This window comes from Strigops habroptila, chromosome 8 (assembly GCF_004027225.2).
Source record: "Strigops habroptila isolate Jane chromosome 8, bStrHab1.2.pri, whole genome shotgun sequence".
Lineage (NCBI taxonomy): Eukaryota > Metazoa > Chordata > Aves > Psittaciformes > Psittacidae > Strigops > Strigops habroptila.
Genome location: NC_044284.2, coordinates 56,616,801 through 57,099,377, shown reverse-complemented (window position 1 = coordinate 57,099,377; position 482,577 = coordinate 56,616,801). Strand labels below are relative to the sequence as shown.

At 42.0% G+C, this 482,577-nt stretch overlaps 12 protein-coding genes and 3 long non-coding RNA genes across 25 annotated transcripts; 6 read left to right on the top strand and 9 right to left on the bottom strand.

Moving 5' to 3' along the window:
• Positions 1–8,545: 8,545 nt before the first annotated feature.
• Positions 8,546–199,508, top strand: LRP8 (LDL receptor related protein 8). 3 transcript variants are annotated; one of them, XM_030493884.1, is made up of 19 exons: positions 8,546–8,701; positions 9,480–9,599; positions 123,869–123,991; positions 154,579–154,707; positions 171,703–172,065; positions 178,410–178,532; positions 178,885–179,007; positions 181,870–181,989; positions 182,119–182,244; positions 184,069–184,240; positions 186,634–186,861; positions 187,396–187,514; positions 189,074–189,213; positions 191,349–191,490; positions 191,909–192,061; positions 192,728–192,958; positions 195,663–195,731; positions 195,952–196,124; positions 197,194–199,508. In XM_030493884.1, exons 1-19 carry the CDS (start codon positions 8,626–8,628, stop codon positions 197,230–197,232), a joined length of 2,769 nt encoding a protein of 922 aa, XP_030349744.1. In that variant the 5' UTR covers positions 8,546–8,625; the 3' UTR covers positions 197,233–199,508. The 3 variants fall into 3 exon arrangements, with proteins under 3 accessions (XP_030349744.1, XP_030349747.1, XP_030349746.1); XM_030493886.1 differs by lacking the exon at positions 178,885–179,007 and having other exon boundaries at positions 8,565–8,701; XM_030493887.1 differs by lacking the exons at positions 192,728–192,958; positions 195,663–195,731; positions 195,952–196,124; positions 197,194–199,508 and having other exon boundaries at positions 8,562–8,701; positions 191,909–192,249.
• On the bottom strand, positions 190,671–218,534 carry LOC115611252. Of its 2 annotated transcripts, none has more exons than XR_003992515.1 (2): positions 218,312–218,534; positions 190,671–192,447 (listed from the first exon to the last, which is right to left on the bottom strand). It is a non-coding gene; the product is annotated as an uncharacterized LOC115611252 (long non-coding RNA). The 2 variants fall into 2 exon arrangements; XR_003992516.1 differs by lacking the exon at positions 218,312–218,534 and adding an exon at positions 200,771–202,411.
• Positions 218,516–220,596, top strand: MAGOH (mago homolog, exon junction complex subunit). The gene is made up of 5 exons (XM_030493893.2): positions 218,516–218,654; positions 218,798–218,856; positions 219,185–219,295; positions 219,633–219,715; positions 220,309–220,596. Exons 1-5 carry the CDS (start codon positions 218,567–218,569, stop codon positions 220,406–220,408), a joined length of 441 nt encoding a protein of 146 aa, XP_030349753.1. The 5' UTR covers positions 218,516–218,566; the 3' UTR covers positions 220,409–220,596.
• Positions 220,597–221,502: 906 nt separating this feature from the next.
• On the top strand, positions 221,503–228,889 carry CZIB (CXXC motif containing zinc binding protein). 3 transcript variants are annotated; one of them, XM_030493892.1, is made up of 8 exons: positions 221,503–221,602; positions 221,948–222,031; positions 222,709–222,765; positions 223,517–223,598; positions 224,091–224,122; positions 224,564–224,641; positions 227,749–227,814; positions 228,640–228,889. In XM_030493892.1, exons 3-8 carry the CDS (start codon positions 222,763–222,765, stop codon positions 228,715–228,717), a joined length of 339 nt encoding a protein of 112 aa, XP_030349752.1. In that variant the 5' UTR covers positions 221,503–221,602; positions 221,948–222,031; positions 222,709–222,762; the 3' UTR covers positions 228,718–228,889. The 3 variants fall into 3 exon arrangements, with proteins under 3 accessions (XP_030349752.1, XP_030349751.1, XP_030349750.1); XM_030493891.1 differs by lacking the exon at positions 221,503–221,602 and adding an exon at positions 221,610–221,758; XM_030493890.1 differs by lacking the exon at positions 221,503–221,602 and adding an exon at positions 221,610–221,861.
• A 510-nt stretch (positions 228,890–229,399) lies between these two features.
• Positions 229,400–229,910, bottom strand: LOC115611251. The gene is made up of 2 exons (XR_003992514.1): positions 229,590–229,910; positions 229,400–229,524 (listed from the first exon to the last, which is right to left on the bottom strand). It is a non-coding gene; the product is annotated as an uncharacterized LOC115611251 (long non-coding RNA).
• A 1,301-nt stretch (positions 229,911–231,211) lies between these two features.
• On the bottom strand, positions 231,212–238,008 carry CPT2 (carnitine palmitoyltransferase 2). The gene is made up of 5 exons (XM_030493888.1): positions 237,716–238,008; positions 236,732–236,812; positions 236,510–236,616; positions 232,989–234,293; positions 231,212–232,204 (listed from the first exon to the last, which is right to left on the bottom strand). The coding sequence occupies exons 1-5, from the start codon at positions 237,847–237,849 to the stop codon at positions 231,873–231,875; spliced, it is 1,959 nt and encodes a 652-aa protein (XP_030349748.1). The 5' UTR covers positions 237,850–238,008; the 3' UTR covers positions 231,212–231,872.
• A 1,553-nt stretch (positions 238,009–239,561) lies between these two features.
• SLC1A7 (solute carrier family 1 member 7) lies at positions 239,562–292,989 on the top strand. Its single transcript, XM_030493889.1, has 11 exons — positions 239,562–239,702; positions 240,756–240,835; positions 256,434–256,649; positions 269,019–269,061; positions 269,851–270,070; positions 274,155–274,254; positions 275,483–275,716; positions 283,400–283,594; positions 286,103–286,237; positions 290,341–290,440; positions 292,520–292,989. The coding sequence occupies exons 1-11, from the start codon at positions 239,562–239,564 to the stop codon at positions 292,754–292,756; spliced, it is 1,701 nt and encodes a 566-aa protein (XP_030349749.1). The 3' UTR covers positions 292,757–292,989.
• An 11,549-nt stretch (positions 292,990–304,538) lies between these two features.
• On the bottom strand, positions 304,539–329,037 carry PODN (podocan). Its single transcript, XM_030493615.1, is given in 11 exon segments — positions 304,539–305,239; positions 306,594–306,795; positions 308,671–308,819; positions 311,413–312,070; positions 314,060–314,175; positions 316,085–316,241; positions 318,485–318,594; positions 322,781–322,845; positions 324,403–324,496; positions 326,175–326,407; positions 328,953–329,037. Coding segments are annotated over 10 exon segments (1,836 nt in total). The 3' UTR covers positions 304,539–305,239; positions 306,594–306,626.
• A 7,554-nt stretch (positions 329,038–336,591) lies between these two features.
• Positions 336,592–357,301, bottom strand: SCP2 (sterol carrier protein 2). The gene is made up of 17 exons (XM_030493611.1): positions 357,164–357,301; positions 354,876–354,927; positions 354,239–354,310; positions 352,852–352,983; positions 351,871–351,935; positions 350,726–350,852; positions 349,790–349,853; positions 349,467–349,553; positions 348,576–348,726; positions 347,581–347,728; positions 346,115–346,222; positions 344,432–344,585; positions 341,230–341,323; positions 340,481–340,610; positions 338,955–339,034; positions 337,627–337,739; positions 336,592–336,785 (listed from the first exon to the last, which is right to left on the bottom strand). Exons 1-16 carry the CDS (start codon positions 357,203–357,205, stop codon positions 337,644–337,646), a joined length of 1,602 nt encoding a protein of 533 aa, XP_030349471.1. The 5' UTR covers positions 357,206–357,301; the 3' UTR covers positions 336,592–336,785; positions 337,627–337,643.
• Positions 357,209–364,892, top strand: ECHDC2 (enoyl-CoA hydratase domain containing 2). 2 transcript variants are annotated; one of them, XM_030493612.1, is made up of 10 exons: positions 357,209–357,520; positions 359,237–359,304; positions 359,803–359,890; positions 360,418–360,504; positions 361,715–361,807; positions 362,427–362,483; positions 362,874–363,061; positions 363,513–363,563; positions 363,899–363,946; positions 364,630–364,889. In XM_030493612.1, the coding sequence occupies exons 1-10, from the start codon at positions 357,409–357,411 to the stop codon at positions 364,705–364,707; spliced, it is 870 nt and encodes a 289-aa protein (XP_030349472.1). In that variant the 5' UTR covers positions 357,209–357,408; the 3' UTR covers positions 364,708–364,889. The 2 variants fall into 2 exon arrangements, with proteins under 2 accessions (XP_030349472.1, XP_030349473.1); XM_030493613.1 differs by lacking the exon at positions 359,237–359,304 and having other exon boundaries at positions 357,362–357,492; positions 364,630–364,892.
• A 1,213-nt stretch (positions 364,893–366,105) lies between these two features.
• Positions 366,106–387,921, bottom strand: LOC115611160 (protein zyg-11 homolog B). Of its 4 annotated transcripts, none has more exons than XM_030493607.1 (14): positions 385,494–385,531; positions 381,575–381,739; positions 378,153–378,907; positions 375,440–375,580; positions 374,001–374,177; positions 373,768–373,832; positions 373,032–373,131; positions 372,898–372,948; positions 372,089–372,250; positions 371,934–371,981; positions 371,194–371,391; positions 371,048–371,100; positions 370,339–370,436; positions 366,106–368,109 (listed from the first exon to the last, which is right to left on the bottom strand). In XM_030493607.1, the coding sequence occupies exons 1-14, from the start codon at positions 385,519–385,521 to the stop codon at positions 367,919–367,921; spliced, it is 2,232 nt and encodes a 743-aa protein (XP_030349467.1). In that variant the 5' UTR covers positions 385,522–385,531; the 3' UTR covers positions 366,106–367,918. The 4 variants fall into 4 exon arrangements, with proteins under 4 accessions (XP_030349467.1, XP_030349469.1, XP_030349468.1 ...); XM_030493608.1 differs by lacking the exon at positions 385,494–385,531 and adding an exon at positions 387,708–387,921 and having other exon boundaries at positions 366,310–368,109; positions 381,575–381,740; XM_030493609.1 differs by lacking the exon at positions 371,194–371,391.
• Positions 387,922–390,603: 2,682 nt separating this feature from the next.
• Positions 390,604–392,568, top strand: LOC115611951 (cytochrome c oxidase assembly factor 7). Its single transcript, XM_030495681.1, has 3 exons — positions 390,604–390,776; positions 390,856–390,996; positions 391,976–392,568. The coding sequence occupies exons 1-3, from the start codon at positions 390,671–390,673 to the stop codon at positions 392,422–392,424; spliced, it is 696 nt and encodes a 231-aa protein (XP_030351541.1). The 5' UTR covers positions 390,604–390,670; the 3' UTR covers positions 392,425–392,568.
• A 7,156-nt stretch (positions 392,569–399,724) lies between these two features.
• On the bottom strand, positions 399,725–424,896 carry LOC115612066. Its single transcript, XR_003992869.1, has 4 exons — positions 424,670–424,896; positions 410,093–410,205; positions 407,527–407,642; positions 399,725–399,973 (listed from the first exon to the last, which is right to left on the bottom strand). It is a non-coding gene; the product is annotated as an uncharacterized LOC115612066 (long non-coding RNA).
• Positions 424,897–432,078: 7,182 nt separating this feature from the next.
• On the bottom strand, positions 432,079–453,061 carry SHISAL2A (shisa like 2A). The gene is given in 4 exon segments (XM_030495813.1): positions 432,079–432,544; positions 432,546–432,615; positions 444,498–444,637; positions 452,816–453,061. Coding segments are annotated over 4 exon segments (420 nt in total). The 5' UTR covers positions 452,998–453,061; the 3' UTR covers positions 432,079–432,516.
• A 6,806-nt stretch (positions 453,062–459,867) lies between these two features.
• GPX7 (glutathione peroxidase 7) lies at positions 459,868–482,269 on the bottom strand. Of its 2 annotated transcripts, XR_003992607.1 has the most exons (4): positions 482,019–482,225; positions 474,259–474,520; positions 472,049–472,561; positions 459,868–459,878 (listed from the first exon to the last, which is right to left on the bottom strand). XR_003992607.1 is itself a non-coding variant. In XM_030494633.1 (3 exons), the coding sequence occupies exons 1-3, from the start codon at positions 482,223–482,225 to the stop codon at positions 472,398–472,400; spliced, it is 633 nt and encodes a 210-aa protein (XP_030350493.1). In that variant the 5' UTR covers positions 482,226–482,269; the 3' UTR covers positions 471,982–472,397. The 2 variants fall into 2 exon arrangements, 1 of the variants encoding a protein (XP_030350493.1); XM_030494633.1 differs by lacking the exon at positions 459,868–459,878 and having other exon boundaries at positions 471,982–472,561; positions 482,019–482,269.
• Between the last annotated feature and the right edge of the window lie 308 nt (positions 482,270–482,577).

The following is a 482,577-nucleotide window of genomic DNA, read 5'->3' as shown; positions in this document are numbered from 1 at the left end:
CTTTGGCTACTTTGTGGGGAGACTTGAGTCATGACTCGAGACCTATCATCATCCATGCATCAGATAAGTGAGATGGGTTAAATGGTAAGAAGAAAGGCTCAGTTGGTGGGGAACAGGGCTCTGGATAGGTTTCCATGCATGCAGGTCCCTCCTACCTGGTATACTCCCTAGCTGCAAAGCAGTGCCATGGCCTATATACCACCTGTGTCTTCTCCACAGTGGATCACAGAGCAGTCTGACCATCTGCATCCTGCATATGTGACCACAAATGGGATGAGAGAGGTCACAGTGCAGAGCTACGTGTGGCTTTGATATGAGCCTCACTGTGGGAAGTGCGCAACAGGACAGAAGTGCGTTGCTCTCAGCTCTGTGGGTAAGATGTACAAGGCTGTTGGTTGCCTTTCCTGGGCCTCTTCAGTCCTGTCTCCTTCTTCTTCCCTCTGTAAAATGGGCCCTGCATATATTTTCCTGGCCTGGCAAATTTTTGAGAGGCCAATAATGCTGTCAGGCCTGAGATGAACATGAATAATAGCCTGTTTGCACAGCTGATAACTGAGCTGTAAAAACGAATCTGCTCCCAGATGAAACTTGACATGCAAAATTTAAGCTTGGGGAGCAATTCTTTGTACATAGTCTGAAAAACAATATAATAAAGGCTTAGACTGTTTAATTTTTCTTCATCCTTAAAAGAAAAAAACCCTACAGGAGGGTCAGCAGGGAAAGCTTCTGTGTTTTGACACAAAACTTGGAATTAGCTTGAAGCATAAAATACAGCAAATGTTTAATCTGCAATAAAGTTGAATCTGCTCATTCTGGAGAAGAACAATGGCCAAGGGTCGAAGCTTTGGGTTCTGCAGTTGCCAGATGGGCTCATTTCCAAAAGGGAATTTGGATGGTAATCAGTGTCCGCTGGGATCCATGCCCACCGCTCCGAGTCCGTGTGCCACAAAGGAGAGATTAGGGGCAGAATGAGAATGTGCAGGGCTGGCACGAATCAAAGGGACTCCCTGTAAAACCTATTACATCTGCGCTCTAAAACATGCATAGAGAAAGTGACAGTCAGGAAAATGCAGTTTGGATTGTGCTTTGATGGCTGGGAAGCTAAAACTGGGTGGGTGGCTAAGTGTAACTCCATGTCCATGCCAGCTTCATTTGACTGCGGCAGCCCGAGTCAGGCCAGTTTTCATTGTCCTGTCAGGACTTTCAGAGCAGCAGGACAAATAAAGGAATGAGATGGGGAAATGAATTTATAGACTTTGGTTGTCAAATGATTTACAAAAGGCCCAAACCTTGGTGTTTTGTCCTATTGATTCTGTTTTGGCAAGACAAAGCCAAGATTGTGAACCTGTACAAAGGGAGGTGGCCTTTACTTCCCTCTGTGTCTTTGTGATGGCTGGGCGATTTGCTGAATTGAAGTTTCACTTTTAGACTGAAAGCAGGTGTTACTCTGCACTGGATTATGAGATACAAACACTATGGCATGTTTCTGGGACCCACAGAGTTGGCTAGTATTGAATCACAACAAACCCCAAATGTTTGGGTGGGAATAGCTGAATTTCTCCAATGTCTGCTTTGTAAGAGAAACCATCCACTTCTCACATCAAGTCTCAGGTGATCTAAAAGTACTTGTTGTGATCTTTGGGAGCCCGTGTTAGTCCTTAAGGCCTGTGCCCTCTAGCAGGTGAGTGTGCCCATGGTTTGGGTCCCAGTCCTCTGAAGATAAGTTTGGGCATGTTTAAGCTTTAAAAGAGGGAATGAAAGGAAGACAAGGTCTTTCTGATGCAATAGCAGGAATCTTAAAACACTGAAGTGCTGCAGAAAGTGCTTGTAGAAGTTCAAACTGTATCAGTCTGACCAGATCCGTGCAGACATACTGTGCATAAATACTGTGCTTTATCAGAGCCATAGGAGAAGCCAGGGCTGAAGCACAAGAGGTGCAGCAAACCAAGGAGCAGCTGAATTAGTAGGAGTTGGTTTAGGTTGGTTTAGACTACAAGTATCTGTTATATGCTTTTATTCTTTTAGGCTTGATCCATCTTGGTTAGAACTTAACATCTGTGGAACTGAGATACACTTTAGCTTTTGAAGAAAGAATATGGGATGGGAGAATATTAGGAAGGGTATACTACTAGGGGTAGGAGGAAAGCTGGTTTGTGCTTCTAGGAACGATGTCTCTAGGACGTGTTATTCTGAAGTTCATCTATCACTTGATGCTTTATGTGATGTGACAAAACGCCACAGGGATTGATCCATCAACTGTTGTTGCTGCAACATGGTGTAACAGGCAGGAAATCTGAAAGGACATGCTTTCTGAAACTTTGTTTAAAAGAACTGTAGCTCTGGGAGTGCACATGCACATACACACTCAGACAAGCATGGATTCTACACACGGCATGAGCTCTATCCTAACGTCTGTGAGGAAAGGTTTCTCAGCCTCAAAGAAACAAGTATTTCACAACACAGTTACATGGATAACTCTTCTCAAATGTATATAAACAAGGCTGCATTTGTGTGACTCTAATGCATTTCTAATGAAGATATACAGAGACACCCAGAAGAAGCAAACCACCATGCAGAGTGAGGAGATGTCTGAACATCAGAGCTACATTTGCAAGATGATAATTGGATTCTTTCGCTCTCACAGTGTTTCCCTTTTCTTCCTCTCCCCTCAATCCTCTTTTGGGGGGGATTTTAAAAACTAGTTTGATTTTCATCCACTTTGAAAACCAAGTAATTCCACTCTGACCAAGCTCAGCTCTTTTGGTTAGGCATGACACTCCATTCATTCCCTCGTTATTTAGGAACTGAAAGTGATGAGATGGCAATATCTAATGGCATAGCTTTGAAAAAAATTACTAAAGACAAGCAAGTAAATCAAAAGAGAAAGCAAGAAAAAAACCCAACACATTCAGAATCCAACCTTGAAAAATATGCTTTTAATGAATTTTCATTTTAAAAGGAAAACAAATGCTGGCTTCCTATTCCTTCATAAGGAAGGACAGCCCTGTCAAGCAGCTATAAGAATTTACACATCAGATGACTTAGACTCTCCCCGCTACTTAGCACAAAGGCAACAGATTCAGCACTGGCTTGAAAGCAAGACAGGGTTTCAAGTGTTCTGCTGTCATACGAAATCCATACAAAAATAATGAGAACCATTCCATGCAGACATCATCCTCAATTCCCATTTGGGTATTATTTTCTCATTGATGTCGCAATTAATGCTAAAATAATTTGTCTGTGAGCCTTCAGGATGCTCCGAGCTTTCCAGAGGGCTGCGAGGAGCTGAGGGAGTTTTGCACCTCACAGAACCAGACCTTGCCTCTGCTTCCACCATTCACGCACAATACACCACTTCTTTGAAGCACTGGGGCCTAAACAAATAAGGTTTGGGAGAAAAATGGAGCAATGTCTAGCCCACAGAATGTTTAAAAAGGACAAAAATAACTATTCCAGGCTTGGTGCTGCTATTGTGTTTCCCTGTTTGTGTCTAAGGCCTTTGGGAGCCACAGAGCAAACAGAAGCCTGTGGTACTAATCTGCTGCTTTACAGCATTGGTATATGGTCACTGTAGAGCTACACGAGACACTGTCAACTTGAGTTTTGCTCCAATTCATGATTCCTTTGTTAGTAGTAATAGGATAAATAGTTTGAAGTGAAACATCTTGAAAAAAGCCCACTGTACTTGTTACTAACCATGGCCTCAAGTCTGCATTTCTATCAGCTTTCACAGTCATTAGTCACTGTACAACAGCAAAGAGTAGATCAGTCTAGAGCAGTGCTCCTCTGGCATGCAAAAGATCTTGCCAGACACCTAATCCTCACTTTTTTTTCCTTCTTGGCCCCTTCATTCTTATGCTCATTAAAATTAATGGAAAGGTCCCTATTGTGACTGTAGGTTTGGTTGCACTCAAAGCTCTATTGTGTAGGGATACTGCTATGGCAGAGTGTTCAGCCTTGGGATGGGAATTGAGGGTAGAAGCCTTCTCTGTTAACTCCTCTCTAGCTAAATAAAAACTTCACCAATGGACTGCAAAGCATCTCTTACCTTCCCCCTACTCCCTTGAAAGAGCTACTATAGAGAGGCAGGAGCATGAAGTGGAAGATGGATTTGGAGCCACACTGGGTAAGTATTGTGATTCCCAGAGAGCTGCTCTTCCCAGCTACTCTTATACGGCCAGAGTACTGCTGAATGGCACTGGGGAATATTTCAGTTGAGTTGCTAAGGAAAACCAGGAGGTGGTAGTCAAAAGTGGGCTAACTTGGGTTTGCAGTTATATATATATCGATATAAAAATTGAAAGGAATGCTTGTAAGTCAGAATTGCTCTGGAGACGAGAATCCATGAGTGTGAGATATGGACTGTTACCTGCGCACGTGTGCATGCAGTTAGTGAAGGTGTGATGCAGTGTGTTTCACATTTAAATAGAAGCTTTTGTCACTAAATGTTGCAGTTTCATACCTTTGGCCAGTGGTGTGTCAGGGTTATATCATACTGCTACTTATGCTTCAATAAAGGAAAACTGAGTGACAGTTTTAGGACAAAGAAGAATTATGGCTATGGAAGTAAGAGATTCTGGCTTGGAGGAAAGACAGTTCTTGGATGGTAAACTGATGGGATTTGTAGTCTGATTTAAACCCTGATTGTGTGATGTCCTCCTTTCTTTACTAGGCCGTGAGCTAACTAAAATAAGGGTATCTTTAGAAAACTTTGAGAGTGCTAATGGGGTTAAATTGACCTTTTAGGCATGAAACAAGCAAAAACCAAGTCCCAATGGCTGTGAAAGGGGAAATAGATCCAAAAGGTAAAGTAGTACAGAGCATGGATTTAAATAAGAAATATGAAAAAACCCCAGTGAACAGCTGACTTAGGGGGTTGGAGTCCTCTGGAAAAAAGATGAAGTTAAAAGAGAAGAAAATTAAGCTAAGAAACTAAAGACATTATTGAAGATATTGAACAAAGCATTTTAATACAATAAAGGTCGCAAAAATAAGCGCATAGAAAAGGGAGATCAATGGACACCATTTAGTCAGACACAAATGAAAATATGAATTGGAAACAAAAAACCTCTGAAGAGTTAGGGCCCTAAAGGAAAAGAGGGGAAGTAAAAGGCATGTTTCTGTGCAGTGTAAAATGGGCACATGTTGAAGCGAAAGACTAAAGTATCTTACCAGATATAACCAGAAAGTAGAACATTTTAAAAGAGGCTATTAAACAAGGCACAAACAAAAGTAGGTTTCGTAATCCCAAAAGTAGGAAGGAGAGTTGGGAAAAGTGGTTGTTGTTTTGAGCACAGTAGGCGAAACCCAGGAGCTCTGTAAGAGTCTTAGGAACAAGTCCTGAACAGAAGTGAACCTCTATTTATGCTCCACTGCGTTTGTGGCTTATTTTGTGCCTCACTTTGTAGAAGCAGCATAAAAGTTCAGTGGTAAATGCAATATACAATAGTACTTACAGCTGAAAGCTGACAGCAGTTTTGGCAAAAGAGTTTTATTTTAAAATGTAAATAATTGCAGATACTGACATGGCATTGGGCCATCACATCGCATTAAGGATGTGGCTGCTACTGCATTGCTTCAACTAACTTTGATTAAAAGGTTTCATTTGAATATCTGAAAGCTAGGAGGGGATTGAAACGATTACATTGGTCTAGTTCAAAGACAAGACTGAAAAAGCCAGCCTAATGGACAGGGGATATTTTCAAAGGTTGTTATACAAATAGAGGAGAACAGGTTTTTAAATGTTCATTTGAAAAAACAAAAAGAAATATATTGAAGAAGGACATGAAGTTTTCTGGGGAAAATGGAGGGGGTGTTAGTACAAACAGCTTAGGAAACTCTCTCCATGGCTTGAAGAGTTTCAGCAGATAGACTGGAGACTTCCCAGTGGCAGTATATGTACACTGGTTCTCTTCTTTCTCTGCCCTGACAGGCTGTTTTGGGTTTTGGTTTTAATTTAGCAAAGATTTTACTGTCAAAAAGATGAAGCACCCACCATTCATCCATCCCTGAGACAGCTCTTTGGCTGGGGCTGTCCCTCTGACAGTGGTCACAGGACAGGGGAGGTCTGTGGCTTCTTGAGTGGCACTAAATAAGCCAGGGTAATTCTGACACTGCTCTAACTTGGCACCATCGTGCCCAGGTTCTCAGTGTTAAACTAGATGGAATCAGTCAGTGTGGATAGTGTTGGTCACCTCCTCTTGCAGTGAGTCTGTGGCCTCTTCAGCTGCAATGTGGTGAACACTAAAATGCTTCTGGGCATTGCACACCAAGTGGAAGTGCTTGCAGCAAAATATGTCTGTACTGTTGCTTTACAGATTTCCAGAGTCTGGAGAGAAGAATCCTGAGTTCCTGTTCCAGTTTCTGACTCAAGAGGTGAGCTCCTGGAGGAGACACACCTTGGGAGGTAAATTAACAGTCTTAATTAACTATTGGAACATAATGGATAGAAATAGATTTAATTTCTCTTACACTCTGAATGGTTTCCCCTGCCCAATTTCATTCCCCTTTAGCACCTCGTTTCCCTCTTGCCTCTGCAATCCCTTGGAGACACAGATGTCCACAAGATGGTACTAGGCTACCAGTAGCCCCTACGGTGGCTGGTCTGTGAAGGCTGTTGAACTTGCTGTTTGGCAGGTGGCATCAGAACAATTCACTAAAAAAAAAGCTTCTTAATGTCGTTTCCTGTGAGAGGCATCAGGCCTAAATACCTGTTTGGGGGGTTTTATTTAATGAAACAAAACCGTGACAGCAAAAGGCTGCTGTGCCTGATGCTGTTGTGCACTCACCTGTCTCGTCCCGAGTAACTTCATTACTGTCTTTGGAGCCACTCCCAATTTAAACTACTTTAAGAAAGAGAACTACGAGGCCAGGAATTATAGCAGCACTGTGAAACTGTGTTTTGGCACATTTAAGAAAGAAATTTGACCTAATGCATTATAAATACCTCATTTGCTTTCAGCAATTACTGCAATCTATCACATCGAGCCAGCCAACACAAACACGCACTACATTTTGCATGCTGAAAAATTGTTCAAAAAGGCTTGAATAAATTGTTAATAGTCTAAAAGCTGCTAGTGAAATAGCTCAATGATTAGCTCTTCTCCTCTTCACATGGTTCAAATGCATTAGTGACACTACTGCCTAATGACTTGCAAAATTCCTGTTAAAGGCATAGGTGCATTTTTAAACAGCGGAGGAGCAGTTCTGAAGCCAATGACATTTCAGGCTTTGAAATGGAAAAGTTTTATACATTGGTTTATGAAAAATCAGTGCTTGACTTATTTTCTTTAACATTCCACATACAAACGTGTTAATCCTGTTGTGATGTTAGATTCATGTTGCTCCTGAAAAATACCTTTTCATAGTTTCATAATATAATAAGATTATTGAAATTCTCCTAATCCTGACTCTATGAACACTGTGGTGTTAATTAAAGACAGTGACCCGCTTCCTCATCAGCACTGTGCAATCTGAGTGATAAACACAGCCCCCGAGAGCTTGAAGCATTTCCCCTGTAGGTGCTTATCCAGGCTCCTGTGCTTGAGCTGTAGCAAGGGCGAGTGGCTCCTGTGAAGGGATGTTGCACCTTTCCCATACTCCATACTCATTTTACTAATTTGAAGACAATTAAGTGGAGGTGACCGTATCAGTGTGGTCATAATGAAATCCCTCAATGGGAGAAGTAATGAGGAGAGCACACAATTTGTGCCTCCAGGCCATGTGTTTAATTGACATATTAAAATTAGGATCACAAATTGAGGCTGTCACAGAATCCCAGACTGGTTTGGGTTGGAAAGGACCTTAAAGCTCATCTAGTTCCAACCCCCTGCCACGGGCAGGGACATCTTCCACTAGAGCAGGTTGCTCCAAGCCCCTGTGTCCAACCTGGCCTTGAACACTGCCAGGGATGGGGCAGCCACAGCTTCTCTGGGCACCCTGTGCCAGCGCCTCAGCACCCTCACAGGGAAGAGCTTCTGCCTAATGCCTACTGTACATCTCCCCTCTGCCAGTTTAAAGCCATTCCTCTTTGTCCTATCACGACATGTCATTGTCAAAAGCCCCTCTCCAGGTTTCCTGTCGGCACCTTTAGGCATTGGGAGATGCTCTAAGGTCTCGCCGGAGCCTTCTCCAGGCTGAACAAGCCCGGCTCTCTGTCGCTGTAGCTGGGACAGCAGAGGAGAGCTCAGCACCCTGCGCACCTGATGGGAGCGGGGCAGGCCCGTCTGCCCCAGCCGGAGCTGCGGCGTCACACGGCGGAGCCCGGGCCTGCCCCGCTCTCCCGGGGCCGTGGCGGGATGTCTCCCCGAGCTGCGCGGCCGCAGGTGATCCCGGCCGCCCTCTTCCTCCTCCTCAGACGGGCCTGGCGTGTGCCGTGCGCCGGGCCCGCTCTCCCCGGGGTGGGCGGCAGCGCCAGGCAGCCGCCGGGGCCGGGCCGAGCACAGCCGAGCCGAGCGGAGCGGCGGCGCGCGGGGCCCGCCCAGCGGGGCGCGTCACGGCGCGGCGGCGCGCGGCGGGGCGGGGGGCGGCGCCGGCCGCGCAGTCGGCACGGGGAGGCGAGCGGCGCGCGGGCTGCGCGCACCCCGCACACGGCGCTGCCACCGAGGGAGCGAGCGAGCGAGCACCATGTGCGGGGCAGCGCTCGCCCGGCTGCTGCTCCTCCAGCTGCTGCTGCTGCTCATCAACGTGCACCAAGGCAAAGGTGGGTCCGGCGAGTCCCGGCGGCCTCGCCTCCGTGTTCCCGGGGAGGGGGTGAGCGTCCTGCCTTGCTCCGGTCCCCCCTCCCCAGCTCGGTGCGGTGCCCCACGGGAGGGCTGGGACCCGCAAGGGCCCGGGCACGCTCGGGGGTTGCGACCTGCCGAGGCCAGGCACGCTCTTCATCGCGCGGAAGCAACCCTGCCGCTGGTGACAGGAGCTGCCACCTTTAATCCCCTTCTGAGGAGATTTGTGCCTCGGCAGAGCAGCGCTGCACCGTGCGTCTGCAAAGCAGATTTGCTCCGTGTGTCTGTCCCCGTGTGTCCTCCCCGCCCTCAACTTCACGTGGGTCAGTTCCCTCTTCCCGGGCCGGCGCCCGTTCCCCCCCGCGTCCCCAGGTATCTCTGCGTTCTGCCCCGGTAACGGATGCGCGGGAGATCCCAGCATCATTGTGCTTTATAATTTTTCTTTGTCTTTTGCATTTCGGGTTTAACCATCTTCTATTCCCAGGCTCCTTTCCCCCCGCCCCGCCTTCCAAACGATGCCGAGAAGCACGGGAATGGTCCCCGTTATCCCTGCACAAAGCATCTTAGGCATCACCGCCGGTCTCCCGCGGAGGCGCGTCTCCCCCAGCCCCGCACCGAGCCTGGCCCCAGCCCCCACCCGAACCCGGTGGCTATCGGCCCGGCTTATGCGCGGCCGGGACCGGGCAGCGAGTCTTCCCCGGGCTGCCCCCGCCGCGGGAGCGCGCCCCGCTGACCCAGGCGCGGCCCCGTGTCTCGCAGGCGCCGTCAAGGAGTGCGAGGAGGACCAGTTCCAGTGCCGGAACGAGCGGTGCATCCCCGCCATCTGGAAATGCGACGAGGACGACGACTGCTCGGATAACAGCGACGAGGCGGATTGCCGTGAGTGTCCGTGCACCGCACGGTGGGGCGGGGGGCCGGGGCCGGCAAGGGCGCGCTTCCTACCAGCTCTGCACCTCTGCTTTATGAATGAATGAATGAATGAAGTCGCGCCGTGCCCGGCTCCGGCGCCGATTGGCTGCCGGGAGCAGCAGATCGGTGACGCGGCGCCGGGCCCGCCGCGGGGTATGCCCCGCCCCGCGGGTAGCGGCTCGTTGGCGGCCGCGGGCACCGGGAGCTTCCGCCCTCGCCTCCGGCCACGCTTCTGCTCGGAACTCCGAAGGGAGCGGCGCGGTTTGTGTCCTGCGGAACTGGGAGTGGTGTAGAACCCCGGGGAGTCCGCGCTCAGGGCCAGTGACAGGTGCTCCTGTGAAACGCAGCTTACTTACAGGCGTCCTACACGGTGTGGAGTTAGTGTGAGCTTTGTGTTTTAATGTGTGCTTCCTGTCGCGCTGAGAAGGGAGGTGAACAAGCACCACTGCTTGGCAGTGTCAGCCACGTAACGCTGGCTGATTTCCTGGTAGTGTAGGGGAAGAGAGGGCAAGATTTGTGCTTCTGATCCTGAGAAGATAGCAGTCCTCACTTCTCCTTTATTGTGGTCTTGGTGTGTGTGAGTGGCACCCGGTGAACTTTAGGTAGTTTGTAGGGTTGTCCTGTTACCTCTTTGATATTTTGCTTACAGCTTCTGACAGCCTAAGAGAAATTGTATCAACTGCAGAGTGTGAGAGGCATCTGTAAAAGAAGTTACGGAGGCCTAAGTCTGAAAGAGGAATATCTTTAATTTTGAGTTGCAAATACTGTAGCAAGTACCACGTATCTTGAATTATCTCTGTAGGATATCAGATGCTGAATGTGCATCACGTTATAATTCATGGAATGAACTCTTGAAAGTTCACAGACCCAGGGGATGTATCAAGAGGAGTCACTGGCTATGTGCGTGACTATCCTGTTAAACAGCTTCACCCATAAATCTGTGTCAGGTGATACTCAGAGTGAAGTCTGAGTAGATCAGTTTAAGGACAGCAGGGATTCCCAAAATCCTGTTCCTGGGAAACATCTTGATGTTACAACATAAAACATAATGTCTATCTCTGGTGCTTTTGTACTCAGAGGTCTTGGCAGGCTTTGTATGTGCCTAAGTTTGTGATCTGGGGAGTTAGCAGCATTACTTAATTCAGATACAGAAATGTATCTGTATGGTTTATGCAGGAATTATATTGCCACTAGTTAGAGGCAACTTAGGTTTGGAACGTTTCAAATTACAAAAGACTTGGGGAAGCCGAGCTGAGAACTCGCTTGGACTCGTTCATAACTGGGCACGATTCCTCAGAGCTTACGAGTTTCCAGAGAGACACTAATCTGAGGGAGCACTGGCAACGTCTGAGCAGGCTGATAATGGTATCCTTGAAGCTGCCTATTTAAAAGTCCCTCTGGACTGTTGTACAAAGGCTCGGTGAGCTGCAGGTGTGACCTATGGGCTGTGCTTTGCGAGCTGCTGTTTCAGGGGTAGCATCTTGAGGAACAGATTCTGCATCTCACACTCCCCACTGAAGAGCAGGTTTGTGGCCTGAGCTCCTTGCCTAGCAGGAGTAAGTGGGTCTCACAGGGCTGCTTTTTACCTTTCCCTTGTGATCTGCCCTCTAAGCGTTGTATCAGAGAGTGTAAAACAAGATCCTGGTGAATATCAGCTCTGTGTGACTTGTGCTGTGTTAGAATGGTTAGATGGAGAATTGCATCTTATTTAGTTTCATTTCAGAGGGGGTTTTACAGTTGTTGGGTTTGGGGATGGTAGACATAGAATGCTAGCTTGTGGAAGAGAGGTAACTTTTGAGATGTTAGGGAAAAGAATTTTTGCATGTGGAGACATCAGGAAGAGTTCTTCACTTTAATCTGAACTTGGCGTGTATTATTGATGGGGGGGCATAGTACAGAAATTGCTCATGGACCCTTAATTTAGTTCATATATTTGTTGACTTTGCAGTTGCTTCTCCAAGCAGTCTGAAAGACACTTAAATTCCATTTTTCACACATTTTTCTTGCTTACATTGTTCTGAACACAGTTTTCTTTTAGAAATGCATACTGTCTTTCAGCATATGTGATGTTTAGAGTTTTATTCAGTGGGTGAGAGAATATGTTCTGTGTGTTCTTGCTTCTAGACACCACCTCGGTGATTACTGCAGTAATAAACAGATATGTATTTAAATACTATTTTATGAACATATGCAGTAGAAGAAACTGTTCTGGAAAACTCAGCTGGAGTGGTGATAGAGAGGGAAAAGAACATGCAGATATCCCGCTGGGAATGAATACTGATATGGGCCCTGATAAATCCTGGAATTACTTGCTGCTGCCTTTGTCCAGAGTTGATAACATATTTGTAATAGCTCACTGCTGCTTGTGTTTATCCTCCCTTGCTGGAGAGCCAGTATGGTCTTCATCTATGTTAAGGATTGTTTTATGAAACAAGCTTGGTCTACATGGTCTGTGTGCACTGGAAGATTTTGTAACCAAGAGTCTCCATTATACTTCTGGAAGGAGGTAGCTTTTCTGGCAGTGTATTTTTATGTATTTCTTCCCTACTAGAAGCCATCTTTGTGCAAGACTGACATTTTGGGTTATTTTTTGTCATTTTTGCTTTGTTTCCACCCCACCCCTAAAGCTTTGCAGGTATAATGTTGGCTTTTTTTAAAGGAGTTTTAGACTCTTGAGGGCAACATCGTAGTAGTTATCCTGTATAATCTCCTTGGAACTTGCTTTCCATTCAGTAATACTTTTCTGTTGTGGTTGGTAGTTCAAGTTATCTGCCATAGGATGTTGTTAATATGTTAATTGGCAAACATAGGAACTGAAGCATGAAAAAGTAATGATCTCAGCTCTTACTTAAACCAGATTACTCAGTACTGGTTTATAAGGTGTGTTGAATTTATCCTAGGTTGCTCAGTAACCTTCTTATATATCATGGAGCCAAATTCTTTCTTGGCATGTGGCTGTTCACTTCAGAGGTTTTACTTGTGGGAAATGAATGAAATGAAATGAATCCAGTTTGGTTTTCTTCCTTAAGAAAAAAAGGTGCGTAACACGTTTCTTGACTTTAACTGATGTTGCTGATGCAGGCAGGATTTACGAGCTCTCTGGGCACATGGTTCACTTGTGACAGCAGGCAGTAGAGAAATGGGATTTGTTGCTCATGCTATTTGGATTATCATGCATTGGTTGTTTTTGTAAAATACCCACTGCAATACAGACTAGACTGTCTGTCACTGTGGTTCAATTTAAATTATCTTCACAATTTTAGCACACTCCAAGAAGCATCTTTAGAGTTGAGACTTCCTGCCTCTCTGGTCCTCCTCATTTGAGCAAGTATGAGTCCCGCATATTTCATATCGCATATTTCAGTGTTAGCAAATCCTTTCAATAATGGTGATGTTTAAAAAAAAAGTCAAGGAGCCACCAGATAAAAATACATGATTCTTGCAGTGTGAAGACGAAGTGCTGAGCATTTAGGGAAGAGCAGGAAAATAGGGATTGCAGAAAGTACCTTGCCTGTTGGGCAAAAGTAAAAAAAGAACCAAATAGATGTAGGTAGCAAGTAAGTATGAATATAATTAATGCCTTACAAGAAGTAAAAGGAAACAAATCCTGGTAGCAAAAGAACTGTAGTAAAGGAGGCTACTGGGAAGAAAGGAGATGGTGCTCATTTGTATGAGGCAGGTGGCTCCTGAAGCATTAGAGAGGAGGAGGTGCTAGTTGTGTGCATGGTAGAAGTATGTAAAGCTGTACACAGACTGCTTAAACATGAAGATGCCTTTTTCCTGTCCCATTTTCAGAAAGTTACAGCATTTTATGGGAAATAAAAGAAAAAAAAGGAGTAGAGAAGTTCCTTAAGATGTTCCTGTGTATCTACTAAAAGAAATCCCAAGAGAAAAATAGTGACAGTTATGGTGTTTGGGCTGCTGGGGAAATAAAGTCTTAAGCTCTGGAATTAGAAATGTTGGGTAGCTATCGCAGAGTTTAAATCTGTGTAAGACTATTGACTCTGCCCCATACAGGATTATTTGCTTGAGCTCAATTCAGTCAGTGTAGGCCTAACAAGACAAAAACTCAGTCGCAGTTTACAGCTTGAACAGTTGTGATCTGCACTATCTGTGATCCACAAAATGAGGAGAGGGCTCCAGGGTAATTCTGAACATGATTTTTTAGATGCATTTTACTCCTTCCATATACAGGCAAGTGATGCTTTTTCCTCTCAGGAAACTGTGGAAAGTCAAGATTGAATTTTATAACCTATTTCAGAGAATGTTTGCAGATACCCAGTCATCAAGACTTTTCCTTAACGGTATAGCAGCAGCATTACAAAACACCAAAGCTATTTTTATAGTGGGGAAAAATGTCCATTTTCTAAAGCACAATGTTTTGGCAAAAGATCACTCCTTGCTGAGATACTCAGGATGTGGGATGCTGGGTTTTGTTCTATGTCTCCCTCAGGATAGGTGGAGGCTGCAGGGCCAGGTCAGTCTCAGGGCCCACAAGCTGTGTGCCCAGGGTGCCTGCTGCTGCGTGACATGTTGCCCACAATAGAAAGTCCTGGAGCTGCTTTGGTGGGGGAGTGGTTTTGGGAGACTTTTTGCCCAATTTTGCAAGTTTCTTTTTGCTCGCCACTGCAGCTAGCAGAAAACAAGGAAGAACTTGCAAATTGCAGCCAGACACTATATGTTTGACACAAAATAAGAGATAGGGTTTCATAGGGTTTTATTTTTCTGCTGCAAGTAGGGTTCACATTATCTTAACCCGGACCTGAGAGTGGGTAAAAGAGACTGGCACATCTCTGTTTAAATGTTGCACTGTCAATGAATCCTTAAATGTGGCAAAGAGTATAGTTGCAGAAAGCAAGTGGAAGCTTACCCAGTTTGCTGAAATGAAACACCAGACTCAAGGCCACCTCAGCTTTGTAATACCTGCCTGCAGGGGGACACAGCCAAATGCAGAATGACTGCTTCTCTTTTTAAAGCTCCATTTTCCATCTTTGTATTGGGATCCTTTCTGTGGTGTTGCTTTCTGATGAGTACTGTTCACAAGGGTATTTTATACTGGCCAGGACTGAGGCTGCCTCAGGTATGAGATGCAGGCTGAAGGGAGTTACAGTTTCAAAGACTGTTCCTATGTGTCCAGAATTCAGGATAAACACATGGCATCCGCAGACTTCCCTCTGCCTCAGCCCTTGCCCTGCCTTGGGGCCACACTATGTGACTGTATAGCTGCGGCACGCTTCCCTTGCTATCGGGAAGGAGGAAGACTCCTGTTCTGCTGGCTTTGTCCATAAAGAACCTGCAGAGTTTGATTCCTGCTGCTGCCTATGCAGAACTCCAGGAGGCAGCCTGATATTCTTCTTGCTTTTCAGTTCAAATTTCACTAGGGCTGGAATTTGGGAATAAAAATTATCAAAAGCCTATTTGAGAGCTAAAATCTGGATGTGTGAAGGGTTAAATATGGCCTGAGTGGCTTTGAAATGCAGAGTGTAATGGTGTGCCGTGCTTGCAGGTTTTGGGACATGGCAAGGTGAGACAGCAGGCAGTCACAATTGCAATATTATATATATATTATAGAATATATATATTCTATAACTTTTTTGTCCTTTCTTACCTGTTGGTCTAATTTTTCTTCCTGTTCAGTGTTGAGCCAGTATTCTCTGTGCTGAGTGATGGCTGCGTGTTGCTCTGGAGGTGCCTGTGTGTCTTCGATACGTGCACGTCACTATGAGGAGAGTTTTAGGTTTCCTTGACGCACATATGGTTGTATGCTCTTGATTATGTCAGTGATAGTTTAACTGGGTTGTGTGGCCAGCTTGCATGCTCGTCCCAAAACTGGAAGCACTGGGAAGAGTGGTGCAGAGAGGCAGGACATGTTTGCTTGCTTGTGTGCCTGTTGCCTGCCTGTCCTGGTCTGTACCGTGTTCATGTGCAAGCACGGCTCAAAACCAGTTTACTGATCTCTTGTGTTCCACAGTGAATGTTGTTGTTCACTTATCTTCTTTCTTTTCATTATATTCTCATTGTCTATTCTGAGAAAAATAACTTGCTTATTTTGGGGGTTTGGGTTGTCTTCCTTGTGCTGCATCCTTTATGTAGAAAATCAAGTATTATGTACATTTGGGAAACATGCCCTTCTCCACTTCCCCATTTCCTGGCACATTCACTTGAGGAATTTTATTGTCTTGAGATACAAACTGCTTTCCAGGAGGTGGTGTTTTTTCATCAGTCTTGCTCATGGACTGAAAGAGAGAGAACTGGAATAGGACCTCTGAAAAGATGGAAGGGGGAAGTGGGAGGCAGGGGTTAGCCACTGGGGGCATTATGGCTACAGAGGGAGGAGAACTGGATTTTATGGAGTGCTGCTGTGCTATAGGAAGAAACATGGGTTGCTCTAGATACAGTTACAGGAACAAGCTGTGATCTGGAAAACTTTCCTCAGGTCAAGGAGAATGGGAAGATTGAAAATGATTGAGTTCAAGAGGGAAATTATGAAAGTGCAGTCAAACCTGACAGTGGCTTGGTTTGTTTGTCAAAGAGCTCAGAGCTCTCATTCCAGAGCACAGAAACATGTTCTACATTTTGAGCCAAAGGAGGCAAACTTCATCCAGAGCATTTTAATGTATAAAAAGATAACACCTCCCCTCCACAATGTAGACCTCTTTTGTCTGCAGTGTTACAGACTCAGGATTAGCACAGGTTTGAAGTGTGATTTCTTACTGGTTCATCTTAGAGTGGAAGATACTTGGGATAGTTTAATATTAATCAGAAAATGTTTAGAGAATAATAAACAAATTACAGTTGTGAGGCTGAAGGAACCAAGTGTAATATGTTGGTGAACACATTTATCTAGGCTTAAGAGATTGCCAGTGCTAGACGTAATGAGTTTTCTTGACTCTGTTGTCCACCTAAAGGACCATTAAACACTCTGTAAGGCCTGAAAATGTCTGACTATTATTGATTCTCTTAGCTGCTTCTGATAGAGCAGACATGCAGCTTTTGTTTCTGCTTGCTGTCTGAATGGCACCAGCTTTTTATTCACTGGCAAATGTACCATGTCTTTGGTGTGCCTCAGAGAGGGTGATGTTGTATTAGAGGTGCATGTGTGGTAGACTTGGTTTGGTGTGAAGTTCTCCTGGTCCTTCTACTGTTGCTTCTCTGATGCTCTTTTCCTCTCTACAGCCTTCCCATTTACTTGCAGCTTTTCCCTGGTCATTTCAAAGATGTTCCCAAACCATGTTACTGCTCAGCTCTTGCTTTTCTGTGTCATTACAGAACAGTAATGCAGCTGGGGGCTGGAGAACCCTCCTGTGAAGACAGGCTGAGAGAGCTGGGTTATTCAGCCTGGAGAAGAGACGGCTCAGGGCAGACCTTTTAACAGTCTTCCAGTACCTAAAGGGGGCCCACAAGCAATATGGAGAGAGGCTTTTTACAAGGGCAGATAGTGACAGGACAAGGGGGAATGGCTTTAAACTGACAGAGGGGAGATTTAGACATTAGGCAGAAGCTCTTCCCTGTGAGGGTGCTGAGGCGCTGGCACAGGGTGCCCAGAGAAGCTGTGGCTGCCCCATCCCTGGCAGTGTTCAAGGCCAGGTTGGACACAAGGGCTTGGAGCAACCTGCTCTAGTGGAAGGTGTCCCTGCCCGTGGCAGGGGGTTGGAACTGGGTGAGCTTTAAGGTCCCTTCCAACACAAACCATTATATGATTGCCTTAGAAAATGCCATAAGATGTCAATTTTTCTTTCTTTGCTCAGGAAAGCGAATCAGTGAGCTGAGTTCAGTGATAGGGATGAAGATTCGTGTTGCTTCTTGTTTTCTTAAGCAGTGGCACGTCCTTGGTAGCAAAGCAGACTGCCTGCTCCTGAGTGCTCTGCTTCCAGTGCAGACAGCTGGTTCTAGCCAAAGGGAAGCCTACACTATTTTATGGCGCGTGTGTGGGAAGTGTTAAAAATGCTGAGTGTATTTTTCCTAACTCTCTATTTCCTGTTAAAATTATTAATATTTAGATAGCCACAAGGGAGAGGAAGGGGCTAAAAGGCCCTGTGATAAAATTAATGCAGATTTTTTGCTCTGTGGAAAACTTCTTGGCTGAAATACTAATAAGAGGTAACAAACTGATTAGACTTTGAAAGTTATAACAACGCTGTAAGCAAGTTGAAAAACAAAACTAAACCCTTCCAAAGTGAAACGTTTTCAAAAGCTAGATTTTAACTTAAGAGAAGCCAGAAGATTTTTGAAGCAGGGATGTCAGCTCTGTCTCAGATGGTCTCTTAGGGTGACAGAGACTCTGTGTCATGCCCTAGCAATGATGCCCTGGTAGACTGTGGTTCTGTTCCTGGCAAGGACCGTGACTGTTTCCCCAGAGCTGAGGCTGACCCGGCAGCCCTATTCCTTGCTCCTCATGAAGAGGTGAATGAATATTCTTACAGCTCTTCTGCAAGTGGGAGCTGACCCCCAAGTGCCTCATGGTTGTACAAGTTGTCAGCAGCAGAGCCAAGAAATGAGGTCTCCTACCTACCAGTGCAGTGCTCAATACATGCAACCATATTGCTTGCTGCGGAGGTACCTGTTGGACTAATGGAAGTATTTCAATTGTTCCTCTGGGTTTCCTGGCTTTTCTTCAGTCTAAGCTAAGGCCTTACAGTTAATGCCAAGAGCAAGTGTTAGAAACCAGGAGACAACAGGATTTATAGTTGGCTTAGAGTAAGGCTAGTAGTAGCTTTTGGGCTGCAGCCATGTAAAGTGAGCTTTATTGCTTTTTTTTTTCCTTAGGCCTCCTGTTTCTGATACGTCAATATTATTTTTGCATTATTAGTATTGATTAAATGCTTGAGAGCGTGTGTGGCACTGTACCAGGACCAGAGCAGTCAGGGACTCAGTTTCCATGGCAGCCAGAGCACAGTCCTGTACTTGCAGAACCAGAAGGGCTCTTTTTGGCAACCGCTCTCTGTGCTGTGATTACTTTTTTTCAAAGATAGATATATAATTTAAAGTCTAGTTCATCAGTGCTGCAGAATCTTGTCCATCCGGGGTGAGAGTTTTGCCTGCTGTAAGTTTTTTTATCTTCTCTGGAGTTCTAGCTTGGTTTCTGTAGCTTCTGTGGGGGTGATTTATTTTACTTGCAAAACACTGAAAGAGGGGGGGAAAGAGTGTGTTCCATTGAAATAGGTGGAAATTTCCTCTTGATTTTGGTTAAATTTGAAATGTTATGTTGTTGTAGACTTCTTTCCCTTTCCGAGTAGCCTATAGCATAGATTTATCACTTTAAAAAAATAATTGTTGAAGAAATGAGTCTGTACAACAGGCAATAAACTCGTCACTGTACTTTTTACCTCCTTTAGATAACTGCTCCGATTCCAGGTTTTAACTTTAGTTTCTATTTTAACTGGCCTTGTTCTGGCCCAAACTGCCTTCCTAGAGAAGTAATGTATAGTATGATCTACATTGAGGTGACATTTTGCTTCATTTCAAAGGGTGAATTAGAATTTTCTTTTGATCCCAACTCTTTGTTCAGCTGTGCATTACCCAGCAGAGGTTTTCTGTCCGTCTTTGCTTTCCATGTATAAAGTTAATGCAATTAATTTCTTTGGTGGCTTTCCAATCTTTTCCTGGTCTAGTAAAACCTTACTTTTCTAGATCCTCCTGATCTACATGAGTAAGGTTGTAGGTATCTTTCCAGATGCTTTACATGGTTCTCCTACAATACTAGGTACTTGGTTTGCTGATTTAGCAATGATAGTATATTAGTAAATCTTGCTGGATTTACTGGACCTATTTCGTCCAGATATGATGCTCTTCTGTGTGATCCAGAGAGTAAAGAGCATAAAAATAAGCAATAGCAGGAGAAATGCACTGAGAATGTCAGATGTAAACTTACAACTGTTCCTGTAGACTTCTCATCCTTAATCACAATTGCATCTATGCAGCTACTTATAAACGGAGAGAAATGCCCCAGTTTCTTTGATACCAAATGTCGGTGTTGACTGATATAGGCCAAGAAATACACCTCCAGTCCCTGTAACCGAGTGGTTCTATTCTTGTTGGTGTAGTTGTGTTATGCTGATTACACATTTGTCATTCAGTGGCTGGTTAGCAGTTTAGCTTTCTATAAATCATCACCATATAAGTGGACTAAATATTACCTTATGGATTTGAAAACTGATGCTTAGAGAAGTTATCCTTTGCCCAAGGCTGTAGAGTGATTCAGCAACTCATTGTGAACAGAAGTGACTCATGAAAAATGTTCTCAATTTCTTGTTCTCTGTCATAGAGTTTGCAAAATCATGGGATCATTTAGGATGGAGAAGACCTTTAAGATCATTGAGTCCAACTGTTAAATGATCAGAGAAATCCCAGTGTTGAGAGAACTCACTATTTCAAAATAGAATCATAGAATAGTTAGGGTTGAAAAGGACCTTAAGATCATTTAGTTCCAACCCCCCTGCCATATTAGTGTTGGGTCAAGTACATGAAATACTTCACATGCATCACTTCTTGTATTCAGGAGCAGAGGCACAAAATACAGGTGCTGGAGGGCGAACATGGGATTTGTTTTACTTTTCAACTTGGACTTCTTTCGTTTTGTACATTCTAACTTACCCTGAAGAATAACAGAGCACAGCCTGTGCACGGACAGTCATCACTGTTCCTGTTTTGAGATTGCACTTGACAAATGTTGTTCATTGCTAAAGAGGCTCTTTCCATTTCATGTGGAGTCCGTGTCCCTCCAGACCTCCGTTACCTCCATGCTCACACCTCACTGTTATCTGAGCACTGACTATTGAAGCCGTTTATCACTAGTACACCCTTGCCTTGATGAAGTGTAACATATCCTTGTTCTGGCAAGAACCATTTGTTCTATTGCTGCCTCTCTTTTCCTTCTTCCTCTCTTGCGTAAAGCAATAAAGATACAATTTAGATTGCACAACTCTTAGGTTTGTACAACAACATTCATTTGTGCTGGCTTGATAAGTGGGGCTGCATCCTTACCTTGGTGGCAATAACAGGTAGCACTTAAATTAGCTGGGTACTGCTGGGTGATCCCATTGGGCTTGTTATGCGCTTTCAAAGGGGTAACCTATATGGGCACAATTCTTTGGTGGATGATAAATAATGAGGTTCAGAGGGAAGCTCTGGAACAATCTCTGCCAGGTTAACATTGGTGTGTTAAAATTGCAGGCTTTCCTTCAAGGAATTGCTCTTCGGTAGATGATTTCTGTTCCCCTTTACACGAGAGCTCTTTAACACAGATTTCTGCCCTATTTTTTCTAAAATAAAGTGTTATGTATGTTTGCCCAAGGTGCCAGTGCGTGTTGATCCCTGAAGTGGAATGAGGATTAAGGAGCTGCCTTGACAGGTGCTGAAAAGAATCGCATCCGTCCAGCTCGTGGCTGGAGGGCCTCGCATTGTGGCATGGCACTTCAAAGGGTGTGAGTGCAGAGCAGGGGAGAGATCCTGGTGCCTGCAGTGAAAATCCAAGCACCCTCCTCTAGAGGGAAATCATAAATAACATCGTTAATTTTGATTCATGGTCGTGGACCAGCATGTTCCTGAGTGATGTGGAGCCCTTCCCAGGCTTGCATGCAGCATCTCATTGCCTTGCTGGAATCGTTTTCCTTAAGTCTTTCACCGTGAGTTTAGCCTTTCATTCTTATGGCCCTATTTCACAGAGTGCCTGTCCTCAACAGCAATGCACAAAGCCTTTGTTAGCACCTTCTCTTGCTCGGGCATTGAAGGAGACTCTGCAAAGCTTGGCTGAAAGCAGCGGGTGTTTCTTCACATTTGATTATGCACACAATCATGTGAATGCTGCCAGCCTTGTTTTGTGCAAATACTTGAGGAAAGGATTAATAGCTCCTGCACAAATGCTGTATTTCAGCTGTCTGGAATCTGCTAAGTTCACCCTGCCCACATCTGTTTAGTTCATTTACAGTGTTTTTAAACTTGGAGGCTGAAATCCAGGTGGGGGCTGCTGGGGTGACGGTGCTGGAGAGGCTGGAGCTGACGTGGAGCTTCACACCTGCCTACTGTTGACTCCAACTCAGTTCAGGGCGGTTGTGCACCAAATTGTCGGGCGTACGATTGGCAAAGGATAACCCAGAAGATGTAAGTTCACAGAACAAAAGCCGTCGCCTGTCTCTGAGCAGTTCTGATCCTTCAGCTTTTGAGGTCAGGACTGAAATACTTTGCACCCTGGGAAATGGTGCATTCCTGCAGTAAGAGCCAGGTTTGTGCAGCGGTTTACAGGGTCCTCAGCTTACAGGGTTGTTGCCCTGGCAGCTTCATCTCTGCCTTCTCAGCACCCTGTAGGAGTGTTTCAAGAAAACTTGAAACCAAAATAACCTTTTAGAAGAGTGTTTTCTTTCCTTCCTTCTCAATGTAAGCTGGATAGCTGTCAGTGGGTTGTCCATAATAGTAAGGGTTGAGCAGTGATCTTTGTTACTAATAGGTTCCTCTTCTGTACTGTGTTGTGCAGGCTTCACTATCACATTACAGGGTTGATTTTACAGTGCAAAAAAAGATGCTTCTCTGGCAGTGAAAACCACAGAGGGGGAGGAAGGCAGCCAAGTACGGGACCTGTTTTGCCCCCATGGGGGAGTGTGAGTTTGAATGTGGCATTAGAAACATGTGCCAGGGTTTAGGGCAGAATCTTGCTGTATTGTTTTTCTCCCTGCTATTTGTTTTTACTGAAGTCTTGTGGGATTAGTTTCTTGAGGGAAGAAACAAGCATGATGAGACCTAGAACAACAACCCAAAATTCCCTAATGCTTTTCTTTTAAAAACTAAGGCCATTTGTTGTGACTGTGGTACACCTGAAAGCTGGTCATCTCTCCTTGAGCTGTTTGGGAGTGAATTTCCTGTGGATGAAGCTTTTGGTGCATCAACTTGACCTTTACATAGAAAAAGGCCATGTGTAAATGTCATTTTTCTGCAGTAATCAGTTGGGATCATCTGTTATTGTGTTGGTTTCTTTTCCCCCTCTGCTTTTATAATAGCAGAGATTTTTACAGCAGTTCGATACACAAGGATGGTGCAGGTTTCACTGTCTTATGTTGGATAAATTCTCATGATGGGAAGGAGAAGATTCATACCTGTAAGTGCTGTGTGTGTATGAGAGAGAGAACTGGATATTAAATGGACGATGGAGGATTTAATTTCATTCTGAAGTGTTAAAAATCAAAATATTAAACAATGAGTATCCCAGGATTTGAGGAAGATCATTGTGGCATTTGGTGGGGTTTCCTTATTACTTCAGTCCTTGGACAGCCCTGTTCCCTGTTGTTGAAGTTTGATGAAAGAAAACATCTTGTTTGCGTGATGGCTCAGCCTGATCTTGTGCTGCAGAAGCCTCTGATCAGGAAACGCTGATCTGTTATTTCAGGTTGCTGACTAACAACTTGGCCCTGTAGCTTCATAACACGGCCTGGCCTCCCCCCTGCTGGCACAGCTCTGGGAGATTGATGTATCTTAGCTGGAAAATCTGCTGCTGTGGGCTTAGAAAGGCTGAAAGGAGATGGGTTTGTGTGGTCTTTAAGAGAAGAGCCCTGCTCCGCCTCGCTGTGTCTGTGGGGCTGTACCCACATAGCCGTGCTGGCAGATGCTCCTCTGGTTTACTCAGGGTCATCATCTCCCATCCAGTCTCACCTCAGGTATGAGGGAGGAGGAGTTGTCAGGGGAGTATGCTGGATAAAACATCACATTTTAAAGTGATGTTTCAAGGGACCTTTTGTTCTCCGCAGCTATAAGCAGTCACAGCTGACAGTGAGGAACCTTTCCAAACTCAAAAAAAATCAATGGTTGCAGTCCTGTTTTGTTTTCTGCACTAGTTTTAACTAGGGTATTGCCCTCTTTTCTTTTAGCCTCCAGAAGTGCATGGAGCATCATCGTGGACCCAGAGAAAATCAAGGTCCAATGCTTGCTTTGTAATGGTAGAGATTCAAATGGTTTCTGCAGTACTGCAGACAGGACTAATGGAGTGCAGGAAGAAAAGCAGGCTTGCTGGGGAGATCCGTGTTTGTTGACTACTCCTTCATCACAGTCAAGTTGACAGTTCCCACCTACTTACGTGCAGAGTAGACTCGATGTGGGGCAGCAATGTCTGGGCTTGGACCACTGTTTTATTCCAAGTGAGGGTTAACTCTTCTGTGATTCTGTCTTGGAGAAGAAAGTACAGTTTCATTCTATTCCTGATCTCGTGCATCCCCCAGCTACATCGCTGTGTGAGGACTTGCCACAGGCAAGCCATGAAAATAGAAACCATCCATATTTTATTGACTATTTGTTCAGTCTGTATCCAGCACTACTTTTACGTGTGTTCTCCAGTGTCCTGCTGAAAGGAAGATCAATCACAGGCTTATTTTAGTTTGCATTATCCCTAGTTAAAGAATGATCTTTCTTTCAATTTGGACATTGTAAAATTTCCCCCTTAGCTGCTGGTAGGCTGCTTAGTCAGCATTTACAGCTTTACTCTTTTGTGGAAGGGGCTGAACTCACTCCCAACAGCTAGTGTGTTATTCCTACAGCTAAAGCAGGTTCTTTATGTGCTATAGTTGCAGCCTAATCTGTCACAACAGGGATGGAGCCGAGGGAAATGAGCAGCATTTCTCAGTCCCACAAAGTGGTGTGCGGGCTATGCCTCTACCGCCGCTTGGGTTGAGCATCCCCAGTTGATGGTCCTTGTCCTGCCTGACAGTCTTTTTCCTGGTCTGAATATGGCTTGGAAAGTCTCAGTATTATTGCTGTAATCCACTTCCTTGTGGATAAACTTTTAAGTTCTTGTTCTGGTTTAGATATTGTGCAATATATTCCACTGACAAAAAACCAAACCAAAAAAACCCCAACCCTGAGCCATGTGGAGAGGCGTTTCCTCCTGCTACGCTGCAGGCTACTATGACTGCGGAGCAGAACTCTTGGTGAGTTCAAAGTCAGTTTATTGTTGCTGTGTGAGTATTTAGTGAGTCACTGTAAACCTCTCTAATTCTGTTACGTCAGTAACTTACATCCTGCTTTTTCAGTACCCATTTCTCAGCTAGTATTAATAGGGTTTTCCTGTAATATATATAGATACTAAGCCATTTCCAGTGTATTAGATTTTTAGTTTGGCTGCAGAAAATGGCCAGGAAGAATTGCCAGATGTGTGGGCACTCTACATTTCTATCCCTGATGTGCTTTTGTTTGTAAGTGTATGAACTTGATGGAGATTTGTTTTGATGAGCTTTTGCCAGGTTGGACTTCTGTTCAAACAGCATTATGTCTGGATGAGTCAAATAAACTGCCTTTGTGTTTGCCAGCATGCTGTCTCTTCTCCAGATGTGGTTCAGTCCTGCTGAATCTATTGTGTTACAAAGCTCTTGTAGGGAGGCAGCTATAAAGTGAAATTGTGCTGCTCTTGCAAGGATCCTTGTTCATGAAGGCTTCATGCAGCCCCTCTGGTGACAGCATTTAGGGCCTGTGTTTTGGGGGAACATGCCCGTGAGAGCCAGGCTTGCTGAAGGGCAATTCATGTGCTTTGGACAGTTATGTCCAGTTCTCCACTGGAAACGTGCCTCCCTGTGCACAGACCTTATAGTGTAAGCTTGCTTGGTTGGGCTCAGACACGGGAAGACAAGGAGAAAACCTAGAGAGAAATAAAGTGTCACCAGGGCTGAGAATGAGCTCCCCATGCAAGGTCTGGTGAGGCAGCCAGATCTCAGCCATGCCTGAGCTTTGTGGGTTTCATAAATGCAGCTTGCATGATTCCTGTTGAGAACATGTGCCCAATGTGGACAACCCATAAAGGGCAGAAAGAGGATGTGATGGGAAGGGCAGGCTGAAAGCTTGACAAAACACATCCCTGTTTCAACAGGCTCTGTGGCAGGCTGTCCCCTCCTCACCCAAAGAAACTGTGTAAACTTAACCTTAGATGTCATCAGAGGAAGTCCTCATCTGGAAATGAAGAGCTGTTTGTGCTCAGGTCTGTTTGTTAGCCTCACATTGCTGGCAATAATTGTGATGGTGTGTTCTGCATCACATAGATCTCATCACTTCTTTGGGAGTGAATAACTCCCTTCCAGCACCAGATGACACTAGTTGGATCCCAGTTGTCATGCTGTAAAGGTGAGTGGCTTTCCCCCTCTCATGACCGAGTCTGATGGGGTGACAACACAGTTACTGAAACTTGCCAAGCAGCAGATACGCCCCAGGGAAGCAGGAGACCTCTGCACTGGTTGATTGTTGCTATTTCCTGTGGAACTGGCTTTGCATACAGAAAACTATCGCTGTCAATTCAGAGAACTGGAAGGGTGCAGCTGCATGTCAGTGGGGTGTTTTTGTGTTGCAGTAAGTAGCATAAGGAAAATAAAAATGCTTACCTTACCCATCTGACTATTAGTGGGGCAGATAGGCGCTCAAAGTAATATTTAGGTTATTCAGTAAATGCCCTATTTTTAAAAATGAAAGCAAGAAGTCTTATTATAGCCAGCAAGAAGTGCAGGGTACTTAGCTCTGTTAAAATGTGGGCTATTTATTCAGGCAGGGCCAGGGTCTTGGTGTAAAATACCTTTTTATCTTATATTGGTGCCTTTCTAAGTTGGCATTGACAAGCTCCTTCAGCTCTCATTTTCCCAATTTACCTCCTTATAGGATGGGGAAATGGTTTATCTTTATTTTGTATATTAGTGCAGTTGATATATGGCTGAAAGAGTGGAATAGGAGCTTGGTATTGCTATTTAGTTAAATGTGTGTGCTTGCAAACAAAACCAGCAAGTTGGCATTTGGTCAAGAGAAGCAGCTTTCAAGTTTAGGGGGACGGACTTCTGAATCCAGTAAGAATATTGAATGCAACCCAGATGGCATCCTGGAGGGAAGTTTTGTGGCATCAATTAGCTTTTAGGTGACCATGCTTCCAGCCAACTGTGAGTTATTTGGCAGCTTGCCACTTGACTGTTAGTGAAAATCCAAGAGCAATGAGTTGAAATAGAGTTCCTGAGAGACAAAAAGATGTCTTCACTTGAGAGAAGAGATTTGTGGGTACTGTTTCTTAAATGATTTAAGCTGTCTGCTCTCATACAGCCCCATATCTCAGCCTCATTTATATACATTTCTTTGTATAAATAAACCATTTCAAACTTCTCTCAAATTTCACATGAAATTTGGTCTCAGGAAGGAATCTGAAAATAAAAGGGCCATCAATAGCTGGACCAGTGTGCTTGTAGCTATTAGAAGGTGAGCTTAATTTAACATTCCCTTCTGGAAATGAAGTTCTTATCTAGATTTTTAGGACTAGGGTATTTCCACTGCAGGTTAAGACTATATGAAGCTGTTGCACTCTGGACTCAAAAGGAGCTGCTAAATCCCTGAAAACCTGGCTCCATTGTAGTAGATTGTAGTACCACAGTTTCATATCATCCCACTGAGAACTGAGTCGAAAGAGCAAGTATGAGTAAACACCCATTATGGGACAGCTGTGGGAACGTGACTTACCTGATACTGGAATGACTTGGAATCATTTTTTGTTAACTTACACGATGTGCATCAGCTTACAGAAATACTTCTTTATGGCTTTCCTGTTTTCTTTTGGTTTTTGAAAGTCCATTTTAAAGGGGCTTAAAATCATCTCCGTGTCTCAGGTGCTAACATTTCAGATGGCTTTTGCATCCGTGCAACAAGGGATAATGAGGTTTGTAGAGCAGATGTTCTGGAAGCCTGCACTGCAGTGTGCCTGGCTGTTTCTGGCTACAAAGATTTACTCCTGAGTGTATTGTTTTCTTTTTATGTAGGAGAACAGCAAATTCCCAAACAGTCTTTTCTATCCAGTCAAGACTTCAAGATCTCATATTAGATTTAATCATAAGTGCTTCACTAAGAGCTCTAAAAAGGAACAGTTTTGCTCTCAAGATCTTATTTCAGCTGCTCATTACTGACTTTTTACTCTGCATTGAAATGTGGCTTTTCAAAATGAGCAGAAGTGTTTGCAATGAAGTAATGATGGTGAGATTTTCCACTCCATTCTCCTGAGCTTAACAATTAAAAAAGAAGAAAAGCCCCCAGGGAAAGTAGAATTCTACCATTATCCCAGAATTGCCTTCTGCTGTGTACTACCTTGTGTGTACTGCCTGTTGGAGGAAGAAATGGGGTTTTGGAAATAGCCAGATAGGAACAAGGATATGAGTTGTGAATATGGATGTGTGCTAAGAGTGACCTAGGACTACCTTTATAGAACACAAGGTGTTCTTACATAAAACACAAAATATTTGAACAACCTGCTCTAGTGGAGGGTGTCCCTGTCCGTGACAGGGGGTTGGAACTGGATGAGCTTTAAGGTCCCTTCCAACCCAAACCAGTCTGGGATTTTATGATTCTTCATGGCACTTTTTGGGCTGGAGATGTGTTTTTGCTCAGTTTTTTCACATCATGTAAGGTTGCAGCTGCTCCCAGTGTAGCTCTTATGAAAAAAAAAAAACCAACAGTGGTTTGCTTTTGAAAAGCATTAAATGCCAAAAGGTATTCAGTGGATGTAGCCTTTTTGATCAAGAAGTTACATCTGATTTTTTACTGAACAGATAATACTATATGCAGGTGTGCTTTCCCTCGTTTAGTCAGCTATGTCTGGTTTTCACAGTCAAGGGCTTAGGCAGCTGATCTTCTGCCTTTCAAAGGCCACCAATTTGCTTCAATTCCAGAGGGGTCAGGTCTCTTTCAGAAGTGACTTTGCTAGGTCATGCCTTCTGGCATTGGCCCAGTACAGCACACACGTTTGTTTTTACAACTTCAAAAAGATGTGGTTTGAGAAACAACAATAGCTTTGAGGAAGGACCTGGAAGCACAGCACTAAAATAAGAAAAGCTTTCAAAGCTTCCCAGGATGGCATGTATGGGGAAAAATACTACACATTCAGAGCAATACAGTGGAAGATTTTGGGTGGGGGGTGTGTAAGCTTTGTAAGCTTTCAGTTGAGAATCAGAAACAGACACTAGTTTCTCGTTTCCATCTTACTACTACTGAGTTGGGGTCAGTTATGCTGCAATTCTGAGCAAACTCACCTCCAGTTTGGAGTCAGTGGAAATCGCAGGGGTTTCCTCGACCTGGTTCTTGTGTTTCATCGTGACTACTGAAGGAAGAAACAAGGGCATGTAATCTCAGGCATTTTACAAGTAAAGCCAAACCAGAACGTTATTTTTAGATCTGATTTTTTAAAATGCCTGCTGAAAGAGCTTTCTCTCCTCTGCTTTGCATAAGAATGAACCTGGCAATCAGATCCTAATGTAAATAAAACCTGCAGCTCAATCAATATTTTGTTCTGCTTCTGGCACGTAGAAAATAAAATTACAGAAGAGCTGGTTAATTTTCACAATTAATGCTGATTTTGCATTGAGTCACCTGAAATCTCTGCAAAATCTTGGTCAGAGAATTTTCTTCTTTCTCCAGAGGTCTCATTGTCACGGCACTCGTCTGTTCTGAGACTTTAATTTTCATACTACTTTTGGCAGAATCATGTTTGAGAGCTGCACATTTCTCTTCTTTAAATACCACAGCAATTAGGAAGACATCCTGACAACTGAGTCATCTGAGTGACTTTCCTCTCATCCTCAATACAGGATGAATCCTCCTCCTGCCTGATGCACAGGGACGTTCGATTCCTTCCTCTTAATTACTTCCAGTAGTTTATGCAGTGATCTACCAGCTACTGTGCGGGAGAGAGGAAGCAATAAATATGGCAGAGAGTTGCTATGCATATACAATTTCTGTTGCTGGCAAAGTTTGAAGTCTGCTTCAATTTTCCCTTGAATCATTCCAAAGAATCCCTCCAAAATGTTCTAATATCTTGTCAGGGCTGTGCTCCAAGGATACTGGATGAACTGTCAAAACCCAAAGTGCTACAGCACTTCCCGTATGCAACAGCAGCTGCTGCAAGGAGGAGAGGAAACAGTGCACTGTTCCCTTCTGCTAGCAACAGCAGGAAGGTCTTGTAAGGGGCACTGTAATATTTTAGTACCTGCTGGGACAGTTTATTTTCTTCTTATCTCTAAGGCAGAAAAGCCTCACCAAGCTGGAAGGCACTTACATTTTTGGAAACTCAGCTGCTGATCATCAGCACCGAGAGCTGAACTTTAAATCTGATGCAGCCAAAGGTGTCTGAGGCTAAAAAAGATTTTGAAAGCATTGGGATATTTCCAGATATAAGACTGTTAATCTCCAGAGTAGACAAGACCTTGCTTTAACCTCTGGGCTCTGAACAGTGTCTGTTGTTGTGTTGATGTGGTTTTGGTCAGTGTAAGTCCAATTTAATCCTCAGTCAGAATTTGAACGTCTGTGGCTTTCACATTTTGAAGTCAGCACTGCTGCTCCTGCGGGATCATCTGATGTGGGTTTATGCAGGAGACATTAGTTTTTCCATTAACATGTGGCAAATGCTCATTCTCTTCTGCCTCTCCCCAAGGTTTTTGGCATGGCACTGCATTCCTATCACGTCACTGCTTTTGGACTCATGACTTTCCTATCCTCATGGGACATTTTAAATTTAGTTTTTCTGTTTCATCATGGTGGGTACTATTTGATGGTGGTTTTGTTCAATGTCTGGCCTGATTCTTTTTGAATGCTTTTCATATTTTATTGAAATGACAAAAAGAGGACTCGCCTCTTACCCTCTGGTCTAGTGGTGACTCAGCAGCCTCTCAGACTTGCAAACCTGCCAGGAATTCAGGCCGTGTGGCTCAGCGTGGTTTGTGCTGGTCATCCCCAGAAAAGATAACTTGTGGCCCAAAGGAGGACAGCTGTGTTTCTGTTCCTGGCTTAATTCTTATGTTTAGGGTTGCCTGGCCTTTGTGCCATCGTCACCTTTATGTCTGAGAAGAAAACAGTGACAAAATCTTCTCTACAGACTTGTTTTGGCAGCACCAAAACCAGTGGAAAAGTGTGGTTTGTTTTTGCCTTTGAAATCCTCCTGCAGAAAGGCTGCAAGCATGGAGGCAGAACTTAGGAAATAAAGAGCTGTTGGGTGAGTTCAGACTCTGACCACTTCCCTCCCAAGTAGGAACAATATTTTTTGGTTGCTGCTTACGTTGATTTGAGATGATGTAGGGTTTTAAGTGGGAAATATTTCTCAGGCAGTTATCAAACCAGACCTATCCAGCTATCCCTTCTGGGTGTTTTCTTAATCAATAGGATCCCCGTTTTTCCAGTCTAAGTCATATCATAGAATCCCAGACTGGTTTGTGTTGGAAGGGACCTTAAAGCTCATCCAGTTCCAACCCCCTGCCACGGGCAGGGACACCTTCCACTAGAGCAGGTTGCTCCAAGCCCCTGTGTCCAACCTGGCCTTGAACACTGCCAGGGATGGGGCAGCCACAGCTTCTCTGGGCACTCTGTGCCAGTGCCCCACAGCAAGGTTGCTTTTAGGTTTTCTAATGTCTTTCTCTTCCATTTGACTTTCTATAGTTTATTGCAAAATACAAAACCGTTGCTCTGATCTGGTTACCTCCTGTTTGGTATTAGTTTCTGAGATGAGTACCTGAAAAACACAGCCAATCCATGACACTAATGTCACTAATTACAGCTAATGAGTGTTTTTTAAAGCATTCTCACAAGCAGATCCAAACCCAGCCTGGCAAGGTTTCAGGCTTGGGTTTCTATTGCTTTTTATATTTTTATCAAGTTCTAAAATTTAATGTTTCATTTGGCTGTAGACAATTGTCTGATTTTCTTCAGATCTCTGAGCATCGTGGCTCTGGCTGGAAGATTTAAGTCTTTATGGCAGGGGGTTGGAACTAGATGATCTTAAGGTCCTTTCCAACCCAGACCATTCTATGATGATATGATGTCACATATCAACACAAAATGAATCTTTTCCAGTTCACAAAATAAAAGAAGAAATTGTCTGTTTGAGTTTCTGCTCTCAGTGTAGGTTTGAAATTCATTCCGCGATCTTCCACACTCAGTTTATAAATCTGTTCCTATTTTTGCTTGGTTTGTTTGGCCTGGTTATAGTTGTCAAGATCAGTGAGATGAGAGTTTTTCTTAATCAGGAGGCATTTATTAAAGAAAATTGCAGTTAGAGATACAGAACAAGACCTTCCATAAGCACCCAGCTTAACAAAATCTGAGTCACGTACTTTTGTCCTATGCGTCTCACCTGCATTTTCACCCTCCTAGCCCGCAGCAATCATCCTGATTTCTGTGACCTGCTCTTGAGAGAGCAGAAAAAGCCAGGTACTCAGTGTGAAGCTGTAGATACTCTTGATTGGGTTGTCAGTGCCTTGCTGACTGACACCAAACAGGATGTGTGCACAGGTTGAGATTTGCTTTCCTTCCGTGAGGATGCTAATTCAGAGCGCTCTCACCCTGGCTGTCATTTCTGAATCTTAATAAAGTTCCTATAAAGATAATCATCTTGGAGAACTATACTTTGTTTTCAGACTTGATTGAAATTAATCAGCTGGTTTGATTACTGGATATTAACAAGAGGTGCAAGAGACAGAAAAACAACATGATCATATACATAATCATTGTCCTTAAGATACCAGTCTACAAACACACTAGGCTTCTACTTCACTGGAGTTCCAGCTTTGTCTGTGCCAATATCAGGGGTAAGTTATAGATACATATGACTCAGACATCTAGTGGCTGAATACCATAGTGTGAATAGAGGCATCTGGCGTATCATGGCTCCCTGGGGATGCCATAAAGGAAAGATACTTCCAAAATATGAGACCTATCAATGCTTACAGCTCCAGAGTAATGAAAAATTGGATTGCTTCATAGGTGCAGTTGGTTGCGCTCTGCAGCGTGGGAATCAAAGCAGAAATCCCCTGTAATTCCCATGAAGCTGGTGGATTGCCAATGGGAGCGGATTTATTGCTTATATTGTTGGTCTTTGTTAAAGAGAAGTAGAGGAGTTGTTCAGGGCTTAAGGTCACTATAAGAAATACAGTTCTGAATCAGAGGAAGGTGATCAGGTTTTGGCATGGCATATTGATTGGTTTACGTGGTGCTGCAGATACCCCTTTATTGTTCATTTTCCTCTAAACCACAGACATGTTTCTTCCTCTGATTTGATTGCATAATATATTTTATCTTCATAATAGATATTTTTAATGTACATTTGGGTGAGATTTTGCTTATCCCTGAAATGCAGTTGTCCCACATTGGCTCAAGGGACACTTGTCAGACTGCTGTGAGGTGATCCAGACTTGACATTGTTCAAGTTCTTAAGCAGTTTCTGGCCTTAATCCTGGAACATTTTGCCTTAAGGCTCAGACTTGGTGTCTGCGACACCCCTGTGGCAGCAGAGGCTATAAAATTGGTACCTTTTCATTAGTACCAAGTCTCAGGCTGGTGACTGTTCCCTTGAACTACCTTATTCAAAGATGGAATTTCTTTTCTTCAACTCTATTGATCTGGATTTCCTTATGGCAATCGGATATCTTCAAGCTGGTTTTCCTTCTCTTTACTGTGCAAAACAGAGTGATCATCTGTGCTCAGTTTGGACCATGCTTGATAGAGGCCTCACTGGTGCACCCTGACTGCAGAGACTGGCTTCCACAGCCCTGAAGGCCTTCAGGAGTGCAGCCTTTGATAATGGGGCCATAGCGTTGGTTAGGATGCATAAGCTGCAGAGAGAGAGGATCTCCATGCTTCATATTTTTTTGGTTCTGATTGTCTAAATTGCTGAACACTTCCTCCTCTCATGTTGGTCTGATGGAGCTCTTCATTTCCAATGACTAAACTCAAGCCCTGGGGCACAAGCCCTTGCATTTTAATCTGTTTTAGCTGTTTAATTTGGACTAGAAAACATGTGTGATTTCTTGTAGCAGGAATTAAAGCTGCAAATGGTAATTCCAAGGATGAGACTGGCAGAAGAGTCAAGTGTATTCTTGGAGTTTTTTGTTACTGACCTGCAGATGCAGTCTGGTGTTGATGAAATATTAAAGGTTGGTATTAGGACTAAGCAAGAAGTGCTTATTTACCTGCTTTCCTTTTTTGGGGGGGTTAACTTAGGTAGATAAGGTAGTCAACGGTTACTGATGGTAGAAGGCTGTAGTGTGATCACAGTGATGAAAAATGCACTTTGGTGTGTGAACAATGGTAAGATAGAAAAGACATGGAAGGTAACCTTTCCACTAGTGGAGCTTCTTTCCAAAGAAGTACTTTGAGACTAGTATTGAAAATTCATACTTTTGGTAAAGAAGATTTAGATCAGACATCTAAAGAGGGACAGCAGTGAAGGTGTGGTATGAACTGTTTAGGGGCTATGTCTGTCACTGGAACTTCTTAAGAACAAACAAACTTCTGTAAGAAGTGGCTCAGAGCATTTTATCCTGCCTTGGGACAAGAGTTTGAGGCAGAGGACATTTCAAGATCCCTTCTGCTCTACCTCATGTATTTCCCTTTGCTGGGAAGGAACATGTGGCTGCCTGATTTTCCTGCTGCTTCCTCTTTGTGCCCAAATTCAGAGGGGTGAGATGCTTGGCTCTTGGTTGAGCAATTGTTTGTATTTAAAAAAACAGTCACAAAACTGATCATCTTAGTGTGGGAAGAAGATGCTCTCCCAAAATAATGAGTTGTTATTTGGAGATTGCAGGTTATTTTGTGACAGCTGCCTAGGGAGCTTGCTTACTTACAGTGGGTGCACCTCTTCTTCAGATGCTGCAGTTGCTTATGTCTGTTTTAATGAGTCTTGCAATTTGTCAGATCCACACACGGAAAACCACACAAAATCTTAGATAGCCATAAAATACACATGGTTTTCAACAACTGTTGTTTATTGCTGCTGTATTTCAGTAAAAAAATGAATTAAATAGTACAATAAATATGGGATATTTTTCCAAGCTTCAGAGATCCGAGCTGTGAGGAAATAAACCTAGAATGGTTTGGGGTGGAAGGGACCTTAAAGCTCATCCAGTTCCAACCCCCTGCCACGGGCAGGGACACCTTCCACTAGAGCAGGTTGCTCCAAGCCCCTGTGTCCAACCTGGCCTTGAACACTGCCAGGGATGGGGCAGCCACAGCTTCTCTGGGCACCCTGTGCCAGCGCCTCAGCACCCTCACAGGGAAGAATGTTCTGTCTAACATCTAACTTAAAACTACCCTTGTTTAACTTAAAACCATTCCTCATTGTCCTGTTACTACAGGCCCTGATAAAAAGTCATGGGGTGTTTTGCTACTTGGGTTCTGTGATATGATGTGCTAGGAATAACTTATTCAGCAAGACACGGGGGAGAAAAATGCAAGGATGGTTAAATTGCAGTAATTTCAGAAAATAAGCATGTATGAGACTCTTATTTCACTGCTGGAGGACAGAAAGCAGTAAGGATGTAAAAGACCAGTCTGCTCCTTGAACAGAAAACCCTGTTGTATTTGAATGTGAGATGGAGGCCCCAGCAGTTGAAGGCTGGAGGCCCAAATTTAGTTGTGGAGTTTGGTGCCTTGGGTCTGGGGCTGTGCATGTCTGCTACTGGGCTCCATCTCAGTAGCAGAGATGGAGCCGACTCCATACTGGGATTTTCTGGTGTCTGTCACTGCTGAAATGTGTTCATTAGAGATGGTGCTGGTGTCAGACGTCCACATGCAGGGTTGTCATAGTCTGGTTATTCAGCAAAGATTAGTTCTTTTATTGACTTTCTGTAGAAGATTGGCATGCATTTCCTGAGAAAATCTGGACACCCAGCCCTAAAAATAGCTGAAGACAACTGGCTTCTGCGTAGTTTGCAGCCAGTCTGTGGCCTTAGAGGAAACAAATCTGTTCATGAGCTTCTGGTGAGCCAATCCAATATGTGACTGTCCAGTCTTTTACATGTTCTTTTAGCCCGAAGCTTCAGTTAGTTCACAAAATCACCCAAAGTGCAACCTCTGTCATAAATTCAGATAGCATTTAGGAGATAAATATGGCACTGGACCCTTGTGCTGGATATGGCTGGTCCAGGTAAATCCCGCAGTGGTATTTAAGATGTGCAACTATAGTAGCCTATGGTTGGAGCCATCAAGCAGTTGAAGCTCTGCTGGACCGGGCTGTGTTCACAAAAATGTGATGTGTCCATGCAATCAATGAGAAAAATCAACAGGACTCAGCATGTGTACACAAATGGATAGGATTGATGGTTGTATAACTCACTGTCCTGTTACAGGTCTGCCTACCAGGGAAAGGTAGTGAGTAGCAGTATGTCCAGAGAGACCTAGAGGTGTAAATCATTTGCTATGTCTGTATCTACTAGCTTTTGGAAGAAGCGTGACTCCAGCTGAGAGGGAATGGCTGGGATGTGCTGGCAGAGCTTTCAGTGAGTTGAGGTCTGCGCTTCGCTGCTCTTCACAAATGGGTCTGTCCTTGGCTTCAGCTGCATTTTGATGTGACATTGGACAAATGGCTTAACCTCTCTGGGCATCGTTGCTTTAAATGGAAATGTCAATATTCTTGCCAACCTTTGTGAGCTATCACTGGATTAATGGATAAAAATTGCTGTATAAAGTGTAAGCATCGTTTATGATGTATTTTATCTTGTTTTCTTGCAAAGCAGCTGGGTTACCTTGAAATATCACGACTGCCAAAAGTGGTGAGAGGCCACCTATCATGTTTGCCTGAGCCAGGGTAGCCCCAAAACTAAGATTACCTAGAAATTCTTGAGATTGGTTTAGAACCATGTTTTAAATAGGTTTTATTTAGTGTTTGAAGTTTGATGTAGTGCAGAACTTCGCTCTTTGTAACGGGCTCTCTGACCTCCATGCTTTCAGGAATTGTCTAGGAAGATGACAGCACAGACACTGACAACCATAGCCATCATGAGCAAACCAGGGTAGGCAGAGGAAGAGAAAACACATTGTTGTACTTCCAAATAACCCATCTGCTGCTTTGTTTAATTCCTTGGATCTTTGTCTTTAGCCTCCTATTTTTAAGCAAACTCTTCTTGTGCATTTTCATTACAGTTACAATATTTAAAATCACAGTAAGTATAATATGTCACTACTTTTTAGTTGACTTTGCTGAGGAAAAGAGCCTTAATATAAAAAGTGGCAAATTGTCAGAGACAGAAGTAGTGTTTTAAAGGGAAGGTAACTGGGATTACTTCACATAGAAGGAGCAGCATACACATGGACAGGTCCTGAAGATCGGTTGATGTGCTAGCACTTCCCAGTGAAAAGGTGTTTCTTCCCCACACTTCCAGCATGCAAATTTAAAACAATGTTTAGATTTAGATCCTTAAGAATGGAGGATAAAAAATCATCTTGGATTCTATTGAAGATGACATCTTTATGCACACGTGTGCTTAGAATTAGCAGTCCACACTGAACCCTGTCCATGGGACTTGCTTGTTTCTGAGGGTACCCCATACCCTGTCTTTCTGGCATGCAGCTCTGTCCTCTTGCTTTGCTGTTGTGGAACCATCACCCAATCTTCCATCCCTGAGCTCATGTTCAGCCCTCACATAATTCTTGGAAGTGCTGAGTTTTGCTGCCAGGTTGTTTCATGTCCACAGAATTTGTACTGAAATAGTTATTTGCTGTGCTGTTCAGACACATCCTTCCATATCAGACAGTCACTATCTCAGACTGACTTGAAAATCTTGCAGCATTGTCCTTGGGCACAGTTATAATGGAAAAGTGCAGGGTCTGCAATTCTCAGCCAGGACAGCCCATGGAAAGAAGAGGCCACTATGGGACAATAGTGATCACAAGTCAGGACAGCACATCTGGGAGATCTGGCTCATCCGGTACCAATTGGCAGTTCTGCACTGGACCAGAGCACCACAGTGTTGGGTACTCTACAGATACACAGGAACAACCTGACTCTGAGGTTTTTAATTCTCTGCTACCTGCTGGCAGCTGAGAGGTGAGAGGAAGCACAAAGATGCAATGTCTTGTAGGGGTAGCGTACAATAAGGACAGAACAAATGTCTTTTGAGTATCAGTCCATCTCCTTGTCTGTGTGACACTGCTATTTCTGTTTCAAGACTCTTGCATGTATTGGTAGAACCATGTTTCCTCACTGCTGGAAAAACTTTGTTTGGCAAATGTGGCGTGACTCAAGCTGTGATTGGCAGCGACTGTGAGATTGTCCCTCAAAAGCTTGTTGAGGTTTGCCTAAGACTTAAAGAACAACAGGGAAGGGCTGGGGCAGGAAAGCATCTGTAGCCTGCAGTGATGTTTTAGGCCAAGCGCTGTCATCACAAAACCCTTGCACTAAGCTAGGGGGAAGATGTTGGGGTGTTCACTTTGATTCCTTAAGCCACAGCGGCTGTCTGCTTTTGTTAGCAGGCTTCCCCATTATCCCGTAATCCCTTCAGACACTTGGATTTGTCTGCTTTTCTGCCTAGATGGTGGGGGGTGTTGGGAAGCTTCTTGTTTCAGAAACAGTTGTGGTCTTTGAATGCAACTTTTTACCCTAATGTGACAAAAAGGAGGCAGAAAGCCAGAAATAACATGCCGTGCTGTTTATTGCTTGATTTATTTGTGGCCACGTCTGTCACACAGATGCCAACATGTTTTATCTTCATTTACAATAGCCCAAAATGTTTCACCTGGACTGACATAACAGTCCTGGTCCAGACAGGGAGGTTCCATAGGGAGATTTTTCTTAGCATGTAGCTTGTTGCTGTGATTTAATTTTTTTTAACCCCTGCTTCCCTCTCCAGCCGTAGGTTCACTTGTAAAGCTGTGCGTGTTTTCAGTGCCCGTTCAGATAATTAAAATAGCTGCTTGCGGCGCTTGGCTTCTGTACAGTCTTTTATCAATAGTGCCTCTGAGAATACCTTGTGTTTGGATGAGTGGTTTTAAATAGAGTGGTGAGAACTTCATGGAAGACAAATCAAGCAGGCCTCTTTCACAGCAATCTCTTCTTTTTTTACTTTCAAATGCCTTGAAATGATTTTTAGACTGAAAACAAAACATGCCAATATTTAAAATTTAATAAATCCTTGTTCATACTGTTTTCTAATTATTATTAATTATTATTTTTCTGGTGGAAAAGTCGTGCTCACAGAAATCAGCCATCAGTGGGTCATTCTAGGAGTGGTGCAGGACTTGCAGGACCTGTCGCAGCAAGTGTCTGCAGGAGCCCATCCTCATTACTCTGGCCAGTGCAGATCCCAGGATGGTGGGCTTAAAGGGATGGTGCTAGAAGCCAGTTAGAAAACCATCAGTGAAAGCTGCTACTTAATCTCCTTCAGTGATTGTCTTAGGCTCTGAAAGTTAAGACATTATATCCCATTAAAACTAGAATTCTCATTAAAAAAACCTAAGACTGTACTTATGGTCAAAATGGGGGTCTAATTTCTTTTCTCCCTTTCTGCAGAAACATCCTCCTTCCTCTCACCCCAAATCTTGGGGATATGCGGTCACATTTTCTACTGGAAATCCATGATATTTAAAACCTTTCACTGATTTATTTGTGGCTTTTCAGCTCCTAGTCTGCCATGATCCATCCGCTGTAAGAGCCTGTAGAGTTCCTCATTTCCCTTTTTTCTCCCCTGTGCCATTTACTTCATTAAAATACTTTCCCATGCTTTCTCCAGCTCCTCTCTATGCTAAACAGTTCAGGCTCGCTGGAGGAAAGGGGAAGATGTATGAATTGCTGTCGTTGTGGTGTACTCAGCCTGTGAACTTACATTTTCAGAGCCTTTCTTTGTTCTGGTACATTTCTTGAGCAACGCTTTCCCTTAAATAAGGGTGTGAAATGTAAAGGAAAAAAGATTTCATCCCTTTACACACAATTTCTGGAACCCTGATTCTTGTATCAGTGTTAAGACCACTCCTGTGGGTCTCAACATCTTATTTCTTTAAGAAAAAAAGAAGCCAGGTGAGGCTCTTGTGAGCATGTCGAACATTGCATGAAGGTTTAATTGGTGTTTTCATGTGGGGTTTTTGTTGTTTGTTTTTGTTTAAACAGGAATTACCTCATATAATAGATGTAGAATATGCCTGTGCCCCAGTAGTGTTGCACTGTAATCATGACTTGCAAATCTACATGTGTAACCTCGGCCAGTGCAAAGCTTCCTGAATTCCTGGGAAGCTTCTGTCCTGAGCAGCTGGGAATCAAAGGTCTTGTTTAAGCATGTACTTTAAAGAGCAGAACTAAGTGTGCGTGTGCCTTTGTATGACAGGTAATTAAGTTATGTGTTACTGCAGTATTGATTTTTCGTCACTGACGGACTTAGTGATGACAGAGCCATTGATATTTTAAGTCCTGGAGTTGTGGGTGTGTAACATGATTGGTTTGATAGTATCCTAAATCATCTTGATAATGTTTTAATTTTACCTGTGGTGAATTTCTGATGCTGATTTTGTTGACTTACACTTTGGGGGAGAAAAGTGATGTATGTGATCTGATGAGTGTAATGTTTGTAGCGTTTGCTGGGAAAGCATTGTTAGGAAAGCATTAAAGGGAAAAAATACTGAAGTGATGTTTTTACTCCATTTTTCTTGTCTTCTGCTTTGCAGTCCTAGTGTGGAGAAGCGAAATGGGAATTTGGTCATGTGTGAAGAGCTGCCGAAATAAATTCTCAGGGAGGACAAAATCTTCACACGTGTGTACAAGTACACATGAGGACATGGACTGGGCTATCTCTGAAAGTTTCCTTCATACTCGCTGATGGTAGGGCTTCCTTTTAGCAGTACCAGCTTCCCATTACTGCTTACATTCAAGAGCAGACAGAGTTTCAGGATGCCTCTGTGTTGACTCTTATTCTTGTGTTAATTAGCAGAGAGCTGTCAGTCTGGTGTGTATGTGGTTCTCAGTGTCAGCCTTCCTGGCTTCGTTTGCTTATCTTGAATTTAAATGGGAATTCAATACATAATCAAGACCTACAGCCTGCTAAGCGCTGACAGAGCAGCAATGCCCAGCTCTTCTCCTCGTCTGACCAGCAGTATATAAGAAGCTAAATGAATATTAATGTATTCTTGGCGACTAGCAGCTTGGTTTACTTGTCTCTTTCATCTTCTGCAATGAAGTATGAGCTTTCTGGCTGGGTCATTAATAAAACAGCTAGTGGGTGATTTATTTCACCCAAAGTACTAGTTGGCTATTGTGTCTCCAGTGTCAGCAGTGAATGGCTTTTCTGCTGTTGTCATGGTCTCCCCCTTAGTAATCACAAGGATTCAGGAGGATGCAAAGGACTAATATCATGGGGAACTTGCTTACCACACGTATTGCTCCTATTCTTATGCAGTTTTCAACTGCATGTGAATCCTCTTTTCCTGGGAGACACCAGGACCTCCTAGGCTTCTCACTAAGAATGCAGGGACCTTGTCACATCCCTCATGGTGCAGGGCAGATGAGACTGCTGTAGCCAGTACAAAACAAACACGTATATTTATTTTCCAGACTGCTGAAGATAGATGGTGTCTGTCCTTCTTCCGGGTCTGGAGGCTGTCGTACCGACTGTCTCTGTGTGTCTGATGTCTTCATGGCTCCAACTCTCGGCTTTGTTTGTGCTGCCATGGAAAAACGTGCTGATTACCTACCTGTCTTAAGAAAATATATTATTTAGAGTAACAAAGTCGTTCTATAGTCTCATTTAAGAGTAAAACAATTTTGATGCAATGAGCTGGAGAACATGGTCACCTACTCTGAATTAATATAAGATCTATTGAGGAGAGGGATCTTCCCCTAGAGAATGCCAGAAATGGGCTTAAGTTAATTGTTCTGGATTTGGAGCACTGTTCACTTAGCAGACCTTCCTTCGCAGAAGAATTTGGTTCAAAGCTAAATAGTTCAGCAGTGAACTATGATGTGGCAAAAGGCGTCCTGGCGTCTTTAGCTGCATAAACTTCTGAAACAGATCTGAAGACTGTAGAATGGTGCAGACTAGCAGATTTTATCAGAAGAATGATACTACTCCTGCTAATTTTGGTATATAATTAACCTTTAACACTTGTTTACAGCCATTAAAAAAATCTAGAACAAAGCATGCATTCCCTCTCCTGTGGTTTTAGTGGAAGCTGTACATGCATATACTGGTTACTACTGAACTAGCCAAAACAGTTGTGCACACTCTTGCTCATAGATACGCTCTTGCAAGCAGGTGATTACAGGTCTAAAGAGGCAAATACATGCTCTGAAAGGCTTCCGTACAATGTGCATTTCCATGTATGCAGATGAATTTTTCTATTTTTCTCCTTGTTCTTTCCCCTCTCCTGATTTTTTCTTTTTTTTTTTCAGGTACAGTTTTGGTATGTGCTGTCAAAAAATTTGCCCCTTCATTAAGATGCCAACTTTAAAAGACACTGAAAAGCTGAAATAACCATTTCAGCTGGTATAAGCAATTACAGATATTTCCAGACACCAAAATGACAACCTCAGTGAAGCTTGGACAATTGCTACATAGACGTTAATTAAGAGGGACACAGGCAGATTCCTGAATTACTAAAAATGCAGTAATGCTTCTGAAGCCTTGATATGCCCTGATGAACCGTGCTTAGGGAACAGATTTTGCCTGTCCTAAGCTCTCTTCTCTGGTACAGCAGAGTAAGAACTGAGCAGCCTCCTCTTGTTGCCTTTCATCAGTTAGAACATCTTTTCAGCTTTGAATTTCGAGGCTGTTTCATTGCTTGTGCTGCCATTCCCCCTCCCGCCCTTCCACTTTGTTTGCTTGACAAGAAGAAAAGGCAGAAAGTGAAGTGCACAGCCACATTTCCATAGGCTTAGACAAACTCTTTCTTTCTAGCCCAGAAAGAGTGCTTATAATTAGTCATCCCTGCTGTGGCTGAAGCAGAGTTTTTAGAAGAAAGCTTTGGTGGTTTCTTACCAGCAAGAGTGAAAAATAAAACCAGTGCAAGTTGCTCATTAATTTGGGGGATGTTTGTTAGCCTCATAATCCAGGCAAATAATTCGCTTCAACCATGTTTGTTAGGAATACTGGAGCAGAGACCTACTGGTACTTTTCCCTGTCGTGCTGAGATCGGTCAATGCTGGTGTCTCAAAGCTGAATGCAGAATTAAAAGCTGCTTAAAAAAGCAGGCTATTAAAGTGGCACTAAGAAAACTCGTTACACTGCTTAATGGTTGGGTGCATTAATCTGAGCTTCTGCTTTTAATTAAAAGTGGACCCATGTTGCAAAATGCAGGCTTGGGTTGAGAGGGTGTTTTGTGTGTGTATTTTAAGTCTGCCTGAAACTGGCAGTATTGAGCTCTTGGGTTTTGGCCAATGAGCAGTTCTAGTGTTGAGACAGAAGAAAGAGCAGTGGTGAAATAAAGGAAATACGACTTCCTATTAGGGAAGTCTGGAGTGTAAATGGTATTACAGACTTTCTGGTAAGAATTTTAAAGCAACTCTTTGCTGGTAAGATGTGAAATACATGGTTATTAACCTTTTAGTCTAAGTGATCCAGAGAAGTTTTTTTTTATCACTGTTCTTCATGTTTGCTTGGTCATTATCCTGTCTTGTAAGGACCTAAGATATGATCTAGCCTCCTCTAACCCTGCAAAGCTTATTCGTTCATCCTTTTTTTAGTAGAAAAAGAGGAAAAGTATACTGAAAAATGTGTACACAGACCCTGGCTATTAAAGTCATGTTGTGTTGGACCAGCTAAAGGGATGAGTCCTTGTAAGTAACACAAAATTTCCCTTTGATTTTTTTCAGACAGTTGAGTGTACAAAGCTTGTCAGTGTACGAAGCCGAGTGTACAAAGCTGAGCTCCAAATACAGCTCAGATGTAGTGTGAATTCAGGACTTGTTTGCACACTGCAGGAATGACTAGCATATTGTAATGTGATGTATTTGTGCAAAAATTAGGCCCTTGTTGCTATTTTTGCCATGCAATAGGTTCTTAGAGCTATTGGTTCCCATTTAATAAGCATAATGTGAACACCTATTCATTAAATCTGCCTTATTTCTTCTTTTTTGGTAACCAGAGACGAGTTGGATTATTTCCTGCTGTAAGCATGAAATTGCATTTTTAAATTCTATTTAATCATTCTGGAAAATCCGTTCTTCCTGGAAACTTGTACCTGTGTTGAACTGAGAAATGTTTCAGAATTGCTTGGTCATTCTAGGGGAAGGAACAAGGATGTAAAAAGGGATTTAACTTTCTTAAGCAATAGAGATTCAGCATTTTGAAAGGTATAAGTAGTGTTATGCCCAGTGCTACTTAGTTTTGATTGAAGTAACTGAAATTCTGTTTCAAAGTCCACTACACAACAGATTTACCACTTAACTGAGTTTTAATTGACCCTTTCATTATTATAATGATGGGAATAATGCTCTGGTAAATGTATTTTCCAGTTGCTGATCTTGGTAATAAAAAACAGCCTTAGACTGCAAAAGACAAACTCAGGTTCATGGAAATAGGCTGTCCTTCTATTTTAAAGATAACAAGGTCTTCTTTTAACCTTGGATGGCGCTCCCTAACTTGTTTCCTGTCTTTTCTTCATTATGTTGGCTCCTTGCCTTGAAGAGGAGATGGCTTTTTAATACAGCCACTAAATTCCACCAACCTAGAATCTTTCAATCCCATTACTATGGTACATTAGTTCTTGACTCTCTCCGTCTCCAGCTATAGCACTTGTGAATCAAGTGTTTGTTTTCCATTGCAAGTTATTTTGCTAGAATCAGAGGGTTTTCTCTTTTTCTTATGGCTTTGCTCACATTGTCAGTACAGCTCTTAAATGTTAATGGTGACGATTTTACATAAAGCACCAGCTGGGCACTGGCTGCTCTGCTTTGTAGGAGAAAGCTTGTGGTAGAAGTTGTGCTGAGAGACAAAGCAAAGGTTCCCATCCAGGAGATGTGAAAAGGGTTAATCCTAGCTGGTATTTAGTGCTGTCCAAGAGAACAACCCCTCCAGTCTGTCCCTTACCTCGCCCCAACAGTAGTATTAACATAGTACAAGATTTTGTATCCTAGTCCACCATTTTAAAGACAAAGCATAGAATGATAAACATAACAATTGTTAACCTTAGTTATAATCAAGGGAATGTGCCATAGGTTCTGAGGCAAATAATCTTGTCTGGAAAGAATAACAATCCTTTATTCTAGAAAGGCCAGTTCTAAAGCAGTTGGGCTTGGGCTGCCATAGCTTGTTGACCATAGAATCAATCACAGATGGTTTGGGTTGGAAGGGACCTTAAAGCTCATCCAGTTCCAACCTCCTGCCACAGGCAGGGACACCTTCCACTAGAGCAGGTTGCTCCAAGCCCCAGACACAAATACACGGGATTTGTTTTTGAATTCTAACCTCTCAGTGTATTCCAGCAAGTGCTCCTAGCGTAGGATGCAGAAGTTGAATTTGACTTGCAGCACTTTTGTTCAGGCTCTCGTAAGGGAGGGTTTGCCTTTATGTTATGACCCTCGGTGGCACCGGAGCCTGGCTGGCTCCTGGCATCATCCCTTCAGGTGAGGGATGCTCTTGCCAACTAGAAAAGTCAGTCTACTGGCCAGAAGTCACCATAGTGATTGATATCTAACGTCATCCTTGCACATCTCTAGTGTACTTGGTCATCTTCTTCCCTTCCTCAGCTGATCCTCTGCTCCTGGGGAGACTCCACAGCCATTGCCATAGTACACATCAGCCCCAAAATTATTGAGCTGTGCTGGGACATGACTAGTTTTGAGATGTAATACTTGTTTTCTGTGACTTTAGTTTAATCTGTGAAGTTTGGCATAGAAAACTGTCACTATGAAAAATCATTTACCTATCTAGATACTTCTTTTAGTGCAGAACATTGTTTGTATTAAAGTGGACAGATTTTTGCCTCCAAAGTTCCTTTCTTTACACTATCTTCAGAACAGAAACTTGATTTCTAAGCCAGTTTCTGCTGCAATTTGTACTGAAAAGCCCCGGAAGTAGTCGGGGCTGGAGGCACTGTGAACACATGAAAGCAAATCCTGTATTTGTGCTCCATTCCCTGGTATTGGAATCGAGCATCTGTTTTGACTGGCAAGTGTCCCTCAGCTGTATTCACACTTTAACATGGGAGTTTACGGACAAATAAGACACGCACAGACAAGATCTCTTGTACATTCAAAAATGTGCAAATGTCTTTAGTGCTGGTAGTATAAAGAAATGAACAAAATGTAGAATAAATTCCAGGTATGATGGCGTTTTTATCATAAGCAATATATCAAACTTATAGCCTGCTGACAATAAATTGAAAGTTTTCAAAACCTTTTTTGTTATACAGTATTAATGAGGATTAAATACTAAATGACAGGTAAGTCATAATCTGAATGTAGGCAAAACAGAGCTAGGGTGTTACCTCGTAGAGCTCCATGCAGTTAATGTAATTGAGCCAAGCATGTTGAGGCATTTCATAGATACCCATTTTAAACTTTACTTCCCCCCCCCCGTGAAGTTGTGTGATTCATCATTTACAGGCAGATGATTCCCATCTGTGTATGCAGGTATCTGTTGCCATGCTTCTGCCATGGCCTGCTGCAGTGGAAGCTATCAGAGAGGACTTGGCTTCCAAATAAAAGCCATTCTGTGCACGGAGGGCAGCTGATAACCACTCGATGTCTCTCAGGCCTCACACCATGGCAGTGCTGATCAGTGCTGTGGAACTACTAGAGATCTCACATTCTTCAAAGTAGAGTGTTGAAATCCATCATATATAGGGAGACGAGCTTTATGTACACACTCAATCCAGCTCGTGGGAAACCAAACCCTTCCAAATTTTACAATGAAACATGTCATCTATTAACCATCTTGTCTTGCAAGCTAAAAAATATTCCAACCATCTCACCTTTACTTCAGATTTTTTATTGTATTTTTGGTGTGGATTAAATTTCTATTTAAGCTTAACATTGTGTGTTCTACTGTTTAAATAAAATGTGTATCACATTCTTCAGATACTGATTTCAAACTGTCTGTCCTCCCTTTATAAGGGAGAAGAGTATCCATATATAGATGCATACACATGTGCGCATATACTAATTATCTAATCAGTTTGTTTTCAGAGTGATTTTGAACATGTGCTTTTCCTAGTTCTGTGTTCATTTAGTTTGTGTTTTTTTCTGGCTGTGCATCTTTATTGTGATCGTCATTATTTTGATGTTCCTGAGAGTGGTTATAAAGAAAACGGCAGCAGCACATTTAATCACTGAATTCTTTTTAAAAAGAACTGTGAAAAGACAAACAAATGAATGTTTCCTCATTATATGTGTTGCAGATTTTCCCAGTTTTTAAGACCATGGCAGCTCCATCAGCTTCTTCAGCAGAACTGGGAATTTAGATGCACACTGTTGTTCGTATTATATTACTTAATCTTGTTCTAGTGCTTAAAATATTAAGAGGGAGCTGGTATACTAATGCTCTCAACATTACTAATGTGGAATTTTGAACAGTTGTTGACAGCAAGGAAAACATTGCCCAATGTTAAGGCCATGAAGGGGAGTGTGTTTTAAAATAATGGGAAGTAAAGGCAAATACATGTTGGCGAGAAATCTTTTTGTGTTATATACTTTGCAGTAAAGAGAAGACTGTAGGGTCTGCAAAATCTCTGAACAAGCATCTTGCTGGGTTCTGTGTCATGCTCAGATTTCTTTACCTGAGGGCATAAGCTGTCAATGCATCATGCAGAGAGAACTTATTCTCATTAGAAAACATCTAGGAAAGAAAAACTTCTGCGGGTGCATCGCTGTGCAGTTGCCTTTGTAATTTATGCCTCTTGCTTCATTTCTAGCTGCCTTCAGCTCTGGTGGTGGTGAGGAGCTGAATCCCATTTTGCTTCTCCCGTCTTGTTGGAGGCTCTGCTTTCAGCACGTGCTGACAGGGTGACCCAGATTCCCAGGGGTGTCTTGTGAATGCAGTGTTGATGCATTGCTTTCAAAGTCCTTGGTTAGCAAGTCTTACCGCAGCTAGACAATGTTATTTTCTTCTCTGCTCATCTACGAGTAGTGGCTTAATATAGTTAGCACTAACTAGCAGCATGTGTGCTGCGGTATTTGTGTGAACACACATGGCAATAACAGTTGGATGAAGGAGCAGGCAGGTGTGTTTAATAAAATAGATCAGTGGGAGAGGGTGGAAAGAGAGGACAAAAGCCCACAGGCATAGGAGGTTCATGGTAGAGAAGCTCTGAAGCCAGGTAAGCTGGAGAGAGTTGGAAAAGCCAAAGGGAAATAAGATTGAAGGATCAGGGGGTGGCTTCTCCCTGGTTATGAGCAAAAGGAAAAGGGGGTGGGAACAGATGGCTCTAAATTATGTAGCCCTCTGTTGCTCTGTGCCTTTCTGGGATCAAACTGTGATTGACTTCTTATTTGAAGGTGAAACTGAGGTTTTTACAATTGATACGTAGAATATTAGATCCTTAAAAAGGCAAACCCACAATTTTGGTAATTCCTGAAAAGAAAAGGGAGCTTGTGGGGGTATGTCATTGTTGTAAGAGAGTGGGAACTGAAGAGTCATGAGCCTTTTATGTTGGGTCATCATGTTTGAAAGACACACCAGTCCCTTCATCTTAGTCTTATTTTGTTGTGCTCTTTTGTCTTTCTAGCAACAATAAAAGCAAGGTAGGGTGAGGGATTGTTTTCAGCAGCTTTCTCAGGTTAGATACTGTGTCTTGGGTTCTTTTACCAGGAGTCCTTACTGCTGCCTGTAGGCTCAGTGTGTTTAAAGTTGGTTTTTTGTTGTTGCATTGGGGTTTGTTTGGTTTTGTTTATAAAAATACGCAAATCCTACAGCACAGCCATATAATGATGTTGCTTATTTACACAGCAGACTGAGTTTTTAGCTTCCAAGAGGAATGCCATGTGAGTGGGGCACTGCAGAGACCCCCAGTGAACCCTGAGATCCCAAAACAGGTTTTAGGTTTTCTTTTCTGTGAAGTGTATTACTGATGCCTTCAGGAAGGCCCACCCTGGATCACGAGAGGGTGAAGGTGCCTCCCAGCCTGTACCTTGCAAACAACTAGCACAGCTGGAAAAATAATTTGTATGGAATCTCTAATGCCTGAGACCCTGGAAGGGGAGTCCTTTCTTGGACCCCAATGCACAGTGTTTCCTATGGTCTGTCTTTTCTGTGTGTTGCTTATTACTGTTAACCAAAAGGACAACTCTTAGCAACTAGATTGTTTCCTGGCTGTCCATTAGGCAGAAAACCTCCTGCTTAAGTTCCAGGAACATCTACAGTATGATGCATTGCTCTTTGTGGTCACTACAAAACACGCGCCTGTTCTGAAAAGCTTTTAAGATGAGGAAACTGCTAGAAAAATTAATAGCTTTTAGGAAGATTTTGGAATCTTATTAGATTTTTCTACTGCTTCTCAAATAATTTTGCATGTTCAAAGGAATGACTTTTTAGTTTCAGGCTTTCCCTCCTCCCAGTGTCAGACAATATACCTACTCATTTTGCTGTAGGAATTTAGAGGCTGTGTAGGTCTTATAAGCAGTGTCCTTTGCTTTGGGTTCTCATTGCGTTTTATAAGTGGGTGCTTCAATATATGCCAGTAACTGCTGAATTTGGCTTTAAAAGAATTATTAAAAAGTGCCTCGTTATTTTTAATTATTTTTTTAATCATACCTTCTTTGGCCAGATCTTCATACTGACATTGTATGTCCTATTCTTCTCTGAAATACGTTGAATTTAGTTGAGTAATATGTGATGTGTATTGCTGAGACTGTAGTTAAGAGTGTTTGTTTGTAGAGGAAAAATAAGCCATGGAGTTTCAAACCCTGCTGGTTTAAATGTACTTGGCTGAAGGGTGTGAAAGCTTTACTCCTGTGCAAGCAGTTGTGTGCATGTAGCTGCATAGAAACAAGGGTGTCCACGTTATGAGCTCTCAGGCTGTAAGACAATCCCATATCTTCAGCCCATGTTGGGATAAGTTGGTATTAGTCAACTAAAATGTTGGTTTAGGATGGGCAGAGTTTTACAGTTTGTGTTGCAGATCATACTTACAGACTGTTTGTAAGTATAAGATTATACTTACAGACTGTTTTGCTGGTCTCTATTAGGTGTTCTTTCCCTTGGCTGTCTTACTCTGTTGCCCGTCAAAGAGGGTAAAATACATCTGTCATGATAATCGGAACCATGAGAAATACAAGGGAATTTCATGTCTTCATTCACCAGCTTCTGCTTCTGGAGATAGCAGCAGCTTTCTGGGCATCCATCCCTAAAACGCAACCTGGGGTTTGACTGTTTTGGCTGAGCCTAGTTGACTGGAATGGGATAATGATGGTTCCGAAGAGCAGCATGAGAGGAAATAAAGTGCAGCTCAGTGAGAACTTAAGAGAACACTTTGGCTTTAGTTTGTGGCGTCCATCACATTGGTGACAGATGGAGTGAATGGATGTTGGCTGTGTTGGGAGACTCTTTTGGCAACCAAATGGAAATCTGAGGGGACAGGCACAGCAAGACAGGAGCTGGGGGAAGGGCAGAGGGCACTTTGCAGTGGAGAGGAGGGGATGGGTAGAGCACTGTGGGATCTAGCTTATGTTCCACCTTCTTAGCCAAGTACCTTGAGAGTAGCAAAACTGCATTTGTGGTACTGTGTGTTTGGTACAGCTCTTAACCAAAACTTGAAAATAAAACTTGGAAATACCACCTTAGCTAGTAAAAGCCAAAAGGAAGCTGTTCCATTTCCGGGACCAAGTCATTATTTCCTGTCGGATCACAGCCCAGCCTTGGGATTTGCTGGAAGGAGTTTATTCCAGGAAAATCCAGATAGGGGACGGCAGAAGCAATGACAGTGTGAAACACCTGATGATTTTGGATTGCCTGGTGTAGCATGGCTCAAGCTGTGGCTTACAGAGGCTGTCTGGCACTGAACTGTGAGGGCAGAGAAGGAGAATCTCTCATGGCAGCTGGACAAAAAGGCTGCAGAACATTACAAGTCTGCTGTAGGGAAACTCAGCAGTAGTTCCTCTGCTCTGAATGCCTAATGCTTTTTCAACTGGGATTTAAAGGATTCCCATGGTTTGTGGGAAGGGTGCTAATGTCCTTTTCCTCTGTTTGTGTCAGGCATTGGAACTCTAACAGGAAGAAAGCCTGCAGGCCAAAAAAAGTCCAAGTATAAAATTCTTTTCAGGTTTTGTTGAGATAAAAATTGTATTTTCCTTTTGTTGGGTTGTTTTAGAAGACTAGCAGGATGTTTCTAAAACACTGGCCTATGTTACTGCCAACGGATCAAAACCATATGCAAGAATATCTGTGTGCTTGTGAATACTGCTTGCAGTTACATGTTCTGCTATTCTGGAATTGCTTTCTTGGGTTATATGATGTGTATCGATCTGCCCCATAAAATTCCCCTGCTCTCTGGTGAATGTGTTGGACAGAGTAGCACAATGATTGTACAACTCTTGTGTGTGCTGGCACTGCAACATAACTGTTTTGTTTTTAAATATATCATCCAGATAATGCAGTGTGGGCTATTTATGGCAGCACAAATATTTCAAGATTATGCCTGGAGCGATGAGAGCAGAGAGAGTTACAAGGATTTGCAGATTGTAGTATGCAGAGGTAGAGGATACAGCCATATCTGTTACACTTTGGGGAAGTTTGATTGCTGGCACAGAGAGCTGAAAATGAGAGGGACGAGATGGGGTGGACCCTGTTATCCCTTGAAATTGACGCTTGAAAGCAGTCATGGGTAAGGTTACTGCATCCTTGCCAGGAACAACAAAATGGGTAAACTCTCCACTGCTTCTGACAGATCTGGAAGATGCTGGTGGTTAGAAGTGAGTAACAGGTATGGGTGCTTTATCTTCAAGTTCAATTGAGTTTTCATGAATTAATAATTCAAGCAACTGCTTCTGTCATTGTCAGTGATGAGGATCTGTCATGTAACTTCATTGGTCTAAGAGAAAGCTGTTGATGGTTCATTTTCAGAGAACAGCTTGTCTTTCACTAGTGTTTTCTGTTTGGACAGGAGAAGTTCTGTTCTCTCTGTTGGCATGAAGACTGCACGAAGCAAGCAGAAGGATGTGAAGATGTGAATAGGTATCTCTTTCTCCGTCCTCCTGTTGTGGGCTTGAGGCAGGGTAAAGTTACAGCTGGGTAAAAGAAAATGCTGTTGGTTTCCATACTACAGTTTTTGGTATGTAGTGTTGAATACTATAAAAATAAACTTGAACAAATATATGCTCTCCTAACTGTCAAAAATTGGAAAAACATGCACTGGGTTTGATGAGCAGTTGTCTAGGCATTGTATAAATATATTCCTAAGAAACTGGGTTTGACAGACAGGGGAGGACATGCAAGCTGCACGATTTCAGCATTTTTGAAATCTCATTTTCATTTCTGGACTCTTCGGCTTCTTTTGTGTGCACATGCACAAATACCCGTGAAGGCAGAGTTCCCGCTGCAAATTAGTTGATGGTTTAGAAGTCTAAAATTGTGGTGTTGGCATTTCAAATGGCATCAGATCTGCCACAGCGTCGGGGTAACCCTAAGTAACCCTAAGAAACAATGTGCCTGGAGGGATAGCTGTTAACTGCTGGCTCTAGAAGAGGCAAGCTTTCGAGGTAACCCAGAGTTTGCCCATCTAAGGGGCAGGTTGTGTTTTAAAAGAAATCCATTGCAGTAATTTTTCTGGAATACGCATTTTGGGAGAGCTGCTTTGGTGAACTTCCAAGTGCAGATTACTTCTGAGTGTCTTCTTTTCCTTCTCCACTTATTGCCTTAGGCTCCTGCTAACAATTGTCCATCCCTTGCATGTGGAAGGGCAGCTGGGGGCAGGGGGATGGACAGTGCTCAGATCTCATATGTGTTTTAGCCAGGCAGCCCATCTGGCTGCTGTGTCCTGCAGCCTCCCTGCTGGGCAGCTCTGCAGGAGGATGGGGAGGGGACCCCACTGGGAAGCTCCATAGGGCACAGTCGGTGCTTTGGTATCCAATTCAGAGGATTAATACCTCCTTGGACACTGCAGCCGGTTGGCCTAGTGTTCATATTCAGTTTGCCCACCTCTTGAGTGCACTTACTTGTGTAAATCTGCTCAAGCGTTTAAGTCTGAAAGAGCAAACAGGGAAATGAACAGACGGCCCTGCTGGCTCTGGAGGGGTCGCTTGCTTCTCTTTCCTTGTTTCCATGAATGTGGCCCCTTGCAGTACATACAATGCTGTCTGTCAACTCTCCTTTCCCAGATGAGGGCTTTGCTGTGAAGTGTAAAGCACCGTCTGTGCATCCAGTATCTTTGCTCCTTTAGAAATGCTCGTTGGAAACTGGACACATACTCATTGCTCTTCCTCAACACTCGGCTCCTCTGCTGCTGCCTGTTCGTGCCCTAGTGCCCGAGGCAGGATGAATGACCAAGCTCCTGGGGTCTGCCAGGAAGAGCTGCCCCAGTGTGTGGTGGCTGCCTATGAACAAACGCACTGAAGAGCGTACACATGGGAAGAGATTGTGTGCTCTATCCAAAATGGGATGTAAGGTGACACCAAGGGAGGATGGAGGCCTTTGGCCATGCATATTCAAACACTCTGGCTTGTCCCATAACTGATGGACCTCTACTTTATAAAGTAGCGTGGTGAGGATTGGCCTGCTTCACGTGCTGGCCATACCACAGAGCTATTAATCAAGTTGGGTTCATGTCATCTAGTAGGTTTTCTCTCACAAAAGTGCCAGTGCTGTTTTACTTTAAGTTATGGCTTGGTTTGATACATGCATACACTTATGACTGAAGAAATCTGCCCAGGTTTGAGATTCTCAGGATTATTTTTCTATTCTTTATTACTTCTGTTAAATAGCAAAGTTTTTGTTAATCCCTTGCTGGTCACATAGAGAATCTCGATTGGTTTGGAATCTGTGGTCTCCCAGGTTATTGCAGGGGTTCTTGGTAACACCCTTCTCTTGCAAAGATCCTGTGCTTGATCTTTTTAGTCTATACAGCATTGCACCTTCTGCATTTTGACACAGTGCTTTCTGTATATTACCCTGTATGCTTTGTCATTTTTATCCTCTTAACCTTTATATCTTTCAGCCTTGCACTGAATGCCTAACTCCTGTTTTGAGTAAGTTAGACAAAGCGAACTTTCTGATCAAATTCAGGTCAGAGTTTCAGGCTAGATTTCTAGTAATTTGATTTTGCTTATTTTAAATTTCTGTGCAACCACCTCAGACATGACATTTATTCCAGTCTCTAACTCTTCTGTGGCAATGTCACTACTGTTTTTTAAAGCCTGCCACAGTCCGCCCCTGAGTATCTGGTGTTATAGAGGTTTAAGGACTGAGATAGTGCAGAATTGATCCTGACAGTATATTCTCAATTGAAGGAAGTCTTTAATGAGTGAAATTGTCACAAATTCTCCATTCTTGTTGTCAAACAAAGGAATGTTCATCAGGTAAAAAGGACAAATGCCAAAGATCTGCCACATATTTTGATAGTAATTTGTGATGAAGCCTATTTTACTTGGTGGTTAATACTAAATATTTTGGGCATTTGGTGACATTCTCCCAGGAGAAAGGTTTGTGTTCTCTGGTGCCAACCAGAACCCCAGACAGCAGTATAAGAGAGGGAATCGAGCAGGTTCTGGTCACTTCTAGGGTCCATTTGCTCTGTCTCTGCTGGTCTTGTAAGTGTCTGCCTTGGTGTGCCATCCATTCCAACATGTGCTTCCCTAAGCTGGCTGGTTCATTTAAAATCCAATGCCTTGTTGGGAAGGCAGTTCTCCAGGCTTTTTGCACTCAACTATGTTTCTAAAGCTGATAGACTTTGCTTTCTTAATTGAACTACGATGTTAGTTTTTTCAGTGTGAAGTGTACAGAAGCGGCTCTCAAACTTCTCTGCTTGTGTCCCCGTTTTCTGTGCAAACTCTTCTACTGCAGTTGAATTTCATCTGATCTCTGATCCCACCTGGGATTCTTGCCCCTGTTTGGGGAGCCGTTTGCCTAAACACTCATAAAAGTGTATTGTGTTCTCTGCAGGCTCCAGCAGGAGTGGCTGCTGCTGCTCCAATCCTGAAAGGCATCCTTTTGGTGATACGTATTCTTGCTTTAGGTACAAAAGAATGGGCCAAAATCATTCCTGGCATATCTGTATCAAAAGCAGATACTATTTGCTACACTGCTGCTGATTTTAGTGTTATTCCAGAGTGTTTGGCTTTAGTTTAAAATGTCAGCCCTAATCAAACACACAGATGTTCCCTGTTGATTATGCCTAAGGTTTCCTACAAGAGTTTATTTAAAATAATATTTGCAATTCCTGTTCAAGTCCTGTGTGAACTCCAGTGAAGATACCACACCACTGTTTCTCTTTACCTCCCCTTTCACCAAGGTGAGATGTTCTCTCTGGCTTTCTAAAAGTGCTGTCAGATTCAGCACTCCACCCAGGCACCATGCCCTGCTGCTTTGCATTCATCCAGGTTTCTATCTCCTGCTATTAAGCAGATGTTTAAAATGTCACAGAAGTCACCAGCCTGCCTTTTGCACAGATCATTTATGATTATTTATTTGCCTTGTGGTGATGACCTGCTGCAAGAGTGGAGAGGTCAGTAAGCGGGTGAATTGCATGAGACCCAAGGTCATCTCCCAGATGGAAAGTCACAAGCACAGCAAGAGCATTGACAGAGTCTTACTGGTGGCTGCTGCTGAGGAACCCTGCTTGAAGGCTTGTCTGCAGTTCTCTTGAGTGAAGGGGAAGATGCTCTTTAAGGCAGACTGTCCCTCAAGGACAGAGGTTTGTCCTGTGAAGATTCACCATGATCACGACATCCAGGCACTGGCATATGTTGTGGGGCAGCAGGCAGGGAACCTTGTCACAGAAGCTTTATGGAACAGGATAGGAGGAGAAAAAAGGTGGGAGATTTCAGGAACTCCCAGTGGTTCTGTGCAATGAAGTGTGTTCTTCCTAAGCCCTTGTAGCTCTCCAGGGGATAACCAGAGTGCGAGGTCCTGCGACAGAGAGATTGATGGTTCATTCCAGTCTGTCCTTTATTTCTGCTTGGTTCTCATTTGTGTGTGAAGTCTGGTGACTAATTGCACTCACAATACCTCCTGTTCCAGATCAGGGAATTCCCTTATGCTAATACACTGCTTGATTCACAAGTCATACCCTCTTTTTTTATTTTTCTGTTTCAGAGTAGAATTATATATCCCTGTTAAATGGGTTGCCAAATCCTAACTTGCAGGAAACTGAAGCTGGCTTGCTTTGGCTAAATTCTGCCATTGATCTTGGGTCTTGACTTGCTGTATCCTAATCCCAGACTGGGTTCGGTGCAGCAGAAGTGGCCTAGATTGTCTCCCCTGCTCATCTTTGAGATGTCTGGAACTACATCTTTGCTTTCCTGGCCCTGAACTGTGTCTGTGGGAGATCTCAAGCTACTCTCTACTCTTTCTTTGACATTTGAGCAGATCTGTTGATCATTTGTATGGATCTTGGATCTCACTTGTGTTGAGAAGTCCATGTCCTTCAGAGCTGGGGCAATTTGGACAAAACTAAAAAGATGGCACTGTTAAAGCAGCTCAATTAATTTGCAGATCCTGTCTCAAATCTTGGCTTCTTTCCACCACAGGAAAGTTACCCTAGTGCAACTCTCTGTGCCTCTGCCCACATCTTACTCTGAACCAGTAATTAAATATGTGATCCTTCAGTAGCATGCCAGCACGCTTGGATCCCTTTAGGTTTTAGTCTGGGTTTAGAGGGGGAAGCGAGATGCAGAGCTGAGTCCTGGGAGGCCTTAGGAAAAATATATTGTGCCTTGTAAAAATGAGTGATTTTACTTCTTGCAGTTGAGGCAATTAACTGGCTAATTAAAGCAATTCCTCATTACATAATTGAATTCTGGTTCATCACCATTTCTACTCTGCTAGACTGCCCCAGAGAGCAGAGCCATTTTGGAGTGCTCTATCACAAACACAAGATCCAACTGCGCTCTAAGCATTCAAACGCACCACAGAGCCACTTCTGAGTCTGGAAAAGGGAGAGATGGTTGGGTAGGACTTCCCTTGATTACTTGTGGAAATAAACAATGGGATATCATAGAATCACAGAATAGTTTGGGTTGGAAAGGACCTTAAGATCATCTAGTTTCAATCCCCCTGCCATGGCAGGGACACCTCACACTAGACCATGCTACTCAAGGCTCTCTCCAGGGATGGAACATTTACCACTTCCTTGGGTAAGCTGTTCCAGTGCCTCACCACCCTCACAGCAAAGAACTTCTTCCTTGTATCTAATCTGAACTTCCCCATGTTCAAGTTTAAACCCATCACCTCTTGTCCTATCACTACAGTCCCTGATGAAGAGTCCCTCTCCAGCATCCTTGTAGCCCCCTTCAGATACTGGAAGGCTGCTGTGAGGTCTCCATGCAGCTTCTCTTCTCCAGGCTGAACAGCCCCAACTCTCTCAGCCTGTTTTCATATGTCATCCAGATGGTTAAGGAAAAGGCAGATTTCTCAGACATGTTTCTAGTGCTAAAGATAAGAAAGGAGGTGACAAATACTGGAGACCCAGCTGTTAGCACAGAAAATGTGAGGTCTAAGATGACCAGGGTTGTGGGACTCAAGGTTATACTCTAGAATGTTAGAATGTCTCAAGCTCTAAGCATTATGCTGGGTTTGGACATGCCAGTGCTCATCAACTACAGTCTTAAATAGACTGAGAGGAGAAAAGGCTCTTAAATTCTGGCAGTTTTCTCCTGTACAGGAAGACAGACTGAAGATGGAGTTATTTTTTAATGAAGGATGAATTAGGAAAGTGTCAGTGTACTGAAATGCTGTATGGTAATGGATGGTATATGGAAAAAATGAACTATAAGAATTTGAAATACTTTAAAATCTACCATAGAAGACTTTAGTGGGCATAGTTAAAACCAAGCATGGTGTCAAGCCATGCCACCTGAAGGGGAAGAGAAGGGAGGGCCAGGTTACTGACATCTATTGCTGGTGAGCAATGTTTGACAATGAGGGATTGTGGCAGAGATATTTTTGAAGTTAGGGTATAAGTACTTCAAAGCCCAGAAGAAATTGCAGTTGGCAGCTGATGTGGACTTTGAAGACTGAATGAGACACAATTAAAAGAGCTGCATTTAACATGTTCAGCTTGCTTACCTAGTGTGATACCCAGTGACTCTGAAGGCCCTGATCGTTGTTGTACCTTGGAAATAGGAATCACGTGGAGCAGAAAACATCTTCTCACTGAAACTAGTTAAAATTAGTGAATGGTGCACTGAGAACTGCAGTGTTTACTGGATAAGGAAGAGTGAGAGCAAAATTAACTTAAAAAATATATATAAAATTGGGCCTATTGGTAATATTCAGCATCTCCAGAGTATGATGAAGAGAGAAAGAAGGGGATAATGATAGCTTTGCACATTGGAGTATTTGTTTCCTATACTTGGATTTTTCAATGTACAGAATGGAAGACAGGGAAGCAGTCAGGCAGATTGCAGTATAAAAGCTGGGGGAAGGAAGAGGAAGGTCAGGCGGAATAGAAAATGCCAGTTTTAACTTATGTTGTGAGGAGGGAAGGAGTGGGTATATATAGTGCTGTGAAAAACTACCCCACAAGTGGGAAAGAGCATTAGATCATTAATGATTGCGTTATATTTGATAAATATATTGCCAAGGAGAAAAAGAACAGAAGTTGGGAAATAAAATCTAGGAGATCAGCATACTTGAAAAATATTCAAACAGAAGATGGAGTATAAGAAGCCTTCGGATGTGTTGTAGGAGCTGCCCATTTCACAAATCTCTTGTGGGCTCATTTTAGATGTGTTTTGCTGTGGGTTAAATGCGATGGGATTTTTGTCTTGTGGATTGAGGGTATTTTGTTTGTTTTTCCCTGTGGCTGGAGTATGGGAAATCCAGATAACTTTTAATACATAATATTCCACTTGTGCCTGCTGCTGCTTGGTGTCATGACACCGGTGGAGCTCAGTTCCCACCCTTGACCAGAGGCATCAGCCTCCATATGTTCCTATTATCATGGTGAATTGGGCATTCCTGATTTCGCACGGTCTGACAGATGCTGGTTTTTACAGAGGCAGTCTCTTCCTCTCTCGATCAAGTTATTAGGGTCGTTGTCATGAAGCACTCAACATCTTTCAGCCCTTAGGGAAGAGGAGCCCAGTTTGGAATGGAAACCTGTGCATCCTGACAGCACAGACTGGAGTACTGTGCAGTTAAAACATGCTCATGCTGGCTGTCCCTTAGGAAGCACTCTAATTCCCAAGCTGGCACTTCTGTCATAACTCAATTATGAAATCATAAATAAACAATTGACATAGGCCAAGGAACTTCAAAGCAATCAGTACAGTCATAATAGGTTCTAGCTTGATAAATAAACCATGCTGATGTAGTCTAAAGGATTCTTAATTTTTTTTCCTCCTTCTGTCTTAGATCAAAGCTTCTTCCTTGAACTGCTGCCTGGCAACTCATCCTAACCCCTTTATTCCTCCACAGTCCCTCCTCATTTCTCATTACAGTCTTCATTACCCATGGGACTGGTTTCCTTGCAAGGTGTACTCTATCTCCTAAATCAAGTGGATCCTCATACACACTTGCATGCAGAGTAGTTCTTTAGAGAATGATTCTTGGCCAGCATATTTTTCTTTTTTAATGGAATTGACACACCTAGCCTGGCTTCTTAGGTAATGAGGATCACTTTTATGTTGGTCATAAGTTACATCCATGTTATGTGCTCTCTTAATGGCCTGCATTACAGCTTTGTACCTACACAGTGGGGTCTTGCTTCCAACAAGACTGGGATACAGTAAGGTGGTGGCTGAGATAGCGTTGCTAGTGCAGCTTGGGAGAATTGCTGAGGCCTTTCCCTCAGATCATTTATTACACTTAGTTGATGCATCTCACCTTCACTGAGCCCAAGGCTTTCTTTAAGATATCCCATCCTCCATTACCAGACTGAAAACATCACGGGATCATCTGCACATCCTGTGAATCAGTGGCAAGCCTTACGATAAACTTGCTCTGGTTCAACACTCTATTTGTGTGCCACCCTTTAATTTGGTGTGTTGTCTGTGTCAGTAACAAGCTGACCACAGGAAGAAGGTCTGGAGGGGAGCAGGCACCTACAGGCTGCCTCTGCCTGTGCTCTGTGGCCATTGTAGGGAATCATACAATCATAGAATGGTTTGGGTTGGAAAGGACCTAAAGATCCTGTAGTTCCAACCCCCCTGCGATGGGCAGGGACACCTCACACTAGACCATGTCACCCAAGGCTCTGTCCAACCTGGCCTTGAACACTGCCAGGGATGGAGCATTTACCACTTCTTTGGGCAACCTGTACCAGTGTTCACAGTAAAGAACTTCTTCCATCTATCTAACTTGAACTGGCCCTGTCTAAGTATAAAATACAGTGAGTCACATTCTGAATTCATAGTTCAACTTAATGATATATACAGTTCACACTTCACAAATTAACAGCTTTTCTCATTTATCCACAGCAGTGGCACAGCATGGGCTCCAAGGAAAAGGTGCTTTTTGCTCCTGTGTTGCAGTGCTGAATCCAGCACCGCCTCTGGGATGGTGAGAGGGCAAAGGGGAGAGGGGGAAGCAGCAGGCGCAAGCAAGCTCCTGCTGTGAGCATTTAAATTCTGACCTGTCAGGAGCATCAGGAGCTGGGAATCTGTGATAGAACCTGGATCCTGAGAGCTTAAGGAGGTGTCATGTATTAATAACAAGTCTATTGTGTGTGTATGTGGGAGAGTGACAGGTTTTTGCATGAGAAGATGTGACTTTCTGAGAAATCCCATGTGATGCTTAGGTGGTGTTGGTGCAAAACAAATATCACTGTGCTGTGTCTTGTCCAGAGGAGGAAGTTGCTAGAATTTTCTGAGAAGAAACCAAATAAAACTCCCTTCCTAACTCCAAATAAACAGGGGAGGAGAAGTCACTGATGTTGTTAGTTTCCTAACAGCTGCATTTACATTGAATCCTGTCAGTGAAGACAAAATCTCTAGTTTTGGATTAACAAAAAGAGCCCAGTCTATGAGGAGCTGATCTTTTCAGGTGCACCCTGGCCTGCCCCAAGAGACCCATGTCAGAATAGTGCAGAGCCTGTGCCTGGGTCTTTGGCTCAGCATTGTTTGATAAATATTTTAGAGTTTTGCACATCTTGTTGCCAACAACTCAGAGTCTGAAACTGGCTTCCAGGGAGAGGCATCTTTATGCATGCTCATGTTTGATTCAAGCGCTTGTTCTTACTGTGTGTGGTGCAAAAAGGCAAGCTTTAAAATCAATTCTCTACTCCATTAGCATCCTCAAAGGATGTCTCTGGTCACATCAGAGGCAATCTGCCCTTTTATACTATTGTTATTTATTTTGTTTAAAGCTTCACAGCCTGAAATGATCTGTCACCCTCTGCAGAGACTTGTCAGGGCACTGTCTGTGTACCTGCCTCTGCCTGGAATAACAAAGAAGTTTCTCTGCTGCTGGCTGCCTCTGCCTCCCTCTTTGCTGAGGATGAAGTGGTTTGCTCAATTTTCGTGGCCCATTTGGTCCTTGGCCTCCTTGTGCTGCTGTTAAGGATGCCAGTTAATGTTAATCTGAAGGCATGCGCTTCTCTATTAGATCCTAGAGTAATGCCATCAGCTAGTCTCATGTGGGCCACCAAGCAGCTGTCAAGCAATAATGTTTATTGCATTTTTTACTTCATATCCTTTACTTTGTGATTGATCACTGCGGCTTATATAAAACTAATAAAATTGGTAAGATTTTAAACTCTTGTGAAAGCCAGTAAGTGAAATGTAGACATGAGAGCAGAGAGCTTCCAGTCAGCAGCTCTTGTACAGTCACTGAGAATACAGAGGAAGGACAGACAGTGAAATTAAATGCAAATAAGGGTGTGTTTTGTTTAGATTTAGACAGGAACCTTGAAAATTTCTCTTGTCATGTAAGGATGGGATGTTTAGTAGCTCACTTTTAATTCATGTATTTTACCTTGTCGTTAAGGATGCTGTGTTTTCTGTCTGCCCTTGCACACTCACCTCTGGATAGGAACAACTCTCAGGATGATAAGCAGCAAGATACAGTGTCATATTTATGCAATTCCTTGTGGGGGTTATATTTGTTTAACCAGTGAGCTGGATAGTTTGGACCCAGTGCTGGCTAAATGCTCCCACATGATAAAGTTACCGTATTTGCCCTATAATACTTCCTGGTAAGGAAGTGGATAAAATGAAAGCAGGATTAGCCTAGTCGATCTGGGGAGCTGTGCTGTGGCACTGAGCCTCTCTGAGCATACCATGGCTCACTCTAGCAAATCTCCTCAGTATGTGCCTGGCCATAAGCAGGGGTATGGCTCTGATGGAGCCTATGGACCCTGCTGCACTTAAGATGAAGTGCTCTGTTGGACTTGATCCACAGGCTTCATTTTGATCTTTTACAATTGAGTAAATCAGGTCTGTCCCAGGAAGTTAATGGGATCAGTCCTGGAGTGACATCAGAGTGAAACCTTGCATGCTGGAATCTTGCGTGCTTTGTACAGTCCATTTTTTCCTGTTTCTGGTTCTTTAGTCTTTTTCATGTGTCTTGCTTTATGAATGCATTCCTTTAAATGTGTCACGGATCAAAACTGTAAAATACCATCTGCCAGCATGGGTGAAATCTGTAATCCCTGTGCTGTTCAGGTAACGAGCAATTGATATTCATCTATTTGGAAATAGGGCACTTAGCCATCCACTAATGTTATGGATTTCTTCTCTTTTTTTCCTCTCCAGATTATTTAATTACATAATGTATGGCCTAATAGTTGCTGTACAGTTTATAAGCAACTTGCTTTCTAGAAGCCATGTGTAGGCAGGGAGCTCAAGATGACATAATGTAGGATTAAATCACAGTATTATGTTGTGGTGTAGAAGGGGGGTGATTGCAGTATGCCAATGGTGCTGTCCAGTTAAACCGCATCCATGCACAACAACAGGAGTGCTACAGGGTCCAGGCGAATGGGACTTCCTTCCCTTGTGGTCTCTGAAGCTGAATTCTTCCTGCTGTCTGTTGGATAGATTTGGGAGGACATAGCTTTCCTAGCCCCTGTAAATCCAGACTGAATTTATCTCGATGTCACTGAGCACTGGTGTTTATTAGTGCCTTGTGATTGTACATAGCTTAGTCTGGTATTCCTATCGGTAAATACTGCTAATATTTCACAAATGAAAAATGTTTTGACTCCATTTTTGCCTTAGCACCAACTTTTTAGATCAACACTTTGTATCTTTAAAAAAGCATGTAAGTTTTTGTGGTTGGCTTTGTTTGATTTTAATTCTGCTTTGGAACTGTTTGTACCTAGACTCATTGTGACTCAGTGTGCGGTCTGACTGCCTCTGCTCAGAAATGCAGGTTGGCTGAACTCAGCTGGAAAAGGTTTTTGTCACTGGAGAGTGGAAAGGTGAAGAGAGGTGCTGGAAAAATTCATGTAACACTTCAGTGCAGTGCTTATAGCCCAGCTATTAGCGTGTCTTAAGAATGTGAAAATGCAAGTAGAATATAAACAACACACTTTTGTAATATCCAGGATGAACCAAAAAGAAGCAAAAACTGTAGGATGTGGTCAGATAAGTGACAACCTAAAATTATTTCCCTTACAGATATGCAGAAGTTCCACTAAACACAACAAAGAATTTTTTTCATTAAGGAATACTTATTTATTTAGACAGGGAAACCCTTAAAGAATGGTGTTTCCATGAGGGCTGCAAGTTCCTGCTGTGAGAATTGGGAAAACTGAAGCCCAATCCTCAATACAAAAATCTACAAGCTAAAACAGAGTGGAGACATAGGTGTGCCTTGTCTTGACAAGTGTCTGCAGGCTCTGTCCCTGCTCCAGGACTGTCTGCTGTCACTGCGTGCCATGGAGTAATATGTTTGCTATCAAACTAAAGCGGTTGGAGTGGCAGAGCCTTTGGGCTCATTATCCTTTGTGGACAATGCAGTGTGACAGTGAAATGGCTGATGAAATCTAATGCTGTCTTTTCAGTTAAAAGGCTGAATGATTACAGCCATTCATTTCCTGAAGGCAGCTGAGTGGCAGGGATTAAGAGCGCCAGGCAACTGTGCTAAATCTAATGACCAAAGGTTGTACTTGCGTGTGGAACGCACTTACCTCCTGAGCAGGCAGACCAGCTCTGGCCTGGGCCCATGGGGTTTGTGGTGGCCAGTGTGTTGTTTATCAGTTGAGGCTTGAGATACACTATTTCCCTATGAATTTATGCAGAAAGCAATTAGGTTAACAGCACAGGATGATGTGTGTGAATGGATGTGTGTGGTCAGTGTGTTTATTGCCACATCAAAAGTGTGACCAGCAGGTTGAGGGAGGGAATTCTCCCCCTCTACTCTGCTCTCATGAGACTCCACATGCAGTCCTGTGTCCAGCTCTGGGGCAAAAACACAAGAGGGACGTGGAACTGTTGGAGTGGCTCCAGAGGAGGCCACGGGGATGCTCTGAGGGCTGGAGCAGCTCTGCTCTGGAGCCAGGCTGAGAGAGCTGGGCTGGGTCAGCCTGGAGAAGAGAAGGCTCCTTAAGGGGAGACCTTAGAGCAGATCCAGTGCCTAAAATGGCCGCCAAGAAATCTGGAGAGGGGCTTTTGACAAGGGCATGTAGTGATAGGACAAGGGGGAATGGCTTTAAACTGACAGAGGAGAGGTTTAGATTTGGGGGGGGTGTGTGTGTGCATATATATGTACGCACACACACATACCTATATATGTATACCTATATATATATAAAAGGAAGAAGCTTTTCACTATGAGGGTGCTGAGGCGCTGGCACAGGGTGCCCAGAGAAGCTGTGGCTGCCCCATCCCTGGCAGTGTTCAAGGCCAGGTTGGACACGGGCTTGGAGCAACCTGCTCTAGTGGAAGGTGTCCTTGCCCGTGGCAGGGGGTTGGAGCTGGATGAGCTTTAATGTCCCTCCCAACCCAAATTGGATTCTCTGATTCAGGCTGGCTATTACTCTGTAAGCTTCTATGCGTGCAAGTATTGAAGTTTCCCTGAGCCTTTGATGCTTGTGCTGTTCTGCAGCCCAGAGAATGCTGCTGTTGTGTGGTTTGTGGCAACTGTTTCTTATGTGAAAGTGTTTTTTGTCTTTTCTGGGCAACTGCAAGGGTTAATTATAAACATTAGCGGCCATTAGAAGTCTGAAGAGCAGCTGAAGGTCTGCAGGACAATTTGCACTTGGTGCTGAGGTTGTGTGGTGGGTGGGGGCTTCATAATGTGCACCTGCAGGCAAGACTGAAGGTGTTCTGCATTTGGTTGCAGACATGGACCTGTTCTTGGAGGCCATTGTTGGAGGGGGGATAGGTAAATTATAGCTTAGTGCAGATTTTCCTATGCATTGATTCATCTGCTTTAGGATGTACTGGAGATGGCACTGTCTATAGAAATGATCAGAACTCAACTCAGCTCTGTCACTGGAAACAGGTATGTGAAGCTTTAGTTACCTAAAGACCTGAGTTACAGCTTCTCGGAGTTTCTGTTGAGCGTCCTCTGCTGAGTTCCCCATGGGATGCTCCTTGGGATCTGCCTTTGTCACTGTTTCTTTGCAAGATGGTTACAGGCAGTGTCTCTTATGGTTGGAAGGATTCAGTCTTTGGTGATTTTAAGGATATTTATGCATTCCCATGGAGATTCATGTTAGTCCCATCCAGCCTAAGGTGTGCTCTCATGAGCTAGTGCTGACATCTCCAAACAGCTAAGGGTTTGCCTAACTGCTGTAGTCAACTGGTGCTGCCATGCTGTCAGACGAGGGGGTGCTGGCTGCTGAAATAAATGCTGTCCATCTAATTAGTATGTGTAGCAGCAGCAGGTTTTAATTATATGGTTAAATACACAGAAATAGAGGATTGTCATGTGGGATCAGTCTACTGGCCCTTTGTGGCTGACATCCTGCCTCCAGCAGTAGCCAGTGCTGGATATATTAGTGCATAATATATTTCTTTTTGGATGGAGAACAGTATGCACAGGCTGTTAGAGGGTGACTGAAGGTCCCTGTAAACTGTGAGATGCTGTTGCTCCTTCGGATACTTAAGGAATTCAGCACAGTGAGGGTGCAGGAAGATTCCTGGGGAACTGGGTTCCGGCAAGGTGTGAATTCCAGTCACTCAGTGAATGTGTATTAGAGTGTGTTGTAATCTGGGCTAAACAAGTGTGGGTGTTATCTTATTTTTCACTGTGAGTGCTGATAAAGGATTTAGAGATCCCACTGGACTGAGAGATAAGCCTAACAGGAATTTTCTTGATTACTCGTTACTCTTTTGACACTAACTAAATTGAAAGGGGGAGGGTGGAAAGACAGGGCTCTAATAGTTTTTAGACTTGATTGGTTTAGATGTGGTTGAGGGGGGTTATTTCTTGTAATTTTGGATGTTGTTTAGGACTTGACGTAATGGTATTCTCTCTGTCTGTGAGATACACTGGAGGCTAATTGATTTATAGGCAAATTAAATGTTACATTTTCACAGGTGGGAAAAAAATCACCCTCCCAAGTTCCTGGCCCCAGTGTGCTAAGCTCACACCTTGGCCCACAGCACCCTCCCTTGGGCTGCTGTGGTTACTCTGAGGCAGTGTTACAACTGGATCATCAATCACAATGATCATGTTTTGGGGTTTTGTGATTTGTTTTCTTTCTAAAGAAACAGCTCTGGAGAAAATGTAGTAATGTAATGCCAGACCATACCTTTGGCAGCGTGAGTTTATGTGAGATCTCTGATAACAGTATTTGGTGTGTGGTAGATGTGTAAATGAAGTAATCATCCAATACTGCAAAGAACATACTGATTTAATAGGTTGAGATAAGAGGAGAGGTAGCATTTAGGAGTCATAGTTTGTAGTCTGAGAATAAAGGAGTAAAAGCATTTGCTATATTGGTACACATCTGTCTTGCCAAGGACAGTGACTTCTCCTTGGCAGTCTGTGCTATGCATATAGGTATTGTCTACTTCATTATCCCGTGGATGTTAACAGAAGCTCATGAAATACATGTATAAGTTTGAGGTTTTATATGCAGTTTGCATACAGCTCTCCTGCATTCCTTCACTGGAAGGAAATGGTGAGGGTGTAATAAAGGTAGCTGGATATTCTTGTTCCCAGCATTTTGCAGCTGTAATTCACAAAAGCTGTAGAAACTGCTTACTTCTCAATTTATTATTTCTTTTCTCATATATTCTTCCCTGTGAGGGTGCTGAGGTGCTGGCACAGGGTGCCCAGAGAAGCTGTGGCTGCCCCATCCCTGGCAGTGTTCAAGGCCAGGTTGGACACAGGGGCTTGGAGCAACCTGCTCTAGTGGAAGGTGTCCCTGCCCGTGGCAGGGGTTGAATCTAGATGGTCTTTAAGGTCCTTTCCAAGGCAAACAATTCTGTGATTCTATTCTCCTTCCCTTTTTTATGGCTTGGCTTGGGGACTGTGTATCACTGCCACAGGAACTGCTTTGGAGTATGGTTCCAGCATGAGCACTGATTGTGATGGACACTGTTAAAAACTTTGCTTTTTAAAATCCTTTCAGTTGTCCTAGTTTAGCTATCTAGACCCAAATATTCTCTACATCTGCTTCATACAGCTTTTGTTGATAGAGCAAAAGATTAGCTGTGTACCAGATAGGCTGAAGGAAAATAGTCTCTTATGTTTTTGTGTTTTGGTCTTCGCTGAAGAACTTGAGTCATTAAGGGCTTGAAACCTGTCATGGCTTTTCCTTTGTGTTGAGGATGTGCTTTTAATAGCCCCATTAAAATTCTGCTGGGCATGAGTCTTTGTGCAAATCTCTGTTTAGCTTCCATCCTGGAATTGTAATTTTTCTCTCTGATTCTTTTTTTGTTTTCTTTCCAAAACCTGAGAATAATCTTCAAGGGTTTCTATTAAAAGAACATTGAAGGCACAGTCAAGCACTTAAAAGTTTGATATTGTCAGAATTGACAATAGGAGCTCGGTTTTGCAACCTCAAATACTATTTTAATCTAACTCTTTATCTGCACATTAAATATCTTGTATGCGAGCTGAACCTGGAGACGGAGTTCATACTTTCTAGCTCCTTAAAAGGAATTGTACTGTGCTAAAATAGAGAAAATATGACAGATGATTGGGGTGGTGGGAAGAAGGGAATAGACAGAAATTTTTGGTGACATGTACATAAAAAACCTACACTGTAAAAGAAAACATACCTCTAGCTTATGGTAGCACATGTTGGGAATGGGCAAGCAGCTCATGGTTCTGGCCTGGTAACGAGATGAGCTTAAGAGTCCAAAATCTTGTGAGTGGGTCCAACTTGCAAAGAAACTTTAGCAATTCAGTCAGCGTCTTTGCTCTTTTGATAAGTGTTGTTACTTAAAACCTAAAGTAGAGAATACATTGAACATCACCTTCATATAATTTTGACTGGTAATTGTTCATGAAGGATGTGTCTAAATAAGGCTGTTGTGTTGTTTGGCTTTTTTAAAGTGCAATATCTGTTTTCCCTTTTGAGAAATAGCTCTTCATCAGATGTTCTGCAGTGCCTGCTAGAGGGTATCATTTACTACCAACAGAAGCAATTGTTTGCCGGACCTCCCATTGCAAGTGGGAAGGGACTGCCACAAATCTTGAAGCAAAATCAGATAGAGCAGCACAGCAGATGCTGTTGCCTATTGATTACAGGTAGTACAGACCTGATTCTGTTATTAACACTTTTTTCCTTCCAGTGTGATTACTCTGATTCCCCTGTAAGTTTTTATATCACTGTAGTTGAGAACAAGATTAGGCCCCCTGTGTTTGCTGATGAAATAATGATTCCAGAATACAGCTTTTTAGCTCTGCTGGTATCCCCACAGTTACCTATATTCCAGTTGTTCAGGAATTCCCATTGCTGTAGCATGTGTGTTCCTGTGCATTCCCTGCTGTTGCTGTACAACAGGGGGACTGGACCACACCAAAATCCACTTTGCAGTTGCATCTGCTCCAGGAGCTGCTGAATGCATCTGTCACACGATGAGGGTTTCTGATCTGCACTCATATTAAAAGAGGAATTCTGCCTGTGCATGATGCATGCTTAGATGTCAAATCTGGCTGCCAGCAACAATTGGCTTTGTCTTTCTTACTTCTAATGTTGGTAACAGGTTAATTTGTATACATTACCTACTATTATTATTAATTTGTTCCACGCTATATTTAATTTTCACATGGGATAATAGGAGTAAAACATCTTGCTAAGAGAAGCATTTCCATGGCAGGAGAGCTGAAGCAGTAGGATGGACTCAGACTACAGGGGCATTTTTGTAGCACTTAGATCATCTATCTATTCTGCTGTGTTCTGAAGCAGCAAGGGAGAAATTTCCTTCAGCAAATGATGCCGGGTCACACAACTTTGATTTTCGAGGTGGATTGTGTTTGTACTCTGCAGCATGCGTGGTCAGATGATTTGGATTTGGGTTTGGGAAAGCAGCTTAATGCTGGTTTGAGTTGTGAGTCAGGGATCACATGTCTGTGGGGCTGGTGTGTTTTTGAGCTGCTGGAAGTGCGTGGTGTGGGAAGGACTCAGGTGAACTCCGGGAGGGGAGAATACGGTTCATGCAAGTGGAAGTGAGCAACTCTGCCAGTGCAGGAGCAGCCAAGGAGAAGTTGCCAGGAACAGGCAGAGTGAATATGGATCACATAAACCAAGCTTAGCGTTATCAAAGATAACACTGGGGAAGGTGAGGAGGAGAGAAGAGGTTGGGGCTTTTGCATGTCCCCATCGAGATGCATTGTAGAGGGCTAGAGACCTGGGGGGGAGCAATAGGAAAGATGGGGATGTGGGGTGAAATTGGATCACCATGATTTGCAGGAAGGCAGAGGCATAGGTCATGGGCATCAAGGGACTTTGTGAAAGAGCAGGAAGAAAAAGAACTTTAAAAGGAATGGTAATCTGAATGTTGAATTTAATCTGAAACCAACCTTTCTGACCGAGGCTCACTTTTTATGGCCCCTTGGCTTTAGACTGACTATAATTAAACCTCTGTTCCTCAGAGAAACCACCAGGTTTTGTGTTGTGTCATGCAAAGCCATCCCCTGTGCCCACTGCAGAGTCCCAGCATTATTTCGTTGTAATGCTTAATCAGTCACTTCATAAGCCATAAATTTGGGAGGGTCTCCTGTCATGTTACATCTCCCTTACTCTGTCCTACAGACTTGTCTGCTGGTTCTTGCTTTTGCTGCTTTGCACTCCCGTTTGTGGGGCTGGGAAGAAAGGGAGAGTGGGGTTTTTTTGCTTGGCTCTTAAAGCAGTGTTATCCCATTTCATTGCCTTGCTTGTTATATGGAGAATAAAGCAGGTGATTGTTGCTTTCCTCACTTCTCGGAGCAGATCTGAGGACAGCTGGACTTGCCTTTCCCCAGTAGCTGGGATTTGAAATCTGCACCTTTCACACTATTTTAAGTGACTTGATGACAGCTAACCCCAGGTACCACAGTGAAGGTTGTGAGCATCCCTCCTCAAAGCAGAGACTCGTGTGGCTGACTTGCAGTTCCTTTTGCTGCTTTAGGTGCCATCCAGACTTCATGAAATCATGTCATTGGAGTGTTTATAAGGTAGAAATTGTCAGCTTGCTATGAAGTTTCACTGCAAGTAGAAATAATAGGCTAAAAATGTATTATTAATACTGAGATTCCTGGATACAAGTGGAAACCATTTGACAGATTTCAAGCATGCTATGAATTTCAGGTAGAGAAAAGAGAAGAAAACTGCCAGGAAAGGAAACGGGGTGGGGGGAGACATACATGAATCAAAGAGACATCACAGGTTGTGGTAGTTAGTGTGAGATGGAATTAAAGATGTGCTCTTTGCTTCGGGTGACAATGTGGAAGATTTGTATTAATGCGTTACAGGCTCTTGTGCCACGGGCAGTGGCCTCCTCCTCTTCCCAACTGCCCCTTTCCTGCAAGGATGTGACAGCAAAATACACTCCGCTGAAAGGGACGTAGCAGGTCTGCGGGCAAGTGAGATGGAAGGGCAGCACTGCAACATTGTGTGCTGGGAGAGGAGGATGTGAGCCTACTAAAGATAACAGCAGACCTCCATATAAAGAACAAATCCAGACTGCCATAAAATGCTGGTTGCCTCCCCAGCACCCTCCATTTGGAATCCTTTGGTGATGCCCATGAAATACCTAAATGACTTTGTTGCCAGTGCTGTGTGTGCAAAGGAGGGCAGTGGTTTTAACCGGGGATATGAATACAGTCATTGTCCCATTGAACCAGCAGCAAGTCCCTCCACCCAAGCTGGTAAAGCTCTGCCTCATCTCTCTCTTTCATTGTCATGGCAACTCTTTACCCTTTTAATGTCTTTAAGACCACTAAAAATGCAGAGATCCCAGTGAAAGTTTATTGCTGTGTTCCTGGTAAGACACCAGCTCTCACAAGGTCCCCTTCACCCAGTTCACATGCTCTGCTCTTAGCTGTTGCTTTAATGTAGATCAAGGTTGCATGGGTTCTTTTTTCTTGTTATAAATTTTGACCTGATATCCAGTATGAATGGAAAACCTCTTGGATGGCTGAGTTGAGTCTTTGTTGTAACATTTGAGCTGGCACTAGTGAATGCTGAGTACCCTTAGATGCCAAGAGCTGGGTTTCTCTCTTGCTGGGCTGTTGCTGTTGTCTTTGCTGGAGCTTGTTCTTGATCTGCCCTGCAGCAAGTGAGGAGGGCTCCCAGCCCAGGAAAGCAAAGCTGAGTGAAAGCTACAGCAAGAGAGAGAAACCCGGCGAGGAAAATGCTAATTATATATTTTGACCTTGTTCCATTAGAGATGGCATCACCCACATTAGCCACTATTCATGATCATTCCCCAGGGCCTGAATTGCTTCTGGACAAGGAGGGAAGTCTGGGGCTTTTATCGTGGCTGCCTGGTTAAGTTACAGAATGAAATATATACCATGAAACGCTTTTGGACAAATTCAGTGGTTCTTAGCTGCCATTTGTCTTTTGTAGCTGTAAGTAACTTCTGTAGCAGACAACAATTACAAGCCCCAAATAAAATCGTGGGCAGAGGATGGGAGTGAGCTGCCCAAAGAGGGCCAGGGTGGAGCACAGCATTCCCTTTGTGGAGAAGGAGGGGAAGTTGGTCAGTATATTCACAAAGGAATTTGTTCTACTCATTTGCTTTAAATGTTGGCAGGTGGCTCAGTTGTCTGTGTGCATGACTGCGAGCCAGAAGTTGAGTTGTAACGTTGTCCTGCTCAGTCATCCTTTTAAAATGTATTTGAGCACCTGGCTCTTACTCTTTGGTACCTCACAGAAGGCAGGATTTCTCCCAAATGTGAGCTGGTAACAGACTGCTCATGCTCTAGGGGTAGGAAGGGAGTGGGCAGAGGCAAGTGGGAAAGAGGCACTCTCTGAAGGGAGGCGAGAACAAGTTATTTTCTGTAAACCTTCTTAGCTTAAATCGGTGCTGTATTTGAGAGAGGTAGAACTTAGTGCCTGGACGTGAACGTGGCTGGCATCCTTTGGCTGACTCAATATGCATTACAGCTTCCCTTCTTGGGACAAGTGGCCTACCTACTTTGAATCTGGTTAAAAATAAGACCAGTCTGTCACAAGGTGTGTTTGGCTGCCTAATCTTGTTTTCCTGTAAAAACGAGACTTGCATATGATCACTCTCGGCATATAGGTGTCTGGCTTCTTTTATTTGTGAACTGATTTTAATGGCATTTGAATGAGGGATGGAAGTCTTAAAGCTGTAAGGAAGTAGGTCTCCTGCTTCTGGGTTTTTTTTTTTCAGTTTCTTGGGTTTTGGGGGGTTTGGAGAAAGAGTCTTGCTTACTGTGTAAGACGCCACAGAATCCGCACAGAGGAGTCATGTCCTGGTCTCAAAACCCACTTCTTTCATCTCTTGAACAATGTCTACACCAAATCCTTTGAAAACTGAGCTTCAAGGAGGGCAGGAAATTAATTTGCTTTCCATGACTGAAACCAAAGTTCTTGTTCCTGAGCACTGATTCATGTCCCAGCGGTGAGCAGTTGGCTTTACCCCAGTCAGACACAAGCTCATTTTGCAGTAAGGAATGAAAAGATTCACTGTGGTGGCCAGTCTTTCAACTGTGCTTCCACAAATCACAAACTGAATGAGGAAAACAAGTAGTAACACACAGGATGGGATGCTGGCCTTCCTTCTTTGGGATTGCCTGTTTGAGCTTCCCAGACTTTGGAAAAGAAACACACATACAATACAGATTTTAATTAAAAAACATAGCTATATAGATTAGATCTCCCTTTATCATTTAGGTGTTAGCCTTCCCTGTGAGAAGCCTGTTTAATTTTCATACATGAAGTGCGCATTGCCCATCTCTGCATCCTAACAGTGTCATGGGGTGGTCTTTTGTAAAGGTACTGATGCTGTAGTAACTGTGTGTAGAACAAGTTGCCTCCATGTGCGCCCTCATCTAATTTGTCATCAGTTCATCATTTTCTAAGACTATATATTATGTTGTTTTCAAACCTGGATGAAGCACAGCCTAAGCTATTGCCTCATTTTTATTTATTTAAGTCCCATGCTGCCAACTTGACCCATTTTTTTCCATTCTACCGACTGTTCAAATCTCAGAGATTAATTAGTCAAGGAAGGCACAGCTGATCCTGGAGCGAAATCCATACCCACACATTCTGCCTCTCTCTGATCCAACCCTCTTGTTTTTTCCCCCACATTCTGGGATGTAGGCTGTCAGTATTACACTGCGCTGTAATAGACCTGACTAGCCATTATCATTAGCAGTGGGTACCAGCTTAAAAACCCAGTCATCAAAGAACAAAAATGCTGGCAGCTAAATTGAGAAATCCAGCCAGGAGGAAAACAACCCGGAGCATCAGCCAGACGGCTGCTACTCCCTGTACAGAAGAGGAGGACCATGCAAGACAAGTCAGCAAAATGTTGTCTGACATTTAAAAACAACTGTTCTGTTGTATTTGAGGATGTTGTTAAGAAACCCCAGCCCAATGCAAATTGCTGTCAGGATGCCTCAAAATGACCACAAGCAGGCTGAATCCCCCTTTCCTCTATGTGTGTGTGTGTATACATATACATATATAGGCAGCCAATTAGCTCACGTATTGTATGGGGGCCATGTCCCTTATTTATTAGAGCTCTAGGATGTCTTTAAGTTTGCTTAATGAAACCTTGGCAAAAATCCTGTTACACCTGAGAGCCCCGTTTGTGTTCACATCCTACTGTGAATTTAGTTTTTCCTTTTTCTCCCCTCTTCCCTCTCCCCCCCTCCCGAAAATGTTATTAACTAGAGCATTAAATGCTGGCCTCCAGCGGGGCCTCTCCATATGTTTACAACAAATGTTTCCTCCATAGAGGGAGGATGTATGTGTGTGAGAAAGCATGCAGATATAATGGGGCAGCTCCCAGATCCAGCTTCCCTGGGAGGCAAAACTCAGGCGCTTGAAAATGCTTATCAGTTCAAGTAATTCAGATGGAAACAGATTGTAACATCTCCCGATGCACCTTTCACCCGTGGCGAGGAGAAGACTGCGAGCACCACGACCAGATTTTTCTCCCTTGTGATGCATGAAGCTTGGCCTATCTCCTGGGGGAGCACAGGCTGTTATTCAGCGTGGCAGAAACTGCTTTATCAGGCAGGTCAGACTTCAAAGCCAGTCGGACTGACTTGCCCCTTTCCACTCTTTCCATCCAAATTCTGTGTGTAAAAAGCATATTTTATCAAGCCATGACTTGCTCCCCCTGTGAGCAGTCGGGAGGGTGTAAGAGCATCTGCCTTCAGCATTCCTGAACATCTTTCTTTGCTGCTGGCTGGTGCAGCGTGGAGGGCTATGAAGTTACATCCCTGCTGCTAGCCCTGAGCTGCAGCATTCCCAGAAAATAGCACTTCCTCATAGGAGACAGGGTTAGAGATGCTGCTGAAAGTGACTCTTGTAATGCAATTCCCATGGTTATCAGCTGGAACTGGGCATCACTGCGTTGTTCCTCTAGTGTCAGTTCTTTGTAGATCAATTGTTTGGGTAATAGCAAAGGCAGAGTTAATTGCAGCTGTTTTGAACTGAAAACAGCAAATAATATTCACCATTTCTATCCTCCTTTTGGCTTGTAAATAATTAATAAGCTGACCCTTATGTTATACAGATGTGTGGTGTTCACAGCGGTATTCTTTGAAGGACTTATTTTATTTAGTGTATTCTCCTCAGCTCCTTCACCTTCATAATTTCTTCTGCTGTGGCTGTCACCCAACAGTAAAGGTTTTGTTTCTGCTTCTTGCTCAGCAATTGAAATTTAAATGGGGAGAAGCAAATCGAGTAACAAATAATATGCTTTGGTAGACATTTTCACGAGGAATAATTGTTTGAACTAAAAGCTTTCAGGATTCATTAACCACTGGGCATTTGTGGAAATGCTATCAGAGCATTTATGAATAATGGAACGTGAGTGACTACTGCACACTGAACTGTGCCCTTTTGGATTATGCAAATATTTGTGACCCTACTTGTGTATATTGTGCCATCTCCCAAATCCTCTACTCACTATGGCAAGGAGAGGAGTACAAGCAAGAAAATCTGGGTTTCCTCCTTTGTTGGTTTGAAAGTAATTGTAAAAAATACAGAAAACAGTTGTTAAAATTGAATGTTAAATGTTAAAATTAAAAACATTTTATAAAATTGGGAGAACCACACTTCCTCTGATTTTACAGATTGGTGTTGCTAAAATTTGTGTTGTCTGACTTCCAGCTGGGAGAATAAAATGTATAACCTGTGCATAGACCACATGTAGGATACTCCAGTTGAAATGATTTGTTTATAAAGTTGTAAATGATGGGAAGTTCCAGACCTTGAGGAAACATCAAGGTTTTATCAACATGCCTTTGGGAAAGCTTCAGTAGGTAATACATTAGCCATAAGTTAGGTAGGCCGTTTCGAAGAAGTTCAAGTAAAAATAGCTCTGTACTGAGATATACCCACTTTTGTGTGAAAGTTTTTATATATGTTACAGTGAAACCACCTTATTGTTCCAAACGCATTGAAAGATGAGGCAAAATGTAACCCAAAGCTTCAAACATGCCTTTGGTTGTATTTCTGTTTATCAGGGCACTATTGATGCCTATAGCTAGTCTTATTCCATCTTTTCCCAGAAATTCCTTAGTGTTACCTGGTTAGTAGTTTACAAAGGCTGTCTGGGCTTTGTTCTGGAGCTGCATGGCCTGGTTCTGCCAAAGGCCTGAACTCTGCTAGGATCCATGTCTGAGGACGTTCTGCAGTATACCTGGTGCATAGGGAAATATTCTGGAGGGATTCAAGTCGTTTGAAGCAGAAAGAGGGGCAGTGGAGCATTTAAGAGGTGGTGTAGAGATGATGCCTTTTGCTTGTGTCCAACCTAAAGACATCCTCGCCGTTGTCTTTGTAAGCAGGCGGGAGTCATGTAATGCTTGCTCATAGTGATTGTGAGCATTTCCCTCCTGAAATCAATGGCACATACTCTGGTGACTTCAATGAAAGCAAACATAGGCCAGTCTTTGGAAACCTGTGTTCTTTAAAGGGTAATCCAGAAAGCATAACCAAGTTAATTGCATCATCTTTTGAATTAGTCTCAGATGTTAGCAATTAAATATTTTCTGTATATTCACAGCATCTTCCATTTGTTTTCCCAAAACAGTTTCATCCCACTCTCCCTCAGCATGTCACTCTTGCTGTGTCGCTCCCTTTGCCTTGGTCTGCAAGTATCCTAAGAGATTTCATTTCACCTGGGATGCAATGCTTTTTGAGCCTGCTTCACTCGGTTGGTTTTATGGTTTATGGTCTGCTGCGGGGACTTTCTGTCTTCTGCCCAGCCTAGCATAACTCCAGCTCTGTTGCTTCTGCCTTTCTAAACACCATAGGGTGTATCAGTGCTGCTCTGCTTGATAATGTTTGATGGAAAGTACTGCAGTTAGGACTGTTGTGTGCAGTGGCCATGGAGATGTGTTTTCATCTATGTATTTTCCAACTCATATTTCCTGGGCATTTTGATGTGATAGATGATGACTTTTGCTTGAGGAGCCTAGACACTGTTTGTGTAAGCAGGGCCTGGGCTAAACAGTTGGTTAGTTTATTTTCCAGTGATCGTTTCCTGACTGCTTTGATCGCTACATCATTGCATCTCAGTACTTAACTGTGAAGCATGTGAAACTGTGTAATAACTTCAGGACTTGTTCTCATCATATCAATTTGCAGTAGCTAGATAACTGTTAATTTTCTTCTTATTGCTTTAGTAATTGTTCTTGAAGGTTACTACCTGTAGTCTGGCAGCACTAATGGTGCTTTAGCATCTGCTTCTTATTGAAGTGCATGTCTGTCTGAGTCAGGGCATGAGCAGCCAGTGGAGGAAGCACACATGGAAGGATAAATCTTTATGAACGTTTATGTTATGAAATGGGTTTGGGCACAGGTGAGAGCAGAGCTGTCATCTGTGTGATTGCCTGGGATTTGCTCTTTGCTTCACAGACAGGTAATTCCCTTTTTTCTTCTTCCTTTCATCCCTTCAGATGTTTCATTTAACAGCTTATTGCTGCAGAACCAGCACTGGACTCTGCAACACTGTTCTGAGATTCATTAGCTCCTAGGAATGATGTTACACTTCCAGTCTGAACTTACCTTCAAACTAAAGTCACTGGAGCATGGTAGACTTGCCTGCTAGACTAAATGAGCCTTCTAATACCCCATTTTTGTTTGCCAGGTAGGTGCTCCCAGTCAGTAATCAAATCGCTCTTCTCATCTCCTTTGACAAGCTACAAATCCTGTTATTTCTGTAAGGCTCATAGCATGCTAAGGAAAACAACTGGTTAATTTGACAGGGCCTTGTTTTGATAAGCTTATGTTGGTTGTCTTAAAATAAAAGTTGGATCTAAATTAGCTAGAACTGATGTTGTGTTGACAGGTTGGTAAGCACTTATTGTATTTAGATTATGACATAAAACTAGCTTTCTTTTCAGTCTGTTGGAATGACATGAGTAGGCTAAGATTTAATGAAAATAAACAGTATTTTTTATTGCCTTCCCTCAGCCATCCCTTAAACTCTCAAGTGGCAGTTGCTTGCCTTAGAAAGTTTGAATTTAATAACTACTGATTAACAGCCTTGTTTTCGGTGTTAAAATTGAAGCATTTTGTTATCTTCTGCTGTGGAATGGAAACTATTTTTGAGCACTTTCTACATCATTACTATCACTTTAGGGTATTTTAAAATATCTTTTTAAATTGTCTTTTAATCTTTAATTTTGCTGCCTGGAGAATTTCTTCTTGTATCATCTTGTTTGAATGTTGCTTTCAAGAGTTCCTGCCCTGTATTTATTGCTATCAGTTTGCTTTTTGAGTCTCCTTTCTTCTGTATAGGTTGGGGTTTTACTTTAAAACTTACTCTGCATTTTTATTGACTATGGAATGAACATCAGGTAAAATGTTCCAGCCTTTAAGTGTGAGGCAAAGAATTCAGCTCATCTTTGGTTCTGTGTGTTCTGAAGTAAGTTAATGTGCATTTACTGAGTTAGCGGGCACAGGCCTAAGGACCACTTTATTATCAAAAACATGCTGAGGATGGCATGCATGTCCAAGGGATGCTAATAACTATTTCATTATTATTAATTTTCCAGTGAAGTGATTTAGTACCAGACCTTCACCACAAAGATAATTTAGCTGCTAAATTATATCTAAATTGCATGTGCATTTCTGCTCTGTACACAGCCTATTAGCACTTCTGTTGAAAACAGATAAAGTTGAAACGCATTTTGTAAAGGAAAGCACATCAGAGAATAGAAATTAGTTTAGTTCTGCTTGCAGAGGAAAGAAACCCATCAACCTCTGGAATATTTTGGATGCTTTTTCTTTTCATTGTCTGACTTTATGTGGCTTTCCCTCCCTTGGTTCACCTGAACTAGCAGGGCTGATGCTGGTTCATCTTTTCTTTGTGGGAGAGTTTCTTTGTGTGATCCATGGTTATGGATTAAAAGCTTTCAGTGCGTTACTGACAAAGCAGCATTGCTGAACACTTAGCAACAAGCTTTTGCTCTCAAGTGTTTTTAATGAAACAGAAGTTTCTTGTTGCCATCTAATAGGTTTAAATACTATTAAAAAGAAATCCCCTCCATTTCAGTTAATCAGATTTTGTTTGCTACCCATGATAACATAAGCTGGCTAGGTCTCACATGTTCAGAGGGAGATGAGACCTGAATGTTTAATTTTAAAAAGAAAGGCAGAAATAAATAGGGGGTTTTTGTGTGAGAAAACTTCCTTTGTGGTTCATAAAACTAAGAAAAGGGAGAAAATAAATTTTCTTCCTTTTACAGCTCATCTTAACGCAGAATGCATGAAACATACTTGCAAATTTATACACAGTAATGTGATTATGTTTGCACAAGGGTATCGTTATGCTTCAAAACTTATGACAGAAATTTGCTTTCTAATTGTTTTGGTTGTATTTGTTGGTTTGGATTGGGGGGTTTGGGGATTTTGGGTTTTGGTTTTTTTCTGTTTAAAGACCTGTAACAAGAATACTGTTTGCCAGACACTAGGGGTTTGTAACTACTTCCCTGAAGAGCAGCTTGGTGACTTTCCAAGGATTACCATACTGCTGACTTCGGTATAAAAAAGAGCGAGCACAGAAAGAAATGTATTTGCAACCCAGGCACTAAGAGAAGAACAAATCCCAGGTGCCTGTGGGAACTGCTGACGCCGCATTGCCTGGAAAGAACATGTTGTTAGGTGCATTTTGGGATGGGCTGTTGTGTGACACTGAGAACCTCTTGGGTTTGAGGCAGAGCGGGAGTCCCTTACATGTCCAGTGGGCAGCCGGCACAGCCAGCTCTGCCAGGCAAGGGGTGCCCAGGAGGCATCTGCAGTGAAAGTTGAACTTGTCTCTGCCTTGAGTGATTAATGGCTCAAGCCTCACAGGTCATCATTTCTTTAAAATTACACATAGTTGGTGTTACTTTTATAGCAGGGACTTGTCTGACACTTCTGATTTATATGACAGGCTTCCCTGTGTTTTAACATTTGCCAAACCATGACATTTTAGTCTGACCTTTTCTTCGTGCCGTTGATGTGTTTTTCAAGCCTTTTATTATTTATTTATTACATATATATTTTTTGTTAAAATGAGTCAGATACTCTAAAATATCACAAGGGAATTGTCAGCTTTGCATTCAGGCAAGCGACTGGATGATGTTTGCTGAAGATCGAATAACCAGGTATAGAATTAAAGAGATGAAGAGAAATACTCAGCAACTCCCTGCTCTGTAAATGAGGCTCAGCTGGTAGGGCAGGAAAATAGCCCAGGAAAATATAAGCCTATATTAAACTATAAGTGCTCAAGGGAGCTTAATTAAGGTTGTTCAGGAAATCTTGCTTGACAGTTTGCTTGGAATGTGTGATTTTTATAAACTTAATGCTCTTTTAAAGTAGTTGTTTCTAAACTACTGTGTGTTTTCTAAAGAAGTGTATAATGTACTTCCTTCAGGGGGAACCTGCAAGCAAAAACTGAGAGATACATTCAGCTTATGTGAGGACTGCTCACACAAGATGCTGATCTTGCTAATAGTGAAGCCTGAGTTGTGCTGGAGGCCAGCGTGCCCAAACCAACGCTGATGTATGTAGCTCTCTTGCTGTTGGGAGAGGACCCATTGTGTGCTCCTTGATCGTACCTGGTTCCTGCTGAGCAGAGAAATCTCAGCACTGAGTTTATTCAGGCAGGTGGTTGTTTTTACAAGCCTGTGTTTTGTAGGTAGTGTTGGGAGGAGGAAATGGATGTGAGAAGGACTTGCTGTGGACCTTGGGCAGTGACAGCAGTCAGGTGGTTAGCACAGTCCAGCTGCTGCTGCTTCTACTGCTGCTTATCTTAGGGGAAGTTTAAAAACCTTGTGTGGATGAAAGCTGGAGGCCTGGATTGTCCCAGCTCACATGAAGGCAGCAGTTCAAGGCACTGTTAATGTCACAACTTGGGCAAGATGAGGCTGGGCAGAGCCCAGAGGGATCTATGCACACAGTGCTTGGCTCCAGCTCCCAGTAGGAGCATCTCTAGACAGCGAAGGACTCTGGCTGGTTTGTTTTCCAAGGCTCTGCAGCATCTGTGTCTGTGATACCTGCAACTGTGTGGGTTGTTTGAAAGTGATGCTGTCCTCCCTTTATGGATTTCCTTAACCAATAGCTGGAAGAGTGGTGAGGGGTGATACCCTTCAAAAATTGTTAGTAACACAGAGTTCTGTTATTGTAGAATAACACAGAAGCACCACCAAATATTGTGCTATTGTGTCTCTTGAACACAGGATTAGTGAATTGTCCAGATCTCTGACTTCTGTACTAAGTTCCTGAGGTCACACAGGTCTTGGCCACAAAGCAGAAGTACATATGCATCTGGATACTAATATATTCATTGGTATGTGTTCTTAAAAAGTAGGTGGTTGCTTCCCTTAACTCCTCTCCTACTCCTGCAGAGAAGAGTAATTTGCTTGTGATCTAGTTATGTGCAATGTACTCTTTCATGGCTGATTTCTTTATTCGTATTTTGGCTTGGATTTTTAACTGGCATTTTGAAACTGGGTGCCAGTTAGCATTCTGCATACGGAACAGAAACATCTGCTTTGTCAATATTTTTACCCCGATGTATCTTGTTCATTTTAAGTTGAAGTGAATTGCCTTTTTTTCTTCCACAAAACCAATTACAATTCTGTCATCTATTTAGGATTAATACTCCTGAACATATCCCTTTTTTCCAGATAAATATTCCACTTAGTACACAGATATTCTACTTACCCTAGGCTTAAGCATAGGCAGAAGTTACATCAATTTTAATTAAATCCCTCTAGCCAATTGTTACAGAATTTTGTGCTTATGTCCTTAATTTGAGTTAAATGTGGCTTATATTGATGGAGTTTAAATATTTTTCTCACTGAACATAATAAATATACAAAAATTCAAAGTCAAGATTATGAATGTCCAGTTGAGTGGGTGTTTTCCCTGCTGAGTTTTATACTAAGTTACTGATACTAGATTAATTTAAACGTTTAAAATATGTTAAGACAGTGAAAGAGTGAGAAACTTTGGTGAAACTGAAGATGGTAGGAATGGGGGGAGGAAAGATCAGGAATCTACTCATGCAAAGAAAGCTGCTTCTACCTGGCTTTTGAATACGAAGTACTATGTGGATTGTCTTTACTGATGATGGGAAGGATGGATTGATTATGTAAAGCTAAGCAATGGCCATTGAAACCAGACATGGATTTCAAATGTTGCTCGAGTCTTAATAATACGTGATGTATATGCAAATCCCAGGATTTATCACTTCCAAAGGTATCACAGCTTGTCAGGACTGCCACTAATTGTTGTGGCATCGTCTGCTTACAGTCTCACCCCAGGACCTCTTCTGGCCCTGAGAGACACACATCGCATTAGGCTGGAATTTGTCCTAATTATGCTGTATTGATTCGTACAAGCAGGTAAAAAGGGAAGTCATAAAATCCTAGCATGGTTTGGGTTTGAAGGGATCTTAAAGCTCATCCAGTTCCAACCCCCGGCCACGGGTAGGGACACCTTCCACTAGAGCAGGTTGCTCCAAGCCCCTGTGTCCAACCTGGCCCTGAAGAAGGTTTTGCAAGGGCTCACATCTGTCACGCTCTGTGGGGCTCTGGGATGCATTCTGTTTTCACTTTGACTGAGATTAGCTCCTTGATAGGTTACCTTTTTATTTTGAGTTCACCAAGTACAAGATTTGGCTCTCAGCCCTGAGAACTCTCCATTCAAGCGCAGTGCGGTTTTTACAGGGCTGTGATGTGAACTCCCCAGTAATTGGTCTCTAACCAGTACGGATATTCCACACACACCACCCCCCCACCCGATGTTTGCAGTGTGGTCAAACAAGATGCAGGTAAAGTTTGCATGAAGATAGTCATATATAAATTAGCCATCTGCTCCTAAAGTGATAAAAAGTGATCTAAATAGTGCTGGGGGGGTGGGGAGGGAGGAAGTATTCTCTAATCTGTGTACACATTGGAGAATCCTTTTGTTTGGCTCAGGAAAGCATTCAGCATGAACTCCATCCTACCCAAGACACCGAGAGCTGGTGTTACACTGAACCATTCATGTGGCAAATTAAAAAGTCTGCTGGACGGATGATATGGTTCCAAGAACTCAATAAAACTTATTACCTACAAGACTGGTTCTTTCTATTTCAGTGACATATGTTCTGGTAGTTTTGCAACAGCAGGGAATAATTAAGGAAAAAAAAAAATACAATTTCAGTATTTTGAGGCTTCATTTTAATGGAGCAAAAGAACTGATTTCTGTGTCTGTATACGCAGGATTAAGTGGAAATCTCCCCTCTATTGCCTTCCCAGAAAGATGTGAGCCCCCTAATCAAGTCATACTTGTTAAGCTCAAATCATGATAGAGGCATGAATATATTAAGGTAAAACCTTGAGAGGCCTGAAGAAAACAATAGTGATTTGACTTGCATCATCAGGGATATGAATTTATCAGTTTAATCTGGAAAAGAGCCTCACTTCATTACATGTGATGGCACCTGAGAAACAGTTGGTCTTCCCTGTGAAAATTCTCCATCAGGTGGTTTAAAAACATAGCAAGTGCTATCTTTGGTCCATGAACTAGTTGGTGTTTGCTAATGATTTTCCAGGATAGGAAACAGTAAGGAAAACCTTCAAACCCCAGCAGCCAAAGGCAGATCCCTGAACAGGAGCTGTTTTGAACACTGACTTAAATATAATGATCAGCAATGTAGTAAATCGCAAGGTCTCTTCAAGAGCACTTGAAGCACTCTTGACAGGCTGAGTTTGGTTTGTTCAGCCTGGAGAAGAGAAGGCTCAGGAGAAACACTGAGCAGCTTTCAGTGCCTAAAGGAGCCTACAGGAAAATTGGAGAGGGACTTTTTACAAGGGCATGTAGTGACAGGACAAGGGGGGTGGCTTTAAACTGACAGAGGGGAGATTGAGATTGAACATTAGGAAGAAGCTCTTCCCTGTGAGGGTGCTGAGGCACTGGCACAGGGTGCCCAGAGAAGCTGTGGCTGCCCCATCCCTGGCAGTGTTCAAGGCCAGGTTGGACACAGGGGCTTGGAGCAACCTGCTCTAGTGGAAGGTGTCCCTGCCCATGGCAGGGGTTTGGAACTGGATGAGCTTTAAGGTCCCTTCCAACCCAAACCAGTCTGGGATTCTATGAGTGTCTGCGTCTTCAGCTAACCTGTCTTCCATATGACCCAGAGATACCAGTGAGAGCCAACGAGGTGATCCTCTTTATCTTCCATTTTCAGAGTGTATTTGGACATTCGGTCTGGAATAGGAGCACTGACTGAAGGACTAAAACCAGACTGCTTGGTCAGCCATTGTCTGAGCCATAAGAAGCATGTATAATGTTGATAACAGAAACCACTAAGTTTCTGGAGTTTTTTCACAAGTAAATGTCACATAACTCCTTGAAGTTGAACTTGCAGGCTGTCTGTAGTGGAAACCTGCAAAGGCCAGCTGGCAGCTTTACATGTATTATAAGCATCCTCCTGTTTCTGGGATAGTATTAAATCATTTTAGCTCCATCTTCTTTTAATTAGGGGGCAGGGTAGATCATCAGCGTTCTGAACCAGGAATCTTGTTGGATAGTCCTGTGATTGTGTATGAGAATTGCAGTATACTTTTAGATCCTATTAATATATTTATTATTAATATATGTTTAAGCCTATGCTGGAACATATGCTTCTGCACAAGTCAATTCAAAACAATTGCCATTATTCAGTATAGGCATTAATAGGTAGTTCAAAGTCTAGGTAGAATTCTCTTTATTTCCATTTCCACTTGCAGCACTGCTGCATATACCAAGAGAAATTCTCATTACACACTACTTCTATTTCAGCATTTTGATGTCAGCAGCTTAACCGTGTGTGTCCTTGATCTTCTTTTCCTTCCTCTGAGCCAAATAACTTCAAGCAGCATTTTGGGCTAATGATGACCATGCAGTAATAGTGACTCTGCAGTTCTGGTAGCTCTTAACTGCACACATAAAATCAGGAGATAGGCTGTAAGAAGTATTTTAGGACGTTCCTTTTGTTCTTTTCCCTTAGCTTTCTTCTCTCATTTGCTTATATTGTCTTTGGAAGGATGTATTTCCTTCATTTGACTAGCAGGGAGGGCCTTCATTGCTGGATGTGATTCTTTTTATAGTCAGTTCTGCTCGTCAACAGAATTTGCAGATGGAGTAATTGCCATGCACATGGCACCAGCTTCCTTTGTTACTGCCCTGGCAGGTTGCTTTTCGGTTGACTTGACTTTGAAGTTCTGAGTTCTCATTTCTAAGAAATTTGTTGTGATTTTTTGGCATTACTTCTTGTATGTTTACGAAGCTTTCCATTCGTATTCACTTCTTGTCACTGCTTTTGCACTGACTGGTTACGAGAGAGATTTGGGGTGTTATAAATAATAAAACAGAAAGAGACAGATCTATTCCTTGTTCACTTCAGCAAAGCGCTTGGGAAGCGGCATTCTTATTAATGCTCATCTTTCTGCCTGTGACACGAGAGGGGGATGGACACGCATGGTTGAGGGGATGGCATTGTTGTGTTTTCATCGGTTTTGTCTCAGCGTGTGTTTGTGTTGGGCAGAGACTGGCGTGAGTTTCTCAGCTCTTTACACAGGATCATTGTGGAAGCAGTTCGTGTCTGTTAGTTGTGAACAGATGGGAATGCATTATTTTTGGCACGGGGAAGGACAAGGAGACCTCACATTGCATATGAATAGACATCTCTGGGGGTTATCCTACCAAAAACGAGGATCCAAAAGTAAAAGCAGAATGGAACTTACCTGGGGTTTTGTGCCCCGCTTGGTAGGACTTCAGTCAGTCCTGGCTTTATCTGTTGCTTCCACAAGATCTTAAAAAATACAGTGGATGCAAACATAGCAGGACTGATGAGCGCATTTATTTTAGCCAGTCAGAAAGTTATATTCTGCAATTTTTGGAGTAGTATTAGAAGGGGGTAGGTAAAAGAGACACAAGGACCAGCCTGACTATAGTAACAATTCATGTCATTTGGGTTTTTACTATTAGTGTGTTGCATTTGCTGTTCTACCACAGACAAAAACTGTTTCTGACATGGGGGGTTGCAGCCCATTCCCAGGGAAGCACAAGGAGATGCTGCTGAGCCGAGGTCAGTGTAAGAAAGAACATGTTACAGCCTTGCCTGTATTGAGTTTTTCTTAGGTGGTCTAGCAAGTAGCATTTTCAAGGAAGTATCTGAAAGCAGTAATGTGATTCCATGTGATTCTGGCAGCTCTCTGAAGTGTTAGTGATCATGTGAGGGAAAGCAAAAAAAGACTACTTTGAAAATAGGCTAGAGAAAAGGTAAAAGTTAGTCCCTTGCTGCGACATGAGGAGCACACATTCATCAGCAGAGGGATGCACAGAGGGTGTGCCAAAGTGCTGCTCAGTTTTTCTTGTTGTTTGTACCAGTCCTTGGCTGGAGGTAGAGAGCCAAAAGCGATGGCTGCATCTAGTCAAGGGATAGAGGAATGGACCCTACAATTACTGGGATTGATGAGGCTCCAGACAAGACCTGTGCCTGTAAGCAGAGAGGAGCCCAGGGTGTGCGAGTTGCTATTTGCATGGCATAAATGAGAAAATGGTATCAGTTCAAAAATGAGGCACAGACTACTGTCGAGTAATGTAGTGTGAAGGCAGCTACTGACTGAGAAAAGAGGTTGTGGGGAGCTGGGAGTACAGATCAGAGTTTGTTTCAGACATACAGACTCTGGTAAAACCTGAACGTCGTCAAGGAGGAACCAAGAAACAGGCTGATTCTTCAGTATAGGGAGCTTTGTGATTCCTCCATCCCCACACACATGCCTCCCTTGCTCCATTTCCCACCACATTCACTTACTGTTCAGCTTTCAGTCTAATGCTCAGGCTGTGTGAGAAGGTCTGTAACACCACTGCCTCATTACCTCCAAAATACACTGCACAAACCTCCATGGTGAGGAGCAAACGGAGAGTGAAAGAACAAGATCTGGGGATTTGAAATTGGGGTTGTTGAGCATTTAGGATGAGTGCTCGAAGGGCCACATCTTCAGAGGTGATTGCAGTCAGCAGATGGAGGAAAATCTGAGGAGCCGGGGAACTTCAAGAGATAACACATCCTGGGTGAGATGTAGCACTGCAGGTTCATATTGTATGTTAGTGGACTCTGAGTACAACGTAAGCATCCTCTGCCATATCTGCTGATACCTGTGCAATCAAAGTGTAAACCAAGACAGAAAACCAAGTATTAGAAACTCCCGTTTTCTTTGTGTTCAGTACCTTGCATTTGGCTTCAAATGCCAGTCATTTAAGCTCCCAACAGCATTCTCTCAGATTGAGGAATTAAGGATTCATGGGGGAAATGGAAAGTTCGTTGTATTCCTGTGCAGAGTCCAGCCTGGGCTTTCAGGGCTGAGTGACTGCTCTCCGGCACAAAGCCTTGGAGATTCCGAGATGCGTGGTCCTGCTTGGTTCCCTGTAGTTTCCTCGTTGTCAGGCTTTTAGCTTGTTTAAATACAACTTGATGTGCAGCATGAGAAAATTGTTTCTTGGATGCAATTGTAATGAGCTCTTGTACAGCTGGTGGGACCCAGAGGTAGTTCAGTGTCTTCTGCTCAGTGCTGCTGATCCTTGTTGGAAATTAGTAGTTGACAACGCTCAGTGACTTTGAAAACCATTCAAACACTGATTGTATCTTTCATTTTTGATCGTATTTTACAGTGGTAGGTTGGGTTTGTTTTGAGTCACAGCCACTTTGGCTTTCGGCCACACGTTCTTTTACAGAGCTGATGTGATAATGTTTTCAGGTCAGATCAGACTAATGAAATGCTAAGACACAACTGTATGTGACTGTTTGAGAAGGTCAGCTCTGAGGCTTGCCTTTAGCCTTCTCCTTAGAGAGTAATTATATCATATCTCCCTCTTTGGGCTAAAGAGTACTGCTCTATTACCAAGCCTGGTCAAGTTAATCATGCTGCTCTGAGCAGACGTGTAAACAAGGGTGAAGGCCACTTAAATATAACAGCACTTGGTATGTGCAGATGTCTACGTTAGCTTTTGACACAAGCGTGCTATTGCATTTTAATTCTTTTGCTCTTAATATAATGTTTTGGATCATCGTAAGGCATCGATATGCTAAGATGGTAAAAAATGATGCTTTTATGTTTTTACTACAGTGTGAGTTATAAATAGCTGTATATCAATAGCTTTTGTTTTAAGTTGTTTTTGTAAACGACAAAAAGTGCACTCTAAAAATAATCAGAATTACAGTGACGAGAGCTAGGCACGTGCTTTAACTCTTTGATGAATGCACCTTGCAGTTTAGTTTAGGTTTTGGGTCCAGGTATTTAGAAGCTGGAAAATAGAGTTGATTTTCCTTGATTTCTTTGTAGCAGTTATAACTTGATTTAATCTTAAAGAGGTGTGGGGAGTGTTCATTTGGAACCATGGGACCAAAAAGACTTTGTTTTTCCTCTTCCTTCTGAATAATGCAGGATCAAGAGGAAGGGACTGAGTGGTCCCAGTGATTTTAGTGCTCTGTGGGAAAACTGGAAATCATACAGTCATAGAATAGTTTGGGTTGGAAGGGACCTGCAGTGTAAATAAGCACTGCCGCTTTCTAGCTGTGATGAACTTTTGAACCGGGTGTCTTTGTAGAATATGAATTCCGTGTGAAAACTGATGATTATCTGCCTAAATTAGCTCTATAAATAAGCATCCTATTTTTACAAGTGTGCTTTCTGCTGAAATACAGGTGCTCAGTTTGGGGAGGAAAAAAGGTATTCTGTTTTAATGGAGTACCAGAAGGATTGTGCATTTCTTTGCTTGAATTCAATAATTATTTGAAAACTTATGGGAATTTACTATCCTAGTGTATATATTTCATAATACTTAACAATAAGTAGGTATCACACATTATGTTACTTTAGAAACTGTGAGGAAATGGAACATGCCACAGCAGCAATGGATCTGGCAAAGCTTCAGGTTTGCTTGTGGTTTTGGTGATAACATTTCCAATTTCAAACTTACTCTCAAGTCAAAAGGGACAGGAGATAGCTTGTTATAGTTGCATCCTGGCAGCTGAAGTGCCACTTGAGGGGGGGAACAACCCACAAGCATCTCAAAGTTTAAGAGAGTTCTGTGACTGATTGCTAAGGTGCAGGGTGAGTTTACACTGATAGATACTATTTCAGAAAACATTTAAAGTTGCAAAGCAATATCACTTCCGTGCACTGTTGAGTTAAATGCATGTTGTTCTATGCCTGTCACTGGTGCTGTCTGGACAGAGGTATGTGTTTATAACTTGTCCCTTTTTTTTTCCTCTGATAAATGTGACAAATATTGGGGGGGATGGCTGGTTTTAAGTATGAATTCAGCTCATTTGGCTAACTGGAAATATCAGGAGAGTCAGGGTGCACAAAGCTTTGTCTCGAGCTCAACAGCAGAAGTTCTGTGCTTTTGTCTTGGCAAAGAAAGAGTCAAATTCTCACCCTGGTGTATGTTGACACAGGCTCTGAAGTCAATGAACCTTCTCAGTGAGCTTTGGTTCATGCAGCGTAACCCTATAACAACTATAGGCAGACACAGAATCTGGTTGTCATTACTTCCAGGGGCCACAATATCTAAGCTCATCAAAGAGAGGAATGATAAAGCTGGTTATTGATCTCTGGATCCTAATGATCGACAAGAGTAATGACTGTATCCAGACCTAGAGAGCTGGAAAATTCCTCTGGATGGTAGTGCCTATGGCTTCGTACTTGCACCAGCAGAATTGGGTGCTATTATTTATTCCTGTAGCAAAAAAGACATTGAGGACTTTGTTGTGAAGATTCTAGGAAATCAAATTAAATAAATTAATAAAACTGATGTGATAAGAATTGACCTTAAGCAGATCAATACCCTTTTTTATTTGCATGAAAATACAGAGAGAGTCACTGGCAGAATTTGTCATGATGCTGTATTTATTTCAGAAAGTGGTATTATGTACAATCATAAGTGCCCCAGGCAAGTCTCTGTTGTTGCCAAGTTTGGCTTCAGAGTCAGTAGTTTGCTGTTCACGACGAAACCTCTTGTTTAGAGTGGCCTCTACCAGGTTTCTCTTCAGTACTATGACAGAGCTGGGGCTCTTGGAGGGATTTGCATGGAGGTACTATAGCAGGCAGCCCCTCAGGGGAGGCTTTCTGGGAATAGGGGAACACAGAAAATACCTGAGATCCTTGGACTTCTTGGCAGGTTGGAGCAGACAAGAAATCAAGAGATTCCAGTGAACAGTCTGATAGCAGACAGTTAAAGGAAATGGGAAACTTTCGGTGCAAAAATGCAAAAAATCCAATGAAAGGATGAGTTTGTCAGTGAGACTCATGTGGAGCCATTGGTGCTTGCATTCAATGTGGATCAGAGGTTAGGGCACAGAGAAGGGGCTGTGCATCAGTTGGGGTGAAATAGAATCCCAGACTGGTTTGGGTTGGAAGGGACCTTAAAGCTCATCCAGTTCCAACCCCTGCCACGGGCAGGGACACCTTCCACTAGAGCAGGTTGCTCCAAGCCCCTGTGTCCAACCTGGCCTTGAACACTGCCAGGGATGGGGCAGCCACAGCTTCTCTGGGCACCCTGTGCCAGCGCCTCAGCACCCTCATAGTGAAGAGCTTCTCCCTTATCTCTAATCTAAATCTCCCCTCTTTCAACTGAAAGCCATTACCCCATGTCCTATCAAGCAACATGAAAAAATAGAAGTACAACACGATCTAGTACATTCCCCCCAGAGTAAATCTTCCCAAGGACCCAGGAGGTTTTATATAGCCCTCAGGGTGATGATGGTTTCGGCCACCCTCCAAAGGAATTCCTTTGGAAATTTCCTCTCCAAACCTGGAAGCAGCAGCCCTGTGTGCCTTGCCTGCCTGCAGACCAGCTGTGGCTGGTCTGTTTAGACTGCAGAGATGACTCTGCAGGAGACCTTAATGGAAGGAGACTCGAAGGAGTAGTTGTGCGTAGGATTTGCAGAAGATTTTAAGTTTTTATTGGTCAGAAATGACCAACTTAATTGCAACGGTGACTTTCTGAAGGGAGGTAGAGAAACACAGGTCAGTTAGTGGTGGCTGTCCTGGAGCAGATGCAGTTCTGCTCTTGGTGGTGGTCTCAGATGTGGGTGCAAGGAGGTGGGGCAACATCTTGCAAACATCACCCCAGTATGTCACTTGGCAGGTTCATGTGCTTCCTCCGAGTAGTTGTGCTCTCTCTGAGCCTAGACTGACACTTCCAGATGTTATTTTAATGCTGTGCAAATAGTCTCTGTACTTCAAAGTGGGGTTTAGATTTTAACAGCAGCTCTTTCTGCAAGAACCACTATTCCTCAGTGTTCTTTCAGCATCCAAAATGTCAGGGCCCTTGGGAAATAGCAAGCCTAATGTATAATGGTCAGTGCTAATTAGATTTCTAAATATTTCCTCTTGTGTCAGGATGTTGAAAATTCTTTGCCTTTGTTTAACTTGCTTTGTGATTTCCATGCTCTGATTTTTTTTATTAGGGCTGCTTAATGCATGTTGTAACCAGAACACATGTTTCTCTGTGTAGAAAACACACTATTTGTGGGGGAGAAATGTAGAACTTGTAAACTTGAAGTGCTTGCCTCTTGTTAGTTATGCTTGGTTTCTATTTTAGCTATTGTTGTCTATGCTGATAATTGTCACTTGCTGCTCAAATAGTGAGCTTTTTAAGTGTTGGAAAGGGTTGCTTAACACAAACAGAAAAGTAATTCTTTGTAATCTGGTGTTAGCTTTGGAGTCAGTCTGTGCTTGTGGAACTGGCAGCTGACTTACAGCTTTCTATTGCTTCTTTTTGGTGTTTTGGCAAAGAGCACAGCTCTGGCACACTGGGCGCCCCGTCCTTCCTGTACAGGAGGCTGATCTTCCTGAGAAATAGATTTCTTTCTATTCTCTACAGCTGCTTTCAGCCTGACTTGCTCGGAAACTTCTGGAGACTCTTTGAAAGACCCAGTCATGTTATTCAGAGCCAGAAGCACGGGAGGTAAAGTCATCCTGGGCAGCTGTGAGATACCTACCTCTGTGTCCCTCTGCTTGGGAGGGCTGCTGCTTTTCCATGCCTGGAATTCCCATGAGGGTCTGGGGAATGTACAGGTTTCCTTGTTACTACAGAAGGATGCAAATGCTAGAGCCTGTCCTCTCTCTTTGGAGACTTGGAGGATTCAAGGGTACAAGTGTGTCACTGGCATTGCAAACGTGTGTGTGAGTAGTGTGGCATCTCTGTGCTAATTTGGCCCATCAGTTAGGTAGGGAAATGTTCTGGCATGTCATGTAACGAAAAGAACCTGTATCTCAGGCCATGGGACTGCAGTGTCTGAGCAGTTACCAATATTGTCGTTCTTTATTTCTGTCCTTTCAAACCTCCAGAAGGCACAACTGTTAATTTATAGGCTCTCTCTCCCATTTGTCTGATGTGAAAGCAAGAATGTGTTCAGAGCAAAAAGGAAAGGGGAAGTTTAGGAGGAAAAACAAGCTTGAGTTTTGAACTTGGGAAGTTCAGTCTCACAAAGGATGTCTGACTTTCAGCAGCGAGCTCTGTTGTGACCCAGCACAAACAGCAACAGTGTCATGGCTTCTTTAGTGCTATTTGAATTAGTCTTCAAAACTCTTGAATCAATGATTGCTAAAGGAAAATTTTCTGGGCCCTTTATGCATGTCACTTATCTCCATCTGTTTCAGTTCAAAAGTATGGAAATCCATTCCAAATACACAAATGGTATGGGGGCCTACAAAATCTTTTTAGGGAAAGGGATATATTTGAGTGTAGAAGCTTAACTGCTCTTTTAAGTCCCTGAATAGCTGCTAGAAAATTTGTCACTGCCACTTCTTTGAACTGGAAGAGAGCAATCTGTATGTTCTGGGATTCAGTGAATCCAAAAGATCGTCATTCTTCCTTCTCTTTATCAGGGAAATGATGCAACATTATTCCAAACAAGATGAGCACAGCAAGCAAAGCACAGAATCGTAGAATCAACTAGGTTGGGAAAGACTGTTAAGATCATAATCAGGATCCCAGTGAAAGCCAGTCGTTAAAATCCTCTTGGATCTCAGGATCTCCTTTATCATTGTGTATTTGCACAGTGCTTATTTCTTTATGCTTAAAGACAGCAAGGAGGAAAACCCCTCTGGTCCAGGATTGAGAGTCTGCAGGCAGCACCACCCTCCTTAGGAGGTGTTTCTGTCCTCATCCCTTTCCATCTCACGGTTTTGTGTATGACCCTTTGACATTTGCATATGGCAGGAGTCAGGGAAAAGATGGTGAAGGATTTAGCCTGAAGGAAAATAGACTCTGATAAGAAAATGAGCCTTTCAACCTGGGACATGTGCATACAGTTTGATGGGGGGAGGCTGTCTGGCTCTAGTTATTATTCACTGTGGATATACATGACACAGAAGTGATGGTCTCTGTCTTATGGCAGTGACAATGTGGATGGTCCCTGAAAGACTGGGAGATCGCTGGCATAGGAAAGAGTCTGTGTAAAAGCAAAATCTTCTGCGTGAAAATGGAGCATTTGAGACTGTAAACAGCATAATTCCCATTGCAGCTTGCAGCTGTCATTTCCTAGAAAGTAGGATTACCTTTTTTTCCTCCTGCTTCCTTCATGGGATGAGAAGATATCCCAAATGTTAGACTTGTTCAGATAAAGACTCGGTGCCTCTGTGCTTCTGGTTTCCAGTTGTTTTCCTTCAGATAATTCAGAAAGCATCCCTGTTAGTGTTATTCTGTTGGAGTCCCCCTGGGCTTGCTGAAGTCTCAAGAACCATTTTCTGGGCTCAGTAGTGCAGTTTTCCAGCTTTTGATCTTTAGTGCTTCCTTCCTAAATTCTATTATATAGATTTTTAATATTTTCTGCAAGAAAGACTCCATCACATTGCTAAAGTTCACCTAGGTGCAGAGTGACAATATATATTAGAAGAAAGAATTGGGAAAAGGATTAAAACTAACAAGAGCTGGCATGTTTGCATTGCTTGATCCTTTGTCTTAGTGCTGCCCAGACAAACAGAAATGTCTCCAGTGGCTGTGTCTCAGCAAAGAATAAAATCAGGAAGTGTTTGTCTTAGTCTTTTCCTTCTGAGGCACATATGTACACGTGTGCCCATACATATGGGATCTAGAAGCATAATAGTGATGAGGGTAATCTTTGTCCCAGAGCTGTGACTGTGCAGGGGTGGGACAGGGTGCAGGGACTGAACAACTCAGGCAAATGGGATAGTGGGGGGGGGGGGAACGGGGCACAGGACTGACAGAAATGACTGACAGAGGATGAGAGATTCCCATTAAAACTGAGTTTTCTCCTAATCCCTGTGTTTCTATATTGGTATTACTGAGGGCTTTAAAGACAATGCAGACATTGCTAATTGTGAGCCGTTCCATGTAGAGGAGGTAGCAGAGAAGATGAACCCAGTGGCCATTGTGCTTGCTTTGAATCACCAGCTAGATTGTTCCTTCTTATAATGTGTAATGGCTTTTCCTTTCAAGATCAGCTCTTCCTCTTCACTTCCAGATTGAGCAATGCAGCTCTTTTTTGAAGCCTTTATGCACTGCTGTGTTGTGCTAATGCAAGGTTTCTCCTCCTCTATAATAACCCTATTACACAATATCACCATCAATCAAAGTGGTGGCGAAAGAAAACAGAATTGCATTATATTTCCATGTTTGGTGCAGAAACCTAGTTTAATTTAAATAGATTTAACCAATATACTTTTTCCTTTAAATTGTCTATTACAAGTCAACTTAATACCTTATGCAAATAATCATTAAAGTAAAACCACAGGATAAACTCTTTGTGTAAGCAAAGAATGGAAATTATTCCAACCATTTAATGAATTAGCTTGTTCAAGGAATAATTTCCAGAACTTATTAGCACATTAGGAAGGGCTTTGAAGTGAATAATAGATAGTGCTGCATATTTAAGAAAACATCCTTTCCTTGCATTGGGGCTGCATACCTGGTGAGATTTCTGATGTGGCTCTGAACACAGGACTGCTATAAGGAAGCATAACTTAGACTTGTAGAAGTGCATCTGCTGCAATGGTTTTGATCCATTACATCTTCACAAATGTGCTTTTCATTTTGTTTCTCGCATTCTTCCTGTGAGTGGCATTTCGGGCTCCATCGCGTGCATTGTTGATGTCCTTAGAAGTATGTCTAGTTCTGAAAAGCATTTTTTTAATGCTGGAAGGGACCCTGGCACCTAGACTGAAGTTCACGTACATTTGCTTGCTCTTCTGTTCTAAAGAGGAAGGGATTTTGCTTGGAATTTTCCTTTCTCAACCAGTCCAAACAGTACTTTCTGGATTAGGGGACACTCCACAGAGTAGAAGAGGAGGAATCCCCTCTTCCCTGAGGGAAGAGCTGTGACTTACGTTCTCCTTGCTTCTGAATGGTTCTAGGGATAAAAGAACTGGATGCTAAAATAGCAGTATCTACCTAAAGATGCTCCATAACTCCAAGTCCTGGTTCTTGATGCTTGGTATCTTGTCCCAGCCTCAGTTGCAGCACTGCCTTGATTGAGCAAGAAAGGCCAAGCTAAAGGAGATACGTGAAAAGGGAAAGAATTTGTGCCTTTGTTTCTACTGTCTCATTTCTCACATATTTCATTTAAACATGAAAAATAGGTTCCTTTTGCCTTTAAAGCTCTTCCCACAAAGCTGTGAGTCCATGAACTTTAGGTAATGTTTCAGTGGAATCTCTCTGAAGCTCGAAATGGAACATGGGACCTGAGAACCAGCAGGGAGAGGTGACCAGGCTGGTTACGTGTGAAATGTGCAGGTACCTGCCTGTACTTCAGGTAGCCAGGAACCGGTGCATTAAAAGAAGTTCTCAAAGTAACACAATTGAAATCAGAGGCTGGAATGACTGTTGTGATAGAGGAAAAATACTTTGGAGGGGGAAGAGAGTGTTAGGGGCAAGAATACTACTGAAGGAGAATTGACACCCTGTGACACGTGAGCGCAAGTCAGGTTACTGAAACATGAAGTGGGCTTCTCTGGTGAACTTGCCCTGGTGTGGCTTTTGCCGTTGTTGAGCTGTGGGCGATTTTACAAGTATACCTGGTAACAACTCATGTAATACATGTGCTCCTTATTTATAAGCTGGCAGAGTTCACATACTGCTTTTGCATGAATAGTGTTGGTGGATGATTGTATTGGAAGCTCTTACGATGACTATATTAAAGCTTGTACAGCAATAAACAAACACAAATCCTTCAGTGCCGTATGTTTTAAAGTCCATGTTTTCAAACTGATAGGACATAAAGGACTGAATCCGTAGCAGCAGGGAATGTAAACGGCTCTGTTGATTTCTGTAAAGCTACACTGGTTTACATTGACTAGGGTTGTGGCCTAAAATACTTAGGTATGTTTAGCACAGTGCGTTTGTCCAAAAAATATGATGACAAGTCTCTTTGCGGTGCCAAGAAAATTGTCCCACAAGCAGTGGAGCATGCTCGGTACATCATGCCAGTTCGGTCAAGGCTGAGTAGCAAACAACAAGCCCCAGAACTGGGTAAATGCCTGTGTAATTTGTCTTCTGACATTGTACTGCTTGCAGCTCTGCCAAGGAAATGGAAAAATGGAGAGAGAGCCCTGAGCAACCCGTCACAACACAATGAATCCAGCTTCCAAAACTATTGTAACTGGGATGCTGCTTTCCTCACATATGCCGCCAGCTACAACAAATTGAACAAAACAAAAGCAACTCCCCTCTTTGAAAGAAAGAAAGGGGAAAAAAAAATAATCACGTGATGTCATATTTTGTGAAAGTAGCATAAACTTGGCAGTTTGTGCAGCAGGATTGGAGAAGTGTGTGGAAACAACAGGCAAGTCTAGATCCATGTAGCCTGCTTGCTTCAGCTGTCATATGCCTCTGGCCAGCAAGAAGTCAAGGCAGCATGTAAGATACTTCTTTGGTCACGTTCTGCAGCGTGCACTTTATTATGGTAATATGTACTGATGCACCTGTGAAGTGGAGCAAGAACTGCTCATCCAGACACACAATCTCTGTTGACACCTGTAGGTGAGGTTCTGACTTCCCAGGGAAGGTCTGTGCTATGTTATCTTCAGTATGAAGTGAGGAGAACTAAGCAAAAGACAAACTTCTCTTGAAGCTTAGGACCTTCAGAGTTTTGATGCAATACAGTTGCCTGCTCTGGCTTGTGTCATGGACACGTAGGATCACTCCAGGGATCTCTTAAATCTCTAGGGCGCTTTGGAGAGACAATGCAGCTTTTCTGCCAGTATTTCATGTCCAGGATCTTTTCCTGTTCTGCCATGTTTCCTCTTTTTTGTTTTTCCTTCTTTCATTTTTTTTTTTCCTCAGCCATGTTATTAAATACAATACTTTTTATTCATATAAAGTAGATTTTTCTCCAGATAAATCTGTTCTTCAAACAAAACTCAATGGCAGAAACTTCCTGAGCAAAAATAAACTACATGTCTCTGTTGGAGCTGTGCTAGTGACAAAACAGCCCTTTTCATCTTCAAAGCACTGTGCAAACTTTAAATAATGGATTTCTTTTTTTCATCAGGGCTGTGAAGTATGTATTAATGTTCCAGATGAAAGATGGGAAGCCAATAAGAGAGGTGAAGTTATTCAGCTAAAGTTGTTGGGATCAGAGCCAGCTTAGAGTGGAGACTCTCCAGGCTGCCAGGTCCTAGAACATGAGATTCATGCTTCTTCACACTTCTGCCAATCTGAGATGTAGATATAATAAAATTTAATGAAGTCAGTGGAGATTTACTAGGAATAAATTTGTTTAGTCTTATTCGTGTTCTGAGGTGCTGCACCATTGAGCAAATAGTTTTTATTTTATTGAAATAATTATTCAAGGGTAGGTAATAAAATGAAGAGAAGAAACTTTCTACCTATTAGAAAGAAGGTGAAACACAACGCTTCCTGTGTGCTGCACACTACAACCTGCGGCCATCTGCACACTGCCTCGACAGACCCAGAATTTCATTGTGCTTTGATTTTTATAGTTTCTTGTGGTTTTATTTTAAACTGCTGCTCATTGCCAGGTATAATATAAAGCTCTTGATGCCTATGCACCAGTGCTATGCACTCTATGTGCTATGTGGCAAGTGGGTAGGAGAGAGGGGGTGAGTGGTTCCAGACTTGAGCTGATATGTAGCAATGAGGCTGGACCATGGAAGGGTCTGAGCTTTTCTGTGAAACCTGTTTATTTGCTTGGTTTCATTGGGGAGTGATTTTTATTGCTTTGATACAAGATGCTGTGCTGTCCTTCTCTACAGCAAAGATATGAGTGTGGCCTTGGTGCTACATTAATGATCAATTTGCTGATTTACAAGTTCAGACCAGTGAACATGATACGTTGTAAGTATACAAGAACTTGTAATTGATATTAGTACTTAGTAGAACATGCAAGTTAGAACATCACTCATTTCTGCTGGCAGCAGCCAGTGCTGCCAATGTGTCCGTCAAACTATTACTCCAAATGTCCTGTGAGTTAGAGGGAGCAGTTCAGTAAATGCTTTCAGTGAATGTCTTAAAAGTGAAGAACATTCTTAGGAGTGAAATTAGACCTGTTTGGTTTTGCCATTGATATTGACTGTCCATAGGAAGTGTTTCCAGGACAGCGACCTCTCAAGTGGTGGTAAGAAATAGTTTATTTGGAGAAACCTCAGCTGTACCTTTAGGAATGGATATTGTGGTATGGTGAGTTTATGATATCCTGACAGCTGTTAGGGTGGCTCAGCTGCTTGTGATGGTAAGGTCTGTTTATTCCAAGCACAGCAACATCAGCAGCGTTGTAACTTAACAACTTTAGTTATTTCATGATTCATTCTTGCAAATGTTACGAGGCAAATAAGAAGGAAATATAAAATTAGAATGAGAACTGGGGTACCTAAAGTGAGAGATTTGTAGTCTGGGATACTGTGCAGATGCCTGGTGGATATGAAAGCATTTGAACCAATGAAAAGTTGATTTGTATTAAGCAACTGTTGTTTATACACAGGTCATCAAAGGAGCACATTATGGAAATAGGCAATAAATTAAGATGAACTGAAAGCAGGAGGTGGGTCAAAAGGGTGAGCCCACCAGAATAATTCAAGCACAACCCAGTTACAAGGTCAGGTTACTGAGTGGTAGCTACTGTTCCCATGAGACTAGGGTAGGAGAAGGCAGCCAGATGCTTCCCAATCTTTATTATCAGAAAAATTTTTTTCTTACTGGGGAGCAGGATTCCCATTCGCAATTTCAAGTAGATGAGAGGGTGGTCAAAACGCAGCACATGCTCTGAAACTAGCTTCAGGTATTACTTACCTTCATAAAGCACTGCCCACCACTACAGCTGAGCTTTGCTGGTCCTTGCCCTCAGTGCCGTACCGGTGTACATCCATTGATGGGAGTGAGGGAGGAGGAAGCACTAATCTCGGGTCTCCCTGAATTCCCCAGCTTTTCCAGTGAAATCTGATTTCTTTGGTGCTTAAATACCTGCTGCCATTAGCAGCAGCCTGAGGTTTCTGGCAGCTCTTTTAAAAAATAAGTTTTAAACATGTAATGTGTCACTTGGATTCGTTTGTGGTGTTAAAAATGAGGCTCTTCAGTGCCTTCAGTGCTGCAGAAGGGTGGCCTGCTAGTACGGCTAAGAGAGTCCAGCAAAGTTTCTGATGGGTTGTCATGAAGACTCAATATTCCTACGTGCTCAGTCCTGGCTTGCCTTGTGTGCAGCTGTTTGGGAGTTTTGAAAGCTTAAAGTAGAGCACAGGTTTCCATTCTTCAGAGAATGACATTGTAGAAACGGCTAGGAGGGTCTTCCAAGGTGTGGGAGCTGTGGGGCAGCAGGGAGGTTGTCTGCATATCCATGTGCATCCTTTGGTTGTGAGATAGAGCTTCTTGTCCACTCCATCCTTGAATCAATAAGCAGTAACAGGTACTTGAGCATTATAAACAGTGACCATGTATTTGTTATTGGCTAGTAAGTAAATAATCTCTCTTGGAAAGCAAGAAGATAAAACCACTTAAGTGGCATTTCTGAGTTTGAGGACACTTGGAAAGGTGTCTTTCTGCTAGATAAGTGATGGTAGCAGTTGAAGAGTTGGATGCTTTCTGAATAACTGAGGATGGATGGCTCAGGTCATACCAGCTATGCATGGGCATGTGTTTGTGCAAGCACATGCCTGCTAGAAGATTGTTTTCCAGCAAGCAGGTTAAAACTTTTAACTCTTCAGGAAGTATTACATTTTCTGCTTATGCATTGTTCCTTTTTAAGGGGTAGACACCGCTGTCACAAAAAATGGTGACCATCCTCAGGTGTATAATCAACATCTGATTTGCTGTGCTGCATTCTGCCTTGTTTTGAATTAAATCTTGCAAACTAATGGAGAATTAACTAGTTACTAATTTTCAAAGGAAGTCTTAAAAAATTCTTTAGGAAATGCTGTTAAACATTGTTTATGTCTTTGGGTTTTCTCACCCTTTCTCCTGGGCAAAAAAAATCAATATTGCTTCATACTGGCAAGAGGGTATAAAGCCATTGGAGGTGTTGGCTCTCCAGTACCTATAGACAGAGAAGGAAAGAGGACTGACTATTTGGGATCAATCTTTTCTCAGATTTCCAGATGAATGCAGTGTTATTCCATCTTCACAGTCTCTTTTGTGCTTTGGCCTCTCATAATCAGATTAGAAGTATTTGAATGTCTTGTGCAGGTAGATTGATTTTTTTGTTTGCTCCATACAATTCATGTGGGAAGGTTTCTGGAGCATCTTACTGCTTTTGGATAAGGGCCTGTATGTGTTCAAATGAAAGATTCCAGTATTAGTTGTGTAATGCCTACAAATGTAAATAAAAATTGTTATTTTAGAGCTAAATCAGAACTATGAAGACGTTACCTTATTTAGCATCTTTCTCTTCTGTGCTTGACTTTGAAATGCTGTCCTTGACATGGAGTATATAATAGTAATTCCCGAGCTATCATGCCCTTGCTGCCTAGCTCTGTGGGAGGGCCTGGCGCAAGCGGGTGATTCCTAAAAGGTTTTAATAACGTATGAATAGCATTAAAGTAGACGTAGGTAAAGCTTTGACCTTTTGAATTACAGACAGATACATTCTGGAAGGGGAGGGGAGTGGTGTTGATATATACTTGCCCTAGGGGCAGGTAAAGAGTACTGACACTGAATGTGATGTTACAACACTCTTGACTTAATATCTTGTCATAATTTAGATTGGAAAGCACTACAGTGTGGGAATGGCATCTCACCCTGCTTCTGTCCAGCACCATAGAGCATTTGGCTGGGACATGCTTGCTGCTGAGCATGACAGTGGCTGTTGGCAGAGTGGTTGGCTTGGAGACATCTGGGATGTAGTTGCTCCAAGAGGAGGTTTGTCCCTGCAGTGAGCAGATTTTTGTAAGCAACAGGTTACACATGAATCCTGGCAGGGAATGATGTGGGAGGAAGTGTGGAGATTGACTTGGCTTCACTTTTCCACCTTTCCCAGCTTATTTTAGAGCTGGCAACACATTGCTCCAGAAGAGCAGAGGTTGTGGCCCGATGTGTCTGTGTGCTCATGCACTTGTTCCGCCCTGTGTGGGTTTTCTTCCTGAGGTCCAGAGAAGGAAGACGTGGCAATGCAGCCACAGAATAGGTGTTGAGCTGTCACTGATTTAGGACTCTGCTGTGTCCTTGCAATGTTAGACGATAGTTGTTTGGGGTTTTTGTTTCTTTTTCACCTTGATTGTTATATTTTAGTGATTTATAAAAGATCAAACAATGTAGCCCAATAATAAAAGGACTGAGCTACAAACTAAAGCTTTACCCTGGCAGCCTCCTTGCTACATGAATAAAAAAATTCTGCAGTGGGACAAATTGTACAATAAAGTTGCACTGAGAAAACTACTAATTCAAATAAAGCGAAAAACAATAGATACTTTTTAAGGTGGCAATTGGGAAAGGGATGGAATTATCACATGGGCTGTATATTTTCCACAATTTTATGTTTGCATAAATAAAACGTAAGTAGTCTCTTGTTGCTGACTATGGAAAAATATTTCATATTGTAATTCTGTTGCGTGTGTTTGTTCTGAATGTTTTTATTAGATTTTAGATAATATTGAGTCTCTAAGGACAGGCCTGAGGCTGAAATAACTTTCTATTGCTCTGCTATTTAAAAACTTGTTAACCATTCTGGTCTCAAAGCAGAAAAGTAGGTCCAGAGAAGAATGAATTGTGACTGCAACCGCAGCAGCAGGTTGTTTATGGCTTTCCACTTTTCTTTTTCTTTTACTGCAGCCAAAACACAGAAGATCAGATTTTGTTCTCCCTTTGAGTTTATGTAGATTTGGATTAACCCATTAGGAGAGCTCTTCCAGGCTATGTTTAGCAGCACAGCATGACTTGGAGAAGCAGGTGTTTTTTGTCTTCTGGCTTGGACTTTGATCTGTGAGGATTTCTTTAGAGGATAGAATTTTGATCAGTGGTCTCTAAGCAGCCAGTAGCCATCATCAGTTGTGTTTTAAGTATTAGTGACTGGTCTTCATTTGGTCTTGGATGACTTGTGGAGACGACAGTGAGGATTTGATCTAAATCATGAGCCTGTGTTTGAATTGAGTTAACAAAGGACTAAATGTTTTCACAGAAAACTGGCACGAGCCTGAAGACTTCTAAGCAGCTATTTATAAGTTGCTCTGTCTCCAAAATAACTTTGTACCTTTGTACATAGTGCATCTGGCCTTAGGGCAGAGTCAAATTTAGTCTTCAGGAGACTGCCAGTAAATCTTTGCCGCGCAGGACAGGTCACTGATAGCAGTCCTTAAGTTGGATTTGGGCACTTCTGTGTGGTGTAGCCTTAGACCTGTGGCTTCTCCTTGCTTATCATGCAGCAGCCTTATAGGGGAGCATGAGAGGCTTCTGTCCTGCATGTGCAAGGAGCACAACCCCTGCAAGGGTCTGTCTTGGGTGCAGGACTCAGAGGGGGTGATTCTTACAGCCTGAGAGTCCTGCAGTGTTTCCAGGCATTACATGCATTTACCAAGTTCCTCCTTGGATAACAGCTGTTCTGCTGTTAGCAAGCTTTGACATAGTTGCTTCCATGGACAAAGGAGGAGAAAAAAGTAAATCAGTGTAAGGCAGCTCCATTACATAACAAAGGTTATCTGGAGACACAGATACCCTGAAAGTCCCCTCTGTTCCTTTCTATTCCCAGGGACAATCAGCTTATTCTCATTTGAACAGCACATTATCAGTTCTGACCCACTTAAAATTCACCTGCCAGTTGAATTGTATGACAGGACCTAGCTGACCCAGGAACAAAGTGAAATGTTGATATCTTATAATGAACTGCCACAGACTGAGAGCCGAGAAGAAAAAAGGGAAAGAATGGAGCCAGCTCTATGAGAAACAAAACTTTTCACAAGGCAGGAAATAGGAGCTTTCTTACTATGATATTGTAAATGGTTTTGCTCTGTTGCAGCTTCACATCCTTGAATCGCTTATCCTTTCACAAGAAAGGAAGCCTGGAAGTTGGTGTATGTTTGTGCATAGACCCCTTCCCTTCTCTAATGATTCTCTTCCAACCTGCTCCTCCTTCCACCTTTCTCCAAGTCAAGAGCCAAAGGCAGAGGAGGGAGGATGGGTCTGTCTCTGTGTCACCTGCTTCTGCTGGGCATTTGAATGACTCTGTCCATCATGCTTATTGGCCAGGGGCTGTGGTTCCAAGGACTAGGACTGTTAAACATAAGGCCATTTGGAGAAACTTCTGCTTTCTACATGTTGCAGCTACATTTGCTCCATATTTGATGTCAGTTGGGGTTTGGGGTTTTTGTTTGCTTTGGGGTGAGGTGTAGTTGCTTTTAGACATCTGTCCTCAATAATTCATTTCATGATAAATTGCCACATGCATGTCCAGGGATACCTGTCGGGTGATTACCTGACCTGGGGTTGAGCTGCTATTGACTATAGCTATTGCTATTGCAGTGGGTTTAACTTCATTATTCTGCTTAATTTTTTGCCCATAACAACCAAATACTGTGTGAGAAGCAAAGAGTATCAAAGCCAGCATGAAGTTATTTCCCCCCCCATGCAGCTAGACCTCTCCCTCTGTTTCCTTCCTAGTTTCCTTTCCCAGAGGAAACTAATGGAGAAATGTGCACATAGATTGAAAATGGAGATGTCACCCGCTGAGTAATGGTACTGGGATTGAACCTCCTAATGGCAAGTACTGTAGGACAGAGTCATTAGAACAAAATTATTAATAACAATAGTAATTTGTGGTTCTTCACTTCTTTAGGCTTTCCGAGGGATTTCTTTATCCCCATCCTCTGCTTTTGGGAACACAAGCACTTGTTAATGGAGGGATGAGATGAAATACATCAATGCAGCTTCTCAACAGCTGTTCCTTGTAGCTGTCGCATAGTAGGGGTTTGTGAAGATCTTTTTATGCCTTTTTTTTTATTTGTCTTTTCAGAATGAAAATTTTAACTGATTGTGTTAAGTCTCACCTTTATTTGTCAGTTCTCAGGAAACCCTTGGTGCTTTTGTACATCAGTTCCAGTTGGTACTAAAGTTAGTAATGTTCTTGCTGTTGTCTTATGAGCAGGGCCAGGTTAATGTATTGCTGTCCCACTCCTGTTAAGTTAGAAGTGTCTTTGGTTTGCTCATGTGCAGGAGCAGCATGTTCCTCCCGCAGTGTGAAGCAGGATGTCTTGGAAGAATCCTTCCCTCTCCCCTCTCAAAACAGTCAGAGGGAATGGCTGTTGAGAAGGGAAGTTAAGGCTGAGCCTAGTGCTTTTTCATCTTCCCACTTGGCTTTGATTATTGTTGTTTTAAAAGCCTGACAGAGCAGTGAGGGACTCCGTATTGTTTCTGTGTACTGACTTGCAGAGGGAATGTGCAGCAGAGGTGCCTCCTGCCTCCATAGTGTCATCAGTCTGAGAATGAAGGACTTGCCAGCATAAGGAGAAGACTGAGTACACTTCTTCCCCATCTGTGTATCACACACCACTAAGCATTTAATTACTGCATTGCTGTGATTTCGCCAGCGCACACTCAGCCTCCTGGAATATGACAAGTACTCTGAATGCAGATTTTATTTCATCCTTGTGTTCACAACAATGCTGAAACCATTATTTCTTATTTTGGTTTTAGTGCTTCAGTAACTTTATCAGGAACTCTAGCTAATTATTGAAGCACAGCATGTTTTCTTCTCAGAGCTAGAGACTATACATTTTATAACCTGAGGCTGTTGAACAAGCAAGTGGAAAAGTGCACAGAACCTCAGATGTTAAACGCCTGTATTTCGAAGTGAAGGAGCTAAGAAAAACTCTACGGAAACTAGGGGTGGTGAATTCAGCAATAAGCTGCCAGTCTTTAATTGTTTCTGCATGTATGACTGTTGAAGGGATGATGTAGGTAGGGTTATATTTAAATCCTGCTCTGATTTTACTGAAGTTGGAGTTATGTGCATCAAGTTTAAGGAGTCTGGTGGGAATTATTCCTCGAACTGCCTTTTTCTTCAGAGTTGGTCACTGTTCAATGCCATTGAGTTCCCCTGCTCATAGTGGCTGCTCCAGCAGTAAAGCATTTCTGAATGCAGGTTGGTCCTTGGAGCTGTTGCTAGCTGCTGCTCCTATATTCTGGGTGGCCAGAAGGTTTCAGGGAGTCTTGCTTCACTTAGCTGGCCAGGAACCACAGCAGGGCACCGAGCTGCATCTGGTTGGGAGTTACGAGCTTTCCATTTAGACTTAGTTCTTCTGTAAAGTGTAACGTCTCATGAAACCAGGCAAAAGCAAGATGATCAATGCAAGTGTGAGATGTGGCCAGACTGTATTGCTTGGGGTGAAACTTACAACTTGATTTGAAATGGGAAGGGAGGGAGAAGGAGCAGACAAGTTGTTTGAGATTGAAAGCCTGAGGGAAGTTCTGAAGTTTATAACCTCAGTCAGCTGCCAGATTGATTCCAAGATGAAAAGATGGTAAGAGTTATTGGCAGTTTCTGAATATTCCGCTGTTCTAGATATTCGACCCTTTGAATGCCCCATGCCTGGCTCTGGGAGGGCTCATCTGCCCTATGTGCAGCTTCTGGCAGTGGTGAATATTGAGAGTGATCTTTTGGGAAGTTGGAGTTCTGTATCTTCAGGTTTTTTATTCACATCAAGGTGATTGCTCAGCCAATTTGGCCTGAAACCCCCATTCATCTCTCTTAGCTCTGGTGACCACACCAGATAAGCCACGGGCTGGAGTCACTGCAGGATTTGCAGAGGAGGACCTGCATGGCACCGGCAGTTCAACACATTGTCATTAGAACTGGTGACTGTGTTGTACTTCTCTTCCCCAGTTGCACTTAGCATCCAAGTCATACTGGGCTCACGTAACCCAGCATGGCAGTGAGATCCTATTTTTATCTCCTCTTGAGTTGTCACTAAAGCCCTAGGTTTCCATCAGGTCCTCCCTTACTGTATAATGGCTGCTGTGTGCTGGCACAGCTGCTCTTCTTGGCTTCTCGCACAAGCAGCAAAGGCTCTGGAGTTCACAGAATTAGGGGAAATACAGTCCGGATCTTTTACTGTCAAGTTGAAAATCCAGTGAGTTAGATTTTAATTGAAAATGGATATTTTTTTGACTCAAAACACCAGAGATTGTCTGATGACTGTATGCCATGACCCCTTGGAGTCCTCTGAGGTCTGCATACATTGGCATGCCAGCCAGCAGCGTACGTAGTAGGCTCTACAAAATACTTTCCTGAATGTTCATATGCTATAAAACATGAGGATTTTTTAGTGCACAGACATGAAGAGAGTTCTCTTGTTTTCAGAAATAAACTCTTCTGGAATTTAATGAATTTCTCCCAGCTGGGCAAGTGAAGGCCTAATAAAACAGGAGGTTGTATCCCACGCCATCTTCTACGGAATGATCGATGTCTCAAGTGATTGTAGCTGCAGAGTGTCCCACCAGGCAAATTGTCATACTCTAACAGAGGCTTCTGCCTGGTCACACAGACTATCCAGCAGTAATTTAACCTGGCAGGAGAATGAGAAAAAGCTGCACTGTATTAATCTAGTAGAGAGGAATTCACCTTAGCAAAAGAAAGGTGGAACAGAGCGGTCAGTCTCATGTTGCCTTGCTTTTAGCTCTCTGCAGTTGAACTGCTTGCACTTGATACTTTAATCAGTAAATCCTCTTGTAGCCAAGCACTTGATAAAAGTGTCTGTAAGAGGAAGAAGAAAGGTGTGTGAACACTTCAGCAACACCCAAGCAGCTATGTGAGCTGTGGACAGCAGGACTTCTGTCCTTACTTTAACTTGTCTGGGGGATCTACAAAGCTGCCAGAGGGTCCAGACCTCAGGAATATTTCAAGAGTCTTGATGTAGGAATATGGAGCCTAATAACTCATTTTATTTATTCGTATATCTAACATAACAAGGAACAACTTAAATGGCTCTTGATGCTCTGGTAGCTGAGTGGTTTATTTCACTTACCTTTCTGTCATTCTTATTGCCCCACTGCTTGCTCTTGAGGGCTCCAGTTCAGCATGCTCCCACCAAAATGCAGGGCTTTAGGGTTTTTTTGTTGTGGTGGTGTTGGGTTTTGGGATGGTGTTTTGTTGGGCTTCTGCTTTTGTTATAGTCAAGAAGGAGCAGCAGGGAGAGGAAGGAGTTTGGCCAGAACCCTCCTGCCTCTTGCTGGTCATGAGAAGCTTCAGATGAAGTTACCTTCTTAAAGAACCCTAAAATTGAGCGCATCGCCAGTCTCCTCCTGAAAATCTGGCTCTGACTGTTCTGGCTGTAAAGTGTTTGGGGTTTTCCAGTGAAAAATATTCTGACAGGATAAAAGCTTTACTGTATGTTGCTCAGCTCTAAGGGGGAGTGCAGCTTTTGGTGTTTCCTACCGCTCCCTCATTCTCAGATTTCAATCTCTGAGTCTGTATCTTAACATTCTAAGTTATGTTGCTTAAATCCTTGTATGTACACTTGCTGAAGCCATTTACTAACTCAATTTTTCAGTCTAGTAACATGACTACTGCTGTGCTTGGTTTATCAGCATTTTTGCAGAAAGGTTTGTGCATCCAGAGCATTTCTTAAACGGTCTAAGTTTTAAGATCACCTCACACACAGGTGCCAAAGGCAGAAGAAGGTGCATTTCCTTCTTTTGATCTTTTTTATTCTGCGGTTGTCAAAAATAAAACAATGGAAAATACGCAGCTCCGGGATTGTTTGCAACTGGGCATCTCTTGGCACCCAAAGCTGCCTGGTTTTCTTACACGTAAAGTCCCAACATTGGGACTGATTTATAGTTGATATCCAGGACAAGAAGTCAAAGAAAAAGTGATGTTTCCTAGGGAATGAGAAGCCCTTGCCTGGCACTCATGAATTACAAGGCTGAACTTTTTAGTCTGTTTCTCCTCCTCCTTTTGCTCTGTTTTGTTGCTGCCTCCAGTAACATTTTTCCTGACTATAGTACCATTGACTCCTGTGATAGTTTAATAGTTTCTGCTGTTTACACAGTTGTCACTTAAATTGCTGTGATGTAAATTTGCATGCAGAGTGCTCGGAGTTTACCGTGGTACCCCAAAGGTGATTTGTATTCTGGTCGCTGGAGTTGTCTTGGTAACACTTAGGTGACTGGAAACCATTTGCAGAAGGGAAGTTTAATTCTGGTATTACTCACTGGTCCCAGTTCTGGTGGTGACAGACTGGACTGTATTTGGTAGTTAAACCTTTTAACTTCACCTTGTAGCCATAGTCACCATAGGGTCTTACCTGTGCTGCTGTTTAGAGAAGAGTTATTTGCTCCTTAATTTCTGACATGCGGAGTTTGGGAATGCTGTCCTTCCTGCTGGAGGCAGAATTCTAACCCCTGAATCTCACTTGCTGGTTCTGATGCCACTTTTTAGTTTCTAGAGGGTACTGTAGCTGGGAGCTACAGATCATTTGCTGTGCTGCAGCGGTAGCCACACAGTACTGCCTGTGTATGTGAGATCGAGAATTAATGTTATCCTGTTGAACTAAAATTGAACACTTAGATTAATGTTTCTAGTGTATGTTAATGCTCAAAGGGGCCCAGAAAATAATTAAAATATCACACGTTTAGGACTCCATACTCAACAGGTAGGCTTTAACAAACTCTTTTGAACGGTCTAAAACATTGCTGATTTTCTCATTAAAAACTGCCTGGCATTTCATTCTGGCTGCTCTGGATAGAAAGCATTGGTGCTTTATCACCTACAGGGACTTAGTACAGAATGGGCAATGCTGGAAAAGAGAGAAAACAGAACAGTCATATCTGAGATGTTTTCATGGTCACTGATACCCTATAAATCCATTTCTAGCTGTTCTTATGAAAACCACAGTGACAAAGGACTTAATCAGGAGCCAAATATTGATACAACCTCTTGTGTTTGTGGGCTTCTTGTGGCAAAAAATACCTCTTCAGTAGTACACTTATATCTGGACTTAAGTAATGCCAGTGCACTATTGTAGTACATCTTGGTGAAAGAGGCTTTTAGACTAATCTGAATTGGAGTAGCTGCAATGACTTCAGAGCACATAAGCCATTTCTCACAGCAGCTGAGGGCACGGTGGAGGCGGGTTGGGTGTTTGGAATTACCGAAATCTGCAGAGCTGCTTCTGCATCACACAAGAAATGCTTTCTCTGCTTTTTGCCTTTCTTTCGTATTGTGCATGAACCACAGGAGAATAAGGCCAAAATCCACATTTGTATTGCTGGAAGAAAGCTATAAGACTTTGATAGCAGTTTATTTTCACAGAGTTTTTCTCCTTTTTATGTCTCGTTAAATATGGTTTCCATAGGTTTTACATAAGTCACTGGCCTCATAATAAAAAAAAACAAGAGAAACACATGGGGGGGGGAAGTAGTAATCATTGGGAGGATTATATGTGTGGATGTGTTGGGCTTATGGTATTTGATCTTTCAGCAGTGTTCATGTGGGGCTCCTTAAGCAGTAAAAAGTTCACAGTTCTGTAGAACTTTGTTCCTTTTATTCTCATAAAACCTGTAGATTCATAGAATGATTTGGGTTAGGAGGGACCTTTAAAGGTCATCTAGTCCAATCATTCTGTATTGAGCAGGGAATTCTTCAACTAGATCAGGTTGCTCAGAGCCCCGTTCAACCTGACCTTTAATGTTTCCAGGGATGGGGCATCGACCACCTCTCTGGGCAACCTCAGCCAGTGTTTCACCACTCTCATATCTAGTCTAATTCTCTCCTCTTTTAGCTTAAAGCCATTCCCCCTTGTCCTGTCGCAACAGGCTCTGCTAAAAAGTTTTTCCCCGTCTTTCTTATAGTCACCCTTTAGGCACTGGGAGCTGCTCTAAGGTCTCCCCTTAAGGAGCCTTCTCTTCTCCAGGCTGACCCAGCCCAGCTCTCAGCCTGTCTGCAGAGCAGAGCTGCTCCAGCCCTCGCAGCATCTCCATGGCCTCCTCTGGTCTTGCTCAAGCGGCTCCATGTCCCTCTTCTGTCAGGGGCCCCAGAGCTGGACACAGGACTGCAGGGGGGGTCTCACCAGAGCAGAGGGGCAGAATCCCCTCCCTTGACCTGCTGGTCACACTACTTTTGATGCAGCCCAGGATATGGTTGACTTTCTGGGCTGCAAGCACACACCCTTGGGTTATGTCCAGCTTTTCATCCACCAGTACCCCTGGGTCCTCCATGTCAGGGCTGCTCTTAATCCTTTCCATATATCTTTGGAAATCAGTTCAAAGACACAGTAGACTTTGTCTGCTTGTCAGTCATACCTTCTAATGTGTGTTTTAAGATGCTTTTTTTCTTACAAAGTCAAGGGAATTGCTGATCAGCCTGACTACTTAATAACGGAGTAAAGAAAGAAAAACTCCTTCTGAAAGTAGAGATCTGTCTGCAGCTGCTGCTGCTGTACAAGTGACGTGGGGATTGCTTAATAAGTAAGTTAAACTACACATCCTCTGGGTTCGCTTTGGGATCATCTCATTACTGATGTAAACCACAAAGTACTAACAGATGGACCACTGCATAGGACCAAAGGCATGATGCTCTATCCGCTTAGCCTGCTTGCATTTGGCTGCAAGGGGCTTGGTCTTTTAAATGAGGGGAAAACTCTATTCATCAACATCTCCTTGCACAAAGGGGGAGGGTTGTTTCTGTTTAGAGGCAGCAGGCAAATTGGTTTCTCTTTGTCCTGGCTTTCCTGCACTATCGCCTCACAACTCCTCCATCTCCAATGAGAGACTCGTGGTTCTTTTGTTGCCTCCTGCTCATTGCCATGGCAGCCGATCCCACCGTGGCAGGCCCCGGCCGAGCGGCGCCGCGTGGACAAGCTGCAGGCAACGGAATGGCCGAGTGTGGGAGCAGAGGAGAGCAAGAGCAAGAATGGAGCCTGTCACCAGGACTGGCTGTACGTAATTGCATAAATTCCATCAAGTGCATCCCATGGTTTCCAGCCCCTGGAAGCTGTGAATAATGTGTTTTAATTAATGGGTTGCCAAGAGCTTTAAAAGAAATCAGATTGGACCGAGGGCTGCAGGATTCAGCAGCTGTAGTGGTTGGAGCAGACGTGCAGTTTCACTAGCTGCTGGTTGTTCATTTTATTTTAATTAAATGATTTAGAAAGCTGAAAGCTCCTGCCATCCTCACCTGGGTACTATTGAAATCTGTGAGGTATAGAGTGGGGAATTGGGCAGAACTGGTTGACAATAACAGCAGAGGAGACTTCGTCTGAAGTCTGTGCAGGGCTGGCACTTCAAAGTCATATGAATCACAATGTTTCCTGTATTGTATTTCTTTGTGTGATCCTTCTGGCTTGGGTTTTACATTTTCTATGCATCCAGTGCTATTGGGGGTGAACAAGAAGCCTTTTGTCCTGTCCCGTGCTAGTGGAGCTTTAGGGCTGGCAGGTAAGAAGCATCAGAAGAGCCGTCGCTCTTTGCAAATACATAAAGTACTTTGGAGTGATGTGTGCTGTAGCTGTGCTATACAAGTGAATCATACAGCATTTGGTAACTCATTTGGCTGCAGAAATGAGCAGCGTAAGGGCCACTGGAGGTATGGTTTTTAATGCCTTTCCCTGTCAGCATCTCCCAGCACAACCAGAGATAGAGACTGTGTCTCTGCCTCAGTTTCCCTCCATGTGCGGTGATGCTAACGGGCTACCCTGTGGTGTGGGGATGTGTTGGAGAGGAAGCGTGTGAAAGATGGGAGCTATGCCAGTGGAGGAGGGAGCACACAGGTACTTCAGATGGATAGATAAAAGGGTAATGCTGATCCCTGGTGTGGTCCAGTTTATCAACAATCTGCCTGCTGTTCCCCCATGACCTCAGTTCACAGCAACTCAAGAGTAAGGGGACATGTGCCCACTAGAAATGTTGACATGGTTCCACCATCTGCTTCTACTGTATTAACTTTCCTGACTAATTGCATGTGTGATGCTGTGCCACATGGTAGCTTTGTTCTTTACATCAAAAGACAAAGCCTCTTTGTGTTTCCTATGGACCTTTGAACCACGCTTGCCATTGAAGGCCCTGTCAGTGTGACACAGTAGCTGTTGATGTCTTCTTGCCTTGATGATTAGAGAGCTCAGAATAAGTAATCTTGGTCATACTTGTTAATAGGTTAAAGGGTATTGCTGCGTGCATCATAATTTCCATGTTGTGCCTATTCATTTCCCATCCCCAGGGTACTAGTATTTAATATTGCGATACACAAAAGCATTTGACAACACACGATGATGGGTGAAGAGGTTTGTGCTTGAATGGAGGAACTACATGACTGATGCCTAACTCATAACCTGACCACTTCACTTAATGTAATGCAAGAGCCCATCCTCTCATGCTTCCTGGCAGAATATTAACAGACATGTGTTTGGCGCTGTTCCGCCGTAACAGACTTGGATCAGAGGATGAACCTGCTGTTCAGTCTGAAACGATGCTGGCTTTGGAGACGTTTCTGAAAATGCTTTTGTGTGCGATCCCTTACAATTCCCGGAGCTCTGATTCAGTGGTCTTAAAAAGCAAGATTCCTGGCAAATTAGTCATTGGATGCAATTCAAGTCTTCTTTACAGAGCAGCTAACAGAGCTGTAGAAAAGGTATCTTCACAGGTACATACATAGGGACATCTGTGGCCCTGGTCTGTCTAAAGATCATTAAGAACCACGGTCTGAATTGCCTTTTTTAACATCTTGGATGTGCCTGATGTGTTGTTACCCAGTTAATTCAATGCAAGTTCCTATACCATACATATTGGTAGGACATAAAATGCTTTTCAGTAGTGTTTACTATGGCACAGGAGTTTTCTGTGTATACTGTTTCTGCTGTGACACACCAATTATTACGTTCCGTTTTCCATTTCTGTTTTTGAAGTCTGAAGCAGTTAAAGAATTTGGGACAATGGTCAGAAAGGAGAACTTTTTCTTATCATTCTACAAAGCAATTTTTATTCCAAAATGTGCCATAATTGTGCTGGAAACAAAGCAAATGGAGAAAGAGGATAAAGCTGAAAACAATAGATTAAGTCTTTAGAAAAATCCCCACTCCTTTCATTGCTATTAACTCTTCATTCTTCCATGATTGTGCAGTGGGTATTTTAATTGTAGTATTTTAGCCTCCCAGAAAAGCAAACCGTGGTATGTGGGGGTGTTTTAAGTAAATAGAGCATTTCTTGCATTTTTCACTCTGCAATGTATTGATTAAAGTAGGAACAGGAGACTAAGAACAAACATTGATCCAATATTAAGCAACTGGACCATGTATAGAAGTGACATCAACTGCAGTGCTGCTTCTAAGGAAAAAAAGTAAGTAGAACCAAGCAGAGTAACAGCTTCATTTCCCCTGCTGTTGGCTGCACACAGGATGCTCAGGTGCGGAACTACACATGTAATTCCCTAATCGGGAGCACAGACCTGCGTTGTCTTTCCCTACTGGCCACCCACATGGATTTGTGCACAGAACCGGTGATACCTTCTTAGTCATCCCAGATCTGCTATCTGCTTCTCTTGTCCCCGCTCCCTGTTTCCTCCCAACAAAAAGCCACCGAGAGGATTGAGTCCTCAGGTATGTGATTTAGGTCAATGATCCCGATTCTCAAGGAGCCTTTGCTTATTTTCCTTTTTACCCTTTGTTTTGTTAGGGATTGAGTTTTGCACTGAGCTTTGATGAGTTTCCAGTATGACATTAGACTTAGATAATTTATATTACAGATCAGAGATACCTTGGCTGTTAGCAGCTGATGCATTTTGGAAACTATATAATGTTTGTTCATAGAAATGTCCTATTTGTATGTTTCACGATGCTTACACACACAGAGCTCGCAGGTGTAAATCTCAGGTTACTGTTTTTCCGCACAGTTGCAGTAACAGTGTTCAGCCTGGACCCACGCCAAGTCCTGCAAAACAGGGTTTAAATGGTATATATTTCTCTTCTGGCTGTTTTAAGGCTGAGCTGCAGAGGAAGTGACTTTGCCTGCAATTTTGGGGACTCCTGGTGTGTAATCACGCTGCTCTGCTTTCAGTGGCAAAGGTGGCTGAAAGGTGGAATCGCTGCTGCTTCCCAGCAGATGTGGTTTATGCTCTCTCAGCCTGTGTTGGCCGAGGGACCTGGGCTGCAAAACGCTCACACAGCTGCGCAAGACTCCAGCAGTGAGGTGGCAAATGTGCAGCCAGGGGTTGAGGGTTGCCATAAATGCCTGATTTTAACCCCAAAGACAGTGTAGATCAAGCAACTGCTGTGAGAGCATGACGGGGGCTCATTGGAACTGGGTCTGCACAGAGTTTGGGACTCCTGGATTTACCTCCTGCTGCAAACTTGACTTGCAGCAACTTAGCGTGAACTTCTGCTGAAGGCGCCATGTTTTGCTTTGATCTACCTTAACCTCACAGCATGTATACTGAATTCAGGCAGTGAGAACTTAAATACTGTGTCCAAAGCTGTGAAAGGCAACTTCTGCAACATGGTGTTTCATCTATAAACTCCAGTGTTGTAATGTTTTGATGTGACAGCATAGCCCAGGCAAGAAATAGTACTTCAATCTTTGGGGATGTTCTTTGCTATCCTTTCCACTGGTCTTGGAGATTTTCATAGGTGGTGGTAACAAAATGGAATAAAAACATCAATCAGAGCAGAAATCTTAAGTAGTGTCTATATAAGGAGGCTCTCCTTTTCGTAGAATCACAGAATTTAGGTTGGAAGGGACCTTAAAGCTCATCCAGTTCCAACCCCCTGCCACGGGCAGGGACACCTTCCACTAGAGCAGGTTGCTCCAAGCCCCTGTGTCCAACCTGGCCTTGAACACTGCCAGGGATGGGGCAGCCACAGCTTCTCTGGGCAACCTGTGCCAGCGCCTCAGCACCCTCACAGGGAAGAATTTTTTCCTTGTATGCTTTCTCTAGTGGAAGGATCTGCATTTACATGTCTTAGTCTCTTCCTTTCTCTCCTTTTCTGAATAATTGAAGACAAATTTATCCTTTAAGTATGGCTCTTCTTTTTCCATGGTACCTGCCTGACAAGCTAAGGGCGTGTTTGTTGGTGGGAAGCAAAAGTGCTATGTGAACTTAAACTAACAACCTGTGCTTCTCTGCCTTAATATATTTGCTAGCAGAAATGGCCTTCGGTCTGTTTTGTCCTCAGGAAGCTGGGAGAGGGGTTGATTATTCAGCCTCTCTCTGGAGATTAATAATCTGGGTATATCAAGAGTTTTCAAGCTCCAGGGACTGCAGCACAGTATCAGCCTGGCTGAAGAGTCCAACGCTTGTAATCACTCCCAAGTTTCAGAGGCTGGGGAGTTTTCCCCTGTTCTCACTTCTCGGTGCGGCAACACGTTTGTATCTCTGTGACCATCCTGTGGAACTGTAGTATTTATAGGTGCTTTCTTGAGGCACATAACTGACTTAGGCTGAGGGTTATAAAACCTATATTGAAAACAAACATCATGTAGTGTCATAAAAACATCTGTGTCCAATTTTGCACAGAGACCGCTGAGGCTAATAGTTATTCATGGACTTTGGTGATGTTTCATCAGGGTAGAATATGGCCCCTAGTGTTTAATTCCCAGAAATAGACAGAATAATGTGAAGTGCCTCTTGAGGAATTTGCAGACGTCCTTCATTATGAAATTACATACATGTAGGTGCCACCCAAGAGCTTGTGTCTTGCAACAATGTCTTACTGCTTGTTAAGAGGAAGCAAAACAAAACTGAGAGCAGACAGACAAAGCTGGCAATTCTGTCAGCAAAAGTCAGTGTAGATGAGCTTTAGTCAAAGAAATATTTAGAAACAAACTGGAAACTCAGAGCATACCAAATCCTTTGAAGAGGTCATGACTGCAGCAATATGGAGTTCTGGAAACACGTTCAACTTCCACGGCAGAGTGATGGCTGATCTTTTCCATAAAGAGGAAATTTTGGCTTGAGCCTAAGATCACCACACTAGCAGATATGGCTGAAAGATGTGAGTCAGATCCTTGGCTATGCCATGGATTTGCTGCATGACTTTTGGCATGTCATTTAATGTCTCTGTGTCCATGTACCTGTAAGTGAGGACATGCATGACTTGTGCTTTTCAAGTTCTTGATCTCTTTAAGAGGAGCTTTCTGATAGTCCTTTCATACAGTGCTACCTTGCATAATCTTTATTGTAATAAAAATGTCCCTTTCTGAACCTGACTCTGTATGAACACTTGCCACCGTCCTTATCGCTGCTGCTGCTGTGTGAGGATATCAGTGAGGTTTTGTCAGTGGGTATGTTTTGACACTGAATAACAGGGATTTCTTCACACCTGGCAACTTGCCACATTGCGGTGAGGTTGATCGGTGGCATCCAGAGATGACTGCAGGCTGGACAGGGTTGTCAGCGTATTTCTGAGCAGAGCTGGGAGTGTATTTAAGATGCTAGTAGGAAAAATTCTCCCTTCTTTGCTCCTCCTTCTGCAGAAGGACATGATTCTCCAGTTTCAGGTAGAATGGAGGGGAAGGTAGGTTTTGTTATGGGTTTGTTGTTTGATTGTTTTTTAAAACTCCGGAGACTTGAACACTGAGGTGATGCAGGTTCCTGGAGAATAGCAATGAGAAAACTGTCCCAAAACCTGGGTTTGTACAGCTTAGAAGATCACTGATGTTTTATGAGTGGATCTTAAAAACAACAAAGAAAGCTGAAGGAAGAACGGAGGGAGCAGATGTTGGAGAGAGCCTTGCCCGGAGGAGTGTGGAGCGTGTTCCTCTGAAGTGAGGCAGCGCCTGAGCTCTGCCCGAGCTGTTCCCAGCTGCAGAGCTCCCCAGGACAAAGCCCCAGAGCCCTGCCTAAGCCTTTGAACTCCAAAGGAGAACTTACCTTGAAGACCCACGTAGTATGTTTTACAGATGTCTAATGTCCTTGAAGGAGCACACCAATACAAATGGTCATTTTGTCCTTGAATTCTCTTCTGAAATTCCTGCTTTTCCTACTGGTGAAACATGGTGTGTAGGAACAAACACTGCATTCATTAGAGCAACTTGTATACTGGGCGAAAAACAGAGCAACTTTTGAGCATACAGCCCCTTCATGAAGTCTGAAGTGACAGCAGCAGCCTGAGAAAAATTTATTAGGCTTTGCCTTGATTAGATGAGTAAATTTAGCAATGAACGCATGTGTTTGTTAGTTGAAGTCACTTTAATTTCATACATGAAAACAAAATGTTGTTTCAGTGTTCTGTGCTTTCCCTAGCTTGTAAATAGGTGCTGCCATCTTCCTTGCATGAAATGCAGTGTTAAATATGAAACACTGAAAATGTATTTAAAGGCTTACACATATTACCGTTTAAATGCACAAAGGTTGATACCTTTGATACTAATGAAAAATCACATCTCTTTTCTTCTTTAATTGATCTGATTGATTGGAGGGGCTAGTCTAGACTCAGTAGCTTCATGTTTTGGTTACTGTGATAGCAGCTTCAAACAGTTCCAAACCCTCTGACTGGGCTTCTCTCAACTGGGTGTTGTTTTCTGGGGCTAGTTCAGGGGGTCTTGGGAAGAAAGTTCCTTAAAATGTGTCTCTTATGTATTAAGCATCAAAGGGACTGTGGTCTGTATCTGAGCACCGTCTGTTTGAGGTGATCCGATTAATCATGCTTTAGAAATGTAATTGCCTGCTGGGATGGCAGTGCTAAAAAAACCCAAAGTGGCCAGATTCAGAGAGTGGTTAAATATTCCCTTTCATTACTTCAAGGTGTCTTTAGCTGTCTGAAAACTAAAAGGACTCGACAGTCCACATCCGCTAGGATTTCCTGACATTTCAGCTCTTGAATCTTATCTGCTGCTGTTAGTAGGGACTTCCCATGCTGAGGACTTGGCAGCAAGGTGCTGCCAAGAAGAGGCAGCTGGGCATGGCCAGGAATGTAGTGCTCTTTGCCCGCCTGCTGTGAACAGGCACCCACACCAGGGTGGATTGTCCTACACTCCGTTATACCTCCTCCTTTGCAAAATCAATACCATGTTAGTTAGCAGCCCCAAGATGGGCTGAGAGAGCTGGGCTTGTTCAGTATGGAGAAGAGAAGGCTCCGGACAGACCTTAGAGAAGCTTCCAGTGCCTAAAGGGGCTACAAGAAATCTGGAGAGGGACTTTGTACAAGGGCATGTAGTGACAGGACAAGGGGGAATGGCTTTAAACTGACAGAGGGGAGATTCAGAGTAGACATTAGGAAGAATTCTTCCCTGTGAGGGTGCTGAGGCGCTGGCACAGGGTGCCCAGAGAAGCTGTGGCTGCCCCATCCCTGGCAGTGTTCAAGGCCAGGTTGGACACAGGGGCTTGGAGCAACCTGCTCTAGTGGAAGGTGTCCCTGCCCGTGGCAAGGGGTTGGAACTGGATGAGCGTTGAGGTTATAAGCTGAAGATGACTTGTTTGCTGCCAAGTTTTATATAGTCCAGAATCTTTCTTAAGAGCTGAATAATGCGCCAGGCCTCTACCTTTCTCTTAGTAAGCAAAAAACCACCTTGGGCCAAGCAAATGATTCTACTGGGGTATATTTTGCTCACTGTGAGACTGGATTAATTGAGGTCCTTAGGAAGTGCAGAGTGAGCCATAATAATGATGTATTTTGTTCTGGGAGGAGGCCGCTTGTGTCTTCTGTTACACTTCAAACTGCTGTTGGCCCCTCTTGGGGCTGACTGATGGTGGTGGTCTCTGTTAAGCCCCTGAACTCATGCAATGCTGCTTTTCTTCTCATGCAGAGTCTTGTTAGTGGCTCTGATAAGTCACTGATCAAAGGCACCATTGAAGTTTTCCAGCATGAAATGAAGACCCTGTTTTCTGAATTTCGATTTCTCTTTCTGGCCTACCATCATCATCCCATTCTCATGTCCTACAGGGTTGTGCTATTTTACAACTGCAGAAGGATCACAGCAAAACTTTCATTGTGTGGCCTTTGTTTTCTTTTCTTTTTACAACGACGTGGTTGAAACTAGTTTCTGCAAGAAGGCTGAATAATGGCTGCAAATGAGAACAGATACACAGTTTGATAGTAGGTCTGGTGTTGATTCAGAAGTTAAAATAGGAGCTTTGTAAAGGAATAGCAGAACAAATGAAACCAGTGTTCAATGGGTTTGGTGTCTGGGGGTTTTGGTCATTTGTGTTTTAATCCCTAGCTGCCTTCTTCCCTCTGAAATAAACCTACCTGTGGTATGAGGTGCAGAAGCTGCACAGCCCCAGCTGGCTGGCGGCACGTGCCATAGACCAGTCCAGCGGCCCCTTTCTGCCCTCCTCTCCCTCTGCGGAGCTGTAATTTTGATTGTTCTTTATTCAGCTACCAATTTATGGAACTTGTAGGAGCAGACTGATTTTCCACATCTTTCTCCCCTTTCAAAATTGGTGGAAATTGGCCAGCAGTTATTGAGGGGGAAAAATGGGGAAAGAGCACAATCTGCAGGGTCTTTGTGTGTTAATGCTCAAGGATACTCTAATCAGCCTGGTTTTTTTGGTCTGAAAACACAGAGTTTGAACAAAACCCTTAATCTAAAGATCCCATGTTTAGAGTCTGTTATTACTACATAGGGTTTATAACTGTCCTTTACAAGTTGTAATCTGAAAATGTGCTTTTGTATGTCCTTTTACATCACTGCTGCTGTTGAACAACTACAGCTTTGCTCACAGAACTCTTGATGTTAAGAGAGGAAATATGTTCACTCTGCTCTTCAGCTTACACTGAAAAGTTTGGATGAGCAAACAACGAAATTATCCTAGAGTGGAGTGTTGCTTAGTATTACAAAATAGGAGTAAACAAGAAGCATGAATTGGAAATTGAATCACAGGTCCTGGTATTTTATAAAGAGTAACTATAAAGATGTTCCTGCCCCATAAAGCATCTAGAACTTGAGGCAAAAGTTAAGCGAGGTTAAATGAAGTGACTGAGGGCTTGTGGGGTGGTGGAAGGATGTTGGGGCTTATGAGAAAGAGGAAGAAAGAATAAATCCTGGACTTTTCAGTTAGGTTCAGATACCTGTTTGGCTTTAGGATCATGGACCCAACCTTTCAGAGAGGTATTTTTGGAAGTTAGAAGTCATGTTTAGATCATCCAGGGCCTGCTCCTAGGTAGTACAAGATTTGCTCCTTTCTGTATATGTTTATTTCCTCCAGTCTAATTACACGTATCCCCAGTGATTGCTTTTTTATGAATTCCCTCTATAAATGTTCATATTCTGAACCAGTCTCCCTGGGTACTCTGCTTTTAATTTGCTGCAGGGATGAACCTGAATCCTTACTTGCAGTTTCAGGCTAAGGGATGTGAGTAATGAAAGGAAAAGGATATTTTGCAAAATGTGGGACTGTGTTGGTTTGATGCAGTTCAGTTAAAATTCAGCGTGTTGGGGTATTTTTCTGTTGTGGTAGGATAAAGTTGAACCCTTTTTTTCCTCCCTTGATTTTCTTCCTGGGGGAAGAGAAGCAGGAAGGACTTCCTTTGACCAGCCCTTCCTTTGGAAAGCCCATTTTTGCACAGGCACTGACTTCCACTCTGGAGTTCCCAACGTATTTGGCTGGCTGCAAATGTGGGAAAGGAAAAAGCAGGTACCAAAGGCAAATCAAGCAAGAGTCAAAAGAAAGGCAGTCTCTTTGGTGTCACTTTCTGCATCCAGGCAGGGGGGAAGATGAAAGGCTTTCTGTATGCTTCAGTAGCCGCCTCTTTTGTTGTTCCAGGTATCGGTTTGCCCCCCGAGGAGCATAGGCACAGGGATGCTGTGGCTACTGGCTCTTGTTTGTTTATGTTCATTGGGCAGAGACATGGGAGCGGAGCTGCCTGGGCTGCTTACGGCAAAGGAAATGGATCTCAGGGGAACAATTAATTTTGCTTGGCTATTTCTGAGCGAGGTGAAACCGTAAAATGAACCTGTGTCCTCCCCATTGTTTAAAAGGGATGTATTTATTTAGTTTACATTTTAATGCACCACTGACAGTTTATGATATGAGCCTCAATGAATTTTTAATAGACAATTGGTAGAAGAAAGGTGTATAACATGGGAGATTAATAGAAAATGGTATCAGACTTGAAAAAGAAAAAGGAGGAAGAAGACAGAGAGCTGATATTTTAATTAACTGCTCCCTGCCTGTGTTGTGATCCCAGAGACATGACGACTGAGTGCCAGAAGGTGAATCTGGTTGGAAATAAAGTGATTCCAGTCTTGTATTAGAGGTGAGAAATGAGACAGTGCTTCAGTATTCTCACAGTTTGAAGAATCCGGGTTGCTGATTGCAACACAAAGCAGAGTTTATTGGAATTAAGACAATCTGCGCAGCCATGCCCCAATGTTTTGGAGAGTAACAGTAGTAAAAAATAGTAACAAATAAAATATGGTATATAAAATATAAATAATAGAAAGTAAAAATAATAATAGTAGAAGTAAATCTAGTAATCAGAGAGAGCTTTGAGCTCCTCCTCCTTTAATCATGTTCCTTTAAGAGATTAGACAGCTTAGATTCAAACAAAGGACCAAATGCATTTGTATCCTGCTTATTTTCTGGTATGGGACTGTTGGACCTTTGGGTGGGCTTGCAGATAGGGATGAGATTTTCCAGTGAGACCACTGCTGATGAGTGGTTTGTGCCCAACTTCATTTAGCAAAGAGGAGCCGCACTGGGGGAGCACATTAACACCTTCCAAACGACACCCTGGGACTGGCAGTGATGCTGCTCTCCCCCTTTTGTGAATCCTGGCAATCTATTAATTGTGCTGCTGAGGAGCAGTGTCAGGGGAACAAAGCAATCAGTGCCACCATCTGCTGTGAGCAGGTTGGTCATGGTGAAGGGGATGCCTGATGCTCCTCTCTGTGGCTGACCCCTCGCTTGTGCTTGCGTCCCAGAAATAACAGGGATCAATGCTGGACTGATGGAAAAAAGAGAGGTTTATTTTGAGGTGGAAAAGTAGGTGGTTTGACCTCTAGAGAGTAAGTCAACGGCTAGTTTTCCTATGGAAAACAAGACATTAGGACATTGAAAGAGCTAGTATAAAACTAAATACATTTTAAAAATTAAGCTTCTTATGTCTCTGTTATTATGCTAGTCTCTGCTGTCCAGATGAAGACGTGATTGTTTCCTTTGTAGTTGCCCTAACCATCTCCTTACAGCAGATATTAACATTTTACCCAGTCAGCTTCACAGTGCTCCAACTTCATTTATGCACGCATATCCAATCAGTATCTGGTCAGAGTTTCTGACTGTTAAATACAACAGATAACGAAACCCAAGTTTGCATTAAATGCACCAGAAGTGATGTGTCATAGCTGGGTTTCACAAGTTTTGGGTTTCTAACCAGAGATGTTCACAGGAAAGTCTTTTTCTGCTGATAACGGATGTTCAGTGTCTTCTCAATGACTGGTTTCTTAGTATGGCTGGTCTCTTGTAAAACTCTTGGTCTATATGGGGTCGGGTTTTCTTCCTATATTATTTCATATCTGGTTCTGAATACCTGAAAATTGTCTTCTCCCCATCCCCAGTATCTGGCTCATTTAGCAACAGAAGTGGAGTAAATGTATGTTCTCTTTGTAAAGTACATTCTAAGAGATCATACAGCCACTTAGTGATGCTTTGCAGTGTTTTCATGCTGGGTGCCAGTTCAGGGAAGCTGTATGTTCTCTGTACTAGAGAAGGAATACTTGATTCTGGCCATGTAGACCTTTCCCATACCTCACACAGTAATGCTCCTGTTTCCTGTGTAGGCACATGAATGATGTTTAATGTGGCTCCCTCCCTGACAGCAGCTCATCTAAGAAAAAAGGAAAGGAAAATAAAAGATCAGTCCCTGGAGGCTTTTTTGTGGTGTTTAATGCTTTGAAAATGTTTGCTGGAAGAAATACTGATGTAGGAATCATGTGTGCACGTGGCTTATATCAGGGAATACCTATGAAGCCCAAACCTCACTACAAGGGCAGCCAAGCAGATTGCCCAGTGAGGTTGTGCTGTCTCCATCCTGGGGTGTTTTAAGACCAGGCTGGATAAAACCCAGAGTAACCTGTTCTGACCTTACAGCTGACCCTGCCTAGAGCAGGAGGTTGGACGTGACCTTCTGAGGTCCTTTACTGCCTGAATTTTCCTGTGATCCTATTAGGTTGTGAGCAGCTTTGCAGAGGGGAAAAACAATTCTTTTCCCTGCCACCACTTCCCAGGTAAATTGGTCACTAACAAAGGTAGATACCAGTTAACCTCAGAGTCCTGTACTTCACTGGTGGTAACACTGAGCCTGAGCCATTGCTCCTGACTCTCACAGTCTGGGTATGTTCAATCTGGTTCCTAGCAGAAAATCCACTGAAGTCACCATTGCAATAGCAGTGACTGACTGGTGATCACATTGGCACTGAGGCCACAGGCTGAAGGGGCCAGATATCTGTAGGTAGCTTTATTTTGCTGCAGTGGAAAGATGCTGAGTAGTATTACAGAGCAGTGGTGATGCTGCACCACTGGCACAGAGAAATAGATCAATTAATTGCTTGAGCTCATGTCTTGCATCTTTTTCAAGCCCTAGATTAATGCAAACAAAGCAAGGAATGTGGAGTGGAAACGATTTTTAGTGTTTGGAGGAGTGCTTTATGATCATCTGCTATGGGGACAGATGTACTTAAAAACCATGAATAGATTGCACAGATAAAAACATTATTACTTAGATTATAGTATGCCAAAGGTGAGAACTGTCTGTCTTACCTGTCTGTAGGTTATGCAGCACACTTTCAGTTCCAGGTAGGCAGCAGCCTTTTGTAGCAAAAGCCTTAGAAAATTGTTTTGAAAAAGAATATCTCTGGGTTTTGAATGTCTGAAAAAAGACATAAAAAATGAATCCATGTTAAATAATGGAGGGATGAGAGTTCTAGTGAGAAGAAATTCCCATCTTTGATACCTTTTGGACTCTGTCATGAAGAATCAATGTTGAATGTGAAATGAATCCTCTCAATACAGAGCAATCAGTATTGTCCTTGGCAGGATTGAATGCAATGGAGCTCTTCTGCACTGCGTATGTTCATGCCGAGTAATTGGTTTTTTTTCCTTGCAGCAAAGAAAACTTGTGCTGAGTCAGATTTCACTTGTGACAACGGCCACTGCATCCCAGCCAGGTGGAAATGTGATGGTGAAGAAGAATGTCCTGATGGGTCAGATGAATCAGAAGCAGCATGCAGTGAGTAGCATATGTTGTCTTATCAAAACAGAGAGAAACTGGAGGTGTTATTCCCAACACTTACAGGATGATCTGTCAACTTTTGCTTGTATTAGAACAGAAATTAAAGACACACAAAAGATTCAGGTCATTCAAATCAGGTGGTTTCCAAACTTAAAAATGTACCAGTTTTCCAGACTGTGATACAGGCAGCACTGTCTAGTACCTTTCTAGTGTATTCCTGTATGTAACAGGGTTCAAAACATCTCTAGCTCTGTTAAGTTTATCTGGTTGTAGGGCTCATGATCAGCAGCAGTGCATGAAGATTCACACTCACCTGGGATCAGGCCTTTTGGAATCTTGGATTTGTAGTGTTCTGTGCAGTAGCATACTGGGATTTATCATCACTGCAGACAGCACTTCTGTCACTAGAGAGGAACTTCACAATGTTGGAGCATTGCTCAATTTTAATTGTTTTCGCCTCTGAGAACAGATGAAGAAGAAAGTAGCAGATGAAAGATGATGTAAAGTAACTAAAGCTGAGAATAAGTATGACAGATGTTAACTGCAGGTAACACCTTTTAAAAACCCATTGATTCCGTAAGTAAAAGAATATGCTTCATTTTCATGTAGCACATCTAATCTCTGAGGAGGTCCATTTGTGCTCTGTTGTTCTAGAACTGCAAAGGGATGTCTGATGTTGAGTTGAAGGGAATCTCAGGGATATTCTAATGAAAACACTAACTAATATGCAGACTTCTATTTGTGTGCTTACTTATGCCTGCAGATTTGTTCTTGGGCAGACCAAGAAATTAGTACAAGGCATTCTATTGAATTTCCAGTCATGTACTTCACAAATATATTCGCATGAGTCAGAAGCAGTGTTGGAGGAAGTATTTTATTGGATTTCACCAGAATGGGTCACATAAAGGACTTAAAAATTAACCATACTTTCATTTTTAAGCCTAGTACCAGTCCTGCTTTCTCCCTAATTAATGAAGATGAATGCGCTTTTCTTGCATAAAATAGAGTCATTTTGGCAGCCATATTCAGGCTACAGAAAAAAAATCACTTCAGCAACTACATTAACATATTTGTGTTCTGTATTGGTTGGTCTTTCACCCTGCATCCTTCTTAGTCAAAAGCTATCCTATTAATGCTACTTCTACTACCTAATTGTTTGGAGGGGGGCTGAATAAATAAGCATTTCCATTCTCTGCAGTCGTTGTCTAAATCTCTCATCAGATGCCATAGCACGGACTGTGTATAGGCCATGCAGTGCTGAGACCACTGACAACTTCTTTTACTCATCTTCCTTTCCTTTTGTAGCCATTTGACCTTCTGTTTTTCCCCACACTTATTTCATCGTCTGTGGACATTGGCCTCTCTGGGAATCTCCAGGGAGACCTTACAGCAGCTTCCAGTACCTAAAGGGGCCTGCAAGAAAGCTGGAGAGGGACATTTTACAAGAGCATGTAGTGACAGGACAAGGAGGAATGACTTTAAACCGAAAGAGGGGAGATTTACATTAGTCGTTAGGCAGAAGTTGTTCCCTGTGAGGTTGCCGAGGCGCTGGCACAGGGTGCCCAGAGAAGCTGTGGCTGCCCCATCCCTGGCAGTGTTCAAGGCCAGGTTGGACACAGGGGCTTGGAGCAACCTGCTCTAGTGGAAGGTGTCCCTGCCCATGGCAGGGGGTTGGAACTGGATGAGCTTTAAGGTCCCTTCCAACCCAAACCAGTCTGGGATTCATTCTACAATTAAAACTTAAGTATTGAGAAGATGCATGAACTTGTGTCTTGATATTCGCAGGATACTTGATGCAAGCCTGTGTCTGACTTGTGGCTAGCTCACAAGAGAAGCTAGTGTTTCTGTCTGTACCAATTAAAAGCTTGCCTTCGAATCTTAAGAATAACTGCAGGTAGAATTTTGGAACTTTACTTGTTTTATAGGATTATTCAGATCTGAAGTTCACACTTAATCAGATGAAGATCACATAGTTTTAATCTTATGACTGTTGATAGCTATAGGCTTTAATTTGCATGCTCAGGACATTCTTTCCAGATGTTTTGTATCTTGTCAGTGTATGTGTCATCTTAAAGGCTGATCCAATCTGCTCTGTGGGGAAACAGAATTAAGTTGGTAATGTATAAGCACAGTGCTGGTTGTGGGGTTAATTCACATATGCCTATAAGACTTCTACCATCACTGGTCAAGACAGCAGTGAGTTATAAACCTGGTGGGCTATTACACAAGAAACTGGAATGATAGTTTTTAATTTGCTTTTAATTTTGTACCCTTAATGTAAAAGACCTAGCTCTTCTTGTGTGTAAATGTTAGTTAAGGGCAAAGAAGAGGCTATAATGGGAGACAGAAAGTGTAGTGAGAGGTAAAATGTATAGTTGAATATTCCTGTATGGTTTCTCCCTCCAGTCCCATTTTGTTTCTTCTTAATGAACCGTTCAAGGCTGAACTTTCTCCCTGTCGCTAAGGAGTGACTGCAGGCCCCCATGACTGTCTGGTTTTCCTGCACAGCCCTTTGGAGGAGCCTACATTGCAAAGTTTCCCTAGGGAATGGGCAGGTTGGGAAATAGAGGTTTCTTATCTCTGGCAAGAACAAACTGCTTTATAAAATCATTTTTTTTTAGACAGGCCACGTAGTTGCCAGCACCTCTGCTAGGATCTAGGGTTATTCCTCAACTAATGTCACACTGGGACATTGTCCATAGTCCATCCAAACCAGAGAGGTTAATAGCATTGGTAATGCTGACTGTTGCATTTTTAGGAGTATTTCCATCTCAGAATGTGATGAAAACAAGGCAGTTCCTCTCAGCCTCTAGGCACCTGCTAAGTGGCTATTTTCTGAATGCTTTTGTGGTGTGTTTTTTAAATACATTGTGCCCTCTTATTGGTAGTTAGAGATGTTGTGTCCCCATCTCTAATGTTTAGTTAAAGGTAACAGCTTATGGTTATCTTTATTTTATTTTCTTAATAATCTCACTACAAGGCCAAAACATTACTTGGCTTTTTCTGTTTCCCAGATCACTGACGTTACTCAGCTTTGTACTTGACAAATCCTCTCCAGGGTTGTTATGCATCCTCAGGTGTTCAGGACAGCATGACCTCTCTCCCATCGGGTAGGTGAGGCAGCATCACAGGCTGGCCTGACTTCTCTTGCACCTGGATGTCTGGGGCTTTTTCTGCTATTTGTGCTATTTTTGTTTTATTTTTGTAGACTGCATTTACCTCAAGCCACTGAATGTGGCTGGGAGTGGTAGTGTAAGGGTATCTTTTGAGTTCAGCTGAATTCTCAGCTGATGAGGGCTATAGGATTTCTCCCTGTTGTGGGTTTTGGTCCTAGCTAAAGGTTGATTAATTTCTAGGATGGGCTGATTTTGGAGAAGATGGTTACCAGGCTTTTGGTTTTAAATTGGTTTTGGTAAGAAACTGCTTATATTTACTCATTTTTCTTTGAGCCAGATCCTTAATCTAAACATGCTCTCACATCTATAGGTTGGCCCAAGTGAATTATTCATGTAGCATGTGAGTGTCACCACTAAACTTCAGTGTTCTGCCATCTGTCAGTTTTCAGTGTTATTATCTGGCTGCTGAATTTATTTTGTCTCATTTAATTTATATTAAGGTTTCAAAGAAGTGTGTCCCCCTCTTCTGTGAGCTGATCTATTCAGGGGCATCTTGTGGGCTGGATCTGTTCTCTCTGGAGTCATCACGAGAAATACTGTAGCTTGGGGGGGAGATGTGTTTTGTTATGGTTTTTGTTTCTGTGTGGAAGCAGAATGAGCCCCTAAATCAAGAGAAGCAAAACCATGTGAACTCAGAAATTAGCGCTATCTACATGGGGTGGAAGGGATTGAATTTGCCATTTAAGAAGTTGTGTTGATTGAGACTGGGGTGGGAGAAGAGGGAGGAGGAATTTACTATTGAAGAGAGAAAGTTATTTTGAGAAACATACTTAATAAATTAAAAGAAATGGGATGGTGGGTGAGAGGGGACAAAAACCTCACGATTTAGCTGTGCTGCAGTGGTGCTGCTGGTGGGGAAGGGGTAGAGTTTGTACTTGGGCCTGCCAGCTTCCAGCCTCATCTTCCATCACAAAGCCTCTATAGATTCAGCAATTGCCTGAGCTAGACCTCTGTTCAGGAGAGGTTGGCTGCTGATACACAAAGCAAATGAACCACATTGGCCTTGCAGGATACATGCCAAGAAGGGAAGAAGCAGGCTTGTCCTCCTGTCTGACATCAGCCATTGCTGCTTCTCCCTGCCTGCCGAGAGGCAGAGCCTTGTGGGTGCAGAACTGCTGCTGCTGGAAGGCGCTGGAAGATAATGGATTTCATCTTCCCCATGCCAGCTTGCTAGCATGCAACGAGCTCCCCACAAATCGGTTAAAAGGATAGCAAAGTATCTGGAAGTGGTGGGAGTAGAGTTAGTGCCTCTGTCAGCCCAACGCCTGCAGCTCACACGTACCTCACCAGCAGCTGTTTTGGGATACAGAAATATTTTTGACCTCAGAGTAGGCTCAAACGCGGAGAATGTGGTAACTGTTTGCTGCAAGGTTATGCAGCAGCAGGCCTCTGGTAACTGCAGGAGGTCTTTGGTAGCCCACATGTACTCTCCCATTGGAGAGCCCACCATGGCCAGAGCCCTGGCCTTGTTCTTCATTGCTCTCGCTAAAAGCAACCCAGTGTGGCTTGATGATCACCCTGGAGCTGTGGTGCAGCCGCTGCTGATATACACAGGCATTGCTTATGCATATGAAAAGATTCCTCACCTTTTCCTATCCAGTTTCTTGAAGCTGAGAGAGGGGGAAGGGAAGTAATTTTTCTTACTGAGCTAAAAGAGACCTCCAGCAAAATGAATGTTATCCACCTAATGCTGTTCCAGCACAGGTACTGAATCATTCTGCTTTTTACAAGAAGGAAATGTTAAATTTCCCTCTGAAGTATTTTGATTATTTAACCAGAGACTTCAACAAAAAAAAAAAAATCTCTAGAGAAAAATAAAAACAAAAGCTAACAAACAGTAACAGCACTGATGGGAACACAAATTAAAGGGATGGAGCAAGTGAAAATCTAAGCTGGCAAACTCTTGCCTTAGGACACTGTATATATAATGAGATGGAGGAATGCAGGCAGCATAAACTCACCACTTATTTCTCTATCAGATATGTGACATTCTCCTAGTTAAGCGCAGAAATTATTATACAGAAAGGTATAGTAGGGTGTTACGAGAGGAAAAAAAAGAGGAGGGGAAACCTGAATTCATATTGCATTTAATAGGCTGGTTTTCATATGCAGCAGTCCTGGAAATAGATTTTTAAATGGAGATGGAATATAAAATCAAACCCTGAGCATTGGTTTGAAATAGAGTACCAGTTCTTTTTTATTTTGTAGTGCATGTCACGAGTTGTTCAGGGAGCTGTATCCAAACTTGACAGTCATATTTTTAATGGGTATTTTCCGTGGGTTTAGGCACTTTGTGTGCTGCTGCCTCGTATGCTGATCTCTCGCTGTGGTGATCAGTTCTGTCCTCATTGTCTATTAAGTTGCCCAAATGCAAAATTCTCTAATTATTGGTGGTGTTGATGGTATTGTTCATCCCAAATGTACAGTTGTCTCCTAGCTCTACATTTGCCCCTAAGGATATTACATCTCTCTTACTCTTCCTTGATACAGATCTCCTGCATGACTGAGTTTGGTGACATTACTGTGCTTTTGTGGAAAGTGGAAAAAAATTAATATACTATTCCCGTATTCCCTGCCCTTGGAGAATTTATCCTGGAGAAGGGTGGACTGTCTCCTTCAGGGCATCACATACACTGGCCATTGAACTTCAAGTAGCAAAATCAAAAACTAGGTCAAATCAGGCAGTAGGACCTGGGGCAGTAACAAAGAGGATTTTTTTTTTCCTTGTTGTTTTGGTGCGGGGGGGGGTTTCCCAACATGAAGAGCACATCTGTTTGTATATATGTGATAAGATGGTAGGGGATTGTAAATGCAGTAGAATGTGAAAATTAAAGACCATTTTGTTGGATTAATTTGTTACAGATCATTCAGGCAATTGAATAAGATGATGGTAATGTCAGATGTACAGGTATGCATTTTCACAGCACTCCCACTACACTAACTGGCTGTTGCGAGTACAAAATACAGGAACTTTAATAGTATTGTTGCTGTCCTGCTGCAATTGTTCCCCTGTCATTGTCCCTGCTGAGCTGTTGGGATCACTGCTGAATTACAGCAGCTCAGGAGTGCATCTGTAAAACAAAGGACAAGGTACAGGTTGAGGAAGCACTTCCACAGCTACAGGACCCTCCCAGTGACAAGGCACAAAGGAGGCAGTCTCATTTCCCAGATGCCCAGACTGGTTTGTAAGGCTAATGGCGAAAGCTTTGATTTGTCAATGTGACTAGATTTACTGAGACAGAATAAAATGAAAACAGCCATGATCATCTCTCCATGAAGTCATGGAATAATTTAAGACAGACGGGACCTCTGGGGTCATCTAGTCCAATCCCCTGCTCAGAGGGGACTCCTGTCCTCATGTTTGACCACTCTTATTAATGAAAAAAAATCAGTATATCTCATCAGACTTTCCTTTGTTGCAGCACATGTCTGTCACCTCCCATCCTATCACTCTGCACCTCTGAGAACAGTCTGGCTCCATCATCCCTACTCCCTCCCATTTCATAGTTGGAAGCAACAACAGAATCTTCCTTTAGCCTTCTCTTCTGATGGCTGAACCAATACTGTTCCCTCAACCTCTCCAGGATACAGTTTTTGTCTTGTTCAATGACACAGTTCTACAACCAGGATGCAGGTTTTGCATTTTTCACTCACCTCTGTAAAGCTTCACCACATCCAAAATATAACTTAAAAATTAATTCATTCTTATGTCTTTAGTATGCTACTCTAGCTTCCAGGTCTACTTAGCAGAGGGCACCAGGCTCTTGAAAATTCCTTTCCATGGAAGTGTTTAATGGTACACTAGAGATGGGCAAGTCCTGTTGAGGCCTGTTAGCAGACTAGTAGTTCCCTATGGATCCCGACTTACAGTTCCATGCAAATTTTTGGAAGTCCGTTTTATCCTAAGTGTCTATAACTCTTCAAATTCTCAGAAATGCTCCTTCACTCCTGGTTTAATTGTCCTGGCTCAGTCACTGTACGCTTGCTTCCCAAGTGCCTCTGGTTCCTTGACTAGTGTAACTGCTTTGAATGCCTCTAGCTGTGTCCTTATGGAGCAACCCCAAGTTGACCTCAATATCCCAAAGGGCACAGAACTGTAGGGATTAACACAAGAAGTCTTTGTCAGGGTAAGGAACCAAATCTAGTTTTTCCTGCATCCTGTTCCTTTTCTTGAAGTGTGAAATTATCCTTTTACATCAAAGGAAATACAGTGAACTCAAAACCAAGCTGTTTATCCTTCGTAGTAGGATAACTTTATCTGTGGCTCTTGGGCAGTGAATTATATCTCCTTTTTGATGATTACATGGTTTTGGTGATCTCAGCATTTTACTTACCTAAAGATGTAAATGAATTTGGGGTTTGTAATGATTGTGCTCCAATTCTGCTGGTGCTAAAGAGTTTTAAGTCATACCTGTTCAAAAGAAAATGTGTTTTTCCTTGAAGGGAAGGTATCTGTATCTCAGAGGATCTCTTCAGAGGGCTGAGTCCTATAGGAAAACCAATAGAAAATACCTATTGGGTTTTATCTGATGTTTTTATTGTTCTTTTCCCAAGCAGTGTTACCTTGTGAGAAAGTGACTTTTTCATGTAGCATTGTAAGCTTCGACATTCATTTGCAGTGTGTTCCCATTCCTCAGCTTGACTTCGAGCTGTTGCTACTTGACTGCTACAAAGATTTAGACATTGCAATTAAATATTTTTCCTATTGGTGTAATGCGTTCATGCAGCTCATAAACAGGAACGGTCATAAAAGGGTTTGATGCTGCCTTTTTATGGCTATAATTAATCTTGCTGTTATTTCAATAGCAGAGAATAGCAGGAAAATGGAAGTCGAGCATGTGAAGCTCTTGTATGTGTAATTATTTACTGGCTATAAATATTGAACTACGGAAAACTGAAGAGGTTTCCAGGAATCTCAAGCAGCTTTTCATTGCTTAGCGCTTTTGGTTTTGCCATTCTCTTGCTGTTTGCTCCATGAAATTCATGTTACCTGATTTTTCTATTTATAATTTTGCTTGTTTATTGGGGAGGGGGAAATCAAAAGGAAATAATTTCTGGGAATCAAAGGCAAAACATAATTTGAAACTTGAAATGTCGTGCTAACTGGGTGAAGCAGTATTGCGCTGCAAGAGCACAGAAAGCAAACCTTTACTTCTTTCTTAAATGGGTGAATTACAGTGTGAGGAAAATAGGTGAACATCAAATGACTATTTTAACATTTTTCACATTTAAATAGCTTCTGTGTTTTAGTATCATAATGAATCGTATATTGAAGCTGTGATTCCTTGGTTCCACCACCTTTTCCTTGATAGATACTTTTCCTCTCTTTCTCCATTTCTACAGTTGTAGGATTGTGTTTTCATTCAGGACAAACTCCCACTGAAATAATTTGAGGTTTTAATAAGGGTCTCATGACATTCCATCCTGCTTCCTTGAGGATTAGGATCATGATTAAGAGTGGTTTAACATGCAGTCTCTGCATGCTTTGTAATTTAAACCTTGCACTGGAGATTTCCAATTCTCTGAAATGCTTTCAGTCAGACTGTGCTTTGGGGTGAGGCACGGACACTGACAGCACTGCCTGCACGTCTGAGGGTAGTGAGGGTAGTGTGGATCTTCACCCTGTGCATCTCTGGGATGCAATGAGCTTCTATAGCTGCCGAGAGCTTTAATCAGGGCTTTGCTTTAGCAGTAGCTTCTAGCCTCCTTTCTAGGGACGCTGTATTTGAAGAGACAGATTTCAGCTCACCCTTTCCATCTCATATTTTAATATATTAAAACATGGTAATCCTTTGCATTAAAATACAGAGGACTTCGCTTAGTAGCTTTGTTAGACTGCACATGCTTACACGTTCCCATAAGAATGGACTCATGCCAGTTATTGTATCATTTTTCTGGCTTACACTGCTAGGGTAGTCATCTTACCATGTCATTTGAGTTCTCCAAGTGTACTGTTGTACGAGACTCAAGTTATTGTATGAAGACTGTGAATTCTCTGTTTTGGCATAGAGGTAGCAAACACCAGTCATTTTAGCATAAACATAACCGTGCTTCTCCTGTTTTGTTGCGGGTTTTTTGCACAGGGAGAAGCATGTCTAGCATGTTTGACAAAGAGTGAGTGCATTTCTAGCCATTGTGTGTGCATTTATATGGGGAGAATTATACATGTGTATTTAGAAATGCACATGTGCACACACACACAAGATAATGGTGTGCTGCTCAAGCATTTCTGCAGGTATATTGGCCCTGTGTGGAATGTGAATGAGAAATAGCAATTAACATACTGAATTCTGCTAGAATTTATATGTTTCTCCTTCAGTTTCTGCCTGTAGACATGTTGCAGGTGTCAAAGTTGGAGCTGAGTTGTGTGAACCAGCAGGGGTATTTGTAATGAAGTAAAGGTGTAGCTGGTAGGGAAAAGCCTTTTCTTCTCAGCCACAGGTCTACTCACCAGTATTCTTGTGCAACAGCCTGAACACATTCAATTAAAATTGCCGTGTAAGCTGCCTGTTCCATCCTCCGAAGATAAAAAACAGGTGGGGGTTTCTTTGTATGTATATAAAAGGTGAAATGTTCATTCTGAGATGAGAAACGGAATTATTTAATAGCAGCAGAGCCTTTTCAGACTTACTTTTTTGCACATGTAAGAGTGAGGACATATTAGAAAGTATTAAGTCTACTCTTGTCTACTGAATCCCTTTTTTTGCCCCGAGTTCTTCATGTTCTGTTGGTCCCTTTGAGCACCAATTCATTCACCGATACTTTTAATACCTCAGAATAATTGTCACCTGAGCGTGAAAAAGCAGCATTTTCATTTGGTTTTGCCTTTGTGGCCATGCAGATGTGACCAACGATGGCAGAGGATGGCTGGAGGTGGCCTCACGTGCAGTGAGATGCTGTACTCAATTTTTCCTTCATGGTATGAAGTTTTAAAAAGCCCTGGATGCTGTTAGGTGCATTCAAGCCTTTTGATAGGGGAGGAGGAGACACCATAACAGAACAGGCAGAAACCAGGTGAAATACCAATGTTGCAACATATTTAGCCAAGCTCTTGATTTGAATAAAAAAAATAAAGGTGCGGACTTCAGGTAGCAGGAAAAAGCGTTTAATGATAAATTCTGGCAGTTTCCTGGAGACCTGTACAATTTTTCTTTCTGTGATTTTTATCACTCAGCAGGTTTCATTATGTTTGCTCATCTAGGGACATTTTGTGCCTTTGCTTTCCCTTTTGATAAGAAGGACCTTTGCGACCATAATCTCTCTTACAAATGGGCATGGTCTCAGTGCTGCTTGACTCCTTTATCTTTTGTATAATTCTGTCCCCCTAGCGTTCTGTGGGGTTTTTTCTTCCCTGTTTTGATTGGAATCAGAGTAATCTCTGTGAACGAGAGAAAGAAAATGAGCCTGGGAAGAGGGAAGATGAAAGAGCAGCTGCAGCTACAGAGGCTCAGAGAGCCCCACGGGTGATGCTGGACTCTTAGCCACAGTTTAGAAACTTCTGAAGAGGCTGTTTTCTCATCGCAGTTTGTAACCAGCAGGCTCTGGATGGAGCCCAGTGTGTGGCCTGTGAGCATTCCTCCTTCCCAGTGCCCAGGGTACAGAATTGCCTCTTGTTAGCCAGAGAAAAAAAGGGAAGGAGCCAGCACATGCACTCGTACATGAACCCCCCCAGTCTCATTTGTACTTGGGCATCTGCAGAAGTGATGCTGATTCCCCTGGACCCAATCTTCCCTGAAATGTTCATAGAATCATAGAATGGTTTGGGTTGGAAATGACTTTAAAGCTCATCCAGTTCCAACCCCCTGCCACGGGCAGGGACACCTTCCACTAGAGCAGGTTGCTCCAAGCCCCTGTGTCCAACCTGGCCTTGAACACTGCCAGGGATGGGGCAGCCACAGCTTCTCTGGGCACCCTGTGCCAGTGCATCAGCACCCTCACAGGGAACAACTTCTGCCTAACGTCTAATGTAAATCTCCCCTCTTTCTGTTTAAAGTCATTCCCCCTTGTCTTGTCACTACATGTCATTGTAAAAAGTCTCTCTCCAGCTTTCTTGTAGGTCCCCTTTACATATTGGAAGACTGTTACAATATTGGTACATGTGTGGCTGTCCTGGGCTGGCATCAGCCGCATAGCACCCGCTCTGCTGACAGAACACTGTTGTCTGAGGAAGAGGTGGTGACTGTTCAATTAGCAGCCTGACATGGTGGATAACTCCAATGATGGACACCTCCCTATGACCCTGACCTCTCTGACTTGTGTGTTTAATGATAGTCCAGCTTTTCAGAGCAGGGTCTGAAAATTTGCTCTGCTTATCAACTACCTGTACATATAACCACTGATGTTTCACTTTTGAAATACTCAATTGCTGGTATGCTTGGCAACAGCAGGTTAATCAAGCAGGTTGCTTTGGCTGAAAATGGCTGGGAGGAAATCAAGACAAAAACCTGTCAGTAAAATTTTCTAATCTTCTAGATGTCCCAGAGTACACCAAGCTTTTGTATAGTTTATGTGTAATGAAGAAAAAACCCACCCTGTAATAATAGGTTTAATTAAATTTTTCTGCGAGGAAGAATTGAAGTGGAAGAGGTAATTCAAATGTCTCAACCAGATACAATGTTTTGTTTTTTACAAAGGAAAAACATGTCTAAGTTTCTAGTAAGGCTTTTGATTATTTTAATCAATGGTTTCTTCCCAGCTTGCACAATATGTTCACTTAGAAGAAACAGCAATGCTGTGGAAGATCACAATAGAACAATTTATGGGTTTTCTCATAATTAAAGTTCCATTCTGTTTCCATAATTACCTGACTGCTTATCTGATGTGAAACCTGGAGAAACAGTTCCTGGTCCGTTATATTCAAGCCAGATAGCAAACTAAACTGCTTTAAAGGGATTAAAACCCAACATGTTAAAATCACATCTAAATCCTTTTCGCATTTACGTGCGACGAGCCCCTTCTAAATTGCACTTTACAAGCACTTTACAAACTGTGATTAAACTTGGTGGTTATTTCAGCACCAAGAGGTGTGTGAGGTGCTTCAGAAAAGCAGAGCAGACACAGGTCCTGTAGTAGCATTCACCCTTTCCTTTGTAATTAAGTAATTGCATTTGCAACAGAGCAGTGCTGAAGCCAGTGGGGTTCTGCTCAGACCTCTGCAGCTGCCTTCTAGCACAGAGCTTGTGGCCATGGTAAAGTTAAACAGACAGGGACTTGAAGAGTGGATTTTGTTTCAGAACACACCAAAGTAAAGCAAGACGACTAGTGAAACCAAGTAATAGTGAGAGTGGAGAAAAGGTTGTAGTAATAAGGTCAAAGGGATCTCTTATCTGAGGGCAAGCATGGCTTGAGGGTTAACCTTATATTTACACATAGATATATTGTTTTATTAACAAGATTATAATAGGTCTGGCAAAAGTTACCTATGAAGGGTGGATTTGAGAAAGAGAAAGAGCACAAGCGGGAAGTGTGAGAGGATGCTCTGTGCAAAGGGCAGGGTGAGTGTAAGTTAAGGTAGGAGGGCAAAGGGAAGGGATGGAAGAAACAGGAGTCTGGTGCCAGTGGTGCAGCACAATTTCTTCTGCTTTCCACACTGAGGTAGTGGTAGGAAATAAGATAACTGGACTGTGTTTCTCAGGGGACTTGGATGGCATTGCTTAAGAAGGTTGTGGAGATGCAGGTCTGGCAGTCAAGAAACCTGTTTTTTTTTCTTGAGTTACCCTTTTGTAGGAAGTGTAGGCAAGGAGTAAAGCCTGACTGTTCTGAAGTGCCCAAGGAAATGGCTATAGGCTGTGGGCTGAGACTTCTGAAAAAGATTATCAATTTTTAAATGCACCTTTTTTTGGATCTTAAGTGTAGGCAGTTTCTTCTAAGCTGAATGCCCTAAATTAATGGCTTCTAGGAAGCAATTTCTTTTGCAGCCATTACTTCTGTAGTGCTAGTGGGAACGGGGCATCTGGCCATGCTCATGCTTTAATATCATGCACGCATGCATCAGTACTAGTTTAGTGAGGGCAGTGAGGTGCACAGGCTCTGACAAAAACTGAGCTCAAGGAACAACTTCAAAACCATCCACGTAAAGTTGTTCTGTTTTGGTTTGGGTTTTTTATAGTGGGAAGTCTGAATCCGTGCAGCCTTCAGGCACGGATCATCCCTTCCATGTGTGCTCTCGGATTTTGCATCTTACTGTTCTAATGCATGCTGTAGCTTGTCCTGAATTTTAAAGGTACTATTGCTGCTTCCAGCTGCTGATGGACTGGGAGCGTGGATTTTTGGTTTGCCAGGAAGTCAGCACATCACTGCAGAATAGCAGTATGACATTGTCTCGATACCAGTCATGCTCCATCGTTGAGCGTGTTTTGAACTATCCCTTGTTGCTTTTAATGAGCCAGTAATCTTGCTTGTGAAGTGTTTCAGCAGTATTGTATGTCAGGATTATGGAGAAAAAGCAGAATTTTGATTGTTCTTTTTCCTTCCTTTCATTGCCAAACTGTGCTGGCGTAAACATTACACCTGGTTTATTTGAAATGCAGAATTATCCTTTTAAATTATGCTTGCAATGAAAACCAGAAAAAAAGTAGCAGATCTAAGCTGTTGGTGGCCTCGGATCACTGGGGCCTGAATTCTGAGCACAGTTTGAGTCCTAATGTGCAAGATTTTCTGTTTATCTAATAGTGGCTGCTGCACTGTGCTTATGCATACCAACTTCTATACACACGTGTGCCTAAGTTCTGCACGACAGTTTCTTTCCACAGACTAGTGAGCAAGAAGTTTCCATGTGTGTGAGGTGTTTTCTTCACAAGATGGGCGCCCATCATATTTTCATCATATGGTATAAAATATTTATGATTGTTTTTAAAGGTTGGCTTCAGGAGACTGTGATGTGACTGCCTTTAGTAACATAAATCAAAGTCCTTTTCTTTTTGCATATATTTAAGAAGCTATGAGGAGTTATTAATGGCGATTTCTAAATACCAGGGAGACGGTCACTGCAAAAATATTTCAAAGGCAAATAGCTTGAAGCTGTAGAATGACGTCTAGAAAAGGCCAGGTTTTGTTTAAATTAAAAAGTAATCCCTGTATACCTAATAAATGAAGGACAGATCTCTAAAATCGTGAAAAAGAATTAAAAATAAAAAATAAAATTGTCTGGGATTTAGGTTCCCAAGAAAAGTGTGCTCAATGATAACGCAAAATCAAGAATGCCACAACTGTGGGATCAGTTCTTACCTTTCCATAACCTAAGAGTGATTCTGCATATTCTTCTCCTTCACTTGGCTTTTTTCTTTCATCCATCTCCTATGGTCCTGGCTTGGAAGAAGTGTTTTTTTCCAAAAAGTGTCAAGCAGCTGCCACTCGAAGCTGTTGTGTAACATATGTCCCAGAAGGAGTGAATACATCCCTATCTGCTCATCAAATATTATGAGAACTAGGGCTGATGTTTCTGGATTTCAAGAGATGTTTTCTCTCCTACTGAGCCAAAGGAAAAATTCTGATAGTTCAAACCCACGCATGTGCTGACTTACTTCCTCTGTACAGTCATTACTTAACCAGTTTCCCAAACCTCAGAGATCTTTAGAGATCAAAACTGACTGGATGGGGAGGATGGAGAGGAGGCGAAGGAGGAACAGTAGCATGCAATCCTTGAGTGCAATGATTCAATGCACATGGCAGCCATGGACAGCACATGCCAATACATGCAATAGATGGATGCACAAATCTGTCTTAAAAACCATTTGCTGTGCCTGGAGCTCCTGCACATTGTGCAGTGGGTACATGCTGTCAGCTAAAACCATATTATGAACTGGACCTAGACAGCAGAGAGACTGGACACAGCAAGTCAGGTTGTTCTGTTGTTTGAAAGTCAATGAGAGACTGTTATAACCTCCTGTTGAATATGCTCACAGAGCTTGATTTTCTCTATATCCTGGTTTGTGAAGATTAGGCAATATTTCAAAGTAGTGCTGGAAACTGGATGCAGGGGCAACTTACAGGCTGGTTTTGGTCTTTTGTGTGGCCTCATGTTTTACCTTTGTTGAAAAGGCTGATGTAATCAAGTAATACATTTGAATGTTATGAGCATGCTTCTCCAGGCATAGTCAGCCAGGATATTGGGGTTGTTTCAAACAGTAATAGAGTCATAGAATCAACTCGGTTGGAAAAGACCTTTAAGATCACCAAGGCCAACCATTACACCAGGACTGCCAAGGTCACCGCTAAACCATGTCACTGAGGGCCTCATCTACACGGTTTGTGAACACTTGTGACTCCACCACTGCCCTGGGCAGCCTGTTCCAATGCCTGACCACCCTTTTGGTGAAGAAATTTTTCCTAATATCCAATCTAAACCTCCTCTGGTGCAACTTGAGGCCGTTTCCTTTTGTCCTATCACTTGTTATCTGGGAGAAGAGATCAGCCACCTCCTCACTCCCATCCTCCTGTCAGGCAGTTGTAGAGAGCAATAAGGTCCCCCCTGAGCCTTCTCTTCTCCAGACTAAACTCCCCCAGGTCCCTCAGCCGTTCCTCATCACACTTGTGCTCCAGACCCTTCACCAGCTCCGTTGCCCTTTTCTGGACCAGCTCCAGCATCTCAATGTCTCCCTTGTAGTGAAGGGCTCAGAACTGAACACAGGATTCGAAGTGCAGCCTCACCAGTGCTGATGGATATTTTATTTTGCTGATTTTACATGTCTGCTCTTGTTTGGTCTAGTTCGGGGTTTTTTATGTTGTTGTTTGGGGTTTTTTTTACTCAATAGAATGAATTCTTTAGGTATTCAGGCAGTTTTCATACTTCTAGTTGCTTTTTAGGAGGAGTATAAGAGAGAATTTCCTTTACATCTTAAAGGTTATACTGGTTCAGGTCAGCCTTTGTTATTAACTCCAGCCTGGGATCATCAGAAGCGTGTGTTGTTCCAAGGCTGGTTGTAATTGTGACACAGATCAAAATCTCTGCCAGGCTATCCTTTCCCTTTTCTAAAAGCAGATTAGCAGGCTGGCATCTGTTTTCTTCAGGGAGGATGGCACAGTTGCCCACACTGCTGACTCACAGTGGTATAGCTGACCTTTCTGCGAGGCGTGGGATGATGAAGGGAAGGTGCATATGTGCTTGCCAGTCATTCCCTGTCCCTCGTGTTAGCAGATAGGGATGGTCGCTTCTTGCTACTCTTTTCAGTGTGAAGTGGGGCTGAGCAGTGCTTTGAGTCTCACAGTGAAGCTCTTACAGTCTGCTAGACCCTTTCCCCTTGAGCTCTGCGTGTCTTCTCTCCTGCAGTTGGCAGGTGGAGAAGCCTACACAAAGACAGCTCTCTCATTGTCAGAGGAGGTTTTGGAAAGGTTAGGCACTGCGCATGCAGCAAGTTATTTAAAGTTCTGGCATCAGGCTCCCTCAAGTCTTAAGTGGCTGCATAGGAAATTATAGCTGACCTGCATAGGAAATGAGGTGTACTTTCAACTTGAAAGTCATAAAGATTACTTTATCTAGACCAGATGCAATCTTACCTACTATACAGGCCACTGAACTTTGTCTCAGAGATCTATTCTACCTCTTTCAGTTACGTCAGGTTGGAAAGAAAGAATTCCTGCTGAAAACGTGAAAAAGCCATGTACCAGCCCTTAAGAAACCAGTGTGTTATACTAGATTTCTGTGAGCTTTTCCCCCACTTGCTGTGTGGGTTGGATTCTTGCAAATAAAGATAATTCAGCCACTAGGTTAGCAAATAAAAGCCAGGAGCACCAGAACTAGGAAAGTTTGGGATTGAGGAACAGGTGACTGATAGGTGGTAAAAGACAAAAAGACATGGGTAGCTGCTGTAAAGTGGAAAGGTTATTAATCAAGGGGTTGTGAATAATCTTACAAGGCTCACATGATTATAGATATGAAAAATATACCTTATTAGCAAGGTATTTGATTTACTGAAGGGAGGGTTGAGAGTTGCCTTTCTCCTTAGAGAAGAAGTTTCATCACACACTTGTTTCTTTAGCTTAGCAAGAAGCAGTATGATTTGATCCAGCAAACAGAAGCCAAAACTAGATAAGAGAACTAGAGATAAGGACTAGAACTAGAGATAAGATACAGCTCTTAACAGTAGTGGTAAATAAACAAGTGGACTTGTCCAGCAATCTTTACTAACTGAAGGCTTTAAATCAAAATAGATACTTGTCTTAAAGGTATGCTGTCAGTTAAATGTAAGTTAAAGACAACCTTTTGCTGTGCAAACACTTGGCTGACTTTTATGGTCCTGTAGCTTTCAAACTGGAGAGTTCTCTCAGCCAGTGCACACAGATGTTGGTGAAGCTGCACATTTTATAGGTAAAGACGTTTGGCCAAGCTACTGCAAACCACAGTAAGCTGTGATACTGGGAGGTACTCCATGTGGGAATTAGCTGGGCATTCAGATCAGTGGGAAGGCATTTTCAGGGCAAAAATACCCTTGTTTGGTTAAGGGAAATAGTTTGTTCATGAGTAGGGGAGAGGCACTCTCCCTCCTCCTGCCCAACTATGGATCACCGTTCATAGATCTCCACAGGCAGTCATATGTATCAAGAAACCTTTTTTCTGTTCTGTGATGCTTGGAGATCTGGCTTTCCTCAACAAATGGAAACCAGAAGAAACCTCTGAGAAGGGACATGTCACGTGGATGGAAAACATAATCAGTGAGATTTTGCACAGTGTTAGCTTACTGCCTGATAGGCAGGTTGATGGCAGAGTTTTCATGGAGTTAATTATTCATCACTGAGTAGAAGTTATCTAATATGTATATATATATATCTATGTATACTATCTTAAATATACTATCTGTATCTCATGTATCTATATGTACTTCTTTTCATCTCTGATCTGCACAGAATATCCCCAGAGATAAAGAGACAATATGTTTTAGAGAGAGGAAGGTGCCTCCTGCCCTTGGCAGGTTTTGCTGCCGTGACCCGTTTGAAATAGGCTGGCTGCCTTTCAGGATTGGGCCCACTGGGAAGCTGACAGTCACAGTTAAAGCAGGCTCCATTGTCTGAACAAACTGGCTCATTTTCTTCTGATCAAAAGTACTTAGTGAGAGGTGCAGCTTGGATTCTTTAAAGCATCTCATTATAGATTATATTTAGAAGTGGGAAGAATATATTATTAATTATGAGGATGCTCTAAAGCAGAAAAGCTGTTTAATCCTGCCCTTGATGAACAGAAAAGTTACTGTGAAGGAAGGTTATGCAATTAACAGTATATTCATTAGGAGTTCATCAGCTATCAAACTATGCTTATCTTCTGGATAGTACTGGAATATCTGACAATTTCGTAGTTATTGCTTAAATGATAAGAGCGAGAGACAGAAACTGCTACAGGAAGATTTATATAATACGGTTTTCATATCTGTTATCTGCCAGTTCACATATATATATATATACACACACACTTTTACATCTCAGTTTAAGTACTCTCCTGTTGCCTTGGTAGATGTGGGGTTCGCTGGGGAGACCTGGAGATTGAAGTCGGCCCCACATATTTACTGGCTTACGTAGTTGCTAAATGGCCACAGTGTATAGCCACTTACTGTGAGGATCATTACGGGGGTTCTCATATCCTTTGTTCCCACAATGCCCCTTTTACCAAGGTAGCTGACCCGTGGGTTCATCCCAGTATCATTCTGCATATTTGCTTTGATCTGTTTAGTAGTCTCAACTCCAGTCTGGGTATTGGCCCTGTAAAACAGAGCCACCTTTGCAGAGGTGTTTCTCTAACTTCAGTGATTTTTGTAATGACTTTCAGTACTTACAAAACATGATAATTGTTCTGTCTTCAAGTTCAGACTGACATCTGGTAACTGATTTTTGTTATCTGTGTGATATATTCTGGTGAGCTGTTTTTTAAACTGTGCTTAAACCCTGATTTTGATTTAAGCATTAATTTGCTTCAGAAGAAGTTGAAAAGTCAAGAGCTTAAATGTGCCAGAATGCGTATGAAATAAGCTGCCTTCTGGAATTTGTTTCCGGATTTGCTGTAATAAGAATGGAGCACTCTGGTATGCATATTGTGGGGAATTCTAGAAGTTAATGTATGGGAAGATACATAGATAAATTGGTCCTGATGCTGTGTTCAGCAGCTCATACAAGAGTTTGACGAGTGACCAAGATGACTGTGGCTGGTAGGCTTGTACTGAGCAAGATTACTGTTAGTGAAAAGAATGAATTCTTTTGAGAAACTAATTTTTTAACAGTGCCACAGATTTGAAGTGTCTTGAAAACTCTCCGTCATTTCTATCTGTAAACCAAAAACAGTCAAAGAACGTTTGAGTCAACAGAAAGTAAATGTGTCTTCTGTCTAAAAGTATCTGTGCAGAAATTGTTCCAAGATGCTTTCAAACTGCTGAGTTACGAAGCACAGGGGGAGGTATGATTGATTTATTGTGTGCTGCAATCTGGAGCATTTTATCACTGAATCTATAGTGAAGAAAGTTGATGTTAATAAAGCTGCAATGTATTTAGACCAGAAGCCTAGAAATAAAGAAAGAAGCATTAGTACAGATTGAGAGAATATAGTTATTACCTGTGCTTCTGTGCAAAACAGTTCTTTCCGCAGCCTCTGCTAAGCCAGGCCATGAGGGAAAGGCTTTGTAAGTCAAGGCTTGAGAGTGGGGTCTGGTGCGCCCATGGGATGCGCAGGTAATGGGAAATACTCTGTACTACTTAGACACACAGCTGACATGGCCAGGCTGATACCTGACTAGATGACAAAAGGCTTGCATTAAGTCACACTTCAGTGAAGGAAGGTGAAGGCAGTTGTTCCCCAGCTGTGCACCTTTGCCCAGCAAGGCCATCCTGGGCCCTGAGAGCTGTATTCAGCAGCTAAATGCATCAATTTGTCAGCTGTGTGGCTGTGTGAGAAAGTTTGAAAGTTGTTCAAAAATCTATTTGCCCACAAGGCTTCAGAATCACTGATCTAGGGCGGGGAACAAGTTTTCCTTTCAAAAATTGCATTTCTCAGGGTTAATTGGCTGACTTCTATTCATGCCTAGCTTGTGCCGCCTTAACCTCATGACTCTCATTTCTTCCTTGACACTCTTCTTTCTTCCCATAGCATGTCTGTGTTTGAACTTCGCTGATTCCCAGCCACATTGCTACCAGTCTGTGCTGGGTCAGCTGTTACCTTTGAGTGTTTTATTTCTCCTAAGGCTTGCCTGAATCAGAGTTGCCTTGAAAGCATCATGCATCACTAATCATGGGGGAATAAAGTGGATCATGATAAGATTTTAAAGGCTGTCTGTAGCCAGACTTAGTTTTTCTCAGTAGGCAGAGATATAAGCAGAAGTAGAGGATCTATGTTGAGGAACACAGCTCTGCTCCCAACCATACCAAAGATTGGAGTTCAGTTTGATGTCTGGGCTATAGGAAAGGCAAATTTCTCCCCCCCCAACCTCACCCATTATTATTAATGCAAAAAGGAGGGGAGACTGACCTGCATTACAAGTGGCAACGTATACACAGACTGACAGGGTAATTACTGATGTAGACAATGGTGGGGTGGCAGGTTTGACAGGACAATGTACATCGTCGCTTCCAAACTAGCTCTAAAAACAATGGAGTTTAAAAGAAGATGTTATGTTCAGGATAGGGAAAAAGGGGAATATTTTAACTGCCCTTAAATAAAGCCATGTCATTGTTGGATTGTTTTAGTCTTTGCTTTTGATTGAGCGTGAAAAATGCCTCTCACAGAAGGGAACATTTAATAGCTTTGCTCTTAGAAAACCCTCTGAAGAAAACGAGTCCTGGGTTTTGTTAACAGAGCTGTGCATTTGCTAGCTAACAAAGTCAACTGGTCAGTTTATTAAATTATTAATCAGTTTGAGATCAGTTTGCTGCTTTAGGTACACCAAGAGCAAGTGGTTCTGCAGCTTCTCATTTCTTACTTTGATGTCTAAGTTTTCCCCTGTGTTTATTACTAAGATCTTCTCTCCTCATGTAAAAAGCATGACCAGCTGCTCCCTGAGATCAGAGATGCTCATCAGTGACCAGAAAATAAAAATTTTAATACTGCAAAATGATCTGAGGAACTCTAATATTGAAACTCAGGTTTTCAGTAGCCGGAATAATGTCTTAGTGTCACAACTTCTCGTGAAGACATGTTCTGCCCTGGTTTCGAGAAGAGCAAGAAGGTTTGGTTGTTTCACAAGAAGGGACTATGTTAGGGTTTCAGTGGACGGGGAGCGGGGGGGAAGCATCCAGCCACTCTGACTCCGTGCCTATTTATCCTGCTTGGCTACATGATGGGCTTCGGTGACATATGTAACACCAGCCTGTTTAAGTCTCTGACATTGCACTTTTTTACCCATAAATATCACCAGAGGCTACTTTTGCGCTGATTTAAATGAATTCCTCGAACTCTTCCTGTAAGCAGATATAAGTTAAGGTTTCATCCCTCTCGAGTTTAAAAGGGCTTGTCTGCCTTATGACTGCTGCTGCTGCTAAAAGTGCAAAACTAAATCTTCTGTATAGCTGTTCTCCTCTTAATAATCACTGTAGCAGTAATATCTTTTTGTGACTGAATATAAGGAAGTAAATGGCACAATTGGCAATGATATATTTTGATTGCTGTCCATATTTAATGTTGGCCTTCAAGAAACTGGCTGGGATGGAGTAGTAGCTGGGCCCATTTTGGCAAATTCTCAACAGGATCTGTGATTTAATTCCTGATTCAGTTGAAATCAGCAGCAAATTTCTTGGGCCAGGATTTTTCCATGAATGCTTGAATATTTCTCCATTTTTAAGTCCAAGGAAAATCATGGATTTGTCTCATCCATAGAGAAGAGACACAAAGGGCCAAAGTTGGTAGAAGTAGAGGGGAAGGTTGGCAGATAGCCTCAGACTTCAGTTTTTTGAAATCCCCTTTTTGTTCCTCTAAACAGTGAGGGCTGTGCTTCATAGTGACTGAGCTAGGCACTAGCCTGTCATTATAGGGCAGTATTAATTTATTCCCTGGATTAATCTGAGTAAATGTTTCTAGCGACCATATGGCTGTGGTGTCAGGAAGGGTGTAAAAATAGCATTTAGAGGTGGCACGTGGTTCATGGTATCTCACATGGCTAAAGGATTCCTGCATCTCTGACCAAATTAATGCTTAGAGACATTTAACTAACATTAAAGAGGTATCTGGCTAAGGCCAGGCTGGACAGGGCTTTGAGCCACCTGATCTAGTGGAAGGTGTCCCTGACCATGGCAGGGGTTGGAACTAGATGAGCTTTAAGGTCCCTTCCAACTCAAACCATCCTGTGATTCTATAATCTAAGTACTATTGATCATGAGAAGCTGGAAGAGCTAAGTGGAGTACAAAAGCTAAGACAGTCCAAGGACTGATGTTGAGGAATTGCTAACCCTCTGTGTGGAGATACTAGGTGTCCCATGGGAAGGGAACTTTTGTTGTTAGGGCATAAGAGCTGCTGAGGGAATGAGCCTTTACAATATTTTCTGTAATTCTCCTATGTGTAATGGCAGATAATGAAATGTGGTTGGATTGGGAGCAGAAAACCTTTATTGTATCATGTAGATCTTAAAAACCTGTCATGATCTCTTAGAAATTGCTCTCTCTGTGCTCAGACGGACTTGACAGCAGGGGAATGTCGCTGTGTGTTGTACAGGCACCACTATAAAAGTGTCATTTTGCAAGTGCTAGATAGTTTAAAAAAAAAAAAGGAATTTATTTAGGCTCAACAACCTGTATCCTGACTGATGTTAAACATCTGATCTTAATTTGTAAATTCTGAAAGTTTAGAAAGTATGACCATGAGGATAGGTTAAAAGAAAATCGAAGTTTCCTGATTCCTACTGAATGTATCACAAGTTTCCTACAGTTTGAGGTCAACGAAGATTATGAAATCAGCCAGTTTAACCTGTTTTCTATAGGCCATTAACATTTATGTGGATTTACCTGGAATGTGGCAAGTGACTCAAGTTAAAGGACTTCAGTTGTTAGCAGCAAGGCCTCTTATATCGGATAGAGAACAGAAGTGCCATCAAGACAATATCTTGCAAAGCTATGAAATTAATTAGGGGAGACATGGTCAGATGATAGCAGCAAGTGAGCATTTGCTATGTTCACAGAAAGACAAAGTCAGCTGAAGTCCTGCTAGTCTGAGAGAAGGAAATGCTTTTCTTATCCAAGTCTGATGGTAGTTTTGATTTTTAAAGTGGTTAAGACATAGCAATCAGGAATCTAAGATGATGTGCTAGAAGCCTACTATAGAAATATCTTACCTCTTTACACTGTGCTCAAATACAGTTTATATTAAGTATTAAAACTACCAGTAGTGCCCTTGAGAATCATTTTCTTCTTTGAGGTTGTTTATAGTGTCTTTGAAACATGCTTTTCTTGTAAGAGCTCCCGCATTTTTATTCTGACAGTGAGACTGTATTTCAGTAATTAGGATTAATCCTGGGATTTTGAATTCCTGATTATTTCACTCTGATCTCAGAGATGATAGTCACCAGTGTGATAATCTGCACAAAACCAAGGTACGTGCTATCTATTCCAGACATGCTGAACACTTTGTACACTAATCCTATTTTCTCCCTCCCTCCAGTTTTTAGGTAGAGGAGTTGGAGACTCATCGAAGACTCCTAACCCATGCTCTTGTAAAGAGGCCTTTCTTACAAGCACACAAGAATGTGTTTAATAAGGGCTGTGCTATGCAGTGCAATGGAGTTAAAGCTGCATAAATCCTTTTCCATTCCCCTGGGAACTCATGAACATAAGTCACCCTCAAACAAATCCCACCACAGAATCTAACTTTTTATCGGGTGTATCAACTGTTACTATTCTTTATGATACAATTTCTTGAACTTTATAGCATAGTTTCTTACTAGCCTTTCTTAATCTGTCTTTTCAGTCGTTTACAGTAATTTGTTCAAAGTTTAAAGGTAATGGCCATAAGTTAATTACCTTTTTGTGCAGAAAGAATAGATTTTCACTATTTCTCTGCCTTTGCATGCTCCCACAAAGGTTATTGCACATAAGTGTGTACTTACATATTCTAAAACATAGTCAGGTAGCACCAGTCCACGCTCCCAGATTCCTGGGAAATCAGTGTTGTCAGCATGCCCCAATTTTGACCTGACCCATCCTGTGCTAGCAGATGGATGGGTTGGCTTCCTCTGTCAACAAAGGCTTCAATTGTGGTGGTGGCGGTTTGGTCTCATTCCAAGTGTCTCTTAATTCAATTAACCCACTATTCATGACATTGGTTTTGGCCTGGGCTGGGTTGCCTTTATTTTCTCAGTGATCTCACGTGTGTGCTTAATACAGCTGTGGTGAGCAAACCAAATACTGGTACTGGATGCAGTTGCGCTGGCTTTAGTAGAAGTTACAAGTTCACATAAAGCTTGCTATCCCAGCAGGCTGATGCTCGTAGTGTGTTGCTTTACATGACAGAAGGGGAAGTTCACTGCAAAATCCTGACCTTTATGGGAACAATTATTTGATTAGCATTCCCCATAATACGTTCTGTCTTTGTGTATTGCTAATACACAGATCCAAATGCAGGTACCCAGCGAAGCTGTGGGTTCAGGGGAGTTCCTCTGTAGTCACAGTGTGCATGACTACAAATGCCAATGAAATTCCTGAGATGCATCCACCATGGATGTTGCTGTCCCCACACAAACATTTCTCATTGTAAATGAGACTCTTGTTTGGCGTAGTTTGGTTTGGGCTTGGCTTGGCGTAAAGAGGACATAAAGGAGATTAACTCAATACAACAAATATGATTATATAACACTTTAGCAGAAAATCTGATGCGTCTTGCAGGGTTAAATGAAGTAAACTAAGGCAACAGCAACCTGTCCTGAACTACAGAGTGGACTACTGGATGAATAGGGTAGAAGCCAGTGTGCCTAGCACCCATGCTGAGGTGGGACAAGAGGTGAGGGAAAGAAAATACCAGTTGCAGACACACCTTCAGCTATGATAGTAATTAAAGTCACAAGATGGATTTTGATATGTGTTTCTTATGTACCCTAAATACTTCAGTGGGAAAGTATAAATAGTAAGTGTAGACTGGGATATACATGCATGCATACGTATGTACATATGCACACATGTATATACATATATAAAAAGACTGTACATGCGAACTTGTGACTGAGATGCTTTTCTGAATCTCAAATCTCCACAAACTGGAAATTACGAGTTCTGAATTTCCTTAAGCAATCTCTACCTGTCACCTCCCTTCCTCTCTTCTGAACAGTTGCTCCTTTAACAACTGTGCTTGGTTTGGCTGGAAACACAGAGGTACTAGTCCTGTCCATGGGTGGGTATGGACATTTGTTTTGTTCTTGGTACATCTCTGAGATAGGACTGCCAGCTATGACAAAAGAAGATGTAAGGGCAATATTTGAGGAGGGGGCTACCTTAATAAAACCACTCCTTTAAGAAAAAAGACTACTGCTAATGGAAAGTAGGAGGTAGGAATTTTAAGTTCCATAATAAAACTAGTAGTGGAAGTTTTGCAGGAGCAATTTATTGGCATGTCAGTTATTAATAAATACCATTTTAGTGTGGTATTTTCTCTGCAGAATGAAGTTTTGGGTTGGGATTTTTCTTCTGAAGAACCTGGGAAAAACACAGAGGACAGTCTGGGCAGGATGGGGAGTTATTTCAGCAGAGATAGAGAAACTTTTCAGACCTGTAAGATTTCCACAAAGGGCATTCTTTTCAGTCTGCTGATGAAAAGTCCTGAGGGTTTCCCACCAGTAGAAGCTGCTTAATTACATTTTGTGTATGCTCTTAGAGTACCTGTTTGGTGAGAACCTGACAAATGGTCTTCTGAAAGTAAATCAATTCTGTTTTCTTGGGCTTTCTTGAATATACATGATGTCCGGAGCCTGAAAAGCACAGCAGTGGCACAAGAGGAAGCAAACAGTGGGGCGCCAGTTAGGCTCTGTGGTTCTCTGAAAGACTTTGTAGACTCCTATAAAGAAAAAGAAGAATGTGCCATTGGCGGTAGTGAGTAAATGGAACCTTCTTGTCTTCTTTGCTCTTGTCTTCTTATAAATAAACCATTGTTGTCCATCCTTGGCATTTGCAGTTCATTGTGATAAATTGGTCTTGATGTGTCTGACATTTCAACCAAGTTGTTTAATAGTGCTTTTCTGAAAAGGCAGATCTTGCTATAACTCGCATTGGTGCAGAATATATCGTGGGTAAGAGCACTCACTGTCTCGTACAGTGCTAACTCTTTCCTTTCTGGGTGGATGAAGAGGAAAGTAGGAAGTAAACATTTTGGTCACGTAAGCCTAAAAGGCCAGGGTATGTGTGTAAGCAGTGTGCAGAAACACAAATGTCAGGTCTGGACTGCAGTTGATAAAAGCCTGTTTCATAGTGCAAACAACAGCATAGAGTCCACTTGCACTGCTGTAGAATCTTGGGGCAGGGAGGAAAAAGCCCAACTTGCTGAAATAATGCAGAAGCATTTTCATCAAAATTTTGCTTTGAGTTTTATGCTAGATCCCCTATCTGTTACCTGCCAATGCTTACAAGTTGTTGGCTTCCATGCAACAATTGCTTGGATGCAGAAACCACTGGAACGCAGAGATTTCATGAACTGTGACCAACAGCAGCTTGTGTTGCTGCATCCCTGCAAGTTCAAGCTTTGATTTATATTTTTTAAATGTCTGCAATTACTCTGTCAGGGAAATGATTAACACAAAAATTGCTTTCCATAAATAGGAGTCTTCTGTCCATACCTTTCCAAACCTTTCAGCTTCCAAAAGCTATTAAGCATCTGCCCACAGCAGCCAAGCAAAAGGAATGCCTGTACTTAAACTGTGACCAGTAAATAACTGGTTTGCTGGTTAATGATCCCCCTGTGTTATGGTGCTATATTATAACTTTATTTTACCACCTTCAAAATAAGGTGTGTGGAAAGTGTTCTTACCTGTCTCGACCCATTTAGTTCTCCATGGAGATTTACTATGAGGATGAAACAGCTGGTCCTACTGCCAAGTAGGCAGTAGGAAAATTTCCTTTTCCATCACCATAGCCTGAGCAAGAAGAACTAGAACAATTTTTTGGGATGTGGACCAATAACCTGATTAACAAATGACTCCATTACTATTTTTGGTCTCCCAGTTTTCCCAGTATGCCAGTCCAATAGAAACCTTGTTCTTGAATGTGCTGCACAAATGCAGTCAGCAGACAAACTTAAGAAGTGCAAAAGCATGTAAATCCATTTGGAGTAGTAAATCTAGCAAGGAAAGTTATTTTTATCTTGTGTATTCCAAGTATGTGTTTACTTATGGTAAAAACTTGGTCTGGGTCATGGGGTGGCCTAGAAGCAAACCTCGTCACAGGGCTCCACACTGAATTGGTTCGGGAGGGGAAGAAAGGGGCTCAGTAGAGTGCTCTGTCTCATGCAGCCATGTGCAGGGTCCGGGGAGCTGTAACTTCCTTGCCCCAGTAGCAGACTCGACCTGCCCAGCCCTCTGAGGCAGCTTCTCAGCAGCTGGGTTTGGTTTTGAGGACATTTGGGAAGGGGCAGCTGGAGCTGGGAATCTTGGAGCTGAGAGGCTTTAGAAGCCTTGATGGAGGAATGCAAAGCCCACATAGCTGCTGGAGACCCCAGTCTCGCCACAGTGTTTGTGGCAAAAAGCCCTATTTTGACCGAAGACTGCTGGCATGCCCTCAGGAACCAAGGAAGCCCTGCTGTTGGGGTTGGAGCCCCTCCCCACTGGGAGGCATTGTGCCTCCCTGGCCTCCTCAGGCCTCTTGTGCTGCCTTGTACACACAGCCTGTGGCCATCCCTTTCCCAGAAGTTGCCATTTTCTCCTCAGAATGGCCACCTTTCTCCTCAGAGGGGCCGATGGCTGTGAGGTGAGGCTCCAAGCGCCTTCCCTCCCTGGCCCCTGCAGGCTCATCCTGCCCAAGTGTGGTCTGTCATCCTTGTGAGGCTTTGTACAGAGGTTTAAAAACCAAAGCAATTAAAAAACCTCCAGGCTCACACCTATGCTTGTGAGGGCTGGGTGAGGCTGGCAGAAGCGGTTTTTGGGGTGCGAGCCGTCTATGCTGAGGAGCTGTGGGGCTTCTAGGCCAAATGGACTGTTTTACCTCCATTTTGTTTCTCGTTTGAGGGGGCTGCTGGTTGCTGCCACAGAATGTTTTTCCTTCTGTACCCAGGAATTACTTGGGTATGTTTGAGGATGCTACACCCAGCATACAGCTCTGGGGATGGTGTCCGGAGCAGTGAGACATGCCAGCTCCCTCAAGGCTGAGGGTGAGCACCTTGTTTCACACCATTTTGCGCAGTTGGCAAGTGACCTGATTTTCAGACGTGCTGTGGGACTTCTGTGGAAGGACATGAGTGCTCAGAGCCGCCGAGAGTCCTTGCAGTTATAAACCTGCAGCTTAGAGGGACCAGGGCTGAGGGAAACACGCAGGACATGGCTCCCAGCCTGTGGCTGGGCACCGATGTGAGATGGCAGATGTGTTGATACTGGTGGGTGGTGGTGTGGAGCCTTTCCACTGTTAAGTGATTTTTATTACTAACCTGCTGGTACAAAACTCAAAAAGCCTAAGTAAGGATCCCTTCCCCCCCCCCCCCCCCCCCCCCGCTCTGTCATGCAACATTCATAAATGTTGTTTAGGTATGCAGTGAGCAAATTTCAACAAAAATGCTGTCTTGCCTCAGGGTTCTAAAACTTCATTACATCTGTTATTAACTGTCTGTGGCAGGACCTAGATTTTCTTGATATATTGCTTGCCTGTAGCTTCTAGAAACTGCTTCTTATAGCACTTCAAGGTGCTAAGACAGAGAAATCCTGGGATTGAATGTCACTGCCTTCTAAGTGGCTGATTGATGCTTTGGGGCTGTAAGATGCCCCTCTACAGCCTTCTTGTGCAGGTGGAAATGTGGAGGTATAATTCTCATTCTCTTTTGCTGAGCACATGGAAAACTGATTGACTTTGCATAAACACCTTTACCCGTGCAGAGTAATGGGAAAGTTTTATTTCAGAAGTTAGGTTCTTCCCTTTTCAGTAGACCTGCAGTTATATATATATATATATCTCTATCTCGATATCATCGTTAATACCAATGGAAGAACTATTTGAAGACATGTAATTTTTTTAAAGAGAGAAATTGGTCTGTTTAATAAGCAAATCCTGCCAAACTGGATGATGATTCCAGCATACTAAATAATTGTTGAAACTGTGGAACATTATGCATTCAAGCAGCCTTGTCACAATAAATGTAGATCTGTTGCTCTTTACACTAGTATGAAAAAAAAAACCCTAGGAATTTTGGCAATGCAGAATAAGAGAACAAGCTTCACAGCTTACTTGGTTCCAGATAAATTTGTCAGGTTTTTTTTTCATAGTTGTATTCTTGCATGTACTAGCATTATTGCTTCTGCATGTCTTCCTGTGTCTCCATGCCTTAGATCACAGTTGCTTTTAATTTAGGCAGTTGTTTAACATGTGTGAGTTCATGCTTGTGCTTGCCACATTTTCCCAAGGTTTACTGACCATAATCTGCCTAGATCATTACATTCAGTAATTGCCTTGCAATACCAAACATAGAAGTAAACCCTTATGCTAAAACTAGGCAATTAATTTTTCCTGATTTAATTTGAGGTAGTATTTTCGGAGTAGTTTGTCCAGTACTACTGCTGCTGCGTGCTAGTGTTCTAATATCAAAAACTATTGAGGGTTTGAGGCAGTCACAGACAGGCAGTGCCCTAGGTTCTTAGTTGAAATCCCTGTTGATCCACTGAAGCAACTCTGTGGTATTTGTTTTATTTTCATGTTCCTGTACAGTTACATTCTGAAAGGGATTGCCTGGGTGAGGCACAGGCTGGAAGGACAGGAAGGTCCTTGTTTCTGGGGAAGCCTGTGCAGGGAAACCTGATTCAAGAAGTAGCCGCATGTTGCAGAGAGAAAAGCGGCAGCACAAAGCTGGGCACTTCTAGCCCGTGCATGGCCTAAGATAACAAGAAGAAGGTGGGAAAAGGCCACCAGGCTCCAGGAATGTTTAAAGAGCCACGGGGCCTGTCCACTTTTTGTTGCAGCTCAGGGTCCCTGGGATGGCCAGAAGTAAGACTCTGCCTGCAAGGAAATGCTACGTAGAAGTTGCATATGAACCTGACTTCTGTTCTTCTCCCCTAATTTCTTTGAGTTTAAAATTAAGTTTCTGGGATTTTGTTGAAATAAAGAGTGGTGCGCGTCCCCTCCCTTCCCCCATAAAGGTATTCTGTTCTCTTTTGGGGAACACATACAGGACATGTAAGCAGCCATACCTCAAAATCAGTGTCAACTTGACATTTCATTACACTATGTCTCAGGATTGAGCCATACAAAATAAAAGTAAGTTTAAAAGGGTAAACAATGTTAGCAATGTCTAGAATTATGTTTTATTGGTTTTTTCCTATATTTTATTCTTCCAGCCAAGCAAGTATGTCCATCTGAAAAAATCAGCTGTGGAGACTTAAGCAACAAATGTATCCCATCGTCCTGGAGATGTGATGGACAGAAGGATTGTGAAAGCGGTATTGATGAGGCTGGTTGCACTCCTGGTGAGTTAGAGTAATACTTTAATATGTATGTGACATCTCCCTTTCCAACTATGAAAGTCCTAGAGTGACTATTACAAATTGCATGTAAAGGGATGACTTTTCCTGCCAACAAATTCGTTCACTCTGCATTTGCAGTGCAAGTAGTGAATTTGAGAAAAAGAAAGGAAAGAGGGATGCTCCAGTTGGAGCTGGCTGGAGAATATAAAGTGAGCTCTGTGGAGAATTAAGTATTCTTTTGCTCCTGTGGCAGAATATAGTTAGTCACTTTGGAACATGATTGTCAGGGTTAATACCCAGATGATGTGGTAAGGACTTAAATAACAATGTTCAAACCTTCCTCTGTGGTAGCTCAGCAGCTTATGGCCGTGTCCTTCCTCCTGCAGAGTGTAGCTCTATAGACCTAATGCTAGCTTCTGCTGGGATATAATAGATAGGCCTGGACGTTTCTTTATTAATAGCTTGTTGGTTTCACTGAACAGAAAGAGAATGATATACTATTTACTGTAACTGTTTTACATTCAGTCCCTAAATGGCCGTTGCCTTTTATTAGGCCTTTCTCTGCTGAATGAAAGAGCTCTTTAAGAGTGTTTTTCCTCTGTGAAAACTCCTACACTGTGTAATCAAGCCATTTCTCAAACTGTCTTTTTGATAGACTAAACATGTTTAGTTCTTTATGCTTCTTGTTGTCAAATATTTTCTTTCAAATGAATGCTTGATTCATTTTTGTGGCTCCCTTCAGTATCCCAGCTGATTTTCCAATTTTATTTTTATACAGACTGCCAGAACTTAGGGAATATCAGCCTTACCAGCCTGTGCAGAAGTAAAATCGCCTTCTAATACTGTTCTTAAGTAACTCGGTTTGTTGTTACTAAATTCTTTGAGCGCAAACAATCCCAGGCTATTAAGCAACTCTCTCATGCTCTGTGCAGTTATTTGCTCATCCATCATCATTTCTGGTGTTGCACGTGATATCAGCAATGCTATTTTTACTTCCAGATTGCTGGTAAAAGGGTTGAATTATTACATGCAAGTACTCATTGATGTTTCTTCATTTGAAAACCGAATTTGGGGCTCTAATACCTTGCCAGTTCCTAATCCACATTATATGTTTTCATTGAAGCTGTGTAATGAAATATGTTCTATGTGAACATTCTGTGGTTCTGAGTAAAACACTGTGGATAAATTCATTTCTTTGCAGTCAGCTTTGGCAAACAAAAGCTTTTAGTGTCTGAGAAACCTGTTCCAGCGTTTAGCCACTCATTGTAAAAGTGTTTTTTCTTTGTCCTTTTTTCCTTTGTCACAACTCGTGCTCATTGTCTCTCCTCCGTTTGCTGTATGCTTCTGAGAAGAGTTGACCTCCAGCTTTGCTGTACCATCCCTTTAGATGTTGGAGAATTGCAAGATGTCCCTCTAACCTTCTCCAGGTTAACCAAACCCATTTCCCTCAGCCCCTACTTGTGTATCACATGCTCTAGCACTGTAGCCATCTTTCTGGACTTCTACTGGACTCTCTCCAGGTTGCATAAGTCTTTCCTGTACTGCCAGAGTGGCACAAAACTGGACATAGTATTTCGTATATGGCCTAAAAAGTACCAGCTAGAGGAGACTAAGCACTTCCCTCAACCTGTTGGCTTCACTCTGGCTGATGAAGCCTAGTGTGTGGTTTCTTATGTATGAAGCTCAGTGTGAAGGTTTGATATGAGTTTTATCACTAATTCACTAATTCAATTAACTACAGATTAGCTTTTCAAAGCATCTCCATTCCATACTGCACATGACTCAGAGGTCCAGGGGTAACAGTAACAGGTTACTGTGCTCACATTTAGCTTGGGTGGCAGTTGAGTTGTCTCAACAGTTGAGGTGGCAGTTCCAGTTGAGTTGTCTCACAAGGTAAAGGCGCAGGTTGCCTCACGTTGCCGTCTGTTTCATATAGAATGAAGTGCTCGGACAATTCCTTAGTAATAAATTATTATGATGTGGTAGGTTGGTGATGTGCTTAGACCCCTGGTCCTGTGTCCTTTAAGCTAATGACATTTTGGCAGTTTTCTAAAGTCTTTTGTTTCCTGGATGAAACTCTTTAGTGTTCTCTCTGTAGCATATGCATTTTTTTTTTCCCCCCTTGGAATGGGAAGTTTGAATTAGAGACAAGTTCAGAAGATAATTGTAACTGCTATTGAAAAAATTACTCTTCCCAATATGAGTTAGTGAAATGAGAACAATTTTTACACTGGTGGCTGCTTCCCCTAATTTAATGCTGCTGCTGCTTATACCAGTAGGAGTTGTCTCATGGAGTCGTCTATTTATAAGAAAAATCAACTTGAAATTTCTTTGAATTTCTTTTTTCCAAGCTCTAGGTAACCCCCAACAGGAATGTGAATATGTTCCGAATGCCACATAATTTCAGCATAACGATGCTATTAATGGATTTAAAAATAGCTGAGTGTTTCTGTTCGAATGTTTCAGCATCTCTAGTCCTGCTTATCTTCCATGGGTTTAGAGCACATGCAGGTTCTTAAAATGGAAATCTAATCTAAGGAAAAATTGCTGTCTTTCTGATGGTTGCTGGGTAACTCATGGGAAAAGAATGAGTGACTTTCACCTACTTCCTTCTGTGACTGAGCGTTGACCCCACACAGGCTCCCACCTCGGTGGCTGCACACTGACAATCTCAGCCAAGGGGTCACTGCAGATCTTGAATGTGGGATGGGCCGTTCTCTGGCAAGAAAACCAGGCAGAAAGGCACTGACAGGCAAACTTGGGGCTTCCTAGGTGGGTACAAACATCAGAAGCTTTCAATACTAAGGTCTGTCGACTCAGCACCTTTCAGAGGCATTAAACTCACTTCAAGGAGGAAACAGGAGGCACTGCTGAATGGCTCTAGTGGGAGCATTTTCAGTGAGGTTGCTTGTCAAATTAAGGTGTTTTCCTCAAGGATGAGAACAAATGTGTTAGCCGTTTAAACTCGGAGAGCTTATGGAGGATTGATAGCTATCCTCTCTTTTATCCAGATCTGATAAACCTCACTAAGCCTATAGCCACTGATACTTGTTAACATTCCCATTTCTTCTCTGTTTAGAATCCTCCTTTATCTGTTTTCTCTTTATCTCTCTCCTTTTTTTGTTTAACCTCTGCACTCATGGTTTTGTTCTCATTTTAAAAGAAGCTTCAGCTCTGTCTGTCACCTCCAGCCCCTTGGAACAGAGCAGCCTGTCAGAGCTGAGGCTGCACCTCTCAGAGCTGGCCACCTTATCTATAAATAACACATCTTTTTGGATAAACATTTGGAAGGAAGTTTGTGCTCAGGATAATTTCTATGGTGAGAGCCTGCGTGTGCAATGAACAAGTGGAAGATGACTTGAAGATATTGTGAGGGCATCCAGATGAAAAACCCTAAGGTCTTTCTAAAACCATGTTAATAGAGCTATTAGTTCAAGCTAATGTGACACTTTAAGCATATTTTAACTATGAATACTCCTATTTCTTGATACGAAAAGCTGGATCTTAGTGTTACAGTTCTTCAAAAGGACTTAAATATGGAGTTTATGAACATTACTGCAGCCTGCATTTCTGCATTGGTAATTTGTACCACTAACAATATTGTGCTGGTATCCAGATACAGGAGCAGGGCTTGGTTGTGCAGAGGCTGTGCAAATGCCTGTCCCTATGTCAAAATGTTCACAGTCCAAGTTAAGGGAGGATCTACAGCAGGAGAGGAAAACTGTGGTTATGGTACTAGAGTCACCCAAAACTGTAAGAACAGTTCAAGTGTGTCATGGTTCTTCCTCCTATGTCTGCTTCTGGCCTCCAAAACCTGCTTTTCAGATACTGTTCTGGATTTGACAATTCTTGATGGATTTTTCTTCTCAGAACTGTGTAATTGTTTTTGGAATCAGTGTGAAATTTGTCCAGCAGAGTCACTGTAGGCACTGGCACAGCCAGCTGGAGGGAGAAAGCTGCCATTCAGAAATCTGGGGACAAAAATACTGAACATGAATAAGAGAATCTTCTGTTTGGGTTTGGTTTTCCTTTGTGCTTTTTATGAGCTACGTCTTTGGTGCATCATCTTGCACAAATGGAAACAAACTGGTGTTTTACATCCCCCTCCTTTGCTTTTGGTCACTGTTGAAGACTTGCTCTTTTGATTGGCACCCTGCGTGATCTGAAAAAGGTTTGTCAAAGCAGTGCTCGGAATATCTTTCTTTCAAGGAAGGAGAGAATTTGCAATCCTGTATGCTGTCCTTGTGTTAACCCCCTTTAGACAAGGTGTTCAGCTGCAGTTAGCAAGATCTGGAGTTACATGAGTGCAGGTATGCTAAAAAAACCCAGACAAATCATCTCAAATAATGGATAAATCAGATATTTCCTTTGAGTTCCTCATTTCCCCCTGTACAATCCAGACCTGTAAAAAGCTAGCCTTAAGAATAAGCAAAGCAGGCTGTGTTCATCTGAAATAAGGGTCCTGTTTGCCATGTCTGGAGTGAGAAATAATTTGATAGATGAAATCCAGTAAAATAAAAACTTCCACAGAGGTCTGTCAGCCTTTGCTGGCCTGTTAGGCCTGGTCTGGTACGAGTATTAGGAGAGCAGTTATTTTCATAAGCAGTCCAGGCACTGACCCCATCATACTGCTGGGAAGCCATTATCAATGAATGTTAAAGCACCTCATTGTTCTTGTTCACTCATGAACAAGAGAAAAAACTGGTGTGATTTTCACCTGTGGAAGAACTTCCCAAGGAAGCAATGGAAGCTGTGACTTATTTACCCTGCAGTGGATAAAGTACCAGTGATTAGGGATCCAGATTTGTGTCTGTATAGGCTGTAATGGCACCAGGGATTAATTGTGGGTGTTAATCCTTACATGTAGGTAGCTAAGTGCCTGTCTGCCTAAATAATTTAACTTCCAGTGCACAAACAACTTCTGAAAATGCATCTGCCTTTTTTAAGCAGAGTATATAGAAGAATAAACCCCCTTATTTTTCAGTTCTTCCAAGCAGAAGTAAGTTGTTCCTTTACAACACTAGAATTGTTGTAGTCATAGGTCAGGTTCTGTCCTCTAAAATAGACATCAGCAGTTAATAATGTAAGAGCAGTATTGAATTTGCTGGCTTGGAGGTGCTGGCATCCTCTTACTTATTTCCCTGGATGAGGTTTTTTGCTCCCAGCGTTCCTAACCTGTGTCACAATTGATAGGATAAGCTTAGGAACACGTTTACTGAGACTAAAAAGAGAAATTAAATATGAGAGACTGTAATTAAACCACCACAACTTAGGATCAGTCTGGACTTTGCCAACTACTGCAGAACTTCTTAAATCTCTGCTAAGCGAGATATTAACCAGTGTTTTCTCAGCTGCTCAGGAAGGCAGAGATTATTCCAGCATGGCTTTAGAACAGAAGATATACCACCCTGTAGGAGCTGAAATAGGCATTGAACCCTTTAATGCACACATCACTTGTTCCTCCTGACAGGACTCTGACATGCTCAACAGAGAGAGCAAGTCTCTGGCCCCATCTCTTCTGATTGTGTTACTGGTTCTCACCTGGACCACTTCTTGCGTGCGGTATGGAAATGTTGTCTTGCAGATAAGGAGTTTTGGAAGTGGACAATTTTCCCTATAGTCAGATCTAGTGAAATGGTGTATTCATTGATGTATCAATAGCATAATAAACTATTTTCCCATAACATGATTTATTCTGTTTAACTATAGTACAGAGACAGCAATCCATGGGAACTTGGGCCGGTAACAGACACACTTATACTGGTCTCGTAAAGGTATTCAAGGGTGAGAGCCAGCAATTCCTTTAGGAGTCTCATGACAGTGACAGCCTCATTACTGAGAGCATCTTTTGCACCCTGGTCTTCCAGATATTCATTGCTGACCATATATCTCAGAATTAGTTCTGTATTTTCAGCCTTACAATGTATCAGACTAAAAGTGAACAAACTGGGTAGAGTTTTTTAAATTAATAATGGAAACAACAGTAAGCACAGTCTTGCTGAGCTGTAAGCTACACATCCTTGCCATGGTAGCTCCACATTACCATGGTATGTATATCATTTAAAAGACCCTCAGGGCAGAAGCTTTTCACTTACTCTTTCCTGGCAAAGCTCCAGATGCATGTGTGATTGATTCTCTGTAAAAAGCAGCATTGCTTACAAGTGAGGGGTCCTTTTCTTGGAAGGTCCAAGTACAGAAAACTTTCGGGGTCAGCTCTTTCCAGTGCCCTGTTCAATAGTCCTCATGTCACCTGAGAACCATTGGCAGAAAGCAGAATTTAAAGCAGGATAAAGCTGGTCTGATCTCTCCATCACATCTGCCTGGAGACGAGCCAGCTGAAGTGTGAGTAAATTACAAAGCTATTTAAAGCCACCTTCCTTCACACTGCTGCTTACATGAAGTGACCTTTCTGTTGACAGTTAAATTGTTTTATCATCTTTTATCATTGTCCTATAGCAGTAAGGAGCATCATGTCATCTCATGCAGGTTTTCTACTTCATGCAGCAGAAGGTACCTGTGTTTTCATCTGAGTCACACTTCCTATGTGACTACCTATGGGGATTTGACCATACTGATTGATTGTTCCACATCTCCGCAGATCCTACTGAGAGCTTTTTACTTGGTGATAATGTAGCACTAATTTAATCTTCCTTTGCAGCCTGATTCATACGTGCTTTTGTCCAAGTTACAGATACTGTTCATTACCTTCATTAACAGGCTAGGTGCACACTGTTCTGTTCCTCAGTCAGCTCAGAGAGAAATCAAACCCAAAGGATCAGGTTTTGTCATATATTATCCCTGAGAAACTCACCCATTTTGATGGGGTTAAAGCTTGTAGTATTGCATTCGGGCCTATAGAGAACTATTAATCTGCTATCACTATTCATTGTTATTGCAGCATGTGGTAACAGAGACATGGCTAGTCTGAAATTCCGGTCATTTTATAGAAGGTCCTGTAACTTGAGGACACTTGCCATGGTGGAGGAATCCAGTTATTTTCAAGAATGGCAAGAAAATGACTAGATTTAACAAATGAAAGTCCTTCATAAATAAGATAAGGTAGCACAGCAATGATATCCTCTGGGCTTTACATGGTGTTTAATTACTGGACAGCTGGAGGGATTAATGTTTGTGCATTATGCCCTGGCTCTCAGAAATTAAACATGTACAGCTGCCACTTTATCACTGCTTAAAGTATTAGAGCTCCTTCGAAAGCAATAGTAATTGCAGGAAAATCCCCATTGTTGTTTAGGAAAAAACTCAGCCCATAATCATATTTGTCCTGAGTTCCTTCAGAACAAAACAGCAAGAAAAATGAGATCGGTAGCTACCTTTAGTTGCATTCTTATAGGAAGAATGAAGGTAGTTGCATTTTTAACATACTGGATGCTTGTTGTAATTAAATGTAAAAAACTGCGTGAACTTAGGTTAGAGGTAAGATAGTCATTGCGTAAGTCAAGAATTAAACTCTAAAGCCGTGGCCTAATCTGTGCCAGGGCTCTACCTGCAGAAGGTTAAGGAAAAATTGCACTTTTTCCCAACTGTTGTCTCTTGAGGTTAGGTTTAAGAAAGAAGAGGCATGTGTAATGTTCTGCAAATGGAGTTTCCCAGTACTGAGAGGCGCCTCGCTCACCACAGCAGCGTTTCGTGGCAACCTCTGCACATTTGCTCTATGCTAATCCCTCAGTTACAGATAAATTGTCTCTATCGGTATGTTCCATGAATAATTTATTCTTTAAAGCGTAATAGACGCAAACACGATATGAAAACAAGACAGTTCAGAGTTTGGTACTTTTATGAAGTTTCCCTGAAGATACGTTAGGGAAGAAGAATAGATGGTGTGCAAAGAACACACTGCAAGCACGCAGTTACACAAACACATGTCCTATGCATCCCAAATGGTAATTTTTCACAGAGTTGTGGTACGTGGTATAAAAGAACTGGGTTTATACAAAGATTTGTGGATAATTAAAATGAAAGCCTAATATTGCTGGACTGCATGTTACATGTGCACACACACGAAAGCTTTGTCCTGCTGCTCTTTTTGTATGTTAGCAGGAGAAGTTGTCTGTGATTCTTCTTTCCAATCTCACATGTTATACTGTCAGAGGAGCAAAAATTGGCCTGTAGTTATGCTTATCTTCTGGGCCGTCTATCTTTCAACAGTTAGAGCTCTTGGAGTTGAAATAGCTGAGAAATTGCATCTCTTACTGCCAAATATGATTGTGTTTCATGTCCCTGAAGTGCTTTTTTCATAAGAATGGAGCTATAATTCTGAGCCTATTCATCCAAAAAGCAAGAATCTGTTTAGTTTTATTAAGGGAAATCTTCTGTAGCTGTCAGTGCCAACGAGTATGTTATGATGGCAGATTCGTGGGTAGGAGTTCCGTCCTTCAGTGGCTATGGGTACATATGCGTTAGGCTAATTAACAAGTGCTTAACAGTTATGCTTCCTGAGCATATGATCTGAAGACTGAATCAAAATCGGTTAGTTTGAACTCGGTAGAGTCCTACGCAGGAGAGGACTGTGTAATGTTTGATGCAAAAGCAAAAAAAAGCTGGTTTATGAGTCATGTTAATGGATAAAGCAACATCTGAAAGTTATCTAAGTGGCTGAAAGACACTATTTCATTCAGAGGACGATATAATGGTCAGATTAACTTTGCTTATATTTTGCAAAGAAATTAGTTTATTTGATAAAATACAACTGGGAAGGTTTAGCTCACAATTAAATACACTTCAATATACTTGTTTTTTCCAACAAGTTTAAAATAAGCTGGTATTGTACAATTGATTCTTTATCTCAGCCCAAATCCAGGAAAGTGCTGCCTTGTATTTCAAATCCATAGAAATAGAAGGGTGGAGCCTAATGCCATCCTCACTACTATTAAAATGAGTGCAGCTAGCACATAACCCTTACACTTTTAATTGCAGTGAGTGTCACTCAGTGCTTTAAATTTTCCATTTGAGTAGAAAATCTAAGATATATTTTCTAAAAATGATTGCTGTTCTTCTGTGGAATTGTGGGTATGTTATATAGGTACGTTGTTTGCATCAAATAATAGCTGTGCGCCCTAATATCACACAACTGAAAAGAATTAGGGGCTATTTGTTCCCTGGAAAGTCTGTCAATGTCCCTCCTTCCCAAAACCATCACAGTGCTCTTGCCTTTATGGGCTTTGTCATATATTCATAACCTTGAATGTGGCTACACTGAATTCTGCCACTTGTCTCCACTGTATCCTAAATGCTTTTTTAAGGTACTCTTCCCTTCAGATCTGTTGCCTTGCAAACTGTTTTATTTCAAAGGCATCTTTTTTTATTGTTATTGAACCTATATCCAAACTCACTTTGGATCACTGTTCCTAGGGAAATGTGAGAGATGGATAAACTGGGGGGTTGAGATCTGACAGCTTTCAGTGTTTCCTTGTTTTGTGTGTGCTCCAGAAGAGTTAACAGTGCCATGTTCTAAATCCAATGAATATTTAAGTCTAATAGCAAAGCAATAAGAAGCAGCATCTCCTCTTACAGAGAATTCCCATCAAGCAAAAGAGATTAGTGGAAGTGGAGATTTTATGGGGCAGTGACCTTTTTGCTTGCAATGTGAGCACTGCTCTGTTCCTCATTACTCAGCTGAGTTAAAACCTGTGAGCCCTCAGCGCTGTGGCTACCAGATTATCATGCTGAAGCCAGGCGTTTCTCTCTGCCTTTCCTGTTTATCCCATTGGTTTGGAAACGTATCCTGAGTGTGGCCAATGTGGCTTTTCTTTCTCTTGTTTTTCACAGATAGGCCTGTGTGGTGATTCCATCAAGAAAGAATTCTACTTAAGAATTAAGATTGTTTTTCTTTCTCTGTGAGTGCTTTTGAGGTGTGCACAGTTTTCATCATGTGAGAGTAGCTGCACAAGCATTAGTAGTGCGTGTAGCTTTGTAGTGGCAGTTGCTGCTCCCTTGTTCCTTATCTGTCTTCAATAAAGATAAGTGCTGTGGATTTGTTACAGGATTCCCTTCGTAGTTATGGCAGTGTAAAAGACCTGATTGAATCTGGTGGAACAGTTCAGTTTGCCAGCTGGTTAAACTGGTGCCATCCCTGTGCTTGGGAATGTGTGGATAAGGAGGAGGTGGCAGGCCAGCAACATAGCTGTGGACCAACGGACATGGGTTTGAATTCCTTGCCTTTCGCAGTCAGGAGAAAACAGGTCCTAATTCACCAGTGTGACTAAAGTGTAGCTTTTAAGATTCTGATGAAGTCTCTGTCCTGAGCTGGACGTAGGAAACCAGAAAGCAATGGAAAAAACGAGGCAGGTATAATAAGGCAATTCATGTCTCTGTACTAGCAGATGAGCCCAGAGTGGAAGTCTGCCCAGTGGATGGAAGATGAGGTCAATGGAGCAGGTTTTTCCTGGCAAAGTGTCTGGGATTTAAACTCTGCAATGGCAAAATTAACTCCTGGTCATGCAGCAAATTCTGTGCAGGCAGTCCTCACAACCACAGGGAGTCCTGCTGAATCTAAGAGGTCTGCATATGCAGAGCATGGGTTTCGCGTGTACTGTCATGGGATCAAGACCCTGTTTGATAATGGTCTGTTCTGATTGCTGGAAGATTGTTTATATATTCCTCAGGAATAGAGAATTTTGTGTGGTGATATTAGAGCAGGTGTTAGTTATGAGGATATGATCAGATGTTTCTGAGGGATTTGCCAAATTGGTGTAATTTGGAAAATGGCCATTTTAATAAGCAAGTCGTGTCTGAGGGAATAGCAGTAAGCTTGTCCCATACAGGTTTCAATTTTCAGAGTCAGAAAACAAACCCACCAAACACATCCCAGCATATTTTTTTTCCCATTTAAATTTTGTCTAGTACCAAACAACCCCAATATCATTCAGCTATATTCCAACCAGAATATAGAAGGGTAATAATAATGTCTTTATCCCCATGATACCCGTGGGATTTTAGCAAAAAGCAGCACAGTATCAACCTTAGGCATTCTGACCATCGTTTTTTTTATTCCCAAGCTGCTTTGTTTTACCCTTAAACCTTCTACACTGGACTCACTTGTTCTTATTTTGAGGTTATTTTCAGCCGCTTAACCAGGCAAACCTGTGATAAACTTCCTAATGCTTTCCTGCTATGAAGTACAGTTGAGGCGACTGCAGGTATGAGTTAGCAATCTTATTGCACATCAGTAAGATTAAAGCCAGGGAAGAAATTCATCTTGTGCATACATCTTGTGTGTAAGCAGCTTCTCTCCATAAATTGTGGGGTCATAATTAATTCCATTTTCAGAAAATTAAACCACTTTGAATGACTATATGATTCTCAGGAAATACATTCTGAATCAGTAAATACATTTTTTGAACAAACTATTATTTATCAGCAGGGACTTTGGCATCTGGTTGCTCCATTGTAATTAACTAATAGTATGCAAATAGTGCTGCAGAGAGTGGAAAAATAACTCATTTGTGTTGGAGGGGAGCAGTGTGGCAAAGGCAGCGAGCACATGCAAATACTAATTTGCAAGAGTGTGTGAGATGGCTCCTTAGCTACATTAGTGATGTGAACAATATCAGGAATTACTATTCCTTCTGCAGTCTTCATCTATATGGGCTTTTCGGTATCAATCACCATAGCAACAACCACTGTTAGTAGTGAGGCTGCAATTCAGCTGCATTATTCCCTCCATGGGAGGCCTGTCATTTTTTCAGAGCAATGTACTTCAAGGTCATCTTCATTTACCTCCATCTCTTTTGCTGTCCTTCCTGGAGGGCAGCTTTCCATGGGAAAGTTGTCCTTCTAGGCATGAATCCGTGCTTTAAAGACTGACATTCGACCAGTGATCTGCATTAACTACTCAGATACTGGGTAAGCACACCAGTTATCTGCAGACAAAACAAATAATTTAGATATAATTAAGCCTCAAAATAAATACAAGTTTTATATAACTAGCACGATGACAGCACTGGTAACTGGACTGGGAGTTCCAACTTAATTTAGCCTGCCTCGATTCTGTGACCTCCTTATCCATGGTCCAACTCAGAGATCAATTTATATGGGCTGTGGTAGCTGGGTTTGCACTTCATGCAGAATAATTGGGCAGATGAAGCTCAGTCATTCTACTCCTGCAGCCAAGTGGAGCTCACACCCTAAACCTCACAGCTTAGGAAAAGTTCTGAAGTCCACCAGCCTCTCCTGCCAACGTTGAAGTAGTAGAAAATCACCAGCAGATCGCTCCCTCCTCAGTGCAAACGATAGTATGTGCAAATCATCCTTCACCTTCTTTAGAAGACCCTTTATCAGATCCTTTAAGTGAACAAGAAATTTTGAGGCACACTTTTATTTAAATTGCTTTGGGGAGAGTGGGATTAAAATACAGTGTAATGATTCATATTTTCTTGTCTTGCACATCAGTAATTGCCGTTATCCACTTTACCACAAATTTAACCAAATAATTCTATTTCTTTAAGGCATTCATGTAATTTCAAGTGGAACTGATTTTTTGGAGGCAAGAGATGAATTAAATACCTGACTCTTACTGAAAAGCTAGAAAATCTTTAACTAAAGATTATCAGTGGCAGCCGTTATAGGGAATTATACATAATTCCCAGATCCTATCAATGATGGATATCCTGTTTATTTCATATTTTGAGTCTTATCCTGATTTGAGGACCCCTGCTTGGTAGAGGTGCCCACTGTAGAAATGTTGTTCTGTACAAATGTGTATTTTTTTTGAAATTACGGTTCTCAAAGAGTGCTTTGTATCTTTAGAACATTCTACTTTTCTCTATAAGCGCTTAAAAGCATGTGGTAGAATTAGTTCAAGTTTTTGGTGCAGAGCCTGAGCTTAGGTTTTTCCTGCTGCACCAGATTACTCACTAAAGCCTCTGGTTAAATCCTGGCTCTGGGCAAAAGAGAACCAGCCGGTACTAAAACACTAACTCCACAACTGCAGTCTATATTTTTTCTTTCTTTTTTAAACTTCCTCTATTCAAAGACTGCTTCTGCTCTACTCTCCTGAAGAGATGGAAAAAGACTGCAGCTGTGAGGCAAAAGTGGTGACAGTTGTGCTTTATATATTGGTTTATAGTACGAGGCAGAAATTAATGCAGAATACCTCTGGAATATATTATCTATAGGCTAAAGCACATGTACACTATCATTTAGATTTGATATTTTGCTTCCTAAAACTATAAAGAAGCTTAACAGATTACAGTACAGTTGGTTAAACACTTCTTGACAAACATTTCCAAGTTTTCTGCTGGGATCACTTCGTATTTGAAGTAGTTTTTGCATCTCAGAGTACGACATTTATTAGTTTCTTTGGCACTAAGGCAAGCAAGCTAATATTAGTTTCCTTTGTTTTGCACGAATAAGCTTACAGTAGGGCAGGCAGCAAAATCAGAGACTGCAAACAAATTGCTCAAGTCAAAGGAAAACTACCCCAGTGATTATTTAATTACTATTCACACATTTTCTACTGAAATTTGATGGAACTGCCCAGGTACCCTGGCAGATTTATGAAAGGAGATGTGAAGTAAACTGTCCCTGGGCCTTTGTTTTCCTATCCTCATCTCTCCAGGTGCTATGTAAGATGATTTGTAGTGCTGCTTTTTACTGGATTCTTCAAACCATGCAGTAGGGACCCCAAAGAGCATGAGCGTGCTGGCTCTTGCCTAGGTACAGAGAGACTGTAAGCAGCTTTTCTCCTCTGTTGCGTGTTTGTGCCAGAGCAAGTTCCCGAGTGGCTGGAAGCTGCAGACTTTGCTTTATCCTGGCATGCCCTGCAGATTTTAGCTGTCAGAGAGGATAATGGAAGTGTGAGAGGAATTGGGAGGTTATCTGTCTTTCCGTGGCCAGCAGGAGAGCCAGCCGCGCATGGAGATGGAGATTCCTGCTGGGGACGTGTGTGACCCAGAAGGAACTGTCCTATTTGAGCTGACCTGAAGATGGTCATTGGGTCTTTAAATGAAAAGAGCATTTTTATTTCTTGAGTTCACTAGAAGATACCTACAGCAGCCTTCTGTAGTGAGGGACCATGTCCTCCCATTTGGCACTGCCACTGGCTACTGTGCGTGTGCTGCACTGGTCCCTGTGACAGCTCTGGTGGCTGTCCAGTGGCGTCCTTATCGTGCCCATCACTCTTACTGGCTGTCCCAGCAGCGTATGGTTGCTGTAATTGCAGGCAGGAAGACCTGAGCACTGTCAGGTGCCTCTTCCCCTGGTTTTAGCTGTGTTGAGTGAGTTACAGGGATTAATCCCCACCTGAGGACTGCAGTGGTTTGAAGGGGAGTTAGCAACAGCCAGACTGCAGCGCTTATTCAGTGGAGGGAGAACTCGTAGTCTAGTGCTGTCATCACACTAAATTTAATATTTAAAAGGAAATAAAATAATCATGACCATGCGATTTTTCTAGCTAGTAATTCACAAGCTTCACTGAGAAAGTCCTCATGAGAGGTTGCAAGAGCTGAAGTGCTGCTATTTTCTGGCTGCGATTATCAGTAGTTTTATATCTGTGCTGGGATTTGTAGGTGCAGAGGAGGAGCTTTTGTGCAAACTTCCATTGTCTGTATCCCACACATATGTTTATCAGTCGTTAATTTGCCAGTGCAGCAGATTTCTGAAGGATCTGAAAGAAAATGAATACAGACAGAAGGAGGGGTGGAGGTGGGACCTGGGAAACAACGAGGGAAAAACGATGGGCTCATTACAGTTGGGGGGAAGGAAATTAATGCACATTTGGAGTGTGTGAATCGTTCAACCTTGCCCAAAAATTAGGGATCAAAGGACTGTGCAAGATTCTGCTCATTGATCTGTTTCGGAGATTCATCAAAAATAATGCCAGAAAAGCAATTTCTTCTTCTCAGCCTTGATCTGTTACAGAAACTGTACAGAGCCCTAGAAATATTCCTGTTTCCCACTTCCTTTTTTGAATAGATCGGTAAGATGATAACCGAGACCTTACATTTCCTACATTTCCACTTGTCAGTCCTATATGATGCATCACCTGAAGAGAGTGTTAGGTTATACAGCTGTGTACTGATCAGGAGGGTTAATAGATTATTTCTGCTTATGGGATAAGGATAGAAAAGTATGTTCTATGAAGAAAAAGAGCAGCATTTGGGTGAAAAATTGAGCATTTTAACAGTCATAATTGTCCTATGCAAAGAAGGGGTGGTTTCACATGCTTGTCCACCAGACTGTGCTCATATTTCACATCCTTATTAAGAGGGATTCATCTCCTATCCTTAGTTGTCTAATCTCAGTTCCCCCTGTTTGGAGAGGAGAAATATTAGCCCCTCCAAGGGACAGTGCTTGTCCCAAGGTAGGTGGCAGGAGTTGTTTGTTGAGGGCATCCTTCTATATCCAAAATACTCTACCGAGTACAGAAGGAGCCTGAGCAACCTGCCTGAACCAGATGATACTTTGGTGTCTAACACAAGATGCTCCTTTGGTGACCACGTTCTGTTGCATTTAATTATTGATGTCAAGTTGGGCACACAGCAACATGCAGCTAAGATTCTCTTTAACATTTATCCCTGTTGGAGCGAGCTTGGGTTGTGGCCAGTGCACGGTAGTGTTGCACCAAGGAAGGCAAACCTCTTTTTCTTCTCATTGGGCAGATTGCTACTCTGGTAGGCACAGTAACATCTGGAAAGCCTGGGAGTAAATGGGACAGAGCACAGGGCAGGAGGGGAGAGGTATATGTATTGTGACACTGTGGTGTAAAACTATAAGGTTAGGAGACAGCCCCGCAAGTTTGCAAGCTGGAATGTAAATACAAATCTGTGTACAAGTGCATATGTTCTTAATTGGTAGATAAAGACAGTTTCATTCCAGGTATAAACCAGACATAATATTTCAGTAGAATACCACTGGGTTCCTTTTGTTGGCTGAAAGCTGGGTACGACACCTCCTTTCCTTAGGTTCTGCTGATGCACTTGCCACTGCAGTGATCGGTACTGTCTGAGCTGTGTGGTTTATCCCAGGGGCTCTGTGGTACACAGGTCTGCTTCTGAAGACAAAAAGACTCCCAAATACAATGTAAAACAAAAAAAAACAACGTTACTGTAATTTATTTGTATACATTTATTGTACTTGTAATTTACCAAAGCCATCACTTTCCTGTATATAACTGAAACTGCAGAAGCAGAATTATTTTTAAGTAACTACCTAAAAGTGCTTAGGGAGAATTTCTTCCAGAGTCGTGGTTCCCCCACGCCTTGATGAAATAAGGTGACTGTGAACTGCACGTTTTTGGAGTACCTGAAAGATTAATTTGAGCAGGCTTCTGTGGTTCCACTGCCCATTAGGCTCAAAGAGGAGAGTACTCCACTCGGCTTCTTATCTGACAAACGCCTCATTTGTATGTTAATGTTGAGTTGTGATTTCCAGGGAAGGCGTTCAGTGTGTTGTAAAGGGCCTTACTGGCAGATTGCAGCTAAATTGATGCTCGACTCACTAAATATTTACCCTACACATCCCACTTAATATGTCCAAAACCAGGCACACTGTGAAATCCTGAAACCTGATTCTGTGCTTGTGAAAGTCAGGAAGCTGATAATGTCAGTGCGGAGCAGAGCGAAGCGCTGTGTGCGTCCACTGGTGCGTGCCAGTGCAGCTCCAGCCTGCCCTGCAAGCTCCCTGCTCTTTCCTTGCTGCCACCCCATGCACCGAGGCTTGCCCTTGCCTCAACACCAGGGCAGTGCTGCAGCTAGTCCCCTACTTTTCCTGCCTGTACTTCTTACAGCCCTGCTGCCCCTTGTTCTTCAGGGCTGTCCATGGAGGATGCATACCGTGGCACAGCTGGGGAGGTGACCAGTGCGTCTTCACCTGCTCCTTGCTATGTAGTTTACAATTGGGAATGTAATGTTCTGGGTTAGGATAGTCAACATAATGCTTTCGTGCTCTCCCTCTCAGACATTTCTCATGTGCTAAAGTTGGCAGAGTGGTGAGGGGTAGGTTGGAGACCTCTCAGCTCACCTGTTTGTTTTTATTCCCAAGCCTGTTCTCCCAATGAGTTCCAGTGCAGTAACAAGTCATGCATCTCCATCATCTTCGTGTGTGACGGGGACAATGACTGCGGGGATGGCAGCGATGAAAGAAAATGCTCCCCTCTGACCTGCAACCCCAATGAGTTCCAGTGCAACAACAGTGTGTGCATCCCAGAGCTGTGGGTCTGCGATAACCAGCCGGACTGTGAGGATCAGTCGGATGAGTCCGTGGAGAAGTGTGGCTACGATGCCAAGGCCCTCAACACCTGCGCAGCTCACGAGTTCCAGTGTGGCAATGGTGAATGCATCCACCTGAACTGGAAGTGCGATGGGGATGAAGACTGTAAGGACAAGTCTGACGAGCAGGACTGCCGTGAGTGTCTGCCGGGCTGGGACAGGGCTGAGGGCGCTCCTTTGTGTGGGAAAGGGGCCCTGTGGGCTGTGATTTAAGGCAAGTCTTTGATGTCTATGCAGCAACTGTGTGCCTGACAAGGAGTGTTTTGTGTCCCACATGGCATGGCTTGGTGCCCAACCCAGCAGGGTCAGGTATATTCCAGACTCCTTTTATGCTTTTTCCTTGAGGATTTAGAAAGGAGGTGCAAGAGCTGTTGGATGGTACTGTGCTTCAGAAGAGATCTGTTTCACTAGAAAGGCAATGAATGGAAAATAGCAAAAATGTTCAAAGCCCTCAGGCTGCGTGGTGGGGTCATAGCCTGAAGGTTAGCAGCCACAGTGGTAAAGGGAATATATGATCAGCAGGAAAAGAAATAATTAATTTTCTGCCTCTGAAGTTAGAGTATATTGAACAAGGCAGTCAAGAGCAGTACCTCTGAAGAATCCAGTTGGAAATGCACTTTGAGCTTGGCTTGATAGGGCACAGAGCTAATAAATAATGGATTTCTTTTCAGCTGGCTTTATGCATATAATATGGTGGTGTTGGTGTGCATGGTATTTTGAATGTTTCATCCATTTTTAGCCACTAAACTGTTCATGCTGGTCACTTACCTGAGGAGGGAGAGACACAAGAAACTAAGAGCAAAATGTTGTGCTAAAATATTCATAATGACAAGATTGAAAGAAAATAAAATATTTACATAGCTGTATATATTTAGCAGCTTTGACATTGGGCCACCTCTGGGGAGGAAGGCAGCAACAAGCTGCGGAAAACAGACATTCTTGCAAAGGTACCTAAGAAAATTTACCACTTTTGCCAACACCATCTTTTCATAGCAGTGTCGACCCTGAGTCCAGGCTGGTGAGCTCAGAGCAGCTGGGAGAGCCCTTCAAGGAGCAGGGGATCAGACTCTCTCCCAGGCAGAGACAGGCAGATGTAAACTCAGTGGCAGCTTTAGCAAGAGGAGGAAGATATAGTAAGTCCTGGATACCACTGCTTACACTGCAGGAGAGCAGGGGATAAAGCACAGGATAACCCTGGAACTGCTGTGCCTTTACAAGAGCCAAGGACTCTTAAAAGAGAAAGCAGTGTAGGTGAAGCCAAATATGTTTTGTTAGGAAGAGAGCAGCTTTGACTGCTGGGTACAAGGATATCGTCACTCTCAGTCCCCTCCTGAATAGGGATGGATTAGGATGTCTTTTCCTTCATCTCCAAGAAGGGATACAGGAGCTGACACATCTCTTGGGCAGCAGGTACCCAGGCAGTACTTCCAGGGTCTGAAGCGTTGCAGGGACAGTGGAGTCAGGAGACAAAGCATCCATATCAGTGTGAAGTGACTGTAAGAAAGCCAGCCAGGAGCATGTCTAGTGAAGGCGTGCACTGCTAGCTGCGACAGCCTGTGTTATTTTATGCCTGTTTTCATTGAGACCTTCTGCAGGCAATCCTGTACTTGTGTCCCTTCTGAATCAGGACACAGTGGCCAAGCCCACATTGCAAACACAGGCGAAGAACTGGTGTCTGGGGCAGGGGACTCCCAGTGGAGCTGATCGCTGTCCCAGAGGTTGCATTCCCTGCAGTGATGGCAACCTGGCAGGATGGCTGAGTTTAGACGACTTAGGAGAGGGAAAGGTGAGCTCCCTTGTGTTCCCAAATGGTGAAAGAGGGGAGCAGCTTACAGATGGTGCTTTCTGATGAAGTGTCTCTAAAATTTCAGTCTCTGTTGTTTCAGCTTGAAAGGAATTGTTCTAAGTCTTTCACAGGCCCCATTTACTTTGACACTCTGCTGGGTGAGAGTAGTGCCCGTGTACCTTGCTGAGGCAGATGCAGCTCTCTGTTCCCCAGCTTTCTTTCCTTGATCTGACAGACCCCGACAATATCCAGCTGAGCTCAAACTGCCAAGATGTGAGGCCCAAAAGCAGCACAGCTCTGACAGCATCCCTCAGCTACAGAGCAGCTTCACCAAGTAGCACTTCCAGATAGTCCAAGGGCAGCCTCTCTGGGGCAGAGGACACAGCTGGACACCGCTGCAGCACAGCACAGTGCTGACAACCAGTGGAGGAAGGAGGAAATGTGGCAGAATTGACTTGAGACAACGGTATCTCTGACTAGCAGAGATTCAGCACTTGAAATTTTTTCCCACTAAGTCTCAGCATGGCACAATATGCAGCTTATCTACCCAGGAGAAATGAGCATGTGAGCTGCTCCTGCTGCTTTCAGTCCTGTGGGCAGGAAACAGTGGGATTCAAAGCACCATGTTTTAGCTACTGCACTGCTCCTCTGTACAGAGTGGCTGGTTCTGCCATTTACACCCATGCAAGCCAGGAGTCACCCCAGTGCCACAGATGTGCTTAAGCCTGCTGCTGTTTACACCACAGGGAGGGGAATCTCAAAGCCAGGAGAGGACTCACGGCACTGAGTGCTTGTGTAGCTTGTGGCTCAACTGGGTTAGAGCCAAAACTAATGTTGCTTCCCTATCCTAAATGCAGCCGTTGCTTGGGTGCACGTCTGTGGTAAGAAAGTGACATTTAAGAGCTCTGGAAACTCAGCATCACTGTTCATCTGCTGGACTGAAGTTTAGGGATTGACCTTTAGTATTTTTCCCCTCTCCAGAAATTCTCTTTCTGAGGTCAGTACCATGTGGCGCACAGGGAGTTAGAGGTGTATGACACTGCTTCATCCCCTTAGCATCAGGGATGGCACAAGCACCACTAGGCTTGACTTGCTTAAAACTGAAGATACCAGCACTATGTCTCCTCTCACAAATAGGAATCATTTGGGGTTTGTACTCTATAAAATAGAGAGATGGGAGCTAATGCTTTAAAAAGAATGTCATGAGGCCATCACCAGTCATTTGTTATAAGCATTTTGGGGTGATAAACGAGGAGAGCAGAAACGAAGGGCGACAATTGGTGAACAAGTTTTGGCAGCAAGACAGCAAATAAATAGGGAATGAGTCATTTCAGGAAAGCTGTGTGAGAACATGGAGTGGTTGGGGTTTTTCTCTGGTATATATACAGATATGTATGTATATATATGTATTCATAAATTAACATTACATTAGATTTATTAATCTCCAAATCTAGAATGGTTATATTTTAAAATGCCCTTTGCAACTCACATTAGAGCATCCAGGAGGGAGACTAAACAATGCAAATAAAACGGATCCCTTGAGACCTGACCTCACACTTTTGTGCCTCTATCTCCCCATCTATAAAATAGGATTGATGTATTTTGCAAATGCAGGGGTTTTCTTGAGATTAAGTTCATTTGGGGGATGGAAACAGAAGACAGAAGAAACACACGCTCAGACTTGGAATCTGGAATGTATCTGCTGAATTCGAGCAGTACAGCTTTGAGCCCTGTATTTGCAAATGGGAAGTGTGTCTGTCTGAGTGTGCCTGTTAATTTAGCAGGGCTTTGGTAAATCGTTCCATATTTGATTCGCAGAGCAGAGGAGATGGCTGTAAAACTGCTGAGATTTCCCCAATTTAAACCCTTCAAAATAGCACAGCAATTTTCTGAACATCTTGTGCAAATAAACAGCACAGCTCTTCCCTCTTCTTATGATATTGCTCTGCTTTGGGAATGGCCCCGATGGCAACCTGCTGTCAACTCTGCCAGCGGTGCTGAGATGGGTTTGTGTCCCAGCTTCAGGATAACAAAGTTCCTGGCCCTCTCCCCTCAAACTTACGCTCTCCAGGCCAGGTATAAACATCGTGTTCTCTCTCCTCCTGCTGAAAAAGGCACCAAGAAATAGAAATGCTGTATGTGTACCTTAATATCTTTGTGACCACTAAGAGTTGTTACTGCATCTGCTCTTTTTAGATGTATGTAAAGAGGCTCAGGGGCCGTTCCTCAAAGCTTGGAACTTACACAGCTTTGCTTGAATGAGAAGTGAGCCAGGAAACCAAGCCTGGTCTCCAAACTTCTCTCCCTTCTTCTTGAAGCAAAAGCTTTGGGCACTGATGTTGTACACTCCAACATCCATGTTTTGCAGTCCCTGTAGCAACTGAGCTAAGAGCTGTGCTGTCATTTTTCTCTGTCTTGCTTGTTCAACATTGTCTTTGCAGTTCCTGTGAAATTGTCCTTCATCTTGTTTTAGGATTAGAACCCTTTCTATTCTTAGCATCTAGCTATAACTGCTTTTTAGACGAGCTTTGAAGATAACAGTTGAGGACATTTAGTAGGTTTTATAATGCCTGTCTTCCAAATCTGTAGCTGTTGTCATGCAGATTTACTTGATAAACTGGAGACTTGTTCCTGCTCCAGGCAAGACAAGGCTCCAGTTGGCTTTAATTCCATGTTACGCTTTTGTGGGGGTTAATATTTATAGTCAAAAAGGGAGGACTGTCTCCACATGCAGAGTTTGCTCCAGGAGAGGTGAAGTAAACTGGTTGGGTTTGAAGACAAGAAATAATTGTGGCAAGGGAATTTTCAGCTAGGCAGTAGGAAAAGCTTTGCAATGGCCAAGGTCTAGCTCAGAAGAGGTGGAGAGAGGGCAGGTGGCTGTTTGTATGTGGCAGGAACGCTTCAAGCACAAGTGCCTTTGCCTCCCTGCAGGAGCTCTCAGTGCCACTTCCAAATGTGTGGTCTGTGCTTCTCCCAGACCACAGCTTTGCTTCCTCCTCTCCTTCATTTTTCTCCATTTAGAGCAGCACTTCCCACATGCTTAGTTTGGAGCTGCTGTCCCAGATGTCCCACTGAGGTTTCCCATTTCTGTGCCTGGGTTTATTAACTGAAATGTAGCAACACAGCTGGTCCCATAACTCTGCTTATTGCTTGGGATTTTTTCTCTCTTTGCAGCTTTTTATGAATATAGTGCATATGGCTTTCCTCTCCAAGGAGCAGTGCTATTTCCAAACTTTCCTCCTGTGAATACTGTGTATTTCTAAAGGCAGGATTCCTCCCTTCCCCCACCAGCCCTGCAGTTGTGGCTTTTCCTGTCTGTTGTGCCCTTTACCAGCTGAAGATGCACTAGAGCTAAGTCCAGTGAAGCAGTCATGAATCCAGATTCTGTGTCCTGTGGGATGCAGTCACCAACAATACCGAGCCTTTATGCAACTGATACTTTATGGTATTGATGCTAGCTCACTTCATACCTGTGCTCTTCCTGAGTTATCTGAAAGGAGTCGTTTTTATATTAGAACCAGTTTGTCAAATTGTCAGGGAAGATCTGCCACATAGCTCTCACCTCCCATGTAGTAACATCAGTGCTGATCTCCTGCAGCTGTTCAGAGGCAGTGATTTTCTGTCATGTGATAGCGGGACACAATCAGCAAGATGGAAAGGTTAGAATCAAGAGCTCTTCAGGGTGCACTGCCTTAATAGGATTTTAAGACAACATGTGTAAGATGGGCCCCTCAGAAGTAAGCTGCTGATCACGTCCCAGGAATGAGGAGCCTGTTTTGCCAGTGAACTACAGGCTGCAGCCTTTTGCTGGCTAGTTAGTGCCTGTACCCTTTCTCAGCACAAGTCTGGTCCCAGCTAGGGAGATCTCTCGCTTGTGTAACCCTGGGGAGGGAAACTTGGCTGCTTTTAGTATGGTCAGTGCAGCTGCGTGTTTTATTTTCTCCCCCAACTTTGATATGCACCAGATCTTTTTTGAGTCTCTAATAATCTGACCTGGGCAAATGAGCTTTGGGCTTGAAGCCTGGCCTGACACTGTGGAGGTGTTTTTGGCCTGTAACCCCAAGGAACATCAAGTTGCAGCGCAGTGAAGCTCTTCTGCCTTCTTCTGTCTGTTAGCTCATGGGCATTTGGTAACCTGAATGATATGTCTGAGTTGCTAAGCTTCGTTCCTAGTGTGGCTACACTGACTTTGGCAGAGTCAATACATGTATGTCTCTTGCCCGTGCTCTTAGCCTGAACATGTTTTGAAATACATCTTAAATACAGCTTTTTCTAAAGGAAGGAGCTGAGGAGCAGTTGCTCTTACCTCCCCGGTGCCACTTTGCACTCCTAGTTGGAAGGCAGTCTCCCCACTTACATAGACTGAAGACCCCAGAGAGGCTCCACTTCCGATAGTTTCACTGCCTGCTTGCTTTCTTGTGTCGTACCCAAGAAGCTTCACTGCCTGCACTGATTCTGTTTTGACTAGATCTGCTCATATGGGCTTTGGGGCTCTTTTCCCAAGGACATAGTGATACAGGATGGCAGAGGGGCACCAGAGCTGCCTCATTTGCTTTGGTGGAAGCAGCCGATACTCTGTGACATCTGCTGACAGAGAGTGTAAGACTCCAGCAGTGTCAGAGTATGTGGCTAAAAGGTACCACGGAAAAGATTCAAGTCCTCTATAGCTAATGCTTGGATGCGTTGCTTTAAAGCTCTGGTGACCTGCCAGCCAGATGAATTCCAGTGTGGTGACGGGACCTGTATCCATGGAGCAAAGCAGTGTGACAAGGTGCACGACTGTCCTGACAACAGCGATGAGGCAGGCTGCATCCAAGGTAGGTACAGACGGATCTGCGCTCCTTGTGCTCCATAGTGTGAGCCTGTGAGAGCTGTGTGGCCATTGGAAATGGAAAGAGGCCTGTGCTGCTCCTCCGGGCCATGGCAGGCTGTTCCTGTAGAGAGTTTTAAGTCATTCTGGCAGAGGGGTTGCTTGGGAGAGATGATTGTGCTGACCAGGCAGACTGTATGACTTGAAAAATACCTTGCATGATACTCAGACTTAATGTTCATTTGCTTAATCCCATCCTATTTCTGCTAATGACACCCTCTTGAAGCTTTATGTCAGGCTGTTTGCTGTCATGAGCCTCGTCTAACTTAGTTGCTTTCCTCTCTTGCCCGACACGACAGAGTCAGCATGTGAAAGTCCCAGCAAGTTTCAGTGTAAGAGTGGAGAGTGCATTGACGGAGGCAAAGTGTGCGATTCACATAGAGACTGCAGGGACTGGTCTGACGAGCCTCTGAAAGAATGTGGTACAGTACTTGCCTTCTACGTGTTGCTCCTGTTGTAACTGCTTCCCCTCTTCTCCATCTGGTGCTCACAGCTTTGAGTGTAACCACATGTAGCTGCTAATGCTATTTCTCACTCTGATTCTCTTTCCTTGCCTTTATTCTTTCATCACCCTTCATATGAATATAATTAGTAGCCTAGTCTGATCATCTGTAAGTTTGAACTGTGCCCTTCTCAGCTCAGCTTTTATTCTTGGAGGGACGCATGAACTGAGCATGGGTCTAGGAACCAGGAATTCCCCCTCTCCTCAGATACTAGTGTCCTCCACAGCAGAGACCAGTTTATTTAGCCTTATTGCCTAAATTATCTCTGAATCGTAAGATGATGATACCATCATAAAAATTTAACATTGGGAACATACTTTGGATGTGAAAACATGTAGAGTGGCAGCGATCACTGAGAGATGACTTCATCCATTTCCGGATTTTACATGTTGTTGCTGCTTCCCTTAGAAGTGACAGCAGGTACCTCTCTGCAGTGTCCTGCTTGCTCTGGGCTGGTGACAGTGCTCAAGCCATGAGAGCCAGCTCTGCATGCCAGTCAGCAGAATGGAAAGCCCACGCCTGAGAGCTGTGCCTCTCACTAGGGCAGCTCCTCTCTCACTTTTCCCTCCCACCAGACACTGTGGGCATCAGCCCCGATCTGCAGCATTACTCAAACACATTGGATTTGATCCCCAGTGCAGAAATGTCTCAGGCAGGCATCTCTTTCCATGACATCATGGAGCACCAGTAGCATGGAGCTCAGTGCCTGCCTCGGAAGTAACTCACGTTCAGGAAGAACTGTCAGTCTCTCTTCTGTATCAGTGCCTAGTGAGGAAGCTCTTACCTTGTGCTTTCAGTATGGCCTTGCTTTCTTCTTACACTAATCCACATCTCCCTGTCTTTCTGAGTGGGTGTTGCAACTTGTCTGTTTGTGGAGGTCTCTCAACAAAGCTGACAGCTCAGTTTGTTTTAGGAGACAGGGCAGTGGCATGGCTCAGCTGGGCTTGGTGCTCAGTCTTACGGTAGTGCCATAGTTGATGTGGTGCAGTTCCAGGCTGGCAGTGAAGTGTGGTTTTGAGTTAGGAAACTGAGCGGAGAATAGGCCCCAAAGAAAACATGTTTCTTTGAGTGATGTGGATTGCTGTGAATGTAACACCCACACAGAAGTAATCCACGCAGAAGGCAGGAGATGCAGGACATGCTCCTCGTCTTGGTGTGTCTGTCTAGCTGTGTGCTAGACGCTGCAGTGTCCTCTAAGATTGCCAAAAGAAAGCACGACAGAAGACAGAGAATCACTTGCCTTATTTTAGGCAGGCAGTGAATATACTGCTGAACTTTGGGTAATGGGCAGCAGAAAGAGAACAGGCTCATGTCTCTGCCAGGCTCCTCCTCAGCTCCTGTTGAGAAGTGCAGCAAGTGAACCAGCACTTGATTTACAGTCTCTAAATCCAATCCACAAAGTACCTCTGAAACTAGGGGAATCATCTGAGTGAGTTTGCTTGTTAGTTGAAACAGCCTTTGTAGTATTTTGCAGAGAACAGTTGTGCATGTTTATGACCCCATTTTCTGGAGCTCTGTGCAAGGATAGGAATATGTGATATCCATTAATAAACATCAGTGACAGCACACAGAGTGACTCCGTGGATGTCTTCTTGGAGCCTAGTGAACTTTCTTTATTAATAATGTATTGATACCTGTATGTGTGTGTCTTTGATAGGAAGGTGAAAGCATCCCAGAGCTGAGATGGGGTTCCTTCTGGCATGGTATTTTCCTAGTCTTCCTGACTTCATTAGCTTGTGGTTGTTTTCATTTTCTTCCAAGAGCACTGGTTTAATGGCTCTGCTATACTGCTCACCTGCAGTGTGCAAGGAAGCAAGAAGTAAGAGATAAATGAAAACTTTGCCTTTAAATTGCATTATAGATTGAAGCATATCAATTTTGCTTGTTCTAGTGAGCCCACCATCCCTGAAATCCTACAGCTTCTCTTCAGCAGTCTTACATAGGGAGAAGACTTCTACACCTTGTGTAGGTTAATTACAAGAAATGTTATTTCTGACAGGAGACCAGCTTTCCTCAACCTCTCATGCAGCTCTAGTTACAAGGATCCACTTACTCTGTTTTTCATTTCAGCACTTGAAAGCCAGATCAGAAGGGTGGCCTTGGGATTCAACAGGGACCCAGGAAAAGATTGGGGCTGTTGCTTCATAAATTGCACACTTGGGCTGATGCAGGCTGCCAGCAGAGGCTGTAGTGTGGGATGTGTTTGTGGGAGGACTGTACCTCGGTGTTAATGGAGTATCTCTGACAGACTGTACTGTGGTGTTTTCTGGAATTTTCACATAGATCATTCCTTGGAGCTAGATGGGAAAATAGTATTTCAAAATAGCTGGCCCCTGGGAGGTGAGACTCCCTCAGCATGAATTATTAAAGCTCAGAGAGACAGTTCAGAAAAATCAACATGAACCAGCGCATGGGGAAGAAGGAGCCTCCTGGAGAGAGCCCTTAGGTCCCTCGGAAGTTTCTCACATGTGGCAGAACATGCTCAAAGCAGCAGCTTTCCGATGGGATGAGATGCAGAGAATCACAAACACTCTATCCCCAGGGCTCCCTGTTCATTTAGGCACTAGTTTTTCAAATGATCCTACAGTGTTGGTTTGGAATAATAAAGAGCAAGAAAGTGATATGGTGGTGGCTTCCTATCTGTGAAGTCACTCACATGCTCCCTGTGGCCAGCTCCTGGCTACCAAAAGCTATGATATATGGGAAGATTTCTCAGGACATCTCTTAATTCTATTCAGTCTAACAACTAAAAGCCACAGGTAATCTGTGTATCCCTTCCAGGTATTAATGAGTGCTCTATGAACAACGGTGGTTGCTCACACATATGCAAAGACTTGAAGATCAGTTATGAATGTGAATGCCCACCGGGATACAAGCTTCTGGATAAAAAAACGTGTGGAGGTAATTTACATGCAAACAGCAGTCCCTTGTGTTTCACCATACAGAGACGTGATTATATTCACTTCAGCGTTGCTCCATCACAGATGGTTTGATTTCAAGTTATTGATGGGTTTCAAACACTCCTTTCAGACATAGATGAATGTGAGAATCCAGACGCTTGTAGCCAGATCTGCATTAATTACAAGGGGGACTACAAATGCGAGTGCTACGAGGGATACGAGATGGACACCCTGTCCAAGAACTGCAAAGCTGTAGGTAAGACACCACCACAGGCACTTCAACTCTGCTTGCTCAACATCCCAACTCCGATAAGAAAACATGCTTGCAGGGCTGAGGCTGGAGGAACAGAAACAAAAGGAAACTAGCAAAGAAAGCAAGCAAAGACATTTCATTCCAAGCAGCACAGAACTGCTGCAGCGATAGCAGATGCGTCTCTAGGCAAGAACTACTGATCATGCAGATCAGAATATTTTAACAGTGTACAGAGCAAGATTGCAGTCACTAGTTGGCTGTTTGAAGCTGAAACTAGAAAAGAAAGTCTTTTGACAGGTGTTATTAAAAACAGTGCAGCAAAAGCATTTAGTGGTGGTGCTGTTAAAAGGAAGAAAACATGCCAATTAAAGCATGGTAGGTTAGCCACCTCGCCACCCTCCTATGCAAATACCAACATGAACATCAGCAGTTTGCTCGACCTTATTGCAGAAATGAATGTTAATGTCAGAGGGATGGAAAGTTGAATTGTGCAAGACTACCCGTTAGCCATGATGGGGGGTTCTTTAATGGAAATGGTGAGTCTCTTGGGGAAGAGTGTTACCTGCAATACAGAATTACTTCTCTAGTGCTATCCTGCACATCCATGTAGCCTCTTTCTTCCCAGGTTCTGCATGGTAGGCACAGTGCCCTGCTGTCCTCATAAAGTCTGTTAGTCTCATACCTGCCGAGTTAGGACTGGCCCAAATCCTGGGACACTGACCTGCTTGTTGGTTAGAAAGCTCTGTTGTGCCCAAGAGTCTGTGCTGGGAGCCCTGCAGCATGATGTATTCCAGAGTTAGAACCTTGTCCCAGCTCTTCCCTTTCAGTATTGTGTTCCTGAGTCCCCTTTTGTCCTTCCCAACGGAAGGACACTAGGATCTTCAACTGGCTACTGTTGGAGACAAACCACTAAAGCTCGTTCTGAGCCTCCATCCTGTCACTGCCTCAAACAGGGAGGTGCACAAAGAGCAAACTAAAGCTTTAGCTGTTTGACTCTCAGCTTATTTAAGTGACAATTCAGAACACAGAGAGTCCCATGCTCTGCTACTTGCAGAGGGCAAGGACATGCACCTCTTGGTCTGAGCTGAAGACACAGGCGTCTGCCTCCTTCGGTAGGAAACTGGGCTCCATGGGGCCCACTGTGAATGACCATGGAGGCTAAGGTGCTGGCTATGGTTTTCTAAGCAAAATAACTATTGATTTCTGTATGTCCTGCTCTCCTGTCTTCTGGAAAATTCAGGTCAACTTTATGCTTCTCAAGAGGCTCCATCCTGGGCTGGCTTGAGATTGTGACTGCAGTAGCAGTGTCACCAGCACCCAGGCTGCAGGCTCTGGCCCCTCACAAGAGAGATGTGCACTGCCTGAGCCCAAGTGCTCAGGTGACTGTGTGAGTTCTACATGTACATGACAGTCTAAAATTCCTCTCTGGCAACCAGTCCTGGCTTTGCTGGATTCAATATGGCTCTATGATGCCTCGAGTCTGTCTGCCTCCTTTCCCTCCAGCCAGCCCTTCTCTTCCTTGTCCTGGCCATGAGTCACCAAAATCTGGCCCATGTATTTTGTATCTAAAATGTGTGATTGAAGGTGAGAACATTGCCCAGACTTCTGCTTGTGGCTTAGCAGAATGGGCAGACCAAGAGCCAGTGTACATCTAGTGACACAGAGGTGCTGTGGTCCTCCATGTCCATGTGGTAGCTCTGCCTCTGGCAACCATTTACACTTGCCTCTGGCATGTTACAAAGCAGAACTAGCAGTGACTGTTGTTGTTTGAGAAATGAAGGTCTAGCTCTTGGGTCAGCTGCTAAACTGGCTGATTTTCTGTGGTAGGCAAGAGTCCGTACCTGATCTTCACCAACCGCCACGAGGTCCGCAAGATAGACCTGGTGAAAAGGGACTATTCTCGCCTCATTCCCATGCTGAAGAACGTTGTGGCACTGGACGTGGAGGTGTCCACCAACAGGATATATTGGTGTGATCTGTTCTACCGAAAAATCTACAGGTAAGGGGCAAGAGAGGATGGGAGGTTTGGTACCTTTCCAAAGCTATGGTTCAGCCTGCACCCCCAAAGGACAATGTACAGAGAGCGGTGCAGGGTACCCGAGGGCTTTTCTTCCCTTACTGGGTTATCTGTTGTGGCCCAGACATTGTAAGCTTCTTTAGGAACTGATAAAGAAATCAGGGCCTTGTGCAGCTATCTGGTTTGATAATGCAGGAAGGCTTTTTGTCAATAATAGATCCTGCTGCATTTGTGCAATTACACGTAGACTCCCATTTACTTAATCGTACTATTGCCAAGCAGTGGTGTGTGAGACTGCTGCTGTTCTGTGTGTTTGCTGTACGTGAAACCACAAGGGACTGAAAGCACAAAGGAGGCAAATGGTGGGAGCAGGGAGGTAGCAACACATGCTGGCTGTCCACTGTAGTCTCTAGTAGACTGAATTTAAATTCACAGCACTTGACCACAGCACACCTTCTGTAATTCTCCTTCCTCCTTGAGCTGTTTTATATCATCCATCACAGTATTATGTACTAGGGCTTTGTGAGTGTGCCTAGTTAAAAATATATTTAATTTATGTGCCGAAAATCCCCCATGTATATTCTGATTTGCATAGCTATTGCACCCTATTGCAGCTTCTACAGTGATTTGTTCTGGATTTTAGCTAATGATCAGGCAAAGGCTGATTGGTTTCAGCGTGGGGGAGCCAAGGCAGGGTTTCTGCAGGCTCTGGTGTCTCCCATGCCATTGGCAGGGAAATTTGCACAGGCTGTGCTGAGTATGAAGCACTCGGGTAGCTCGGCAGGTACCCTGAGCCTGTGGGGCTCTGAAAATGGGGAGATGGCTCAGGAGAAAGCTGCTGTCACCAAGCCTGATTCTGCAGGCGCAGGCAGGGGTGGGCAAGGGCTTCAGATGTATACACAGAGTTACTTGAGACACACTGCTCCTTCTGCAGCTCTGACAGCGAACGCCCTGGGACACTGGGGGCCACTGAACAATGTCCATGCTCTAGACATGGCTGTACCAAGCCTTTGTCTTCTTCCAGACAGCAGGATTTTTCTCTTTCTTACTCCTGCTTGCATGAGCTTTTTAAGTCCCACCCTTCCTGCAGAGCAACTGCGCAGTTGTAAGTTCTTAACAATTCCTGTTCCTGTTTAAGATACTTCTACCATCACTAATATCAAACACTTCTAAACAAAAGGCCAGCGTGTCCTTCCAGCAGAGAACAGGACTCACCTGCAGGAGTCCTCTGGGGAAAAGCAGTCTGTAGTCGAGAGGCTGTCACAAGGTGAGAACTGTGGGACAGGAGGTAATTGCTGACAAGAGATCCCATCTTTCTTAATGCACCTCACTTGCCTTTCCAGCTCCTCTGCTATTCAGGTGATGTCCCTTTTGGGGTGTCAGAAGGTCTTTTACCATATTTAGTTGCTGGGAGAATTGAAATGTCACCTCTACTTCAGCCCTCCCATTCTGAAAGCTGCAGGAGCCTCTCTGGGCTTCCCCACCAGTGCAGGGAGTGAGGCTGAGGGTACCACAGCTCTCCGCAGTGGTGGACGGGAAGAACTGAACACACTGAGGAGGAGTTACCTGCCTGGAGTTGTGTAGTTAGAACGTGTGCTGCTCATCAAGCTAAAATAACAGAGTCTGGTTTAAGAGGTACCACGTTACTCTAAGAGCCAGACTAAGCATGCAAACTCTAACTCCATCTCAGTTCACTTGGTGCAATTGATACTGGTGCAGGGGCAACAGTGCAGAATCAGCCTGTGTGCTTGTAGGAGCACCATTTTGTTATGTATGAAGCATCCATGTGGAGTTTGCTGCCTTTCATTAGTGTTTGGAAAGATGTGGAGGCTGCCACTGATGTTTAGTGAACATTTTCTTTGTATCTAACAAGATCATTTGCCAAATAGTACAACTCCATGAATCCCTTGGATGAATCATAGTTAGTTACACAGGTCCTAATTCTGCAATACATTTAAGCACATTTCTTTACATGCTGAGTTCAACTCTGTTCAGCTGAGCACTGGAGATTACATTTCTAATGTCCATAAATCCCATGAATTGATGCTATTGAAATTAACATGCCTGAAGTCAAATGTTTTGCTAAATTGTGCAGTTCTAGCAGGAAGCAGGTAGAAAAACGGAATGCCTGTTCCCTGTTCTAGGAATGCCTGTCACCCAGGTGTAGAGGAATAAGTTCAAGCTGTAGGAAAGCTGAAGGTTGCACATACAGCCATAAGGGTTTCTGCGTCACCCACACTGCCACTTGCACACTTCCTTTCCATGGGGTTGCAGAGGTGCTTCCTGGCATCCAGCTGTCTGAGGGACAACCCCATGCACGTGTGCACGGCCCTCTCTGTGCCACATCAGCGCTGTGACGAGTCCTGTCTTTGCAGTGCCTACATAGACAAAGCGAGCGACACTGCCGAGCAGGTGATTCTGATAGACAGCCAGCTGAACTCTCCTGAAGGACTGGCAATAGACTGGGTCCATAAGAACATCTACTGGACAGATTCCGGAAACAAGACCATCTCAGTGGCTACTGCAGATGGAAGCAGGAGGAGGACGCTTTTCAACAGTGACCTCAGCGAGCCAAGAGCCATTGCTGTTGATCCCACACGGAGGTAGGTGTAAAGACCACAAATACTCCCTTTGCCAACAGAGGCGTTCCAGTCATTTTTCTGCCTCTCTTACAAACTTGTGGGTGGTTCTTATCAAGACTTCAGGTGCCCTTTAAGATAGATCTATTGAACTGAAATGGGACTGAGATGGTTCAAATAACTCTTTGAAAGGCCACCGCTGTTAAAGAAAGTTCTGAAAATAATGGTCAGGTCATGTGTTTGCTGGGCCTGAGGTGGCTCAGGCACATAGGCTATGCTGGGGAATGAAGTAGTCTGTCTGATGTGTATGGGCTGCTTGGATACATGGTAGCTACATAGGTAGCAGGAACACCAGGAGGTTGTGTGGGATTACTAAAGTGGGATTTCGCATTCTGATACAAGTTCTGTGGCAGAGCACCTGCGGGGCAGTATGTGGCTCCACAAGGTGCATACCAGAATTCACTGAAGAGACAACAGGGCACTTTCTACTCCAATTATTAGTGCAGGTTTCTTACACTAGAGTCCAATTTACTGTGTTGTTCCATCTGTCTCTTTCAGGTTCATGTACTGGTCTGACTGGGGAGACAAAGCTAAGATTGAGAAAGCTGGCCTGAATGGCGTGGGGCGGCAAGTGCTGGTGACTGACAACATTGAGTGGCCAAATGGCATTACACTTGGTAAGTGCCCAGGGTAGAGCTACAGCACCTACTGTGGCTGACAGCAATTCATTTTTGTTGTTAATTGTGAAAACAAAATTGTCAATGCACAAAAGCAGTGCTCAGTGGGTACACACGGCCTGCAAAGCCTGCCCAGCCACTCGGGATCAGGGTGGCAAGATGGAACCCATCTTGGCTCTTACCCTGCATCCTGTGGAGCCAGGCTGAGAGAGCTGGGCTGGTTCAGCCTGGAGAAAAGAAGGCTCCAGGGAGACCTTAGAGCAGCTCCAGTGCCTAAAGGGGCTACAAGAAACCTGGAAAGGGGCTTTGGACAAGGGCCTGTAGGGACAGGACAAGAGGGAATGGCTTTAACCTGCCAGAGGGGAGATTGAGATTAGACACTAGGAAAACATTCTTCACTATGAGGGTGCTGAGGCGCTGACACAGGTTGCGCAGAGAAATTGTGGCTGCCCCATCCCTGGCAGTGCTCAAGGCCAGGTTGGACAGGTCTTTGATCATCAAGAGTGCCTGTGCCCATGGCAGGGGGGATGGAACAAGATCTTTAAGGCCCTTTCCGACCCAAACCATTCTATGATTCTATGATCCTGCTGGCCCACAGAGGGCTGTGGTCACTCTCACTGCACACCAAGTCACAGGAGAAAGGAGGTTTCCTGCTCTCATGGGGCCACAGGGGACACCTTCCTCTGGAGTTACAGCTGTCTGTGTTTGACACCATGTAAATGTGAGGTTCTCTGCTTGGTTTTATATTTGAAAATTCTGGCCATGACAAGGATGGAGGAGAAAGTGCTGCTACCAGTGCATGGTGTTGAAGTGCTACTGCTGTGGACAAATAATGTTATCCTTTAGTAATTAAGAAATTAATTAATGACTTGTTTAATTACAGAACTTGTTTTGTGTTGGCACTCATCCACTGGCATTCTGTTCAGTGAATCTCATCCAAAATGAGTGAATTTACTCCAGGAAGAGAAATTCAGTGCTTAGTATTCTAACAAACACTGAATCCTTCCCTTCCACTTTGACCTGTCCCCTGCCCAAAACCTGTTTGGCTTTGGCAGGAGTGTCCCCACCACCAGCCTTCCACAACCTGGAGCACAAACAAGGGTTCAGGAGCCAGGATGATTCTTCCCTGAAAATGTGTAAATCACACAGCTCCATCAGAGAGGTGTTTCATTTGAATCACAGTTGTTCTCCAGCAAGAGGCCAAGGACTGAATAGTCTTGAGAGGGATGAAGCTTCTCTCTCAGGCACTGATGAGTGACTCGGGGAAGCCCAAACCACTGCTGGCCTGCTCCTCCTGGTAACAAAAGGACCTCATTGTACAAAGCTGTCAGTCAGCCATTCCCCACACACAACAGAATGTTCCTCCTTTTTAATCTTATTTATAGGGTCTTATCCCAGCATATCTGGGCACTGAGTCAAAATCAGAACTAGTGTTAAAGAAAACAAGGGCCCAATAATAAAGAGATTAGTCATGCTGCCAGTGGGAAAAACATGCTGGGCAAGAGAAAAAGGGTGCAGGAGCTGTGTGTAATTCTGCTTCATTGTGTTTCACTTCTCAGATTTGCTGAATCAGCGTCTCTACTGGGTAGACTCCAAATTGCATTCACTGTCCTGCATTGATTTCAATGGCAGCAACAGGAAAGTTCTGATCACTTCTGTGGATGATCTGAGCCATCCTTTCGGCTTAGCAGTGTTTGAGGTAAGAGTCGAAACCGGCTGCAGGACAGACTGGAGGCTGCAAGAGGTCTGAGCTCTTGATTAAAAGCTCTGCCTTTTGCATAGCAACGAAAGCTCGGCGAGGGCGGTCGCTGCTATAGAAACTGATTAACCTGGTGTGGGTTCAGCAAGGAAAAGTGTTTTCTGATGCCCTTAATCAGGAGCAATGCGTCGGTCGTATCATGCTTTTACCTCATGTAGCACGAGGCCATCCATGAGGATGGTGGTGCCCAGCATAACAGCTCCCACAGAATTGGAAACTGGGTTTTCCTTAGTTTGAATTGAGCCAGATGTCCATACAAAGGCTATAACTCTAGGAGCAATGGGAGTATCTGTGCAGCAAGGGCCTGGCAGGGCTCCCCCTGCAGTCACTGTGACCGATGCGTTGCTGAGGGAGGGGGCACTTGGCATTACAAACATGCATGTTCACCTGGTGCTGAAAGGGTCAGAGAATTCTCTTTCAGGCTGAACTGCTCCAGTTGTGACACACGCACCCCCTGCCACACATCAGAGAAACCTCCCTGTCCCCAGCACTATAGCTCTGATCCTACAAAGACATAAGCTCATCTTCAAAGGCTCCCAGCTCCTACCTGAGTTTGCTCCATTGAAAACCCACTGAGCTGTAGATTCAGAACTTTTGTACCATCGAGTGTCACACTGCAGCCTTACTAAAAGCAGTGCAGTATAATTCCAACCCTCAAATGCCATCTCAGGGCAGATGGGAAGAACTCAGACCTGCCGAGATCTGCAGAAATTACTACCTGAACGGGCATCCACATTGCTGCTATTAGCTCATACAGAACTACCCAGTGGCAGGGCCCAGGGCTAACAGATTCCTTGCTGTTTGCATCTCATGCTTAAGATATAAAGCCTGAGATATATGTGTTCAAAACTGCATTCCCCATCCTATCTCAGGAGTACTCCAGGGGTATGGAAGACATAATTGAAATCCCTGCTTTTTCTGGGTGGAAACAGAGAGCCAGTCCAGCTCTTCCTGCCCTGATAGAGGATTGCCAAGTGTCACTAGCCTGGGACAGTGGAGTCTTCTTTTGCAGCTAAGCTCCTTTCTGTGATCACCTCAACAATTATGGGAACAAAAGCTTCAACTCTGGCCCCTCACTTAGATAAGCTATAGCAGAAAAAGGTGTCGGGTTGGCTCCCTGTCACACGGTATGTCACCCTGCTTTCTTTTCATGTCACTTTACTAGGTTGGCTTCTGACTCAGGAAAACCCTCTTCCTTAAACCCCTTATTCCTCCCATGCAATGTGTATGGTATCTGGGCATCTAACTCTGGGTACAGGTTTCCCCAAGACATTGCTGCTCTTTAGTTTTATCCTCATCGGCAGTGTTTGGAAGGATCTCTTGGGTGATTTCACCTTTATACATCCTTCCTCATCTGAATGGCTGGTTAGAACAACAGACAACCCTTTTGCTTTTGATAATTTAATAATTGTAATTTTTATTTCATTATAATTTTGATAAATAACCCTTGTTCTCCAGCAGTGTGGCTCTCCTTACTGAAATACATGTGGAATTAGCAGGCAGCAGCACACATAGCTGAGTGAGCAACTAAATACAGTTTGATAACTGCAGTTCCTGTGTACCTCCTTGACCAGTTATTTTGCATCTTCATTCATAGTGTGCCATGCAAAAGATATTAATAAAGAAGAGAAATAGATACTCATCTTCCAGGTGTGCTCTAGGCACTGGCCTCTTCATAGATACCTGTTTAAAGCAGGTCTTATCTTTGGAAAGGAGAAAAAAATCAGCAAAAAAGTTTTTGGTGTGGCCTTTTGGTTCTGCTTGTGCTCCAGCCTGTCTTTTAAAAACCACACAGTTCAGAAACAGAATGGATGCAACTCTTCTGTACTTAACCAAATTTCTGCTCCCTCACCTCAGTCTCACAGCCACTAAAATTGCTGAGCTCTTTGTGCACATGTAGGATTGCTGTACTTTTGAACACTAGAAATGACAGTGCCCAAAAAAGCGGCCGACAGAAGTAGCATGAACCAAAGGTGCCACAAGGTCGGAACGCAGCGCAGTGGCTCTGTGACTAGTGGAGTTTAATCCAACTTGAGTTGGATCTGAGGGGGTCAGAAATCCGATGTTTCCTGCAGGACAGAGTGTTCTGGACTGACCTGGAGAACGAAGCGATCTTCAGCGCCAACAGGCTGAATGGTTTGGACATCTCCGTTCTGGCAGAAAACCTCAATAATCCTCATGACATCGTGGTATTCCATGAGTTAAAGCAGCCCAAAGGTAAGGCCTACATCAGGTTTATTTGAGCTAGTAAATGGTATGCTTCCTGGTGGCTCTCAACGAGAGAGAATGCACAGGTAATAAATGTGAAATCAGTGCCTAAAGTCTGAAGTTCCTGCATGATTAATTCAGCAGCAATTATTGAGAAGTCTGCAATTTGTTAATAGCTGCTTAATTAACACCTCTGATAACAGTGAGTTACCCTTGTCACTGTGCTGCTGCCATTCGTCTCACATTTGGGCAGTTCTGGCAGCAGTGTGTAAGGTCTCACTCTACTCCAAACTGTAGAGGTGCTTAAGCAGCCCAATTAACTGAGGTAGGGAGTGGAAACGAGTCTTCTTGAACTGGTATTTCTTTGCCAAGATCAAGAACTAAATAATTACAAAAATAACTTGTCTTTTCTTCCATCCTTGAACAGCTCCAGACTCCTGCGAGCTCAGCCCCCAGCCAAACGGAGGCTGTGAGTATCTGTGTCTCCCTGCACCTCAGATCTCTCCCCATTCTCCCAAGTACACCTGTGCCTGTCCTGACAACATGTGGCTGGGTCCTGACATGAAAAAATGCTTCAAAGGTAAATACAATCACATCGCTCTTGTGCTACTCCAACCACATCATACTTACAGTGAATATACTTCCTGATGGTGGAATGCAAACACTGCCTTTTGTATTCCACCACCTGCTGCCTTCTGAACACAGCATTTATGGAAAGCTTGCTTGATTTGCAAAACATAAGAAAAAGATACAGGAGGAAAGAGAAAAAACGGATAAGGCCTGACACGAAAAGTGCAAATGGTCAATAAATCATTAAGATCTGCCACACTGATGTCCTATAGATCAGGAGAATATGGAGAAGTCACAGTCATTGCTGATAATATCCTGAAGAGACAAGTGGTTTCAGTGAGTTTTCCCCAATGTGCAACATTCAGTCCCTGGTACAAAGTCAGTGTCTTCTGAGGTCTGAAAAAAACCAGAAGAACTACAAGTTGATTAACTTCTTGACCACCCTCCATCCAGACACTTTATTACTGTTAATAAATTCAGCTTAACTTCACGAAATCATTTCTGTAGCTTCAGACAGAGAACTATCAATAGTCTGACTACCTGCTAGATAGAATTGGAATTTGGTTTCTGCTTCTAATCATTAAACACAACAATCCTCCCCAGATTTCTATCACCATTTGTGATTTGCTTTGTGTACTGACTTGAACCAAATTTCATGGTTGCTCTTGTTTTTCAGATCTTCCAATGACTTCAACTACTGTACTGGTTTCTACAACCACAGCATCACATACTGCTGGTACCACGACCATCACACCTGTGCTTGGCAGTGCCAATAACACCACTGAAGTTGTCCCCAAAGCTGTATCGGAAGCTACGATTACCACCCCAAGTTTTCATTTACCTTCCACCACCTCCATCCTGATAGACTCTGAGATGACCACTGGAAACAGCAATTTATCACAGCACTGTAAGAGAATGAGATTCCTCTTTTCTTTTTCTATACATACACCGCGTCACAAAACCTCATGCACTCACCTAACGTGTGTCACTGTCATGGTTTAAGCCCAGCTGGCAACTAAGTACCACGCAGCTGCTTGCTCACCACCCCTGCCAGTGGGATGGGGAGGAAAATCGGGGGAAAAAAGTAAAACTCGGGGCTAGAGATAAGAACAGTTTAATATTTAAAATAAAGTACAATATAATACTACTAAGAATAACAATTACAATGAAAAGGGAAGTAACAAGAGATACAGGAAAAAAAAGAACCAGCAAACAGTGGTGATGCACAACACAATTGCTCAATACCTAGCCTCACCTGAGCAGTGATCTGGGCCTTCTGGGTGACTCCCCCCAGTTTCTATACTGGGCATGATGTGCTGTGGTATGGAGTACCCCTTTGGCCAGTTTGGGCCAGGTGTCCTGTCCCTGCTTCCTCCCGACTTCTTGTGCCCCTCCTCACTGGCAGAGCATGAGACTGAAAAGTCCTTGATCAGGGTAAGCGCTGCTCAGCAACAACTAAAACATCGGTGTGCTATCAACCTTGTTCTCAGACTAAAGGTAAAACCCAGCACTGCACCAGCTACTAGGAAGAAAATTAACTCTATCCCAGCTGAATCCAGGACAGTTAGAAACAGGTCAGATGCAGGAGACACCAGGTACTCTTTCTCTGTTACGATGGCTGATGTGATTCTCCTCACTTGGGATGTCAAGGAACTTTTATATCAGGTTTTCATCCAGCACACAAGAAGCAGACTCTAGAGATGAGGCCCTGAGAGGTCTCACCAGTCATCGCCTCGTGCCCAATACAAGTTCATCCCAGCTTCACTGCTGTTTGCAGTGCTGCACACTGGAAGATGGATGATTCTAAGGCACTTTACCTATTTTAATTCTTTAATTATTAATGTGATCCAGCACAAGCTGTGAGTGAAAAATGCCTCCTGTCCAGCCTCAGCCCTGCTGGACGGGTGGAATTACTTCAGCCAAAGACAGAAATGAGTAATGAAACGCCAACCTACCACCTCAGTGCTAAGAGGCGATACCTCTAGATACCTGCTGCCAAGGGAGAGCAGAAAAGCTGAACTGATTTTCCAAAACTAACCCCAAATTCTAGTCCAGAGAGAAGACTGTACCCTTCAGGACTGTCATTCAGGGCCTTAAACAGATCGAGATTGCTTGAAAACATCTTTTTGGCCTTAAACATTTCCCTGAGCAGAACAGGCAGTTTCTGTTGCATCTGGAAAGCAAAACTCAGCCGTTCCCATTTGAGTCGGGTGCCCAGCTGCAGGAACAGCGATGGAGCACGCTCCATACTGCGTGTGGGGAAGCACAATCCAGTTTCTAAAATTCATTCCTGTAAGTTCTATTTGTGCAAATTTCTTTCAAGTGCAATAATTAATTGTAGCAAATCACGGAAGGAAGGTGCTTTTATAGTCCACATTTGAAATAGTCTGGTTTATTAGTAAGTAAATAACTATGTGCTAGAACAACCTGCCACAGGGAAGTATTTAAAAGGATAACTTGCCTGTTAAGTTCCATGAACTGGTGTATGAAAAGAAAAACTACAGGTACTTCCTGCTCTCAATTCCTGATATTTTAGCAAAACCAGATTTTCTGTGCTGATCCCCTATTACAAAAGCTCAGAGCAAACATTTTTAAATCTATAACTTGAAAGGTGTATTGATGATATATTTTAAATTATTTTTCCCTATAATTGTGGGGGTTTTCCTCTTTTAAGCCCAACGTTGAGTTTTGCAGTCAGTCTTGCATGCTGAAGCAGACTGCAGCAGCGAGTGATATATGTGTTGACTAACTCCTTAGCTGTAAATAAAGAAGAAAAATAATTACAAAGAAGCTGCGAGGATGGCTTTGAACTACATTCTTTTTCTGACAGCTCAATAAATCATTAATTGTGTCAGTACTAGAAAGTGTTCTGCTGAGGAGTTTTAAGAGCACTATTCACCATCCCCTGATCCATGCAGGGAATATCCATTAAGTATCATGTTTTGTAAAACCGCCCTCCTTTTGTGTGCTTGAAGACGTGAGGTACAAGTGCAGCCACTCACTCCTTGCTGGGCAGAGCTTCTCCATCTGGTAACACTGCACCGAGCACTTCCCTGACCTTTGGGCACCCTCCCGGAGTGGGGTTTGTATCCTGCAAGGGCAGGAGCCCTTTCTGGCCAGGCTGTGCATCCTTCCTAGGATGAAACAGCCCAGGTTTGGGTCTATGTGCGTTTTGGCTGCTCCTTACTGATTTTATTACAACTTTTTGTAAACTCTTTAATTACAAAAGCTTTCTGGTGAATTGAATCACAAGATAGTTTGTGTTGGAAGGGACCTTAAAGCTCCTCCAGTTCCAACCCCCTGCCACGGGTAGGGACACCTTCCACTAGAGCAGGTTGCTCCAAGCCCCTGTGTCCAACCTGGCCTTGAACACTGCCAGGGATGGGGCAGCCACAGCTTCTCTAGGCACCCTGTGCCAGCGCCTCAGCACCCTCATAATAAACAATTTCTTCCTAGTGTCTATTGTAAATCTCCCCTCTTTCAGTTTAAACCCCTTGTCCCGTCAGTACCTGCTCTTATAAACATGGTTACCAACAGAAAACATTCCTTAGACGTGGCTTTAAAACCAGCATGAATGAGTTAAATGATCAGAACAACTTCTGTAATTACAGATGCGAATAATGACCAAGGCTTTGATTCCACCGTGACAGCAGCTGTCATTGGCATTGTCATTCCTGTCGGTAAGCTGATTTGATGTAACCTTTGAAGGAGATCACACCAACGTGCTAATGCAAATACACTCCTCTGAGTTTCAGGGGTGGGGGTGGGAAGGAGCACAGGAACTGCTGAAATGGGGAATAGCAGCCTGGCTTTGAGAATGGGTATGTACATGGGAACATACCAGGATATTGCTGTCTGGCCAACAGCCTTATCTTCCCCTTTTCTTTCCCCTTTCCTCAGTGGTCATTGGCTTGCTGTGCATGGGAGGATACCTCATCTGGAGAAACTGGAAACGGAAGAATACTAAAAGCATGAATTTTGATAATCCAGTGTATAGGAAGACAACAGAAGAGGAAGATGAAGACGAAATCCACATTGGGCGGACTGCCCAAATTGGACATGTCTACCCAGCAGTAAGTATCTGCTGTGTTATATGGTTATATAAATATGCTGGGTTATATAAAATATATATATGCCTCATATATATACATATGAGGAAACTGCTGATGGAGAAGATTCATTTTATTGAGAATTTAGATACAGATTTATCACCAGCCAATTACAGTGTTGGTTATTTGCCAGGTAATGACAAAAAAACACAACTTCTTTAATATTTATTGAATAGGCAGAAGCCTAAACCTTTAGGCAGCTCATACAGTTACTTGTCTTACAATATGGTTGTCTATATAACGAGACATTCTGTCCAAATTAAGATAAATTGTCCTCATCGATATACCTAGCAAGCACACCTACCTCAAGAGCTCAGTATGTGACAGCTGATTACTTATTCTCCACTGGATTCTTTTATATCTGTGCTTAGACTGCTACTGTCTAAACTATTTTAAGTATATCTTGAGTTTCCCTGCAAACCAGGGAGAGTATTATTTGTAATAACAGTGTAAAGATGAGTCAGATTCCTCACAAGGAGGAGTGAATGAGGTTCTGTAAGAGGTTAAGGACATTTGCCTTGGCAAGATTAAGCTTTACAAAAAGGAAACACTCATTTTGATAGCAAGTCCTGTGCAGGTAGAGGAGAGAGAACCCTCCCTTCTGTAGGCAGTTTGTCTGTAAAGGTGCCTCCTTCAAAGCAGCAGTGCTGGTGAGAGGAAGAGCCGGCAGTTATAACTGCACTGTATTTTAAGAGAGAGCATAAGTAATGAGTGAAGGCAGTATAGCTTCTATAGGCAGGCGGGTGCGTAGGTGATGCCCCATATCATCTAAAGATTGTGCTAAAGATCACACTAGAGAAGGTGTCATCCCTCACAAGGAGCTTTATCCAATACACAAGTGAAATAAACTTTGCAAAGCTCCCAAGTAACACTTGAGTGAGAAACCCCATTTGGAGGGGAAGAACATCAGTGCTTGAAATAGATTTGTCACCAGTACACTGGGACAACAATGAGATTTTTAACGAGAAATACAAGTCAGCAACAGTATCACAAGTCACACATTTTCTCAAGCGTGTTTGTTTCTCCTTCACAGCGTGTAGCATTAAGCTTAGAAGATGACGGGTTGCCGTGAGGATGAAGCTGCTGCTCCAACCACCACACTGAACAAATCTGCTTTGGATCCCAGAACCTGCTTCTTCTTTCTGATCGTTATTTATGTTGCAGAAGGGTAACCACAAAGTTATAATGAACTGCAAACATCCAAAGGATGTGAGAGTTTTGTATGTATAATCTTTTATACACACTTTAACTTGTTGCACTACCCATTTGTGATAGTGAATAAGCGACGGCTGAGCTACTAACTCAATGTCCATAACCAGCCCCAGCTGAAAGTTCGGTAGCGATTGCTTTATTTTAAGACTATATTTATAGAGATTTTGTAAATATGTTGACTATGCTTTGTGGCTATCCATCAACATAAGTAAACCCAATCCTGTACAGGCAGTTTAGAAATATTTATTAACAAAAATCTGGATTATAAGATCTGTTCTGTAAATATAGTAGAGGGGTGAGAGTATTTATTTTTTGTATGTTTGGCTTGCTGTGCATAGATTATCTGTGTCTATATCTATCTGGACTAGATAGATATATAGGCATATAAATATATACATATATATAAAAAATATACCTATATTTTAAAACTACTAGCCTACATTTATGAAAATGAGGGATAATTGAATTTTTACCAGATGTTTGAGAAGTTTGCTTTGAAATCTAAAGACAGGAGGTAAGGTAGCTGACAGAGGAAGCACTCCCATAACATGCAGAGCCCCTGAGTTGCTTTTCCATTCCCCACTCTATCCCGAAGGATTCATCTGCAGTGCTTGTAACTGAAGAGTCACTGTTCTCAGTCAAGAGAAACTCCTACAGCGCCCAATTTTTGCATGTTGTATTGTTGCTTTTTCCAGCTTGGTACAAATTTGATTCAGGTTTTTTGTGTGGTTTGTTTCTAAATGGAAATCTAAGTTCTTTTCCCCACTGGGAATCTCACACCTCTCAAATCAGCTTAGAATTAGCAGAAACAACAATTTCTCCGTATACTTCCATACACCCAAAGCGGGCGCTGCCAGCTGGCTCAGCAGGAAAAGAAACCCAACGCAGTAACAACTTAATTCCTTCCTTCCTTGTCCTTTTCCCCTATTCATAGTAAGAGTCCAAATCTAGGGGACACTGTGGGGCCAGGCCTTAATTCAGCGTATGGAGAATTCTGAAGTGCAGCAGGTATCTTGTTGCTGCCCTTGGAACAGCCTGCACCAGGGCATGTCTCCAGTACCAGAGCACTAGGCAGGGAGGTTAAAGGAGGTTAAAATTCATCCTACACCTTGCAGAAAACCCTTTTTTTCCTCACCTCATTCTATAAGATTCCCAGGGAATTGTATGGGAAGCAAATACCCGTCACTGCATAATGAACTAGTGCCCCCCTGAACCATACCAAAACCTTGAGAGACCTGCCTGGCATTCTTAGATCAGTCCAAGCTTTTGTATTCCAGTGAGTAGAAGAAACTCAGCTTGAATAGGTCTGGCGGGCTTCTTCCTTTTTGCCTTTTGTTTTCCTTTCTTTTAGAATAAATTCACAGTGTTTTGTGCGCTGGGAGTTGATTCTTGACTAAGAAAAGGAGGAAAGTGTCTAAAGACCTTGTATGCGTTCCAAACAGATGGCATACTCTCGGAATACTCCATGGCCTGCAGGGACAATGCCTGAATAATGAAGCATCCTTCTATTCAAATTTTAGATTTGAAGGCAGTGAAAAGATGAGTGAGATACCCACGTGTTGTTTTAAGGTAGGAAGCTGTTTCTACAACTGCTTGCGCTGTGTGCATGAAGGAGAAAACTGAGGCAAGGCTGTATGTGATAACACTGTAACTAACAGACCCCTGTAAATATATTTGGAAGTTCTCCAGTTTTGATACTTTTTTAAGAACCCGGCCACACCAACCGACCTGTATAAACCACCTCTGAAAGGCTGCAGTTTTTCAAGCCCTTGTAAATGAACTCGATGTGCAGCACTGGATTCAGCCTTTACAGATTTATAACGACTGAGAAGTCAAACACCAAATTTGTTTTTTTAAAGAGCTTATTTTCAGTACCGGTTCCGATTGTTAGGATGGTATTTAACACTGTAATCATTCCTGATCTCTGTCTTGTCACGTCGCAGTTCTGTTAGTATAAGTTCTTGCTTGGTGCCTTTTGTGTTCCAGTTTTTATGTTACGGACAAAAGGACCAGGGAGGGGAGGGGGAGGGAGACACTTTGCTGTTGGACATCCATGAGGGTCACTGGAAACCAAATGAACACATTTGTAACACAGTGCACTGTTTCTATAGAAAGATTAAATTTTTTTATCTGGGACTACGGAACTAATTACTTTATAGTGCCTAAAACACCATCCTAGGCCTGGGGCTATGTCGTATTTTGGGAAGAGTTAAGGAAAACTCTGACTTTACTTTCCAACCATAAAGCGGGGTTTGGGAATGCTACTGTATAATCCAGATCTGCGATAGCAACACTGCAGACACTTCATACTCTACACCTAAACAGACAGAACTGGCTTTCTCTGCCACTTTGGGTTTGGTCATCTTGAAATCACAGGAATGGAAAATGGTACCAGGCACATTATTTCCATGAGCTGAACAATTGCATCAGTGATGTAACTGAAAGAGGTGAGTAAAACCTCCAGTGGTACCAGTACACTAGTACCCTACAAGTACACTAGTCCTTGCCCACTGGGATAAACTTGTCTCAGAAGTGAATGGCACACGTAACAGAACTGGGGTCATGCTTAACCTGAACTCTTACACATTAGAACTGCCCAACAGCTACTTGCAAACTGCACCATTTCATGTGGGAAATCCACTGCATCACTTAAAATCCCAGTTAGCAGCCAGGGGAATAGAGCAGCCATGAACACCAGTGCCCACTGCCAGGCACCTCTTGACAACCACGACAGCAGAGCTGGTCACTGACCGACCGGGTGATCTGCAGGAGATACTCTCAGAAGCATCACAAGTCGAAGCACTGAAGACGACACAGCCTTTCCCTGTCAGGTATTGTTAGAAAGCCTTGGGAAGCAGGGTCTTTATTGAAAGTTAACTTCCAGTCTGGTTTTGTCCCCAGAGGAACACTGCCAGGCAGCTAACACTTTTCAGACACACATAGTTATTACTAAACTGATACGGACTTATATACTGGTAAATACAGTTTAGTTTTCAACTGGAAATAGGTTTTTCTTGTTTTATTTCTCCATTTCAGTTAAATATTTTAGCAGAATAATATGGTAGCAAATAGAAAAATAACACCACCACCACAATCTCTAAAATGCTTAAATAGAGAGTACAGCACAAGTGAAAGAGCCTCATAACAGTCCCAAACCTACCTGGGCACTGAGGGATTCCTGACAAAACAACTTCCTTTTTTCTCCCCTCCATTTTTTTGACTCTGTGCTGTATTAGCAATAAAATTTAAATTTTTTCTTTCCCTTTGTACACACAGTAACTGAACAGCACGAGAGAATCCACACTAACACTGTGCTGCCTGCTGTCATTAAGGTGCTGTACAACAACATGTACTCCTCTAAATCCCCTTAGTGTGTTTCTATAACATAACTCGGTTACCTTTCTGCCTTCTGCAGAGCGCGTGTGCACCTTTTCCTCACACCAAGTTTGTTCTCCAGCAAATCACTTTTCTAACTTCGTGAAACAACTTTCAATCTCTCCCTGGTTTACACCCTTGCCTTCCAGAAGGTTGCTGTCACCATGGTCTGTTGCAGACTGCTTCAGTGCAGAAGTTCAGTTGTCTCCTAAACACACGGTGTCAACACTGGAAGGATTCAATGGGAGAAGGAGCAACAGAGACAGTGAAGTTAGATGTGGGACACACAAGCCACCTTTTAGATTCAACCCTTTGTACATTAACATGCTGGTGCTCAGCGACCAGCACAAAACACCCACACTCTTACTTTGCAGGACCTGGTGTCCTCTATTCAAACAGCTCCAACAAATAGGATCTGCTCCCAGGAGCTAGAGGAAAGGTTTTACTGGTGTGGCTCCAAGCACAACCTCCCCATATGTGACCCAAGTCTCACAGAATGCAGTTTTACACAGATGGAGATGAACCTGTCTGTGGCTTTTGATAACACAGCAGCACAGTAACATGAAAGATGAGCTTCACAAAAGATTACCTCAGAGTCCCCAGAAGTGAGGCCATTGGCCTCAGGATGCTGAACTTGGATTTCTCATCCAACAGTGGTAGTGTCTACCAGAAGAAACCAACAAGCTATTGTTGAACTTAACTTAAGGCTATGTTCCTAGCTCTTACAGGAGGTTAAGTAATGCTAACTTGAATCTGTCCCTACGCATCAACAAGCAGAATGAGAACATGAGGTAAAGAACAATAATCTTTTTCAAATTATTTGCAGCATTCCAATTTCACTGTGTACCTCAGCAGGAGAACATTCTCTCAAGGGATTAGCCATGGCTGCCTGTCATATTCTCTGCACTGCGAAGGAAAGCACTGAAATCGTGCCAGTCATGATAAGGCACCATCCTTAGCAGGGAGCTACGATAGTAAAGAGCAAATCTCCCCGATATTCAGATAGGCCTCAGCCTGGTTACAGGGATAGCTCACACAGGATTAAAGCAGAGACAAGCCTGAACTGATGGAGGGGATGTCTTCCTATCAGTTCAGTTCTTCAAACCTTGTCTGCAGGCCACAAAGTCAGGCGGAAGAGTCAAGGTTAAAACTACAGGTCTCAGCCAAGGCCAAACAACAAAGACATTTCACATTCAGGACTCTATTTCCTGAGTCTGCCAATCAAGGAATTAATCAGTTCCAACTGCAGCGGTTTATTTTCAGGCACATATTCCCCCACTGCGACTTAGCTGAAAACATGTACATGCATTTCAGTCAAGCCATTACACATGAAAGATAATGGAAAGCCTTATGAGCAAACACACATTAAAGAAAAATCCCTGAACCTATGTATTTTGCTAATGGGCAGAGTCCTAAATAAGATCTAAGCACAGACAACACCTTACAGTAATGCTTAGAAGATAAAGAGTACTTGGAAAGTAGCATTTGGGTCTAAGTTCTGGTGACAGGACTTTCCTTTCAAAGGCCAAGTTGACTTTTAGACTTCCTCTAACAATGAAAACTGTTATGAAATTACTGGAAATTTACATTCAATTATTATTATCAATATCCAAAGCATGTGCCCCATTGAAAAGCCTGCCCTCACAAACTGACTTCATAGCACTTCCATGCTAAATGCATCAGCAGCAATAAAAGTCATGACAAAGTTAGTTAATAACAACCTTTTGAAGCAGAGCAGAAGCCTGCAGGAGAGCGGCTGAGGTTACAGAACCTGCTGCTGCAGAGGAAACTCCTGGTGAATGTGCATTTTTACCTTGGCATACTACCTTGACATGCCCATCTTAAAAAAGGCCTAACGCAGCTACAAGAGACACTGAGAAGGTCCACAAGGATAACTGAGGAAGAGTTTCCATTTCTCAGAGCTCCAACTCAGAAAGACACAGCTGAGAGGATGTACAATACCAATACATAAAACCATTACTGGTGCAGAGAAAGCACTAGGACATTTCTAAGTATCCATTACTGACTACTACCAGATCGGAGGTGGGGAGAATGGAATTAGCCTGACCCAGTACAACAGTCCTGATGATCAGATGAGTAATTTCTCACATTTGTTTTCTTTTTTAATCATTGCCTTATTTACTACAGACCATGGAATTTTTTGTTAGAAAATACAACTGAAGCTTATCAGACACTGTCCATATGAACAATGCAGTTCACCGACCTCAAGGGCAGCTCTGTTCCACATGGTGCCACACCAGACAACTACACACCTCTTTTTCCTTGATTCCTTAATGCTTACAAAAGGAACATCTTTGCAGTTTACCTCTTTCAGGCAACACCTGACCAAAAGCCTTTATCCCTGGGCTGCCATTAAGGCCACAGTAACACTCCTACACCTGGGTCTGCCTTTTTGTAACTCTCAATTGCCTCCTGTGGTTCTTCTGGAACTCCTTTCTCCAATAAATACCTGCTATCCCTTGTTTAAAAGGCAACATTCAGGAGAGTCACTTTGGACACCCAGTATTTTTAAGCATACCCCCATGAGCTGAATGGGAAGGATCCCCTGGCTGGGATGTTCTCCTGCTGCTCTCCCTCTATGAGAGCCCTGAGAAACTGCAACTGCAACAGCAGCAGTCTTCAAACAGAAGCATCCTCACCCAACAGGACACATGCAGAGTTGTGCAGGCACTAACACAGACAGTGCTTAACCAAGAGGCAAACAGGGTTTCAAACAATTTCATGTTAATAATTTCAGATAGCTGTGTTAAGAGGTTTTGTTGTTCACACAGGCCTGTTTTATTATCAGTACTAGAATCTTAACAGAGCAAAGGGGAACAGCAAAATTTTAAGGGCAATGGACTTGAGAAGAAAAAAAAATCCATTTGCTAAAAGGACCAAGAGTCAGACACCAGCAGCCTGTGTGATCTCAACATTACAAAACATGGTTGTGAAGTGCATAAAATTCTTTTCAGTTCCAAAACTGACAGATAAACACGAGCTTCCCAGCTCTGTGTCGCTGCACCAAAAATACAAGCATCGCAAGAACAAGACATTTTAAATAGTACAGCTAGTTCATTCTGGGGCTGTTCGTTCTCTCAACCACACGAGATGCTCTGACAAACTGTCACTTCTGAGCATTGATCTTTTTGCAGGAAAGGTCAAATTTCAAATTGTTTTGCCCTTTTGGTGTTAGGAAGATGGGAGCTCCACCTCGTGTGGTGACACAGTGGCTCTCCAAACTATGTCTCCGTTTGGTTTGTTCTTTTTGGGGTTTTTTGGTGACTGAAGAACTACCACTGCAGACTCTGCCCATGGATACCTACTTTGCCTCTTGCAGGCTAAGAGACAAAAACATTGGCTCACAGTCCCAAATGACAGTTAAGGTTGTTCCTTTACCTTAGCTACTGCTTTCTGCCCAGAACATAACTCAGATGAACAGCGATGTCTTAAACAATACAACCACCAAATACAGAATATTTTGACTTTTTTTCTTCAGTCACATTATCAGTTTACAGAATCATAGGATCCCAGACTGGTTTGGGTTGGAAGGGACCTTAAAGCTCACCCAGTTCCAATCCCCTGCCACGGGCAGGGACACCTTCCACTAGAGCAGGTTGCTCCAAGCCCCTGTGTCCAACCTGGCCTTGAACACTGCCAGGGATGGGGCAGCCACATATGAACCTCATATAACTCAGTATATAAGGCACCAAACCAATTACATTAGAGAAGATATGATATTCAAAGTATAATCACTGGCCTAGATTCAGACTAAGCAATACAAATATATGCAGATAGGGATGCACCCCAAACCTGATTTATACACAACCAATGAGAGGACACAGGCCCATATGTAGACCAAGATAAATGAGGAGCTGTGACTGAAGTACCTGGGGATGATGGTGCATTGGTTTCTAGTGCATTACTCTGTACTTTCAGCTAGACTTTTCCAGGAATTAGCTGCAGTTATGGTTTCCCATAGCAACAAGGTACACGGGACTAGCTGTTCCAGCACAGAGGGCTGCTGAGCTGTACCTCCTGCAGTGATCACCAAGTGTTTCCTTGGTTTGCAGGAAATTGGAACAAGGCTATTCCATGTGCAGCTGAAATACAGCTTCAATTTAGTCAAAAGCTGCTCCTGCTCACAGCAGCAGGTTTTTTACCACACCACCATTTCGGACCCTGCAGACAAGCATGGTCGAATCAAGAAGAATGGACTTAACCCACTAAACTTGCCCCCAGATTCCCCCGTCCTCACTGATTTAGGAAGAAACAAACACAGGTAAATCTATGTCTCTGCAGCAGGAGAAGACAGGAGATTAACCTCCACAAGCACTTACAGTTTATAATAAAAATGTTTATTAATTCTTAAGTGAAACAATGCATTGTTTGGAGTACCATACCATGACAGTCCCACGTACCTACATCATAAAAGTGTAGTAGTACCATAAAAGTACTAGTACGCTATAACAAATCCACTCAGAGTTATGACCTATCTTAATATTAACCATTATTTTTCTAAGTAACATCACACAGTATGTAAATGCAGCCTATACAGACACTAATAAGCACTCAAGCTTTGTTAGGAGTGGTCAAAACTTACCACAAGCAAACCCGTAAGTACGCAATCTCTTAAACTCCTCACCCTGACCTAAAACAAATAAATCCAGCCTGGCTGGAATCACCATTAAATGCTCAGTAAGTCACCATTCAAAACAACAAGCTGACAATTTCTGGTTTCCCACTGTGCCTTCAAAGCAGAAAGCAAATGATTTGGTTTCATCTGGGATCTACTGCCTGGGTGGTAAAGCTATCCTGAATTAAATGAAAGGGGAAAAAAGCATCAACTGGCAAGAAAGACGGGGTGTTGAAACCAAGAAACTACAGTGGGTGGCATATGGGAAAGCAAAACACACCCAAAATAATCATGCACAAAATAATATAAGTTGTAATTTCACCAAGAATTTTAGTAAGCCTTGTGCACAGGAATTGTGCTTATGAAATCACCATCATTCAGTTCGCTTTCCCCACACACTGACTGCGCAGGCTGGGTCTGCATTGATTGTGCTTTAAATTGTGACTGCACAGGAAACTACTACAGGTAATATGAACAACCACGTGCAGATCTCATACCCTGCCTGATAAAAGACACTCACTTTGGAGCTGGCATCTGTTAGGAGTTTTCACCTCACAGAGCAGATATGTATTTGGCAAAACCATCACCTAGAACTGAACAGGGCAGGGATGGACCAGGGGAGCGAACTGGAGCTTTCTGAAGGGAGCACAAACAGCAAAGCCTCAAACACTGCTCACATCGTAACCAAAACACAAATCTATATTAGTATATATGTTTATTTGATATACAGTTATCTCCCTCTTTCCTGAGGAACCTATGTACTGTTTGTGCTACCTATACAGGCAGGCTACAGAAGGCTCAATTTAATCCTAAACACTGGAGCAGCACCTTCTAATCTGCAAGTATAGAGAAGCCTTTTAGTTTCAGCTTAGATTCTAGGCAAAATCCTAATGAAGACACCATAATTTACAGTGTCAATAGCTATTAGTGCTATGAAGGCTACACAATACACTGAGCTTTGCTTTAGTATCTCCCTTTTAGAGCGCACTCTACCTTCATAACAAGGCCAAAGAGGAATACCCTCCAGCTACTCCAGCAGATCAGGATTCTACAGCCATATATTATTTTGAATCACATTTTCTCTTTTGAGAAAAATCAACACACAGTGCTATCAGAATATATCATCAGATCCAATGAATATCCAATAAGACATCAGATTATAAAGCACTAGTTACAGTCTTTTCAAGACAGACTTAGCAATGTGGTTTCCCTAGATCTGCTGAAGAAGGTTCTAGGTATCTCTTGCTCTTTTGGGCTACAGAGAAGCTCTGACTCCAGTAAGCTGCCCTGTCTGAAGCAAGCAGAAATTTTGGTAGTTAACACTGATCTTAACCAATGCCAGTTTTGGCTACTTACCCCACCTCTGCATCAGCAGGCCTCATGTTCCTCCTCTTCTTTACCAAAAGTTTTAAAAAGAAAGGAAATAAAAACTGCCTAAATGATAACCAAAGCATAAATAAAGTTTGCTTCCAGAGAGAATGAGAGGAACTGATGTGGAAGGAGCACAAAATGTGAGTGATCTGAGACCAATGGCAATTAGAAAGAAGTAAAGGGCAGCTGAGCTGGAACTCTGGCTGGAATGGCCCCAGCTGACACTTATTCAGTAGCTTTGATAATCCTCTAACGAAGAATATTAACCTCCAAGTGCACACACACAGGTGCTGCAGAAGAAACTCAAGCAACTATGAGAAGAAAATACACAGTAACTTCTTATATGTGAGTTCATGTCAGCCTTTGGCACCTGATCATTAGTACAAGTCCTTGGTATAAAGCAAAAATATTTGGCAGTTTGAAAATTGTGCTCACATATAATTATTGTGCTGCATTCACTACATTCAACAAGGCTGCAGAGGACTGCATGGTAATTGCTGATAAAAAGACAGGCACCTCCTCAAGCCACTGCTTTATGCTACTATGACAACACAGGAAGAACAAAGATGATTGCCTTCTTTTCTACCACTACCCTAAAATTAAGCCTTTCCCCACTGACACTCATTTGGCTAACACCTCTGATTTGATGAGCATGTTGAAGTTAGTCTTTTTTAGTTCCTCTTTAATCATCTCAAAGACTGCTGGGGAGAAACTGAAGTCGCACAAACAGGCAGTGATGAGCTGGCTGTAAAGAAAATACTATTTCCTCAGTAGAAGAGTCACGTTATAAATTTCACATCAGCCCTCAGTATTTTTAAACATTTTAATTTGTTTTTCCTTCTTACTCCATGCAAAAAACATTGCCCCAGTCAAACACCAACTGCTTTGTATTTAGCCTTCTTTACTCCATGCTCATTCTTTTTACAACTCATGTCATAAAATCTCCACCCTAACCATAAGTCTTCACCTCACTAACCTTATAGCTCTTGAGGCCAAAAACGCAGATGGTTCTTTATTATATGCAAAACCATTACCCCTCTGTAGTCTTTAAAACCATGTAAAACTATGAATTAATGAGTTGCAATGTCAACCTCAGCACTTCAGGCTTCTGACTAATGTAGAAAGTAACATTCAACAAATGATTTGTTCAGCCAATGTGCTGTTAGTACTTACTGGTACCTTATGATTTAATCCTTTCACTCCAGTGACCACACTATGGTCTCCAGCCACCAGTTTGAACTTCAGTTTTGCAGTATCAGCTCCATACGCTGGTCTGGCAGATTCAGAGAGAGGATGCTTACAAAGTGTCTAGAAGCATCACACTACATGAATAAGGATGTTATAGTGGGAATCAACATAGAAAAGAAAGAAACATTCAAGTCAATAGCTCTGAGAACAAGAAGTTGTTCAGGCTGAGACCTTGAAACACTTAGATAGGTATTACTTTTTTCATGCAGAGGATACACAACGATGTCTTCTGCTTTTTTTCTGGCATGAGACATAGAAAATTTGTATGCCAGAGCTAAAAAAAGAGATATCAGCATATGATTACACCTGCAGCATTCTTGAGAGTATAGAAGGGTAACACCTACCGTGGATAGAGAATTACTTTTCAAGGACTACATTAACTCTCAGTAAAATGTATTTGCTGCATATTAAGATTGCTAAAAAAAAGCCTGTGTCAGAGGTGGCTGCAGAGAAGACGTGGAAGATTCATAGCTTTATCTAAAATGGAAGTGGCCATGATAAAATACATATAAATGCATTTTATCACTTTAAGGAATCTTTCATTATGGTTAAAAACTGTGAAATGCCCCAGAGTATTAAAATCAAACATTTCTATCAAAAATTCAAAAGCTATACTGCTAAGGCCTGGTGAAATATAGGCTTTTAAAGATAGTTCAAATAAATTGTTCTCTCTTTCATGAAGCTCTTTAGCGATCTTACAATACAACTACTGTCCAATTTTTTACAACAGATAGTCTTGATCAAAGGTTAGCGGGCATGCGACATGAAGGGAGATGTAAGATATTCATTAAAGTTACAAGCAGAAGACTATGTAATATACACACACTTTACTACAGCTGCTCTGTATCAGTTTTGTCTATGGCTACACACTAGAGAGATCTCAGTTTGCTGGATGTGCTGCCCGCGGCTGATGGCCCATTCCAGCAGAGGCTTTGATAGCTTTCTGTTCTAGCAGACTTTTCTGACTCCATAAGGGTTGTAAGTGAGCCAGCTGCACTAACGCCTGGAATGTAAATCCCTCCTCCTACCATCTCAAAAGATAACTACCAAGATACAGAGAAATTTAAATGAAAGAATGGAAGTCTTTATTTAATCTGCACTGGACATTGTAATTGGTATTACTCTATCAAAGACTTAATTTTCTGTCTTGGTCCTCAAGGCAGATTAGAGAGATATTCCCACCTCTCTGCAGACCTCTGAAGAAATCAGGTGAAAATGGGGAAAGGATGCAAAAGAGAAAAGATTAAAGTGAGAAAAGAGAGAAAGAGGACAGCAGAAACGCTGTCAGCTTCAACTCCACTATGCAAATACTTTTCCTCTGGACTGTTCTGGTTTTTCACCAACTTGCTTTGTACTTTGAACTACATTTAAAACTAAAGAGGACTTGGAATTGTGGTCACTTTGCATTAAGAACAGAAAAAGCCACCCTTCTGGTGAAAACAAGGTTTAATTCTTATTCAGTTTGTAAATTGCTCAAGACTGGCATCATGTATTTATCTGTGTCCATTATCTTTATAGATGCCAGTATTACCCCTCTATGTCAGAAGCCATGAAAAGGCCTCTAAAACATTAACAAATCCTCTTGCAGTATATAAATGCTACATCAAAAAGCTTCTCGATAAGAACTAAAGTGTTATCCTACAGAATATCATTATACTAATAATGGTAATATAGTTCTGGTTTGTGCCTCTCTGATTCCAGGCAGTATTTTCTGAGTATAGAGGGAAAATGTGAAGGTTTGAGGAGACAGAAGAGTCACAACATTTTGGGTTGGGGTTTCTGAATTTTTTGGTTTGGTTTTGTTTAACTACTACCAACCAGTCTTGCATGCCCAAACTGGTTCCTTCCTCCCAGATGCTTTCACACCTGAGATGCCTGGTTCGATCTCTACTAGAAATCAGGAGCAGGGTATTAAGAAATTAAAAATAAGAGGAAATAGACTGAGTTATCAGAAAGGCTTTTCAGTTCTTGGAGCAGCTTCATGTTGAGAAGTTAGAGGTCAATGAAACAACAAGAATGCCTGTACTCGGTCACTGTCTTCTACTGATGCTTCATTTTGAGACACCTAATGCACTTCACTTCCCTAAGGAAAGATACTAGAGTGGGAATCTCTCCAAGCTCTTGCACAGTGAACAAAACACACACACACACAAATCTATGTGAATCTAAATGGCTTATGAGGCTGGCACAGCCAACACATTCAAGTTTCCATGACCCAAGTAAATCAAAGATACAATCATATGCAAGCACCTCTGATGTCCTGCAGTCCAGTCTAAAGTACCCAGTTGGAGCTGGGTTCACTTGGAATAGGTGAAGTTAGGTGGAAAGAAAGAAAAGAGAAAAATTGCTGGGAGAAAAAAGAACTTCAGCTTCAGCAGAAGTAATGCAATTTTAATGGACCATGGCATATTCGGTTCCCACTAAGATGATGACCTTTTCTCCAGTAGTGAAATAACAAACCCATAGAACACAAATGGTGATAAACCAACTTCAACTTTACAAAATCAATTTATGTGAGAATAAAAGAACAAAAGACATGACCTTTTCTTTACTATTAAATAAACCAAATCCATTCTACTGAAGTCTTCCTTTTGAACAGAAGTTATTGCCTGACCTTTCTTATTCCACTGCAGGATGCAAAGTAACTGGGCAAGCATTTAAGCTCCTCTGTTCTTCCTAAATGAAAGTTTTGTGCCACCATAGGAAGGAAAATGTGCACACCTTTCCTAACCTCAACACAGGAGCTTCTGTAGGTACCACCAGAGATCTGTAACATCTCCCTCAAACCTGGGTCAAGGACCACACAGTGTAGCAAGACACAAAGCTGGTACTGAAATGGGAGCGGGTATTTGGGTTAGGGGCCTAGAGGCCAAAAGCAATGAAGGCTGGGATCTGACTGGCCATCCAGACGAGCCCTGTATCTCCTCAGGGTCCTACAGCAACAAGTATCAGTTCATGGCCTGTACAGTGAAGATCATTAAAAATGAGCTATGGTTATGGGATATTCTATCTATTATGTCAACATTCAGATATTGTACCTAATATTGTCATTCCCCCTCTACTCCGCTCTCATGAGACCCCACCTGCAGTCCTGCATTCAGCTCTTGAGGCCTCCAACACAAGAGGAGGTGGACCTGTTGGAGTGAGTCCAGAGAGGGCCACGAAGATGCTCTGAGGGCTGGAGCAGCTCTGCTCTGGAGCCAGGCTGAGAGAGCTGGGCTGGGTCAGCCTGGAGAAGAGAAGGCTCCTGAAGGGGAGACCTTAGAGCAGCTCCAGTGCCTAAAGGGGCTCCAGGAAACCTGGAGAGGGGCTTTGGGCAAGGGCCTGTAGGGACAGGACAAGGGGAATGGCTTTAAGCTGCCAGAGGGGAGACTGAGATTAAACATTAGGCAGAAGTTCTTCCCTGTGAGGGTGCTGAGGCGCTGGCACAGGGTGCCCAGAGAAGCTGTGGCTGCCCCATCCCTGGCAGTGTTCAAGGCCAGGTTGGACACAGGGGCTTGGAGCAACCTGCTCTAGTGGAAGGTGTCCCTGCCCGTGGCAGGGGGTTGGAACTGGATGAGCTTTAAGGTCCCTCCCAACCCAAACCATTCTGTGATTCTGTGAAATCACCCTTTTTGTGGTATTACCATGAGACAAGGTTCTGATCATATACTGGATTCTCTACACAAACTGTTTAATAAACAGCATGGAATCAAAATGTAATGTAAATTAACAATAATTACATAATTAATGTAATGATAGTCTAAACATCATTTTACCTGTAATTTTTCTCTTGTGGAGGCAGTACCCAAATAATGTTCAACAGATGGATGTTGCTGACTACGATAACTGCAAAATAGGTTTATTCACTGAAAATAGAAACGTGTTATTATTTCCAGTCTTTTTAATCCCAAGAGCCATCTGTGGGCAAGATACTTTATTTGATGTAGAAAAAACCATATGCATATGCACTTGCATACGTGGAAATCTATAAATAAATATACACTAATTCATTAAGCTGCCATCCACCACTGTTAAACCATTGCCAATAAGGTACTGCTTATGCACCATCCCCCTGGTTTAACTGGATAGACTTACAGTAATCCTGACTGACTGGAATCAAGAATAATTTTCTGAGAGAAAGAACTCACTTTATTAGGAGATCTACACCCAGAGAAATAACTCCCTCGCTTCTGGAAGGGGATTAGTTTGTTACAGTCAGTGTCATCATTTTCATCTTGGTTTGGGTTTCCATCCTCCCATTTTCTTTTTTATCACTGGAAAATTGCCAGTGACATGAAAGAGAAGCAATCTGATGGCTCCTAGGGGCAGGAGAGCAGTTATGCACAACGAAAATGGACTCTTGGAATAGATGACCAAGAACTCTTTGAGCTTAGGGAAAGCAGACAGGGGAACAGCAGGACTGAGAATTGTATCTCCTAGCTATAAAATAACAGTGCTCAAACCCCAGAATCTGAAATTATGCCCCCATGCAGTATGGAAGGGACAGTCTTTTGCCAAAAAGCTGTAGAGAAGGTGGAGAGAATAAATATTGGTATTCTTACAGCTGAAGAATAAAGAGCATTAGTGAGCAATGATGCACTAGAGGGCCTATGACACTGCTAGTTTTGAGGCCTATCTATTGCTTCTAAGAGCTATGAGACCCCTGAAGAAAAGTCACAGGGTACTGTGAAAGGGTACAGCTACTGATAAAGCAGTCTTTTTCTGGGTAAAAAAAGAGGAAAAAGGTTGTCATGGCAACCCTGAATGAATTCAGCACATCACCTGCACATAAAGCCCTTGCAGGGCGCTCTGCAAAGTTGAGGGTTTGCCTGCTTCTTGCTAAGCTTCTTGCTAAGCTTCCCGAGAATTATACAAAGGTTTTACAAACAAGGTACATTAACTACATAAAGGGAAAGCAATGTATTTTTCTTTACATGAGCTTTTAAATGGCTGTAGAGATTGGAAAACGCAGGGGGACAAATAAGGCTTGGAAGTCTTCTGTGAGAAGACAGGACATGCCAGACGTCTCTACCTTTTTGCTAATGAAACCTTCTGTTTGGATTTCCTGACCTACTACACTAGTTTCCTTCTTTATAGAATAAGGGGAAAGCAAAGAACTAAATATTGGAATCAAACACATTGGAAGAACATGAGTTGTTTAAAAGGAGATGACAAGCATGAGAAAAAATGAAATGAAAAAACAACTAAAAGTATGCAGAAACACAGGTAAACATGTTAGAAAAATAAAATTCACTTCAGCTTCTTGTCAAAGCATAACAGAGAATATGAGGTCCACTCAGAGCAGCATAAGCATGTCTCTAAAGGTAAAATTTAAATTCCTGTTATATATGTACTGCCCCAAGTCTCTCACCTCTGTAAAGTCTGTGAAATTCTGGGTCTGTCAGATGATCAAAGCTTGGATTTGGTAAACCATTTCAACCAAAAGAAAACCAGCCCAATGTTTATTGAAGAGCAAGCAAGAGTAGGCCAGGTCTGAAGTATCATCTTGAGCACCTCAACACAAGTAAGATGTCCTTTCAAGTGACATGGACCAGAACCTGGACATTGCAGTTAAAGAGGTAAAACACTGAACACTCCTTTCATTATTTCCACAAACATACAGAACTACTGTAGATGTAACCCCCCCTATGGAAAGGTCATGAGCTAAAGGTTAAATAAATACCTTTGCTCCCTACCACTTCAGCTACCTTGAAACGGTTTGCCAGATTTGTTTAAACAAAATCAGCTTCCACAGAAATATGTTAATGGAATACAGCACCTGGCTAATTTCTACATTAACAGCTTGAAACATACAGTGATATAAGATACCTCCTTCTTATTTAATAGCACCATTTTGGGGGAACTACTTGGAGGACAATTCACAAATTTAACTTTAGTCAAGATGTGCCAGATTCTTTCTGCATCTCAGAAGAAACCACCGCAGACAAGCTTCCCCATGTCAGCCCTCAGAAATCTCTGTAATTTGAAGTGAGAATTAACACACATCTATCTTTAAATAGGAGCAAATAATATTTCATGTAAATTGAAGCCACAGTTCTACCATGGGAAAGTAAGTAATACTTATTTTCTTAAATTATTTGTGGAAATAAACCACAGCGACGCAGATTCACCTGTACCACACCCCTGTGACTCTTCAAGCAGTTCTAACACACCAGGCTACACACCAACTTCTAGCATTGCCAAACCAACCAGGTTAGAAGCAATCGGATTCATACAGAGGCTGCCTTTCCAAATGAGAAAGTATATTAAATGATAAACTTGCATTTGCCACAAAAACAATCTACAGAAAAAGCAGAGAATTAATCCAAATCAAAAAGCTCCATTAAAATTCACAAAAAGATTCACATGAGAGAGCTGATCTTGTTTGAGTGCGGGGGGATGAACATGGCAGCTGTGACAGTCCCTTCCAGTCCTGTTTTCTATTCATTTCCATAAACCTTTCTCCTTTTCAGACACCCACTCACACCCATGTGAGTCTATGCTGGGCTTGAGATTTTTTTCTTCTAATACAGATGTCAATCCACCACATTTTTATTTACTTAGTCTCAGCCAGTATGGTCTTGTAAGCACGGATGGGCCTTGGCAAGGAATGTCTTTCAGTCACTAGCTGGCAAAAGCAGGGAAAACCTCACCTCAGAGAAGTTATTTTACCTGGCACCAAAACAGTAGATGTGACTTCCTCCACAGCTGTATTATTTTAACCAAGCAGATAAAACTTATCCATATCATAAAAATCAAGATACAAAACATAATGTCTTTACTAAATAGCATATGGTATGAACACAGAAACCCACTGTCACTTTGCCTCCAAGAACCACAACAGACTGCTGACTCAGCTGTATTTGCCTACTAATTACTTTTCACACAATGCACAGACATAGGAATTAACATTCTGCAAAACTAGGAGATAATCCTCTTCCCAGCAACTAAAGAAGTCACAAAGGTGTAACAGGGATCTACATGCAAAGTCAAGATCCATGGCATGGAACACATTAAATGCTATCAAATACATTTAAAGAAACATTTTATGAATTTATTAACTTCCAAAAATTATATTGTCTTAATTTAGTCTGCGAAAGTAGTTTATTTGATAAGGGAATAAATAAGAAGTAAAGCCTCTGTAGATACAAGGAAAAACAATTGCATTAAGTTCTGCATATTTAGAACACAGTGTCACAAGCTACAGACATGGAAAGTATCTGAAAAGAACCTGACTTATCTGGAATCTATGCAAACAATTCTGTCACCCAATTCTCCAAAGTGTTCAATGTTTCTAGTGAACAGACTAGCAGAAACCCAACTATTTCAACAGCAGGAGCAGGTTTTCAGAAAAATACAAACAATTCCTAAATCTTGCAACCTTAGATCTAATCTAAATTAGGGATGCAAAGTAGGTTGATTTATTAGAGCTTTCTGCCAGCTTTTACTGACATGGAAAAGCCAAACAAACAACAAATAGGGATACTCAGAGCACAGTTAGCTGATTTCTGCCAAGTCCCATAGATACCTGCTCCTCACAGGTCGTAAGAGAAAATAATATGAATTTTGCTCTCTTTAGAATAACAACAAGAAGTAAAAACCCTTATAAAGCAGTATCAGTATCCGGTTTTGATATGCACATTGTTACGTTATAGTCCTTCTGTCATATCTAAAATAATAATGCTAAAAATGTGTATTTATAGAGCTATTTTCTTCAGAGACAGAACAATTACAGTTTATATATGCTTTTAAGCAGAATGAAAAGAACTACAATCCACACACTTCTGTCTTTTACAAATACAGCCTTAAGCCAATGCATTCAAGTGTAGCATGCCTTTTGAGTACACATGTGTCAAGATAACCCAAACAGCACTGTGGAAGCAATACACTACCCATTGTAATGCCATCAAACATGACATTTCTTTTAAGCAGACAAAAAACCCTAATGCACACAAAGTAAAAAACATTTTTATCTCACCCATAATACGCATTCACCATAAAATATGTTAGAATTAGTATATAGAACTCAAAGACAGTTGACACCTCCTAGATGTAGGCTTTCAGGGTAACTCATACTGCAGTTTACTCTTCCTTCCAACACAGTAATTGAAACAACAATGCATTAAGCACTGATATTCCTGAAAAGGCTTATAAAACAATTTAGATAATTGCAGTAGAGTCATTCTCTTACAAAAAAAAAAAACCCTCTGAACTTGAAGTCAAACCAGACAGTACTTAAGAGGAACATGCAAAGCTTATACTTGGTATTACCTTTAGAATGGACAACAAAGTTCATATAAGAAACAGGGTAATAGTTCTGCTAAAAATCCTTCTTTCTGGTATAAATGTTACATTTTTTAGACTCATGTTTTAATTTCTTTGCACTACCTGTAAATGCAATTGGTTAGCTATTTCTCTATCAGTAGGACTCTCCTACTGAAAAGCCAATGTACAGGTAGTTTACAGAATGGAAACTCATAAAGAATGTGGAATGCAACTGTGTATATTCAAGCAACACAAATGCAATGAGTACTGCCGTATTATTAGTCTTAAGTGCTTTACTTCATTGTTTAGCTGAGTTGGACATATTTAGTTTTCAATCTTTATCCATAAATAGATTTCTCCAGACTAGTAATCATTGTCCCTCAATATCCTCCATTTCCCTGGGGAAAAGAACGTAAGAAAAGCTGTCTAAAATAGGCAGCAGAGAAGGAGCTTACCTACCACATGGTCAATGACACCAGAAGTCCATTATCTGTTTAAGGGTGAGCTTTAAATATTTCACTCCCTCTACCTGTATTTTTATCTTCTTCTCTCGCTCTTGGTGAGTCTATAATAAATTGTTCTTTGTGTGTGCCCAGTGAATAGTGTCTTTAGGTCCAAGCCAATAGTCATTTTAAGTTAAACAAGACAAAAATGGAATTTTTTTGCTCCATTATTTTAATCTGATGAAGTCCTAAAATATATCCATATATAAATAGCTATTTAACCCTAATTTATGAGTGCCTAGATTTAAACATTCCTATTTTGCCTGTAATTGCAATGATTTACATCAAAAGAAAGCAACCACCAATCTCAACACGTTCTGGTTTTGACTGTACTAGTGAAAGCTTAGAGCTCCTACATAGCCAAAAGAAAAACCTAGATCACAAAACATACAGTGCTCCTGCAAAACGCACTGCAGCCAAATCTGACCTATCAATGGGGGATTTAGTCAGTTTATGTATGAATTATGTCCCGAAAATGACACCTAGGGCTTCCCTCCACGCAGAATTAACTGAGATCAGAAGGCTTATTTGATTATTTACACAATACCTTACCAAAGACGATGTTACTGCCATGGACAGATCAGATCTGGAAGCAGTTCAGCTATTTCCACTGTAATAGTAAATATTGCCAGACTTAACCTTGCTGTAACTCTAAAGCACACAGTGAGCTTCATCAGCCCTGCACTGACTGCCTACACCTGGGATGTGACACAGCACCACCTGAATGAAATCAAGCTCATCAGTGTAAAACCCATTCTCAATACTACCACAGTACAAAATGTCCTCCCCCATTCCCTCAATAAAAAGGGTCCTTTCTAGCAATCAGCACAAGAGATACCTTATTTCTAAATGTCCCTTGCAGTAGGGAACATGTACAAAATGTCTCCAGCTATTTTCTTTCTCTCAGCAGTTCCCCAAAGAGCAAAAAGGCAGATATTACCACCAGCCCACTTACTCCGGTCCCTGCTGATGAGGGTAATTCAACAAACCAGTACCTGTGAGGAGGAGGCATGGGGGTGCACAGGCACAAAACTAAGCCAAGGAACAGCCTGGATGGGTTACTGCCTTCATCTGAGGGAGGCACAAAGCTGCTTCACATTCTAGTGCAGTAACACTAAATGTTAACATCTGGACTCATAGTAAAAGGCGAGCTGCACCTCATTTTTGTTCGTTATTACCGCATCTAAATATTACAAGAAAGCTTTTATTAGTAAAAAGTGAATAATTTTCCACCTAGAAGTCACAAGCTTTAAGGCAAAGCACACACTATGCCCTTCACTGACCGAATCCTGTGGTCCTGACAGACACACCAACACTTGGGTGGGCTTTGGTCTGTTCCGTTTCGGCAGTGGTACCCAACCCATCACCACCACCACCACATGGGAAAGGCGATAACCAAGCACCAGTCTCACTTTTTTCTGTCAAACACTGCAAATACTACTACAAGAAAACAGCTTTGCCTCAGGTACCCCATGGAGCCACCTCCCCAAGGCACAAGGCTTTGCCCTGGGGAAAGTGGTCAGCGTAGCGGGGTGTGTGTGTGAGGCGGCGGCCCTCACCTGCACCGCTTCGTGTCGCTGGGGGCCCGGCCATCCCCCGGCCGTCCCGCTGCAGGCTCTGTCTTCCCATCGTCCGCGAACAGGGAACGGGAGCCGGGCCCGGCTGTAGCCACCGGCGCCCGCCAGGGGGCGACTACAACCCCGCCGCTGCTCCGGCTCGCGGCGGTTGGCGCTGCCGCCACGTTCCGCCGCTGCGCCCGCCGTGACGCGCTTGCCGCGCGCCGGCGCGGTGCATGCCGGGGCGGTGGCGGGACCATGGCGAGTGATTTCTACCTGCGGTACTATGTGGGGCATAAGGGCAAGTTTGGCCATGAGTTCCTCGAGTTCGAGTTCCGGCCCGACGGTGAGCGGCGGGAGGCACCGGGCGGGAGGGAGGGTGGGGCGCGGCGGGGTCGGTCTCCCCGCTGCCGGGAGGACGCGGTGCAGGGCCGGTGCCCGCTGAGGGCCGCCGTGGCGGGGCTTTAATGTCCGCACTGTCTTCGGCAGGGAAGCTGCGCTACGCCAACAACAGCAACTACAAGAACGATGTCATGATCCGAAAGGAGGTGAGGAGAGGCGGCCGCCGGGGAGGAGGCAGGAGGGAGGGAAGAGGGGGTGCGCGGCTGAGCCGGGCCTAGAGCGGGTGTTGTGTGGGCAGGCGGCAATGCGAGGCACTTGTGTGGTGCTGTCATAGCATCACAGGCGGGTTTGGGTTGAAGGGACCTTAAAGCTCATCCAGTTCCAACCCCTTGCCATGGGCAGGGACACCTTCCACTAGAGCAGGTTGCTCCAAGCCCCTGTGTCCAACCTGGCCTTGAACACTTGCAGGTTTGTGCGAGTGGAGCAGCCAGGGCAGCGCCCGGGTTGTTTTTCCATGTTGGGATGTTGTTTCAGGCTTATGTGCATAAGAGCGTGATGGAGGAGCTGAAGAGAATAATCGACGACAGCGAGATCACAAAAGAAGATGATGCTCTATGGCCTCCTCCCGACAGAGTTGGTCGGCAGGTCAGTGTGTGGTGTCTTCATAATTGCTGCTTTAGTTTTTATATGTTGGCTCATTAGAAGTATAATGGAACTTCTTCCTCAAGTCAGTATTGTTTCTAGCCAAGAGGGAAACAAAAGCTATTTTAAAACCCGAGCAGTGCCTAAACAGCAGTTTAGCTGTGTGAGTTAATAGGGTTCACAGATGTGCTGCATTCAAGACCTTTGTAATAAAAATGGAAAAGCTGTCATCTCAGTACTTACGTATTTCTGGAACCAATACCATAAAGCAGTAGTTCCTGTAGTCTTTCCTCTCTATATATAATAATTCCTATAATCTTTGTATTCTTATAATTTTTAGGAGCTTGAAATAGTAATCGGTGATGAGCACATCTCCTTTACCACGTCAAAAATCGGTTCGCTCATTGATGTAAATCAATCCAAGTACGTACCCTGCTTTTTATGTTGCTGTTGTTTTCATGTAACAGTCTGTATTAGAACTTGCTGATTACGAGGTACTTGTATTTTGTACTGTTTCAAAGGACAAATCAGTTCCTGGGGACACAAATGCTCTGTGTTGCAGCGTAATGTACCAAATGCTTTTAGATGGTGGCACTACATGTTGTGTTCTCACACTCACCGAGCGGCTAACCTCACTGGAGGAACCCCTGTTCGGTGCCTTCAGAGTATGAACTGAGCTGTTGTTGGCCTGTCCGCACCAGGGTGTCTGGGAGACCCAAGATTTCTGTATTTCACCTAAGCTGAAAAGACGAGTTATCATGGGTTTTAAATCCAAAGTGACGTTCCTACATACTCTCATGATAAAAAATGCACATTTTGCTAAGACTTGCGAACTTGGAGTACACAATGTTTTATCAATCAATGTAGAATGAAACAAATCTGTTATTGTCTCAAATGACCTCTGAAAAGTCTCCCCATAAGCTTTGCTTTTTGTTTTTTAACAAGTCAGTTCTATAAACTGCTCTCTTAAAACATCAAGCTAACTTTTACTTCCTTCCTTCTGTTGTGCCCTGCAGGGATCCAGAAGGCTTGAGAGTGTTCTACTACCTGGTCCAGGACCTGAAGTGTCTAGTCTTCAGTCTTATTGGACTGCACTTCAAGATTAAGCCAATTTAAATCAATGAAGCTGAAGTTTGTATCGCAGTGTCTGTACGGGGGGTGGGAGGGAGGGATGTTATTTCAGTTCCTCATATTTCTGGACTGAAGTTTTTATGTATGTTAGATTTTTTCTTTTTTTCTTTTTTTTTACAAACTGTCAGTGACTGTTTTAATAAAATGGTGAGGTCTGTATTTTTAATTTATAAGTTCTGGTGAGAAACTGACTTCCTAACATTTCTTTTGTCGTGATATATTCAGGGTACGTTAATTCACTCATACTGCACAAAGCCGTATTTTGCTTCTCTATCTATGCAGCAGTAGAAAAATGGAATTAAGCCTGGCTCTGTGAAATGAAACTTCTGCCAGCTGTCAAGATAAACTTCTGTTACTATCCCAAGGTGGATATTCAGTTAGCCAGCTCAAACATGGAAAACAGCTGAAGTCCTGACTGTGTGTAACTGGTTATAGCGAAGATATGTCTCAACTTTATAACAACCTGCTGCTATGATTAGGTTGCCTAGAGAAGTTAGGTTGCCCAGAGAAGCTGTGGCTGCCCCATCCCTGGCAGTGTTCAAGGCCAGGTTGGACACAGGGGCTTGGAGCAACTTGCTCTAGTGGAAGGTGTCCCTGGATGAGCTTTAAGGTCCCTTTCAACCCAAGCCATTCTATGATTACCCATCTACCATCAGAGAAGTAGACAACAGGCACCATTCAGGATCTTCAGTGATACTACTGTGCAACTTTAGAAAAACTAAAATTAAAAGCAATGTATAATGTATTTAGTTAAGTTCTAGACTAGCAGATCATAGAATAGTTTGGGTTGGAAGGGACCTTCAAAGCTCATCTAGTCCAACCCCCCTGCAATGAGCAGGGACATCTTCCACTAGATGACATTCATCTTAGAAACACATCCATTCAGATCTGTTGTGCTGAATTGACTAAGAGACTTAAAGTATCAAACGTGCCTCAACTTTGAAGTGGTAATTTTTGTAAAGCACTGTAGGAGACCCCACAGTGGACCCAGGCTGCCCACAGCAGCTCTGCCAAACCGCAACCTTGCTTTCCCCGGCAACAGAGACAGCTCCCTCCCCGCATGCCAGCCCCGCTGCCCCACCGCCACCGTCCCGCCTTCACCTCCCGAGCCCGCCGCGCCTCCTGCCCGGGGCCGCTCCGGGGTCCGGCAACAGGCCGCGCCGGGGGACGCCATCTTAGGTGAGGGCAGCTTCGGCTTCCCGTCGGCTTCAGCCCGGCAGAGAGCACCGGGAGGCGGCCGCCAGCTTGGCTGAGGGCACAAGCGCAACGGGCTGGAGGGTGGAAAAAAACCCCAAAGCAACTAAAATCACGCAGGAGCGGCTCGGAAACCCGCAGGTGCTCCCGCGAGAGGCGGGACGGGGTTGAGGGGGAGCCGTCAGGGCAGTCCCGCCAGCGCGGCGGCCCCGGGAGCTGCCGGGCTCGCTGCGAGGCCATGGGGGTAGGTAGGAGCCGCGGCCGGGCCGGGCCAAGCCGGGCCAAGCGGAGCCGGGCTGACGGGCTGTCTCGCTGCCTCTTGCCTTGCAGAAGATCGGGCTGCAGCTGCGCGCCACGCTGGAGAACATCACCCGGCTGCGGGCCGAAGGGGAGGACTTCCGATGGTACCTCAAGGTGCGGGGGGCGGCGGCCTCGGGAGCGGGGACACACTGTCCGCGGTGTGAGGAGCCTGTTGGGAGCGTCCGGGGGGCCCTGGGGTGGAGGCCTGGGGTGTTGGATCACGGCACCCAGCTTAAAAAGTGATGTGGTGTTTTCCACACAGTGCAAGCGGGCTGCTACAGGAGCAACGAATGTGATGAACTAAGTATGTAGATATCATAAGATAGTTTGGGTTGGAAGGAACCTTAAAGCTTATCTAGTTCCAACCCCTTGCCATGGACGGGGACACCTTCCACTAAAACAGGTTGCTCAGTTAGTACGTGTATGACATTATACATTACTCTTGAGTAATGAAAAGTCTGAAGTTCAAGGGTTGCTCAGTGCCTCCATTGGTGAGGTGGTTGGTAATCCATCGGCAGGTAACCCAGGTGAATGGTGAGATGCACCATTACCATCTTTCATTCTGTGGCCATCCTTTGTAATGTGTTTTCCACCAAAGAGCAGACTTTCTGCAGTGGGCATACCCGACAGGTTGAGTCAGCTCATGGGGCTGTCGGGATAGACACGCTGATCTCTGGCTCCTCTCAGCTGGGAAACATCAGGGATTGTGAACCTGGAGGGCTCACATAATCTCCTTCAGCCTTTTAATTCCTGATTATTGACAGCTTTAAATTCTCTGATTCATTTTTCAGCTGAAATGTGGGAACTGTGGTGAAGTTTCTGAGAAATGGCAGTATCTGCGATTGATGGTACGTTTCCGTGTGGTAACCTGCATCAGAACAAAAATGAGAAACACAACCTCCCTCATACACGCAAGGGTATTGGCATCAGGCATGTCATGACTTGCACTTTAGATGAAATACAGTGTTTTAATAGCTGTACACATTCAGGAAATGCTGTCATATTCCATATTAAAAACAATATTTGGGGACTGTTAATTGAAAAATGCTATTGGAATGGTGACTGATGGTGACAAAAGTATTTACTGCTTTGAAAAAGCCACCTTTCTGTAAAAATATCACAGATTTTGAACTGATATCAGAATAGGGTTGTGCCTGTAGCATACTTCTATGATGTTGATGGAATCTTTTGGGGGAAGTTGAGGTAATTCAAGGTGAGTTAAACATGCTAAATTAGCATTTGGAAATTGAAAAGGCAGGATAAATTTTGTCAGGGATAAAAGAAGGAATATTTTTAGGAATAATCATCCCTTTTGGTTGCATACTACTGAATAGTAATAATGTATTTTGAGGAATTAACAGAACATGTCTTTATGGACAAGACATGACTATCCATTATTCACTATTTGAAGTCTAGAACAGAACTATTCTTTGATAATCACAGCTTTCTGAATTACAGATCAGTCTAGTTTTAAAAAAGCCTTCTAATTGCAATACATTTAAAAAGTTAAAAACCTTTGTTGTAAAAACTACTTTACCTTTGCAGAGGGTTCTGCCAGAGTGCAGTTAAAAATGATGTCTCTGTTGTCATGGTTTTTAGGACAGTGCTCCCCTGAAAGGAGGCAGAGGAAGCGCCACTATGGTGCAGAAATGCAAGCTGTGCTCCAGGGAGAACTCCATTGGTATGTGCTTAGGAATTCAAGAGGCATCATCCATTTTATACTTCTAGGTTTATTTTTCAGTCCCCATATTTTGCTTGATGCTGTTAGTAAAGAGCATTCACGGGGGATTTTTTTCCATGTACACTGGTGCTTGAGTTCACGACAGGTACATGCTTGTCATTGTGCTCATGAAGGAGACAGCAAGGCCTCCTGGTGAGTTCAGGTTTCTGCATGAACAAAACTCATATCCCTAATGTCATTTTATAAAAGCATGCCTTTTTTTTTTTTGCATTAAACCATTACAAATGGTGTAATGTCAACTTCTCAGGAGAAGTGAGAAAAACTGAATTGCACCTTTTGAGGGCCAACTGCAGGAACTGCTTAGCTACTCTGTTTCTTCTACTGTGTACAGTGAAATTTCTTCGCAAGAAGCAGCTGGTGCTTGGTTTGTGCTGAATAAAGCTGAAGACATAATGCCACTCACTTTTACACTTCTGATTTTTTTTTTTTTAGATATTTTAAGTCAGACAATCAAGCCTTACAATGTAAGTTTGTTTTCTCTTTTACATAACAAGTGAAAGATAAATAAGCATTAATAATATTTCAAGGTTTTCTTTGTCATCACATTCCTCTTCAAGAACACAAAAAGCTGGTATTCTCTCCTGACAGAAAATTGTCTCCTGTAGACTCCTGCACACAGGCTCAAGTGTAGAATAATTTGATATCTATATCATAAGCAAAACATAAAATTCTATCACTCAAATTAGAGGTGATTATATGGTATCCCTGTTAGTTTCCTTCTGAAGGCTTCCTTGTGGCAGATGAAGAAATTTTAGTTGATTGCCACCTATTAAATGAGCCCTAGGGTTTTGCTGTCACTTGGGACATCAGAGTTGATAGCACTGCCTTTAAAGCAATTCATTTCTAGACTAATGCTTGTCACTGTCTATTAGATGAAAACTAACAGTATTCTGACTCAATCACAGGCTGAAGACAGTGAGAAATTCAAAACGATAGTGGAGTTTGAATGCCGAGGTCTGGAACCAGTTGACTTTCAACCACAGGTGAGTTCTTATTCTTACGGATTCTAGAGTACTAAAATACACACAGTTTGAAATTGTACTGCTTTTCCCGGAATGTCCTAGATCTCCCCAGTGTTCCATCCCCTCCACAGTTTTTTCTTTGTCATCACTTGTCTCCAAAACCCAACCCACAAGGAGCTAACACTAACAACTCTATTATTCTTTGTGCCAGTAAACTGTAAAATTAAGCACACCTTGGAGTCGTGTTCAAATTGCCTTACAGGTGACTCAGCGCTGCTCATCTGAATTCATTTGCAAGGTCTTAATTACTCAGGTTATTGCAAAAGAGAGTCTTTCCCAAAACTGAATTGCTAGAGTGCACAAGTAGAATGCCACAGTCAGGACAGTGCCCCTTTCCTTCTTGGTATGGTACAGAGAGTAAATGAATTGAGGTTGTGAACAGTCTTCAGTATAAGGCTTCGAAAAAAATCTAAATTGCTTTTGAGATTTGACATCACCAAAGCCATAGGCAATGAATATTGGCGTTTTTCCATTTGAAACTCAAAGACTGAAGATCCGTGGCAGTTAGACTCTTGCAAAGCACACCTCAAGCTTAGAGTTGAAGAACAACTTCAGGGCCAAGCCAGTCTTCAGTGATTCACTTGCTTATGCATGGTCATGCTGGATGCAAGTTAACGCCACACTATATTTAACCTATTATTCCAGTCAGATTAGATGTAAATAGACTGACAAATAAACCTGTCTTATCCTTCCCTCAGACTGTGACACTGACTTCAAATGAAGTCCTTTTTGAGGAACAGAATGGTTATTAGTTTATTCCTGTTGAAAGCTTTGCAGCCAGACTTGGGAACTTGCACTTCCAAGAAAAATCTATGAGAAGACTACAAAATGTAGGAGATGCTTCTAGCTTGCATCCTAGCTGTGAGTTTTACTTTTATCTGCTGAAGAAAGACTTCACAGATGTAATAAAGCTTTTAATATTCTCAAAGTTTGGCCTGTGCACTCTATTGGAGAGTACACTTGAATCCCTGAGCACATATTTCAGTGAATTTTCTGATGCCTAAATGAGTAAATATATCAGACTTCTGCAGTTCCAAACAGTTCTATAAACTGCTTTATATTTGACATGATCCAAGTCAGCCTGGCATCATCTCCACAGTCTAGATCTGGCTTTTGATCAGCACCAAACACAGCGTATGGCCAGAAAACACAGCATTACTCTATTTTCTTTGTGTTTTTTTGATAGACATAATAGCACCATACCCCGAAGTCAATTTAGAGCGGTTCAATGCTTGCCTGTCTTACTTAAATTATAGTTGTTTTCTGTAAAGAATCATTTGAGTCTGAAAGAGGAAAAAATATCCTTTGATTCTCTGCTATAAAACCTCTTTTCCTACCTAATAGCAGCAATAAATTCAAACTAGGTACTTGTGTGCTCTAATAAGGGGCAAGGGCAGTTTTTCCCCACCAGTTACTTCTCTTTCTTGTTTAATATGCTTTGGTAGATACATCTACTGCATATCTGATAGATAATTTTTTGTTTTACTTAAGGATAGTTCAGCTCCTTCTTGTCCTTGTCCCTCAAGTGAATGCTTCAACTAAAAATGGAGGTTTCTTTATAAAATTTCTCTTAAACCTTCTAAAGCTTCTTTGTTTTGTGACACAACCAATTGTTTCCTTGATAACAGAACTGTGACAGTTCACTGTGTGGTAAAGTCAATAGGCATTTTTGCTTCTTTGGTGCATGTGTGTTTATGCTTTAGCTGTTGGTTCTTTGCCAGACAAGTCACTGCATGTCCCAGCTCCCATCTGCAGAGATTAAATGAGTCTCTGCTCTGACGCCAGAGCTGTAAAGAATGCAAGTCCCACCGAGTGTCTGGTACAGAAGCCTGTAATTCCAGTCACCTGGCTTCTTGTTCCTTGGAGGGCTGGTGCATATCTCCAGGTGGCAAAAGGAGGGCTTCTTTTCTTTTGCTAGTGTTTGTTCTATACTGCAGCTCTGCATTTTTGTCCCATGACGCTCTTCTTCCTCTCCACCCCTAGCAGTTCCCTTGGGATGGGCTTCTGACAGTTACAGAAAGGCCACATTCATGCTGCCTTGCAGGTAGCTCTCCTGTTGTTACGTCTGCTGCACTCCGTGGTTTATTTAACTTCCAAGTGCTTAACCTGCCATTCAAATCCCAAAATATTTTACAATCATGTGGCTTACTTCACACATTCTTGCACAGTTAAATGTGCCACTGGCACTAATGGGCATTTCTTTATCAAAAATGCAAGTGTAGGTCCCTGGCAGAAAACCAGGAAGAAGCCGCCTTTACTTTTTAGCTACTTCTGAATAAAATCCTTCAATTAGAAATAGCAATGTAAGAAACCTTTCTGGATGGTACAGGTGGCTGAGATTTGTAAATTTACTTTTAAAACTAATAAAACTTAATTCACAGCTTGATAACTGTGAACCCTAAAATGCAAGAGCTGTTCCTATAGAAGATAAAGCAGAACACTTTGTTCTTGTGCTATACCCCACTGATAGGCTGTTTCCTTCTTCGTGCTAGCCTTTCCTTCACCTCTTTAAGCAGCAACAGTAACAGTGAAGAACTCTTCCCTTGGAAATGATTGGGTGTATTTATCTGTTCAGTCAGCTGATCCTCCTCACACCTAAAGCTTGCTAGTCACTTTTGTACCTAAATCCAGTACAAGCTGCTCCTTCTCTAGTGTGTCTTGGATTCTGCCAGTATTTAAGCCAAAAGTATTAACTCCCTTCCACATTTTCTTTCTATTGTTTTCTTGCAGTATAAGTTTATTATGAAGCTAACTTGTACATAATGTCTGCATGGATTCTGAACACAAATCTATAAGCAGTGGGATGCTGCTATATAAACTTAGAAGCTCAGGTTTAACATTATCTGGAATACTTGGAAATACAGGTTTACTCTGTGGTTGCTTAGATTGAATTTTCTCAATTCACAGACAGGGTCACAACCTTATACAGGAAAGAGCTTGACCATTCTTTCTACCTAATTTAAATACAAGAAAAGTTTGTGCTGAGTTACTGTCTTTAAACAACGATCATACTTATTATTTTCTTGGTACAACTTGTTCTTAAAAACTTACTGCCAATGTGTTTGCAGGCAGGGTTTGCTGCTGAAGGTGCAGAATCTGGCACACCTTTCAATGACATAAACTTGCTAGAAAAGGTATGTTGACCTATTTCATTAGTAAATCTAATTATCCCGCTTTCTTTCCATAAGTCACTAGTCCAAAATACATACCCTGCACATGCAAGAGACTAGTTTTGCTCTTTCATGTAGGCATAGAAAAGTTGTATCTGGACAGAAAAACTAAATCAACTATGAACAACCAGCATTACTAAACTTGTCATTTTAGAAGTACACATTTGATAGCAGAGCAGATGACAAGTAGAAATGCAACTTTTAAGTCACTTGGGAATTCCAGAGAGCAAACACCTGGAATTGTAAACACCTAAATGTCTGGGATTATTCAGTGTGGCAAACTGATTTTCCTGGGAAGATGCCTGCACTTCTTCCTGTGCACAGAGATATTAAAAAATAATATAAAGACATTGTCCTTCAAAGCTCAGGATAATGACTCCAGCATTGCAAATCTTCCTTGGCTGTGAGCAAGAATCTCAAGGTCAAATCTGTTCCCTGGTATCCTACTTGGCAGGGATCTGCTTGCCTGCTTACCCGCCTGACTGGGGTATTGTAAATGATAGATAATCCTTTCATCTGCCATGGTTGCTGTCATGTCCACTATGGGCTGTGGACTGCATGTGAAAAAGAAAATAATCATTGTTAAAACCACTGAGACTGAAGCTCATTTAATTTCAGGTCAGTGGTTCTCTCAGCTATCAGAACTTAGCTTAGTGACTGCAAAGTGCTTTCAACAAATCTAAGACCCAAATCTTGAGTAAGGCTTAGTTTCGGTTTGATTTTCACTCTGGTTTAGACTATTCTATTCTATTCTCTGTGGCTAATACTATGAAATCTTATTTCCTATAGGATTGGAATGACTATGATGAAAACACAAAGGAATCTGTTGGGATCTATGAAGTTACCCATAAATTTGTAAAATGCTGAAGTTCACACCCCTGATAAATCCTGACACGCTTACTGAGGAAGGAGCTCTAACCATCTGAGACGCAACTTCCTTGCAGTTACTTTTCACGTGGCTGTACTTCAGGAATGGAAACCTAAGTTGTGCATCCTGTGCTCAGCATGCCCTAATAAAATATTTTCCACAGAGCACATTGAGATGGCCTCAGTACAAACTGAAAATAGTACATATGCTCGACTGAACTGTGCCATTTTCTTAGTGTTGTCTTTTAGGGGATATATATGGTTGTGGTGGACTCTAACTTAACTATTATATCAACAGTAACTACTTAGACAAATTATATCCTTGAAGTTTTTGAAGTACCCAAATTTGAGTCTCTAACATAAGCAAATAAGGTCTTTTCATTCCCAACTCCTATCAGAAAGAAATAGTATTAATAAAGGTAACTATTCAAGTGAAAAGGTACATCTTTAGTAGTTTTCTGTCAGTTCGAGAAAAGGCACTGAGGTAAATTTACTGAGAACTGCTATTGGCATTTACACATAGCTGTTACAGTCTTCTGAAGATGAAGATATCTGAGCATGTCATTAAGTAAACCTAATTCATTTCTAGTTGACAGACTTTCTACTTCTTGGCAAACGCTCTCAAAATCTTGCCAGCTGTTCTCATGTTTAAACAACAAACAAGCCCAACGACAACAACAACAAAAAGGCAAAATCTTCTTTAGTGAATTTCATTCAGACTTTTGGTCTGATTATTGTTTCCTGATGTATTATTTCCTTCATCCTCCCAAATGATCTCCTTCCTTTCTTTGTTTAAATGAGCAAGAACTGACATAGTAAGTTATAAAGTAAATATTAAAATAATCCTTTTCAGCTGCAAATTGAACCAAAACATTACAGGCTGCAAACAGCCCTGATTGATTAGAAAAAATTTATAAGCCTTCAGGCTTATAATATTTAAAGCATGCCTCTTCCCTTCCTAGCACTTGCAGTGCACTTGCACTGCATTGCTTACAGCAACTGTGATAAAGAAGAAAATACACTGGGAGAACCTGGAAGCTGAGCTATCTGAAGAAAGAGTAAAGGCAAATAGGTCTCTGAGGGTGTGAACCTGATCTGTCACATCTAACCAACATGCTCAGACATTCATGTTCTGCTAGTATAGTTGGTTCTCTGGGACACAGTGGACTGTGCTGAAAGACATGAGCTGTGTTAGTTTTTGTCGTGGTTTAAGCCCAGCCGGTAACTCAGAACCATGCAGCCGCTCACTCACTCCCCCTCCTCCTCCTTTCCCTCCTGCTCCCAGAGGGATAGGGAGGAGAATAGAAAGAATGAAACTCCCACAGGTTGAGATAAGAGCAGTCCAGTAACTGAGGTATAATACAAAACCACTACTGCTACTACCAGTAATAATGATGATAAGGGGAGAGGATACAATCGCTCACCACCCGCTGACCGATACCCAGCCCGACCCGAGCAATGATCTGGGCCTTCCGGGTAACTCCCCCTGGTTTCTATACTGGGCATGATGTGCTGTGGTATGGAGTACCCCTTTGGCCAGTTTGGGTCAGGTGTCCTGTATCTGCTTCCTCCTGGCTTCCCGTGCCCCTCCTCACTGGCAGAGCGTAAGACTGAAAAGTCCTTCATCAGAGTAAGCATTACTTAGCAACAGCTAAAACATCAGTGTGTTATCAGCGCTGTTCTCAGACTAAAGTCGAAAGCACAGCACTGCACCAGCTACTAAGGAGAAAAATGACTGCTACAGCTGAACCCAGGACAGTTTTACACAGTGCTGCAGAAGCAATGCTACTCTGCTGTTCAGCTCCAGAGGAAGACTCATCTTCCCAGGAGAGCCAGGAGGGTTTAAAAGGCAGGAGTGTTTAAGTTATACCATAGTGAATTTTGTGCAAAAAGGGGTATACTTTGTGCATCTCTGGCTTCCTGACTGACGAAGCCCCCTTCCCCATTTGCTATCACCCATTTTGTAGGTGGCAGAGTCCCAGTTCTGAATAGCATACAAGGAACTTGTCTGCATCAGCTTCATCTCACATTCACAGCATCACTAAGTTTTACTGATGTCTATGCTCAAGCTCTCCTGACAAGCCTTAGGCTTTAGAATATCTGCAACAAGCAAGCCCAAATTAATTGAAGATGCAGCTCTAGGCACTAAGACTCTGGCATTTACTACAATAAATAACATCAAAAGTTCTAGCTGACAGAACAAGGAGGAAACAGGAGAATGTTCTGTTGAGGTTACTATTCCACAGCAAGAGGATGTTTGGAGAGAGAGAATCCCAAAAGATAAAATTCAGTGATTTTTCTTTTTTAAGGCCCAGGAGCACAGGTTTACATAGCAAAAGAAAAGCAGATTATTGGACAGACCTCATGGAAGGGGAGAGCCAACACTACAGAATGCTTTCAGCAGCATTCTTTTCAACATCTTTAAGAAACATGAGCTATCGATAAAGGGACTGCCCATACTGTCTGATTTTGATATGGCAATAAAAGAACTCTGTACATATTAATAGATAGCTTTATTAAAATACAGTCTTTTCCAGTCAATTTAACAACACAGTTGGTGATTGCAGGTTACTTAAAGCCTCCCACTTCATTTCCTTGTTTCTCAAAAAGCTGCTACAGTGGAAAAGCTTCAAGCAGTTGAGGCACAATCAGTTTTGATTCAAGTTTAAAGAGAAAAGTAAGTGTGACCATTAGTAAGCAAGCTTACTGCAAGAGTGCAAATGTAACCACTCTTTCACATTTCAAATTATTGCTTTTTCATTTTTGAAATCAAACAGTGTAAGAGTGGTATCACAGTACTATAGTCTGTCTGAACACACATGGAACACGTTCCACGTCCATAAACTCAAGTAACAATGCTTTTTATTTTAAATAAAGTGTTCTAAGAACACATGGATCTGTTGGAACAGCTGGCGTGTTACTTAATTTTGACATTGCGAATGGTTCTATTTCCTGAAACGTGCATTCAAGGTCTGTACTTGATTTCTTTAAAAGAGATACAAATTTCCTATGAACCTAACAGTATTCAAGTCCAGTGAAGATAAATGAAGCCAATTAAGCTGGGCAGTCTCAGCCATGCTGAACACTGATTAGTTTGCCCATTAGACACAGTCTGCATTTTGTACTGCAACCGTAAAGTGTTCCAACATTTTTGTCTAACTGCCAATTTTCTTGCCCTTTAAAACATTAAAGATATCTTCTAGCGACTTGTGTATACACTGAAGGTATTCTTTACCATTCCTAGATGGGTAAGAGGAAACGTTACAACCTATCCAATCATCATGTACCTGATATCCTACTCCAAAGCCATCAGACACCACTGGGCCAAAGCCTCCTAATTGCACAAATGGGCTCACCAGTGTGCTTGTAGAAATGATGTTGTGATTAATCCGAGCATAGGCTTGGTCTTGATAGAAATCAGGCAGTGCAATACCCTTGGACAAGGCTAAATGGCGCAATGCAAAGAGATGTCGGTCAAATCCCTGACCTGTTAAAATAAAAGAACAAGTGTTAGAGAGATGACTAATTTTTATAGGAAGTAAACTCACTCATTTTGACATCACGTTGGTTTTCAGCCACAAAAGAGGAGGTCTACAGATGTGGGGTTTACAGAACCCAGACATTCTGCAGCTTTAAAGCACATGTCCTAGCGAATAAGGGCTTGCTGGTTTACTTCTAGCCTCAAGCAGGAATCATGATGGTAAACAAAAGTGCAATGTTAACAGACAATATTAATAATACATTACATGCTTTGATTAACTATTTATCTGAACATATCCAAGATGTTTATAACAGAGAAAGGCTTTCCTAAAATTTATGAATCTAAAGAGGAAGAGGATCTTGCAACAACAAAAGAACATGAATTTCAGACTCTATGGGGTAATGTTAAGCAGTCCATTTTACTGAAATAATACAGTAAGTTATGCTTCTGGGAAGGACAGTTGGAAAGAAAGCATTTAGAAAAATACCAGGAGTAGCACAGCCAAAAAGTTCTTTGTTTCCTTGAGCAGCACAACACACACTAAGTATTTATCAAATCTTCAAACAGCCCAGCTGCAATAAGGACAAAGAGTGTAAGAAACTCTCAACACACTGGCAGTGAGGTGGGCAGCACAGAGCTATTCTCCTCCATCAAGAGGATGATACTGTTTTGTCAAGTTATGTTAACATTAGACCTCCATCAAAATTACTCAGCTGTGAAGTAAATGTTTACAGCAACCTTACTAGACACTTTAGAGCAAAGCAAAAGCATTTGATATATTCTTACTTACCCATAGCAGCTTCTTTTGTCAAACGGCCATGGTATTTCGAGCACTCCACTATCAAGTTCTGAAGCTCTTCTGTGCTGTGTTTGGATAGTTCCCTGACAAAAGCTTCTGAACATTTCTTTGTATGGATAGAGGCAGGACGTATAGTTTCTGTACGACCATGTTTGAAAGCTGCAGTACTACAGGACTCATATGTAGCAACAGTCTGATTGTATTGTCGAAGGAAACCCATCTGGAAGGCAAGCTGAGCAATAGCATCTGGGCTTACCTTCTTCTGCTTCAGAAGCTCCTTGCCCCCTTCATTGAACTGAATCATATTAAGAGACAGTGATCCTACAGTGGCATCAAATTTCTCTTTGGCTTTGGTAATTCCTGCTTTTAAGGCATCATTCAGCTTAAAGTCAAGTTTATGCACTGCTCTAGAAGAGTCTACTGAAGCAGGCTGGGACTGGGGGCTAACGGCTGGTGCCTTGATGCTGTCTTTAAAAACCTCATTCTGGAACCTGAGCACAGCCACGCCATCTCCCCAGGAATGCTCAAAATTCACTGCTGCAGTGCCATCCTTAGCTATGATAAGAGTGAAAGATTTGTCATACCAACGGTTAGCACCATCTCCATGCAACATAGTGTGGGACAAGTGTATGAAGTCTTTAATGGGAAAATCATCTAAACTTAAACAAAACAAAGCAGAGTCTACTTTTTGAAGAGCTTCTTCATTGCCATTATCCAGTAGATTCTTTCTCAGCAATGCCCATGTATCTCGGTTTTCACTGGAGAGGTAGCCGAGAGGGAAGGCCGGGGCCGGACTGTTGTCATTAAGGATGTATTTGAAGTGTGCTTGTATTTCTGAAGGTTTCAGCATATTGCCATCTCTGTCAAGAACATCAAATACATAAAAATTCCCATTTCTCAGTACTAGTAAATGTTTTGCCTTTTCATCTGTATAAAGCTCATCTCTGTCAGGCTTAGGCAGCCGCGTAGAGTTGAAAAGCCTGAAGTACTGAGACATATCTAGGGGGTATGCATTGACCATGTAGGCACCAAACCAAGAAATTGAAGAAGGCACAAATCGGATAATGTTTTTGAAGAGCTGAGTGTCACTTTTTTCCGGATTGAGGTGAAAAACCTCTGGTTCCAGATAACCAGCCCTGAAGGTCTTCATAAAACGTATAGCAGAAACAGTCATGTTCGTAGCTCGTATGAGCTGATCGTTATATTCAGATTTTGGATCAGGATTAAAAGACATAAATGGATTAAAATTCAAAACAACAGATTCACGTGCTTTTAGGTACATGTCAAACCAGGGACCTGAAAATGGAGAGTTGAGAAATAGGTCAGAACATAAAAGCAGCTTACTGAGTCAGACCAGAGGTTCATGTAGTCAACATCCTGCCTCCAACAGTGATCAGGAATAAACGCCTTCTGAAGTGCACATGAACAAGGCAGACACATGTAGTAATTCCCCCAAGGATTCTCCCAACCTCTAGTTATGAAGAAAAGTACTGCTGGCTAATTGCAAGAATACTGTATTTGGAGTAATCCGTATGAAAAGTGCAAATGTCATCAGCAACAAGGGCCAATTTCCTTGTTTTCTATATGGCTCCATGATAAACTACAATTCCCACAACATACATTGCAGCTTCCAGCACTGTATGTTGGTGAACACCTCACATGTGGACTGGAACATGTCTTTAGTTACTCTCAAGCTATTAATTTCTGCAACTCTGGCACTGAGGGCATGCTTCTCTTTAGCACCACCTTTACTTCTGTTCCAGTGTTTCCTTCATTCCTGGCATCATTCCTCCTTCTGCATTTGCCTTTTTGCATTTCTACCTCCTTCCTCTTTCTATCCACTAAAATGATCAGCACAGGGCAGAACTCTTGACACTGATGCATTACCATCAGTCTCTCAAGCTGGCAAAAAGATGAGATCAGAGGGGACCTCACAGTTATTCTTCCAGGCCCAGAACATTCTTCGGAAAGCAGAATTACATTTGATACTCACAGGTCTTTTAGACAGTCTGTCAGTATATTCAGAAGCACGACTGTGACCCAAAGGTTCTGTGCTTACCAACACCAAGGGAATCAATCATAGCTCTAAAAAGTAGTCACGTCTTTACACCTGCCTATGAGTAAACAAAAATCCAGAGGGCAAAGGCAGAGAAGGGATTTTTAAAGCAGGTTCTATTTCATCATCATTAACAAGCTCAAATGCAACAAGCTCTGGTATTGCACACTGGATGCAGGCACAGAAAGCAAGTGCACACCAACTTCATCTCAAGGCAGCTGATGTATTAAAAACTATTATTCCAAGCCTGGATCAGTCGCAGGTAGAACCTTCTAGCTGAGCTGCAACAAGGGCAACAGGAACTTAAGGACCTAAGCTACAATTTCAATTTCAGGTACTCACAAGTGAGCAACTAGCATTCATCTACAGTTTTACAACCACATCTGTCATCATCACCACATAACCTTTAACCTTGGACTTCAAAGTCCAGGCTGGAGGCAACTATGCATACTTTCAGAAACCACTTTCAAGTGGAACAGGTCTTTTATGAGACCTAAGAGAGAGTAATAACTAAACAAAAAGGAATGCAAACTTAAGCTTGGACAGTTCATGGACAAAAAGCAGCATGCTGGTCAGCACTGACATAAAGCCACCAGTTAAAGCCCCGGATGGTGTTCCAAGTGAATGGAAAGTAAAAGACAACAAACCAAAGAGCAGATTTTACGAAATAATCTGGTATTTTCTATAGAATTTAAGGCAGCTAACACCCTTACAGGTAGTGCCAACAGACAGCAAGGATAGAAGTGCATTCGCTGGGCAACATGCAAACTTCTGCTTCCATAGGTATTTGAATATCTCCACCTCTATTGCTATCCATCCAATACTTTCAGAAGCGGACACTTGTATTTGGAAGTCAATGGAAGTAATAATAAGGAATAATAATAAAAAACCCCATGTGCTCTCCCTTTTTTTTAAAATTATTTTTTTATTCTCATCTTGCTCTTTCTGTCACTCCTTTTCTTTTGCTCTTTAAAAGAATACGGGTTTGTAGTTTTGGGAGGGCGGTTAAATCCAGAGCACTGACCACTTCTGCCTCCCTAGTCATATTCTCTTACCCCTCCTCAGAGTTCAATCTTCTTGCTAAATAATTTGCCAGTATTTGAAAATGATTGCTTTAGTTTCCTTCAGAGAGTTACAAGTTAAGCTCCTCTATTAGCACAAACATAAACAGACGTTTCATCGCTGAAAAATGGATGAAAAAGAAAACCTGTAAACTCAAATTTAAATACAGTAACTCATGAAAAAATACCTTTCCCCCAGTATCCATCTATCAAGAACTCCAATACATACAAGCTAGCATTTTTCTTTCCACCAGAGACTCAGAATTTGCTCAAATACAGTTGCAGACAGTATTCAGAGCATGTTACTCCAAGCTTATGGGAAAGAGAACTTAAGCTGGTAGCATTATGAACTGTTGTCAAGCATAACAATCTACAGACTCCTATATCCAACGTACCTGTGATGTAACTAGTATGCTTGTTCTGATTGTCTTGAGCAACCAGTTGCTCATGCAGCTCTCTTCCAATTCCCTTTTCAAACTGATGAGCAAGTTCTTCAGTTTTCCTACAGTAATCAGTAAAAGAGTCAGGATGCTGTCACAAGCCATATTTTTTATCTGTAACACTTGGTTTTGAAGCAGCACACAACACTGCACTATGTGTATCTTGTTTGTCCATACCTGAATTGGTCATCATTTAAAAGTGGTTTCTGGGCATTCAGGTATCTCCTAATAGTGTCTTCTAGTTTGGGAACCGGCAGTCTGAAGGAAGGGGAACACAGAGACATGCACTTGATGAGCAATGGTATTAATGAAGCCTGAGATTCTCACACAGTTCTCTTTGCCTTCCCTTTTCCTTACCCTTCCTTAAACGCTGTATTACTCAAATGACTCAAAAGTTTCTTGTGGAAGAAGAGAGGAAAGGGAATAGATGAACATAGGTCATCACAGCATAAAGTTCTTCAAAAATAAGGTAGAAAGCCAACCGGACTGTAACAAAGGTATTGCAGTGAAGGGTCTTGATACTTTACAGGGAATACAGTGACACGAACTGTTACAAGGAGAAGCAACTATATAGAAGGAAGGCTTAGTTTGGTAGCTCCCCCTGCATCTGGTCTTCACCTTCCCTTTCCTCCTCTTTATCGCAAATTCCCTAATCAGTACCTTTGTCACCTTCCTCTCAGCCTAAACATGAAAACGCTCTTCTTACTATAAAATAATCCTATGGCACTCACAGAGGTTACTCTGCAGCCTGAAAGGACGTTTCAATAGTAAGCTTATAGTCACATTTAGGCTTTAAAACATAAAATCATTCCTTTCCACTGTGCCCTAGGAAGGGCACATTCAATGAGAAGCGAGTACCACGCCCCGAGCGCGGCTGTGCACACACGCCAGGACGCGTTCTCTGCCCCCTCTGCTCACACCGGACTCCCGCCCAAGGCCGCGGGCCCCACACGGTCACCAATCGCCTCCCCGGAGCCTGTCCCGCCGACTGCCCTCGGCTGCTGCCCGGGGCTGGCAGCGCCGCTCGCCTCCCGGAGGTCGCTCGCTGGGGGCCTTACCACAGCCCCCAGTCAGCGGCGCCTCGGCAGGCCGCGGGACGGGCGGTCCGGGAGGGCAGGGGCCCGGCGGGCGCCCCGGGGCGCGGAGCAGCGGCCGCCGTACCTGGGCAGACTCTTTTGGTAGTGCATGGTGGGCACGATGCTGCGGTGCAGGTACTCGGCAGCGCCCGCGCTGCTGTAGCCCCGCCGCCAGCGCAACGCCTCCGCCCGCCGCGGCACCAGCTGCCGCGCCGCCATGACACCCGGTCAGGCCCGTGAGGCGCCGCCCGCGCCACCGCCCTCGCTGCCGTCCCGGGGCCGGAGAGAGCGGCTGCTGCAACCCCGGCCGGCGCCTGGCAGCGCCGCTGAGCTCCTCCCGGTGCGGCCGAGCGTCCGGCCCCATCCGGGGTGAGCTCACAACGCCCCGCGGCGGGGCGGAGGCGGCACGTCCTGGCGCGTTCGCATTCGCGCCTGGGAGCACCGGGGGCTTCCTCCCCGGAACCCAGCCGGGCGGCGGACGGGCCCCGCGGACCGGGCGGGTCCCGGCTCCTCGGCCGCGTACGGGCCTCTCCGGAGTGGGAAAAGCCCGGCTGAGGGTCGCAGCTGCACCAGTAGCAGCGAGCGTGAAGGTGGAGGTGATTTCATGAAGTGTTTTTAAACTCATTTCATTCGGAAGGTATATTCGATCTGTGCTGCCGCATAGCAAAGTTATCTGGATATTAGAACATGTCTGGAGTGGGATGGATCAACATTAATTCAGTCCTCATTTAATAAAATTACACATTAATACAATGGTCTGTGATCCTCTTTGTTTTGACAATGCTCTTGTTCGTTATGTAAATGCCACATAATTGTTCTCTTCGGGGTTTCTTTTGCGTGTGTCCCCCTGTGTCTTATTGACCGTCCGGTATTCAGATCCTGCGTCCAAAGGGAACAGTTTAATCTGATGGGCTTTTTTACTCATCCGTGAGCATGTAACAACGAATATTATATTACAGTATAAACCAGAATATTGTAAACACACAATTTGGTTGTACTGGGTGGAATACTTTCCACAAAAACACTGAAAAACCTTAGAATAACTCAGGAATGACAAATGTTCTGGTAAGAAAGCATGGCCTGGTGAAATGGTGATGCATTTTTAAAAGACACTCACTAGCATAAAAATCAGCGTTGGGATTGAATGCAGACACAGCGAAGGAAAGGAAAGCAATCCCTGTGGCTTAGTCTGATAATCCTCTGAAAGTAAATTGGCCCTACTCTAATCAACATAGTTGTTGGAAGAAAAGTGAAATCATTTCACTTCCAAGATAATAAATATCAAATGCCAGAAGGTGTCCTTGTGTGTTTTGGTATACAGCTGTTTTCTGTTCAACACTTGCCTTTTGTGCTTCTCATGCAGCCTTTGTTTGCTGTGAAAACAAAACCGCCAAGCCTGCTTTAATTAATGAAGTTCAGTTTCACCTAGCTTGCCCTGTTGTGATAGTCCAGTGCAAAATGTTACCTGCTCTGCCCTTTAGAAAGACTGTTGGAACATTCCTGTTGCCCATCGGAATGCAGGACTCGCACTGGTCCCTTTCTAGGTTTGGAAGTCCAGACCCCAGACCAGGCAGACAGGGAAATGCACTCAGAAACTGTCTCTCTCCCAGGAGTGTCACTTTGTTTTGAACCAGTCTTGATATAGAAATACTACTGCATTCTGTTCTAATTTTCCAGAGCCCCCTAATCTTCTTCCAGGCTCTTAATGATGTAGTTGATAATAGGATTGTTGGTATTAATTTGGAACAATAATGCCAGCTGCTTGCTTGGTGGCTATTGGCAGAGGGGTGACCTTGCAGGTCAGCTAAGCAGAACTGGAAGTGCTTTGATCTGATCTATACAGAGCTAGATCTGTCCACCCGAACAAGAGGAGCGAGTGGATTCTCTCTCCATGGGATGCTGATTCTTCTCCAAGGAGCACGGAGGACAGCATGGCAGTGGCTCTTGATGCAATCCTAGCTCGGATCAAGGATGTTTGTAAAAGGAATGGTTTGCTTATTCTCTCGGTGTTGTCGGTCACCATTGGCTGTCTTCTTGGATTCTTCCTGAGGACAAGGCGGCTTTCCCAACAGGTAAGTGCGGCACAGCAGTGTATCACTACACAGAAAATACCACACTTACATAACTAAAGACATAGCAACTGTGGAACTTCGGGGTGGACTTTTGAAGCTAAAAAGCCTCTCTCTATATATTTGTTAAATTTGTGTCATTTCATCTGTTTGTTAATCTACACTGTTCTTTTCACACGTTCTCAAACAATACATTTGCACTGGTTCTGGTCATTAAGACACCTAGTAAGGCTGGCATAAGCATATTATAATGTTGTAAGTATGGATAATAATAGTGGGTGTTTAAGCTAGGTGACATGTAGTGTCTCATATAGACCTGTTAAAAACTGGTAGTGCTCTATATTAATTGGATTTCATATTACTTTGGAACATGGACATCTAAAGAAAACACTGGGAATATTTTTCCTCATCAGAGGTACAGATGTTTATATGACACCAGTGGTATTTTGTGTGAATAAATTTGAGCTTTCCCATCATTAGCAGCCTGTGTTATTAAAGTCACCCGGGGATTTCTCCCCAGCACACTTCAGCTAAGCTCTTTTGCAGGTACACATTTCTGTCTGCTGTATTAGCCAGACAGAGCAGACAGGGCAGCGTGCATTGCTGAATGCATTGCTTGAGCATGCAAGAGATGATTGAAATCTCAATTAAAAACCACGGCATTTAGTAAGTGCAACTAAACCAAACCAATTCTATGTTCTACTGCTAGCTGCTGTCTGAACATCTTTTGCTTCCGAGCAGTAGCTTCATACACACCGAGGAAAACACACAAAATGCAGAATGAGGAGATTATTCGGAGCAACCTATTAATGGTTGTCCCCATGAGGTGGCACATTTCATTTTCATCTTCCTTTGTAAAGGAAAGCACAATGTATTGTGTTTGTTGAATTACAACACAATATGTAATCTAATTAAATTTAAAATGATCTTTTAAAGCCTTTGCCACCTTATATACCAAAGCTGCAGATTTTACCAGTGTTATCTGATTCACAGCTCTATCTTGAAGACAAATAGTCTTTATCTCAAAACAATAAGCATCTCCCCATGTATTTCTAGGAAATCAGTTATTTCCAGTTTCCTGGTGAGTTGCTGATGAGGATGCTGAAGATGTTGATTCTCCCACTGGTTGTCTCAAGGTAAGTGAGGACAATGATTGTTCCAATATTGAAGTTTCCTAAATGAGACATCATCACCACTGTCTTAGTTGTAACTGAATGAATGTCAAAGTGCCAGAAGCATTACTGGCTGCTGTACATTCATATTCACAGTGGAGCTATGAACATGTTTTTTAATTGATAGGCTCATTCCCACAATACCTCATATAGGTATTATTTGCTTCCTTCCTTGTAATGGGAGGGCCTTTTCCTTCAATCTTAACTAGAAATTAAATATATGGAATAAATAACCCATCTTATCAAAACCCCTATATTAAATCTGAAAAATTGAAATAATACACTATACAAATAAGATGAAAAAACACAATTTATAGTCTTCTGAAGTATTTTGAGAGATGCTGTAGCATGACTAATATTGCAAAAAACAAAACCATGTCTCCAGAGAACTAACAATATATGCCTGGCTTCAACTGGCATATCTTGCCAGTGGTTTCTTAGGGTATTAAAGGCAAAACCTTTAATGGTGCCACTTTATTGGTAGCAGAGTCGATGATCTAGATCTTGGCACTGATAGATAGTCTCTACAGGTGATAGGAGACATCCTAAGTGAACTTAGGGTAGGTTTTTCTCTCATCTAAGTTTGACATGAGAAGTTCAGGTTAGATATAAGGAAGAAGTTCTTTACTGTGCGGTGCTGAGGCACTGGAACAGGTTGCCCAGAGAAGTTGTGGCTGCCTCATCCCTGGCAGTGTTCAAGGCCAGGTTGGACAGAGCCTCGGGTGACGTGGTCTACTGTGAGGTGTCCCTGCCCATGGCAGGGAGTTGGAACTGGATGATCTTAAGGTCCTTTCCAATCCAAACCATTCTGTGATTCTTCATTCTTCCAACTGACTACAGTCACAAAAAAAAACACCAGTTGGATGTCCAAAAGCTCTCTCATGTACCCAGTGCTGAGAGAAGACAGAAGGGGAGACAGAGAGTAACAAAGCTAACTTTACCTTACCAGATCTGTTAATAATTTCTTGTAATATTTGGTGCCTTTCCTTGAAACCTCAGCTTCTGAAACCTAATGCATACACCAAAACCTCATCTTCACTTTAAGAAAAAAAACGTTTCTAGACTGGATTGCTGAGAGTTGCTAAAAATTAACACAACCCAGCACTAATTTTATTTTTAAATCATCTACCTTTACATCTACCTCCTCATGGCTTTTCACAGAATGAAGCTGAGTCGTGGTGCTTTGCGCCTGAAACTGACTGTATGGCCATAGACTCATACTTAGTTCTGCCCCATGCAGCTAGAGAACATCAAGACAAAACATGTTAGGAGATTGCTTGAGAGGTGGAAGGAGAGTTTTCTAAAGAAAACAAGAATCTCACATCAGGAAGTGACGTAGTAAGGAGGGCAGAAAAAGGTTGGAGGAGAGTCAAATATCCATCCCTAAAATGTATAGTTCTTGAGATCCTCTTGTGGTGAGATGTCAGGAGCAACAGCACAGTAGGAGAGCTGCTTTGGCATGGCCTGTGAGAGCTCTAGGTGTGTCAGGAGGGAATCTCTGAGCTACACTGTTAGAACTGATGGACACCATCCTCTGAGGAAGAAACTTTACACATCTTCAAAGGGATTAACTCTCCTTGCAATACAGTATGAGTCTATCTCCCTGTGTAACGAATATGCATCACTTGCTATTGCATCATGAAATTTCAGGGGGTTGCAAGTGAAAAATATTCCAGATGCAATTATATTCTTGTACAGTCCTTTGTTTTTCCCAACAAGCACAGTATTTGCCACACATACATTCCACAAAATCAGTAAACTAGTGCTCAGTATTGGCACCAATCTGCATGTACATTTAACTGAAATTTCTTTGTGGATTTGCAATATTCTCAGCTTGTCCTACAGGAGCAATGGCATGTGAATTATCTTTTAAAATACTCTCTATTACTGTTTACAAAAGCCAGGGGTACAGCACCATAAGAAGAGCTCTAAATCTTACTCTCCTAGTTGAAGTTAATGCACGTTTTCCCTTGAACTAACAAGAACATTACTCATAAAGAAAAGGAAAGGTGAGAAAGGAAGGTTAAAAGGGGCACTTGGTGCAAAATACCCTGTCTCCATGTCCAGAGTTTATCTTGAAGGGTTGTAGCAGAAGTAAAAGGTGGCAAGTGTATGGCTTGGAAGACTGATAGTAGACTAGAAAATCTTACCCTTACAGGTCACTAGCACAAATCCAGCCTTAAACAGAAACGACTTAAAATTTGTACTACCCCTCTTCTGACCTGATAGTTTGAGAGTTAAAACCATGAGCCTTTCAGATTTTATCCACTGGGAACGAAAAACTGATTATATAGTCAGGTACTATGTAGTATATATAATATGTATACTATATATACACACACTATATCTAAATTATATAATATATATACTATATATAATATATATACACTATATATACTATATATACTATATATACTACATATACAATAGTCAGGTACTATATAGTCAGGTACCTCTGAATGCTGATTATTTGAAAAGCTCCTTGAATGCAGAAGGAATCAGTTGAACAACAGGAAACTGTTTCTCCAATGTGTAGTTCCTTTTACCCAACTCTCTCCCAGCACCTGGAAGTGCTGTATCCCTGAGCTCCTGTTTCTCATGTCTCCTGTCACCTGTTTCCCCACAGACAGAAGAAACTTGGAAAAGCAACCACCAACCACTAGCCTGCCAGTTTGAGCCTTGCATGAGCTTTAGTTTCTGTTGTGACGCGGGTCTTCATTAAGGACAGGGGTTGATATTATTTCATTTATCTGGTTACATAAACAAGCATCATAGCATCATGCAACAACTAAAATAAGTGTATATTTATTGCCCCATCCTCTGCCTGAGGTTTAGCCCTGCTTATACCTATTAGTATTCACTGTGTCTCATGTATAGAGTTTGCTCTTCTCAGTGATGAGAACAGGTACTCACATAGCAAAGGATGCCATTGCTATTAGTTGCATAAAGAAAACCTGTCTGACAGTTTGTGTCTCCCTTAGGAATACTCACTAGCGGATTGTTACAAGATCAAATTTTAGACCCTGTAATTACAAGATGTATTTGTGCTTATTATATCCATAAACACAGGATACTATTTTTACACCTGGGAATGAAAATATTAAGAGAGCTCAGAGAGAATAGGAGCCAAATCTGAATTCGTAGTTACACACTTGGGCTCTGCCTGAGCTCTTATTGCAGTTGGACAAGGGGATGTCCTCACCAAGCCTGAGGGATCAACTGCAGGAGATTTGAAGAACCCTGCTTCTCTTTGGGATAAAGATCTTGATCCCCATTTGACAACTGCAATGCAAATAATATATTTTCTTCCTTACATGCAAAAGGTTTCAACACATACCTCAGATTTTCAAACAGGCACACACATGCATGGCAGTGACAGAGGTGAATCTCAGTGCATCCTGCCCTGAGTGCTCTGTTACATGTAAAAAACCATGTGTCCAGGTCTTCAGACAGACATCTGCTGATCAGCTGGCCCAAGGTAGCTCACTTTGCTTAAACCATCTTTGCTTCCACCTAATGCATCTCCCAGCGTGTGGAGAGGCTCAGTCTGTATTACACCCCGTAGCCAGGAGGTGGCTCTGTCTAGAAGACCGAGGAACCACGAGTTCTAAGGGGTCCTCAGTCATCCCAGCATTTTCCAATAGTGCTACCTAGCCAGAAAAGAATAAAATCTCTACTCTCTTTCACTATGGTTAATTATAATCTTATACACACACACACATATCCTTCACCTGCAGGTAGTGCTCTCACAACAAGTTAGTTGGCAGAGATACCTGTGCATCACTTTAGTTTCTCAACTTCTTAAATGCTTGAAATGTCTTTGTGCTCCGCATGAAGCAAAAAACCAGGAGAGGAACAAGCTCTCAATTTTCCCATTAGTACCTTCTCACATTTGCTAAAGATAATATAAACCCTCTGACAAAATCCTGTCTATACCAGCAGTGCCAGTCATTGGTGCTGGCTCCAGCACAGGCCAGCCGTGCCAGCCCATACTGTGCCGTAACTCATGGGCTGTCACCTCCCTTCTGACCTTCTTTGTTCTTGTGCCCATTCCCTGCCCCATCATCTTCATCTCAGGTAACAGGTTTTGAACTGATCGACTTAGAGTGGGCCAGAAACTTTGTTTTCAGTAAGCAAAACTGCACTGACAATTTTTTTGGGAAGGCTGTTACTGAAATCTAATCTGCTATGACTTCATATCTTGTGACTGAGGTTTTGAAGAAGCTGCAAGCTCCAACTGAGAAATTTACGACTGGTGAGGCATTTATAATGCTGCTTTTTGGCATGGATTTCTTCCTGTAGGCAGAGAATTTACGCTGTGGCATTTACCCTAGAAAGGAAATTCAAAACAAGGAGGTGCCCATGAGCCCACGGAGGAGGAGATTTGGCTCTCAGCCCTCTGCACTAGAGCAGGTTGCTCCAAGCCCCTGTGTCCAGCCCGGCCTTGAACACTGCCAGGGCTGGGGCAGCCACAGCTTCTCTGGGCACCCTGTGCCAGCACCTCACCACCTCCACAGTGGTGAGAAGCGCACAGGTCATTTCTTCCCTATATTCAGCTATACAGTGTCAGACACCTTACAGGAACTTAATTTTCTCTTTTGGAGCCTTCTATCCCTTCTGTGTAATTTGAGAGAGAAAGAAAAGTTATTAGTAAGGGCTTTCACACACGCGGAGTTTGACTGCATAAGCCTTGCTTCTTCAGCAAAGCAGGCTAAAGCCGGAATCACACAGGTTCACACCAGCTGAACCTACTGAGTTCTCTTTGTCATATGTCTAGCTGTATATATGTGTATATATATTATGTAATAGAAAATTGCATCCTTTATTTCAGCACCCTCCTTGTTTATATGATTAAGCTTTTATCTGGTAACAGATACCGGGCCCAATTTTCTAAGACTATGATTAGTAGTAAGCAGTGAAGTTGCTTGTTGGAAAGAATTGTCAGGGCAGAATTGAGCTGCTTAGCTGTTGCAACAGGCTTGTTCCCCCAGTGAATATTCCCTTTAGGAAAAGCAGTTTGTTTTGGTTAAGCTTAGGATGATTATTACATTTTGTGGTTATTTACCACTGACCATTTTCTAGATATTTAAGAAATAATCACTAGCAGAGATTTGATCCTTTTCCATGTGCAGAATCTGTTAAAGAAAATTGTTCCCTTTATAGTCAAAGCTAAATAGCTGATCTGACCTGTATTATTTTACATTATAAAGCCTGTTCCTCTGACTATGTTGTGCCTGATACAAGTGTATGGTAATACACTTTTATATTTTCTTGAAGGCTCATTTAGGGCTAGTAATAAATATTTGTTACTATTGCAGTTTTGTTGCTGAATTAAATACGATATGCTAAATATAGAGCTGTCTGTCTTTAAGGGGATTCCTGTCCATAATGCCATCAGTTCTGGTAATCCCTTATCCTTCTGCTCAGATTCCTGAGTGGGTCATTCTTACTCATGCTGTTACAGCCTAGTATTTAATTAGAAACTACTCCGTTATAGTTCCCTGTTCCCCATATAATTTTTTCCCCCACAGCTCTCTGATTTGGGGAACAGATTGGCATTTTAACATCCCACTAATGAAAAATATTGCTCACCCTGTCCTAATGGAATTCTGTCATCGTTCAGCTAGACTGAACCAAATGTTACTGTGCCATACCAAATTTTGCCTGTTGGGACTCCTTAGTTCCATTTGAAGAGGTCACAATTGTATAAACTGTGCAAGAGGATGTGGGTGCAAGCAGATGTGAACTCAGCTCACAAGCCAAACTGGGCAGACTGGTGGCAGATCCATGCCAGAAGCCATATAGCCGCATTAGCGTGGCTTTGCGTCCAAGCTCGTATGCAAAGGACTAATGTTGGCTGTATGGATTCCAGAGCAGGCCTGGCAGCTCAGAGCAAAGACAGAGCGAGTTCCTGTCTGTCTGGAGTTGTCTCTGCAGACGTAACCTAAATAACTTCACAGCAACAGTATATTCTTTAGGAGTTCAGGGCTTGGTTAAAAACATGCTGTGAGACAGACCATTAGTTTGGGTAAATTATGTGTGCACTGTTTTGCTTGCTGTCAGCTATAGATGGAACTGGTAATAGACCACAGACTGGAGATGATTTATCTGTTTTACTACTTAAGCTTACTATTTGTTAGGGATGAACAATTTGTCCCAAACACTCAGGCCAGTACTGAAATTTGCAATCTAAATCTCCTACCATGATTATAAATCAGTGCCTGACACGGTCAATATAATGCCTATTCAGAAGGAAAATACAGATCTCTAAAAGGCTATGAAATCTATCCATCTTCTTATTTATCATTAAATTTAAACCAAAAGGACAGCCCAGATGTATTCATGAAATAATACTGGGTTTATGTGAAAGGGAAGATGTGCAGTTCCACTGTTCCTGGTACTGAGAGATACTTTCTATGTTGTCTTGACAAATTCACAAAATTTAACTGAAGGCTGAATGGGAAAGGATAGATAACATAAGATTCTGGTCAGTTTTGGCTTGGTCTTTCCTGCTATATATGAGTTAAACTATTCCCTCTGGTCATTCTTTTGTAAATACCAGTCACTCTGTTGTTCTGCTTGTGCAGCTGCCAAACTGGGGCATAACCAAGTGTAATCAAATTTATGTACTGTAATATCTAGAGAGGTGTTGAGGAGCAGCTGCAAAATGCTGCCTATGGCTCTCTAAGGAGCCTGCTCACAGCAATGCTTTATAATGTACCAAAGCAGCTGTGTTTTCCCATAGAATTAAATTGCTCTTGAAAACACAGGGCTTTTTCTTCACGTTATTGGACTCTGAACTTTTCCCTCTCTTTCACCTGTATTACGTTGCCAATAAGAAAATATTGACACTCAGGAACAGGTCTCCCACAACAGAGGATGGTAAACCTTCTGCTGGGTTAGTATGGAAAAATCTGTGGGGTACCTAAATGGTAACGTAAAGTGTATATAATGTCCCATTTCTGAACTACCTGTCATGTGTATCACTCTAAAGTACTTAATGATAAAAGTACACTTCACCCCAGTGAGAACAAGCTGTTAGCCCTTTCCTAGGATATGCAACATACAGTCTTTATCGTGGAGAAAGTCAGTCTAGAGATAGGAGGTTTAAGGGGATGACTAGAGGGGATCAGTATATTTACTTTCAGAGTGAAAAAAGCAAAACTTTACTTGGACGAAACTGAAAGGGAAGGATTACCCGAGGGTAAGAAGAACTGGTCAGAGAGCAATTTCACATGACACGTTTATGATACTTGAAATTATCGATGTGGAAATTGTCTATTTTATTGTAGAACTGATGTCAGATTACCCCAAAAGCCCTCCAAAGGATGCTTTGAGATTGCTTGAGCTTGTAGAGGAAAATTTCATTCTGCCTTCTTAGGAAACCTGATTAAGAATCCCTCGTCCATGCTTCATCTTCTCAGAGGTTTCACTGCATTATCGTCTGTAGCATTATCAATGTTCTTAGCTGTGTTTAGGAATACGGAATCAAATGGTCAGATCCCACACTGTTTTCCAGTGTTTTCTTCTGAATGTGCAACCTGGAGGTCCAAACTGTTTCAATGAGAAATGTTGCAGAGTTATGCATGTTACAATCTGATGGCCCAACACAATACGAATTATATAGGCAGTGTCAGCAGGGATGTAGTGATGTGCAGTAGAAATCTATGGTCATGAAGTGAATGGGTTTGGAAAGCACTGAAGTGATTACAAATGGGGTATGAGCTGTTTGTGACCTGACAGAATTTTTCTGGAGTCCTCTAACAGCTCTAAAATACTTAGTGTGTCCCAAAAGAAACGGCAACAACATGTGAAGCTTGAGATGCTGGCTGGTTCCCTCTGTCTCCTTAGGACAGAAATGTGTATGAACAATAAACAGCTGAATAAATCTGACATTTGTTTATAATCCAAGTTTGTGTTTCAAATCCTTTTGGCCTTTTCCTAAGCTGAAAACACTTGAAAGAACTGACAGAACAGAAAATCAAGTATTGCTAAGATTCTTGGCTCTTCCCACAGATGTGAAGCTGCACATCCGTATTTAACAGATAATTTGTTTTCTGTTTGCATCCTGACCTTTGAATATAGGAGATGCTTTAATTTTTTTAATCAGAACAGCTGAAGTCAACAAGCCAGCCTGAGTTCTGCCTGAGCTATACTACAGTGTCTCAGATCTCCTTTATCAGTCAGTGATCAAAGGTTGCTTTCATCTGGCATTAATAGATAGATTGCAGTAGCCCCGTTGGGCTGTTTGGGAGGAAGCAGTGGCAGAACAGCCGGTGGACATTGATCTTCACTGTGTGCTGTACAAAGTCCTGTATTGCTAACATTAGTTCATAAAACCAGATTTCCTATTGCACACTAAGAAAATGCAATGCATAATGTGAGTTCCTGGCAGGACTTTTGCTATCTATGCCAGTTTATCATTAACAGGTACTAGTGTTGGATATAAGGAAAAGGAGATCTCAACATTTTGGGTAAAAAATAAAACTCTTACTATTTTATAAAGCATTGTTTAAAAAACAGAATCTCAGAAAGCTGCATCTTGTGATGTACTAGGAATGTAGATTTGGTTTCTTTTGTAGATTTCAATTTCTTTTCCAGCAGCTTAGCTGTAAAACTAAATACAATCACTGCAAACACTGTATTGCAGACAGCGAGATTTTCTAACATAGTGCTCATTGTTTGCAGATCAAAAGCCAGATTTCCCATCATTCCTGGCACCTTGGAGCTATTTTATGTAGTAAAATAGCTATATACTGAGGCTCTGAAAAGTTAATTCACATTTCAAGTGCTATTTATGACTGATCATCTAACCATAGAGAAACTGCTGCAACAGTCCTATTTGTAAAACAGCTATCTCTTTTTGTATTTGGAGTTTTTTTTTTTTTGAGTGTAGACATCATTTATATTAAGATATCTAAACTTTAAAAATTCTGTTTGCTATTACTTGATTTTCAAAGGAGATGAACCTTAGTAGCCCCTTGGATCTTCAGGAGGATTCTAGACTTCTCATCTCCTTTGAAAATCAGGCTGTAATACTGTGAAACTTCTAATAATACATTACATTGGGGATCATTCCCTGACTACCAGTGATCATGACAGCTCCTTAATTGTGTTCAGATCAGCAGAAGCCTGTTAGTACACCAGCAGACTGCAAAACTACTGGAGTCTGAGTAGAATTCACAGAGAGCTGAGGTGCCATTTATTGCCTGTCTGGACTGTGCACAAACATACACATAAAGAGTGTTCATCTAAACAAATGGGCCACCCTTCTACAAGTGCCAGATCCAGCTTAGTTCAGGGTGTGAGCATGGATTATTGCAGGAGTTTATCCTGTCCTTAGACAAATGGTGCCACGCACATGAGAGGCCCTAGTATCACTTAAAAGTGGGTGAGTGGCACTGGAAGTTAAGATTGGCACCAGCTTCCAACCAAGATGCTGCAAGGTGATTGTAATATGTATTCAGGTACAGATCAACAGATGTGCTAACTACCTGTTTGTGCATGTATGGGCAGGAGGATTTTTTTTCCTGTGCAGTGTGATATGACATCTGGAGATGAAAAAGCAAAACTTAACATATCACTGTTAAGTAAGGGCAGACCACGTAGGGTGAAGCAGAGACAGGGACAGGCTACAGTCCTTGCAGCAGTACCACTATCACTCTGGCACGTGATGAGAGCAGCAGGCTTCTCTATCACAGCCGTAGCAGTGTCTTGCTGTGTAGGTATTCTGTCATGTTAGAGCAAAAGAATATCCTGGAAAAAAAATATCCTGCTGAAATAATTTCAACTGCACTGGGGGCTAAGAGCAAAATCAAGAATCAAACTATAGAAAGAGCCAGAGGAAGTTTCTTATCTCTTTCTCTCAGTACTGTGAAGAATCTTACTTTCTTTGTTGCAAACTGTTACTCCATAAATGGTACCTCCATGGAAGTGAAGCAGCCTGTCATGAAAGCACATGTAGATGGGCATGGATGAGGAAAAGTCTGATGGTCCACTGCAATACAGAGATCACTTCAGGCATACCTCTCTTCACTGTAAATTATTTGTCTTTAAAGAAACTGCCTTCATTTCTGTTTCCTTGTTTGTAAAATGGAGATACTGCCTTCCTGTGTGATAGTAGGTTATATTAGTAAAGCATTTTAAGATGATTAAATGGCTTGTGCTGTGGAAATGGAGATTATTACCACGTTGAAACTTGAAGGCACTGACCTTGACAAAAAGGTAAGCGACAGCCTGCCAGCATGATCAAGCAGCATTAGTGAAGCCAGCACTTCACTTTTATGATGCTCAACTGTAACATAATCATCTCTAATGTAGCTGTTAGAGGAGCTTCCCAGCCTCACTGGGAGAACTTGCTTAGGAAGGTCTTTTCCATGGCATGCCATTACAAAATGAGAATGCAAAGGGAGGGTACGGAACGAATGACAACACACATGATTCTAGGAACAACTGTTGGTGGTTAATACTTGACCATTACTTCTTGACAGGATTAATGTCTTTCTAATCACACTAATCCCTTCTGATAACTTTATCCATAATCCATCTATTTCAAAGCAACATCCAGATGGCTTCTGGTGGAGAGGAAGTCAAAGTAAACATGCAGAATGGGGTCTTAGCAGCAGCTTCTTGTATTTTCCCTTTCTGGGGATATAGGTTTTGATCTCGAGACAGGTCAAAAAATGCACTTGTATCAGAGAGCAACAGAAATAAACTAGAGCAGTGCAGAGAAGATAGAAAATTGTGGTTTTCTTTGTAAATAAAATACTTCATAAGTACTCTGATGCTCATCAGTGACAGCCAGAACAAGCCCAGAGGTGCTCATAAGGGTTTAGCTACTTGTTTGCATGGGACTAATTCGATTTCCACGTTACTGAAAGAATTCCCTTCCTCATTACTTCAAAATTGCTATAGTAGTTTTGGGGGATTTATGCAGATTTCTCTCAAAGCAGAATGAAACTCACTGCTTATTAGTTTCCTCAGTTTGTACTATTACCAATAGTTTAAACAACCTAGTAACTGACTGTACATTTTTAATAAGTCACATATAATAATAATTCCTGGAGTTGCCAAAGTCTTCCTGCTCCCTTCTACTTTCCACTTGACAGCTTAATCTAGGTTTCATTAGATCCTGGCTTCACTCTTCACTTTCCTCTCTCAACAAGGACCCCATAAAGAAATAATTTATTCTAATCTTTCATAAACCACATGGAAACTGTGCCAAAAAAAGAAACAAACTTTAATCAAGCCATCCTGGACAAAATAGTGTAGCTAGGATTTTTATTTTACTAACAATCAGCAATGAAACAATGTAAGTCTTAGTGAAATGGTTGTCTTAAATATCTGTCCAACTAAAATGCTGCGAATAAAGAAATCTATTTTATTATTTGCCATATCCAGCTTTTCATCAAAATGCTGCTATTTGGTTTACCGGCTTTCTGACTTTCTTTCTCCAACAAAAATGTGGCTAGATAGTTCAGAGAAGAGACAAGACAGATTTGGCTGCATCAAAGCAATTTATTTCACAGCAAACAAAGCAGAGTAGATTTAGAATTACCTAAGTCCCAGTAAAAGAGCCAGATATCTTTTACATGTTAAGAATACAAAGCTGAACCTTAGAAAGATATTGAGGAGCATCGGGTTTTCATTGTGTACAGATCCTCAGGTTATCAAAACACAGCTTTGAAGAGGCTTGAAAGCCACAGGCATGTAAGGACCATGGGGCAGATCTTTACACAGATGTACAGCAGTTACAATTTTGGAGGCTATTCTTCAAACCATGTATAGTCTGTGAGAATAAACAATTGCATCCAAGATAAACAAGGTAGAATTAAGAAAAAATGAAGCAGAAGAAAAATGGAGGAGATAGAGGTCATGGGGCCATTATGGTGTCTGTTATTATATCCAGCACCAGATATTTCACAGCAAAGTGCAAGAAACCTCTTAAATCATAGGGAACCAGAGATTTCACTTGGATCCTGCACTACAAGATTTAATATCTCATCCAAAAGTCCTTAACACATATTTTGGAAGCCTTAGGATTGAGATAATTTTTTTTCTATACAAAGTAAGAAATGGTCCCTGAACATGAAATTACACCTTTGTGGATTTTTTTCTCCTCCAGACTGATTAAATGAATGAGATGCACTGTAATGATTCAGAAAAGCTGCAGATTGTTTTTCATTGTCTTAATCCTGTTTTGTCCATTTGAGCATTAGAACATGTTATGGAAGCAATGCATGAATCATATGTGTAGAAGCTATTTAGCTACATAGTAAGTAAAATTATTTTGATCTATGAATCAAATATCTGACCTGTTATTTCAAGCCTAACCAGATTCTGAGGCTTGTCGAGAATTAAAGGTGCACTGGTTTTCATTCCGTTGTGTTTCATGAGAGTCTAGTAGTGGATGGCATGGGAACATCTTTGATGAAGCTTGGGAAACTGTCGGGGAGGTTTTCATGTGTCTGAGAATATCTGATTAAAAATAAATTTAAAGGGAAAACCTAATAATACAGTGAACTTAAGTTAAACCATCTGGAAGCTTATTCCTCCTGGCTTCCCTATTCCCTAGGAAATAAGAAAAGTACTATTTCTTGTCATGCTTTGGCTACATTATGTGAATGTTAGAGCTCTAGAGATCAACAGTGAGGGACTCCTCTGATGTGCTGTGATATACTTCATGCAATAACTATGATAATCAGTATGTCTCTTAATCTTTATGTCTCCTGTCCTGTTCCCTCTGGCATCAAACATAAAGTCAAATGAAAAATAGTTTATGACTGATTACTGTGACATATTAAAGTTAAAATGTTAAAGGCATTTCTTTCTGAAAATGATTCTTAGCAATTGCTTAAAATGATATGACCAATGTTATTCCACAGCTTTTGGAGAATTGCTTCCACTGGTCCCTTCTTAAAACTGAGCATTGCAGGCCATGAAATACAGAGGGCTTTGTCTGAACCCAGACCTTTGTTCATCCTGTCACACCACAGTTACCCCTGTTGCAGCTCCATAGTTAATTACTTTTGAGGACTTTCTCATCACAGCATGAACCAAGCATGACTTTATCTGGTGACAGGATAATCTCATTACAGATGATGATCTTGTTAATGAATATCCCCAAGACAGAACAATCTCATTATTAGCCCCCTCAGGATTTGTCACCTAAGAGCCAAGGTATGATTAGATCCTAGCTGCACATCCTCCTCCCAGATCCTAAACGTCCCAACATCTTGAGACTAAGGTAGCACCCCCAAAGGCACATGCACCACTGAACATATTTAATTAGGATTTTGTCCCTAAGTACTTCTGGACATACTTCTCAGGTGAACAATCAAGACAGTTCAAGTGCTATGTGCAGGGTTCACCTGTCTGTTGTTCTGTAGAACAAACACAACACAGTGGCATCAAGGACAACAAAATCAGTGTGGTTTTACCGTATTGATAATGGCCTTGGGGCAGTACAGGGAAGAGAAGTGCACTGCCTGGCTCCTCTGGTAGTGCCCTCTCCACTCTGCATGGTGTCCTATCTAAAGTTACAGATCTGCTAGTCAATGGTCAGGCCTTCATACCACTGGTGTCCGTTTCTCTGCATAATATGTCTATAAAGAACACTGAAAATGATTACCATGAAAAACATCCAGCTAGTTAAAAACCAACCTCATTCTTATTTTCCCTTGTTTTTTCTGGGAGGGTTAGGGGAGCGGTGGAACAGTGCTCAAGTCTGATACAATATCGGTATCTTTGGACATCCGTGAGCTGTTGAACTGGCTCAATGGCCTGTGAAACCTCAGCCTGCGAGAAGAGTTCAGTCCTAGAAATCTAATAACAACACAGAAGTTGTTTTACAGAAAACTAACACATTAATTTGAGATAAATGTATTTGACTCAACTGTCATATTAGAAGAAATGTTTTAGAATATTTATTCTTCTGTATGGACCCATCCAAAGGCAATGCCAAGGAACTATGTATCATTGCTGCTACTGGTTTTTAATACGTAGTGCTGTGTTTGCACATGGTGCTTTACGGACATGTAGAAAGGTGGAATTTTTATCAAATAAAATGATAAAACAGAGGGAAGAACAATGGTTATAAATGTGAGAGTTAAGGAGATGTTAATTTTCTAAATGATCTATATTACAATGCAACCAATGTTTCCGCTTGCTCCTACAGAGTTAACAAAACCCATGCTAGATGAGAGATTGGCAATGCAGAAAAGCAATACATTTTCTTAATTAATCTAGTGGATAGCAGGAACCTGAGCACTAAATCCCACCCATTTGATTTCATTAAATCTACTATAAAGGTTAAGCTGCACTTTAGCATTGGCTCTAGACAACCTCACTCAGCAGAGTGAGGTCAAGGAGATCTTATTCAAGGAGGTACAGCTTAGTAAATGACTGTTTATGAGGAAAGGCATGATAAATGGTTGTGTTCTGGTGAGAAAGCTAGACAGTGGGCACACCAAACAGTAAATGTGGTCTTTTATTCTACCTGCAGTTTTCCTGAGATGTATGATTCTATGATTCTATGCTTTGAAGAGAATGCTCTACAGAGAATTATTCAAAGCTAAATCTCAATTGAAAGCTCCAAGCAACACTGCTGTCACTGGGAACTCATATCCCATCCTTGAGTCACTTGGAAACAGCATCAGGGCTTATGTCAGAGCAGCTGGAGCAAGTTCAGGGACCAAACTATGCACAGCCTAATTTGCCTATAAAAGAGGGTCAGTGGGATCTAAAGCATCTGGTGGAGCGTTGTATAGCTTGGCAGAGGCGAGCTATACAAGCAAGAGGATGGACATTGGTCATCCTCTGGCAGTAGTGGGCAGGGAGCAAAAAAGGAAAGAAAAGGCTGAAGTGAACATAGCATTTTCTTTGCTCCCCACCTGCCCATGAAGGAGTTTCCTCTACATGCCATACCCTGTCTCCACTGTGACTGGAGGCACACTGAATCACAGTCTGCTCCCCAATGTATCCCCTGGTAAAGCAAAAATATATTGTGCTTTGTATTGATTTAGAAAGAAAAGAAGTTATTCTTTTAGGTTGAAAAAAGTCCTATGTGCCCCTTAGGTTTTTAATTTCAAAGCTGTGGTCCTGCCTCACACAGGAAGGGGTGAGGAGATGACCAGATTTCCCTCAGAGGTCCTTTCAAACCTGAATTATTCTAATAAATAATAAATTAAGTGTGAAGTTTCATACCTAAGTTTTTATGACTGATTATTGCCATTGCAATACTGAGCTGAACTGAGCTGTCACATGTGTAGCTTATGTAAAACTGTTCCTCACACTTCAGGGAAGAGTCGATAGGATTCAGTCCCCATGTGTGCAGCTTGAGCTTGAAGGTTCCTTCAAGTACCCAGGATCTCGTAGCAATTGGGAAACATCCCTTTAGACACAGAGGCTACAGCTTTAGTGTTACTGCCAAGCTGCTAAAAACTGGTTTGTGGGCAATACTAACACAAGCACGTAAACTGCAGTAATTAGGAAATTGGGTTTTCAGCTGCATTAATGTTATGCAAATGATACTATATGTGTTGTGTTTGTTTTCTTTCCACAGCTTAATGTCTGGGCTGGCAGCCCTGGATGCCAAGACTTCCAGTCGATTAGGCATCATAACCGTCACTTACTACCTGTGGACAACATTTGTGGCTGTGATTGTGGGAATAATTATGGTCTCCATTATCCATCCTGGTGGAGCAGCACAGAAGGAGAGCACTGAAGAGGGCGGAAAGCCCATCATGAGCTCTGCAGATGCACTGCTTGACTTAATCCGGTAACTGCATTCATTCTTTCTGCTTTCTGAAGGTAACATTTTGTACAGAGCTGTATGAGGAACTGTGGCCTGAGGATAAATTCTGAACCTAAGGATGAACATTTTGCTTAAATCGAGAAAAAGTGAATTTCAGAAGATTATTTTCAAGTTATCAGATGTTTATACTGGCTGTTGCTAGTAAAATTGAAGTTAATGGCCACCAAATGTATCAGAAGTACTCACAATATTGGGGTCAGGGGGCTTTTACCCCTACAGAATCACATGTAGCCTGTAGACCTCACCATCAAATCTATTATTAAGGTCAAGAGAGTATTAAAGTGTAATGCTAATTTAAATAAGGGCAGACAGTTGTAATAGGCAAAACCTTAAATGTAAGGGCTGAAATCCCCATTTTTCAGGAAATAATCCTCAAAAGTGCTGTTACAACTGCTCATAGCAGCTCCCAGATAAAGGACACCATTAGAAAGACCACTGTTGTGATCTTTTATTCCTTATTTTTGTCGTATTATTTGTTCTGCTCTGTGGCTTTTTCTTGTTTGTTTTACTTTGTTTGGCAGAAGGCAGGGTTGTTCTTTTAGACCAGCCTTAGAACACTGATGGTATTTTGATAGCCTTGCCTGAATATCCCTCTTTGTCTCAACATTTCAGGTGCTAGTGGTATTACTTTCCTGACTGAAAATAGTGTGTGCCTCAGATTTGTTTTGCTCATGCAGAAAGACCAAATTTTGCCTTTGGTTGGTAGTACCTCAAGTTGGTGATCTCATACTGTATTGGAGTTTGATGTATTAAAATACAAAATGTTGCAGTTTGCCTTTCAAAAACCCAAATTCCTGACCCTGACAGTGTCAGCACACAAAGTACTTCAATTAGAGTTACTGGGACCTCAGTTCAGAAGGAACTGGGATGAAAAGCTTATAAAAATCTCTTTTTCCTCTTCCAAGTTGCACTTATCCAGGCTGTCTGAAACCTGCATGGTTTTTTATTGTATCAGTGTCTTACTGAGAATGGGCCACATTATGTTAGTCATGGAGCAGCAGCTGAGAGTGCTCCCTTTTGTAGCTTTCCACAAACCATCATCTTCTTCTCCAATGGGAAGATGCCCACTTCACGGCATCTGTATCTCTCCAGTGACTTTGCCATGATGTATGTGCAGTGGAATTCATGGGTGTGTGTTTGTGACATAACGTGAAATCACATTATTCTGTTTCCACTGCATAAAGGACTATAATTCCTACCCCAAGAGGAAGGAACTGAGCAAGTTAGTGGAGTTCTGAATTCCTTAGTACAACAGAGTAGCATGATGAATAAAAGGGAATATAAGAAAACTGTAATCTTAATTATTATCTTCAAAGTGGCAGTGTTTGGAAACCCTTCAAGGCAAGCTGAGCTGTTTCTAAGGCCTCAGACAAGAAAAGACACAGTGAGACATATGGTGCAATGTTACATCCAAACTGACCTTACAGCTGTCTCTGGAAAAGCTCTCCCATCCATAGGTTCCCATCCCCTTCCCCACACCAGCCCAGTTGCTTTTTGAGACCTGGAGTAAGCTAGTTCGTGGAGATGAGCCAGATGAAAAGTAATTTGGGCATGCAAAACCTGAATCTATAGTATTAAGTTCACATAAAACGACCAAATGTCTGTATGACTGGAACCTGAGAGCTGAGTTAGGACCTCATCTCTTCATCTCTGTCTGACTAGTCCCTGTACACCACAGGTTTAGTGGTGAGGCTTGGGAACACTATTCTGCTGAGCCTCATTGCAGGTAAAATACTATGTCCTGATCTAAACATTTTCAAATATCATCTATAACTTCACTTCCTGCAAACACTTACCTGAGCAAATTATAGCAGTTTGCATGAATATTTCAGGTATTCATGTTTCCAACCAGATGTGCTTTTAGTTTGCAAAACCTTCAAGTCTTCTCTGGTTTGGGCAGGTGTCAACAAGCTGCTCTCATTACCCAAGCTTAAAAAGAGAGAATAAAGCTGACTCCTTTTGCTGTGCTCAGCAGCAGTCACAGCTGTGCAATCTTTCTACCTCGAGTGCACAGACTGATGGTTTTTATTCCTCCACTAGAGAAATAACCACATTTACTAAAGAAATAAATAACACAACTGTGGGGAACGGGCTTTCAGCCTAGGCAAACACTATGGGTGAAATCCTGGCTCTGCTGAAGTCAATTGCAAACCTCCTAAATATCTGTGTGGAAGTCTGGATTAAATGTAATGGTGTATCTGCTGGTTTGAGCTAGAAAAGCTGATCCTTTAGCTCAATGATAAATCACTTCCATTCACAGCTGGAGACCATCTTTTTTGGCCCAGATTGGCTTATCTTCTCAATTCATTAATTTCCTCTCAATTTATCAATTGCATATGTGCACAGTTTACACAGGAAACATCTGGTATTCTGCACATGAAGAATGCTAAATGCACAAGTGGAGAGATGATATATGTGACATAATTGAGGGGTTTCTTTTAAAAGTGTGAATCTTGGCATGGTGACACATGTATTCGCCCTCATTGATTTCAGATTTGTAGCCACTTTGTAATGATGAGATACCTTGTTATTTCTTGTGATGTTATATGTGACATTGTCACATCTGGAAATTTTGACAGGGAGGATGTTGCTAGAAATCGAATTTCTTGAATTTTGGGATAAGGATTTTGCTTTTAGAAGTGGTTTTAATCAGAAATTAAAGAATGGACTGAATAAATGAAACCCAGAACTACTGCAGAGGCTCATGGTCATCCCGACCACCTGCAACATTAATCGATACTCACATTATCATTCTGCATTATATTGCAGATGGTGCTTCCCCTGTATATTTGCCTGTTATGCAAAAAACCCCAGCAATAAAGCCTCCAGTGTATTAGGACATAAGAGTGACACTGTACTGCATAATTCTGAAATGGCTCTAAACCTCACAGCAATCAGGAAATAAATAATCTCATCAACATACTGAATTTCATGCCTCAAAAACTGTATCCACGAGTCAACCATTTGTTGCCACACTAAATAGCAGTATTTGAAAGGGACCGCAAGAGACTGGGAACAAGATCTGTGGATGTGAATCTGTTCCTACTGATTTCCTCCTAGATTCAATCTGGACAGAGAGAAGCCACTGAATGTAGAGTGACAGAAGTGGCTTCAGCATCCGAATAAGCTTTATACCTAAAATCTTTGGTGCTGCTTTGGCCTTAAATGTGTGAAACTTTGCTTCAATCTGATCCATCTTTAAACCAAATACAGCTCCTGCTGTCTGTGGAAGACACCCATTTGACTAGGTAGTTCACCCTCATACCTGTGCAGGACTCTCCCTTGCATAATTTGCCCCTCTCTATCGGCAGTGTGCCAGGACCCAGACTAAGGCCAAGTAATTCAGAAGGCAGCTGTGAGTTGGAAGCTCTGCAGGAGATGCTGTTCTGATGGTGCTCCTCTTCTCAGCTGCCATTTTATTACTACATAGAGACAGATGTACAAATTTGCCTTAATTATATCCAGGGTTTCTGGTGCAAGCACTGCAAGGATCATGAAAGTACATTTTCTTCCATTTAAAACTATAAATCCTCAGGCTAAGGATCATCTTGTTCTCTTTAACACATGTGTACGTTATGAATAATTTTAATGGATTTATTCTCATGATATGCAATATTTCTGTGAGGTAGGCAAGGACCATTTTCCTTTCTTACAGCTCGAGAATCAAGACATATGGAAAAGAAATTACCTCACTGAGGATTGTTCAGATAAATCTGGTGTCAGAGGAAATATTCCCAGTTTATACAAGACCTAGTAGGAGTCTTGTTCTAGGAACGTGGCTTTTGGGGCACATCAATGGAAGTAATAGCAATGAATCAACACACATCTTTACCTTCTTTTTCCTGTGTGAATTACTAACTTTGTACTGTATCCCCGAAAATAGAAGAGTGAATTTGTAGTAGCCTTTTATGAGTTAAGAAATTAAGAAAGGCAAATGAGCAATTTTGAACATAACTCAAACTTTGAGTGTTTTGGCTTTGTGAGAGAAAAGAAAACTGGCAATCAGAAAGGAGCAAAAAATAGTAGTTTGCCATAGGGGACAGATAGATAAATATTTCTATCATAGTGAGTGAAATGGACAAAAAGGGCCTTACTTGCAGGAATAGTGTTCAGTTTAAAATATTAGTTTTGTTTAATTCTGCAACATATGTTCTCCTGACAAGCAGAATAAAAAACCACTATAATTTGGGGATGAAGATTTGTAAAACAAGGTACATGATTCAGGACCCCACTGTTAACATTATCAGTTAATATTTCCACCACATTCTGTTGCTTATCAAAATACCATTGATTTAGACGGGTAAATCCTGCTGCAGCTTAAATCATGCCACTTGCATTTGTCACCAAGGAAAACAAAATTTGGCTTGTGAGATGAAAACAAACAAGTAAACACCATAAATATTCACATGAGGAAGTAAATCCCAGTCAAAATGGGGGTTCACCCTCCTGTGTTATAGAAGTCTGTGTGTGTAAATCTGCACGCCAGCAAGTGCAGGTTCACATCCTTCTTTAGTTTTCCTCCAGCCTAACCAGACATCGCAAGCTTATTCCATTCAAAAGCTCCAAATAAAACAACTGAGTGAATAGAGCCAGGATCAAATAATGCCTTAAACCATGACACACAAATTTGTACATTTCTGAAGTTTGCTGGAAGGGTAAGTCGGAGCATTTTACCACTGAATATTCCAGATTGCATCTAATTTAATAGCAGGTACCAGGAAATTCAATCTGGCTTAACCAGGAGAGGGTTGGGGTTTTTTATACCATTAATAGTTAGAAGAGGATATAAACACTGGAGGGGATTTATGTTTTCATGGGAATCCTGAGAACTTTAAAAAATCATTTCCTTTCCCTCTTTTCAAGCTAAGGGCTATATTCTGTTTTATTGAAATTGTGTTGGAAATAGGGCAGGAGAAAACCAATCATCTCTGCTGTAGTCTGGAGAAAGTCCAGGCTGTGCAGAACCAGAAATCACACTTTAAAAAGTTTACAGCTGAAGACTGAGTTGTATTTACATGCAATAAGATATTTAAGAGTGCATTAAATGATCCAGGGCTTAAACAATGAAGAACTCTTCTGGTAACTTTGCCCTACATCCATGGATTTTTTGCCAAAAGCCACTGTGTGCTATGATAGAAATATTTATCTGTCCCCTCCAGCAAACTACTATTTTTTACTCCTTTCTGATTGCCAGTTTTCTTTCATCTCACAAAGCCAGCCTGGTGCCAGCACTGTCCTGCTCTGGATGTGACCAAATGTTCACTTCTGGTTAAGCAGTTCAAGCTGCATAGAAGCCCGATCCTCAAGTATTTACAAAGGACTCTGGAGCCTCTAAATGTGTGGTTCCTATTTGGCACAAAAGGAAACCAACATGGAAAAAAGAGAATTCCATGATGAAAACAATGCTGGGGAGATGGACTATGAAGCAGTTTCTGCTCTCTGGTCAAGAGGCCATAGTGACAGAGGGGAAGGTGAATGAGGGGCAGGAGTTAAAACCGCATTAGGAAAGCTTCAGCCCTGAAGGAGAAAAGTTGCCCGTGCTCCTGACAATTGGCCTGGGCATCTTCCAGCGTAAATGTACACTTTTAATGGAACAACTTTGCCTTGCTGGAAGCATGGTGGAAATGCATTGGGCCTGTCATGTTACCTTTCATATGATTCAGCCTTTTCAAGATTCCTAAATATGTGAGGTACTTGTGCTTCCACTCCAAAGAATGATTTCCTCAGAAAGCCATAGCCCTGTTGGGGCTGTGTCAGGACCTTTTCTTTCAGAAGAAGCAGGGTAAAGAAGTTCACCCTCCAGATCCCTTCCTGGAACTCCAAGACCATGCAACAGTGTCACTCTCAGGACAGATAAAAGTCCACGTTTGACAAAATTATTCCACAAGATGAGTTCTGCTCTCATCTGCAAAAAAGACAAGCAAGACAAAATGGCTTAGAGCCGACTAGTGACTTTCGCATTCTATTAGTATCTTTTATCACAGTAATGAGTTTTTAAATGCCTCATTAATTCTGCAAAAGCCTTTCTTTGGTCCTTTTAGCAGGAGGTGGTAAGATTGATGTTGAGAAATGAGATGAGGCACTGGAGGTGACTACTGATGTGCAAGACGCATCCTCCTGTGTGCCCTGAGATAGGTCATTTGTTCAGTCTTGCTGAATTAAGTTTTGCCCTTGGTTTCAGGAGTGCAAACCCTGATGGAGCCCGCTGACACCAGCAGGAAAGTATTTCAGATGTACACCCATATGACTAAGGACAGGATCTGTGGCTTGTGGTACAGTAACAGTAGTCAGGAGTCTACATAGCTGATGATGAAATCATGTAGAGACAGGAAAAGTAAACCTGAAAACTTTACAGTTGTCGTGTCAAGCTCCTCAGACTCCATTTTCACTTTCTTTGTACCCTGGCTGTATAGAGTGACAGGGTAAGATCTCAGACACTGAAGTACTAGGATACCGTCAAATATCCAGTCTTAAATCAATGTTCTTGCAAACTCAGCTATACTAGTTCAAATTTGAGAGCAGAGTGTCCAAAGCTGGTTTATACTCAGTGCAAATGTAGGCCAATAAAATATTACTAGGACACGTAGCAAAAACCCAGTTGGGTGGCTTTAATTCCCCAGCATGGGGGCCTGCAGCCAAAGACTGTCTGGTGTGGCAGGGATTAGGGACTGATAACATCCGAGTCTGAGAGCAAAACCAGATTGCTGCTGCAGAGCACAGAGTGCCTCGGAGGGAATGGGTGTTCTGAGTCAAGGAAACAACATGTGCCATACCTGTGGCCACTCTTCTGCTGGAGCAGCTGGACTAAGTTCTTATTAAAAAGATCTGCAAAAGCTGAGTTAACAGATGTTGTAGTTAGGACTCAGAATGAGTATTTCAGATATTCAGTAGTGTAACTGCAACTAGATTTTGGCCTGTTATTTCTAACAGAAGTTATCCAGGAGTCATCCAAGTGGTTGTCCCAGTACCTGCAGGCTAATGTTCTGTGGACAATTCAACTAATAGCATGAGCATTAAAACAGTTTAACAGTTCTGATATTTGTGTTACTACTGTAGTGCTCAGAGTCAGCAACCTTCTGAACAGAGCAAGAGGGCTCCAGGGTCTGAGCTGAAGAGTGGGTTCCTAACACAATTCAGCTTCCTAAAGCAGCAGCAATCTAGAAGAGCAAAAATGATCAACTAGCGTCAATTGGTAGGATAATTGCTGGGAGACAATGGAGAAGGAAAGAGCACCTCCCACTTTTGGCAGTGGAAAGGTGCTAAGTAGTCATATGTCTAATGGGAAGATGCACCTTCAGAGCTTTCCATAATTGATACAAGTCTTCAGGATTTTCTTCAAATTCCATGGCTCCCAAATTGCAGAACACGTATTGCCTTAGTCATACACACACATTTCTAACTCGGTACATCCTTGCATCTGAATCCTCTTAGCCCTTGCATGATTAGGGAAGGAAGGACTCCAGAATTTGCTAGTAGAATGAACCAGCCTGTGCATCACAGCAGGATGCAGTCAAAGAAGGTGTTTAGTAGGTCACTTGTGCTTACATGCTGCTGTCACAGCAAATGCAGGCCAGGCACGTTGTGCCAGCTGGGGCTTAATAGCCCATAATCTGTAGAAGGTTCACTGAGCTGATACTGAACTGTCATGCACATTCCCTCTTTTAGCCTGTGTGGAACACACCTGCTCTGTCTGGCAGAATTCTTGATGCAGAAGATGCTATGGGAAATGTTCTTCCTCGGGGAAGACAGTATTTAGCTCTTAATTTTTTATGTAACCAGAAACCCTATGTCTCAGTTTCTGTTTTACAGTCATACCCTGTCTTAGACCAAACACCAACCTCACTTGTTGCTTGTACTAGAGAAATGAATCTTTTTAACTTTCCTGTACTATTATTTTGTGTCCTGTACCTTGTAAGCATTCTGAAAGTAGTGCTGGAAGTTTAGAAGTATTTCATCTGCTTAGCTTTCTTAATAAACACAACAGCATTTCTAGGTGGTGATAGCAATGTATAGCTCAGCCTGATTTATTACTTCATAAGTACTGGCAGTGTCTTTAATTCAGTATATGTCAGTGATAAACACAGTGCCTGTTCTGAGTAGAGAGACAGCCTCACTTTATGATCCTGATACCAGATCCGTGTGAGTAGATCTCCATCCTATTCAGAAATGCAGTAAAACTAGTAGAGATCTGCAGGGGCCAGTGTGATTTCAGGCTGGTGCCTGGAAGATGGATGGGCAGAAATCAACCCTGCATCACCCTGCCAGTCATTTTGTAATCTGTTTGGGCAAGGGTCTGGATTTTGTGCTAGACTGAAGCTCCCACCCCAGCAAACCTTCCCCAGTGCTCAGGGTCAGTGGGCCAGAGACCCACAGGAGGGCTGCCCCAAGGGCAGTTGTGAGGATCCCACCAGGCCTCCTTATCCCAATTCCATGGTGAAACGTCAAATCCTCCACTACCAGTCTCACTTCTGAACCATTCCTGAGAGATCTCTGCCAACCATCCATCTCATGGCTGGAAATATCAGTGTGCAGCAAAACATACCCCTAAAGCAAGAGTTTCTCAAGCGTTTCTGAAGAGGTCTGTCTGAACCAACAAACACTCCCAGCTGTATGAAGACAGGCTGAGAGAGTTGGGGCTGTTCAGCCTGGAGAAGAGAAGGCTGTGTGGAAACCTCAGAGCAGCCTTCCAGTATCTGAAGGCAGTCTATAAGGATGCTGGGGAGGGACTCTTCCTTAGGGACTGTAGTGGTAGGACAAGGGGTAATGGGTTCAAACTTAAACAGGGGAAGTTTAGACTAGATATAAGGAAGAAGTTCTTTACAGTGAGGGTGGTGAGGCACTGGAATGGGTTGCCCAGGGAGGTTGTGGATGCACCATCCCTGGCGGTGTTCAAGGCCAGGTTGGACAGAGCCTTGGGCGACATGGTCTAGTGTGAGGTGTCCCTGCCCATGGCAGGGGGGTTGGAACTAGATGATCTTAAGGTCCTTTCCAACCCAAACCATTCTGTGATTCTGTGATTCTATCTCCCAGCTCTAGGTGACAGTTTGATACCACCTTCTCATTGTTTGTCTTCAGTCCCTTAGAGAGAGCAATCCACCATTTGCTCTCTTGAATGTTTTTAATTAACAAAACTAAATTTTGGCTAATACTGGACTTTTTCAATCCAAGTAAACCTGCTTAAAATATAAAATAAGCTGAGGTTCTGGCAAACACATTCAGGTCAGCCCTTCACTAGATAAATTGTGTAACTTTAGTAAGGCTAGTCTCAAAGACTGGATCACAGTGCATAATGTATTAAAAAATATTGGGAGAATTCCAGCAGCCAGTATTAAGTGGGTAGTTGTAATTCCTGTGGGATAAAGAATGATAAAGAAACAAAAAGCTTTAATCCTCCACAAATTCGTCTAACATTTAATCTAGCTACTAACCAGATGATATTTTCTTTCTCGAGCAGTCTTAATTATTATTCATTCTACTAATTAAGGCTATAAATCCAAGGGAGAAAGTGGAAATCGTCAGCTATTAAATTCATATTTCTTAATAAAGCTACAGCTCGTAAGTGACATGCATATTCAGAGCTCTGCAGGAGCCCACGGTGTGGATTTCACATTCTCACGGCAGGTCAGAGCAGTCACCACACTAACACTGTGCACTCTTGTAGCACCTTTCATCTGATCCTCTCAAATCACACAACAAAGATGATTTTATATTAATGAAGCCTTTAACAATCTGGCATAAGCAGAATTCCCTTATGAGGCATAATAAGGCAGTAACCATCTTTTCTCTCCAGTGCTTCTCCCCCCTCCTATAAACATGCTCTCTATTGTCCCAGCTCCAGCTCCATCCAGCTGTTCTTCAGTTTAGTCCCCTGTGTTGGCCAAGCCCTGGGGCTCAGGCAGACAGACAGTTGTGTCTGCATCTGATAGGAAAGCGATGCACAGCTGGATTTTATCTGTGTGTTGCTTTGGCTCCAGATTCGACATTTGATCCAAAGAATCATCAGCCTTATGGATGATTTGCAGAAATAACCCGATGCTTTGTGCTGTTGTTACCGGGGTGAAAGCTCTGTTGATGGCAGTACGGTACTGCTTACAATTGTGTAGCGAGTGTTCATCACTAACCACATCTCTACACAGTGATGTCTTAAATGTCTTAAGGTAAATCATCCCAATTAAATGAAAACGTATACAAACGGGCTGCATTAATATAACTAAACCCTGCTGACTTAGGATAACTTCTTTATATGGAAAGATGGTCTACATGACCTTTAATGGTCCCTTCCAGCCTAAACCATTCTATGATTTGCTATGGCCAAAACTGCTTCCTCTGCTATCACATGCCCATAGCACACAGCCATCATCATACCTGGGGCTCTTAAGCAGGACTGGTAAAATGGAAGGAGATGTTGCAGCATACAGCACAGCTGGTGTAGGCTGTTATCCCATGGGAATGCCAGGTAGCAGATCAGACTGCAAGGGGCAGGTAATCTGAACTGTCTCACCTCACTGAGGCAAGGGAAGGCCAGGGCAGTTAATGAAGAGTAACTGAAGTGCTGCACATCAACCTCATATCTTGCCTGGTAGTAATTTGTCTGTGTAACACTAGTTTGCCCTAAAGCAACAGCCTTACCAAAGTGACATATTATGCCTTTATGTGGCTTGTCTGCTCTCAGACAGCAGACCAAAAACTCCCTCTCATTATCAGTCTTCTGTTTCAATCATTAGACAACACTGCTACCCTTTAATTAAAACTCTTCTCCCCCTGCTTTACCCTGATAAAAAGTTAATTATCTCTTCGTAGCAATTGCTCTCAGTGCCTGATGCTACTGAATCTATCTCATAATTTTAAGTGTGACCATAATGTCACATTATGATCACTTAAAATAGCAATACAATTGCTTTTCCTAAGCCAGTGCTGCACAGCATACTCTTGCTGCAACGCCATCAGCAGCAAGTGTATGTGCTGCTGCAAAGAGGAAAGCAGGGCTGGAAAATGGCTCAGTGCAGCATGCATTGCACTGTCTATATATAAATTCTCTTTGAAATGAGAATGGGCTTTTCACTAACACTTCTGTGTTGTCCTGCCTTGGGGGGGTTGAGGACTTCGCATAAAAGGGCGTTTGGATGAAGAATTCAGGAGTTTCTCCTTGCTTAAATAGATGTACACGCAAGCATACAATTGGGTCACAGGCTGTCACTGTCTTCTGTCCCTGGGTTCAGAAGCTTTGGGCTGAAAATAAATTAGTTCTAAAAATGATCCTATTAGAATCATCACGCAAGTCTTGGTTCCCAAATGCTGCATGGAAATACATGAGGTTTTAGCTTTTTTCCCCAATTATACCACGATTCCTCTTTGAAGCCTGTAGAGGGTGTGCTCTCCATTTCGAATTCAGATTGAATGTCTTTCTGCAAAGCAGTAATCTAGCTCGAATGCAAGTTATAAATTAGCTCCAGATATTATTGGGTAAAACGCTGTGGACTGAGATACACAGAAAGTCAGTAAAGATGACACCAAGTGTCCCTTTAGAATTAAACATCTATCGGTCTCACTGCAGCTTTCACAGCTTATGGTCATTGTCTTCTCTGTAGCTCAGCTGGGAGCAAAGCTGAAGCCACTGGCCTCACCTCAGACTCTTGTTCTGAAGCCTCAGAACCGTACTAAAATAAAACCCAACCAAGACTGTACAGCTCTAATCTCACTTCTTTCAATCAGGAATGAGATCCTCTTTTTGGAAAGCAAGGTGTTCTTGACCAAACCCCTGCGAAGTCTACACCACCTGCAGGTTTAGTTATGCTTTCATCAGAAGGTACTACAGTTTGTGAATTATCTCACAGGAGTACTTAGAAATCCCAAAGTAGATTAGAGCACTCAGGGGTCTCAGGAATACATCCCTGAACACTGACTCTGTCTTGAACAGCTCATTATCTATGCAGGGAAGACAAAATATGGAATAAAGAAATACTTTTCTCCCCAGTTAGCAGATGAGGAAGGGAATGACAGCAGTTATGTGGCCCCAGTTACAACACGGAGACTGTTGCAAAGCCAGAAACTGAAATGAGAGCTCCTGGGTCTCACTCCAGGTATTTAGGAGCAAGTCCCAAAACTTTAATTGTGAGGAACTGTCTCTCTGTTGAGCTTTGCTCAGTCAGGTACAGCTGTATGGCATGAGTGGGAGAGAGGGGCAGCCTCCTGCACCCGTCCTGCCCTTCCTCTCTAGGAGGGCAAATAACTGATTTATCTTGGGAGACCCAAGAAACAGTAAGTGTGTCTTGAGAACAACAGAAGTTGTTTTCAGTTCTATATAAATTATTCTCCCTTTTGTTCATTTTTTAGGAACATGTTTCCAGCCAATCTTGTTGAGGCCACATTCAAGCAGGTAAGTGGCTATATTCCTTTTACAACTGATGAAAGAAATGACCCAGCATCATCTAAGACATGTATCTTTGTAAAACAGAATCCAGATACAGACAGTGCATATGACTTCAGCTACTGTTAGTACCTTCAGCATTTAGGAATGAATGAGTCCCTTTCCATTAGCCTCAGCAGCCTTCATATCCGAAGGCAGAACAAACAAGCATGAAATGTATGGTGTGACTAGAGAGCAGACATGTACACCTGTGTCAGCTCCACCTCCACCTGATGCCAGGTCTGTGAGGACCTTGAGAAAGAACAATTTATGCCAGTATGAGCATAAAACTTCACGCCAGACTGCAGTCACAGAGTAGCTGGAATCTCTTTAAGAGAATTTGGCCAGAAAACGTCATCTAAAAGTTCTGAGTGAGCAAGAGGCATGGTTGTATTTATTTCACCTGGGGAATATTTCATGGGAGCCTTATCTCTGGTGAGACAAAGAGAATTTACAATTCTCTTACTTACAGCACTTCTAAGGAGTCATTCCTGATTATGTCTTAAAGGAGAGTAGCTCTATTAGGAGATGATGTGTTTGCTACGTAAGGGTTACAGGAAACTCTGACTTTTTAATGCTTTTCCAAAAATTCCACTGTATTTACAGATTTTAGCAGCATAGGGACAGGAGCTGTCATTCTTGTTTTCATGCTTGTCCCTCTAAAAGGCAGCCTTGTAGGAACAGAACACTTAGGAGGTCTCATTAAACTATTAATTCCTGCTGGGATATTATAATAAAAGCTATTTTGTTTTCTTTCAGTATCGCACCAAAAGTATTCCCATCATTAAATCTAACAAAGCCTCATCTGAAAGCACCACTCGTCGCATTATAATATATGGAGTCCAAGATGAGAATGGATCCAATGTCCAGAATTTTGCCTTGGATATCACTCCTCCTCCTGAAGTGATTTACAAATCAGAGCCGGGCACTAGTGATGGCATGAATGTGCTGGGGATTGTGATATTCTCTGCCACAATGGGTAGGTTTCAGACGCGTTTGGTTTGTAATCGTCCAAAGTATCCATTTAAGAGAAAAAGACAGGGGTTGAGTTGTTTGGTTTCTTGATTCACCTTCTACCTAAACTTTGTGGGGAAAGAGGCGAGACTGTTACAGAGCTGTTCTCCTAACCTTCCGCGGATAAATATTCAAAACCCTGAATGATTTTTGTTCCATGCAGCTCTGTTTTCTGTGCATGCACATACATTCTTTTTGGTTTCTTTCTTTTCTGGATTATTCTAAGCTTTTGTTTATGACCTATTTTTCCTGACTGTAAGAAATGCTATGATGGAGTGTGCTCAGAGGAGATAGGAATTACTATACCAGGTCAGACCCATGACCCCTCTGCCAATATTCTGTTTCACTCTCCACACAGTAGCAAAAATCCCAGACAAAGTTTCAAGATATTCTGAAGTAAACAAATCCATAGCAGACTTCCTTCCCAAAGCCCAAGAAGTCAGCATGCTTCTAATGCCCAGAGCTCCAGGTGTGGTATGACAGGAATAAAGAAGCTCCTGCACTGCTCTTGCTTCTGGGGGCATCAGGCTGAGACACCCCCTGCTGTCATGGCCGGATGTTTCCTCCCTGCAGGCCAAGCAAAACCTGCTCCCAGACCAACTCCTTGGCCAAAGTTCCCCTCACCAGGCAGAAAATTACTTTAGCCCTAGAACCTGCCCCGTCTGTATTCTTACCTGCTCACATTTTACCACATGATGAGTGTAGAATATAACTGCCACTGTAAGAACCCAAATCAGACTATGAACCTGAGTAATACCTTTAGTGTGAGGGTGCTGAGGCACTGGCACAGGGTGCCCAGAGAAGCTGTGGCTGCCCCATCCCTGGCAGTGTTCAAGGCCAGGTTGGACACAGGGGCTTGGAGCAACCTGCTCTAGTGGAAGGTGTCCCTGCCCGTGGCAGCGGGTTGGAACTGGATGAGCTTTAAGGTCCCTTCCAACCCATACCAGTCTGGGATTTTATGATCTTGAATAAAGTATACAAAAGTATATTGTTTTATCAGTTTTAAATCTGTGGATCTTTTTGATTGAAACTTCTTGATTTTATTTTTGCCATCCTGCAATGCTGATAGTTACATACCATCTAATAGCTTGTCACAGTGGACTCTAAGAGCTTCTGTCTAACTAATTTATCCAGTTTAACTTGCTGGAGGAACTCGTTGGTGCCATGTGTGTTACATTATGTTTGTGGATTTGGAAAAGGGAATTTTAACAAACATGCCCCATTTAATAATAAAGTTCTGATGATTTTTACAAGAAAATGCTGATCAAATTTTCCTTGTCTAAATTTATACTTGGAACTTAATCTGGTCAGCAAAGGTAGTTTCACAGAACATCTCTGTATTTATTATATCATGGTTCCTACCAGCACAAGGGGTCAAGCCTGGAATTAGCAGATTTTTCTCTTTTTGGATTTCTCCAGTGGGTGGTATTCCATTTGCAACACGGCTGGAAACTGGCTGTCCCCCAGTTTGTAATACATTATAGACAATTCCCATAGTAGTGTCACAGCAAACGCTCTTCCAGTCAAAAAATTATTGGATATGAATGAATTAATTACATGTGATTATTAGGATCAAGGGCAGTTTTATACTTCTGAATCCATTGTCTTCCCAGAGCTGAATGTATTACTTTACCATGCCCTAAGTCTTGCTGGCCTGGGGCTCAATGGATGGGAGCTGAGAGCTGGTTTCTTCCTGGCTGAGGTACAGACAATCTACTGCTGGTACTGCCACGTGTGACTGTATGAGCCATGAACAAACCTGAGACACTAAACCCTCAACACTTGTCATCTACCCATGATTATTTCAGTCTGTCATTTTGAACAAGGGATGCAGCCAAGTATTTATCACTGTCTTCAGCTTTCTGCACCGAAAGAAATGGAAGCAATGAAACAGAAGACATGTGGCTTCAATCTCTATAAAAGAAGAGCATCCTTCAAAAGTGTTTATTTGTTGCAAAAAAATGCATGCAAACCTTGGTGCTTTGTAACAGTTTTGCTCACTTTGGCTGAGTCTTATTTGCCCAGAGGTCTTTTTACACCACTTTGGGCATAGAAAAACAGCATTTAGGGTGGGTATGAGTTCTTATTACAGCTTCTTTAAGATCCTTGAACAGCATAAGAACAGCATAAAGGGACAAGAGCATAGACTTGAGCTAACTCTTTCCCTGAAGCAGGAGGTGAATTGCTTAGTCATCTCAGTCCAGGAATTATCCTGTGTGTGAATGACTGGATTTCTTTGCCGCACATGCATTAAAATGGGCAGCATTTGACAGAGGGAGAGTGAGGTCAAGACACATGTAAAGCCTTGATGCTGGGCTCAGCTATATTTACCTATAATACCTCTTCTCACACAGTGTGCACGAATTTCTGGCAGAGATTATGGCAGTGGTTAAGCACTGGGATCTCTGATTGTGTTTTCTTGGGGGAGCACACAGTATTTATTCATGACAAGGCAAATGTTTGTGCTGAAATGGAACTTGGTACATCAGGGCTGCAGACAGGAGGCCCCAGTCCTGCCGCCCTCAATAGCCACAGGCTTAGGTAGGACAGTGTTTTAAAGAGCAAATTTCAGTCCTTCCTGTAAAATGAAAAAGAAGATATTTTATTCTTTTTGGCATTATACAGAATTAGAAGATCAGATTCTTGTAAAACTGCCACCAACCAGGCTAGAGGAGCTGAACTGTATTTAATGTCCTATTGCCAATGATGAGCAAAATGCTTAATCAAAGTGTAGTTTTCTGACCTGATAGTTACAGCTTAGATCATATTAACAGGATTACAAACTAACATCTCGAATGCACTGTTATTGTGAAATCCCTGGATGAGAGAGCTGAAAGCCTCCCTCCCTGCCTCAGGAGGGGATTGCCAGGAAGCAGCGCTGCCGGAGCCATGGTTCCAAGTCCACATGTGGGCTCCAAGGATCAGAGCCTGGGCCCTGCTCAAAGCAAGGACACTGCATACCCAGGGCAAGTGGCAGCACGCACCCCACTCACAGCCCCCTGCTTCCCCATGGAACTCGCTTCAAAGGCAGGCTCACTTAGGGCAGATAGTTTTGGAAGTGCTTCCTTAAGCAATTAACTCAATTCCTTATAATCCTTTCAGGGAGGGATGGCAGAAAATTAATATAGGAAAATGAGTTCTATTTGTATGAATTATTGGAAACTAACACCATCTGGAGAATATATGGTTAGATGACACATCCCAGAGCTGTTTTCCTTTCCTTTCAGAGCACTGGGTGCACATAAATGGGTTTTCTTTGCTTTCTTCTTTGCTGGTTAGTGTGTATAGCAATTTGGCTTTTCTTCCCATGGATTTGAATTTCCTTATCTCCCCCAAGTTTGCAAAGCCTGACTGATTATGAGGGTTGGTTGTTACTGTGTAGACAGATAACTACTGAAAATCAAATGGAGAGTCCCTTACTAACAGAACAAACCTCAAATACTGGTTTAGCCCCAGGAGTGTCTCATGGATGCTGCCCAGTTGTACGCAGTGCACAGCAGTAAGGCACACTGTGGGCAGACACAGCTTCCTTCCCTAGAAAAATGTTTCTCAGTTGGTCTTCCATGGATCAACCTGCTCTAGTGGAAGGTGTCCCTGCTTGTGGCAGCGGGTTGGAAGTGGATGAGCTTTAAGGTTCTTTCCAACCCAAACCATTCTATGATTCTATGATTCTTTGATCCCTCAGTGCAGGTAAATCCTTCTCAGGGCTCTGTGAAAGATAGTTAAGGAAACAGACTACTAGGGGGGCTAAATCTACAGCACAAAACTTTGTACCTTCACAGGGAAACTTTGAGGGAACTTCAAATGAAAACCCACGCAGCTAGGGGAGAGAGCCCTGTGTGGAGCCAAAGCACAAGCCCATGGCCTGGTTCCCCCACACTCTTGTGTTTGTGTAAGGTGAGACTTTCAGATACCACATCTCCTTATACAGCATGAAGATTTGTATTAATTCAGTCATCTCCCACTTTGAGTTAGAGCAGGGAGGGGAAAGCACTGGGGCTTTGCATGAGGACACCTGAGAAACTGAACCTGAGTGCCTTTGATTGCAGGTATAATGTTGGGAAGAATGGGAAACAGTGGCGTTCCTTTGGTCAGCTTTTGCCAGTGTTTAAACGAATCTGTCATGAAGATCGTGGCAGTTGCTGTTTGGTAAGTAAGTGTTTCAGTAAGAAAATCAGTATATTTTTTTAAAGATTAAGAATATTTCAACAGAAGAGGATGCACAGAAAGCTCATAAACTTATTTCCAGGGGAAGAAACAAGGGTGAATGATCCTTAGGTTTGCAGCACCTCAGATTTTGAAGGGAGACACACACACACACATCCTGACCCTGGCTTATACTGTCATTTCAACAGAGGCACCCTATATATTACACCCAACTAATGGAACATGGTATAGCTGGATGTGTATGTGCCTATGCACTAGGGGCACTGCCAGACCTTGGCTAGACCTGCCAATCCACCTGCCCCAAAGATCAGAGGAACAGGAGGTGGCTGCCAACAACAAAAACTATCAGCTTAGCTCCTTCCCCACCCTTCAGAAGGTTCCCCAGTGTTGCTCAGCCTGATGTGGGGAGGATCCCACTACCAGCACTAAGCCTTTGTTTCCAGCTACCTGTTCCAGTCTGACTGAGCTGGCTCAGGGAATGATCACTTGGTTAGAGGAGTCCAAAGGGGTAGTTATTTCTGGAAGTATGAGGGGGAAGTCTCTAGAGGTGGCACAGCTGCAAGTGGAAGATGGCTGGATGCCCCCAGATTATTATTATTGGTTTAATCTTAGTCTCTTTCAGCACCCATGGCTTTGTGTCTAGCTGTGCACAGAAGTGCAACAGTTTTGATAAGGCACCTATCTCACATCCAGTACGGAGGGAGTCCAGAAACACTGTTCTTATGCCTGTCTGTGTGCCCCAAATCAAAATCTTAGGCAGCCCAAGAGCATGTCTAATGCATGTTAGTGTTTCTCCTATGTCTTCCAAAGGCAACATAAACATTTACTTAACAGCTTCCAACTAAAATCCATGAAGAGTTACATGAGCACAAGCACATGAGCAGAGCTTAGGATTCATTTCCCCTCTCCCTAGTAAATGCCTTAAGCTAGAAAGTCAGAGCTGCCTTCTGAACCAAAACATTTTAAAGTCATTCCTGACCATCACCATAACCTCAGGTGTATGAGGAGTACTCCATGTAGAAGATTGTTTAGCCCAGTGCTTTGGGCGTGCTTCTCAAGTGTGAGAGGGGCTTAGGCTGATAAAACAACAGAACCAGCTCTGCAGCTTCCAGGCAGGCTGCTGTTACTGTACTGCTACTGGAAGGATTTCCCAGCTCATCCTACTTGGTGGAAGTGAGCTATCTCCTAATAATGTCTTTCTTTTCCTCAGGTATTTCCCATTCGGAATTGTGTTCCTAATTGCTGGTAAAATCTTGGAAATGGATGACCCTTCAGCCATTGGGAAGAAACTGGGATTCTACGCCATTACAGTGGTGTGTGGCCTGGTGGTGCATGGGCTGTTTATTCTGCCAATGATGTACTTCTTTATCACCAAGAAGAATCCTATTGTCTTCATCAGAGGGATTCTTCAAGCCTTGCTCATTGCTCTGGCCACGTCCTCCAGGTATTACACAGTTTCTAGGCATATACAATATAATACTTAGAATCATAGAATCACAGAATGGTTTGGGTTGGGAGGGACCTTAAGATCATCCAGTTCCAACCCCGCTGTGATGGGTAGGGGTGCCTCACACTAGAGCAGGTTGCTCCAAGCCTCTGTGTCCAACCTGGCCTTGAACACTGCCAGGGATGGGGCAGCCACAGCTTCTCTGGGCACCCTATGCCAGTGCCTCAGCACCCTCACAGGGAAGAACTTCTTCCTTATATCTAACCTGAACTTCCCCTGTTTAAGTTTAAACCCATTCCCCCTTGTCCTATCGCCACAGTCCCTGATGAAGAGCCCCTCTACTTGCTAGCTCACTACAGCTTTCTCTCGGGAAGAGCACACTATAGCTGTACTGGAGCAGGTATATTTGTGTCTGAACAATGGCCTGTGTCCAGTTTACTGGCATAATTTTAAAAGATGTGTCTCTCAACATTTGGAAGTTATGTGGGAGCCATTTCACAATAGTGTTTGTCACATTGTTTTCCCTCAATTTCAAAAATATTGGACAAAAATGGTTTTTCTTAAAGGACTAGAAAGGAAATAATGTTGGGTTTTTGTTTTCATAAGAACAAACATGCTCCTACAAAGTTAATATATATAAGGGACACCCAGTTTGTCCAGTCTTCATTTCTGGTTTTAGTGGAGAACCTCCTAGTTCAGTCATATGGAAACGTTTTACCCTTTCTACTCATCTTAGTCTTTGTTTCTTGGTACATTGAGGAAAGGCTGTGGTTGCAAACTATTGTCCAGCATTGGGAAAGTATTTAGCTGTTCTGCTCAAGGAATAATATTCTCTACATCCTTTTTAGGGAGGATGTACAATGAGCTTTAACCATAGCTGAACAAAGGTGCAGTGAAAATGGGAAACAGCTTATGAACTGGTTATGAAAATGACTCCTAACACGGATAGACTGGTGCATGAGAAAAAAAATCATGTGCTGTGGCGTTTTAACCTCTAATTAGGTTTATCTAATTAAGGCAAGCTTTTTTATTAGCGCATAAAAAGGTTACAGCTTGAGATGTTGTCACATCCCCAGGTTCAAGTAAGATGCCAGTTTTGCACTCAGAGATGTTAGTGTTGGAAGAAGCTCTCACCGGGTTCACATTTGACACACCTGACTATCTGCCCTGCTCCTCTAACAATTCTGTTTCTGAAGAATTCTGTTGCTGACAACATCTGTGCCATTCCATTCATTCTCTTTTTCTAGAACAAGACAATTTTTCTTAAAAATCTAATCTGAATTTTCCTCTTTTTAGGAAAAAAAAAAAAGAGAAAAGTTTGTTTCTTTTTTGTGTTTCCTCATTTTACCTTTAGCATGTGTAGAAGAGTTTGTCCTTTTCTGTTAATAGGCGATCAAAATAACCAACTTTTTCACCAGCATAGGTCCCTTTATCAAGGGTGGTTTAATCAAGACTTATCAGCACATATTCTACCATTTTCAAAACCAGATTACTGTTCTTAATATTTCCTTATTTTGCATCAGCAGTGTATTTTGATTTTGTAACCAATTTACTAGTCCTTTACTGGGCACTGTCAGGGCTTGTGCTATTTTAAATAGTGATCTGCCATTCCTATCAAGGCAGTTCATTGTTGCTTCATTGGGTTTCATCTCCTTACTGTCTCTAGGTCTGAGAGTATCAAGCCACTTTACATCATGGAGTGCCCTTGTTGCAGTTGATAATATATTCAGGTCCAGGTTGCTCATGGTATATTTTGAGGTTAGAAATGTTCCAATACCAGAATCATCAGAGTGATAGAACAAAAAGGCAGACACAAGATGTAGTCACCACAGTACACAACCAGATCTACAAAAGGATGCAGGGCTTTGATTCCCTGTTCTACACGAGTGCCTAAGTTATATTGCTGCTTGGAGAAAGTCCAACATTGGGAAGTTTTAGATCAGGGTTTTTTTCTCTCATTTACTTGCAGAAGCATAAGGAAAGAACATGCATACTCCGTAGCAAATGTGACCTAGCTCCTTTAAAAGATCTGCATATCACAGTGATCATTGCAAAGCTTAACCTGTAGGCAACTTTCAACCACGGAGGATGCCTATGGGTCACTTTGGAACTCAGCCCCTCTTTGGAGAGTTGGGCTCCTAGGAAAGAGCCCCAAAAGCCAGCACAGTAAGGAGAGCTTGCCAGGCATCAGGCAGAGCTATAAAGCAAAACCATCAACCTACAGACCTGATGAGAGAGAGGTGTCTCTCCCTGCTGACTCTCTTCAAGGTAAATCAGTCCTTACTTGAGGTTTTCTCCAGCCCCAAGCTGATGTGAAGTGCCCTCTGACAGTGGGGAATACACGGGGAATTCAGCTTTCTCTTAAACCTGTGCTGAATTTGACTCTGAGTTCCCAGTCACAGGAAGGCTCCTCTCCTGGGGATATCGAGTACTTTGAGACAGTGCTCTCTCCCCTTCCACTGTGAAGGGAATAATTCCGTATTTATAGGCCCAGAGAATATGCAGTTTGGGAACAGACCTCTTGCACCAGCTGGCAGCTCAGCCTGTCAGAATCACCACCAGGACTTCCTACCAGATTTAGTATCTTTATTATCAGAAGCTTATGCACCACCAAAGTTAAGGTGAGTCCTGAGGAAAGGCACTGAACTTACAGATTTGGGGCTTGGACACATTTGATGGATTTAGCTCTATTTGCCCCTTCTTAACAGTGTGTATATTTTGCAAATCCAGCACAGGCCCAACGTGGTATTTAACGTTTTTCTGCTCAAATACCAGTGCCTTGTCTAGAGATAGCTGAACTTTTCACCTTTGTTACACTCGAAGGAATGGATACCGCACATAACTGAGCTGTTGCCAAAAGAACATGCACTAATCACTGGGACTGGACAGGAGAGCTGTTTCTCCTGACAGTCAACACATCTGTATTTGGTTAAATAATACTTGTCACAGGGGCATTATATAACACTCGTAATGTGGGTATTGGATTTTCAGATTGTCCTAGAGGAGAACAAGGAGTTGGGTTTAAGCATACTGATGTGTTTCTTGGAGATGTTTCTGTGTCAATTCATGACTATATCTAAAGACGGAAAGAAAACCTGATGAATATCTGTGTCCTGATATTCATTCCAGCTATTTTGTACCTGCGGAAAGCTTTCTTTTTAAGCTAAAAGTCAAACTGCAGGAATCAAAAACAATAACATGTACAAACCCCAGGAATATAACACAAAGGACCCTGAAAGCCGCCAAACAGCCGTCTCCTGGCAGTGATTTTATTGAATCTAAACATTATTTCAACCCATTTCCTTTTAGCGAAAGGTTCTGCACCCTGTTCTCAGGCCCCTTATATTTCTCCAGCAAACTCAATCACAGCAATATTTCAGTTTGCACAGACATTACTGGAGAGGCAAGGACAGAGAAGATGATCTCTTATTCCTTTGGTGCACCATTTAGGACACTAGGAACTCGATCCCTATGACTAGCCCCAAGTCCCTGCACCAGCCACCTGGCCAGCCAGCCCCTGAAGCCAAACCCTTGGCCCCAGCACAGGCTGGCAACAGGCACCCACAGCAATATTGGCAGCTCCTCTTCACTACAGCAGTAAGGTGTGTACAGCACATGCTGTCATTACCCACCTTGCCCTGCTCTGTGGTGTTCAGGCTGCATCACTGTGGATTTTTGACTTGCTGCTTTCTTCCCCTCACATAGCTCCTGATCTTGTTGCCTCTTATTGCACTGAAAAAGCAGTCTACAACAAAATTCCACTTGATTTTAGCCTTCCTCATTCCAATGGCAAGAGGGAATTTTATTTTTCTAGGTCATCTTTCCATATCATTAATGAATTAAAGCAGTGGTACATCCCATCCCATTACAAGAAGCAATTTTCATCTTCTCTGAAGACAAATGATAAAACAGGAGTTTTTCAAAGGTTTCGCTGCTTATGAAACACTCAGATCTTGGCTATTGCACAGTGTAAATTAAAGGCAGATTCAGCAGAAGGGGGATCAGATCAGTTTGTTGATTTTTTGGAGCAAATATCAAAATGCATTTGAATGATAAGATAAACAGAGCAGGCTGAACAGCTGTTCTTCCACAGTGACTAGCTGTCTTTGCAGCAGCTCACACTAGGAAGAGCTTGGCCTGATCCAGCATTGGCTTATGCTCAGTCTCTGCAGCTGCAGCATTTTATCCCAAAATTGAGATAAGATGTAAAATGTATTTTTAATTGTCAGAGTTAGTGCTGGAAGAAGATACCTCTCGTCTTAGCTCTAAGCTTTAGGACAGTTTTTAAAAGACTTAAGAGATTAAGTTCAGTCCTTTAGAGTGTTTTTTCCTCCCCATGAATATCAAGCTTTCATGTTACTGCTTCAGTGTTTTAACACTAGATAAAGCAGCTTTCAAGCAAACAAACTTCCCCTCATTTAACTGGGAAGACAAATGAAAGTATTTATTTGATAAAGTTTTTTCTTCAGCCATTGAAATTATGTGTTAATGTAAGTAAAAAATTATGGTAAGAACTTTTTTTTCATTGCCACCTTTCAGTCAGCAACAGCCAAACCCTTAAATAAGACACATATTTTCTGGTATGTGCCAGATGATACATTATGAGTAAAAATGAACCACCATTGAACAAGACAACCTCTCCTAGGATACTCCACATTACTTCTGTCACCTGCATTCAGGAAAAGTTCATTCAGATGGAAAGAAGTGCTGAAAAGGTAATCAGGGATGGACAGCAGCAATACAGTAAGAGAAGACTTTAAAAAGTCTGATTGGGTCAATCCAGGCTGAGAGGGGACAAAAATGATCTATCACAATAGGCATTGTAACAGCTGGACCGATTTGTGCAAAAGAAATGCATAAAGCACATAAAAGCACCTTTAATGTAAATTGAAAAGAGCACATCTACATCATAAATCAAATTTCTCACCTGAACAGTGAGTTCTGGAAAGCCTTTCAAGAGGAATAGTTATGACAGACAGTCTGCTAGCTCTAAGATACAGTGTCATAAATTTGAATGAGACTGTATGTAGTAGTTGCCTGTGCTAGGAAGGTTGAAGAATCTGTGGCCTTTGCTTCAATATCTTGCACTGTTTTTCATCATCATTGCACTTACATTCTGCCCATTTTGGTTTATATTATAATATTTTATAAACAACAAATCCAGCATCTAGTTGTGTGCCCTAGAAATTTTACTTCTAACAGCTCCAAATTAAAATGAAAGAAACACCTGACTGTGAGATAATGCACAACTTTAAAAGAAGAATTCTTGCAAAACCAGTGTCATACATGCTGTTTGCAACAGTGGAAATAGATACAGATTTTGATGGTTGTGCCATTGGTATTAGGGGATTGGTTTGCACGACTTTTGTCACATCTCAACCAAATCAGAACATGTCAGTCACTTCAAGTTTGCATGTTTCACGAACAGCAGGAAGACATTTAGGTTTAAAATCCTGGAATGTCAAAGTGTGGACAAAGTGGAATGGACTTGTAAGATTACCTTTTTCTCCTCTTTTCCCCGTAGAGAAATTAGACAGGATTTTGTTACAGAAAAGCCAAATGGCCACAGAAAGACTGTCTTTAAAAACAAGTCACCCTCCACAGCTGAAGTAGCTTCAGGGAAGGGAGACAATGAATAATTGTAGTAATTGCTTCCTGGCCATGCCTGTAGCTAAGAACATCCAGAAGTGCTGCTGTGGAGGTCTGCTCCTAGTTGCAGCTATACCAGAGGTTTCAGTTTTACATTACCTGTGAGCCCCAGCCTAATCCTTCTATTTGATGAACATTTTACAGTAAACGAGACATAGAGAATTTAAGTAATTCACAAGTGAATGTGTGAAAAATGACAGTGACATCTAATGTGTAGTGAGGGGGACTTATGCTTTGCTGTGTTAGTTTTTCAGGGTAAATATTGATTAGGACTGCTGGAATTAAAAGGTTTAACATACTACAGTTACCAGAGGTAATCAGGTTTGTATTATTGCCTCCTTGCCCTTTCAGTTTATTCACATCTTTAGAGAATTACTTCTGTCCAGATTTTCATGGCAGCGACTGCCAGGCTGCAGTAAATCAGACTTTCTAGAAAGATATCATAATGAAAACATAGACTTGTCTTTTTTCCTTTGTGTTTCTATTGCAGGAAGCTACTTTTCCTTTCCAAACACTGTTACTTTCCTCAAACAACAGCTTGCACGAATACAAAATGACAACTCCTACTCATGGAAACATTTTGCTAATGCATTCCAGTAAACTTGGCCTTATGATTTCAGACCTTTTGGCATCTCTCTGGGCTTCTGTAGGAATTTGCTATTTTATATCTATTTAAATAGTCTCAGATACTGAGCAGTATATTAAAATCAGGATCATAACAAGGAAAATATTTTGCCATTTCTGTATTTTCATTATGAACTGATGTGCCATAAAAAATACCCCCCCACTCACTTGAATAGTTTAATTTCTTATGACATATTAGTGAATGTGACACCATATGGTAAAATGCAGAATGTTACAAGAAGGCTGATAAAATATAAACATGTTTAGGTGTGCATTATGAAAACGAGGAAATTTATAACCAGATCATATTTAGTTGATTGTCTCAGTTAATGGAAACAAAAATCAGATATTTTTAGTGAGTATGAAATGAAGGATTCAAATTTGGAAGGGGTCAAGCTCATTTTAAAACAAAAACCTGTCAAACAGCCTTATACCGTTCCACTCCATTACGTACCATTCCACACACATACATATTTATATCTCATTTACATATGATTGCATTATCATATAACCTGCAATTATGTGATTGTTACATGGTCACACAAAGGACATGGGCAGACCTGTCCCAGAGAGGAAATGGGATTGTCTATTCCTGAATGCAGGAGTATGGTCTGTAGCTTTGATTTTCAGGTGTGCTCTTGGTAAGATCTTTGCCACCCCCCCTGCAGAAACAAGAAATTGCTTATGTATGAGGTAGGACATACCTGCATTAATGCCTTCCGTGGCAAAAGAAGGAGGAGTTTCTTGGTCAGAGCTGTTGTCCACTAGGCAGTTCTAGAGTTTAACCCAAGCAGCATTCCACTCTCTTGTAAACTTTCATTGCCATTATAATTCATTGCCTAAACTGATCATCTAATCACTGTCAATATACGAGTGAGAACTGGAACAATCCCTAAGGACATTTATATAGCATTTATTTACAGTGAGTGAAGATCCTTTCTTGCTTTATACCTTTCCTTGGTTTATGGTTACTTTTGCTGTTTAAAAATGGCTTTCTATTTCAGAAGGTCTGGAAGGAAAATTTAAGATACCATGAGTGCACAACAGTTTTGAGAGATTTTACTAATAAGCTGCACAGGGTGTTTCTTGCATTTGAGTGTACAGTGCTGCCTATGTGGGATTTCTGTCCCTTTTCTTCAGAAAGAGGGAAAGAGAGAGCAACATTTTTAATTTTGGGGAAGTAGAATTTGCACTAACTGTAGCATTCATCCATATCACTGTCTTCATCCTCCCTCCAGCAAAGGAGTGAGTTACACAGCAAGTGACTGCACATGCAGACCAAGGAATGAGAAGCAGTGCTCAGATGGTTAGTGTAAAATGTACCCTGCCTGGAGAAGGTTTGCTACAATTCCTTCTATTCCCCAGAAATAAAACTAATTCCATGTGTGCTCCTCTGTTGTTTTGCAGCTCAGCCACACTGCCTATCACATTCAAGTGCTTGTTGGAGAATAACCATGTGGACAGGAGGATCGCGAGGTTCGTGCTGCCTGTGGGAGCCACCATCAACATGGATGGGACGGCGCTTTACGAGGCAGTGGCTGCCATCTTCATTGCACAAGTAAACAACTACGAGCTGGACTTTGGGCAGATTATTACTATAAGGTATAAACCTCAAATTCCACGTGCTGGGATTTGCTTGTCTTGTTGAGTCTGATGCTTTTAATGATTCTTGCGTGTAGCGCTGTTCAGAACAAAACTCATCTTTGCGGTTATCAAAGGCTGCTTTCCTTGTAGGATGGTTATTTTTATTTAGCTGCATACTCCGTCCTTGAAAGGTCTGTAATGGATCCAAAAGACTAGAAGATCCAGCTGAACAGTTACTTCCAGAATAACTCCAATGGCTGCCAAAGAACACCTCAGGGACTGAAACCTGCAGGTTTCCAGCAGGGAATGATTAGAAAAACATTCCTCATAGTCAGAGCCTTGTGCAACATGTTTGAGATCTGCTTCCCTACCCACCCAGTGACCTCGTCACTGCCCTGTTTACACTGCTGGGCCTTGCCCATTTTCTGCTGGACTTGAAAACCTTCATGACAAGGAGAGGAGAGTCCTGAATCTAAGCCCAGATGACAGCTGAGGTTTGCTAACCTGCTTCTGTCAAGAGCTAGTTAGACTAGGAGCAGAAGAAATGAACTGTGCCCATATGAGCTCTTGCTTCAGGCTCGCTCTCTGAAAATTATTGGCATGACACTGTGCTAAACTTTAGTATTTTGTGATTTTGAATTTGGAGATGTTTTTAGCATGTGGTCCCAAAATATGGCCCAGATCATAGGCAGGCATTACATACACCTTGAAGCAGAGAATGGTGATTTGAAGTATGAAGGAGAAAGAGGGTCGTAGTAAATGGAGAGGAGGTAAGTTCTAGCTTTCTCTTAGCAGAACCCTATTTTATCTCTTTATTTTCACTCTCCATATTAAGTGCTAGTATATAAGGACCAGGCAGAAGTAAAGATAGTAGAAGGAAAATACAAATGAAGATTGAAAAATCCAAGAAAGGAAAAGACTCACAGAAGAAGGGAGTAAATAGGTAGTCACTGTGGATTCTGTACCTTGAATATCTGAAGCCAAATTCTAACAGTATTTATTCTATGGACCAAACCTGCCCCAGATGTTGATAATTTAGGACCTGGATATTTAAAATTCAGACATTCCTGAGTGCCAGGATATTTTTTGCCAGAGGGGGGAAAAAAGTTAGAAAAATAATCAGTCTATTTTGCTCATAGTTTGTAAAATCCAGGTTGACAGTTTCTATCAATGTGATTATGTAAACCTAGATGTAGCAGGAAAAGAGAATAAAGACTCTGTTCCCAGTAACTGAGCATGGTACAGAAAGATACATTTACATTAAGGTCAACATTCAGTGGAATAGCAGATGAGCTTGCCTGTGCATCTTAGTTAAACATTTCTAGTTTTGCTCCCAATTAAGTTGTGAGTTCTGTCCTTCCTATCTACCCTCTGCCTGCTGCAATGCAATTAGGATGCTCTATGAGCTGACCTTTCAAAATGTAGTTTTAAATCTTTCTCATTTCCCATCACACCCACAGGCAAATGTATTTTTTTATTGCAGGAAAGGGCTCTAATTATAAATCCTGATGCTGCTTTACTGGTACACTGTGCAGCTGTGAGCAAGAGACTGGATATCTCTGTGTCTCAGTTTCCATATGGGCGAATACTGTTACCCTCATTTTCCATCATAAGAGGTTGAGACTTAAGTGCTTGGACTACCAATGTATATGTTTTATGCCATTCTTTTACAATTGTCAACATTTGGGTTTTGTCTTTCTGGATGGCCTAGCTCTTGGAAGTGGCCAGATGGGCAGAAATGAATATATCCAGTCACTTTTGCTCCTGGAAAAGGAATGAAATCCCTCCCCTAAAAATAACATTGTGAAAAAAGAAAGTTAATCCTGCCAGGTCCACTCTTGCCCTGGTCTCCCATTCATTTCTGCTTGCCTGGCTGAAAAAATGGTGTGAAAGTTGAGTAAAAATACTTTCCAGAAACTGAAGAGGTACAGCCACATTCACGCTTGCTTCATAGTTAGGTCCAAGTATGCAAAGCCATGTGCTATGCAAGGACTTCACCCTTGGCCCAGCCTTTTTGCCCTTGGCCTGGCCTGGTGATGGATTGACATTAAAGGCCCTGGCTGCAGCCAGCTGCGGATCTGCCTGGCACAGGGACTGCTGCTGATGACTCAGAGATGTCTGCTGGGAGCTCTGCAGCCAAGGGGGAAGCAGTGATGGGAAGTGCTGGCAGATTCATGGCACACAGCGCTGCGTGGTGCCATGACCCACAGGAAGGTGACACAACTCAAGAGAAGCCCACAGCCTGGCTGCCCCGCTTTCTCTGCACTTGTGATATTAGGAGACAACAGAACTGCCCCACCAGTGCCTAGGCTGCAAAGATAGAGGGTGAGACTTTAGCCCTGGGCAGACAATTTGGCCCGTCCTTGCTCTCTGACCTGGCTTCTATCCATAAAACACTGGCAGTTCTGTGCAGTGGCTTGTGTAATAAGGATGATGGTTAAGGAAAGCTCCTGTAGAAACATGGTGTGGTTTCTTGCAGAGTGAGCCATCACTGGTAAAGTTTATTCCTTTCTTTCTTTGTTAAAGTATCACAGCAACAGCTGCCAGCATAGGTGCTGCAGGGATCCCACAAGCTGGCCTGGTGACAATGGTCATTGTTCTGACCTCAGTTGGGCTCCCAACAGACGACATCACGCTCATCATTGCCGTCGACTGGGCACTGTAAGTAACATTCAGCTTTTGAGGTTTCCAGTGTGGCAACTCTGCTAAAAAGGCAAATGGTCTCCAGGGGCATAGCAATACAGATAAACATAAAAGGCATGGGAAGTAATTATTTTGCTTGAAATGGTGCTAGTGTGGCCCTAGATACAATACTCTGCTGGAGTGGGCATTATATTGAACAAAAGGCATAGGCAAATGAGAGTCTAGATGAGATTTGAATAATATGACCTATGTGGAAAGGCTGGAGAAGTGGAGTTTGTTTAGTCTAAAACCAGAGCAGGCTGAAAAAGGTCACCACCAAAGTTTGTGATACAGGTAAGACTGTCCTGAAGAGGACAGTGATCAATTGTTCTTCCCATGCACAGGGAGGGAGGATGAACAAGTAGGCCTTAAGTCAGATCACAGGAAAACTTAAGAATTATTTCTGTCTAGAAGGATAGTCAGGCAGTGGAAGTGGCTGCACCTAGCTGGGTTGGAGGATGACCTTCATGAGAAGTTTTAAGGTCAAGCTAGACAAATACCCATCAGGTGCAGCTCTGGAACTTTGCTTTGGACAAGGACAAGGGACCAACTTCCTAGGAAATGTGGTTTGCCTCCATTCTGCTTATGAGCCCATTGACACTTCAAGGACATCTCAATGTAGTGAAGCACTCTGCAAAGAGGCCTGAGCCAAGACTACAGCAAGCAAGTACTCCAGCACCACAGATACCACTCTGCCTGAAACAGCCAGGACAGTACAGTAATAGTTTGTGCTCTATATAGCTACTACTGCTGTAACTAGAACCATGATACAAACCTGAATGTAACATGTGCAATGCACTGCATTAGGATTAATAACATCTTTTTATTACAGATCCTGGTGCAATTCTGCTCTTTCTAATTTCAGTGCTAAATAGGCAGCAGCAATTTGTAGCTCCCCTGCACAGAGGTGTGTTTTGCAAGAGCAGCCGTTCTGCAGAGAGGTTACTCTGCTGCATCCCTAACCACTGAGGATTTAACAGCAGAGGCAGAGGCTAAAACTTAACACACTCAGAATAACAGCACTTTGTGTCACCCATGAGAAGAGACACTTTAAAAATTCATAAGGAGTCACATATTTGAACTCTTAACTTTCATGTAAATGTCCATAAATCAATATCAAACAATTTTGAAGAGTCTAGAAAGGTGAATTGTAAAATCCTGATCCCTACTTCATTAGCATTTCAGTTAACTACAGAACTGGTGTATGCATCCACAAGGAAACAGTGCAATTTATTTCTGATTTAATCTATATCAAATATATCTCTATTAATACAGTGGAGTTTCATTACATCAAAGTTCTCAGTAAAAATGTGTTATGAGTCCATTCTGTTATAGATCCTGTTTTATTCAACTTCAAGCCATTGATTTTTTTGTACACGGAATTGTGTGAAGTTGTTTACTTTCCTGTTCAGTGTCATAGAATATTATTATTAATAGGAGTCATGAGTGTAGTGTTTTATGCATATTTTAAGACATATTCTATTTTAGGAATATCAGGAATATTCTTCTGTGAAGGATAAATAATATCTGCTGTGGACACCTAAACTCTGGAATGGCAGTTCAGATTTTAATGAAGAAGCCTTTTTAATGCTACTCACTGAAACTCAATAGTTAATAAAGCACGATAAAGTACAAGTATTTTAAGCTGTATTACAAAAGCCTTTTCCCTCTATATTGCTCAGTTTTCGCCCAGCTCTTGCAAAATCAACATTTCATTGTTTTTCCAGTAAGGCTTCCAGCGTATATGGGAATTAGGGTTCTTTTTGTCTTACAAAACTTTTCAAAACAACAGACAAAACACTTTTTCAGGCTATAGTTCCAGATGGTATTAAAAAGTGAGTGAGGAACAGACCCAATTTTCTGTCTTTTGCAGATGACCTTTCGTACAAAAAGTGTATTTCTGTATTTCGGCACTTGGTGGTTTCAAGAGCCTGCAGATGCAAAGTGTCAACATGGTTGACATGGTGAATATTTTCAGTATTAGTTTTGGAAGTACTGGAGTATGAAGAATGCTTAAAGAAGGCTGGTTAGATGATCTCACGAGACTGAAATACCATTACAATGCCCTGCAGGTATTACAATGCATTTAGGTAGCTATAACATATACGTGAACTTCATACCTTTAGCTGGTACTTAGAGACATAAAGAACATCAAAATGTTTCTCAGCTAATTCATTAAACACAAGGTAAAAGTTTTGCATCTTAAATAATATCATCTAAAGCTAAAATTCCACTGCGACACCTGACTCACGTGTTTGCACTGAAACAAATGCCACTAGCAGCAGGTTGGCTTCTTGGTATAGAAATGTCAGTGGTGTGCAGCGTGGTTCTACTCATGAGTAGTGCAGACTGCTCCGTACATACAGAAACATGGAACAGAACTGGTCAAACAACGTGCCAGGCAATCCATCTGCTTCAGATTTTCAGTGTGGTGCCCTGTTTCCTCAGAAAAATTCTGTCTTCAAAAGAGATGCTAATCAGGGCCCAAAAGGGCTTGCAAACTCTTGGGTTCTGCTCATACAACTTCTTCTCTACCACAGCTGACTCTTTGCACAATCCAAAATTAACAACTCAGAATCTATCTTTCCAACAGTCAAAATTTGATGATCAGCCATGGAAAAAGAAAAGTCCATGTGTAGCAGGAACACCTATCAGCATGTGCTGCAACAGCGGTTTTCCCCTCTTAATATATTCTCGTGGGAATTTTCCTCAAGGCAAAACCCAAAGTCAGAACAGCAGGAATCAGAAAAAAGGATTCAGCAAACCAAAAGGTTGGTGCCCTGTGGCAACCAACCACATCCAGGTGTAGGCTGTGGAATATTATTGCTGAAGTTACTTGCAATTACATGTGCAATTTGGGTAACTGCACACACCAGTAACGTTTCATGCAGGAGCTTTCATGCTAATGAGGCGAAGTAACTGCATCAACATTTGCATGCAAAGTAGATGCCTAAAATATCTGAAAAAGAATCAGCACAGAGTTTCAATTCTTTACTGCATTAAGAGACAGGATCAGAGATGTGGCAGTGTTGATATTGGACGGTCACTGACTTTAATAAGCCAAACATCTGGAGATTTCTGAATCTCCATTTTATAACCCACATTTATAAATTAAGTTACTAATATGACACGGTTTTCAGATGTGTATGTTTTTCTTGGAAAAGACGTGCTATATTTCAGACTTAAAACCTCGATAATCTATCTGAAATCTCGTCAGTTTTAACTAATAGATTCCAAACTGCTTCAAATGTAACGTTTGTCTATGACAACCACTTACTTTTGTGTATTTAAAAGCTGGCTTTTAATAGATTTATTTTTTTAGGCAGTGGGTAGGTGGTGTAAACAGGGAAGAAATGATCCCATCAATTAATAAATCAAAAATAGGGAAAATGTATATATAAAGTACTGTCAAGCATATTAAATGGAAGTTGGAAAAGATGATAACTGAAAATGAAGAAGCTTTCAGAGCCATCTGGTAGCCATAGCAACCACAGCTTTCTCAGAATCTAACGATTCAAACATGGCCAGTGCCTGCTTAATTTGTGAGTGGAGTTATTTAGCAACCTTCTGAATCATTTTGATTGTATTCTGCACATTCTACCAATACAATATTCTTCTTAATTAGCACTTTGGTTGCTGAGATTGGGACCTTGATAACTAATAGAAGGTACTGGTTGTACTGGGTGCCCTCTACTTTTGTTGAATTAGGATATTTGCAAGCACTAGGCTCCAAATCAGGCCATAATACCGGACCTTAGCACAAAACCTCAGACATAAATGCAGTCTTGATCTGCTGTGTTAAACCTTTAAACCTTTTTAGCACTGAATCAACTTGCACGTATAGGGAGGCAGAGCTGCTCTGGTTAGCTGTTACAAATTAAAGTACGTGGCAGCACAGCACAGCACATACACTGAGCTCAGTAACTAGTGGCTGCCCTGTGCCAAACTCCTTACTACCACTTCTAACCTTGTTAACTCATAAAACCAGTGAAACTGGCCTTCAGCTGTAATTACTGCAGTGATGCAGGACTAGGAATGTACCCAAAGAGCCGACAACTTACCATTACTATTTCATTTTCCAGTGACAGGTTTAGAACAATGATCAATGTCCTGGGCGATGCGCTGGCTGCTGGGATCATGGCCCACATCTGCCGGAAGGAGTTTATCAAGGATGGCGATGAGGTAACAGCGCTATGAGCCGGGGTGCGCCAGCGTGTGCCGTGTTATGGCAAAGAACCTGCGAGCTCTCAGCCTCCCATGGTTGTTTCATCTAGTTTATAAAGGGTGTTTCAGAGAGAGGGCAGAATTGGGCAATGTGCTGCTCAGCCAGATGGGGTGGAAGGGTCCTTTTGCATGAGGTCATGCACAAAAGCCACTCAAGCTCAAAGCTTGCCAGCCAGCTGTGTCTGGCACACAGGGCTGGGAGCAGGAGAAGCAGCTGAACTGCCCTGCAAATGCACGAGAGGCTGGAACTCAAGTCCTACACTCAGTAGCCAAGTCCCGACTGGCCAGTAAGTCATCCTGCTTCTGAAAATGTGACCAGCAACAGAGCAGGGTGACAAATATCCTTGAGTGTTTGTGTGTAGGGGGAGGTAAAGGTACCCATGAGTGTGTACATGCCTCATCAGTAAGCTCACAACAAAAGCAACTACCCTGGGTGTTTCAGAAGTCTGTGTTAGCATAATCTGAAGGCACCACTGCAATTATTTCCTTTCTGGACTAGCACAAGCACATTGCTCCATTCTACACTTAATTCTCAGGCATCTTCATGCCTTCTATATTTAATACAAGTCCCTCCTTACATCTTTGGTTTTCCTTCTTATTCCATACACCACACATATTCTGCCCCTGCCTCCCTCCACTCCTATGCTTTTTTATCTTCCTCCTTGGCATGCATCATTCAGTCTTTCCTCACACCAGGAACTCCTTCTCATGATCTTCTTTCAACTCCTTGCCAAAGGAGATTCCTAATTCCAGAAGCCCATCATGCTCGGAGGTGCTAATCTCCAACCATGTCAGCTCATGGCATAACTACCTTTCTCGCACAAAGAGAGAAATGTTTCTTCAGGAGAACTGATTTTCACAAAGCATGTTTCAGTTCTGTGCATCACTTATAGTGTTCTACAAAGAACAACAGTATGAATAGCAAAGTTTTATTTCTATTATTATTTCTCCTATTTTACAGACAGTCCTGGTAAATCCCATTCTCATGCCTTCCTGCAATAAGCATTTAAAATTCCTGCTTTTTCAAGCTTTATACAGAAAGACAGGCCTTTATCCCCTGAGGTACTTAGCACCTGCAGTAATTACTGATGACAGGATTAGGCCTGAATATATGAGCTACACATAGAGCTAGCTACAAAAAAAATAAACATACAACCTAATGGTAAGGTATGTTACAAAGCCAGAAGTGTTGTCTGAGTTCCTGCATAACACAGGCCTCCTGACATTTCATTGCTGTATTTAGAACTCACTCAGAACTCAAGAAGAGATGTTTCAAGAATATAAAATCCCTCTTAAGGGATTATATAGTCATCTGTGATGAGATTTTTCTTTGCCTCATGCTCTATATTTATATTAAAATATACCATTAGTCTGCCATATATTTTGGCTGCATAATATGTGGACTTAGTAATGTATACCCAAAGGCCAAATTTTCTCAGCTGCAAGCCCACCTTGTTTCTCTGCCAGTATTTACGTCTTATTTTCCCCATCAGAACTTCTGGTTTGATTTAAAGAACACTTCAATATTTAACTCACGAATCAGTCAATAAAATCCCCTTTATTTCTTTTGAAACAGTGCAAACTGAAAAGACAGGTGTTACTTTATTGGGTTAGAAGAAAGGCAGAAGGCACCAACAAATGACTTACTGGTCTGTGTAATTGCACTCAAGAGCAAGCACTGCCCAAAGCTGAGCGTACTGGTCATGGCGAGTCCATCTCCCTCAAACTTAGTCCTGAAATTCTAGTCTTTATCTATGGTACTTTTATTGCTTTACTGATGCAAACAGTTATGACTATAAGTTAAAAGAGAGTTGTGATAGAATTTGCATTTTTAAATACTTAGAGACACCTTCACTTTATCCAGATGGTGCAAAAGATGCTTTAGTGTATATGAGAAATAGGTCCTGAAAGTCTGTGGAGCCCCTAGGTAATCCTGGTGAATGTAAAGCAGACCACAGGCTTTCAAAGTAAAAATTCCTTTCCTTTTGTATACAGCACACAGTGGCAGTATTCCAGATCTTAATGCTTTTCACATAGGTGCCATTGATCTGTGAAACTAAGCCTATTAACGTCCATCAGATTGTGGCTTACCAGAGAAATGGCTGTGTGAAGACTATGAATGCATCTCGTGGACCAGAAACAGTGAAAGCGTTTCAGCACCACATACCTGTACAAGTGGAGCAAGAAGAAAGTCCAGTGGAGAATCACACTAAGAAATCCAACAGTAAAGACCACTGCACTATTGAAATAAATGAACTAGAAACAAACGTGTAACTGCTACACTCAGGGGTATCTCCTACCCCAGTGACCTGATAACCAATCTCTACCTCACAGCTGGAAGAGGGACTCTTTGCCTTGAACAGGAAAACGTGGAATTATCGCCACTCTGCTTGTACTGGAGCAGGAGACCAGCTGTGACCATCAGGAAAGGCACACAGCTTGCACGAGACATGGGCTTCTTTAGGTGGAAGATTTTAATACTGAAAAACATAACTAATGGACAACTACTGGTTTATTCTGCACTCATTTGACTCCGATATAGTATTTGACACTCCTTTGGCTTCTTTTTTTTGAAGTTTTTTTATTTGACCCTTTTTATTTTCTAACCAAAGCCTTTTTTTTGTGACTCTGAGTAATTATGAACACTGTATTTATGTAGATTTTTTGCTATGTGGTTTATGTATTTTTTGCTATGTTTCATCAAGACTGCTAAAGGTTTTGTCTAATATTCGCTAAATACAGAGTTTGTGCTTAGTTTTAGAACAGCAGTAAGAAAATCACACTGATTCCCTGATCTCAAGGGGTTACATATGTTACTAAATAACACTTCAAGCAGAGGTGAAGCAGAGCATGCAGTTTTGCAAGACAGCACATTAAGGTAATTCTGATGGGCAGCCTTCAGAGAGAGGCATTCAGGTGTGATACATAACACAAAGAATTCCTAGGTCACTGCAGAGCACAGTTTGCCTTCCAAGTGCCAGATTTATGAACCTTTTTTTAACCTAACTCTTCAGTAGAGTCAGTACCATGCACCTGCAGTGGCAGAGGTGGTGTGAGCCCTAATCCGTAAGCACTGGTGCTAATGTGTCCTCTCCTGTAATCTGTAGGCTGTTCTACTGTAAATATGTATAAACCCAAAGCTCAAGCTCATGAACCATATGCTTCATCCTAAGAGCAGACGGGACACAAACTGGAACCCGATGATGCTGAGTAATATGGGGTTTTTTTTATGAGCTTGCTGTGGGAACTGGCCTGGTATTTCTCATAATTCAGTGGTTGATCTACATTGACAGTTACTCCCTTTCCACTGTCTACTGAATCTTTCAGTTACAATAAAATCTGCTGAGTATGTTTCCAATGTTTGTGATAGAGAACATTTTTAATAAACCTGCCATTTAAAAACAGGCTGTCCATGCACTTCTGCTCTTAGTGTCTGCTTAGTTCTGTGCCAGAATGGAGAGTGGAAGTGAGGAGACCTTCTCAAACGGTGGGATTCAATCCAGAGATGACATACTAGTTCATACCAATACACTTGACATACTATGTTTAGCTACTTGTGGCATATCAGTTTCAGATAACGTGTCTTGTATTATAATATGCTTCTCTCATCTGTAGAGTAAAAATAAGCCAGTCAAAAAGGACAATTTCTGCACTCACCAGAAGCAGAGGTGCTTCATGTACATGATTTATGGTTTTCCTTGGAAGTGGATATTTACCTCTTCTTTGAGGGCTGCTGTTCAGACTATTTCTTTTGCCATGCACTAATTAGTTGCCTCAGAGGGGTCTATATGGGTAGTTTAAATACCAAATGGTAAAGCCAGAAAGAACAAACACACATCTTATTCACCTATGGTTCCTGAGAAATGATGTATTCATTAGAAAATACACACAGTTGATAACTATTTTCTTTATTTGATCCTAGAGTGAAAACAACAAACACAGAACAAAAGAATAGGAAAGAACTGAAATAATTGAGAAAAATTTGCTCCTGAACATGTCCTATAATGGATCTACTTTATGGAGTGCCATTAAAATGGGTGATTTAGGAGAGCTCAGGCTGGTCTGTGCCTCTGTGAATGGGCAGAAGCATGACCTGACAAACACAGCATCTGATCCTTTCATCTCAGCAGCACTGATAGCTCCTGGAGGTCCCCTTCCTCCTTCCCCAGCTATGCATTCCTCCCTGCACTGCCTCCTCTCCTCTCCTAGCTGTACAGACCCAATTATTTATGAAACCAGATGAGGAATCAGATGAGAAGTACTTTTAATTCAAACCAGTACACATATGTTTTCAGCACAGTCCTAACAGACAGTTGTGTCAACCCAAGTGAAGGGGTAACACAGGGACAAGAACAAGCAGCCAGGAATGAAGCAGCGTAAGCACATGTGCCTTTGCCAGCAAAGAAAACGCAAAGTTTTAACTTCATACAGTTAGTTACTTCACAGTTAACTATGTGAAGTGATAGTAAAACCCTGCCAGTCATCACTTTACAATCACTTTGCATAGATAAAAATCATGAAGAAAGATGCTAAGTAGATCCAAGATTTGAAATGAGTAGTTCCAAACTAAATGGTTTTGGATGAGTCTGCCCACACACGGTGCCAAAGTGCCATGGTCTGCCAAGCAGAAAGTGCTGCTAGCCTTACCACCACCACCTTCTCCAGCCACCTACGACCTTTGGCTAACTACAAAGTGTAAACCCTTTTGTCTGCTTCTCTGAGACAGTTTACATAGTCTGACACTCTTCAGCTTAGTCATGTCTCAAGAGGTCGAAGTCAACCCCAGTGCTAAGAAGCTGCGACTTCTACAAGGAGAACTTCAGTTCCACACAAGTCCTACACGACAAAGAAAACCACAAGTGTGCCCTTTACACTCTGGCAAGTAGGGAATGTGGAAGTGTTGGGTGTGAGGGCATATTTTTTATGGAATCAAGAGGCTCTTTTAAAATTAGCCTTCTTCATTCAAACCCTATTCAAAGAATGTCCAGTTTCGCTCTGCAAATTTGAAATGCAGTTGTTTGGGGGTTTTTACATTCTATTGTTCACATCTTTAAAACTTGTGGTTTATACTAATACGTGCCTCGCACTACAGCTGGGAGGAAGGCAGTGGTCCAGTTTCTCACCTAACTTTATTATTTGTGGTATAAATACTGCTAACTATAGGCCTAGAGCACTTTAGTTCTTTGTTGCTTAGTGACGTGTGACCTTGACTGGAGCATCTGACTGCTACAACAGTCCTCCTGTACTGAACACAAGACCCTGCTGTTAACTGGGGAGAGGCAAACACAGAAGGTAAAATAATTTTGATGGTAAGTTTTCCTTTATGTTAGCTATTTTCTGTGTCTCACAGTGTTTGTTGTCAAGCAGCTTGACACACAGTGCAATTAGGCTAGCAGAAGCTTCCATATGATAATTGCATGCATGGATCTGTTCATATTTTCCAGCTATAATCACACTTCCTTCCAACAAAAATAATGAAGCTGTTGCTTATCAAGTTAGAGTGCAAGCTTTGTGTTGGTAAATATATTTCTCCTACTTTCAGAGCATAAAAACAAACGTGACCTTTATAGTCTCAAAACTTTCATATGAAAAAGATCAATCAATCAATCACTAATTACAACAGTTTGCATGGAATAATCTCAAGTATATGTGGAAAGAACATATTTCATAACTGGCAATGTTCAATCTTATTTTGAAGTTGCCTCCCCCTGCTAAAAAGAAAGGGAACTTAGCCAATAAAAGTATACTTAAGACACACTAGAGGAGAGTGTTGAGGAGGGAGAGAAGATGGTTAAGAAGAGTGGTGCATTGTATACAGCTATGGAAGAAATAAATTGGGAAATAACCCAAATTAACACATAATTATCAGAGACAAAAGTTTTCTGCTGGTTATTTTGCAGCTTCATTGCTCTAGAGATGCTACTGGGAGGCAAGAAGCCACTGCAGATTGTTGGGGCATAAAAACATCCTTAAAGACATCTTAAACCAGGTTCTTGAGGATTCTGCCAATGCTAAGGAAGTTTTGAAGTGTTAAATCCATGTGCAAGAATTAGAGCTGGGAGAAAGAGACACAACCAGAGCACTTCCACATCTCACTAACTTCTAAGAGCTTTTGGTTGCCAACCCAAATACAGAATCTTATGGAACTAATAGAGTTGCTCATATTCTCAGCTAGTCTTAATATCAACTAAGATAATATCAATAAGATGGAGCTTAAATGATTTATATGTAGCTAAGCTTTCTTTGTGCTGCCTGAATATGTATCCCACCATACAAATGATGATCTAAATAATTAGATGAAACATTAAATTGTAGGCTCCCCTCATGCTATACTGCTAATTGTGGAGCACTCAGAAAACGCAGTAACATCCCTGTTAGATGAGCTCTTGCTTTCAATTCTACAGCAAACATTAATTTTAGTTCATTTTTAACAATAGAAAACTGATCCATAATACTTTCAAAGCAGATGGAAAGCTTCATCTTCAAGCCAGATGGATGGCCTTGGAAATGACCTCAGTCCTTTCTGTGCTTTCCATAAAAATGAGGTAACTACTAGCAGAAGGTGGTTGGTGTGTGCAAGCAAAATGTGTAACCTGGGAAATGAATTGAATTTGGAAAACTCAGGCTGCCTTTGATCTTGCCCACTGCTAAGTACTCCCGTGTCTGTGTCTACTGAAGGACCAGGTGTGTTTTCACATCCAGACAGCTATCTTTCATTACGGTCGAACTGGCAATGAGGAATTGCTGCTGTTCCCCTCCAGGCACTAAGCTGGCTGAGATCACAGCCCTCCGGCTGAGGACTAAATACAGCGAGGAGGGAAAACAGTGCAGGTTTTCCTACAGGGATGCTCCTGCTGCCTGTCTTGCAGTGGGGGAACACATCTTCTTGCAATAATCATGGCTGGAAAATATCTGACTGTGCTGCATTTGAAAGAGAGGCCCCACTATAGACAAACTTAATGCATTAACTTAACTCATCCATTCACTAAGGGATGATCTGCAAATTAAATACACGTATTAAACTTCTCACTTTAGGCTGTGATTTCACATACAACTAAGAAGGTGATAGATGCTCAAAACTACATTCCTCACCAACTACTTTGGAGCATACTGATTGATACTTTTGGAATTTACAAGAGGGTTTGTCTCACAAAACCCCAAACAGATGAGATCAATAGAACAGGAAGGGTGGTCACTGCTTAAATTCAGTTCATTATTCACTGCCTCAGACTTCTCATGTGATCTCATGGTCAAGTGACCACAAGAACTCAGGGTTTGCTTCCCATCCATAAACAGAGAAAAAGCAGTTTTCTCATTCAGCAGGGTGTTACATGGTAAGGATAAATCAGCTGAAGACTCAGGCAGTTATATAAGACATATGATTACCTTGGATTAGCCACTTCTATCTCTCTCGAAGCACAGGCTCACTACTCACAATATTCACAGGAATTGCCAGGCTCCTGTTTGAAGTGACAAAACCTCAGATTCCATCATTTATAAAGTAGCAACAGTTGCATCTCCACAGCCTAGAAGATGATGGATAGGAACGGATTGGGCACAGCTGAGACTTTTGGCAGATTTGTGTCACAAGATATTTTAGATATTTTACAGGCTGTCAAAGTAAAATCATAGCAATCTGTTACTGGGAGAGTGGTATTTTGGGGAATGAATAAAGAAGGCTTCAGGAAGACAAGACGGTGAGTGTTGCTGGGTGAAAAGTGTTTAATCATTTCTTCTCAATAGAAATCAAACTTCCTATTCATGCTGGCTCCAAGATGAGAAGGTACAAACAGCTGCAGATGTAGGGACAGAGGAAGCCATCCCTCACAAAGCTGCTGCTGGTGGACAGCCACTAAAGTCAGATCTGCAGGTATCCATATCTGTGACTCACAGGTCATCCCTTCACAGCTAATTCTTGGCTACCTCTCACTCACTGAAAACAACTGGAAAAGACTATGCAGTTAATAGAACAACTCCTTTCCTTCTTCTCTTTGTGATATGATGAAAACTTACTTGTAGTCCCGCAAAGACTTTTGGTGGTAGGGCACGCTGTCCTTCTTTCCAAACTAGCATACAGCACTCAGCCTAGCACAAGAACAAGCAAATACTGTTCCTGAAGTGCTTTCGATTAAGTCATTACAGAACCCTAGACTTCCCATGCCACTGGGAATTACAGATGTGCTCAGGGTAGATCACAGTTTTGCTTTACAGGTTCCATCATAGGAGTTTTTCTTCTGCAAGGTAGAGTTCTGCATCTGTTGCTTTAAAAGCAGTCATCTTTCACCACAAAGAGGTATCTGCATTTCATTTAGGAATGAAATGTACACTTGCGTGTGTCTGCACACAACACAAGCTGAAAGCCAGGATCTGACCCACCACATGAAACTCACTGTAGTTAATTCTTGCTTTTGAACTTTCCTAATAAGGATATAATAGCTCTAGCTTCCCCCCACCCCAAAGAAGGGTATTTTAATAAGATGGAAAAAGCAGGGGAAGCAAAATAAGAAGTGTTTTATGTTCACAGATCTCTCACATTACATCTGCTACAAATACTGTATGGGCTAAACGGCAAAACCAAAAGAAAAACAAGATTGACCTCGAGATGTTTCATTATGATTTCATTGCTTCTAGTGGTTTTATTGGGTTTTACCACGAGGCTATTAGAAACATGTGGAGATTATACAGAACTAAGTCAAACCGAGTATTTTCAACCCTAATCTTCCATCTTCTTTTCCATTTAAATATTTTAAATAGTTCTTCTATATTTCATGGCTTTTGTTGAAAACAAAGTACAGAGATTTGGATAGTCTACATTTTATTTAAAGTTTATTCAGGAAATGTATGATTTTTGTTTTAGAATAAATCATCCAATCTTCTCAGGTTTTTTAATAGAAGAAAGCATTTATCTGACATGAAATCATTCCTAGCCAAATATCTGGGGAAGGAGGAATCTGGATGGACAGGATGTATCAGGCCAGCACTGTGGTTGGAGCTGGCTCCAGCAGAAAGTTCAGAAAGGCTCAAAGCTCTCTGATGGAGAATTTCCCCTGTGACTGCTCATTCTCAGTTGTTTTCCCACTGGTGCAGTGCACAGGACTGATGTACAGCTCGAGACGGTACTTTCTGAGCAAGTAATCTGCAGCTCTCCAAAGCAAATTTCACAAAGGGTATTAGAGATTATCTGCATCCCAGATGTTTTGTTTGTCCCCTCTCTAAAAGCAGATGGGAACGACCTGGAAGACTCACTTCAGTTGTTCCTGCCTGGTTTGGCATTGGAAGATTCACTCTGTTTTTTCCTACCTGCTTTACAGAGAGAGTAGGAACAACCAAAGTGAGTCTTCCAGTGCCAAATCTTTTAAGCTGTGGATGATGAGGGTGCCTCTCGGTGCAGCAACTCTCCTGTCTTCAGCACATCAGTAGTGCTTAGAGTTTTATCCCACTACTGCATCTGAATTAAACAGACCCAAAACAGAGGTCCACCACAAAGAAGGGGAGATCTAAAGTACTGTTTAAGTAATCAAGGTTAATTGAATCCTGCAAAAAAGATACATCCTAAGTCAAGATGTTTTAAAGCTAATTTCTTTGATGACTGTCAACAAACACTTATATCCTAAGTAATAAAAGCATGAGACTCATTCATTTCATTTCAGCAACTGAAGCTGAGAATACTGCAAATCAAACTCAGTTTTTATCAGAAGCAACGTTCTCGGTAGTATCATAATCATATGCTAAAAACAGATTCTGGAACTACCACGGGGAAAACTTGAGATAGACTGTATAACTGTGCATTAAAACTGCCTTTGCCTGATTCACAACCATTTGAAGAAGGACTTTATTGATGGACTGTTTAATGTCCTTGGATACTACTGAAGAATTTTTATGGAAACACTTTGTATACTGGATTATTAGAACACATTTATCATCCATCCTCCACATACATCTCACAGCTGGCTGACTTTACAATAGCAGTATGAATCAGAGCTACAGGGCACACCAGTATTTTCCTCACTAAATGAAATGGAGTTCTTTAGGGAATTTACTCACTGTTCTTATGTTAGCAACATAATAAAGCAATTACAATGACCTCCATAAATTATTCCCATTAGGCTAGGAAATATCTGGAAAAAACAAGGCTAAATTCATATTATATAAAATTCTATATGTTTAAGTTCTTAGGACAACTATTCTTAAACCCAAGAACTATTCTTAAAACCAAGAAAGACTCACCGATACTACGGTATAGAATGAAATAAATTACTAGGATATTGGGCTGTATCACAGAAGCTTTCCAAAAGACTGCTTCCCATCAAAAATATTATTTGTGAAATTATGTCTTTATTCTTATTACTTTTTTTGTAAGCAAAAGTTGTAAAAATGTTAGTGGCCTCAATCAACATGGTGACAAACAGCATCATCATCTAAACTCTTACATATATAAACAAGACCTTACAGCAGCATTCCAGTACCTAAAGGGGCCTACAAGAAAGCTGCAGAGAAACATTTTACAAAGGAGAGGGAATAACCATCAGGAACTGCTGTTGAAAGAGAACAATCATGAAGCTTCGACCATGCCCCTCCTGCCTCCCCATTGTGTGGGCCACTGAGGAGCAGAAGAAATGGCAGTTGGGTCCCAGAGGGGAGGACACTTCCTGTTCTCATTCACTTTGTTAATGCAGGTCCATAGCCTCACTCCTGTACATACCTGACTTCTGCTACTCCAGATTCTCAGCCTTTTCAGGCAAAAGTCCCCTCTATCCATCTTGCAAAGCAGCAGAAGGGGAGAGGGTTTGCACCACAGATGCCTTAGGAGCAGGCCTGCCAGCCCGACTCTTCAGCATCTGGAGGAGTTGGATGATCCTTTCCCCAACTGCCCTTTTAATGGACAATCCTGTAGTATTTATGGGAGGGAGCTAAGAAAAACAATCTCCAAGTCCCCAGAGCAGTTATTCTTTTGTTCAGATGATCCAGTAAATCTTCAGCCCCCCCGGGCATGGCTGCCTGACCCAGAGCTGACTGCGAGGAGGGCGGCTGGCAGCTCTTGGGGGAAGCAGCCCTGCAGAGATGCTGTGCTGCTGCCAGAAGACTGCAGTTTTTGTTAGGAGCTGCCGCCGCTGCCCCAAGGGACCACTTTGCAGCCTCCCTCCTGCCCCACTACATCCCCATTCAAATGTAGTTAAAAGTTTTCCTTTGGAGTTCTTTTTTTTCTTTCTTCACTCATTTTTCCCTAGAAGAGTATCCACTTACTGTATAAAGCACCTCTTTTTCATTAAACATAAAACTCAAACCCCAAACACCACACAGCATGGCGTGGCAAGGCCCTTAGGGCAGAGCAGGGGCACCCTCACCACACCACAATGGCGCTTGGCCCTCCCAGCCCCTCACCCTGCCTCCCTCCCTGGCAGCACGGCTGCTGGCATCCCCCACAACTCACCCTTTCTGCCAGCTGAGGACTGAAGGTCACCCATGAGGTCCTGTTGTTCCTTGAAGAGGGGCTCACAGGGAGCCATCTTGGAGGAGGGATGGCCTTAGCCTTGTGCCAGGGCGCCATCTTGGAGGAGCCAACAGCCTTGTGCCACTTCCCTCTCCACAGAGGAGCTGCCATGGCCAGGGCTTCTCCTCTCCTCACAGCAGGCGGGATGGTGTCAGCTCCTTTGTGAGGCCTTTTTGCTCATCTGGGGCAAGAGGAGCCCTCCACTTCTGTGAATGTGGGGAGCAGAGGGAAACAGGCTCCCCACATCCAGTCTGATCCCCAGCACCTCAGCGCGGGCCCTGCAGCCCCCTCCCAGCACCCAGGGCAGGAAAAGGGGCCGTACCCCCCTTGTGGGGAGATAAAACCTCTGGGGAAGATACAGTCATCCTTAGCCTTTTCTCTGGGAGGCCCCTAAGTAACAAGCCAGTGGGGTGGAGTGGTATGGGGCAGGAGCAAGGGGAGCATGTCGTGTGCCCCAGTCCTTGGAGGGGATGGCTATGTGGGTGAGCAGCCTGAAGGAATGGGGTTAAGGGAAGAAGGGCTGCAGAATGGCCCATCCACGCTGCAGATGCAGCCAGGCTACATGCCCACTCTCTGAAATCAAAGCTCTTTATCCAGGGGCTATTTTTGGCACCTGCTGAGTTCTTGATAGCTCACATGCTGCATTTGTACTCCTGCTGCTGTAAAAAATCATATCCAATCTCAAAAAGAAATCCCATTTCCCTCCCAATTTTTTGCAATATCCTCTGTAATGATGCCTTTAGAACAGCAAATAAACTTGTATCTCAGTTTGCATGCTGACCACACATGAATACAAAGCATGTGCAAATGCATACTTACGAATAAAGTTGCCAACTGAATGTTTTCACTATCCATACATCTATCTCAGCCTGAAGAACTTTCTGTTCTGCTCTTTCCCAAATCTAAGCAATTTACAGAATAAAGTTAATGAAAACAATAGCTGTGTTATCTCTGGCCCAACTTTGTGGCTTATGAAGAGGCCAACTTCCGAACTTCCCTCATTTTCACTGAAGACAATAATAAAGACCCTTCAAATTACAGGTACTACCCATGGCCATAAATGTGGGCTTAGTCTTGTGGACTACTGACTATTCCTTATCATCTCTCATGGGGCCTCTTATTACTTTGAAAGAAAGAAACTACCATTTTGGTTTGATAGCTTTATGTCCAATGTCATAGGTGACGGTACCAGATAAGTGATGAATCAAGCCTGTGGTTCTCCCTCATCAATCTCTTACATGACAATCAATAGACATTCTTCTTGGGTTTTGAGGCTTTTACTGGGGAAGAGAGATACCTTCTTTTTTTTCCCCTCTGCTTGAAACCATTCTCTCCTTTAAAGGACAGATTCAGTGTGCAATTAGTTTGAAATAAACTTGGAAAAGGGTTTCCTAACTCTACTTGGTCTACAGGGTATGCTGTAGGTGGGTCTCTCTGGAAAGGGCTGTCACTTGATTAAGAAGTTTAACAGTCTACGTATCATCCTGAAATTTTGGGCCTGATATTACAAGGTGCTAAAATGTACCTTCGCCCCTGAATTTACCACATCAGACTCTCAAGGGATTCGAAGGGAGTCTGGGGCACCTGACTTCCCATAGAATCACAGTATAAGGGGCTGCAGTTTAAAGATAATTGCACTGTTCTCCATAAAACTGTACAAATCTACATATTCTCAGCTTCTTCAGGAGTATAATAAATAGGTTTATTTCACCAAAGACCAGCAGAACTTCCAGTGGGGTTTGCTGGAAATAGCTAATTGATTTGAGCTGTATTCTGTAAACATCTTACACAGAAATCTACCCCAAAAGTCAGTTAGAAGGCTATTTTATTGCTCAGCTGTATAGCTGAAATTAAAGAATGTGGGGGGTTTTGCAATTTTTAGGGTCAAGTTTTGGTTTTATTTGGTTTTTTTTCAGGAAGCAATCTTTCCTTCTATGATTCATGATTGTGTTGGATTGTCTAAGGTAGGAAATATCAGCCTGAAATGGCTGTCATGTGCTATGGGAACGCAAAGGGAGAGCGTGGAACTAGATCTTCTCCAGCAGGAAAAACAGCTGGTAAAAAACTGAGCCAACTGTGTTTCCAAGTAAATCCTGGAATGCAGTATGCAAAACAACATGTGTTCAATCAGAAATCCTCAAAAGAAAAGACCATTTCATCAAGCAGATTAGCTGCCTCAGATGAAGGACATTATAATCAAAATAGAAACTTGCTATCCAGGTACCTCTGTAGGTCTTCTTTTCCTCGGTTTCTTTAATTTCCTTGATTCCCACAGGAGCTGAGAATACTCCACACCACAAAATAGATGAGGCTTTAAAGACAGTATGACAGCAGGTACTGTCTCCAGACTGGAACTAAACAAATTTCTCTTGACACTTAACAGCTTTCTCCTCAGACATCCCACACTCACTTATCCCTTTTGCTTTAGTCGTCTCACTTCTGACTCTTAATGTGAATGATCTACAATATGTGAAAGATTCTACCCCATATATTAAGCTGCATGTTGTTACTCAATCTTCTGGGCATACCTTCAGAGACATTTACACAACTGCCACATGGGCAAACAACAGCAAGACAGAAACTTTACCAGAGCTCTGGAAGGCAGACATACAGATTTTATATATATATTCACAAGAGCAATTGTTTTATCTTAAAACCTTTCTAAAACAGGCATATACTGCAGGCTTTGGCAGTAGAGATAAAATATTATGGGATCCAGCCTTACTTTGTTTTTCTCATCCAAATATACACATTGTTATAACAGAGTTGCATCCAGAATTATTACTGCTGCTTGATGGCCAAAATGCCTCATACACTGCTCCACACATTAAACTATTGCAAATATCCATCTCTCCTGATCAATAACAGCTTCTTTGGGGTGGAGAAAAAGAAAAGAAGCATATACATGGTTCATTTAAAATGCAGTGACAAAAACAGCCTTTGAAGGCACGTGTTCAAAACAGTCCCATATTGTTATTACAGATGGAAACAGTGAAGGAAGAGAAACAGAAGAAACAAAAGCCAGCTTTTGTGAGTTCCAGAGCAATCCCTTATGATCCTGGGTCTTGTATAAGATGATTTGGAAGCTTTGGAAAGGCATTCAGGGTCTCTCCCTGAATAAGGCACTGTAACACATTGTCTTCCATAAGCCTGGCCCAGTGCCATGACAGTTTCTGCGTAATTCATTGCACGTTTTGCTAAGTGTTCTCTGTATATCTGTATAGATATCTACACATAGACATATATGTAACTTTCCATATGCTTTCCTGCAAAACAGAAAAACAAAATCAATTATATAATGGAATACAGAATTCAGAACATGCTAAACTTAGTACCTGCTGACATGCTGCATGTGCCCCAAACTAAACCAGAGATGTATTGATTAGGAAGTTATGCGTACTTGAAGTTTGCAGATATAAATTATTTCTTCTCTTACTAAGTTTTCATATAGCCCAGCTAGGAGGTCTCAAGTTTGACATGCCAAGTAGCTTCTGCCCTTTTCAGGCCCCATCATCTTTTCAATGTGTTAGCACTATTCCTAGCAATTCCTTGCGTCATTCTCCATGACAAAATGTTGATTAGGGACAAAATGAAAAAAAATAAACCATTTTTTTTTCAAGTCTTAGAATTTAGATCTCCAAAAGTAGAGAGTAGTGTCTTGAACCTCATCATCTTTGAACATAAAATGCTTAAGAGATGCACTAAGCAGATCCCTATTCTTCTTATGCAAAAAAAATGGATAGTCTTCAAACATCATTCTCCCTTCATCTTTCCTTCTCTCAGTTGAAAAGAGGTTCAACTGCTGAGGCTGAGTGACTGGCCAGATTGTTTATGGAATACTGAGATCTTAATTTCAGTTACCAATGCAAACTCAGCAGCAATCACCTGTAACTGGTCAGACGCCTTTCAGTGAATCTGGGTGAGGTGAGCAATGAACCCTCACCACGACTTATCAAAAAGCAAAAAGCACAGGCTGTTGTGAGAACTGGATACCCTGGACCAGGCACCAATCCAGCCCTACACACTGTCTCCAAAAGTGACCTGCAGCGGATATCCTTTCCTTACAAAATATGCCAAGTATAGCATTATCTTCCCACTTCAAGTGGTCAGTGATGTTAGGACTGCTTGAGATAGAGGCTGTAATCTTAATGCCACATTTAACAGACACCAATGGGTCTATCTTCTTTTAATCTGTCTAATTTTTTGATCCATTTTCAGCTCACATGGTCTGCATTCAGTAAGCTTCACAGTTTGTTCTGTTTTCCTTCTGAACTAGTTGCTTAAAAATATTAAAGACCTTTTCTTTTTTTTTTTTTGTTACCAGAATTACTAAATAATGACTTTCATATTTAGTTACTGTGTCTGTTGTAGCTATAAGCAGAGGTCACTATGAACAGTCCACTGCCTCTGATAGAAAACAGATATATGCTGTTTCATTTTACAAAATGATATATTTTAAACCTTTTTGGTTCTGCAAATCCCAGCCATGTTTTAGTTGAAACCTTCAGGTATAGGACCCAGACACCCACTTGTTATGTTTCAATCATACTTGTAAATTGGAATCATTTATACAAAAGTCTGAGAACTGTGTCCTTGATTTAACTAAACTAGAGTTGTTACCTGCCACATGATGTGATTGTGTGAATTCATATTTTATCTCAGTTCTTCTTCCTCTTCCTCATCTTCCATTTCCTCTTCTGAGTCATCCTTATTCTTTGAACTGTTGCTGAATTCAAGGTTCCCTTCAATATCCAGGACTTGTAAGTGCTTTAGGTTTTGGAAGATACTTTCCTTCAGTGCTCCAACAGCAATCTTATTAAACCTTTAAACAAACAAAAAGGTCTTCCTGTTAAAATAAACCCATTTTTATATCCAACACAGAAATGTGGAGAGCAGGAGGAAACCATTCTGCAGAGTTACTCTAACCTTAGTTACATTCTTACACTGACACAAGTTACTCTTAACTTTACACTGACTCACAACAGCACTCTAGGAGTACTGACTCCTCTGGATGGGAAAGGGAAGGGAAAGCACGCTCTGATTAGCAAGCAGGCAAATTAACTGAACAAGGTTTGCTGATGGCACTTTCTACCATCACAAAGGACCTTGCAGGAAAATATTGGGAAACTTTCAGTATCTCCCACTGATTTCAAGTGCACTGACCAAGCTTTCAAAACTCTCACAATTTTCTCAGCCCCAGCCCTTCCTCCTCCTTCTACAACTCTATTCTGCAAGGAAAAAAATCATAATATTGGAATTCCACCCCCACAAATTCTTTCTCTTGGTATTGTGCTTTCTCCTTCCCAGAGAGGACAGGCTTCTGCTCCATAGCCCACATTTCAAAGTGTAATTTGATTTTTCATGAGAAGCAGTGTCATCCCTTGATAGTTTAATTCTTCTTCCACGAAATTCAAAATACTGGCACAAAGAATCCCTTTAGAAACAAAGCAACATGCAATCATTTTTCATCTGTTATTTGGGTTTCCAAGAACTAATCTGCAATTTAAGAACCTCTCACCTATACTGTTTGGTCTGTTACTCTTGAACAAGCTTAAAATCATATTCTGTCTACTATTCCAGATGTATATTGTTGTTTCACAGTATTGCAGTGATTAATAGCTTCCCATTAAGAAACATAACTTAGCTTGGGTGGAGTTGCCTCCTAAATACATTAGCAAAACAGTTTTGCAAATTCCTTTTTTTCTCTTTACATAGAAATATAGAATGTGGTATGTGGTTTCTGGTTTGCATCCAAGCATTCACTAAAATCTCATAAATGTGAGCAGCTGAATAGACAGACTGCTCTAATTTACACCAGACTTTGTAATTTTATTTGCTTGGTATGGAATCGTTCATCCAAAAAGGTATGCTTCAGAACTCTTCAGAACTAAGAACAGTTTAGCTGCATACAGACAAAATAAGGCCATATTTCGTCTTGTGCAGCAGGCAGCCTAGGTTTTTTGAACACATCCACTGGATGAGCTTAATGAAATGTTCCATAGGGGTTCATAACTTAATTCTAAGCCATATTTGCAGTAATGTTCCATCAGATAGATTAAAATTGTATATATTACTGGACCAGAATCTTGCTTCACTTCTTGTGGTATAAACCTCTGCTTAAACCAGTTACATTACTGTGAGTTTACACTGTATGTAAAAGAAGTCTTTATCTGTCTCCTACAAAAACAAAGTCCTCATCCAGCTGACGGAGTAGGATGAAAATGAAAAGCTTCTAAACTTAGTTACATAAGTTGTAACTTGTCATTTATTTCTGACAAAACTGTCAAGGGAATGTGCACAACTCCAAGATTACTCATTCACGCCTCACTTAAAAGGGATTCTGTCAAAATCCAGGACACAAGAGAAGCTGTAGTGCTACAAGCAGAGTGTAAACTTTGAGCTCACAGCTGAACACTGGAGTCTGACATAATGTTAAACACTAATTTCCTTGAATTTCTAACATGCCTAATCCATTCTAACAAGCACAGAAAGCACACATTCTCCAGACAGAAAGCTTATTATGCGTATGCATGCCTTTTCTGAGCAGATGAACACCATTTCAGCATACATTGCTAGACAACAAAGTTGCTTATTTAGAAAGTTAGTTAGGGTTTTAAATACTTTCTAAAAAGTAAGCAATTAGAAAGTGGAGGAAGAAGAAAAAACCTTGTGTGTTGCAGTGGAAACTTGACCTTACCTGAGGTAAATCCCCTTTATTTTGGGTGTGGATTCAAAAGCATTCTCTGAAACCGTTGTGATCTTGTTGTTCTGAAGATACAGATACTCCAGAGATTCTGGCAGGTCTGATGGGATAGAAGTCAGCTGGTTGCCAGCCATGTCTAGTGACTGCAAGGAACAGACAACAAGGGGTCAAATAAATAGCTGAATTTAAATATTGGCAGCACTCCAAAAAGAGATTTCAGTTTGACAACAAATGAGCTTCCAAAGGCTGGCTCTATACACACCCCCTCCTCCTTCTGGAAGTTTATCCATTGTTTTTTATCTATATACACACACATACATGTAAGTCTATAAAAATACCTATATATGTATATATGTACTTATAGAAAACTTAGTATGTTAACACTGCATAAGGGAGATGTCTATTTGTTGTGTCTGAAAATCATCTAGAAATAGGCTCTATTTTTCAGATGGTACTTTGGTGGGCCTGCTTCAGAACCTCTCCCTTCTGCTGAGGTCAGGAAAACACAAACACTGTGTGTACAATAGCAATTGCAGATGGTCAGCCGTGCAGAAAGGTGCAGTTTGAGTTTGTGGTGGAAAAACTGAGGTGATATTTATTATAGCGTAAGCAATTTAAACTACCTCTAATTTGCATCAAGGTAAGCATGGCCATGACAATTCTGCTCTCTTGCACTACAATTCAGCACCATGATTTCGCATGAGACATCATGTTGTTTTGTTTAGAAGTCCCAACATTTATCTCTGCCCCCAAGCTTTAGCCTGCTTTACATGAATTAAAAGCAGACTGGGTTTCAGATTTGCATGAGAATTCACTGGAAGCTGCTGCTGCAAACACTTCCCTAGCTAAGGTTAGTGACTGGAGTTACACATAAAAACATCTGCAAGTATTCTAACACTGAGAATGTATGAAAACACCAGGACTAAAGGCCATGAATTTTATGCAAGAAAACGGGTCCATACAAGTGTTTTGTTATCCTGAATTGCAGCATTTTCATCGCACCAAGCTGACATGCTAGTTGCACATTATTCAAAGCTACACTTCTGCAAATGATTGTCATGATTTCAGTGCGTTTATTCCGCACATAATCCTAGTGTAGCAAACAATTATGTAAATGCCTGGCTCTGCAATTGCAGATAGTCTTCACTGATTTCCATGGAAACAGTGTGAACTGAAGTGTATCCTGAGTACATGCACGATCAGGATCTTATATGATAGTTATTTTCAAATCCACTCCAGTGCACCAACTCATAAACCAATGGCACATCTAAGCCTTTGACAATAAAAAAGATTCATAATATACTATCATGGAAATAAATAACAAGTAATAATCTTCCAGAAAAAAGCAACAGCCAAAAATGCGCCGTTAGTCTAATAGAATTTTAAGTATGTGCTATTATCTTAACCTTATTTAACATGAACAGGGTTTGCTGTGGGGAAGGTACAACTGAAGGGCCAATGTTTGATTCAGCAACACTGACACTGACTACAAGGGAGTGACAGTAGAATAAAAGTAACATGAAGCAGCTCTGAATAAGGCCTTTCAAGAAGGAGAACTTGTCATTCCAACCAACAACCAATGCTGCCTAACAGGTCTCATGACCCAATTTTGTTTGAAGGAAGACCCAACCCAGACGACAGTGCCTGTCAATTCCAGCATCTGTATTTCTCAACAGCATCTTCCTTATAGACTGCTTTTCAACTTAGATGTATTTGCATGCACACACACACATATATACACCCCTACACCTACCAGTGAGGCACCAAACAAATGCAAAATCTATTATTAAAGCCATGGACCAGATCTGCAGCTGATGCAAACCAACAGGTCTACTGTTGCTGCATTGCTGATGCACATTAACTGAAAAACAAGCTACTGTTTATTCCCAGAAACAGCTGAAAGGGAAAGGTTCACACTGATAAATGTTTGCATTACCGGAGAACACACTGGGGGCCAGTGTGACATATGCTCCATGTCTCTTACACCTGATCTATTCTGAGATGTACAGACTTTGCCTGTCCAGTGACCTAACCATATGCACCCTTAGATGGTTGCTATATGACACAGGTAATACCTTCTACTGCAGGAAACAGGCTCTTGCCTAAAAGGAAATGCAGACAAATCCTTCAGGCAGCATAACAACTTTGAGAGGGCATTTTGCACAGCACCAATATGATTCTCCTGCCTGCCTTATGGTTTGTGTTTAACTTTCTCCAACAATTAAGCAAATTAGAAGGCTGGTGACTGAATCCAGGCCTCCCAGTGGCTATCCAGGTGCCTTAGCCAGCTCAGCTGCTAAATCCTGCAGCTTGGCCTGTCTGACTATAAGCTGATGTGGGGGCTTTGAGAATTAAGAGTGTTTTTGTTTATGCATTCCTTCCTCCTGCTGTCTCTCTTCAGAGCCGATTTTAAATCTTTTGGGAGACAAGCTATTTGAAAGGCCTAGTTTCAGTTTATAATGACATTTCACTAATCTGGAAATACAGGACACCATTAGGGTTCAGAAACAAAGACATTTTTACATTTCCCAGTATTAGCACCCTGGTCTGCAGTGGGAGGCACCCACCTCTGGCACAATAGCAGATTACTTCTACTTTAGAAACACAGGGCATAGCACTTACAAGCCCCAACCATGAGGACCAAGCACATCTAGTATTGGTGCTACACAGACTGGCTTAGGCAGACAGACAAGGGCATAAGCATCACTAAAACAATCAGAGGAGGTGATGTTTTACCTGGAGACTGCTGAGTTCTTGCCATGCTCTTGAATAAATTGAATTCACTTTCAGTTTATTGTTGCTCAAATATAGTTCCCGCAGCTTTGTCATCCCAGACAAAGTCCCTTTTGGGATGATGCTTATCTCATTCTCCTTCAGCTTCAGAATCTGCAAGTTCTTTGGAAAGCCAAAGGGCACCGTGTGGAGATTGTTTCCAGAGAGATCCAAGGACTTTAGTTGCCTTAGTTTACGGAAAGCCTCCCGATGGATCTGAGGACTTTTGAGCTTATTGTAGCTCAGGTTCAGCTCTTCCAGGAAGTAAGTGGTAGCAAAGTCATTCCTGTTAATCTCAGAGATCTGGTTATGAAGGATCATAAGTGTTTTCACTCGTCGGGGCAGCCCACTGGGAATCCTTTCCAGCATGTTGTTGTACAGGTGGACAGTGTGCAGCTTCTTTAAGCCCTGGAAGGCTAATGGGTGAATACCTCGGGCTTTTAATTTGTTATTGTGGAGCAAAAGATACTCCAGGTTCTTAATTTGGGTCAAGACATCTCTGCCAATCACTTTAATTGCATTCTTCTCCAGGTGAAGGAGGACGATGTTTCGAGGTAAACCACTTGGGATTTGTGAGAGGTTATTGCTGGACAAATCCAGATATTCCAGACTAGACAATTTCCTTGGGAAAGCAGAAAACAAAACACTCTCCATTTAGATTCTGCCAGGTGAAACGATAACCAACTTCCCCTAAGATTTTACAATCTTTGCTTTAGAGGCTTTTTATCCAGCACAAATCCCACTACTGCCCTGTTTTGTCTCATGATATGGCTGATGTGGACAGCAAAACAGGGAGCCATGATCAGGACTAGGTGCTGCCATTGCTCCCCAGCCACACTTGCAAAAGAACCTGCTGGAGTCTACAGACATCCAAACTGCCTCTGTGTTGAGACCTGAGATCAGTTTTGCAGTCTCCTGTTCTCTCATTTGACACCACAGATAGCAACATGTGAGCAATTTCAGTGCACCAGTACCAAAAGAAAGATGCCATGGGAGCACCACTAGAACACAGAATTTAGCCCTTGGTTTCACACAAACATAGCCTGAGCACAAGTCTTTCTGTCACTCTGAAAGTGTATATTGAAACTGAAGAGCAGGTCTGCTTTCTAGCTGATGAAATATTACTCCTAGGAAAAGCAGAAATGCTCAATTCAGTGGCCTAGGCTAAGATGGTGAACTTCTCCTGACCCTCCAGCATTATGGAAGTGAGTCAGGGCTAGAGCTGCTTTGTGTAAGCTACTGAATCTGGATTCCATGGACTCAGTTGAAGCTAAAATAAATCCCCAGACCAGCCACTTATACCAACTGGATGTGGATCAATGGTGTTATATGCCAGGATTGAGGAGCCCTCCCTGTATTCCCTTTTATTTCAAGTCAGTTTCTCAGTTCAAATGAGGCTTTTAAGCTGCACATGGCACCACATAACCCACTACAGATGACTAGAAAGCTTTCAGGAAATGCAAGAACTAATGCATTACAGACATTACTTACTGGCTACTACACTGCTATTCACAGCTATCCAAGCTTGCTCTGAATGAGCAAATAATACTCTTTGGATAAAGCACTTCACTGCTGCAAGTTAAAATGTTTTCCCTGCTTGGGTACATCTCAGAAGCTCTATGCTGTAGTGTACAGTCAGTATCATGAGAGCAAGGAGCAATATCCACCCCCTCTGCTGTGAATGGTGCCTTGGCTATAGCCACTGTACTCTATTCATCAAAATCTTAACAGAAATGGTATGTCCAACATGACCTGGAGGTGGACACAACACAGCTATGGTAAATTGCTAAGGGAGGTCTCTGGGAGTGGGAAGTGGAAAAGGAAAACAGAGTCTGATACATTTTCATGTCTGGACATCAGAACAGTTTACAGAATCTACAGTCAGGACAGATTATGTGATCTGGATGTTCAGGTGGAAGAAGGGGAGCATTCAGTGCAGGCAGGGACACCGTTAACTTTTTAAAGTGGTAAGTCCCAAGCTAAATTTAGGACAGCCCAAGGCTATTTCTGTTGCACTAGTTTGTAGCAAAGCTTTTGCAGCCATCTGCCTATTGAGCAGTACCACTGCATCCCTGCCTACTCCAGCAATCATCCGCACTGGGGTACAGCTGTGCCAAATGAACTCACAACTGTGTATCTGTGGCTGCTTTCAAGTCATCTTCCCAGAAACACACAAGTGGCTTAAGCAAAGATGAGGGTCTGGCCTTAACTTCCAGTGATATGTCCTTGAAACTTTACAGTCCCAAGTAACCTCACTTTGGACTAGTTTGGAAGATCAGAGAACCAGCTTTCAGCACTGTTCTGGGTGGCCTTTTCCCAGAAGGCACTCAGTACCTGGTGTGATGGGGTCTGTGGCAATCAGGGAGTGATGCGGTCTGATGTTCAGTGTTGTGCCTTCTGTATAAAAGTATTCTGCAGTGGGAATTCAAACCATTGAGCCAGACCTTTGTTTTTAAATGGCAGCATCTGAATCTAAGACTTTTCATATAGACTTAGCAGAGAAATGCGTAACGTCATGCAGCTTTAATAAATGCACTTTGTTCAGTAGATGTATGACTGTACCAGAGGAGGTAGAAGACACAGAGGTACAAACTAGAGAGCTCAGTCTCACCAGAAGGTTTCATTGTCCATTCCTTCATTAGTCAAGTAGTTATTCTGTAAATACAGCTCCCGCAGACCTGTAAGTTCACTGAAGGCTCCTTTGGGAATCTTCTCCAGCTTGTTGTTCTAGAGCCACCAGAAGCACAAAGCACATTATTTGGCATGAAAAGATATAAGACATTCAGGTTCTGCTCAACTAACACGAGGCAACTAAACTTCAAAAGGGCCAGACATAAGATATTTCAGGGAGCATGATAATTCAGCTCAAGAAATAAATACAAATACTAGACTGAAATATTACAAGCTGTTTTTATTGATTCCCCATGGAATCTTTGGGTGAAGAAGGTAGAATTTGCCCCCCACCTCCCAGATGATAGTTTTATTTTGTATTCATAGTCCTTCCACCTATGTGCAAATGTGATCCAGGCAATACCTCTGGAGTTTGCTCAAGATTTCTGGAATTTTTAAGATAGATTTCACCATAAAGAAGAATTAGGCTGGGAGCTGGAAACCAGCCATCCTCCCAGCAAAAATGGTATTCCAAAAGGTGCAGTTCCTGCAATGTAGATCCCAAAATAATTACTTCTATTGCCTTAGTGCCACCTTGCAGTAGCCAGTGGGCAGACACAAACAAAACAGTCCACTTTTAGAAATTCCATACAGGAACTGTAGCAATTATAAAATTATATATAAACCACTGATACTGAATTTGTTAAACTTCCCACAACCCATGTGTACACAGAAATGTGATGGACAGACTAACTAGATTCATGTGCCAACTAATACAAAGTGGCTGAGTGTCTCCATGAATAGTCAAAGAAAAAGAAAAGCTCTGTCACATCTAAAGTGCACCTTTTGGACACTCTTGGTCCACTACTGGCCATCTCTCATTTCTCATTGTCCTGGCTTTTTCTCAGTCAAAATATCAAGGTAAATGTTACTACTGAGAGGCACTGCACATGAAAACAAAACGCTCATTTCTCTCTTCAGCTCCCCTGCCCTTAACACAATTGGTGACAGCAGGGAAGGATACGAGTTCAAAGTGTAGTCCTCAAAGTCTGAGACCCCTTAGGAGATAATGGTCACCTATAAATGGCAATAAAATGCAGGGGACTAGTAATTTCACACTTTGCAGAGAAATTCCAGCAATTTAAAGGATCAGTCTGTTTGCCTTTACTTTTCTTCAGGATGGAGAAGCCTCTTTTCTAGAAGACTTTAATGGGAATTAGCAGTGAAACCTTCAAGGGAAAAGAAAGTTGGGAGGCAACACAGAACTGCCTAAGTCCAGGGGCTGATAACAGGCTCCAGTCTACACACATCCAAGGAGCTGTCAACACTCGGAGCAAGTGGATCCAGGACTCCCCACTGCTACTGCTCTCCCATCATTAACAAGGCTGAGGTCTCTAGCACAGACATGATGAAGTGTTTTTATCAAAATCAGATGATATGGAATTAAAAATGCTGGAGACTAGTTAATACCACAACTTCTGCTATTGCACTACTGCTGGGGAAGTTGTAGCAGCAAAGAATCACTGATCCAAACTTCCTCTGTGTCATCCGAATCACAAGTTCAGTAGCAAACAAAAACCACTGGTGCTAGGAAACAGCAGTCTGTGTGAAGTGAATTAGCAAGCAAAGCCAGCACACAGTGGGCAAGCAGCTGCCAGGAACACAGCATCGTCAGTGGCAAACTTAACTGGGAAGCCAATAACGGGATGGCCATAGAGAATAATCTACCTTCTTGCACTAATATGTATTAATATCATTACACGCAGGGAAGAGGCCAATAATGCTACCACACAGACACTGGCAATACATTCCCCTGAAAACAGAAAAGCATTTTGTTCCCTGTGAGCATTTTAGTGTTTTGCAAAAACACTAAGTAAGGGCATGGGAGACAGCTACTGTTGGGGATATAGCAGATGAGAGTTGCAATGGGCCTGGGAATGTTTCCAAGTGCACTGAAATGGCTTGGCTGTACAAACACAGTACTCTGTCACAGCCGTAAAGGAATACAAACCCTTGTTGTCATTACCTTTAAGTGTAATTTATATAGTGCTGGAGGGAGATTCTTTGGAACATACTTCAAGAAATTGCTGGACATGATGAGTATCTCCACATTATTAGAGCCATTGAACATATTATCAGGTAACCCAGCATCTGAAAGTTTGTTGTTGTGAAGATACACAGATCTGTTGGAAGGAGAAAACAGATGAAGTTAAACAGATAGTGAGATCTGAGGGGGTTTGTTTACCATGAGAGGGCTGTTTAAAACCTGTATTTCAACCTTTTCTTCTTTCTTTGAGATATTTCAATATGGTTTTAAAATGTGCCCTTTAATTTAGTAAGGAATATAGATGCAAAACCAAATGGTTGGTCCAAATACTCTCTGAAATTTAGGTCTATTCAAAATCCGAACCTGCACATGAATACTAATTTCACATGTAGCTTTATCTTCTTAACAAGAAACTGAGTGCAAGTCTGGGACTGTGCAGTGCTTTGAAACAGAGAACGTCAGGGTGGTGGCCTCACGTGAGAGGGTTAGAACTCCTATCTGATTAATAGATATGCCCCCAATTTTAACTTCTGTTTGGAATCAAATCTGGGCAAAATCAACCTGTAGATCTCTTAAGAAAGGGCTGTCTCTCACCCCTCTGTTCTTTCTGCTGCCATAATGACTGGAAATACCCCAGGAAACAGTTTCTCTCCTACTCCTAGAACTCAGAAAGGCATAAAATACTGACAGGAAGAGCAGATTCACTCAATCTGGAAGAATTCTGGTTTTTAATGAACTTTTGGGATTGAGAGAAAGCGGGTTTCTTATTTTTCCTTTGCCCTTCTTACTTTTAGCCTTTAATATTCAAGGAAGAGTTTCTCCAATCAGATTTTTAATGGATTCATTCTTTCTTACACAGGTTTTAATTCTGCATAAAGCAATGGACACCTATGAAGATATTCCTGCTCTTCATTGGCTTTAACTGCTACATGAATTTGACTTCTTTTTAACACGAGAAATGGCAGGATTTCACTGACTTTGATTACCTCTTCCTTTGCTGTGCTTACCCCAAGGTGCAGCAAGCCCCTAAAATTGTGGAGGCAGGTTAAAACTCCAAAAGAGCACAGAGTCAAAGTGTGCTTTTCTAACTTGATCTTGGATTCTTTACCAGTTGCAGAGAACTTGGCAACATCTTTCTTGAAGGAAGGAAAGGCTCAGTATGGAAACACAATCATGTGATTACACACTCCAGGGAGTTCAGAGCCACACTGAAAATATTGTTCACCCTGCATGGTCAGCTGTACTTTTAACTCACAAATATTTGACTTTCTTAAAACCTTGCTTTCCAAATAATCCGTCTGAGACCATGAACTCTGCTGAGGGCAAATAAACCAACTGAAACAACTGTGTTTGTTTGGGTTTTATATCAGCAATCTTGGAAATCAATGAGTTATTATTCTGATTAAAATTAGTGTTGGTATAGGAGAGCGTGAAAGTCACCTTCAGAAGACTGCAAGAACTTTAATACCCAATCAAAACACAGCAGCTTCTGCAACTTAGATTAAGGAATAACACATGTGTAAATCTAACTTCTTTCATGATGAGATGTTGCCAGGAATCGGTGAGTAAATCAGCCTTTTCAGCTACCAAGAGCCTACCAGACTGAAGGCCAAGCAAGTTCAATGTAGCTTCAGCTCTCAATGAATTCAGTGGGAGTGGAAAGTTCTTAGTCCATCACAAGACTGAGCTCTAGGAGCTCAACTGGGTCAGCTATTACTAACTGCTTCCCAACTTGGAGGCGTAAATAGCACCAACAGAGTTTGAGATGTCTTTGCAGGATTCAGATGCTGCAGTGTCCTTATGGATTACTCAAAACGCCTTTGGAAAAGACCGTATCTCACAGGAGGTTGTCTGTGTGCATCTGAATTTGAGATGGGCCAATGTGCTGCCCTGGATCCAGCTGAGAAAATCACAACCTGAAACTAGCAGAGAGACCTTTGAAACCACACCTGAGGGTATGAACCCCTCTGAAGGTGCTAAAGTGCTTTCATCTAGTTGAGTTATACTCAACTGCAGAATACTGTACTCTCGACCTGATTCTATTTTTTAAAATGGATGGACTATAATAAAACTGGGGATTTCTAAACAGTTCATCTCCATTTTGAGAAACTCTTTTCAACTCACAACTGATGCCCAAAAAAAATGGAGACAATTTAATTTTTATCCATGCAAAACTGTCTGGCAGCTAGTTAAAGCCCTTGGAATGTGTTTGTTTGAGAGATTATTTGATCTTTCATGCTGAGAATAACAAACAGGCAGCTTCTTTCCAAAAACCTTATGTAGGCAATAACATGGTTTAGCCAGATAGTTCTTATCACCCACCAACTGCATCCGAACAGTGGCAGAACACTGTCATTGTTTTACTTCCCGACCCCTTACCTCAGGTTTGGTTTCTGTCCAAAAGTGAGCCCATAGATCTTAGTGAGATAATTGGCTGCAAAATCTGCACTGATCAAGGTGTTTGGTAGGAATTTTGGAGCCACTGTTAGCTGTAAAAGAAATATACAGGGGTGTTCCCATTAAATGCAACCAATGTTTTAACCAACTATTAGACCAGCAACAAAATACTTGCAAATTTATCTTCTCTAAACAGGCAAAAATAAATGAAACTGAATGCAGACTGCATGAATGAAAACAAACTGTCCTCACTCACTAATCTCTCCAGGAAGGAGACAGACTTTTGCTCCAAGATAAGTGAATGTTTGTTTTGGTTGGAAGAGTCCTCTTTTTGGTGGAAGAAATCAAGAAATTGTTATTCAGAGAGCAAACACTTTGCTTGTTATTGTTCCTAATTCCTCAGCCTGCAGTGCCAAAAAAAATCCAACCCACCTCACAGTGGCCTACTATTTACCTTCTTATCAAAGTATATTGTAAGGGAGAAGTGCCATTTCATATGTCTGTTCTAGTATTGTATCCATTTATGATGATGTTTTCAATGGAGGATTCAGGTTCCTGAAGGACAGGGATGCTTCTGAGCCAAATGATGGAATAGCAAATGGGACTTCAAAGCCAAGACCTACTGTACAGGGGTACTTTGTTCATTAAACAAGTGATGTATCAAAAAGAACATACAGAAAAGTCCTGTCTCCAGAAGTTGATACCTGACAAGAGGATTTGATGTGTTTGCCCTTGGTCTATGGCTATTTTTACCAGTGATTTTATAAAATAATACTCAGAACATCTGCATCCGAACAAAAACTGGTGGAATGAAAACTAATGATCAAAAAAGCTCAGTTTTACAGAGCATCCAGATAATAGAACAGCTACATTCACTGAGTGGCTGCTAACAGCAAAGTCATTCACCTAGAAACCAAGAATACAATACAAGCTGGGGGACAGCTTTCTGGAAAGCATAAACCCAGAAGATTTGTGCATCAAGATTAAGCCCTTGGGAAACAAATTATTAACACAGTGCTGTAGTGGACATGATCGTTGAGCACACAGCAGTAGGCAAGTGCCATCATCCTGGTTACAGATGTTAACTGTAGTACTAATCAGACCACTCTTGCAGCATTTTACATGCACTCTGAAGGGCTCTGGAGAGAACATCGTTTCTAGGGAGATACTGAAATCTTTGTCATCTAAAGCTTTGAGATCAGGATGGGAAACTCTGGGCAATGGAAGAGATCAAGCCTTCTAGCTTGAAATTCTTTGAATCTGTAAAGCTTCCTCCTCACAGCACTGTTGCACAGAACAGAGCTCAGTCCTTACAGCCATAGCCAGCAAGGCTCACATGATGAGAAAACTCAGTTTTCAAATTTTTATTACCACAAAACTGCACTTGGTGATTAATAATAGTGTAAACCCAGAAATACTTAAAAGATGAACAACGTGTGAGAGAACAGACACTTCACTGGAGAACTGCCTAACCCAAGCCTTGAACTATGCACTTACCTAAAGGTTGCCTAGATCTGTCTCTACTCATTTATCAAGTGTCAGCTATATCCATGAACTTGCAATTTACTGGACTTGTAACACAGTCATAGTTTTTAAAAGACGAAAGTATATTATTTACTGGTTTTCATGCTCACTTGTGCCAAAACCTCCATCCTTAAGCTGTGTTAAATGTTTAATGGTCACAAACACAAGAAAGATCTTTCCCACAAATCAGGTTCCTATCAATGTTTCCAGAGAGTATGTAAGCAGTGGCAATAGGCATTTGACATATTGCTACAGGTGCCACAGTATGCTCTTGGCTTTGCTGGGAATCTCTCAGCTCCTGATCTGGGAGATATGATTTCAAGGAGGTGGATAAAGGCAATCATCTCGGACTAGGAAGGTCTGACAGTGCCTCAGAAATAAAACACTACCATGACATAATACTGGGAATTCAGACACAAGAAACAGACTTAATCGCTTTCATACTCGGGGGCACATGAAAGCTTTTCTCCATAAACAGGGTCTATTAGGTCATAACTTTTATACATAACAAAGGGCATGGCTCAGACATGTGAAATAAGAGCCATCAGAACCACAAGAAAGAGGAAAGAGAGTTGCTTCATCCCAAAAGAGTTTTCACTTGCTCAGGACTTTGCTTTGGCATTTCAGCACTTAGTCATGAGACTAATTGATCTTCACTGGCTGACTGCTTGAAGGATTAGTGCTGGACTGTTGCAACTGTTAGCAAAAATAAAGTGACAGAGTAGCTTTGTCTAGCACATTGCCTAATCAGTACCAACCTGTGCTTCTCCAGCTGCAATTATCTTGCAGCTTTATGGCTGGATCTTCCCTTTCATGTGGCAGATAGTGTTTCTTTACTGTTAACTAATGACTTAACCAATGAACTCAGAAGGACTATACAAAAGTTAGTGCCAGCTTTAGAACAAGTTTTCTTGTTTCTAACGAGCTCTGACACAAACAGAAGTACTGGTCCAAGTGAATCCCAAATTACTCTGAGGATATGAGGAAATGTAAGACTTTCTGTCACCAAAATCCCCAGCTTACAGTAAATAATAATGACAGCTCAGGACCTGGTCTACAGTTGGTGGAAGAGATTTCTGCTATTACTGTGAATATTATGTGATAGATCCAAATTATGAGAGTTGAAAAATTAAAAAGGAAACTACAGGATCCATTCTTTGTCATCTTTGTCTTGAAGTACTTGTTACTCATAAGCCACAGAAGGCTTTTAGTCTGCTCTATTTCTTTTCTCTGACCACCTAGGCTAGTTTAACAGCAGATAATTTAGCTACATCCCATGGGATCACAATTGGAGATAAAGCAGCATTAAGATGATCCATAAAACAAGGAGCAAACTACCAGCAAATCCCTGCTCTCCTCCAGACACCACAGTTACTTAATCTGCAGCGTTTCCTGCTGCAGAGTGGATGCAGTTTGAAGCCAATCTGGTTTGTCCTGGCTTGGGACTTATAAAGAAATGTGTTATTTTTGTGGGTCCACAACTTCTCACTATAACTAGTTCTGACATTCGCTGATGTTTGCATTTTCTTCTGGGATCCTTTTCTCTCTGCAGTAAAGCCAGAAAAACCAAACACTTTGTTTTGTCACACAGGGAAAATTGGAGTGCAAAGTTCTGGAATATTAGTCACAGTCTGGCTTGTTCATTTTTATGGAGTTCTTAACTGCCAAGATTGTTATATGGAAATGGTGCTTGAAAGGGAGAAAAGAACACAATGTTACTGTACTGACGAATAGGTTCTATTCTCAATCACTTCATACAGAAATCTGTGGAGAGATTCTGGATGTGTCTTGGCCTGACTGAAACCTGATTGAAACCTGAATGTGGCCTCCTGAATGTGTATAAACAAAACATGAAAAGGTCACAGATTTTAAGAGTATAATAAAATATATATACAGACATGCATATAAATATATATTGGGGGGGGAGGGGGATGGAAGGGTTTTGTAGACAAAAGAAGCTCTGTCTGATGTTTTAACTTATATTTTTCTATGGCATCCCAGTTTCTTCTGTAGCAAATATTTGTGGACAATCACTGGGGATAAAGAAAGCCATAATGGGAACCACCCAGATGTAAGGGTATGCGGGAAGTCATTTCATTTCCTAGGCTTGGCAGGGAAGATGTGCTTCTGTGAGGACATCCAACTTGGGTCATTAATAGGAAAGCACTTAGGATCTCCTCCATTAAAACAGAAATCCAGCTCCTACTGGTGCAGCTAACAGAAGAAATTCATAACTCGCACAGTTTCACTCCCCATCAAACCTAGTAAGAATGGGAGTCAGGGAAAACTGGATAGATTTTTACAGATCTTGATGGCTCAAACACAGGCATTAGGATGTGTTTGTTCACAACTTTGCCAACCAGCCTCTTCTGATGAGATATGCAGCACTTCACACCATTACCTCCCAGCATATTTGCATAAAGGCAGCTACCACATCTGCATGCAGCTGTTCCAAAGCCTACTAGAGACAGTGGTAACTTATAAATGCAGAGGCTCCCTGTACCTCCCTACACACACAAGGGAAACCTTCCACCAGTTGCACAAATAAGTAAGTGTTCAAAATACACTGGCATGTGTACCCTCTCATCTTTTAGCTTACTGATTGTCTTGACCCTAGATGAACCTGCATTAGAATATCACTTTAGCACAACTGTACTTATGTAGGATGTATTTATTAAAAGAAGTAAAGACTTGCTTGTTTAACTTTCAGAACCTGGTTAGAAAATAACTATGAAAGCCTTGTGAGCCTCTTACCTTATTGTTTGCCAGGTACAGGTAATTCAGGTTCTCCAGATGCTCAAATGCTTCCTCTGGCAACCCTTAAAAACAGCAATAAACTCATCAGTCACATCAGCACTTTCTTGCCTCTCTGAGTGAAGATACCAGAGGGCAGCTTCCCCTCTCAGATAATACATTTAATGTGAGATTTAAGTATTTTTCATCACCACTGAAACAATCTGACTCAGACCTATTGTTATCTCTGTTTAAAACCAAACAAACAAAACACCACCACCAACAGAAGACCATTATAATCCTAACCAGGGAAGGCTTGTGGCCAACCCCAGTGGCAAGGGTCAGGTACAGAGCTGTGCTGACTCGCTGTACAGCTGATTATCGGCGCTCACAGCACCATGCTATTGAGACGTTGGTCATTTGCTCATGGGTCAGCCAATTCTTTTTCTTGGAAGGGCATAATCTGAGGTTGTTTAATATCAGATCAATCTGATCTATGACCATGATGTTGCCAAAGTAACATAACATCTGCATGTCATAACCCTCCTCTTGTTCTGCTCCTCCACAATCCAGATAGCCAAGCAGTAACCAGCTCAGAAAGTGATCCAGCTTGGAGCTTATTATCCCCAATAATTATTAATTTTCAGCTATATCACTCCACATCCAGCTGATCACACAAGCACAACTGCTGTCACAACAGAAAGGCTGCAAATAACATTTTCACCTGGCACTTAGATAATCATAAGTCAAAGGTGAAGCTATTTCCCACGTCAAAACATATTGGAAACTGAGGGCTGCACTGAAGCTTGGGAAAGAAACACCAAGCCCCAAAGGTAAACTGTCAAAGTCTGAACCTGTTAAGCACAGCCTTCCTTGTGCTATGTGTGAGTGCTTTGTTTTGGGTCCCATGCATAATATACCCACATTCTCAATAAAGGTTGTTCTCTGTTATTGGAATATGGGTATCAACAGCATTCAGAGTAACTGGGTGACACACAAGTTAACAACAATTATATCTTCTGAATTGCATATCCTCCTCTCAATATTCCTCCATTTCTTTTTGCTTTCCTTACTAACCCCTTGATGAATTTCTCCAATAAGCATATGACTTAGCAAGCAAAACCTGCCTACACAAATCAAAATGGTTTTTTAAGAAGGGCAGAAGTTGCCTTATTTGCAATATATTATTTGTATTTATACCAATTTGACAAGGAGTGAACTGGACTAAACCGCACTGACTGACTAGCCTGAACCAAACAAGTGGATTAAGAAACAAGGTCAGTCACAAGGAAATCATTCAGCATGTAGACATTTCTGGTTCTCAAGTGCACTGCACATTGATGTGCCTGTGGGACCGCAGGGAGTTTCTTGGATGAGAAGATCTCACGCCACAGCACACAGTGCTGCTGCCAGGTCTCCTCCACTGGTTCAGTAAAGCTGCGTTCTTATACACTGAGTATTATATTTCAGATGATAAAGTGCCTCCATGACCTCTGTGATGGCCAAAGGAATGAGGCTTATAGCTAACTACTCCAACCAAGTCAATCCATCACTCTGTGGCTTTCCTTATCGGCTGTCACTGAACTCATTGCCTAAGCTGGCATTGTGGAGGCTCTGTCCACTTTGTGGCTCTGCTGGCTTACCTTTTGAAGTCAGCCTGTTGTTTTGCAAATTGAGAGTTTCTAGTCTGTAAAGCCGAGCAAGCTCTTCTGGAAAGATTTCTTCTATCTGGTTATTCTGAGAAAATGGAGAGTATTAATCACCAGCAAAGTAATCCAAGAAGGATCCCAATAAACCCAGACTGTGAACTCCAGTAAAATTTGGAAATGAACCCACCGTGTCAAATCATTGTCAAGACTTCTCTCCACAATGAGCCAAATTCAGATCTCAAAACCAAGACGTCCAAACCCAGCAGCATTTGCAGACCTGAACCAAGTTTTGTAGCTTGTGCTTGCCTCCAGAAACATCTGGCTTATGCACTGGTAGCACACAAAGAGTGTGACCATACCGGCCAAGGCCTGCAATCCATCTGCCACAGCCAAACCTCATAGCTGCAGTAGAGCATTTGCTACAGGGCTGGCACCATGGATTTCCAAGTTTATTACTTCTGTTATTTATGGGTTGTTTTAAAAACAACTATTAATGGGCAAGGAAAGCCAAACTGGGCTCACTTTTGCTGGTTGACTGCCATCAGATTTTCATTAACATGCTGACTAACATTTTGACCATTAATGAGTGATTCTAGTGTTTCAGCATCTAAGGGACCAGTTAAGGACCCACCACGCAGGAAGCCAGGCCAATACACAGAAAGTGACAGCTGCTGCTCCAAAAAGCTTCTTTGCTTTTGGCAGTAGAGGCGGGAGCCATGGCTAGCACACGCCTGGGACAGATCTGCTGAGGAAGGTGCCAGCTAACATTACAGTTTCTCTGAGTATGCTGCGCTCGGATGGAAAGCTCTGACTGAAATCTGCATTCCACCCATTGAACAGAATTGGCAAACAGGAGCAATAAACAAAAAGCAGTTGGTTAAGGGCCAAAGAGGCATTGGAAAGCCTGGAAGTGCTGCCGCTGCCCAGAGGAGGAGAAGGAATACCCACAGGGCTGCCATGTTGTGGCGCTGCTCATGCCTTTGGGTGTCAGAGCACAGGCAGGGACAGGACATCTGCCCAAATGCTGGTCACAGTGATCATTTAACTAATGACAGAGCATGGACACCTGCTGAAGGCTTGGGACAGACTGCTGCTTCTACCTGAAATCTCATATCTACACACGCCCTTATCCTGACAAGACATGGCGTCTCTGCAGCAGAACCATTTGCTGCAGGTATGGCATCAGTCTCATGGCTGCAGGCAGCGCAGCAAGCAAAGCACCAGGCAATGCCATGTGGTGACGGATGGCTTCAGCCATGCTTAGAGCAACCTGCTCCAGTGGAAGGTGTCCCTGTCCGTGGCAGGGGGTTGAACTGGATGAGCTTTAAGGTCCTTCCAACCCAAACCAGTCTGTGTTCACAACACTTCAACCAGCATGTAGTGCTGACAGGAAAATTCTCATTAATGAAGTAATTTAGCCCATCCTTTTCAAAGGCACATCACCAGGAACAGTAATTATCAGTTTGGCCGTTCTTTTTGTGGAGCTGGGAGAGAACAAAGAGAAAAAGTTACTATCTTGTTTCCTCCCTTGATCTGTGGGGAGAGAATTACTGCTGACAACCATGCGCATGTCAAGCACAAGTGCTGGGCCTGCTGCACCTCCTGCCTCCCACACGAAGCCGGGGAGCTGCTGGAGGAAGCGGGAAGGACCCGGGTTCGGGTGAAGGCGAGGGCTCGGTCCTCACGGCCCGCGGAGACCCCTGGGGCGGGCGGGCCGCGTGTGGGAGCCGTGCGGCGGGAGCCGGCCCGGGGCTCGTATGGCTCACCTGCAGGGAGAGGTGGTTGGTGAGCTCGGGCAGCTGCAGCGGGAACTCCTTCAGGTCGATGCCGCCGCAGTCCACGACGCCCTCCTGGGTGCAGCCGCAGTCGCGGGGACAGGCTGGAGCCGGGCCGGGCGGACGCCGCTCGGGGAAGTCGTTGTGTGCGGGCGGGCGGGCGGCGGCGGCGCAGCCCAGCGCCAGCAGCGCCAGCAGCGCCCGGCCGCCGGCCGGCATCGCCCCTGCAAGCGACACCGAGCAGCGGGGTCAGCCCCGAGGGGAGGGCGGCAGAGCCCGGCCCGGCCGAGCCCCCCGCACCGGGGCCGCGGGAGCCCGGGTTCTCGCTCCCCCGGGTGCTGTCACGTCCTCTTTTAAGTGTTCAAAACCCTTGTAGATGAAGCCCTCAGTGATATGGTTTAGTGGTGGCCTTAGTGGTCCAAGTTGGACTTGATGATCTTAAAAGTCTTTTCCAACCTAGTTGATTCTATGATTCTCTCAAGGTGGTTTGGGGGCCTGGCAGCATTCCCCTGCATCATCCCTGACTCCTCAGGACATTTACTGCTTTTTTATATTGAGAAGCACCAAATGATCCTGGAGGTTTATAGAGGAGGTTATGCAATGTTATTGCTATGTAACTGTCGTACTGTTCCTCACAGGTCTGCACAGGAAAGAAACTCTCCTCGTTAATGTAAACAAGGTGTGCTGGAAAAAGAGTGACCGGTGCTGACTCTCAGAGGGGCTGCTTCACGTGCCTCAAACAATAACAAAATCTCATGGCTACTGAAAACAAAATGGGCTTCCTATTGATTTTGGACAGCGCTGATCTGAACCTTAGAGGCCTGGCTAATGTTCAGCTTTTATCTTTCTGGCAGCAGGTTAAAATAACTCAAACAGAAGTTGAATATCTGTGGGACCAGCCAGGTGGCCCCAGTCCAGCCTCCTCAGCCTTTGCTGTTGCCCTTCTCGGATTTCATACTTAACGATTTGCAATAAGGGCTGGTAATGGCTTGTCTTACATCCTTTCGGCTATTCTGTACAGAAGGATTTGACAGTGATGAGAAAGACTTATTTAGGCTGATCTGTTATGGCGAAAAAGCACAATGGATTCATGACTTTAATATGAAGTAAGTACTCTGCTCACCTCTGCCAGCCCAAGTTCCTTCTTTGCATCAGAAACAAGAACCTGCCAGCGCCAGACTGGCAGCATCAGAACTGGCACATCCCCATTCACATCCACAGGGCTTTGCTGCTTTGCACCAGCTGCAGCTCACTCTGGGACTCTCTCAGACTGTGGGTGCTTGGGAAGCACTGGAGAGTCCCTGCTCTCAGTCACAGTCATGGAAACCTTAAAGAACTTCTTTAAACACTGCCTTAAACTTGAGGAAATGGGAGAAGGTGGGACTCCAGGACAGAGCATCCTGGTTCATGGATGGTTTTGCTTTGGTCCTGATCTTTGCTACCAGCATGCGGGGTGATTTTAAGCATTTAACAGTGCTTGCTTGATCCCTCCTCCCCCTGCTCCACTATTCCACAGCTTCCATATCTGTAAAAGCTGAATATAATGAAATTAATCTCCTTTATAAAACATTCCAGAGATCAGATGGTGTTCCTTATATGTCAGTTAGATACTAATAGTCAGATCAAAATTGGCCATATGAGCATGCCAATAGTGGATTAGTAAAATCCTTAGTATTTGGTGACCTAATCTCAGAAAATATTTCAGAAATCTTAGAGGAAATAATCTCAGAAAGTATGATATATCACATTTGTAACAAAGTGCTTTTTATACATATCAGCTTACCCTTACAGATACTTACAAAAGAAACTAAAGAAAAATACCCCTTTTTATATGCAGGTCACAACCAGACCTCCTGCACCACCACCAACACTGCTCCTACAGCACAGTTAGTTACATTATTGTTGGTATTGAGCTCTATAGGTTTGCAACATCCTAACTTTTCCCACATATGGCTGAGAAGATAGTAAAAAATTAACAAGAAATACTGTCTTTATTGCACACTAAGATTTCTGAGGCAATCTCACCCCGTTTGATCAATATGCATGCTTCTGCTACAATGCCTTTGAAGTGCATGCTGCTGTGGTGCCACAGGGGGACATTCGGATGCAGAAACATCTGCTTGCATCTGGAGTGCAGGCAGTAAAGCCAGGCACAATTTTGATTTTCTCATAGTTCAAAGACAGTCTGAAGTAACTCCCTCCATTTCAACTCATTCCCATGGGCCTGATCCAAAGCCTTATTAAGGAACCTTACTAAAGGTGTAGCTCAAAACCCACCTGCAAGAATCAGCCCTCTTCCCTTGCTGTCAGTGGGGTCTGGATCAGGTCCTTCCACCCAAAGACAGAAGCTGCACTGAAACCAGCTCAGAGTTTTCTGTGGTTGCATCTTTCTGAGTCCAGACAGAACCACTATGGATTCCTGCACTTTGCTGCCACACAGCACCAGAGGCAGAGTGCTACAAAAGGCACCGTCTCAAGAAGCAAGCTGAAGTTTCAGGGGTTACTGTATGCTGTCAGTGATCACAGTTACCTCAATAAACAACAAAATCATGTCCAAAATATCTCATCTCTGTATTATTCTCCAAGCATATTCTCTCAGGACACACACACAGATGCAAAAACATCCTCTCCTCCAAAATCAACAGGTTAAATGAGTTTGTAACTTACATTAAATATCCTTTCTAAAAGTTGCAGCTGAAAGGCAGGCTGCTGGCTGTTGTCTGACAATCCAGCTTGTAAAAGAACAAAATAAAGTGCTGAAAAACTCACCTTTGCTGTCAGAAATCAGATGAATGGAGAAGAACATTTCTCTTGCCCCCACAGGCTCCCGCGGCTCATGCCATGTCAGTTACATGCACTGAGCTCAGAGCGAGTCTCCCCTTTCCAAGCCAGATCCTTTCCAGATGTGAGCAGCAGAATTAAGAGAGAGTAATAGGCAATCCTCTACCAACGAGAGTTTCCTGCACTTCCCAACAAAATCGGAGGGGAATTTTCCAAAGTCACCATATGGGAAAATGTGAGTAGGAAAGAGGAAGCAGCTATACTCTGCATATAAAGACTTGGGGAAGAAACAATCTCCCATTGCTTTTTGCCAATGCAGTTTGTAAGATTAAGGAGAGATGCCAGAAGAAAGCATGCTGGAATTGACAGCAGAGCAGCAGAGACGGCGTGTGCTTTAGCACTGCCTTGCAGGATCGCAGAGCTGCACTTTGTTACTAGATCTTTAACTTAGCCACATTCAATACAAAATCTGAATTCCAGGTGGGAATGTCCTCCCATTCCCTAGGGGTCTGGTCCAAATTAGCCAGGAACAGACAGACCAGCAGTTTTTACTGCATTTCATCTCCCTCCCCTTTAACTCCCCCTGGTTTTCAACTCATCAACCGATCTTTAGGGACCAGGGATAGACAGGCTGAAACTACAAATATCTTAGGGGCAAAGTCCCCAAATTTGATATAACACCCCCATCTACCCAATCTCTTTATTTTCTAAACCCCATATTACAGCACTAAACATCAAAACAACCCTCCACCACACACACACACATACATACACACTCCAGCCCTGGTCATGTTTAGCCCAGAAGCCTCACATTTCTTATTTCTCCCTTCTTGGCAAAAAAACCCAGAGGAACATGCTGTTATAACACAGTACGCTCCAAGTGCAGCAATACTTCCAAGAAAGCAACACAGCTTTTTGTCACTAACAGCAGAGTTGCTGTTTTAAATCTAAAGCCACCTGCTTTGCGCCTGCCCCGCAGCGCTCCATACAGTACCTCCAGAAAACAGGCAGCGGATCTGTCCTCACCAAGAACACAACCTTCTTGCTGAATTCCAAATAAAGGGACACTGATTCTTTCCTCTCAACTCCAGCTGAAGTCTAAAGCAATCAAGTTATTTCCTCCCTCTCTTCTTCCAGGCTCATATCAACTGGAACTGATCCCCCTCTGTGCCACGTGTAAGTTTTAAAAGTTGCTGTGGGAAGTGTGTTTTTACTAAAACAAAAATAATAACAAACCAAAGCCGGCTGCTTTTTTGTAGTGATTCAGAGATGCAGGATGCATTTGCCTGCTCCCCCTTTCTGTAGTACAGTACCCTGAGTCCATACAACACCATTTACAGTGTTTTCAGAGAGAAGAAAAACTGTGTGCTTATGTTGGGGGACCACCCGACCATATCCCAGTCTGCAGACAGAGAGAAGGAAGAGAAGGGTGATTACCTGGATTGCTACTGATGCCAGAGCAGCCCAAAGGGGAGAGAAAGAGAAGATTCACTCTTCCCTAAAACTGCATTTTTATCTGTCTTTTTGGTGTGTTAGCACAGTACTTGGTTCTCAGGTAGCATCTGGAGGTACTACAGGACAATATAAAAAGAGGGGCATTATGCCTTTTTTAGTGGGGAAACAGGCACACAAGCAGCATAACCACCCAGGATTATCCAGCAGGACAGAACCAGTAACCAGGTGCCCCATGTGCAAAGGTAACACTCACACCCCTACACTATGCTACAAATTACCTATAGAATCTGTTTTTTTCCAAGCTTTCACTTCCTCCACATTTTACCCTCTTACATCAACATATCCCAAACTCACAATCTCCTATCATCCAGACCCAGTGCTGCATTTCCCAGTGCATTAGAACCTGCACAAATTCCCAGGAAAACCAGAGCTGGAGTCAAATCTATCTAATGGTGTTCTGACCTACCACTAAGCCAAAGGCTATGCCCTAGCATGGTATATGGACTCAGGCAACCACTCCTTCTGTGCACTACAGCTTTCTGATGCTTGCAGAGGAAAGAACTTCCACTGCAAGACTCACAACATAGAATTAGTTGCAGGAACCATTTCCAGCCAAGCTCTGGTCTTTGTACTCTTGCATGTTCCCTGCCGATGGGTGTGAGTGGTGGTTGCAGCCTAAACAAAGAAGCATTTTCAGGTTTCAAAACTTAAGAGTTTCAACTTTGGCATGATCACTTCTTCAGAGCACATAGATGACAGAGAAACAGGTCCAGAAACAACTGCTGGGGTACTCCAGTGAACAACTGGCAGCTACAACAGAGAGCATGTGCCACAGTATTTTCGTAATGGGCTTGGCACACAGAGCACTGTGCAAGAACCAACCTTACCCACTGGCTCCAGCAACAAAAAAGCCTCCTGTGGTGCTCAAGGACAGACTTGGCTACTTGAGCTCTTGTTTTGCAAAGATGCTCTTGCAGACCTCAGCAAAAGGACATGTCCAGGGCCAAGCTGCAGGATGCAGTACACTGTATTCCACTCAGAAAGCTGGATGACTTATCTAAGTTACACCAAGGCTGCACTTGCCCCGTGGAACCACAGGGTATCAGGACAGCAGAGAGGCAGCTCAAACCCATGAGAGCTGCTCAGCTTTGACTTTGCAACTACTGTCACTGTCATAAAGAGATTATAGGCTAAATTTGCTGTGATATCATAAACTCAGATAACAGATACCCCAGTGAAGCAACAACATGGCAGAAGATGGAAAGTATAAGCAGATCCATTGAAGCATTTGCTCCAAGAACAGTGGTTCTGCAGGCATTGGCTCACTTGTGATGAGTGAACATGAGGCATTCGGGAGAGTTTTAGTGGTATCTTAAAAGATATGCACTGTTCTTTACTCTCACCTTTATTTACCTGATTTAAATAAGACTACAGAAATACTGGCATTCCTGAAGCACCCACTGCTATGTGCTGATACTGTGATACATTCACTGCCTTTATGTGAAAGGAGAAAAAAGCCCATTAAAATTCTTTTAAGTAACTTGCCGTCGTTTGCTTCAAAAAATGAATAATCCAAACACAAAGAGTAAAAGGGGGTTTTGTCTCCAAAGCAGGAAGGGAAGTATTTTTCAAACTCGAGAATGCACAACAGACCCTGGCCATGAGCCTATTGGCATCTGTGTCTTGATCTGAATGAACTTTAAGATGTCTGTTCTCCCAGAGGATATGTACTATTACAAAATAAGAAATGAAAATTCATGGCTGCTTTTAATCTATCTGAAATATGTGATACAGACACAGCATATTTTGTACTTGTTTTATACTATCCATGTTCCTTTCAGCCTGCTGTAGTGTTATTAGGATATTTCTGTTCATGTATCACAGTATATAACTAACATTTCCTAGAGAACCCACCCAGGGCCACGTAAAGCCATCTGCTTTTAAGTTAGCAATGAGTTCTTCTTACAGATACAGGCCACAGACAGCTCACACTGTCACTCCAACAAATTACGCTGCTGTTTGTCTAAGTAATAACGGAATTTGTTCCAAACAGTTGGGGTTTTTTCCCAGCATTTGTTTTCCACATGTGGTTTGCTTCCTCGAGTATTGATTTTTCACAGTTCAGAGGTTTTTTCCTGCCTTTTATCCACCAGGCTAATTGCATTCTTATTCTTTTCTGTTTAACAAGAGCTCACATCCAGCTCAGTGCTCTGTAAAACAGGAAGCAATGTATTTCCTGTTCCAAGGAGGTAACAGTTTAAACTGACCTCAGATGAATTGGGCACACGGGAAATGGACAAATCCAGCCTTGTGATGATTTCTGATTTTTTCTATTGTCAGAGGGAAGATGTAGTCAAGTCCCTTTGTCCCATTCTCCCGCATCCCAAAATGATCTGTCACCCAGAAGCTCCTCAACCCTGCTGCCACAAACCATGCTCAGCTGTTCACAACCTCTTCACTTGAGGAAACTGATCTCTCTCTGCTGCTTACCAGTGGGATCCCCGACTACCGTGTACTTGGAAGACTTGCTCTACACAAGTAAAGCCACCAGAGCCACCTGCCAGATCCTCCATTCCCCTTCTAACACTTGCAGTAGTGAACACCTGTACTAGGCACTCTGTGCCACACACCCCATGAAGTGAGTTAAGATCAGTCCATACAACATACAGCTGCAGCAACTGCCTTCCCCCTAGACTGCCTCATCTGCCCGTGGATATCACAGGATGGTTTGGGTTGGAAGGAACCTTAAAGCTCATCCAGTTCCAACCCCCTGCCACGGGCAGGGACACCTTCCACTAGAGCAGGTTGCTCCAAGCCCCTGTGTCCAACCTGGCCTTGAACACTGCCAGGGATGGGGCAGCCACAGCTTCTCTGGGCACCCTGTGCCAGCGCCTCAGCACCCTCATGGTAAAGAATTTCTTCTCAGTATTTATTCTAAATCTCCCCTCTTTCAGTTGCATCATATGCCCTCACCTACCCACAGAGAGCTCTCTTGCAAATATCCCAAATTCAGAATTTTGTAACAAATTCCTATTTGTTATCCTGATCAACATAGGAACTGAGATTTCCTGAAGCAGCACGCTTTCTTAAGGAAAGGAGTCATGTTCTGACCCTCAGCTTTTCTTCTAAGGACTCTAATTGTAAGAAAAGCAGCAATCACTCCTGAAAACACATACTGTATAAAAAGTGTAAGTGTAATGTATGCATTGTACCTACTTCTGACTAGGCAAAGCAGCAGGACTGAAACACAAAACTGAAGTAAAAGTTGAAAAGTAAAATCTGTGCTTCCAAACCAAAGCATTCCCTCCAATTCCTGCAAGCCAGACCTGCTGAGTCAGGCACCACTCTGCTCCCTGGCTCCAACTCTGACAAAGTTGCTTCTCTTACAGCAATGCAATAGGGTTTATGTTTTTCTTTGTTATGACAATTCATATCTGAAAGCATAACATGAATTTTAGAAAAGAAAGTAAAGATAAGATACAGCTGCCAACCTGGCTGCATCTCTGCCTGCCAAATGATTAACACATTTATCACAGCTGATAAAAGCACCCCAACAAAACCAATAGCTGCAAAGGGTATTCACCAGAGTCCATGAAGGGAAGAACAACCCACCTGAACATTTTAATGTCTAAAGCTGAAGTTTCCTCTCATGTGAGCTGGGAGTCTGAGAACACTGAACCCTCTGCCTAGAGGATTTGGGTTTTTTTCTTTATATAAAGGCTTTGAAACCAAAGATTTAAACTCTTGTATGTTCAGTGACTGGCCACCCCTTGGTAGCTCTAGCCGCCTTTAATTCTGCCCTTAAGGAATCAAGTGAATGTAACAGAATTGCAGTAACACATAAACTTTGTAAGAAAGGCTGATCTGAAGTTATGGAGGATTTTAGCTGGAGAAGAGGTGCTTAATGCTGCTTGGTCACAAGAGCATTATGGGTTGAGAAAGAAAACTTTCATAAAGAGACTTCTAAAATGGTACAAACTGAGGTAATGCTGTATTTGAGTAATGAAAAAATAAGTAAGAGAGCTTAATGTCACAATCTGCTGTGTAGCACAGCCTACGTCCTCATCATGATGAGCAGAGCAAATTATTTCTGTCCACTGTGCAATTTATTTATTCAGTTACCAGATTCTAAGACATTAGAATGTAAATGGAGGATCTGGGTTTTTTAGAACAGAGACCCCTCACACACACACCCCTCACTCCTGGAAAAAGGAGAATTAGAAAAAGTATTATATTTTAAAAATACTCAGCAAGTTATGACACAAAGAAGGTGCTGAAAGTGAAGAAGTAGCACAAGACAGATGTGTTAAGACAGACACTGACTGGTAGATGGGGTAAATATACGACTTTGTTCTTTAATCCATCTTCTTAAACACTGCAGGACAAATACAAACCTGACTAGTTCTCTTACTCCCAAGCAGACAAAGCAGGCTGTGAAGCCTCTGCATTACTCCCTCCAGCTACGATCAACAAGCAAAACAAACATATAGATTTAATCTGGGATTTTTCTGTTATAATGACATGGTATCTGCAAGTGCCCAAACCTGAATGTCCTGGGCTTGTACAAATCCAGGGATTCATCTGACTTGGATATTCTTTCTCTTGGTACCAAACTCCAAAGTTGTTTTTGCACTGGGTTGTTTTGGGGTTGTTTTTTTTCCTTGGTTGGATGCGTTTTTATTATTCCTGTGCAACCTTTCCTCCCCCTTAAAAACTCACCTCCATCTGCAGGTGACCGCATCTTACTTAAACTTCTATTGGTATGGTCTATGATCTATGTCAGCCTGTTCACACTTCAGAATTCATTTGCTGCTTTGATCAAACAGCAACCAAAATATGTCTGTGTTCAAAATTCTTGGAAAAAGCATATTCTTAGCTGTATAACAGACATCACTAAAGCTCTTTTGCTAGAATTAATGATTCAAGGACAAAGCTTGCTAATGAAAGGGTGTATCTGTAATTTTGTGCAGAGGAACAAATTGTTTTCAGTACATAATTACTTCTGCAATCCTGTAATTCCCCTTTCTTTTAGCCCACAAGCCAAATGGCAAGAATTTAGGAAAAAGTAGTGTTTTGGAGAGTGCTAACACTGCTTTCATTTGAGAGACAGCAGTCATATCTACTACAACCCTTTGGGTAAGTCAATAAACAAGTACACAAGAGGAAACCTGATTAATATCAGGCTGTATTTTAAAAAGTTTACAGTGAAGTAAGGCCACATCTGTCCTATTTAACTAATGCCTTGGAAAAGATGATGAACAGTGGGGTGATGAAAGTTGATTCATCCAGATATTAAAGACCAGGGCTGAGTACAAGAGGTGCAGGCAGGTCTGAACAGCGAGTGCCTGGGCAGTAAAACAGGGGTAAATAAAGCAATGCATACAGAACAATAACAGTAAAATCTTTCAGCTTCACTGTGCAGAAATAAGCACTGAGTTAGTATGAAAGAAACGAGCCCCCAGTTTTCAGAGATCTAAAAACCCATCAGCTCAAGACTAGTGGGGGTCAGAAAAGCAACCGGGGAAAGAAAAGTAAAACCTGAAAATGCACTTCTATCTGTAAAGTCTTTTTACAGGACAATTGGAATGCAGCATAGAGGAAGGATACATGGACAGCCAAAAGGTTACCACTGTCTCCCCACGCAACACAGTTAAACAGAACAACCTCTTCTAGCTCCGAAGCCTGAAAGTGATCAGGCAAGATTATAAGCATCAGGAGTGCTTTGAAGCTGTTCAATGTTTCTTCCAGTAAAAAACAAACCAACCAACAAAAAAAGCAACTAAGATATAGAACAAAACTGCAATGTGTAAGAGAAAAAGGAATAAATTTAATTCTACATGACATGTAGCTAAGCTACAGAAATTCTTGACCTATGCTAAAAAAGCCTTTGAAGATCCAAAAAGAGACTGGACAAACTCATGAAAGACCATCCACCACCAACTTTAGATGCAGACCTACCACAGCTCACATTTGTGAGCTGGAAAAGAAAAAGAATTAAACCACCTGCAGCTACAAAAGTATTCTGCATAGAGAGACGTTTGAACCATCTTAATATTCCTTCTAAAGTACCAAAGGTCAGAACATAGTGGGCTAGCTTGATTTTGGCCTGATTCAGTGCACCCATTCTTACTGCTCAGCAATCTGTTAAGCATTTGCACTGGTAAGCAAAAGGATTAACTTGAAGTAGCTCATTTTTATTATGATTTTAGTTAAACCAGAGAAGTGGAAGTTTATGCCCAAGTTCCTCAGTCATGGCCCACATGTGTGAGGATGTGAGGTGTATATACTGGACTGAGATGTCAGCTTATCTACTAGCAATGTCCAAAGAGTTAAAAACGGAGGACTGCAGGTACCCTTCATGACAACCTGTGTAAAACAGTCAATTCAGTGCATTAACATGAAATCCATGTTTACAAATCTGAGGAAGAGACACACAGAAGAACAGTAAAAGTATATTTAATTTTCTATTAAACCTCCAACCAGAATACATTTCCCAAAACAGAACTTAAAGCTTTTACATTACTGGTAAGGATTTCATAATGATCAACACCAGATTTTCTCAGAGGAAAGCAGGTAAAACGTTGGTTATGCTCCCTCTCTGCTCTCCTGGCAAACCTGATCTTTTGTCCAAGGTGAAATATTACCAAATCCTGTGAATCTCAAAGCAACATTCTAGTTCCTCCTTACTTCTGGATATTTTGTTTCTTTTTTAATTCCAAAGAAGTCATAAGAAAAGGATTTTATAGCAAATTCCTAAAGCCTGTTCTAAAAAAAATGTTGTTAGAGATCCCCTGTACAAGACCATGTTAATCTAAGCAGCAGCAAATTTGCTAGAATGAAGTCTGAAAGCATTATTACAGCCTTAAAAAATGCAACTAATGTAATTGATATGTCAAACTATCACCTTCTTCCCTCTCTTCCCAACTAACCTGAACAGTAGCCTCATTCAACTCTAAAGGTTTATAAAATTTTCCATACTGATTAAAACAAAATTGTCACAAATACCCACCACATACCATTTGTAAGAGTTAGTGCCTCAAGCTTAGCTTCTCTGCCACAGAGAAACCGATGGAATATATTAAGAGAATTAAGGTCTCTAACCACATAATTTAGGTGAGAGAGGTCCAATCAAACCCAGCCTGCATCATGTTATTGATAATGCCTACTTTCATTCTACTTTTTTTTGTGAAGAATATCAAGTACTGACTGTTTTCTCTAAGGAGCTCAAAGTTTAGCTTTGCCTGGCTGAAGCTGTAGATTCTGAAGTTTCATTGCCATGCCCATGTTCCCAGAGATCTTCAATTTGCCTTGAAAGAATGCCTAAAAGGAAAGAAATAGTCTATGAAATGCAATACAACGTATTACCCCAAATGCACCCTCCATAGTTATGGGCTATTACGTATGTGCAGGTCCTGGCCTGCAATTTTGTAACTCCAACAGTTCTAGCAGACACCTCGCATTCACCAACAAATGTATTTTCTGACACTAAAGATAAAATAGTGAACTGAGGAAGCTGTATGCTTATTATATTTGTGATACTTAAAGAAAATGAGCTTGGCATTGCTTGTTTCTTGGATTATCCTAATGATAGATCTGTATGCAAAGCAGGGCAGAATACCCAGTGTTTTGGTGATGACAGTTCATAGAACGAAAGTTCACTACCTCAATTGAACATGATAAAGCAATAGCATACAGTAGCTGCCACAAATCATTTCTTACTCAAATCCCCCCCCAGCCATTACTGGTTTTGTTACTGATTAACTCAATTTTGCAAATCTAGTCTATGAAGCACACCCTAAAGATTTGTGGATTTTCCTCCAGACTTTGTAAAAAGATGAACTGCACACACTAGAATGTCCAAACTGGTTGGACATTCTATTGCTTTTTGCAATTGCTTCTGAGTTTCCTACATGCACATTATAACATTTCTGTAATGTGCTTTACCTTCAAACTTCTCCTAGACACAAGTCAGTTCCTGTGATTACCAGACCAAAAACTTAAAAGCATGTTACCCAGAGCACTTCAAATTTAGAAGTACAGAACAGCAACTTAAAATTGACATAAACATCTGGTTTTGTGCACTATGGCTGCTTTTGACATACTGATGAATAAAAAAACCCCAACCAAATAATCACAGGCATTCAGTGGATGCTCACCTCAATTTCTGTTTTTCAGCATCAAGATAACTCATTACACTAATGCCAGCTATGAGTGTAAAGCCCTCCAAACAGAGGGCCGACGTTCCTCCTTTCTCAAGTCACACTGCAAACTGTAGTTTCCCCTTCTTCTCTGCAAACCAAGCACCACTGTATCCCCTTCTGGATTACCTATAGGATGTCTGAGATAATATATACCTCTTCAGAGAAGTAGATACTATCTTTCTTGATTAATCTTACTTCAGAAGAAGTTAAGAATTATCGCTCTTAAAATCTGCCATGGCAGTTATGGAGGGGGGATTTATTTTCAATAAATTTCAACTTAAACACAGTCAGAACAAACAAGTCAGTCCTCTTATCTCATCCTTTCTATACTTACTGTCTGAGGATTCATTTTGCCAGTCATGAGAGCTAACAGATCAGTGTCAGCCATTGTAATTGTACAATCCGCCTTCTTATCTGTAAGACAGAGTTGACTATGAAGATTTAAACTGAGAGATGAAACAGTAACAGAAGCTGCAACTCCATGAAGAATCTGTTGATACTGCAGGTTAGCAAAATGGCACTGTAAGTACATACAAGTAGCAGCCATTATAAAAGTATCAGCAAGAGGTCACCCGATAGCCAACAGGCATCTGTGCCGCCTTGTAGCACCGACCATCCAAGCACTGCAGGAAGATGGACTTTTCTGAAAGGTGCTAAGCAAATTCATTCCTTGAAATCATAATCTACTTGTAATCAGACAGAATGTTAACCACAAGCATTGGCAATCATCTTAAGTTTCATCAAGCTTAAACTTGCTAGTATTAAGATCAAATCATAAGAGATGCGTTTTCCCCTGTGACGCTCTCTGAAGATACTCGTCACTGACATTTCTGGCATTTCCTGCCCTCTCCTTCAATGGGAACAACATGTGCATTCTAAAAGCACTCATTTGAATTAATTCAAGTTCAGAAGTTTTCAGGATCTTCTTATTAGAAATAAGCTGAAAAATCATTCTAATAAGCTCCAGTAGAAATACTGATGTATACACCAAAGGGCTGAAACCTGCACACATCTTTTTCTACACTCATCTTATTATAAAACTTGAATCCGGTAAAATGTTGTGCATGCAACAGAAAACAGTGCTTTTCTTTTTGTAATAACTTAAATCAATGAATTCCAAATCAAACCCTCTGTCATGTTTTTAATTAAAAGCTTAATGATGCAGGTTCATGGATACATGAGATTCTAAGGACAGACTGTTTTCTTTGACTTTTTATACATCACTAGGATGCATGACATCAGAAATGAGACAAACCAATAAAAGAGAAGTACAAATCCTTTGTTTCCAATACTTCTATGGGGTTCCCCACGACCCCCCACACTGTGTCTTACTTATGTCTGCCTTTTTTTTAAATGGAACTTGGGAGTTTATGTCAGCTACTACAGTATTGAAATCAGTCAAGTTTTATCGCTGCACAGAAGTAACTTAATGAGATAAACCAGCTTATCACCTACCAGTGCCTCCAACAAAGCAACTGAAGAACCAGCTGCAAATCACATTTCTGGCCCAAATTTTAAAAGGTGAGAACAACAAAACCCCTGAGGTTTGAATTATTCCATTATTTTAAAAATTCTTATTCCTGTAAGAGTCATCTGACAGATCTGTCTGGAGCTTCTAAGAAAACATGCAATTATGTAGGCAGAATTCAGAGTAGATGATGTTTAATTCTTGGTCCAAAGCATCACCATTAAAAGTGTCAGTAATAAGAAAAGTTTGAAATGAAGGCAGCTAAGTTTAAAGTTAAGGCAGCTCTACATCACTTTTGCTCAAGGTCACTGCAGCTTAAATGGAATATGAATTTATAGTCTTTTCATGAGCTTGATGTGTTTTCTGCAATGACATAATAAAATAGCACTCACCTGCATTAACTGCTACGGAGCCTTTACCATTTTTCACATCTACTATCCAAGTTGCTTCTTTGCCACCAGGACCATCTTTTATTTTGAAGGCAAAGACTCCACCAATTTTCTTGACAAATTGCTCTCCTTCCTGGAACGACCATGAAAGGTGTGAATTATTCATTTACTTCAAAATAATTTTAACATAGTTTGAATGTAATAAAGTAATTTACAAACCTTTACCTTTTTCCACTAACACAGAAGTCTCCATTTCCCTCTATCAGGCTTCATTTAAACAAAAATTTAATAAAAAAAAATAAACACACCCCAAAGTACCAAAACAAAACCCTACAAACTATGACTATCCATGTGTCTATATTAAAATCTATCGACTAAGAAAAATGACCAGTGTCCTAACAGTCTTGTCTTGATGCAAGTCTTGACAAAATGTGATTTCTTCTTCTAATCACAAAGCAAGCAACAAACACCAAACACAAACTTTAAGTTTCTTCGGTTAGCCAGCAAGCTTCTCGTGTACAATCTGAACTTGCCTTTACTGAAATGCCCTTTATGCAGGTAGGAACTAGCTGAAAAAAGATGTTTTAAAATCATGGCACAGCATAGAAAGATTTCTGGCACAGCGAAACTCAAAGCTGTAACATTAGCTTCAGTGAGGAGTAGTGAGGAAGTGGCTGATGATACTATATTCCCATGAGACTTCACACATGTCCTGTCATAAATTACAATAGCTAAAAGAAGTAGTCAAATACCTCTTGGAGCTTCTTTTCAATCTCTTTGAAGACCAAATGTGACTTAAATCCATCCACAGCTGCACTGAGGGGCACAGCCGCAATGCGGTCGGAGCTGCAATGAAAAACCCAGTCATTTACATTCCTTTAATCACATTTTCAGCATACTCAAATTATCATGAAGAGGCCTCTAACACCAGTGAGAAGAGCCACGCTGAAACACTTCAGCAGGGTAGAGCTAATATACGATATCTAAACAAAGCTTACTCTCTGATGGGCTTGACAGTTTGAATGACAATCAGTTGACGTACCTAGATGTTTTTGCATGTACGGACACGACACTGATCTTATAATGATAGCAAATCATCCACCTCAAGATAAACCATCCACTACAGTCACACCTGGTGTGAAGGGAGAGCGGCACATGCATCATTTCAGGGAAATACCTTTTCTTTTTTTGGCAAAACTAATCTTTTCCCTCCCAATTCATGTGGGTCTCAACTGTCACGAGAGGGACTAAGCACTATGCCTGATCCTCTGGAGCAGTCACCCTGCATGGCCTGATACAACAGCATGAAACCTAATTCTTCATTTCTACAGAGGCTCCCGAAAATGAAGTGAGTATAGATATGTCCAAAGAAATGGCAATGCAAGCAGCAGGAAAAACAAGCTTACAGTTCTTACCATCTCTTGGCAGCACAGTTCAAAGCTGTGGTCAGGTCTGATATTGTTACAGTGACAGAATCGCTTAAGCAAGGTTGCTAGAACTTACTTGTGTGGTACTAACACTACTCCACAGAGGCAGCAGTGGTAGTGACTGTCTCATCTGAAGAAGACACGCCAATTTTGCTCATAAACCAAGGCTGTACTAACAGGATGCAAAATTGTAATGTGTGAAGAAAAGAACTGTTTCAAAGACTAATTCAAAAATGAATCAAGTCCTGCTGTCATTTACCTTGATGTGCATTCTTAGCAGCTATTACTAAAGTCACTAATTACAAGCTAGATCTTAATCCAATCATTAAGATTGGATTGTGCACTGCTGTAGAAAATACGGTGTGCAGTATCTTCATTAACATGAAATGCCACCACCTTTGCCTTACTTACACAATACACATCACCACTCCATTACATAAGTGGTGTCAGGAGAGATCAGCTGCACTGTTTCGTTCCAAAGTCTGATTTATATACATTAGTGCAACTCCTCGTGCCAAGTGCCTCCTGCACGCGAAGCCCTTGGGAGAACTAAAAGGTTTTAAGCTTCTGTAATGCAAGATCAAACTACTATTGCTGAGATTTGAGTTGTGCCTAAGAAAGAAGTTTTTAAAATCTCCATAGCAATCAAGGTGAAGTGAGCTGTAGTAAACTGGACTAAAGTTCTCTCAGGAGCAGTATTACCTATACACGTAAAGCTTTTCCTGACAGGAAGGCACTACTTCTAGCACTACCTCAAAGTTAACAGTGCACAAAAAGCAACAGATTCCCTGATCCATAAAATTACAGTATTTTGGAAGACAATGCTCAAAGCAATGGAAAACAGTATATTCCCTATAGAAATCTTTCTCCGTCTGATTTGAAACTGTGTATCAAATCCCACTGCCAAGTTTTGTGAGCATTCGAAGGGAATCCATGAGAAGACATGATTTTTCCTGTATCACATGTTTTCTCATAGGGTCTAACCTCTCACTGGTTACAGAAGTGACAGAATTATCACTTCTGACACGGTACTACAGAAACTCACTGCTGCAGCCCTTCCAAGTTCAACTGCTTCTCTCATTACCTATTCCACGGATGACATTGTCACCTCCAGGAATGGTACAGGTCTAGCTAAAACAGACATTAGAAACATGATTGGGAGGGGAATATTTCTTTCTAGAAGCCCAATACCTGACAAATTTTACTGTTCACGAGTTTTGGAGCAAATATGAAGTATTGGCATCAAGCTTTAAAACCAAAACCATAATATCCACAAACAGTGGTTCAATCTTTCTGATCAAAGAAGTTGAAAGTAAAAACATAAAAAGGGACCTGTGTATTAGAAAAACATCTCCTGAAATTCTGGTGTATTTACAATTTTCAAGTATTTTCTCTCAATCCCAGTCCATCCTGGAACAGAACTACAGCAGACTGCAAGACAGCTTCATGGCAGTGTTTTCCTCTCACAAGGTAGGAGTGTGCTACCTTGCAAGTGCAAATTCTCTAGCCAGGATAGAAGGAGAAGCATGCCTGAATTCTAAGGAGCGCTTTAAATACCAATGTAACACACAGAGCTGAAAGCAAGTCTTCATGAAACCAAACCAGTAACAATTTTAGCAGTGAAAACAGTGGATATGTCTATTCCCATGGGTGTCTGGCTTTTTTTGGCAAGTCCTTAGTTTCAATTAAATCATTTGAATGTGGCTTGGTTTGTTCTCGGAAGGGTTTTTTTGTTTTGTTTGGGTTTTTTTCTCCAAACATTAGACTCTTCCTTACAGGAAATCATGTGAGCCACTTCTATGGGCCAGTCTGCTCTTTTCAGTAATTCAGACTCACACCGCAGGGATAGGACACTGTGTAAGTTACAATCTCTGTATACACCTGTGGTGCTGTAGGCACACAACAGTTCCAACCGCTGAGCAAGTCCTAGTTTACAGTGCAATTTCTTCCTTGCACAGAGGCAAACAATAAGTCTAAAAATAATAAATTTTGAAACACAAAGATAGGGGAGCACAGTCAACACAAAGTGACTCTAGTTTACACCACCACTGAACCCACTGCCAAAGTTTCCAATGACAGAATAGAATCCCAGACTGGTTTGGGTTGGGAGGGACCTTAAAGCTCACCCAGTTCCAAGCCCCTGCCACGGGCAGGGACACCTTCCACTAGAGCAGGTTGCTCCAAGCCCCTGTGTCCAACCTGGCCTTGAACACTGCCAGGGATGGGGCAGCCACAGCTTCTCTGGGCACCCTGTGCCAGCGCCTCAGCACCCTCACAGGGAAGAATGTAATATCTCATCTCAACCTCCCCTCTGCCAGTTTAAATCCATTCCCCCTTGTCCTGCCCCTACAGGCTCTTGTCCAAAGCCCCTCTCCAGGTCTCCTGCAGCCCCTTCAGGCACTGGAGCTGCTCTAAGGTCTGCCCTTGAGGAGCCTTCTCTTCTCCAGGCTGAAGCCCCCAGCAGCGCTCTCCCGCTGTCCGCAGGGCGAGCACTCTGCAGGCTCTCGCTGTCGGTGCCGGTTCTCACCTGCGCCGTCCCGGGAAGCCCATGCCGTACAGCGTCACCACCACGGCCCCGCCGAGGCCCAGGTTGTGCTGCAGCGCGACCTTTGCCCCGGGGACCTGCCGCCGCCCGGCCAGGCCGCGCAGCTGCCAGCAGAGTTCGGCGCACTGCGCCAGGCCTGAGGAATCGAGCACAGAGCGAAACAAGGAACACGCTGTGGGTATGTTCTATGAACTTCCCTCCCTGGAAAGACATTCAGGGGCTACACGCGATAGGATTTGAGATCGTTAACCCAGGAACATAGAAATATCTTTTCTTGGGAGGCCCAAAATGAACGTGAATCCCTTTTTATTACAGCCCCGACTTCCAGCTGGCATTTACCCTCCATCTCCCCTTGCTCTCTATCAGCTATCTCTGCAGCTGTGATCCCATTTCTTCTTCCCTCCATCCCTTCCTCTCCTTTCTCCCAGACAACTGTGTAGGCCTTCAAGCAAAGCTGTGTAGGAATCTGCATTTGACACATGGAGCTGTACACATTGCCAACTGAAACATTTAAAGAGGGCGAGTAAGAGGTTTTGTCATTCCAGTCACAGATGGGAATTAACAGGTTTCATTCACATTCTCTCAGCCTCAAGGAGGGAATGTGTACAGCGGTACAGCTTGCCCTGGAATGATTTGGAAACTTCAGAGAATGTGTATGACCTCTCATTGGCACACAGCTGGCCTCCAGACTGTTTTAGAGTGAAATTAAGCTGACAGCCTGTAGACATGGTCATTTTCTGCATTTTAACAACTCCTTCCCCTATCCCATGGCAATAGAAACACGAACACCAGTAACTGCCCTACAGGTAAGTGACAAAAACTGAACACAAACCTAGCAATGCAATGCTCCCATCCTGTTACAGATACCCACAGTCTCATTTACCCAGAATGTTCTTCTTCCAAAGCTGCCTAATACTCTCCCCACCCATCAACTGCAGGTCATCCAGCTGCTAAGATTAAGGTTTGTTCTTTTACGAGGTTTCCTCTTCTCTGGTTTTATAACAGCTTCTCATTTCCAAACAAGGAAGGTGAATTGTCTTCACAAATCCAAACACATATTATATCCAAGAGTCACCTCATTTGGAAGCAAGCACAGCAGTTTAAAGAAAACAAAAAACAAAAGGAAAAAGGAAAGCCCATGTTGCTGGGAAATGATGACTGCGCTTCTGCTGTAAACAGCACATACGTATTTTGCCATCCAAGTATTACAGAAATAGCTTTCATTACAGCTAACAAGGGTACAGGCTATTCAGCTGCAGTAAAAATCTCCCAAATACGAACTTTAAAGGATGAAAACAGGAAAACAGTTATTCAAACTACATTCAGCAGAAGTTGTACTATTGAGCAATTATTTAGCAAAAAGTTAAACTGGTTTGAAAGTTGCTTTAATAACGGGGGAAAAAAGCACCATAAAATTAACTCCTCATGATCAAAAATCACACTCCAAGTCTTTTGGCTTCAGCAATCCTACATGGTCAACCTGCCTTTGTTGGAAATGAGAATCAAGTCCAGAGCTTCCTTCTAGTCTCATGGAGCCCTCATGGTTCATACAGACAAATAAGCCCTCATGTTTCATAAAGACAAATGCAAATGGGAAGCATCTGCTGGCACAAGACTTGCATCTCGTATCTAACTGGTGTGACTAAATGAGATGGTTTTGCATACCTGTAGCACCAAGTGGATGTCCCTTGGAAATCAAGCCACCGCTAGGATTAATAACCCATTTTCCTCCGTAAGTATTATCTCCTCTGTCAATCAGCTCACATGCTTTTCCTATAAAACAGTAATTATAAAAGGAAGATGTTCCTCTTTGCTTTTAAGTGATTTTTCAATTCTGTTGTCACTTACCAAAGGTGTGAATACCAGGTCAGTCTTGCACATCTAAATCCACAATGTAGTTTATATCATTTCACTAATCTCCAATTAGACTAATGTCTAATGAGCCTACCATTCCAAGATAAGATTCACATACTATTAAGGTCAGACTGATTGAAAGGTGGTGAGAATTGCACTATTAAATTACTACACACAAGACTTACTGGACAAACAAGTACCATGAGAATTGTTCTGTATCTTCAATTAAAAGAATGAATCTAAAAAGCTTAATGTTCTGATTTAAAGGGCATCAAACATTTACTGGTTTTGCTGTAGATACCATAAAAACTGCAAGAAGGACGACAGTAAAAAGCAAGTAATGGCAAATACTGGAAGACCTACAAACACATGAAGTCTTCCTAAAGTTCCACAAACTTCTGCTTCAGTGAGAAGTTTAGACATAATGCAATACACCATCTAGTGACAGAGTATGATATTTTCTCACAATTAAAAACTAGAGAAAGACTCTATCAGGTGGTTATTTATGCAAAGCAAGAACACATTTAAATACATCAGATACTAAAGTAGCAGTTTGATGCATTATTTATTTGAAATAAAAAAACCTCTTGAGTAGAAAATTTTAATGGTTGGACTTACATACATAGACCTAAACTCCACTGCCATTTCACGGGTTGTAAATCCACTCACTTCAATGAATTAAACTAATCTGGACAGATTGTGCATTGTTATCCTGTTGACTTTAGAGGCATGTTCACAACCTGCCAACAACTCTTTATTTTCAACAGCAAATATGTTTCAAGATGTTAAAAAAAGTCATATTGAAGATAAGTAACATGCCCTCTACAGGCAGTTCTTGTCTCATTTTTATCTTAAAAGGAAATACAAATGCAAAAAGAAAACTTGGGGTAGGTAGCTATACAGCCCTGAAAAGGGGGCATAATACTGAGAAAGATCAGAAAGGTCCTCATTTCCTTGCTCTGCGTGCTTAGAAGAGCCATCCCTGCACAAGCTAGCTGTAGGATTTCACATAGTTGCCCAACACTTTAATTTCTTTGTGCATGCCTTCAGACATCACAGGAACACCCTCATCTGTTAAAGTAATTCTAGAGTTTGCAGGTCTTCCTTATGTTACCACAGTGGTAACTTGCTTTTTCCTGTTATGAAGTTAGCCAATAAGACTTTCAAATATAGACTGTCCAGAAGACAGTTCAAAGTTCTAATTATATGAACAGATAAAAAGGTATTTTTAATGCTTTCCATTTTACTAAAACAATGGTCTCCATTGATGCTATTACCTTCTGGACAGAGTCCCAGAGCTTCGTAGGTGATGAACTCATTAACTGAGAAACAGTCATGAAGTTCGATCACATCAACATCTGTAGGTTTTAGGCCTGCTTTTTCAAAGCATTTTTCAGCAGCCTTTTTAGTCATATCATAGCCAACCTGCAGCAAGAAGAAATTGTACCTTAAAATATCATGAAAGACACGTTAAAATTAAAAGCAATTTAATTTCTACACTTAATTTTAAATGTGTTTCTATCTTCCTTGAAATTGAGGGTAACCTGTAGGAGGTGGTATTCTAATTGATTTTCATGCATCATATATCACAGTTTAATATTCAGACCGTATGAACTGCATAGAAAGAAATAATACATTCTAAGTCTTGTTGTTGGCATTCAGAAGCTTTTCTGGGGAATATCCTCTATTTTCTCAACCTTGCTCACAAGCCAAATTGCTCTTTGGCATGACTCAGGCAAACAGCCTTGAGACGAATCCTCAAACTGTCTTGCTGCCTTTTTCTATGAGCCGTCTGACTAGAGTTGTACTTGAACCCAAACAGAACATGACTGCAGTAGAAACTATTGGGCGTTCTCATGGTTTGACTTACATCCAATTATTTTAGTCAGTTTGCAGTGGGATCCAGATTTTGCAGTTCAAGTCTTTCCCTTCATTCTGCTTAACCAAGTAATGACTATACCCAACAGCCTCAACATTACACAGATGTAAGTAAAATTGTTTTCAATAAAGAAATGTTCTTCTTGCTTTTCAATTGTTTAAGAGCGGCCTTTAAATAATTGATTAAAAATGAGGGGTTTGATAGCCTGTTTATAAATTTCTTACTGTTATTCCACAACCTTTGTTTCTTCCACCTGCCCAAATGAAACTACTTTTACATTTGCCACAAAGTATGAGTTTGCTAACTGGCATGGAAAAGTATCATTAAGACTTGCAGGTATTAAAAAAACCCCAATATTTAGGAGTACCAGGGAATGCAGAACTGCAAACCTACCATCTTCATACAGCTGTTTTCTTCAAACGTGCTTGGATAATCAGTAGCCATCACCTGGGCTAGAATTTCCACAGCTTGTGGCTGCAACTTATGTCTTTTCACAAACTCTTCACTAGCCAAAACTGCAGCTGCAGCACCATTTGATGTTGGACTGATTGAAAGAAAAATAATGATGTCAGCATTCTGTATTAGTAATGTCAATCTTCCATAGAATTAGCTTTTAATACAAACCAAAACAACCCAAAAAGGACAAAGAAAAAGACACTTTGGCTGATGCCACTGAAACTATAAATTCCATCAGTGTTTGCTGGACACTTTAAGCAATAGTTTTAACAGACATTTGAAAAGCATGACATCAAAATAGAAACAAATCATCACGTTTTTTCAATTTAGAATGAATATCAAAGCTTCTACCTTGCAACAGACATTGTTAACAACAAGCTTTTCAGGAGGGTATAGGAAAGGCTGAAGAATTAACACTTAACAGCAGTGGAAGCTCATTGATAAAAGATACAGAATCGAGCGTTCAAGGCCAGGTCAGACAGAGCCTTGGGTGACAAGGTCTAGTGTGAGGTGTCCCTGCCCATGGCAGGGGTTGGAACTGGATGAGCTTAAGGTCCTTTCCAACCCAAACCATTCTGTGATTCTATGAATGACACGAGAGCCCCAAAGTACTAAATACATTTCAGCTTACTGTATTATACTGTGAACAAGCACCTAGATAGTGTTTGGTCAACTCAGAGATTCCACATTAGGTTTATTTATAAGGTTTATTTAAAATAATCTGTCAATTTTTAATTTACATGCAAACATACTTTTTTTTAACTAGATGTCCTGCCATATTTGGCTTAACATCAAGTTTTATTTCACAATGCTAAGTCCTCTCCTTACCAACACTGTAAGACAGTCAAGAAATCAAAAATCTTGCGAGAACGCAGAACTTCATCTAATGTGTACTCCTGTTGGAACTGGGAATACCTAGGAAAAACATACAGACACCATCTTTTAGCACAGCTTTAGCAGTAGACATACTAATATCACACTTATTAGGCAGCTACAGAGCTGATTTTACAAAATATAAAGCACTGGATATCAAGTTTATGCTGGGTATAATTCTCATGCCCTAAGAGATAATATACTCTAAAAGTAATACTCAGGTTTGCATTAATTAACAGCAACGTATGTTCAGTGTAGAGGTAGAGTACACAACTCACGGGTTGTTAGTTGAATGGCTATGATTCTTCCATGCAATTTTTGCAAAGTATTCTGGATTTGTCCCTGGAAGGGGAAAGAAAGCTGTGTTGAAATGCTTTGTTTACCCAAGCGGTGCTAACATAGTATTATAAATATTGATTTGACCTTTACAAGCATCTTTACAAGAGACTCAACTGTCACCAAGGCTTTCCTCAGAACTCAGCTCAGGTCTGAAAATTAGATAAAGGCTACTAAAAATAATTGAGTTTTAGCTAACAGACATCCTATTTGGATATTTAGCACTTACTAACATAAAAATACAGAAAATAAGTGCATTTTATTTAAGATATTATTATATTACTGAAACTTGAATGCTCATTTTGCTATCAGTGCAAAACAGCTGTGGTGAAATACTGGAGTCTGTCTAAAATTTTCCCATATAGTGGTCTAAAACTAAGTGCAAATAAAAGATGCTCAACTGACCAGCCTGTTATCTTGGAGCCAATTCGCTTATCTGCTGAGGGGTAAGAAATGGCAGTGGCAGCAGCCTAGTACTATATAAATTGAATCAAATACCCAAAAGCTTTTGTCAAATAGTTCAGTCTCAAGCCTATCTACCCATCCTAAGACATACAGAAAAAATGCAGGAAGTTACACAATCTTATTGCCCAGACCTTACAAAAGCACAGACCATATCATTAGCATGATTACCAGACACTCTGTATCACAGCCTTATTTTGTCTCTTGGTGGTTTTGCTTGCCTACACATCACCAACTTTTCTGTAGGTAACTCTTTATCCAGATGTATGTGTTAGCTGTAGATGCTGCAGTTGTAGTACTTGGGTAAAAGAAAGGACGCTGAATACCATCAGTTTTAAAAACCCAAAATCCTAATATATATTTTAAGTCACTCCATGAAAAGAGGACAATGAAAAAAAGTATGTCTTTTAACATACCGTATTTCTCCATATGTTCTTTGCCAGCATTTCCAAACATCTGAGGTGCTACTGGAGCACTTGCTAAGCCATATTTATTTATCATGATTTCCAAATGTTTGTCAATTGGATTAGTTCTGTCTGAAAACTAAAAAGAAGAGAGTTATAAAGTCATAATTTCCTTTTCTTTACAAGATCACCACAAAAGTGCCATGCATTTCAAGCGAAACAGAGGGGTTTGATATTTTAACAACTCCACTGGACATGTTGCACTTCAGTGACATGTTTTGAAGCATTCATAATTTCCCAACTATAAGAAAGAGTGAATAAGCAGAAAATGCATAACTGTATAATCACTGCACTGATTCATGGCAAAGACCACTCCTATATGACTTCTATCACAGCCACTATTTTCAGTAGAGGACTTCAGGTATTTTTCACCTCAGCTTAATACCCTACAGTTAATATAGTTCCAAGTTATAAAATCAACACTGTATTAGTATTTTAATGAAGCTTAGATGAAATATCATAAAGCATGTTAAATATAACTCTTACTCATTCCAAATCGGTTGTTATATTTAATATTTCTCACTCAAACCTCTGCATACATAATGAAATTTGGCAGTTATGCAGTTAAATGACATATGGGCTCTAATATTGCTTGCCATAAGGCAGCATACAAACAACCCACACACATGCTTCTGCAGTAAAAACAAAGAAGAGGCAGGGAAGAAAGGTTTACAGAAGCCCTTAGTTTTTGGGAAAGTGCTCGATTGAGCCAAAAGCCAGAAGACCCAGATTCTTTGATTTGCTGTGTCATTTTGATAAAGACACTTCAATTGTTCAGTGCTTCAAGTATTCTACCTGGCGTTTTCATTATTCCTTGTTTATCCTGCCTTTAATGTATTGGCAAAATACAAAAAGCATGACATACTACAAAAAACATTAATTCTAAACCATTCCATACAAAATTTATATATCACAACTGCAACTGGAATCATAGAACTCATTAAAAGTTTGTGCGGATCGAAATAATGGCTTATTTTGTAATCATCTCCAGCAACATCTTAAAGCAACTGGTATTTATTAGAATATCTCTCAGACAATGAGGAGGTGTATTTAATCTATGAATACGATGAAATGTATAGAGTGTTTGAGACACTTACACCTGAGGCAAGGGATCCTTTTGCCATCCTCTCAAAGCCGAGGGCCAGAACACAGTCTGACAAACCTTAAAATAAAAATTGTGGCTATTTAAAGCACAACGTAATTCTAAATGACATTATGTACTAACAACTATTCAATAACAAGAGACATACATGAACACCTACCAGCTGCTCTTCCTCCTTTCTTCATTTTTGAAGGAGAGTAAAACTGGGGTGGGAATTGTATTGATACCAACATATTTATACTGAAGAATGAGAGGTCACTACAGGGACTGGGTTTATTTTCAACGGGTTTGACAACAAATGTCTTAGATGGCCGAGCACTTATGTCTCTGCTACAAATACAGAATGTTACTATAGTTTTCATTATAGAAACATCAGCACTTAAGTGCAAGAAAGTATCATAGTCCACAAAGGAACTGCAGAAACAGAAGGAAAGACTCATCTGTCAGTTCAAAGCATAGTCTGTAACAAGGCATTGCTTTCCTCCCCTCCCTTCCGAAAAATGCATTGGTCAAGTACTAGTGTTAACTTCAAGTTAAAAAAAGAAGAAAAAAGCTAAGCTGTTTAGCAGTCTTCTCTCCTTTTCATCCTGCAGACTCTAGTGTCTATAATGCAACTTGTTCTGCATTACTCCATTCTTCCAGGAAAAACTGGCTTCCTACTTACTAGGTTCATACAGCTTCTGACACAGGAAAGAACATTACGCACAGACACCATCTTACTGCGTCACTGACAGTCTCTTAGGTGCACACATGATGTTCCAGTGATAGTCTTACTCTTTTTAAGTGCTTGGTCTTATATTTGCATACATGTGATCAACCTTTTCAGCTGAGTGAGGCAGAAAACACCATTTTGCCCATGAGGTAGTACACTTACAACTCGGAGTACTTGCACATTCACTAGTTCTGTTTTTCATTGAAGTTATATTCATAGAAATAGAGACTATGTATTACTCAGCCCCAGAGCAAAACAACTCACCTCCTTCTACTAGTTGTCTGGCCATGAACAAAGCAGTTGATCCAGTAGCACAGTTGTTGTTAACATTAATGATAGGAATGCCAGTCAAACCCAAACCGTGATAGATAGCCCGTTGTCCACAGGTCGAGTCACCTTTATGCATGGACACAACATTAAAATAAGGTACATGCTCAAACATGACCAGCAAAACAAAATCCAACCATGTATGTGCAATGTTAATACTTCAACTGTAAACTTGAACTTTTGAACTGTCATCTTGAGTATGTCTCTCAAGTATCCACAGTACAAGAACCCTAGAAACAAGATGAAAATCATCAGATTTGAAAACCAGAAGCTGGTCCGGCTAACTGTGGTCAATGGAAGGTAACTGGACTGGACAGAAACATCTTAGAGGTGTGGTTTGGAAGCTACTAGAGGTATCACAGTTGACCGACCCTCCTTCAGTTGCCAAAATACAGTCATTAATAGAGAAACAGGAAGACAGTAAAGAGAAAACTCTCTCTGGAATGGAGACAGATTTCCCATAACAGAAACCTGACTCTGACTTTGAGAAATACACTAGGCACCTGTGAACTGCAGTGGCAGGGAAAGATTCAAACCAGGCTCTTAACACCATGTCCTCTCACTACAGTAAGCAGTAACTGCAAGTTAAAAGCTTCTGCTAAGGGTGTCCACTAGAAAACTGTTTTGAGGGTTGTGCTGGTTAATGGCTGCTTCAACTGCAAAGCACTGTTCTGGAGCCACACTAATGCATGTGCTCAATAATCTTATACAGTACATTAAACCATGGTTATCTTTCTACAGATAAACCACAGGATTAAAAAAGTTATGAACCTCTCACAGAGTACATCTCATCTATCACTTAGAGTAGAATCCAAGTGCGTCTCTCTCTTGTGCTCTTCGGCTGAAAGTGCAAGGACACAGTATATGTTTGATCCCCAAAATACCCCTAGCAAGTGCCTTCAACTCAAGATCGATGGACAAACAAGCACATCCACTCCAGTGTACACACAGCATCACACAAAGAATGAAAGGATTTTCAAGTCTACTGCCATAAACATCATCATACCTAAGTTTTGCACCACTTGACTAAATATACAACCTGATCTTGCTGAAAGAGCTACTTGTATAAAACACATTTGCAAGACACAACTTTATAGAAGTCTTTCCATACCCATGACGAGAACTGTAAACTCCACAAATAAACACAGATCTGTGACCACTAAAAATAATAGACTTTTTTTAAAGTTTGAGACAGTCCTATAGAATTAAATATTATAACCTGAAATTGATGGGATCCCCCATGCTTTATCCACACAGATGTGGACAAGCTTTATCTACACAGATGTCTGCGAATGTCACATCTCAACCAAATGACATTACTTACCATAAACATAACCCACACATGCCTGCTGCACTGCGGAGTAATGAAGCCCAGCATCAGATAAAGCCTTTTGGCCTAAAAAAAGTTTAAGAGTTGAAAAAAAAGTTAAAAAGTTGAAGAAAAAACCCCACCAAACCCATCTCTCACAACCAGGACAAGCAAACCTGGAGTAGTATGTACTATTCATGTGTTCACAAACAAGAAAAAGAGAGAGCTGTAAAAATTACTTACTATATGATGCAAATGGTTAATATCACCTTGCATCTTAATTCTCATAAAGACATTTTGCAGTGTTTTGAGTTACGAACAAGCTCCTTTACCAGAAAATTTCATGCATCTATCTTCATGCACATTGTTTATCCCAATTAAAGTACATTTGAATAATATAGGTAGGTATGAAACTATTTAAGTGTCCCAGTCAATTTTAAGCTCTCCTTCTGACTTCAGCACTGGAAGGCAGCGAGTTAAACAGGTCAGTCATGGATTTTGTGAGAAAGTTCTTTTTTGTCAGTTTTAGGTTTGCTTTTAATACGTATCTATTTATGAAACAGTAATATTCACTCTTATGTATAACAAAAATATTAACTGTAAGACTTAAAATGTGTCGGCAATCAAACTAAATGCTGTATTACTAAATTACCTGCCTCCTTAGCCATGTCAGGATAATCCATGCTCTCACTGGGCTTTGTGAACTGATGAGGAAAAAAAAGGAAACAAAACAACAAACAAGAACAAATTAGTGAGATTTAATAGATCTTTTGCTCAAATTGGTATATTTAAAGCTTTATCTTTAACTTAGAAACAGGGTTGTGAACAATCAGTTTTAAATAATGCAAACAATTTAATTTGACCCCAAAGTGCATGCACAAAACCTGCACAATTCCCAAGTGCTGCTGCCAGGCCCTGTGATGCCTAAAACCAGAAAATAGTGCAATTTCAGGGATGCTCAGGACCATTTTTGCTCAGAGTTAAGAAGATCCATGACTTGCATGGAGATGTACAGTAACCCTGTCCAAAGCCTGTGGGTGGGACAAAGAATAACTGTCATCTTCACTGATTCATTATAACACAAGACATAATCTTCACTAAGAATTTGATAAATACTTCCCTTGCACTTTATTTTGTTATCCTCCTATTTGTAACAAGAAAATGCTTGGGTTTTGTATGGAACTTAATTCTATATAAGCCTCCCTTTCCCAAGCCTTACTCCCCTTTGTTACAAATCCTATCATACCTTACTCCTCACCACTGGAGCAAAGGTGGTATTTCTATTTTCTCTATAGCATGACTCATGTTTTGCATTTTTACATTATTAACAAAAAGTGTCACTGCTAAAAAAACCCCACCTCGTACTAACAATTTGTAGTTCTACACATTATCTGACCTTTACTGTTAGTATGTAAAAGGTATTTGCTAACTCCTCATGCTTACCTCCCCAACTCCAGCCTTTCACAACACTTAGCTGTACTGTCTGTAGTGCCTCCTTTCCTTAACTTAGAGAACCTTCGTACTGAAGGTCATAAGGAAAATCAGTCAGTGAATTGATCACTGTAAAAGTCTATAGGAGAGATTGACGATACCTGGGCTAACGAAGAGGGGAAAAGACTATTGACAATTTCTCACTAAACTGGTAACTGAGATGATGATCCACTTCTAAAAATGCAAGGCACAGCCTGTGGAACTGACAGTTACACACACAGGAAGCACAGACTCTTGTTCTGAGAAGGTATACCAATCTTTAGAAGACATTACATCATTAAGATTAAAAAAGAGAAAGGATACAATATTAAAGGACTTCATGATAAAATACTTAAGATGCAATATGATGTCTGACAAGTTTTAGTTGTCTCTTCCATGCTACTGTTCCCTCCTTGAGCATGTCACAAGTGAGTTTAAGGTGATGTCCAATAACTTCAAAAACTACATTCTGTGATCCAATTAACAATTAACAGAATGATGTCTTTTACCTTTTATTTCCTCCTCTATCACATCACATGCTGGAGAAATACCCATACAGCAACAACGAGTTATTAAAAAAGTGGGATTTTTTTTTCCAACTACACTGGCAAGTATCAGTCATCTTAAGTTTCATCCACTGGGATAAAAAAGATTCCTTTAGCTTTCGCTCCTCTTTGAGAATCATAGAATCTCTTAGGTTGGAAAAGACCTTTAAGATCATCGAGTCCAACCATTACGCAGCACTGCCAAGTCCACCACTAACCCATGTCCCAAAGTACCACACCTACGTGTCTTTTAAACACCTTCAGGGACGGTGACTCCAGCACTGCCCTGGGCAGCCTGTTCCAATGCCTGAGCACCCTCTCTGTGAAGAAATTGTTCCCAATATCCAATCTAAACCTCCCCCGGTGCAGCTTGAGGCTGTTTCTTCTCGTCCTGTCACTTGACAACTGGGAGACCGACCCCCAGCTCACTACAGCCTCCTGTCAGGTGTAGAAAAGCCACACTCTGTGAACTCTGTTGGCCACTTAGTGACCACATTTGGTGTCAGCCTCCACCACAGTCTCTGCAGGGCACCTGCTCTGCTGCTGCCAGTTCCCCCGGAGCTCATCAGCTCCCGGCCCTTCAAAGCGCCAGGACGAGCTGTTGACCAGAGGCTGTATTGACACGGGGACACACTCTGCCCACTATAGATCTGTTATATTGACCCGCTCCACGGAGCTTCTTAACGTTTAACCCGGCCGCTGAGTCAGCTCTCACCAACCGAAGGGGAACTCTGCACGGAGCCGCTGTGGCCCAGGCCCCATCCGCAGGCCCAGGCCGGCGCCGTACACCCCGAACCGGGGACGCCCGAAGGGGACCCGACCTGCTCGGGCCGCCCCCCCCCCCCCCGAGGCACACACAGGGGCGCCAGGCCTCGCCGTGCCGCCCCGCGCCGCCTCACCGGGCATGGCGCAGGCAGCCCCGTACCTTGGTCATGCCAACGCCCACCACGAACACCCGGCGACGCATCTTGATGGCGGCGTACCCCCCGAACCCGCTCCCCTCCGGCCGCGGCACCGCCGACACCCCAACGCGACCCCTGAGCTAAGGGGCGGGGCGAGCGCCCGGGAGGCGTGAAACGACCGCGCCGCCCGCCCCTCCTCCATAAAGGCGCAGTGCCCGCTCCAGTACGCTCCCCAGGCCCGTCCCCGCGGGCGGCGGAACGCGGCGCCATGATGCGGCTGGGCCGGGCGGGACGCGAGCTGCTGCGGTGGGGCCGTGGCGGGGCCGCCCCGCGGCGGGGCGCGGAGGTGCTGGTGAGCGCGGCCGGCGGGGAGAGCAGCGGTGAGTGCGCCGGGACCCGCCCCGCCTGCGCCCGGGGGAAGGCGGGCAGGCCGCGGCGCTCCTTTACCCCCAGTGCTGAGTGGGGCAAGGCCGGTTCCGTGGTGCTGCGGGCGGAGCATGTCGATGTGCTTCGCTTTTACCGGTTCCTGGTCAAAACACACCAGCTCCTGACCCGGCGCCAGTGGCACCGCCTGTCCCCAGCCCCTGCGGCGGGCACCGGCCGCACTCGAGCTGTCCCTCGGAGCCCAGCCGGTGACTGATGGCCCCGCAGGGTCCATAGCAGGCAGGCTGCTTACGGTGTCTCTGGTTCAGGTTATGCCTTGATGCCTTTTTTAGGGCACAGCTGCCCTATTAAATAAATAACTAGATCCGTTTTTTAAAGTTATGGATGCAGGAAATCTCAATACAAGAAGTCCCCGATGGCATACCTCAGGTTTTTCTGGTGTAGGTGGTGCATAGTGCTAAAGGTAGGGTAGGACCAGGGTATGTCTCTGCATGGGACACTAGCAGCAATTTTGTTTTGGTGCAGATTGCCAATGGAATTAGTTTCTGGTAAGGGCAGCTGCTGCAGGAGCTTGTAAACACTTCTTGGTAGTTTTGCAAATACATGAATGCAGTTACTGGAATGTTGAGTTTCCATTGTTTGAGGGTGCTTGTTACCTGTGTCCCTGTTCCTGTGTGACATGTCTCTTGTTCACTGACTGGCTGCTGGCACAGGCAGAGGAATAGAGAGAGACCTCCCAGCAGGGCAGAAGGACCAAGTGTGACAGATGTGAGGAGCATCTGTGCACCTGCAGCAGCAGCAAGAGCACCTTCCAACGTTAAGGCCTGGGAAGTGAGCAGAAGTCCAAACGAGGAAACAGGAGAGATGTTTTGTCGTGCCAAAGCATACAGAAAACATTGGGTAATAATTTACAAAACACAAGTGCAAGAGAGAAGTAGGTAGATGTTGTGGTCTTCTTTTTCTGCTTGGACTTAGGAACTTTGAGTGAAGTCCTTTCACTGATGAGCTTATTAACTTTAAATTAAATGGAGCTGCAATTTCAAAATGGTTCTAGAACATGAGCTGAGAGTGACCAGTTTGTGCTGTTCTCATTCAAACAGCAATCCCAAGAGAATGATTTTTTTAATTAATCATAGAATCACAGACTGGTTTGGGTTGGAAGAGACCTTAAAGCTCATCCAGTTCCAACCCCCTGCCACGGGCAGGGACACCTTCCACTAGAGCAGGTTGCTCCAAGCCCCTGTGTCCAACCTGGCCTTGAACACTGCCAGGGATGGGGCAGCCACAGCTTCTCTGGGCACCCTGTGCCAGCACCTCACACCCTTAAGACTGTACAAGAAAAACTGAATTAAGTTACATTTGAAACAAGCTTAAGATGGATCATTTGAATTTGTTGGTTTTGGGTTGTTTTTTTTCTCTACCCGCAGTGATTCTAAGACATATATTCTTGGATATCATGTTCTTTTTAAAGATGGATGTCTGCTTAATTATATTATTCACAGTGCTTCTGAATTTCACAGCTGTCCTGCATAAGTGGGTTCCACAGACATGGTCTACCACCTCCACTTTTAAATAACTGGTTGTTTTAGAATATACTTTATCTGCATTTTCAGGAAAGAGAAGATGCAGCACGTGCAGATATTGTTCCCAGTTGAATTACTGTGTCAGAGAACTTAAATGAAGTATAACTGAAATTGTCTCCTATTACTAAGGTATTGCTGAAATCCTAATGAACCGACCCCACGCGAGAAATTCATTGGGAAAAGTATTTGTAAATGAAGTGAGTATGGGCCTGGCCTGTGAACGTGTTTGGAATCATGAGCAATAACTAAATGGAGTAAGAATAGTGGTGGGAAATCTGAAACAAAAACATGGTTCTTTTGCTGAAGAGTGGGAGACTGCCTTGGGGCAGGTTAGCCTGAAGAAAAAGAGGTCGTGGTATGTTGATACTGCACTAACTTCACATGTGGACTGGACAGAGATATTGGAGATATTTTAGTTAGTTAACACAAGTTAATGTCCTTACTTGCATAATTACAGGGGAGTTTAAGGTACAGGAAAGGTTCATCTCTGAATGGAAGAAAGATGTAGATACATCTCATTCTGAGGCTGTCATGGAAGGATCCTCCTGGCTCCACAGACATGATTTCCAGGAAATTCCTGGCCCCTGCAAGGGGAAAGAAAGAATTTTTATCATAGATTAGGAGCTTGCTGTAATTTAGCTATGTAAATTCAGATGCTTAAAGGTCTTCTCTCGTTTGTACTCCCTCTCTCATAGCTGTTCAGCGCTCTAGAACAGCTCCGCTTTGATGAGAAGGTTCGCGTGGTGGTGTTCAAGAGTGAGGTGAAAGGTGTGTTTTGTGCTGGTAAGTGACAAAGGCTCTGCAAGCTTACAAATGTGGGTTGCTCTTAGGGCTGTGTGCTGATCAGATCGTGCAGAAAAGCAGTTGGAAATGCATGCTAGAACAGGCTGGCTTTGTGTAGCAAATAACACATTGTTCTCTCTTTCTGCCTCTTGGCTTGCTTTCGTGATGAAGATGTGATGGAGTGAGCTGCATAAATAGTGCTGCTGTTTGTTTTCCATTTGTAACTGTCTTCAAGCACAGGTGCCTCTGGTATTGCCTGTGGAGTCCTTGGTTTCCAGTTTTATGGATTATCATTGCTACATACAGTGATAGGTGCTCCTCTGAAGTCTGTTCAAAGGGCACAGAGGAGCACCCTAGCTGCTGCTCCAGCCCAAATGGCCACACTCCAACCTCCTCTGACATTACTTAACCAGAACACACTGCATTGATACTTCTGAAACGGTCTGTGCTCCAAGAGGGACAGGAGAGAACACAGTTCACAGTCTTTTCCCTGTTCCTGGATTCTAACCTTTGTATCCTCTGTTTAGGTGCAGACTTAAAGGAACGTGCACAGATGGATGATGCAGAAGTTGGGCACTTTGTTAAAAGGCTGAGGAATCTTATGGATGAAATAGGTAAATAATTATCTTACAAAATTTGTCCTTGACTGCCTGTACTGAGACATTTAGGAATGCTGCAGGAGCAGGAGGACACTAACCTCAGCAGGTTGCACATTCAGAAGTAGCTTCCCAAATGGCTCCAGCTTATGCAAGAAACAAAGATCATATCAGAATTAAATACCAGCTATCCTGGTGCCACTCCAAACACAAGATGCATTTCAGTACTGCCTTATCCATGATGAAGAGCAGCACACACGCATACATATAGTATCTGCTACAACAGAGCATACTATGTGCAGTTCTGTGTATTTCTTGGGAGACAGTGCTAGATTAAATGAGTTCTGTTGGTTCTCCCACTTTCAGTACATGCTTAGAAGCACCCATGATATGGCAGTGACCTAAGAACATGGATTTGGATCTCTGGATGGCTTTGCTACATGGATTTGTTGAATGTCAGAGGTTTTGTACCTATAACCCTCCTCCCTTTTTTTTCCCATGATAGGAGTATGGACTTCTGCAATTGATTTTCTTCTCCTATTTCTGACTTATTCTGCTCTCACTAGGGAGGAATATCAAAGTGAAATCTGACAAAAATACCAATCAGAATTGCATTGATTAAAAACCAAGCAACAATGTAGAAAGAATGACCATCTCACAGACCACAGAAGCAGTTGGGGGGGGGAAATGATAGTTACAGCACAGAACTAGCACGTGTCTGAAGTCTGCTTCCAGCTCCCTGGAAGTATTTTAAAAGCTATCTTATCAAGCAGCTTATCTTCAGATACCTCAGGTTCCTCAGCTATGAGGTGGCAACAGTGTTTACCAAGTTCAGGAGCCTTGGCTAATGAAAGCAGCAGAAAGGCTAATCCTTGCAGGGGTGGTGTCTTTGACTGTTTAACTGCAACAGCTGGATATTCACACCATAAATCTGCAAGGAGACAGTTCATCCTGGTTTGTATTGCAGTACTTTGTATTTACATGCTGCTTCACACGTAAGAAGAGTTTTTCATTCTTCTTACAAAGAAGGGAAAAGTATAAAAAGACAGTTTCTCCTGAGTTTCTACCATTTAGAGACAGTCAGAAACCTTGTGGCAGAAAATGAATTCTTGAGCCATTTTGAACTTGAGAACTACTAAAAGCCTTAGAATTTAAGCACTGAAATTCCAGAAGTGAGTGGAACAGAACTTCTGGAACAAAACTGTATAATCTGTGTTCTCTTCTCTAGCTGCCCTGCCTGTACCCACAATTGCTGCAATAGACGGCTACGCACTGGGTGGTGGACTAGAACTGGCATTAGCTTGTGACCTTCGAGTAGCAGGTTTGTGTGTTCCTTAACATAGGAATCTTCTTGTAATTGGTGACTGTATTTTAAAGAGAACTTACACTTGTGATAGCTGACTGGTGATGGAATCCAGAGAGAGGAACTTGCACAGTTCAGGAAATGAATAGATGTTTGTCCCAAAACTGTGACTTTTAGTTACTAATGGGAAAGCAGTTTCCTTGCTTAAAGCCTAGTTTTAGACAAGATCAGGATTCCTTCGGAGAACTACTTATTGGTAGAATTAAATAGTTATCATGTAATATTGCATCAGCACTCTGGTTAGATCTAACCTTCCCTACTTAAATCGGTTTGGAGTGGAGGACTTGTTCTTCTGTTTCCGTTCTTCCATCTGTTACATTTCATCTAGAATGGACCCAAAGTTCATTTTTCTAGATAAAATTGCTACATTAGGGGTAAGCAGCCAATACTACACATCCCTCAGCTGACTCAAGATGGTTGTTGATAAACCCTGTAGTATTCAGACTTTCCAGCTACCTGGAGAAGTAGTTCCAGCTCAGTATTGACAGCTTGTAGTTTCATTAATCAGTTCACTATGGAAAATCTGTAGTTATACAGATCAAGAAGTACCTAAACCTTAGACTTTTTTTTTTAACAGCTTCATCAGCTAAAATGGGCCTTATTGAGACCACAAGAGGGCTTCTTCCTGGAGCAGGTAACCTTCATTAAATCTTCAGTCTCTTACTTTCTCAGCAGTGTAGTAAATATTTAGCCATTAGAGCACTTGAAGTGTTCTGACTGTAAATTAGAAGCAGCATCTTATAATGACCCAAGAAATCTATGAATAAAGAGTTCTGTTCCAAGCCCTGTCTCAGACTTGTTATGAATTTAGGAAAGTCCCTTTACCTTTTCCTGTTTATTGCAATACTCAGAGATGCTGAAGCCTTTCAGATGCCTTGCAAAATGCTGACATATTCAGCTAGCAGTTATTAAAGAAACACACGATCTCTTTACTTTCCAAACCTTGTTATGTAAGAAGACAAAATACTGTTGTTTTGGGGTATTTCTCAGAAATGGACAAAGGTGTTTTTGCTGTTGTTGTAAGGTGGAACCCAGCGCCTGCCCAGATGTGTCGGAATAGGTCTTGCAAAGGAACTCATTTTCACTGGTAGACAGGTTGATGGACAACAAGCTGCCTCAATGGGATTAGTCAATCACACAGTGCCACAAAACAACGAGGGAGATGCAGCTTACCAGAGAGCATTGACTTTGGCTAAAGAAATCCTTCCTCAGGTCAGTGCATTATACATGTGGTCAGCGTAAAGGCAGTTCTGGCTCCCTTAAGAGAGAGCAAACAAATGAAATTCAGTTCTGTGAAACAAGAGAGTCTTGTTTCCTGCAGGTCTCTTAACTGTCCTTGTGAATGCAGTTTCTGTAGGAACAAGCATTAACATCCAGCTGGTTAACCCACAGGGCAGTTTTACCTCCCAGTTGTGGTTGCACAGGCCTGCAGGACACACTGACACCTTGCAGCATGTACATCTATTAACTGCAGATAACGCCAAATTGGTTCTTAAAATACTTATTAAAGTACTGCAAATTTCTATACACAGAAAGGTCATTTGGAGCTATATTGTAGGATAATGATATAGCAACTATACTATGGTGAACTGATATGAGTTTAATTATTTTTAGATGTTTGTTGTGGTTTGGTTGATTGCTTTTTGTTTTGTTTTTAATAAAGGCTCCATTTGCTGTGAAAATGGGAAAACTGGCAATAAACAGAGGAATGGAGGTAATTTTTGTTTTTAAATAGGTAAATCATAGAATAATAGAATCATAGAAGCAGATAGCTCTTAGAAAATTATTATACTAAAAAAGTTTAGAAAGGTGAGTTGTAATCCATATTTAGACAACACATTTAAAACCATTTCAGGGGTTTTAAAGATTTTTCTTTAAAGACAAAATTAATATGGCAGGATTTTCCTTTTAGACAGATGTTAACACTGTAGTTTTATTACAGGAGTGAAGGTCCCTCACTAAGAGGGAATAGTTACTGATTTGAGAGTTATGAAGGAGTTTTGAGGGTGATGCTTCAGACAAAACTCACTTCTTCCCTCTCATCTGCAGGTTGACATTGCATCAGGGATGGCTATTGAGGGGATGTGTTACGCCCAGGTAGGTTGGTTACCTTCAGAATGCAGTCCTGAAAGGAACAAATGTGTATGTCCTAAAGCCAGCTAATCACAGCATCCTCTTCTATTTTCCTCTCTATAAGGGAACACTAACAGCTAAATCTAAAGCTTTGAGAACATACTTGAATGTAGTTCCAGATGTCTATTTTGGAATATTGTTGTGTCATGCATAGCTGCGTCTCTCTGCCTGAGACCACAGCCCTTCCTCAAATACCCTTCTGTCTAAAGTAACTGCATAGTCTTAGTTTCAACAATGTTAATTATAGGATGAGTCTTACAAATGGTTTTAAACTAAATTCAGATTCCTGCTGTAGCCACACTTTCTGACAAGTTCCGAGAGCAGCATCCACCTTTCTCAGCTAACGGAACAATGTAACTGCTGTGCCTTTCAGTGTATTTTAAGATGGTAATGTATTACACTTATGAAAAACTTATTTTCCTCTATAGTTCTCTGGTCTGTGGCCTTTGTCTTAGGTGCTTTGCTTGTGACTTACACTACAACCCAGTCTCTTATTTTCCTAATTGCAAAATGTGGAAGGTAGGAGTTAATGTATCATTGGGAAAAAAAAAAAGCAATCTTAGACCATTACTGCCAAATTAGTCAGTACTTAAAAACACATCAGACTTGCAATGAAAAACATACCTTTTTTTCCTCCTTAAATGCAGAACATTCCCACAAGAGACCGGCAGGAGGGGATGGCTGCCTTCAGGGAGAAACGACAGCCTCAGTTTATCGGCAAATAACGCTTCCTAGCTTCCCCTTGAGCCTTTGAAAGTAAAAGACTGAAGAAGACCCACCAATTTCTTAGGATTAGTTTTATGATTGCATTCTGTGTACTTAGCTCCTTGCCTTGGACTGCATTTTTGAATACTCCACTGGATCACGTTGCTGTAAGAATTCTCAAATAAAGAATTAACTTTGTACAGCTGACCTTTTTAAGTGCATACAGCTTAAGGCAGGGGTAAGGGCTCTCAAACAGCTGTCAAGGAAGGAGTAGGGAGAAGCTCTGGCTCACTGTAAGCAAATTAAAAAGGAAAAAAAGGCAGAAAACATGGAAACAGTGGTAAGAACAAAATCACTCTGAAGAGAAAGTTAACTTACAAAGAAAGAAAAGTTGCTTCCCACTATCAGTGCTCTTCCAACTAATCAGACAGAACAAACTGTATTAAAGCAGAGCAATGGTGTTTCATCCCAGATCTGTTGTGAATAGCCCAGTGTTTTGCACTATCACTCCATCCAGCTGAACTTGGGTCTCTGGTATCAGAGCTTGAGAAAATGCGTGGCCTGTATGTGCATGTATCTATATGGGCACCAGATCACTCTCTGCCAGGCGTCACAGGCATGTCACCACTCTCCCATCACCTAGTTCCCTCTGTTGCCTGACAAAGTTGAAGTTATTTTTTTCCTTCTGCATAGACATTCTCCAGCATTGAGACATGCCACACAGTTCAAGTCTACAGCTTCTCGCTTCCCTAGACTGGAGCTTTGAAGCAAAAGTGAATTGGTATAGTTAGAGAAATATATTCTTAGTAAATGCATCATGGGTTATCAAAAATATACTTGTAAAAAGTGGCTTACCACATTGGAACTGAATGTCACTTCATGATATGTGGTTTGCTTTGAGACTATCCATTTCCCTTGTGCCTAAAGTTAACCCAACAATTCTGGGGGTGAAGTACCCTTACCAGATTATACATACACAAGTGTCCCATGTAAACATCTGCAAAGGTAAAGCAGAGTCAGGATCTTCAGCCTTCAAAAGAAGATGTCAAATGCCACAGGTGAAATGCAAGAGTTTAAAAGTCGCTTCCAGAATTACTCTACCCTAGCAGGAACTCCTGAAGGCTGCACATGAATGTGAAAAGAGCTTTCTGTAACTTCAAGTCAATTTAGTGGATTTATACATACTTTTCAGCTTAAAAGAATTCTGCTCACTGCTTGAAGGATGTGGGAACAAAACAAGAAGGGTATGGAAAGTTATTTACAATCTCTGTGCTTGCTGGTTGCAGAACTTCATGAAGCGGCAGCTTCACCATCTGACTGAGGCTGTATCACATTCAGATTGAGCTGCATCTAGTAGACTTCCCCCTCCACACACACACAGTTTTAGTTAAGTTCTCCTGTTACTAGAAAAAAAACAATACTGTAAGAGAGTTGTCATCTTTATTTTAAAATCATGTAGCAATTCATTTATTTTCATTCTATTAACGCCCATTTTGACAAGTTTTGTGTTCCATTTCATGTAAGTCCTATAGCAGACATCCCAGAAGGGTGGTAGGTAATGCTTTCAGGCCAGGCTTCATTTTTTAAACCACCTTCATAATTCAAAGCTACAACAAATTTGATTTTTTTTTTTTTTTTTTCAAATCAAGAAAATTGCATATAACCAGATACACACATGAAAATGATGCAGGCCAAATTATACTTTCATACAAAAAGCAGTTCCACGACATTGATTAAATTACTGGATCAGTACCTTTTGAAGTTGCTGAAGTACACAATAACTAGATTATTGAAGATTAGAGGTGATGTTTTTATTCGAAGGATGAGGGTTGGGAGAAGGAAGGAGTTAGAAATAGTAAAATATGGTCATCATGAAGCAGCCATCCCTGCAAGTAAGCTACCAAACGTTTTCTTTTTTGATTCATTACTAATGTATTTACAGAAGAGTCTCTGAATATCAGTCAGTTGCCATGGAAATATGGAGACTAACCAGATAAACAAAAACAATACCTGAAATTAAACTGAATGTGAATGGACATGCAGTTTGCTTCCATCACTTGCATTTTATCAGGCATCTGTATGCTGTGCAATATGTTTCATTCAACACATCATTGAAACCCGTAGAAAGAAAGAAGTTGTTACAATTAGCATCTTTATGTAAAATTACACACTCCACAAAATGCAATTGACACAGGGCTTACATAGAACATTGGGTGATATTTTGCACTGTGATGACTTGGAAATATAATTCACTGCACAATACTGACAGAATATTTACAGAAAACAACAGAGCAATCATTAGTCTTATAAATAAGGTGACCAAATATCCTGGGCCTCTTATCAAGACATGCAATCCCCTTCATGATGAAGACAAATCAGTATTTTGCTCTAATGAGCCTTCTCCTTTCCCTATCGGTATTCTGAAAACAAAAGATATCACACACAACCAAAAGCAGTCAAACAACAACAAAACACCCTTCTTGTTATCAAATTTAAAATCTCAAGCTTACCTCATCCTCTCAGTATTGTCTCATTTTAATCCTGTTTCTATTGCTTTATTTTAGCAGGTTTCCCCTTTCCCTGATACAATGCCGGTCCTCACCTTAGGAAGAGTAGGGAGGGCTCAGGAGAGCTGAACTGCAAAGAGGCATTGTTCTAGCAGTAAGGAAAACAAAAGAACACAGCTTGCAGGCAAAAGGAAAATGAAATTGAAGACCCCAGTTGTGTTTAGAAGGGTTATGAGACAATGGACATTTTGGTCGCCTTAGTTAGAAGTCTCTTGTAACCTGCATGCATGTACTTTTGTTTTAATGTGCCAAAGTGTTGAATCTCACAACCACACACAGTTCTATTCAAACACCAAACTGGTAAACAGTGTTATGAAGAGCAATCATAGGGATGAAATAACTTTCTCTCCCAGAGGTCACAAAACAAGATATTCCTATAAGTCTTTTCTTCAGATGTGCATCTTGATCTGTGGAAGTCCCTGTCTTTGTAGCCAGCAGTAATCCTACAGGTGTGACCAGCCCAAGCAGTGACCCTTTACATGTTGCATATGCGGTTGCCATTAAAGTTGATGTTCACCAACGGTTACCGTACATGGCTCTGGGTACCACAGTTATTGGCAAATCACTTTAATGGTGACCACTATGTTACAAGTTACTCCAACTACACACACATCAGAAAGGATTATTACAGAGACAATACTTTACACTCCTATACCTGCAGCATTCAGTTTGGTTTATTCTGTTGTTGTTTTCTACAGGGCGGTGGTCTCCCATGACGCATAATGTGTTTTTCCAAACTATCTAGGATGGCAATAGCAATCCTTTGGACGTGGGGATCAGTCTGGACGTTTTCCTTGATGTTGTATAAATGCTGTAAACCACCTTCTTCAATTAACATGCTGCAGTATCTGGCAGCTGTAATAAGATTTAAAAAAGGGAATTAAAAACCGTTATCTAGGGTAAATGTAGCAGATACTGTAAACAGTGATTCAAATCCACTTTCATCTCCTAGACGAGGCAGCATTTAGGACACTCCCTAAAGTGTCTGCAGAAATGCATTTGTACTTTACAACAGAGCGACAGAGTTGTTTGGACAGGACTCTGATTGAGATCAGATGTATTTCCACGTCTGTCTTAGCTGTCCTGTAATATGCATAGTATTCCCTCTCTCCATCCGCCGCCTCTACAGGTATTTTAAGTGTACATATCTGTATTTTAAGATACTACAGTATCTATGAGTACCCAGGTAAAAATACCACCTTTACCCAGAACATCGGCACAGAAGTTACCAGAAAATGGTTTCAGATATACCACATCACTTGAACAGGCTTGTGTGAGCAAACAGGACCTGGTTCCTCCAAAAACAGTTTGCCAGACACTATTGATGGCACCCTTCAACTAGTTTGAAGTTACTATGAGTGCCTTTTCAGGGATAAAATTAGACTTTTCTTTCCACTTTCATTATCGATTTTATGAAGTTGAAAGCACACCTACATCAGCTCCAGTGTTATCTGCAGGGACCAGGTATAAAAAGAGCCATATGTTTAATGTAACATGCAAGCTTCAGAAGTTGTTACAAAAAGGTCAAGAGTACTGTAGTGCAATCCACAGAGCGTTACCTCAGATGTGCCCAATTTCAGCACTCATCTCAGTGAAGCAACACCACAGTTGTCTCAATGCTGACACTAAATGTTTCACTGGGGATCACATTTACTGCAGTGCTACTAATATTTTTGTTAAGTTAGCTCATATCATATAGAGAAACAGCAAAAGGAGAAAAAAAACAAACAAGAAAAATTAATCCCATTAATTCCAGACTACTCTTCACCTCCAGCTAAAAAGAGGAAGTCAAAACAAAAACACATCTCCGTTCCAGGACAAAAAGCTTTCTTGGTGCCAAGCATCAAATAAATATTCGTGTTTCAGAATTAAACATATTTCCCCTCAGTAGTTTATTACATTTAGTTTCTCTGCAACTTTGTCCAGAAGCTTCTGGCACCAACTACCATCAGAACTAAACTTCAGGAATACCATCTTGATCTCAAATCAGGAGTACACCAAGTATTTCCAAGCTCTCCATTCTACACAGCAGTTACTATCAACACAAGCCTCTGTCGAAAGCTCAGAGGTTACGACAGCACAAAATAGGTGCTAAAAATAAATAGAACATATATGACACCCAAAGAGAAATTACAGGTTCTTAATCAAAAACTGTTACCCAGAGTCTGACCAGTAGAACAACTTTGTCAGAACAGTCCTACTTCAACATGGGAAAAGTCCTCGCACTACTTTGCACTGACGTCCAAGTTATATAATATGTAATGTTATTGTTCGATCCCAAATAGATGTCTTTTTGCTGTAAAAATAGTGATTTATGGGATAGGGATAATCAAGCATAAATATACTGCTGTTAAGAAGATTAAAAAAGCAGGCACAGAAAATACTTTTAATACTTTAGAGGAAAGCTGCTTGCTTTCTGGTAGAAGTTCATGGCAATACACACATTCATACCATACCAACTTAATGTCAAAAACAAAAAAAGGGCATGAAAAGCCAGGAAGGTTTGTCCACTCCTACATTTAGGCAGGCTCAGGGGATTTATTTCCTTTCCCAACACTTGGGCATTTCATCACATGCTCCCAAATCAGTTTACAAACAAGACACTGGTGTTGTCCTTGTGCAGGTAGGAAAGACAGATTAAGAAACTGAGTTTCATGTAACAGCAAGTTATTGCAAAAAGGTGATTAGCAATGAGGATTACCCAAAACTTGTATTCTGATAGTAAAGAGATCACTACCTGCTACAATCATAGTTCTTAATTTAAAAGAAATCTGTTGCCCATTATTAATATTTACATTTCTGAGTAAAAACCAAGATTAACCAAGCCAAAAGCATGGTTAATCTTAACACATCCACAGACTGGAATTAATACTGTGCATTTAATAGTAAAATTCCAGTAAATAAAAAGGATATAAAGAAATCCTATTACTCTCCTCTCCTGCCCCATTTAGTCAAACCCTAAATGTAGTTTCCCCAGAGCATTAGGAGTGAATACCCTAGGAATTCTTATTTTTCCCACTTCATGCTAGTGAATAATATACCAAGAAATACGAATGTTAAGGGTAATATTATCTTAATACATACGATTTTTGCTGCAGACGTGCTGCATGGCCCACACTGCCCATAACTGGACACCAGGTGTCATGAAACAGCCAAGTAGGGGAAAAAACGGATTGAAAGACCTGTAAGAAAAAGAGAACAGCAACTTACTTTACTACTAGATATTATTACTTCAGAGGTCACATGTTGTCTACACATTCAGCTACAGTTTTAAGCAGGAGAGACAGTTGATGAACTAGAGTTTTAGATGCAGTAGGCAAGCCTCTTAATGCTTAAGGTAATTACTAGTTAAAATCGTATACAGTCAATTATATATTATGCTTTACCATAGCATTCAGATGCCTCCTGCTCCTTACCAGTGGAAATTATAAGTATTAGATGTGCAGTAATTATCTAATTGTACTTTCTGGCCTCAAGCTTCTTTATGTAGGACAGACAGTGCTAACCTAGAGCCAGCCAACATAGCCTTACTGGTTAGTTTTTGTGTCTGAATCTTTTAGGCATGCAGCTAAATACCTTTAACAGAAAGGCAGCAGAACAACATTACATTTGTCTTTTACAGGAGGTCCTTAACTTTCTTTGGTCACAAAGTGAAAAATTCACATGCTCTATATTTTAAGCCAATAGGTGTTTGGACAAAACTATGTCTGGCCAGCAGTTCACTCTGCTTTCAGAAAAAGATTGAGATGTACTTCATTTTCTTTTCCAAACTCTAAATGAGGACAATAGTTACCTGTAAGCCACCATCTCACACTCTGGGGTTGGCCAATTCAAAATTGCAGAATGCTGCAAAATACAGAACCAAGAACACTCATTGTTAAATACAAACACTGAAAAAACTATAAAAGAGTATGATAAAATTCACCATCATTTCTGTACCAGCTGTTCAAGGAGAGATGTCCTCTGGCTGCGGCTTAGTGTCCAGGCCTGCTCTCCTCGAGATATCAAATGAGCAATAATCCCTGCTGCAAAGTAGCTAACTTCCACCTCCACACTGTGCAATAATTTACTGATGTGGTCTATAAAGTCCTTCCACATTAATTCAGAATGGAGTTCTTTAACTTCAGCTATGTTATTCTGGAGGGGGGAAAAGAAAAGAGAAAATATCAACAGAAAGAATATGATATGAGATAAATATATAAAGTTGAACTATACTGTATAAGTAAACACCAGGATGAGATCTTCATACATCCAGGTGACCACCAGATGTCAAAATACTAATTTTGCTTTTGAAAACTTTTTCAGTCTAATGTAGGAATTTGCCTCAAAACGAAGAGGTTTTTCTCTTCAGTAATTTTAGGCCATTAGCATCCAGATTACACTAAATTAGAGGCTAGTTTTAACGTTCTCAAACACAATTTCAGCAAGCTTCAGCAGTGCACAATTCTGAATTCCATTGATTTTCAACCTACTCTTTGCATCTGGACTCATCTGAAGCCTCACTCACTGGCCTTTCTGAAGAGCTCTTTTTGTTTCCTGTAACCATCAATGTCAATATAACTAGTGCTATTGGAGAACTGGTAAAAGAGTCAAAACCAAAATTCAACTGTGAATAATGGGCACTATAAAGATTAAAGAAAAACATAAAAATATTAGGCAAGTTTTCTTTTTCATCTCACCAGAAGTCCAAGAACTTTCTGTTGGATGGATGATTCCGATGGGAAAGACTGTGGAGAAAAGAGACAAACTATAGGTAACCATTTATATTTACTATTGAAACAATGTTAACTATAGGCCTATGTTGATAACCCACCCCCAAAACTGTACTACTCACCTCTAAGACTCTCATGAAAAGTTCTAGCCCTTGATTTTCAATGAAGTGTCGACATGTTGTTGGAGATTCATCAGTGAGGTTCCAAAGTGCACTCAATGTGAACTTGAGAGTAGTGTCTACGAGATTCTGATTTGTTTTCTGTTTAACTATTTGTAGAAGTTGCTGAAAAGAAACCACCAAACACAAAAATCCCAGTTATGATTGCATATCAAAAAATGTATTAGCTCCTCTGCTTCTTTCTGCACCAACTGGGGAAGTGCATAGCTAGCGTTTATATGCAGCTAAGCATGTAAAGATCTACATTCTCAGGGTCAAACCTAAAACCAAAACAGCTATTAAACTTTTTACCTCTCCTTTGAACATGGTTGCCTGCTAGATGAATTCTTTTGTATCCACTGTAATTACATGCATAGTACTGTTACAGATGGCATAAAGCCATCCACAGAACTCTGGACCCCCCGTGAATACTGACAGCACTAACCATTTACTTCAAATATTCTCTTTTTGAGCATCTTTCATCTGACAAATTAAGAGATGTCTTGCTATTTCACTTTGTATTACGTGTGTCAAATTTTCCTCCTTTGGTTTCTTTTCATCTATGCCAATACATCTCATTGCTACCGTCTCTGATATTATCTTGAACAAATTCTCCAGGCTCTTCCTTCTAAAGAGATTTCAAATGAATACATTTGTTAATGTGTTAATGTGTTCTTAAGAGTTCTATCTCCTTACGCATCTTTAGGAATACTGTCAGCATGAATAGCTGGAGAGGACAGTATTTTTAACTGTCAGGAAAGCATCTGACTTACCCTAACAATGAAGAGTTCTGCGCCAAGCTGAGCTGTTTGCTCTGTTGAAAGCTGTAAACAAATAAAACCATATCAACAAATTTTTCTAGATTTTAGAAATATTATCCTATCACCTCAAAGCTTGTATTTTGTACCTTTGCAGCAAGAATGGAAATTATGGCTACAGCCATCCTTTGCATGTTTTGATCTTCATGATTACACAGCCACTGCATAACAAGTTTGGCTGCTTCAAACCTGGAAGTTAAAAATAATGTTAGTTTTCAGAAGCCTCATTAGTCTCAGTAAAAGAAAGATGTACAGAGACAACACATCTGATAGAAATGCATACAAGACAAAAGAAATGGGAAGTGTTATGCCTTGTACCAAAACAAAGTAGAAATACACCGTGAAATTACAGGTATTGCATGAGCCTCAGTCAGCCTTGAGTTGTTTGCTTTGGGTCTCTTACTTCTAATTATACATCAAAGTGCACAAGAATTACTTCCTAAGAAGGAAGAAAAATTTGGCACAATCTTCTGAAGCATCAGACCAACACACTTCAAAGCATTTGGGCAAAACATTTAAGTAGAAAAATCTCTACAAAAAGCAATCCCCTGGCTCCCCAGAGAAATCCTGACCTGTGTTACACACAGTTAGTGATAGACCCACCCAGGTGAAGTAAAAAATACCTGTATACCAAAGGAGTTTTTTCAGACCTATAATCAACTGTGAATTACAGGCCCAAAAAAATATAGGCCAGACAAACTCAGCACACTGGAATGATTTAAACTGAGTGAAACTGAGACAGAAACAAACCTTCCCAAAGAATAACAACAAAGCAAGAGTACTCTGCAATGCTACAACTCATTGTAACTGACATAGAAAACTTGCCTGTTAAATGGAACATCCTGAAGGATTCTATCACTGCACAGTGAAAGAAGGCAATTCTTTTGTAGCTGTGAGGAAAAAGAATTACTTCATCAGATACGTACATATTTCAGAATATTTTCTTGCTATGAATCATTAAATATATTTCCATGAGGTTAGGAGATGTGGAGAAACCTTTCATAAGATCCACAAGAGACAGGGAATCTTACAGAAAATAAAGAAACGTTGTCTGTTACCTGTTGATGGTTTGGGAAGTGTTCCATGGCTTTCAGGAGCAAGTGAGTGACATCAGCCAGAAGTCGCACAGGCATACCTGCTGCTAGATCTTGCTTGGTTAGGTTAAAGACACACGCGCTTGCTGCTAACTGCACAGGCAAGTTGAGGGGGTGATTTCTCATTCCAATTACCACAAGCTGAAACGCAAGAGTTTTGCCCACGTTAGTTCCTTGACGTTTGCGCACATACCCCAAGAGCAATCCACTGCTGCTTGAGGCCACAGAAAATGACTCACAGCACCCAATTTCTGCCTCTTCTCCCTTTTACTTAAGTGAAAAATCCATCTGGTGAGATTTCAGATCTCAGGAGGAACACTTCCTTCTGCTAAGTGATTCAAAGCTGACAACTTCTATTTCTCCAGGCCCTTTTGCACAGGTTGCGGCAGCCTGTCAAAGGAGAGGCTGCATGGAATGCAAGAGATTCCTAGAAAGATCCAGGGTTTGCTATACACACTGGGATAAAAAAACCCCACCAAACCCTTTCAGAGGTGAATGAGATAGGACAGAGTTTCTGCAGTGTAACGGTAATGATGTAGTTGCTGCTTGTTTGGAGACCAGCCATTTCAGAGCACATCCTAAGCTGCTAGGTCAGGATAGAGTTTTTGCAGCTTCTTCCTGAAGCTGAAAACATCATTTCAGCTATGTATGTTAATTGCGATCTCACCTAAGAATATATTTTTCATACTGATTACGGCTTGCCAAAGTTTTTTTTATACTGATGCCAGCAAATTCAAGGTCACTTGTTCAATGTGAAAGAGGAAAGGAAAACCAAAAATCATCTGTCCTACTGATGCCTCTTTTTATGATCACAGTACAAATTAAACCATCTCTCGTGTTCCAGATATGGGAAGCCAATGCTGAGAATGGATTTCTAAGGAAGCTTTTAGGGTTTTCCACGTTAGAGCCCAACATAGAACACTAATGGTACTTATTCACCTGCTATCATACTGGAAGGTGACAGTGGAAAGAGATATCACTGAATGCCTTCCTTATTATTACTGTTTTGTAAGCATCAGCAGAAGGCACTGTTGTACCTGGGGAATAAGACTAAGCAGACCTTTGATTTGACCCAATACAGATATGTTCTAAGGACAGAATTCCACATCTGGAAAAAACTTCGTATCATCTTCAAAATTACATGGAAAAAAAATGTAGATGCTACTAAATTTAGATACTCTACATTAGTCCAGATCAATTTTACTTAACGTAAAACACTACATGGCATCTTCTACTTCACTGTTGTTTAAATAGTTGTTAATTTTTATCAACATTACTATTTCAATCATAAAAATCACATTTGAAAAAGGTAAAAGCTTATAAAATAGCTTATGCCAGGGTTCTGGGGCTGGGCTCAGCTTAAGGAACAATGCATGACAACCATCAAAACTATATTCTTTTACCTTTAAAATTTCAGGCTTTGTTTTTTCCATTACATGTGTCAGGCTGAATAAATGAAAAAGTGCTTCTCTCACAAAGAAAGCCCGTTCACTGTAACGTTTCAGTGCTTCAGAAATCTGAGTTTCATTTGCTTCTCCTGACACCTACGAATAGAGAAATAATCTTTAGTTCAAGATGTCATCATTTTACTTTATATTTGTTCTTAACAAAGTGCAAAGCTGCAGTTTCAAAGGTGGTGATATTTTGAACCAAATCCTTCAGTAAGCAAATGATTACTCTATCAGACCATCTTAATCCAGAGCTACGCAATCTTCAAACATTCTTCATGAAGAAGAATCCACCTTATGAGCAAAAATTAGGCTTCAGTCATGTCTTTAAGCAGAACTGTATGAAACCACTAAGTAAAAGCAGCACTTCATAACTAAAAGCTGCTTTTGATGCACCAAATGCCTAAAAGTACTATTTGTAACTGCATGCTCTGGGAAATGCAGCTGATAAACTGATGAAGATGGTATTTTAGCTGTAATTTTTTTGGCTCTGGGTTCTAGCTCTGGCAATAAAAAGAGGTATTTCCATTCTTTGTCTACATCAAGTTTCCTGTAAGCTGTATCTGTAACAATAGCTTGCCAGCACCCTATTGAAGAACTAAATTATGCTCTCTGCAAAGGAGTTCTTAAGACCAGATTTTAGACACATGAAAACTAAACAATGTGCTAAATTCAGTGAAAACTGCATTAGAAGCTATGAGCTGTTAACTAATACAAGCTTAAATTCAGAATATTAAATCAGCAACTAGCTGTAAAATTTTCCACTTCCCAATCTGCTGTATTTTCCATTTAACTCTATTTTATCTACTTTAGACTGTTTGTTCCTCAGTCCTACTAGTTAATGAATCATTGCTGCAATCTCTGCTTTTTTAATTCTTAGGGAAGCATGCAGAACTTGTTCTACTGACTGTGCCACATAAGGGAAGCAAATGCTCATAGATTAAAGTGTCACATTCTGTGCATCCTGTATTGTATAGATATATTTTTAAACTTGCTAGATAAGGAGTATATTACAGCCTTGAGAGAACTGATACCACCTTGGATTTCCCTTTATGTTCTCTCCTGATTAGAACAGGGCAATCGTATTTACTGACATGTTTTGCAGCCAATTATACACTGTATGAAGAATTTCCACTTGGCTGCATGTTCTCAGCTGTAATGTTTGCCTACTGTTCCATTTTTCAAGGATTTTCTATAACCAAATTCCACAGGACTGCTTGAAAGACAGCAGCATTTATTTTTGCTGTCTGCATGAGTGCTGCATCCTGTGTATTCTTTAGCAGTACCTTGACTAAGCAGCTGAATATTGCTGAATATTTCAGTATAGTTACAAAAAAAGGAAAAACCCCAGTCACTGACTACAGCCTCTTCTTGACTTTCTTGACAACTATGCCTTAAAAAATAGTAGAAATGCAAACCACACTGCTAACTCAACCACTATAAGTAAGTCCATCATGATTTTCACATTACTGGCATCTTCTTCCTTCCTGCCTTTTCATAGCACGGTCACTTCTGTGAAACATGTATTCTAAATAGCAAGGATTATATTGAATTATTTTATCCCAACATGAGGTATAATCTCCTGATGCCATACATCACCACACCAAATAGGAACTTTACTTCAACAATTGGTTGCAACATTCATGCCCAGCGCTATCAGCTGTGACAACTCAAGACACTCTGACATTAACAACTGTCAAAATTTCCAGGGGGAAAAAAAGATGACACAGCTGTGTAGCCGTGTTACCTCACTTACCTATAACAAGAGCATCCTGAATTTTAAAACTGAAGTGCAAAACTCAGCTTGCACAGGAGGCAGACTAAGCTATGGACACACTATGCAAACTCTTCCTCATACCCTCCGCAGTTTCCATCATCCTCATGGCACAGTAGAAACCAAAACTCAGAGTCAAAGATGATATACCACTGACATGTCTAAAACATCCCTTTTTCTTATTTAATTCTGACCCCTTCATTGCAGGGACAGGACAGGCTCATTGTCCAGTAAGTGCATGCATACTCTACAGAACAGGGAACGACATCTTGTTGCCTGGCACTAAAAGATAAATAAATGCAAGTTCAGCAAACATCATCCCATCCTAAGGGGCTAAGCAATGCAGGATTTGTTCAAGAAGAGGAAGTTTTTCCATCCTAATTGCTTCTTACATGTTCATCACCAAAAGACCTTTCAAGATAGGTAGAAATATTGTAATAGGAAACAGAAGTGGTGATGGAGTACAACAGCAGCTCAGTTATTAAGTTCTATTGTATCTGCTGTGTTAATCACGAACTGCTCAAAGCTTATGCAGATTCTACCTCCACCTCTCACATATTGCTACTGTGCTGGAATCAGAATATTATTCCAGTAAATTACTTCAGACTAGACAAAGTTCAGCCCTTTCAGATCTGCTATGTTAAATCAAGATCTAAGGCTCACTGAAAAGGCACAGAAAATAGATGTTTCTTACAACAGTATTATGTAAATTTAGCATTTTCTGTGCCAGAATTAAGTAGGAATTTGACATAAAGTCAGTAGTTACAATTAACAGTTAAAAATAATGAACCTACAGCCTCCTTCTGAAACACCCACATACATTTGTTACAAATGATTAGCTCTCTTTTTCCTGCACATTGTAGTTTCTCAGGAAAATTAATTTCCCCACTTAACCTTTAGGTTTCCTTCTCCTGTAAGGAATTCTGAGTAGCCGGCGTCAGTAGCGAGCAGTCCTACAAACTGCATTGTGGGACGCTGCTGAATAAATGCTTCTACAGCTTTATCTGTCACATGTTTTCTTCCAGAAATGTCCAAAGACACAAGATTAGGCAAGATATCTTTCTGTTCCAGTAAACGAAGCGCTATGTCTGATGTGAACTGTTTGTCATCTGAAATATCCAGGTGATTCAGGTATTTTAGTTCTCTTATAACATCCAGAATCTGGGTTGTGGTCATTTTCAAGCATTTCAGGTGGTGCATGGTCAAAGACTTGAGTCGGTCTTTGCAGGTGAGAAGTGCTGTTATGTCAGTGACAGAGGTGTTTGATATATCCAGACTTTCTAATCTAGGAAGTGAAGCAACATCTGCCAAGTCCTCGTTGTAGAACAGAACATTGGTAATACTCAATGCACGAAGCCCAGACAACTGACTGAAGCACCTCTCGTATGGGTCTTCCAAAGAAAGAGTTAGTGAGTTCAGCACAAGGCATTGCAGATTTTGTTGGATCCATTTATTGCTGCCAAGTCCACTTATAATGTCTGTGATTGTTATATCTGCATTCACCCCAGTAGCATCAAGTTCCACCAGCTTGTGATGGCAGAATGCTTTCCGGAAAGCCACAGCAGAGATTTTCGCCTTTCGGATACAGGCTCGTTTCAAACGCATCTGGTTGCCTCGGAAGATGCCCACAGTTCCATCGTTGAGAAGCCCTGTTGGAAAACAGCATTAGTGTTTGGCTCCAGTGGTACAGAACATCACTTCAAGGGTACAAGGTGTTAACAAAGAAAATTAACTGCAAAGCAGTTTCTCTCAGACAGTTATGACACTGATCACAAAAGTTTATATTTGAGATTCCACTTTTAAGATCACAATCTCACTTTTATAGATTTCCAGATTTGAGACTAGGACAGATAAATTAAGATGTAGTATGTACACATTACCTGTTTGGTTCAGAACATGGAACATGCAATAAATAAAATGTGGATATGATTCCAAAGCAGTCAGCCTGCTGCCTGTATATATTTCTGGATTTTCTCACTGAACTGGTTAGAAATGTGCTAAAACCAGAATTTCAACATTCTGAAAGTTATTCTTCCCTAGTCAACCTCAAAATAGTAGCAGCAATCAATGACCAGTCCTCATCTTGCTTTAACTCAATTGACTAATTCAGCATTTGATTGAATTCATAAGTAGAATCAATAAACTAAACTGAGCTAATTAAGTTCTTCTATATATCCTTCATGAAGAAGGTAGGAGTGTTGCTCAGAAACAAGCTGAATGTGAGAAAGAATCTTAAGAAATGATTCAAAGAGGAGGACTAGGAAAGGGTGGGAAGGAGAGAAAGACAGCAATGAAAAAAGGAAATGCAACAATCTTGTTTGAGATTATCTTTTTGCTCTGTAGCAAGAAGACTGCATAAGCAGTCTTTTTTTGTAGCGTACTGGCAACATCCTAACTGAAATAATACATTTAGTTCCATGCACAGGATTATCCCAAAACACATTGAGGACACCAACATTTCTTACTCATATATTCTCAACGGAAGGATTACTGCTTTACAAAAAGCCGTGGAGAAGGATGAGGTTGCACAAGCATTGACACAAAAAGAATAGGAAGAACATGTCCTTCTAGTTTCACTTGAGAGGGTTATGTCAACACTCCTGGGTTTTACCTCCTATCTTCAAGCATACCAAACATAGAAAAGAAACTGAAAATGCAATATAGTTGAATAAAAGCATCATTTCTGCTATAGTTTGGATTTAAGTCACAAACTAGTGATTTGCTCTGTGACAAAGTCAAATTAATACTAAGATTTCCAGACCTTTCCAAGTAGCAAGCAGTTCAGAGGCATTTCTGTCCAAGTAGCTGTGGCATTCCTCTTTTGCAGAGAGTAAAAATATGGGGTGAAACAATTGGTACCCAGCAGAAAAATTAAATGGAATAAGTAATAATAACTCGGTTAAAGTATTGTTAAATTACTTTTTAAATTACTACTAGTACTGGTAGTAAGTTTCTGGTAATTCATAGAATGGCTTGAGTTGGAAAGGACCTTAAGATCATCCAGTTCCAACCCCCTGCTATGGGCAGAGATGCCTCACACTAGACCATGTCACCCAAGGCTCTTGGGTGTTCCCCAGGTCTGACCTGGCCTTGGAACTGCCAGTGATGGGGCATTTACCACTTCTTTGGGCAACCTGTTCCAGTGCCTCACAGTAAAGAACTTCTTCCTTATATCTAACCTGAACTGCCCATGTTCAAGTTTAAACCTATTACCCCTTGTCCTATCACTACAGTCACTGATGAAGAGTCCCCCTCTGGCATTCTTGCAGGCCCCCTTCAGACACTGGAAGGCTGCTGTGAGGTCTCCACGCAGCTTCTCTTCTCCAAGATGAACAGCCCAAACTTCAGTTTCCTTGAATCTGATTTCTCGTGAGTACTCTAAACATTACTTATCAGAAAGGCATGTATGTTGAAGATTTAAAGGTTGCTTGAATTTGCCTTTCTTCAGGAGCATTTCTTCTGTTGTATATGACTAGAATAACTTGGGAAAACTAGAACACCAGTATTTGCACAGTAAGACCCAATCAAATCTGCACCTATAGGATTGGGTGCTTAGTCTGTTTACAGTAATTTTTCTAGTGTCATGTCTCATCTCTTAACAACCAGGATCCTCAGGAATGGGTCTCCTGCCTCTCCTCTAGGGAAATCTATACATTCACTCTATTTATGCTACGAAGCTTTTATCGGCACATTTCCCTTTGTCATGCTTAAAGCAAGTGAAGGAGAAGGCAGCCCCCTCCTCAAAGATGTGCTGACAAAGAGCATGACAGGCCAGTACATAAAATGTAAGACCACCACAAGGTTGTTTTTCACAGATGTGTACACCACTCTTGAAACTGACTGCTTTCCAGCAAAAAATTCCACTTCAACAAAAGTGCTAGAAGTGATGAGAAGCTATTTTAATGAAAATCACAAGATCATTTCCTAGTTTAATCACAAGGACACACAGTAAAGAAAATTCAATTAATTGCTCTGAGAGAGATATTGAAGTATTTGAGTGCTGCTGGAAGTGGCACAATCAAATAATTATTTTTTTTTTTTCAGTGATTGAAAGAAGATCTATTAAAAGAAGGTTCAATTGAAGGAACATTAAACTAAAATCATAAACCCAAGACAAAGGACCTTCTATTTAGAACCATCTATACGTCAATGCAACATTGAGCTGAAGCTGTGGAAAACCAAAAATAACAGAAATCCTCTGTTTAGAGATTAAAGAACACAGTTTTAACAGCAGATTCTACCCCAAAATACACCAGAACTTCAGTGGCAGATTCCAATAAAATATTTTCACTGATCCCACAAATATTTGTTTTTACCATGAAATGCCATCGTCTGCAGCAGTCGATCAGCCACTTCTTGAGGAAACATTCCTGGCTCCTGCAAGCACAGTGTTCCATCTTGCCTTTCTGTGCAGAACTTCTCTAGGTTGGCAGTCAGGAAATTCAAACAGATATCAAGTAAAGAATAAGGAGAAGCTTCCTCCTGTCATATGCAAAACACAACAAAACAAAGGATATTTAGTCAAATCATTCTCTCCATCTATGGATCTTTCATTACTCTATAATGTTGGGTTTAGGTAAATCATTATTATTTGATAGTCTGATTCTCATTGGAGCAGGCAAATATTAGAAAAGAAGACATCCCCCTTAGAGCCTCGGGTCACACAATAAACAACTGGCCAAACTGATGGGCAGCCTCCTCCGCCAGTCACCCCCGGAACTACAGCCAGTCTGGTCTGTCATGCTGAGCCCTGCTTGCGTCCACAGAGGAAGAAGAGTAATTGCTGATAAGATCATTTGCGTTTATGAAGTCTACTGGGAATTAAGCAAGCAAGACAGGCTAAAAGAAGATTTTAAATCGAATTTTACTTCTTGATTTAAACTATTTCTTTAGATCTTTCACACAAGCCAACTCATATTAGAAGTCTGCTACCGACATACATTAGGAATGCAGGTAAGTTTCATATATTGTTAAGAGCAATTCTTTATACTGAAAAGGGCACTTAAAGCTTCATATCAAACAAGGAAAGTCAAAAAGAACTCTTTTAATTCCAAATTTTGCACAGCAAAGTAACAAGCATTACAGTATTCCTTCTGATTATAGATACCAACTTCCACCTTTTTACGCCAAGTATCTGGAAATCATCTACAGTAGAACCCAGGGTACAAAAGACGAGGCAGAATATAAACTTGAACTTTTCTTTCAGAGTTTGAGATCGTACAGTGAGATACGAAAATCTCAAAGGTTTTTTATTCCATGTCTAATAATAGTCTACTGTTTTCAGCCACACAGATTAATCAACATAAAGAATGAGTCGCCGCACTGTGAATCATCCCCAGCACTACACAAAAGAAGGGCGAGTGACTGGTACATACTCCCCCAGACAATATTCAAAATAACAGCATCAACTCTTGCCAGATCTCATCTGTACGAAAAACTGCAGCTTCCCTTTTATACTGAAAGTTCTGGATAATTTCACCTTTCTTTCCTAGCTCATTCAACTTCTCTTTTGTTGCTTTTCTTGCCTCCTATGCTCATCGCAGAAGTACAGATATATATGGAAGGTCATATAGAAGAAACATAAAGAAAATGACAATGACAGAAATTAGTCTTCTAAAATAAGGTGCATATATTTGAAGACTGGGGGGACCACTTCAGGGCAAAGATGGAATGGAACTTATCTTTAATAAATCATATACTGACAACAATAAGAGACTGCAGTTCAATAGCAGCTGAAGACTTAAGCACAGGTTTGGGAACTAGGAACTCCAAATTATTCAAATACAAGCTCTTTCTGCAGCTTTTGACATGCATCTTCCAACTCCTTTGACTCAATTTTCCCAAGTGCTTGCTTTTCATTATTTTTTTAAAAGCTTGATTATTACAATTTATTGTTGAAGAAACAGAAGTTACTTTGTGATGCAACTTGCTCGCATTAGCAGAAAACAGCAATTTGGCTGCCTCCAATTTTAGGGTGATATGAAAAGGAAAGGCAGAATTTGGAACTGTGGATTTCTTTTGTTTCTTTATAATGTGCAACAATACCTGAAGTACTCCTAAACAGAAAAACCCAACCAATTATTTTAAAACAGTACATTTTCTTTTTAAAGGGAAGAGGACGTTTTTCTTTTTAACCTGAAATTAATGCACACACTCAGGATTTGTGTGACAGCTGCAGATTCAAACAGAAATTAGAATCCTTACTGAAAGGCATATAAAAATTATTCCCATTGAGGCAACGACATCCTCATCTCCCCTTAGATCTTGTGCTTCTAATTTGATGCTTAAATATGACAAAACCAGAATCCTGCCTCTCTTCATTCTTTCTGGCCCTGTGCCGCAATTTCTGCCAGAAAAACTAAAACACTTTTGGGTATCAGTGAGCAAACTCCAGTGGGAATTTTTAGCCTTGCAGATAGACCACTAGCATATGACTCAGAAAACTATTTTTTCAACCAGTACCTCTAACTGGGCAATGTGCAATTTGGAGAGATCGTTTTAATTCTCATATGAATTAATCGCTTAGAAGTCCCTGCAGGACATCTCCACACAGTAACGGAACAAAATCCACAAGCAGGGATCAATTACACTTGCAAACACCACAGAGTCATTATTATTAACTCCACCTATACCAGTTATAAGGAGACATTTGGGTCGTTTCTTCAATTTTGCCAGAAGGCTGAAGAAACACACCTAAGGAAGACTCCTGAGGTAAGCTGGGTAGATACGCGAAAGGTTTTTATCTGTATCTAATAAAACCCCTTGACAAACATCATAAAACCATTTTCTAGACTGACTGCTACTGAAATAGAACAGCGTGCACACGGTCTGTAAACCTTTTATGGGAGCTTGTGGCATTCCTTTCCTTAACTTCTCTTTACTTAAAGAGAATATTGCCCAGTTAAAAACCTCATAGTAAACGTGTTCAGTTGTAGTTGAGATCTCAGGTTAGGATTTAAATGGTTCCTTTCTCTAGTTATGCTTTGAACGACAACTTGAAAACAAACCTGGAGTTTCACTTTCTGGTTCTGATACCCCAATAAGACACTGTAAATGTGTGTCAATCATAGCTCAGCGTTATTTTCCTTTTAAACGAAAATCATCCAGCAATATTTGAGTAGAAATTTTACTTTGTATATTTGACTTCTTCAGAGCCATCTTAATTATCTGATACTTCCACATTACCTCATAGTTTCTTTCATTCTACCAAATTAATTTCATGGCCAGAAAATACGTATTAAAAGAAATTCTCCAAACCACAGAATTCTGTATTACACGATTCAAGTCTGGGCATCCCCATTAGCTAAAATGCATATTATAAGAGTAATGTGACACATTAAAACTGACTAGCTTATGGAATAGTACAAAAAAAGTAGAATAATTGCATTTAGATGGGCTTTTTAAGGCTTATTTAAATTAATTCTTTTAAACAGCTAACTTTGTAAGTGCTTAATATAACCAAGGCAAACAAACAAAGTGTCCAGGGAGGTGAAGGGGGAATAAACTGCATGGCTACTGGCATCTAACAGTAATCCAATACCCTACTGCACTGAAATGCAATACCTGCTTCAACATGATGTTACCCAGTTCAGCTTATCGCTCACACACTAATGCAGTTGGAAAGGTTCTCAAAAAGAACACCATCCTCCACATTTTCTTTTAAAAACTCCTTGAATCAACTTCAAATATTGCTAGAATATATTCAACTATATTTCAAAATTCAGTTAAAAAGAAAAGAGATCTTAAAGGGATGTGTTAAAGTACCTGGAATAAATCAGAGGATCTTAAGCCGGACATTATGCCTAGATTAACTGGCTGAGTGTGAGTATCAAAACAAAATCCTGTTTCTTTGGGGAAGGATCAGCACGCAACCACCTGCTTATGCGACAATAACTAAACAAGAGACAGTTTTAACTCATGTTTTCCACCAGTAATTCCAATCTAACTTCATACGGAAATCAAACTCCGCTGCTGTGTGGGCCTGTTTCACTGTAGGTATCGTGATCCTATCACCTCCAGCCTGAAACATTCAGTTCCTGCTGGCTTTGTGTCTCAAGACTCATTAAAAATCAAACCTTCTTTTCCACAGGTAGTTTTTTTGGGATGGGGGTTTCCCACCTCAATAAACCAGTACAGAACACTGGAAAACAAACACCAATTTCAGCTCCAACACAGCCATTTCTGTAATGTACTCCTCAATATTAATATCAAATTGCAGACTCAGTATGACAAAACCCAAGCGTGTAAGGTCAGTGTATGCCATACTGAAGTGTATGCTTCAGTGTATGAAGTCTCAAAGAAGGAGGCTGGGGACAGAAGGGACTTTTCCAACTGTGGCAGTTATTTCTCTCAAAGAGTTCACAGCAAAATAAGAGATAATTTAGAGCCACAGTCTTTGGTGTTGGATATACCATGTTTCTAACCGTTTTCCACCTCTCCACAGCCCTAGAACTTTACTTACTTTCTTAAAAGGAACATTCTTAAATGATCAAGAAATAGTAACTCAAGTAACAGTCATCGAAATTCTTCTGAGTGCTAATAAAGGCAGTGAAAAATACACAGTTCTGCGATTTATGTTACTAAGAAAGCTTTATGATTGTCCTACTTAAACAGGACGACACAGATGTAGGCAATTTATTAACCAGACTCAAGGAAAGATTATGCTCAGAATTCAAATTTAACATTAACTATTCTGGCACAAGTGGGAACTGCTAGTTGCTAGTGATACAAAGTTGGCAGAGATTACGAGGGATCTGAAATGAAGTAGCGTCACATTAAAACTACATAGTAAGGCCATGTATTTCAAGATTAATATCAAGAACTTCAGATATGAGTTCATCAATTGGAAATGACTGAAGAACCTGAATGGTTTGCTTAACCGCAAGAAAGCAATGCGAGACAGCCAAAGAGGTCATCAGGAGAAGCATCAAGCAAAACCAAGGATGTATTATAACATTTTTAAGACAGTCTGAGACCTCATGGAGCTATTTATGTTACGAGACCTGCACCATTTCAGTTTGAACAAAACAGCTACTAGAATGCTTGGGGGGTGGAGGTAAGGATATTGAGAGTAGGAAACAAAACCAGCTTTTCTCAGGCTAGCAGATCAAAAGGTAAGAGATATGAATGCCACCTATAGACACAGCACAGCGAATAAAAACTACAGAAGGAAAAAAGCTATTAAGGTCAAGCACAGCGTCAGCACAGCAACAAAGGGGCACAGAAATGCCACAAAGTAGAGTTTTGGCCATAAATTTACATGTCAGTACATAGCTTCAGAACATCAAACAATGAAGCTCTACCCTTGACCACTGAATAAAACAGCAGGTGCAAAAGGTACCTATTTTAAAATAAAAAGTTTATTAGGGGACTAAATGAAATTAGGCTTTTAATAACAAGGGGGGAGCCTAGATGACCCAGGAAGTTCCTGCTACTCCTTTAAAAGCAAAACATGCACACTCATCTCGAACAGAGGAGCGACCAAACCAGCACCCAGCTCTGCTCCGACGCTGGCCTTCCACAGAGAAGGGCTGTTCCTCCACCACCAGTTTTGGCTAGCTCCATGCTCTAAGAGCACGCTACTACACATTACACCGCTCAGCAAGGCCCACGTACCGCGCCTACCACAAAACCCGGGCTTTCGGGGGCACGGCTTTTTCCAGACAGCCCCTGGACAAAGCAAGCCGCAGCGGGAAAGCGCTGTTGGGAGGGCTGGAGGGCACTCAGGCTGCGGGGAGGCGTGTGCTGGAGGAGGCAAAGGGGGCAGAGATGGCTGTCCTGCCCTCCATACCGGCGGGATGAGGGGCTCTGCCGGCCGCGCTGCCCCCACTCCTGTACGGCGGGACCCCGGCCGCAGCCGCTGGTCCTCGACCCCACAAGGTGCCATGAGAGGAGCGGGTGAGCGGCAGCGAGGCCAGGTGGGCCATCACCGTCGCGGCGCTGAGGCGGTGCAGGGGCGCAGCGGGCAGGACTGAGCCGCTGCCCCTTCGCATCGCGCCGGCCTCCAACCTCCGCTCTGCCGGGGCTCGATCGCCCTTTTATATAACCGGTTACACAAGAGCGGCGGCTGCCGGCCCCTCGTGTGCGGGAGGGGAAGGACCCGCCGGGTCGTTCCCGGTTCTGCCCCTCAGCGGCAGCGCGGGCAAGGGTCGAAGGGAGGGGGTAGAGGCGCGCACCCAGGGCCGCCCTCACGCCCGCTGCGGCCAACGGCCTCACCTGCCCCCCGCCCGCCTGACAGAGCGGGGCCCGCGGCGCCGCCATAACGGCCCCTTCACCTCAGCGCCCCGCCGCCGGGCTCTGTCACCCTGGGGCGGGGGGCAGCCTCCCTCCTTCCCTGCCTGCCTGCCTGCCTGCCTGCCTCCCTCCCTCCCTCCCTCCCCGCCTTCACCTGCACGACAGCGAAGCCCACCCGTCCCCTCAGCGGCTGCCCGGCCCGCGGCGCTCACTCACCATCGCGGCGCTGGGAGCCGGAGCAGAGCGCCCAGCGAGCCGGGTCCCGGAGCTCGGCTCCTTTTTTTTTGCCTTTTCCCCGTTTTTCACCTCCCCCGACCTGGAAGTGAATGTTCCTGAGCCGGCCGGGAGGCAGCGCCGAGCCCGCCTCCCTTAAAGGGGCCGCGCTCAAGCACACGCTGCCTGCTCGGCGGGCGAGTGGGAAGCTTAAAATCCAGGTTTAAGGATGGTAAAGCGTGAGGAGAAGGGGCTGTTATTCAACAAAGCGCGTTGGCCTCGCGTGTTACGGGGTGTGTGAGACCTTCCCTGATGCCGAGTTGCTTTCATCTTGGAGCAAGCTGCGCCAGGAGAGGTTTAGGTTGGATACTAGGAATAATTTATTCACCGAGGGGGTGCTCAAGCATTGGAACAGGCTGCCCAGGGCAGCGCTCGAGTCACTGTCCCTGGAAGTGTTCACACACCGTGTAGATAAGCCCCTCAATGACATGGTTTAGCGGTGGCCTTGGCAGTGCTGGGGTAAAGGTTGGACTTAATGATCTTAAAGGTCTTTTCCAACCTACTTGATTCTATTCTACGATGCTAAGGTGAAGCAAGAGCGAAGCACCAACAGGTCTGTCAAGCAGAGGCTGCTGGGGACTGAAGCAGTTCCTTGTCTCTGGGCAATCTCTCACAACCTGGAGTTCAGCGTCAGCTTGTTGCTCACAGATTGACCTCTGTAATTTAAATGTTTCCTGCACAAAGTAGTTTATTCTGGAAAGAGGAATCATAACCTGCTCCAGGACAATAGGTTTTGCCACCTGCTTCAAAGTTGCAGAGAGGAGCTTTGCCATAAGCTTTAATACAAAATAATTTCAGGTTTCAGATGCAGCAGTAGGGATGAAAACCTGTCTCCCAACATACATACATACTATAATGTGTTGTTAGGAAGAAGAATACAGTTGTTTTTCTTTTTTGTTTCAGGATACAAAGTAAAGATACAGTTACCCTGTCCAAGTAAAATGACATTATAAAGAGTTTACTGTTAAACCTTTTAAAGAATTGCTGATTCTACACGCAGCAGCTTTGAATAGTAGCTGTTTGCAAGCTAGCAAAACATGTAAATAAACATTAAGGAACAATTGCTGGGATCATTTATGTTTCCAGCATTACAAGATGACAAAATATTCTACAAATATTATCAATTTTACCTGTTTAGGACTACATAACAAAGTTCAGTTACAGTCCTAATTCTTCAGATTAGAATGTTGATGTAGAGAAAATGTTACATGTGCAGGATGTGACAAGTATCTGGTTCTGAATTTAACTACTTAAAAATCTACTCTGCTTAGAAGAAATAATGTATATAATTATGGACACAGAGAGTGGCTCAGATTAGGAAGGGACTTGCGCTGTTATTCTTAGTCCATTACATGTTCCTTCCACATCCCGGTGTTTTTTGGAGCTCCCAGGCTGTTCTTTCCATACCCATCAACAAATTCACTCACCCACTCCAACCTTGCTCCTTGTACGGAGAGGCCGTGCCACTGACTTGGCACCAACTCAACGTCGGCATCAGAAACTGCACAGGCAAAATCCCAGCAAGAACAGACTCTGCAGGGATTTAAACCAACACACTCAAAAGAATTTCTACTGAGCCTCTGCAAATTGAAATCTTTCACAGCAGGATTTTCAGGAGAACAGTATCGCTGGTTCAAAAGCAGCTCATCTTCCACAGGCCTTCTCCAGAGCAGAGGAGTGTGCACAAAACTTCCCAGATGGCACTTAGCATGGACCAAACTACATCTATCTTCTTGGCTTCTCATGGACACATCAGTGGTTTTGGTCAATGCATTTGGAAAACCAGATTTTAGCTTCACGTGGACAATGTGTGTTAACTCCAGCCCAAATACTGCAAAGTCTGACAAGTTTTAAGGAAATACTTGATCAGAAGTTGTAACTGGAATTCCGGCAGCACGTCAGCAGGTGGTGCCGCCAGTCCGACCGGCAACCAGGGTTCTTCTATGGGAGCCTATGAGCAGGATTTATTTACCCCAAAACCTTGCCAAGCCAGCGTTATGTTACTGAACTAATCTGGGACAAAGCATTCTCAGATATTCTTCAAAATTCATTTTAACTCAAATGTCCTTTGAAATTTATTTTAACCCTGAGCAGTTTGTTACATACATTTCTAACGTGCTGCTATACTCTCAGGAAATTCAGTTTGTGCTCAAAACTGCTGGAATTGAACAGTGTGCTGTATTTTGTGTAGGTATCCTAGTATCATGTCTGGCTTAAACTCACCCGTAACTAGAGAACTAGTGTTTGTCGTGTGGTGTTAATTGCTTACCTGTCTACGGGTGTTTTTGACAACACTGGCATTGCCTATTTGGGTACACTCATGGACATGGAGTTCCATCTCTTCAAAAAGCACCTGCAAGATGTTTCGTTGTACCACAGGAAGGAGCGGTCACGGGTAACAGTCACAAGCAGCAACTCCCCCCTTCTAAAACTGAGCTGAAAATTAATTAGTTGTTAATTCATGACAAAAGCGCAGGCAGAAAGTTGGGGAATTGGTTGGGCAGCCCTGGCTTCTAGGCCGTGTGTAGGGTATGGATATGTATGTAGTAACGTCTCCACTTATGGATTTGATTGTCCTGAGTAAGGCCTCAGCAATACACGTCCAGCGGGACAAAACTCGGGACGTCGAACGCTGAAAGTGTGTTACTGCTTAAAACTGTTCGGTGGTGCCGAGAGGGAGGGATGAGGCAGCGCAGGCGAGCAGGGGATCCGCCACCGCCGAGCGGCCCCGGAGCCGTGCCGGTCCGGGACCCCAAGGGTCGGTACCCGCCGGTGCGGGACGGGGACCGGGGAGCTGCGGGCCGCGGCGGGCGCCGCTGCATCGATCGCTCGGCACTCGCGGAAGGCGCCGTATCGACGGCTCGGCAGCCGCGGGCGGCCTTGCGCGGCGGGCCCCGAGCTCCGGCATGGCCGGGTTCATCAACTTCGCGGACGAGGAGGAGGTGCGGGGGTATCTGGAGAACATACACATTGAGTATAGTTACCAGTGCTTCAAGGAGAAGGACCCGGACGGTAAGCGGCGCCGCCGTGACCCCCTGCCCGCCGCCCCGGGGCCGGCGGCAGCCTCAACCTCCTCTCCGGTGCCTTGCAGGCTGCCAGCGCCTTGCCGACTACCTGGACGCCGTGAAGAAGGACTTTGTGGCGGCGGGGCGGGTGCTGCGCGACAACTGCGAGACGCACGGGCACAGCGAGAGCTGCTACAAGCTGGGCGCCTACCAGGCCATCGGCAAAGGTGGGCTCGGTTGTGCGTCCGCTCACCGCCGGCCTTCAATCGCCTCCGGTGGCGGCGCGGTGCTGCGGGGTCGCGGGTGTCCCACCCGCAGCACGGAGGACGCCGTCCGTGGTGGCCCCCAGTGCGGGCAGCGGCGCCGGGAGGGTGGCTGGTGCCCGGGAGGAAACAGCTTTTTCTTGTGCAAAGGTGCTGAGCACCTGCATTTCCTCCTGACCTTGAAGGAGGAACTACCCATCCTGCCGCGTTCATGGCCACGTAGAAAGCGGTGGGGAAGAGTGGAAAACCCTTAATTGCTTCCTTCTGAAGAATTAACTTGAGGTGAACCACGTGTATTTTACTAGAATTATGTCTGCATAAGTACTAAGTTTATCTGAATGTTGCCTTGTGTCCTGTTCTTAAAATTTGGATTTCTTCTCTCTTCGGGCTGTTGCTTTTTTAGGGAAAGTAAGGAAGAAATAAACTTGTAGACTGGTAACACTGCTTAAAAGTCTGCATACCATAAGTAGGCCCCAAGTCTGCCCAAAATATGTCTGCTGGAACAGTAATGGAAGCAGTTTAACTCGTGAAGCTTCTTCCAAATGGCAATACTAACAAGGAACATGACATTTTTACTACAGTTCAAAACTAGTAACAGTCTCAGTGGATGTGTTGCTATACTGGCAGGAGAATACTTTGCCTAGTGTAAGCTATTAAGAAAACCATATATGTAGTAGTGGAAAGAGCATTCCGTGAGCTTTGGGTGGGTGTTTTTGTTTGCATAAGCTGTTGTGATGACTGGGGAGTGGCAGAGGGTTTCCAAACTTAAAGACATCAGCAAAGCTTTTGCGACCGAGACAGTGATAGTGTCTCTGAAGTCCTACATTTTGACTGTAGCACCTCAAGCTACTTCCCAAAGAGCACTGGGAAGCTTGCTGCAAAGCAGAAAGCACCCATCTGGTTTAGGTGTCCTTAAATAATCTTTTGGTTTCTTGGCCTACAGGTGAATTCGAACCAGATTTGAAAGCTGCTTACAAGTCTTTTATGAAGTCATGTGAGAAAGGTGGGAAGAAGTCAGTAAATGCGTGTCACAGCGTTGGGCTGTTGGCCCATGATGGGAGAGTAAACGGTGACAAACCTGACCCCGTTGTTGCTAGAGACTATTACACAAAAGCCTGCGATGGCAATTTTGCTCCTAGCTGCTTCAACCTCAGTGTAATATATCTCCAAGGGGCACCTGGGGTACCCAAGGACATGAACCATGCTTTGAAGTACTCGCTGAAAGGGTGTGAGCTGGGTCATGCGTGGGCTTGTGCCAATGCCAGTCGAATGTACAAACTGGGAGATGGCACTGAGAAGAATGATGCTAAGGCAGAGGATTTGAAAAACAGGGCAAAACAGTTGCATAAAGAGCAGAAAGAAGCCTCAAGTTCTATAACGTTTGGAGAGTAAAATGGTCAGTTGCAGTTACTCAGACTGCAGTTTTAAATGGCAAGTGAACTTGTTAGTTAAATTGTGAGCATAGTCTTCACTTAAATAAATATCCCGTATTTGGATATGCAAATAAACTTGTATTTTTGTGGATGCAACATACGACTAACTGTTGTGCCTTTCTAAGTTTCTGAATGCGCAAGTTCTTAATTGTGTTGCTTAGATCCTTCCTCTTCTTTAAGGAAGCCAAAAGCTTCTGGCCTTTTGGAAGGTTCTCCCCATGATTTCAAATACAAAAGGCACTCTCTCCTGTCTAGTGCTTTGGTATCGAGGGTTGTGTTTGGACCTGTTTTAACACACACACACACAAAAATGACAGTTGCAAAGCAATCCCAGCTTGGACAGCCAGAACAGTGCCATCTCTTACAAGTAGCTGTGGAATTCTGATAGTGTACACACTTGGGAGAGCTGCTCTAGGGCTGCTTTGCACCAGCATGGTGTGAGAAACTTGAGTGGATTTATTTACTGAAAGGGAAATTTGTTATCCTCAGGCTGTATTTAAACTTGCTGATTTAGATACTTTGTCTTCCTACCATCAAAATGACACTTGTAACTAGGAGAGAAAGAGAAGACTTGATATAGGCAGCAATAATAATTTGATGTCTTGCTGATGATTAGATTATGTTTAATGTCATCATTTCATCTGAGAAGTTTTGATTTCTCAATTTGGTTTGTAAGGTTTACAGGCTGTTAGTACAATTATTCCATTAGTGCAAATGTTTATTTGATTGTAAATCAGTGTTAACGGAATTATTGGATATAATTTGATTTCTAAATAATTAAGCATTCCATTGAACCCAAGCCAAATTTTTATGTCCAAGTGAAAAATGCCATTGCACACCAACTCAGTTGTAGGTGAACTCCCAAACATCCTGATGTGGGAAGTGGCACTCCTGTGTGAATAGTGGATTGATTTCTCCTCCAGGGAGCACACAATAGTGAACATGGCAGCATGTTTTCTGCTACCTACAGCTTAAAAAATGCACAACATGCCAGGCTGGCACAAAGAGCAGCTGCCTCTTTCTTCCTCCTCTTGTGGCTTAAAAGTAAAGGCCCAGAACTTACTAACATGTGCAGGAGTAATTCTGTTCTGTGCAGTGAGATGGTTCCTTTGTGAGAGCTGATGGCTTGATGTTTACAAGCACTTACAGATTCCTAAACACTCTAATGTGTTCCATTGACGTACCCAAACCAAATGGTTGTGAAATTCTCTCTTTAGTTCTTTCAAAGCTGTTCTTCAATATCTTTGTCACTGAAGCTTCACTGTGCTGAGAAAGCTTCAAACTGTCTTTAATTGATTCATGCAACTAAATGGCACTCTTCAAGGCAGCATTAACAAAGCTCCCTACAAGTGTCTTGGAGGGAAATACGTGTTAAAAAAACTGACATGTTTTAATATTTCTAGATCCAAAATGTAAATTTTACATTTATAGTGGATTTTGAATAAGTAAAGGTAATAAATTTTTACTGCGAGGGTGGTGAGGCACTGGAGTGGGTTGCCCAAGGAAGTTGTGAATGCGCCATCCCTGGCAGTGTTCAAGGCCAGGTTGGACAGAGTCTTGGGCGACATGGTTTAGTGCGAGGTGTCCTTTCTCATGGCAGGGGGTTGGAACTAGATGATCTTAAGGTCCTTTCCAACCCAAACCATTCTAGGATTCTATGATTCTATTCTATGATTCTATAAATCACCAAAGATGCAAACTGAGAGGAAGAGCGGAAGATTAATCCGGTGTACAAACAAACCCTGATGCTGTATGATGTTTGTTTTGTGCGTGACAGCCTCGAGAGAGAGAAGTGAAAGAAGGTTCTTGCACATACTCTACTTCAAGTGTATTTAACAGTATCAGCAGCCAGTTTTAAGATCATAGAACAACCCCAACATAGGTTTGGGTTGGAAGGAACCTTGAAGACCATCCAGTTCCAGCCCGCCCTGAGCTGCTTTCACATGATGTTTAAGCCTCACCACTTCACTTTAAAACCAAGTTTATTTTACTCTCTCTGGACACTTGTACTGTCCTTCACTTGTACTGCCAGTTTTTTTAACTGTGAGAAGTCCACCCCGGCAGCAGGTTGTCCTGGACAGTGCCTCTTGCTGTCTGCAACGATTCCAGGTCCAGGGGGGACATGCTGCCTTAGGCCCTGAAAGCGTGAAGCTTAGATCTGGAAACATTGAAGTCATGTTCAGATGCCAAACAGCAATGAGCTTGTATGGCAGTATGTACATAGAAACATCTTTGCCTATAGATCTTGCAAATGAAATAGGTGTGAGATACAAAGGCAGCAGAGAAAGGAACTTAATTAGCTCTGCTGGGCAGATAAGCTACAGGGGCAGAGTTTAAGAGAGCTGCTCTGGCTTGTGGAGAAAATAAGAGAGCTAGGAATTGGCCTAGATCTACTGAGTTACAGATGAGTATCTAAGGCCAGAGATTCCCTTTCAGACAAGGCATGCACACAGGTTTTAAATACCTTTAGCCTGAATGTTGTCTTTAGCATCTTGCCAACTGTATGACTGCCCCATGTGCCTGACTGCTTCAGGATTGCTCTCCAATGCACAGCTATCACCCCTTATTCAGTTACACACAAATTGTTTTACCTGGCTGCCAGCTTCTGTAACATTATGTTCTATTGTTTAGAGTGCAGATTTAGGGAATGAGGTGCTAACTGATGAGATTTTGGGCTCAAATCCATAGTTTATATATGTACAAATGGTAACTAAATATATATATTCTGAAACAGGTGTCTAAATAAGGAGGGCAATACATGTAAATCTATTCATGCCCTGACAAGATCCTTTTATCATTTTGGTGTGTAAAAGTATATGTGAAGCACTGCTGATTTAGAACATGAATGCTCTGGCTGTGGTCTGGATAAAGATACAAACTTACTAATGAAGTAAATTAAGTGGGATTAAAAACCCATGCTCGTTTGGCTATTGCCACCATTGAACTGTCAGAATCTCACTGCATGCTGTCTCAGGCAGAGCATGTGTGAATTAAAGCAGTTCTTCCAACTTCAGCCACAATTTTAACAGCCTCCTTGGAAAGGATGTGCTTACTGCTGGAATAAAAACCCCAGTGGCACAGTGTAACGAGAGGTGGCAGTATACGAAAAACATTCTTGGATACAGTGGGTGTCAGGCCATTAGCTCTTGTTTTCAGCAGCCTGGAAAAAAAACAGCAGTGGTGACAAAAGCGAGACTATTTCTGTTAACACAGTTAATATTTTGTGGCAGTTTGAGGAGGTAAAGCTCTTTTAGAGAAATACACTTTGCCTAATTCTTTGCTAGATCCTATTCTGGGCATTTGTTTCACTTGGGGAAGGTAAGTAAATGCTGCCCCTGCAGTGTGACAGTCTAATAGTAAAGCAGTTTGGAAGCCGTGTGTTCAGAAGCCAGCAGTTACAGGTGGCTCAAGGTGTCAAGAATTGGGTGACATTTGAAGCCCTGATCTTCTTTTTGATCTTGTAATGCTCCCTGCCTCCAAGTGGCTTGTTCCGTTTCTCAGTCCAGACCTGCCTTACCAGAGCCAGCTTTCTCCCACTGGGAATAACACTTGTCAGTGATCCCCCTGAGAACTTCCAGTCTACACAATGGGCATCTGGGAACATCCTCAATACAAGTGATACACAGTGCAGGTAAGTAAAGCCACATACAAAGTGCATGTTGTGGGGAGTCTTCTTCATAGCACTTGAGAACTCAGAGACTTGCAGAGCTTAAATATTATAAAACGAACTATTGTCATTAAAGCTGCTGTGTGTTAGTACAGGTAAATTTATGAAATGTCACCCAATTTTGTGCCACCTGTTGAAAAGGCAAACCCAAATTAAGGAAGGCTCTTTTGTTACACTAAAACACCATCAAAAACAGTTTAAAATGTTTTCGGGCTGTCTGAACAGTTTGCTGCTTGTTGCAGACACACCTGTATCTTTTTTACGCTGATACCAATGATGCTGTAACCAGCACATTCGATGGGTAAGGCCCTCTCCTGACTATTTTCCCTCCAAAGTGACAAAGCATCAAAAAAAAAAAAGACCAGCCAGTCTCATTTCAGAGTATTATAAATGATACGTGGTTATTGCAGTCTTTAGCTGAGACTGTGGACTCTACTAATAGCAGTTGATACTCAGCCTAGAGATTATGTTCAGGGGATGTAATCAAAATCCGTTAAGAGGTGAACATTTTACTGTAGATCTTGGCTTAAAACCATCTTATTCTGATATCATGAGGGTATTATCAAAAGGCTGGTATCTTCCTGCTCTTTTTTTTACCTGATAAAGTAAAAAGTTAAAAGGCTAAATTTCCTCTTGGGAAGAAAATTGTTCCTCCAAAGCCTCTGAGGTCAGAAGGGAAGAGTGATTGATACATGATCATAATAGTCTACTTGAAAAAATGGAAGACCTGTTGATCTCTTTAGGATCAGGGAACTGTTTAAGAAATAAAGGAGTTTATCTCAGCTTCACAGCTCCTAAACCACCATGTGTTTTCTCTTTCATTTGTATTGATCTAAGCATACAGCCAAGCTCCTTTAATAAAGCAGCAGTATGCTTCAGAAGGCATGGTGACCATCTCTAATTAATTAAATAGACTTAGGAATACATGGCTTTAAATGATGAAAGCATTCGCTGCAGGATGCTTCCTGCAGCTGTGAAAAGATGGCCAGTGGAGTGCTGGTTTTGTACTGAGATGTAAAGAACACTGGCGCCACATCATGTTGTGTCAAGTATCATTTGGATTAATTCTGGACAAAAGATGCTGTCGGGTACTGAAGCCACATGGCATTGTAGAAACAGAAAACCAGACTTGTCCTGGTTGTCCTGTTTCTGTGTTACATGGTAATAAAAGCAGTTTGCAGCTTGCTTACCGTTTATGCAGCTGGCAGTAACAACTCCTCTCTGCAAGGTATGTGTGAAGGTAGTTCTGTAGCTGTACATGCACCCAGATGGACCGCCTGGGAGATTTTGTGTGTGTGATCACCACACCAAGAAAACAAAGTAGTGTTCCTTGTTACAGTACAAACGTTTTGTTCAGTGAGGAAACATACTCACTCTGTTGGTAATTTTTCCACTTCATCATGTGAGAGGAGAACTCTCCCAGGTAGCTCTTCTTCTCCTTTGGTAGATGGAGAAGGAAGAATTCCTCCTTCTGTTGTGCTCCCCAGCATCTCATCCACTAGACCTCAGAATGATACAGTTCTGCTCAAGGTTGGGCTTTTTTAGGGGTGAAGCAAGAAGGCAGAGGGAGGAAAAGGATTCATGGCACAGCAAGAAACAGATTAGAAAATAAGCAGTATATCCAGTTGTATCATTATTGCCATAATTTGTGCTGGGGTAACATCCAGCTGTTCAGTTCAGGTCCTGGTATTAGGCCATTTGTGCGCACCCATGATGACACCCCCACTCCAGAGACCCATAGCCTAAGATTCAGGACTGTACAAAGTCCCTAGTACATATTTCCGTATCAAACACAGTATCCTGCTCTGGTTTTCCAGACACTCTATCACCACTATGGCCCAGAATCCACACAAAACAGATTTGTCCAGGGCTCTTCAGACTTTAATGATCAATTCTGTCCCAAATTTTCAATGTCTAATTTCATTCAGCATATCTCTAGCCCCCCATTGCTTTCATTTTTCAGTATTCACACTTGAAGCAAACACAATAACCACTAATTACACTAATTTCAGACTAAATCACATAATTTGGTGTTATTGCTTCTACTCTAACACTAGTTACAATGGTTACTAGTTACCAATGGTATATTTGTTCCAAATATGATGTTTTAAACTTCTTACATACACACTTTGTTCTACAGTCTTCTTTGTAATATGGTAATATGTTTTTGTGATGCAGTCTTTTCTTGGAATCCTTTTTCCCCCTAGACCAAGTAGTAAGAAATTTGTGTGATACAGAATTATAAAATCAAGGCCACTTTGGAGTGGTGATTTCAGATGGGGTTTGTGAGCAGCATAATGGTAACGCATACATACGCTCCAATTCATGAGTATGGTGGGAGTTCTCGGTAAGATTTCATTCTGTCTAAGCAAAACTGAAACATGGTGCTTTAAACATACCCTGGAGAGTTCTTCTTAGCAACTGAGAGACTTCTGGTAAAACAAAAGGAAGAAAGAAGATGAAAACCCTGCATGTTTATCCAATACTTGTCACCTCCAGCATTTTAGTGCACTTCACCCAGGGAATCACAAGAAACCGAGTTGCTTTTCAGCTCACAGAGCCATTACCTGTGGAGTTGGGGAAAGGAAGCCATCAAAGAAAAATGTTAACTGTTTGACCATGATATAATTTCATAACTTGAAGATGAAGCTAATATGAATTTATGTCAGAAGTTCCTTATTCTGACAGTCTTCGGTTGGCACTAATGGCCTGGTCTGAGCAGTTAACTCTCTCACAAAAAACACCATAAAGAAGTGAGCTGGTTTCCTTCCAGCTCTCCTGTGGCTGGAAGCACACCGTGTTCCTTCCTGCCCAGGAAACTCTCATTGCTTTGCAACAACCTCTTCAGCAAACTCCTGAGAAGGAAACCTGGATTATCTCTATAGTTCAGGAAAGGAGGACAAGGCATTGAAAGGCTGTTGGCTTATATCAGGTCACACAATGTCAGTAGGAGCCCAGACTGATTATTCTCCAAACAATATTTAGTATGGCAAGGACTTGTCAATTCTTTACAAGCCAAAAAACACTAAAATGGGAAACTGGCCTTTGAATGTTATTCTGATAATATTTATGGAGTATTATTCCAGAAAGACACAATAGCCACCTCAGCACAAGTGTTACTAATAACCCGTGAAGAGAAAATAAGCTGTGACGCTGTCAACGCTGCAAGCAGTCTTGCTGTGTTACCTTCAGGGAAGTTATCTTGTCTGCCTTCTTAAGTGGAATGTTTTCTCTATGGCATTGTTCTGCTTATTTGTTCTGCAGTTGGTACAAAGAAAATAGATATTATCTTCCTTGTCAGGTAGGCTGAGAGAGGCTGATGCTGGCTGCCACAGGGACCCAAACCTGCCTCAGAGTGGCAGCTCACACACCATGGTATTTATGATGGACACTGGCCCTCAGAGACATTATATATAATTAGAGGTTACAAGATTTAGATCTATTTGAGTCTCTGAGTGTATTCTAAGTTCTTTTCTGCTGGGTTCTGTGAGTTTAACATGTTCCTCGGAACCCAGGGGCTAATAGCAGGGGATGCCAGGGACTGACACAGTTACAAAAGCCCCAGAATGTGTGAACAAATTCAATACAAGCGACGGTTTCTATAGGAGCAGCACAAAGGTTTTGGTAGAGCAAACAGTAAACACTTCCCATAGACAGGTAACAAAAATGTCTCCGCACTGTACTTGCCTTTGTAATTCCCCTTTTCTGTGTATTACAGGATGAAATGCCGAAGTGTGGTATTTGCTGGATATTCTGTTTGTTGCTCCCACAACAGATAATGGACATTTCCAGATCGCACCATCACACTGCAGTAACGATGCTGATCCAGTGATGGTTTAAACTGCAACACAAATTAAAAGCTAGTTAATCACCTAGTTCATCGCCTAGCAGATAGATACTGATCAGTTTTAATTCTCTATGAACTTTCTTTCCTAATCTAATGCCATCCTCCTATGTGTGTTAAACAAAAGTCAGAATGTATTCTCTTATACAGTACCTGTATGCGTCCCTAGTAAACTTTAGGTAAGAATCTAAAGCATTCTGTCCTTTCAAATGCAGGATGATTTTGCCTTAGACATTGTGCAGTTAAAAGTTGCAACCTAAGACTATATTTATACCATAGCAGAGCCCTGGAAACACTTTCTATATACTATTTTCCCCATTATAATCTTTGGGGAACAATCAAGAAAGGGTTTTGATCTATAATTTGAATAAATAAATAACCTCCACCTGACTTCAACAAGTATTTTCCCTCAGCATGTTGCAGTACTGAGCCAGAATACTTGCTGTCATCCCACAAGCAGATACAATGGATGAGAACTTTGAGCTAAACTGTGGAAAAGTTTTATATCTTACAAGCACCAGTCGAAATGTTGCCCTCTGAGAGCCAAAGGGGAGGTCCTTTGCCAGGGTGCAATACCAGCATCACACACACAACCTGGGGTAATGGCATACAGAGGCAACCGGAGACACGTGGTGCTCAGGAGCCTGCTGCTGCTACTGCTGAAGAGCAGCAAGCTTTAGACTGCTCACATCCACTTAGTGCTCTTCAAAGGCATTAACATTGCCTGGGGATATACATAAGGTGACAGAAAGAAAGTTAGTAACTTGATAAGTTTAAGTATGAAAGAACAAGGGTTTTTGATTCAGCCACTGTTCACTAGGCTGGATCAGAGATATTGTGAGACTGGGAAACAGATATAACCTTGAGAATTGATTGCATCAAACCTTAATACTGGAAAAGTTCCTTTCAGAAAGGTCCTTGTGCAATCTGGGATGTGAGATATTTCTCTGCTTTTTGTCATTGATCGGATGAGTGTGTGGAGATGAGTGTGGATTGAGTATTCTCTGTGTTTGGCAGCTTGAACTAACAAGTGACAAACATAAATGCTGTTTCTTGTTAGAAATTGCTATGTGCAATACAGCTCAGCCTATGAATACAGTTAAAACCAAAGGGACCCTGCACACGTTCTGCAGCACATCAAGCTGGCTTCCCTCAGCTAGGACCTATGTGATTGTTTCCAAGGACTTGCTGGAGTGTAACTTACCTTGGCCCAGACACTCCAAGATTGTTCATAGCAGAGCTGTTGAAAAAAAACCAGGATCAAAATACTAGAGAGTCTGAAAAGAAGGGTGGGTTCACAACAAAAGTGAGCCAGAATAAATTGCATAGCAGAGGAATTACTTCTAGCTAGAACTTACCTGTCCTTATACAAAATAAAACCAACGAGATTAATTAATTCAAAATGAATTCTACTTTTTCTTATTGCTCAATAGGTAAAAGAAAAGGGCATGTAATTATATTTATCTCCTGATCCCAGGAAAGCATCGTATCAAACTGCTTTCCTCCCTGATGTCTCCAGAATGCAGCAAGAGCTGCAGTAATACCATGTCCAACAACAGCCTACTGGGACTCCTTAGAGTACTCTGTTTAGCTAAACAGATGATGATTTCTAGAGGTTGGTCTATGTGTGTTCCTCAAGGAAATCATCACAATCCAAAGACTATTTTGTTAATTTAACAAAGGAACCAGATCCAGATCATGGCACGTCCAGATGAGGTTTTTCCTGGAATACAATCCAAAATCAGATCAAATTAGCTCTTAGATATCTGCAAAGTGTCTGGACAACCTGAAACACAAATCATTCACAAGCTCAAGACCTCCTCTGTTAATTCCTTTACAATCCATATAGGGTGAAACTCCCAGCAGGAATATGCCCCTATGGCACCAACACACAGCTGTTAATGTGCATGTATTAAATAAGGGCCTGCAGAGTTTAAGTCCCTGTGGGGCAAAGGAGGTGAGGGCTAGGACAGAAACACGGTCCTTCACCACAGGCTTCTCCACTTTCTATCTGCAGCCAGGGCTGAGCCAGTGGGTGGGTGCACACACATACACAGAGGTCTGGTTTTTGGAAACTGAACAAGTCTTTTAGTTCAGACCCAGCTGTGCATTTATTTGATGGGATTGCAATAGCTGTTTGAAGCTTTCCCAGAACCCATTAAAGGCTGAAGAGTGCCCCAGCACTTTAGATTGCAGGCGGTCTAAGCGCTCAGAATGGAGAAAAGATTAGAGCTAGCCATCTGTATTTAAACTCCCCCCAAAACCCCACAACAAAACCCAAATGTTCTCATGATCTGGCGAGCCTTTTGTGTGCGGTCCTCTCCACATGCTGTTCAGCTGTGTTTTTCTTATTTTCCTGTGGGAGGGCTGTTCCCCTGGCTACCAGTGCTGGCCTCTAATAGTTGGCATTTGGGCACTTGGCGCTAACGGGATGAAAACATTGCTCTGTTTTTCCTTCATTCCTGCAGGAGCACAGGGAACGCAACTCAATGGGTTTCTGGTAGGCAACAGCTCCAGGTGATACCACTGCACCGAGTTATATGATTTTACCCTGATGCACCCTTCTAGGTGCTGCTCTAGTAGAGCTCTGTATTTCTGCTGGCCACTGCCTTGTCAGAGAAGTGCTAATGGGTGCTGAGCTTTGAGGCTTGTTTCTCTGCCCTCCTGCACAGGAGATAGCACACACTGCCTTCAGCTGCTCCAGCCAGATGTACTTCTCTTTAGCCACGTGCTGCACCAGCAGCAGTACAGCATGAGGCCTAACGTGCACAGCCACTCTCCCGCTAACCGGAGGGGCAAGTCACAGCACACACAGCTAATGCCTCAGAGCTGTAATCAGTGTCTCTTAATCTTTCTGGCTTTCACTATTAAAGACATTGTTGCTCTTGCATTAGAGCAATGAGAATGGCCTTGTCTCCTCTCAAGACCTCAAGGTCTGACCTTCATTTGCCATCAAGCACTCCATGGAACTGTTTCATTAAAGCCTCCACACAGTGACCTTTGCACAATAACCTGCTCTCTGTAGTCCCACCATATGCTGAGGCTGCTCTCATTTAAATTACTGTTATGCTGAGGGAACCAAATACATCGTTTTCTCTACTTCAGTGCCTGGAGCAAACCAATGTCCTTCTTCTGTAGTCATGAAACACAACAGAGGGACCGTGATTCAGAGGGCAAGGTGAGGTTTGCAATCCCTATGGAAACTGGAGACCGACCTAATGGCAGGGCACAAGAAGCAGCAAGAACGCAGGTCCATTAGATGAACAGAAACCACCAGATCACAGACAAAAGTTGAGAAAATGAGGCAATCAGTGTGGTGAATGGACAGAGTTGTACGCTGGGTAGCTGGGAACCTGGGAAGGACTTGAGATTTCTAATCACCAACTCCTGTGGCACAGCAAAAGCAAATACTGACACCACTAATCTGTATTGGGAGAAAAAAGGAATACACACAAAAGCAGAAAGGCTACACTGCTTTTACATTTCCCTTCTTCCCCCACCTCCTCATGATTTCTGTGTGGTTATATCAGATGAAAATATGAACAACTAATAATTCAGAGATGTGCCTGGTGCACACGCTGATCGATCCCATCTTTGTAAGCAGAGCTGCTGGCTTTGCCCACCAGAAAGCCTGGGGAGGAGAAACATGGGAGGCATTGGTACAGAAGCTGCATTCAGGCTTTAGCTATTTCCCAAGAATTTGCACTGTTCCTGCCTATTTCAAGAACAGAGGGAAGGTGATGAGCAGATTGGTTTGTTAAGCCTGCGTGACCTGCTTTGCATTTCTTGTTGGGAAGATGTGAGGGCTGAAACCTCTCTTTTCAGAGGCCAAAGAGGTTAAACTGTAGGGTCTTGCTGCACAAAGAAGTGTTGGAGTTCACCTTCACTTTGGCAGCCATGAGCCATGACCAAAGAACTGCCCTGAATCCAAGAGCGTGGCAGTGCTGGGGGTCCAGTGAGTGCATCCATTGAGTTGGGCACCCAGCCCAGACTGTGACAGCTCGTATCTTTCTATTAAACAAATTGAACTCTCCATTTTATTCCTCCAAAGCCTCTCTCTGCCTCTTTTGCAAGTGCAGCTATTTCCCAGAGGTCCAGCCCTCTCTGATCATCCATGACCTGGGGCTCTGCTCTTCCTGGTTTGTTCAAGAGGCACCACTTTAAATCATGCCCCAGCCTTGTTCAGGGCACAGCAATGCACTCTCACCCCCGGCACTGCTCTCCAGCACATCAGCCACCAGTTTTCTGCCACGACAACATCATTGTATCTAGATGCAAAAGTCATACTCCTCCTTCTTGCAGATGGCACAAGGTAATTTGTATGAATGTTCTCCTGGCAAAATCAGATTTTACTGCAGCATGAGTGATATTAAAATGCATCACACAGGGACACTAGATAGGCAAATTACTAATGCATGTGCTATATAGAAACCTGGGCAAACTGAGCTAGAAGGAGCCTTGCAGTCTGTTTCTCTGTCCCAAGCCAGAATTACCAGTATTTATCATATCTGAAAGACATCTGTCCTGTCTAACCTCTACTGGAGGCTTCACAGTCGCCACGGGCAATTTTATTCTGTGTTTACTGATCTTCCCAGCAGAAAACTCATTATTTCCTCAATGACCACAAATACAATGAATGAATGTAGGAAACGAACAATATGCAAGCAAGCAAGAACAGCCCAGCAGCACAGAAGCAGGAGTCCTGGCAATCTAAGGGAAGCCCAGCTCGGTTCGAGGGTTTATTTAGTTCTCGTGGACTATAGTAGAGTATTGTCTGCAACCAGGTGAAGAACAGTAGCAGTCCTTTTGGCACACTGGGAAGCCCAGGCAAGATATGATTCCTCAGCATCAGAAAAGATACCTAACAAAGGGTCAATGTAAAAATGCAGTTCATTCATTGCAGCAAAAGAAAGAGGCAGAATAAATGAGAGTAGCCTCTTATACTAGTGATAAGGATTGGCTCAGATTTATTTTTCAACTGTGTCAAAGTGTAACTGCTCTTCATTTTTTATTGTTAGTGCCATCATTCAATAACATGCTAGGAATTAACTGCTTTATTTATTTATTGGTAAGAAAAGAGATTTACCTAGAATCATGAAATCATAGAACATAGAATGGTTTGGATTAGAAGAGACCTTAAAGCTCATCCAGTTCCAACCCCCTGCCACGGGCAGGGACACCTTCCACTAGAGCAGGTTGCTCCAAGCCCCTGTGTCCAACCTGGCCTTGAACACTGCCAGGGATGGAGTAGCCACAGCTTCTCTGGGCACCCTGTACCCATAGTGAAGAATTTCTTCCTAATCGCTAATCTAAATCTCACCTCTTTCACTTTAAAGCCATCCTCCCTTGTCCTGTGTCACTACATGCCCTTGTAAAAAGTCCTTCTCCAGATTTCTTGTAGGACCCCTTTAGGTCTTGGAAGACTGTTATAAGGTCTCCCCTGAGCCTTACTTGCTAATTTCACACCTGTAAAAAGATTGCATCAGAAATCCCAGACAGATGATTAATATCTCGAATTAGAGGAACGGCAAATAGTGGAAACCTGCTACTCCCAGTTTCTGTCCCAGGACAGGTGCTATGAAGTGGATTTCATCCTGACTTCATTTAAAACACTTTGAAAATGAAAGCTCTCCAATGGCTATGGCCCAGTTCCCCAGAAAAGAGGGCTTGTGGCAGTGTCCACTGGGCACAGACAGCCCTGCTCTGTCACCTCTCTGGGAAGCACAATTGAGAGGCCAAAGCTGCTGATCTGACTAATCAGCCTGCGATGGTTTTCCAGCCCTAACCTGGTAAATATGCCTCTAAAGGTTTGTGTGATGAGGTGGAATAGAGAATACATTGTCCTTTGCAAAGATGGCTTAATATAACATGTTTTCAGCCCAAAACTCCCATTTCAGACAAAGGAAATCAGAGGGAACCCAGTGAGGACCATGTGAAAACAGAACTCACCCGCTTGCCCAGCTCAGTAAAAAGGGTCTTGGTGCAACCTGACAACTCAGCCCATTTCCTGTCAAGTACCTTATTTAGCAGAAGGCCTCAAACCCCTTTCAGTGACAATTCTCTTAGATTTTCATAGGATAAACCACCAGTTTTATCCCATTTGCACATGCTGGCATTTCTTCTTTTCATTAAAACCAAGCTGCCCTTGTCAGGTCAGTGCTTCCTTATCATCCTCCCCAGAAGGGCTTCAGTCATATGTGAAACTAAATTAATATTCACTTCATCCCTCATGTCTCAGAGTTCACAATTTACAATCCCAAATACTGGCTTGGTAGCTCCAGCAAACACTAGGGAGGATTGCCAGAATCTCTGTAGCTCCTAACCCCCTGCTTTGAGCCTCCCAGGTACAGTGGTGCTCCTAGGGAGCATCTCTGACCACAGGCTGCTCCCCTCAGACAGAACAGATCAATGGCCCCAGTCAGAGCATCAGAGGTAGCAGCCCATAGTTTCCATTTAGCTCAACATCATCATTTATTGATGGCAAGTAACAAATGCAGCCTAACGGAATAAAAAGCTGCAAAACCAGTTTATCATTGACTCAAAAGAGAAATCAATATGTTCGTATACACTAAAGGGAGCAATCTCCATTGAAAAGCAGAGGGATAACTATGTTGTTCATACTTGCTAGGACCCCGTGGCTTTTAACGTGTTTTAGCCTCTGCCTAAGCCTGTCTCTCAAAAGCTGATGGGCTCATACAAGAGATCAGCCCCTGAACCCTGGAAACCCACAGCCAATTACCAGACCCCACTGGGGAGGCACCTTCCCCAAAAGTACCTGGAGAGCTGCAAGGAAGGGAGAGATTTAGAATTATTTTTGCCTGTGATTGGTCCATAGTGACTAGAAGATGCAGTGAGGTTCAATTTGACCATAGCAACACATGTTTGTGTTTCCTCACTTAAAGAAATAAAATTACACTGATGGGGTTTGTGGTTCCTCTAATTGCCAGGAGATTGAGTAGGCTCAGTTCAGATCAAATGAACACTTTTAAGTGCAGTGTTTAGTGCAGGTGTCCTTGTTAAAAAGAAAAATAAAATCATAAGAAACAGCGTGAATCATTAACAACCTCTTTGTCTTGTGACTGCTCGTGGTTTATTTCACTGACATGAAAACTTGTTGGGGCATTACTGCAAGTAATTTCACTGTTCTCCTTCGGGAACCAAAAAAACCTACAAAGCATTAAACTGAGCAAACGTGAGCAAAAACTCCATTAAAGAAGGCAGCAGACGTCGCAGGAGCCCACAAGTGGCACATGCTGCCCCGGCTCTAGGAGGCCACTGAGTGCACATTTGCATGGTTGCAGTCTCCCCCAGAATGATGCTCATTACAGAGCTTTTTTCTACAGCAAAATCCACTAAAAGAAGTGAACTGCAGCATTTGCTGCAACAGCTACATGAGGAAATGGTACATTTTCTTACTGAAAACAAGGAACTCTCAAAGTGGCTCCAGCCACACGCTGCGTTTTGCACCTTAAAAGGCTGCAGCGGCAGGACTACAGCGCTAACAGAAAGTGTGGTGGAGAGAGGAACATTATCACACAAAAAGCACTTACTTAATACAAGCAGCAAAATCACCAGCAGAGACTCACTGCCAAGTTCATATGAGCTGGAAGCCACAGGTCTAAGAAGCACAACTGCTGTTTCTCAAGGTACAAGATCCATGGCAGCCCTGAACAGATAAGAAGTAGAAATGTGTTAACTAACGAATGCAAGGTGTATATTAAGGGAAGACATAAAGAAGACAGGTCTGCCTACAATGTCAAAGCAGTATTTGTACATTTGCTAATACCTCCCCAGAGAAAAGACTCTGGGAAGGAAAATCTTGTGTACGCAGGTGGCTACTCGAGTGAACCTGGAGTACAACCATGGACTGATGATCATAGCAGTAGGCACTGTCCTCAGCACCACTTTCAGCTTTGGAAGCTGTTACTAGAATCTGCCTTCAGCTCCAAGTTACCTTACAGCTTGTGGTTCTTTGGAAGAAATTCCTGGAACACTTGTTAAAAGCAGGGATAACTAACTACAGATGATGTGCTTTGTTTATTTTTACCTGTCTTTAGCTCTGGTTCCTATATGCCAATGACATTTTTGACCCTGTACTTTGACAAGACACACCAGGCTGGCAAAGCAGCTGAAGAAATGCAAGGTGTACACTGGCTTGTTGTGGAAAGCCAAGAGTTAGGAAGTTCCTCCTGCTTGGCACGTGCCTGGCAGTCCCTGAGAGCAGGGGCACAGGCTACCCACAGTGCCAGCTGAAAACATGCCAGGACCACGTGTGGTGTCAACACAGAGACCTTCATGGCAAGCAGCCTGCCCAGGAGGGAGGACTTGTAGTTTTGAGACCTTCTCTACCTCCACATTCAGGTTTAGCTTTACTGCCTCATAGCTCTTATCAGGGTCTCTCACCCACTAGTAAATGCTGTCTTGGCAGAGTTGTCACCAGCTGTGGTGACATCATTGCTGCATGTTTGGCTCCAAGGGCAGCAGTGCTATTCACAAGCTAAACCACAAGATAATGCAGCACCACTCTCATACAGACAGGAGGCAAACTGACACGGTTACACTCATACCTTAACTTGCAGAGTATAGTATCACTAAGTATATAACCTCATTTTTCATTATATACTCTGTATATAAAAACATTGCACCTAATTGAACGTGCTCTATCTAAAATCAGTTGTCACTCCCTGCAAACTCAGTGGAAGTCAAGATAAGCCCATCTGTCTTAATCCCTGAGACTAATGTTGCTTCCTCTCTTTCATTAACCGGAGTTTATTCTGCTCTCCCTTGAATGGGAAATGCATCAACACTGAAGTTTGAGTAGCAGAAATCAAAAACATCCATACCTGTATGTAGGCAGTGGGAGGCTTTTCAATTAAAAAAGGATTTTAAGAACATAATGTCTCTTTTTTGACAGGACAAATGCTTCTTTCAAAGAATACGAGCTATAAAATTAATTCATGTATTGTGTTTCTTCAAGGATAGTAATGCTATCAGAGAATGAAGTAACTTACTTGTTGAAGGGATTAATTTCTGCTCTTTGGAATTAAATACATTAAATGTCACTAAAGAGGTACTGGAGAGCTTTTCAAAGGCTGGGTGATAGAACAGCCATGCTCCAAAAACAGGTCCCTTTTTTTCTTGGTCAGTTTAGGTTTAAAACACAGGTCCAAGGACCGTGGTGTGGGGACCTACACCTGACACAAAAGCAGCTCACGAAGTACTGAAGCAGGGCTGTGCATGGAGGAGCAGGATGATTACATCTGGAGAATGCAAATGGCAAGGGAGCAATGCCTAACTCAGACAAGTGATTCATATTCATTCTATTTCCAAGTCTTTACTATCTTTAATGCCTGTTGAAAGAAAACATTTGGAAGAAAAATCCCCCCTGATGGTTTAACTTTCTCACTTTTTGGTTAAATTCTCAGTATGTTTCTGCTCCTCATTTGTCAAGTTCCCAGTAAAGCCAGCGGAGGGCAAGATTTAATATTCCTGTTACACCTAAAGGTAAACTGTAAGCAGAATTATAAACAATGTGTACAAGCCTCTTTCATAGGCTATAAAAAGCTCAGAAAAGTACATCTGTGCATTTCTGTTTCCTTTCATATTGTCTTTCACCTCTCTGCTTCTATTTCCCTAAATAGAAAGATAATAGTATTAATCTATTAGTGGGGCTCTTGTGAGGATACATCCATTAATATTTAGGCAGCATAACGGAATAAGTGCTAAGCATCATTATTGTTCTCTCTCTATTAGCACATCATGTACATCCCGAGTTGACCAGATAAACACAAAAAATAACTGTCCTCAGTATAAGGCAAGTGAGAAAGGGAACATGACTGCTAGAGAGCCACTGACTAAAAGTGTTTGCTGAGGGTGATGTCTTGTGTCAAACAAAACAACCTACTAAGTTTTAAAGAGTTCAATCTATTTCTTTACTCATTTGAGCAGGTTCTGTCCACAGCAAAGAAGCTCTGAGAATATGTCCAAATTAAATATGCTGCATGTTTCCGTATGAGTTGTGATTTGGAAAACACGTACAGAACTAAACACAGGAAATACATGAGATCTGCAAAGAACCACTAAGGAGGTTTCCGGATTTTAGAATGCAAATCTTACTCGCTGCTTCGATTGGGTTCCTGTTTGTGGAGCAGCCACTGTGGGAAGCGGCAGCCGTGGAAGAGTGGAGGGACAGCTCTGCTCTAGAGCTTTGCTCCGGGAAACATCCTGTGCTGGGAGAGGAAAAACAGAAGGAAAAATTAAAGTCAGAACAAAGACAAATTCCAGAAAAGAAGCCAAGTGGATCACTTCATGGCTGCGGATGGAAAAGCTGAGCTGCAAAACTCTGAGCCTGATTTGCAAGCAGAAGCCCCTGCTCTGCTCCCTGCAACATCTGAGGGAGAGCCATGCACGCTGCTCAAGCAATACTGGAGCACATTGCTGCCATAGTAGGCGCTACACAGCACCGGGTTTGCAACTGGCTCCATCTTTGCAACTGCTATAGTAACAAATCCCCATTTCCACAGCTTTTTTATGTAGGAATTTGGATTATCCCCAATATTATTGAGACTTTCATTTGTCCACCTCAAAGTCTTTTCATCTTGTCCGTCCCAAAGCACAGCTGGTGGCTATGCTTTTACACCTATCCAGAATACCTTGGCTTTTGGTTTTGGACCAGCTCACCTTCACTTACAAATTTGTCATGATACAGCACAGTGTTGTTTTCTAGATGAGACTGGCATGAACAGAGCACAAGTACTCAAGCTGAAACACTCTAAAAGAAATAGGCTTTTCATACTGCATCAGAGTAACTGCTGCACTTCTCTTATCAAAATATTACAGGGCCATAATCATAGCCACTGCCTGCTCAACCATGCACCAGTGCCCACCTGGGTATGTCAGCAAAGGTGCAAGGGGAGAAAGAGAACTTTGTGCAATTGTAATCTCTAGTTTGGGAAATTGAAAATATGTATGGGACTAATATAACGCTATGAAACCTGATTTGCTTTTCTCTTCCAGAAATAACAACTTCATAATAGCTTTCTACTGGACATGGCCGTCAGTTGAAGGGAGGTGACTTCTATTCCTGCTTATGCAGATGGAGAGTTGAAGCACCCTCCCGTGGAAACCCCATAGACATTTAAGAGGGAGGCTACTCAAGGGACAAATCCCCCCAATAACTGCAGGCTGGAGTGGCTGAGCCCTCTGCACAAGCAGCTCTTCCCTGCATCCCTCTGCATCACAAGAACCTCCTGTCCCACTTTTCCAACCTCACACTGCTTCCTCACAGTGTGAAGCTGCAGTGGATGACTTGCAAAATGGTAATTCTTGTCACTGAAGGATGTTAAGATGTACCAGTTCCGTGATGGTTTGTTCATTAAGAGCATCTCCCAAACAAACCAATTAAAAGTGTGCAGCCAGGGAAGGAATAAAGGTTATGGAAGAAAAACAACTTCTCTCAGCACCTGGAATTTAGGGATTTGGCCTTCCAGTTGGCCAAACTGAGGCCCTGTTTTACTAAGTTACAGTATTTTACTTATTAATGTAGAAGAGCCCAATACTTCTCACTCACCTTGAACCTATGGTTCTGGGTACTGTAGAGACTCAGTGAAGAGCTCGTCCTGCATAAAACATTTGCCCTTTGAGCATGCCAAGACAGGACATCCCAGTGCTAAGGAAGGACATGCCAGTAAGACAATGCTTGAAATGCAATGTGCCTGAACATACACCAGCTCTCCAGATGATAGGCTTTAAATAATATTGTTTCTCATGCATGACGTGCCCCAGCAAAAAGTCCTTTTGCCCATTATCACAGATAAGCATGGTCATTACCTCAGGTAAGGGAAACATGAAAGGGATGCAAAACACTGTGCTTCCCCGCATCAATCAGTTCCCGAAAGGTAATAATTTCCTCTGAGTCTTCCAGGACTCTTCTCTGCAGTAGTCCTCTCAGATGGAGCTAATCCCACCCGCTTTCAGAGCCAGACCTCTGGAGCACATGAAGAGCTGATCTCCAAGAGCACAGCAACTCCTGTGTCCCTGCTGAGAAGTAATGGCAAGCTCTCTGCTGCAGCACCAATGGTGTAGTAATTACGCACTTCTTAAAAATCATTAAAATCTCTGTAATGAGATTAAGTTTGGAAAAGTTTGGCTTTGTCTCTCCTCAGAACGCTCAATGGAGCTGCCAGCTGGCAGCTGTGAGCGGTTGAACTGCTGTAAAGCTGCCTGCTCCAAGCCAGCACTGGTGGGCAAGCAGTCCTAGCAGGCAGGGTGCAAGGCACTGGAGTCCTGGAGGAAGAAAAACACCCCTCAGTGTATCCAAGTGTACCAAGGGAAATACAAAACGTGCTTTTCACGTTTGCAGAGGCTTGACAGCAAATTTGGTTTTGTTTCCCAATCTGCTACAGACGTCTTACAAGATTCTTACATGATTTAAACTAAAGTTGTCAGGAGAAGGGAACCTCAATCCATCCCACTCCTGGCTGAGAACAGCCAAGGTGCCTTCCCAGCTCTGCTCTTGCTTGAGACCCTTGGGCAACTCCACATTAACCGCCCTCTGCCTCAAATTGACACCCCCACTGCTTCCTCCTCCATGTAATTGTCCTGTTATGCAACATCAGGATTTAGGATTATGATGGAATTGCATCATCTGGGAGGAGGAGATGCTGGACTGCAGAGCAGAGGCAGACATGCCCTTCAGAGCAATGAGGTTTTACAGTGATAGCCTGTTCCATTAGCTCAGATTTCATCACAAAACGATTACTCTTGTTCATGAAGCTGCCTGGTTTAGATTAGGCTTTATGTTAAATCCATGACCTGTTTTCATTCTGGGGCTTTAGAAAACAATTTGCATGCTTCAAATTTTGAACTCTTGAAGGGAATCTGGCTCACAGGTTGTGCTTCAAATCAGAATTCATTCTTCAGGAAAGACAGACTCAATGCATTTTAAATGCAAGAGTCAAATCTGGCTGGGAAGAAAGCCCATGACAGCTACCAATCTTTTATTCTGTGATATAACTAGACTGTGTGCTACAAAATACAAGCTAGATGTGTTTATTAATTACAGAGATTGTCTCTGTAGGTATAGCTGGCTACCTGACAGAGTTTAATTAACCCAGACACAGACATCTGTCATAAAGGGTATTGAACCATTTCTTGCTCTCATTTGTATTTCAGGAATGTCCCAAAGAAAGAGGAAGGATTCATGGCAAATGGTGTCCATTAATTTGCCTGATCTTTTTGTTTCAAGAGGAATAATCACCAGTGAGAAGCAGTGAAAACTGCAGATGGTACATAAGGATAAATGTAACGTGCACCTATATAATAAAACATCCATTTGCCATGGACGTGAGCTAGTAAAAGAAACTCAGTGAAGCAGGGCAGTTTCACTCTGATCAACGTGGGCAGAACCTGACTACCAGAAGACAAAATGTTCTTTCTTCGAGCAGACCATTACATTGCTTTTCACACGCTCTTTGCATTTCAGAACCACTCCTTAAAGCAGCCTAAACTTGTGGGGTGTTCAAAACATTTCTGGATAAGAGACACTTCACAGGTACAGGATAATAGCAATTCTTACAAAGCCAGTTTCTATTGACTTCCCATGTTCCTAGTAAATTAACTGGGTTTCTTGTTTCTTTTTTTGTTTTCGGTATGTTTCAGTAATGAATAAATGGTTTAGTGAATTTCTTCCATTCAGACTAGGCAAAAAACATGTAATCAATGCAATGTCTGAACCATATTCCACTAAAATAGCCATCTACAGGTTGTATGAATGTTTCAACCTTTCTGAGCCTGAGGCACCTTCTTATACAACGGATTTTCATTACACTCTAAAATGCAGTGATGCCATCCCACAGCTCTCCTAGGATGTCACACACTGCTTGTGGTTTAAATGTTAAATACCTCTCCCCAGCTCCTCTCAGTTAGAGATGCACCCACAAACCAGAGCCCTTCCAGCACTGTGCAAATGTTTGATGGCTTTGTTGTTGGAGAACTGTTGGAGCAAGGAGAGCATCATGAGGCAAAAATACCAGCAGCTTTCATGATGGGTAGTTTTGGATCCTTGTTTACTCGTATCAGTACCAATGGATGTTTGTTTGTTTGTTTGGCTGATTTCAGTGATGTAGGATCAAATACAGTATATTTATCAGTGTGAGTTGATCTGCATTTGATATCTTCCATAAACACTTGTGGGAACTGTGAGAGATGGACAAAATCTTCATGTATCTTTTTGCTTGTCAGTGTTTACCTATTGTTAATGGTAAACACATTGCAGTCTTGCCTTTTGCGATTCATCTCACATACCTATAAATATCTGAAAAGCAGACCTTTGCTCCAAGACAGACACCTGGGTCCCTTTCAACAGCAAATGGCAGGAACACATGTTGCTACAGGGTGAAATATCTCTCCTGGGCCAGGATGAATTGCCAAGTGCTGGTTGCTGTTCATTACTTCCATTGGCTACAGGAGAAGAGTGGACAAACAGCTGAAACCAGCTAGTTTTTTGATATTTAAAAAAGGTGAGACAAATCTGCCCTTTGCAGCTGTATCTGTTGTGTTTTGCTTTTAAAAGACCTGCTTGGTTTTACAAAACATAAGCAAGATTCCTGCTTTCAGAACAAAGCCAGGAAGCCTAAAGAAACTTCCTTCCCCCGCTGGCACATTGTTATTCTTCCCTAGCCATCTACTACTGGCTTTTTAACCTCCTTCCTGCAAAGCACCTGGTGGTGGGCACTCTGAGGTAGCTCCTGGATTGAAATGAACTTCCACTTGGGTTCAAGATGCAAATTCAGCAATTCTGATTGAAAGGAACACCGAATCATGCACAGGCACACTGCTGGAAAGTTCATGTTTGTCTGTTCCTTGCCTTGCCTTAACTGCTAGTTTGAAAGAACACCTGTTCCACCAATCTATGCTGCAGGGAGCCAGTGTAAAACCTGTGTTGGGCTGTTATTTCCCTTGATTGGCTTTTGCTTGTGACAAGAGAAACATATGCAACCCTTTCCTCTATCTAGTGCTCTATTTAAGTGACAATCCATTAGCAGTCCTTGACTAGAACTGCAAACTAAAAGAGTTGATTAACATGGATTAACATCATCGCCACCAACTATGAAATGAAGGAGAAAACCCCAAGCCTTTTGAAAATAAGAGACTACTTGTACCAGTAGTTGCTAACTGCAATTAATTTGCAGAACTCTCAGAGGAATCCATAATAGAAAGCCATATGTTATAGTCCACACCAGATGCTGGGAGAGACACTGCCTTTTACACCTATTTGCTCTGTTGTAACTATTTTGCTTGTACAGCAGGATTGGAGTTGGAGGGGAATGGTTTGGGTGGGGTTTTATTTGCTAATGTAAACTTGAAATTAGCCTAGGTCAGGTTTTGGTTTTTTTCTAACCTAGAACATTTTATGATTCCATCTTATTGTCTTACTTGTATTTACTTCTTTCTGGCTGAAGACATGTGGAGGGAGCTGAGGAGCACAGAAGGAGGGGGACAGCACCATGCCAGGGCAGTTCTTTGCTGGAAAGCAGTGACATTCAGAACTGCTCAAGTGTTTTACTGGCTCCCCAGTGAACAATGTGATTCCAAAAGTACTCCAAGAGGAGCTACAGGGAATTAAAAGACAGCTCCACCAGGCCAACTTGTAGAAATTACTACAAAAATCTGAATCAGCAAGTCTGCGCACAAACATGGTTAAGCAGGAGACCTGTCAGTGTAGCTTTTGTAGAGAGAAGTCTCCCCACAGATCTGTGCAAGCTCCTGGAAGACATACCATGGCAAAGCATTTAGCAATCATCTTCCCCAACCTCACTATTAACAGTCCAACATGTTATAGGACCAGGGAGGAGCACAGCAGGTAAGTGGTGCTAGAAACCAATGGGCTCTGGTGGAAGGAAGGGAGGGAGGACACACTGCTGTGACTGGTGCAAGGTTGAGTCAAACGTAAGAAAGCCCTAAGATGAGGGGTCCCAAAAGACACTGGGGGCAGGATTGTATAATGAAGTTATCACATGGACATGATGAAATAATTTAAAGTCACTGAGATCATGCTAAAGAAAGTAGAACAGTGAATTTAGTTCTTCAGCTTCTTAATGTGTTCTTAACTAACCCAGTACAGCCGAGGCTCATATGCAAAAGGATGCTTTTATTTTATGACAATAAATGATTTGTTAGCTAGCCTCCTGCTCTGCTCCCTGGCAATTTAGGTTAATGGCACTTACATCTTTTCTTTAAAGAAATGGCTTCTGCAGCATTCCCATGGTGCCAGAGGGAAGATCCCTGTTGTTCTTCGTGCTGGTGCTATCATTTTTAAAAGTCTAAGCTGGTTTTTTTTTTAATTACTTCAGCAGAAAATACAAATAGTGCAAATTAATTACATTTGCATGGCATAAAATAAAGATGCAATCACTTTTGTGGAGTCTTGACATACACTTAGCAACCATTTTTAAAATTGCCATATTCCCAAAATGTATATGTACACATTGAGTATCAGTAGCTTGTTCAAAGGATAATTTACTTCATTATTATTTATACTGTTTAGCTATGAAATTATAGGCTTCCTTCTCCTTCCAGTAATATTCTGGGCAATTCGAAAGGCTTGTAGTCTGATGTTATTTCCTATGAATGTAACTCAGTAGTTACCCAGTATTATAAGATTTCCTGTGCCCTTGCTCTAGAGGATAAGAATTCTATGCCCTACATTAAAGATGGTCACATTTTTAGCATAACTTGCTACACCTCAGTCTTCATCTCTGGAGAGTGCTGGTTCAGTCCCACAGTGCAGGAGGACTGCACTGTACATAATCATAGAATCATAGAATAGTTAGGGCTGGAAAAGACCTTAAGGTCATTGCAGATGTGTTAAAATCCCGTTAATTAGAGCTGATTTTATAAATTGAGGAATAAGTAGCCTACTCTATGACTAGCCCTGCAATACCAGGCACAGTATCTTATCCACCATTTGTGCTTCAAGTTCTTTATTTTGTGCTGGTGATGAATCCCAGCAAACCTAGAGAATTTAAGCATCAAGAGCCAGTGGCCTGGTGTATTCAGGGAGGTAACTTGTCAGCGGCAAGGGTGCAGGAGGCAATGGCAGTACTCAGGCTTTACAAATGGATGCCTATTCTTGCAATCTTTTGGCACATCAGAATGGGACTTTCTCAGCTTTTTCATCAGTGTTAAAATGGAGAGATGGTCTGATTTGTTAATTGTCTGGGAAGAGGAAAAAACCAACATTGCTACAATTTTCATGATCTACATATCTGTACTGCTAATCAGTTCACGTTCCCAGCTGTCCTTCACATTCCCTGTGAATTTACCTCATTCCAATAATTCAGCACCTTTTAAAATCTGACTTGAATGAAGCATGTCTTTTTTCCCCTCAACTAATTCTTATTGTTTGTAATTTGGAAGCCAGATATGACTTAACACATCACTGATATCCCTCGACATTCTTCAGCTTTCATTTCGCTACTGGGGAATTCTTCAGTGGCTGAGCGTTAGGTTTTAATTACATGGCCTTATTGGAGTGATGCTATGAAAAAGTGGCTTATTTCAGTGCTTTTCCCTTCTGAGCCACATAAACAAAACTGGAAAACTGAACTGCTATTGGAAAAATAGTATTATTGGAAGACAACTTGTGTACAAGTGGCAGCTCACAGACTTTTTGTATTGTGTAAAAATCACACAGTGCCCAAACTTGCAGCATTGTACAGAACACCAAGCCATTAATATCATATTCTGGAATTGTGCTGAGGGAGTTACGATAACAGTTTCTCTTATAATTGGGATGTATAATTAGGTTATATTTCATTTAAAAAAAGCACCTAGCAAGATGAATTCTAACTCCAATCACATTAAGCAAGATTTTTAATTATGTTCAGGTATCTGGAGATGCAGCAAAGTGTTTAACTCACGTGGTTTGGTGGAGAAGTAGCCTACAGTCTGTTTTATAAACCTCATTTCAACTTCTTGAAGACTGGTCCTTCTTTCTTTATTCTTCTCCAGCTCTCTCCTCAGCTCTCCCAGCCTGGGTTTCAGGCTGGCTGAGAGCCATACAGCTATGACAGCACAGTCCTGAAGACGAGCAAAGTGCAGATACCAGCCCAGAGTCAGGGCTTTGCTAACCCATTGTTTGGAGATGGTACTTTCCTAGCAAGCACAGTGAGATCATGTCTGCTCATAAAAACACGTAGGCAGACCATTAGATATCAAAGTAACATCAATTACTCCTCCAAATTGCTGGCACACAGAGCGAAGCAGAGATTAAAAGCAAATGTGGCCTTAACACTGTTTATGTGTTGTGCTGTTCAGGGCTCAGCAAATGTTCTCATCCACTAAACCCACGGGGAATCTACTTAGCCTGGCTATCAGGCCCAGAACCATAAATCATTGTACTAGAAATAAGGAGCAGTGAAAAACTTCAACATTGTCTAACATTGTAGAGCTTTTTCTCCAGAGAAAACATAGTTGCTACAGGAATGAAACACATCTTATGGATATGGGCAAACTGAACCTGGGATACCAAGTACATACGGAAGATTTTAGTGAGCCAGCCTAGTGGGAGCTCCCTTTCATTTTCTTAGCCTGCTGTGCTGATTCCAGCTTCCAGCTATGGATTGTACTTCTCTGGAGCCCCTGAAGAACACTTCTGAACATGGAAGCTAGGTGGGAAACAGGGCATCGATCCGCATCTATCCCCATCAACACCTTCATCCTGGCTAGATGAAAGCATCCCTTGCTAGCATACCCCTGGGAATTTTCCAGTGCTGGTCTTGTACTGGAGAGCACAGAGCAGCAAATGCCATCCATCTTCCCTAGTACAAAACAAGGACAAAACATTTTTCAGTTTACTTAGGTAAACAGCACAGAGCCTTGGAAATTAGTAGTTTGGGGATTTCTCATTCTGCCAGGTTTAATGAATATTAGTGATGTTAAGGAATACTGCCGTGAATAGCTGAACACTGCTGTAGTTGTTTATCAGTGAACAGTTTCAATCCAGTTCAGGAAGAGTGGATTTAAAAATAGTTTATAAAGCAGTACTGCGTAAAATTCAAGTCTTGCTTAAAAACCAAAAGGAACACAGAGGAAAGCTATTATACATAGTATTAACTTAAAGAATTTGATCTTCAGAAATCATTTAATGTCTTTGTGAGGCATTCTGTAACATTTTCTTACTGTTAATGCTGCAGTATTTGATCAGTTTGCATAGTAACAATCATATGTTAAGACACCAAAGAGTTCTGCCCTCTAATGTTTTCTCCTAAGATTTTCTCCTAAATCTATATTCACATAGGTACCTTATTTAATGTCCTTAAATAAGAAAGTAACAGCAACATAGTGGATTATCTCAAGCGAAACCAAGCTGGTCCCAGTTTTTACATGGATTCAAAACTTTTCCCAGGTATTTTGCATTTTTGTCTACACCAAGCTACCAATCACAAATACAAAGCAGCGCGAAGCCACCCCTGAAAATACAATTAGATTCTTACAAAAAGCATGAGATTTTTAAGTAACTGCTTATGCCCTTGGATTTTGGCAAGGGCTAAGACCCGAGTATGCAGATTTGCCAGCCCTCTCCACCAAAGAGCAAGGACTATCTGTTCTTCTTTAGTCTCCAGAAAAATGCTTATTATAAATCTGGGATTAAGGCCAGGTGTGGTCACAAACAAATTTGGGAAGGTGAAGTAACTGTTATTTGCTCAAAGTAATAGCTTCCTGTTGTGATTACCACAACAATTAATGTAATTCTCTATAATACTATTGGGAATAATAAAGTTACTGGAGAAGAACAGCAAACAAATCCCTTTGTCTGCCCTAGAAAACAGATTAGTACCAAGCCTGGTTTGTTACATGGGCAGCAGGAGAGATGCACTGTCCTTAGCATTTCACTTTTTTGCTTTTAAATGCTTGGCTTAGTCAAAGTTATGAGACACAATTAGGTTGTTGTCACTTAGCAACCATAACTGGGTTCAGGAGCAAAGCACTTTGGAACAGACAGTACCTGACTACTAAACACTACCACTACAGCGTACCGAGGGCCACTCACTTCTGCTTAAAAATGGGGAGATTGGGGCACAGAAAAACAATCAAAGTACTTTTAAAAAGTGTTCACATTCCATTTTTCAAGCTACAAGAGGAGCTTTATCTCCCCCTGATTTCCCACAGTCCCATCACCCATACAGATGAGTTTTTGAAGAGATGTTTGAGACAGGAAGGACACAGGTAAGCACCTAAAGCTGTCTCAAGGCATTTAGGTACTAACACCACCAAATTAAACTGCAATGGAACACCTACATACCGCAGATGTTCCAGTGGACTTCTCCTTCTGTATGTTCACATGTATCACTCAGGTGCTTTTGAGTTTCAAGAGGTACTTAGGATGTCCTTTGATGAATAGGAAGTTATAAATGAAAAGATTATTATTGTAATTCTGTATTTCATGTAAATTATAACTTTGGTACTTCAAAAATGTTAGACACATTGGCGAAAAAGATATTGTTTCTATAAAAGTACTTCAAGTAACTCATCTTTCCTTCTCCCCAAAATATCCTAACTCAGTGGATTTATAAGAGGTATTTAAAAGACATGTGGATGTGGCACTTACGGACGTGGTTTAATGATGGGATTGGCAGTGCTGGGTTAACGGTTGGACTTGATGATCTTAAAGGCTTCTTCCAACCTAAACGAATGTATGATTCTATAAAAACCCCACAGTCCTTTCTCTGTCTATTGTTGTAACATGCTGGAAGGGCTGTGCAGAGGAGTGGGGGGAAAGGGACTGTGTAGCACGAAGCACAACAGAGTGGGCATTGTGGCCCAGACCTTGCTGCATACCCACAGAGCAAACAATTAAACATGTGCTGGGTTGTTTGAGAAAATAAAGAAGACAGAAAAGTGACTAATTTAGAAGGATCACAATACTTAGTTAAGACTCAAGGTCTAATTCAGGGCTCTGAAAGAATCAGCTTACACTGGTGCACAGGAGGGCAGCATCAGGCCCCTTCAGCTGTGACCTGACAAAAGCACTCCTGAATCACAGATGCAGAGTGGGAGGCTCAGGGCCTCATCCAAGAGTGAGCCAAGTGTGTATTTTCCTAGGAGTTTAAACACAGACTTGGAATAGGTTGGACAGATACTACAGGAGCTCCCAATGGAAGAAGCCAGTGTGGCTGCTCTCCGAGCACTAACGGATGAGGAGGCTTTTGCTCTGATAGTCTAGCATCCAGCTAAACCGCACGGTTCTGGAAGACTGAATAGATATAGCTGAAAATACCAGTAGCCAAGTATTTCTCATTACTTTTTGCTGCTGAAAAAATGCTACGGAAAATGGAGGAAATTAATTTGCTGAGGCATGTGATGCTTGCCTGGTTGTCCTTACGTCTTTTGTTCAGCCCCAGTACACAGCAAAGAAAAATGTCTGAATAATTTCAGTGAGGGTTCAGTTCTCCGCTTGTCGCATGAGGCAGCAAATCTGTGACTGACTGGAGCGTGCTGCTGCTCTTTGGGGAACAACAGCTCTCTCTCGCCACATCACTTTGCCTAATCTCTGAATCATTCCCCGGAGGTCCAGCTTAACAAACATCAGCTGCCAGGGATGCAGGTAGGCAGCAAAAAGGGATTCAACAGATGTGAAGTGGAACTTGCAGCTATGGGGCCTTGGCAACTGAAGAGCAATTGCTTCCCGTCAAAGCAGCTCAAAGCACTAAGCAGAAGCGATCCAGAAAAGCCAGATTCCTTCCTGACTCCCTCATTGTACCATCTCTAACCCTCTGTCCAGCCAAGTTCCTGGTTAAATACCAGCTACATGCATTCTGTGTGTATTTTTCTTCTTTACTACCCATCCACAGCTATCGTACCAGCTGCCCTGTGCTGCTGGAGATCCTTCTCCATGCTGAGAGGCCTCTGCACTTCCATTAGCCATGAAGCTCAGTGTCTCCTTAAGGAGCAAAGGATTTTGAAGAGTGGGAAAGGGCACAGCAGAAGCCTAAGAAATAATCTCTAATAACACTCTTTGGCTGCTGAATATGATGCTCAGAGCCCCTGTGAACCACAGTCACAGCAGTCAGAAGTGATCATTTCAATGTAAACAAGCGATATTCTGTAAAGCTGCTAACACTGACAGCTCCTTAGGGTTTCAGGCTTTCTGTGTCTAAAGTTCTTGTGTCTTGAAGTTGAAATTAGTAAAAGATCCAACAACATTCTTGGTATATTAGACACACATTATGTTCTATAGAGAAATAAGACACGATGATAACATGGCTGAATGGCGGAGCTCAGAGGGTTCTGATCGGTGGCACAGAGCCTAGTGCCTAGTGCATTGGAGGCCTGTAGTTAGCGGTGTTCCCCAGGGATCGGGACTGAGTCCAGTCTTGTTCAACTTATTCATCAATGATGTGGATGAAGGGACAGAGTGTACCCTCAGCAAGTTGGCTCATGATACAAAACTGGAGGAGTGGCTGGTATACCAGAAGACTGTGCTGCCATTCAGAGACCTGGACAGGCTGGAGAGCGGGACGGAGAGGAACCTAATGAAGTTCAACAAAGGCAAGTGTAAAGTCCTGCACCTAGGGAGGAATAACCCCATGCACCAGTACAGGTTGACTTGCTGGAATGCAGCTCTGTGGAGAAGGACCTGGGAGTCCTGGTGGGCAACAAGTTAACCGTGAGCCAGCAATGTGCCCTTGTGGCCAAGAAGGCCAATAGTATCCTGGAGTGCAGCAAGGAGAGTGTGGCCAGCAGATTGAGGGAGATGATCCTCCCCCTCTACCCTGCCCTGGTGAGGCCACATCTGGAGTACTGTGTCCAGTTCTGGGCTCCCCCGTTCAAGAAAGACAAGGAACTACTGGAGAGTGGGCAGCAGAGGACTACAAAGATGATCAGGGGACTGGAGCACCTCTCTTACGAGGAAAGGCTTTCTTAAGCACATGCAGCATTCCTGCCTCCTAAAAACTTGTTCTACAAAAGGCTGTTACATGTCTTTGATACTGTGGGATCATATTCTTCCTAGACATTAGACTGGGAAGTCTGTATGTTACCCAAATATTTGTTAAAATATTCATATTCCAAACTGGTTTCAAGACGTCCTTTAAAACAAATCAGAGCTTAGATTCTGAAAGTTATCCAGGATTAGTCTAATATTTTCCAGTCAAACCCCATAGTTTTAGGTACTGAAGTGAACATAATGTTCCCAAAAGAGAAGGACAAATTGGAAAAATGTAAATGTCAGGAGAAGTATAAGCCAGAAGCCAAAACTCCAAATACTTTTCCCTGAACCATCTTACGCTGTGAGACTTGACATCTGCACACTGTTCCCTCCTGAGGCAGAAACAAGGAAGAATTTGAAAGCTGAAAATAGGTTTCCCAAGAATCTTTCTCTCACACTTCTGTTGCCATGTTTGACACTAGGAAAAGTACAGAAGTGTGTGAACATTTGGGTGTGAACACCTGACTATGTGTCATGCTGTCGTGTGATGTGCCATTAAAAGCAAGTCACCAGGGTGACTGTAATGCAAGTGTTGCTGAGTACGATTGCGTGAGCTTTGGCAGTGCAGAAGGAAAACAACCTGCACTGAATTCTTTTGCTACAGCAGCACATCTGCATCCCCTCTGGATCAATAAGCCCCGGGTGGACAATCTTTTTATCTCACCCAGTCCTTCTTTCCTCTTTCTTTACATGCTTTTCAAATAGCACAAGAGAAGAGATATACCTCACAACTTTGTTATGCTTCGTTGTTGCGCCTCACAACTTTGTCCCAAATGAGCCTGAACCACAGGATTTTTTGCAGATCATGATAAAGCAGGACCTGGCAGTCTATTGCCCAGTCCCTGACAGGACATATCAGCACAATTGTGCAGATTTTATTTGAATGTAAATGACCAGACAGAACAATGCCCTCCACAGGTTTTCTGTTATCTGATGTATGATGGCAAAAGAGCCCTTGCCAACTGCATCCTTCCCTACTGTGCATTCTTGCGGTTCCTCTGTTTCCTTTTTCCTGTATGCTTCTGTGTGGGATTAGCAGTGGATGCTGAGCACCATTCAGATACAGCCCAATGATCTGCCAGTGAATTCATTCTATGGGTGTTTGAATTCCCCAAGTGTAACTTCCAGATTTAATTTAGTCCTATTATACCACTGAAAGAGTTCTGCACTTTCCTTATTCTCTCTCCTGGGATACTTTATGCTCCCTTATGCTATTCCAAAAAGACATGCCAGCTGCACAAAGCATCATGTTTTGTAATGGTTTTATTTTTGGCTGGCTCATAATTAACAGTTATCTGGTGAGTTAAAGTATTATTCCACATCCCCTGTCTAACACCACAGACTGCCTGCTCAGTGCAACCATTTTATCACTTCTTTTTTTATTATTATTTATTGTGGTATTCTGGATAAGTTAGAAAATGACTTTATCGAAATGATACTGCTACCACTGAGGACTCTTCAGCTCCTCATACCACTTATTGTTGCCAAGCTGATAAATATGAAACATTGCCTGTTGATAACCTGCAAGGAACATTATTTTCCTCAAGTGGAACAAGGTCTCTAGTTGTGATGTATTGGAGGGACCTTTACCCCAACTGCCACCCATTAACATGCTAATCAGCAGCAAAGTAAAGCGTCAGAGCCAAAACTACAACCCCAAATACTAGTCAAAACTTGAAAGAAATCACTTGCATGTTACTCACCAATAAGGCTGGCACAGATTTACTGTAACTTCATGATCTTTCTGTTTTCTCTCCACAGAACAGATGACATTTATGTGACAGGTATTTTCTGTGCTGACTGGGTGCTTTAAATCCATACAGAGAAGAAATAATAATAAGAGACAACGGTGAATCACCACTCGTGAATGAAAAGTGGAGTCAGAGAGAGGGGAAGAGGGTGTAAGAAGTAGAGACTTCCCCTGCAGAATGCCAGCCCCATCCTCTTCTACCTCCCTTTCACATCCCACCCTGGCCAAATTGCTGTCAATAATTAACCCAGACTTTCACTCTGCTTTCCCGTGAGTGACCTGGGCTTCTACAACCCCTCCTGCCAAATGATCTGATCACTCCATCTTCCAAAATACAGTTAATACACCTGAAAATAGTCCATGATCATCTGCTACACACAGCATGCAGCACCGTTCCTCTCTATAGGCCTATGCTGGCTGGATGCATTCCCAAATATCTATCTGCCTTCTTCCAAGCTCCAAGGCCTGCCAGCATGTGTATCTGAGCTAGCCAAACACTAGGCCATGCCACTCAGACTCCTGGTCACTTGAAAGTTTATAGCTACTTATTTTCCTTATAGTCTCATCCTTTCTACTTACTGCCTTAACATTGGAGGTGGGGCTGTGCTGCAGGTTTGGGATTCATATTCACATCTGAGAGGGAAAGGCTTCTGTATTTGAAGCGGTAGTTTAACTCCTCATGGGTGGAAAGGTAAGCTTTCAGAGAGGATTGGGTTTACAGGGAGACCTTCTTCCAGTCCAGGTCTGCTGCTATTCAAAGGGACAGATATGCTTCGATTTGCATTATGATCAATTACTCTGCATCAGATAAAGTAAATAACATGTTGGACAACTAAACGTCGTGGGGATTTTAAGAATGATATTTTCACATTCTCAGACTGAACATTCAGATTTCTTGCCTGGAAGAAATGAGATGACCAATGCAATTTGGGCACACCATTTTTGCCTCTAACACAAAACCAACATCCCTAATATGTTGGCTTACGTGCATTTACCTCCATATTTCCTCAGCATGAAGGCAGCTCAGATACAAGCAATGCTACGCAGGAGGTAGCATGCTATTTTTTGCTGACTGCTCTTTAGATCTCCATCCCGGAAAGGGCTGAGTGCTCTCAAGTCCCCATCTAGTCACTGAGAAGTGAAGTTACTTAACATGTTAGAGACTGTATCTTACAAACTCTCGGTTATACAATTGGCTTGAGTGAATTCTGGCATTTTTCCTCCACATAACCACTATGAGAAAATGTTGCCAGGACATGACTGAAACTCAAGAGCTGTCAGAAAGAAGCTCTTTCAGAGGGCCTGAGTTCACAGCCTGCCTCTTGTTGGATAAGAAGTGTATACACTCAGCAGTAGTTGCATCTATTCCTAGTTCTAGTGCAAAACTATGCATTTCTTTTCCATCTGTGCCCCTCAGACTCACACTATTGTCATCAACATGGCCACGGTGTGCAGTTGTCAGACTCTGAGGCTCAGAACAGTGTACAGGTGGATTGAGCTGAATTTTTCATGATGTTGTTATCAAACCAGTTTCACACTGCTCCCACATTCTGACAGGTTTGTATGAAGAGGTCAGTAGACATTCAGAGGACTGGTTTCTTTCTTATTTCGCTTTTTTCTTCACAGCCAATCCCACTGGAGGGCTGGGATAATCCATGATAAACCCCAAACACAGGGAGACAATGCACTTCTCTGTCTTGCAGAGTTACTTTTCAGCATATAGAAGTCTCTTTTTCAGCACATCTCTCTCCTGGGTCCCAACAACTACAGATGAGGCAGCCAATTCTGTTCTGCTGCTTTGCTGGGAAGAGAGAGGGAAGTGATGGGGAAGAGAAGGAAAGTGCTGTTTGCCCCCAGCCCTTCTTCTGCTGGAGTGGAGCTGCTCTACAGCCCACCATTACAGCCCTGCGGAGAGAAGAGGAAAGAATGAAACACAAGGCACAGCAAGACCAAAGCAAAGCACATCAACAGGCCCAAATGGAGCATGAGATTAGTATCACGATAAGGATATATCATGATGGTGTGTATATGTATACGTATATGTGTATATATATATATAAAAAAAAACACAGTCATACTGCAGTATTGTTGTACCAGCTTACCACCAGCGTATGCTCAGTATGTTGATACTCAGGTGCAGAGGTAAGGATCTGTAGGACACATGTACCACTTTATCTAGCTCTTCAAAAGACGTAACCAGACCTCATGTCCTTTGCTTTCCCAGCTTCTGCCTTCCCATGGCAATAGAGAAAATGAAAAACATAGGAAATACTCACAAATTACAGGATCTAATAACTTGCCCTTTAGAAGAACCATGTTACTCAGAGGTGCTCTGTACATGTAGTCATTACAGCCAATAACTTTAGCAATTGATTTCTCAACTGTGGCTCAAGCTGTTATCATAACTTTTAAAAACTAAAGTACTGCATGAATACCAAATGCATTTATTGGAGTTACTTTATGTCTCCCATTAAATGTGGAGAGAGTCTGAATTTGCTGCCTTTGTCATAAATAAAGCCATTTATTTCACTGGAAATATCTGGCTTTTCATTCAATATGAAGCACTTAGATACAACCTCATGTGACCTTAAAGTCACTGCACTTTATCTCTCAGCATCATTAAAATAAGGAATAAGGTACTTATCTCTGCTTAAAAATGCAAAGAAAAATGATTCAGTTACAATATTGTCTCCTTTGTAGAAATGATTTTGGGGTGAAAGATCTTTTCTAAGAATGTTAAAATGCAAAACAATACTGCATTGAAACAGTAACAAGTTTGTTTTCTTCTTTAAAAAACCAAATTGCATGAATTCTCATTCTTCCTTTCCCTCCCCTCACTTCTTTGCACTTGAAAAATGTCATTAGCAAAACCAGTAGCAGACTAAAGGGTGCAACCAGTCTATAAAGCTCAGATGGGGTGAAAAATCAAATTTTGAAACTTTGCAAACAAGTTGCTCTGAGTCAATTTTCCTGCAGCTGAATCTATGCTCTTGTCTGTTCTCATTTCCCACAGGTACCTGTGGAATTGGCAAAGCGAAGTTTCTCATAAATAACTTGCTGGTATTCAGCATGTTGCTTTACTTCCTCTCCTATAACTGCGTTGTGCTGGTTTGACATTTTGATTCAGCACTGTAAAAAGAGCAGACTCCATTTACTGAAATTTCTGTCGTTGATGCATTTAGGAAAAAAATACTGATTCAATTTTGCAGTACATTCATTAAGGGAAATGTATTTACCTTACATTTATTTGCAGAACCAAGTAGTCATTCGTCAGGGACAAGAGGAACATCTCACTGCTCTCCAGAGTGAGTCACAACTTTAGGCAGGGATGGTTCTGACCTGAGGCCTGGTTTCCACAAGGTTTTTCTGGTTTCCCAAATGGAGTCCTATCCTATGAGTATTTGAAGGCCACATGCAGAGCCATTTTGGTGCTCTTTTGGCCCTGAGTACATGAACATCTGAAGGGTTTCACACTATGTGAAAGAAGAGGGAGAACAAAGAGGCACAGATAATGGCAAAGGACCATGTCATTGCAAGCTGTTACCTGTGGAATCCAGAATATCATAGTAAACATGGGAATTGACAACATAAAATGCTCACCAGCCAGCTGTCCGCTCTCCCTTACTGCTTTCCTCTAATGCTGGGGGTGATTTTGCACATCCTTTTTAGAACCAATACCAATTTTGCCTGAATGAGAGGTCAGGATGCTCATGCCTGTCCCATCAACACCTCCCTGCTCCTATGCACAAGTCCACCCACAGTCTAAAGAACCCATTTTCTCCCAAAACCTCTAAGTGACACTGCTTGACCCAGCTGCTGCAATGCTCAGCACAGTTGACGGAGTAGAGGAAAAACATCATGCTCCTTAACACCCTACTGCCACCAGCTTCTTTTTAACAAGGAGTAAAGGGAAGCTGTGGTTTCGTAAGATACTCTTCAGCTAAAGTACCCTAAAACATCAGCTGCAAAAAAGGGGCTTATATGTAGCTCTTTGTACTTACACTGTTTCCACTAATGAATTTCAACACTTTGTGTTGCTGTTGCTATCAAAATGCACTCTTCTGTACATAAAGGAAGGCTCTTCAGGCTCTTCAAGCTTTTTAATGCTTTGTGTTGCTGTTGCCATCAGAATGTTCTCTTCTGCATATAAAGCAAAGATCTGCAACAGTTTTTCTAAAGGATGCAGATTGGAAAAAGCACAGGAATAATGGAGAAGCCAAAAAAAATGTTTCTAAGTGGTGCATGTATAACATACCTAAAATATGAATTTTAGTATATTGGACTTCTGGATTCAGAGATACCTGGATGGATTTTTCCCATACGAAGGCATCTTATACAGATGTGCTGTATAGACACACACATACAAATACATATATATATAAAAGAATTAATTATCTCCACCTGTAGACCACACTCTCATGGTCACTAAGGAACAACAGAATGACAGAAAAGGAAAGCTAAGTGCAATAATTCCACTGACAGCTAGAAACCAGCACCCTGTTTCCAATTATCAACTCCAGAAATAAATGGTGGTGGGAACTCATACACATCCTGCTGTTGGTGGTTCTTCAGATCAGGTTATCAATTTCTTCTGTTTCTCAGTGTAGCAGAGATCTCTTTTTTTTGAACCATAAATAGCTTCGTACGCCTGGGAACTGACTCTCCCAAAACTTGTCCATTGCAGAATTACCTCCTCCTCTGCTTTTAATGCAATATATTAATGGATCTTTATCCAACTATTTAGTATCTGTTAAAATGTGAAGTCTGTTTTTTCTTCACTTTCTAAACTTCTAAACAAATAGCTGAGAAAAGAACAAGCAGATCTTCTGCAGACACCTACGAATTGACTACTCCTCTGACCTTATCCTGTAACAACTTCTAAATCTATTCAACCAAGTTCTAAATTCCCTACCTCAAATTAAGAGAGACAGGATTTCTGTGAGCTTCAGGCCAACAGGTGAAAACTTAAAAGCTTCTCATTTGTATTCCTAGGAAGTAGCTGGATCTTTATGCTTTTCCTGCCTCATGTTTTTCAAAACTTGAAGGACGGAACAATCATGAGAATCTGCAGCATTTCTCAGGCTACGAAAACAATTCAAACAGACATTATTTTCATCCAGTAAAACTGTGAGTTTTCTTTGGGCTTTCTTCCATAATTCAGAAATTGCAGAGGCCAAAGCTTTCAGGAATTAGATTTAAATAATTATAATTAATTATTAAAGTCATTAAGTACTCGATTGATATTGAGGGACCATTGATTACGTATTTACTGCTTAGACCCAAAGTCAGATTAAAGATTACAAGTAAATAGCCAGTTATTAGTATTGAAATATCTAGGGAATGATAAGGATGAGAAAGGTAGATTGCTCTGGAGTGAGCTGCCACTTCTGCCAGTGTGACCCCAAAGCAAGACCCAGCCAGCCTGGTCCCAAATCAGAGGCTGCTGCTTGTGCTGCTCTGCTGGTTATCTATAAATGCACAGACACAAAGCACACTTTCTATATCCCATAGGCCATGAGGCCTGTTGCATACACAATGCAGCTCCCATTTTTATTTTGCCCCTATGATTAGAAAAATTCTTCAACTTTGAAACCCCAAAAATGCTGATAGCAACTCCTGTGAGTTCTACTAGCTTCTGTATGGCTGATGGTAGCAGAACAGCCCTGAATTTGCTTTACTATGCTCATTTAAACAACTTAAACTTAAAATGTTCCCAGGGTAAAAATTAGGGCTATGCCTAACAAGTACATTAAACCTTATTATGCCTATTAAGCCCAGAGAGCCACCCTTGTTGCAACTGCACATTACGTTTGAAAGCAGTTATGGGCAGTGTATTGAATTCCCTAATCAAACCAGCGTGGGAGGTACTTTTTTGTGACATTTAGAAACCCTCAATTACAAAATACTGAGCTAAAAGGGCAAAGAAATGGATTTTCCGAACACAGCACCAGAAAACAAACAGGCGCTGGATGGAGGCAAAGAATTGGAAGCTTATTTTGCATTCTGGTTTTACTTTTATTCTGTTACTTTGGTATCTTAAGATATTCAAAATGAACAAAAAGCCCAGTATTTGAGGGAGTAAGAACCTTGTCATTTGAGCAATAAAACACTTAGAAATTGCCCAAGTGACAAAAATCAAAGATATTGTCATCTGCAACATACAAAACAGAAGAGATTATCTTTTATTACTTAATATCTTTCTTTAAAATGTAAAAATCACAGAAGTGCTAGTTCAAGTTTGCATGAAGTTGAAAATACTTCATTCCTCTTTTTTTCATCTGCTATGTCTTTTATTGGTGGTTTAAAATGGAGCAAATGCTTCCAGAATAGGTATTTCAGGGCTGGGATCTTTAAAGGAAACCAGATGGCAAAAACCATAAATCTTTCTCCCTTCTGCTCTGACAGTCCCAGTCAAGAGAGTTACTGGGCTGGAAGATCAGGTTTATGTTTATTGTTATAAAAGTATTTTCTTTGTGCATCCAATGTGGTTTTAATTTTCTAGAAGCCCACAGCAGCAACTGCCAGTTTAGTGAGATAGTACATGCAAACAGTTACAGAAAGACCATATACCACATTCTCCATTTATTTTGGAGGCACTGGTGTACTATTTCACACAATAAATATGACTCAAGAGTATCTTAGACTGAAAGCACTTGAGGATTTTTGATGCAGAATACCAAAGAGGTGTAAAGAAGCACTATCACACACAAAGGTGTCACTCCCGAACAACAGACAAGGATCTGGTCTTAAAAAGTGCAAGGATAACCAGAGACAAAACTGATGCGGTAGGTAAGTATTTTAGGCTTCATCTGCAAATGGAAGGGATGATCTGTCTACAGCCTTAACATCAACAGCATGGTTAAATATTTTAGAAATTCTTTTGATCACTGATCTTAAAAAACCCTCACAAGATAAAAAGAAATCCTTTCTCATTAATGTTCATGATTTCAAGGCAAAGCTTGAAAGACTTGAAAGCTCAAATACGACAGTTAGGACTACGCTGGTTGTTCCCAAGACTTCTAGGGAAATAAAATGTGCAATTAGAGCCCTTTGATTACCTGAAGGAAGTTCAACATTCACAAATTAATGCTCCAAAGGGGAACATTACTGGAAAATTTTAAAAATTTGCTTCAAAATCAATATTCCAGCACATTTTGATGTAGAACCTGCAAAACATTTGTGGATGTTCGTTTCAAGTCATTTCAGTGTTTACTGTTTCCGATGAAAACAGCTACCGAAAGCAAAAACTTTCCTACACAAACTTCACTTTTTTGTTGGAAAATTCTCCCATTGACATAATTTTAAGATCCATGAGAATCTTCTGAGGAAACAAAGGTGAAGGAAAATAATAAATTAAGAATATAACACCACAAATGCCAGATTTTATTGAGGTACTGCGTTCACATCTGTTTGTGCACCAAACAATGACATTTGGCTAACAGAGAATCATATTCATGATGTGGAGACACCACATAAGATGGCATACAGGGAAAGCTTAAAGCAAAGCAAAGCTTAAAGCACCATGTTGACACACAACTCAACATGGTGTGCCAGATTCTGCTTTGCTTGACAACTGCGTTACCTCACTGGAACTGCACAGGGTAAAGACAACAATTTGCATGAAAATGACTAGCAGCAGTAGCTGGTGTGTGCAAATCAAAGTTTACTACTTCTCAGTACAGTAACCATACACAAATACATATTTTCGCACAGCTTTAGATTGGCCTCTGGTTATTGACAGTGGTTGTTACAGCCAGGAAACTCCTCTGGAAGAGTGAGTCAGGCTCTTGTGGCTTACAGTCACAGTCCATCCTCGTGGCTCAGGAAATCTCTTGAAGCCACTCGGCTTTGTCAGCAGCTTGTTTTGGTGAGGGCCTTGTGAAGGATGCAGCTCTCTATCTGCAAAATACCCATTAGAGTTAAGAATTAGACTGAACAGAGGAAGATTTTTTCCCCCTGCTGCACAGCAGAGTTGATAAGGAGATCCTACAAACAAATCCAGAACAAACCACACAGTTCAATCCATTTCACTGGCATCACTTCTTTCCAAGCATCTCATTATATTCCTAAATTTTATCATGTGAAGAATTACACCTCTGAAGGGCATCACTACACCTATGAAACGCTAAATGCCTCCTGTGGAGATGTATGTGGATGGGTAGATCTGCTGTTGCTTCTCCTCTGTGCAAGTGAGGATTTCACCTTGCATGGGATAAAGGCTCAAGGCACAATGGCACTAGAACAAAACAAAAAAGGCTTAGCAGATGAAGAGTGTCTTTCATCTAACATTTCTATGCAGTGCCTCCTGGATATGCATCTTAACATATACATTATTCCACATATTTTTTTATGATAGACATACTCACAGTGTGTGCCTTTAATCTTGAAGGATACCAAAGTATATTCCAGACTACACTTGAAGGATTTCTATACAAAGAAATCACTCCACTGCTCATTAAAACAGGATTGCTTCTGAGGTGAAGCACAACAGCTGTTGGTACAGCTGGGTTTGGAAGCAGATTGTCTGGATATGCAAAAAACAATGGACATGCACTGAAGTCTGGCCAGAAAATCTCAGCAAATTCAGCTACTGACAGAAGTTCTGAAGTGTGAAATCTTGGATTTCAAGGCAGATGGCAACTAGCAGCAAAGAGCATCACAACCAGCAAAGAACACCACTTCCAATACTGGTTCATCAAGAGGAATGATGCTTATCTGAGTTATCAATGATACTTTTGTAGATTCTAGATTTTATTCTGCTTAAGACTGAGAATAGTTATACATTCATGACCAACTTAAATTAAAACATACAAGACATACATACAAACTCAGATTTGTACCCTCCCCCAGTATTGCCATCTGGTTGACAGCAGGCTCAGTATGAATCAGCAGCATGCCCTGGCAGCCAAGAGGGCAAACCACGTTCTATGCCTGTGTTAAACACAGTATAACCAGCCATTCAAGAGGTGATCATCCCACTGTATTTAGACTTGCTGCAGCCTCACCTTGAGTCCTGTGTATAGTTCTGGGCCCCACAATTTAAGAAGAATATTAAGATAATCGAATGTGTGCAAAGGAGGGCAACAAAGCTGGTGAAAGGGCTGGAAGGAATGTCCTATGAGGAGTGGCTAAGGACTTTGGGCTTCTCTAGTTTGGGGAAAAGGAGGCTGAGGGGCAACCTCAGTGCTCTCTACACCTTCCTGAGGAAGTGATCTGTGGGATGATCTATGAGAGTGGTGAGACACTGGCACAGGGTGCCCAGAGAAGCTGTGGCTGCCCCATCCCTGGCAGTGTTCAAGGCCAGGTTGGACACAGGGGCTTGGAGCAACCTGCTCTAGTGGAAGGTGTCCCTGCCCGTGGCAGGGGGTTGGAAGTGAATGGGCTTTAAGGTCCCTTCCAACCCAACCCATTCTGTGATTCTATGATCCTATGATCTCTTCTTGCTATCACTAACGTCCTATCAGTGGGAATGGTTCAAAGCTGCACCATGGGAGGTTTAGACTGCACGTTAGAAAGCATTTCTTTACCGAGAGGGTGGTCAAACACTGGAACAGACTTGGTCGATGCCCCAAGCCTTCCAGTGTTTAAAGAGGCATTTGAACAACGCCCTTAATACTTTAACTTTTGGTCAGCCCTGAAGTGGTCAGGCAGTTGGACTAGATGAGTGTTGTAGGTCCCTTTCAACTGAAATAGTCTATTCTATCTCTGCATACAGCATTTCTGCTTAAGTACCATATCAGAAAGGAGCTCAGATGTTCCTATTATGGCCATCATGTTTTCTCCAAACTAGAGTCAGACCCACACACAACCTGACACAGCATCCAAGACTCTTGCTACTCACAGCAGCTTAACAGACATTTCCTTCCCAGACCTGGACACAGTCTAGCAAAAGTCAGGGGCTGCTGGTGTGGCCTATGTGATTCCCGGGGGGAAGACACAGCCCCACACAACGGCTGAAGAGATCGTTCAGTCTGTCCTGTTCAAGGTGCCCTTGGAAGAAAGTACCACACGTTGCCTCATTGGCTGGTCCAGTACAACTACTGCCCTTATAGTTTGGAAGATTTTCTATTACTAAATCTGGATCTACTTCAAGGTGAAATTCAGCACAGTACTTACCATGCCTGCCACGGACATGGAAAATACTCATTGTCCTTTGTTTTACCTAACTGAACACTGTCACTCATCTTTTCTTGACTTAAGCCTGTCCTGCCATTCAAACATCTAAATATTTTACCTCCGTTTTCTCTCTTCTCCAGTATATTGACACCTAAAAGCATTACTGTGACAGAGACACTGCCAGCACTAATTGGAACAAATTACTTCCTTACATCCTATATACAGTTCTCATCTTTGATATGTCAGACTAAAAGAGCCCAGAACATCAGTACTCTGTATATGGCATACTGCAAACCCCTGGATAGTTTTTTTCCCCCACACTACTTAGTTACTCTCCCTTAGGTATATTTGAGGATTTGATTTCTCCTTTTTAAATAGAGCACTTTGCTTTTATCTTTATTGTATTTCACCTTTTTGATTCCAGACCATTTCTCCAAGGCACTGAGATAATTCTGAAAGGCAGTTTTATCCCCAGAGTCTTGCAACTCTTCCCAGGGTGGTGCCATCATAAATTTTATACATGTGCTCTTTAGTCCTTCAGCCAAGCTCTTACTACTCAACTGGGATGGAGTACTGAGACATCCTTCCCTCTGAAAATGTGTTTGAGAATGAGCCATAGAAAACTTCTCTTTGACTGCGTTTTCATAAAGACCTGTAGTCTTTATGAACCACTTGTTCCCACTCCTTTGACAGGCAAAATTACCTTGACAAAGAGAGAAATTAGACTGGTTTGTCATGATTTGTCTTTATGAAATCTGTGTCAGGTTTTTCTTACGTGTAACTCGATTGTTTAATAATTTGATGTATTACCACTCCAAGTTAGAAGCGACGCCTCCAGCTGCCTACTTCTGCTGCTTTCCCTTTTTAGAGCTAAGAGTTGCGTTTGCCCTTTTGCTGGAAAAAAGCTCATGCAAACAGGCTTGAATTGTGTGCTGAACTACATCAGTTGCAAGGGTGTAGGGGGTCCTGTTCCTCATTAAAACCCTGTGAATTTGGCAGAGGAAGTACTCATGCTAAATCAAATCTAATTGCCACATGGAGCTTTCTCACAGCAGTGGAAGGCTTGCAGCCACTGGTGGACTTTCTGGCTTATCACTGTACTGTGGCTCTCCATAACAGGTGAGGGCACGAAACCTGAAACAAGCAGACTACATGAAAAGCAGAGGACAGAAAACATTTAGAGATCTGGAATTTCTACCAACACTTCACGGGATAATCTGTTTAAGTTCAGAAAAGATCCTTGCCTCCCATTTCATTTTCACAGAACGTTCCCAGCTGCTCCATTCTGGATCTGGAAGCAAAAAGGCTCACAAGCTAAGGGTGCAGTTTTCCTGGTTTTAGCCCAAAAAGTCTCAAGTATTTTGAGTCTTCATGACAATACCATAACAAAAAATAATTGGATAATTCATCCACACAAAAAAAAGCTTCTCATTTTTTTAGTCTTTATATAATGTGTGCATTAAAACCCTTTGCAGAAAATCCTTTGCAGCTGGCCTTGCAATTCTCTCCCTGCTTCTCTCTTCCTGCAAGCAATAGCGCAGGCTACACTTCAGGGCACTCCATAAACATTAGTCTCTGTGACGTGGTGGAAGGCAGGCAAACTGAAGCATGAGGAAATGAAAGGCTCATGGCCTTGAGAAAGCAATGTCACATTCACAGACCTGAACTGAGGTCTCAGCTCAGTGCTTAGCGCCTGCCTCAGATATTTTGGGATTTTCTCACCACAGACGGCTTTCTGACTGCAGGATCCTTTTTAGTCTTCCCACGGCATTTTTCTCTCACAAAACATTTCATTTGCAACAGCAGTAAAAAAAAAAAAATAGGTGTGGAGGTGGGTTAGAAGTTTCAAAATGAGTTTTATTAGACTGAAGTATTTGCATGAGGACAAGCAGCCCAAACCAACCAATTATGCTGATAATAAAGAGCGTTTGAGAAAGATACATTTGCACTTACAATGCACAGGGTGGCTTTCTTTTTAAGGGTACAAGAGAAAATACATGAAGCAGGAGCTCTGACACATTTACTTTCCTCTTCCTCTAACAACTGCTGAGCAAACAGGCCCACTTTTTTTTGTTTCCCCTGTGACAGACATTGCTGATCTACAGCTGTTCTCACATTCTGTGGTTGTTTAGCCATGAGCTCTCACCCCCTGCAGAAAGCAAATGCACGTTTCATGCCATCTGAAGTCTCTTTTGCATTATTCATAAATTCCTCTTAAGTCTGAAGTAGAATTCATCTGTACTGGCATACATTTTAAATACTATTTTGCATGGTCTGTGCCATAGGCAGTTTGATCTTTAAACACGATTTCAGCACAAAAATCAAGTCAGCATATGAAACTTCACTTTTTGCGAGACAACACTCTTCAGTTCTCTATCAGACCTGACTCAGCACTTGTAGGTAACATCCCCAAGAAGCAGAATATGACTAAACTACCCACCAGATACTTCACTGCTCCTACCCCTGGTCACACAGGAGCGTTTCTAGCAGTTCATCACTAAAGAATTTGTTTTAAATGATAAGTTACAAGGGCTGCCTCCTTAATATGCTCTGGTACATCCAGGAGAGCATCAGGGAAAGGACAAAGGCAGCGTAAGGGGAATGTAATCTCTGGTGCACACAACCATGATGGAATATTCATGTACAAGTAAATCAAGAAGAGATTTCTCTGTGGAAGGACTGTGTTCAAGTCTCTGCAGATACTCCTCTGTGCAAGGTCAGCATCACGGCAATGTATAAGGACTGTATGATATAGAATCATACATAAGAACTCAAATCAGAGACAGTTTGCTAGTGCTTTTCAGAAACCTAAAAACCCATATAAAGGTTCATGGCATTTTGAAAAATGTTTACCATATCTGCATCACCACATATAAGACAGAGCAGAGGGTATACAAATACAATAGAGTAAGAGGAAAATAAATATTCTCGCTGTACCTGTTTTCACGACACCATTGGTAGAATCCATCCAGTGCCTCTGGTTTTTTAACATATTGAACTCCCTCTAGTCTCACTATCTGTAAAACAAAAGCATTTTTAGTAAAACTAACAGCATTATTCTTCCTTTGGTTGCATAGTAATATACAGATGTACCAGAGAAAACACAGTTCCTGGAATCTTCCTCTATAGATTTTAGAGGATGGGATAAACCAGAGCTATTCCACTTTCTGTCCCTAAGCCTCTGGGAGGCTGCAATTAATAACTTGTGTTAAAAAGGAATAAACATTAAGATGAAAACTAACATAAGGTAGCAGTACTGTGGTACCTGTAGGATTTATAGCAGGAAATCAGAATGTCTCCTAAAAGAAATGGCAGAAAAATTTCCCATATTCAAGAAAATAGAACAGAAATCTCAAACTTTCATCCTGCTCCAAACATGATCAGTCGCTATTGCTTTCACTGCACCTTCCATCCAATGACCCCAAAGCACTGCATGGGGGAAGGCTGACAATACGTCTTTGCATGTAAGAGGTGTCACCCTTGGTTTTCAGAAAGATTAAAGGGATGTCAGGGGCAAATAAAGCAATTTTTATTTAGGTATTTCACCTGTTGTCCAGGAAATTTTAAGTTCTGGCATCTCCCATCTTTTCAGTATTGGATTTTGAAGCTTAGTAGCAGTTGAATATTGTTTTTCAGAGCACAACTTCACAGGTTAAAATAACAGTTCATTAAAATTCCAGCAGGCAACTGACAGACACACCGGCTTGGAGCAGAAGGACTGGAATCTTTAGATTCAGTGCAGACCACTTGAGTTTGCCCAACTGATCACAACCACCAAAGCAAAAGCAGCCTGCAGCAGGTCACTTGTCAGGAAGTGATACTCACCCAGTGGTTTCCACCGATACCTGCTGAGAGCAGAAAAATCAAAGCTCTAGAAGGACTTTCCTGACCTTGAACTTCATTTTCTTTCCTTTCTTATATTCATTCTTTCATTTCCTTCCCATTTTCCTCACTCTTGTTTACAGTCCTAATTTTCTGCTGCTATGCTTCCCATGCTAGCCCCATCTCCATGAACAACAGCTTATACTTTGAGTCCCTCCTATCTCCTTACCCCAAATCTCCAGTTATTCCAACCCTGTGCGTGCTTCCTATCTACAAGGCTTCCCCTTCATCCATCTCCCCAAGCACCCCATCTCTGCTCTCCAGCCCATCCACAGCCACTGTTCCACTCCCTGGCCCTCTCAGGAGTTTCTCCATCCCCTCTGGCATTGCTGCCTTCCTGCTCTGCTGCTCTCAACCCCATTAGCCCCATCCTTCTTCCACACACTCCCAGGTGTACCCAGGTCCTTGCAGTTTCTTATCTACTGACTCCAAAACCTCTCCTCCCTCCACCTTCTCATCTAAGTCTCCTTATGGAGCTCATTAGTCTTCTTCCCAGGCTGAATTTCCCTGTATGTCCCATTACCCTCTAGTCCAACACTGTCTTCAACCTCATTTTCCAGTTTCCCACTGCTTGGGCCAAAACATAGCTTAAAGAGAAAGGAAGAGAAGAGATAAGCACAACTAGGCAGGGTATTTCTGTCCAAGGAAGCATGTGGGGAACGGATTAAAAAAAGTTCCCTATAACCAAAAGGTATGAAGAGTTGAGAATTCTAGTATTTTCATTTAAAAAATAAAAAGAAACCAAGCAAATTGGGCAGAGGAATTACTTGGTTTTGAAAGTGGTTTTTGAAGTGTTTTGAAAGCTGCATTTTATTTTGTTTAATTGAAAAAACCTGCAGTTTGGAATTTGATAGTTTGACATTTCAAAAACTCTCTAAAATAATATTTAAGCCAAGATCTTAGTTGAAACCAAGTCTTTTCAGTGAGTTAGTTCAGTTTTGATCAAAAAAAAAACCAAAGCAAAACCATAAAATTCCTAATACACTATAGAGGAAGACAGCGTGGGTTTGAGGCCTGTCTGCATTTCATATCTAAACCAGCTTACAGCATCTCTCTGGGTATCTTTGCAGTGTAAAACCTGACCCAATGGGCTGCAAAAGCTTCACTGTTACAAGAAAGTTTAGGAAATGTAAAAGCTAAAGTGTCCAACTTAAACATTTCCAGATTTAATCTTTCCTAGTAATAGAACTTTAAGCTAATGCTACCCTTCTAAAATTTGAATTCCCACCGTCAAAATACGAAAGTTCTTCATTTCCTAATGGAAAAGAAATAGTCTTTTTTGGGGGCTTGGGGGTTTTTTTCAACAGTTGAGCCCACTTGGTTGATTTTCCACATATACAAATAGATGAGGCAGATGGCTGGCAAAGAAGAAAGTAGCCTAACTAGGGAAACGATAAGGCCAGCTGCAGAAAGACCATAGAGTGGAAATTACTGATAAGCCTAGAAAGCAAAGCTATCAATGCACACTCCAAAACACAAGCACAGTGTCACTGAATTCAGACAGCAACTCTCTGGTTTCAGAACCAACAGTCAGATAACTACTGAGCTAAGGAGGAGAATGTGAGAGTTTGGTGCTTTTTCATCAAAATATCTGAATGTTTTGTATATTTGAAGAGTGTCCCGTGAGGAATCTTTAATTAAGGAGAGAAATAGGGACAGGAAGGTCATCTGGCTATTTTTTGAGCTGAGTTTTTCCTTATGAAATGAAACCATGAACTTTTGCATACTATGATGTCACTGCTGTGTAAGAACACAGAATTAATCTCTTCTATTAAAGAACATTTTCCCCAGCATTTATGAGGAATTTAGAAGGCCACAGTTCTCTTCACACTCCAACCAAAAGGTCCCTGCTGTCTAACTCTGAATGCATTAAGGAGCTCTTCCTCTGCCAAGCTTTAAAGGAAAATGTTAGTTACCATCATAAAATTTAATTTGCTATTCTCACTTCACAGTGGTCTAGGATACCTTGCCCCAAAGGTCCTCCTGGACTAATGTTGGCAGAAACATAGGGACAACTCAGAAAACATGTTTACAAACTGTTTGGGTCACCAAGGTCATAAAGGTAGATAGTCTCTATCTACCTTTTTACCTCTGATGGCAAAACCTATTCTAGGGGGCACCTCTAGTAGAGGTGACCACTCCTCTCCCATCAGCTGCCTGGTCCAGAGAAGCACATGTGCATCTTTTCCCAGAGCTGAGCAGCAGATAAGCCTCTAGAATCTTCCTTTTCTGCCTGCTTACCACTCCTCTCCTGACAATTGTGCCATCTTTACTCAGTCCTCATCTCCCCTAGATGCTCTAGCCTTGTTCACTCAGCCTTAACACCTGCAATCTTGTGACTCCCTAGTTCCCTACATTTTGAAGGGGATAAACCTTTCGCACAAAGAGAAGTTTTTTGGTTAGGAGGAGGACAAAGTGTATAACCGAATTCCCTTTCATCTTGGGAAAAATCCATAAAGTTTGAATTCTCAGGGCTTGGATTTCTTTGGGGCCTTTGTTTACCAAGAAACACTTTCATAGTTCTCCAGACTTCAAATGGCAGAAACAATGAAAAAATCCTTTCTCTCAGAAAGAGCTCACTGAGCAACTTGTATGATTAAAAACCAAGTTCACTATACTAAGAAGAAGTATGCTTCAATGATTTGAATATTCCCCTTGGTCTCAAAAATCATGGCTCAATTCTCTGTACCACACGATTCCTGTGTCAAGCTAGTCTTGACATATCATAAGCAAAAGGACAAACGGCTTCCAGATTTCAAAATTCCACTGGACATGAACATCTGGACTGACACACAAAGCATTAAAAATACACTTCCCTGCAGTTATGTCTCCCGGTGAGATGGGGCTAATAGCATCTCCCTACTTCAGAAAGGTAACTGTGAGGATAGAGGAAAAACTGAAGTACTTTGACACTTCAGTAAGGCAGACCATTATAACTCACAAGCCAAACCCTACGTGAACCTCATGTTCTGAGGCAGAGTGCAAACAATAAACAAGCAATGTATAAAGAGCTGAGATGTGGCCTGTAGAGGAGAGGATTTCATAGAAATACATAAAGTATGTTGCTGCTTTTTATTGAGAAACATTAGGTCTGTTAAGAAACTAAAGTGTAAACTCCTTGAGATATAGGATTTTCCCATTTGCCTGGACACAGTCTTGCATATAAGGGATCTACTCTACACTATGATACTACAAATAGAAATGAGTATAACTATTAAGATTTAAGTAGTTCCTCCTCATCTACACCAGTGACTGAGCTCATTTTTCCTGAAATTCAAATCAGATTAAAATGCTATTTTTTCCTAGGGCTAACAATGTGCTCGGCTAACTCAGGAACCTCATATAAAATAATATCTGCGTTGATGCCATTGAAGACCATTTGGGCAGGACTAAATAGAGGCAAATTCCAGCCAATGTGCCTTTTGCACTCAAACTTTAACAAAGGCTGCACATCCACTTTAGTGGTAGATTTATGATTGATCTTGAAATCATTTCTGTAAAAATTCAGCAATTCTGCTTCTATATTTAGGAGATCTTGGGTGAGCCCACGGAACGATGACCAACTTTGACTATTACATGAAGGAGGAAAGGCATACAATAATCAATTGTAAGTTTAATGAAATACAAAACTCCAACTGAGCTGATATGAGTGAAATTGAATATAATAAAAAAAATTGCTTTTATGAATGAGTGCTCTCTGAGTGCTCCAAGGGGACAGATGATGCACACCACCTAACGTGTGACACAGCTTTCATCTAAACAGAAGATTATGCTAGCTCAGAAAAAGCAGGGCTGAGCTGAGTTCACCGTTAAAATACATGGTCCTCAGGCCTAACATTTTCTGAAGCTTCTAAAAGCTGCTTTATTTTTTTAAATTCATTTTTATTCCTGTATATGATTATGCTCAAATCTCAGAAGAACCGAAAGAGGAGGAAAGAGGCTGCGTTTATTGTTCCCCAGGCCTGAAAGCAGCAAACCAGTCATCTTGTAAGACACTCAGCCCTTGCATGACTTCCATGCAAAAGAAAACTAGGTATGATGAAGAGAAGCACTCAGGCTTGTCAATGAAATCCTTTAACGTTTTCAAAGATTTTTCAACCCTGGCAAAGTGACTGGCTTTCAATTACTGGCAACCCACCTCATCAACAGCTAAAGCTACCAGAATTTAGATGTAAAATAATTGTCATTCAGAGCAGCCAAAGCAGCAGAATAATAAAAGTGAAAGAACACAGGATGAGAGCAAAGTCAAAACAGTGTTTAAATACAAAGCAATGAATAAAGCTCAAAACAACATAGGTTTTGGAAAAAGCAAAGATCTCTCAGCTTCCTGGAGCCGTAACACCTAGAATCATGAGAGACAGGATGCCTGCATGAATGCTGGGTCATCTGTGGGGAAGCTTGGGATGTTGTTCACCTCCTGGTAGGAAGAAAGGAATGATCTCTAATGCCGAAGCAGGATGTGGTTTTGCAGCAGGGTTCAAGTCTGTAGAGAAAGATGGAATCACTCGGCTGCAGTGATGCAAGAACACCTGCCTCCTTCCCAGCTCCCCATATGCCAAACATGTCTGGCACAAAAATACAAAGCATGAGAAAAACAGCACTACTGTCCTGGCAAGGGATTAAGAGCTGATGCCATAGAAAGAAAACCTGAGGGAAGACGTTAAACAACACGTTCAAAAGCATAATGCCAGTTTATAATTAGAACACAACCATCTTGTAAAAGATCACTAAGCATTTTGCTCATCCCACCCAGGAGTTTATTTAGGTTGCTCTAGGTAGCAGGTCTGACTCTCACTCTCTTCAGGATGGTGCAAAGTTTTCAATTTGCAGATTAGTAGCAGTTTGCTGAATGTGTGACTTCCACTTCAGCAGCTTGCTCAGCTTACACAGCTCCAAAGGAAGGCTTTGCATTTCCTGATGGTCCTGCAAAACACTTTTAGACCAAAGCCTGCAGTCTTTGGAGAACAAGACACAGGAAGTTTGGTATGAAGTGGACTGTGTTAACCAGACACTCAAGAGAGGACTTTCTGCTGTATGATAGGCTATAATTACAGCAACTCATTGGTCATTATTCCCCTTTTCCAACTTCCAAGGCCTAATTAAGTACAACATTCCCTTTACTTCCTACAGCTTTACTGTGTGGGAAGCCACGTTTAAACATTTAGGAAGTCCAAGACAAAGGGTGAAACTTGTTGCCATCAAAACTTGCAGTCAGATTTCACAAAGGCAGTGAAATATAACAGCAGCACAGGTTTTGCTATACCAGTGCTAGCTACATGCACTGCTCCTGCTGGTGTCTGCCAATGCAGTTTGGGCGCAAAGGTATGGACTATTGGGACTGAAGCAAAAAGTCTTAGATTTGGACTGGATCCTATGTCAGGAAGAAAGAAAAAAGAATGATCTTTCCCTGTCACAAGAAAATACACTTAAAATCTCTTTTGAGATTCTTATTCCTAGAATGAAATCACTACTGTATGTTTATGTACTCTTGACAGAGCAACTAATTCATTAGACCTCCTCCTAATAAAGGGACTTCTTTGTTGCACCCTTATTCACTATTGCAAAGTTTTACTCTTCCTACTACTAAATAAGTACACTGAGCTCGTGTTCATGTTTTTTTATTTGCATGTGGTACACACTGCATTCAGAAGGTAAAATAGCAGGATAGCTGGTCTACATCTTGAGGTCCCCGTGAGAAATACACACTGTTGGATTCCATTTAAAGACAGAATAAGGCTTTATCTCTGCAGGAGATCACGTATGTCAATAACAACTGGTCTTACCTGCCATCTGTAAGCTTAAACCAGTATCCAGCTTGCTGCGTGGCTTCGTGCTGATAAACAAATAACAGAGAACACACACAGTGATGATAAAAGCAAAGAGGACCACTGCTGCTATCGACAGGCCCACCAGTGCTCCAACACTGAGAAGAGAGGAAAAACAAAGAAATTAAGTGCATAAACAGCCTGGGATACCTGTTAAAACAATGATCAGAATCATATCTGGAGGTTCCTTGCACTCAGGTAGGGAAGTGACTATGTATTTTACTGTACATAAAAGTTTAGAGCTCAATTCTTTAGTTGCATAAACTGGAATTATTTCATTGCCATCAGAAGGGTCAATGTCATTACACAGCAGTTGGATGTCTGGCCATTGGTGACATTTCATCTTATCTATGCATACTAATCCTGAGTCTCATTTAAACTGTGTTTATGAAAATCAGAAATAACTTCATGCATGAACTGGCATAAGTGAGATCAAGAACTTTTCCAATGAAGTGCATATTCCCAGATAAGCACAGTATCATATAAATATCACACACACACACACACAAAGAGGGATTCCAGAGCTCCAGGCAGCCCATGCACACTCCTTTTTCTCAAACACCATGACTATTAAAGCTACATTTTAAGTCTGAAATTCATTTTTATTGCAAGAAGAGCCTGTTAGAGCACTTTAAGCAAAGGACATGTTTGTCACAGACTTCTCACCAAGGACAACATGCCTGTAAAAAAGAGAGTAAAAAGTGTTCCAGCCACATTGTTCAGTTCTGTTAGCAGCTCTGTAGAGCGGGTTGCAGTACTGTTATCACTGTTGTGCCTTCATGCTAGGCATGCAATAAACCACCAAACAAGACCGGAGAAGTTCTTCCATGATCTTTGTCGGGGTAAAAGGAAGACTAACGATGAATTAATTTACACAGGACCTTAATTATTCAGGAGGCCAAACATACAGCTGTATATGTAGGTTTTACCAAGATACTACTTCTGCAGGATAGAAGCTACTTTATATTTTTCCACAAACATGCATTGAGACAGTATCTGTATATATAGAAATCTCTTTAGTAGTTTCCTTATTTCCAACCCTTCTTTTCAAGTGTTTTCCTACTATAAAATTCTCATGATGAAATAAAGAACTGACTGCAATATAGTGTAGCTATCATTTACTAACCTCTCCTGGGCCATTTGATGCCTTCAGTGTCCCAGTCCTCTATTCTACAGCCCATGCCAAAGACCCTGATTTCTGGTGAAATTAAACAGCAGCCTTTTGGTCACAGACAAAGTAGAGTCCAAGGACTGAGAATCTTTATATTACTACTCTGGTATATTTACAATTTTGACAGATATAAAAAGGACAGACGAGAAATGAATGTCTTAAATTCTATGAACTCCATCCTCTAGTGATAAAAATGCCTTTATATATCACTGCTACCAGTGAGAAGTCAATTCTACTGTGGCCTTACAGGGAGATGAGAAGAACCGGGCCTTGGGATGTTTTTATGAATTTTACATTCAAGCTACTGCAAAGCTTCTCTACAAGCTCCTGTAACACTAGTAGATGGATATGTCCACAGGAGAAACTCTTACATCAACAGTCATCAGTATGACTTTAAGATGCAATTCTCATCAGTTACTGGTCAGATCCAATAATGAAGTTTGTGCAACATGTAGCTCCTTGCACAATTAAAATTATTTGTTATCAGCAAAATTATTGGTTCTTGAAAGAACAGCTTCACCCTTACAAAGATCTTCCATGGTATTTATCATCTGCATAAACTAGAACGTTCTTATATGTTTGAGCATATAGGCACCTGTTAAGCAAGTCTTTCCTTTTTTTTGGCTCAAACAAAACTTACAGGCAAGCAATATTCTGCTTAATATGGAATTGAATATAACCTTACCGTCAGAGATTTCACATAACTTCTGGCCTTATTCTTCCATTTTCACCTAGAACACCTTGACCCAAATGGGCAAAACAGAAGAAATACACTACAGGAGGCTGAGGTGAGCAGCCATCAAACCAAGAATAATTTCCATAGCTGAATCTATTTGAGGAAGTAATACAAACCCAAAGGCTCTTCAGAAAGGTATTTGTGCTTTTTTGTCATGCCAGTACCAGTTCTATTTTAAGATTCCATTTAAATAACAGCCGGCAGTTCAGGACAAAGGAAGTTGCTCACCATTATCCAAACATTAAGCAGAGTCAGCTGTTCTAAAGCTGAATAGTTCAAGTACATATTAATGATGACCTGTTTTCATTTGGGCATCTACTGCTTCTTAGTTGTAGCTCTCCTCCATGCAGTTGTAGAATACAATACAGTTCTGCAATGTTCAGCACACGCATCTTTTGTATTACTACACAGCTTGTGTAAGATGCTTTGTGAGTTACAAATGGCAAAGGTAAGAAAAGCAGTTCCCGAAGAACTCTACATTATTTCCTAGTACAGGTCAAGGACTTATGATTGGTTATATGCCCCTAAGTGTTTGTCATGCTCCAGCAGCAATGTGAAAAGATCTCACCCAAAACATGGAGATCAGCATCACAAAAATCAAATACACCCCGGATCTCACTTCCTAAATCAACTAGAAATTAAGATTCAGTTTGTACTTACTGTTTTTAAACATAATGTTTCAATACCAGATTGTTCTCAACATGCTGAGGCCATCAACCCTCTTAAAATGTATTAGCAAGTTCTTTAAGGTTAATTTGGGGTTAAAGTTTGGGGGTGGAGGGTTATTGCTTAATTCAGAGAAATTTAGTATGCCTTCCACAGCTCTGAACACTCAAGTTTCTTAGCCAGAACATAATCTCCTCTTCTTTAGTAGTTAAAACTGTTACCAGAAACAAAAGACCAAAACAAGTATGTTCTTTGATCATTTTAATGACCAGTCTCCTCTGAAAATAAAGACAGCACTTCAGCATGTCCTCTAGATTCTACAGCAGTTACTATGGCGCTGCATACCCAGCTAGGAATGTCCTTGCTGAAAGAGTTTTGCCATCTTCACCTTAAACACTAGGTGTTGAAGGCCACTCAGCAGCCCGCAGCCTTCAGGGTGTGTTTTCAACAGGAAAGCAGAGGCATTAAACAAGCAAGCTAAAAAGTCACTTTTGCCCGCAGCTGTGGCCTCATTAACAAGCAAAAACCGGCATTAACAACTGGCTCATCCACCCCCAAAATGGTGATCTAGCATAAAAACAGCAACAAAGGCCCAGGGGCAACCCTGGCAGCATTTACGCAGCTCTTCAAACATGAGCAAGGCTTGGTAGAAGATTCACAGACCAAACAGAACTCTTCCAATTCACTTTCTAGTTAAAGATAGAGCCATACCACGCATTTCACTGATGCTCCTACTGGACCGAGTGCCACAACCACACACACACTTGCAGCACTGCCACACATCTCTGCACAGCAGGCGTTTTCACTGAGCAGAGAGGCTCCACTTCGTCAGCAGACTCCCCAGGATGCTGTCCAGAGAGATGCTTAGTGGGTCATCGACATTTCTGCCAGTGGACGCTCAGCATCACTAATATAAAAATAACCTACAGTTATTTTTAGTCCATAAATTAGTCCATCCATGCCAACAACAGCTAGGAAAAATTTAAATATTACTAAGCAGATGCAATATGTCCACGGATATATTGGAAGGATGCTCCTAAGTCATCTGGATCCGCGTGAATCAAATGTTCCTAATGCCACTGTTGCAGTGATGTGTTGTACATGGTATTTGCAAAGCAAACAGATAAATATTCCCAGAAGACTGGAAGAATGGGCATACAGGAACAAAAGACCTGCTATTTTGGAGACACAAACCAGACTTCTGGAAATCTGTACAGCAAAGCTGGGCTACAGGATTAAGTCACCATGGTTCTCTGAGTATTCATTAGTAAAGCATTTTGGATAAAATCTGTACGTGGCCTGCCAGAGTTTTAATCGAGTATGTAATATTACATAAAACTTATAAAAAGTACAGATTTGGAATGGATACTATAATTGCATTTGATACTGGAAGAAGTCACGAAATTTGCAAACCAAAACTTAATTGAACAGTGACAAAAATAACTCCAAAATATTTTAAAACAATGAGAAAAAAAAAAGTGATGACTGAACCTAACTGCACCACAGAGCAGTACAAATACTATATGCTCAGCATTTCTCTCCTTCTACTCAGCTTTGGAGGTAAAGTAGATGTCAGGATGACTGCACGTACGTGCCCAGCACATGGCTCTGTTCAGTGTTCTACTCACTAGTGTTTTATAGCATCTGCGTTTTGTGGCTTCAAAAGCTGCACAACCTTATGGTTGGGCTTGATGATCTTAAAGGTCTTTTCCAACCTAGCTGATTCTATGATTCTATGAATTCTGTACACCCCTGTCTTTTCCTAATGTTCCCTTCCCTGTTCCATGGGCTTCTCACAGCTGTAAGAGATAGAAAAAACACATCCTTCACTCTTCTTTGCTGAGGTCAGCTTTGCAAGAAATGCAGAAAGGGAAACTCAACTGTCCTAACAAAACAAACCCAAAACCTATACTATTTAAGTATCAACAAAAAAGAAAGGATAAGTGAGAAATCAATAATATCACAGATAATAAATTCAGGGGAAAATATGAAATGTGTCAGAGTTGCTCAAAGGTCAATTATTTATGACTGTCCAGCAGCTCCTAGAACAGCAGGTATTAAGATGCACTTGTCAAATACTGCAGTTTTTGCAGGAGTGGGAGGGGAAAGATGATTCCATTTTGCTAAGAAATAGTGCAGTATATAGCTCTAAACATAGAACAGGCAGCAGTGATTTGGTGACAAAAAAATAGCATAGGCAACTATTGCTTCAGGTTGCCTAGGCTGCTGGTTATTGCATGAACTGCTTCTGTCAGAGCTGGCTGCCAAGTGGTCTGGCAACACATCTCCCACAGCAGGAAAAACACAAGAGAAATAGGCAACAGCCTCCTGAAATTATGCCTGGTGTGTCACCAAACAGAAATAATCCCTGAGATACCACCAACCACTTGGTGGTTCATTCAGTCACTGCTTTCCAATCAGTGGCGAGTCAAGCAAAGACAGATTTAGGATGAGAAAGTTAAAGTTCTGGAGTAAAGCAAATCCTGCAACAATTACCCCCATCAGAGCTTCCAGCTCCTTTCCCTTCCTCAGTACATTCAACCTTCAGACTTACCTTGGCTGGTTTGGCTAACTCTTGAATAGTTTTAAGTCTTAAGGGTTTCAAGTCTTAAAAGTGAGGCCTCAAAGGCTATAAGAAGTATTTTAAGTATTTTAACATATTGTTGTTACATACCTACATAAATAACGGTCTGAGACAAAGCCAAACAAGGCAGTGATCACCAAAACATTCTGAGACAAGAAAATGGGGGTTTTGTATTTTCCTTAAACTCCTAATGGAACTATCATGTGCAAATGTATCGAAGTGCTGTAATACCATAGGGTTTCCACTGTGTTAGTAACTAAAACTTGTGATTCGTTACTGGAAAAAACTTCTGTAACTTTGCTTAGAGGCGTAAAATGTATTTATTCACCTCTTCACAGCTATGGCAGAAGTTAAGCACAACCAAAACCCCACCAACTGCAATTTCGTCAGATTCTTTCAGCAGCTCAGGGCCATCATAGAGAGAAAACCTCCACAAACTCTTAAGTTTCAAAGTTTTGGCCCAAATTTCTGACCTAGGTGTAGGCTAAGTAGTCACACTTCTCAGACCCTAGAAAATCTTTGTAAAGGAAGATCCTTCGGAGGTGCTTCATTAAAGCCTCTCATAGGATTCAGGTCTTTGAGGTGCATTCTGAAAAGATGAAGCTTTAAGAGTCTTCACTGCAACACCTCAGCCAGATGCAAGAGCAAAACTATCTTAATCTTTCAGTAGTTCTGCCATTTTGCAATGGCTTCTTGTGATCAAAATAGTCAAAGACTATGAAAAAAAAAAATCACATAAGATTAAAACAGTATGGGTATTTGATGAGAAAAGTGTAAGAGGACGCTTGGGGATGTCTTGTCACATCAGAGAAGCTGAGTAATTCTGTGCCAGTCACAGCTGTGGATGGCTTGCGAGATTTCCCACATTCAGCTGACTACTTTTACCAGACAAACCAGACTTTAAATATGTTAAATATTAAATAAGATAAATTAAATGAAAGCAAGCCCAAAGTACTTGATAGCATTTACCCAAAAGCCCTGAAGGAATTCATGTGTGAAAGTGCAAAACTGCTGCGCAAGGTAACCCATCGTTACAACAAGGACACTGCCGGAGGACTGGTACCCTGGGAGCATAACTCCAACCTAAAACAGGACTCTAGAGGGGAACCCAGAAACTACAGACTATTAAATCTGACTTCCAGCCTTGGCAAGACAGAAAGGTCTGTTAAAAAAGAAATAATACCATTAAGCAAGACAGAAAAGGTCTGTAAAAAAAGGAATAATACCATTAAGCCAAGAGATAAACACGGCATCAGGGCACTGAACACATCTGGGTTGTATCTGACCCTGACTATTATCCCCTAGCCATGATTCCCAGGTCTGTCCCAGAATCACCCTACCTGGATACAAGGGACCGGTCCTTTGACGGTGAAGCCACTACCCCCCATCCACCTTATTACCACGCTCTGCTCTCAGGAAGCTGCTGGCACTCACTGCTTCCTGACAAAATCTTTCATTATAGAGTCAGCATTACTACAAGTGGAAAATGCTGCCTTGTTAATCTGCTGGAGTCCATGAAGTGTCAACAAGCAGATGGATAAAGGAACCCAGTAGACAGATTTTTCAAAAAGCCTTTGAAAAATCCCCACACTGAAAGTGGGTCTAAAAAGATTGAACTGATGCAGAATTAGGAAAAGGTTTTGTTACAGATTCAAGGCTGCTTAAAAGCATATGGAACAAAGCACAGGACTAAATTGTCTTGAATATAAGGACAAGTTTCTAGAGATCAGTTCTGAGACTAACTTTCTTCAGTGTCTTCATCAATCGCCTGGAGAACAATGAAACCTGAGTTTCTGATGATCCTAAGCCCCTGCAAGCGATCAAATGCTACAAGGGCAAGGAACACTACAAGACTTGCAGAAAACTGAGCAAGCAGGCAAAAGTGATGTAGATGAGCTTCAGTGTACATAATGTAATGTACAAACAAAACCAAGCCTACATGACAGTGAACTCTGAACTAGCCATTCTGAACTCAAGAGAAGTTTGAGGCTCATTAGTGACAGCTCACTGAAATCAGAGTCAATGTGCACCGGCAGGCAAAGACATCAAAGCGCTGGCCACCAACAAGGATTTTGAGAGCAGGATTAAAGGCAGCATTTTGCCACTGTGCAAAAACCTTGCTATACCCACCTCTTGAGCAAACAGCTCCAGATTATGCCTGAAAGCAGCACTGTGGAGTGAAAAATGGTATGGATAACAGGCAACTAAAATGATCAGTGGGACATAGCATCTGCCTCAATGATAACCCAAAAGGACTAAGACTGTTCAGTTTGGAGAGATGAAAGCTGAGAACTGATGCATGAAACACAAAATTTTGAACATTGTGCATAAACTGAACATGCAATTGTTGTTCACCAAATCTCACAATAGTAATACTAGAGGGCACTCCAGAAAACTAGTAGGAAACAGTAAAAAACAGAGTAAAGGATGTATCTTCAAAAAGCAGGTAGTGACTGCTGCCCCCAGGCCTGCAGAAGTAGACAGCAGAAGCAAGTCCAGAAAGGGATTAGACAAAATCATTAGACAAGTCCATAAAAAGATAGTGGAAGCGTTATGCAGAGGTGTACAAACACCCTGACATGTGGATGCTAAAGAGACTGAGAGGAATGAGGCACAGACAGCAGCCGGGCTGGGTGTGTGCAGCTCTGCCACTGCTGGAGATGAAGTTGGAGATAGATGGAGCACAGAAGAGCACAGGTCTGCTTATCTGCCACCTTCCAAGAGGAAAGTTATGTAGTGCTTGACCTTAAACACACAGAAAAGTAGCTGAAGTCATTGGGAACTTTATTCACGCAGCATCTTACACGCTCAGGCCCCGAGCCAGCAGTCACCCTCACACCAAAAGGTCGGATGGACACTCCGGATGCTCCGAGCGTTTCCTTACCAAGACTACCCATTATTTCTCAGAGACCACCCTGGCACAAGGAGAAGTCTTTCTGGGCGGCAGCAGCTGCAGCTCCACCGCTACTCTCAGCGGGACAAAGGCTACAAGTCCCTCACAAACACAAACCCTCAGGCAAGCTCAGGCGAACGCAGGTCTCCCACCCCCCGGGGCCGTCGAGCCTCGCCCGCACGGACCCTCCCCACCGCCCGCCATGCGGGACCGGGCAGCACCCTACCTGAGCCACCACATGTAGCTGTGCTCGTAGGGGAAGAAGCTGTGCGGGTCATCGCAGCAGTACTTGACGTCCTGGAAGCCGCAGCAGTACACGGCGCGGGCGTCGCCGCCCGTCCGCGGGCAGCTGAACCCGCTCACCAGCACCTTGTCGGCGTTGAGGTAGCTGGTGCACTCGGCGCTCATGGTGCCGCGGTCACCCGCCGGGCTGCCCGGCGCCTCGGCTCCGGCGGCACCCGGGCGGGAGGTGGGGCGGCGAGCGGGCGGAGCTCGGGCGGGCAGGGGGCTGCGCTGGCGGCGGGCGGGAACCGCCGCCCCTCTCCCGTGAGGGGGTCCGCTGCAAGGCGGGAGCGGCTCCGCGTCCTGAGGTGAGGAAGGGCGCGGAGCTCTTCCCGCCCTTCGGGGACGGAGAGGGCTGTGAGGGGCTGAGCCCCCCGGGGGTGCTCACCTCAAAGGCAACACCCAGCGTCTCTCCCTCGGGCTTGGTTTCCCCCCAGCGCTCGGTCCCACGTCGAGGCGATACTTAAGGGGTCTGCCCTCAGCCATTAGCTTCGGTGGCGTCTCAGGACAGCCAAAGCAAGAAGGTAATTAAGAGAGGTCACATCTTGGCTTTATGAGAGGTAAACCCACCACATAATACTTTATGTTGGAGAGACCAGTATCCTACACTTAAGAGAGAATTTCACGTAACGTTTAACGTTTCTGAGAGACCAGTATCCTACTCTTTAAGACAGCATTTATTTTTAACATTTTTTCCTTTTAAAAGTGCAGCCCAGGCAGTTATTGTTACTTGCATGAAAGGTCCTCTCCTGAGGCAGAGGTGGGTAGACCTTAGCTCAAGGTGATGTGCACCTCTGCATGCAGCTTGGCTCATGACAAAAAGGATAATAAAAAGCTTCCATGAGAGCAGTGGCTAGACACAACCCCCTCCAAGGACCTGGTTCTCCTCTCCAGGTTACAAGAGAGCCTGGATCAAGTGCTTTGCCACACAGTGACCCGCCTCAAGGAAAAGTTCAGGTTTTAGAGAGAAAGGGAAGTTGTGCAATATCAACAGAGCTTGACTTGAATTAATAGGGCCACATTAATTCAACCGACACTTCACTTCTAATTTCAGGTCTTGCCTTGAGATGAACTCTAGACAAGTGGGAATTTCATGTCATTTAGCTAACTGCCAGGCAACAGCAAGAGGCAGGAACCATGGCAGCTTAGGGAGGGACAGTGTCCTCACCAACCAGGGTGCAGGACCTGAACATTTCCAGGCTGGTGACAGGCACCAGCAACAGTCCCAGGCAAGCTAAGCTACCAAGCGAAGTCTGGGGCCCATCCAGGACATAGGAGGCAAGTTACCTACAGCATAGGTCTAAAGCTCATCCAGGAGGACTAGCAAGCAATCCAGGCCAGCAGGATACAGCAACGACCACAAGCATACCTCTGGCATACCTTAGGGAAGGTCAAGCTCCCCTGGCAGGAGCTTAAATGTGGCTCCTGGACCAATGAGCAGAGGTTGTGGGTGTGATGGGGACCCAGGTGATGCTGGTCAGGGGCTGATTGTGGTCACTTACAGCCCTGACACAGGTATCTTCCAGCACTACATACAGTTCCTCTATGTTATGGAGTTTGACTGTACTTGCTAAAAGCATAAATATTCTCCAGTTGCTTGGTTGATTTTATTCTGTGAAATCAACCTTGACTTAGCACCAATTGAATTGAATTCAGAAATTCAGTCAGGGTCTATCTGCTGAGTTACAGATTTGCTTTCCTAATATTTAGATGCATATATGAATAGCCAGGGAAGATTCAAATTATTCAACTGTTGAGTGCCTTAAGCTTGAGCAGTTTGAGAATTCTACCTTAGGGACCTCAAAACCAGGCTCAGTGCTTGATGTTGCACTATGCAAAGTGAGAGGATGAATGACAGTGATGTGGCTGGAGCAGAGTCAGGTAAAGGAGGCCAGAAGGAATCAATGAGTATCGAACATGAACAAGGAAAAAAGCTAGATTGCTATCAGATTTTGTGAGAGTTGTAATTTCATCATGTGTGTTGTTCAGATGAAATCAGATTTAATCAGATCAATTATTTTATGGTAAAATTGAGGATTAACTTATTTAGAACGTATGTTAGGAAAATAGTCTACTAGGAAGCAGCCTTTTAACCTCAGTTATGTCAATAGTGTCACTACGTGTTAGGATTTAATAATGACATTTGTGATACTTGAGGTCCTTTTTAAAGATCAATCCCCTGGTCACTTGATTCAGAGCGAGTTTTGTTTCAATACAGTAGCTTAGCCTTTCAAAGACCTGGGGACTGTGTTTCTGTGATCGAGAAGAGTCTCTACTGAGGGAAGCATAGGTGAATCTCAGCTTAAAAGCCTTCAGTTTGTTGGCCAGATAGTGTTTTATACATCAGTCAGCTAACTAACTGTGATGTGGTTGAAATGAAGCAGTGTATTCAGAATTTATTACTGCAGGATTGACAGACCCACAGGCAGCACAGCTGTAGAGACCTTGTTCTCCAGTTAAGTCAGATTTAAGCAGAAGACATGCAAGAAAATACAAAAAAACCCCAACAAACCCAAACCAAATACAGTGGTAAATGTCATGGTTTCAGGGTCTAATTCAAGACTTAGTGAGATTACTAATACTGTGTTGAAAAGGGAGAGCTCATGTAAGTCCTACAACTTTCTGGAATGCAGGAACATCTAATTCCAACATAACAGGTATTTGTCTTTTGAAATGTCTTCATGCATCTTGTTCAGTTGCTAATAGTTTTTTTCTTCCAAAACCTGAATTCCTGTCCTCGTTTTTCTTTCCGATTCTCCTTATTCCTCTGTTGTTTATTTTCCATCTTATCCTTTCTTTATCTGGTTCCATTGAGGTTCTGTTCATACCAGAATTCAACCACCAGGGCAAAAAGAGGTTTATCAGGCAGTCGAATCCAGGAAGGGTTCAAATCACCTTTTTGACTTGAGTATTCCCAAATCAAGTGGTCAAGAGATGTTTAGTAAGATAGGACATTCTCAGTTATTTTTGTATTTCATAATGTTATTTTACTTTTGGAGATTTTTCTCTTATTATTCAGAACCCGGATAATGATTTTCTACTTGGAATTATTACAATACTGATTTGGAACAAATAAAGTTACTTATCACAGTTTAATGCTCAGTCTTACGCAATCTTCCACTCATACTTTCTGAGTATAAGGTAGAACTGAGTTGGAGTTGAAGTAAGGGTGGATTTTTTCTCCAAACTTAATGAAATTTGGCTTCAAAGAAGGCTGTAATGTTATGAAGTGCCAAAATCTTTTTATGTCGATTAGTATACTCATTTATATAATGCAATTAATTTGTACTTGCCATGATTCTTGGGTGATAATAATTAATGTGCTCTGTTCTTTCAATTATTTGGAATTATTTGTAAGAAACATTAGACATGAACTTTGAGTTACCTACCTCAGTGACTGAATTAACTATGTAATGGCTGGAAGATTGAAATAAAAACAGTTTCTCTTTTGATGAGATGTTAAGGACTTGTAGTGGGAGTGGGAGGCTCTTCACTGACCATGGGCATCATCTTTTATGTCAGAAGAAAACCAATTCACCTTGTTTTCCATTCCAATTACAAAACACAGACCTCTTCCAGTAAGAGCTAGTGGTCTGGACTCTGTAACACATCTTGACCTTTCTCTTTCTCCTCTATTGCCAATATCAATTTAAGTTACTACACAGATGCCTGTAACAGTTCTCTCTGCTGAGGAATGTGTTTCAACTTAACAACGAGGTCATTCAGCTTTCAGAAAAACAAACACAGATCAAAGACCTTTGCAGGACACGCTTCAATAACAGACAAAGTATCTAGGTAATTCAGCAGCAGCTTTCAGAACTGTATCCAAAACAGGATACTTCTCTGAGTGCTGAACTATAATCCTTGTAAATAGTCTTTTCTGCAGTGAAGCTCGAGCTCTACCAAGCCTGATAAAACCTGCCAACTTTGGTAGATGCTTGCAATCCAGACTCTTCAAATCTTTAACTGACTTGCTGGTACTCATATTGGCTTGCAAGAAATTGTTTTGGCTGTACTTAAACTCCCTTTTCACAATACTTGGTGCCATGGAACTGCGTCTTTGGCTTTCTATTTCTTATAACTGTTTTCGAGCCTTCCCAGTGAAGTCACAAACATAAATATACGTATAATTAGAAAAATAGCAATTCTTGTAATTGTTAAAAATAATTGTAATCTTCATCTAAACTACTATGAATGTGAAAAGCATACAGCCTCTTATTTAATTATCCAAACTCCACAATATACTGGCCAGCAGAACTGGGATGGTTTTAATTTTCCAGCAAATTGAAAGAGTTCCTCTGACTGAATACAGTTTAGAGCAAAAAGGACTTGGGGAAGAAGCTAAACCTTCTGATTTAGCTATTCCATTTGCAGTGAAGTGAATTGTACCTCTGCAGTGACCACTACTTAAATGCTGAGAACATTCATATTAACACTCGTGGGACACATTTCTACCAGCCAAGCTTCTAAGAAACAGATTAATTATGAACTACTGATAGAGCTGTTTGGATCCACAGCAATCCTCACCCTCAGACCTACAAGGAATGTTTTTCTTTAGAAGCATAATCTAATTATTAATAGGCAAGGAGCCGCATAAATTACCTTCAGAAGTAATCTGGTGGCAAATTATGCAATTAAACCAAACTGTCATGCCAAGATGGTGTAACTAGGCCTGATTAGGAGTAACAGCTCAAACTGACACCAGGGTTAGTGTAGACAACATGTTTTATCACACATAAGTAGTAGACAGATGACAGCATAAGGTTGAAAACTGAAAGGGGAACAGAAGTTTAAGGGGTGCATGTTTGCAGCACAGTGAGATGCTGCCACTCAAAGGACTGAAAAACAAGGGCTGATGCTAGGTGCATTCTAAAGAGGAGGATCTGGTTCGGCACTGCCTTATTGGACTCTTGTGCATTAGTGAAAGACAGAAAACTGACAAAAGGATATGATACGTCTTGGGTTCTGCTCTCAATTCAGGTGACATACACTGTAAGCAAATTGCTTTCCCAGTGTGTGCTTCAGTTTAGCTCTCTGTAAATTTGGGAGAATGGTGGAGTTGTCTGACGCTTGTTTGCTGAAGAGTCGGTGTTTCAAGATCTTCTCTGTGAAACTGAACACTTGTAAAAAGTATCTTTATGACTTTTTCCTATCACTCTAGAGCCTACCAATTTTTCTAGTAATTTTAACTGTCTTTTATACAAATTATTCTTTAGTTGATTCCCCCAGTCAATAGATAGTATAGATTTTGACTTTATACCGTCTCTGCTTTACAGAGCTAAGTAATGAGGAGGGAGAAAGTGATTTTGAGTAGCAGGAAGTAAGAAGAGATTTCAGTCAAAATTTAAAGGAAGAGGGAGAATCAGTGCAACAGTGAAGGAGCAAAATCTATTTTAAGTGTTGACACTGGTAATTTTGAGGTGAGGATGGAGTTCTGATAAATAGTTTGTGTTTGTATGTGTAATGGCCTCAGTATCTATGGTATTTTATGTGCTGTTATTGGTAAATCTTTCAAAATAACGTCTCCCTTAAGCAAATCTTAGCCTTTTGCACTTACTCATTTGTCTAGAAATACAATGATACAGGATAATATAGTTTCCAACAATGAACCTAGACAAGAATTCTTGACAGCAATTTGTCTTCATGGAGTTTTCATTTCTGTTTCAGAGGGGAAAATTCTTTTTACTGAGCTGAGCTTTAGGCACAGAATTGACATGCTCCTTACTTACCAAAAATTCACAAAGGGACACTGCCTCAATCATTTAACTTTGCTTTTATTTACCCTGCTTATAAAATATAATTATTTGCAATTTTAGAGATGCAGTTCTATGTTGTAATGTAATTTCTACCTGAATAGGAGGATTCAAATTTTAAAGGATTCTAGTAACTATGTAGTTTCTGCATATAAGGGATGATTATGGGGATAATTCTGAAACTGAGTTACTCAATTGCAAGGAAGTTAGAAATGACGTGCCCATTATTTCAGACCATTTAAGCAAGATATCCATCAGAGAGAGCACTTGTAAAACATGTAAGTTGCTTCATCTTTTCAGCATTGATTCTACATTAATACACAACATGGAAAAGTCTAGATTTATAGCAGTTTTATACTGAAGTCTTCTCTCCTGTGTTTCTGTCTCCAGCTAACAGTGGGGTTTCTTAGGTTCATTCAGGAGTATGTTTTGAGGGTAGAAGTCATGAAAAGAGAAACGGAGACTGAATGAGAAGTCCAAAAAGAGAAACAGGGCCACCAGTGGGAGAGCAGATGGAACGGAGCTGAAAACAAAGAAGTGGATGGGAGGTCTGAAGCTGAGGTGGAGGAGCAACAGCCCACCCAGTAAGAAAGGAATGGAGTGAAAGAAGATGTTAAGGCCAAAAGTTTGGGCTCTGACCCAGTTGGGGTAGGAAACTGGAACTGGCATTAGAAACATAAGGATCAGGGCCTGGGATTTGGTAGTTAAGCAGAACAGGGCTAGGATGAAGAGATGGAAGTAGGAAAGAGTGACCAGAGGCAAACTGAAGGGACAAGGCAAAGAGGACCAGGCTTTGGAGTAACAGGAAAAAAGCCTGTTGCTCACTAGAGATCATTTACCTATGCAGCTTGGAACCAAGGTTTGGCTCCCTTCCTTCTTTTGTCAGCAAATATGTTTAAATCCATTTAGTTCTCTTTCACACATACGATGACAATGACTGTTACTTATTAATCCATGTGGCAAAGTTCTGTGTGTTAGTTTGAAATATTTCAGACTACGCATGGGGTTGCCAAGATGAAATTCTGCTCGTTTTCTCTATTTGTTTTCAAACTTAAGAAATTACAGGTACAAATTACATTCAAAGAACATTAGGTTACTCAGAATTTAGAAATGCCAGACATACAGCTAATAATGTGATCACACACTGCTTTTGAAGAGATTCCATTTCCTTTGGCAATGGAGTTTTTAAGGATTTTATCTTCTTACTCTTTCCTAATGCATGGTCAAGTGTTTATGTACTGCAAGTTAACCATACTTACTGTGAATACAGAATTATTTCAGCCTTGGGGTTTTTTTTGTAACACTTACAACTGCTTCACAGATAGTAATTCATTTTTCCAGTGCTCTGTGAGATGAGGAGGTGGGATATTTATCTATTTTGCAGATATAATAATTTGTTACGTACCTGTTTCTCACACCTGACTCCATAGGCACAGCTATCTGTTGCAGGGCCCAATAGTTTTTCTTCTGATAGGAAAGCTGAGACATACTTAAAGTCTGTAAAATGCACGACAACCTTGAGCAGAAAATTATAGAAGACTTCAAAGTATTGCTTCTAATGACTAGAACAACATTTTATTAACATGCAAAACCATTATTACTAATCCTGGCAAGGAGACTTTTCTGTCTCTCACTTGGCTGACAGCTAGAATGCATTTTTCCTCTGCATTTAAAAATGCACTTTAAAGGTGTTTTCATTAAAAAAAATAGAAGTTAAGATACTGCAATATTCCATAAGCAATCAGAATCATAATAGAAGTGTCAGTTCAACCTCATTACTGATGGCAGTGCTCTTAATTTCATGGCAAAGAAGTCACATAGTGCCTTCCTTCTTGGTTCATGTATTACATGTAGTTACAGAAGATGGGAATTTGTCCTTTTCACTCCTGATACGGATGTGTTAGTCACAAGCAATGATGTGCCTTTCTTGATAGTTGTTTTCTTGACAGAACCTCATTTTTATTTTCTAGACACAAAAGCTCATTTTTATTCCTCTTTTCTAGTGCTGAAGTTGTTTGTTTTCCATTTTGGGAACACTACTTGATTTGAGATGCTGTAAAGAGAATTCGTTTCCATAGCCCTTCTGACTCTGGCTGAAGCTGGAAAGCCTTATTCTGTTTCAAATCCCTTTTGACTTCAGCTGTGGAGACAGGGAGCAGTTGTCCAACATAAGCTGATAATTCAAAGGAAAGATGAAAGGCATATTCTTATTATGAACACCTAACATAGCCTATGATTTGATGTTTCATAACATTAAACAAATATAGGCTACTAATAATAACTGGTGCTTAATAATGCTGGTGCTTAAATGGTTTTGTATGTCTTCAAGACGCTACAAATGTTTTAACTCAATTATGTTTGCACAATAGTTATTAAAAGGCAACTGAGGCATGTGATCCGTATCTGTTAATCTTGAGTGTCCCTCATCACCAGAGCACCTGGTTACCACACAGTCCAGAATGGGTGGAATTCCTTTCAGTGATAGATGAGGCCATTTGAAGCTGGGTCGGGTCTCCACCTCATCAGTCCTGGTTTGGTGAAATGGAAACCAAACTTTATATTAAGTTGGAAATGGAAATGGAAACTTTATATTAACAAGTCACCAGCTGCATCTCAGGTGAATGATTCATTTCATCTGTGCTAGTCAGTAGTTAGATGTTCTCTTAGAACTGGATGAAGCAATAAGATCTATTACATCACTTCCTCCTAACCATCTTCTAGATATTACTGTCCACTTAAAACAGTTGACAGAACAGCCTGAGCATGCTTCAGCACCGTCTCAGTACACAACTTGCCCTCTTAATTCCAATAGCTGAAGAAGGCTTTTTACAATGTGCTGGTTTGGCTGAGGCACATTCACATGCCTTCATAAGGAATGCTTTTCTCTCAGGAAGAAAAAGAAGCTGCAATGACGTCTTAAGCTGCTCCAGTTTGATTCATATTTGCTGCCTGGCCACACTAAATCACTACAGAAAAAAACTGGTGACACAGAACGAGAAGTAAACAAATATTAGAGCTTCACGGACCATGTATTCAGAATTGGTTTTAGTCTCTCACTAGCAGTCTGGGAACCACTTTCCATTTTGGTTCTCTTGGGAGTGTTTGTATAAAGAGATCAAAAATGTCATGTGCCAAAAGCTTAAGACTCACAGTAGTTCATTTTCTCCAAGTCTTGGCTGAGGTCTGTTGGTAGGATGAGCGGAAGGAACTCTTCACACTATCCTGCTCTGAGGATACATCAAACTTCAGTTTCCAAGGCTTTTAGGTTTTCCGATTTTTCAAGGCACTGATTAAAGTGAGCATCCATAGTTCAGAACACTCCACTTACTGAGAAGCATTGTGTGCATGAGAAACCAGCCCTGCTTTCTGTCTTGCACTCTTGGCAGACGTCCTTTGGGGTCTAGGGATTCCCTGGAATCTTTGGCTGTCTGGTGTCCTCTGCATGTCATCTTCAAGTGGCGTCCTTGCTTTGAACATTTGACATATCAGTCTTACTTGTGGTTTTGTTTGGGGGTTTTCTTCAATGTTTTGCTTTTGGGCTCTGTGTCCTGCCTTTAGGGTTTAAAGATCATCTTTTTGCCCTCAGTAAGTCTAGTGTGGCCACACAGAGCGTGGGCAAAAAGATACAAGCTGGTATCCATCCATTTATCAACTTTTCTCCAGAGCTGATCAAAGTGACTTCCTCTCAGTCTACGAAGAGAAGGTTTGACAGAGAACCTGTCTGAAACTTGGGGGAGAATTTCTCTATTTGCTCCTGAGTAAAGAACTTCTCCACTTCTGGAATACTTTTAAAGTATTTTTCTCCACTTCTTGTGGAGAAATAGGATCTCCAATGTCTTCCTTCACTCAGTCCTTTTATTTTGCATCTTGCGCTAATTCCTAATTGTTTACTTCATTTATCTCAACTATAGCAGATGTGTGGCTCTAGAAGAGACAAGAAATTGGCTTTTCAACAGCACACTCCTTAATCGAATTTTATCACCTGTTTGGCATCCATTTTGGTCAGTGTCTGAAAGAAGTTGATGAGCAAGTGCCAAATTCCAACATTCTCTGCCGCTAGTTGTTCATGTTCTTTCCTGGCCAGCCTGAGATATCAAAGGAATAGGGATCTTCCATACAAGGTCTTGTCTGCTTTCCTCGAATTCCAAACATTTAGCAATACACACCAGCAGTATTTTCGCAGTAGGTGTTTTTTGACTTGAGGAAAAAAGACATTTAAACACTTCTGTTTGAGAGGAAGCGAGAAGGTGAACAGTTTGGGGAGGTGCCAATACTGAAAGGTCTAAAGCCTGAAAAGGAGTGTTGGGCATATCTTCAAAACTCTTTCACTGGAGACAGTCATCACAGAAAATGTGTTACCCATTAGTGAGGAGTAAGATATGTTTTAGTGTGTTCACTAATATGCTATCAGATGTAGTTTTTCTTCCAGCCAAGTCTAAGCCAATGCATCTTTAATGAAGCCTATGACATTCATCATTCTTCCATACCTTGAATCTGCACCAGGGATTTTGACAGGAATTGTTTCTGTATTGCTACTGAAGCAGAATGTATAAGTACAGCTCACTGTCACAGACACGACGAATATCTCAGCAGTAGTCAAAGCAGAATGAAGCTAAATTATCTTAATTTATAGTAACATTGCTGTTTGTCTTCTGGAAGGGAACGTAATTACTTCATTTGTCTGTTGCCGTCTATTTGTCACATTGAGTACTGCCAAATCAATCAGCTTTTACATGACATAACTTGCTTTCTCTTGTTGGGTTAACTAAAGGTGATAGATACATCTGTACGAACTCAGAAGCAGAAGATTAAGTTCTTTCTGTTCTTTGCTTTTAATTCACTTGTTACGTGCTTTGAGAAAATGGTGTCACCCACATGCTTAGTTGCTTCACCTATGAGATCAATATTAAGCCCTTTTCCATGATGCTGTGAGGTTTCTATGAGTCTCAGTAACAGAATACTGTCATTATCATCCTTGAGTAAGAATGTTCCACTTTACTATTCCTTATTATTACTATAGGACTTCCTGATTCATAAAAGCTAGATCCTATGAATAGAGTTGTGTATAGCTGATTAAGTCAGTGGAAAAAGGCTACAAAAAGACTGATGTCACCATATCACTGCTAAGCATGGATCTTTGCTGGCAGGCCGTGTTGATTCACTTTATATTAACAAGTTTTCTAATGCAGCACACAGATGTTTTTCCTAATCAGCTGCTTTAGTTATTGTGGAAAGCTTCCATCTTGCACATATACAGCTTTGAAAACACATATGTGACACAGAGCCTTTTTGCTTCAGAGCCAGTGCAGTAACTGTTAGCTGTGAGTGCACCTATATGAACGTGATGAAATCAGGCAGTTTAAGTGATCCTGCATGCTTTGTTTTCCTACTGACTTTAAATCAGCATTCATAGCAAGGTAAAGAAGGACAAAAATAAGAGGGTGGAATTTCAGTTTTCTTTTATTTGTCTCACTGTTTGCTATTTTGCAATGGAATTGTGTTTTAAATGTCACATCCAAAATGCTTGGACTGAGACACAAGCACTGATCCGCCTACTCCAAAGGAAATTTGCATTTTTATCTCATTATAGGTCTAAAATTCAGACTTCTTACCATACTAGACATTTTTACATCAGAAGCTCCTACTCTCTATTCTAATCTCTTTTCTGCTTCAGAATAATGCCTATAGGAAACCCTGTAATGCTTTTATATTAGTGCAATTTGTTCTCAGAAGGTCTGAGATCTTGTTTTAAGAAATAAACCCCAAAAACCAGACATGCAGTAATTGAGTTGTATAAATTAAAGCCAGAGTCCTATATAAGGCCAAACATAAATGGTAATCTCCTAATCTTTACGGCTTTCCGCATTATCTTTTGGGGGCAGACCTTTTGAAAGCCTAACTATACTATAAAAGTACGCCGTATCTCTGGAAATTCTCCAGCTTATGGGGCAAAATGGGAATGAGATCACATCAGCAGTATGGAAATACATGCCTTGAAGTGTTAAAGAACTTTGTGGGCCGCCTTATGATATACAGTGTTGTCCGATTGCTTGTATTTAAGTCTTGCACCAATTCTTATAATAACTTTAAAAGTCATCTTTCACATGAGAGTGTAAAAGGAAGACAAATAACAAGTGTACTGGTTCACTGCTGCAAGCCTATGCCAAAAGTAAACCTGGCCTGAGAGAAGAGTGCTGAGCATTCATTACACTTCTGGAAATAATGGACATTTTAGTGCTGCCAGTCTGTTCCTTTTAAAAAGTAAACAATTCAGCTCATAAATCAAGGGCTGAAATTGATTTGGAAGAGTGGTAACAAAGTCAGTCTCCCACCATGAAGTCACTTTTTAATGAGTCACCATCTAGTCCCAGAGACATCCTACTATTCACAACAGGTAATTAGTGCAAACAGGAAAGGGAACCAGTGAGTGTGATACTAATTCTAAGAGTTTGTGTATATACTGAGTTTTTTTAACATTTTGGAAGCTACTAGAGTACACAAACCAAGACTGCTAACCAAATATATTGATAGTGAGGGGCTGGAAGCACATCTGGTTTTTTCAAATGATTTCACTTCATTATTCCCCAGTTGCTGTGGCTCAAGATGATTTTGGTTCCTGAGAAGAGCTCATTTAATGCATTTCTGCCATTTGAGCTGAGAGAGATCTGCAAGAAAGTGAGTTTGTATCTGGCTGTTAGTGATGCAATATACAAAAAAGGCCAAATCTTTATAGGTGCTGGACACTCAGCCCTTCCGTCTTATCTATGTAGCTATTCCTAGTATATAGCTTTATTCATTTCTTGGTTTATGACTTCTGTTCATATCATATTGTATTTTTTGAGCACCAGCCTCCATGTTGGTTGTTATTTCATGGACCCATTAATTAACTCATTAAAATTCATAGAATCACAGACTGGTTTGGGTTGGGAGGGACCTTAAAGCTCATCCAGTTCCAACCCCCTGCCACGGGCAGGGACACCTTCCACTAGAGCAGGTTGCTCCAAGCCCCTGTGTCCAACCTGGCCTTGAACACTGCCAGGGATGGGGCAGCCACAGCTTCTCTGGGCACCCTGTGCCAGCGCCTTAGCACCCTCACAGGGAACAACTTCTGTCTAAGAGCTCATCTCAATCTCCCCTCTGTCAATTTAAAGCCACCCCCCTTGTCCTGTCACTACATGCCCTTGTAAAAAGTCCCTCTCCAGCTTTCTTGTTGGCCTCCTTCAGGTATTCTACACAGTATTATCAACTCTATTAAATGAGAGGAAAATAATATAGAATGCTTAATTCACATGTATCAGAAAGGAGACACGTACAATGCAGGAAGCAAAGTCCAACACTGATAGTACCTGGTCTGGACATCACAGGATTCAGAAATCTGCAGCAGTTTTTTCACATGCAGTGCTTTAGTGCAGGAAGAAGAAAATTGTGTGTATTTTTGGCAAAGCACCGAGTCTCCAACAAGGAGTCCAGAACATAGCTTATTTGGAAGGATCGATAGCATTTCAACCTAGTAAATATTATTTTAATCAAGGATTCTTCGGGGGAATTTTCAATAAATATTAAAGTGCTTAGAAATTATATTTTAAAGATATAAAATAAACCATAAATGCCCCATCCCTGGCAGTGTTCAAGGCCAGGCTGGACAGAGCCTTGGGCAACATGGTCTACTGTGAGGTGTCCCTGCCCATGGCAGGGGGTTGGAACTGGATGATCTTAAGGTCCTTTCCAACCCAACTCATTCTGTGATTCACTGTAAGATTGGGATGCACAGTAAACTCAGGTCATTTCTGTCTGTTGATACTGTCATCAAGTTAATCTTGGGCTTGACAAACTGTGCATGTAGTTAACAACTAGAAACAGTGTCCTGCAATTGCCGGTTCGATAAGACTAGATGATTCATATAATTCAGAGACTTGATCTTGCAGTTTTACTCAATGATATATTCTTGTTGACTTCGGTGTAGCTATAGGCGCAATAGATGGGCAGCCTCTGAAGGCTTCTTCAGAAGAATGTTTTGTTATTAGGAATTGTCAGTGTTTTTAACCACACTGTTCCCTAACCTGAAACTTGCAGAAAAAATGTTTTCACAAAACTCACAGTATCAACTTTTAAGTTTGAAAATCATCAAATCTTCTATATTGTCATTTAGATTAAATTTCTTGGTTCGAAATTATTTTCACTTTTAATATTTGATTTATATTTTTTAAGCTTGAAAAGATGGATAGCAATTTTGAAACATTTCCCATCAATTGTATCCAAACAAAATGCTTCAGCTTAACCAAACTGCCTGTTTGGGGATTATTTGTGTGTGAAAACTTAAAATATTCATACTCTCTTTGGATTTGGATAAGGAGACTTCCAATATAAAATGCTTGTATGACAGGAAAACATTTCCCTTCATCTCTCTGGTGGTTAGTGGTCTCTCCAGAAGACAGTAAAGTACCAGTAATAAAATAACTAGTATTTTGAATATACAAGTAATGACAGATCAGAATGAGTGGTGTGACTCTCGGGGTTAGAGAAGCTGATTTAGAATTTAAACTGGGAATTCAGCAAGCTCTTTGATTACAAGGATGGTTTCATGATTGTGCCCCTTTTGAAAGGATGGGTGAACAATCTGTGGGTGATGGATGTTTTCCTCAGCAGCTGGTCTTTGTTTATCATTGTCAGATTTACTTGCTTGCTAAATAAAAATATAGTGGTTTATCGTATCATTCAGATGAAAGCACTACTCATGATGAAACAGCAATGCTTTTAGGGAAAGGGGGACAAAAAAAGACAGAGGAGTTTTATATAATACAGTAATAGCTTTCTGGCTGCATCTTTCACTTAGGGAAACTAAAACTACAGCTTCCTGAAGGTAGGATTTCTGTTTGATGGGGAAGTGTTACACAGAACTGCATTTACAGATCAGGTGTTACAAAAGTTTGCTCTTCAAGAGGTTGTACTTCAGTCTTTTCTGTTGTTCTAGAATACTGTTATTTCCTTCTACTGTCGTTGTTCTATCAATTAGTGCTTAGGAAAGCACCAGTGCCTAACTCTGCGGATGCTGTTATTTCTCCTTGAATGGGGGAAAAGAATCTACATCAGCAGGATCACCTCAAAAACTTTGACGTCTGTGCTCATCTTCCAAATACAAGTCTTTAAGCTTACTTAAAATGCAATGATCCTTCAACTGTTCTCATTTTCTGGAATTACTATAGAGCTTGTTGAGGAGGTATCTTGCAATGCTTTGAGATAAAACAGCATGTCTTATCTCATAGGCCTCTAGACTGACAGCTTGGATCAGGTTTTCTAGGCTAAGAATGGAAAGTTACTCAGGGCTGGCTTTAGCTCCTGTGTAGAGATGTCTGGAAAAGGTCAGCCCTTACCACTAGACAAGCCCCCACTGTTGCGTGTGCCAAGATGCTGCAGAGTTGGCATAAAGACGAAGCTGAATTTTGTTGTTTTTCATCCTATATTGTGGGCATCACTGTGTTTGTGAGCTGGGTAGGTAGATGAGTTAGCTGTGTAGCATTCAGTCACAGAGTCACTTCTGTGGTGATGTTCAGGTACAGCTCAGTTACTTCTTCTCTGTGTACGTCTCTGCTATTGAGCCTTAATATGGTTCAGATTCTCATATCTCTTGGTGCTTTCAGTATCGCACCCCTCAAAGGGTTTGAAAACTCCTTTGTGTTTTATCAGTGATGTTTCTATTCTGGGATCTGTTAATCACATCACAGAAAATACCTGATTTCTCTGCTTACTCGCCTCTTTCTGTGAGTGAGTCAGAGGTTAAGCTTGTTAAATTTCATTTGGCTCTAGGAGTAGATGCAGTATAAATTTATGTGTATATAGAATGTATTTGACTGATCCAGTAACTGAAGGTAGCACAAAATTTGTTTTGCTTAATCAAAGGGATGTCCAGTCTTCTGAGAGTACTGACCATGGTCAGCTATTTACTGAAACAGACACTGACGTGTTTGACACAATAAACTGAGAACCATCCAGTAGAGAGAAATTGTGCCTGGTTTGCTACCGAGGTTTCCAACAGGAATCACAATAGAAAGTCTAGTGAAAGGTCCCTAACATATACCTAAAATAGCAGATGTGGCTGTAAGGATAACAAGGGTATTTGGTTTTGTTCTCCTTATAATGCCAAAAAAGGGAGAAAACCCCCTCTCTATTGCTCCATTCAATCGCTCTATTTCAGTGTAGTGTATTCCATTTCAAAACAAAGCTTTGCATATATGGAGGTCTGATTTTACAGACTTCATGAGACAAAATCTTGAAAGATTCAAAGTTCCCTTTTTTGTCTAATTTTAAACTTAGAGCTTTAAAATGATTTCTTTTCCCTCTGGCATGCCACAGAGGGCACATGACTCCATACAATCATGTCTCTAGGTGCTTAGTTTAGCATTTAAATCAACACACGAAGGCTTTATACCTTCACAGTTGCAAACTGTAAGAGGTCAAGTCTTAGATGATCAAATCAATCACATTCCATGCATAGATGTGCTCATTTCTTAATGTATACTAAGATTTTTTCTGCAAAGTAGAAAAGAGGTAAAGAAAATAATCTCATGCTACATATTCAGAGCTGGTTTACACCTTTGGGGACTTGCTGTAGAGAAGATCTCTGTCAGATTAAAACAGTGTTGGAACTCATGAGCCAAAAAAAGTGATTTCTGATCTCTGCATGCCCTCTATACAGTCTCAACAGAAAAATTCAACCCAGGCAATTTGCTTTGCCATTTTTCTGGGCAGGAAGTCATGAAGTACTTATGGCATAACTAGATATGAATTCATCTACAACCAAGAATATTTGCTTTTACCCTCTAACCTTGATTAAAAGACCAAGGTGTTTGTTCTACAAACTGATTCCAGTGCAACAAAGGATGGAATATATACCACATGCTTAATTCAATCACAAAAATGTTTCTGTTCATGTCAGAGAGACTAGTTATGTGCTTAAAAACATATGCTTCTTCAAATCTGTTGTTCTGCAAAGCTTGCATATGTAATACTTACCTTAGTTATCTTTAAATTGCCAAAAAGAACAATAGCTCATAACAGTCATCAGGATTAAGTTATTCATAGCACTCAGGCATCTGCTCAGACTTCAGCCTCCAGAACTTAGCTTGTGCTACAATAATAACACCAACAATCATGGCCTCATTGTTCTGTGACAGAAACCCTTTGAAAAGCTTGTCAGCAAGAACTCTTTTTATCTCAATAAAACCACAACGTACAGGTCCTTGCTCTTAACCCTGGGTTGCTTTAAGAAGAATCTAGTCTTTTCCAATTGCAGTATTATTGACAAATGAAACTTTTTTGTTCCTTGTAATGCCTTTAAAAGGAGCACAAACAATATCTGTCCATACAGTATGAACCCTTTCCAAACTGATCATTGCCATTGTATCTCTTTAGACTTCTAGAATTTGTCTCATAGAGAATTCAAGATCCTGTCTATGTAAATCTAGAGTTTTGGACACCCAAAATTGAAATAGAGAGAGGGTTTAAAATATCTTTCAAAGCATGGTCTGGGCTCATCTGGGCTTCAGTTATAAAATAGAAACGTACTTTCTACAGAGAAAATGTTAAGCCCTGCAGCACTTGCTAAGAGCATGCTGGGGCACTGCATTAGTATCAACGGACAGAGAAAAGAGACACAGTCTACAGAGCAATACAAGGCCTCCTTTTCTAGTGGTTGGATTTTCTGTCCCAGCACAATATTAGCTGGGCCTGATTTTCCTTTCTTTGTGATATCCTTAGCAACCATTGCCTTGGAGTGATTCATACAAGAATAGACTAAATGACTGAATGGACTGCAGAGTTCACTTTTCTCACCATCAGAGGAGGAAAATGCAGACATACTCACTGCCACAAGCACCCATTTCCTGCACTCTTAAGTTACACTCCCAGTGAGAAGTAGCTGATATAGCTCGCTGCATACTCAGTAGTATCAATAGGACCTGAGCATTTCCACATCCATTTTGTCCCAGAGTTCTTTGGCTGCAAATGTTCTTTTCATTTCCTTCTCATTTCTCCCTTCTTACTTGATCTCTCTTTTTACTCTGTACTTATGTTACCTCTTCCATTTATTGTCTCCCCCCCTTTTCTTTCTCCCCACTAAAACCTAAAACCCCTTGCTCTTGGCTTCTTTCAGGCAAACTGAGTTTGTGCCTTACAGCCTCTGCCCTTCAGGGTCTTCTTGCACATCCTAAAGTACCTCCAGCTCTTACTTCATTAGGCCGCTCCGCAGAACGAGTCAAAGACATTAGGAGACAGCAGCTGTTCAAGCATGGGAACTATAATGCACTCTAGGATCAACCCTTTTATTTCCAATAGTTCATCAGTCCTCTTCTTTCCCCTGTTGTTCTGCAAGCCAGAGCAAGCCATAATACTCGCCTTTGATTTCAAGTAGAGCCTGTTTGGATACCGAAGAGCTATAATGGTTGTGACGAGTTGGAAAAAGTCTTTACCATGGTCTGGTCAGTTAAGGCTTATTTGTGCACTTGGGACCTGACAACTGTATGGACAAATATTGCTTGTGCTACTTTAGAAAGCATGACAAAGCACGAAAAAAGCTTTCACTTGTCAATAATACTGCAATTGGACATGACTAGATTCCTCTTAAAGCATCCCAGGGTAAGGAGCAGGGACCTGTACATTGTGGAGGTTTTGAGATAAAAAGAGTTCTTGCTGACAAGATTTTCAAAGGGTTTCTGTCAGAGAATGAGGCTGTAATTATTGGTGCTATTATTGTAGTACAAGCTAAGAAGTTCTGCAGTCTGAGCAGATGTCTGAGTGCTACATTTGGAAAAGTTGCCATTCAACATTTGTGACATTAATGTGGTATTAAACAATGTAACGTTATGCAACAATTAAACATCTGAACAATTATTTCCGTGGAAAAACGTTGATTCTCCAATGTTTGTCTGTACATGCAGCAAAACTGGATGGTGTTATGAATTGACAAATGAATTTAACATCAGCTGTATGAAGCGAGAGTAATTCTGAAACAAAATGCTAATAGAAGAGAAAAACAGCCATTCTATATAGCCTCTGGTCCTAGAGATGTCCAAATGGCTGTTTAAAGATCATCTGATAACCTTTACTGGGTGAAAAAATGCAGAAATTCTTCTCATAGCTTTTGGATAATTTGCACAGAGACTTTGTTTTCGTATTTCTTTCATTTAAGTTTTATAGATGTGTTTTCTCCATGCCCTTCTTATAACTGACTTTCTAGACAGATGAAATGAAGTATGTTTGGCCTCGGTAACTAGAAAGACATATACCTATGTATAAGTCTGCCTGGTTTGAAGGTGTCTGTTCTGGCCCTCTTCCTATCACATGCCTTAAGTCAATCATGCACTTTGTTTTACATGTCCTTTATTTTTTCATTCAGTCCACAAGCAAAATATGACAACAGAATTGCACACAGCAGTGAAATCCCAGTCAGGAAGTTCTCCTTATTCTGACCCTTCTTCCTACAGGTACATGAAGTAACTTCCTATAGTATTACCAACAATTAATAATCTGAACTGGGAAAGAAGCAATTGCTGATGAGTTCTTCTTTCCCAGAAAGGTCAAACTGAATTCAGTTGGAGACAAAATTTACATTACTTTGACCCTGCTAAGTTGCTGTTTTCTACATTCTTAGGATGGCGAATATAGATTCCACTGGTCATAATTTCCCTTCTCCATATACTCTCTTTTGGAATGTGAAAAGACAAAGTCCAGTCCTAATTCTCAATAAAGCTGTAAGTGGCATGCTGGGATTTACAAAAGTCATAATTCATCTTTCTTCTTCAGGATGATTTTCCTTACAAGTTCTGTAATATAAGGCCTTATTTCTTCAACAGAGACAGTAGAGTCCCAGGCCTTTACTACTTTCCCATTGGGGTCCACCAGGTATTTCCAGAAGTTCCAGGTTGGTTCTTCTCCTGTAGAATCTACAGGGGGAAGAGGGGGGGGGGGAAAGTGGAAACTTAGAAAAGCAAACCACATTGGCCAATTCCTGACATTTGTTCATGTCAATTTGATGATGACCCTCTCAGAGGAAGAAAGAATGTAAAATTAAGAGGGTGTTGAGACTGAATAATGAGATTCATTTTCTGACAGACAGGGAGCTTTAACTAGACAGTAGCACCCAGGAGACTAATGGAAACAGTCAAGCTTGAGACAGACAGGCAGGCGAAAGCACTATAATCAGTCTTCAAGTGTGTGTGTGCACGTCCGTGTGTCACTGCTATACAGATGAATCTGAAACAGTTGACCACTCATAGGGAAACGGAATTTGGCATAACAATATAGCTGTATCAGGAGTGAGTATTTGCTTATCCAGAATTTTTCCAGTATCATGTGCTTCAGAACAATGTTTCAAGAAATACTACATGAAGAAATAACAAAGTAAATTGTTGCAGGAGGTTTCCTCTTCATCCTTATCTACTGATTTTTTTCCTCCATCACCATATACTCATTTTACATGAGTTGCATTCTTATTCTTTATTATTCTGCGACATGACTAACAGAACATTCAGGATTTTCAATCAGACCAGAAGCCTCATTGCACTAATAGCACAAATGTGTGGACCAACAAAGAAACAGAAGATTTGCAAGTTTCATGTGACATATCTGCAATAATAACCCTGCTGGGCAAAAAGAAATTGAAGGACATGAAGGGGATTAACAGGAAGTTTGCCTAGCAGAGAGATCCAGTACAGACACCGGAAGGAGGTGTGCTTGAGGTAGTCAAAAATACTACCACCACTCCTTTAAATTCAGTGGTACGTGGGAGAACATCGGTTCTGGAGAGAAGCAGCAGTGATATGGTCCTTGCAGAATGCAGCTCAGGTGATACAGTATCATATTGGGCTTTATTAAATATAGCTTCAGACATTTGACAATGAAGACATTTCCTTCACCCTGGATAAAGACTGACATTTTTGTTTGGCATTTAAATGGTACTTAGAGCATTCATACATACAAGAAAAGCAGTGCCTTGATAGAGAATATTCTGCTTTACAGTGTAGTTCGTTAGCTGTCTGCTAAGAACCAGCGAAACCTCTTCAGGTCTCAGTGCCAGCTGTAACGCAGAATAGAAGTGGAGGAACTTTACAGTATGGCTGTACTGATGCTTGGCAAGGAAGGAGGAAGGAAGTATTCAAGGACATCTCTTACTGCCTGGTTTCACTTTGTGATTGTTGAAGTAAATTATGTAGGTGCTTTGCTTCCACTTATCCTCTTGAGATGAACCTTATAAATCCAACCTGCAGCAGCTGTGTCACAGGAGAAGCACTTGCGAGACTGCAAAGTGCAAAGAGGAAGATCAGGTGTTGTATGCGTACAGGAGAGTATTTCAAGACCTGTATTCCATGTAGAGGTTTATTAGACTAGCTTTTACAAGGCATCTGTTATCATAGTGTCCATCCCTTAGAAGGTTAGACAAAGCTGTCAGGGGTGACATGGAGAGAAATCCTGCCTTGTGCAGGAGGATGGACTACATGGCTGACCTCTCTGAGCCTGACAGTTCTGTGCTAAGCTTCTGTGAACACAGCCATAGATACCTTTTTTCTGTCAGATGGTATTTTGTGTCACTACACAAATTCTACACTAGGGAAACAACCCTCCAATGTTCCAGATTACTCACCAATTAAGTACTTGAAGGCAGGAATTGCACCAGCTCCACTGACTGTAGTTTTGCTGAACATAGGGAAGGAGGCACTGTAAGTCTTTCGTGCAAAACTCTCGATTTCCTTGTTGGTGTCTGGTTCTTGCTGCCCAAACTGATTGCATGGGAATGCCAGGACATTGAAATGATACGGGCCCAGGTCTCTCTGTAGCTGTTGTAAGGCCTTGTAGTGGCTGTCTGTATACCCACACTCGCTTGCAACGTTGACAACTAGTGACACCTGAAGAACAAGAGAGATGAAAGATGGGCTGCACATGCCAGTTTTTCAACGGGGAGGCTGGAAATGAGAATGTGTAGAGAACTGTGACTGAACACCTGTGTTTGAAACCACCCTGAGTTCTGCTCACAACGGGAAGATTCAGTATTTTTATGTATTCCCATTTGGCAACCATGAAGTTAATGAATAGACTGCTAAGCAATCTTAATTCTGAGTTTACAGAGAATCTACGTTTCTCCATTCTGCCTTTTGCATAATTTCTAGGCACACTTAAGAAAAGACTATGCAGCTAAGATATACCAAGTTGACTGAAAGAAACTTGCAAATTAATGTATTTTGTTTGGGTAGTTTGTTTATCTATTGTGAAGCATCTGTTCTGCAAGATCTCTCCTTGTACAGAAATTAGTACTCATACAGAACTGGCTGATCCATTTATCATTGCTGCTGTAGATGTCTTGACCTGGAAGTTAACAGAAGCAATTACAGGATTTTGGGTTAGTCTGTCCAGTATGGATTGTGAGATTTACCACCATTTCTAGAGTAAATCTACTCGGTTGCAACAAAATGACAACAGGTTTTGCATAAAGGTTTACTGCCTCAATTCCAAGAAGTGAAGACTGTGCCCACTACCCTTTAAAGTCATTCCTGTAGCTGATCATCTTTGACATGTGCATTGTGTCATTTAAACATTACCACCAGGCAAGTATCTGCCTGTGCACATCCAGCAGAGAGGAAGATACCAAACACAGGAGAGCACTACAGGAAAACAGAGGTGCGTGTAAGGAGAATACAGGCTGGAACAGATTCCAACAAGAATTTGTTGGGGAAATGAAGTGACCTAACCCTGAGCTGACACATATTCACAGTTTCTCAAGGCCTTGAAGAGCTTTCTGTTGGTTTTTGAGATATTTTATCCTTAAATAACTCCTAGAACCTATTTTTACACTTACAGTTTTTGTTATTCCTACAAATTTTGTCAGTGTGAGTTGCCACTCATTCTACATAGAGTCCATTCTAATGTTGTCTTGTGCATGCCACAGATCTTTTAGAGACAGTATGATTTTATGAATAAAAATAGCGTTATGCACTTTATAGTGGTTTGTTTTACATATAACCACATTCAATTCCTTTTTTCAGACCAATATGTAAGAGTCATAAGGCAATATACATATTATAATACTAAAAATGTTTCTACTCACCTACATTAATAGTGGGCATAGTGCAGAAGAAAAGCATTGTGATTTGGGAACTGAAATTCTACCTGGTTTACACCAAATCTGCTATGTTTCTACAGATTACACATCAGCCCAGAAGCTGGTGCTTCATTCTCAAATTGCAAAACAAGTTTTAATTCAATCAAAGTAGCCAACACATTCCCCAGTGCCAGCAGAACAACGGTAGCCATTTGCATTGGAACTTTCTACAAGGGTTTGGAAGTGTCATAGAAGCTGGCACGTTCTTTTTATTATTGTTGGGGTGAGACAGCAGTGTTGAAAGGCCCAATACTGCAAGAGGAAAGCCTGAAGCTTGGACAAATTAATTGACCTTATCAAATTGCACAGCAAGTAACTGCAGGGAAATTAGACAGCAAGTAAGTGCAGGGCAAGCAAAGGAAGTAAAAAATCCAGACTCCAAGTCACAGACTCTTTTGTCTGTGACCACTGGCTTTGCTCAATTTAAGCTTTGGATTCTTATGTTACTATTGTTCCATATTCCTGTGTGTGAGTTTTCATGCAAAATACAAAAGTATATAGGGAATAAGAGTGATTCAAATAAATTGTATGGAAAAATATATTACTACATGTCTATTTTGTGTTTAAAGCCAGAAAACAAACTGGCATATAAAAGCCCATAATCTGGGTAAGGTATGAGATCATAAAACGAAATCCCTTGAAGCAGTAGCAATAAAGATAAAGCTAAGGAGATGTTCGTGTTTAGCATTTCTTACATTACACTTTAACACTTCCTTTGTGTATCTTGTACCCTGTATAGATATACGGCTATACTGAAAGTGGTGTCAGAGTGGCACTGTTTTCCCTGGAACACAGGTAATCTTGTAAAGCACAAACTGATGTAATCTTCCTTGTGGTCAGCAGCATACCATCTAAGCAGTCCCTGCACACTTGCATATGAAATATGATCTGGAGCCATCTAGCTAACTACCAAAGCATCACAGTCCTGCAGGCAACATTTATAAGCTCTACTTAAATTCTAAATTCAGTCTCCTAAAACATCCAAAGACAGGCATATAATTGGGGGGGGAGGGGTTTCAGAGAAGTAATAATTTTATGATGCAGACTGTCAGCATTTCAAATAGAACTTAGATATTGGACATAATAAATAACTATTGGCAGTTCTGTTCATTCCAAATAATCTGCGAAGTGGTAACTGTAGTTTAGTACGATTGAAGCCAAAATAGATTGTACCACTGACTTGAAGTCCCACGTAGTTCTTTCAGATGAAATTCTAGAGGCTTTTTGAAGTATAGTTTAAGACTCAGCATTCTCATGATGCACAACTATTCATATACCTTGCTGTATTCACATCCCGTGGTACTTCATCCCAAACACAATAGCAACGTAAGAATTTATCATTGGAGAGTTGGGGGAAATAAGGTTGTGTAGGTATTATGTTCATACTAGAACAGATAGGAAGCGTGACTTGCCAATGAAAACAAGCAAGCTTTTACAGCTGCCACCTGATTTTGAGGTTAGGAGGGCTTGAAAGAATTCACTCAAAAAGAAACAATTTTCATTTACAGCTGTTTAAAACCAGTGGTTACTTGGCATGGTGGTGAAAGGCATGAGAGCTCACACTGACAATGGTGCAAACTTCCAAACGTTCTCTCACAAATTAGGAGGAAATTACACGCAGCATTTCCTAGAATGGCAGGCACATTGTGCTGCTTTTTCTTTTCCTTAGAAAAATGCATTCTGTTACTGAACTCTGTGATTTAATAGTGCAAACCTCCTAAAAGTATAACTAACAAATATAATACAAAACTTTCAGAATTTATTAGCATTTCATAAGGAATGTTTAAAATGGTTGTTTAAAAATCTTTACCAATTTATCTTTCAAGTGTCTGGTATCAGAAGTGATGAAATGTGGTGATTTCTCTTTTTGTTTATATTCTTAACAAATAACAGTCACTTTTTATGTTCTCTTACAGAGGCTGTTACTTTTACTCCTTACTATTAAAGATTTAAGTTCCCTGTGCCTCTTGCCTGACTTTAGGCTGTGAGAGTGCAAGTCAAGCACACCACCTAGCGTGCAGTGCAAACAATTCAGCCTGGACCTTACCAAAATGATTTCATCGAAGCTGAATTCTGTGTTAGCTGTTGTCTGACTTCTTCATACTATCCTTTCCTTCCCTTTGCTTAGAAAACCCATGCATCCGAGTAGTGAACTCATTTATTTAACACTGCAAAAACAGTTTTTGATTTACTTAATGTTTACACCAGTGTACCTCCTTGAGGAAAGGATCTCTGGACAGATTTGTGAATCTATTGTAGCTTCAAGTAACCCTTTGTGGATCTTATAGCAGAGACAGTAGATACTTTGGGGTTTAGACCTGGAGATTCTTAACTGGCTCCATCTGACTGATCAAGAACCAGCCACAAGTGTGAGATTACTCCAACTCGGAGTTGTTACCTTCATGGAAAGAAACAGCAATAGTTCCTAGAGTAATGAAGTAGCTACACTGTATTTATAGGCATTCAGTAATACTACATACTCAGATTGCAGACAGCTGTGATGCAAAGTGCCTAGCATTACTAACAATAGTAAAATAATACTTTTCATTGTTAAAGTGCCTAATGCTTTTACATTATTATAGTACCTTTGATTCAAGATTTCCAAAGCACTGCACTAACACTGCTTAATTACACCTCAGCACGCTGTACTTAGCTGTGTGGTAGGTAGATAGGCAGGCAGGCAGTACATACTATTATATCTGGGTAGGTATAAGCATAGCAGGGAATTGTGGATGCTTGGGAGTTCTGACTCTCAAACAGATACTATTTTTGTGAAGAATACTACCTCTTACAGCATATCTGGTAGAGATCATAAAATATAATAGAAGCTTTCTTGAATTATAGGGGTGGATAGATCAGACAGAATCATGAAATCACAGAATCTCAGACTGGTTTGGGTTGGAAGGGACCTTAAAGCTCATCCAGTTCCAGCCCCCCGCCACGGGCAGGGACACCTTCCACTAGAGCAGGTTGCTCCAAGCCCCTGTGTCCAACCTGGCCTTGAACACTGCCAGGGATGGGGCAGCCACAGCTTCTCTAGGCACCCTGTGCCAGCGCCTCAGCACCCTCACAGGGAAGAACTGCCTAATGTCTAACCTAAATCTCCCCTATGTCCGTTTAAAGCCATTCCTCCTTGTCCTATCATTACATGCCCTTGTCAAATGTCCCTCTCCAGCTTTGTTATTGGCCGCTTTAGATACTGGAAGCTGCTCTAAGGTCTCCCTGGAGCCTTCCCTTCTCCAGGCTAAACAAGCCCGGCCCTCTCAGGCTGTCTTCTTATGGAAGAAAAGTAATTTTATTTGGATCATGTTGATTCCCTTCCAACAATGCATCACTGCCCTTCATTTTTAATGTAGATGGGTCAACATCAGTATGGTAGCCTGGAATAATCACAGAAGGATGACCTTTTTGCACAGCAGAGTAAAACACACAGCTTTTTGATCTATTTTGCTTGTGATATTCTTTTTTTCAGTTGTAACAGTCTTCCCTTTCTTTGCTTTCAGGCAATATGGTACCTGATTTTGTAGCATCTATGCCAAATTCATAGCATTCTGGCTATATAATTTCTTATGCCCCCATAAAAAGGTGTATTTCCTATCATATTTTGGTATTTTCATTAAAGTGGAGGATAGGTTACGTCTGTACACATTTCTTTCAGGCAAAAAAATGAATCTGTTCCCTGCTTTTTTCATTTTGTTATTTCAGAACTGTTAGTACATTTCTTATTTACTCCATAACAGCGGGTACTTGTGATTTGTATCGAGATGCACTTGAATAGAAATTGAATTAATATCAATCAGTCTTATTTTTTTCTTACTAAGAAAAATTGTTTCAATTATCTAAATGCACAATAATTTATATTGAGGTATTGAAGGAAGATTCTGCAAGTCATGAATTGCACTGGTTGTTTAGACTTAGCACAGCTCCTGTGTGTTTAGAAGTCTTTATTATTTTCTTTAATACTCTGGATGTTTTCAATGCCCAGTTAGTTTCTTGACTACCAATGAAGTAGTTATTTAACTAAATCAGTTGAGTGACTGAATTGAATCAAATGTCTTCTCTACATCTGCCAGAAAGCTTAAGGATGTTAGAAGCTGGTTTAGCAATTAGCAGACTATTGTTCCAGGGGCTAACTAGTGACTCACTCTCTTTATAACGCCAGCAGCACACGTAGCACTTACATACTACTTGCTTTCTTTAAATAGCTTTAAAATATTATGATAAAGTTACATCTTAACATTACTTATCTAGCTGCATATTTAAGCAGGTTCATTTTAAGAAATAAATGGGAGCTTTAATTAACCTCTGTCTACCTCAATACTGAGTTCTGATAACATGATGACAGAAAGAGATGTTTTATTACTAGACTATTCTTTAAAATTGTGCACGTGTTACCAAACAGCATCTAGCCTCAACATTAATAACCTCTCTGAATGCAAATCTTTTTGTTCCATACAGAAGCCGGTCATCAGGTTTTTGGAATAAACTATTCCATATGGCCTAGCAGAGATCAAGGAGTACCATGCACCGATGGTGTTACCTTTTCCAAGGTACAGCTCTAGAGCTCTCCCTTTTGAAGCCCGTCACGCTTCAAGGATGGCCTGGTCTCATAGCACCATTAGAGATACAGATACCCTTCCCTAACCCGGTGTGTCCATGAGATTCCACATCAGCTGGAATTCCCCCTTCTTTCCATGTGTATTCTGGCCCTAAGGTAAAGAAGCTACAGGTGGTATTTGCTTATTCAGACATATTTGCAGATGACCTGCAGACAAAATATGCCCCAGCAACAGGATTTATTGACAGAGCCTTTGGAAAGAACTCAAAAAAAAAAAAAGGGGGCAAATATTGCTTAATGTTAAATAGCTTCCATGTTTTTTCCAATATAGATATTTGAGTGGGCATGGGATCAATTCTGCTCTGAATTGTGAAGGAGGAAGAAATTCCTGAAGGGGAAGGAGGACTTTTAAACCAGGTAAGATTCAGACCTCTCATTTGGTCCAAATCCACCAGTATCCCTTCATACTGAGCTCAGGAAAGTGTCCCATCTCCTCTCATATACCTTCTCTGTCTTGCTGCCAATGTTTTAGTGACCTGCTGCTGTGAATTAGTGAGCTCAGACACCTCACTGAAGTCCCTCAGGAGGGGCAAAAGGAAAGTGGAAACACCAAGCTGGAGAATACGGGTGAAAGTGAGCAGTGGTGCCTGCTTTTTGGGGCAGCAGCCAAGCTGTTGGACTGCCTGGCTGCATCACTGAAGATGTGTCACTTGAGCGCTGAGGGTGGCAGCTGTGGGCTTTATGTTGATTTTAGCTTCTGTAATTTGGGCATGTGGCTGTAACAGCTTATAGCATTATGTCCCCTGTATGCTAAGTTCCCCTTTCATTCTTCCATAGGTACTGGTCAAACCACTAAATATGAAAAATCACATCAGGTTACATTCAAGGGAACTGTTCTTAAAATGGGAAGGAAAGCTCTGCTTAGAAATCCATAATGTAAATAAAATCTAAACGACATCATGAAACTATATATGTATCTACACACCCTTCTTCATATTGCTCTGGCACACTAAAAAGTGACAAGGGGAATAGCATTGTGCTGCTGCAATTTCACTATATACTGATGCTAAAATAATTATGTCATCTCCAATTTTTTACTATTGTGAAATCTGTTAACTCCACTAGCCACTGATTAAATCCCTTTTTTCCATTTAAAACATTAAAAAGAACTGGGATTTAGGTAAAAATAATTTCCTAATAGTCATGCAGTTAAAAGGCAGAAACAGAATCATAGAACCAACGAGGTCAGAAAAGCCCTTTAAGACCATCAAGTCCAACCTTTAAATAAGCTCCAAAAGTAAGTTATACAAAGGTACAAACTTCATGAGGTGCAAATTTAATAGCCACAAGGCAGTGCAATTCATCCTGCTGGATGGAAGGCAGGGAAAGCAGGCAGGCATTCCCTGCCTGCCACGTCTACAGCAGCCCGCACCGGGAGAAGACACGGACACACACAGACAGAGGTTGAGACTGCAAAGGTTTTATTTAGAGAGCGCAGGGGAGCTGTAGCACAAGCAGCATGCAGGCAACGCTCCAGATCGGTTACACAGGAGCCGTGAACGCCAATCTCCCTGCACGGATGCACCGAGTTAATGTACAACCTCTCCACCCCCACTTGGCTGCTGCAGACATGCAAGGACTGGCTGTTAGTGAGTCTGGGCGAGGGGCGCCCATCCCCGTGCGGACTTACCGAGCCCCTGTATTTCTCCAGAGAGACTAGTTTGCCCCTGATGTTTACAACTTTGAAAGTGTAAAAATCAGGCTCCTTCTGCTGCGTAGCGGAAAAGGCTAAGAGCAGCAGCGCTGCGATTACAAGGAGCATGGCTACAGGGATGAGGAGAACTTTGGGGAAGGAAGAGGGAGGCTTGTGCTCCACACTGCCCTCAGGATCTAGCATGCTGCACGGCCGTGCTGCAGGCACTTGCCACGATAGGAAAGCCTGCCGCAAAGAAAGGACTGCTGCAAACGGAGCTTTTGCAACAGTCTGCCTTCTGCAGAGGTTTGGGAGCTATGTCCACAGCTCGGAGGATGCACCCATGGGGGATTCGAATGCTCTAAAATGGAGTATTTCATGGTGGTGGTGGTGGTGTGTTCAGTAATGGGTACACGGCAAATGAAAGTGCTTGTTGGCTTGAGAACAGTAATACTGTATGTGTCTGTGGGGTACCAGAGGCACATCTGCTTTCACCATGTCCCAGGAAAATAAGGGATAGTTAATTGCGATCTTTGGTAGATTTGTAAGTGCCCTT

Coding starts and splice junctions, on each gene's coding strand:
- LRP8 (XM_030493884.1), top strand. CDS start 8,626: ATGTGCGGGGCAGCGCTCGCCCGGCTGCTGCTCCTCCAGCTGCTGCTG. Junction 8,702..9,479: donor CAACGTGCACCAAGGCAAAG/GTGGGTCCGGCG, acceptor CGTGTCTCGCAG/GCGCCGTCAAGGAGTGCGAG. Junction 172,066..178,409: donor GTCTGACGAGCAGGACTGCC/GTGAGTGTCTGC, acceptor GTTGCTTTAAAG/CTCTGGTGACCTGCCAGCCA.
- MAGOH (XM_030493893.2), top strand. CDS start 218,567: ATGGCGAGTGATTTCTACCTGCGGTACTATGTGGGGCATAAGGGCAAG. Junction 218,655..218,797: donor GTTCGAGTTCCGGCCCGACG/GTGAGCGGCGGG, acceptor TGTCTTCGGCAG/GGAAGCTGCGCTACGCCAAC. Junction 219,716..220,308: donor ATTGATGTAAATCAATCCAA/GTACGTACCCTG, acceptor TGTGCCCTGCAG/GGATCCAGAAGGCTTGAGAG.
- CZIB (XM_030493890.1), top strand. Junction 224,642..227,748: donor CAGTTGACTTTCAACCACAG/GTGAGTTCTTAT, acceptor ATGTGTTTGCAG/GCAGGGTTTGCTGCTGAAGG. Junction 227,815..228,639: donor ACATAAACTTGCTAGAAAAG/GTATGTTGACCT, acceptor TATTTCCTATAG/GATTGGAATGACTATGATGA.
- CPT2 (XM_030493888.1), bottom strand. CDS start 237,849: ATGGCGGCGCGGCAGCTGGTGCCGCGGCGGGCGGAGGCGTTGCGCTGG. Junction 236,813..237,715: donor TACCAAAAGAGTCTGCCCAG/GTACGGCGGCCG, acceptor CCCTTCCTTCAG/ACTGCCGGTTCCCAAACTAG. Junction 234,294..236,509: donor GCATACTAGTTACATCACAG/GTACGTTGGATA, acceptor CTCCATTTTCAG/GTCCCTGGTTTGACATGTAC.
- SLC1A7 (XM_030493889.1), top strand. CDS start 239,562: ATGGCAGTGGCTCTTGATGCAATCCTAGCTCGGATCAAGGATGTTTGT. Junction 239,703..240,755: donor CAAGGCGGCTTTCCCAACAG/GTAAGTGCGGCA, acceptor ATGTATTTCTAG/GAAATCAGTTATTTCCAGTT. Junction 286,238..290,340: donor ATTGCCGTCGACTGGGCACT/GTAAGTAACATT, acceptor TTCATTTTCCAG/TGACAGGTTTAGAACAATGA.
- SCP2 (XM_030493611.1), bottom strand. CDS start 357,205: ATGCGTCGCCGGGTGTTCGTGGTGGGCGTTGGCATGACCAAG. Junction 351,936..352,851: donor CAGACAACTAGTAGAAGGAG/GTGAGTTGTTTT, acceptor TTTTATTTTAAG/GTTTGTCAGACTGTGTTCTG. Junction 346,223..347,580: donor TCTGGGACTCTGTCCAGAAG/GTAATAGCATCA, acceptor ACTGTTTTATAG/GAAAAGCATGTGAGCTGATT.
- ECHDC2 (XM_030493612.1), top strand. CDS start 357,409: ATGATGCGGCTGGGCCGGGCGGGACGCGAGCTGCTGCGGTGGGGCCGT. Junction 361,808..362,426: donor TTGTGACCTTCGAGTAGCAG/GTTTGTGTGTTC, acceptor TTTTTTTAACAG/CTTCATCAGCTAAAATGGGC. Junction 362,484..362,873: donor AGGGCTTCTTCCTGGAGCAG/GTAACCTTCATT, acceptor TGTTGTTGTAAG/GTGGAACCCAGCGCCTGCCC.
- LOC115611160 (XM_030493607.1), bottom strand. CDS start 385,521: ATGGCATACACTGACCTTACACGCTTGG. Junction 373,132..373,767: donor CAGGATGTTCCATTTAACAG/GCAAGTTTTCTA, acceptor TTTAACTTCCAG/GTTTGAAGCAGCCAAACTTG. Junction 368,110..370,338: donor GCACGTCTGCAGCAAAAATC/GTATGTATTAAG, acceptor ATCTTATTACAG/CTGCCAGATACTGCAGCATG.
- LOC115611951 (XM_030495681.1), top strand. CDS start 390,671: ATGGCCGGGTTCATCAACTTCGCGGACGAGGAGGAGGTGCGGGGGTAT. Junction 390,777..390,855: donor CAAGGAGAAGGACCCGGACG/GTAAGCGGCGCC, acceptor GGTGCCTTGCAG/GCTGCCAGCGCCTTGCCGAC. Junction 390,997..391,975: donor CTACCAGGCCATCGGCAAAG/GTGGGCTCGGTT, acceptor CTTGGCCTACAG/GTGAATTCGAACCAGATTTG.
- GPX7 (XM_030494633.1), bottom strand. CDS start 482,225: ATGCTAGATCCTGAGGGCAGTGTGGAGCACAAGCCTCCCTCTTCCTTC. Junction 474,521..482,018: donor TGGAGAAATACAGGGGCTCG/GTAAGTCCGCAC, acceptor CTTGTTCTTCAG/GTGTCACTAGTTGTCAACGT. Junction 472,562..474,258: donor TGCCTTCAAGTACTTAATTG/GTGAGTAATCTG, acceptor TTCCCCCTGTAG/ATTCTACAGGAGAAGAACCA.